This window comes from Solea senegalensis, linkage group LG7 (assembly GCF_019176455.1).
Source record: "Solea senegalensis isolate Sse05_10M linkage group LG7, IFAPA_SoseM_1, whole genome shotgun sequence".
Taxonomy (NCBI): Eukaryota; Metazoa; Chordata; class Actinopteri; order Pleuronectiformes; family Soleidae; genus Solea; species Solea senegalensis.
In genome coordinates, this window is record NC_058027.1 from 12,628,305 (window position 1) to 13,205,020 (window position 576,716).

General features: G+C 39.6%; 13 protein-coding genes and 1 long non-coding RNA gene across 25 annotated transcripts in view; 9 read left to right on the top strand and 5 right to left on the bottom strand.

Moving 5' to 3' along the window:
- Nucleotides 1-283: 283 nt before the first annotated feature.
- Nucleotides 284-12,149, top strand: slc7a9 (solute carrier family 7 member 9). Of its 2 annotated transcripts, none has more exons than XM_044030755.1 (13): nucleotides 284-411; nucleotides 1,658-1,783; nucleotides 2,440-2,587; nucleotides 3,850-4,092; nucleotides 4,500-4,625; nucleotides 4,720-4,819; nucleotides 5,139-5,183; nucleotides 5,343-5,466; nucleotides 8,059-8,162; nucleotides 8,347-8,443; nucleotides 8,927-9,076; nucleotides 9,613-9,787; nucleotides 10,304-12,149. In XM_044030755.1, exons 2-13 carry the CDS (start codon nucleotides 1,667-1,669, stop codon nucleotides 10,363-10,365), a joined length of 1,491 nt encoding a protein of 496 aa, XP_043886690.1. In that variant the 5' UTR covers nucleotides 284-411; nucleotides 1,658-1,666; the 3' UTR covers nucleotides 10,366-12,149. The 2 variants fall into 2 exon arrangements, with proteins under 2 accessions (XP_043886690.1, XP_043886692.1); XM_044030757.1 differs by having other exon boundaries at nucleotides 1,661-1,783.
- An 8,196-nt stretch (nucleotides 12,150-20,345) lies between these two features.
- LOC122772271 (AN1-type zinc finger protein 3-like) lies at nucleotides 20,346-38,163 on the top strand. The gene is made up of 6 exons (XM_044030157.1): nucleotides 20,346-20,708; nucleotides 28,907-28,947; nucleotides 29,415-29,603; nucleotides 31,317-31,379; nucleotides 33,001-33,210; nucleotides 36,270-38,163. The coding sequence occupies exons 1-6, from the start codon at nucleotides 20,626-20,628 to the stop codon at nucleotides 36,422-36,424; spliced, it is 741 nt and encodes a 246-aa protein (XP_043886092.1). The 5' UTR covers nucleotides 20,346-20,625; the 3' UTR covers nucleotides 36,425-38,163.
- Nucleotides 38,164-62,306: 24,143 nt separating this feature from the next.
- On the top strand, nucleotides 62,307-200,750 carry LOC122772525 (MAM domain-containing glycosylphosphatidylinositol anchor protein 1). Of its 2 annotated transcripts, none has more exons than XM_044030668.1 (18): nucleotides 62,307-62,837; nucleotides 63,980-64,069; nucleotides 103,310-103,449; nucleotides 117,867-118,041; nucleotides 146,106-146,302; nucleotides 147,780-147,912; nucleotides 158,401-158,670; nucleotides 160,336-160,665; nucleotides 163,224-163,523; nucleotides 169,995-170,261; nucleotides 170,359-170,507; nucleotides 178,203-178,383; nucleotides 178,483-178,506; nucleotides 180,396-180,548; nucleotides 180,733-180,894; nucleotides 186,002-186,132; nucleotides 194,082-194,199; nucleotides 196,076-200,750. In XM_044030668.1, exons 2-18 carry the CDS (start codon nucleotides 64,003-64,005, stop codon nucleotides 196,159-196,161), a joined length of 2,883 nt encoding a protein of 960 aa, XP_043886603.1. In that variant the 5' UTR covers nucleotides 62,307-62,837; nucleotides 63,980-64,002; the 3' UTR covers nucleotides 196,162-200,750. The 2 variants fall into 2 exon arrangements, with proteins under 2 accessions (XP_043886603.1, XP_043886604.1); XM_044030669.1 differs by having other exon boundaries at nucleotides 194,082-194,190.
- A 25,212-nt stretch (nucleotides 200,751-225,962) lies between these two features.
- LOC122772065 lies at nucleotides 225,963-381,697 on the top strand. The gene is made up of 4 exons (XR_006360734.1): nucleotides 225,963-226,409; nucleotides 254,034-254,136; nucleotides 376,383-376,582; nucleotides 380,202-381,697. It is a non-coding gene; the product is annotated as an uncharacterized LOC122772065 (long non-coding RNA).
- A 15,091-nt stretch (nucleotides 381,698-396,788) lies between these two features.
- LOC122772048 (squalene monooxygenase-like) lies at nucleotides 396,789-401,288 on the bottom strand. Its single transcript, XM_044029695.1, has 6 exons — nucleotides 401,188-401,288; nucleotides 400,769-401,050; nucleotides 399,416-399,677; nucleotides 398,259-398,436; nucleotides 397,103-397,199; nucleotides 396,789-396,984 (listed from the first exon to the last, which is right to left on the bottom strand). Exons 2-6 carry the CDS (start codon nucleotides 401,048-401,050, stop codon nucleotides 396,799-396,801), a joined length of 1,005 nt encoding a protein of 334 aa, XP_043885630.1. The 5' UTR covers nucleotides 401,188-401,288; the 3' UTR covers nucleotides 396,789-396,798.
- A 1,295-nt stretch (nucleotides 401,289-402,583) lies between these two features.
- LOC122771957 (xylose isomerase-like) lies at nucleotides 402,584-407,900 on the bottom strand. Its single transcript, XM_044029552.1, has 14 exons — nucleotides 407,809-407,900; nucleotides 407,132-407,208; nucleotides 406,710-406,782; nucleotides 405,762-405,874; nucleotides 405,629-405,654; nucleotides 405,245-405,382; nucleotides 405,060-405,169; nucleotides 404,799-404,894; nucleotides 404,636-404,719; nucleotides 404,421-404,547; nucleotides 404,216-404,321; nucleotides 403,710-403,892; nucleotides 403,547-403,621; nucleotides 402,584-402,705 (listed from the first exon to the last, which is right to left on the bottom strand). The coding sequence occupies exons 1-14, from the start codon at nucleotides 407,834-407,836 to the stop codon at nucleotides 402,622-402,624; spliced, it is 1,320 nt and encodes a 439-aa protein (XP_043885487.1). The 5' UTR covers nucleotides 407,837-407,900; the 3' UTR covers nucleotides 402,584-402,621.
- A 702-nt stretch (nucleotides 407,901-408,602) lies between these two features.
- Nucleotides 408,603-417,752, bottom strand: LOC122772884 (E3 ubiquitin-protein ligase RNF144B-like). Its single transcript, XM_044031215.1, has 6 exons — nucleotides 417,508-417,752; nucleotides 416,668-416,728; nucleotides 414,426-414,639; nucleotides 411,750-411,894; nucleotides 411,553-411,642; nucleotides 408,603-409,553 (listed from the first exon to the last, which is right to left on the bottom strand). The coding sequence occupies exons 1-6, from the start codon at nucleotides 417,715-417,717 to the stop codon at nucleotides 409,380-409,382; spliced, it is 894 nt and encodes a 297-aa protein (XP_043887150.1). The 5' UTR covers nucleotides 417,718-417,752; the 3' UTR covers nucleotides 408,603-409,379.
- Nucleotides 417,753-426,081: 8,329 nt separating this feature from the next.
- LOC122772453 (semaphorin-4B-like) lies at nucleotides 426,082-458,721 on the top strand. The gene is made up of 14 exons (XM_044030521.1): nucleotides 426,082-426,515; nucleotides 440,684-440,844; nucleotides 441,140-441,202; nucleotides 441,759-441,857; nucleotides 443,872-443,983; nucleotides 444,348-444,464; nucleotides 445,653-445,810; nucleotides 449,768-449,949; nucleotides 450,503-450,653; nucleotides 451,714-451,924; nucleotides 452,069-452,184; nucleotides 452,899-453,056; nucleotides 453,822-453,913; nucleotides 454,421-458,721. Exons 1-14 carry the CDS (start codon nucleotides 426,395-426,397, stop codon nucleotides 455,182-455,184), a joined length of 2,505 nt encoding a protein of 834 aa, XP_043886456.1. The 5' UTR covers nucleotides 426,082-426,394; the 3' UTR covers nucleotides 455,185-458,721.
- A 7,412-nt stretch (nucleotides 458,722-466,133) lies between these two features.
- Nucleotides 466,134-468,251, bottom strand: LOC122772001 (small EDRK-rich factor 2-like). Its single transcript, XM_044029614.1, has 3 exons — nucleotides 468,113-468,251; nucleotides 467,106-467,208; nucleotides 466,134-466,576 (listed from the first exon to the last, which is right to left on the bottom strand). The coding sequence occupies exons 1-3, from the start codon at nucleotides 468,117-468,119 to the stop codon at nucleotides 466,489-466,491; spliced, it is 198 nt and encodes a 65-aa protein (XP_043885549.1). The 5' UTR covers nucleotides 468,120-468,251; the 3' UTR covers nucleotides 466,134-466,488.
- Nucleotides 468,252-483,536: 15,285 nt separating this feature from the next.
- LOC122772600 (RNA polymerase II elongation factor ELL2-like) lies at nucleotides 483,537-509,083 on the top strand. Its single transcript, XM_044030781.1, has 12 exons — nucleotides 483,537-483,821; nucleotides 484,982-485,029; nucleotides 495,379-495,506; nucleotides 496,538-496,701; nucleotides 498,956-499,194; nucleotides 501,601-501,725; nucleotides 502,521-502,626; nucleotides 503,213-503,696; nucleotides 504,271-504,322; nucleotides 505,249-505,420; nucleotides 505,536-505,580; nucleotides 506,355-509,083. The coding sequence occupies exons 1-12, from the start codon at nucleotides 483,648-483,650 to the stop codon at nucleotides 506,463-506,465; spliced, it is 1,848 nt and encodes a 615-aa protein (XP_043886716.1). The 5' UTR covers nucleotides 483,537-483,647; the 3' UTR covers nucleotides 506,466-509,083.
- A 1,622-nt stretch (nucleotides 509,084-510,705) lies between these two features.
- Nucleotides 510,706-518,869, top strand: wdr93 (WD repeat domain 93). Its single transcript, XM_044031200.1, has 17 exons — nucleotides 510,706-510,765; nucleotides 511,836-511,919; nucleotides 512,002-512,203; nucleotides 513,266-513,330; nucleotides 513,422-513,500; nucleotides 513,589-513,674; nucleotides 514,640-514,721; nucleotides 514,916-515,048; nucleotides 515,143-515,204; nucleotides 515,974-516,063; nucleotides 516,181-516,312; nucleotides 517,226-517,409; nucleotides 517,495-517,555; nucleotides 517,630-517,786; nucleotides 517,951-518,110; nucleotides 518,538-518,636; nucleotides 518,841-518,869. Exons 2-16 carry the CDS (start codon nucleotides 511,854-511,856, stop codon nucleotides 518,626-518,628), a joined length of 1,650 nt encoding a protein of 549 aa, XP_043887135.1. The 5' UTR covers nucleotides 510,706-510,765; nucleotides 511,836-511,853; the 3' UTR covers nucleotides 518,629-518,636; nucleotides 518,841-518,869.
- Nucleotides 518,870-522,202: 3,333 nt separating this feature from the next.
- Nucleotides 522,203-526,997, bottom strand: LOC122772874 (putative gonadotropin-releasing hormone II receptor). The gene is made up of 4 exons (XM_044031201.1): nucleotides 526,928-526,997; nucleotides 525,486-526,065; nucleotides 524,443-524,647; nucleotides 522,203-523,291 (listed from the first exon to the last, which is right to left on the bottom strand). Exons 2-4 carry the CDS (start codon nucleotides 526,032-526,034, stop codon nucleotides 522,777-522,779), a joined length of 1,269 nt encoding a protein of 422 aa, XP_043887136.1. The 5' UTR covers nucleotides 526,035-526,065; nucleotides 526,928-526,997; the 3' UTR covers nucleotides 522,203-522,776.
- Nucleotides 526,998-540,564: 13,567 nt separating this feature from the next.
- On the top strand, nucleotides 540,565-554,418 carry zgc:123258 (uncharacterized protein LOC641502 homolog). Of its 4 annotated transcripts, XM_044030456.1 has the most exons (17): nucleotides 540,566-540,806; nucleotides 542,747-542,857; nucleotides 543,207-543,389; nucleotides 543,748-543,837; nucleotides 543,963-544,096; nucleotides 544,331-544,485; nucleotides 544,587-544,683; nucleotides 544,867-544,968; nucleotides 545,553-545,634; nucleotides 545,849-545,923; nucleotides 547,776-547,832; nucleotides 548,698-548,751; nucleotides 549,481-549,574; nucleotides 549,804-549,884; nucleotides 550,490-550,650; nucleotides 553,293-553,326; nucleotides 553,919-554,418. In XM_044030456.1, the coding sequence occupies exons 1-17, from the start codon at nucleotides 540,753-540,755 to the stop codon at nucleotides 553,957-553,959; spliced, it is 1,605 nt and encodes a 534-aa protein (XP_043886391.1). In that variant the 5' UTR covers nucleotides 540,566-540,752; the 3' UTR covers nucleotides 553,960-554,418. The 4 variants fall into 4 exon arrangements, with proteins under 4 accessions (XP_043886393.1, XP_043886391.1, XP_043886392.1 ...); XM_044030458.1 differs by lacking the exon at nucleotides 548,698-548,751 and having other exon boundaries at nucleotides 540,565-540,806; XM_044030457.1 differs by lacking the exon at nucleotides 553,293-553,326.
- Nucleotides 554,419-556,590: 2,172 nt separating this feature from the next.
- trpm7 (transient receptor potential cation channel, subfamily M, member 7) overlaps nucleotides 556,591-576,716 on the top strand; it is a 35,387-nt gene continuing 15,261 nt past the window's right edge. The window contains exons 1-19 of one of the 7 annotated variants that reach the window (XM_044029918.1): nucleotides 556,591-556,779; nucleotides 562,515-562,594; nucleotides 563,632-563,670; nucleotides 565,559-565,766; nucleotides 565,927-566,140; nucleotides 567,978-568,102; nucleotides 568,225-568,396; nucleotides 569,280-569,454; nucleotides 570,797-570,920; nucleotides 572,072-572,144; nucleotides 573,237-573,337; nucleotides 573,592-573,726; nucleotides 573,813-573,866; nucleotides 574,069-574,209; nucleotides 574,364-574,498; nucleotides 574,614-574,891; nucleotides 574,988-575,216; nucleotides 575,581-575,736; nucleotides 575,973-576,116. In XM_044029918.1, the coding sequence (XP_043885853.1) occupies nucleotides 556,777-556,779; nucleotides 562,515-562,594; nucleotides 563,632-563,670; nucleotides 565,559-565,766; nucleotides 565,927-566,140; nucleotides 567,978-568,102; nucleotides 568,225-568,396; nucleotides 569,280-569,454; nucleotides 570,797-570,920; nucleotides 572,072-572,144; nucleotides 573,237-573,337; nucleotides 573,592-573,726; nucleotides 573,813-573,866; nucleotides 574,069-574,209; nucleotides 574,364-574,498; nucleotides 574,614-574,891; nucleotides 574,988-575,216; nucleotides 575,581-575,736; nucleotides 575,973-576,116 (2,586 nt within the window). In that variant the 5' untranslated portion in view covers nucleotides 556,591-556,776. Of the gene's footprint in view, nucleotides 556,780-561,251; nucleotides 561,568-562,514; nucleotides 562,595-563,631; nucleotides 563,671-565,558; nucleotides 565,767-565,926; nucleotides 566,141-567,977; nucleotides 568,103-568,224; nucleotides 568,397-569,279; nucleotides 569,455-570,796; nucleotides 570,921-572,071; nucleotides 572,145-573,236; nucleotides 573,338-573,591; nucleotides 573,727-573,812; nucleotides 573,867-574,068; nucleotides 574,210-574,363; nucleotides 574,499-574,613; nucleotides 574,892-574,987; nucleotides 575,217-575,580; nucleotides 575,737-575,972; nucleotides 576,117-576,716 lie in introns of those variants that run through there. The other 6 variants (XM_044029921.1, XM_044029920.1, XM_044029923.1 and 3 more) reach the window with 6 other exon arrangements.

A 576,716-nucleotide genomic window follows, 5' to 3' on the forward strand; every position in this document is an offset into this window, starting at 1 on the left:
ACTGTATCAATACAGCAGACATTTCTCATACTGGGTCAATCATATTGAACTTTGTGCATCTTAGGATCATAACTGCTACAACAGAAGTTACTGTTATTTGTATTAAAACACTGTTGATTTATTTGCAAAATTGTATGCCATTGTTTTCTTTGTGTATGTAATGTTGTTTGAAAAATTTAAAAACCCTAACCCTCATGTCTTCACCCACCTCCCTTTAATCTAGGAGACCCAATCAGAGCTTGGAACCTCCTATCAGAGGGGCGTACTCAGGTTTTTCATTTGCATCAGACATTCCTCCTGTCCCTCACTTGACCGAGCTCAGTACCAATGAGGAGACTTCATATCATTGTACCTGGAGTTGGAAAACAAACAAAGATTCAACGTACGTGGAGCATCAAGTGATTTTAACATGTAAGTGAGAAATCCTCTGAAATATTTAATCTAGTCTAATCAACATGTTCTATTTCGAGTAGGTCAGATGACTGACCCTGACTCTAAAATGCAACTTTTTATTACACTCAAGACTTAACAGTTTTGAATTTTGATGATACTAAAAGGCATAATTCAGGTTTTTTGAGGTGGGGGTGTATGAGGCACTTATAGCTGATGTGATACACCACTCAGTGCACTGCTTGAAGAGAAAGAGTCGGGGGATGTAAAAGCACTTCACACATTCATGCCTATGTATGTGCAACAATGTGGTAATATATTCTTGTCACAATTTGTATAGTGAATTTGGACACAGAGGTTTGTAAACTTTAAAAAGTGGTTACGCATATGCATCATTCGGGAAACACTGAGAGGAAATAAAAACCTAAATTCAGCCATTTAAATACACATATCTTACGTTTTTGAATTTTCAAAAATGTTGTTGGTTTGAGACTCATTCATAGAAGGTTATACAACTGATAGTCTTTTAGTTTGCTACCTGAGGCCAATCTGGAAGTAAGAATATAGTGAATTAAAGTTAAATCTACCTTTCTTGTGAAAATGAATCTACTTTCTTGTGATCTACAACATGGGTAAACATTTCCATGAGAAGTTTATGATTCTTCACGAGAGTATGATGTCATTTTGGTTCCATTGATAAAGCTCATAATGTATAAGTGAGAAGGACAGCTAGTATTTGTTGACTTTTGGAAGATTACATCTATTATTACTGTCTATATGGCAGTGGTGTCCAAATTACGGGCCGCGGGCCAATCACGGCCCTTGGTGAGATGTTATGCAGCCCACAGCTTCAGTCAAAAAACACCTCTGGTCACATGTCACCCCCATGAGCTCAGCAGGTAAGGTGTTGCACTTTGAAACCAACAATCCTTCTGTGACAGACAGCTATATGCACTCATCTCATATTATGTTATTTGACTCCAGATGTGGAAAGAAATGATTTTTTTCTTTTCATTTTTTAATGAAATCATATTCTTATAAAACAGTGCATTTGTATGTAAATGGTACTGTTAAAAAAAGGGAAAACATTATCAAATATGGCCCTCATTAAAAAAAGGTTTGGACACCCCTGGTCTATGGTCTAATTATTGAGAAACTGGCACTGATGGCAGGGGGCCACAGTCTCTTCATATACCTTATCATTACACTTGATAAGCTGTTTTAACTGGTGTAACATGTGAGCATTTGTGCTTCTTTTGGCCACTAGCAGAGAGAAATGGATGAAAATGGCGCTAGGGAGAGGAAGGAGTCGCTGAATGGCTCCACTGGCCCCAGCATGGATTCTCCTGCTAAGGACAAACAGGCTGTGAAGGCCGCTGTGCTTCAAAAAGATGTGAGTGTGTGTATCTCTGTCTGTCCCATGTGTGGGTGTTCCTGAGAACGACTTTAGTGCTAGACTGGATCCCTCCAGTCGTACCTTTTCACAAAGACGGGGGTTGGACTGACGCTGCGTCAGACTTTTCAGACTTTTGTGTTATATGAGTTGTATGTAAAACAATGCATGTGACAAATAAAACTCTTGGACTTGAACCCTCCTGTAAGTCTTTTATAGTGTAGTATTGAATTGAACTGAATTGAACCCATTAACCCAAAAATCTCATGTTGCCCTGGAACGTTCCTGTTCTGCACACAGGAAGTGATTTGTTTTATGTCAAGACAGACATTGGCAACAGCAACATTGTGCTAGTGAAATGAGACGGCGACAAACAGGTTGGAGTACGACAAAAGATACACAAAGATGCATGGCATACTCCGAAATGAAGGACGCGGCATACAAATAATGGTACATCACACCAAACGGAGGCAGAATAACATCAACAAAAATCACCAAACGTTGTGCACTGCACCTTTAAGGTCTGCTATCTAGCAGCAGATGACATGAAACTCAGTGTTGGAAATACCCAGACAACAAACTTCCTGGCTGAAAATCCATAAAGATAACAATTTAAAATAATGTACTTCCTCTTTGTTCTGTGTGTGTTTGGTCAGGTTGGTCTGCTGAGTGGCATCGGTTTTATTGTGGGGAGTATGATCGGCTCAGGCATCTTCATTTCTCCCAAGGCTGTTCTGCTGTATAGTGGAGCTGTGGGACCGTGCCTCCTCACCTGGGCTGCCTGTGGCGTGATTTCCACTATGGGTGAGAACCTCATCCAAAACCAATACACCACTTTGTTCAGCATCACAGCGGTGGTCCTACAATGCATGAGGTAGAAACCAAAATCATGGCTTGTTGATGTGGGACACTAAAGCTCTGACTTGACTCTATGTCAAGCTTAAAAAAAACAAAATTGTCTCCAACCTCCTTCAACAAAACGTGACCGACCTTATGTGTGAACACTAATACGCCTCGGAGCTTTTCACATTGTTTACAGCTTCATCGTCTGTAGCAATGGAGTGAATAAAAGTAGGTAATTATGCTTGTGTATGTTGTTGTATGATGTTCCCACATCATTTCACAATTGTTCTTGATGTTTAGCGTCCAGTTGCTGTGGAAAACACAGTATCGGGAAGCATCAGAAATTACACCCAGAATTCACACAATGTATAATGGGGGACAGGAATAAGGTGGACAGAAGTAACAACTCACTGAAGAGCCACTAGAGGGAGAGATACCGCTGGTGGCAAAAAGAACTCAATTTGAATGGAAGCTGATTGGAAAATGAGCCCACTTCTGTTGTGTTTACTGATGTTGACATTTTTAGGAGTTAATGGTCTCAGTCACTATAGTTTCAGGTCTTCTTCAATGACATATAATGTCAAATATGTAAATTGTGTTCCCATTTAGATGAATGACAGCGGGTGTCTGAGTCTGCAGGTGACGTCTGAGAACTTCCACTTTTTCAAAGACTTAAATGATCCCAGTCAAATCTCAAGGCTTCACCGCGGGACTTCATTTTGCAACTTGAAGACGATGTCCGCTTATTACACATGATGTATGGGTGTTCCCCATTCAGACGCATAAAACAGATTTATGAGTCTTTTTGTGAATTTATGGGGCTTTAAAGTAAAGTCTGTAGAGTGTGACTGCTGCTGTAAATTCAGATAACTGTTAAACTTTAACGGGTGTGTTTTTGCATGACTCTTCATTATGGTCACTGTACATGTTTGATTTACCAATTTGGCAAAACATTAACACACATAAAATGTGACCTTACTCATGGTCAGTTCGTTTCACAATGGTAATCTTTATCTTTATAAGGCTACACAGATTACGGATAATGTTATGGACAAAACGTTGTAAAATGCTACATGACTGGCTTCTCTGTATAATTTACTTTGAGTAAATGTGTCAGAGAACCAAATGTTTTTTGTTGTTCTTAACCTTTCTTTTGAATCTTTCACCAGAAGAAATGATCAAACTTAATTAGTCCGTCTCTCTTCATGTGTTTGTCGACACAGGGGCACTGTGCTACGCTGAGCTTGGCACCATGATCACCAAATCCGGCGCAGATTATTCATATTTAATGGAGGCTTTTGGCCCCATTTTGGCCTACCTCTACTCCTGGACCACTGTCATTGTGTTGAGGCCTTCAGCCTTTGCCATCATCACGCTGAGCTTTGCAGAATATGCCTCCACTCCTTTCTACCCTGGCTGCACTCCTCCCCTCATTATTACCAAGTGTCTGGCTGCAGCAGCTATATGTAAGTGGAAGTTAATGTTTAAGTCAGTCAACGGCACATTGCACTCATTACGGATGTAGTTGATCACGTATTTAGTATTAAAACTGAACTGGCTACAAAAGGTGGATGTGGGTCAGTGGAAGATCATGTTGTCCGTCAACTGGGGAGGATAAAGTGGCAGAAGATGGATGGATGGATGATTAACAGAAACTCTGTGAACTTCTGTTAACCATCAACAAGTAAACAGCAAACTGGCATTTAAGACCTCAAAACTATTTTGCTAACTTTAATTTATTTTGCCTTACATTAATGCTCATAACAGCTCAACATGGAACCTTTGTAATTTTACAAGTTCCAAAGGTGTTCTTCTTTTTTTCTCTGCCATTTATTTCTAATGTCTAACTTGTAATTAATTGTTTTCTTCTCAGGTGTCGTCGTCTCAGTCAACTGTTTTAGTGCTAGACTGGCGAGATATGTGCAGAATTTCTTTACTGCAGCTAAACTTTTAATCATTTTTATCATAACGGGGGCTGGAATTGTTCTGTTAGCTCAAGGTGGGTTTTATTGTCCTTTCAGTGTATTGTATGTTATTTGATTAGATTTGTTAAAAATATTTTTAACACATTACATTTTCTTTTCCCTTTTCAGGAAATACTGAGAATTTTTCAAATGCATTCAGTGACACTCCGCCATCTTTTGGAGCAATTGGTCTTGCGTTTTATAACGGGTTATGGGCCTTTGATGGATGGTAATAGTTAATGTTCTCCTCTTTAACCTGATGTGCAGGGTTAACTCTGCTCCTCCATAAAGTGATGTATTTATGAGTTGAACTGTCACATAAAATCATCAGGTGTCAGTCTTTCAGATGCTCTCTGCCCTTTCTCCAAGCCTTCATGTTACCTTAAGAAAATGACATATTCCACACAATGCAGCTGCAGAAACGGGATAGCTAAATTCCCTTAGACCAGATAACATGTTTTGTGAGCTTACCGATGATATCAATCGCAATGCTTCTCAATTTAAAGCTTTGTGCACAACGTTTCATGTTCACGCCATTGTTTTCTCAGGAACCAACTGAATTTTATCACAGAGGAAGTGAAAGACCCATACAGGTAAGACTGAAACTCACTGTATAAGGTGATTAGTTTTTAAAGACTCCCTCAAGATAATTATTAACTTTTGTTCATACTTAAATGTAATACTTAAACTCTTAAGTGGCAAAATACACAACTTGTTTCCCTCTTAAATTGTGTTTTGTGGATTACTCTCAGGAACTTGCCACTGGCCATTATTATTGGGATCCCCTTGGTTTCTGTGTGCTATGTAATGGTCAACATTGCTTACTTCACTGTCATGACCTCCACTGAAGTGCTGGTGTCTCCAGCTGTTGCTGTGGTAAGGAGTTGAAGTCATTTAATAGTCATATAATATATTTTTTGGTATTACCAGATGACTGGGGAAGTGCAGCTTAAGTTGTGAGGCATACAGCCAAGAATAGGTTTGGTGTTCTGGACAGAAGAAAGAAGATCAGGAAATGAGTGGTGGAATGAGGAACTACAGCAAGTGTAGTGGTCGTAATTACAGAGGTAGTAAGTTGATCAGCCACACAATGAAGACTTGGGAAAGAGCTGTTGAAGCTTGGTTAAAGAAAGAAGTGAAGGTCAGTGAGTAGCAGTCCAAGTTCATGCCAAGAAAAACTAGTAAATAGAAGTATAGAAAAGACCAGAAGGAGTTGGATTGCGTCTTTGTGGATCGAGAGAAAGCTTACGACCGGGCACCAAGAGAGGAACTGTGGGGAGTGGCAGAGCAGTATGTGAGGGTGGTGCAGGACATGTATGGGGACAGTGAGACAGTGTTGAGGTGTAGGTTGGAGTACATCAGGGATCAGATCAGGGCCCTTTCTTGTTTGCAATGGTGATGGACAGGTTGACAGATGAAGTCAGGCTGGAGTCTCCGTGGACTATGTTGTTTGCAGATGATATTGTAATCTGCAGTGAGAGCATGGGACAGGTGGAAGAGAGCCTGGAGAGGTGGAGGTATGCACTGGAGAGAAGAGGAATGAAGGTTAGCAGGGGCAAGACAGAATAACTGTGTCCGAATGACAGTGAGACAGGTGGTACGGTGAAGATGCAATGAGCAGAGTTAGTAAAAGTGGATGATGAGTGTACCTGGGTTCAACCATCCAAAGCAATGGACAGTGCACAAGAGATGAAGAGGAGAGTGCAGGCAGGGTAGAGTGGTTGGAGATCTTGTGTTATCATGTGTCCTATCTGTGTGTGTGTAAATGACATTTATGAGCACATGTATTTCTGACCATCTGCCTGTGTTATTTACTATTTCAATCTCTTGCTCGAGCCTATGCTCCCTCACTCCTCCGGCCCATTATAACCCCCGAAACTGCCTCGCAGTTTGCTACCTTATTTAATGAATCTAATTTGTGTTGTACACCTGATGACAATTGTGCTCCTAGTGCCGATGCGCGTTTGTAAATTCCTTTCCTTATGTATGAATATCCTGGATTCTGTTTCCCCTTTTAAAACCAAGCATATTTCACAGCCATGGGTAAATGACTCCAGCCGTGCTCTCCGACGCGCATATCGACAAGCTGAGAGAAGATGGAAAAAAGACAAGCTCCACATCTCTCATCAAATTCTGCATGATTGCCTTTCAGTCTACCCGAGAGCTGTTAAGGTTGCTAAAATGGAGCATTTGTCTAGTCAAGTTTCCAATAACAGCCCCAAGGTTCTGTTCAACCCTTTCAACTCCCTTGTACATCCATGTGATATCTCCCCTGTGGTGCCATCTCCTACTCTCTGCGACAACTTCCAAAAAAGTTTGATTGACAAAATGTCTTCTCTTCAGCTGGCTACCTTCACCACCATCACCTCTGTTAACTCATGCCACTGACCCCTTTGACCTTTGTTTGCCAGTCTATCCTTGATCATTTTGAGCCAATATTCTTTTCCACACTCTCTGACACAGTTATGCATTCGTGGGCTACATGCTGTCCTTTTGATAGTGTCCCTTCTCGCCTGCTTAAAAATGTCTTTGACAACTGTACGTCTTTTAATACACACTATTCTTAGATCAGGGTGTGTTCCAGCTGCTTTTAAACACTCTGTACAACCTCTTATCAAAATGTGAAACCTGGACCCCCCTTCGCTGTGGCAGCTTTGGAATGCCCTGTCCTGGCACATCAGATGTGCCTGTTAATGTGACTCGTTAAATCTCCTTTAAAATTCTACTTTAACTCCGTGGCATTTAACGTGGGTTGAGCTGGACTCCCGTGTTTGTTTATTTGTTTGTTTGTTTGCTTTTATGTGCTTTAATTATGTTCTGTAACATTTTTAAACGTTTTATGTTTTTATGCTTTCTATTTTTATGGCTTTTTATTGGTGTTCTTTCTGTACAGCACTTTGATCAACCTTGAGATTGAGGTGACAGAAGGGTAGTAGGAAAAGTGCAAGAGAAGGTCTACAAGACGGTGGTGAGACCTGCTACGATGATTGGCTTGGAGACTGTGGCACTGTCTGAAAGACAGGAGGCGGAGCTGGTGGTGGTAGAGCTGAAGATGCTGAGGTTTCTTTTTGGGAGCGTATAGTCGAGGGACAACTCGGGTTGAACCGTTTGGAAATAAATGTTGAGATGGTTTGGTCATGTGCAGAGGCGGAATAGTGATTGTATTGTATTGCAGGGCAGCAAGAAAAGAGGACGACCACAGAGGTTCATGGATGTTGTTAAAAAGGATATGAAAACAGTTGGTGTAACAGAAGAGGACACAAGGGATAGAACAGGATAGAGGCAGATGATCCCCTGTGGTGACCCCTAAAGAGAGAAGCCGAAAGATTAATAAATAATAAATGCATTATATTAACATTACCTTTTATATGTATGTGTAATATGAAAGTAATTGACTAATGTAAGTAATACATTAGCAGTGTCTTGTCTTCCTAGTCCATTGTTAAGTATATGGTTTGTACATTTTAGACGTTTGGGGACAAAGTCTTTTATCCTCTGTCCTGGATCGTTCCACTTTTTGTTGTCTTCTCTACAATTGGTACTGCCAATGGATCCTGCTTCAGTGGTGCCAGGTAAAAGACAACCATCCTATTATCAGATAAGATATGATAAGGACATGTGGGGTTTATTTGTATTATTGGTAGTATAATTGTTATTAGTGGTGGGAAAACATATGAGAGGTGGGTTGAGAAAAATTGGTACAAGAACAAATTAAACATGAAAAACAAACATATGTCTGTCTTTCTCCTCCCACAGACTGACGTATGTATCTGGTAGAGAGGGTCACATGGTGAAAATTTTATCCTATATCAGTCCAAAGTACTGTACACCATTACCTGCTCTCATACTGAATGTGAGTCCTGCACATTTAATGACCATCTGTCTTTTTAATGTTAGAATTTCTACTTGGTGTCTGTGTTGATTTTGTTTGCCACTGTTGTGCACTGCATTTGTTGTGTGTCATTTTATGTCACAATTCACTTTCACAAATTACTTAAACAACAAAAGTAATGTTATGCTGTAGAGTTTTTTATGTCAAGTTCTTTGCACAAAATAGTAAAAAAAATAGAACTGAGCAAGAGAAATATAAACAGGAAACAGTCATAAACACAGAATAGCTTATTTTGTGAATTAACAACTCGACAAAGCACCATAAAACTCAAAAATGTTATCGTTTGAGTCATGCTGCTCACAGATAGATACGTAAACAAATGACAGAAATCATGAATAAAAAAACAACTTCCTTGGGGACATAAAAATCACCTCTGTTTGAATGTAAAACATTTCTTTGTTTCTTTTTCCCACTATTATGTGTACCTGTTTTTGTGTGTTTTAGGGTGTTTTGGCTATGTTCTACCTTATCCCAGCTGACATTAACACCCTTATAAACTACTTCAGCTTTGCCCAGTGGATGTTTTATGGTCTGACAACACTGGGACTCATAGTGATGCGATTCACAAGGAAGGAGCTCCACAGACCAGTGAAGGTGAGACTTTTTTAACAAGGCACAGTTTCACTTCTATTTTCTATTTACTTCTATTTTTGTAACTTCAGTCACCAAAACACAGCTACTGTTGCTACCACCCCAGACTTTCTCACGTGAGTCTGCAGAGCTTTCTGAAAAGACCACTTTGGGTCAATATTCCAATGATTCTGTGCGGGGTATGTTCCTAGAAGTAAAGTATCTGGTATAATTCATGACCCTAAAGTTTACTAACGTCGTGAAGTGAAACACCACAGACATACAGACTTAAAAGGAACTTTTTATATGTACTTTAGGCAAGGGCTTTTTGTCATGAAGACTTCAATTAAGAAATTATAGTAGAAAAGAGGAGAGATAAAGGGAGAGAGTTATCTTACACACTCACCCTTTAAATGTAATAAAAAAAATTTAAATACAGAAGTAGAGTATACTTCACTGTATAAAACCTTGTAATAATCAATACAAATTCTTTAAAAAAAAATGGTATTCTGTTTCCTTGTGTGAAAAGTAAAATCTTAACTCTTTGTGATAATTTCAAGGTGCCAGTTGTCATAGCGGGCCTGATGGTGCTGGTGTCTGGCTACTTAGTCCTGGCCCCCATCATTGATAAGCCAGAAGTGGAATATATCTACTGTGCAGTGTTCATGTTCAGTGGATTTCTACTCTATTACCCTTTTGTTCACCGTAAGGTTGAATGGGCACGCAAACTCATGAGTAAGTTTATTTCTCATTTTTACTGAAATTCAGGAGGCAAGTTGCAGAATTCAAGTCACTGATATACGTTGTTTGCCTCTTGACCACTGGTAGAAAGTGAAAGGAGAAATATGTTCAAAAGGTTCAACCGATTACGAAACCGATAGACCTTTTTACACCAGCGCAGCACTGGCCTGGTTCTACTGTCCACACCAACTTTTTAACAGTTTTGGTTCAGAACCTATAAATAACTGCAAGTTTTTAACAGAATGAAAGTGTGTAAAAAAAATGTTTACTTCTACTCAAATTAGCAACACCCACCATTGATAGCACAAGTTTGTGGAACTTTGGTTCCACTTAACTGCTGTGAATATGGATTGGTTCAGTGAGAGTACAAAGGTTCTGATTGGGACTAGAGCCTGGACAGGACAGGTGTGCCAGTGCTTGCTCGTGTGACAGTGGTAACAGTGTGAGGTTGTGCTGATGCCACGATGGACCATGGTGAAAAAGTGACATTTGACGTGCTTTCTCCTGCAGGGCCCATTACTATTTATCTCCAGCTGCTGATGGAGGTAGTTCCTCCAGAGAAAACGGAATGAAAATGGACAGAAGAGAAAACCACGATGACTTCTGCTGCTTGTCATGATTCACATTGTGCCTGGTTCTGGAGACAGGCCAATCCAACGCCTGGGGTCAGAGGTGGATCAGGGTCAAAAACAAAGTAGCTGGTGTGTTGTATTGTGTTTGTGGACTGGTGTGACCAGTCATTTCTGCTGATATGTTGTTGTTTTTTTTAACATGACAGCCTGAATGACCATGTTCTGGTGAAATCTTTATGAAATCACTACAACTTCCACTGCTCTGACATCAATACTTGAACACTCACGAGAAAGTGGAGTCTATGACAACAATGCCAATCGTGACATTTATCTGCACTCGGAATGGGAACGGTTTTAAATACGATAAAGATGCGAGAATTTGAAAAAAAACCAAAAAACACAAACGTTCATGTTTCGGAAACATGTTTATTTTCTTAAATAATATTTGCATATAGAACGCGTGTGCTTCCTTGTTTTCCATTTGTTTTACGAAAGTTTTATATTGTCATTTTCAGCCTTTTTGACTTTGTACTCTCCTTCACCTTTTGCATTGTACGGAACCTTGTACTGTTTTGAAATGCACTCCATACACCACAAGAAAAATAAATAAATAAATAACATAAAACAGGAAATAAACAATATGTGATTCCAGCAAATAGCTCTGCCTATAAGTTGCATGTGCTTGGCACTTTAGGAGACGGATAATGAATGTATTATTCAAATAAATACTCTTAGAAAGCAGAGAACATCACATTGATTGCAATCATTGCAGGATTCAGAACAGTGCGATTGAATAAAATCACAAAAAAATGGCAGAGCCTCTGGATATTACTCTTGTCCAGCACTCTGTGGGAGTTGGGTCTTTGTTGCCCTATAGAGGCACTTCACACATTAGGTTTTCCCGATGTACAATCCTTAGAGTGCAAGTGAAGATTTTCTCCAGTAGGTGCCAGTAAATGTTGCTTTAATTGGCTTCACTGAATGCGAGGATTCTCAGAAGAGCTGCTCACTCACTTCTGCCAAATTACACTGGAACTGTCTGTAGAAGCAGCATGTGGGTTGTGTAGCCAGACGTGCTTGGCTCAGTTTTAATGTGCGTGGTGTTTTCAGTAAAGAAAGCTGTTGTCTCTCAACAGGTCCCACGTGAAGACTGAATCCTTTTTTTTCCACAAATTCCAGGACTCTGCTGGCACTAATCCGATCAAAGATGAGATTTTTTACACATTGCCGTAAAGATGAGCACTTACATCCTGTTTCATCACTCTTTTATAGGCACTGGGTCCCAGGAAGAACATTCATCATTTGGTTAGTGGGCAGAGGAAAGTGATATTGTTCAGAATGTATTAAAATTGTTTTTATGTTTTATCGGAGCCGCAGATGACGCAAAACAATGCTGCATTCAGTGTCAGCAGAGTTTTAAGATTTGATTTTGTGGCAGTTACAAAATGGGAAAAGTCTGACTCTGTTGTTTAATGTACTATTACATTAAACGACAGAGTAGCTTGTTAATACTCGATGTATTGTTAAATCAAGTCAAGGTGGAGCCACTTTCACAACTTAAATGATGTCTTCATAAAGTTATAAGTACCTTATATCTGTGGTTCTAAACCAGGTATTAAAAAGATCATTCTGGAATAAAACATTGGATAATTGGACCATCTAAAAATGTTGAGGGGAAATGCAAATAACTGAATTGTGCCAAATTGTGCCAAAACGTCTCAATCTGACACTGGGTTTGGGCTGTTGTAGGCCAAATGTAACCATAACACATTTTAACTTATATACACATAACTTATATAATACAACATTTTAATCTGAAAAGCAACTAGGAATATACTAGGGTGAAATAAACATGTAGTGAGGGAAAAATAAACATTTTACTTAAAAAAGTTAATGTGTGCTGTTAAGAAAATGTTTTCAAAAGTCTTCTTTAAAAGTACTGTGGAAGTTACAAAAGGAAACTAGATTTTATAGTATTGGTCATATTCGTGTGGTAATCAAATTTGGTTGTGGTAGATTGATTGAACTCAATGATAGGAATGTGCACATTCTGTGCATATTCTCAGTGTGTGTGTGAGAGAGTGTGTGTGAGAGAGGGAGAGGGAGAGAGAGAGAGAGAAATCTCATCATCTCATTAATAGAGAGACAGCTCTGATGAGAACCCATCTGCATATCATTTTAATCACATTACTGTGCTTTTCCAATCAGTTACTGCATTAGCATATGGTTTAGATCCTCTCAATCACTCAGTGACCTTCCCAAAATACTGTATGTATAATGTGTCACTAATGAACATATGCTGCAAATAAAGTCTGTGATTGTTCTGATTGTTTTGGGAGGATCAGATAGTGTCCCAGACTTCAGGGAGTAAAATGCATTAATATCAGTTGGATTGTTTTCCCTTACTGGCAGCTCAAGGTTTTTACTGTATCTGCACTGTTTGCACCAGAAACAAGTTTCAGATTTAACTGTAGAACTACTCAGATGGCTGATGTTGGCTCCTGTGAGTAAAATAATGGTTTTTTTTAAGTCCAAACAGTCACAACAAATCACTTTATCAACCAGCAGAGGAGTCTTTTGTCAGCATGACCTGTTTCCTCCATTGGAGGGCACACTTGAATAAGCAGTGACTGCAGAGTGAGCCACAGCCATTTCACATTCACTGCGATCCTTTTTGCAGAAGAGGATCCTCTTACAGGCGTGTTTCGCACATTTGAGGCTCCCTTTTGAATGATTTTCCAAACTATGTCACACTCTATCCCTGATCCAAACCACCTGGCACCTTGAATGGCCTTTCTCCCTCTTCCTGCAGTCCACCAAAGTTGCTCACTGATGCATTTCTCTGTTAAAGCAGCTCCAGGAGTCGATGAGCTGAGCCCAAGGTGCTGAGACTGCTGCTGATAAATTCTTAATAACATGAGATGACCTCTGTTTTATCTGTCAGCTTAAAGAGGTTTTACAATTAAAATGACTTCTGCAATGACTAGTTCATCACTCAGTGCAGAGAAAAATAATTAACCTGGATATTGGAGGGTTTTGTTTTTACTATCATCCCTCTTTTCTCTTTTTGTAATAATTCACATCGTCACATCACACGTTATCTCCTCATCAAACTCTCTCCTGCCTTTGTTTCAATTATTCTCTCTCTGTCTCTCACTGCACTCTTAAACACATACTCTTTGGCTCTTATGATAGATTTTCTCTGTATTTACTTTGATCTCTCCTCCAACAACCTCGAATTGTTAACTTTTGAGGGATAATTCAGGTCTTTCCAAGTGTGGTTGCATGAGCTAATAATTCGTTGCCATTTCCAGACACTTCACTTGGACACTGCTCAAGTGTGCGATTCCTTACGTTTGCAGTGTCCTCGTCATGATCAAGTCTTTACTGGCTTTCCCAAGTCTATAGAGAAAATCCGCGATTACATCACAACACACAGGAGTTGTTGATCCACTGCCGCCTCCATAAGTGCGTTCAAATGTGAACTATTTTAAAAAAATATTTAACAAAAAAAACTTTTCAGATAAAATCAATCTGAGTCCAGACAAGTGTTGGAGCTCCGTCTGCTTAATATGCCAAAAAAAAAAGTATGGTATATCATGTGACCATTCAGGTACACTGGACAGGTGCACATCAGTCTCACCAGGAAGTTGATGCTACTACCGATGGAAAATAACATTGGTGAAAAGTACAAACAAGGATTTCTTTTATCAGAACGACCAGATCAAACTGAAACCAAAAGTGTTAACACTTGACCAATCAAGTGAATGTGTGTAACTTCATTATCGTTATCATTATTTCCACGAGTCTCTGTTTTTGCTTGCAGCATTTTTAAATTTCTCCATTTTCATGGCTCTGAAATGCCGGGATCATATCTGAAATAGAATTTATGCATTTTTAAGTGCAGTGACCAAATGACAAGTTTTTGAATTTTATTAATTCGCATGAGGGGCTGCTGGAGGCAATATCAGCTGACCCAGGGCGAAAGGCAGGGTACATCATGGAGCGGTCACCAGTCCACCGCAGGGTAAACAGACAAACCACCATTCACTGTCACATTCACACCTACAGTCAATTTAGAGTTTCCTGTTAACCCCTGCATGTTTTTTGTGGGACTGTGGGAGGAAACCAGAGAATCTGGAGAAAACCCACCCACACACACGGGCAGAACATGCAAATAGAAGGGTCCAAAACTGGATGCAAATTGGTGAGCTTTTTCCAGCTGGAAAAGACTAATAAAATGGCTAACATATTCTTATGATATCTTGACTTAATCACGCATACATTTTATTAGGCAAGCCTTTTGTAAATTGGCTAAATTTGTTTTTCTTCTGTCCCTGCTGGCAGCCATGTTATTAATGAGTCACTGAAATGGTGGTACGCTAACAGGCACGACTGGCAAAGTGTGTCAATATCTCATACAACCACACGTCTAAAAACTAGTATATGAACTATCTCTTTATTTGATCAACTTATCAATCAATAGCTGGTGCCATCTCACCGAGACTCGGGCGAAACTACAGTTCACACAGTTTATACATTTTTGTCCGAGTGTCATATCGAATAGTAAATACAAGTTAAGGTATTTATGTGTTTCTGTCACCATATTTGCATGCACACGTGTGCGTACAACTCTGTGGGTGAAAATGTGGGAGATCAAGAGTGGAATTCAACATGTAAAAAAGCGCTGCTTGCTAATTATGTTGCTGTGCATGCTGCGCTCTTGCACTCGCTGTAGTTTCTGGCTGTTTAGCAGTGCTTTGATCAGCGGGCTGCTTCCTGGCTTCCGCAGCCTGATGCACGGGTGGCTTCACTACAGAGACTGCACACAGTCGGTGGCTGAACTGTTGTGTGTGTCTTTATGAATATATGTGGGAAAAGAGCAAGAAAGGTGACAGAGAAAGAAGTGCACAGGCAGGCATTGGTAAAAAAAAACACATTTGAGGGTGAATATTTTGTTTTGGAGGAGGCGTTTTGCCTTAACTGCTTTTAGTGGCTGCCTGGCAGGAACCTGTCTGATGTTTATCCTCCCTGTGTACTTCTAAACCTTGCCTACAGCCACTGCTGCTTCACAGCTCAGTTATGATCTCTTAGGTTCTTGTCATAAATGGTTTTCCTCGCCTGCCATTGAGGATTTGTGCAGCAGAAAATGCCACAATGAATAATAATAAAAAAGCATTTGTACAATAACGTCATGCCATTTTGTTCAATCAACACAAAACCGGTGAAATACAGTATATGCAGCAAAGATTGTTTTGTTAAAGTGCAGTCAGGAGAATGGGATGAGAGACTGACCTTGAAATAATTTAAGAGGGGTCACATCAGCTGTCTTCCAGGCCCGCTCAGATTTTATTATTGGAGTTTTATTTTTGTAAAACATTAGTACCCCTAAGTCATCGATACATATCACATATTCTGTCAAAAAAAGACAATTTCCCTCCAATCCATAACATAGTTTTCACACTTATCTCGTTAAATTGGGTTATCCTGTTTTCTGACATACCCACCGAGAGCAAAGAAGCCGTGACATGTCGCTTGACCTCCAGTCAATAACAACCGGCATGTCTATCTGGGGATGGCATTAAAAGATAAGAAAGACTTTCATTTATGGACAAATGTGTTCACATAGATTTCCCATACAATCTATTTACAGCACGCAAGAAGAGAGCCCATCTCTCAGAGAAGACACCATGAATCAACACTCTCTATCGACACGTGGTGTAATGCAGCTGCGTATCCAGCATATACAACACACGATGGATGTGATTTGTCACTAGAAATAGATGTGTTATTTCTGCATGAGTATAGAGAGGTAACACTTTGGATATTGGCAGTGTACGGGGCTACCCTAAACATAGATACAAAACAGATTCTCACCTTTTCACCTATGAGAGGGTTATATGATGTTTGACAATTTATTAGAGCCTCTACTTCTTTGATGTGAGCCAACTGCCCCTGTGGCAGAAACTCTGTTTAAAGAACAGGGCTTCAAGGAGCAGATTTCTTTTTATTTGCATCTCTATAGCGCTGTGGTGCTGTCCCACAGTGTGAGGAGTAAAGCCTGCAAAATATCCCTCTCTTCTTATCCCTCTGTGAATAAAAGAGGGGTCAAGAGACAGCCAATGTAAGCTGTCATGCTGGATCTGATACGAAATACAGGCTGTATACATATCAAAGATACCCCTCATGACAGCACTCAGCATACGATTACATTATTCCTGGCATCTTCCGTGAGCTAAATTCACTAACCCGTGTTTGATCAAGTGTCTAATTAATTCCTTAAGTTCTCGTGTTTATTGCAGGGGAGGGGGTATCGGTATGTAAGTGGAGGGGATCTGTCTTTGAAGTGTTCTGCAAATCTCTAGAGGACAACCGAGCCTGAGGCTGGACTTTTGGAGAGAACCAACCACCACTTTTCCAATGAGGGGACAGAACGGGCTTCTTTCCACGGTCATGTTTACGTCACTGAATTACACCCATCAGAAATAAAATGTCATTAGGCGACTTTAATGTCAACAAAGAAACGATGAGCAACTATGGTGGAATTCTTGGTCCTGTACTGAAATATGGACTCTTAACAAGACTCTGCAGTCTTCTGCGATACACCCCTCCCTGTGCCTAACTAGCTAATGAACCTTCAGTTATCTATCTTCATTCCACCCAGAGCCTACTTGTCCTTCCCCGCAGAGAGAAGCCATTTCTTGGCAGGTGTTACTGAGGGGAATCCAAACCTCCTGGCTCTGAAGTAAAGCGCTGCATTTTTCTGAAAGTCGTTTTGAGGTGAAAAACAAAATTCACTGATGCTGTTTCTTGTTGGTGCAGACAGCACTGTCAATATTTGTGAGCGTGAAGCAACCCCATTCCCAAGCTGCAAACCAGGCAGCTATGGCTGTAGTCGTTTGTCAAGTCAGCAAAACACAACATTTTGGCTTCCTAAACAAAACTGCACGCTCACAACCATTTTGAACCAAACATTTACAAATCTCACAAGATAACCCATTACTTGGTTTAGCTTTACAGACAAAACCTGCTTATTGTGTCATTTTAGTGAACATGTTGGGTTGAACTGCTACAATTAAAAATTCATATGCAAATTAGGTTATTCATCTAAACCACTCTGTGCAGTTCAGCAGCCACCCAAAGACAAAAGAGTCACTGTTTCCTCCTCCAGCACACACAGATGCACACATAAGAGGAAGTGTTTGATCAATCCAGAACAAAAAGTAAAATTAAATAAATATTTGGGAGGTGGCTGTGTAATAATAGGTCTCCATTTTGCAATGATATCAAGCCGATAGATAATGCCAATGTATTATTGCAGCTCCACAAGACATAATAGTGACTAAAAGCAGCTACTCTGACTTGTCAAAACACAAAAGGCTTGTGACTATAAGACATAATGGCTCTATGTAGTTGTCCTACTAAGCTTAGGTATGTGTTGTGACACATTACTTTGTAATGTGAACTATGCAGAGGTGGGTAGAGTAGAATTACACAAGTAAAAGTACTGTTCCTTTAAGATAATAATTACTCAAGTAGAAGTATGAAAATAATTACTGAGTAGGAGTAAAAAAGTATGCAGTGAAAAGACTACTCAAGTACTCAAGAATACAAGAAATGAGTTTCTTCTGATTTATTTTTGAAATATTCAGAGCAACACAAAATACAAAAAAGGCACAACATAATATGAAACAGCAATGTTCAAATTAAGACATGTTAAATAATAATATTTTAAATAAAACAATAAATATGATCTTTATAATACAATAAATAACCCTTGAACTAAAACAATAATAAATGAACTATTTTTAATATAATTTTTTTTTAATTATTATATTAAATACATCACGCTTTACCTACAATACAATACACAATAAATTAGCTGACAGCTGAGCTGAAACAACTGATAGCTGAAACGCAGCGTCCGGAGTGTACAACAGAAACACAGAGACAGGAGACCAGAAACCAGAGACCAGAGACCAGAGACCAGAGCCTCGGTGATGGACACAGTAAACAATGAGCCGCTGGTGTGTTTTAAGTCCACTTGGAGCCCAAATCTGCGGCTAACAGCTGAGCGGCTAACAGCTGGTGCGCGACTCAACTGGCTGCATTTAATTGGCAAGATTTTGTCAGCCATAGCCAACAGGGAGAAAAATAGCATGTGTAATAAAAAAAAAGATATTATTAAAAAATAAAGTAACGACCGTCAGTGAACCAAATGGAACGTCATAAAAGTACCGTTCTTTCTTCAAATATATACTGAAGTAAAAGTAAAAGTGTGTTGAAATAAAACTACTACTATAAAATTACAATTTATCCAAAAGGTTACTCAAGTATTTGTAACCTCTGAAACTATGTTTTGGATAAGTGATTTGGATCTGGTAAATTTGGTGATAAATAAATAAATCTATAAATCTATCATAAATTGGGTGTAGTGGACAGCACTCTGACCCGGGTTTGCAGCAGGTCAGAACAAGGGCCTTTCTGCATGGAGTTTGCATGTTTTCTCCGGGTTCTCAGGTTCCCTCCCACAGCACAGGATGGACAGACGTGCAGTAGCTGTCACACGTACAGAAACAAGTTCACCAGATTACGGACAAATCCTAGGTTTCATGTACAGGCCCCTTTACTATTAAGTTAGACACTTAATTATGTTCTCAATTTTATTTTAGATTTTGCCCACCAATATACACCCTGTGGCCCACAGTTTCAAATAAAAAACTAATTTCCTTTCAACCCAAACAGTCAGACAGATGGCTGCCACACGCTGTCGCTGATTGCTCATTGTTGGAATTATTTCTTTCTATAATGCTATTAGATCTTTGTTACTCTGTGTGTAAATTCTAAGTGTCATGGGATTATTTTTCTTGTGATTTGGGCCATACATTTCCCTTTACAGCACAAAAAGTTGGTCTTTTCCATGAAAGATTCAAGTTTTTATATGCCTGAATTTCATGTTCATAAAGCTCTGCAAAATAAATAGCCTTAATATACTTAGTATATCCTGGAGATATCTGTAAGAGGAGCAAAATCACCACCATGGACGTGATGTCAATGCTCCTGGACATACTGAACAGACACAAATCACTGGGACTGTGCATACTGTATGTTAGTGAGAAAGCATTTTCAAGTCCCTTATGTGACATTTTATTGAAATTTTCTATTCACAATTGTCCAAATAATTTGCACATTTTGTACTGTCTTGTTTGTACATGTTTTTATTGTCTTGTTTTACAGTGTTTTGTGTCTCCGGTTTTCTTGCCTATATTTAATTAATACTTTTTCTTCATTCTTACGTGTTTTAGGGCAGGTGCGATTAATTTCATTCTGTATAATTTATACTCTAAATTATATGTCCTTTGTTGGCTGTTTGTTGTTCTGTCTTCTTTGACTGGTGCAGCACTTTTGCCAGTGAAAAAAAATACCTTTGAAGATGATAAAGTGTATTTAATTTGATTTGATTTGCACTAACCACAATCAATTTATTGTGAGTGCTTTTCATTACGGTTTATATGATAACATGCCTATTTTTCCAACGTTTATTTTAAACAAGTAAATGAGCCGTTCCTGAGAGCATGTTTGTTACAACTTGAATAACTTTGAAAACAACTTAAATAACTCACATGATATCATTTGACGACAACCCCAAATAAATAAATAAATAAATAAATATAGTAAGTAAATGTACCACGAATCATCTGTGGGGTATTTGCCAGGAACATTGCTGCTCTGTTTCACTATCAGACTCTGCTTTGTCTGGATCATACCATATTAATTATAGAACTCATGCACTTCAATGCTTTGAAAACAATGCTTTGGAGTGTACAACGTACCTACTTTCAACAGCATCAAGCAAATACAACGCTTAAAATTATTACATTTGTATTGTTTTTTTTTATCACAATTAATTTCACTCCTTCGCGTCCGCTTCACTTTTGGCTGTGCACGCCCCCGCTCTGTGGCAGTGGTTTGTCCCGGTGCTTCAGCTGATTGGCCCAGAGGATTCCCCTGGTGGCTCCGTCCGTCTGAGGCTCTGACGGCTCCGCTACCCTAATGTCGATTTGAACTGTGTAATTTTGACGGGGTCCGTGCCGCTCCTTTCGGCATTTATCCCTGTGTACAGTGAAAGTCGGAAGGATAATCCGGCCGGGGTATTTACTGTGTACTTGTCACAACCAGGGGATCTAAAGGCAAATACGAGGCCCTCGCTCCATCCCCGGATTCACCTGCTTCAAGGATAGCCTCACACGGAAGACCGTCATGGGGGATACGGGGAGCGAGGGCAGCAAGCCACCGAGTAACGTTAACGTCATGCCGCCGCGGTGCCCTTGTGGATTCTGGGGGTAAGACGTATCACCATGTTTTTAAATACTTTAGCTCTATAACGACTGCTAGCACAGTTGCTAGCCTCTAGTGTTAGCAGCTCAAAGAGGGATGAGCTGCTTTTCTTAGTACCCCCTCCCCTTTGTTTTGTAGCATTAGCTACGAGCTAACACCAACTGGCTTCGGTGAACTTCTCCCTGCGGAGTAGACGAGAATAATGTGACAGGTGTGACGGCGCTAATTAAGACCATAAAGTCCTGATTTTAGAAATGGAGCAGCTGGTTTAAGGTAACACTCTGAGGTGTTTGTCAAACCGTAAAGTGGACTGGGGAGGACACCATGTAGTCTAGGACAAAGTAAGCACTGATAGATGAGCCAGTTCAGATTGGCTGAAATGCAGATAATAAAGTATGTGTTATTTGACAGTATATGGGTGTAAGGTTTCCTTAGCGCATTTGTCCTCATGTGAATTGTATTTGTTCATCAAATGTAGTAGTAATCACCAGCTCTAAGATACACACATTATTATATTATGTCTTTGGAGTAACCATGCAATCGTATCTCAATATGTTACTTCTTAGCTCTAATTGATTATTTTGAATGTAGTGTAAAACTTTTGGGGATTTTTGCTATGGTTGATGTTGTTATTTTGTTACAGGTTATTTGGGGAGTAGAAATCACTATTGAAACATGTGTGAGTGCTTTATATGTTTTTATTCATGATCCAACTTGTTTGTATCTACCCCACTTCTGTAGTGCAGTGGTATTGTTGCCTCCATTTGTCTTGACATAAAACTAGTCACTTCCTGTGCGCAGAATGGGAATGTCACTGGTTGACATGAGATCTAAAGACTGGTGTATATACTGAGAAACACAGTGTGTGTGAAGCTGATTGGCTCAGTCAGCGTTGTCTGAACTTGTGTGACAATGTTTGAATGCAATAGACTTTGGTTTGTATTTCAAAGTTATGCACTACAGTTTTCAAGGTCCAGTGTGTAAAAAATGTGCTAGACTGCAGAACAAACAAATGATTCCTTCACCCAACCCTCCATTTCCAACACCCTTCAGGAAACTATGGTGGCCTTTACATACCAGCAAGGTATTTTTCTTCATTTGTGCAGGAAACATGGAAGCACAGAATATTTAATTTCTATCAATAAGCTCTACTACATGTTACACATGTTTGTTCAAATATTTTTTGATCCAAAGTAGTGGTGCATACTTTTTTAATTATAAATAAGTGTTTAATTCAAAATAAGCAGAAATGCTTATCTATTTGCCCCACCCTCTGAATGTCATGTCCCTGATCATGTACATTGCACAGGAAGTAATTAGTTTTAGGTGAAGGCAAGGTGGAAGCACAACTGCAGTTCTCTGCTAGCAAATCAAGATGCCTGCAACAGGTTGGAGTGTGGTTGAAAACAGCAAGCAGTGCCTCCGAAATGTTCCAGAAGTGAATTCTGCAGCTTAAAAAAAAATGAACCTTGGTGTTCTGCAGTCGATGACAATAGGTTGTATGGCTACATGGAATGATCTAAACCTAATATCCTTAGTAGAAATGAAATATTCTTTACCTTTTCTTACCTTTTTATTGCCTGAGTAGCCAATACCATGTCTTTGCAAACTAGTTGTCATTACCAGCTCCTTCTATATCTTCCTGAATGTTTACCAAATAGTATGCTATAAATATTTACCATGTGTGAGTCTGAGATTGGCTGTAAATAATTGTGGCTCCATAGACTCTAATTCTGATTTGAACAGCACTCTACTGTCACATGACTCTAGTATAGATTACAAAGGAGGTTAGTAGTTTTCTCAGGAGCTGTCTCGAATTGTAAGGTTTTCTACTCTGTGTATAACCTGTCATATCTATATGCTCACACTTTTTCAGCATGCGAGCTACTTAAATGTCCTATAAAATGACCAAGTCAAAATGATCTACCTACTACAAAAATGCAAAACATATATTTATTTATAAATATATTGAGAATTAATTATATGTACAATCTATGTTGATGTACCTTGCATAACCACATGAGCCCATATTGCACAACACAACACAATGAACTATGTAAATTTTTTTGATTACCTGACTTTACTCTGATGACTTGCACTGAATGGAATCAGCCAGGGATACATAGTCCGGACAGTAGCTGCTGACAGCCAGCCTCAAGCACACCAAATGATGGTCAAATGCACTTTGAAAATGTCATCGTGGAAATAAAGTCCTCCTTCCATTCTGTATGAAAGTGATAAGTCTTGTTACTTGGTTCAGCTCCACCACTCATTTTATACCCTGTCATAAGTTTAAGAGAATAAAACGAGGGCTAAAAATTGGAGGTAACTCGCTAGCTATCTTGTTAGTTTTGCTGCTGCACTTAGCGCCGTTGTTTGCGCATGCACAGTGTCCTAAGTGTCAGAAAAAGTCAGATGTCATGTGACTGGTGGCCCTGTATATCAATCAAGTGACGGGATGGATGATAGGCTGACGTCTATTTGTTTTTTTTTTTAATGTTATGCGATCTACCCACACTACCTTTGCGATCGACTGGTAGATCGCGATCGACGCACTGAGCAACCCTGATATAGCCTATGGATTGATTGGCCTATAGACTTGGTTAGTGAGTGATTACAAGTTGTTATTCATGATGCACTGTCATATTGTGTGACCTGAAATACTCAGCACTGTCCACTAGTGATTGGATTGCCTTACACTAATGCTAATGCTAAATCTCAACATTTGATCCCAGTAATCTTAGTGGTCTCTCAGCCTTGGTAATTGGCTAATTTACAGCTGGGTTTTAGTTATCACAAATGCGCGTTTATTGTTTCTCACTTTGAGTTAAGATTCCTGTTACCATCTAAGGCTACGTTTACATGATGACGGTCTGAACAGCAGACGCAAAAGTGGCGTTGCGTCTTCACTTTTTATTCCGCGCCGGGTGTTTTCGAGAGGAAATCTGCATGCATACGGTGACGCAAAAGTGTGTGGAATTCGATTGGGTATGCATACCAGGCGGCTAGGTGGCGCTGTGATTCATTATCACACAACACCGCCATGTGAGCGCATGCACAGAATCTTCCTTCCTCTCCGCAAAAAGCAAAACGGATTATTGTCATTTTTACCCGCAAGCGTCCTCGTGTGAACGGGGTCTAAGCCTATATACCTTATTTACTGTAGAAACATGAAAGTAGACGTCTGCAATTATTTGTGTGACTTGAGAGACTTATGCGGTGACGGATGATGCAAAGATACAGAATAAGACACTCACAATTAAAATGTGATCAAGCTATTTACAACAAATTAAACTGAACTTGGCTCACTTTCTGTAGCCTGCCCTGAATGAACTCAAACTTTACCCAGTTTGAGTTCTGTTTATTTTGGGTCCCTCAAAGGGACTTAAACCTGGTGCTTGCTTCAGCGTAATCAGACGCATCAAGGGAGAGAGAGACTGTTGCAGAGGCATCATTGTCCTTAGGTTCTGTGTCTTTGTCTCAGACAAATGACTTCTAATGGCCATTTTAATGCTGTTCTTAAGGCTGAAACTGCATTCTTCTGCCACACTTGAGAATCTCCAGTGCCAGTTCAGCTAAAGTTTTGAATTCGGGGAACATTTCTCCGAGGTAAGTGATCAAAAGTCGGCAAGATTTCGGGATCCTGCAAGCACTCGCTCCATCGGGTGAAAATCCCACAGCATCTGCTCCCTCTGTACCAGTGGCAAAGCTCCAAGGCCTCCAGTCAATAGCTTTTCAATGTACTGTCAGTGCCCGGATAGCAAGAGGCATTGAGTAAGGTGTCGAGGTCAGAGATAAAGCCCAAATATTCTGAGGGTAATCTTTTTTGCATCGATGTAGTTATCTCCATGATTTACTCGCTGAAAATGGAGAAGGCCTACGTGTCTGGCCTGTGTGAATGGCGGGTCTATTACAGGTCAGTAGCGCCTTGCCGGCACTATCATATTTATATACAGGATTATGGTTGATACTGTTATAGGTGATGGTGTTGTGTCTGAATTGTTTGAAGTTATGGTAGATTGCCCTTAGTGTATAATCTGTCAAAAAGATGGATAGCCTTCAGATCAGGCTAGGATTGGCACCAGCCCCGAGATCTTCATGTGCAGGATAAAGCGATAGAAGACCATCTGGTACCAGAGAAGTGGCAATGCTATGAAATCCTTGTAAAACTTTGAAGGTGGTGTAAGCAGCCGCAGGTAAAACCAAAGCCCATTATGATTCAGTGTTATTAGTGGTCACAGTAACAGTTGATATTAGGGATGTCACGATTACTTGATTTCACAATTAATTGCGTTATTAAACGCTACAGTATATTAATTGTAACATTTCCTAACGTTGTAATGTGTGTTTGTGTCCCATTTTTATAGGAGTTAATTTGTAATAACCATTATTTTGAACTTTGGGGTATCCTCCATGGCCTTGTTCTTGACAAAATAGAAATTGCACTGATCGACAATAATTCTGAAACCCATTATCTCCAAAATCTGTGCGAGCTGACAAATCATCTCATGGTACATAGGGCTGTCACGGTATTCTTTTTTTCCTCATTGTACCCATTTTTTAAATAGCCATTGATACTGCTGTGCAATTAATATGACACTGATTTAGTTCAAAGCTTCACTGAGTTTCCCTGATGCACCGTTGCATGGTCACTGCTTTCCATGATTAGAGGTGTTTGCAGTGTAAATTTCCATTATACTTGCATATAAAATAAAAAGTTCTACCATTGTGACATAAGCTGTCATCCTTTTGTGATCAGGTGCTGTTGCTGTGCACTATAGCTGCAGCTCTCACAGACCATATCATGTTACTTAAGACTCGTCAAACTGTTGAGAATCTCATAAAGCAGTCAATTCTGAGCACAATTAAATCAGAAAGTTAGGAGTCACATTGAGGATGGTGCAGAGAAACATCTGTCATCTCAGCTTGATTTGACAGGAGATGCAGTGCTGTCAGGTACCACCAGCAAACTAACCCATCCGCTTAGCTGATAACGGTGCTTGACAGCAAAAAAAAAAAGGCTCTATGAATGATAGATTATCATAGACGGGTATCACTAAAAAAAGCAGGAAAAGGTGTGAAGCTATTTGCTGTGGGGGACCATTGTGCTGGGGAACTGCCATCATCTCCCTTGAGAGTACATCTGTCATAGTTTTCCTTTTTCCTTTTTTTTGGTGCGATAGCGAATCTGACTCTGTTGGGTGGGACAGGACGGCGTAACTGAGGTATAGAAATAACCACCTTAATTGTAAAGTGAACTTTTTCCTGTTAATTATTAAACGCCCTGCATGTCATATTCAAACAGAAGATATACTTTTTGATAAAAGCAAATATGTTATAATGTACATTGTGAAGCCAGATGCTACATGTGAAATGAACTGGTTTTTAAAGATTTAAACTTGCTTTTCTAATGATTTAATATTAACACAAAACAAATCTGCAGTATATCAGGGAATGAAGATTGTTGTTGCAAAGGCTATAGATAATTGCTGTGTCCTGTCAGTAATAATGTAGTCAACTGTTTCATTAAAAAGTTATTTTGCTGTGTAGTGTAGAGAGTGTAGAGATTGCACTGCAGAAATAATAAGCTACTCCTCATTCCCAGTATTCCAGTTTTTTCTATTTAATGACATTTTAAAGATCAGCTACAACATGAGGGACAACATGACCCTTTATTTCCTGGGATTATTTTGTATTTATGTCACTGCATATATAGCTCTTTGTTGAGGATGTCATTTTCGTTGATTGTGTGAATATTTGTTCAATTTAAACTGGTTTGTATTGGTTTTCAAGACATAACTTGCTATTCTTGTTGTCTGTTGCCCTCCTTGCAGTTTTTTTAAAAGTACCCTTTTTATTCCTAATTTAAAAAAAAAAAACAACTTAAAGGCGACATAGACTGGAAGCTCCAATTAACACTGCACTAGTCCGGGCACATCCGGTTGCGTACATTCAACCGCAGAAGAAGAACTACTCTCGTTGTAGCTGCTGAGATGCAGAGGGGGAGCTGTGTATCTAAGAGCTGGCCTATCTATTACGTCACTTCCAGGTACCTGGCCAATCACAGGACAGTGGGAAAGCTCTCGTTGGCTGGCCAATCACAACACAGTCCACGTTCTGGGGGTGTGATTGTGGTCTGAAACAGCGCGGCTGACGAGAGTGTCAGTGAGGAGATATTTTGATCGGCTCGTTTGCAGCGACTAGTAGGTTTTTAACCATGAAAACAAGTTAATATATGTAAGTAGACCTCCATAACTAACATATATGTGTGATACAAGCATTCGATGTCGCCTTTAATTGAACAAAGTCTGTTAATGTATTTCATTAATTAATTTTGCTTGATTGTATTTGATCTTGTATCTATATTTTCCGATCTTAATTTCGGTGATCATGGTGTTAGTAGTTCGTAGAACTTTATTCCTTTAAAATATTTATCTCCCCTCCAAACCTTTGCTCCTTTGTATCACTCAAACAGAATTTCTAAGGCAACTGAGCTCATCCCCCTGTTTGTTCCAGTCCGACACTCATTAGTAATAGCAGTGGGCCAAGCATGAAACACTCACAAGCATGTAGTTTTCTCTGCTCTGCATGTATTTTCTCACTCTATTTAGTTTCATGATTAATGTGTGATTAGATTACCTCTACTTTGTAAGGTTGACAACTGGATATGTTTATCCAGTGAAGAATTTCCTCCCTGCTTGTGTCTCATGATGAGATTTCTCCTCTACCCTCACAGAACCTCCTGCTCTGATTTTGTTTTTCCCCACTACCACACACGGTAGTCTGACAGACAGCCCCCAGGTTGACTGCAGCTGACCCAACATTTAGAAATGAGGACAAAGGTGTGCAACGAAGCGCCCAAAATAAATAGAATGTGACTGATAGCAGTGACCGTCATGGTCAGTTTGTAGCCATTTCGTATCTGGGCTTAGGAGGAAATGAGAGGAGCCCATTTAGAGGGCAGCCAGAGGCATGTGTGGTGAAGGAGTTGTGTCAATGAAACTGCAAGTTTATAATGTATTTAGTTAATGACAACAGCTAATGTTTTTGTCTGGGATAGGTATGAATATTCGATTATTGAATTGTGTGTTTATTATAAAAAGTCAATCAAGTTAGGCAAACCTAATGTTATCAATCACTGCAATCATCGCCAATAACTATCTAATTTGTGGTGAATTAATTATCAGAAGATGGCAGCAGCAAGCAGTTGGTTAGTAGACTGCCTGTGTGCAGGAATGATGACAATTGTGAGGTTTCTGAAAGGGTAACTAAACCTCCTCTTCTGAGGCTAATTCTGCCCAATGCCAAATTTTGAAAAATGCCAAGAAGTGGGCCGGGAGGTTCTTGTTGTTTTTCTTAAACGGTGCTTTTTGAAAGCATTTTATTATAAGCAGGGGTGAGAGAAAGGTGACATAGTGAGCGCTCTGGCGTTTCTTATAGGGGGGAGGGGTCTGAGACAAGGAGGGACAAAATAGTGGACTATAGGTATAGATATATGTATATAGATATATGTGTGTGTGTGTGTGTGTGTGTGTAAATTAGGGCTGAAGCAACTACTCGATTAATTGGTTATTAATTGTCAACTATGTTGACAGTCTGTTAATCGGTTTGAGTGTTTTTAAGGACTTTAATTTTTCTGATTTTTCAGCTTCTTAAATGTGAATATTTTCGGGTTTCTTTGCGCCAAGAAAGAAATCATTAAAACAGAATAGTTTTTGTTTTTTGGACAAAACAAGACATTTCAGAACCATCATCCTTTCTAGGTTTTCATATTCTGACATTCTCTGACCAAATGATTACTCGATTAATCGAGAAAATAATCATTTGTTGCAGCCTTAGTGTAAATGGGCAGGGAGTTAAGAGCACAAAACATTCTTTAGGTTTCTACTAGGATTTTTTCAGATAAATCAGTTGACTTAAATCATTGTAGATCTTGACATTCCTCTAGCATGAATTCAGTATTTACAGTGAGTGAGGATTGCACTCATACTTGTTGTCTTTACCTGGATCCTGAAAATGAAAGTAAGTCTCTGACTCAGACTGATGGAAGCGTGTTACTCTTCTTGCATGGATACCCATCAGCAAAATACACGTACTTCTCATTCTCCATTTATTTGGAACTCTGAATAGCTATTTGGATATTTGGAAGTGTATGACTTTTGTTTTTCATTGAGTGCATTTCTCTGTCTTCTCTTTTCAACAGGTCGAGCAAAACTATGAATCTTTGCTCAAAATGTTTTGCAGGTAAGTTCTTAATCTGCTGTGTTTATTTGCTCGACTGATCTTGTGTCTAACTTTGGCCAGTGTGAGTCCTGGTGGTGCTCGTGACTGGAGATGGGTCTGTCCACTGCAGAGACCTTGCAATTTTGTTGGCATTAGTTTGACTACCATAATGAAGTTAGCTACTTCTACTCCTTCTATCCATATATAAGGAGAGAGATGTTTCTTCTTTTATAAATGCTCTTTCAAAACCTTCCTGTGTGGGTCTTTTGCACATCTTTCAGAATTCAGAATATTTTGTCCTTTTTCACCTTTTTAGTTCATTTTCTGACGAAATCGGTGCCATAGGTGAGCGTTTCAAACTACATATAATACAAACAGTTCTGTCAGTGTACGTGCCCAATTTAACAGACAAAATAACCATACTCCAGGAGATAGTTGCTTATAAATACAGTACACACAAATGTCACAGCATTCTTTTTTTTTTATAGACATTCAGAAGAACCAGCCAGACACTGACTGTGCCCCAAAGGCCTCATCAAGTTCCAGCAGCAGCCAAGCAGACATCTTCTGTAATGAAACAAACGGCAGCATTAGTCAGTCACTGATGTCGTTGCCTAAGACGTCAGAGGAGCCTTCACCAGGAGGCGTGGGAGTGACATCTCTACCTTCTCAGGATGGTAAGACAGCAGTAAATTAGTGAGTCTCTTCATCTCAGATAGTGGTGGGCCAAGACCTTTATTATTTCATGAGTGACATGTGCCATTGTTCATGATAATCTTCCATTTCTGTTAGCCTGGATAGTTGAGCACTTCCACTTTAAAATGCCTGCATATATGGATATTGAAAATTGTGCAATATGGACAGAAGCAGAGTATTGTAGCCTCTAGTGGGCTGTATGTTTCTGCAGTGCCCCTGTTTTGGCTATATTTGTCCTCATGGCACAGATAGTGAAAATGATAGGGAAGGGTATCCATTCAGAAGTAAAGGTTTTAAGAGGACACCTACAAGTGCCAGGGCATCAGTCAACACTATGCAGTGACAAGGTTATTTGCAGACACCGATGCAGGACAGGACAATAAAGTGGCCAACAAAAGGATGTGTGGAGCTTGTGAAAAATCTGTCGACATGAACTTAGTTCTATGTTAGAGGGAATTTTTTTTAGTAATATACAGAAGTTCTTGACAGAGCAATGCATGGAACTGACTTGTATTTTACATGTTAAGGGTCAGACTACGTTCATATTTGTTTATCAATGTGCGATTAATGTATTGGCCTAAGCTGCAGTTTTAGACTAATGCTGTTATGTTGGTACCTGGAAAAGTCTGTGACTAATATGTATAATTGTGAACATGATGTTTTGCATTCTCATGTCGCAGCAGATGTAGATATAAATGTACTTTATGAGCATAAAAATTGTTGTTGAGTGCGTCAGTGTAAGAGTCAAGGCCTGCTGTTGTAGTCAGTCATATTGGCAGATCGGCAGATACCGATATCGTGCCGATAATATTGTGCATCCCTGATTGTAATATTATCATTATTATGAGCAATGCATTTGGTCATCATGTATCATTGCAAACAGTAACAAATAAGTAAAGGAAGACTCCTCCTTACCTTCATCAGACAGTAGTTGTCATGCCAACTGTGTACTTGGTGCCTGCACACTACATACATACTGTAGGGATCAGGTATGCAGTCAACTGTCTACTTGCTGGTTTCAGTCTTCACATATGCGTATCGCAGTCTCCTTGTCACACATATCCATCACAGTCATTGTGGGGAAAAACCCAGGATTTCATACTCTCTAAAACATGGTCTTTTGATCCTCTTACCACGTGAAAAGAGTATCCATCCAAGTATCCAAGCAACCAGCAGAGACCTGTTTCACAGCTCGTGTCCTCAGGCTGTTACATATATACCCTGTGTGACTTTCAAAATAACCTGTTTTTAACCTATTCAGTTGGGATTTACTAGGTCATGATTCCATGCTCTTTTCAATTACATGCTTTGGATTGGATATGATTTATTTTGGTCAGTTTTACACCAATCAGATACTGCATTGAAACATGTAACTGTCTTTAATGTTGTTGCAGAGCAGTAAATTATACTTAACCATCTCTAGTGACACTTAAAACTTACATTGAGCTTTCAATTATTCATAGTAAAGTCCAAAACACAGTAATCAGTCACAACTTTATAATCGGTTACCTTTTTTAATGACGTGGTTTATCGGTGTGAATCAATAAAGCAAGATGCTTTTAATTTTTACATTTGTATGAGAGATGTTGCAATAAAGATTTAATATCCTTATGCCTGCTCTTTTTCCCCATTTCCTTCTTTTCTTTTGCTCTACGTTTGCCCCTCTTTCTCTCACTATATCTTTCTATCATAAGTATCCAGCACAGACCCGTTCTTCGGAGCACTCTCTTCTCCCACAAAGCGCTCCTGTGAGTCAGGTATGCCTCAGCTCTACAGTGTCCATCATTATGTTTTACACTATGTGGGACTCATTTACATCAGCAGCATTGAACTGAGACAAAATGGGAGGTTTCATTTTTCTTTCAGGGGAGATGGTGGACAGGAGCATGTCAGGGAAACATGGTTATGAGGAGTATCTGCACAGAACTATACCCGAGACGTATAATAAAGAAAAAACAATTGTAAAGCTCATACTGAATGGAGTAATGTAACTCAGTGGTTACATTCACATCAGGTAGAAGTTTATGTGTGATGCAAAACCATTGCTAGACTGGAATATGCCTTTATTTGCATTTAGCATCATTAGCTTTTATTACTATAAATATGGTCAGAATATGCTGACCATGTTAAATAGTAGTCTGTTTATTTCCTTTCACTGTGCTTTCACCTTGTTAGGTGACACAGTGTGCTGATCACATGCACATGAATTTAGGGTTAACTGCAGAGTAGGCGAGATGATGCTACGGTGCTATGAACATGTTGATCCCTTGCCTGATGCAGAGGGATCATGGTAGCACCATACCTTAACACATGTGCACACAGCATCATTTTTAACATTTTGCTGTGGCCGAGTTGGTGTTTTCCTCCTTTTACGGTCTCTGTAAATCTTTTTCAGTCTTTTACTTTACCAGTTAACAGCCTCTTACACTCTAAAATAAAACCGTGTTAAGTTTATAGTAGACTATAGTAGACTATTCTAATTTCAGACCAGTAAATTTTATAAATATATAAATAAATGCCAGTTGTTGACTCGGTTAAATTTGATGTGTTGACCTGTGCAAATTGGCCACAGAGATTTACCTCGGTAACAAAAGCCTGGGGAAGAAGAAACCTTTTTTTTCACAACATGCATTTACACATGTATAGACACACACACGCACACACACTAAGATCGATGGAGCAGGCTACGGGGATCTGGCTGCCTCAGCTTGGCCTAGTTCTCAGAGATTTATTGAGCGCTGATCTGCATTTGGCCGGGCCAGGGAAAAAGTCTGCAGGATTGATGAGAAAAGCGAAGTTGAAATTCCAGCCGACCACTAGAAATGTTCTGTGCTCTTCCTATTCAGTTGCCAGATTGAATTTAATCTAATGCAAGAGAATCATTAACTTCTAAAGCTTCTAAAGGTGTTTTTATCCCAGTCTGTATATATTCTACAGTTACAAACATCACTAAATTACAGGTAATGTCTTCATACATGAAATGTAAGTTATTATTTGAGACCTTACCTGATGTTTTTTAGGCAAAGCTACACTATAGGACACACAGGAGATGAATACCTTTTGAAGTAATTTGCAAATCAGGGAGTAATAAATGCTGTAATTGGTGTTTGATGCAAATATATGGACAGACAACTTTTTAAAACAATAAGTAGGAGATTGATTAACATTTGTATTTTTTGACAACAGAATACTTGATTTCTTAATTTTCCTAGTCTGTGTAAAGGGCTTTAATTTTTGTTAATGCCCTGTCTTGACATTTGGGATCAATATGAATGTGAATGTTTTTGGAAGAAATCCTGAAAGTTAAGTGCACATGTTGAAAACAGTGACGTGGATACAGCAGCTGAAGGGTTTTTGTGTGCTTATATTTGTCTCCAGGTTCAGAGTCAGAAAGTGATGCCCCACCTGAGAAGCGAGCAAGAGTGGGTGTGGTGCCAGAGAGACAGGGGTCTTCATCGTCATCGTCTTCTTCATCATCATCCTCTTCCTCGTCTCGTGTTGGCTCCAAACAGCGGAACCGCAAACGTTGCCATCGCTGCCAAACCAAACTGGAACTGGTACAACAAGAGTTGGGTTCCTGTCGCTGTGGTACGATCACACACTTATGTGCACTGACATACATTAGAACACACTGTGAGACCAACGAATAGCCATAGCGTACATGTTAAATAGTGGCAGCCATTATAAAGGACCATGTCTACCTTGTGTTGTATTGGATTAATTTGGCAGTGGTCAGTTCTGGCCTCATAAATAAATGCAGGGTAGCATAGTCATAGCCTTTTGAGATGGATTCAAATACGCTCATCTGCTACGTATGCTCGTGTTTGTGGTGTCGACAGTAATGTCAATGACCTTGTGCCTTTGCTAGCCTTGGGGGACCATTACAGAAAGCCTGAATGGTTCACATCACACATAAAACATAATCCAATTACCACAAACACTAATGCAGTTTAAACCAATACTTGGTTTGCTAATCAACTTGTTTGCATACAAATTGAAGTACTTAAAAAGTCACAGCTCTTCGCTGCTTAAAGACCATCTGCTTAAAACCACACACTAATTTCTAAATTGGAAATTGACTTGCCGTTTTTTCCCCACCAGGCAATGCTTTAGTGCATGGGCCATCCATCCTTAATAGCCCAGTGGTTACTATGAAAACATGCTTTTTGCAGAATGAAGGGGAATTGCTGGCAATTACAGTGATTTCTGACTGTTGCAGTAATTGCAGATTACTATGCTAATGGCTGTACAGAATGTAACCCAAGAAGGTCGGATAATGAGTTGATGGCACAAACACTTTTCAAATTGTACATGGGGAAGAAAAGATAGCTCTTGCAAAGTATCTGATCCAGTGTTGTCGCACTCGGTAGACTTCTGGTATTGCACTGTGAATATAATATTGATCTCACAAGATGTGTAACAGCAGCTTTGTTTACATGTGCAATATTTCTTCATTCTGAAAAGATTTGGTCCTGTTGGAATTTACGATTCCATCATTTTACTATTTGGACATGAGCAGAAGAGTCTGTGACTTTTGTGTCTGTTCATTACTATTAGAGTGGAATTTTCAATCTTTTCCCAGAAGTTACGGAAGTATGTCACATTTACGTGGATCAGACTCATGATAGCTTCAAACCAGGAAGTCATAGTCGGACCGACTGTTTATATGAACACTGTTCTGAATGATGATTGGCATATACCAGCCCTCTCGTTCGAAAAAGAATATCGAATCAGAGATTTCAGATTGGCATGTTAACATGACATTTTTATTCTAATTGGGCTTTTATTCTGGCTACAGACTAAAATACCACATTCTTGATCATACATGAATGTACTCTGTCCTCAGCACTATGTGGAGCCTGCCAGTTTAGCTGACATTGCAGTTTTACAGTGTTTTTACACTTTGTAGCCACTGCCGCAATAGTCACACTGGTTAACATATAATACCCTTTTTCTACTTCTGGTTAAACTGTTATTTCATTTATAGCAGCGTTAGTCGAGCTTTGATTAACTTGCCGCATAAAAACACTGACAGTGGACACATCTGTTCTAGGGCCGGGCAATAATATAATAATAATACATATTGCAATATAATTTTTGAATGTTTTTACCAGGTCTGAATGGGGCTGATGATGATAAAACTGATTGCACAGTGGTATATTAATAATATTGATCCCCTATAAACCTTGCTGTCACTACCATTAAGGACAATTGCATTCACCAAGTAAGTCCATCGATCTATGACATATCTATTTCCTCCTGAACTTGTAGGATGTAATTTTCTTTGTGGAAAATAGGTGGCGGTATACTGAATTTTCTGTAGGTAAATGGTACATTGTAATCACATAATGGCTGTGCTGTTTGATCTAGCCAGCATATGGAATGTTGTGCTATGGTGAAAACACCCAAATAGTCTGCTTAATTAACTTCTCACTGCATTGACTAGTTTTAATTTAATTTAAGATTTAATTTAATTTCTGCACAACATTTATATTCTTTAGTGACAGTTTGTGGTGGTTTTATGAAATGTTATATAGATTTTTTTATCGAAATTTGTTTGACTTGGCCAAATTGAAAATATGATATAAAGTCAGTCAGACTGAGACATTTTTACCTTTATGTAGAATAAATACAGACAACTTTAGTAGGACTTGGTAACAAAATAGATGAACACTCATGGGTTTCTTTATTATTATCCAAAAGCATTTCCATTTACTACATTTCCTTCCAGCCTGTTGTTTTTGCCTAACGCTTAAGTGACACAGCATTGGCAGGAGTTTGTGGAGGCATGGTAAGGCTCGATGGTAAAGTCTCTGGCTTATTAGTAGAAGACATTTAGGCCAAGTGGTGGAATTGAAATCTTTTATTGCCAAATTATTTCTCAAATTATGAATAAATGAATCTCAGATCAAGTAAGATTTTCTGTTTTTAGTAAACTCAAATTTTATTCAACTTTCTCCCTTACACTCCCTTTGTGTGCAATGTAATCGCATAGGTTTTAATTACATAGCAACCAGCTGTCATACTGGGCTTTTCATAGCTGCTCATTGAACGCCTGCAGTGTTATTATGTGTATTAATGAATTAATTTAAGCCAATGAGTGCTAACAAGCCTCTCTGAGCTTAACGAGCCTCCAACAGTGGCAGGCTCTTCTGTTACGAGCGCAGTCGGAGAGAGAAATGAGTGTTGTCTGTCTTTGTGTAATGGAGTCAAAAGAGGAAGCAATCACAGATACTAAGTTTTCTGGTAATAACAGGTTTACAAAGACACTGCCCTTTGTCATTTCTAAAGACTGAAGATGTTTTTTTTATTAAAAAAGTTTTTTTTAAGAATAAATGCCTGCAAGAATATACATTTGACCTATGATATGAAAAGAAGAAAGAAAAATCTACTCCATCTGACTCACGGGACTAAGATCCTTGGTTTTATTCAGTTCATACGGTTCAGTAGTGTTCAAGTACTGTATCCAGAATGCTTCCCTTTTTAACAGCTGTTTAACCAGGGTCCCACCCCTTGGATTTGGCAGCAGTTTAATCGAAGGGAGGTTGCTATTGCTGGTTTCTTTAGCTGCAGTAACATTTGAACATTCAATGAACATGTCGTATTAACTGCTCTGTCTCATTCAAACCCCCTCACCCATCCTCCAGGTTATGTCTTCTGTATGCTCCATCGGCTCCCAGAGCAACACGAGTGTCTGTTTGACCATCTGGGCCGAGGTCGTCAGGAGGCCGTTCTAAAGATGGTCAAGCTCGACCGCAAAGTGGGCCGCTCATGCCAGCGCATCGGGGAGGAATGCTCCTAAAAAATCTCAGTGATCAGACGGTGTCTAAGCGCTGTTGGGGATTTTTTTTTTTTTCTATTTTGTTTTTCAGCATTTCCACAGGTTTTTTGGATACAAACCTCCACTGTTTTCTCTTCTTTCTTTTTTTAAACCCCACTGTTTCCCATGTCCTGGTTGTTTTTGGCTTCTGTTGGCTTGATTTTTGTCCCTACTGCTAAGATGCCTTTTGAAAAATACTCATACCCAGGAATGAAAGAACATTTAAGAGCTAAGTAAATACTTTCTTCACATTTTTGCGAGCTCCTGACTCCACATATGTATGAGAATGAATGCAAAGGTTTGCCCTGGAAACCAGTTTGAGACAGAACTCTTTACCTCAAAAAAAGATTTTAAAAAAAAAACAACCACAAAGAATGATGAAGAGGAGGAGTAAGGGATGAATACCTTTTGTGTACACTTGCTTTGGCGCTGTTTAGAGACCGTTCTTTACCTCAAAGTCTGACAGAGCTGCTTTCTACTCTGTGCCAAGCATGGACCTTGCGAAGCAAACCAAGCTCGCCAGCCTCACTTTAAGTCAGTGTCTTACCCCCTGGCTGTCCTTCACCACTTACTCATAAACCTTTAGAATTACAAACCCCTGTTAAATCATCCACCTCAGGATATCAAAGCCCACTGTTGCCCCTTCTCCCACCACTTTCTCTTTTTCACTGATCTAAGATTGCTGTGAAGTTGTTTCTGCCATTGTGGGCAATGAAACTGCACTGATGCTGTAAATCCAAATTCAGAAGTCTCAGTGTGAACTCCGCACACACTGATTGTGGGATTTGTGCTAGTTGTCCTTGGATTGCACACTGATCTCTTTAACGTTGAGATGTTATTGATCGAGACAATTTGTTGAGCATTTTTCTCTGTCTTCTTCTTTGTCTCTTCCGTATCACCCCACCACATGAAGGCATTTTCTCATTCACAGCCATACTCCTTTCCAGCAACCAGTGGATCATGTGTGCTGGATTGTGTACATGTTGTCGTGGAATGACTGCATTGTACACATTCTCACACCAGTATAATAATGCACACACTTTAACGTTCTGCTATGTGCTCACTGTAGTTCAGTTTGAGCACAAGCGGGCAGAATCAAAGGTTGCTCTACACTTCAGTTTTAGCAGAATTTCTCTGAGTTGCAGACTGTGTTGTCTGTTGAGGTCTCTCTTAAAGTGTCAGCCCTTTATTTCAATTATCCTCATTGTTTAAGGTAATTTTTCCATAGTTTGGAAACAGGACTTCATATTATTCGAGTTTCATTTTTCTTGCTTATGCTTCAAATGCTCCTTTTTCTTTCCTGTACCCAATGCTTTAATTTTCTGCTAGCATGATGAGCTAACCTGCACCCTGCATTTGACTATCCTTTTCTCATCTTTTCCCTTATTGATAGCTTTGTCTGTCTTTTTTTGTGTTGCTGAAAATGGAGTAACATATGAGCAGAGTTAGTCATACAATAATTACTGTCAAAATGTTTTCCTGGTGGACTGTGGAGGGAATGAACATAAAATGCTATTAAAGGAAACGTTTATTTAACCCTTTTTGCATTTCATATTTAGTTACACTGTAGTGTAGAGCCGCATTTGTTGTTTGTAATGTCACAAAATGGGAAGATGAATGTGGAAAAAGATGTGCTTTTGTTTTCCATTGCATTACCCTTTGCTTCCCCTTTCCAAGTTTTTTCTTTTACAGAGAAAGAATAAATTGGATTAGACAAAGTATGCTCTGGTGTACTTATTGACAGGACAGATGGGAAGATTAAGGGTTGTTTGGGAGAATTTAGCAGATTTCTTCTTATTTTTTTCTCCACTCTGTTTGATTTTGTCATTTTACTAGGTTAGATGCCAGTTTAAATCAGCTAAATTTATTTAATATCTGTTAATTGCTCACCAAGGGTGGCTGTAAAGCTGCTCTCATGTACTTGCATGTGTGCAAACGTGTGCTGGCTGATGGAATTTTTACTAAAGAGGTTTCTGATGGCAGGAATGATTCTCGTTGCACAGTTAAACATACTATATTTATATTTACTGTATATATGCACACGCACACAACAGTGTAACAGGTGACTGGTCTTAAAGTTGCGGTTTTGACTTTGTCATTCCACAAAGCCACTGAAAGTTTAAAAAACATTTGAAAACATTACAGATGGTACAGAGACGTAAATCTTTGTACTATAGTACAAAGATGTACTAAGAAGTTCCATAGTACATTGTAAAGATGTACAGTGATCAGCCATTATAATATAACAGGTAACTTGTTTGTGTCCTGAATTTAAATAACTTTATTGGTAACCATCTGTAATGTATTTAAATCTTATTTAAAACGTTCAGTGGCTTTGTGGAGTGACATACATTGGAAGGCAACATCCTGACACATGAATTGTAATTACTATTTTCAGATACCAAATTGTCTTTTTTCTTTTTTACGTGCAGTACACATTTCCCTGCTTTTGATTTACCGCCACACTGAGGGTTCCTCTAATCTTTTAAGTCCCTCTTTGAGTCCTCTCTTTGTTTTGGATGTTAGTGTCTGTACTCTTTTGTGTTCTATGTTGTCTTGATTGTATCCTGACACACAGAATGAAGCTCAGTGCCAGAATCGGGTGGCAACAGCAAGGAACATGGGATCTGTATTTGCTGGAGGATGCTTAGTGTTAGGGAGGGATTTGGGGGATAAGATGCTGTGGCCAGTGGTAAGTAATCTCCTTACAGCTCAACAAACAAGAAAGCCTGCCAGTCTTACTGCCTTCGATGGCAACCGTCTCCATCCTCGTATCGAATAAGCTTTTGTTAAATGTATTGTCTCTCTTTCTACGTACTATATGTGCCTTCATGATTCAACTGTTATTACTTTCACGAGCTCTCCGTCTCTCTTCGGACACACACTCATGCTTCTGCTCGAGCGTGACGGTGAACAGGTGTCGATGTGTTAATGCGTATCTCCAAAAGCAGGCACTAGTCTGAATCTGATGTTACAGGGAGAAGAATCTCGGGGTATACAGTGAATGCTCCGGTATTGGAAAAGTCACTTATTAGCCTTATTAAACCAGATGCGGGCTTGTCATTATGGAGGCATGTCTCTAATTACACTGAATGCAATTATATTCATCTAAGTGCAGATGAGACTGCTCCCTCTGATTATGAAAGTAATTGACACCTACATGATGACATGACTGGTGTCAGATATTATTAACAGGATTTGTACTCAAATCTAATATTTGTAATTATGAGAAGGGTTATCCTTCACACTGTTAAAGAATAAAATCTTTTGTAAGGTTTGATTGTTTTTGAGAAGGTTTAACACGTATTAAAGCTCACTGTTTTTGTTGCCTGCAAAAAAACAAAAGCAAAACAAGTGAAGGAAATAAAGCGTTGCTGTTTTAGTTCACTCTTGCAGTAAGTAAGCCCATTAATGTTAGTGACCAGCTGGTGGATATACTTTTTTTTTTAGAAAATAAATTAATGTCAATTAATGTGTAATCTTAACTTAAAAAGGTATGTTAATATCTTGTTTCTGGTGCCCCCGAGTGGCATAACAAAATCTGTATTCCCTAACATTTAATCACTAAAACGCAAAATAACTTTGTACTAGAGGAGCACATTTAGAGCTCTGATCACTTTGTTTTTAGAGGTTGTGTAAAAAGCAGGGAGCTGGAAAACGTGTCCATGTTCACTGGTCCTTGTGGACTACACAAAATAAGAATTGAAGTTAATTCTGTATCATGAAATCACTTACACGTGTGCTATTATGTAACCTATCTGATTCTGGCAAAGACAGGGTTTATAACGTGTCAGCCAAAGATGCAGAGATGTTCTACTGTCGGTGTCTGCATAAATTATGAAGAGTAAACATTATAAAGAGTAATTGGTAGCTACTAAGACAACAACTAAAAGACAATGTAAACATTTGCAATTGATATTGGAGGTTTTATTCATTAACATTACATACACAAACAACATAAGACAACAGTAGAATGCATACTAAAGATAAAGAACATGGCACAGGGCAGCAATGTTTAGGCATACGTTTATTGGTTAGTTGATTCAACTGGAGCTTGTGTTGACTAGTTCCTTTAGTCTATGTTTCAAAGAGATGAGAATTACACTGGGGATTGTTCCAGGATCTGGGAAATAACTTTCAGTGTTATTAGCACACATATATTAATATTCCTTGAGGGTGACTATATCCCCACACGTAAAACGGATAATCCCATCTCATATCACAGCTAATGACGGCAGTGCCATTCATTATCATCCTAACCATCTTGAACCGCCATGTGTTGTCACTATGCTGCAGCAGCCTCAGACAGGCTTGCTGCTGACATTTGATCAGGTTTAAGAGGAAATTAGCAGCCACAGTGGAAGATGTAATCCCAGTGTAGCCATTACTGCCAGTCGGACATTTTTTTCCCCTACGTGGCCTTTAAGGAAAAGGCTGACTGCACACTTCACTTAGTGGCATAATTCAACAGTGTGAGATAAACATGTGGAAGGGATGATATTTTAATTGAATTTAACTTTAAGTATTCCAGACAGTGGGTGTAAATTTGACCTGTAATTCTGGAGCAGAGAAAGTTTCATGTTTCTAATTTCCAGTTCATGTTCACACTGATATCACATTGTTTTTTTAAAAAAAACACTTTGTCATAAAAATATAGGGAACCTATATTTTCTTGATATAGTGTTTGTGTTACTGGTTCATCTAAATGACGGATAAATATCATTTCGCAATTGTGCTTTTCAGTCTCGAGCTGTAATTTATTATTTCTTTAAAGTGTGTTAAATTCACACATGCACATTTTCTTTGTATTGTATTTCAACCCATTTAGCATAAAAAACATAATCAAAGAGCCTGACTTTTACTTCCTATAAGTCTAGGTCCTAAACTACAAGACCTTGCAGTTCTATAGCATCTTTCATTATACTTCCACAGCCCGGTAAATGCTGACGTCTTTCTAACTCTGCAGTTTGTAATTCAGGATTTCCCAAAATCCCTGATGAAGTTGTCAGCATTATCACCTTCGACCATAGCAAGTGTCCCTGAGCAGGGTAATGGTGTTTCCTTTTTTTCTTTTTTTTTTTTAAACTTCATATTTAAGTTGTCAGGTAAACTGCCTGAAGGCTTTTATCATTACAAAACATTATGGATGAATGATGATGTGTGGTGATTCTGCAGTGGTCTGTGGCAGCACTGCATGTGTCCCCTCAGGGTGGTCACTTAAAGCTCTCTGGAGCCATACCTCGACCGTCCGCTTGCATCCCAGCAGTTAACAAAGGAAGTAAAGGAAGGCACCCATCACAAGACACGTGATGCCTTCTCTGTACACACTCAGCCCACAAATCTTAAAGGTACAGTGAGTAAAACTGAAGTGAGTCGGAGAACCTATGTAGCCTTCACTTAGCATCAAGACTCAGATGATAGTTCATTGATGGCTATTATGAAAACATCCTCCAATGTGCAGCGAAGTTACAGGCGAATGGCCGACATTTGATGGCTGCCATGGCCACGCCCTTTCACCCATGGAAAAGAAAAGCCTTCACCCTTTGTCTACCACCAATGATGGAAACAGATGAACTGACATTAAAAGAGAAGAGTCCTGTTGAAGTAGTAGTAGTACATGAATGAGTTTTGAGCCAGAAGAGTTCAATGTCTGTTCATCCCAGCACAAACATTTTTTTGGGTCTATGCTTCGTTTTTCATCTTCTCTGCATTATTTCCTGAGAAATACAAAGAATTCCTTCATTCATCGCTAAATGTATCTGCTTCAAAAAAATCACGGGTTCTTGTTTTGCTCATACTTCCTCCTGATGAGAATTAATTTTGTAGTCTTTGTTCACAATGTTTGCAGCATCCATTCAATGTTGATTTTTCACTGCACAACCAGGCACGACAGCACATGACGGCAACTTATCTTTACCTCAACAACACTTAACTTATGATCGTGCAGCCATTGTTTACTCAGTAAAGCCTTCATTATTTGGCTGCCTGGGTGGCCACTATTATTGACTTCCTGTTGCTCAGTTCTCTTGACAGAAGCCTAACTGGACAGCGCTCTCTTTCCTTCTCATATACCATGTCTACTGTCTCAGATTTTCTTTCTCAGACTCACTTTACTACTAAGTTGTGGGATGCTCTGCTCTACCTCTGCCAATAGTGTTGTTTCTGTCTTATACTTAGAGGTTGAATCAAGTTGAGTCATGTTCGAGCCGAAGAAGCAGCTTTGACAGCTACATCATTGTTTAGAAGCAAATTCTGTCAACGTCTGGTTTCTGTTTGCCCAAGGCTAATACTCTCTCATGTAGAGAGTACAGAATTCACTATGTGGTGAATGATCTTGCTGTGGGGATCTGACCGAAGCAGGACACATCCACAAAACATGATCCACAAATGAGATCTGGGATTTTCTGGGATTTTCTTACCAAACAAAACTAGACAGTACTGGATCATACTGTACCATATACATTCATATATTATATATGTATATACGTATATAGTATATATATATATATATATACCCTATATATTATATATAGTATCTTTAGGCATTTTCTTTAACTGTATAATAGTTCAGCTTCCATTCATTTCATTATCCAAACTGTTCCACAAAGTCCCTCCACAAAATAAAATGCACATGCTCTTCAAATTAATATGGACATAAATGATACTATCCTCTTAGGTTATGCCCATCTTCTCTGTCAATGAATACATGTTGAATGTTACCTGGAAGTAAGTGATTCTTTGCTTCTTTGAGCAGTTTCTAAATTTAATTCAAATCCATAACCTGAAGACAATGGGTCTTCAGAAAGAGTATACGCTTGTGTGTCACATCTTTACTATAAGTGAGGTAATTACCACAGACAGCAGCACACACTCACTAGTGAATCATTTTGTTTAATCTAATGCAAAGTAACCAACACTGTTTTTAGCACCTTAGTCTCAGGCTTCAACCTTCAGGCATGCATATAGTTTTCTGGTCAGTTTTCTTTTTTCCATGTTAAACCAGCAGCCAATTCACACCTGGCTGCTGCAGCTGAGTCTCAGTCCTGTTAGTGTGTGAGCAGAGCGCCTGGGGACACCACTCCTCAAGAACAGCTGCTGAAAGAACAGATAATGTTTCTCTGTCACTTTCTCTGCCGAGCACAGACGACAGCACCATGGCCTTTGATGAAAGGCCAGTTTTCTTTTTAACTATTAATGTGCCGAAAAACACTCATTCAAGTATGGATACTGACAGACATAGACAAGAGAGATGCACTCTCTCTGAATCCAGAACAAGACAATCAAAGCTTCTCTCTAATGCTGATAGTGTTCACATTTCTTTGTCATGTTGGATGGTTTGGTTTTATCTCTCTTTGTAAGAGAGACATTTTATTGAAATAATTTCACTATAACTCCTTCCTTCCTTCCTTCCTTCCTTCCTTCCTTCAACTTCTTCGCAGTAGAGCTCCAAGCTTCAATTAAAGTTAACTATTGATGTGGCATTGTGATTTATATCATTACATATATCAAATTTGACTCATGACAAATGTGATGGGGTTTTTTTTACAGTCAAAAATAAATGAAATACTTATGGTAAATAATATGTACATGAAAACAGCATGACATAGCCTCTGACCAAAACATATGTCCGTCGGAGAGAAAACCATTCGATCAACACATGACAATCATTTGTTTTCCTTCTTCATAAGTTCTCCTGCTGCTGTAATTTATATTATTATTCTCCTGTTCTGTTGCACACACACACATCATTACCTAAATGATATGTCAATGGCATGTAATTGCCTCAGCAATATTGTTTGTGAACTTTCAACCAATATAGCTCATTAAACTGAAAGTGAATAAAAGGGCAGGAGTAATGGGGATGGAATGAGGACGTGAAGGGTTTGCAAAGAAAAGCTCCACTCGTCTGTCACAGAGCCCTGACAACACAATCTCTCAGACCCCTCCCACCTCACTCCGTGATTCCATTACCCAGGCAGCGATAAAATTTCCCAATGACACCCAGCACCATCGCATCTGCAAGAGGCGCAGACAGAAACATAAATTTAATGTACCAGTGGCGTATAGTGCCTAATTGTTAATTGTTGTAATATCACATTACAGCCAGCGGGTGATAACAGTGTGCAGTGGTGTGTATGTGTGAAGACAGGATTGAGTGCGGAGGAAGAGGGGAAATCAAATTTATTTATCCAGAGAGATTCATGATGGTGGACAAATCAGTCCAGATTGGGTTTCACAAAGGCAGCCGCCACTGTATATTTGGGAATACTGTAAGTAGAATGTGATTGTGTGTCTTAATTAGGCCGTGACGACCAATCTCGGTTCAAACCCGTAGTTTTGAGAACATGTTTTTGGTTTAAGGGCTAGAATTAGGGGCTAGTGAATGCATGAATGCATCTATGAATGTCCTTACAAATACACACACAGACACACATATTTGTGTGTGTGTGTGTAAAGATTCACTTTACAGAGAAAGCCATAAACTGCTGTCCAAAATATTGCCTTACTTTAAGTAGATCGTTATTGAAAACATTATAAAGTACCTGCAAAGAAAATCATCATGAAACTGAGCAGTGTTCATAGAATATATGTGATCAAATTAAAGTATACACTTTCAGATTCTCATAAACCTTTATCGATCCTAGGGAATATCGTGAGCGTGCACGCTTGCTACACCACCATACAGTAACACATTTAGTTCTTCACTCTCATCATAGCCTATACTGCTGTTTTCCCCTGCAATACATTTCTGCTCTTTGTTCAAGAGACAGAACCACAACCAGAACCAGATGTAAATCAGGAGCTTGTATTCAAATGAGCAACTGTGCAAACCTGTAAATTAAACAGTTTTAAAGTTATAGGGACTATACTTTGTGTCAATCAGAAATTGTTAATCCAAGCAAACACAAAGCAGATGTGGAGTTCCTTCACATGCTTCATAAGTTCAAACACAGCAATTACTTGCAGTACACTGCCCATTGTGCATGCTAACGCAATGCTACATTATACTGTAAGTGACACTTGAGTACAAGAGTGTGTCCATTTATGTCTCTCCAGGCTCGATGCAGAATATGACGGGGGAGAGTTTCTCAGAAAGTTGATGTCAGGATATCAGGTCTTAAATAATCGCTCTGGCTGTTTCCCTACCTGCAAAAAGCCCCCTGCGGTCATTATGAGGGTCAGATATATTCAGTCCGTCAAGTTCTGCGATTTATCGCTTGATCTCCATGGATTCAAAGTGCACAGTGAACTCCGATGGCTTGAATTTGGCACTGGCACCATTCATTTTTTGCAGAAGCTTTCCCTGCCAATATGTCAGCGTAAACAAAATAAGTCACATGATCCCTGGAGCTCTGTAGAAGCTTAATGGCTCACTCGAAGTCTCCATCACCTGTTGTCATCTTTGCTGCTCCTCTGCTGGACCTGGTGATGATGACAGCGTCATGAGCAGGGATGAGCAGTGTTTCTGATACATGTATTTAAAATGCTTATTTCCAATACCAAATATGTAGTTTGTATTTTATTGAGATGACAAAAATGCCTTCATGTTTAGTAACAAAATACTTCAATCTCCTATTTTTGTATTTTCAAAATACTGTAAAAAGAACTCAAAAGGCAAGGTGCTGCTGCAGATTGGACGACATGGGGCTTAGTGTCTATTTTAATGTTAGGTGTTCTTTGTGGAAGTGAGGTTAGTTAACCTGGGAATGTTAACTGCTAAGTCTCGCTGTTGAAGTGCAATTATGCATTATTTGTACCCTAATTTAACAGCTTTGGAGTCATTTTGATGGTTAAGTATCTTGTTACAGAGTCTCCACTCCCCTTACCATCTGTTAGCGGGAAGCCAACCTTGAAAGATCAGTCCTGGAGTCCTCAGAATCCGGAGGTCTCACGAGAAACACAAATTGCTTCACGGCACTACACACACACACACACACCCTCGCCGCGTACCAGCTATAAGATCAAGACAGTGATAGCGTTATTTTAGGCTATGGGAGAAGGCAAGAAGGGAGAAGTTCTGGCTCATATTCTGGGCTATTTAAGCTACTTTTAGTTGGAAATATCCTCGAATAAGATTGTGCTATATTGACTGTACTGACACAATATTTACTGATTCAGGGAGTATTTTAAGAATACAAAAATACAGCATTTTACTTAGATACATGATGTGGCTGTTGTATTTTTGTTCATACATTTATTAGTTGGGTATTTGGTTGTGGTATTTTATTTTAAAACACATTTTTATAAAATACTTACTCTATATTAGAGTGTCATTTTATTTAATTTTTTTGTAATTCTTCTTACTTTATTGTATTTTATTGTATTTCATTTTATTTTATTTTATCTTTATTTTTATTCTATTCTCATTTCTTAACTGAGCTGTTGTGAATGTTTCCCCCCTGGGGGAGAAATAAAGTCATTCAATTCAATTCAACTCAGTTCAATGTATTTTTGCCCATGCATGATCGTGAGAAGCTCGAGGCTGAGTGGGTAGCACCAGGGTCAGGCATCGTCTTTCCGTCTTGCTATCCTCCTGATTCATGTAATTTTCCAAATAAACCCATTCGTTTTTCCACATTTCTTTTTTTTTTTTGTGTGTGCCAGCAGCGCATTAATTCCACAAGACGGAACAAATAAAAATCAGACTTTTATAAACCCTAAAACACAATGATGAAATAACTGAGGAAGGTTAAAATGCAGACAAACAGGACTTGACTATTGTTGTAACGTGTTTATAAGCCTTAACATTTTCAACCCGACAGCTGCGGTTCATGCCGAATGCTGCAGCCATGTCCTCATGAAAATAGAACATATTGAACCACGCTAAAAAAAAACCTTTAAATACATCTTTAATTCACTTGTACAGTACGAAACATCCAGAACCTTCCGGTAATTTGGGACTGGTTTACTTTGTGTTCCCAGAATCAAACCCAAGCAAGGTGAAATAGCTTTTAATTTCCATGCCTCCCAACAGTGGAACAAGGTTTCTGAATAATTCAAGTCCGCTCAAACCAACAGTTAATTTGAATCATGGCTTAAATCCCTGTTGTTTTTAAATGCTTTTAATATGGCTTTGTAATGCTCTCAGCTTTCTTTTTATTGCCTTTCAAATTTGATTTGATGTAATTTTAATGTCTTCCCAGTGCCTTATTTTAATGTTGATAGATGCCTTAGTAGAGCACTTTGAATCGCCTGGTGTTTGACTGGTGTTGTATAAATAGACTTGCCCTACCTTAACCAAGCTCATTGTCTTTTTTAAGTCTTTTTGCCTTTAGCCCCACTTTGCCTTTTGTACTTTTAGTGCAGGTGAACATTTTGCTCCCATGTTGGTTGTTCGAAATCTAAAACCAAATTGACTGTCTCCATATTCCTAATCCTGAATTTATGGCTAAAAGAGGGAAGTCTGCCTCCTATTATTTTTTTGTACCATAAAACCATTACACACAAATAGTTTAAACAAACATTAATGATGTAGAAAATAAAGATTTATTAAAATTCCAGCCATTTACTTTTCTAGCTCGTGTTTGATTGTGATTATATAATGTGAAAGCACAGTATGAATTTAGAATCTCTTTATCTGGCTCAGGTTTATAAAAAGACAAGTATTTGATTATATTTATAATTTGGAAACCACAATAATTTCAAATGGTAAGATTCTATGGACCAATAATGTCTACAGAAAATATGTATGGCAATCCACCTTATTTTACATTTCAACTATGATTAATTAAATGTTACATCATGTTAAAATTGGTATCTTTTTGAATGTACCGTTTCCCATGACACTCAAAAAAAAAACCTTGTGTACATGTGGGTGGACGACTGTTGAAACGTATTTGCCCTTCAAGGATTTCAAAAAAGATTTCTGTGTCTTCATTTTCTATCACCATATTCCGTATCTCCGTTTTCATTTTCTGCATTTTCTTCTGCATGCACTGTATTTCATTAAATTTAATTAAATCTAATTAAATTAGACATACGATCCAATGGGGCATATGTTTGAAGATACAGTCACATGTGCCTCTTCCTGTGATTCTTCATACAATAGATGGTAAAGCTAATTTAAACCCTTGCTGCTCAACTGCTCCTAATGGTTACATACAAGATTAAAAGCATAATGTATGTGAATAATGAATATGTTTGTATAAAAACAATCCATAAACGAGGTTAAAAATGGCAGAATATGGACACATAAGAGTTCTGTAGTTGCATACATCTACCTATCAGTGGAATACTGATGTTGCACCTTATCCATATAGTTATCATGTGTCATGTACGTTCAATTCATTTTCAAAATAGTCTGCAAAATAGGAGGCAGACGTGCGTCCTGCTTTCATCAGAAAAAAGAAATCCTACAGAGGACTTAATAGCTCCACGAAGCCAAATTGTAATCCAAAACAAAGGATTGTGTCCAAGTAACATGCAACAAGAACAGTAATATGTGGCCTATAATTGGCAGAACACATTTCTGGGCTCGCTGGTGCCCACATAATTTAAGGAGAGAAAGAGAGAGCACACAACAACTTATTCAAAAGCAACACCGGCTCCCACTGGGCTCATCTCGCCTTCTCTCCAGACCTAATTGGAGAAAGAGATGCCACACTGTGATTGCTATCGGACATCAACGCTCTGAGTCAATTCTCATCATTCTACCACAGCTGATCAACGCCTGAATGGAAAGGTCTCATCTGATGCGTGTTTATTTATTGTAGCGCTCAATTAAAACATAGTACAGCTACTGTCTCTTGGGTTGTTTTAGATGAGATGTATTCGTTCGCTCCTTCCACCCCGCTGTTTTTATCCACGTAGCTATGCGCTTTGTTAAAGGCATGTCTGTTTTGTTTACTTCAAATAAGTGCATTAAGAACATTTAATTGCAGGCGGGACATTTTCTTTTCAAGTGTTATTGTCTCTTAGGGAAAGTCTAAACCATTCTTATCCTTATGTTGTCCTCACACACCTACACACACACACGGAAACAAGTAGCAAAGCGCAAGGGAAAAAAAGCACTCGATTCAATACAGGTACAATAAACAGCTATATCAATATTGATAGAGGTCAATTATAGATTCTATAAAAGTTAAATGAACATGAATTCATGCAGGGGAAGCTGCAGCCTTTTTAGCCATGTTTGCAACATCATTTCAGGAATGACAAGATTGTTTGGATCCACTTTAATGATCACTATGACTATTATGAGTGCTTTGGCGTTTTCAAAGAATGAATACTGGACTCCCTGCAATTTAATTCATGCTTTCCTTTTAATTGAAAAGCTTTAGAAACGAATGGAGTTGGTGCCTTGCCATCTGGCAGCAAACAGGCATTCTTGTGGGTGAACTGGGAATATTTTGGTGATCAGTAACGTCATTGTTTCTCTGCGATAACTGTGTAAACAGGCAGAGCAGCTTACTCACGAACACCAGTTTCACTTTTAATTTGGTATCTGTCACCTGTTAGAAAGTAAACATGTGTCCTGGTCATAGCTCAGTTCCCATCTCACAGCAGATCGTCTCTCCTGCTGGGCTGCTCACGGCGCTGTCACTCAGCCAGAGGAAAGTTTTAGCAGCATTGTTACCTAAATTGAAAGTCAGCACCACATAGGCCTCTCTGGGTTTTGTAACATAATGTGTTGACTGACTTTCCGGGGGCACATCTTGTAGAATTATACCTACTTATAGTGCCACCCTATTAACGCTGTCATGTTCAGCATGTTAGCACGCTGACGTTGTTGGAGGCTCTTTGGCACCTACACACTGTGAGGAGTCAAAGTCTTCTAAAGATCCACAATGTAAGCTTTAGTGAAGTTGGAGGCGGAGTCTGTGGAATTATAATAATTATATTATATAATAATTACTGTGTCTCTTGTGCTATATCATATCTGCCCAATGAACACATGAAGATGATCACTTTGTGAGATAATTAACGCTAATCATATAATGACCTTTTCTTCCGTGCCTGATGTGGTTTTTCTTCCTGCCTTTGCAATTTTCTTGTTCCCACTCTTGGATGTTGGTGTGGGTTACTGTGTGTTTTTTTTTTTTCTTGTGTTTTCCGTGATCCCTTCTATGGTGTTACATTTCTTGTCCCTGCAAGTTTTGGCCTGTTTTGGAACTGCCTTGCTGCTTTTTTGCCTTCTTTAATAAATCCCTGAACCACAGTGTCGCATGTTTCTGGCACCAGTCGTGACAAATATGGGTTTGCAAATTTTACAGAAACTGTTGTCCTCCCTTGACCACAGTTTTTTTTTTTTTACACCCGTGCCAACAGCAAGACAACCCCAATATCTCAATTTGTGTTATTTCCTAAAAAGGTGCAGTTTCAGGAAAAACTTTCATGTCAAACAGACACTCTGGGCAATCCACCAGCTTTAGCTCTGACTGTCTGGGAGATAACCTGCCTTTCTCTGAGGTAATTGACTGTGGAGATGACAATTGCACGGGATGTCATTGACTTGACTACCATCAATAGAGGCATTTTGCACAAGTACGTCTCCACTAGTAACCACACACAGAGAAGGGGTGCTGGTGACTGCACATCTAAGATATAGAAATGCAGAGACGGGCACTTTGTGCAAGGTCATTATTTATCAATGCGATAGTGTGATACATATACAGCACTTGATGTAGGAGTAGCTATGCTGCTTTGGGGGCACTGTAGCTTTCCAGGCCGTGACTGAGTTAACACTGCTAGTAGTTTATCTGTGAGGTCAGAGGATGGAGCCTGATGTGTCTCCCTGCTGATGATTGTCTGTGTGAATTCTGCTTTGTGGACACAGCCTGTGGGCGATTGTCTTTCTCAGGATACTCTGCACATGAGTGCATTTCTGTGTGGATGGCAGTGTCACTGGACTAGATGGCTGCATGAATACATACCTAATCAAAGTACCTGTCCAGGGTGTACACTGCTTTTGCCCTGGGATTGGCACCAACGCACAGCGCCCCCGGTGGAGGATAAAGCGGCAAAAGATGTAGAAATCAATCAGTTTCTCTTCTCTCTTTTCTGTGCTGCACTTTTTATTTTGCACGACGCAAAGTGCTCGTCCTCAACATGCCACAGAACATGGAGTCGCCGTCTTCTGTTTGTTGCCTTCTACTCCTCTGAGAGCTGACTGGCCTGCATGGGGATACCGAGCATCAGAATGAATCAGTAATTGAAAGGGAGTGGAGTGTGTGCCGCTTGTTTGTTGTCAGGGAACAAAGGCAGAGTAAGATGGCATCAGAGAAAAGGCAGACGTGAGGGCAGAGGTAGGAAAAGAGGTGAGAGTTTTGGTAGCACTTACTCATGGTAAGTACTTGAGGTTTCTCCAACACTAGGTATGAGGATCTGCACTTTTTTGTGTCTGTGCATAAGCCAATTAACTCTGGATTCTTAACAGCAGTAACGACAACCAGCTGCTGAGCAAACACAGCTATCACAGAGCAAGCGGTCAAGTCCAAAATGAGGGACTTCCACAGTAACTGCGAGTTGGCATTTTGTCTCTGGTGAGTTAGGAATATGTAATGGAAGAGCTTGAAGAACATTCCTGATGCTGGTACAAATGCTGCAGGATTAATGAATGTATTGTACCCTAATGAATGCTACTGTCATCAGCTACCTTGTATAACTTGTGGTCAAAAAAAATCCTCCATAAAATCAGATATATAGACACATATTTAATTGTGGGAATTAAGGAATAAATGATCCTCATTCCTGAAGATTATTGTTTAAATCCCTGTTCTCACTAAACAACACAGCAGCAGGAAGCTTTTCATGTCCCCAAGGGTTCAGGTAAGAATACTTGGAACTGTATTATTTTTGTTGTTAATAGCTATGTGTTGTTGCTTGTTAGTGACTACAGTAGAAAAGAGACCCACGGGTACATGGGGGGGGAAACATTAATGAAAATTTGTCAAACCACTGTCTGAGGGAAGACACAATTTGTCCCATCAACAAATAAGAAGATCTAAGTTCAAGCCCCGGTTGGAAGTATGTGTGGGTTTTCTCCAGGTTTTCCTCCCACAGTCCAAAAACATGCAATATGGGGATTAGATAAATTGGTCACTCTAAATTGATCATAGGTGTGAATGGTTGTTTGTCTCTGTGTGTGGCCCTGTGTTGGACTGGTGAACTGTCCAGGTTGTACCCCGCCTAAATGCTTATGTGTTACTGTGTCTTTAATCCTGTGGAACCTGAGAAAACTCTTGTCGTATCACCATAATGGCCAACATTAAAACACAGTGGTATAAATAGGCCAACAATTCAGGTACAGACAGAATTCAGGTACAAGCCTCTAAGGTGCAGCTTTTCTCTCACAACAAAAAAAAAAATCTCATATCCAAATCCTGATAAATCTTGCGTGTGTCTCCTGTGACCATATAAGAATGGATCTGGCTTCAATGGCACGTTATCCACCAGATAAATGAACATATGAGAACGCTGAGACGTGTGTAATTATTATGGACCTGCAGTGCGTCAGAGGACAGTAGTGGTTTCTAATGATCCTGAGGACGGTGCCTTCCCTTGGAGCACAGCTGCTGCTGCTGCTGCTGCTGCTGCTGCTGCTGCTGCCTCATCCTCCTCGTCCTCTCATGTGCTTCAGATGTTATACCTTATGTCTCTTACAAGTGCCTTGAAAATGTGCAATTTTGATTTAGAATATTATAATATTACACTATTTTATAAATGTACAAAAACAAGTAACAATAACAACTGTTCTGTGAAGATCCTAAGTGCTGTTATTAATCAGTGTGTTGGTATTCCCTGGTTTCCTCCCGCAGTCTAAAAACACTTTAGGGATTAGGCAAATTGGACACTCTAAATTAGCTGGGTGTGAGAGTGAATGGCTGTTTGTCTCTATGTGACCCTGATGGACTGGTAACCCGCCTTTTGCCCTATGTCTGCTGGGATTGGCATCCTCCCCCGCGACCCTCATGTGGAGGATAAAGTGGTAGAAAATGAATGAATGAATGAATGAATGAATGAATCTCAGACTGAAATGTTAGCAAGCAAGCACTTAATGTCTCTACTTAGCCAGTTTAAACAGCTTCCTAGAAAAACTTAATATCTATGTTAATTATTGGCCCTGGTGACTTTTTTGTGAAAAGGAAATAACCTGAGGTCTTAAAGTGTGATGAACTTAAACTTGGGAGATATTCTTTTTAATCACACTATGCAAAGCAGTGTGTGTGTGTGTGTGTGTGTGTGTGTGTGTGCATGATACAGAACCTCATCCCATCAAAGACGGAGACATGTGCACACTCATAAAAACTCAAATTCCAGCATATGGCATCTTGCTGCTGCATTTATGGATGAACTGGACAATCACTGAAGTGAGCGAGTGAGAGAGAGGGAGAGAGATTACCCAAAAGAAGGCAAACAACAAAATTAATAATTTATTACCAGCAAACAGGATTGGAAAGGAATGAAGTATTTGATCCCCCAGTTGGGGTTTCGTAGCAAATTGAGCTGGCAAATTACCTCCTTCTAATACTTAAATTTGGAGTCAAGGAGAGCGTAAGGAGGGGGAGGCATTACAGCTGAGCTTATTCCACTGTTGCATTAATGATAGTGTTTGCCGGTGGCCAAACACACAGAGGGAGCTGTGCATTAGGAGCAAAGAGAGGATAATAGTGTAGAGAATTATTAGACAGATCCTAGTAGTCTGTGTTTGAGTCAGTTCTTTAGTCTTATTACACACTGCAGGGCGGTGGGGGTGGGGATTCTAACAAGTGAGACTGCATAACACAATGACTGTAATTACTTATACCACTCAAACGGAGGCATTAGTCATTAAAACACACGCTGTGCACCCCACTTTCTTCATTTTCCTCTCCCGCTTGATTGTTTCCTCCTGTTCATTTTCTGTCTGTCTGTCCTCCTTTCCGCTGCTCCCCCTCCTCTCTCTCTCCTCACACTCGTCACCTCATCTCTCCATCTCTTTCCTCTCTTCCTTATTAGAGTGGTAGTGGCTGGGTAATGAGGATCAGTGTTGTTTTAAACATGAAATTGTGAGAAGGCCCAGCGGGCCGGAATCAATAAGAGCCATTACCTCTCTCCTCTCTAATGATGCAGCAGCCCCCCCACCAACACCCCCCCCCAATTTTTCCTTTGCACACCTCCCCTTGTCTCTGCCCATTTCTACCCACTATCCAATATCGGATGGGAGGAGGTTATGAATTATCGAATCCCAAGGGCAATGTGCCTCGCCGCCAATTACCCAGTGAAAAATGACCCTTTCTTGGACACAAGTGTGTGTGTTTGCATGTGTATGTGTATGGGGTAGGTGGAGGGTTTGACATTGACCAGCTGAGGCCTGCACAGTAAAGGAAGTTCAACATATCCGGGATGTCTCGGCACGGTTGCTGTTAATTTCACTTAGCTTATAACAAATGCAATCTCACTGTTGGTCACATGTTGGTCACAGTTAAACACATGATCCAGATAGTTGTTGTAGGTCATATAGGCTTGTGATATCACTGTCCCATCACTAGCCTGGTATACAAAAAAAATATTGTTTTATTCTCAGTGTGAGAACAATAGTTATATGGTTTGATGTCCTCCATATGTTGACCTCTGCAGTAATGAGGTTCACCCATATAAGAACCTGTCTGTGGAAGCTAAAAGGAGTTTGTCATGTACTGAACATTCTTGCATTGCAGGGATTCAGACACATGATGCCACTTACTAAGAGAAATGACTGGTCAGTCGGTGTAGGTCGTTCCCTGTGCTACTCTGGTCTCTTCTCTGACGTAGGTGCAGGTGTTGCCATGGCATAGCACTGTTTACCATAGCAATTTACTCTAACAAATGAATTACTGTCATAAGCTGAATCACCCAGGGTTAAAAGTCATGCACCATTCATGTAGTCACAAACCAGGATTTGGTATCATTATTCCCTGTTTCCAAATTGGTCACTCTAAATTGTCCATAGGTGTGAATGTGTGAGTGAATGGTTGTTTGTGGCCCTGTGATGGACTGGCCAACTGTCCAGGGTGTACCCCGCCTATCGCCCTATGTCATCGACCCTCCGGTGGAGGATAAAGCAGTAGATAATGGATGAATGGATGGATTCCCTGTTCCCTGTTTTTTTTTTTATTATTATTATTATATTGTCACCAGTTGCTCACAAGGAATACTGTTCGACTGTGAATTATATTCACAGGAATTATGTCACGAAGCGCCAGCTCTGTTTTTGTCTTGTTTAGTTCAGTTATTGTGTTAGTTTAGGTTTTTCCCCTTTTATTTTGGTAAATGTCATGTCTTCCTGTCTCGTAGTTTCCTCAGTCCCCTAATTCCCTCATGCATTTCACCTGGTGATCCTTTAGTAATCACTGGCACCTGCCCTTGATTCCCTCTCCCCTATATCTCCCCAGTGTAGTTTCTCCTTTGGTGGAGAAGTGTTTTGGTTTTTGCCTGCTATTTTCAAGAGGAAAATAAAGACTCTTGAAATCATTCATCGGGCCTCCTGTCTCGTGCATTTGGATCTGAGCAGTTTATTCACCGTTCCTAACAAGTTAGGCCAGAGTAATTCATGTCAAACCCCCACATTAATTGCCAATGACAGTACGAGTGTGCTGTTTCACTCATTTCAGCCCAGGGCATGTTATAAGTGGATGTAATCTCATCTTTTCAGGTAAATCCAGATTTGATTCTCCACCGAATAACTGGTTCGCTTGTAACATTAGACACAGAAAATGCACTAAAAGAAGAATATCTCTAGTGACTTATTTAGGGGCGTACTCACTCCACCTGGCGTAAAGTTGTCCTTTTAACTATTTAGCAGTTCCACTCAGTGAATGACATTCTGTATAGTGTTGCTGCCTTGTTATGGTTTTTTGTTATCACAGTAAAACCAAACACAAATAAATCTTAAATAAAAGAAAATTAAATAGAAGCCAAAAAACCTCAAATAACCTGGAATGTGCTTGTTCTCATCAACTGAACAAGCCACAAAATAAATTAGAATTTCACCTATTGTCAATCTGTGTGTCTCTCTGCTGCCTCTCATGCCCCAGTTTGCTAGATGTTTTAGGTTTACAGGAACAAGCAGACGTGCTGCATTTCTTGGTGCCCTGTATTCTTTGTCTGGCCGGACAGATATGGATGATACCCTTTTGTGTCATTGTGAGCGGTTCCTTTCAGTGTTTAATTGCTCATTCATGTCGCTCAGCTCTGATTTTGGATATCGGGTCTCTGGGGCATGTGTACATTTTCATTATCTTGCCCTTTTAAAATGGCATTTTCGTCGTGGACCATGACATTTTGGAGCGTAAACCATCTACACCAGTGTTTATCAAACCTGCCCTGCATGTTTTAGGAATGTTTCCCTGCACCAACACACTTGATGCAAATGAATGGCTCGTCATCAAGCTTTTGTAGAGCTTGATGACAAGCTGGCCATCAGGTGTGTGTAAAACTCCAGGACGTCTTACAAGGATCGTCATGCAGGTATGGTAGCACTTTCCCATTGTATATTATTCTATCATATTATATTCTTTGTAGGTCAACATCCCTTGTGCAGTGAAGTCAATTTGTAATATGAGCTCTTTGACTTTGTTACCTCTCTGGGCTGATACCAGTACGTGAAATCGCAACAAGAAATTGATCCATTTAGAGAAATGTGGAAGGGAAAATAACACTTGAATATCCTGGTGTTAGTCAGCATTGTTAGGTTTAGGGGGTCTTTCCTGGTGACTGCGCATTAAACAATGTGATTCTCAGCTTTCACTTACAATATGAATAAGAATGACACCAGATATCCTGCATACAGGTGCTGCCAGCCTTGTGCTGGTGATGTCATTTGGAGCCACAGCCTGTGTTGTGGTGATCAGAGAGTGGAGCTGCAGTACTAAAGTTCTGCCCCTGCACCTTCCAAACCAGAAAACACTTGAGCTTAGCCTTCTTTGTATCTGTTAACGTGGTGGTAGTGGGGTTTATGACCCCATTCTGCTGTCAGTCACCAGGGGCAATGTTTTGAAATGTTTTGGCTTATGACTTTTCAAATAGTGGGGCAACTCATCCAGAGGTTTATACAGATAAATAAATAAATACATACATAAATATTAGCAGGTTCTTCATAGTATTTCAATTCAGGCGGGGCGTGAAAAATGTCTGTCCTCCAGGGGGGGGCATGAAGAAAATAATTGAGAACCACTGGCTTATGTGGAGCTGTTATTGCTGCATGTCTACCAAGCAGTACATTGCAATTTTGTAAACCCTGATCTGGCTTGTGCTGAGCGGATGTACAGTTTGTATAAAGCACGACATCATAGCAATGCAACACTGAATACATTAATTGAAAAAAAAGAAAAGAATGCAGCACTGAAACTATTCGTTAAAAAAGTAACACATATGGCTGTGAAACCTGTCTGTTGTAATGCAAGATATAATAAAAATGACACATTTTGTTTTTCATTCTGTTGCCTTGTAGTGACAATACTCTGTGGACCATGTGACAGACTGTACTATGTCTACTTCCATCCTTAAGGTGCCTGACCTCTGTGCTAGGTAAGCCCAACAAATGTGGGGGCGGGGTGGTACAGATTGATTATATATATATATTTATTTTATTTTTCTTCTGTGGGTGTATTTAGAAAAAAGAGCAAACTCATCTCAGCAGTTTTCATCATTCTGACACCCGATATCAGCATTGAATCTCTGTCAGGGTTTCACAGTCCTGTGTTCATTGGCCGTCCTTATCTGTGTAAGAATGCACTGAGTTGTCAGGTGAAAGTGTTCTTTATCACCGTTAAACAGAGTTACATTACGTCTATTTCTCTCATTGTCTCTGCTGCACGCACACACACACAATGAAATCATCACCAGTCTCAAGTGTATCTTTTCTGTCCATTTAGCTGTTTTTATGTGGGGAAGTGCTTGGTGCTGATATGCAGCACTTTGAGCTCTGATTGAATTACACCAATGAGAACATCAATTGCAGAACATGGTACCAGAAAAACATTTAAACTAAGCAGCAGAGATTATATTACAGTCTGCAGTGCTATGATGAATTGCCAAAATAAGAAACAAACCAGGGTGTATTGAACATTTCTATAGACCAATAATATATATTCCATCATGTTAATTTGTCAAGCTGTTTGTCAGTGATGTCGTCTTATAGCTAACTAGCGTTTCTCTCTTTAATCGTACTCCAGTTTTATCTACTATTTAATGACATCGTCACCATTAAAATCACAGTTTTATTTTACCTGTTTAAAAATGTTATGCTGTAGTATCTATTGTATTTATTCCTATTTAATGCTGCAGTAATTCCCATGAAGCACTGCTACTATTCTACTGTACTTTGTGTTTGTTGAGTGTTTCACCTAATCTATACAAGTATATTTTAATAGTGAAATGTGTTATAACCTGCCTTAGTTTAATTCTTTGGCAGTGCAGGTAAACGCACTCACCTAAGACACCACAGTGTCTGCCACACAATTACACTGTTGAGAAGTGAACTGTCTGAGTTCAATCACACAATAAATGAGATTTCTGTCAATTTTTGAGTTTTCTGGGAAGTCCGATGTTGAGATGAAATCTTCAAGTGTTTTTCAGTGATTACTCTTCTTGTTGTGTAGAAGCCACACAGAGACACACACACAGACTGATGGTGTAAAAACAACACCTCTTGTTCTCCCTCCCAGGAAAAAAAAAAAGGATGATTTCTTGGATTTGAGTATAGTTGCTCATTTGTAGTGTGCCTAATGAAGGAAAAACATAGATACTGGAATATGAAAAAAAAAATAGAACTAATAGAAAAGTACAGTAAAACAGTTTATACAATACTAAATGGATTTGATCAGGAAAAACAAACACAAAATAGTGACAACGCAATTTCCGTGGTTCAGATAGGAAATGCTGTGTTTGATTTCTAACTTTCTGCAAAGGCTTGCATTTAAAGTGCATGAGGAAGAAATCCCCCCTACGAGCATGAGTGATCATGACATATAAACTTGTAACTTGTGAAGAAATAATGTACATTTGGCATTTTCTTGTTGACTTTGTTGGCACATTTCACCCACCACAATCATTTCCTTCTCAAGGATGCAATTCGTGTGTGTGTGTGTGTGTGTGTGTGTCTGTGGCTTTCACCCAAGCTTGTTCCTACAACATTTTTTCTTTTGAGATTCATTGCCTTAAGTAGCAATGATAGCTCTCAGCAAGACATGCCAAGACTGTGGGCTGCAACCCAAGATGAAGGGCAGAAAGGAAAAGGAAGAAAGGAGACATAGTGTGTGCTGAAGCCAGATTTACAAAAAAACTCATATGAATTTAGACTGCTTGGCAATCACTGATAGTTGGAGCATCAGGTATAAACACCTGAATGACTACTGCTCAATGTTGTCCAGAAATGACTTGAAGTGCAAAAATGTTCCAACGTGAAACTGGTGTATATTACAACCTTTCTCTTTCAACATTTGATTTGGTATCTCATTAGTCACGTTTCAGAGAACTGGGGTCCATTTCTTAACCTAAAGTGTGCTGCCGTCTAACTTCTGCAGCATAGCTCCAATGCTTCTGCCTTCCATCTGTCAGCCGTGATGTACTACGCATCAGTCTTTGTCACCACACACACGGATACAAATCACTGCCGTGTTAAGGAGCACTGACAAGAGTCGTGTGGAGGCTTCATCAGCATGGTGTTAATGTAACGGATATTCATTTATATTGAAAAAAAAACACACACTCCAGATTCAAGGGCACATAACAAATTGCTCTTATCCCCTTTCACAATCATTAATTCATAATTTATCAAAATGCTGTCTAAATTAGTAAATAAAAAATACTTTCTAGACTTTCTAAAGAGTTCTAAAGCCCCAGTGTGGAACTTCTGTCACTGCCCCCCCTGAGGAATTCTGAGTAATTACCAAAACACTGCTGGTGCCAGTGAATTGACAGTACCCCCACTTCTCCGCTACCCAGTTACAATAAGCATTTATCCTGCCAAGTTACTGAATGCCCTGAGGGTTTTATAGCAACAGAATCCAATTCTGAAACTTCATGGGTGCCTCTTGGCATTTTCAGCCATGCCTTGCCACCATGAGTAAACAAAAACGTGAGGATCTTTTAATTCTAAAAGCAGTGCACTACAGTCTTGAATCAAGATTTTCAGGTTTCTTGCCACTGTACATGCATGAAACGTCTGAGTAGCCATGTTTCAACCTGTCGTGTGAGATGAAGTAATTATCCTAGCTGCTCTCTGTTAAGGGTACAGTAGCACATACCATCAGAAACCTGCAGATTAGACTGCAGAGTTCTAATCACATGTAGATTAGAAGTCTAATCTAGACATTGGCAATTTAACAAAATGAGAATGCCCTGCACCAACTTCTGTGGTGCCCTTTAGCAATGCACATATCAACTGTTCCACTGTAAAATACTGACAGCCAAACCTCATGCTTGGTGCGTCCCAGTTTTAGTGATGAGTCAGAATTTCTCAGTTGGAGGGGCAACAACAACAACAACAACAACAACAACACAAATCAATATAAACTTGAGGGTGAGGAAAAACCCACGTGCATATGTTCTCTTCCACAATACTTTATCGTGTTGCATTGTGTGCTGAGCCTGCTGTAAACAACTACATGAATGAACTTTCCAAAACACTAATCATCATGGAGCTGCAAAATCCACCCAGTCAGTGCTTCCAGCAGACTAAAGCAAACACTAACCAGATAACTTATCTGTAATTAAACCTCAAGCTTAAAATATGGATTTAATTCTTTGTCACACATACATATTATTCAGGAGAGCTAGTCATGCAATAAATGAGTCACAAAAAAAATTAATTGAACACTTTTCTTCAGTATCTTCCTGTTTGCAAGGCCTCTATCACACAACACAATTACAATTTCCATTTCTTAGCCTTATGGCCATACCAAACATATATTTACAACACTTTATTTTATTCTTGTTTGTTCTTTCTGCAGCCACCAAAAGGAACATGTGTGTGTATATATTAGTTTGTACCATGTTAGAAATTGGATAAAATACACTTAACTGCAGCATTGTATGAAAGCGCTGAAACCGAGTATTCCCTCTGTTTTTCCAGAGTGATTACACTCTGTGAAAAACTTGATATTTTAAGTGTCAGTATCACTCTATCACACACACAAGCTTGTTTTTATAACTCAGTGAGGACACTCACAGACCTAATGTATTCTAACTAACTAACTAACCCCTTACACTAACCTTAACCAACACAACTAAGTCTGAAAAAACACCAAGACGAAATGTCCTCACAAAGATAGGTACTTTATTTGGACCCCACAAAAATATAAGTACAAGTACACACACACACTGTTGTGATGAGATGGAACACGCCCCCATGTGGCCACAGTATGAAGTGAAAATCCGCCGTCTACATGGTGGAGATATGCAGAGAGTAGAAGTAAATGTGTGTATATGTGTGAGTGAGTGTGTGTGTGTCATGTGTTGTTTATGACAACACATGTATATGTGTTGTCATAAATAATTGGTGCAGACAGGTGTGGTGCTGTTTACAGACTCCGCACGAGTCCGAATAAACTTGCGGAGCGCTTTTTTTTTTACATTTAATTGACACAGAGGACCGGCGGCACCGCAGCTTCCAAACTCCGACAACAGAAGACCAACGAACCCAAAAAGGGCAGAACACCTATTTTTGTTTTGAAAAGGAGACCGGGAGGTCTTAAAAAAGAAAAGGGGAGGGGGGCCACAGACACTGCTGTTCGTTTGACAACCTGTTCAGTGTGGAGCTGAGGCTGGAGCGCATCTATGTGTAGAATCCTCTGTCCTCCATCCTCTCCACCCCCCCCGCCCGCCTCTCTTCACAGACAGGGGCGGTCGTTCTCAGTCTGCGCACATATTCCACTTGGCCAGCATCACTGGAGTCCACAGACACAGCGCTGATTGACCGAGCGGAGGGGAGCTCATTCTCAGAGCGCGTGATTGTGTGAGAGGAGCTTCACGAGACTGTCAGAGTAAAAACCACTCCAACCACGACCGTGATAGTAAATAATCCACACAGGAGGAGAATGGCTTTGTAGAATTGAGCAAAAACTAACCCTGCTTGAGTTTTTCTAAGGGGAAAGTGTTCTTTTTTCTTCCTTGGCTTTTGTAAAGTGGGACTCTGGAATCCTGCAGCGGTGAAATCTGACTCTCTGTGCGTAAAATAAAAGTTTAACACACTGAGGAGATGATTTCAGGCAACTGGGAGCTCGACTGACTCCACATTACACTGCTCGGGACATGTAAAGCTCGTGTCGAACGCCCGCCGGAGGAGGATATTCAACTTTTAAAGACATTTTTTGGAAGACCGAGACTTGCAGATTGTTAAACGGGGAGCGGAGGAAACCTCGTCGCTGAGCGGGGAGGAGTGGACACATTGCGCGGTATAGAAGAGTGACCCAGAGGACGACATCTCGGAGACAAGGTACTCGAGACGTTGCATCTCTTCTCCGATGTTTTTGTTTTTTGTTTGTATAATGTGCAGTTGAGGATATCAAACACTTAGAATAAACAAAAGGACACCTACCTATAGAATGCAGTAATATTTCACATTAAACTTAGTGTATCTTAAACTCAGAGAATTTTTGATCAAAGTTGATTTCTTTCTTTGGAAATTACCTGTCGATTTTTAATTTACACCATAATTGACAATCTTTTTTTTATTAATATTATTATTATTGTTATTATTTATAATGATCAGACACAGATGCCATGAAACTTTGATCATGCTCCTGTCAGTGCAGCCACTCAGAGCCAGTATAAAAATATCAAGGACAGATGTCGGAGGGGAATCCTCGTGACCGGTCAGAGGTGTCACGGAAGACGCTCCATTAGCCTCTCGAGTCCAGCTGCGTTTTATCCTTCACCAGGTTTTCCACAGGCTATGCCCTGCGCACAGATGTGCTCCCTAACAACAGTCGCTCTGTATTGTAAAGAGGATCAAAAGATATATATATATATATATATATATATATATATATATACAAAAAAGAGTATTTCTTTCTTCTTTTTTCTGTAAACTAACTTGACCCATCACCCTCCAAACACCACTGGGACACTGTGGGAAAAGTTATTGATCTGCAGGAAAGGCAGTGTGCGTATATGTGGGTGTTGCAGGTCCAAGGTGCCTGACCCCATGTTGTGCTAAATCCTCTGTGACTCCTCCAGTTTTCTTTCCTCCTGTCCTCACCTGCCCACCCGTGACTCACTGGGGTGAGGGAGTTAAACAGCAGACAAATCCTGTCAATCTCCAATTCTCTAACGCACACTATCCTGCGTGTAAGCTTCTTATAATCCACGATTTGTGATTGAATTACCCGCCCTTTAAGTGGAATGGAACTATGTAGGCAGTGCAGCGGGGGATAAGTTGCTCTGTAATATTATTTTCATGGCTCAAAGGGTGAGAGGAGACAAGGATGAACATGAAAACCTAACTGAATGTATCTCGTCTTGTGTTTGATAACAGTCACTCAGCTGTCTCCTCTTGTTTGTCACGTACATCTGCAGGCTGTTCCCTTGTGTGACTGTGTTTTCACCTCTTCCTTTCTACCCCCCTTTTTTTCGTAGGTTATGACGGATGTGAGCTAAACATGGAGCTTTTTTGGATTTTGTTATTTTCTAGTGTCTACCCTCTTGCCTGGAGCCAAGGAGTTTACGGTAGGAATGTGATCTTTATAAATGCATTCCCTTTTATACATCACTTCATGCATCATTAGTACAGGCAGACTGGACCCCATTGTAGTATGGATGTTGATTAGTTTGAGGACTAGTTCACAAAGGCGTCGCTTGCACCACTGCAACACTAGCTTCAGGGAGATCAACAGCAAATGAACTTGAAAAGGAGATATTACTCCTTAGATGTCACACGAAACATCCGTCGGTGAAGTGGAGGGGAAACCCTGCCGCGGTAAATCCAGACTAAATCCAATTTTAGGCTGATAAGAATCTTTGTGGAAAAAAATTTGCATTAGGGCCTCGACAGATTAGGGGTTTCATTACACAAAGTTTATTGTTTAAGATTTATGGTTATTACTGCATGGTGGAGGAAAAGACTTGGCAGAGTTGTGTGAAAACACGGCTCATTTTGTGAGCGGTTGAACACGACAGTCACACTGTGCTTTTGAGGATAAGGCACAGATTTGTCCTTTTTTTTAAAGGCTGTCTAGTGTACTACAAAGACTCGGTTACTTCAGCCACAGGCGCCCGGCCAAATATGCATCCTCCTGTCCCTTCTGGCAAAGCAAACACACAAACTGAACTGTCAGCTTTGATACATTGATTCGGATGTTTGAAGGCATGTGACAGCCATTGAAAACAAGGTCTCTTTAGTCATAGTTGCAGCGAGTGCTGTTGTCATAAACAATCCCACAGCCTGACATCACACCAGGAAAAGCTGACAGTCACATAAGTCCTGACCAACGATTCAGGCTTATACCAATCTAGATCTCTCAGTATTAGTGTGAATTATAATCTCACAAGTCTTTACTTGTTTTTGCATCACCGGTTTACACAACTTAAATGACTAAAGTGTTTATTTTTGAACAACGCTCTCCAGCTATCTTAAGGAATAATCTGTTGTTTTGCCACTTAATTGGCAAGTTACTTTCAGAGGCGGTAGTCATTTTCTTTAAATGTGTTTTTTTTTTTTTTCCATCCTTTGTCTCCTCAGTCAGTTACGCGGTCCTGCAGAAGCTCTTGCCTCTAGTTTGCCCTTCTTGTTTCCATTTATTTCTTCACGTCAACTTAATGAGATCATTTTGAAGTTTAAAGGGTGATACAGAAAGAAGGGTTTCCCTGTTTCGAATCCTGTTGGTGACACCAATTATGTTGTGGAGAAAATAAGTGCTAATACAGACTGAAGTGAAGTATTTGCAGCCTAAGCAAGGCAAAGCTCTATTTACAATGTACATGGTACACAGCAGTGGAACAACACTCGCGAATATGTGAACAGTCTTTTATACTCCAACCCGCACGTCACTCGCTGAGAGTGCACCCATGTGTGTATATGGCATTATTTTGTACATGTACGTGTGTGTTATTGGAAATTCCTCCTTATTCCTGCTTCCTGGCTACCAAACCTTCTGATAAACACACCGTTTTGGGAGAATGACCTTGGCTTCCCCAGTCAAAACATTGGTGCGGTTGAAACAAAAGCCTGGATGAGATCATCTCCACTAATTTGTCAGCCAATATTGTGAGTTATAGTTCAGAACACTATATTACAACAGTATTTTCCTGGCATCAGTGAGATCGGCTCCATGTCGGCTCTCTGATCTTTGACCTTTCCTATATAATTCGACTTCCACACTGTCAGAAATAACCTTCGGTTCAAAGCGGACACGTAGTCTGCGGCAGTCATTACAGCCATGTGTTGTTGTGTGTTTGTGTTTGTTGAATGTGCAACAGCACTCTTTCAACTCTCTGCCGAGACAGGAAAAGTCCAAAAGCATTGTGGGAATAGTCCTTGGCAGCATTCACAAGCCCCGTGTTCCCAGGTGGACGTTGCGATGGCGGTGCTCAGCTGTGTGTGCCCGTGTAATAACTGTTTCATGCACGCCAAAAAAAAAAAAAAGAAGAAAGAATCAAGAATAAATAGTTTCACAGGTTGTCTAGATATAGACAGACAAATATATACTTTATTGTCCTCATTAAGTAAATAAGATCGTTGAGAGGAAAGGGAGAGAGCCATTGGGTTTAAGACCTTTTGCTTGACGTGTATATGCAAATATGCATCACATGGTTTCCCTCACTTTGCAATTGTTTAACACTTGCTGCAGCAAACAGATGCGACTCACTGTCCACCGGGAGCCGAACGGTGAAAGTATGCCTGATTGATGTCAGCGCTTTGGATGGCTGTGAGGTTCATTTACTGTAGCCTCCTCTGGGGGGGGGGGTTTGGATGCGTGCGTTTCTCAGTTCATGCCTGTGAGTCTGTCCGTGCAGGTGTTTTTGCTTGAGTGTGTAGGTGCGAGTTCACACGCTAAATGCATGCGTGCATATGAGCCAATTTTCTCTGTGTGTGTGTGTGAGTGTGTGTGTGTGTGTGCAGCACAGCACACGTGCTGTTCTCCCCACTGCAACAGTTTGCTGGATCAGCAGGGACTTGTAAATCAGTCACTGCCTGTCTTACAGCAGTGTAGTATTGATTGCGCTTCCGTGAATTTTGATAGGCTGTCAGAAAGCTTGTAACACCTGTCCTTCAAAACCATTAAAAGATTGTGCAGAGAGGTGCACCAGGGGAAGACGGAGCTTTGGTTAACAGGCAGGAAAAAAGAAAAAATCTGTGCAACACATGTTTTCTACAGCAAGCTTTGTTGTTTATTAGCGTTCTCTTTCCCAATCCGTGTTGTTTTTCCGTTGTAAGCCTTTTAAATTCTTCTCCACACACTGATCACAAACATCCTCGTCCACACATATAGTGCTTTTCAAGAATCATTTAATCTGCGTGCTGTCACCCTAGAGATTACAAAGCGACTGTGGCGTTCGCACGCACAGACTCCCAACTTTCTTCAGGATAAAGGGAGGTTTGGACAGTTTTCAGACTGGCTCACAGGATGTGACTCACCAGTGTCTCTCCGACTTCACGTTGCATGCCTCATATCGCACTGTGCGAACCCACAGAGTTCACAGGGACACCAAATTATTGATTGCTTGACAAAGTCACACTAAACCTTTGAGCTTCTGCTGGAGATGGAATCAAGGCAGCGTTTAGCCCCCAATATGATGCTTCATTATGTGCTCGTCAACAGGACATTTAATTAACTTAAATCAATGATTTAGCTTCACTTAAATTCCTCCCCCTCTTCTTTTTTTTTTTTGGAGGATTTTGTGGAGCACTTGCCACAGACCACATAATCAAGCATTATGATAGTAAATGTAATATGCCAACATTGCGCACAAGTTTAACAACACTCTGAAGTCTGAAGCTGTTGCCCAAGCTAAAAATTAAATGATTGAGAATCATTGATTGGATTGCAGTTTTGGTATGTGTAGGCGAATAATCAACATCTGTCACGGCACATGTAGTGTGAGGCAGGAAAAGATCATTCCATGACTTTGACGCTCCTCCTCTCCCCACATGATCAGCACTTTTTGTTTGTTTGTGTCTCTTTCATGTCTTTTTTTTTTTTTGCTGGGTTTATTTTGCATGCTGAATATTGCTCTTTTCTAATAAGCATCCATAATTTATCGCCGGCTGTGAGGCAGAAGAAGGCTGGCTGAGGAAGAGGCCAGACTGTGATAGGAGGAGACTAAAGCATTAAACTGGAGATAATGATAACCTCTTACCTCCCTACATTCTGACACCTGCTCCCCTCCTCCGACTCTGCCTCATTACGCTTGTGTTTTGCTGACCTCATAGTGACCAGTCCCCACAATGGAACTGTGTAAACAGATAAAGGGTCCCCACAACTTGAGTAATATTAATGCCTAGATGCATGCACACACGCGCACACACACACATGCACCCTCTCCAAACTAATGTGATCAGTAGTCAGTGATTGTAGCCTGACCTTTCTCTTTATTATGTTTAATTAAAGTCCTTGGAAGTTAATTAATGGCGCTCAAACAGTTTTTTTTTTAGCACTGTCCAAATGACAATGATGGATAGATGGATAGATTTTTGCCTGCTCAACACTGTAAAGAGACACAAGGCACCAAGCGTCAGTACTTGACCAGAGGGATCCAGTGTTGGAAGCCGGATTATTTGATTATGTTGTAGACTGTAAGGCAATTTAAGGAATCTATTCTTTGCAGAGAACAGACGGGCGATATTGGTTTGGCTGAATTGGAGGGCTGATGCACGTTGGCAGGCGTCTTAATTGTTTGTAATGCATATTGGATTCCTCTTCACTCACCACAATTAACAATTTAAAGTTGAGATGTAAAATGCTTTACCTATTAGGAGCAATGTGTCTTCTCACCTTCTACATTTACTCACCTCCCCCTTTCTCTCCTCGTCCCTCCCCCTCCTTGTATCTGTCTCCACTCATCTTTGTCAGTCTCTTATCCCATCCCACCTGCTAAAAATTTTAGTGCACACGCTGCTTTAATTATCTCTCCTTTCCCCTCATGTTAACTAGGTCCTTTGTGTAGTAGTTGTGTCCCCGCTGCCTTCACGTTGAAAGGGTTTCCAAATTACAGTACACAACACTCCTTTTTTTCATGCTTATTTTGCACATCCTTTCCTCTTTTTTGCCTCCTCTCCTCCCCTCTCCTCTCCTCTCCTCTCCTCTCCGATCCAGTTTCCTATTCTTTCTCTGCTGTATGGCTGACTGGATATTAAAGCCTGACAACGTTTCTATTAACCCACAGGTCAGCAACAGAGCCATAGGTGTGTGGCCAAAGTGATATGTTGACTGTGGTTTACACTAGACTCGCTACCTAGGGGTAAAGGATAAGAGCATTAAGACAATGTCTTGGGAGGTCTGATTTATCACTCTGCCTCCCACCAGTTACTCTCTGAGCCTGAGGTGGGCAAAAGGCAGGAGGTAAAGGTGGGCAGTCTGGCACACTGGGGCCTTGAGTAAGGTGAAATAGTAATACATCTCCCCAGAAAGGACACGTTTCACACCTAAGCTGTTAGACAGTGTTTCATTGGTTAATATGTTGGTCAGGGTGGCTTCTTTTACCAGGCATGCATTTAATTATTCATTTATTTCATCTATCCATGCTGAGAGTTAGCAATAGAAGGCAGAAGGCTTTACTTGATTTAATAACAATTTGTGCTGTGTAACTTTTTTAATTTAAAGGAATAGATTTGGGAAATACACCAGTACATTAATGCTGCAGTTGATTTGCATATCTTGGCATAAGCAGTGGAAACAGAGGGAATATTTTTCTGTTGTGTGTTGGACATGTTCTTGTCCAGACCTAGTAACTTTCTGGAGTATCTTCTGGTTGCTTGGCAACTGCTCCCAGTCAAGGCAGTGTCCAGCACGTATCCTTAAAAAGGGGATTGTTATTTCACTATGGATTTAACATGTTCCGCGGCATTTCTGTATAGACTAAGTTTTTGCAGAGCCAAGTTAGCCGTTTCCCACTCCTTCCACTCTTCAAGCTGCTGAATCTAAATGTATTACATCAGCAGACATGAGTGGTAATTTGCTCATCAAACTCAGGATACTGCTCATATATCTCTGTCAACATTTACTTAGCCACACTTTAAAGACTCTTAGTGAAACTGAATAAGGAAATCTTACAATTTCAATTTCAGTTTTCAAATCAAAGACTGACATTTCTTGAAGAGAAGTGAAATGTTGAGAATCCCTGCAGGTTCCGCCGGCGTGTGTCTTCACCAAAGAGCCCAGAGAATTTTTTCTTTTTTTCTTTTCCAACGGGCATCATCTAACCTTTCCTCCACCTCTTTGTTTGTGTTTTTCCCCCGTCACTCAGTCTCCCTGTCTCATATGATGATGTTCTCGTTCATGCAGATCACATCCACACACAGTAACACGAAAGCCCACGCTCACATTTCCACATGCTTGTGCACATGCATCCCTGACTGTACTTACCTTTACCCTTAGCTGAAATCACAGATCGTTACCCTCACTTTTACCCAGCTCTCATCCCTCTGCCAGTCTTTAATAACACACACACACACACACACACCTCTCTTTGGATGAAAGTGTCCAGAGTGTAGGATGACATGTGTGCCCTATGGGCAGGAAAAACTGTCAGTAAAACTTCACTTTCCTCCTCTGTACCGCACTCACTCTGTCAGACATTATCAAGCAACTCTCACCGGCTCCAATTCAGGAGTGCACATATAAAAATGGAAAATGTCGTCTTCTGGTTGCAAAACAGACTCCCATTGTGAAGTCTTGAGATCTGCAATTTGAACAGGTCCATGTCAGTTTTTGAAACTTGGACCATACTAGTACTTTATCATCTATTCTCCTCTAACATAATTTACAAAACTCACATCTATTCTATTGAAGAGCTTCCCATAGAATTTCATTTTTTACTTTCTAGGCTCCACCTCCATTTTTTATAGGAATTTTCACGCCCGTGTTGTGTGCAGTTTTCAAATTTGCGGTGAGACTCGTATTTTAGCAGATGTATTGTTAAGAATCACAACAGACAGGAGAGGGAGTGTAAGTTTTTTGTTATGCGTGTGCGCTTGCGTGCGCGAAAGCACAAGGGAGGGAACATTTGGCATCTTACTTATTCATGAAGGCAACAGGATGCTTGTGAACAGTGGCGAGAACATGGTTGACATCAGAGACTGTCTGCCTCCTCCTGCTTTTCTCTCACACTGTCACTCTTCTTCATTTCATTCTTACACTTTCATTTGTCTACAGCACCCAGCTCTCCCACTGGCTCTGCTGTTTGCAAAAATAAGCCACTTTGAATAGAAGTCTATAGGGAAAATTAGCCCACTTACCACTTGATTTACAACATCAGTAAAATGTTACTGAGGAGTTAATGGTCTCCATTGCTAATTCTGGGTCCTCTTAAATAGAACATGATTCAGTTTTGTAAAGTATGTGCCCATTTAAATAAAAATAGACCATAAAGCATGACACAGTGGATACCAGTGTGATTGACAGCTGGTTATAGGAGACATCTGTGAATTTCCAGTTGCAAAACGTCATCAACATGGCGCTGGCCAACCCACAAAGGCTTTTAAGGCTTAAAAATGGGAGCTCAGATTCCTTTGTGTGACGTCATGACTGGTTGACACTTGCTCTCTTGTCCAACTCACTCCCTCTCACCACTTTCTATTGTCCTCTTCTTCAGTTCAATGTCCAAAGAGGAAATTTAATTTTGTTGCGTTAATTAAACAATGTCATTTCTTTCCACTAAATAGCTGTAATGTAATGTGCTGGAACTGTGTCCAAATCAAATGTTATTCATTCATCTCTTACAGTGTTACTGTAAGAGATGTTTAAAAACTAATCTTTGGCGGAGGCTTTGGAACACAACGCAAAGGGCAAAGAGTGTCACGGAGTGTCCATCATTGTTGTGCGTACAGGCAGCGGTTCCTACCGCCTTTTAATACCTTTGGCATAAAAATAAAAAGAATATAGATATGTCATTTAATTCAAAACCAGCACATAGTAACTGACGGCCAACTGACAGAAAACCTTGGCATCTCATAGAGAGATTCCATTATTAAAGGAAGCGCACACACACACACACACACACACAGGTCGCTCCACCCACATTTGTTCTGCCTCTCCCTGGGTTTTTAGCACTGAAAACACAGAACACAAAATCAACCGCGAATACAGGGGTTGGTCATGTCCAACAAAACTTTCTGACAGTGGGAAGGGATCAACACTAGAAATCTATCTTCTGCTCCAACACGTCTGGCCTCAATAATTCAGCGATGCGCGCCACTCGCTCTCTCTCTCTACCTATTGTTCACTCGCTCCCCTTCTCCTCCCACTGCTCACGATGGTTTTAAGAAAAAATATTCTGCCGCTTATGATGTTTGAAATTTTGGTTTGCTGCTTTATTTTGGTTTCATACTGTCCTGTCCCTTCCCTGTGCATTTCCACCTGGCTCGGAGGAGATAGAGGATAATCTGTCTGATATGTTGAAAAGCCCCCATGTTGTCAGTGTAGCAATTTATCTGCCACTGGCTCCACATCCTGATCCCTGTCCTCCTCTTCCTTCTCCTTCATTCCGTCTTTACCCTTCTACAAAACTTTTACCTGTCACAATAGATGTCCCTGTCATCTCCCTCTCTTCTCTCATCTTTCTGATCCCCTTTTCTCTCTCAGCAGGTTCCCTTAACGTGTCAAATAAAATGTACCCATTCTCTATTTTACATCATCTTTCCACCCAGTTCTCTCCATTAATCCAAACTGTTTCAACAGATCTATGCCTTTAACTCACTTCATCGCTTTTCGTCATTGTTTACCTGCTTCCCCCTTTCCCCACTATCTCCAAACCCCCGCCCTTTTTTTTTTTTTCCTCTTCCAAAGCCCTGTCATCTTTTTGCTATCATCCGCCAATTCAATGGCAAGCATCCACCCACCTCTTCACTTACTGCATATATAGGACATAGCACACACGGTCATTAAAATGTGCAGGCAGGTTTGGGAAGCAGGGAACGAGGGCTCACACTGTGGAGCACGGAGTTAGTCCAGGCTCGCAGCAACCGCATGAAAGGAGGCCAGCGGAAAAGGTGCATCGTGAGGAGAGTTTTGTTTCGATTGGATCGGAAGTTGCTAATAAAGTTGTGAATTCGATGCATTATTTTCAGTATATTCCATGTACTAACCCACATGGAATTTCAAAATGAACTCACTCTACTTGTGTCTGTGTGAAGCCACAACTGCGCGAGATAGAGCAGAGTAAGGATGGGAGTCGGAATGAGAGGATGCGCTCATAAAGGGCAGCAGAAACACCCACGCTGCGCTGAAATAAAACAACCCCCCCCCCTAAAAACAAAAATGATTGGTAAGGGAAACACAGCCCACTGATATTAATGACGGTGTGAAATTCTAGCAGTGGTGCTCATGAGGTATAAATCTATGCATTTGGACTCCTCTGCATTCTCCCTAACTCGCTTTCATGCACTCCCAATCTCAGCCTGTATAGTATTACAGGTGAGTCATGGTGGTGAGTAGTCATTCTCACATACACTATGTGCAGTTTTCCTGTTACAGCTGGCAGTTGAAAATCATATTTGTGGACTTATCTTCCTCCTCAACACTTATATCTGGAGATATTTTTAGCCATATAGTGGCATGACAATGTTGGTCTACAACTTTGATCCATCCTGATACCTCAACAATTTGACGTATTTTCATTAAACATGATACTTCCATGCTAAATACTTCAGTAGTCTCCAGATTTCTCCTTTAGTGTCCCCATAGTTTTGCATTTTTTAAGCCATCAAAACACTTTCAACGACATCTTCCGAACTGAGATGTCATGAATTTTAGATCTCAGGAATTAGTACTTGGATTTTGGGGTAAAGGACAGAGGTCAAGGTCACCGTGACATCACGTCCATTATGGCTGAACTATTTGGGGAAAATGAGTAATTGTGATTTGACTTGCGATCATTTTTAAAAGTACATTCATTTTCAGATCCATCCATCTATCCGTCTGTCCGTCCATCTTAGAATTGATTTAATATGTGTTATCAGCTGCAGTAGTTCTCTGTTTATCAAACAAATTCAACAACTCTATTATATTTTAATGCAAGAATGCGATGTAAAGTATAAATGCCCCTTCTTCAGCCCCACCACCATCCCAACATCCACATGTAGGCTCCGACAGGGGGATTAAGACCAGATATCACTCTTTTTATCCATGCAGTGGTTTGATCAGCGACTCCACACCAAACTCTTATATTTTCCTGCTGCAACAAACGTTGTAAATGTGAGGTGTCACAGGGATTAATTGCTTAACTATTTCGTGGTCAAACGGTCGCTGTGACAAACCCAAGAACTCGAAATGATGTACAACACATACAGATATATTGTAGTGTCACAGCATTTAATATCCAAAAGGTCAAAGTACAACTCATAATGTTCTGTGAAAATACTCATCAATGACTTTTTCGCCTATGATGTAGCGGAGGAACGTGTCAGTCTTTCTGCCTCGTGACTGTAAATGAACATCATTGTGTACTAACTCATATTTAGGATATGTATATATGTATGAATGTCAGGACAGGACATTTTGGACATGTACAAATGAGATCTGCAACTTATGCACGTGTGGGAATCGTATTTCCAACTCAATCAGCATGATGCCTTTAGCCGAGTTAGAAAAAAAATAAAAAATCACTTCTTCAGACATTTTTCATTTGAAGAGGAAGTGCTGTTAAGCAAAATACTGGTCCAGGTATCAGGCAAATTTCACAGTCTTTGTGCATCATCCTGACCTCAGGGCCATTACTGAGTTAGCAGCAAAGGTTTCAGAGCAGCTGTGATATAATGTGCGTACCAGGATTTTTGCAGAGATGTAAGTCAAATTTGAAGATATGTAAAACTTGACATGTTTGTATCTCTTTAAAATTCACCTCATTTCTTTATCAACACCTTGAAGAAACGGCGCTGAACCAAGAAATGCTCCCGAAACTAGACAAAACGAAATGAGAGTGAAATGCAAACGTTGTTTCCGTTCAAATCCTCATGAGTATGTTTACTTTTTGTGGATCACTGTTGTTTATTAAGATTTTTTGCCATCTTGTAAATTCTGGCTTTAGTGGAGTTTCTTATAATGAATAAACAAACATCTACGGAACACTTTACATACAACCTATGATCCAAGACCCCAAAGCAAAAATGATATTATGGAAATGTTCACACTGGAGAAGCTACATCAGTGATTTATAAATTAAAATGACAGAAACAGTTTATCATTAAAATGAACTTCCAGCCGTTTGAGTAATTGATTCATGGACCAATCTCTTCAGTTCAAATTTTGACAAAGGAACCAATTAATCATTTGTCAATTTAACATTTGGCTGTAGGATTCTTCTCATTTATGAGCAGGTATACTGTTCAGGCCAGAGTTGATTTATTAGATGTCAACATCCCCAACGCTATGGATCAATGGGTAAATACAGTCGTATAAGTTTGTACTTGGTAGTAGTAGTTTTTCATAGATCATTGGTCTCATGCTTTCTGTCACAAGGCTTCAGTGGCATTTTAAGACTTCAGACCATCCTCATCCTCTCCTGTCCTGCATGAGCAGCCTCTTTGACTATTATTTTCTCATATGAAAACGTTATTTTGCTCCCACGCACAAGAGACAACAAGTGAACACCTTCAGAACCTTCTTTGTTTTTCTATGTCATGATTACTCACAACATGCTTTCTCCTCTGTTGTAGTTTTTTCCCCTTTTACTTTCATTTAATCTGTCTTCAAAGTCTTCATCCATTTTGAGCTCATTCTTCATGCTTCCTTGTTTTTAATCTTTCCCTCCTCGCCCTCTCTATTCTCGCCTGCAGCACCCTGCAATGCAAACACAACCTGTTCTGAGGGGAAGTGAATTATTGAAGCCACTGCTGCCATTCCCTGTGTGCAGAAGTGGTTCTGCAGAGGAAGGAAAGAGGGGAATGGAGGGAATAATGATGGTGGATGAAAGAAATGCACAGGGTCGATTTATAAGGACAAATGCAAGTAGGGGTTCGGGGTGCAAATATGCAAAGAATGTCATTTAGTTTACACTGTTTGTACACTGAGTGGGTAATGTTTATGTTGGGGTGAACTTTATGGAACATTAGCAAATTGCTTCAGGTCATGCTGCTCATCATATGGGCCAAAACATGTAGTAATTGTGGAGACTTTCAGGAAACATCATGGGCTAGACATCATTACACATTCAACAGTTTCTGTCTGTCTTTCATTCTGACACTCTTTCTGCCTGTGCCCTCTCTTCCTCTACACAGCTGTCTTTTCTGCACAACTCTCTTTATCCGTCGCTCATTCCTGTTTTAAATTCATGCCAATATAGCACTTCTTTTTTCCCTTTGGTGTTTCAGACAGAATGTTCTTGTTGAAGCAAACCTGAAAGATCATTAGTAAAAAGAGTAAATACATAAAAATAACCCAACATCATTTTAGTGAGAGGTTTAGACAGAGATGATATACATTGTTGTAATTGTTAAATTATATTTTATATGAAACACATACAAAGGTGGACGGTGGCACTTTTTGTCTTAAAGATACAGTGTGTAAGATTAAGTCAAAGTTGTGTTGGAGAGTGTGTGAAGCCTTTAGTTAGCATCAAAGCTCAAGAGACGTTTAGTTTGTCCATTGTGGATATAAATATAAAAGGCTCATTCTGTCCATACAACAGTTCATACAATTAGGTGATTGTACTCATGTTTGATTGTGTCAATCCATCATCAACAGTCAACGGAAGATGACTAAGACGTGTCAGCATTTTATCAAATACTGTGCGTCAGCGGTAATATGAGGTCATACAGACCTAGAGCTCATTCCTACATGATGTGGACGTTGTGTGTTTGACAGCTACTAACACTGACAAATGAACAAAGTCAAACTGTAGTATGTGCATGCATTGGACTTTATTTTGTGAAGCAGGAAGTACAAGCACTGCGAATGCTGAGTCATACTTGTCGCGTGTCAGTGAGTCTGCAGAGGTCTGCTATGGTTAGAATGATGTAAATGTCATCGACCGCGCTGCACGGAGCACGCGGCCTCCGTATTTTTGACTATGCGGACTGCACGCATTGATATAGGAAAGCATATGAAATGGTATGAAGTAAGCTCAGGTGAAACGCCAGATTCTACTCATTTAGTTTGAATAGAGCCGTGGGTGTGTATGCCTGCGCAGCGCGCATGTACAACTCTCTGCGGACACAGAACACAGACATTACGCCTTAAGGTATGAATGTTTTTTTGTAAAACTGGAGAGATGACATTGTCTTTCTGAAATCACAGTTTAATGCACACCATAACATGACGTAGAAATAGAGCGTTATTACGGGGCATTTAATTAAATCTACAGCTATATATTTGATCCAGTAATTAAATCTAGTTAATGTAGCATAAATGTTATATTTCCACTTCATTTGTTGTTTTTATGATTTTGTGTATCTTTCTCCCCCAAAGCATGGTGTCAAATTTTGCTTTTGACTTACAAATATTCCAGAGCTAAAAGACATGTTTTATGTTAACATTTTATTAAACATCTGACCACAGTGAAAATTCTTCACCCATATCAGATCTATGTGTGTTGTAATTGGTAGCCCGGGGATTTCAAACGCTTCCATCTTCCTTTAACATACCAAATGCTCTAATTGCTGCTTTTTGTTTGGTGGGCAAAGACTTTGAATCCATGCCCAAGAAAAAAAAAAAAGTTTCTTACTGGTGCCAAATTGAATAAAATCTTTTTGATGCAATATAAATGTGCCCCGTGATAGTGTTGGCTCCCTGACAGAATGTTTTGCTTTGGTTTAGAGCTGATATTACCATTTTAGATGTTTGTGAGCATTCGTGGATTAAAGGGAGAAAAAATAGTCTTCTAATGGAAGTGAAGGGGCTGAGTACGTTTTCTAAGAGCGCTCGACTGCATTTGTTTACATGCATTAACTAACTTGCCCGTGAAGAGAACATACATGCAGCGTGCTTTTACGCAGACAGCCACCGGCCGTGTCACTATGACCCCAGCTTCATCCTCACGCTGCAAGCATTTCTCAGCAATATACATCAGCACGTCTAAAGACAATGGACTGAGTATAGAAAAAAAAGGTTCCAAACAACTTTAAAGCAAAGCCCTACATTGGGTCAATGTAAAACATCACTGCAACTAACCATTTACCCTTAAAGTGGCAACAAACAAACTGTGCATCCCTAGTTTCTGTCTAGTGATGGTCAGAGGCCCACTGGAATGTGTTTTCTTGATCAGATAGTGATAGCACTTCACCACATGCATTCACACGTGGTATTCATTTGTGTCTCTGGTGTCCACATCAAGATCTGATCACTATCTGATCATGGCATTCCCCCTGTTTTGTCCCCTCCCCCTCATCTTCTGCATCCTACGGTGTCACGTCCTGTACGCTGCCATGTCAACAACAACATTAGCCGCACACACAAGTCGCGCTATTGTACGGACTCAAAGACGCCGTCTTGGAAAAGAGGAAAAAGTGGCGCTTTCACATTAGCTGTGCTCTGAGCCACGCGGCGTCTTTCCGCTCTCATAGCTCCTGTGGGTGGAGCGGAGATGCACTGGTGACACATTGCCTTTACTCTTCACTCATGTGTTCCCAAAGTAGTTTGGCAGATCGGATAACAATCCGTCCTCGGGTTTATTTACACCTGAGCTTACAAGTGGTCAGGTGCTATCCGATCACAGAAAACACATTTTAATGCCAGGTGTAAAGGAAGCCATAACGACACGGCAGCAAAGGTCTCAGCACCTGTTTTTACAAGTCACTGTCAGGTCATGATAAAATGTCCCGAGACATTTTGTCCTGAAAATGTCCTGAAAATGGTAGATTTTGGGTAAACACTATTCTATGCAGTGTCTTGGACGGAAAACTCGGAACCAATATGAAAGTAAATGGTGTAATTTTTCCTACTGCTATTATACTGTGCTAAAGAAAAGAGCTGTACATACAGAATGTCTTTCAAAGAAAACTTACATGTTGAGCCAACACTCTTACAATATGACCACCATTAAACATTCAACTGATTTACCAATACATTTCTTTTTAATACAGCTTAATAGCTGACTTGACTTTAGTTTGTTGAAACACTGAACCAAATCGAGTTATTAGTTAGTTATTAGAAGCAGCGACTTTCCTACATTCTCACCGGTTGTGTGGTCCCTCGTGAATTCACAGCTAATTACTGACACCTACTGACATATAAGCACATGACATGATGATGAAGAGACAAAAAAAAAACTAAACAAAGAGTGACAGAAAGATGGATTATGCTCTTTGAAGCCAGTTATGGATTTTTGTCCCTCTAAAATTCAATTATACATATTTTTAATCTAGACTGATCCTTTACTAAACATGACATCTCTGGAGTAGAATTGACAGCAATCTTTTGACAGTTTAATCAATTTTATTTTCAGTTGTTGTCCTGAAACACAGTTTCTCCTTTGTCTCTTGTCACTCATTTATTTATTTAGTCTAACCTTGGGATATACAGGTTGTGTCCTGTCCAACAGACGGACACCCGGGGATGCTGACATGAGCTAATTTCAACAAAAACAACTGTGTAAAAAAAAAAAGAAGAAGAAAATCAGCATTGCACAATAATATCAGGTTCTTTGTACCTTGTCAGTCATTGGTTTGTTGCTGCATTGGAAATGTGTTTTCTGCCACTGTTCATCACACTGATGTATGTGTGTGTGTGTGGGTGGACATCTGTAAATGAAGTCAATTGAGGAAGAGAAACAAAGCAAGCACATTGTTGGGTACAGTGTTTGTGTGATTGTGCGTTCAGATTTTTATTTGACACCTCGTTCTCTCCGTGTTTGTGTTTGTAACGACATTTCAGCTACTACCAATGTGCAGCAGCCTCGTGTCATTGGTTGGACACTGTGTTAATGAACCCTATTATACTCAGTCTTTAACCAGATTAGGTTTATTTACAGCTGTTGTACGTGCGCACACGCACACAAATATGAATAGAGGTCATGGATTCTTTCTCTCAGTGTGTGTGAAATATTTCTGCTGATCTGTAAGATGTCCTTGTAACCGTGGAGTGATCAATATGATTTTTTTTATCTTGTCGTGAACAAGAATAAAGTTTATGAGAATGGGGAAACAGTTTTCACTTAAAGTGCCTTTGCACCATAGAAAATAATGTGACAATAGAGCGCCAGACGTCACGTGACTCGGTACCTATGAACCGCCATGTTGGCAGCCTAAAATGAACAGAATCGGTGCTGGATCCAACCGCTTACCCCGTCTCTGAGGCACAATAGCTTGTTTGACATAATGAGCAGTCATAAAACCTCTGCAGCTGAGGACAGAAGACAGACAAATGTCCAGTAGTGGTGCTGACCTATATGAAACAATCACAGTCAAATACCGTTGAGGTTGGATTTTTATCTTTGATTGTCTTGTCACAGCTGAACTGGCACAGATGGACCAAACATTGGGGAGATGCAAAAGTGTCTTTACACAGGGGAACTGATCACAGAGCAGCCATTATCACACACTGCTTGAAATTACAAGGTCAGTAAGAATTATGCTGGGTTTTTTGTTTTTCTAAATTCAACATAGCACACTTGCAGTAAGGTTTAAGGTGTTTTTTTTTCTAGGACACATGACGACTCAAAGCCAACTATATGTAGATTTTGTTAGAATTAGAATTCTGTGATCTCATTTTTCCCATGAAATTAATTTTTTCTTAATAAAATACATCAAATATTACATCCTCGTGTAAATATATACACATGTCTTGACAATATTTTCCAGATTATTATAAATCTTATTTACACATTCAATTCACTCAAAAAGCAATTTACCAAAAGATGTCCACACTTTTTGTGACTGCCACGCTTACAAAAAACACACAAATACACTGATGATCTGTTCCTTTCTCCATTGACATATGTGACATTTAGCTTTAATGTTAGCGCATGGATGATGTGTCAATGTCACTTGGATCCTGCTTCTTTCTCGGTGATCCTGACGAAGGACTTTGGAGGGCAACACAGCAAAGTCTCTTCCACTCTGAAGCACAGTGGTGTACGGCAAGTGCCACTAACCCTTACTTTGATTGGTATTAATCTGGACATCCTCACAGATGTGACTGTTGTGGCTGGCTCTCCAGAGAGGAAAAGATTTTTAAGATAATGAGATGGTTAGGCCCAGTGGGGAGTGGTCTATAATGTATGTGAGGTCATTTTAAATATAGAGCTTTGTGAATGAAGGAAGGGACAATAAAGTATTCTAATAAGTATTTACTTTTTAAATGTCAGACATAGTGTGCACACACACACACACACACACACAGACTTAACCATTTCTTTACTAAATCCATAAACTGAAAACAAAATGACCTGTGATGCTGTGGTAAGAGTTTAATAAAAAATATAAATATAAAATTCAGAGCAAAGGCCCATGATGCATATTGACTAAGAGGATCGCACTGTTGCAACGCACACGGAAGGCACACACATTATTGAGAGCAGGCTCTGTGGCCTGCTGGGGTAGTAATAGCCTCATTATTCACTGGTGTGCTCCGCTTATACACTCAGCAAAGCAAAAATGAGTAAAACTACAACCTATTATTACACACATGCACCAGCACCTGCACACAGCTGTGTTTCAAAAGACATTACATCGACTTGTATTCATTTCCTGAGTGAGATTAATCCTAACCACAACCACTGCTTTCCTAAACCTTAACCACAAATATTCCACCCTCAAATGTAATAATGTTATTGGTACTTGAAGAAACTTAAATGTGGTAAAACACATACACACACTTTGCATTCTTAGTAAAGGACATAGACATAATGCATTCCTTAGCCCCTACCTAACCTTAATCACCACAACTAAATGCCTAACATGAACCCTTAACCTATCCTTGACCTAAATCTAGATCTCTCCCTCTAAGCCTGAAACCAAGTCTTAACCCACAAACAGATATTTTAATGTGTGGTAGTACATGACCAGTCAAAATGTCATGTTTTTAAGTTTGTACAAGTACACACACTTCACATGAGTGTCACGGGGGGTAACTGTACACCAGTCCATCACAGGAGGACCACATAGATACAAAAAACCATCCACTCTCACACCTACGGTCAATTTAGAGTTTCCAATTTGCCTAATCCCCATGTTCATGTTTTTGGGCTGGGAGAGGAAACCGGAGAACCCGCAGAAAACCTGTGTTGAAATCACATAACAGAAATGACCAAACGCATACAGACCAAAAGTACCAATTCTGAATTACTAGAGGACATTTTTATCTTTTTTCCCCCAATGCTGTTGCATGTTATTTTATTTTTTTTAAGTTATGACCAAGAGAGAAACTGATAACTTATTATTTCTGCAGCATGTGTTTAGCATACAGAGCAGCCATTGTTCCACAACATGAAACAACAAGGCATTTGTTTTATTTTTTTTGCATCTTACAAAAAATAACTCTGTGGAAAACATCTAACTCTAGGAAAGGTCATTAGCGTTGATGTAATGTTTTTAAAATTTGTGATTTAATTTTCATTGATGCGGAAAGTAGACAGCTGCTCCACCAAATTTAGAGACAGATGTTTTTCTCTGGATACTGAAACTGTGAATGTTGCGAGATCAGATACAATGCATTGTAACAATGAAAATCAAACTATGTGAAACTTTATGTAAATCGTGTACAAGCGATCTGCTGTGGCGACCCGTAAAAGGAGAAGCCAAAAGAACCAAAACAAAGAAAGCACTGCTGAGACACCTCTTCAGTTAGCCAATCACAACAGAGTGGGCCAGCTGGTCAGTCAAAGGAGACTGGGCCTTTATTGGGAGGGAGAACCTTAAAGAGACAGAATATGAATGTGAGTCAATTTACAACGTTCCATTAAAGGAAACATGTGTATTTAAATCAGTACTCAACTGAGTGTTGACAGGAAAGTCACATAGATTCCTTCGACCTCCCTATGACCCTTTGCGTTCTTTCAACCACCGAGGTCCAAATCATGTGAACACCTTTTTTTTTTCCGAGACTTGTTTCTTCTGCAATTTGTGTTGGAACCAAAGGTAGTTGCCTTGTTCCATGAAATGTGGCTCATATTCGCGGTCTCTCATCTGCACTTACAGAAGCCTCATGGTTTTGTCATTGTTGTCTTGACCTTATTCAGTCTAAAGGCAGTTGGAGCAGAGCAGCATAGCTAATTAACACTCCAAATGGGACTTAATAAGATGCCAAGTGTTCTAATAAAAGTGAAAGTCACTGGGAAAAGGGCGATAGGGAGGGATGAGAGAAAGAGAGAGAGAGAGCGAGCTTGTATGTGTGACCTCTTTAGGTCCTTTTCTGGTATAAAAAATGACCTTGTCAGGATCAGTAGTCCTTATGGGGAGCAAAACCTGGTCCTTATAGAGCTGGAACTTACAATTTCTAAGGAACAGTTTAAGTTTAGGGCTTAGATTTAGATTAACGTTTGGGTCAGGCATGTTAACAGGTTATGGTTTAGATGGTTTACACTTTGTCCAAATGAATGGAAATGAATGCAGTTTCCTTCGATGAATAGCTTCATGAACCTCTCTGTGAGAGTGTGTGAAAAAAGAATCTAATTTACCCAGACAGTAAAGTGTATTAAAGGGCTCTCATGGTCACAAAACAACTGGTGTAGCGGTAGTTAAGGGCAGATTATCGCTGCCTCTCGCACCATTGACTCTCCTGGTACTCATCTGTGCAAGTGAGTAGCACACGTCCAATGAAACTGTGAATTTCAGTTAATTTTCCTCGTAAGAGGACCTGGCTCATGTAATGAACCCACTGAGACTGAGACTAATTGCTGAAACGTGAGCGGAAAGTGGGTCCTTGTGAATCTGACAGAGCCTCTGTCAGACAAGACAATGACAAAATCGGGAACAATAATTAATTATTTCCACTCCATTTTATTTATTATGTGTCGTGTATTTCTCCTACTGAATAGTGTGTGGGACACAGCTGCATTTTCCCCTTGTTGTGTCTAATCTGTTTACAGCAGATTGATGCAAGAAGTCTAAATGGTTAGCAAAACGAGAGGATCGTAGCGCGGTGTCAATATAGATTTTGAGACATTATGCGTCATCACATTATATTTGACTACTACTTTGAGCAGTTTAAATGGCTTAAAAATAAAGAGGCTAATGGACAAGGTTGTTGTTGTTGCTCCAGGCAGTGCTCTGAAGTGTGGTTTATTGCAAAAGTAATGACCATTAATCGAGAGACAATGACCGCAGTGATGGCTATGTTTTCCAGATGAGTTAGGGAAAGAGACAGCTACATGCTGAGCTGATAACGGGAGAGAGAGAGACAGAAAGTGAGACAATGTGTAGCTGTAATAACGCTGCATGTTATGGCTCAGTAAGGATTCATGGCATACTGGAAAATAAAGGGTTGAGTAAGTAGATTGTTTGCACTCATGATAATCTCTCCCCCTCTTCTTTGCGTGTGAATATTTAATCAGTTCATTGCGTGTTAAGCATGTGTCGTACGGGAGAGTGTTTAAAAGTAAAGCAGTGACAGTGGTGCCTGTGCTTGTGTGTGTGTGTGTTGAACCAAGAAAACCTGATTCTTGTATATCAATTATCAATGCAGGGTGAATCTTAATTAATCTTTTTCTGGTTCTTGGTTCTGGTTCTGCCCTGTCTTCTGGCTCTACGTTTATTTTGAAAAAAAAGAAAAAAATTCTAGCTTAAACGCTTAGTCGTTTAAGTTTGACATTACTTTTGCTAGCATGTACTCTTTGTATTGATTTTTAGAGTTGATATTTTATTAACAGTTGGGCGAATCTTCAGTCTTATATACAAGAAGCTGAAAGCAAAAGAGTAGCTTTATGCAGCTGCATGAGGTGTCTGCTACAATAAAATGTGCCCCTATACTCTCATCTCCTTCCTCCTTTTCCTCATCCTCCTTGTTATTTATTTACTAGTACAATTTACTATTCCATTCTCCATCATATCTTTTACTCCTTCCCATACTGTTGTGCTCTGCCTCCTCTATTCTGTCCTGTTTGTTTGTTTTTTTTGCCTTTTTGTACCTGTTGTGTTCACTCCCAGCCACCAGTGATGCATATTTATTATCTTCAGCTGTCTTGCCTCATCCAGCATGTGCAGCGTGTAAGAGTAAATCTTCTCCCTCAGCCTTGTCTACTGTCACGGGCAACACAAACACCTATTACTTACCCTGTGATTTATTTATGAATTAAGTCTTTTAACTTTTTGCTTACATCCATTTCCTGGGAGGAGAGGATGGCAGGGCTGATTAATTGTGAAGAGAGTTCCTGTGCCCGGCCAACACACTGTCCCAAGCACACACACACACACAGGCTCCTTCACATCATTTGCATAGACACTCGCTCACAGGTGTATGCAGCACCGGGGGCTTTATTACCAAAGGGACACACTGCACACATAAAGGAGACTTTTGTCACTGGGTCTGGTCTCTTTGAATATTTAATCCCAACCCCAACTGCTTACCTCAACCCTCTACTGAGATCATTGGCACTGTATTCTGAACGTGTGTTAAAATACAAGTATTGATGCGTTCTGCATCTATTGTGTATGCTATGTTGAAGGATAATTGCAGTATTCCTAAACTAGTGCCCCATTCCTCATTTTTTTTTTTTTTGGTTTAAATGATTAATTACGAACAAAATGTTGTAAAATTGGGCCAATATTGAGCGAGAACGCTGTAATTGCCAAATGGCTACAGTTCATTCCTAAGGGGCATTTGTCTACGTCGAGGCAACACGTTTACACAATTGTTAACCTGATGATATAAGATTATCGATGTCCCGTAATTCCTCATTGTAAATATTATCTACTAAAAAGGGGAAACGTAATTATTTTGTGATGAGTGAAGACTGTGTTGGTCTTCTGCACACACCACTAGCTTCTTTCTTTGTTTTTGCTTCTCCATAATGTAAGAACACATTCAGCAGGTCTCTGCCCTTGGAGCAACATTTTCCATCTGGAAAAAGTGCTTTTGTCTAAGATTCCTTCTCCTGGTTTAACGGCAGTAGGCTTCATTGTCACGATTATCACTGCTGACACGATGGTGTTTAAAGTGCAGTGTGCCAACAGGAGTGTTTTCATCCATTTGTTGCACACCCGTGTCTCCCCAAAACTATAGTCAAGTCTCGTCTCTGCAAAGTTTGTTTTTTTTAATCTTAAGATAACAGTGCGCTTCACCTTCTCTACCTCTGTGATGTGACTCTACTCGTTTCTCGATGGCGCTAAGTCTGCCTGTCTTTCTACAACTTGCCTCATGTGAGAGTTCAGAGAGATTTTTTTTTTTTCCAGCATCACTTCTGTTGTGCTTTAAAGGTGATATATAAAACATGTACAACAGGGACCGTTAAACGTTTAAAACACGAGTGTGGTTGCCTATTTCTCAGTAAATATAGAAGCTAGATGCTGCACGTACTGTATACCCGCCATCACACAACACATTTATAAACATGGAACACATTTGCTTAATGTCAACGTGTCAGCAACAAGTGGAGATTGACAGTGATATCGAGTGAATTATCACATGATGAGAGGAGACAACAAGGTGATAAAAACGACCATGACAACATTATACATGTTAAATATCCACCAACAAAGCGTATGAGAGAGAAGTAGAGAGACCTGAAGAAAAGTATCCACACCAGAATTTCTGTGGCAGTTCATCAACTTTCTCTCCACTTTCAGTGTCTTTTTTAATCTTCGCTGGTCGAGACGTTTTGGAAGGGTGTACTGAGGCTTTTTATGTCCGGTATGTTTCAGTGTTTCCAACACTTAGCTGATTTATTGGATGGTTGACAGTGGGTGGTGCAAGAGACCACCATTTATGGACCCTCAAATGTATATATACGATGCACCATTGTTATCAGTGAAGCCAGTATTTGAATTTCCTCAATCTGTGTGACACACCACAGTCATTTTATGTCCTAACATAATATATATTGTACATTTAACCCGTCTCTGTGCTCCCATCATGATGTTGTCACATAAGTTAGCAAATTCTGTTTGAAACCGTGGCTCCCGATTTCTCCTTTGCATATTCAATAAACAACTCACCCACATGTTAAGTGACTGCTCTGCAAGACTGGACCTACTGCAGTACACTGAGGCCGAGCAAGATGATGATGGTGCACTGGCTTTGATTTTAGGTGGACTCTTTATTTTCATTTGACTGTGAAAGAATTTGATGTGCCATTTTAGAAGTGATTAGGTCTAGTTTGACGGTCGGTGGGTATCTGAAAATCTGGAGGTTGTCCTTAACCCCTAACTGCGCTTCAGTGGAGAACTTCAGTGACCAATTACACTGAGGTTGTGCTGGTTAAGTTCCATGATTGCATAGTGCATGTGTGTGTGCTTATGAGTTTGTGGTATTTATTTAGAACTTCACATACAGTTTATAAGCATAAAATGCCTTCAATGGGTGTGACATCACATATAATCCCAGGTTTGGTAATGACACATATATTAATGAATGCTCTCTTCCATGATTTAATTTAATTCATTAAATTAAATAAAAATGAAACACATCAAATACATCCATGTCCAAGCTAAGGCATAAAGACTTCTCAAGAGACTCTACTGTAAGCACATTGTAAAGCAACAGTAAACAAGCACTAAAGGATAAACATGCACACACATATACAGGCTTTAACTCTGAGTGCCGGTGAATTCAACTTTCCTTCTTGAGGTTCCTTTTGGAATTTCATTACCTGTACTCGGTGCTTATCGATCCTGTTATATACACTAGGCCAAGCAGCTACTAAATTATTCAGTCTGGTTAAATAGGACTGTTCCATTATTCAGAAGCGTGGCACAGTGTAATTAATATTGTAGATATATGTGACAGGCTGGGTGGCATTTCACTTTGTGACAGTACATTGCTCGCTCTCGACTTTCACTTTCTTCGCTCTTCCCCCCATTTTTGTCATCATTGTTTTTCTCTTGTAATGTCTTTCTTACGTTCTCATCAGTTTCTTTTTTGAAGGTTTTCATCTTATTTCACTCTATTACTCCGTTTTATTTTCTTACCCGCTTCTCTCTTCTTTTATCACTCTCGATTTTCTAATTTACTTTTCCTGCTTCGCCCTGCTCTCTTACCACCACTCTTTCCCCCCTCTGTCTCTTTATTTCAGCTTCCTCTGCTCCTCCACTCTTCCCTGTCTGAAAAAAAAGTTGGTTGTGAGACTCGAGAGTGTGAAAGTGCACATTATGTGGTGTCTTATCTTTTTATTGTGACATTCTGTATTTCTCTTTTCTTCCCACAATGGCACATATTGTACCGCTGTTCAGATGTGACAGAATATACAAAATAATTAATCACTCTATGCTTCCTGCACATACAGTATGGCTCCTATAGGGAGCTACTTACCATCTTACCTCTACCCTCGCTATGTCCTTCATACAGTATACCTCCAACCTGTACATTGCTAACTGTCAGCCAGCTGTCACTTCCCTCAAATGCCGGAAATGGCAATAGCACAAACCTGCATGTCAGAGTTCATCAAATATCATAAATAAAAGTATGGATGCTTTCAAATGGATTTATTGCACTGTTAGATGTGACAATTGAAAATGCTGCTGTGCAGACCCTCAGGGATATTGTTAGCTGTTTAAAAGGGCAGATATAGTCAATGTGTGTTGAAAGCATGCACTCACACACGCACACTGCCACTCGATGCCGCTCACAACTCTGTGTTCAGTCAGGACGACTGCTTGGCCTTGTCCTCCTCTTCTTCTTGCAGCCAATTAGGAGCCATCTCCTCTCCTTCTCATCAGTGCTCCTCCTCCAATGTTGTCAAAGTTCTTTGACAAAACAGAGCAGGGGAGACTTCAAAAGACAATGTTGTCTTGTTTTCTTCCCCCACTTCTCTCCATCTGAAGCGTAGAGTGAAACTACAGAGGTGCTGGGATGACAACAGAGAGCTCAAAGGGCCTAATGCTTTGTGTGTGTGTGTGTGTGTGTGTGTGCGCACTGAAAAATAATACTGGAGGAATGGTTATGGATGTGTGTGTCTGCATGTGCACTGTCTGAATTTAAATGTGTCTTTATGTACACCCACACACACAAAATGACGAAATGCTTATCCACTCCCATTGCACACTGTGCATATTAAGTGATGTGCAAACAACACTCAAGCCGGCTTTCTGTTTATTTACTGCATATCAACACTCTGTTAATTTGAGCATTGTTCAAAAATGTCCTTTTGTCGCTAACTGGGCTGGTCCCATTGAGTGTGTTAATTAAATAGTATTTTTTTGTGTTGGACTACTCACCTGTGGCCACTTTGTGAGTCTTTCAATTTAGAGAAGCATTCTCTGTTCCTAATTTTTACATTTAGTTTAAATAATCATGTAGTTGTCTTTAGCTTTAATCATTGAATAGATAATGTAACGGGAAGGTTTAGCCAGATGTTCCAGCCAATAGCACATCAAGTGGTGGTCAATGCAGGAAAGCACTTACATACTGTATAGTTAATGTGTGAATATGCTCACTCTTTTTCTTTCTTTTTTTTTTTTTTACCATTTGTCTGTTTGCAGCTTCTCATTATCATTCCCTTTGGTGTCTCCCTTTGTCAATCTGTTATTGTCTTACTATCGTCTTTCCTCAAGGGGTTTGAGTCTGACTGTTCTCAGCTGCTTGTAAATATTTAATTTCCTGTTAAATAACACATTTCTGGTGAGTCACTGTCTTTCAAAAATGTTTAGTTGCAAAGTATATTTGTTTTTGTGGCTTATTTTGGAAATCTGAGAAATACTTTGCTTCATACAGAAGAAAAAAAAAACATCTCAGCAAAACATGTCAGCAGCCACTTGAGGCCATTTTCACCCTTCAGGCAAGTGTTTTTTTTTTTCAACCCTCTCTAGACAAGTTCTTTTGCAATACGTATTTTGTAATGTTGATTGTGAGTGTATGTTTTCTGCATTTAAAAAAATAATAATTAAAAGAGAAACAAAAGGAAACATCCAAAGACGTATAGTAACACAGTCAACACTCGTGTCTGCATGTGTGAAGTAACAGCAATAAACACACGTCACTTAAGAAGCACAAACGTCCATTTATCTTTGTGTTTTAGTTGGCAGCATTTCGTTTGTGTAATTCCGTGACTTAATGTGACGCCTTGCACTGGCACTTAATTTTGACGCTTCCTGATCATTCTTGTGAGCTCAGTCAATATCTGATGTATCGTCAGTTGGTGAATAATCTGTTGGAATTTCTTCATGTGTTCCTCTCTCGGCATGGGATTGCAGTTAAGCTGACATATATTACCCTCACATGCATATATTAGATATGTCATGGAGGACAGAGACATATAAAATGCCTTCAGCTGACAGAGAGAATGACATGAATACATTTCAACAGTGTAAAACATTTAATGAAGGTTCCTCTCAGATTCTTCATTCTGTTCAGGTCATTTTCTCTGTCGAAGAAGCATTTATGGTGTTTTTTCCCCCTCAGATTTGTTATCGGAGTATCGCTGTTTTGGTACCACTGATATCTGGGCTTTTGGTGTCAGCTGATGCCGATGCAAAACTAGCGTTAAGTTCATTATGTGTGTTGCTTTGTCATGCATTTTTAACTTTAAATATAAATCTACACTTTATAAGCCTATGTAAAAGCCTGTTAATAACACACCATTACAAATGACCTGTATCTCTAAATTACTGTTTCACTCTAGATTTGCTTAAGCTTCTTGCAAAATGCGGTGTCTTGGTACATAACTAATGCGTAACATCGTATCAGAAGCACAGAAGTGAAATGACTTGAATAGATCAGCCACATAGTCCTATATTGTCCTCGTCACCTGATCCAGTGTGTTGAGTCAGTAACGGGCAGATATCTGATATAAACCCCAACATTAATGTATTTGGGACTGTGGGAGGAAGCAGAACTACTCAGAGAAAACCCAGCCAGACAAGGGAGAACATGCAAACTTGCTGTGAGACACTTCTGCAAAGACTGTGGCCCTTTAAATTTTGACAATTCTTTTAAGTTTGTGACTTCACTACAACTTTGTTTTTCGTAAAGGGAAGAACAAAAGGGTTTGTGTGTCTAAGAAATACAGTAAATAAACCAAATATTGAATTCAAACAAATACATCATCCTTAATATTAACTTCTGCCTTTTTCACATTAGGGCTATAAGCCTTGAACAGGTTAACTTGTGCAGCTCAGAAGGCGTTAAGAAATACAAGACAGAGAAATAGCAGGAATTCTACTGTGTTACGGGAAAGAGTTGCACCAGGAGGCTTGTTAGCAAATTACAATTTAAGGGTTAAAAATCACTATAGTTGAGAATTTAACACTCAGACTCCTTAGCTGTTTCCATAATCTTTTTTTTGTCTCAGGAGAACAATTTAAATCTATAAATATAACAATTATTGGTGGCGATCTATTTGTTTTGAGAACGATCATACATCTCTGCATGCTTCTCTAATCACCGCACCCTGCTCAGGTCCTTGAACGCACCGTGCTCGTGCTGCTTGGCTCAGAGTGAGCGTCTGCTGATCGATCTCTGTGGCGTGTGCGTCCATGAAGCCGTGAGTTGCAATGTTTTGCTTGTGTGTTGCACTTTGTTGGTGTTTGGATTTGTCCATGGGTCTGTTTGACGACCTGGCAGTGGTTGTTTTTCCATCAGTGATGTGGTGTGACGTGTAATTAGTCACTAATGAGTGACGTGGAGCTAGCTGCTAAGTTCATGTTGCTGTATTGCTAATCCCTGTGTTGATGATTGATTAGTGACTGTGTATGTGCCTTTTACGTTACATCTCAACCTACAGATGAATGTTCATTTGGTTTTATTCGAGTAATGCTGACTTTAAATGCACTACTAATCTGAGGCTGTATTTCTGTTGTTTTCTGGATAGCTCAGTGTATTGCTCTGTCTAAGTTGTACTTTATTTTCTTATCAGTCAGTCTTGTGTTGTGCTTGTATTGCAGCAACCTCACACCCTTACACAAATTTCGATAAACAGCTTGTACTGTATTAAAGGACTAAAGGCCTAAAGATAAACATACATAGATTCGTGGATGATAGATGAAAATTGTATTGTATTGAATTGTATTTTAATATCAGATATTTCTATAATAATAAGTATATTCCCTCAATCTTGTCGTTGCCCATGTATCTATATACAGTACATATTGAATCATCTTTGAGACATTTATCATTGCATGCGTTATGCCTTTAGAGGACACACACACAGAGAGCTCACTACAAGAGTGAAAGCTACACAAACATAGCAACTCACTGTAGCTTATCTTCTTTCTCAGCAAACATTGAAAAGTGTCAGTCAAAAAGGTTTCCCACAGATTAACCCTTTTTTACTTTGACCTATGTTTGGGACATCAACGCTTTTTTCTTGGCAAGCTCTCCCTGTCAGGTTTTAGCACAGTTCTCTGTCCCGATTTCATATTCGGGCTCATCCAGAGCACGCCCGGCTTATAATTCATTACATCTGATGGTACTGTGTGTTAAGCACTCTCTCTCACACACGGGTTTGTGTAGCTGTTCTTTTTAGAACACTACATTGACTTCTATTCATTTGGACAACCTAAACAAAACTCAATCCTTAAATGTACCCATAACCAGTTAATGCCTGACCCTAACATTAATCTAAACACAATTCAAATCCTCTTGGGTTTGGTCTCCATGTGGACTACTGGTCAGTTTATATGCCGGGAAAGGTCGTAAAGAGGTAACAAATACAAGCACACACACATGTTTAAGAGTATTTCAGTTTTCACTAATGCAGTTTTATCATGGGAAGTATAAGTAAGAATAAAAGGGAACATAAAACTCACATTCAACACTACCATTTACAAAGTGTGTGTTCAGTAATCATTAAACTCATCTTCTGATCTTGCTCATTACTCAGAACATAAATTGCAGAGGGAAAACAATTGAAAACTCTCACTTTATGTCACTGTGTAAAAACGTCTCCTAATTGCATTCAGCCATGAAACGTTCCCCTGCTTCGTCCCTCTTTTTCCTGCCTCCTTTTCCAGATCACGGTTCCTCCATAAATGCTGGGCAGAGTTCACACGGACATGAAGATAGGTGTAATGTCTATTTTCACAAAGGTTAAATTATGTTGATTGTGTGCGACATCATGCTGAACTAATGCAGCTGTTCACACCAAGTGTCGAGTTTTAGAGAGCGTGTTGTTTAAAACAGACAGATTTACATTTTCACAAAACAGTTGTTTACCTGTAGGTCTTTTCTTTCTTTCATTTTTTTTTTTTCATCTCTACACATATTCGGTAACTGTGATTATCATAGATTGTCTTTGCCAAAAGCGCCAGATGTTAGCCCCCTGCACACCTTAACAGTCTTCTGCAGCTCTCTGACTGTGAATGATAATGAGCTGACAGCTAAGCAGAGAGAAAACAGCATTACATTGTCTCCTATCGTGTCTAAAAACGCAAATACTTTTCTTAAAGTAATGTGCGTCATAACTTTTAACTCATCAATAACTGCCTCACCACCATATGATGTATTGCTCCTGTGTTTTTTTGTGGCATATAGAGGAGCCCAAATTCTCATCAGCACTATCCATTTCTCTCTCTCGCTATGATGCTTCTTTAAGTTGCTCAATAACATTTTAGTTTTGTGTTATTTCAGTAGTGGCTCCTAGATTCCTTCTGAAATGATAATAATAAATGATATGCAAGTATGGATGGGACCTGTCTGTAAATGAGCAGCTGAAAAAGGCCTGTGTATGATATAGTGTGATTTTCTTTTCTTTTTTATAAAATGGCTGTGGTGTTTTAGTGTGAGACTAATACAGATACCTAATGCGTGGCTGCTGTTGCAGGCTCACAGGCAGATTTGTTAAAGATGTGAAGATATTTTTTGAGATTCCTCTCCTCTGTTTTCTCCTTCTCTTTATTCATGCCCTGCTCCAGAGAGCTACATTGACGATAACCATATGTTACACCTAAGGTGGTTTGCACGCACGCACACAGACACACACATTCTTGTGTGAAGAACGCTGTAACTTTACCATCACAACTATAATCCGAACATTAACACTTTACCCAACCTGATTATAAACTTAATTCTAACCTTAACCCTAAAACCAAGGATGATCCTCACGACACACACACGCAAGCGAAAACCTTTGCTGGAATTTGTGTTTCCTTGTCTTAACGGATGCTAGTGTTACCTTAAAACACCCAGGCGCTGTTGGCCCTGGTCAAATCACCTTTTTTTTTTTTCTCAAAGACGGCATGACTTGTGAATCCGCAGCAGCTCCACTAAGATTCATTTATTTCTTTATCAAATGAAGTATGAATTAATGGGGAGTGCACAGTGAGGTGTGGCTGCATGACAGTCAGTACAGCTTCATGTCACAGGGAAAACATGTGTTGTTTTTATTTTTGTCCAAACAGATTAGACTTAGACTATAATGCATGTGTTGATTGTAACCTTGTGCATTAGAGAAGCCATGATGTGTTTACCCACCCTCAGGTAGAAAGCTTATATTGTTTTTAGCAACACTAGGCTCCACTTAGACACTTAGTGTGAGTGTGTGTGTGTGTGTGGGCTCCTGAGTGCATATCTATTGACTCCTTTTAAATGCTATAAACTGTAATCAATCTGTCAGTGTATATGCTTTTGTTTGTACAGCTGCACACTGATATGCTCTGTGCCAAAATAAAGGTCATTGAGATTAACCCTTAGAACACAGAGCATTTAGGCTGCTTTTTACCATTACTATGTCAAAAGATGTATACAGAGGCAATAAGAGTTAATATAGAGTTTCTTATATCCCTTTTCAGCACAACCTATAGGCAGTCTCTCTCTTCTCTTTCATTTTCACCAACTATATGAACACACCTGAGCAAAAAGTACTCAAACTCTATTTGAATTTGTGAAATTTGGATATATGTCAGAGTTCAAAGTTATCTTAATTATCTAATTTTTACACCCCCAGGATGTCCATATAAGGATGAGTGCAGTATTGCCACAACAATTTACCAAGGGTACACATCTAGCACTAAAGGTTAAAATGCAATATCACCATCAGAAGTAAATGTATATCAATAGAATGTAATGCATTACCTCAACATAATGCCTCAGAGAGAACGTTTTGCATACATTTTGAACATGGTAGTTGCATGCCGCTGTCTTAATGAGATGATTTCTGCTATAGTTTAGGATTAGCCTTCACTTAGGTTGTACAGCTGTGATGGAATCAATAAATCATTGTGTTTAATACATAATAAATACATAGAAGGATTCAATATCTACACAGCCATGTGCTTATGAAACACAGTAAGGCTTTTAGCTTGCTTTAACATCATCACAGTCTGTTCTGTGGACATGACAGACTTTGGAATTAGAGGTCCCTCTCTGTACATTCCTCCATGTTCCCTCGCTCCATTCCCTCCCTCTCAAAGATCTTTGCAGTTTTCATCCCTTTGTGGGAATCTTTTCATCCTGGGAAAGCTCAAGTGTAACACACATACTCCCATGGAGGAGTACAAGGCATGTATGACCATGATCTAAGCACCGATTGCTTGACATCACTCCAGTCCTCCACAGATATAGCCCAGAATTTATGCACATATTAAATTGACTCGCTCATGTGGTTGTGGCTTCATACGAGGTGCAGACTTTGAGTGACAATCTGGATTAGCTCTGTATACGATCACATTTCTGGATGCCTTTTTGGAATTGTTTGTCTTCTTATGAACAAAAACTAAAAGATCATAGGATTACAAAAACAACTATGCTGTTGAGCTTATATGAGTGTCCAGGTGAGTTTGGAGGCAGTTAATATTACTTTGACCAAATGGACACGTGACACATGACACCACAATTAACAGAGAATATTTTATGAAGCCAAATTGACCAAATGTATTAAAATTAATATTTATAAAATGAGATGTGCAAAACAAGTCAGTGATGTGTTTTGTGTATGAGTTAATTATGTAGGTGATGTGAATAATATCACCATAATTATTATTATCACTAGTAGAGCCGGTTGTATTCCAGATAGTTAGATAGAGAGAAATACTGTAGACATGGACCTTTATCGTACGAGTACACTTAAATTGGGTCGTTGAGGATACATCCTTGGCTCTTCTTGTTTAGATGGACATGACAGTTAACCTCAGGTTGCTCCTGGTGGCTCTGCAGGCAGTGTGTGAATTGGTACTGATAGATGTGTGATAGAGAAAGTGCTGGACATAATGTGCTGTATGAATGTGTGTGTGTGTGAATAGGAATGGGTGAATGGCAAAACGGTAAAACACATCGAGCGGTCATTAAAACTAGAATAGAGCTAAAGAAAAATACAGACTATTTATCACCTATAATTATTAGGTGCTGTTGATGAAAAATATAATGTAAAAATTATGATGATTGTGATAATAGCAGAACTGTAATACAACATTTGTGCGTCTGTGATGGAGTGGGAGTCCAGGATATGGGTTTAGTGTGTGGAAATAAGAGAGACGGAGCAGTTAGACTTAAGCCATAACATACTGTATGTAAACTAGAATATCACCACAGGTGTTCCAGGACAAACTTATCAAGCAGACAAACATAGTTCTACCACAGGCAGGGTGAAGACGGGGGCTAATTCTCAAGTGCTGAGAAGAAAAGCTCAGTTATGCACGCATGTCCAGAAGAAACATAGGTCCTCTTTTGTCCTTTCTCGTCCTATCCTTCTCTTTCCGGCAATAATCCATACAAACAGTATTTCAAAGCTTCTCTTTCCTTGGATTTGAATTCTGAAATCATGCCAGGAAACTGTGGCCTCTCCCTTTCTCTTCTCCATTACATTTTTGTTTTTTTTATTTTCTAATTTACCCTCTGCTCTTCAACAAGCCTCTTTTATTATTAGCTTCTGCTGTTACCTGACACTTTTTTGATTACACAATCTCTTTGTCCTCCTGCAGTGACTGTGATGGAAAACAGACACTCGAAGACAAACACGAGCGCGCACACACACACACACACACACACGCTACAGCATGTACCACATAATGTCAAACACACTGTGTCATGTCGATTTCATGATCCTAGAAAAGCCTATGATTAGTGCGGTTGCTATAAATGAAAGTCATATCAAGGCTACTGTCGATGTTGGCTTTGGTTTTATGTAGCACTGCTGTCGTCAGATTTACTCTTAAAAGTCTTAGTTATTGCCGCCCATGTAGAAAATCACAATAAATTAAATTGTTTATATAAATTGACTAGAGCTGCAACTAATGATTATTTTCATAATTGATTAATCTTTCTCGATTAATCGTTTGGTCCATAAAATATCAGAAAACCATAAAAAATGTTGAGCGGTGTTCGTCAAACCTGGAAATGATGATGTTCTCAAATGTCTTGTTTTGTCCACAAACCAAAATGATTAACTTTTAATGATTTCTTTGTTATCCAGAGCAAAGAAATTAAGAAAATACTCACATTTAAGAAGCTTAAACAATGGGAAATCTTGTTTTAATCTTGAAAAAAGCTTCCGATTAATCGATTGTCAAAATAGTTTAGTTTCGATTAATTGAGTAATCAATTAATAATCGATTAATTGTTTCAGCTCTAAAATTGACCAATAATATATTATTGAATTGAATACAGTATGTTAATCCGTAGCAATTGTCAGCTATGAATTGTGCCCTCTCTTAAATATGACATACTTTGTTCAATCCTTTTCACAATTATGTTTTTTTTTTCTCTCGTGGGAGTGGCCTTCAACACCACATTCCCTTAACAACATCACATGCTTACAAATAAAGGGATTTATGAGCTCTCACATTCATGTATATTATGTGATTGAATGCACGTCTGATAAGGAGAGAGTGAAATGCAAAACTAAAATGTGAAAATGCTCACTTTCTCTAATACATTTCTTTCTTCTCACCTTTATTTTTTCCACTTTCTCTGAACTGAGCACTGGTGCTTGTGTATGTGTATCGAATCAATTCGCTGTCGACTTTCTTTTTCTGCAGTGATTGAATCAATACTGTTCACTATATGTGTGATCTTGAACAGGTGATACCTGTGTTTCCTTCACCTTTTTTTCAGTTTTTTGGCATTCAGTGTGTTTGCACTGAGATTAACCACATTACATTTCAAGGCTGCAGTTCATAAATAGACCTAATGGAATCTATTTCAATGAAATTGGTCATGTTTTTTATGCTGTTTGATATTTTTTCACCTTACCAAGACCATCCTTAGGTACACTTTGAACATATTTATTATATATATATTTATTTCTTTGCATATTCTGTATTTTGTACAGGCAACATTTATTATAGTGCTTTCTCTTTATAGAGCTTCAATATTCATCAGAGTACTGTGTAAAAGTCTAAGGTCACCATTGGATTTTTGAATTTGTCAATGCTATCATGACCATACAGTGTATTTATTTGAACACATCCAGAACATACAATATGCAGTTTGTCCTACTATTTTATGTTGACACACATCTACTGTGAAAAAGGTCTATTAGACCAGGTTTATTCAAGACATGGAGCATTTCATATACATGCTGTACGAGTTAAACCCATTGCAAGTTTAATTTCAATTTATTCATTCGCTTGCTAATATAAAAGACCGTCATTCAGTCACATCATTCCAATCCAAATGCCAATGATCACAGAATTTCACAGACATAAAACAACAAAGCTGGTGGTGCCCTGAGACGTTTGCACAGCACTGTAAAATCAGCTTAAGGCCTGGTACTTTGTAATCTGACTCATAACAAAATGAAAAAAGTTTGAATATCTGTCTCTGTTCATGGTGGCCTCATGTGTCTGGACTTTAGTATTGAAATGTGTATGTAAATGAAGACCAGTAAAATATCAGTTATACCCGTTAAACCTTTGTGAACAATTTGAAATTTAAATGTGGCTCCAAAGCTAGAATTAAAATGAAATAAAAGGCAGCCTGTTGGTGTTTGTCCAGACAGTGTTTGTCTACCTTAGTGATACATGAAAGCTTTTCTTGTGTATTTATAAAAAGTCTTTAAAAGAAGTGTATAAAAAAAAGACACAGCATGTCTTTTCATGCGTTGTATGTGTGATGTGTGTTTTTATGTGTGTAAGCAGGGAAACGGCAATTTACAGTTGATTGAAAGCATCACAGAGGTAACTGAAGGTTAATCCTTTCATTTAGAGCAGCCATTTAATGGTCAGGTCAGAAGTTAAATCAATGTTCCAGACACGTTTTGATATCTAGACTTCCAATCGAGCCAAAATGAAAAGGAAGGGGTCATGACATGAACCATTTGATCTTCCTCGATCCATGTCTGCAGAGAAGAATCCTGATAAAAGTGCTGAGGAAACATGAGTCACCTGGACTTTTGGTCATGAGGCTGGTGTTGTGTTTGTGTGTGTGTGTGCGCGTGTCACTGTGTGTGATTAGTGTTTCTGAAGGTGAGATGAACAGGTTTGCACTATTAATCGGTAAAATCTGTCAAAATGTACCTCACCTCCCCTTTCCTTTCCTTTCCTTTACTTTCCTTTCCTTTCCTTCCCTTGCCTTGTGTCCTGGCAGCAGGGGAAGGGCCACGGCATTTAAACAGTCTCTTGTGCATAAAGTGAATTGAGACAGAACCCAGTGACATGCATGAGTCACTGCACCCCCATAAAGCAATTATGTATATCAACCATTCTGTGTGTGACTTAATGTTTGACAGCCTTTACTGTGGGATTCCTCTGGTGAGCTACAGTGTGACTTACAGAGAAACACACACACACAGAATGACACATGCATGTTTGCTTCACCAGCACACACACACACCCACACTCACTCACTCACTCTTGAAACCACAGTCGCACACACTGCTCAGCACTCTGTCAAGCTGTCACTGCGGTTTGACACCAGCTCTCCTGTCTCATCATTAGTTTTGGTGAGAGATGTCCTGTCCCCTTTAACAAAAACAAACATGGCAGGTGGCAACGAATCAATTAATCAGACCAGGCATTTGCCGATAGTTATGTTTCACTTTCAACTAATGTGCATCGAATGTCTCAGAAAGTTCCCAATAATGCACGGGCAACACTTTCAATCAACCTCCCCTGCAACAGTTTTGATCGATGAATAATCAGTTGGATCGACGCTGTCAAAACAGCACCTCTCTATGAGTGATGGTCATGTCTCTATGAACTTAATTGATGCACATCTGAGCAGGACACAACAACTGGTCCAGTGCCACTTTGTGTTAAGTGCTTCTTCTCATTATTTAGACCACTGAGCCTTGTCCTCGTTTGTGGCCCTTAAATGTACAGAAGCTAATCTTCTTTTTTGAATGTAATGAATGCTGGTTATATATAGACGTGCATGAGATCATTGCATACAACACTTGGGTTTAACTGGAAGCATTAAGGCGCCGGAGAACATTTTCAGAAGTTACACAACGACTTTGAAGTTATTTGATGATTTCCAGGAGGGATTTTAGTTTGTTTGTTTTTTACTGCTCATGTGATGTGCTGTGTTTGAGACCAGAACACAGCATTGCTGCTGTGTAACAGGTTGAGTTGTTGTGCTTTAATCTGCTTTGCCTCACTGAGGAGCCTACATCTCCACCCAGAATCCCCTCTCTCTGGCCTGTAGCTGCCAGTCTCTCCCTTGCTGACTACATGAACTCACTTCTTTATGTTATTATTTAATTCTTTCATATCTATGTCCTTTGGCAACTTACTGGAATCGGCAACGGTCAGTATCCGTATCGGTCCGATACTGGTCGAGGTCAGTGGATGGGATATCGGACGGATAAAAATTTAAAATCCGATACAATCCAAAAATCTTCTATATCACATGCTTCACTATTTACAGACTGAAAAGTGTCCTAGTTAAGAATTTCCTGGCCGTAAATATTTCTCTCAGACAGTTCTTCAGTTCTGCTTTATAAGGACTGCAGGGAGAGAATTGAGGAAGAGCTGTGAAGTGTGTCACACTCTTACTCCCACGTCGCATTGGTCAGGTTTTTTGCGGGGTTGGTTTGTCAACAGTTGAACCTATTTTGAGCTCTACACAGTAAATTATTTTTATCTTCTCCTTTTAAACTTGAACCTATAAGTATTGAGATTTTAGTTACCATATACCTTGTTTATTTATCTAAGACTCTGCTACAGTTGTCATGTTCAGCTTAAACATGACAACAGTATTTAAAACCAAAATAACCTTTTCCTGTCTTTAAATGTCCCTTAAGAGTAAAGTTGAACCTTTAAGCCGGACAGAATTATTGATGTAATTTATATTGTGATATATATCACTTTGAATGATATCAAAAAGCATATTGTGATGAGAATTTTTTTTATATATATTGCCCAGCCCTACTACTTACCCTTTATCTCTTCTTGAACTTTTATTTTAGTTTCTATGCAATAGCTGTACTTCTTTGCTGCTCGCCCACTTTCATTGCCTCCTTCCTCATCCATTCCAGCTTTACTCCTTCTCTTTCTCTAAGCTGTCTTTCCTCCTCCCCCCTCTCTCAGCCTCCCTTTCTCTTGTCGATCAGATAGTGGAAGCAGCCAAACTGCCGGAGGCAAGAGCAGAGATGCTCTGCTCTGTCCGACCCGGCCTCCCTCGTTTGTCAGCAAAATTATGCCAACATGCCAAGAAGTTGTTGGGATACAAACATTTACCGTTGGTATCAGCTCGTCGTCTCACTGAGTTAGTGGAGCGTACCTCCATTGATCCCATGTTACCCCCCGGTGTTTTTCTGGTTTCAATCGCTTCGTTGGTTCCGTTTTCATTGATTGATTAGCTTGTTTCTGTAACATCCGCTGTCCACAGTGCGCTAACTATGAACTGTGAAAGACGGGAACATAAATAAGACATGATCTCAGATCCCACTGCAACTGTTATCAATATGCATTCCAGCAAAGCCCTTAACCCCCAATTGCTCCTCTGAATGTGCTCAGTATCCGTCAGTTAAAAACTGTAATTACACTGTGCTGCTCCCATGTGTGGATGCGAAACTGTATGAATCTGAGGCCAAGTAGAAATGTGTGCAATCCACATTTAGTTCACTTATCATTTATTCTGAGTTGTCTTCTTCGTTCCAAAAAAAAAAAAACTAATTCACTTGACATATTATATAACTTGGAAAGTAGCATTTAGACTGTATTTCAGTGTCTTTCAGATTTTAGGATAACAAGACAGAGGGAACTTCATAGGCAGCTTGTGTCACACACACACACACACACACACAGAGGAGAGTAAATACAGTGTCACTGTCACACCATAATTGTGCTTGTTTTCTCGTTTCTTCTCCAAAACAGTGACAACAAAATGTTGTAGTGTGGTTGTCGATGTGCAATGTCATTCTCTTCATAGATCCTTAAAGACTAATTATCCATCTAACAGGAAAAGAGTGCTAGTAGATTATGGCTGCTTTGCAGGTTTACCCACCAGGATTGGGATTAATAAAATAGTGGATAGAAGTTTAAAATAACTGCATTTGCAGCCAGCATCGAAATTAACGCTCTTTTCTTTACTGTTTCTTGAGAATTTAGAAATGCGAGTGTATGGACACTATTTTCACAAAGGACAACACACACACAGACAAATTCAGAGCCTTCTCTTGCTTTGGACTTGATTTTTGGCCCCAGATCTGCCTGTTATGTCTGATCGAGTTGAAGTTTAAGGTGAACAGCCTGCCCACTTCCCTCCTGTCTGCTCAATGATAACAGATGTAGAGAACAGTGAAGATTTGTTCTCCCTGTGAATCAATGATAATCACATCATTGTGTTGGCCTGTCCTCCACGCCTCTCTCTGGGGTTTCACACATCTCTCTGGCCTTTTCTTCCTCACCCGCTGCCTCCTTTGCTCTTTCTCTATCTCTCCCCTCCTTCATCGTCAGGGAGATGAAGCCATCTGAGGTTACTTGCATGCGAGCCAGCCCTCATGGGTCAACAACGCACAGACGCAGATATTGTAGTTTTCACCACTGCAGAGAGCTCCCATCCTCCATCTGTCATCCATTATTTCTCCTGCTGTCAACGCAGTAATAATAAGTTATAACAATTAGCGACAGTATGAGATGAGATGAGATGTTGCTTTGGTTTTTCTTTCAGTTTTTTAAATAGAAGTCAAAATAACAATGGTAATCTTTTACATTTGCATAGCATACCATTATCAACTGCAATTATTTATTATTTATAAGTGGTTTTTTTTAACGCTACTCTTCTAGTGTTCCAGTGTTGTCGCAATGATGATATGATATGTGATATGTGTTTGGTTGTGAGGATTGAAACGTTACAGTTGTGACAAAAGTCTACAACTGAGGAATCTGTGACATTGGTGCCAAATTTAGAGTTTTGTCTACCAAAGACAATTTAGGACCAAATTCCCATAGTGTGACTGTTGCTATGACCCACATTGACGATGAAATCTGACGATGAAATGACATAGTTAAGCAAGAATGATGTTTCTAAAAATGAACTTTGATCAAAACCGACAGTTCATGGTGCCCTCTCCTCCTCATCTGCCTTTTTGATGTTAATCAGTGCTTTGTTACTCCACTTCAATGGCCTCCGCTGATAAAGCATTACAATAGTGCAGACAGATTACAAATAAAATGTATTTTCTTGCATACATACACACTTTTGTCCTTCTAATGGCTGTCACCTATACAATTATTGTGAAACCCTTGTTCATACAACTGCAGTAGTAATGTCATTCATTTGTCTCACTCATCTGCTCTAACACTATACTATTACATGTCAATGCCCTTGACTGCTATAGAGATGCAACTGAATATGCAATGTGGTTTCTCTCCCTCTGTGTATGTTTGTGTGTCCATGGGTTTACTCACAGCTCCAGCCAGCGCCCAGATTGTGCACTCAGGTGCAGCATGTAACGTCAAGGATGATAACATCAGTGAAAGAATCTACACCATCAAAGAAGGCGACACACTTGTGCTTCATTGTATCGTCAAAGGACACCCGCGGCCACAGGTAAGGTCCCCGACACAGAGCATGTGTTCATGTGCTTTCTTTTACATATTGATGCCAATCCATTTACTCGCAGTGCATTTCCAGAGTCTTGCTCAAGGACATGAGGAGTACTGTGTTTTGAGGTACAGAATAAAACCCATCAACAGTTCAATGGTACATACTCAACATTCACTTAACCCTTCGTGCTCACGTGGCACAGATCTGTGCCACAGGTGCCCCCTTGGTAAATTGCTGTGGGAGTAGTACACAAATCCTGGTGTGTTTATTTCAGGCTTTACAAAATGCGTCTGTTCTACTTATTGGTAATATTTTATATTGCATAGAATGGCCAAGTCAAAGTCATAAAATAGACAGTTTTTTTCTTCTATTTTTGTTTTATAAAAATTAGTCAAGCGAACTTTGAACTGACGTTTTTCCAAATTTCACAAGATTATTTTACTTTTTATTCAGGTGTGTTTATTTTATTTTTTGAGATTGCCTGTAGGTTGTGCTGAAAAAAGATATACGACACTATATTGCACCTTCCTATAGCCTCTGTATATGTTTTAACATAGTAATGGGGAAAAAAGCAGCCTAAATGCTCTGTGTTCTAGGGTTAATGAACATATACAGTATGAGGAGCATTATGTTATGTTATGTTTGGATAGAAACTTTGTTTTTGCCCCCTTGTTTTTGGTCAGATATTAATATACTAATACAATTATATATTAATAAAAGTTTTGTGATGGAGAATGTGATTTTGAAACAATATACAAAGATAATAATAACACACAGTCCTAATGGTATGTAACAGTAGAACATTACCCAAAAGTGTCAGTGGATCATTATTTATATATCTTTGTAAACACAACCCACATCAGTCTTAGACTTGAATACGGTCCTATGTAATGGGTTAATGAATGTCTTTATCAACACTTATGCTTCTCTCTTTAAAGGGGACATATTATACCCTATTTCCCCAATTAAAATAGTTCCCTGGTGTCCTAATGATCATGTCAGTGAAATGCCTTGGTCAAAATACCATAAGGATAAAGCACCATAGCAGTTCAATAACCCTGCTTAACCCGCCCCTTTCAGAACGCTCAGTTTTCGTGCATGGTCCCTTTATATGCAAATGAGACACAGGCAAACACACACCCACTTCTTCCAGGGGGTTTCTGATTTGTCCTCTTTACAGCGCTTTACAGCTCTATTCGTCTCCCCCTCCCTCCACTAGTTCTCTGACAATATCAACATGTCAGCGTGCACAGAAAACAGCGAGAGTGCCGCCACAGGAAGAGACGTCCTACATAAGGATCGAGCCGAACACTGACCAACTGTAAATCAGTTAAAAACACTGAGGAACAGCACCACTGATCGCCACCGCTGATCGCCAGCGGCGTGCGGCGAGCTGAAAAAACTGCAGCTGTATGTTACTGTATCAGACCGGTGACTGTGCTCCAGAGACCTCGCCACCGCTGACCAGCTCCGGTGCTCAGGCGAGCTGGCGATCAGCGGTGGCGATCGGCGGTGCTGTCCCTATGCCCCTAACTGATTTTCACAGAGAGTGCAGCACCGCTGATCGTCAGCGGCGAGCTGCATAAACTGCCGCTGTATATGTGACTGTATCAGACTGAGTCTGTGCTCCAGTCATGGAGGACGTACTGAACAAATATTTTTAATTGGGACGTATCAGATTGGTCAGTTATGAGCTCTATGTGATCTTTTCTTAACAATGTGTGTGTTTGTACGTCGGTGAAATACGGTAGCTGACTAAATACAGCGACCGCTGGCCGCAGTCTGATGCGAAGTGGTGCGAACACACAAACACACGTTTGCTGACTTTATCCGGCACATTAGCTTCATATATAAAATCCTCTGTAAAACACTGTGATCCACTGTGCAGCCACGAACAGCACACTTGTCCCTCTGCGTTGACATAATACCGCTCTTCCTCCCTCGCCTGCACTCTTGCAGGGACAAGGTGGAGCTAAGGTGGAGCTCTCGAAGTAAACTAACTGGTGGGCAGTAACATTCGCAGTGAAATGCGCATGCTGCCGTCATAAGCGCAGGGAATTCAACATCGAGTGTTTTATCGCCTATACTTACACTAAGCGGGACCACGAAAACATGACTGAGAATTCTTCTTCCACACTTTGGCGACTGGTAGGGCATCCAGAGTCCCAAATATCAGTATTAAAATGGTTAAAAAGTTGATTTTGCATAATATGTCCCCTTTAACAAAACTATATGCCCTTTCTTGAATCAATTGCTTGATTATCACTGTAACTTTCAGTCAAGATAATAGCCATGCGTCTCATGAATCTCATTTTCCTGACACAAATATAGCAGAACTTAAGGTCTCAACAAGCTGCTGGTGTTTCTGCGATGCATGAAAACACCATTAAATCTGCCAGAATGGAACTTGTTTACATGGTGCATCCTTTTTCACACAAACATGCAGGTGCCTTATAAAACATGCCCTGAGTTGGCACGCATCCTTTTTATCACGTCTTGTGAGCTATTACTCATATAATAGTCGCAGACTGAGTCACTTTGTGCTGAAGCTCAGTGTTATCTTTTACTCATGTGACAGTGGCATTCGCCGAAACCTAAGTCATTGCTCTCAGGTGGACATAGAAGTTTTGTTACAGACATCTTCAGTATATCTTGAATAATAAGCATAATGTATAAACCCAAGTAGCAACCATCAAAAACATCACCTGCAACCAGGCTCTTATTGGACCATTCCAGCTGTCAGTCACACTGGTGTCCACTCATATTATGTGTCATTCTTTTATTGTCTATTTTCCTATAAATTGGAGTATAATTTACAAAATTAACATCATGTTCAATTGAAGAAGACGTGAAACTGTTGTAATTTGAGACATAACTGTAACTCTTGAGGGAAATGTTTACTAATGTTATAAATCAAGTGAGAAATAGGTTAATTTTCCTGTCAACGCTCATTCCAACTGTTTTTCTTTGCAACTAGCAGAGTTGTCACCTGGTGGGGGGTGATGTTACAACATAAACTGAGTTGACTGCAAAGTTGTGTGTCTTGTGTGTATTTGTGTGTGGGGGAGCATGTGAGGTGAGAAAAGCTATGTTCCCCACGGTTGCATGTCCATTGGCATCACATCAACATGAATAAAACAGTGCCTGTGTGGCTAGACCTTGTTTTCTTGTGTGTGTGTAGGTGTGTGTAGGTGTGTGTTTGTGTGTGAAGAGGCAATAGAGTTCACATGTGTTTGTTGGTTGAAACTAATTATCTCTATGTAACTACAATATCTAATTACATAGTGAATGTTGACCTAACCTGCCTATATCAACTGTGGCTGTCACTTCTCTCTCGTTTAAACATCCATCTCTCTCTCTCGCTCTCTCTCTCTCTCTCTCACACACACGCAAGGATACATGGATACACATGAATGCATACCACATTTTAATCCATGTGGCGCCACCTTCTAAAATACATTCCATCTTACATTTTTTTTTTCCAAAAAAAACCCTTTATATTATATAACTTATTTTTACTAGCGCTGGAATCATTGTACAACAAAATGTACTTGGACAAAGCTCACTGTACAAATCCACTCCCCTGGAGCAGTAAGATGTAGGAAATCATGTCAGTGATTGCTTGCTCTGTGGGTCAGGGGTGGAATCATATTTTGAATAAAGATCACAGTCAGAATGTTACATATATAATATGTGCAAAAGCAAAACTTACACGGCTTCTGCACACTGGTTGAGTGACTCTGTGTGAAAACTCTATTTGTAAAGTGTAGACACAGCAAACAGAGGCAGGTGGAGACAAAGATACAGACGGCAGTCTTTATTAAGGCTTGTAAACACATCACGATAAATGCATTGACATATCGTTTTGAAGGCAAATCAGAGTTAGGACCGTTTGTGTTTAACATGATGTAATTATGATGAGTTTTATTTCCCAATAAACCTTTCACTTGCTATTTCTGTGGAGCTTGGGATGAAATGTGAGACAAAATACTCAACTGTGGCTACATCCACACTACTGCTGTAAATCTTTGTTTGGAAATGACATTTTCCTATATCATATCATAGGCTTATCCAGATCATAATTGATGTGTTATTAACCAAATATGTAATAGTGTGGATGTCCCCCGAAGGTCCATGAATCTCACTGCATTGTCATAGGTGTCTAACATCTATTATTTAGTTTAAAAACACAATTTATACTTGTAACCATGGCAGTTATTCCGAATAATCTCCTTACAAAAGCACAACAAAATGTGAGTAAATACATATTTAACCACACAACACGATGCAGTATTTCATTGTTAATCAACCATATTCAGCGCTCTCAATGAGAAGCAAACTTGTTCCAAGGCTGTCAAAAACAAGGTGGCTACAAACAGTACATGAACACAGATTTAAATATGAGTGATGTGCTAATAACAGGATCAAACCGTGACAGGAAATAGAAACAACAAATGCAACAATGAGCGTTTGATGGCACGCACCATGTCACGCTACCATTTTTGTGGTATCGCAAGTACAAATTGTCCAAATCTGACAAAAACAAGTTTACAGGAGTCATTCACCAAACCCAGAGAAGTCAGATAAGCATCTGTCTCTTTAGCTAAGAAGAAGAGTGCTGACCTCTGTCCTAGGGCGTTCTGCTGGAGAAGCATACTGCAGCATTCTGCATTTGGTCCCAGTGGGCTTACAGTGTTTCCACTGATCCATTGGCTGTATTGATAACCTGATTCCCGTCACCCCAGCTCTCCTTCATCCATCCTCACAACTTTCCATCCTTTCCTTTACACCCACCCAGGCCTCTGCCGTCTGAGGGAATTTTTGCTACTAATTTAATTTGGCAATTTTGTGCTCAATTGAGCCCCTTTTCTGTGTGTTTTACTGATATTTTCTGCACATTAATTACGCTTACTGTAATGCATGCCTCTAAAGCATACAGTATATTCACCACTCACAAGGTGGTTAGTTTTGTTTTGGCAGATTTGTACAGAATGTCCCTTCCTTGTGCTGACCCTGTTCTCCGTATTTGGTAATTGGCTGCCTACTAAATTAGATTTACAACTGCGCAAGTGAATGAAACCGCAGTGTCGCAAATGGACTCTTGACATTTTTAAAGTTCTGACCCATTAGCAGTAATTTCTGAGAAATATGCGTCATACACATCGATTCAATATATCCAAGGCAGATTGGTCACTGATTTTAAAGCCTATAAACAGCAACATGAACAGTTGCCAAAACATGGGAAATAATACAGTGATTGCATTTTTATTTTTTACAGTGGCGATAGTTTTCAGACACATCCTGATAGTTGTGATCTGAGTTTTGAAAAGCACTCCCTATTCCTCTTTGTTTGTTTTCTGTATTCACTGAGAAGATTGTATTGACCTCTAGGTGTTGGAAGACTATTATTTATGGATGTACTCCTCATGTCCTCATGATACTACCCCTCACACTTCGAGAAACAATATGCTTACTTATTTGGAGAGCGTCCTAATATTGTTATTGATAAACAAAGCCACTGCAGAGTGAGTCTTTTAAAACAATACAACTTTGTATTTTAGGAATTCAATAAGTTGTTTCATCAGTCTTTCATCTGGTTTCTAGTTTTTGGGAGAACTTGAAGCGTTCTACATTAAGATCAGTCTATTTAAGTTCACAGTGATATGATGAAACCGTTCTGATTGACTGATTGACTTTCCCCATTATCCATCTAGATTTAGAAGTCTTTCCTGCAGTGTGTTATATTGTTTTGCTTTTAAAACTTAAATCTATTCCCTCCCAGACAAGGATGTAGACACTTCCACAGTCTTCAATTTCCCTTGTTCTCGACCTCCCTCAGAAAAAGGAGGATCCAATTTAGCCATGTGAGGCCAGACCAATAAATTGCTGCTTTACTGAGAATAAGTCTGATTGAGGATTTATCCAATCCTTTATCAAGACTGATTGTTTACTTTTGCCTGAGTTAGACTGGATTGAAAGGGGACCTCTCACTCTGAGAAAATCTAATAATTTCTCTGTCTCTCTTCTCTATGTCGATGTCTTTCTTCTTATTTTCACGACTCTTGGCAAGAGGGTGAGGCAATGGTATGCAATGATTTAATCCTATACCATCCTTCTGCCAAGTTCCAAAATGCTGCCAAGAAAGAAAGAAAGAAAGACAGAAAGAAAGAAAGAAAGAAAGAAAGCTCAGTGGTAGAGGTCACCTATAAGGTACTTTTAATGACGCTCAAGGTTACTCAGGGGAAAGCAGACCTTTTCGTTAACAAAGCACTGTAGGCACGCTCACAAAGCTTTTCTTGTCTCACACACACACACACACACATAAACACACAAACACACCCCCCTCAAGAACAAAATAGGAGAGTAAATGGTTTTTCTGAAAGTGATTCCTACCTCCTTATTATTTATTCATGGGTCTGCTGGTCATTGCAACCTTGAGACCGTCAAGTGTGTGTGCGTGTGTTTGTGTGTGTGTGTGTGTGTGTGTGTGTGTGTGTGTGTGTGAGTCCAATAAGAGGAAAAACTGGAGAGCACGATAGAAGAGAAAAATGGAGGGGCAGAAAGAAGGGATAGAGGGAGGGAGACAGCGGTTTGGAATGTGGGTTTGGATTTCCGTCCTTGAGGGGTGAGGTGAAGACGATCGATACTAAGGCTGAAAGCAAGGCTGATCAGGTGGCAGCACGAGGCTGCACAAGCACTCAGCAGGAACACAACCTGGACACAAACAAGGTCACTGTATGACCCCTAACTGGATAGAGACTAGCGATAGAAAGGGGAAGAAGAAAGAGGAAAAACGGAGCATAAGCGGTCGGGGTCAACAGACAGGTGGGAATCTTGAGGTAGAACTTGCAAATCAAGAACAGAAATGATAGCGAAGAACAGACATAGATACTTTAATGGAATAAAATGAGAAGAACATGCAGCGTCTGAGGACAATGCCAATGCTGGAGAAAGCACTTTGAAAAGGCAAATCAAAAGCTTAGAGAATACGCTTAAATGTGGTATTTCATTCGTGAAATGAGTGTTGGAGTTTGATTTTAAATATTTGTGGAGGTGGAAGACAGAAAACGTGGGTCAAAGGGTCAAACCAAATGTAGGCATCAAAATGAGGTTTTAATTTATCCTTGAAAGTGAGGTAGAGCTTAATTATATCTTATTTGTACATGTTTTTCAGTGGAAAGTCATTACGACATAGACACAGACTTGTCTTTTTTTTTATGTTGAGACTGAGAGATGGTTGTATAACTGCTGCCCTGTGCCTCTGAGAAATGTCTGAAAAGGTCCAGGGTTTTTTTAAATCAACCTTCACAGTGATTACTTGATGAAGACTGAATTTCAGCTTTCATGCTGTGTTTCTGTATGACTTTATCTCGCACTTTATTTCAGATAGTGAGTCAAAATGTGTCGGGGAAATGTGTCTCTGACCACATGAGACAGTGTGGAAACAAAGACAATATCAAATTAGATCTGGAAGCAAAAACAAAAACTGTTTATATTGCTGGTGACGAGTCTGGGGGCACAACTGTGTGCTGGACTCCACCTATGCCCTGCCTATATATTTGAGTATCTCTAGAGTGTCTGCTGCCATGGTAACGGCCTGCTCTTCATAGACAATCCTCTCTCTGAGTCTAAAAATAATAAAGACAAGGTTTAAATGTGTGTGTGTTTGCTCATTGAAATGATGGAAAATTAATTTTAAAGTGGGCATGGATGGATTGATTGATAATGATGCAAAAGAAAAATTCTAAATTCTAAGCTGTATTGCAATATTCGTCATATATCAGCATCAGTGACCGTGGACACAATAAAATAACAATAACGCCAAAGATCGTGATTTGGCCTTAAAGGTTGATGATTCCTCTGCTTCCTGTAATTTCATATACAGCCCTGGTCTCATATTACAGAGGCAGAATGAGCAATAATGGCATTCATATTGTATGACAAGGTTAGAGAGAGGGATGGTGGATTCTATATCAGTGAGTCAGGTTTATTGAACATTTGCTGTGTGTTCATGGCATGCAGAGAGGTGGTAGGTGTTTCCCACTGATATAATGTATATAAAGACATAGTAATGACGACATGTTTTACATTTCAATCAAAGCGGTTCATTAACTGAAGATTTAGGTATTAATTAGTCATGTTTGATTTCAGAATAACCTTGTTTTACTACTGGCTTAAACAGTCTGAGGCCATTGATTATTCTAATTCATCATTTATCTTGTCTATTTCTATTTTTGTTGCTAACCTTATTTCCCTTCACACACTTTCACTGCTGTCCCCTTGTGTACCAATTTCATTATTTCATTCTTCATTATTTCATTTATTTTTGGTGAGCAGAAGGCTTTGCTTTACCTTCTGCTCACCTGTTCACACACACGTTTAGTAACATCCGTCCAGGAGATGCTCACTCACTTTCCCGCGCTATGTTCTCCTTCTCCTCACAGCCTCTTCACAATAACCCTCCATCTCTCCTCCCAGTGACAGATAATTAAACCAACACTTCAATGGGCAAGTTAGTTTAGTTTTAATAGTGTACGTCATCCACACCTTGTCACTTCCAGTATCTCAGTTTATGTACTTTGCAAAGCAAAGAGATGCGAAACAGTCTCAGTTCATTCTTTAAAAGGGCTATTACCAACCTGGCAGACTAGTTTTTGGCACTGTTGTTTTGCAGGTTTCAGTCTTCTACCAGATTTTTACCTCAGATATTTGTCCGCTCTTTGTGTTTGTCTCAGTGCCTGTGTTTGTTTGGGCCCATATACGTGCCAAGTACTACTCCTCGATAACAGGATTACCATCTTAAGCTTATTTGCAGTACGTGAGCCAGTTGGATGGATAAAGCAAAAAAAGAGTTAGAAAAATTGTAGACGTCAGGCTTGGCAAGCTCTCAGCGAGTAAGTGAAAGGGAATATAAAGGTTTCAAACTCTGTAACACCCCAGAAAGCAGCCACGGCACACAGAGGACCTTGCAACCTAAGCATTGCCTGCAGTGATTATTTTGTGGTCAGGAGGATTATACTCTTTTAATGGCTTTGACACAATGTGCATGTGAATGTCTGAAGTGTTCTCACTTGAATGGTTCAATTATTTGCCTGCATTGTCATATTTCAAGAACTTCCGTTGTCTTCCACTTATCTGGGTCTGGGTCGCAGAGGCAGCAGAAGCCCAGACCACAGTTTCTCCCCAGCCACTTCTGCCAGCTCCTCCTGGGGGATCCCAAGGCGTTCTCAGGCCAACCGAGAGATATAATCCCCCCCAAAAGGTCTCCTCCCGGAAGGGGTGAACATGTCCATGAGGCATCCTAACCAGATGCTAGACCACCTCAGCTGGCTCCAGCGGTTCTCCTCTGAGCCCCTCCCGGATATCCAAGCTCCTCACCCTAGGCTGAGCCCAGTTACCCTGCAGAGGAAACTCATTTCAGTCGCCTGCATTGGCGATCTCGTTCTTTTGGTCATCACTCAAAGCTCATGAGGGTTGGAACGTAGATCGAGCATCACTGCGGACGCTGCCCCGATCTGCCTGTCGATCTCCCACTGCTTCCACCCCCCCCACTCGTTAACGAGACCCCAAGATACTTAAACTCCTCCACTAGAGGCAGGACCTCTCTCCCGATCCAGAGTGATGCAAACCTCCCCAGCAAGAGCTAAAGGTTGTAGAGTAGTAATGAGATCACCCTCCACCCCACGGCTGCGCCTAGGAATTCTGTCCATGAAAGTCATGAACATATTCCATGCACTGAGTTCATTAAATGAAAATTAATAAGAAATGCATTCAAAATAAATCTACACATGTAAATACTAATTCAAAACTGAGGTTTGTCATTTGTTGTTGTTGTGTTGGCACTTTTCAGTTTAGACAAAAGGGTAAAAGGGTCTGACAGTGTCTGCTGGATCCTGTTGTGATATGTCACTCGGAGGAGGCTCAGAGGCAGATCAGCAGTAAGAGGGAAACTCTGTGTGTGCGCGCTTGCATGTGGTGTGTAAGTGTGTGAAGACCAATGTTGCGAACAATTTTAAGCCCAGATTCAGAAGGGTTACAGGGAAACACAGATGGGAAGAACGGTGAGAGATTTAGACGAAGCTCAACCGCAAACACACACATATACAGAGAGAATACACAGATATACAGAGGACAGAGGATAGACAGCTGCAGGTGACTGACCTGTCAGTATATACTGTAGTTGCACCATCAGCCTTCTCCCTCACCATCTAGAGCAGCACACATCCTTCTTATCTTCCTCTTTATATCTGGCACCGATGTCTTGGAGCTGGAATCTGCTGGCTGTTTATTCTGTACTTGCAGCTATACAGCAATCCACCACAAGAGCTCTGTGATAAATCCTGAATTTATGAAGCTCATAATGTTCGGGTTTTTTTTTGGCAGCGTGTCATGCAGGTGTTGATTTAACCCCTTGTTGTCTTTGTTTTGTTTTCTTTGGCAGTCAAACATTGACAAATGATTGTAATATTTTGGCCATTGAACATTATAACCATCATAACGTTATGTTTTATTGCAGGACTGTTGTATTGTGTTTAGCAAGGTGTATATCCCTAATAAACGGACACCTCAGTGTATTGTTAATATCCATCTGTGTTATGGGCAATAGGCCATGTACTGTGGCTGGAGATGCTAGCGTTGACTTGCCTTTCAGGCTTCAAGTGGGATCGTCAGTACATTACGCGCTGCTGTAATCCTGATGCAGAATGTCCAGAACTTATTTCGGCTTTAAGAAGGGCTGAACAATTTGATGAAAATGTCTTGCAATTTTTTTTGACAGATATTTAATTGCACTTTCTACATACAAAGTTAGTCATGCCTCAATTCAACCTAGAACAATTACAATTTTAGCCTTTGCGGTTTGCTACTTGCACTGTTTTAAAATGTGATTTTAATAATGTTTTCACCTGAATCCCAGACCCATGCAATGGGCAATCATTTTGGCAGAAATGAAAAATCACAGGTCTAGATAATCAGATCAGTGATGGCTGAGTTTCATTTAGCTTTAGGGTGTATTCTGGGTCATAGTCACACTGTCCTGACTGACATGAACAGAATCATGTGCTGGTGAAGGACATTTTCAACTCCAAGAGCCAGGTTTTCTTTTCAAACCGTGAATGCATCTGTACCCAAGTCATTGCCAGGTGCATCTAAAGCTTTTTATTACCCTGAGGAAGCAGAAAGTAATTAAAAAATTGAACAACTAAAATGTAGATTGGTGCCACTGTTATTTTAAGAGTGCATTATCAAGATAGTAGGTGTATTGTCTTACTGTGGCCTTTAGCACTTCACTTGGTTTCTTGCACATTATTGTAAACCCATGGATAATTAAGAACCAAAATACAACCTTTTTGAAACAAACAACTGGGGCGGCAACAGTTCTTTTCTGTGTAAAGCAGAAGTGAATTTGGACGTGCCCTAAACACACACTGTGTGCTTTAGACCATTTACTTTACCCTAGTAAATATAGCCCATTTATTTCAATCATCACATAGACCCAAATATCTTTACTGGGCACTTTGGTTATTGGTGTTATAAAGGCAGCGTTTGACTGAATAAAGTGTGATGCATTACCAACAGGATCTTGTGTAAAAGGAGATTACTGCAAATAATGATCAGAAAACATTTGACCACTAATGGAAAATTTACTGGCCCACTTGGCTCTGGTCAGTGCTTTAGTGCATTCTTCAATAACCACATTTTGCATATGGGCTAATGGCACCATTCGCCCACCATCACATATAAACACAAAGTGGTCCCTAACTTCCCCCGCAAAACTCTGACAAGGCTGCTCTTTTCTCTGCACTGTTTCCGTTCTACATCTGTGTCCTAGACAGCTTGCAGCTCTCCAGCTGAATACAGAAACAGCAAACAAAACCTGCTTCATGTCGACCTAAATCCCACGGGATCTTAAGTCTTCCCTCCACATTACATTCTAAGTACAGCTCTGACACAAAAAATGCATCATACACGGTGGACAAAATATGGGAAAAATTAGGTTTTTACACATGTAAATGGACATGAATTTAACACTAGATCTATTATTCAGTGTTTAGCTAATACAGAAAGAGGAAAGGCGATAAAAAAAGAGGGATAACAATAAGACGAGGCAAAGAAAAGAAAAAGGGACTGGGAGAGATATCCAGACCCATATCCATTGAGACCTGAGTGTAAAAAAGACGGAGCAGCATCCCATGCCTATTGAAGGGAGAGAAAAGAAAGAGGTGTGAAGGGAGAGGTCGGGAAAAAGAGCGCACAGGTGATGGTTTTAAGCTGCTGGTGTCACAGGCAGATAAAGGCTCCTCTGCCTCCTGGCTGTCATCTGCATTGCACACAATATCCCCTTTATTCGCAATATCACCTCTCTCCATTTTGCTTCATCTGCCTCCCTGGTGGAACAACTCCCAGTGTGAAGCACTTCTTCTCTTGCCATCACACTGCTGCCAGCAATTCTTTATATATCATTCCCTCTCATTCTCTTTCTAGCTTGCTCTCACTTACTGAAAAAAAATGTATCTCACTTACATATACACATCCTTTTTCCTCAATCACATGCTTTTCCTTACCTTGTGTATTTCTCACCAATTTGGGCCGTTTTTTTGTGCCTTCTCGGTTTCCTTACATGCATTCCATACATTTCCTTATCCAACAATAATCTATGATGTCATGTTTCCTTTTACCCTGACATCACATAACCACAATAAAAGGACACACCAATAAAAAAAGCAGTAACTGCTTTTACTGAAATATTCAATTTGTTCTACTTTCCCATATTCCAAAGTTCCGTATCGCACAATGCTGCAATTAAAATGTGTCTACAAATGGCAAAATGGCAGTAAACAATATTTATGTCATTTGTATTATTGTTGTATCTTTTAATCCTTGAATTGATAGGATACAGGCAGAGGAACACAGATGCACACTTTCACTCACTCTCCCCCTTTCTGTCTCTCACAAAGGTCCGCACACACACACACACACACACACACAAACTGGAGCCACTAAACCATGGAGAGACAGGGTTCGGTTCATTGCTCACCTTGGCTGGTTTGATCAATGGCAGTCCGCCTTCTCAAAATCCCTCCCACAAACAGAGCTGAATAAACAGACATGGAGCGTTTACACAGGCCCTGATAATCCACTAATCCATACAACCTGCTTTCTAACCAAGACACACACACGCACACAGACACACACACACACACACTCTCATTTGCATGAACATGTTCTCTGGACACGGATACTGTGTGCAGTTCATATCAGGGACTAAAGCAGAGTGTGCAGGAAACACAGTTCTACATGCAAACATTTGCACATTGTGTGTGTCGGGACACTTTTGCCATTATCCTCTCCAAACGTTCGCAGGAAGACATGCTGATAGTCTTGTCAATGTTCATAACAGACAGAAGGGTTAAAAGGGATTAATGGACTGTACACAGTTGCTCAGACATGCATACAGAGGCGAGAAAAACAACTCAGTGCTGATGTGTTCTCAGGCTTTGATGCATCTGCGATGTTTCGGGATGTGTGTTTGATTTGATTAATTGAGTGAGAGTATCATGTAGCTGTCTGCCGCACAGTGTTCGCACAGCTAGATGGAATAATTGAAGCATGAAAAAGCCAAATAGATTTTGTCAAAGCTCGTGATGGTCTGAGTTCAGCATCATGGACACCTCAAATTCAGCGCTTGATTCTTTGGAGCAGACTGTGATTTTTTTCACCAGGATAAAAAGATAAAGGCATTTTGTCATTTTTGTGTTAGTCAGACAATTTAATGACATGCCCCAAGACAATAAGATGCTGTCTGTCCTACCCACACACTACTATTTTTACTAAACTACTAATCAAAATCACTTTAAGAAAGCTAATGTGTTTGACTGTAGTTTTGACAAAAACAGACTTTTTGTGTTGGGTATTTTGTGGATTACCTTTAAATTCACATTTCCAATTATTACATGTAAGCCCATGTTGAAATGAAATAAGAAATTATGAATAATTTAAAAAAGGTAGTGGTTGGCTATACTTTACATTTTTACGACTTCCTGCTATGATTTGAGATACTTCCAGATGAAAACCAGAACTAATAGTTCTCAAATAGAGAGGATAATCACTCACCGCTTTTTCAGCCTGCTGTTACTCTTCAATCAACATTATAAATTGCCACTTTAAGTACTTCATTTCACACATTTTTCTTTGTTACAACAAAGAGACATAATGCCACGAATACACGTTATGATTTATTTGTAGTTCTGACATTGTGAAATCCAGTCGTCGAAGTGCCTCTCTCAGCAGTTCTCTCTGTCGCCGTCTCAACGTTCTTCCATTTCAATTTGACTGATTCTGTCCCTCGGTGCATTTCACGCTCACCTACAGTGTCTTTGTGGATTCAACATTTCCCCCCTCTTGTCTCTCGCTATCTTCAGGTTCGGTGGACGAAGACAGCGGGCAGTGCATCAGAAAAGTTCCAAGAGACATCCATCTACAATGAGACCCTGCGTATCAAGGGCATCCAGAGGGTGCAGGGGGGTCGCTACTACTGCAAGGCCGACAACGGGGTGGGGGTGGCTGCCATCAAGTCCATCCGCGTAGATGTGCAATGTAAGTGGGCAGGAAGAAAGTGGGAAAAAAGTCTTTCCACTTCTAGACCACATCTGACTTTCACTATAGCCATTCCCATTTTAGAGACGACCAACACAGGGAGAGATAGAAAGATTGGAGGAGTAAAGATGAAAGACAGATTGATGATGAGATTTCAGGTGGGAATGGCTTCCAGGAGTATCTGATGACTTACCGTGGAGATGATGAAAAGCATAGTTGGGGGATTAGGGGGAAAGAGGATAGATCAAATAGAATCTCACTATTAGGGAAGGGTATAGATAAGAGGGCGCAACACATTAAAAACTAACATCTCAATTCCAGTGCACTTCATGTTTGTAGAATACAGTCTACAACAGAGGAGTGTGTTCTGCCAATTAAGGTCATTAGAGGACATACCAATCCGTCAAAACAGATACTCCTGGACAGAAGTGAAGTCTGCGGGTTATTCTCAGAGTTCTCTAACAGTTAATCCAGGCAGTACAGGCCCCCTAGCCGACTGTTTCTCAACCAACCCATGTCTCCTCATTTGACTGATTTGACACCACTTAACGTCATAGGTAAATTACTATTTGGCTGCATAACAAACCTTTGTTTTGCTGTACATTTTTAAAATGAATTTGATCTCGGGCACCAGACATTTTCCAGTGTCACGCGCAACATTAGCTGTAGTGCTGGGGAGAGATGCAGATCTACTGATGTTGTAGGAAGATGAACAAGACAAGAAGTGAAGTGTAAGGCTCTGCACCATCAGAGCTGCTTCTTCACATTAGTTGTGATGCTGTACTAATTGATTTAGCCGTTTGATTGAGTATGATAATTGAATAGTTTGGTGTCCTTATTCCTTGCACCATCATCATTTTTTTATGAAAAAGCTTTCAAAATGTGTTCTGTGCAGTCAAGGGTTAGTGTGAAACTCTGTAAATGTGTCTCTCCTCATTTAACTGTCGTTAACATTGTGAAAATATTGAATTTCAAATTGAATTTTCAGTTGACTTTCAAGGCCCATCTCTCTTTGAGTCAGGGCATCGTGTTCATAATGGAACCCTCACGGTTGAGAAGCAGTGTTGTGTTGTAGGGGCCCTGTGCTGCTGCTTGTTTCACTGTCCTACTGTCCCTGTGAGTCAGGGGCCAGGTCATGGTGACAGGTAGATAATTCCCATACATACTGTTCACCAACACATCACTTGTGTTTAATTCCCAGCACCCTAAAATCCTTATCCATTATCTCTTTAGCTCCTTCCTTCAATGAGTCAATCATTTTACATACAGACTAAAGAAAAGCAGATTTTCTAAGAGCCGCCATAATATCCCATCCCTTTGAATTTATTTCTTCACTTGCTTTTGTCTTTTGTACAGTACAACACTTCATCCTGTCACTGCTCAAACTACATGTACTACTAATGGTAGACTCAGCAAATACCAACCATGCACATAATAGGAATTTCAGCATAAGCTGGTGAAATTTGACCTCTTAAGCATGTAGACAGTTAGTCAAATGTACTATTTATCAAAGACACGGTGTGGTTTGACAATGCATACACAGACACACAGACCGTATGTGGGCTCATCCTCTCTGTCTTCTCCTCCTGTTCCCTCTCTGTTGATGGCGTTAGCTCTCCCCAGGTGCTTGCTCGGCCCCTGCTGTGGAGCTGGTAATTGTAGGGGTCCTGGGTAGTAAATAGGTTGTACTGTGAGTGCAGTTGTGACAGGATCTTTGAGAAAATAACCAGCTCTGATGGCCAGTTATTGTTCAATTTGCTATCACCCATGCTGCGTTAGACCCAGTGGCAATCAACCATGGTTTCTACACAGGGCGACTTCACTGCTAGAATGATGTAGCAATTAGCTCAGGCCAAGTGGGCTGGATTTGACTTGGACTTGGTCCTTTTTATTAGATATGCAGGCCAAGTAGGAAAATGAATTGACAAAAAGAGGAGGGATAGATAGTAGGGATGCACAATATTGAACTTTTTGCAGAAATCTAATATGCCGATATGCCTACTCATGACTCAGCAGATATAGATATACATTTTCTTCATTGAGCAAAATAAATAATGTTGTAGATAGAACTGGAGGAGTTTGCTGCCTATTTAGTCATTGGCAGATCTTGGTATGTTTGCCGATATCCGGTAATGTGTTTAACATCCAGTATCTGCCGATACCGATATCATGACGAAAATATCGTGCGTCCCTTATAGATAGTAGAAAAAAAATAGAAAAGTTGGATTTTTGTGATTTACCGAGGGAAAGGTGGTGGGAGAGAGAGAACAGAGCACCTTCAACAGAGCAGTTATTAGAGAAGAGGGCAGAACATGCAGTTACTTATAGCCCTTCATTTTTCTCAATCACACATTTTATAAGTTATAAAATAATGTGAGAGGAGGGAGACATAGATTTAGACAGACAGACATCAGCTGGCATCTTTCTCCTCACATCTGCGAGGCTCAACTGAACACATGAGGTCACATCTGCCCGACAACTGTGGCTTCATACAATCACATGAATGCAAACAAGAAACACACGCATGCAACATGCACACGTTTCTCCTTCTCACTCATTCACACGTAGCCTCCCCCACTCACGTTGTTTTTATGCGGGTGCATGACGATTCACACTGAGTAACTCAGTGTGCGTCACTCAAATCATGCATATACTGTACAAAGCACACACACACACACACACACACAGACAATTTAAAGTCACCGTGTGAGTGCACGCATGTGTGAAAGTTGGAGTAACGGGGAAAAATGAAGAGAAAAAAAGTGATTGATGGATGGAAGCCGAAGAGATGCCAGAGAAAATGGGTGGAGAGTTTCACTATTGGAGCAAAGGCACATTTAATATTCTGCTTTGAATTGCAGGCACATACAAGTCACTCATATATTTCTAATGCTGACAGTCTGTCTCTGTCTTACTCAGTCATTCACTTTCTTTTTTTCCCATTTTGGTTTTTCTACCTGCATCCAAATATTTCTTCCAGTTGTTTTTGTCTGTCCCACTACCTTTTCCTTTTCTCTCGCTGTTTATAAACTAGTTTTACTTTCAAACTGTGGACCTAGTTTGTATATAAGTTATTTATTCACCATGTTTTACTTAATATTATTATATATTATCTATCTATCTATCTATCTATCTATCTATCTATCTATCTATCTATCTATCTATCTAATATTATCAACGAATTACTGCCCAGCTCAATTTCAATTTTTCCCTTTTCCAATTAGATTTAAAAGCCATTATATCAACCTTTACATTAATGTGCGGCCACTTAGAGTAGCTGCACTAAGACTTTCCACTCATCAACACCTCATCAACACCTCATCCACCTGTTCCTGCACAACAACCATCTTCCCCTGTCAGATCTCCCTCACCACCTGACTAGTGACCTGGCACTCTAACCACCGAGGGAGTGGGGCAGTGAGCAGGCGGGGTGTAACTTTCTGTAACCTCTACCGATGGGATGGACTTGGTTCAGAAACCCAAACAATGACTTGGGATAAAAAAAAAGAAGTCATTATTGAGAAAAAAGGTTTTACACAAATTAAACTCCTGTCTGTGGATCCATCACTCTCTTCGGGGGCACATCAAGGTAAGTGCAAAAGTGTTTAATTAATGATGTTTTCAAGGTTTGGTGGCAATGTTGTGACCAAACAGTTTTTTGGTTGTTTTTTTTTTTTACGCATAGTAGTTGTTTTTGCTTTTGTCAAAATGTGAGTCAAGATCATTGTCAAAGACAGCAAATCTGACTCACATTAAAGGATGGTGCAGGTGCATCCACATATCTCTCTCTCACACACTGACACACTTCTCAGTTCATCCATTCATCCTTTTTCTACAGCTTTATTCTCCACATGAGGGGTCGCGGGGTACACCATGGACAGCTCGCCAGTCCATCACAGGGCCACATACAGAGACAACCCGGAGAAACCCACACACACACACACACACACACACACACACACACACAGTTCAGTTTTATTTATATAGCGCCAAATAACAACATCTCAAGGCACTGTACATATTATAGAGAAACAGACAAACCCAACCCAAAAAAACTCTTGACAGAACCAGACTCAAAGATGTGCAGCCATCTGCCTTGTCCGGTTGGGGTGAAAGGAAAAATGGGGGACAGAGGAGAGATGGGGGAGAGAAAGGACAAGAGGGAGGTGAGGTATAGAGACAGAAGAGAGAGACCTGGAGCAGAAATACAACAATTATATCAAGTTATAAGTTTAGACAATACAGTTCTGAGTCCGTGATGACGTGTTTATAGAACTACAATTCTTTCACACTCATACAGCCAACAGAGTGTCACAACATGAGCTCTGTGCTTCCAGACAGAAATGGTTTAATTAATTAAAAAAGAGGAGGAATGGACAGTTGTAGTAAAAATGGAAACAAAACATGCAAAAGCGAGGACACGCGAAATGAATACTTGTACAGTATTCATTTCAAGACGCACACACACACACACTGTGACCCAGAAACTGTGGTTTAAAACAGTTGAAGTGAGACGTGTAAACAGGTACCTAAAAACCTGTTCATTGTCCGCCACATGACACTGTGACTCACCAAAATCAACACCAACCGTTTTGTTCCTTTACTTATCATCTCACACCTTCTTGTCTTCTGTCCTTCCTAAATTTCTCTGTTAATCTTCCACTCCCTCACACTCAATCCTCCTCTTTCTCTGTGTAACTTATTGGCTGCTTGTCTAATATATATTTCTTTTTTTGGTCTAGTTATGTCGCTCTCTCTCTGAGGGAGTAATACTTTTTTTCCCCACGCTGCCTTGTTATTAAAGATGTGCAGTTTGATATATAGTGGTATATATGGTTGTTTTTCAAAAATTAGTATCATCATTCCTAGTTATATGATTTGATTTGGTCTGTAGCACACAATTACATAAAACATTTAACAGATCAAGTGAGTCCTGCACACTCCGTAGGAATGTGACTGTGCATTAGTGTTGTGTTTTTCAGCATTTACTTTTCTTCAGGGCCTGACAATATCAAAAAAGTATTTTTTTATTATTATTATTTTTTTTTTTAAATAATCAAATTAATGTGTGTCTGCACGTGTCTGAAATCAATTACTTTTTCAGTATGTTATGATTATATTTCCAGAAAGAATATGGTTATTTTTTATGAAGCAGAGCTGGATTTTCCATAATGTCTTTAAACGCATCATAGCTCCGTGGCCCTGCTCTTGTAGTATTGCTGGCCTTTCGTCGAAGCTGCCATTTCCTATTTGGTTATAACTTTGACTGACGTGTGTCGTCAGTCAATCAAAATGTGATATCATAGTGACAGAACGCCCCAGGCCCAGCGACGTGTCTGGCGCTAGCCCCCGCTGTTGTAGTCAACGACGTTTGAACCTTTGGCGGGTTTTGAAGTAAACTATGATCACTGCATTAACACCACTGATCCATCATGTTTCTGATCACCTTCGTGTGCGCTTTTCACGGCGATCGTTTGGAGAAAAGAAGGAAATTATAGTTGGAGTGTTAATGATATATTTATAACATTTTTTAGCAGTGGTGAGGACAAAACTGTTGATCATAAATAGTGCCGGGGACGTGTTCCGCCGCGTAGCTGACGCCTATGCTTATGTGGAAGCTTGTTTTTGTGTCATATAGTGGAAGATGTGGCCTATAGATGCACAGTGGTGTACGTGTGCTCTATGTCGTTGTTTTTTTTAATTTATTTTTAATAACTGAAGGCCCTGACTGGAACCCCACAGTATGCTACTGCTTTTCTTTGGTAATAATATATCCAATGGACAGATGTGAGTGGAACAGATCAGTATAATACAATAATTTCAGTATTTACCAAATACAATTGTGTGTAATGAAGTAAGAATACTATAAAACACACTTATCCTGTGGGCATAAACATGATATTGACCTACAGTCAAATCAGTGTGTCATTTAGAAAAAATAAATAAATAAAAGGCTGATTTTTTTCAGCCAGTTCAGTTGTCAGAGAAATCACTGAAACTATATTTATACTTTTTCTACAACGGAATTAGTTGTGGAGGTGCAGACAGCGCCATTCCTTGTGTTGTATTTTTCTAAGAACTTCATCTTCTACCACCGTATCCTCCACATGATATGTCTGAAGAAAACTAATAACTCTTTAGTGAAGTGGGTATTAATCGGATTGAAGTAAAAGATTTTTTAGTAGAAATGGTCAGACTAATTCGGACTGGGCTCGCTCGAGTGTGCAGCTTGTGTAAGTAAAGTGAATTAATATCAAGGAGAGAACAGCATTCTGTCATGTTTGTGGAACTAAGTTCATTTAAATGATTATATAGCACAGTTAAATAACAATTCTTCTAATTAGGTAACAGAGAAATACTAATAATAATCCTGACCAGAGCACTCTCATTAGTATTGACATCTGCGAAATTGCTGCTTGAATGATCTGATGGATTGATCCAGATCATCATTTAACATACATCATTCTGGTATGTAAAAGTAATATCTTTGTTTGGGAAAAAAAAAAAAAATACAAAAGTAGATTAAATAGAAATTAAAATGTCAGACCTTCTTATTGTGTTTTTATTTTTCATCCATTTACTTCTTGCTGGTAGCAACTTGTCACTTATCAAACAGGAATGAATCCACATTAGTGCAGAGAAGCCTGATACTGTTCTTTATCTCGATGAAGGGAAATTGAGTCTTGTTCAGTCAAAGATATTGACAAAGTGCAAACATTGCTTTAAGTAATAAAGTAATAAATAAATAAATCAATCTAGTTAGGCTTGTTGACATGTATTCACACTTGTGGGACTTGATGTACTCAGTCATTCACACTGTAATGTTTAACTTCTCATCAGTGCTCTATGGTGCATATACATGAAAGCACACTCACAGTATCACTGCTCCACAAGCAGGTTTAATGTGCTTTGCGTAATGCTGTACATACAACAGAATATCTGCAGTACATTTTCTTCAGCTTGCATGAGAGGCATTCATTTGTCCACACCAAGGTCCGTCTTCCTCCTTCCTTCTCGCTCTCTGACAATTGTATTGGTGCTGTAACATTAGAGAATCTTTCAGTCAACTTTGCTCACGTAATAATGGTATGCGATGCATAGGAAATACTCTATGGTTCAAGATTCAAAGGATTTTGTTTGTCCCTGAGGGGCTATTTAAGGCACGCAGAGCAGTTTACAAGAGACAAACAGAAAATGGCTTTTTGTAAGAATAATATATATATATATATTTATAATAAAAAATATAAATATAAGAACAACATATTTACATAATTCTGCCAAATAGTTGGAACCGTTACCACTCTAAGGCTGTGGATTTAAACCCAGCTGGAGTTTTCATGTGTGGGTCTCGTCTTCCATATTCAGGTCAGCTGAACTGGAGAATTTGCCTGGCTATTCATTACCTCCAGTGAATACAATTTAGACAACAAAGCAATTTGATGGGGCTGAAATGGAACAGAAAAACGATTTGGACCCGAAACCTTAAGATAAGTGCATATAGTCTTGTGTGCTAGATAAATACTTATTTATCTGTTTATCAAGGTGACCTCTTTAGACTTCAGGGGGGCACATCCTTGTATTGCAGTACATTTTCCTGTTCATTCAGGTTGTACTTTCCTACTGTCTCAATACTTGAAGGTTGGTCTTTAATGTGTTTTTTTTTTTTTTGTGAAAGTATTTTTGTATTTTATTTGAAAACACTTCACTTCATTTCGTTTTTTAATTTTTGTAATTGGCTATGAAAGTGTGAGTGTGTTTCAGCCTGCAAATGCTGAATACAATTTGTAGTTAAAGCCTGCGCCTTGATATTATACCATTCCTCTCCATTATGACGGAGACCATCATGCATTATTGTGTGAAAAGGAGAATTAAAGAGATAAGAAATACCACAGACATGGCCTTGCTGTCTGAGGGGGTTACTTGATGAATAGACATTCTGAAACACAAAATCTTCACCTTCACCTACTTTGCAGGTTTCCTTTTTTTTTTTTTTTGTATCTTCACATCAAAATAGTCCAGTAAGAAGACTGAGCATTGACATGGTGATTTGTGCATTGTGAGTTTTCAGTAGATGTCTGGGGCAGTCAGTATCAAAGGCTACACAAGTAAAACTATATCTGTTAACTGATGTATGGCAGTGCCGTGCTTGTCAGGTTTAGGGGTCCACATAAAAGCAACCGCACAGCAGAGAAGCTTTCGGTCACACCAGCTGCCACATTACATACAGGGCACTGAATGTACAGTATATAGAGCATGTTTGTGCAGCTCATAATAATTTGCCTTCAAGTTATGGTAAACAGGGAGCACATGCTCCCTTTCCTCATGTGCAGAAGACTAATTATTCAAGCCATATGTGAAAAGGGGGCCACTTTTTGTTGAACAAGATGATGCATTAGTGGAGCAATAGTAACATGATAACAAACATAAACGTCTCCTTCACATGATGGAAACCAACAACAATGAATGACTGTTAATATTACTGCAGCTCACATTGTTTGATCTGGAAAATATCTAATATCTAAGACTTTTATAGATGTGATGTGTACAGCGTGAGCTGCTGCAGCAGTGCACTTGAACCTCACAGTGAAAGACAGTAATGATTACAAGAAACAAATTCAAACCATGCTATAAATTCAGAGTAATCACATTAAAACACACACACACAAATCAAATTTCTTCTAAATGTACAAAGTGCAGTGGAAACAGTGAGGACAGTTTAAGCATCTTATTACTTAGCTTTAAATGTCTTAATGCCCTGGCACCAACTGTCCACCATCTTACCTTGTGTCATTTTTACCTTTTTTCTTTTCATTGCGAAGGCTAATGCTGTGGACGCAATGCAAATGTATCCAGCAACAACTTTACATACAAAGTCAATGCACAGACGCGGTATTCTCGCTGGCCGGGCCGAGTGCCCAATAGACGGGATTGGCATGCAGCGACCATCATGTCTGTCGCACATATTGCGCCTGGTGCTTGTGTTTAAATATTTCAGCTTTTGAGAAAAGTCACGCTGATGTGATGACCAATCAGCGTTGAGATTCTCCAAATGAGTTCACATAATTGCCAGTGGCCAGACTCCACTCTGTGGAACAAAAACATATTATTTTTGTTCCCGCGACGCAACAACACCGCGTCATATTCGGTTCCCCTCTGCCTTGTTGGCTTTACTTGAACATACTTGTATTGTTGTATTGTTTGTTTGATTGCTGATAATATTCATTTGTTGACTCCATCTCTCATCTCTTCTTGTTACTCCTCACTTTTTTCTCTTCCCCTTTCTGTCCCCCACCTCTCCTCACCCCAACCGACGGAGGCAGATGCTGCACATCTTTGAGTCTGGTTGTGTCAGAGATTTCTTCCTCGTATTCGCTCAGTGTGTGAACTGCTTCTTTCTTTCCTTGCCTTATCAGGCAAAACGCCTTGTAATAATATGATTAGGCTTGATTAGGCTGTTAATCACTGTGTAACAAGAAAAGTGCTATATAAGTATCTTCCTGCTCCTCGCTGGTTTACCTTTACATCTCGGCGTGGACATACAGGGAATCAGACCACCAATTAAAAGGGTGTGAATTCAACATGACCTTAGCAAATAAAAGATAGCCAACTGAGAGCTGTACAATCTATTACTCAATATTAATGGGTAAAGTATTAGTAGACAGGGCAGTCAGTCATGCTGTTTGCTCTCCTTGTGCATCTTAAAGAGTCTCATTACCACTATCACAGCTCCAGTCAAATATGGAAATGAAATAGTTTTGCTCACACTCTGAGTTCCCCCTTGATCCAGATGGGAAAATGTGATGGTTATCACCTCCACTGCTGCTGTAATATCACTGTATCATTGTCAGATCACATAGACTACTGAGGTGAATTTCATTTGCAAACGCAAATATTTACACATGAATGAATTGAATATTCATATTCCAATGAATGAACTTCACCGAAGAGGGTCAGACTATATTTTCAAAGAAGAAGAATATAGATCTCATTCTATCAAATTAAATATAGTCCTACATCTTCCGTGGATTGTATTATATAATTAAAGAGACATGTGTCATAGATATAGAAAGGCAGAGGAATATGATGAGATGAGGTAGCTATTGTCCTGGTCCTCATGATTTTTTTTTTTGTCAGTGTGGTCGAGTGCACAGAATATCTATAGACACTATCATAGGTACTGGGACAGGACTATAGTGTATTGAATAATTACCTTACTTTACCTTTCTACTACTTAGACTCACAGACAGATTGTCCAGTGCATACAATTTAATATAGTAGCTATATGTTTGTTTGCATAATGACTTAGCCTAATATCATAAGGAGATGCTGTTGGATGATTTGTCGGATGGTCTTGAGTCTCCCGACTCTGTTTCGGTGATGACAAACTTGTGCGGCATGATGTCAGTTTGTCATTGACAGTGTCAAAAATGGGTCCGAATATCTGCGCGTGGGCCTCTTGAATCCAGCGTCACGTAACACCACTCTCCCGTAGGCAGGAAAGCGTGTGGCCACCGGGGCGGCGCTCAGGTCCTCGCTGCTCTTGCGTAAGTCCTTCTTCTTCGCTGCCCTTTGACCCCTCAGCCTTATATTAAAAGCTTTTGATTTGTACTTTAGGCAAGGGTCGTGCTTTAACAACATCCGTCATCGTGCACAGCCAGTGTGTGTGTGTGCACACGTCACATTTTGAAGCAAACAAAGAAGACAAAAATAATACTTCACATTAGTGTGGGAACCACATCAGCTGATGGTCAGCTTGACTTGTTGAAGATCATCCTCCTTTCTTGTATGTGGAGGTCACAGTTGTTTTTGTTGTTGTTGCCCCAAAGGATAAATTACATTAAATGATAACAGTGACAATGACTATTCACAGGACCGTTGTGTCCTCTCATTATGGTATGTTAATCATAATCATTTCAACATTATTGAAATTGTTCTCAGGCATGTATTTGATTTGCATCTTATTTCTTTATCATAGCATACTTTATCAAACACCAGAATAGTATTATGTTTTAAAGTCTTTTTTATCTCAGAAAAACCCCGTCTCCAAATAACAAGATAAAATAGATCAAAATTGTGAAGATTACTAATCACATGAATGTAAATATGTGGGCATGTTGTTATTCAGTAGGATTTCATTGTGAAACCATCAACATGTAACTTCATTCAGTCCATTTTGATATTAGCAACTGTGTTTGGTCCAAACTAAAAAAGGAACCAACCATAAAAAGACTGTAAATAATTAGAAATAATATACTGTAGTTAAATTGGTATTTGCCAACATTTCTTACACTTGAACCATGAGAAGTATTAGCTCATGTGAACGGACACTGGTGGATGTTCTCTCTTCTCTAACCCAATCCAGTCTCTATAGTTAAAGACAGACTCACTCAGACCTTTAACTAATGGATCTATTGGTAAAGGGGGGTGTTAAGGTGGCAGGGTGGAGGCTGTTTTATAGGAACACACACACACACACATTGTTTCACTATCCCTTATAATTTGAATGAAATGATGGATTAAAGTTCACCAATTTGTCTAATGGCAGTGATATAATTACGGGTAATAGTTAAAACGCTCTAATTCTCCCAAATGTGCTAAACATAAAATCTCACATTAAGCAACACTTACAAATGACACTGATTTGCATTGTGGGACTGCTATAGGTCAAACCTTTTACAGTATTCTGTCAATGTTTTCATGGAGGCTATAGGCTCGTTTTTAATGTGCTGCTGTTGATTTAGTTTTAATTTCTGACTGTATTTCTATTTGTTTCCTCCTTTCACTCCATTATGCACTCCACATGTTCAGATGTGGACGTGTGCATTGCTTTATGTCCTCCTGTGTGTGGTGTCCTCATATAGAACATCAGCAGTGTTTACTTGTATCATTGCCTCTATCCCTCAGACATCCTGTCACTGTACAATTGCATTGGACCATTACTTAGGACATTATGCAAGAATGATGTCCTCTCTCCTGCTCGTGTCCTATTCTTTCTATTGTAAGAGGTCATTTGGGTCCTCGGGAGGATAATGCACTAGTGGCAATTATGTAAGCAGTAATTCACACTGGGCCTATGGGGAAAAAAGAAATAATCAAGTCTTAGAGTGGCCACCCCCACATGGCAGGTATTTTGCTGACTCATAAAATACTGTGGATTTTGACACTTTTGTGATTGTGCTAGTTGCACTGTAAGTGTAATTGATCGGTTAATCTGGGGCCACTTTCAGCTTGATTGGGAAGCAGCAGGTGGTAATACTGACAAAGAAAAAGGCACTTCAACTGCAAGGGGAAAAAGTGTTACTAATCACCTTGGCAAATTTGAATAATTAAACAAGTCAATAAGTGTTAAAAATTAGGTTTCAAATCTTGTAAAATGAAAATCATTCTACGCTGATGTTAAAAGTCTTAGAGAGTGTTCACAGTCTAAGATAAGATAAGACATTATTATCTGTTCTCACGGATATTAGTCTGGTATCAGATGCTTCAACAATTATAAAAAACCTAAAAGAAATGCAAATTTAAAACATCTATAATAGCATAACAACAGAGCACAGTTTTACATGTGGACCATGGCTGATGGATGGGTGGGGTATCAGCCCTTGTATTGTGCATCGTCCATGATGTCAGTGTGTCCGTGTTTGTATGGGGGTTAGGGTTATCACCTACTCATGCTCCTTGCATGCAGTTTTATAGAATGACAAACAGAGTATTGCCTGTAAGTTTTTTAAAAGTGCAGTACCAGAGGACAAAACCCCCAAATGTGCACCTCGCTCTTGCTTGTTCTTTGGTTACCAATGATGGACCAATGATGTTTTGTTTTTCTTGTGTCTTGAGTTGGTTATAGTAAATGACTCAAAGGCCATATTTAGATGAACTATAGCACAAGTGCATTAGGCCATGTCCAGCTGTAACAGTAAGTTACATACTTTTTATTGACTTGTAAAGCAGTTGTTTTCGGTGTACTGAATCATTATTATCAGTTAATTAAAAATATTTGTTCACAGAATAGTTCAGTATACTTCCTGCATGACCAGTTGCTAAATACACCAGACTCCTCAGTTAAATACTGAGATTTTAGACATTTCCATTACATTACATTACATGTCATTTAGCAGACGCTTTTATCCAAAGTGACTTACAAAAGTGCATTTAAACATTTGGGTACAAATAAGAGCTAGAAGTAAGTAAGAGCTTCAAGTAGATCAAACTATGAAGTGCTAGTCATAAGTGCGATGTACAAGTTTTGTTTTTTTGTCGTCTTAGTCGAGGTAGAGTCGGAAGAAATGTGTTTTTAGTCGGCGGCGGAAGATGTGGAGGCTTTCAGCTGTCCGGATGTCGATGGGGAGATCGTTCCACCATTTGGGAGCGAGGACAGTGAACAGTCTCGAGTTCTGCGAGTGCCTCTGCGATCTTCTCAGTGAGGGGGCAGCGAGCCGGTTTGTCGATGCAGAGCGGAGTGGGCGGGCTGGGGTGTAGGTTTTGATCATGTCCTGGATGTAGGCTGGACCGGATCCGTTTGTAGCAACATCCAACATTTCCCTGCTAAATGTTGGAGATTAACGCACAGTTTCACAAATTTGAAATCGTTTTAACTGATCCACAGTTTGGCATTGTCCGGTTTGATTGTTGTCGGACTTCTTGCTCATGCCTCTTCCAGTGCCGACACTCTGACCAATCGGTGGCCGGCTGACGGCATCACGCATAGTATCAGCTCGGCTCACTTACAAGCAGGTACTAACAAAAAGTACTTTCGCTAATGGAAAAGCAAAATAACCACGTCAAGTCAAGTCACGCTGGGACCAAGTAGTGAAAAAGCGCCATTAGTGTCTGAATTATTTAGAGGTGAGTTTGGATGTAACGTCAGATCCGTCTCCTACAATAAATCAATCAGTGTTGGGTTTGCCTTTTCCTTTAAGAGTCAGGTGCATAGCTATTTCAGTGGTGAATGTAGGAAACAGTTGAAGTAAATTATTCTCTTCTGAGGAGGAGACGGATCTGCTTGTGCAAGAGGAAAACACGTGAGCAGAATACATGTAGGATAAAAAAAAAAAATCACAGCTGAAAAAGCAGAGTTTCAAAACAAAGTTTTGGAACTTCAAAGAAATGTGTAACCCCAAGTCAGGATTGATGTTATGAACAAGCACCGTCATTCAATGGTGATAAGGCAGGAGCACAAATTCTCACATAATGTGAGAGTATGATACAAATAATTGTTGCTTCATACATTTAAGATGTAATGTGTGAGACACTTTGCATGATATTTAGATTCTCAGCTGAAGGACAGCAGCAAATATGAGTCGTGTGACCTCACTGTTGAGATCTGAAGGATGCACATCTGTGTCTGTGCAGGAGGGGGATGCAGCCCCAGCAGCCAGCACCCACTTTCCATGTTATGGGTACATGGTCCTTGGCAGGTGGGCCGTCTACCTCCACCTTCTATGGATCCTATGTCCCATCAACAACTCTATTAGACTGCACAGCATAAGGGATTACATATAGTTGATGAGGAAGGGGAGGAGGAGGAGGAGCGCTGAAGCAACCTGCCTTTGCTGGCACATCTAAATGGCCCGGCTCACATCGTGTGTGCATTGCTGCTGTGTTCTGGCATAATTTCAGTTTTGAAAAGCGCGTTAAACACTGCACACATGAGACATGCTCAAAACCTAATCGTAGATGCGAAAGTCTCGCCTGTTTTTCACACATGATGTTCGGCTCCCATCGAAAACAAACAGAGGGAAGATTAGTTTTAGTGTCAAGGCTGAATCTGAATACATGAAAAACTTAAATATTGTATTTTTTAAACTATTTTTCACACACATGCGAGCCGCAGCATAGCAGTGATCCACATGCCGCACATCTAGTGTGAACCAGGCATGACGTGCTGTTTGAATAAGCATGACAATACTGCATCATAAGACCAGGTTTTTGTTAGCCAGTGGCACAGTGACTTTCTGCTGCCTCAAGATAGCAATTCGCCTGACCACACCTCATTTTAAGACCAACTGACCCATGGGCATAATGAGGAACACACGTGCAGCTGCTACCTACACAACGCATGAAAATAACAACTGAGCCAGTTGAAAACTAACCTTTGCTGTTTGCCGCATTGCACCGGATGTAAGATAGTTAGAGTTCATTCAGTTTCTGGCTCAAACTTGATGTTTTACCCAAGTCTTAAGAGTTTGGCTCATAATGCTTATGCAATTGTCCGAATCTCCGTGTGCGGACGTCTTTGGGGAGGTCATTTGCTCTGGACCTTTTGTTCAGAATTCTTCATCCTCTCTGCTGCAGCAGCATCATTAATAACTTGTGATTGGTATGCGGTATGGTACTCCTATTTGTTTATTCATTTATTTCAGTAAATATTCATGCAGTAAAATTATTCTACCCTGCTCAGTTATTTTTAGGGTAAGGGACAGCTGTAACACTTTCAAAATAAAGTTCTTCAAAGAAAATTGAAGTAGGTGCAAAACTTTGGATGTTTAGAATGTTTCAAGGATTTTTACAGTAGCACTGCTAAAAAGAATAACAGTCACAGGCTAAATTCTTTACGGCTGTTGCAGGTAAAGAATTGCACTTACAAGTTACAGCATTACTTTTTTTTTAAATAACCTTAACAAATATCCTCACATATTGTGACCTAAAATCAGCTGTGTTTTCAAGACAGATGGACGAACAGATGGATGTGCTGAGCATAAACCACAATTACCCTGCCAGTACTTCCCCAACATGTGCTTAATATGACATGTTACAATTGCACTGTCATAGAAGAGACTAATTTATCCAAATTTCATACGTCATGTGTCAGGTTGCTTTGACAAAGCAGATTCTAACTGACCCGCATTTAGATCTCAGCTTAACGTGCATCTCTGTTAATACCACTTGAAGTGTAATTACAGTAATCAATAAGCCTCAACAAGCACCTGCTTAAAGTATACCTCAGAATTTAGCAGGATCTATTATCACCTTTATTTTTTTATTCTTACGAACTGGTCCTTAAAATGGCACATACACTAAACAATCACAGACAGCTAACATCTCACAAACTGTAACAGGAAGCCAGGACAGGCGTCACCTATCTCATGTGAGACTTATATACTATAGCGAGAGTCTATGGTAAAGATTTGTGCCACACTTGACTGGATAATATGTAGCTCTTTTATTTGAATTTTCCATGTTTTTATAAATTATTTTAGATGATTCCTATCTTCTTCTTCTTCATGTGAGTCTGGTGGGGTGGCGCCCTAGTGCCCTCTATGGATGGGCCACCACCGGAAAGCTCACATAATCTACATAATTAACATGGTAACTCCAGTGACAAGAGAGGATACAGTTAATATTCTAAAATAAGCCATGTCTAAATAGGATGTTGTTTTGTTTAAAGTACTATTCATCATCATTTTATTTATCATTTTATTACAGACTGTATACATATTTTTTTTTCTGACTTGGACCTTGGAAATGTTTTCTAAGGAGACAACATGGTTGATTCGTGAGTACAGCAAAGGAGTGACCTACTATGTGTGTGTATGTGTTCATGTGTTTACATCCTTCCATGAATGTGTGAAATTATTAGGACTTGATAGAATGAGTTTAAGTCACCGAAAGTATGCATGCATGCACATACAACACTGTGTGCTTCCCGTAGCAAATCCCCCTCCTGCTCCCTCATCCTAGGCTTCTAGTGGGTGAGTATGGTGAGTCACTAATCACATGTGACATGGGTTTCCATGACAGTTTGGGGTCGCCCGTCCCCACCCCTCTGCACTGAGGTACTATGCAGTTACCTCTTTTAAGAGCAGAGCCGTTTGATAGCTTTGTTAAACATTAAGAATGTTTGACGAAGACAAAGCTGCAGCATGAAGGGGAGGTGAAGTAAAGCAATGAAGTGAAGAGAGAATGTTGAAAGATAGAAGAACTCGGTAGGTGCAGAGGAAAATAGGAAGAGAAAGGGAAAGAGGGTACAGAAGCAAAAGCCAGAGGAAAAAAGCTCAGTAACACAGTGCAACATGGAGTGCAGACAGAGTGGTAAACCCATCAAAAAAGAAAAGCACAGTTTGTTTCCCTTTCCCTTTGTGTGCATGCATGGTGTTTATTTTGTTAATTGTTTCTTTATTATTTTTATTAATTTTAAATCAGTTGTACAAAACTGGATCACCCAAAAAGCATTTATTAGCAAGAACCCCCAGAGGAATGTAGTGGCCACACACACACACACACACACAAACAGACTGACATATAGTGTGGTTATAAGCTGTCCTGCAGACCATAAAGAGATAAGACTTCTTCACTTGTCCCCATCATTTGCCAGGCTTTATCTAAAATGTATTTCCCTCCTTCCCCTCTGTTTTCCATCCCTTATTTATTGACTTTATTCTCTGTAAAGGTTAAAATTATCTTGACCTCAGCACAGGCGGTCGTGGCACATCTTGATATTTTCTTTCTCTGGGAAAATAACCATTACACTGTATTGAAGAATAAATCAAGCAGTTCATGGTGGGTTTCCTATGGTAGTGACAACATATGAAAAAGGCTTTACATCATAAAAGAGAGAGGCTGAAGTGATGATGTGTGAATATAAGAAGTGTGAATTTCAAGGAGCTACTGTAGAGCATTGTTACTATTACAGTGTGTTGATGTGGAGGTGAGTCATGTAGTGTTGTATAGAAGTAGCAGGAATAATGCTGACAACTTGGAGTGTAAGAAACCAGTAATGTGACAACAACCTGACAAATTACATTCTATATAGTTTATCACTTATTTTCTAACCCACATAATATATCTAAATGGTACCACTAACCTTAATAGACATTTAGAAGTGGCATTTTCTGATCCTAATGACTTTATGGTTTGCTGATGACGCCAATAAAGCGGAAAACTTAATTCAATTGAAAGGCATTATCCCGGTGTTGAATTAATAAAGACATCCAGCTCTCTTTTCAATAACGGCCAATCAATATATCTTGCTGATCACATTTCAGTGAGTCGATATTCACCCAGCTGTCATTACTTTTGTGGGATTCCTTTCCCCTTAAGGACAATTATTAATGATGTGCTAGAATGGGAAGAGAGTAAAATAAGCTCTAATTTCAGTATACACTTTCTAGAAAAGGTTGATATGTTCAAGTTACTTTTACAAAACTTCTGTAAAACCCAAATTGAGTATAAAGCTGCAGCAGCTCAATTTGTGCTCTGGTTTGTGGGTCAATTTCAGGATGTTGACGGAAAAAATCCTCCACATAACATAACTTAGTAGCTTAATGATTGGACCATATGTCTGACACCTAAACGAGCTTTGGGATGGAAATGTGTGGCTATAAGCTAAAAACTGACAGTGAACCATTTATTTAATATCCTTTAATATTACCGCCCTCTATAGGTAGAATGGCTGTTCAAATTAGCCAGCTCCCTCCAGACCGAGACCCTATTGGGCAGCATCTGTATTCATCAGCGCCATAAGGCCAGACCAATTCTAATATTATTTTATGGTGATGGCATTTTTCATCCAGACAGACTCCAATAACTTCCAACATATATTTTATGGCTTTGCTCTTCATCTCTTTTTCCCCCCCATTTTGGTGTGTCTTCTGTGTACTGCACCCCTGCTCACTTTCATCCTCACTCACTCTCCATTTCTCTTGCTTCATCTCCACCGTTACTATCTTTTTTCACAACTGACTTATTCTGTAGGTTTTCCGCTCCTTTCCTATTATACTTCTTTCCTTAGATTTCTCCTCTGTTGCCTCCTGCCACATCTTCTGTCTTTCATTTATGGCCAGCTTCAGCAGGCTGGGTAATGAAGGCAGTGTTATAAAGTATGGGAGGTGCCTGGGGGCAGGCTCACAGCCTGGGAAGTACCAGATATGCCTTCAGATAAATAACCGATTAATGTGGAAATAAACCAATTTCATCTCAGCCTGATGAAGTAATTATTCAGCTCAAGATCGACTTTTCATCAGGTGTTGTCTCTGTCTGGCTGAGAAAGAGAAGAGAAGAAGGACTTGAAATGAGTAGACTTGGGATTCAGAGTTGTTTTTTATCTCATTGACTAAATAATAAAGAGAGATGAGATGCAGAGAATAATGTGGGCGAGATGTTGTGAAAGGGAGGGAGCCGGCTATGGAACTGGTCTTTCACTGCAGTATAAAACACATCCATATACTGATTGTTTGAGGTATTGTAACATTTTAGATGGCTCAGAGAATAATATTATTTGTGAATGACAAATATATTTTCTCCAAAAAAAAAAAAGTGTTTCCTTCTCAAGAGTCTGTCTAAAATAGGCCCTGCCCCAAGTGAAAAAGTTCTTCCCTGATGCAAAACCAGCACTAAATATGTTAGTAAAGTGTTCCAGTAAGGGGTAAACGCACACATTTTGAACATAAGTGAAAGAAAGAATCAGGAAACATCCAGTGGGTGCACTGTCAAGGTGTTTGTGGCACTCAAGGATGCTAACTCAGCACATTCTCAGTACAGGCAGAACTGGTGGTGGTGAGTTCCACACAAATCAGTTAGGAAATTGGGCAATAACCATCACAGCCACAGGCAGATGTGGTTATGTTCTTTCAAAGTGTTGACTAATAAGCTCTGGGAGGAGCTGCGGGTAGTTTCTAAGATAACACTTGTTGGTCTGAAGAGCTCTTTTCGAGATGAAAGTAAATCCTCCATGGTAAAAAAGGAACTCAGCTTCCCTCTGTTATTCTAAGACTGTCTGGCTTGAACAAACAAAACAGACACCAGTCGTTTAGACTGTGTTACAAGACAAGGACACAAATAACTGTGATCTCGATGCAGCTTGAATTAAACAAATATCAGTGTGCTGTATATATGCATATGCCTTTATGGTGTGATGGATGTTTTTGTAACTTTTCATTTCATTGTTTCATCTAATTTAACCACATAGAGCACATTTATTTGCTCTGCTAGCGTGTGCCTTTCTTGGATATGGCTCTAAATTATTTATAGTATTTCTCAAGTATTTGTCAAGTAAATTGAAATGTGCTCTGACACCGGCATCCATGCCGAATGCACCCCCATGACCCATGACCCTCTAAAGCCCTATGAAGGTCATGAAGGTCATACGTGTGATTCTAATGTAAATCAATGGCATGTAACTGCAGCATAGAATATTCACTGAGAGTGAGGAGTGTCCTTGACTGGTCCATTACGGATCAACTGGCACATGTACCATCATGTATCAGCCTTGACTGTGTGCTGTGTCATTTGACATGACGTAACAAGGTGGTTTTATTTAATAAAAGTATTGTTTGTTTTTTTTATCATCATTGTCTCAATATTCAGAAATGAGTTTCTTCGGATCGGCGAGATATTTCTTTGAGTAAGCAAGTGTGGTTTTGTTCTCTTGCTTGAGGCCATATTGTATGATTCATTATTAGCTCCCATTGAGAACCTCTGAACCTTTGACCTGTAATTTATGATATGGTAATTACAACAGGTAATCCCCTGGCTCTGGTGATTACGGGACTGAATTGTGAGTTAAAGCTTCTGCCCCCTGTAGTCACCACACTAACCATTATGTCTTACATTATTAGCTCGACTTCAATGATGTGTTCTTCAGTCTATCCAAGTGACAAAGAGTCTCTGCTTCTCACTTCTCTTGTTGTTATCCTGGGAGTCTCCTGTCTCTTATATATTGTATTCGTTCACTGTCTCTTGTTAACCACAAGACAATGAAAGTGTAGTTCTGCCATGCCAGAATATCACTTTAGTATCTGAGCAGGAATCTACAGAAGTGGTCCAGAGCTGTTTTAATAAAGGAATGCTGCAGATTGCCCCTGGGTGTAATAGTATTTGCCCCACAACACAACAAAACACAAGACTTATAATAATTTTAAGAGCAGCAACAGCCTATATCACTGGCTCTGTCTCTATATGTGATCTTTATATGCTCTGTTGCTCTGGGCCGCAGTGTCCTGGATGCCACAAAGCTAATTAATATGCAGCAAAGTCAAGGGTTATGTAATACACATCTGTCACCTGTTTCACCTGTTTCACCTGTCAGCTGTAACGTTCAGCTGCGCTCATTTTGACGTCATTCTCATGCAAGCGCACATGTATCGAGCCCAGCCGCGAACAAGGCATCAAGAAGGACATCCTTTATCCGCTCTGCTGCTCACAGATAACTTCAGAAGGCACTCGCAGGGACAGAGAAGGACCTCTGTCGCTGCAGACCCATGTGTTGTTTTGGCCCCTGACTGCATGTGCCTGTGTATTAAGTGTGTGTGTGTGTGTGTGTTTTCAGTGAGTGAACCATGAGTGAGTGAGCCTCTTTCTCCCAACACACCCCGTCACAGCTGTCACCACCGCTGTGCTGCTACACTGTTACACTAATGACTAATCATGCCAAACATAATCTTTTTCTCTTCAAATAATAGTTTTACATCACCGTTAATGTCTAATACCATTTCCCTGACTCTTAATTAGGGCTTGTATGTAGCACACGTTTTTCAGCAATTTCATATGTTTGGCAGAGAACTTGTGTTTTTCTGTTAAACCTAATAAGTCAAACATAATGTCTATGCAAAGGAAAGGAGAGGGAAGAGGAAAGGAAAGGAAAGGAAAGCATAATTGAAGCCAAAATGAAAAGGCATGTAAGTAATTTGCCAAGTAGCTTCATACCACTGTCTACATGTTAGACAATTTCATTTATTTTTAACCAATAATTAAAAAAGAAATCCATCAACTCTTTTTATCAGCCTTCTCATTATTATGCTTTCTTTAAAAATCTATCAGCTTCTTATAATTCACTCCCTTCCTCATTGTGTTTCACTATTGAATCTGCTGATATTAGTTGTCCAAAGAACCTAGAATGATATTACATGATAAACGTCTGGAAACATTTCATGATTCTTGCCCATCTGTCCGCCTGTTTACATTTATGGACTAAACCGACAAGAAAAGACTCAAAACTATGATTTGTGGGGGGTTAAAAGACGAGCTGTGATGTTTGTTACACTCACAAGAAAGAAACAAAAAAACAAAGCTGAGAAAAGCCTAAATCAAACATTTCAAACATTGCATTTTTAACCACAGGCAATGTGCACGTTATTTCCAAATGTGGGCCTTGTGCATGTTTTATGTCCCCTTTATGGTGATGTCTATGAGCAGACTGCTGAATTATTGGATACTGAAGTTGGATCAAACAGCCAGTCTGCCTCTGTTTGTGTCTCTGTATGTGCAGTCTTTTCTCTATCTGTGTGTGTGGCTGTGTTGTGTAATTGAAAGTCTTTAAGAGCGTGTTGTCAGTCTCTGTATGTGAGAGTAGCACAATGACAGAAAACAGTAAGCTATGCTATTATTGTTGTTGTGGTAATCGCTTACTACCTCCTTACTACAATTGTCCACAGAGACAGATTTTTGTGCCCAGCTATCGTCAATTATGGTTTTTAATTACCTCTAAATATTGATTACATCATAACCAATCAAAAAACCTCCTTGTTGTCCTGGATGTATGTTTATCATGGGTTAAGTGGTGAATTGGTGAAGTTAACCAAACCAAGCTGTTGGTTGTACCCAGGTTTTTCTCTTCTTTCTATGTAAACACCAGGTCATTGTTGGTAGGTGCTGACTCCACTTGTTTCCTTTGTGAAGTGAAGTGAGTTGCTATTATTTGCTCAATCACATGGTGCTCGATGGGACTGTGAGGCTGTGTCAAAATTCACGTCAGAAGTTGTTTGCAGTGCTGGCGGTCATTTATGTGCAAAGCCTTCCGTGATAGTTGTGGATGTATTCAGCGACAGTAAACAGTAATGAGCATTACCGTTCTCAGGTGCCGTTTAAACGTTTGTCTGCATTATTACACGTTTTATGTCCTACATAACAAGTAATGCATTTCTGACTGCACACGGACACTGTTTGACGTCAGATAGAGAAATGGAGTGTGCAACAATTCACATTTAAATCCCTCTATGATTTGATATGACGTTGGCGAAGAAATGGAACTTAATAAACATATAAACTTGATCGTTATGCCCAAATGTTTGTTAAAAGGAAAATGCTCTGCACTTCATTAGCATGAATATGTGTGAATACATTTCTTTTGCAAATTATGAATATCATCTCCTGTGTACTTACGCGCATCACAGTAATTGCAATTGTTTACAATCATAGACTTGTCGTTTGCAATAGATACTGAACATACAGTAAATGTTATTACTCTGACAATAACCTCCCACACAGACAGTCACCGTGCCACACACACCCACACACACACACACACATACATCACACCCCACCTTATTCTCCTCCACTACACACTCACACTCAATTGGACCTGTCATCTCCTCTTTGGTCCCCTAATGGCCGTCTACTCCACGAGAGCTATTAGAGTACAGGACATGTTATTGGAAATCAAAGAGGATTTGGAGTCTATCGTGTCCTCCTGCAGGGGAAAGCACCCAGCAGAGGTCAACTTGTTACAAAAACACACTCGCTCAACCCTGACCACCAGGATAGATTGCTTCTGAGTACCCTGCATCTCTGTTTCCATCATTGCCATTACTCAGGTTATTTGTGTGGGACTTTGCGTGATTATGTGAGTCTTTAAAATATATTCTGCCTGTCTGTGAAATTAAGTTACTGCTAAATGCCACCACACCAAGATTTAATCTATTACAAAGGGTTAATGAAAAAGGGTTAAAAAAAATAGTCTACAATTTGCATTACAATGCATTTTCTTCACTGGGTTTGTAGCACAGTCACCAGATGTTCAGAGATTGTAATTCTGACCACAACCATCCGATAATGAGCAAACACAATCTGTACTGCAGTTTTTCTTTCTCCTTGTTACCTTGTTTTGAAATGTTAATTAAAATAATATCATTTGTATCAAAGAAGCAGCTTTTCTCAGAGGAAACCTACCTGACCGGAATTGCTTTCTGCCCAAAAATCTTCAGGGAAAACTCCAAACACGTTGGTTTTGAAACACATGCTGGTGTATAGCTTTCCTACATAACTTTATTATACATATTTGATATCTGGGGATCTGAGGATGGTACACGGTTGGTGTGGTAAGCACTCTTGCCGTTGCAGCAAGAAGATTCTGGTTTGCGACCCAGTCGGAACAAGGGCCTTTCTGCGTAGAGTTTGCATGTTCTCCCCATGTGGGCATGGGTTTTCTCCAGGTTCTCCGGTTTCCCTACAATCCAAAGACATGCAGATTTGACGAAAAAGTGAAAAAAACAATATTGCTGCTAGTAGTTTGCAATGTATTTTCTCAGTACCAAGATTTTTCTCTAATTATTACAACCACTATAAACAATTAACCTAATACCTAACTTTGTGTCAGGTGAAATTAAAATCAGCACAGTACAAATGCTATCTGCAATTTTATTCATCAGAAGCATAAAACGAAAATTGAGATTTGTCTTCTTCAGTGAAAAGGCAATTCTGCCCCCTAAATGTCTCCAAATAACCTTTATTTAAACAGTATATTATTCAGCGCAAACATGCAGCTTTTCTTTGAGAAAATAATACATTTATCAGATTTATCGTACATCAGATTTATTTGTTCAGCTAAACAACATAAGGTTGTATGCTTTAGTCACAAGTTTGCCATAGATTAAGTAGTAAAATGTCTTTGTGTCAGCATGTTTAGTGTCTAAGCAGAAAACAACGGCAGACTAACAGTACTGTTCAAATCTGAAAGCTTAGATGTACATTAGAAGCTGTGGCTAAGAAAAGCAGTTTTGTGCAATTGATCTAAGCAGTGTGCAAAGGCAGGACTTATGGGAAATCAGAATCTTCATTAAAGTTTCATATTGTTTTTTCTGTGCACTTGCAGTTTCATCGTATGTCTCTATTTACTGAAGGGCCCAAACGGAGTAAAGTAAGGTTCACCTTGGGAGTTTGGATTGTAAGAGTTTGTCAGCAAAAAGAAAACAAAAAAAACACCCATGTATACTGTATTATTGTCTTCAAATGAACATGATGCGAACATTCACTTCAGATTAATGATCAGTCATCTTCACTCTATTTCTGAAATTGCACGCCTTTTAACAGCACATGGATGTGGTTATTGCAGCTGATCACAACAAAGTACTCACTCTCAGTGCCTAATTATCCATCAACATAAATAACACTTTACAAATTGAAATGAACACATTAACTTGTGCAAATACTGAAATATTAGGCCTGCATGCTGTATATATGTATATGTATATATATATGTATGTATGTGTATATATACTGTATATATATATATATATATATATATATATATATATATATATGTATGTATATATATATATATATATATATATATATATATACATATATATATATATATATATATATATATATATATAAAATCCTGATTAGAATCCTGATTTTGCTGCTGTCATATTGACATTTTGCAACTGGAGACTCACCTCCTATTGGACAATACCAGCTGTCAATCACACTGGTCTGTGTTTCTATAAATAATTTACACTGACATCATGTTCTATTGAAAAATGAAGTACCAACTGATACTATAAACTCAGGAAAATGTTGACTGACATTAAAAATCAAGTAAGAAGTAGGCTCATTTCTCATATACCTCCATTGAAACAAAGGTATTTTTGCAATCAGCAAAGTTTCCCCCGAGTAGCCAGCCAGTTTATTGTTACTTCCTGATTACATTACATGTCATTTAGCATACGCTTTTATCCAAAGCGACTTACAAAAGTGCATTTAAACATTTGGGTACAAATAAGAGCTAGAAGTAAGTAAGAGCTGCAAGTAGATCAAACTATGAAGTGCTAGTCATAAGCAAGTCAATCATTCCTGATTGACTTCATGAAGGAAAGCAGAAGGCCAGTTTGTTCATCTCGTCTATGTTCTAGCTACGTCTACTTTGCTCCTCGACCCTCTGGTCAGACTCCTGCAGTGTCGTGTGTGTCAAGGGCTGCAAAGGGAGAAAACTGGAGATCACTGGGTACATCAAGGAGCTGACTGGATCCCTGAGATAGTAACTGTGGAATATGGGGGATGATATGCCTGATACACCATATAGAATAAATTAATTGGTAGTGCAGAGGGGAGACGAGCTGCCACGTTGAGGCGACTCTGTGGAAGGAGTGCTTATCTGCAGCAGAGTGAAGGTGGCGTGAGGTATGAGGAGACTGTGGCAGAAATGTGTTTTGCCCGGGCAGCAGCTATAGAAAACAAAGCTTTCACACTGGTTATTTTTTTTCTGAGCTCTGACTTTAGGTGACAGATTCCACTGCTTAAAACATATTTCAAGTCAGTAAAGTTTACAAGTGGATTTCAGTTTATGATCGGCAAGACGGATAAAACAAGAAATGAATGTGTTTTCTGTCGTGTCTGTTAGCAGCCTATGTGTCGCAAACTGTTCCATTGTTGTTTGTATTGTTGTGGCCATAGGTCTCCTGTTGTCTCTCACAGAAGTGACTGACCAACCTCTAACAAATGTGTGTGAGGAAATAGCTTCGTTAAGTCAGTCAGGGTATAAAGCTTTTTAGTTTTCTTTCAACATTGTTCAACCTATTCATAGCAACCTCATGACGCAACAATCAAAGCCAGAAGATCATGATCCTGTATAATTCATTTTCTGCCAACCATCAAAATGGGAGGTTGAAGTGTTTGATATAATAAATTGAATATTTGGCCTGGTGGTGGTTATATAAAGTAAGGATTTTATTTATTCTTACATATTATAGGCTGGGGCAAGTTCGGCCATCAAGGTTAATTTTTGTACGGTAGAAATACAAATTTAAAACCATAATTTTTCTTTATTGTAGCACAGTGAATACTGAATGTTGAAGCAGTTGCACAGATATGATTTTTTTATGTGGCATACATGGTTTGTTCTATACAGTATATATGTATATATATATATATATCTACAATCTGAACTTATTTTTACCCTTAAAAAAAAATTAGCTGAAGTTGCCTTCGTGTGTTTATGTGTCCACATCGGAGCTCTGAATTCAAACCACAACAGTGCTCTGATGCTGTACTGAGGCTGGACAGTTTGATGTGGGTCCAGATGTGAGTGTGCGTATGCAGCTCTGTGTGTGACACAGCCCTCGTGTGACAGCAGTGCCCTTATCAACAGCACACAAAAGCAAGCGAGCACATCCCCCAAAAAAAAGGCTCTTTCTTCCTCTATCACATGACCAGCCACACTCACATCTGATGGGGTGAAGGAACAAAGTGATGGACACACATCACATTTGACCTGTTTTCTTTGGCTTGCACCATCCTTTCTTGGTAAGTGTGCATTAGGTGAGATGGGTTGAAACGAGAGAAAATAAACGAGGGACAGGAGCAGACAAGAGGCAAGGTGTGTGTGGGGCTGTTTCTGTGACGTTTGAAGTCCACAACACTCCAATTAGGAGGCAAAGAATTGGGCTCATGCATCATGCACACGGGCATACACACATGCATTCACGCATATGCACACACACACACACACACACTTCACTGGAAGCAATAGAGGCAAGGAGTGAGGAGGAGGGCATTGAGAGGCAGGGATGGTGATAAGGAGTAAAAGTGCCAGTGAGTTTTTTAGCGAGGGCAGCAGCCAGGAGAGAACAGCCTCCAAGCATGTGACAGCAGCTGGAATCCTATTCACCGGAGGAGAAAAGAGATGACACGCCCATGATGGAAATGCACAGGGAAATGGGACAAGTTGAGGGAAAATGGTTATAAGGAGAGAAGTAATGCATAAATGTGCTTCATGTGTGAGAGCGCTACAGAGGGAAATGGCAAAATGAAAAGATTGTTTGTACATTTGTGCTTGTTGGAAGAGAGAATCCATTGGCAAGTGTTTGGGTAGCTTTGGTCAGTGTGGGTGTGCCAGTCAGTGCCAACAAACAGCCCATTTGTACAAACAGCATTTATTTGTTGTGTCCCAGCTACCAAATCACATTACTGCTACACACAGTATCAGCAATGTACTGCACAGACCAGGCGGCAGCATCGCATCATATAGAGTAAAAGGTCTTTGAACTAGCCACATGTTGAAGAATGTGTGCTTCTGTAAAAACAGTACCTTGTGGTTTTTGAATATCAGTGTGTTCCTTCGTTGTGTTTGGCAGACCTCGACACGCCAGTTCTCACGGTGCATCAGACCATCAGTGATGTACGAGGCAGTTACTACCAGGAGAAGACGGTGTTCTTGCGCTGCACCGTCAACTCTAACCCTCCCGCGCGATTTATCTGGAAACGTGGGAGCGTGCTGATCGAACAGAGCAAGGACAACGGTGTGGACATCTACGAGCCTCTTTACACTCAGGTACATGCAAATACTACACAGAACAGACACTCACGCTGTGCACAATCACGCTGTGTTTATTTATTATCTCTTTGAAAAGTGCATAGCAACATTTCTCCAAAAAGTTTTAAAATACACATATATTGTGTTTTTGTTCTACTTTTGTGATTAACGTTCTAGTTGACAGGATGTTGTCATGGCAACGAAGGTCCAGGTCATAGCATAGAAAATGACAATTTACAAAATCCCTTTCCAAACAGCAATTAGCACTAGCTTTAAACTTAAAGGAGAGTGTCAGGTCTGTGAAGTTGTGAATGCACTTTTCCAAATGCCAAATTAGTTTGAATTCTAGTAAAAATGTATGTTAATAATGTAAGAATTATAAACTAAATATGCAAGCTATCAAGAGAGTGAGGGATTAAATGTTATGTCTCTCATTTAAGATGGAATAATGGGTAGGTACACATAAGTTTATACTTATGCCTACTCCTTTTAACAAAATGTACATGTAAATCTATCTGTCTGTCTGTCTGTCTGTCTGTCTGTCTATCTATCTATCTATCTATCTATCTATCTATCTATCACTCTCAGACTTAAAACTACAAATATAATAATGTAGTTGATGCTGACAGTACAATTGCACACATGTAGACATAATTACAAACAAGCACATAGATCTACGCACATAGAAAACCTCCATGTGCACTTACAGCGTAGTAGTCTTTTTGACTGTCAATAGAGACGTGCAAGCTTTCAGTCAAGTTGAAACTATTTCCCATCAGTTGGCCAGTTACTTGTCCAGTTAGCCGACCAAATAAACAGTCTCCCAGCCTGAGTGGTTGCCTTCACACAAGCCTCTCTCCCTCCCGTTTTTATCCACTTATCAAGTGTCAGTCAGCCACAGAGCAGATCCCCTGGAGTTCAATTAGCCAGTCAGTCCAGCTCTTCTCAGGGTTGCCCGAGACGCTATTTTCCCATCACCTTCTGCAGCAGACGGACAGTTATGTCATGTCAGACACAAAATCCTGATCTGAAACTTCATTAGTGAAGTTGAGGGGAATGTGCATTTTCAAGAGAAGCACCGACAAAGCTATTGAGATGGTGAGACACGCTGTAGTTTCATAATAGTAAGGGAGCGGGGGAGATGTTTTTCAGCTATTTTTTGCACCAACAATCAAATTGATTTCAGTTTGCTGATCGTCTCATGCAAAGCTTATTTGCCATTCATCATTCAAATAATCCTTATTTACTTCTTAAATACAAGTGATAATTGGTGCATGTCAGACACACAAACATAATCCGTGTGCGTGTGTGTGCTTCAATGGTTTTTTACTCTCATTAAAAGTTTAAACGACTTTTATTTTAAGATTATAAATTGATGTTGATATTGTTGTTGATAATATGTTTGATTAGATTCATATAAACAACTAGTCTCATCGGGGTTAGAATGTTAATACACTTAGAAAATGATGTATTGTTGATGTTTGTTCCTGTCTAGGGTGAGACCAAGGTGCTGAAGCTGAAAAACCTCAGACCCAAGGACCTTGCCGATTACACCTGCCAGGTGTCAGTGCGCAACGTGTGCAACATCGAGGACAAGTCAGTCACTTTTAGGCTCACGAATGCTACCAGTAAGTAAACGTGCTTTCACAAGAAATACATTTGTTTTCTTTGCTTTGGATTCCTCACTCTTTATGATCATTTGTGTTGGCACTTGTTTTATTTCCCTCCCTTGTGGCGATGTATCGCTCTGCAGTTCTCCTGACCACAACAGACATTCTGTACACTATCTTGCTGTTTGACTTCTGCACTTTTTCATCTCATTTGACTTCTCTCTGCACTCTGTCTTGGCCCCAGAATCCCTTGCTCTCTCATATATCATATATTTTGTCTTGTTCATGAAATGGCATTCTCCTGTCATCCCCTCATCTTTTGACTTCCTTCATTTTTTTTGTCTTCCTTTGTTTCCACGGGTTTTTCTTCTGCCCTCTGACTTTCCAATCAAATTTGTTCAAAGTCTTTGTAGCTGCTTGCCTGCTTCCCAGCATGCCATAGTGTTCATTGCTCTTGTTATTTTTTTTTTTCTTTTCTGTTGCTGAGAGCTCATCTCAGAGCCGTCAGCTGTAATTCAGTTGTCACACTCCCTGTTATCTCCAATTCTCTCCACACTGCTCTGTCCATCTCCACGCCACTGCTCGGTAACTCTGTTACTTACGACAACATTGTTGCCGTTGACAAGCCTGTCAGGTTTGTTCCAGTCAGGCTGACACACCATAAAGGAAAACTCCATGCTTGTAGGGATTTTACTATTCCTTTTATTTAATTTGCTTTCTCATCCTTCCTCGCCCTGTCTTTTTTTCACAGCATTTTAGAAATGCCAGCTTCAGTTAATGTTTGCTTTATAGTTTTTTAAAGTGTTTTTTTTCCAACCTTTTTCATCTTATTTAAATCCTCCTTTTACATTGTCCGTGTTTTTGGTTGAATGGTCATTTATGTTTGAAACATTTGTCTTATTGAGCTAAATGTACGAATCTTGTTCAGGGCTTGGTATCCTATTTCCCCCTTCTTCTTTTTTTCACTCAGAGAGCCTGAAACAACATACACTGAAATGTGGAAATAGCAAAGTTGTAATGACTGTGTCAAGTGAAAAGAGGCTGTAGGTGAGGAAAAAAGCCTCATGAGCAAAAAAGAATGGCTTTCAAAGCTCCACACTGGTTGTAGAAATGAAAAATGAATACTACCCTAAGCAGCAGCTCGTCATTTTGGAAAACACATTTTTTTATTCGCTTTCTTGTCGGGAATTAGATGGTAAGATCGATGTCACACTGAACTGGCCTATATACGTATAAACACCTCTAAAGCTCATATTAATTAAACCATTACATCACGTTTATTTAACCATTAAAAAAGTGCACATACAGCAGTCCAAGGAAACCTTCCAGTACATTACCACCGTGGTAGTTTCATTCTTACCTTACATACATTAAAGTAGTATTGATCTTCCCATTCAAGAAAGGGAGTCTGGAAGTTTGTCACCAAAAATGTAAAACTATTCCCTTAAAATCAATATTTTCCAATCAAGGTTCTCAAACCTGGCCTGGTTTGAAGACCCAGAATGTTCTGCACATTTCAGCTCACATGCTGGGGACGATGTGTTTCAGAAACATGCACTTACATTATATTATTATTACATATGTATATATATATATTTATATTTATAGCATCCCATGAATCCATCCCTCCATATATACCCAACAATTGCATATTGCTCTATCTGTATCTCCTTGTGTACATATCATATCTACATATATTCTTTCACTTTCTGCTTTTTGCACTTTCATTTCTGCATTCTTATTACATTCATGACATTCTTATTTCCAGGAATGCTGGGGAATCTTTTCCTTTATCTGCCAGAGCCATTTTCTGATTGATAACCTCTTCTTCAGTCTGTTAAATAAAAAAAAAATGAAAAAAATTATAATAATAAAAAAGAATCTTGGCCATCTGTGGCCATCACGAAAAACAGAAATAAAAATGTTTCGCTTCATTTTTAATTGTGTTGATAAGATCCTGTATTTGGTGATTCAAAGAAGAGGTGGAAGTGTGTAGATCACTGACATCACAATTACAATTTAAGTTTTAAAATAATGTCAAGCAGGGAAGTACTTAAGTTAGATAAGAATGTTTGCCTTAACTGTTATAATTATATTATTATAACTCATCCATGAACAACAATATGCAGCCAGGGTTGAGGTTGTTTGAGATCGTTCTAATTTGGTATCCCCACTTTTGAGAAGCTTAAAAGTTTACTATTAACGGTAATGGGTTATTGATAAAACATTTGGACTCATTTGGAATTTTATATTCCAGTAATTTACAACAAGGCTTCAGAGCTCAAAATCTTTCAGAATAGTTTGTATGTAAACCAACTAGCAAAGTAACTATAGTGAACTACATCACAGTTTAAAACTTTAATTTTCTTTCTTGAATCACCAAAAACAGGATCTTATCAACACAATCAAAACACGAAGAGAAACATCTTTTATTTCTGTTTATTGTGATGGCCACAGATTCTTTTTTATTATTATGATATTTTTTTTATTTATTTAACAGACTTTGAACTGAAGATGAGGTTATCAATCAGGAAAGTGGTTCTGGCAGATAAAGGAAGAGATTCCCCAGATACTCCAAGAATGTGGGTGAACAAACTCTAATATGAAGTTAGGAGGAGGGAGAAAAGAGTTTGTCATCTCTGTGAAAGAATGATCATGAAGACAAAAAAAATGTGGTTGCAGAGGAGGAAATGAAAGCCTGAGAACAAATCAGATAGAAAATGAGAGATGGACTCTGTTTGCAGAAACTCAGGTGAACGCACTGTAGCTCACAGACATGTTATTAAATATGACTAAACACTACATGGGACAAGGGACGAGAAATGATGGATTATGGTAAATGAGAAATGCCATTTTGAAAAAGAGAGACTAAACAGAGTTTGCGTCAAGTAGCCAGTAAATATAATTTAATTAATTTTTCATGCTGTTATTTTTGGCTCATTGGCCCTCAGTCTGTCAGCTGTAACTTGTCAGTTTTGGGAAGAGTCCACAGATTCGCAAACATTAAAAATCTGAACAAAGTAAAACAAATAGGTTCTAAATAGGGCTGTCAAACGATAAAAAATGTTTAATCGCGATTAATCGCATTTTTTCCATAGTTAACTCGCGATTAATCTCTATATCAAAAATATAGTTAGAATCAAATAAACCCAAAGAGAAAATGTCTTTTATCTTTGATTTCTTCTTTCAAATAAAAAAGAGCATTGTAGACCCACTTGACATGTCTATTTCAAAAACACAGCACATAAAATGCCACAACAATGTGGTCTTAAAACTGAAGAGGCAGTAGACAACAAACGACAAACAGAACAGGGCCTAATGACAGTGAAATGAATGAAAAACTGCAGTCATTAGACACATCAGATTCAGAACTCTGAACTCTTAGTGCTATTATTATTTAACACTTTCTGCTACCGCTGTAGTTACATTAGCTTCATCCAGTGTTCAACGACGACTCACACACTCAAGCATATTGATATTAGCCTGGACTGCACTGCCGGTATGTTTTGCTAGTAGGTGGTAGCTCAGACTGCTAGTACTTCGGTGAATTCTGTCGGACACAAGGCGCATATTACTTTTGTTTTGTCGACTGAGCCATCTTGAAGTTTTTTTTAAAGTGAAACGAACCATTCAGAAGCCTGGTGGTATTTTTTTCCATGACCACGGTTTGAATAGAAGAAGTATTGCGCTCATTCTTCTTCTTCGTCTCTGCGGCTGGCAAACAACTTGAAGGTGCCTTACCGCCACCTGGCCTGGAGGTCCCACACTACAGTCTAGTAGAGGACAAACTGGGCCGCGATTAAACGCGATCAAAAAGATTTAACGCGTTAACTATGACAGCCCTAGTTCTAATGTAAGACATTATTCAGAATTGCCATTCACTTACATGTATTTTTGTGTGAATGGTAATTCAGCCCCTCATACTAATGCACCCCTGCTGTACGAGAGATGTTCCTCAGTCTTATTCCCTCTGTCAGCCTGTCGTCCTTTTAAGCTGAGATCAGTATTGTCCCTCTATGCTCACACACACACACACACAAAGACAGACACACACAGACGCAAAACATCATCGGCCTGATTCTGGCATAAGGACTCAAAGAGTTAAACAACCCATCTGTCCAGACCTCACAGCCTCACAGAATGTCAGAAAACATACACTGCTTAGCATGTGTGTGTGTGTGTGTGTGTGTGTGTGTGTGAGCAACAGTTTAGGACTTTTAGGAGCGATGAAAAGACAATACACATGATAAATGATCCATGCACACAGCTTAGAGTTCCACAGTAAACCTGTTCAGTATGGACATAGAGTAATGTGTTGCTTTTTCAGACCCTAAAATCAAGGTTTTACTGAACTGCTTGGCTATATTCTCCTTTCTGTGAACTTTAACTGCCCAGAATTTTAAATGCCAACAAATACTGCAGTTCATTTTATTAAAAAAAACCAAACGTTTCTAGTCGTTTAACGTTTAACTGTGGTTCTATTTAAAGAGAAGGTGGTAATATAAAATGAACCTATACGTATACAGTATTTCAGCAAAAACACTCTCATTGCACAATAAATAGATACATTTGAATAAACACAAATAAGCCTTTTCAGTCAAAATATAATGGCGTCATCACGGAAAATCACATCCCTTGTCTCAGATTTCCAAAATTACTCTTAAGAGGAATTCCTGAAAATAAAGAAAAATTATTGTTAAGGGTCTCGGAATAGATGATGTGAATAAAAAGACATAGATGGTTAACAGAAGATGAGAAACAGATATGCTGCTTCTTTGGTACTGGGATGATTGTAATAGAGAAAAACAAACAGTGAGACTCTGCTTTGTTTTCCATTTCTATAATATTTAACTAATGAGTGTAATTTAATCTTCCCCACTGAGCTCCTTTTGTCAGTGAAGCCTTAGTCCCCGCTGAGATTAGATTCATCCGACCAGTCCATAACTACTGATTCTCCCACTGGAACAAGGGGATTGATTGATTTTCATATTCTAATCTCAGTGTGGGATTTGAGAAGCGGCTTGTGCCCTCCAGTATCTGCCGACCATAGCCAAATTCTCTTCCCTGCCTCTCGTGAAAAAGAACATGGAGGCAAATGCTCTGGAGATTGAGATGTTATTTAAAGCGGTAGAGTACAGGGCGGAAAGGGTAATGGAACAAGGCTGGGACATGTGTAGGGATGGAGTAAAACCTTAGATTATATTAAAGTGACTTTCATGGACTTTGAGTTCTCTCACACATTCTTTGTCCAAAAGGAAAAGTATAGAAACCCAATCATGCCGCTGAATATTTTTACATTTTGAAAGTTTATTCAGTTTTATTTTAAAATCTTGACAGATTTGCAGGGTGTACTGTACCTTCCGTATTACCTTAATGTTGGTGTCTTTATCTTGCACAGTTAAAACAACATGTTAGGAACCAAATCTGTCCGCAGACCTTCAAAGCAACTTGTTATATACACTTAAGTCCCTGTTAGAGTAGATGCCACACACTCTTACAGAACACACAAACACACACAGTGACTCACACGGTGATAACAATACCAGCCTTGTTATCACAGATGGTGGCAATACCTTCTGACCTGCCACCCTATTATATCTTTCACTGACGTAGTGGTGACTGTTTCTGGTTACAAAACACCAGCATTCACCTACTGAGTGAACGAAAAATAGAGAACGAGACGCGGGTGTGGAGACCGAGACATTGATTAGACAGGTTTGGATTCTCCTCCAGCATAATTAACCATCTTCTCAGTGGGTTTTTATTCAGTGGGTTTCAGTTTTCATTGGTCATTCAAGTGTACCGCCATTTATTCATCTGCTGCCGTTAAGCAGCACATCTGTTTCGATATTCGCACCATATTTCCATGGTGCAATTCAAATGTGCTATTATGTGCTGCGTTATCAGTGAAAATGTATTCAGTTTGAAAACCATAACTTAAATAGATATCATCTTAAGTACGTGTGTGTGTGTGTGTGTGTGCGTGCATGCACACTTGTGTCACGCATATCGAGATTACAAGCCTGTTTGCATTTGTGTGTGTGTGTGTGCACACATCTTTGCACACATCTGTGTATTAAAAGAGACATCAACAGAAACGTGCATCTGCAAACTAGTGTGCCGAGCCTCTGTGCACCTCTCTCATCACAGAAATTGCAATCTGTTAAAAAACAGATTAGATGAGAGGATGTACTGTGTCAAGTCTATTAGAGGAATGAATTGCTTCCTGCTCTCTGTGGGGTCATTCTCTCACAGAGGATTAACTGTCACTCAGGTTGATATTCTTGTTTCCTTTAAAGTACGTTTAAAATGTGCATCCTCAGTCATACGTTGACATCTAGTGACAAAGATGTTTTACCAATATTCCTTCTCATTTATTAATTCGATATCTTGCCCCTAACCTAACCCTGATTGTAAACCCTCTTACATTTACAGTAGGACTTGACCCTCAAAAAGCCTTTGAAGATACACACAAAACTCAACAACAGGCAAATTGATTATACCTACTGAAGCAGCTGCACTAGAGAAAACTGGATCTTTCCTGCTTTATGTTACTGTTTTTGTTGCAGTGCTCAAAACTCAAGACTTTTTTTGTGTTTTTTGTCCCCGACAAAACACATGTCTAAAATAAGATAAAAATAAAGATAAGATAATTCACCTTATCTTTAAGGTTTCAATGATTTTGCGTTCAGATAAATCAGTATTTTGTTATAGAACTATAGCTTACCGTGAATAACAAACAAACAAAAAAATCTGAAAATATTCTGTAGTAAAAATTAAACAAAAATCTAAAAACTAAAAGATATTCACCTCTCTGTGTCGTATGACAGCCTTGTGCAAAAGCAAACCATTGCGATGTCTCACCTGTTGATTTGTTAAAAAAAAATCTAAATTTCGATGCAACATTTGAAAGCTGCAAATTTGTGTGCACCCAAAACCTTATGGTCCCCAAGTCGGGGGACCCAGAGAAGCACTTGAATAATAGTGGAATACTGCACGAAACCTCTTTTAAATGTGACAAATGACAGCTCAAATGACAACAAAATGAATAAACTACATATCAAACTCCGTACGGCACCGCTGTGTCAACCCACTCACCACATTTCTGGATCTAACGCTATAACACTTTATCCAGAACACACAATATAGTGTAAAATGCCTCTTACCTTTGATGTTTCTCCATGAAAACGTTATATTACTGCTAAACAACGGTATATACAGTCAGACGGACCCTTAAATCATTCTGGGCGTTTCTAACGGACATTAGGACCCTGAGGGAAGCGTTACATTCTCCATATGCAGCAGCCTGTCCCTGTCCCATGATTCTGATTGGCTGACAGTGCTGTCAATCTCATTTTGGTGATGATAGCTTCAGTCTGTTGGATCTAATTCAAACGAGTTGTCATTCACTCAACTCGACCAATCCCTCGCCAAGACACAGGCTTGCGTACTGGGATAGAGCTCAGTTGTTTTTGGCATGGGAACTATATAGAAGTCTGACTGGACTTTCAAACAAAGCCATAAACTGTCACCAATAGTGATATAAAAATTAAACAAGTCGTTTTATACATGAGAAAATACAAATGGCACAGATGGTGCCAAAATGTGCCAAATGAGACCTTGTCTGTACTTTCTGTACTAAAAAGCTCTCTAATTTTCACTTGAACAAAGTCAACCTTTGCAGAGATGATGTTTTACTATGATTTTGTAGAAGTTTAGAGCTGCAGCTGCATCATTCCAAAGAGATACTCATCCTGAAAGTGCTTCTTTTTTTAGGCGAGCCTGCTTTTTTTTTCCATTTTTGTTTCATTTACTCTTCACCAGTAACACAAGTACTGATATTTACATTCTATTCAAATAGACCTTGTGCTTATGGATATATACTCATTTCATTATGAGTGTGCAATGTTTGAGCAGAGACCTACAAAATAGGCTTTGGGCTTTAAGGGTTTTAAACCCGGCTCTGAAGAAACCATGATTCACCACATGGTCAATAATTGCGGGCCTTATCTCATCAGAGAACACAGCTCTATGTTTTCCTCTCCTTCCACTTGTCCTTCACCCTGACTCTCTTCCTTCTCTACCAACCTGTCCTCTTTGATCCATTATTTTGTTTTAAAAATACATTCAGAAACCATTCCCTTTTATCTGCTTGCTAATAAGACCAGACTCGTCACCTGGGTAGATTTTCAGCCATGAACGTCACTCAGCTCTATTTGAAGTTATTATAATTATTTCATTTTATTGTCAATAGTTTTTTTTTAGACATTTGTCTATAGATTTGAATGTGGATGCGGCAGAAATGCATTTTTTTTAGCTGTTTTGAACATTATGTTAGCATTTGAAAAAATGTGCTGCGAAAGTTTTGTTTTGTTGGACTCTGAGATAAGAGTTCATGAAATTTGGTGACTGTGGTGACTGAATTCATTTTGTGTGAAAGCAATAAAAAGTGATTCAGCGCTTGCTCCACATACACTTCTTTTAGTAGATGACATTTCAGATGTTACCTTCCTGTCACCCCATTTACACCTCCTGGAACGATATGCAAAAACATTCTACGGGATGTTGCAGGTAGCGTTGCCAGATGTGTTCTTGTGCGAAACATGTACTTTGCCATCATTAGACTGCAGGGAGGTCCTGTTGAATACTTTATATGAGAAATAGTCAATTAAAATCCTGAGACTTCCAAAAAGAGAATATTTCAAGCCAAGGTCTAGAACATCATGATTTCTAATGCGAGTCTTTGGTTCCCGCTGTTGTTCACACAGGGAGTGTGTCTGCTGTGCAGCTGTTGCTAGGTTTTATGCAGGGTTTGCTTTGCCATGTAAAAATGCCATTTTTACATTTAAATACCGCTCTGTAATCAGCTAAGTGTCAGGACTCTCAGTAGTGTGAAGCGGTGCCTCCGTCGGTCCTCCAAATATTTCACAATAAAAGCCTCGTTAAAAGTGAACTGAAACAGTAGAGTGCTTTTAATTTGCACCTGAGGCAAATGTGACAAACACATTTATTTTTATTTCAAAAGAGAGTTGTTTCAGCAACTGTTACATGACCGTGCACTTTTCTTTTGTTTGTATTTACTTTGAGGCGAGGGAAAGACAGATAGGACCAAAATATTCTTTATTTCAAAGTGGAAAACTTTATTGCTACTACTTTAGATTATGTTCAGGTATAGTTCTTTTATTGTTTATTTCTCTGTGCATTTGTTGTGCCTTTGTCAGATGTGAGCCCATTTAAAGGGACATTCATGCTGGTCCATCTAAATTAGAATTGAATAGGCCTGGCCGTACATTGTGTACATCTCAAATCAGCTTACACGGTTCAACAGCCTCTGTTGACACTTGACACAGTATGAGCCTTCATTAAGCACGTGTTTCTTTTCTCCCTCTCGCCAAACGTCATCTCCGATGATTAATATCCTTCTTATTTCTGTCCTTCCCCCTCTCCCCACTTCAGTTCTGTCTTTTATTCTCTCCGCCCTCATGAGTTCTTCAACACTGTGCTATGCTCCCACTGCTCCATTGTTGTGTTTGGACATAGCCCGGGTTCAATCGATCTCTGTCCGGCAACGGGATTTGTGTTAGCTTACGCAACTGTATTTTGGGTCACGTTGTACTATTCCTGTAGGTCAGTTATCAGGATTGGACGCAGCAGGAAGGACATGGGTGACGTGAGAGCAAAGAAACAGGACATGAATTACCTTTACGGATTACCGTGTACTGAGAAGGGACAAGAAATTAAAATGCCCTTGCGTGAATGCGCTTTTGGTCGCAAGCACACGGCGCACAATGAGAAGCATACTCTCAGCACATATTTACACACATCTACACACTGCATCATATTTGCAGTGTGAACAGAATTCTAAACAGCTGCTGTGTGCTCATTTGGTAGGAGGTCAGGTCTTGCCTGTGTGTCTTGGGGTTTACGCAGTGAAGTGGTGATCCTCTATAGATATCTGTTACTTACTGTCCTTATGTCCATAAGTACAGTAGTTATGTACACTTCAGTTTGATGCATTTATTCATGTATATGTAGGCTACATACTTCAAATTCTGCTTGATTATTGGTTGAATGATTTGGTTGAATAACGTGTAAATACATTTTCAACTAACAGTAGCCGGAGACTAGGATGTCAAACTCCTAATTTATAAAACTGTGGGGAGGCTTCCTGTGGGGAAATCCACTGTATAGTGAGAAAGTCTGTATAAAATCACACTTTTATGAGCTCATTCCCACAAAATGCACATACATTAGCATAACAGTCCCAGTCCCACTTGTATGAGACTCACTGTAACCGTCCTGCAACCCCACTGAGAAGCATTTAATTGCATCTAAATTTGACAGGTGAACATTATTACTGTCAGACTCCAGCATTTGTAGTTGTCTACATCTGCAATTGCCAGTCGTGTACAGCAGTAGCAGAACACTCCATAAACTACTCTGTTCTGTTGTACAAAAGAGACGGTAATCCTCTCCTGTCTTCTCCTCTCATGTGTCCCCCTTCAGGTCCCCCAGTGATCCGGCTGTCAGTCAACGACACAGTGGTGGTGGATCCTGGGCAGGATGTGCTCCTGACCTGCGAGGTGACTGCAGGTTTCCCCCTCCCCACTGTGACGTGGTCACGCTATCCCGGCCCTCTTCCTCTCAGCGCCCAAGTTCGCGGGGCAACACTGATTTTGCGGGCAGTCACGCCGGCCGATGCAGGCTTTTACAACTGCTCAGCCGTCAACAATGTGGGCAACCCTGCAAGAAAGAACGCCAATCTCGTTGTCAGAAGTAAGTAATTCATTTGTTTGTGTTTAAACATATAGAAAAAAACAATATATGTGTATATATATATATATATATATGTATATATATATATATATATATATATATATATATATATATATATATATATATATATATATATGTATATATATATATATATATATATATATATATATATATATATATATATATATATAGATGTATATATATATATATATATATATATATAGATAGATATATGTGTCTGTGTGTACTTGTATTTGTGACCTATTTAGGACACTTTTTGGCATAAGCACTGACTTTGTCAGAACCAGTAGTCCTCATAGGGTCCAAAACCTGGTCCTCACGAGGAAGAACCTCATTTCTGATGAAGTGGTTAAGTTGAGTGCTAAGATTTGAATTGTGGTTAGGTGAAGGTTAGGGTTAGGCATGAACTGCTTATGGTTAACTTCAAGGGTCAGGATTTCTAGAATGGAATCATACCTTCAAAGACTAGTTTGTGTGAAACTTGTCCGAATAGACGGGATAAGCATTGTTTTTTTTTTGTAATTCCCCAACAATTTAAACAAAAGCCTTCTATTCTTCTCTCTCTGGCTTTTTTTTAATCCCCTTTAATCATCTTTATTCACTCCAGTTAGTTGGAGTGGAGTGGAAGCAATTAGCGACAGGCTCCTCTGTTAGTGAACACTGCAGAGAACGTATGCTGGTTGGGTTTCTCCTGTTAGCCTAATGGGCTCGAACACATCGTCACACCGGCACAGGTGGCAAGACGGAATATTCAGCACACACACACACACACACACACACAGTCACTGAATGCGTAGAGAGAGAAGTTGGCTGGTAGACAGGGGACACAGTCGCACATGCACTTGGGTGCACAAACAGCTACAGCCGCCCGCCCACATCACACACTCGCATATTAGCGCACAGACGGCATCCTCTTCACACTAAGTAGGCAAAGTTGCATGATCACATTAACCATATGGTCACTGCCTTATATCCATGGCTCCACCCAAGAATGTTGCTAACAAGCTCAAAAGAAGTTTAAATGCAGCTCCTCCGCACTGCCTGTTTCTCCCTTGGTGGGAAAACAGAGAGCAGTTTTGTATTCCACATGCAAATCTGTTGGGGAAACACAGCCTTTGAAACTGAAAATTAAATGTGACAGTGTGAGAGTTACTCTTTGTCCTTGATTTTGTCCCCACTATTGCACCCCTTGCTTTATTCTTCATCAGGCTCCTTTTGTCTTGCCCTCCCTCACAATTGGTTCCTTCCTATCTCTCTCTTTCTTTCTTCTTCAATTTCCTCCCTTTTCGTCCTGTTGCCTCACACACAAACTCATATAGCATTCTGCTTTAGCCATCGTATTCCTTCTTTATCCACCTTATTTTCATTTCATTCTGATCTTACTCTCATTCCCCTTCTCTCAGACGATTAAATCAATTTCTATTTTTTTTTTTAGAACTAGAGAGGAAAATACTAAAGAAAATTTCATTGAAGTAAAAATACTTGAATATTTGAATGTACCTAAGAGTACCTGTAGTGAGCTTTCTTTTAATGAAACAATAGTTTGTGGAAATAAAGATTTCACAGACTTCACAACCTGTTTGCCACAGTGTGAATTTAACCCTTTGTTCTGTCTTCTTCCACCCCCCCCGTCACAACACACAGCCATGAGCAACCTGACCTTTCAAATTACACCAGACTCCAACAAGGATAGTGAGACCATCCAAATGGGTCGGGACCTCAAGCTGTCATGCCACGTTGATGCCACCCCACAGGACAAGGTCAACTACACCTGGTACAAGAACGGTGCACCTGTCTTCAACTCAGACAGCCTGATCTTGCTGCGCAGTGACCCAGACATGGCACCCGGCACCAGCAGTTTGGAGATAGTGGACATGAAGTTCAGAGACTTGGCTACTTACAGTTGTGTGGCAAATTTCCCAGGCAGCAGAGTCCCAGAGCTCCGTGTGGATGTTAACATCTCTCAGAACAGTGGTAGGTTATTACTTCTTCTTTTTTTCTTCTTCTTCTCTCTCTCTGTCAGACAGACAGGCACATTTATACTCTACACAAAAGATGGGGACATTGTGGGGGCAGGATAGAGTCAATATTCCAATCAGTCAGAAAAATGACAAAGAAGATTCTATATGAGCATTCATTCGAGGGACTATCCCACTCATCATCAATCTCCCTCATCGGCAACAGCGACGGGTAATATTCTCCCTTAATGGGACGACTAACATTCAGTGGTCTTACATTCCACCGCCGTGAAATTTGCTTGCTTTTCTGTCAATTTCGGAACAAGCATTATACGATATGATACGACACGATACGATATACCTTTATTGTGTAATAATGGGGAAAATCCCAGGATTACAGCAGCAAAAGTAAGTCACACAAATGTATATTATAAAATAACTTCTTTATTGATGCAGTAATGTCCATAAATATGCAAAATATGCATGGAGGTAAGTAGAGTGGAGAGAAATGGAGTATAAACAGGACACATTTTCTGTTAACTTTAGCTCACTCTTTTTCACAAGAAAAACAAACAAAATGCTTACATTAGGTCAACATTATGTCCTATATTCAGATACAAGCATTAATAAATCCACATAGATTTAACTATACTTTTTAAAGTCCATTTAAAAAAAACAAACATGTTTTTCTGGCACATCTCATGTGATAAAGGACTATTTCCCATCATAGTAGTTTGAACAGAGACTCTTCTATCTTGTTGGTCTGTTGGTACATCACATAGAATATGACCATTTTCTGTAGTGTAAAAAAGAAAAGTACATTCTTGAGTGGAGTTAATCATAAAGTTATTCCTTTAACCGGAGTAGTAATATTTTATAATGCTCCCACGTTGCACTTAAACTGTGTGATTGTCCAATAAAATTACTCTTAAATGTCATTTTCTTTTCATATCATTATTTTATCGTTCATCTGTTATCGAGTGTCTCTGTTCACACCATCTGTCATTTCAGTCTCATGGCCACCCTCTGACTTGTTATACTGTATAAGAACATACATTGATGTGCAGAAGTTTTAGCTGGGTCTGAAAACAATATAATTTAATATAAATCACTTGCACAAAGTCAGGAATTTGTAAGATTATAGTCAGGTGTGTGATTCACCGATTATACCAAACAGGTGCTAATGATCATCATTTTCATATGTAGATTGAAACACAGTCCTTAAGTGGATCAGAAACAGTGTAGGAGGCTTATAACTGGCCAGACTCAGACTGCTTTCAAGGTGAGGCTGTGGAAGACAGTTTCTGTCCCAGGTCATACACAGACAGACACAAAGTACACACTAAAGAGTACAGCAACAAGGTAGTTATAGTACATCAGCAAGGTCTCTTCCGGGCAAAGGTTTCAAAGCAGACTGGGGTTTTAAAAATTGCTGTTCAATAAGCACAAAGAACTGCGTCACAGTGAGTCACAGTGGTCGCCCAAGGGCACTTGTGGCGCTTCTCCACTACATAGTCCTGGCTCGGAGTGAGCCGACATATCCTTGTAGGAGATTAATGCACATTTTCAGGATTTTTCCGTCTTTTTAATTGATCTACAGTTCGGCATTGTTCAGTTTGATTCTTGTGTCAGAAGTCTTGCTCATGACTCTTCCTGGGATGACACACCAATCAGTGGTCGGCAGTCTAACGACGCCACGCATAATATCGCCTCAGCTTGCTTGGAACCTCAGCAGAGCAGGTACTATGGCTAGTTGAAAATCAAAATAACCGTGCCGTGCCGTGCCGAGACGAGACGAGACGAGTCGTGCTGGGACAATATAGTGGAGAAGTGGCATTTGTGTGACAGATGAAAGACCCACATTTATTTCCAATTGAGATGTCCAACCAAAAGTGGTCTTTATAGAAGAATGCTCAGAAATACAAGCACATTCTTATCCAGATACTTATACAATATACTGCAATACCATCATTGCGGCATCTGCTGTAGGACAAACCCGAACATGCGGCCAATGTCATTAAGAACTATCTTCAACATAAAGCAGAACAAGGAGCCCTGATGTGGGACTACATGGAGACAGAAGGAATCAAACTGGCCTACATCCACAGAAGATATGTGGTTAGTTTCCAAGATGTTTTGAACAACCTTCCTAAGTTCCTTCAGACACTTTGTGCAAGTGTAAGAATTGATGCTGTTTGGAAGTCAAAGGGTGGTTTGATCTTGATTTGATTTATTTTCTTGTTCTGTTAGCGCTCTCTTTATTTTGTAAAATATTAAACATTGAACCAGTAGAATTTATATTGTGGAAAGTGTTCCTACTTTAGAGCATTTCTGTCACACCTGCCAAAAGTTGTTGCACCGTATTTAACCATTGCTTTGAAAATGTGCGAGAAGGTAAGCCCGTTGAGATGCACTCAACGGGCTCACTCAACTGTCATTTTCAAGGAGGCCTTTATTGCACTTTGCTTGTGCGCTGAAGCGTTAATTAAATCTATTATTACAAGTAAGAGAATACAATGTTATCTCATAACTCATTTAAGCTTTTGTTTGCACTTCCCCTTCCTGTCTTTTCAGTCTCTCCTCCAGTGCTGACAGTTCCTCCAGGAAGTCAGGTGGTCAATGTGCGAGAGGGAGGGGTCACTGAGCTTGTGTGCTTGGTCGTAGACGGCAAACCACGTCCACCTATACTATGGTCGCGGACCGAAAAGGACCTTCTAATGCCATCAGGAAAGTCTGTGATGGAAACACCCGATGGCCGATTGAGGCTTAGGAATGTCACCCGGGATATGATGGGGTTGTACCGGTGCCAGACCGCTCCATTCAATGGGCTTAACATCAAACGCAGAGAGGCACAGGTCCAACTAAATGTGCAGTGTAAGTGTGAGAATATTTTTACCTTTAAATGAAGCAGAAGACCAGAGTTTGTTCATGCCAATCTGTCAAATGGCACTTTTTTGTTTGTATTTGTTGTTCTTTTGGCAATATAAAAATAATAGCATATTCACTGTTTGCTCATGACATGAAAGGAATTCAAAATCTGGAAAGTTTAAGGAGACACTTGTAAACAGCCTCTGTGTTTAAAGTGTAGTTCACACTAGATTTTCAGCGCCCTCTTGGCTAATCAGCTCATTATAGGCAGTCAGCAGTCACTAAAGGCCCTGGTATACTTCGGAAAGTACAGACTGCGTGTGCAGCCCAGATTTTGGAACCGCACAAAGGCTGCACGTGAGTATTAAGCCCCGCTCACCAAGCAGAAAAATACATTTCGTCAACAGAAGAGGTAGTCGCCAAGGATCCTCGACCTGGCGACCGTCGAACTAGCTGACCCCCCGACTCCCCTGCCTGACGGGCCTTTCAGCTGTGAGCCGCTCGAACCAGACGTGTTTGAGGGAGCTGTTTCATTCTTCTCCTTCTTCTTCTTCTTCGACCCTGACCAGGGTCCGCGATATGCGACGTGCAATGCGAAGTGTGAAATATTCAAAAACATGGCCCACTGAGACCCCCTGATGCCTTCCTGACAAGTTACAGACCTCAGTAGCTGAAACCCTGACAGAGTTCATCAGAGAGAACAAGAGGGAGAAGGAGAAGTAAGAATAAAAAAGGAGACGGCGATCACAGCCAACATTGCTTTAGCTCAGTGGTCATGATGATGATATGAAAACAAGCTAAATTTCATTTCTTCATGTGTTTTTGTGACGAGATGTTCCACGTGGAAAATGAACAGAATCAAAGACTTGCAAAGAACTCAAGACAGCATTTCACCAACTCTGAAAACTATGTAGTGTGAACTTAGCTTTAAAGGCTGTTTTCTCAAAAGCATCCGCTCACCCTTTTATGAGCTAAAGTGAAGCATACATATGGATATAGAGTTTAAGCCCCACTGAATGTTGTTATTAGCGTTCCAGGTTGACAGTAAAACATATAGAAACTATCAAAAACAGCAGTCGTATGGGATCCCCTGCTGTAGTACATCACGTTATTGCCTCTGCTCTCATTGTGTTATACTTTAAAACCCATCCATCCATCTTCTACTGCTTTATCCTCCACATGATGGCCGGGGGGCCCTTGTGTCAATCTCAGCTGGACAGGTTTGCCAGTCCATCACAGGGCCACACATAGAGACACACAACCATCCACTCTCACACGCACTCCAAATTAAGCAAATTGGATCAAATGAGTGAATGAAAATAATCTTTAAAGAACAATTTAACGACACAGACACTCATCGGTTAATTAGTAATGAGCTTCATTTTTAAAATGTAACTCCTGTTCCCTTTGGTTAAGTTAAGTTGTCGGGTTACAATGAGACGGTATATGAGAGGAGATAGTCCGTTCCATTGGCTAACAAATCATGATAAGGACCCAGAAGTTGGTAACAAAGCAGGAATGAAAACATTAGAGATCTAAGCACACTGAGGTTTCAAAGACTTTATTTTCAATCTTTGTTACAAAGCAGGAATGTATAAAACATTTGTCTCTTTTAGTACCAGTTTCCCATGCTGATATGGTTAATACATACAGTCCCACATGGGCGTCCCCTCTTCTCCCTGCATGTGTGTGTGAGTGGAAGCCCAAGTGTGTACAGTTGCTGAATAAATGGGGGAGGTTTTTGACTGACACTTTCATTATGTATATCGTGCATGTTTCATGTTTCTGCTGACAGGTAAGAGTAGTTTAATTAATCATTTGTGTAACTTGGTTGTAAAACATAATGCATTTGTTTTTTTACCACGCAGCTCTCCTTGAAGCCTCCTCTGTCGGTCACACACAGGGTCTGTTTAGTGGCTGACACCAAAGTAAAAATGTCATTGTAAGAGAACAAAGTTCAGCCTTGAAATTGCCCCATGGTGTGTGCGCTCCACCCCCTTGTCTCATCTTTTGGGTTAAAGGGGCCTGGTGAAAGATGTCGCTGTCTTGCTGCTTTTTCATAGATGTACCCCGATTATTCCTAAATGAGCTCACTGGAAATCTCTTTGTAGAGTTCTCAACGGGTCGGGCCCAGAGCCGGATTAACGCAATGGAAAACTAGGCACGTGCCTAGGGCCCGATTGGCAGGGGGCCCAGACAGAGGGACAATCAAAACCTAAGAATGACTTGCTCGCGTTTCAAGACGATTTACGCTCCTCGTCCTGATGACGCGACGCTGTCAGGGCGTTCTGAGGACAGTCGCGCTGGGGGCAGGCGGGCGGGAGAAGCCGCAGCGAGTGCACATGTCCACGGCGAGGTCCAAACTTATGTGTGACACTGCACTATAGAAATGACTGAAACGTGACTAAAACTAATAAGTTTAGTTTAGACTAAAACTAAACTAATAAGTTTAGTTTAGTTTAATCAACACATTTAATCAACACATTTAATCAACACATTTAATCAACACATTTAATTAAGATTTTCTGCAAAATACAATAGCTTACAACGTTTATCTTATTTGCTCTGTTTACATAGCAATGCTGACACCTATTGGTGATTTACTGGTACCACTGCCTTAACAATGACATTCGCAATGGATAAGATAAGGATCATGTAATAGCATTTAATAGAGCCTTGTAGTAACACATAACTACGGTAATCAAAATAAAAAAATATTCTGATAGACTGTTTAATATACGACACATGACTTATTTTGGCATACAAAGAACCAACTCGTAACCAAAGACTACACGATGTAAAATGTGAATTCAAGTTTCAGATTTCAATTCATACATTTTTTCAGTTTTTCAGGGGATCAAAAACACAACACTGCAATGTGTTCAGTCCCTGTCAAGACAAACATTCATGTATTTAAATTGCCTTTGAACAGCCATAACAAAAAAGAATGTTGTCTACTTTATTTTTATGAAATAAGTTTCCATAACTATATGGAGGACAGGACAGGGTTAAATGGCTTCTCACAGCATAGCTCAGTAAATAATGAGGCAGAGTAAGAATGACTTTGACTGGTCAGGGGTTTTTTGAACCTCAGCGCATTAAACAGTATCCATTTAATAATGTCCCCATGAGGCAAATCCAAATGTTTTTTTTTCTAAATATATGTGCACACGCATTATTCTGGTGTTTGTCATGTGATGTCAAGAACTGAATAATAAACAGTAGCTTAGTAATAGTCAGCGATTATCCTCATGTCTGGTCTCAGAGACCGGGGATGTTTATAGTAACTGACCCATCAGTCAGGCAGTGTAAATAGATGAAAGCAGTTGAGGGTTATTATTAAAGTAATTTATTAAAGACTTAGCTAAATTGAACGATGTCAGGTTATTTAGGGCAAAAAAAATTGCTTTAATTAAAATGTAAAATCTATACCAATGTATAAATTATTTTCTCTCATGTATTTCTACACAGGGATATGTGAATGTGTTATGTCCTGGAACGTCAATTTTTTATGATTTCTTTTCATTTTATCTCATGTTATTTTGCTCTGCAAGTTGGGGGAAGATGTATGATACACAAGAGTGTTCTGTATTGATTTTGATGTGCAGTTTTAATGTGAGTACCAAATGACAGTGAAAGGACCGCTTAAAGATCAAAAAATCTCCTCTCCATAAGAAGGATTTACAGAGCCTGCTAATGCAGGCAGGGTACGAGGGGTAACACACTGTGAGCTCTGCTGTCCACGCTGGCCAACTCTGATTAATGGTCCAGGTGGCCACCCCACTCTGGACTGCAAGAGGAACAGCGAGAGGAGACAGATACATGAGCAAGACTGAGAGGGAGAGAGAAACGGGGTTAAGGGAGCTTGAAACTGGAAAGCAGGGTTAGGGAGGTGGAAAGGAGGGCATGGTAAGGCACAAAGAAAAAACTTACAATTTATGATTGGAGGGTTAGAAGACAAGAAAAAGAGGAACAGGCTGGTTGAAGAGTTGGATATTTACAGCTACCTAAAGTTAGCTCATCTCTTTGCCCTTCTTATGCCCCGTTTTACTTTATTTATATTAGGTTTGTTTTTCATCCATTTAGCACCACTGATCGATGTGAGGATAGGATGCTATCATTTTTATGGCAGATAATTCAGTGGATATGCAGATTCTTGCCACTTTTGCCTGTTGTGCTTTCTCTTTTCTTCCCTGTCTCTTTTCTTTACTTGCCCACTCTCCCTCCCAGATAGGTGGCTGTTCCCCCCCATTGCCATTCTCATCATCATCAATCAGCTAACTGCTGGCCATGAGAGAAGACCTTTCTCCGTCTTGTCACTCCCTTTCTGCATTCTGCATTCTCTCATTCTCTTCACGCCTTCCATACTCAATCATCAACTTCTCTCACTTTCACATCACACTTTCCCTTGTCATTCATCTTCGTCATTGTCTATTTCTTTAAGAGTGGTTTCTCTCTCATCACCCCTCTCACACGCAGTCCCTTGCTCAGTCTCATGTAAATAGTTTTTTTCTCTTTGTGTACTCTTAATGCTTCGCTCGGTCAGTGTTGCATTTCTGGATGGAATCCATTTTGGATTCAATAAGATGGATGTGCGATGGTGTGTGTTAACATGGAGTTTAGTCATCTCACTATTACTCCTTCGCTTTCCTGGGGAGCAAAAAAAAAAATGCTCCGGGGATATGAAATGTTGAGTTAGAAGCTGGTATTGCAGACAGCTTGGAAACATAAAGAACTTGTTAAAGCAATATATATCTACCTAGAGCTTAACGAGTAATAGTTTACAATGCATTGTTTTGCTCTGTGTGACCGCCATGTAGAGGATATAGCGGTAGACCAAGGGTGTTCAAACGCATTGTAAGTCAGGGGTAACATACAGAGCAGTCTGATCTCAAGTGGGCCGGACGTTTAAACAACAAGAACTCCAATGTTTTCCCCCTTTGTTTTACATTTAATGAATCTTTTCACAAAACATGTTATGAACAACCTGACAATGTTATGCTTAAGTTTACCATTCACACATTGCATTGTAAACGTACAGATCACAGTGGATCTACAAAGGTACAAAACATTCTATTATGATTAGAACATTAATCTAGATTATTTTACTACACGTCTATGTAGTATTCCTGAAACTAAAGTGGGAGCTAAAAGTACGACCCCAGGAGACAAATTAGGGATTTACTGTATGTATAACCTCATAATTGTAGTTTATCTTCAATGTAGAGTCGATTTTCCTGCTCTGCTTCTGGACAGTGGTCGGGGAAGCACTGGGGGAGATATTACCTCCAGGGCTGCTCCAGGTTAACACGCTTACTTCTACAGATAGGGGATGAACAGGCAGAGTCTGAGCGTTTATTTCTCTCTACAGGCTTGGAACACAACACATATTTACCCTACTTCACAGTGACTCATGTTAACTCGCTGGCTTCGCTCTCTTCACTCACACATTCTTACAGCAGTAGTTTACACAAATTCATCTTGCGGGCCCGATTGGACGTTCTGGTGGGCCGGTTCTAGACCGCGGGCCGTACGTTTGACACCCCTGGGGTAGATGATTGATTGATGTTTCAAAACGTCTGTTAGAAACAGTGTATTTAGCAGATCACACGGTTTGCAATTTACGATACATATTATGCAGCAGTAAATATAATTTGATGGTAAATCATGTCGTAATGCTCCATCACATTTCAGATCTCCTACAGATTGAAATTTTGAACTGAAGCTTACTAAAAAAAACTGTCACAATTCCACATATTCAGTAGATCAGCACTTTACTTCTTTCATATTGCTCTTCAGCTGTTCCCCTTTACCCTTGCCACTTGTTTACAAAGTCAGTTTCATCATCAGTATGCACATGTGTCTATAAGCGTGAGCAGGGTATGTGACCATACACTAATCAGTCCGTAGGATTACAGTATGACCTTTGACTGCTCGCCCATCCCTCAGCTGTCTCACTGGTACTGCTGTGCTTGTAGGAGGTTCATCCAGACTTGATCCAAAAGAAAAACAAACCCTCGTTTCAGTCATACAAGCAAGAAAGTATAAGAAGATTCTGATGTTACATCCATATGCTGAGATTACTTAGAAGCTGCAGGTTAATGTTTATAATAGTTTCTATTGTTTTTATATGCAGGTGCATTGTTTGTCTGAGGCACCGCATGGTAAACTGGAAGTGGTTGGTCTGTATATCTACTGTAGAAAACAAATTGGATATAAATATAGCTTCCGATGTCATAAGAAGACTGTTTTTCATTGATGTGTAATGTGCTGTCTCAAATGTTTTGTTCATAACATGTTGTGGTTAAATTATTATTATTCTAAATTGCCCAGACCTCTGAAATTAGTGTTCTCTCCATGGCTTATCTGCTTTTGTTTTGTTTTTGATGCAAAACTGATAATGGATAATCGTCGTTTTACAATTCCTTAATCACAAAGTAAATGTCCCTAATATGTTGAGTTCTCTTGGTCCTGCAGACGCTCCCATATTGGATCCAGTCTTCCAGGACGTGCGTTCTAGAAACTATCAGATGGTGAGGCTGAGATGTACAGTCTTGCGGGCCAATCCACCTCGTCTGACAGACATCCGCTGGTATCGCAATGGTGACCCGATACGCATGCCCATGCCAGACCTGAAGGAGACGCCGGAACTTAAGTTCAAGCTGGAACCGACCAACAATGGCTCTTATGAATGCCGAGTCAGCAATAATGCAGGAACGTCAACGTGTACTTTTAATGTATCGGGTGAGTGAACACCTACAGTATCCCCCCACTACCTTATCCTCTCCATAATTATTTAACCATGGGTGTTTTATTCTCTCTCTCTCCTTATATCCCACAGCAAATCCATACAATGCTGAGTTTTACTTTGACACACCCAACCCAGTGCGGATTCTTAAAGGAAACAACTACTCCTTCAATCTACAATGGACACAGAAAGATCCTGAGGCCACAGACCGGATAATAGGTTACTGGATTAATGTCCGAAAGGTAAAGTACTCACACACAAACACAGAACGGCACATGTTGACATCAATCCACATACACACACAAACGTCTTGTGTGTTTATAATTTGTTTATTTGCCACTCACAAGACTGACACCGGATGAACTGATGAGATGAACTTTTTGTGACACCGTTTGGTGTCACCTTGACCTAAGAGCCTTTCAGCCTGTTTATACATTTTTACATAAGCTTTATTCGAGGATCATGGCATACAGCTTGAAAGAGCTTAAAACTCTGATTCCTCAAATTACAAGACAATAAAAAGAAAATGATACTCAAAACCCCTACACCCACCCACTCCAAGATAGCCAACATATTCAATTAGCTAAGGTACTGATGTAAAACCTGTGTTGTACACCTAACCAAGGTGTACACACGACAATGTGATATCATTTAGACCGTCAGAGAATAGATAAAGGTCCAAGAATATTTGTACAGACATGCAACGAACAAATTGTTAAAATATAAATTAAAATGTTGTTGTTTCTTAATAAAATGATCGTTAGAGCCCCCGAGTGTATATTTAAGTCATAATCATGTCAAAACATCATGTCTTTTGACTAGGCGACTGAGGAGATAGAAGAATTGATGAATGAAAGAATTATGAGTGTCTTCTTAATGAGCAATGCTACAATGACCTTCTCTTCTCTTCTCTTCTCTTCTCTTCTCTTCTCTTCTCTTCTCTTCTCTTCTCTTCTCTTCTCTTCCCTTCTCTTCTCTCCTCTCCATATATGTAAATATGACTGTTCATCTCAGGCACGCCCCATGAGAGGCCTTTGAACTTCAAACTTCTCTCAGACGTCCCACATATTTACTGCACAGCAGGATTTTATTCACTTTTGAGTGACAAAACACAATGATTTACTAAACCAGAGTGGTTCTCCATTGCCAACATCTTGTCAATTTAGCCAGAATGTGGATCAGAGAAACAAATTACAATTTTAAAATGTTTTAAGTAGCATTTAAGCTTGTCCTCAGGTGATTGACTTCATGTTCATCTTACAACAAAGGGTCTTAAATTAGACATGTAAGCACAAACTTCAAATGACGGTGCTTTTCCACTACACCGTTCCAGCACGACTCGACTCTACTCAATTTCTTTTGCTGTTCCATTAGCGATATTACCTGATACCTGGTACCTGATACCTTTTTTAGTACCTACTCTGACAAGGTTCCAAGCGAGCTGAGCCGATGCTAAATGTGACTGCCGACCCCTGATTGATCACAGGGTGTCGGCACTGGAAGAGTCATGAGCTCAACATCCAACACAGGAATCAAACCGAACAATGCTAAACTGTAGATCAGTTAAAACGATTTAATATCTGAGAGCAGGAAGTACTGAGCGATTCTGTGAATTCATCTTTTTAATTAACTGATTCTAGTGATTCAGTACGCCGAAAATAGCGATCACTAGTTATAACTGTATAGTGGAAAAGCGCCATGAGAATAAGCAGCACCTTCAAAACCAGTAGTTCACATACATTGATTGACTTTAAAGTATGTGACATGCAGCCCCACACTACTAGAATTCCATTTGCCAATGCAATAGCAGGACTGATTTCTATGTTTTTTATATATATATATATATATATTTATACCTACAGGCTTTTCCACTGATTCCTACTAAATCAAAAAGTTTTGGATTCTACCTTGTTCTTTTGTTGTTTCAAACATCTATTCACGGATTACTAGCTTTAAGTCAGAGGACAGGCAGGATAAGAGTGAATTATTATACACAACTGACTAAGGACTGTTGTGTGTGTGTGTCAGAGAGAGAGAAAGAGAGTGTCTACCAGGTTGTTTTTGTGTAGATGAATAGCTAATTCCCCTCCTACTTTAAGGACTTGGCTGCTTACCTTGTTAAGTAAGACTCTTCAGGGAAATCCAAAATGAGCACTGGCCTTCCTAAGATGCACATTAGCCTGCATGCTTAACTACTCTCACTCCTCCATTGTTGCCTCTTTTGTATTTCATTATGCCGGTATCCTCATTTCCCTCTTCCCATCTCTCTGTCCATCATGGTTCCACTTTTTCTTGCTTCCCATTTTTCTTGGCGCTGCGCTGTAAGTGCAGACGTAATGACATTTAACGTTGACTGAACCGTGGCAAACTGAAATGGCACTGATAAATATTTGTTGCAAGTTGTTAAAATAATGACTTGCATTAGGAGGCCGTTTATAATGACTGGAAACTTTAATTTAACTTTAAGGCTGTTGCATGCATGTTCCCGAAAAGAGAAGGCGGGGGGAAAGAGACAACAGAAGTTGAGAGTAAGCAAGGAAGTGAATAAAAATGAACAAAAGAGAGAAATAAAATGCAAATTAACAAAAGAAAAACAGTGACTCTCACAGGTCCTCTCAACTATTAAATGGAATACGAGAACATTCAGATGTAATCCCATCTCAATTTCACAACCCATCTATTTCTGCAACACTTTCTCCAGCTCACCCTCTTAACACCTTGACACTCCATCTTTTTAGCACTTGCAAAATGATGTGGAGATCTCTGGGGAGAAACACGGGCTCAGAGGTGGATTCAAGAGGATTCAGTTTATGTAGAGAAATGCTCTGAGCATATGCTTAGAACATTTGCTCATAAGTGTGTGCTATCCCCTTACACTAGCGTTCTGTTTTTTTGTTATAGACATGGATGCACCTCTGCTTACCTGCATCTAGAGCATATGTCCATTCCTGTGTGTGTGTGTGTGTGTGTGTGTGTGTGTGTGTGTGTGTGGGAGACCACATAGATTGCTCGATGACTCATTGCCAGGCTGTGAAACCACTGTTTACACCTCTTAATTTAGTTTTGCTTTCCCTGCAGGGGCTTTCTCTGTGTAAGAATCAACAGCTCCTCCTTGATTTACAGTATCAAGCTGTCCTTTGCCTACTCTTTTGCCTCACACCACAACCTCCAAATGCAGCATTATTTTAATCACTATACTTGTTAGTGATAATTCATTTCTCTTTTTGCCACAGAAGCAGATTTATGAAGCCTCCAGGGGCTAATTTCAGACATTTTGCTTGATTTAAAATAAAGTGGCAAAGTAAGCTCAAGTTGTCTTTTATCGGTCACAGCTTATTATTATGAATGCAGTGCTCCTTTTTATGTTCAAGGGACGATCATGATCTGTATCTTAATTCATGTTTACTCAGTTTTAGGGATTCATTTCCTCTTCTGTAGATCAGATGTGTGTCTCTCTATTGCACCGGAAATTCAAGTAAATTGGAATTTGAATGAATATTTTAGCACCAGGTCACAAAGAGAGAGACCTATGCAGCATTGAAACAGTTTAACACATACATGTATGTGTTAAAAAAAAAAAAATCCTTTACCATCATAATTTTATGATGTAATAATAATCCCGCTCACCTGGAGTTTAATTGTGGTTTGTGTTTAAACTCCTAATTTGTCATCCTTGAGGTCCCTTTTCCATTTCTTTTTACACCTTGACACCTTCACCCTGTCACAGTCGACCATGTTGCCTTTTTCTTTTAACTATACATAATAAAATATTATTATATATAAATATTATAAAATATTCAAGATTAATTACAGTTCATTGAACACAGTGTATTCATCATTTATGTACACCAATGCCCCCACAATGCAGATACTCACTAGGCCTCAAAGAGAGAACAGTAAGCAATGAAACTGATAGGTGCAGCCACACTGCACACATGCACAGACAATGATTTATTCACATGCACACACCTAACATGAGTGGGTTGATGGCTCATTCATAAACAAGCTCCATTAATAGAAGATAATAGAAAAAATGAAGCCCAGACTCTTTATTGTTTAAAGAACCTCCTCTCATGCTGTCAACCCAGATTTCTCTCTCACACATCACTCCATTTTTTATCCCATGCCTGCCCTCTTGCTCTAACCCTCTTTCACACGTTCTTTATCTTCTTGTCTCTTTATTGACACACCTGATGGAGACTGATGAAAACACTGTGTGGTTGAAATGTCTGCTTTCCCAGATTAGGACATGGCTGTTCTTGCGAGCTGGGCAGGCTGTTCTTAATGACTGTACCTGGTCTTGAGTTAAATTTTTTTTTCCCAAACACAGTGACATTATGCATTTCTCAAAACCCATATTTTAACCAGTATGCCCAACCCACGCCTAAATGAAACCTGATCATAAATAGCGCCCTCAAGCCAAATCTTTGCAAGTGTGTTAGTAATGGAGAGCAGGCACACACACACACACACACGCATACATATTTAAATGTCCACTGACCTAGTGAGGAAGGCAGACAGAGACAGAGGCAAAGAGAGACAGATTCTTTAACACATGAGCAGCTGAGTTCCTCTGAGTCACACCTCAGCAATGTGTGTGTAAGTGGAGGTTGCTGGTGTTTGAAAGAGAGGAAGCTCAGTTCAGGCCCAGATATTTATACATGAATTCAACCCACGTTGATAAATATGAAGGAACGAATGAACAACTGGAAGCAGATAACATACAGCGACCGGCTGTTTGTCTACAGACTATCCACACAAAATCCACACAGGACTGAGGCAGAAAAGGCTGCGCTGTCATGTATGTTTCTGCAACGCTGTCAATCAAAAACTGGTTCCGCCTTTCAGACAGTTCCTCCAATCATCATGCAGAAGCCCAGTGTCCATCCCCGCCCACTGCCATTGAAGTTGAGCTTCCGTGGAAGCCGGATCACAAAATCACAAAAATCTATTCTGTGTCATCCCATAGTGAACAGCTGAAGCTGAGCTTCTAAAGGTTTTAATGTGGAGGCTGCTACGAAAATCACTTAAGATGATCGGTCATCTGTGACAAAACAGTCCAATCTGAACAAACTAGTGACTCGTTCTAATCGCGTTCAAACGTTTAGTATTGAAATGTAAAGACAACACAGAAGCTGAGCTTCCCATGCTGTCTTAGCGCAATTGACAGCAATCGCGCAATCTTTGTCTTCTGACATGTGTGTTTACGTTAGTATGTGGACGGCTACATGTGTGCAGACCTTTATACACGCAGCTCACCTACCTAAAATTCTGACTCCGGCGTTATTAGCTCATCTCTCCCCACTTTATGTAAATGACGTGAGCAGAGAGCTTTTCCTTCCTGATATATTCAACATAATTATGCTTATACTGTATTACCAATGTGTGAGTGTTCATATGCATGAGTCTGAGACTGAGTGGGTGTTACATTTTACTAAGTAACTGCTGCGATGTTTAATAATATGCACTAGTTACAATATCAAGTGCGCAAATGTCTGCGCACCCACACGGCAGATACATTTCAATGTACAACCAATGAACGCTTGAATAATGAAGCGTTTGTATAAAGTGACAACATCAGCTGTTGTAATAAAAACATACTCATGGTGATAATATTCACTCAACAATGAGATTGAAAATATCACTTTATGTGAAATGCCAAGGGAAAAAAATCCCTCCCATTGTGTTAGGTTGTAATGGTATGACGCTAAAACTTTCAGAAAATTCCAACTCATCAACAGGAAACAGTAGTTCACTGTCCAAATGCCCTGAATGACCTCTAATATTTTGTGCCTCGCAGCAGCATCATAAATAAACTTTGGGGGAAGGTGAAATAGAGGAGAGGACATGATTCAGTGGTTTATTTTTGGAAACAGATTATTTAGTTTGTACCAGGAGAAACCTGTACGAGGATGGAGAGGGATACTCCATGACTGGCAGGAGAGTGTTAAAAGTTGGTGCAGCAGAAATGAAAAACAGCCAGACTCTCCACTAAGAAAGGGAGATTTAACAGCCACGAGTGGCATTGTGCCTGCTGGGGAAGGAAGGATTGGATTCTGACTGTGTTGTTCTGGGCACTAACTTGTAGGGATTGGGCTGTGGCTGCCACGTGGGACTGGTGCAGTAATTAGAGTCAAAGCAAATTTTGTTGGCAGCCTGGGAGTCACCGTGGTCTTGAAATGATGGTCTCAGTACTACTGGGTTGAAAATTTGTTGTAGCCAGTAGATATGTCATAAAAATAGTCAGAGCAGGACAAGAGGAAGAGCTGACTTCCTGCGTGCAGATGTCGGAGCACATGGTATTGTAATAATTAGCAGAGGACATATCCACCATACCAAACTGCTGTAGATGGAGAGCTGAGGAGCAAACAGATTGTTTTGGTTTCTCTCAAAAATGTATATAGATTTCTGTAAATTACATTTATATTTACCCTGTTTTGGCTAATGTTTACTTCAAACATATTTGCATTGTCTTTATTCAATTAAGACAATGTGTAAGAACATCAGTAGTATATACAAGTTGTAAATGTGCTAATTGTGCTCATTTATATATCCACATTATTCCCTTGGCAGGTTAAATAACTGTAACCTTACATGTACACAAATAGTAATTGCTGCATATTCCACAGCTCTGTACTGTATACATATTATATCATACTGTACAGACACAACACCCACAAAATGCATGCACAGTACACTCACCTCTGCTGCATGGATAACCTGATAATGGCATGCTGTGGGTGTACTAAGGTGTTATGGTGGAGTGGCTGACCTAATGCATTAGATTGAGCTCAGTGTCAGGTCTTTAAGTAGCTGGGATTAGAGGTAGAAACACAGCTAATGGATTTGTCTCTGCGTGGGTGGAATAACACAGTAATAGCTCTTTTAAAAGTGATGCTAGAAAATAAGAGGAGAACAATTTGACTAACATGTTTCCCTTTTAATTTCAAATCGTTTGGGATTAAACGCAAATAGATGTGTCTCTTTCAGAATGTTGAGATAATGAGATTTACTTCCTTCCATTACGGAGTGCAAGATGTATTGTGCGAAAGCTGAGAAGTAAGGAAAGACAGAGAACACGTCCACTTCAACAGAAAAGAACAATTAAAGTATTTAATTTTCCTGAACAATTTGTTTTCTTGTGATACTTACTTCACGACGATAAGGAACTTGTGGATGAAATACTGCGGGGTATGTGATTGCACTGTTTGTGAATGTGGGCAATTACACAGTGACTTCTCATAAATAAATATGGAGAATTAAATGAAATATAACCCGTATACGTCTGGCGAATCGCAGTATAGCGGGGACATTATGCACTTAAACCAACATACACTGCACTGTTTTACTAAAGCATTTCAAAGAAGAAGACTTCCTCTGACAGCTGCTTTACTTTGTTTTGGATAAACGATGAGAGATTAAAAAACCTCAAGATTGTATAATCCAATCCAGGTCTGGAGGTGTATTGTTTGGCTACATGCCCAGCACTGGCTCTATGCCCACGTGTGATTCCATTTACCATAAATGGAAATCTGTGGAAAACATCACACACATGGTAGAAGGTAAAGGAAAATAGCATGATGACATGGTGATTAATAAGCTGTGTCTAGATAAATGTGTGTGACTTCTATACAGCACAGAGCAGATATCCGTGGAACACTTCCTGCATTCTATTACATTTGAGCTGACATTATTTTTGCTCAGAAAAACAAGATTTCGAACCTTGACATTGATTTTGTTTGCCTGTTGACATGAAGTTATTGAATGTGTTAAGTGTTAACACTAACAGATGAGAGTTGAGCTGATGATATGAGGTGATACTGGTGTTTCCCATCACTGTGCAGGATTCATTTCAGTTTTATTCTCTTTACATGTACTAGTTTGTACACATCCTAACATGTGTGTTTCTCTTTGTGTGTGTTCGATTACCAATCTAGAACAAGCAGAATCTGTTGTCCAAGCAGATTGACCTAAAGGGGAAGGAGCCAGAGAAAGGTGTGCTGATGTCCTACACAATATCAGACCTGAGAATCCCTCTGTCCTACGAAGTCCGACTGTCCCCCATCACCACCTACAGCACTGGGGACTACATCAGTCGAAACATCCAGTACTCAGAGCGTAAGATATTTGATTATCTTTTATGTGCATTTAAAACTGATGCATGAATGGTCTGTGCATTTCTGCATTGTAATCAATATTGTTTTAATTGTTTTACAGCCTACACCTACCCAAGGCCTTCAGGTGAGACCACATTTCCCTCTGCTCCTCCACATTTTGCAGCCTTCAGGTTGTTGTTGTTGTTGCCTGATTGATGTCAGGGTGGTAATGCTTGGAAGGCACATTAAAGTTTGATGAAAGCTAATTTAGCTTGTATGCTGCAAGCAATGTCAGCACAAGTTTGTTAAAGCAAAGTTCGGCGTGACCCAGTCTTTCCTTGTGTTTTATCGTGCTACGGAGGAGAGTGCAGTAAGAGTAGAATATGATGGTTGCAAGAAATGTCATGACAACTCGGTCACTGAAGGATACAGTATTTGCCTGCAATGTGATTGGTTTAACAGATGATTTTATAAGGGCTACTATCTTGAATCTCCATTATTAAAACTTTATTAAATCCTACTGTGCCTTCTTTGTCTCTTTCTGTCAGCCACATCTCTCTCCACTTCCCTCCATCTCGCCCTCTTGCACTAACCCCCGCGCTCTCCTTTCCTCTCTTCCTCTCTCTTGCCATCCCTCAATCTGTCTCAGTCAATTGCATCTTGTCTATTTTCTTCATTAAGAGACAGAGCAGCGTTTTCTGGCAGGAGTGGCAGTTGGCCCTGCCAGGGTTAGGCAATTAAAACAACAGCAGATTGGAACAGACTCCGAGAACAACAGTGCAAATTGAGAGGAACGCATGTAGTGGTGCAGGATGTGAATAGCAATAGATTAACTCCCTGAAACAAAAAAGCACACACACACACACACATGCTGCCCTCAAAGGGAGTGTGAGCCATATGCATCTGCAGCAGGAACGTTTCGCTAAATATGTCAGCTTGAATTGTTTTAGGTAGTTATTATTATACTGGCTTGTATCCTTTTTTTATTTGTATTGAGTCCACACCACACCACAGAGGACCCTCTGTCTTGTCTGTTTAAGACTTCATCTTAGACTTCTCACAGTCAGAAGATAAAACTAAAATCGGGTATCACAACATGCTTTGTACGTGTGTTGAGGGGGGGGCATATGTGTGTGTGACTCCAAAACACTTGAGCGAGGATATGAAAATAAACCCAGAGATCCTTGAAGGTTCTTTTTTAAGGTAAATCTAATAAAATCTAGCTTCCCCAAAAGGTGTTGTGAGTCATTTTATCATAAAAACATCCTCCTGAGGCTGTAAGATGCGAAAAGGGTAGCCTGAACCTCTTCAAAACATTTACACACCTAGCCCTGTAGTCTTTGCTCACTTTTGTGGAAAAAATAAATAAATAAATAAATACATACATTTCACATCAGTTGATACTCAGTGTTGAAATGAATTACAGCAGCAGTGGTTTTGTCCCACTGCCAGTACATTATCAAGATTGTCCTGACTTTGCTGGATACTTACAATTTGACTATTCAGCATACGTCTCATTTGGATCATAGATGAGAGTCTAAAAACAGCGTTGTTTAAAACTCGCTCCATTAGATCAACTTTTCTCCTCTGCTGTAGATGCACGTAGTGTCTTCATGCAGTAGCACCATTTGATAAAGGGTTTTTTTCCCCCTACATTTGACACACTCAGCTGTATTCAACTTTACCTGCACACTAGAGTCTTACATTAGAAATAGTGCAATGCAGAATATGGAATATGGAAAAACCCTGCTTTCAACAATATGCCTGTTACTTTCTGAATAAATGTAGACATGAGGATTGTCCAATAGCCAAAATAGAGCAGTGAGTCCCTGTTCTTGTCCTGGTCAGACCATCTTCCTATTCTCTCACCCTGCTTCTGCCATTCGGTGTCTCTTTTACATTCATATTTCAACTGTATATTGCAGAAAAAAAGAAGGAAAAAAAACAGTTTCTCACCTGCCTAATGTCACTGATCAAGTGTTTGTTTTCTTCTCTCGCTTTTTGCCTTTACACACACAAACACACGTCCGTCAGACCACGTGTGCGGTTTCGAGGACGAGCGCATTTGTGGTTTCTCTCAAGACCGTAGTGACATCTTCGACTGGACAAGACAGAATCACTTGACACAGAACCCCAAGCGATCTGCCAATACCGGCCCTGATACTGACCGCAGCGGAACCAAGGAGGGTGAGGAATGACTTTATCTACAGGTTCATTTTTCTGTATAGTGGTCATAGCTCTGAAGAGACAGGGAGACAGCACAGTTCAAGAAAAACAGACAAATATAGAAATAAGATTTAAGTCCTACTAAAATGTGTTGTGTTTTTATTTGAAATTCTAAGAAATAGCGTTGTGTTTTGTTGGTTTTTAGGGTACTACATGTACATCGAAGCTTCGCAACCACGTGTTCAGGGAGACAAAGCTCGTCTGCTGTCTCCACTTTTTAATGAGACCTCATACAGGGGCCCCAAGGGCTCCGGCAGGATGCCATACTGCGTCTCCTTCTACTACCACATGAAGGGCAAACACATTGGTAAGTACGTCAGGATAATGCTCATGCCGTATCTGTCGAGTGAAATCATAGAATAACACCAGGATGCTAAGCGGCGAATATACTGACACGCAAAACTGTTGGGGTTTTAGTATCGCTGGGCTTCTGTCAAAATGTGAACTTTATGCTTGACCCTCACTTGTACAGAGCTTGTCAACACACAACAAAGTAGGTGTGTGTGTGTGTGGAGTCAAAAAAAGTTCTCTTTGTATGTTTGAGCTTGTGCCTCAGTGTGCATGTGTGTGTGTGTGTTGTGTAGGGGGTGGTTGAAGGGGGCAGTGGGTGTGTGATTTATGGTGGTGGCAAGACACAATCAGTCATTTGGGGGAGCTGTTTGTCATAATATGCTCTGTCACACAGGTAGAATGCATACATCCTGTAACCTATAATATACTATACACACACACACACACACACACCCGTCTTTGCTGGGACCCGCTTGAGTTATAGCCCTCATGGAATTAGGACATTTTTGGAGTGTAAGGACAATGTGGCCAGTCCTCACTTCTGGACAGACAAAAAAATGAATCTGATACCGTGGTTGAGTTCATTGTATGTTTCTTCTCACTGTTCTCTACTCACTCTTACAACATATGTCAGCACACATATTACATACATGATAAAAGCACTTCATGCAGTTTGTGTCCATAGGTCTTGTTGATGTTTCACAGCAAAGCGTCGCCACACAATCTCAGACAATACAATAGTCGCACAGTCCCTGCTTACGATCAGAGCAATCTGTTCCCAGCTACGACGCCCTGCTCTGCTGAAAGCCCTCCCACAATTTACTCTGTATCCCTGACAGTCTCTTCCAATCTGTTGTTGCTTTAATTGCCTTACCTTGGCAAAGCTCACGCACCTGCCAAAGGGACACAGTTTGACTCTTGATGACTAAAAGGTGGATAAATGAGGAAAGACAGAGGGGGTCAGAGAGAGAAAAGATGGGATAAGTCGAGTGAGGGGAGTACGAGGGCTGGTCAGCCCTGGAGAAGAGGAGCCAGGATTAACGAAGAGTTGAAAGTAAAGATGATGGGAAAATGGAATGGCTGCGGAAAAAGGATGGAGTGAGTGAAATAGAATGATGGGGCATAGAAGTGAGGTTAGAAAAGGCTAGATCGGAGCGCTGCAGGGTAGTCCATCAACATGGTAATGTTCAGTGCATGCACAAGTAGTGCTTGATGCTGAAGTACTACAAAGCATTAAAGTATTCACATACATTGACACGATGCAATCCATAAAAACACTGTTACCCTTCTCCAACCCACGTACAGTATAATACTGTATATTTTGTCTGTTTTGTAATGCGTAACGTTGTGTGAATATAAAAGAGGGACAAACATCTTTTAAGGATTTGGCAAAATTGGAAGGGAAAGTACAATGCCCTCTGACGAGTTTGGATTTAAGATTTGTAATAGACCGGCAATGTAAATGAAAAACACTTTTTTTTGGTTTTCTGGCAGCAACAATAAACAACACTTAATTAGTTTTGTTTGGCACTGGGTTGCATTTTAGACTGGCTCAGTTCCACTGGCAAGCATACCAGAATCATTGGTTTATTTTCACTTCACGGTGACTGAGGACAAATGAGAGTATGAGGTAATTTAAATGTGCTTCTTACAGTGTTTTGGATAATACTGGTGAAGACTTTCATTCCATTCTCTGTGTGAATGTTCCGTAGTCTTTTGCGAAAGTAAAATGAAGGCAATGTGAAAGCTTATGATAGTCACTGGTGACTATAAGCTGCACCAAAATAAATGTTGTACATATATAGGCCGCAGGTTTTCATGTTGTAACCAGTAGCGGCGCCAGGATTCAGTCTCTTATCAAAGGACTTTGTTAATGAATGCATGAAGTTTATGAATGACGAGTGAGTGCGCGTGACTAGCCCTAAGTGAACGCTTAGTGATGCGTCCGTGATCGCTGCGTATGGTTGTAACGTGAGACATTTACACAGAAAGACGCTACACCGGAGTTTTTCGTTGTTTTTAATTAAAACAACTTCATTTAAACACGGGTTTGAACATGCCTGCATGTTTAGAAAATAAAACGGCACCGACACGGCATCAACATGCCTGGATGGTTTGAAAATAAAACACTGCACCAACACGACAGTAACACGCGTGGTTAGAAAAGAAAAAAACCTTTGGCCTATGCCAGAAAAGTCATCTTCATCTTCTTCTTGTGCACTAAAGCCACTGAAGTCTTCATCTTCAGCGCATAATCTTTCCCCACATCTGTCTCACTTTTGCGTTTACTGTTAGAGAGTGCCCCCCGGTGGCCGCAAGCCAGTAAAAATCTATAAATTAGCCGCACCGTTGTATAGGCCGCAGGGTTCAAAGCATGGGCAAAAAGTAGCGGCTTATAGGCTGAAATTGACGGTACTGTCTTTTAATCATTTTACACCAAAAGGCAAGTGCTGTCATTCCTTTTGAAGCATCTTTCTCCATCTACAGATTTACATTCTCCTTTTCATGATCAATTAGTTTAATTATAAAGGGATATAGCTGATTTGTCCCATCTTTTCTGAATTGGTCATTCACTCAGGTCTTTGGTTATCACATTTTTGCTTGTTGTTGATGTTGCAGATGCCAGGACAGGGAATGTACCATTACTATCTTCACTAAAGAGGTTCCATTTTTGACCATGTTTATCTGTTTGCCTGTCAGTGAGATACTTCAAAAAGTAAAGGATCCATTATCTCATTATCTCTCGGAGTGTAGGTCAGGGTCCAATTAAAAATTATTGAATTTTGGAGGTGATCTGGATATGGATTTTCTTTTTAAAACTATTGTTAACCTTGTAAGAAGGGGTATTGACATTTGGGAAACTAAGCAGCCTTGGCAGGGGGCTGTGCTCTTTCAGTGCTTTATTTAATATAAATTTACATTTATTAAATCATTTATGAACACAGTGGAGTAAAGTTTTGACTTTTAGGCTAACCAGCAACAGAGGCACAGAGCACATGAACCATTTATGGAGATGGTGGAATAAATGTGCCAGTATTCTTCTGAATGTAGCCTTAATATAGCTGTGCCTTCTTCTCGGTCTCTCTGACACTCTTACCAACACACTGTCTTTTACCTGAGTCCGATCAATAGATGGGTTATCAGAGTTTTCTCTCCACTTCCCTCTGTTGTATGTGATGAAGATGAAGAGACAGTCTGTGAGAATGGATACAGTAAGGTTCAGTGATGTGGAGGTAGTTGATGTATATAAGCCACTGCTGCTTATATCCTTTATATAACAGTGTTGTTTATGTGCAAATGTAATGTGGCTTTTGCCTTTTGAAGTGCAGTGACCTCCTAAGGTTTCCCTGACAGTGAAAACACAAGCAAACGATAGAAGTTGTTGTTGTTGTTGTTGTTGTTTTTTATCACATAATGACGTATTCACAATTATGTGCAGCATTTTAAGAGTGCTTGTTAAGCAAAATATGTTAGTAACCACCTTGCTAAGTGTTTTAAAAACTAGTTTCCATCTCATATAAAATTCAGCAATATGCTCTGAAATACACACACACACACACAGGATATATATATATATGAACATGAACGCTCCAGTATGGAACCACTTGTTTAAAGAGGGGGTAGAACTCAAATGTGTCGGGTGTGTTTGGGTTTGTATCTGGGCCATTTCCTCGTCTATGAATCCCTAAAGTTTCACAACATACACTTCAGCCACTTGCTGAGAATGCAGGGTTTGAGAAGCAAATTCTTCACATTTAAAGATGTGACGTACACAAAGACAGTGCTGGTTTAGCAACAGTCCTTCCACCTCTCTCCCTCTCTCAGACGTGTGCTAAGTTTGGCTCCGGTGCATCTTGGAGCCATATTTTTAGACCTGTCTGTGATGGTTCGCATTCATCCAGGTCATAGTATTCAGTCGTTAGCTGGAGGCAACTGGACTTGCTTGAGTTAGTTCTGAAGACGTTTCAACTCTCATCCAAGAGGCTTTGCATATTTATAGACACACTTCACTAACAATCCTGAAATGAAACTGTTTACACTCTTTATTTTGACACCACAGGTGCAATTGTTTTCCACTATTTTGTATAATGTGTGAAGAGAGAAACGACTCATTTGCTTTACATGTCCTTTAAGGAAAAAAGAAAACAACATAATCAAATCCAAAATTGCCATGAGTCAAACACATAAACATGGAAATAACTCACTAAACATGTTATTAAACGTGTTATTAAACGGGTATAGATTCTTGTTTATTTTCAACATTGTGATGGTAACGTTATCTCAATCAAAGATAGACTACATAGATATACCCAACAGAATGATAAACACACACACACACACACACACATGGCTTTGGACAGCTATGCTTTGGACACTTCACTGACTTCCATTCATTTGGACAACCAGTATCATCCCTTACCTTAACCATAAATGCCTAACCCTAACCTTAACTTAACCACTAATCTTAGCTCTAAACTTAACCAGGTCCTCTTAGAATTAGGTTCTGCCCTTATTGGGACCAGGTTTTGGTCTCCATGAGGGCTACTGGTCTTGACGAGGTCAGTGTTTATGCCAGAAAAGGTCCTAAGGACAAGTAGTCAAGGGGTTGCAATGAAAGGAGTAAAGATTTGTTGATTAACTGACATTTGCTAATAAACAGTTTTTTGGATGTTATACAAAGAGAACACTTACTGCCACCGTTACTTAAAAAGGTGTCTATTGTAGAGACACAACGTAAAAATCTGTTGAAAACAGGCTTGAGAAAATGACACCGTTCTCGTCATAGAGAGGTTATTCAAATCATCTGTCTCCTGCTCTCTGCGTGTGTCTCTCTCTTGGGTCTCCATGGTGTGAGAGTATCATTTATCTTCTTAATGATTCCCAGCCAGCTCCTAATTGGAACATTTACCAACCAGCAGTTTTTTTTTTAAACAAATACACAAGCACACAAGCAGGGGTCACACTATCTCATACATATACTATTTGTGTGTGTGTGTGTTCAAAGAGGCACCTCTTTAACTTTTGATAATAACACATTTTGCTTGTAGATTACGGTGATCATTTTGTCCCATCTGACAGGCTCCATTGTGTGTGTGTGTGTGTGTGTGTGTGTGTTTTCACAGGTACTCTGAATGTGATTCTGAGACTGAGAAGCATTGCCTCAGTGGACTCAGTGGTTTGGACAAAGTCAGGTCCTCAAGGCCCGGACTGGAAGACAGCTTTCTTTGACATCAGCCCCAGTGGACCTTTCCAGGTAAGAATTTAGTGATTACTTTTCTTCTCAACACAGATAATTACAAAACAACAATACGGCAATGAAGGAAACACACAAGTGTATCATTTGGGGGGGCCACTTTGTCTTTGTGGAAATGCAAATAGACAAAATGACAAAGTGATACAACCTAAGGCTGTGTTTTCATTGTAATAGATGTGTCTTAAGTGCACCATGAATAATTATCATTTGACAAGAGCACAAAACAAAGAATGATATGTTTTTTTTTAATTAATTCCATTCATTTTTCCAATAACAAGCTCTAGACATTGCTAAGTTTGCACCCACGTCGTCTCTATTGTTACTTTTAGAGATAGAACTGGGAACATTATGAATCAAGGGAATTTCACACAAAATAGATACATAGAACATTATGCAAGATTTTGTGCATTTTTCAAAGAAAGATTCTTTTAATGTTCTGAAGATGAGGAAAGCTTGTTTCCTCCTTGGTGGAGACAAAATATCAACACCTTTTTGAATAAGAATATTATGGTTTTCCGCAATAGAAATGGCCGTAAGTGTAAAGAAACAGCCCTGCCCGTGTTCCCACACAGGCGTTAGTGTCCCTGAGTCACTGCAACTGATCACAGTCTCGGAGAGTGAGCAGCGGGAGAGTCTGCCCACTGAAATCAATATGGCATCATTGTATCGAGCACACACAAAAGCTGTATTAATGAAGGCAATGAGAAATATGCTAGTTGTATTAGTTTATTCAGTCATGTGCGTTCAGTATTCTGAAGAACGTTGAGTGAACATTCAGGTCATTCTCTGCTGACTGCTCGTACCAAGTTGATCCATGCAGTAAACAGGGGATTATTTGCTTCATCAAGAAGATTCTGAGATTAGATTACAAACAACATACATGATAACAAATACATAAAAAAGAACATACTTGGTGAGTAATAATAATAATAATAGTAATAATAATTGAAAAGCAGGACAGTATGTAAACAAGTGCTAGGAGAGATTTTGTGTCATCACATGAAACAATGTCCCTGTCATTTCTGTTTCAGGCCGCTGATCATTTTAAATCTAACTTTGGATTTACGTGAATTATTCATCTAACGCTCTGACCAAACTCAAATTAGGCTCAAGGGGTGCAGCCTTTCCTAGCTTTTGCTTCCCTAATATTTTTGTTCCCCCTTCGTTTGAGGTCACCACAAGTTTAGAGTTTGTTTCACTGTGCACATTCAGTAGACAGTGGAGGAAAACAGTTTGGGAGACAGGACTGAGAAGAGGACTTTGTTTGAATAGAGTCTGTTGACACATCACTGAGGTCCCATCGGCTCTTTGGCAGCTTCACTTGCAGTTAGCTCTTTCCTGCTGGGAGGTGGTCGAGTAAACTAGATGACTCAGTCCTTCTTTCTATCTGAACTAGACACTTTCTCTCTCACTCATTGTGTGCCTGTGCTGTGTGTGTGTGTGTGTGTGTTTGTATCTGCCTCAGTATGTTTACAACCCAGCAGAGGGAGAGGGGAGAAAGATCCCTCAAAACTCCTGTGTGTTTGTTTCCCAAACTCTTCAGGGGTTTTTTTTTTCTCTATTCATCTCCACTTATGATTCTCTCTGTCCCAGTGGACAAACTGACCAGTGTGGTCGATTCAGGCCCTGGTCTGCTTCACACATGTCGTCTCCGGGGTAATGACAGTGTCTCTAAAGACAACACTCTCTTGGTGTGTCGTGTCTGTGCTGTGCAGTTATTATAATCAGATGCATAAACACTGTGTACGATACAGACACACGCGTACATGCAGACAAGCTGTTTCAAACACACACACACACACAAACACACAACCGTTTCTTATCCCCTGCAGCAATTAGCTATGACAGGTCAATTAACAGGGTTATTTATGAGCAGGGGATTCCTGCTAGTTGTGTTGTAATGATTCTAGATACTCTGTGTACGTGGATGGGGAAATTGAATCCATGGTGAATGTGAGCTGAAGGCCTTAGCTGGGAGCTGCCTTTGCTCTTTATTAACTATTCCTCAGCAACACTTCACCATAAGAGAACATTACACACACACACTGTGAAGAACATTTCTACATACTTGGTGTCATCGCTTCCCTTCGCTTTGTTGCAAACAGTTTAGTCATGTTTCGTCTTTATGAGACGCAAAGTATCCTCAAACTGACGTTAATTTACTTCGTATGACATGTATTACAGGCCATTCTATACCTTAAGTCAGCGAGTTTAGTCACTTCAAAAGCAGAATTAACGAGGAATTTGATGTGACCACCATGTTCCAGGTGAAATACACGCAGACACATCACTCACACACATTTAATGTCCTGTTGATGCACAGTGTGCTAAGAGAAGCAGTCACAGGGAAGAGCCTCTACCTTTACATGCATAGTGTGTTTTGTCTAATTGGTCCAGACACCATAACCTGCTGCTATTGAATAGAAATTAAACTGAAAGTAATCTGCTCCCAGGTGCATATAGTGTATTGATGTGTGTGAGGAAAAACAGTGGGTGCTGTTGAGACAGAGAGAGCATGTGTGGGGACAGATTGTGTCACCAATGAGGCTCTTAATGCATCTTAAATATTCATTATCCCATTTGAGTCTGGACTTGGGCATAGGTCGTTGAGACAGGATGGATGGATGAATGAGAAGGGAGGCATGTACATGAGCGATTATCTCCTTGGCAACTAAAGGTATGCCACATTTCCTCTTCACTCTCTCTTCTCTGTGGGGTCTCATGTGTGCATGCATGGACTGTCACGTTAGTTCACTCCATTATTTGGATCAGGAGGGACTTTCTTTACAGCGTCCATTCTTACACTATCTCTCACATGTCATATTTCAGAGGATATGCAAACCGACTCCTCAAAATGTGTAAAATATCTATTTGTTTTTGTCTCTCAATCAATTGCATGTTTCATTTATACATTTCTTGTGCTGCCATGCACTTAATAATTAATTAATTAATTAATCAATTAATTAATTAATAATTCACACCGTTCACCATAAGCAGAACAGACAATCAGTGCACTCGTCCACATTATCACACACACACACAAACCACTGCCATGTAACAAATAGAGATGTTCAATAATGTAAGGAGAGTGTGCAGCCTTGATTCTAGCACCAGCCAGAGGAGCAAGCTAATATACATACTTTCCTATTCTCTCCTTTCCCTTCTCTTTTCCTCCCTTTTTCTGTTATGTATTGAGCCCCTCAAGGGTCTGATGAAATGAAATAAGACCTGACTGTCTCTTCTTTTTTTTTGAGTTTTCTTTTTTAGCAACCATCCTTTCTACGGCCCCTATCGCTGCCTCTCCTCCTGCCTTGTTCCTCCAGCCACGCTTGTCTTCCACCCCGTTCTTTTTCTGCCTCTTGTTCTCCTTCGACCTCTGTCCCTATCTGCGTCTGGGGAGTTTGTGATTTCCTTACAATCACTAACAATGATTAAGCTGTCTGGTGCCGACAATTACCTGACACAATTGCTGTTGCTGTCTTCCACCTTGCTTTCATTGGAATAAAGAATAGCTCCATTACATTTATTTTGTCAGTTGCTCTGGCTCGCCGCATCTAAAATTATTGACACTCAAGTGTATGAAGGAGCCGACGACTGTTACAGATGACCGGGACAATAGCGTCTGGCTGCTGAAGGATAAAGCTTAAAGTACAGTATAATGATGCCAACAATAGCAGCTATTTGCAACTAAATGTCAAAACGGTGCCCATGTGATGCTGCTTTGTCCAAATAGTGTTTAGTGGGCATGATGATGTAGAGTCGGAGGGTTGCGTAAGGTTTAGTCACACATGTTGTCATATTACATTATCTATACCTTTTTGAGCCAGAACAGGTGCAGCACTCTTGGTCTGCTCAATTAACATACAATTAAATGGCATATTATGGGAAGCAACTGCATAGCTCTCACCACAACATGCCCTTCCACAAGCTTTATGGGAACCTATACAGTGATGTAAAAATGCCTCACTCTATGGCCTTGTTATATTGCTATATATATTCTACATAATAATAATCATAAATGAATAGGAATACATATCATTTTAGTTTCTGAAATAAGCTTCCAGTTAAAAATATGTAAATTATTTTTGCAGACCTAGATCTGTATTTAACTAATCCATTAACTTCAACATAAAACTGGTATCTTGCGGTCGGAAAATGTTCCCATTCATCTCTAAGGCCTTGTGTACAAAAGCCGGACAAGGCAAACCTGGCTTAATTAGGGTCGCTGTGTTAGTGCGGTCACTGTCTGTTGCTTTGCTGCTCAAGTATGATTATTTTTGTCTGCATCTGAAGAATAAAATGTAATCCAGGTTTGCGAGACAAAAACACAACATCCTTGTCGTGTGCAAATGATTTATTGTTTCAAATGATTTACTAATTCCATTTTTCCGGAGAAAGCATTTTTTTTTGAAGCAGATGTCGTTCACTTTTCACAGACTGCAGGAGTGACTGTGTATTGACACTTGTTCCATTCCTGCTGCATGTTAAGAGCATGTCCACAGAGAACACAAACGTTGTAATCCTCTGCACGGTTCGCCGACTGCATCCATTGAAGGTCTTTGAGGTTCTGCCACTCGCCTCAGTATTCCCTTCTATTTGTGCGCTGTCCATCCAAAGTAATGATGTCTTTGAGAACAGCTTCCCATGCTGCCTCTTTTAAACAGGAGCTGTAGCCAAACCAGTGGCTTATATTAACACAAGGGCTTTATTGTAAACTGGGGTCAAGCCAACTGATAAGGAAGTGTTAGAATGTCAGTTGTGTATGTGTATACTGACGTTGAAAATTCATAAAATGTGGAAAAAATATACATATACTTGGCCTACCCTTGTGTTCCCGAGACCGTTTTACAAATAAGAAATTACATGTACACATAAAATCAGTGTTGTAAAAAGGTAACATGTTGCAGTAGATTATCTGTGTTTCCACTCGCTCCTCTGTGGATTACCCAGAGGCCATCTGTGTTCCTCACAGTGTTTTATACCTGGGGGATTGTCGGAAACCAGGCCAACCCACATTTCTGTGTCGCACACAGCAGTGACTCTCTTCTGCACACACACACACTGTGGTACTCTCGTGGCTGTGTACCCTCTAGTATGTGAACAGCACATCAATGGAAACATTTAAGGTTGATAGAACGACATATTCACAACTCTGACACTTCTGTGCACACCTTTTGATCCTGCAGAGCCACACACACACATATGCACACACACACTTCGATGGCTAAAACAAGAACCTTCAGCTGCTCATGTCCCTGCTTTTACATCAAACCTGTGACCGCACCATGTTGTTGTTGATGTTGTTTTACTGGAATCATCTTCACCGTCTGTATGCTTGATTTATTATTGTCATGTCAGTGCTCAAAAATTATTCATTTTTAAAATTCTTTATCCTCCACAAGTGGGTTGTAGTGGGGATTGATCTGACATTGGGACAGGTCGCCAGTCCATCACGAGACCAACATACAGAGACGAACAACCACTCACTCTCACACGTAACAGTCAGTTTAAAGTGTCCAATTAATCGAATCGGCATGTTTTGGACTGTGGGAGGAAGTCACAGTCCAAAACTCGGAGAGAAAGCACACAAACACAGGGATAATATGCAGAAACCCTCGGCATCTGAACAGGTGACCTTCTTGCTGTGAGGCAACAGTGTTTGCCACTGTAACACTGCATGCTTCCAGTAAAACCCTGTGTCATCATAAAGTGTATCGGTCAGCAGTGAACATTAAGTCAAAGGGCATAAACCTGTTTCCCTGAGGATTTCCACAAAAACAAACTCATTGAATCATTATTGTTCCAGCCCGTGTTGCATTGCAGGATGTTGCGTTGCTTTGTGTCTTGACTTTCTCTTTGATATCTGTGCAGAAATGATTATACTTTGTGCGATTGTGTTGTCAGAGGAGACAGTTGTTTGTGATGTTGTTCTACGTGCTGTGTCAAGCCCAGTGTTTCTCTGGGCTTCATCTCTAATTATACAGCAAGCTGGTGTTTTCCACTTACAGGTGCACAGAGGCCTACATGCATGCATGCAGAGTAACTGTAATAAACCAAACACAAAATAAGCATATGCACAAAAGATACAGTAAATTGCAGTATTTATAAATGACATGCGCCATTTTAGCAGTTAGCCTCTTCCCTGTACTGCAGGGGTGTCAAACATACGGCCCAGGGGCCAGAATCTGGCCCACAGGATGAATTTGTTAAAATTTCACACTACAATTACAATCTAAACGTAATGTCAAATGCAATATTTTTCACTTCCAGATACCTGTGACTAAATGTTTGTGCCTTTATAGATCCAGTGTGATGTGCAAATAGTAAATTTAGACATGATATTGATGCAATTGCACTTATATTTCTCAAGAAATGTCATGTTTTGTTAAAATATCCTTCATTAAATGTAAAACAAAGGAGAAAAAAACAAAGGAGGTCTTGTTGGTCACTATTGTTACTGGTCCGGCCAACTTGAGATGAAATTGTGCTGTATGTGGCCCCTGAACAAAAATGAGTTTGACACCCCTGCCCTACTGCCTTGGAATAACCCTCACTCTTACCGTCTGCCTTAAAAATCTAATAGTGTGTTTGCATAAATGAGTCTGTCCTGCTCTTTCAGAAATTAGGAGTTTGGAAAGTGTGTGTGTGTGGCATGCATCTTGTCACACAATTAATGTTAACAATATGGTCCAACACGTCATGTGAGGCCCAGGACCAGAACCTGTTCTTTGGTTTATTTGGGGCTTATTACGTTATTTACAAACTGAAAGAAGATCCCTCATTCTGTGACTTAACTGGAGAGAAAAGGGAGATACTGCACTCTTGTATTCCTTTTCTTTACGAATGTAACTAAATTGTCTCCCGCATACACTCGTACACTGAGCAGTGCAGCGATGCAAGTGTATCCAGCCGTGACATGTTCAGTGATTCTAAAGTACGAGCATAGAAACTGAGCCAGAGGTTGAACTAAATAAAGATTTTTTTATTATTTTTTTTAATTTTACACTGATACATTTCCCACTTAAAAATAGTTTTTCATGATTACACTGCTGGGGTGAAACGGGAGAAGTAACTTCAAATGCACACAGTTATGCTGCCCCATGTCTTAGGCAATAAGTAGGCTATTGGTATCTGCCCCATGAATTTCTGGGTGATATTTCAAACTGACATATGTTTTAGGAGCTAACAGCACACCAACACCCGCTGATTAAAAAAACAGGTAATGGAATGCCACAGCGGTGAGAGATGGTCACCACTCTCTACATTTCACTCTCGTGACCATATATGGAGTTGGGGTCAATCTTTTCTCCAGGTTAATTGAATCACTTGATATATTTACACGGAACGTGGCGACAGCTCTGCTGTGCTTGTTTCTCGGGTTAAATACTCTCCGTATGCTGGAAAGACTTTACAACGGCACATTGGGATGTCATATTTAAATGTCAGCTTTTTAAACGACCTGCGTTTGCGATGATAGCAAATAACGTTCGACAGTCGTGAGAGTTGTTGTTTTGTTTTGTTTCACTTTTGTGCAGCAACACAGTCTTCACAGTTTTGTTTATTGGCTTTTCCTCTTCTCATATTCCAGACAGAGTGCACTTGTTTTTTGATTAGCTGGGTGCAATGGGCTTTTGGTGCCTTGCTACACAACAGTAATTAGGCTGTCAGTCAAAACCAGATGGCTTGTGGCTAAATGGAGAAGTTGGAAAGTTTTCAGAAGGGTCTCCTGTTTAGTTTTGTTCTTGTGGGATAATAATACAGGAATGCTTCAAAATTCCAATACAGAGCTTAGTTTAATTACAGTTTCACCTGAATGTTTTTGTACTGTAATGCCATTGAATACATTTGTTAAACCAGGTGATTATGTTGTCATTTTTCAAGTTGTTGTGACCCATCGGATACTGTATTTACTGTCAGCTATACTCACGCAGCATCCCTCTGTGTCTCAGATTGTGTTTGAAGGCATTCGTGGCTCAAGTTTTGAAGGGGATATTGCCATTGACGATGTGTCCATCACCAGAGGAAAGTGCACACAGGAGAACACTGTAGCCAGCGCAGGTAAGACAGGTAAGATAAGAGATGTACAGTAAGCACATGAACGCAAATCGTGTTTCTACCACTCTACTTATCTGAAGGCACATTTGAGTGGAATAGAACTCTCAAGCGTCGAAATAGTTTTACTGTGTTTTTAATTCAAAAAAATAAATAAGTATAATATATTTTATAATATAAAATATAATAAATAAATGAATGAAGCACTTGCTGAGAAATATAACTGAGCAAACCAACAAAACCAAATGGAATTGTGGTGCAGAGTGTGGAGGGATGAATGCTGACAATGGACAAAGTGTCATGACAACAACCCAAAAGTGAAATATTAACAACGTTACCTCCTCAAACCCCCCGTTGTGAGACACCTGTGTACCAGTGTGTGTGTGTGAGTGCGTGCTTGGATGTGTGAGCTCACAAATACGTGCATGTAAAGACACGGGCGGATGGAGTGAATAATGGATGAAGGTGTAAACAGGAAGACGAAAGCTCTTGAGCCCTCTGAGTGTGTGCGTGTGCGTTTGTGTCCTGCAGCTTTCGTGCAGGCAGAGACATACAGTACAGACAGATGGGTAATTATTAAGCAGGTGCCTAAAGAGTCACTGTAAGAGAAATAAATGTGTCTGACTTTTTTTTTTCCCACTGTGGAGTATGCGAGGTAAAGTAAGGATAGACAAAATGCATGTTTTTTAGAAATGGCTAATTCAAATTTGAACATCGCGTGAACAAAACCTTTAAGGCTAAATCACTCAGAATAAATGTCAGAACATGGTCACTGAAGAAGACTTACCTGGTGCTTAATGTGACTGTGTGTGCGTGAGAGAACAAATATGTGAGTCAGAGAGCGAGAGAGAGAGAGAAAGACAGTGTGGCTTTTGATGGGTTAGAGGAAAAATAGAGAGACAGACAATTCAATATGTTGCCTACTTACTGTAGTACACACACACACACACACAGTATAGTTGAAAGCTTTATTATAAATATTGATTTTCTGCCAAGTGGATGGGCTCTTAATATGAAACAGAATTGATCTTTTTAATAGAGTACCTTCTTTTTATTTATGAAACTTTGTCTTTGAGTTGCTTGCGTGTATAATTTGTTTCTAAAATCTCACGATCTATGCCACTGTTGGGATGCAGCACAATTATATGCACAGTATACAGTATCTTCCATCAGTACAAAGGAGAGTAACAACCTGCAGAGGAAAGAAAAACAAATCATCACATATTACTAATGATGACATCAGTTGTAACTTATTTTTCTCATTAAAATCTGTTGAGATAATGTGTGGTCTCTCCCTCTCTCTCTCTCTCACTTGTTTACTCCTCCACCCCCTCAATGTATGTTCAGTCTTTTTTCTTCCTATACTTCTGCTCACACTAAAATACGTTGTCTTCTCTGCAGCCTCTGTCTTTTCTCCTTAGGACATTTTAACTTTAAACTGTCTTACTTTACCTTCCCTTTAGCTTTTTACATTAGACACATGGTTTGATATTGTTCAAGTTTAGGTACACGGAGAAAAGCACCAGACTCGTGCAGACACGTGTATTGTAAATGTGTCTGCGCTTTGTGTTGATGGCAGTAGAAGGTGAAATAAGTGCATATACTGAAGGTGCACAGATAATTAACCAGACCTGATTCACCTGTTTGTCTTTAATTCTCTATCATCATAATAATAATAATAATGAATTATTATTAAGTAATAATAAGTAATTAGCTGAGTTTCTGAAGGACATCATTTTTGTGATGCTACTGCTAAAAGGAAATGTAGCATGTGGAATATTATGAATATTGATATTCATATTAATATAAATGTAATATTAATTCATTAATAATTGGAATTTGTTTTAATGATGCCGTCCGGAGTCAAACCACTTTCTTTTTGTTTCCTTAGTTCTGATCGGAGGATCGCACTCACTCCCACTGGCCAGCTGGCTGATCTTTGGCCTCTCCTGCTTCCTGTTGTTGCTCTACAGATGATGAGCACTTCTCACACCGACCCTGTCTGCGCCGCCAGACGCTAGCCTGACTCACACTCGTCTACTTCACTTCCTACCCTTTCACCCGTCCTTTCCGCTTCTTGCTCATCCCACCTGTCCGTCCTCCTCACTCGTCTTTCTATACATCATGCATCCGTTTTCATTGTTCCTGTTTTGGTAACAATAAGCCTTGTTGTGTTTTTTTCCCTCCTCTGCTTTCTTTGACCGTTTCCCGGCAGTCACTCAGTATAATCAACTGACACTCACTCTGTATTTAGAGTGAACATACTTGACAGTCGAACGCTGCGTTCTCGTCACCTCATCGGACTGATTAGATTCATGTTACCCATGTCAACACGTCAGTCTGTCACCTTCTCCTTTCCCGCATCAACCTTCTTCGCCTGTTCCGGCACCCTCTCATATATCTCTGCTCCCCCTATCTACAATCCTTGACGGCCCAATTCCCGAGACACACCAAAGTGTCGGACACCCTACCAAAGATGACAAAGGACCTAAGGGAATAAAGCAAGGGAACAGGACGGGACTTCTGAGGAAAAAAAGTGAAAGAGAGAGAGAGAGAGAGAACGTGTGGAATATCCGTCTTTTACGCAGAATCTGTCTCCCTCCTGTCCTGACCACTGGGACTGTGGGAGCTGCTGAATGACAAAGAGAGATGAAAAAAAAACTGACGAATGAATGTGTGAATGAATGAATAAACAAATGGATAGTGAGGAAAGGACAAACCAGAAATGGAGGGGGGGAAAAGAAGGGCACTCCTAGTAGCCTCTCTGTTTGCCCTCTGCTTGCCACAAGAGACGAACCTCAGTACGGATATACGTGTACATTTATCTATATATATATATAAATATATATAAAAATATATATCGAATATAAAGAAGTTCATTCGACAACACAACTAGGACAGTGGAGGACTTTACAAAGTGAAATTAAAGAAGCACAACATTTATACAATCTCTGCTGTTCCTTTGGGTTTTATTCTACTTGTTATGTGATATTGCAATTTGTCATACCTACTTAATGTTTTTGATATTTTGCATTTTTTGTTTTGTTGATGACATCAAGGGTCAAAGGAATTAAGTATTATATTAATATGTTTGAGAGAAAGAGAAGGAGAATTGTGACTGCGATCCTGAACTGAGCACTTTGGATTTGGGGAAAAAAGCAAGGACGACCCAAGACTCCCGGATTGAAACGTCAGTGTTTCCTTTACACAAACAGTACAATACTGAACACACACACACACATTCACCGAGACGCAAACACACACACGGTCGGTTTTCTTGCCCTCAGCTCACCCTCTGCCTCAAATACATGTCTCATCTGAGATGATAGATACAGTCGCCATAGTGCAGCTTCCTTTTATTAATTGTCTTTCCATCGCTGGACGTCACGACTCCTTCTGTTCTGGACATCTCTAATGAGGAGGAAAAGAAAAGATGTGCGATATAGCAGCAGAAAAGGTCCCGGTGTCCGATAGAATATGTGATCTTTTGCGTTAGATAGGTGAATGTCATTTACAAACTTGTCAAAGTGAAAGGGGAAGATAATATCTTCCAGTATCTTGCCGGCGTGTCGTTCAGAATTCAGAAAAACATTATCTGCCATTAGTTAACATTGTATGCCTGTTGTAAAATCAGTTTTCATATTCACATAGATATGATTGTTAAAGTTAAGCAATACTCATAATGATAAATCTATATTAAAAGTTAATGATTGCATTTAAGAGACATGTGTATTCTGCAAATCCCGTCCAAAATACTCCACACTGGGTTTTCCCATTCTGCATCAGTTGTGAGTTCTGATTAAAAGTGTTTTCACAACTCATGCACTTCAGAAGATTTCCACTGTACTCATGTAAGTCACTCATGGGATAGTGTGCCTTCATTTTGTTGCGTCATGCTTCAACTTATGTGACATTTGCCGGCCACACTGCTCCAGTAACTGATATACTTGTGTATGTCGCCTCTATCATTATCCTGCGCATCGCTCTTGTCAAAACCTCATGTACTTGATTGTGTCATGTCACGTTCATCACGTTTAGTCTTTTGTTTTTTTTCCTTTATTGTTTATGGTCATTAATAATAAACTGTCAGCCATTAATAGAACATAACATGGTGAAATGTATGTGAGAGGCGATTCCCATGTAGATTAAGCTGTTCCACTAGAGAATCTGAGTGACATGATATCCTGTACATGTGTCTTGTTCCTTCTGCAATCATATACACGACTATATAATGCGAAGCTTAGCATATGTATAGCTTTTTTTCTAATAATCTCTTTTAAAATGCCTTTATCCTTTCCTAAAATCAAACAGTGTTTGTATTTGGACATTTATTTCATTTCTCATCTTATATGGCTAAGGTAACTGGCTGTATGTGGTATTCATAAGCGCTTAAGTTGTACAGATCATAACATTACCCTGCACTATAGCAGCACAGTGTAGGTCAGTATGCTACCCATATTAAATAAATGTAGACGTTTCATTGAACACTGACGTGCATGGGATTTCATCATGTTCACTGTCACATCATCCCTCATGTTGCCTCATATTCCAACGACTGAATTAACAGAGACGCTTCGTTGCACTTGGACGTGTGACAGCTGTAAGGTCATAGACAAAAGAGCGCTGTGAATGTGAGCGAAAGTGTGTGCGCGGGGTATGTTTGTTTTATTTCCACATGCTGTGGTTGTGTTTGGGTTTTTACAATTTCTACAGTTTGTTACTCAAATATGAAGGACAGGACACTGTATTGTTGCCTCCACCAAGGAAGCAACAGGCGTTACTTGTTCCCAGTGAGGATATGTGACTTGGAAAGTAAATGGCTCCATGTGGTTTGATCAGCGTGTTGTAATCCAACATAAATCATGAATAGACTAATATGAAACTAGCACATCACAGTCAAATTTGGTTCCTCATAAAAGCAGTGTGTGATTTTGTATTTACATCTGATCAGGAAACCGAATGTAAATCCGTCCATATTCCTTTCTTTTTTAATATGAAACCATTTTAATGATGGCCAACCATTTTACCGAGTTTAGTAATGTCCGATGTAGAGCAGATCCAAAGTTTGGTTTCTTTTTTCTGTCGGCTTCACTGTCAGACACGATTATGTTAGCAGGAACATGCTGACTGTCTGATCTACACAGTAGGGATGTGTAGCACAACTGTCTGTTAGCTTATAATTCACATAATTGAGGGATTGCACTTCAGTGAGTCCAATAATAGACCTGCAAATAATCGACATTCTTATGTCAAAGAAATGGATTGTTTTAACACGAAAACTTAAATAAAGCCAAACCCTTGACAGGTTTTTTTTTGGTGTCGATATAATGAGCTAATGGCACAGTTGTAGTTTTGAAAAATCAATGTCAACTGAATAAAGTAAAAAACTCTTAAACTGTACACTGGATGGACTGAAGGCGCCTCCATAATTTGACTTTAAATCTAGTTTTGAATTATTTTGATATTAAACCAAAGACAACACAACTTGCTAAATGTTTACCACATGAAATAAGCATGAAAATGACTTTAGAATCTTGACATCTTCTTTATTGGCTGTTTCCACTTTATTTTAAGTAACACTCGGATTTATGTGATAACTGAGCCCCTGTAGAGCTGCGTACACAAACACACACACACAAACACACACAATCTTGTAGAGCATTCTTAGTGAGGACACTCATAGACATAATGCATTCCCTAGCCCCTTACCCTCACCTTATGCCCAACCCTAACCCGAACCCCAAAAAGCCCTTTACAGTTTTAAGGACAAACCGAGATGTCCTCACAAGGTCAAAATGTCCTCACAAAGAGCGCTTTGTAACACAATTTGTACTCAAAGCCTACTACACACACACACACACACACACACACACTGCCACCATGCAGGTAACTAGAATGACAAAATGACTGTTAATCTAGCATCTAATGTACTTGTTTATTGTCTGCACTGTTTGATTAGATCTGTCTGAGACAAATGTCAACATTCTGCGTCACTACATGGCAATAGATCGAGCATTCCTCCTGGCAACAGTAAATAAAATGGGACACATGTTCACAAAGTATTGTCTTTGTTGTGGAAAATAAGTGTTACGTTTACCGCTATCACGCCCAGGTGCTTTCCTGAAATGTTCCAATGTTATGAAGGTACCACCAATGACCTTTCTGTCAGATTAACGCTGCGATGCTTCCCCAAAGTAACTTTGAAATGGAGTGAATTTGTTCTTATTTCTCCAAAAAAAACACTCCATGTCCGATTTCCTTAAATTCAACCAACACACAAAACTGTGTCCGTTGTTCTGTGGCATTAAATGTTTCACCATGCAGTTGCAGAGTGACACGCCTTAGAAACCTTTTCATTTACGCTGATGGACTCACATGACTATTGTAAATCACTGTGACGGGCAATATCTTTGCTTTAAGTACGTTTTGGAAAAGCATCGGTTGCAGTGGAAAAAAACAAAAAACATGTGCTCACTGTCAGATTTTACAGCATACAGCAGTCTTGAACCACTTTGGAACTAAGGATTTGCAATGCACCTTTAATGGGAATAAAATGGAAAACAACAGTACTGGGTGTTGTGTATCTGTGTCACGTTCTCAAGTATCTTAGAGGCAAATTGCAATTTGCAAAATGATTCTGAAAGGTATCAAATAAAAAGTAATGAAATGAAAGTTGTAGTGATTATTAGACTTTGTTGCTGCTTTAAAAAGGATTTAATGGAAAACATGTACCAAATCAGTTCAAGAGGCCTTCCATGTCATGATTATTTATTGGCTTTGAAGAAACACTCATGTATTTGTATTTGTTTTAAGTAGTTTTTAGCCATGCCAAACAAAACATAGACTATTTTAAGGGATTAGCAATTAGCAGGTGTGACTCAGGTAATTGCACTGTTGACGAAGTGTTTCATGTCAGTTCTACCTGAGATGTTGCTTTTTTATTGCGCACTAGAAAATACTTCACAGCAGCAGGGGGATAATTACTTACTTGTCTATTATCAGTGGTTATGCATGACTAATAGATTCTCACAATTCGACAAAAACATACGCAAATTAAATTGTGTGCTTCCTTAATCCTCTGCCGCTTGTAAGTTGTTATGGAGATGACTCACACTCGTCTGCTGCCGTTAACTTTATCTCTGTTCGACACTTCAAACTTGTTCTGACAATATCATTTTATCATTCCATTTTTTGGATAAATCACACATTTCTCTTTCTTAATTTTATTTTTGTGTTTCTTTTGACCTTCATTTGGACTTAACAGATTGCACGAGATTGGTGAACGAGAAGAATTCTTTTATATATTAATAAATATTAACACATCCCATAGGATTTGTACTTGCTTGCGAATGGTTATCTTGTAAAAGTCGCCAGCTTGTAAGCTGTGTGTAGAAGTGTATTATAAAACACTAAGTTCAAACCGGTCACAAGCAAGTCATTTTTATGCAAGGGAAGATTTGATATCGATGTGATATTAACAATGATATGGACATTCTACCAGGAATATTACATAAAACTGATACTTTTCACAGTAGTTTTAAAATTCTATTCAAATTATAGGAAAATTAAGGAACAGGGTGTTTCCATGTAAACCTCCCAGTGTGCTGTGACATCAGGGAGGGAACACCTAAAATATAGCCTTAAAGGCGACATAGAATGCTTGTATCACACTTATATGTTAGTTATGGAGGTCTACTTACATATATTAACTTGTTTTCATGATTAAAAACCTCCTAATCGCTGCAAACGAGCCGATCAAAATATCTCCTCACTGACGCTCTCGTCAGCCGCGCTGTTTCAGACCAAAACCACACCCCTAGAATGTGGACTGTGTTGTGATTGGCCAGCCAACGAGAGCTTTCCTACTGTCCTGTGATTGGCCAGGTACCTGGAAGTGACGTAATAGATAGGCCAGCTCTCAGATACACAGCTCCCCCTCTGGCACGGTGGATGCTCTGCATCTCAGCAGCTACAACGAGAGTAGTTCTTCTTCTTCTGCGGTTGAATGTACACAACCGGATGTGCCCGGACTAGTGCCCGCACCGGGAGGCGCTGCAGTGGTGAGGATTTTTGATGACGACATCAAATTAACGAAGTGCCGATCCGCTTCGCAGAGCCCAGGAAAACAATACAACACTATTTTCTCAGCAGTGGCTGAACTGTTTGTTCTGAAACTTTAGGGTTTCATAAACGAGGTAATGACGCAGATACACACACACAAACGCAGCGTTAATTGGAGCTTCCGGTCTATGTGGGCTTTAAGAAAAAAAGGTTTCTGTCTTGGAGATCTGAAAGTTCTGAAAGAAGTTAGAGACTGAGATCTACTGAGAGCAGGAAATGATCAGTTCTATAGCAATAGTATAGAACTGTTGCATAAAAGCAACAGTTGTACTCGACGTTGAACTGAATACCAGCAGCTGTGATATCTGCAACCACATTACAGCCGTGTTGATATCCACGACAACTCTCGTGTGATATTAGTGAATTGACTCATGGCCTTATGGTATCTTTCAGCACCTCATAGTCCCATGATTATTTTCCAAAAACATGCATTCATGTGTATTGATAAGAACAGTAAGAATTTGAACGTTTCGAAAGCCTCGACATTTGCAATTCGACCAGCGTCATGTTGAGGTTTTGCAAATGTCTTGTAAATATAACTTGCAACCAGGCACCTACTGGATGATACCAGCTGTCAATCACTCTGCTGTCCACTCATTTTCCTCTAAATGAGAACATCATTTACAAGATGTACAGAAAAATGGATTCTGACCTTGACACTGATGGGTCTTTTCTTACTTCCTGGTTAGTGTCAACCAGAAAAGTACATCCATTTTTTTTTTTTTACATCCCATTTATTGTCTAATGTGTTTTCAGCAATTCTGCTTTTCAATTTGTCTATTAATTTTTCTATATTTTTATAGTTTTTTTATTTAGAGTATTCTCCTGTCAGAATGAACGTTGAGTGTAACGGCAACACTTATGACGGCTAGATTTTTCTGATCATGTTTATGCCTCATCACTAACTCTCCTGTGCAATCAGCTCATCCCCCTTACCTGTTGGTCCACGCCCCTTCTTCTCACCTGCAGCTCATGAGTTCCCCTGTATTTAAGCCTGCTCACGATCACCATACCTCTGCCAGATCTGTTTGTATTTTGACCTCTGGATGCCTTGTTTGCCTCGTTGGATTGACTTTTGACCTCCGCCTGTTTTTTTTGACCAGGTAAACTGAACGCTCCTTTGAATTGACTTCTGCCTCTGTGGTGCTTTTGGCCTCGTCTCTGCCCGTACACCTCGCGGTGCGATAGATAGAGAGAGAGAGAGAGAGAGAGAGAGAGCAGCACAGCTCTCATCTGTCACTTGTGTTGACTTTCATCTTAGATTTCTCGTCTTGTCTCATTAAACGCAGTAGCAGTTTGCAGAGAATGAAACGCCTATTACATACACAGACAGACGTACACACCTGCAGCTCTTTTCCCTCTTCCACTTTGGTCACCACCTCTCCCTTTACTCTCTCTCTCTCTCTCTCCTCCCCACTTCTCTGTAATTTGAGCAAAGCCGAGATGTACAGATAGAAGTCTAATTAATGTGTGCTTTCTTCTCTGAGCTGCCTCTTAGTGGAGTGCTGTGTGGAGGGGTGTGAGCTGAAAGGTTCAGAGCCATGCTGTTCCCCCTCATTTGTTGTCGGAGACGCTGGGGAGCGGGGATTTCTAACTGAGCCTGTTGTCTCACACTTGAATGGGGGAGGGAGGGGGGGGGACATTATCGATAAGTTGGAGCTCTGCTTCTGAGCAATCCCTATGTGACGTCAGCATCCTTACCTAAAAATCAATGTACATTTGTGGACACTGTTAAGCGATATTCCAGTTAAAGTTTCATTCCACAAAGTTCTTGGCTTCCTGTCTCGGCAAACAAACTAATTATAAACAAAGTGTTCCCACAAGAAGAATGACCTATCAGCCGTTTCAGCAAGTGCCCCAAATTGGCATACTGTACATTTGCATTGAAGAGAAAAAGAAAAACCCTCTAAAGGGCACTGCAATTATGAGCGTGTCAGGTGATGTTATAGAGCCTTAATAAAGTGTTTGGCTTTTACGGCGGACGACAGCGTGTTTGCAGGTCTTTGCAGTGTGACCAAAACCTTTACTGAGAGTTTATTTTTAAAAGAACTTCTTTGATTCTAGTTGTTACATCAGATATGAAGAGCTACTGTACGTGGCTTGTGCACCATCTTTTATACTTGGCAAGGCTTTTTGGGGGAGATGGGACTGTATCTAAAAAGGCTTGGTTTATAGAAACACATGCAGTGGGATTTAGAACAGAAGAAAGTCAAAAATAATATTAGTTGCTTGCCTATTTTTTACCATTTCTCTTCTCATGTACTCTAAGTATCTTGCTATGAGGAACCAGCTAATCATTTAATCTCCTCTATCCAAATACAAAGCAACACACCTTCATGCCATTTTTTTATATATTGCATTCACTTACTGCCTCAGTTCATCACGTTCACCTTCCAACAGCTTTATCATTATTCATCTGTCATCACGTTATTCAACTGTTATTCAACCACCATCACTGCCAGTGTTTGGCTTTACCTGCTCAGGATACATAGATTTATTGGGCTACATAGCTCTAAGGGAAATTGCATAAAAAACAACTTGTATAAATTCATTGTTTAACAAACAACAATAATAGGCATTATTACATAATGCACCATGTTATTACATTTCCTAGAGAATAAAAAAGTTGCAAGTGCATTTTGTAATAATCTTCTCAAAATGCAATAACTTATTACATAATGCGGCAAAATTTTTTACAAAATGCATTGGGGCAGTTTATTACAAAATGCGGCTTCATTACAAAATGAAATGAAAAAGTTATTACATTTTGGACGTTTATTACAAAATGCGGCTCAACAGGCCAGAAGCCATTGCTTATAATACCTCCCCTTTGAGTCCAAGCATTAAAGACTATCATCACATAATATCATCTTTAATGATTTTCACAGTTCTAACTGAAATATAATAATAATAATAGCAAGTGCTCAAATGTCAAGGTGTCTACAAGCAAAGTGAGCTTTATTCCAGACACTTTATATACTTTTTTTTATATATGTGTGTATATATATATGTGTGTATGTATATGTGTATATGTACATATATATATATATACATACATATATACATACTGTACATATATATCTCAAACCTCAACATCCTTACCACGGTCCTTTTTTCATTATTCATCGAATGCTGCTCTTCTGTGGCTTCTTGAATGCTTCCTCTCTGGCAGAAAGCTGAAGGTAAGATGTTGAATTGTTCAGATAAATGTTTCAGGGCCTCAAGAGAAAGGTTTAGAGGACTCCAAATGACCAGAGTATGTGACAGAGGGTAAATCTCCCACATCCTCTTTCCACGCGGACAATATTCCATCATGTTCGCTGCCGTTTCATTCGACAGACATGTAAATCTCCAAAGTAGAAATTTACAATCTAAAGAAAAACCATCACTTCCTAAAGTCGTATTACAACATAAATTATTAATCACCTCTTAGTCTCTTTCAGTAATATTTGACTTCATAATGTCATTCTGTTTTTACCCTATTGCCAGTACATCTAATGAATTTTAAATCTTTTTACTGTTTCTGTGCAGATGCTGCCTGAGTATATGGCCTTAATAATGTTTCAATACATTTTACATTTCCTGTGGTTTAATTTTCTTCACACCAGAACTTACTTGTACAGTTGGTTTTAGGACGTAAGCTCTCTTTTCCACCTTTTCCGTAGTATCTAATTCATTTTTGATGTGTGTCTTTCATTTAATGAAGTGTCTTTGCGTCATTATTTTTTAATGTTGCAAGCTTTCCAGTATTTTCCTCAATCTCGCCTTTTAGATATTAATGTTGCCCATATATTGGCATTGGCTATATCAGCAGTTACTATGTAGTTTGTTATTCTGAACATAACCTGTGTGTTTATGAAGGAAAAAAAAAATCTATTCTTATGTTCTCAAGTCTATTCTGAGGGAGTAAGGCAGCATTCTCAGTGCTGTCAATAGAATATTTATATAGCAAGCCAGTTTTCTTGGTTACCTTTGTTGCATCTTATATCTCCCATGACTTAATATTATAATATTATCCTCCACATTTTAACATCCATTTTGATGCCAGAGTGAAAAATCCAAGCAATTCAGTTCCATTCAATTGTATTTATTTGCTATAAGAGGACAATTTTATTTTCCATTTTCAGTCTCCCATTATCTCAATTATACCTGTAACGTCTCCAATATTTGAGATATTCTTGATTTAGCTGAGACAAGATTGTCTCTTACAGATAAGTGGCACGTTTTTTCTTTTTTCCCTCTTCTCTTCGTTCCCTCTGCTCACAATTGATGCTATTTTAAGGTAGTTAAGGCTGTATCTTATAAATTACCCTCTACTCTACTGACAATCAAGAACACACTTCTGATAACACAGAGCTCCATCCATCAACCAAGTCCAAGGTTGAAATCAAAGAAGGGACTCCTGGAAGTGCATAAATCATTTATTAGGGATCTTCCCGCTCATTAGCTGTTAAGGTACAGTGTCTTTGTGTTGAGAGATAATCTAAATGGATCTGTATCTAGTCTATGAGTTAAAAACATCATATACTGGCGTCAACATCAGACTCCCTGTTTAAAACATAAGTGCACTGTGGTGTTTAACTTTACTTTTTCCCATTTCTGGAGCTCCTGCAGCTTATCCCTTGCAGGTTGACTCATCTTGTTTGCTCTGGATTCCCGTAAGCGTTACCATAGCAACACTCTGTTTCTGTTCCTCTATGACTCCTCGTTGGTTTCCGTCACCTGATGCACAGGTGCCTTTTGCTCATCTCTCTTGTTGCTTTTGTTGCATTATAACAGCGTGTAATCCTTCGGTCCAGGGACTAATCTTTGTTGAAGATCCCTATAACTGGATCCCTGTCATGGCACCACACTTGTGTGATAATTCTGTTGCCTAGTGTTAGCACCTGGTTCAAGGCTGGTAACAAAGGGGGGAAGCTATCACACATTAAATCATTATCAATATTTGATTTTACCCAAATGAATATGCATGTTAAAGAATAATGCATGTAAATGGGGAGCATTACCAGCCATGTTCAAAGCGTATGGATGAATGCATATGTAATGTGCATCATGGTGGATGCTGCAACAAACCACATAAAGAAAGAATGAGGAGGATGTGGGAGACCAGGCAATGAGTGACACTGCTGAAAAGACAGTCCAAATCACTCTCAATGGGCAGGTAAAAGGAAGTACCACTGCTACTTCTTAGTCTGAAAGATAATCAGAGAAAGAAACGGTGAGGGGAGGGCTCTCACAATAGTCATATTCAAAGACCCTGGCTTGCCATGATATTATCTGTTTCTGGTTAGTATACAATGTTGTGCTCTGATTTGGTCTGGCTCTCCATTGATCTGTTCACGCCATGTCTGGATGTTCAATATTTAACACCAGTTGTTTGTTACCATATGATGTGACATTTACAGTCTGCAGTGGCTTTGTTTCAGTTTTAACACCAGATGCCTGTTATTGAAAGCATGGAGCTACACTGATTAGCCAGAACAACAAAACTGACAACTGGTTTTAATGTTATAGCAGTGCAGTGTATGTGTGCGGTTGGTAAATTCAAAAAACACAGGAAGGGGCAGGAGCTGCATGTGTCCTGCAGATGCACAGTGGGCCAATGTTGACTTGTTCTTTGCAAAAAGTACAATTCTCTACAGACAAAATGAAGGATAATGTCCTACCTTTTCTTTGTGATTGTTAATGCCACCAACTTTCTCTTATTCATTTTTCCACTATAGCACCTGCATCATTTTAAGTTTGAATATAACATCAAACTACTGAGGATATTGTGTTGACTAGCAGCACATTTGGTGTCGATTAATTCCTCAATCCCACCTCAGCAAATTAACGTGTCCCTATCAAGTCATGGTTGAAAGACATAGACATCACAATTAGTTAAGGAGCAAGATAATCAGTAGAAACGTATTTTTAGATTAGAAAAAAAAACTTAGGCATATGACCTGTCCTTAACAATACTGATGTCCCCTGGCATCTGGCTGGAATTAAAGTGATTCACATTGCTGTAATAATCAGAGCTATCGATTGGTCTGTGCCGCATAGGCAAGGTCAAGGCACAACAGAGACGCAAACAGCTGCTGTACAGGAAGCAGATTTAATCACATTTGAATTTACAAGACAATATGAATCGATTCTAGATGTAGTTCAGGTTAATCTGAAAAGACCACAATATAATCACGATGATTCATGGGTGATGCAATCTGTGTTTAGCAAACATCTCAGACTCGGTGCACTTGCAAATCGTTCAACTGGTTTATATTTTGTAATCTGTTGTAGTTTGAGGTATTGCCCTTTATAATCCATAATAATTGCATGCAGTCACTATGGCCATTAACACAAAGACTAAGCAGAAAACAGTGAACACATCGAACAAGACAGAAATCTGGAGACCCTCCCCCTGCATTAATATTCCATGAGCGAGCTATTTATTTACATTGGAACGATTTTTGATATAAAGGCTGTAAAATTAATAATTTGGGAATTGCAGATTTTGTTGTCGTGTACATTGTTAAATAAAACAGAAATATGAAGATTTGGCATAAATATCCCATCCCATAAGTAACCCATCCTACTTCTTGAAAATATATGAATACAAAAGAACATTTTTATGTTCTACATTCAAAAAAACATCTTCCTCAAAAAGTAAAAACATAACACCAACTGAGTAAACACCAAGCGACCAGGATAGATAGCATAGAAATGATGATGGAAGAGATCTTCCCGCAGAGTTACAGTACATCTCTGACCTTGTGTGGGTTTTTAATTTGATCCGCTTTAGATAAGCTAAAATGCTAAAACTCAGTGGGAGAAATTAAGCCTGTGGTTTCACTGTCGGCCAATTAGTCTCATCCCCACTCTCATGAATTGTCCGCTTATCTGTTCCTCTGTTTGCACACTCTTTGACTTACTCTTGACTCTCTGACACACACACACACACACATCACATCACATCAGCATGGACCAAATAGAGAAGCTTGCACTAAGTATGTTTGTTCTCTGACAGTGCTAACAGCCAGATAATACAGCGCCTGTTCTTATCTCTCAGTTGTGTTATTGAAAAGTTGCTTCATGGGAAAGTTGAACAGCACAATAGGGATTACCAGAAAGTCAGCCACAGGATAAACAAAATAAATCCGGTAAAAACAGATCTAAATGAGCGATGGAAAATACAGGGCAGCTTGACTTGAATACAATTAAATTCTTCATTCAGTTTGTCTCCTTCTTTCCCTGTGGGAACTTTCTGTCACTGCTGAACTTCCTTGCATGTTCTGCTGCGTTGGCCTGTGTTACCAACATGCTGACTCTTCTCCGGACACATGCACTGCATTTGACTTGTATTTAGGCACTTGGGTAGGCACCCGCATCCTTTCTTCCCTACATCCTATTTACTTAAACTGCAAAAATGCCGTTTAATGTTTGAACTGCATGAAGAAAATCCAGCAAGATATCCCATCAGTGAAAGGGACTCCTGCAGTGAAGATGCTGTTTGGCCCCAAGCTGACGAGGAATGAGCTGTCTAACAAGACCCCAGAGTTGGTAAATGCAAAGATTAAAATACTCTGTGTTTCATACTCGGTGCTCAACTAGAGTTTGACAAAGTCACAGAAAGGCAAAGATAGTTTTGTAGACGGCACGAAAAGCAAACAAACAAACAGAATGTCTTCAATATATTGCCTACCCTCTCAGTGTGGTCTTTGAACTAGATTGTCTGCATTTTTGAATTGGGTGGTTTGTTCAAATTTATTGAGGGAAATGGCAGAGGGGCAGAAAGAGAGCTGGATGTGATATTACAAAGATTATTCTCCCCAGAAGCAAAGCTGTGAAAGATGAAAATGTGTGCAAGAGCAATACATCTGTGGCTCGTGCTCTGTCTGCAAAAACAAGTTTATTTTTTTTAGATTTGTCTTATAGTCACGTTGGATTAATGCAGTATTGTTTTTACTTATGACCATAATACCTGCAAATATGTATTACCTGTAGGGTTTCTTCATACCTAAAGGAATTAAACATGTTACTTTTTTGTAATAAAACAAAATTGCATGGCTGTAGTGTCACCCATATTCAAATATGATTAGCATGAGAAAACTGACAGAAGACAAATACAGAATTTGTGCTAAAGGATGAAAAAGAGAGTCTGTGAAAAATAAAGTTTAACGAAAACCAGAAAGGTGCCAAACAAGTCTCACTGAATTGAGAGGAGCAGAGTACTTATACATTGTGTTATTGTCACACAGTAAATATGTACTGCCTCTGTTCAGTTGAGCAGGGTACTTTGGTAGAGAGCTAATGAATTGAAAGAACTCAGTTTGGCTGAGGGGACGCGTGCACACGCACACACACACAGACACACACAGTCACACAGTAGAAAGCACAGAGGACTCAGGCTGTATATTAGAGGTTCAGAGAGAAAGTCATGCTCGCTGAAACACTCCTGTGAAAGAGCAGAGCACAATATTCAGAGATGGAGGGTGGAGAAAGGGTGAGGAAAAAGCATCCAGCACTCTAATTTGCAGGACCTCTCCAACAAAGTGTGGCTTAATGAATTGGAAATGGTGTCATCCACAGAGGAACACAGACACAGACAGCAGTGAGCGCCGCATGGGAAGTAAAGCCATCCCTGCACAGCATAGCCTGGACCTAAATTCAGTTCAGGAATCATAACAAGAGGTAACGTGTGTGTGTATATATATATATATATATATATATATATATATATATATATATATATATACATATATACATATATATATATATATACATATAGATATAGATATATATACTCAGTGCTTAACAGATGCATTACACTACCATCCAAAACCACAGCTGTCCTAAATTAACAGCATTGGTAATTATTATTATTAATTATTATTTTTATGTTTCTTCAAAGGTCAATACACCAGTAAGCTCTTTAACCGAAATTATATTTTTAATGCTTTCCAAATGTACTGTTTTACAAAAACAATAGTGGAGCCCATTATTATTTCTTAATTAAGATGTAAAATTCTAATTATTTACTTGCATTCCTGAACAGTAAAATTAATTTTAGTGGCTGAATGTAATGCTTGGTTAATTTCTGACTTCTCAGATAACAATACATTTTTTTTTAAGTTTTAAAAAAACTTTTATATTTCAATGTTTTCTAGTTTTTATGACAGGTGGTATAATAAATTGGTTACGCCATGTATATTTTAATCATTTATTCATAATCCATCAAATCATAATTACGTACAGCTGAGGCGGAAATGATAAAAAAAACAACTGTGTCTTGCAGCAGCCTAAACTGTGTGCTTTCAAGCTCTCAGTCGACACATACAAACACAGCACACACTGTAATATCCAAAGCAAACTGGAAGTTTAGGGGATAGTAATTGAACCCCTCTAAGTGGATCAATCAAGCTGGAGAGGAAGAAAATAATAAACTGTAACTAAACCCACTCTTCTGCAAATTTGCCCAATCCCTGATTTTGAAAAATGCCAAGAAGTGGGCGGAGAGAGTGGAGCAGTGAGCGGGACGATGGTCTGATAGATTCAGATTCAGAAAACTTATTTCTCCCTGTGGGGCAATTCAAGGGCAAAGAGCAGCATTGAGGGATACAGAGTATAGGACATCGAAGGAAGTGCAGTAATTTACACGTGTAGCATAATATACAGCATATCTACATATATGCATTATTGCATTGAGGTTTATGTATTAAAGTACAGCTTTGAGACGGTTCAGGGAGTTCAAAAGGAAAACAGCCAGGGGAACAAAGGTTGTTCTCCTCCTCTTTGTCCTGCAGGCGTTGTCTCAAATGCAGGAAAAAGAGCTGAATCTGCTGCTTATAAGTGCGTCATGTGTCGGAGAGAGAAAGGCAGAGCAACAGCTCCGGTGTTTAAAAAAAAACGGGGGCGGAGTCTCGTACAACAAGCCTCATGCTGATTAGACACGAGAGTGATGAGAGAGTGTACCAGTGATGCAAGCATGGACTAAAATAACCAGTGGCAAAATTTGTTTGCAATAGCTGGTGTTTGACCAGAGAGAGGCAATGTTCAATTCAATTCAATACTTAACACTAAACTGTGAAGATTTGCAGATACAGATTGATTTCACCTGGGATTAGGGATTAAGTTACATTTAGATAAAATAAAGAAAAATACATTAGCAGAGCAGGGTGCACAACGACCACACAACACAATAATAATTGCAGAACTTATCAATTTTTTTTCCTCAGAAACTCATCCAAGTTTTAAAAGCACAGCAGGGTGTGTTACGTATTACGGCAAAGAAAAAGATAAAAATGTTCCCATCTCGTTAAAAAAGAAGTAGGAAGGAGTACAAAGTTTTAGATGTCTTGTTTTAATCGTCCTCATTCCGTTTTGCAAAAAAAAAAAAGTGTACACGTTTGACTCGTCTGTGAACAAAAATGAGCTATCAGCGTGTGTTCCTGTTCAAAAGTTCGGTTTGTCATGACGACAGCTTTTCAGATTACTGAAACACTCGGTCCACACAGTGCAGTAGCATGTAGGTCACTTGTATTGTGGCAGCATCCAGACTAAAACACACTGCACTGCAGTTTTACCACATGAAAGCTCTTTTTTGTCAGAAGGGATGTACAAGCCTTAACCTGGACCATGCTGTTAAGTAGCATCTATGCATTTAACATTAACCACAACATTTAAACACACAGTATTTACTGGATGTGTGCAATATATCTGTTTTTGGAATTGAGTTTGTGTGCCTGCTAGCTATTATTATATAGTGTACTTCCATCTTCTAATGTCCCAAACTCACAGGTCCTAACTGCTAAGCTATAAAATAATTTATTAAAGGACCCATAAAGCAAGAAGAAGACTGGAGCCAATTAATGCTGAGTAACAAAGCTGGCCTGTGGGAGAGTCAGGAGAAGGGAGCTGATATAAAGACATGCATGTCTGTGCGTGCCACAGAGAGAGAGAGAGAGAGAGAGAGGAAGTGCAGTGAAGTGACTGAAAGGTATTGGACTGTAAAAAGGAGAGGGGGACTGAGAGGAAGAGAAGGGGAAAGTAAAGTACAAAACCAGTAGAGGGGACACGGCGTAGGGGGTAATGGAAAGTGTGGCAAGGAAGAAGAATGAAAGACCGGGGAGAGGAAGAGATGAATGCAAACTGACAGGAAAGGAGAACAAGGGGAATGGTAAAAGAATGAAGGAGGCGGGGCCTCTCTTCACTTTCCTGCGAAGAAGCATTTCAATACAAAATGGCATTGTCTGCACAGCACGTATTACAGGTGACACAATTAATTGCCAAGTATTATTTACTGAACGTACAGTATTTTCTGTTTGGACTGGTGTACTGTATGTCTGCATGAGTGCTTTGAGAAGAAATCCCTTTAGTTTGACTGCATTCCCTGGTATAAGTAAAATAAAGAGCATTGCACAATACCCTATACATACATATGTATGTATATATACGTATATATATATATACACATATATATATATATATATATATATATATATGTGTATATATATATATATATATATATATATATATATATATATATATACATATATATATATATATATATATACATATATATATATATATGTATGTATATATATGTATATATATATACATATATATATATATATACATGTATATATGTTATATCAAAGAAAACCATTACAAGAGGGAAAAAAAACACAGTCTTTCAATTCTTCACTTTAGCCATAGAGCTAGTTTGTAAAATTAGATTCATTTGTTAAAAGACTTGCATTCTTCAAGCAAGTCTCTCTCCAGCTCTTGAGAACTTATTTGTAATTCTTTCCTTCCTCTCTCTGAGTCCTTTATTAAGGGACCAAATAGCATTAGGTGGGTGAACACTGATTTGTATTCCTCAGCTCTAATTAAATTTGTTCTGGTAATACAAAAGAGAACCCCATCGACAAATAACAAACAAACAAGTGGGTTGCATGCATAAAACCAGAGGAACAAACCTGCTTTGAGGCTGATTGTTTTCAGATGTGCCTGATAAAAACACAACGCTGCGTGCTGAAAATAAATGAGAAGATTTGATTCAGCTTTTGTTTCATGATACCTTTTACGATTCCTTGTCATGTTCATTCAACGCAAGGATGGACATAAACACATTTATGTAAACAACTATGCAACTGTTACAGGCAGATTTAAGGCTAATGTTTAGGTTCCATATCCCCAATATCCTAGGATAACTTTGATTTTGAATCTTTTGTTAATAAAATACTTATTGTTTTCATGCTTTTCTTTAACTGTTCAGAGTTTGTCCAAATCCATGATTTTTTTATTGGAGCAGAAAATAAATGACACACAAATAGTTCCCTTTAAAAGTCAGGTACACTTAAATGCACATTTGCAGGTACTTCTGTGTAAAGATCATCTGTTTATGGAACACATGATACACCCATGATGCTATGTTGATAATGTAGATTTTTAAACAAATCTTTGACTCCAGGCTACACTTTTGTTGTCTCAATGTGCCTGACTGCACCTCATGGGCACACGGGTATGTTCTGTTTGAACAATGTGAGGAGAGGATAAGAAAACGCCAACTGTGTTGATCTGAAACCAGACAAAGATGCTTGTGTTGCATTTCACACCACTTTGTGTTCTTCCCAGGTGGGAGTGGAGACCAAAATCCAATTGCACCACCTGCATCGACACACAAAATTACCAAACAGGTACAGGCACATAACAAAACACCCAATCTCCCAGGATAAAATTACAGCCCTTTATCTCTTTGATTTCTTCTATATTGTCAATTACCTTAAGTACCTCACTAATGGCCTTAACAACTCATCCACACTGAAAACTTCATCAGGACTCATGCTGACAAACCCTGAACTCATGTCAACTTGAGGGAGAGGGAGCGCTAAACTAGTGCACAGTGGGATTCATTTGAGCTCATTCTGTATCTCAGAGTGAGCTCAGATGAACATGAGCGGGACAAGACGATCTCTATTAGGATGATGCAGCAAATGGAGAAAACTCAGACTTTCACCATGCTCTGTTAGTCACAGATAGAACGCCATTTTATATTCACAAAGAAACAAGATGATGAATGTGTAACTGACTGCCTTTGCGTGGAATAAACCAAATATGAGAATGTTGGAGGATAAGCAGTTGTGTCTCTTGACTGCCAGGATGAAGAATGCCCAAATCTTCAGGATGCATTCAGTATATAATGCATTGCCATTAACAGCTTATGTGCCATTCATACGGACAGAGAATACATGCCCACGAGTGTCAGTTTTCATTTCACATTAATAGACTCATTATCCTTATCGTGTCCACTTACTCACAGCAGGCGTTTGTTCTCATGTGAAAAATGTGACACAATCCAACCAAAATGCTATTTGCACACGTCCAGTCCCCCTCTACTGTCATCAAGACCATTTCCTCTCCTCTCCGCCGTCTTTCTCAGTGAAACGTATATTGCTTCATCTTCTTCCAGCTCTCCTTTGCTCCTGCTCTCCCCTTCATCTGGTTATCGCTACATTATACCAGCTAATTAGTGTCTAATCTCACATTTAATTCCCTACCTATTAACCTCTTGCTATCGTTTGTTTTACCATTACCCCTTCAAACACGCACACGCCTAAATTGCCTTCTGAGCTAAATTGCAGTTTATTTCTACATCACGATCATGACAAAGATTCGCTGAGTTAATTACAGGGTGCAAATGAACACCACAGCAAATGGGCGAGGCAATGGGAGTGTACGAATGTATGGAAGACACCAGCACTGGAGACGCCTTCTTTTAATAATTGTTCTACATTTGACGTTGCTTCTTGTATAAAATGTAAATCCTTTTTTATTTTTTAGATAACAGTTGTGACTGCATTCTGTATTGTTGTTGTTCTTTTTGCCAAATAGGATTTCTAATATCTACTTGTTGAAGTAGTGTTGGAAATCAAGGGACACGTGCAGTGTCGCTCGCCCGGGTCAACCCGACAGATTAAAAGCCAAGTCCTTGAACTGTGATGAAGAAGAGAAGCGGGAACTGTGATTATGGACTTCAAAACGTGACTGGGAACTTCACAGTCTATAGGGCAGCATTGCACACTCTTAGTGTACAGCCTTCTGGAACTGACTAAAGGAAGAAAAAGAAGAGGATGAGAATGAAGGAGAACTCCAAACTCTGATGAAGAGACTGACGAGACGAGGAGGAAGTTGTATAGAAAACTTTGAGCTGCGCTGAAGATCTTTCAACCCCGATAAAAAAACTCTGAACTGCGTTTAAGAGCTTTGAACTGCAATGAAGAAGGGTGAGGAGAGGATTAGGCTGAGGAGATGAGAGGATGAGAAAAACTGTGATAAAGAACTTCAAACTGTGGAGGGCAGCGTGTACAGCCTACTGGAGGTTATTAGACGACAACAGAGGAACGTCCCGCATTTTACAAAACACATGCTTTGTAACTTAAACATGTGCAATAGATTCTTAATCCTTTATTATTAATCCTTTAAACCTGATTGCGTCTTTGTTAGTTCCACACAAACCTTGTTTTTTTTTTAAAGACAGTGCTTGAGTTGCTCTTCACAGAGTGTGTGGTCACACTAATTGTGCAATGCTGAGTGTCCAATGTTGCCTTATCCCCCAAGACTGTGGGAGGAAATTCGAGGACCCGGAGAAAACGCACACACCCTCGGGGAGAACATGCAATTCTCCATGCAGCAAGGTCGCAAACCCTGGCCTTCTTGACTGACCATCGGGTTCAGGTGAGATTTATATGAGAGAGGGACACTTTGTCCTTTGCACAATACTAGTAACATTAAAGGCAGTTGTGTGTGAGACAAAGAGAGTCTACTGTATTTCTCCCTTGCTTCTGCTTAGCTGAGTCAACACTTCTGTAGAGGCGCAATGGGGGATGCATATCTTATTTGATCATATGCATTTTTTTGTGTCTTCAGGTAGCAATGGTCAATTCTGAAGAGATGAAATTCCAATTTGCTCTCAAAGGAGACCATTAAAAAAGTGGTGCCTAATATTCTTGCTGCACCACATCTCTCCCTCAGCACTTGACTGCAATTTACTAGTAAAGGTTTTAGTATTCAGGAGGTTAACACCGGTATCCTGTAGTGTTCCCATCTCCCTGCAAGACCTAGGATTATACGTAATTAGACCTCTGATAGCGACAGGCCATGCCGTGACAGTCCTATAGTACAAACGATATTTATCAACCTCAAATGATTAAAAAAACTGTCAGTTTTCCATGGGGTTGCATTACTTTTACCATTTAAACTCCAGATTAGCCACAAATCAGCAGCTTCATATGTCCAACAGCAGACACGGACCTCTGCCGTCTGGGGAAACCTTCTGTGTTATTTTCATTTCCAATGACTCGTGTTAGAGGAAGAAGGTAAGGCTTCAGGGGAACAAGAGGCTTAATTGGCTGAGCTGATGGCAACACACTTAAAGTTAGAAGTGCATGAGGCATAGATCGTAGACCTGGGCCAGTTCCCAGGTGGGAGCTCTGCTGGAGGAGCTTTTTAAGTCTCAAAGCAATTTGCTGTGAATGAAGAAAGGAATAGGGAGAGAGAGAGAGGGAGAGAGAGAGAGATAGACAGAGTATAGATTACATGGGGCCCCATCTATTTACTTGCAAATTCCCTACTTGTCTTTTAAATCCCTCCTTTTATTCTGTATCACCCTATAGCCAAACTACAGATTGGAGGACATGCCACATTGTGTGGGACAATTCCCAGAACAACAGCTCTATTGGGCATTCCAATTCCTATTCTTCCTTTCCTTTATTTCTGTTTTCCTTTTCCTTTTATTAGGTTTCGAGTGCATGGCTCATTAGTATGTAATTTCATCATTATTCAGGTGGTTTTATAAAAAAGTTGACACAAATGCTCTATGACACTTAATGGAATACTGTTTCTAGTTTATTTTTGTTTCTGTTTTTTAAAATAATTTGCTTTCAAATTATAATCATAATTTACTTTAATCAAAAACACCTACCAATATCTATCCAAAAAACACTGATTAGCTTCACGAAATTAAACCCCTCTGCTGCTTCGTTCTGCTTAATGTTCTATATTTTTAGATTCATACTGTCAAGATTTATGAACAATGTTTTTCAGACATACATCAAACTGTAACGCAGGGTGGGAGTGTAGGTGTTTCAGAACACTGCTGTTTGTTTAAAAGATATATTAGTATGAGGAATTGCCATGGGCAGGAAAGACTGATGTGGAATGGTTTAACATGGTACACCGTGTGACCACAAGAAACTAGTGGGGGTAGAGAAGTCTGATGAGGGAACCTGAATGAAGAATGAAGCCCCACCACCTAAGCCCTTTGGTGTTACTCCATGAGTTATGTTGCACTGAAAATAATGTTTCTTACCGCAGTCATGAATAATAAAAAAGAATCAAACGTGAGATGTCTTTTCAGCGTGTGCAGTTCATCCCTCTGTGATGTGAAAAATTAGAAAAGATGAGCAACTTTGGCAGCTTCGTAAAAACAACGCTGAACCTTTTCTGTTGGCCACCAAGGATCTGAGGCTGCCATCACTCGGGTGTAAGTAACCCTGACACATGCACATATCGCGCTAATGAGAAATAGATATTACTTACAGAGCTGATTTGACATTCCTTCAACAACAGCCGAATTCCCATTGGTTCAAGTTCGAGTTAGAAATAGAGAAAATGGGATCTAGTGGGACCGATGTGTGGCACATAGTCGTCATTCAAATGTGAGAAATATTCATTCTACTTTTTTTTATTTTGCCTTTTATCTGATAATAAAATATTGTGAAGAATTAGTTGCTAATGCTCAACTGTATTTCCTTAACACAACCTTTGAAGAAATTTTACTTGCAGCCTTATTGTTTTCTATTATACAATGAATGAATCTCTGTTGTTTATTTGTTCATTAATTCATCTGTAATTTATTTGCATGTCTGTTTATTGTCAAAATATTCAAATTAGCAGATCAACTTTGCACGTGGTCTATCCTTGATGGAAGTTCAGGAAAACAGTTATTTTCTAAACTACCTTTATTGTGATGGTGAACTGATGTTAATTTGTTTGTGTTCACTTTTTTCGCATTTATTATCAAGCAGCAGAAAACTAACCACGTGTTGCATTGTTTGTCCTCAACTGAAATAAATGTGTGATATTGTGTTTGTTGTTTTGCACAGACAAGCCAGGGGTATGTATGTCTGTAAAACTATTTGACTCTTTCAAAGAAAACACACCTTTCAGCACCACATTCTAATGTTTTCATCCTTACCTATCTCACAGTTCCTTCTCTCTTTTCAAATGAAAACACAAGCTTTTTGGGATACTGTCATCTTATATTTCAGGAGCTATAGTTGGTTAGCTGGTTAATGAAAGAGTCTGTGAGTTTGCTTATACTTGTGTACGTACCACAATTGAAAAATACAAAGCATAATTATATATCCACATTTCTCGCTTGGCTTTGAAACCCTAATTGTTTATCAGACACACATTTTTTGTATTTTTTGTATTATTTTTTTTTAAATCATTTACTGGTACACCTTGGCTGTATTTACAAAATGCCATTCAGTTGGATTTCACTGAAGGAGTTTACAAGTGAGTTAACTCTTCTTAAAAAGACACAGTAGCACTGAAGTGATAAATAATAGATAATGCAGACGACTTTATTTGGTTCATGTCTCAATGAAACCAGAGAAACAGGAAGCAGTGTGCAATTTCTTAAGATAGTAATCAATTCCTCTCATTCAGCATCTGCCTGTGTCGTCCCTCTTTATGAAACAGTTAAATGGAGAGCTGTAGTGTAGGAAATAAAACAGCAGTGGAACTAATATTTAAATCATTTTTTTGTTGATTTATTTATTCAGTTTTATTAACATAAAATTGCTGTTCACAAACGTTTTGGTTTTTTTTGTTTCCTTGTATTGGTCTTGGTCTGTCTGAGTGCTGAACCTAACACATGAGGACACCAGTCACCCATGGAGTGTATGTCTCTTTCTCCCCCAAGCCCATTTTCCTAGATCCACATAAGTCAGTCCTGATCTTGTTTCGTGCTGTACAGATCAAACATCCATCACTGAAAACCTCATTTGTTGGCAAATAAACTGCAGTGAGCGTTGCAGTGAAAGAGCGTTTCTGTTCTGTGGTGGAGCAAAACGGTGAAAAGTTAGCATCAGGAGAAGTGTTTTACTGGTGTGTTTGTTAAGCATGTCCTGGAGCTGTAGGGAGTAGTGCACTGGGAAAACGGCACATTATGGAAGCAGGGAGGGAGGGATGTGGCAGGAGGGAGGGAGGGAGATCTTTGATGAGGCCCCGGGAGTGTCTCTAATGAGAAACGAAGTGAGAGAACTGCTACTTTCTTCCATAGAAAACTGAGCTGTGCCACTGTTATAATAAAGCCAAAGTCATATCCAACGGCCTTAATTAAAAATCACAAAATCAACATTCTGCTTCATGCCTTTCTGTAACACAAACTCCAGCAGGAAATCTTGGTGAGAGCATACATAGGGGAGAAAGCACTATCCACGGCTTGTTTTGACAGGGTGATTTACACTGTAGCCAGAAAGTGAGGTGATTTCTTTTATTTATTTTTATTTTATAAAAAAAAAATCAAAGGCGCCAGTAAAGTGTATGAATGCTGAATCTTACTGTAACATGTTTCATTTACAACATGAGTTTCCAAATGTTCTGCTTTTTCCTTACATATTATAAGAGACTGGATGCAAGGAGAGTATTATTTTTTTTTAAATGTCAATAAACATGACATTTTCACCAGCCACAATTCACTGCTATTTCGTAAATAAACATATATGTTAGTGTGTCTGCTAGCGTTCTGACATCTTAAATGCTTCAGGGATTGAGAGTGAAATGACCACATTATCATTACTATAATGAATCATAATCTTCATCACTTCAAAATGCATTTCCGAGTTTAAACTTAAATTTTCTACAACAAATACAGTATTTGTCCTTAAAGACAAGAAAAACACTTAATCGCTGCAATATCTCTACTTCTGTTGGATTAAGGTGATCTATTTTTCTTAAACTGACAAGATCATCAAGATTTTGGATACATGCGCACCACGGTGTGCTGTTTTATTTTTGGTCGTCTTGGAAATCATGAACATCACTGTACTCTGCTCGCACTCTTTGCAAGAGATTTCCTTACTGGATGACTTTTGTCTACAAATCTCCACATTTTGATTTGATTTGATTCATATGCAGCTGTAGGTACATGTGTACAAGAAACCAAAATAGTTACAGCCCACACTTACAGCAAGTGTTTCAAATTTAATTTCACAATTGATCACTTTGTGAGAATTGAAATCAATATTATTTTTTTTACTATTTGATTGTATCTTTGGTCATAACCAAAGTACCCGAGTTGTGACTTATATTTGGTACATTTAGGTGAATGAGTCCCTACCAAACTGTGTTGCTGTTAAACCTGTTAAAGCTGTTAAACCTCTGCGATCTCAAGTCAGCGGAATCCACGAAACACTTTTTAACCGTGTTAGTGCTTGTTAGCATTTTAGCAGGCTGGCCCTGCGTTGTCTCACTTTGGTTCTCACCATTGCTTCTCTCCAAACACACTTGGCACATCACCACCAAATCATATTCCAACTGAATGAATTATGTGCATATGCTTATGTGTTTATGTGTGTCTGTGTGTGTTAGTATGAAGAGATCAGAGACAGACCTTTGTTGTGCAATGCTTCACAGATTACCATGCCTGATTCAAGTACTGCATCATATTTACTCAATGAACATCGTTCAACCAATGCTGTAGTATAATTTATATAATTTTACATTTTGGACTTTGCAATTTGTCAACTGAGACCTTGTGAATTTCTCTGTGAGATGAATAAAGTATCTATCTATCTATCTATCTATCTATCTATCTATCTATCTATCTATCTATCTATCTATCTATCTATCTATCTATCTATCTATCATTTTCAAAGCACATTGATAATGGCCACATCTCTTTGCCGTCAACACATAAATCTATTTAGATTCATTCACACTATCCAATGCATTTCTGTGAGTTACAGTTTACCTTCCCTGAGCCACACACGTAAATTATGGCCATCTAACATCTTTAAAAACACAAGCCAGCAGAGACAGAAGGGTCAGAATATAAATAAAAACAATAGCCTCCCCACAGAATCACATGTTAAAAAAGTCCTTCTTGAAGTTCTGAAAATTCAATAATACTGTACACTACCTTTGTCACCAAATGAAAAAAGTATATGAATAATGCATAATGTGTATGACAGAGACACACAGCGTTTGTTCTATTGTATTGTAGAAACTTGTACAGCAAGTTCACAGTCATATTAAGGTAATAAGTATAAAATTAGTAGAAAGAATAACATACTGAGTGAGCATGTCATTATAAAGTAAATTGTGAGATTATGAGCTGTTGAAATGTAAAGTAAAACCTTTAAATGTTAAATAATATTACCTGTTTTTATTCATCCAAGTAATAACAAATATACCCATAAAAGAAGATATCATATCCAACATAACTGAGTTGTTGAAATCAGAACCCATATTAAATTAGATTCATGTTTCAGCTAATGATACACCTGGGAATTGCTAATTAACAATCAATGTCTTAATGCAGCTTCATCGGCACATTCAATTTGACATTTACCTCTGTGCAGGTAGTTTGCTTTGATTTTTAATTACACACTGCATGTTAATATGGAAATTCAAACCAAACCAATGGGGGCAAAGTTTCATTTCACACCAGGGTGCTCTCTAGTGCTCATGAGACAAGTGAATGTGTCTGTCAGTGGATTACACACAAATAATATTTGACTTTGTGTCATCAGAGCATAATTAGCTTTTTACAGAACCTGCAAAACAGTTGCCATTTACAAGGAACTCAGAACCAAATCAAACAAGAGTGAATGGAGACTGTGTTTTGGGGACAACCCCTACAAAAATGTAAATATTTCTTTTTTTTTCATACACTCTTCTTCTGCATTTTACTTATTTATCCTGTGTATGGTATACTAATCAATGTAGCTATGAATGCATGAGTCTAATAACTTTGTTGACAACCATTATGCAATTCCCCGCTTTAATGATTATATTATAAAAAGCTTATTTTTATTTAAAATAAGCTTTTTTATTTATTTATTTTATTTTATTTAAGGAAAATCTCATGTTTGCTCAAAAACAATGCAGCTGTTGATTTAGCTATCAAAATATTTTCACACAGGTTTTCCAGATGAGTCAGATATTATGCATTACCGCATCATTTTAAAACACAGTATATTTCAATGTTTTCATGTTTTCAGGGTCATCAGATATTTTAAACCATGATCATGACATGAAGCTGACGTTTGTTCAGAACGATTAGTGTTTTGTTATTTTTAAGTGTTTAGAAATATAATGATAGTGTCCTGTTTTTGCTTGTTATATGTGCTAGAGTGTTCATTTCTTAAATTGTTTAAATTGTTAAATAAAGGACTTTCTTTTAACCTTCTCCTTTAGTGCCCAGAAATATCAAATTATTTATCATGATTAAGAAACCAAAATAATAGGGACCACATAAAAACTGGAAAAACACAAAAAAACTCATAAACAAGACACTGAGATTGCAACCATGATGCACTTTCCACTTGATTTAAGTGCTCGATTTTCAGTATGAATGGTGTTTGTATAAAACAGCATCTTGAGCTGTGAGGATTAACTGAAGCTGTTAAATTGATTAAGATTGCTAAGAGCACTCTACGAAATGCCATAGCAATTACTGCAAATTGAGTTAGATTAAAAGGCAGCATTATATTGCTCTAAGAATTATCTTTGTATATAACCGTTTACAGGTTTGTGGTATTGTGCTATAAAAATATACTGTTTAGCAAATTAATTGAGTTCAGTCAAAACAGTCAAAATTATTTTCTCTGACCTTTGAAATGATAATATTCAGAATATAAAACTCCCATAATTACTTGTTGTACTGATACTTTGATACTCAAACAGGGAAGATGTAAATCTCACATAGCTCAAAATGTGGCAAACCAAGACCTCTTAAAAAAGAACAAGGTTTCCTAATCAATAAACCTCTGGCAAACAGTGAAGCCACATTCATTAAGACATTGATAAAACATATATTTCTTCATGGGCAACTTCAAGATCCTCCATTAAACTTGATTAATTAATTAACCTTATGCTAGTTTTAAATAACCTGTCTGCGATGAACGTACTGATAATGATAACCCATTCACTTAAGGTAAAGAAACAAATTGTGCCTTAAGAGGGCTGCTGGCAACACCTTAAGAAACAGCTTGATATATATAAACTATAAAAAAAAGGAAAGTACTTGCATTTATACATACACACATTAAAGGGCACACTGGTCACTTTATTTAAAAACAACAAAAAAAACACACAAAACAACTCATTTAAAAATGCTTTTAACATTAGTTTTTCATATGACACTAAGTAAACATGCAAAATGCTTTGTGTGTATGTCTAGGCATGCTAACTATTACTTGCACTACCTAAACACAATCAGTCTGTTGTTTTTTTTCGATGAATATTCTCTTGTTGAACCCAGTTTTAACTTTGCTCTGTCTCGGGTTCACATCTGCCCATCTTCCCAGTTACTTCACCCAACTCTGCAGTCAAAACTTCTCCCTCTTCCCTGCTTCACCATCCACCATCGTGAGTCTTGGCTCAGTGTTGTCAGCATGGCACAGCTGTCTGTCCTGCTCTCCAGTACCCCCAGCACATCTCAACTTACTGCTGAGAAATCCCCATGACTGAGTTTGGATCCTGAAAAGCGTTCTACACCTGAACAAAAACAGATGCACAATTTCACAGAGATTAAAATAATTATAATAATAAAAAAAATAACAACCTCTTTCTGATTTTCATTCATTTTATTTTATTCTTTCTTCTTATTTCAATAAAGACCTAATAACTGGCATACATTGCTATTGTATAAAGATGGCTCTGAGTTGTTCCAAAGTAATTCTACTAGTTAAAAGCTCTTCAATTGTTTAGGGTTTGAAACAATGATACATGACAATAAATAAAAACATTATACACAACCCCCAGCCTGAGAACACTTCCTGACTTTCATCCAGTTTGTTGTCTCAAAATTATTAATAATGGAACCAAAAACAAGTTAGTCTATGGTGATAATACAATACTGGGTGATGTGCATTAACATACTGCAATTTGCTTCAAGTTTATATTTTTGGATGAGTTGTACCTTTTGCAATAATTGTCTTTTGATGGCTATGTTCAGCACCTCTGAAAGTGAAATAAATGATGCCAAATATCCACTGACACACACACACACACACATACTCATACATGGGAATTATGCACCTGCTATGAGATGATTTATTTTTATTTGTAGAAGATAGGCAGTCCATAATCCGTTTGACTCAAGCAAGTGTGAAGGACAGGTAGACCTGCTCAAACAAATACAGAAGTCATCTTCTGCTAAATAGGACACTGGAGAGTGTCTGTGTGTCATCCTGGATCCACTATTCTGTCAACTCACATCAATAACATCACTCAGTCTGTGTGCTGTACTCCCAACTGTTTAATAACAACTGTCTCTGCTGGGGTTTAATCTCTAATCCAATCAGGATTATTCCCTCATTCCCTATAAATTTAATCACGGGAAACGTCTAGCAACTAAGAATGAAGTTTGTGGGTGAGATCTCCTGGAGCTCCGTGAACGCGTCTTGGCTGTCAGCGATACTATTTAGGCCTGTCAATCATCTGCGGGCGCAGTGATTGGCAGGAAATGAAACACCTGTGTTTTCTGACGCTTTTGTGTATAACTGGCAGTTGACGGATGTTGGACGAATACCGCGTGGAAGTCTGGATTGAAAACGCGCTCGTTTAGCTGCAGGTGGTGCAAAGATTAGTTTGTTGTTGTCGTCGTTGTTGTTGTTGATGGAGAACTGTGCTACGTCTCTGCTGGAGCTAACAAGGGCTAACGTCGGCAGGTCCACGCGAAAAGTGATGGAAAATGGACATTTAGCAACACGTTGACGCACTGAACGTTGCGCTCAGTGCACACGTCAATGGAAAACACTGCGGCCCTGGACTCAACTTCAGCTGCGAGAGAAAACACGTGCTAAAAGACTCTACTCTGCTGTATTTACGTGAGTACACCTGTTTTACTTTACCTGTCACCTGCCATGGTGTAAATGAGGCACACTGCTGAGTGGGTTGATTTCATACTCTGCTCTCTAAGTGTTGTTTTATTAAAGGACTTTGATTGAAGCAATTCATTTTCTGCCGTAATTGTGGCTCATTTGGCCCCCCTGCTAGAAAAACCAGCCTAGCTCACCAGCATAGAGCAGCATTTCATTGTGCTTTGGTGCTGGTGAGTGCAGGCCAGCGTCATGCCAGAGCAACACTCAACACTTTTGTTTTGGCTGTCCAAATGAATGGAAATCAATGCAGTGTACAGTCCTACGAATAATAGCTATGCAAGTGCACATGTGTGTGTGTACTCATGCTTGTGTTCTTGTTCATTGCATTAGGCAGAGGGCAGCAGGAGTCTGCTCTTCTTTCTGTTATTCTCTGTTTCATGTCTTTTATCTATATGCGTTTTGTTTTTGCATCTGGGGTAGACATATTTGTTATACAAGACAGCTTTATTTGTGTAGCACATTTCATTCACAAGGCAGCTCAATGTACTTTACATACAATCGAGAAGAACAAAGAACAAAACCCATTCGTAACATAAATAAAACAGAGTACAGAATAATAGATAGAGAGAAATGAAACAAAGTTGGACCAAAACGGAGCATAAAATATGGTAGTGCAGCATGAAACAATACTTTATTCGAGATAAAATCTGCCATCAGGAAATTAAAATTTGAATTTGAAAAATGACAATTGAAAGTGAATGTACTGGTTTGAAAGTGTAATGCAATATATTCAAAACTGTATTTCATGTGTTTGAAAAGTTCAGCTTTGTGGGAACCCTATGCAAGACGCTGTTTGGGGGCTCCTAGTTTGCCGACCTACGATTGAGAGATTCCTAACCCTTTTTAGATGCCGCAATCTATTACACTAAACAAACAAAACAGTTTATAGTTGATGTGGATGACCTCTCGTATTTAAATTAAACAATCATTCCCATCATAACTTTCTGTCGGACTTGGCAGACATCACTTTGTCTGTCTTTGGCTGTCAATTTTCCTCTATAATCCCATTTGAATTCCATTCCTTATTATTTTTAATATTCAAATTATATTCAAAATTTTAATTAAAATATTAAGTTTTAACTGTCACATACTGTATGCCTCTCTGTCGGTGATGGTCGGATGGTAGGAACCGTGTACCATGGCGCAAGCTCTTGGAGTACATCTTTGAAACCGGAGCCCTGCAAGATGTTAATCGGTCTCATGTCTTTGTAAATATGCAGTGTTGGCAGGTATCCCCTAATGTTGATTATTGTCGAGTCATATTTCATTTCACGTTGCAGATCAAGATATCTTTATTTGTAATTTTTCAGTTTGTTGATAGTAAGTCAAAAACGGTGATGGTCAGGAGTGGTGACATCCGTGGGTGTTTAATCGCCACCTGCAATTTCTGACTGAACGTGAGATTGTTACGAGTCAGAAAACTTGATCTGTGAGGGTCGTACGTGACCAAAGCATTTTATTTTTCACACATGCATAGGCAGAGGACTGGTTTTAACCGGTGTATTAAAAAACAAATTCAAACAGAAATTACAACATTCGATTATTATTAGGGCTGTAACGATACACCGAACCCACGATTCAAGTCGTATCACGATTTTTGACCCACGATTCGGTTTGTATCATGATTTATTTTATTATTTTTTTGGGGGTGGAGAACGATTTTTATTAAAACAATATTTTTTATTAAATAACGTTTGAAAAACCTTTATAAACTGAACACCAAAGAACAAGATTAACTAAAATGTTGCCATACTGCTGACTTAAATGAAGAGGGAGGATCCGCTATTTCTGGGTTGGTTGCCATGTTTCCTCACGTTCTTCTTCAACTAGCTCAACTTTTGCAATCATTGCGTCACATGATTCATTGGATCTGAACGGGAGGGATAACTCTGGGAGTTGGAAGGGGTGTGTCGCGATTCTGCCTTCTCACACCGCGACACAGGATCGTGGATCTGAGTGTTGCGATTTCGGTTTCATCTTGCATATTGTTACAGCCCTAATTATTGATTTTTTTAATTATTTTTTTTTAATATTCAAATACATTCGACACCCAAAATGTGTTCCAACACCCCTAGTACTTACTGCGTGACTTAATCATGCCACAAAAATTCTCTTCAGATGAGATTGAACATGCAGCTTTAAGGCCCTATGCATTTAGTCCAGCAAGAAGTTTATAGTTTATATAGCAAGAAGAAGCTAGGCTCTAAATTCAGTTTAAGTTCAGGTGCGTGTTTGCAGGTAATGTCTCAGTCCATGGACATTTGGTTTCAAAAACTGACATGAAGCTGGTCAAATGACAATTATTAAGGCTTCAGAATGGGGTCCATTTATACAGTCAATGGTTCCACTCTCCTGACAACAAAGAGCTATCAATAATTATAATAGAAATAATAATTTCACCCATGTGTCTATTTCGTTTTTTGTGTACAAATAAAGTACTTTCTTGAACATTTTTTTAGTTAGTGGTAAAACAACCAAGCCTATAACCCCAAATCTTTCTTTATTTCCCTTCAGGTCAGTTTCGTATGATGTATGGTCACCGCTAGTTTTACCAAGGGACTTTCATTGTGTGTTTGCTTACGTGCTGCACAGTGCAACCTGTGTAACTGCAACTCTGATAGCGGGTAGCAGCTACTGTTCAGGGATTTAGGACAAAGCCTGTGCTGGCACATGTTCTATATGTGAACAGTTAATGTGTAACTGCATGCACATAAACTCACATCACCTTTTCAGGACCAGTAGTCCTCATACAGACCAAATCCTGGTCCAAATGAGTCAGAACCTCATTTCAGAAGAACTGGTTAAATAAGGATAACACTTTGTTTTAGCTATCCAAATGACTGGAAGTTGGTGAGGTGTCCTAGAATAGCTGTAACAAAACCTGTGTGTGCGTGTATGTGTTGTATGTGCTTCTTGGGGCAGTGATAGATGCCTCAGAGGAGACAATCTTTCAGTGAGGGTATACGTACCCTGGCTCTTGGGTTGACTGCAACATGCATGTAAATAATACTGTGGCCAGGAGCTGAATTCTTCACACACATACAGAAACTGTATATGAATATGGATATAACCATTTGTTTAAAATATTTGTTGAAATTATCTTTACTTGCTGATTGCTATCAATAAATTTCAATGTCTGGAAAACATACAAAAAGTCTTTGTAGCCCTTGCAACACTGTAACAAACACAACCAAACAATTAATGCACTGCAATACGTTTCACTAACTAACCTGCACACCTGTGTGGTTCATTACCATACCAGATAATTCAGACATAATTGTAGTCCAGGGGAGCCCAAACTTTTTTAAACCAAGGTCTACTTTAAAGGTTTCTAGTTTGTCGAAATCTACTGGGTTACGTAGTTGTTGCTTGTCGCTTGCCGACTGCCTTTCAATGACATAGTTACAATGTACACAAGAAACCAACGCATCCAGAAATAATAGAAAAGTACTTTTGTGAGTTGGTGATGCATGGTAATTTATGCGTTATTCTACCTTGGTGCTCTGGCAGGAAGCTAGTTTCTTGTAGTCAGGGCAGTTGGAGCTGGTTGCAAGTCTCAGGCAGGCCACAAGGTGGTCATCTGCCATTGTGGATCTGTCATAATGACCGACCGACCTGGCTTGGGCAGAGATTCTAATCTCCACAATGGAGAGGGGGGTGTGGTGTTGGTGCAGCACAGCCAAAAGAAAAATATAGTCTATTAATTATTAAATAGTTTAATTTACCGTTGTCAATGCTACATCTTAAATGAGAATTAGATTAGTTGGGCACCCAGGATGTAGTCAATGTAAGCAAAGCTGTTTACCCGGCATCCTTTCCCTGGCTCATTTTTTAAGCATTTGTAAGTCTGTGCTTGTCTATGTGTTTGATGAGAGGACAGGAGGGGGTGTGATGTATCAGTTGGGCGCAAAGTGGGGTATCTCCTTGACAGTCCATTACAGAACCTTCTGCACAGAGACAAACAATTGTTCTCTCTCACATTTACACATGGGAGTACCCAGAGAATTCCATGCACACAGGGAGAACATGCAAACTCCATACAGAAAAGCCCTCGCAAACCGCATTGTGAACTCGGGTCTTTTTGATTTAAGTCAACAGTGCTAGCTCCTAAAGCCACTGTGTGGCCCTATTGCAAAATGTTCTAAAATCCAGGCAACATTATTTATTAATTATCTAGAAGTAAAGAGGAGTTCTACAAATTATAACGTGTTTAAAAAAGATTTTTTCAGATTTTAACAAAAAAATAATAATTTCAACAATACACAATGTTTATTCTATTGCTGTAGTTTGGTGATAATGAAAAGCTCTGAACAGATATTTTGCCACCAAATCCAGATTGCTAATACTTACTCTACAGCTGTCGTATGCTGTCGTCGAAAAGCCATTTTAAATTAAAGTGTTTGTTGCTGGTGCATTTCATTGTATCATGACACCCTGGGGGTTTTCACTTTTACTTAGAAACCAGTTGTGCAGAATATATACACATTTTTGAGTGAACATTTGCATATGCATGCACCAATAATGCATCAATGAAAAAATAAACTGTGGGGCACATCTTGCACAATCTCCCCCTTTAATCACATTGTTGGCTGGAGCACTGATTTTTAAGGTTGATTTGGTGGGCTCTTGTATATGCAATTGCTGAACCTTATTTGCAGTCAAAAAAGGAAAAAGAAAGAAATGCAGAATACATTTGAAAAGCAACAGTAGCCAGAAATGTTTGTGTGTGCCATGTGGGCGGGTTCTTCAGCTGTTCATTATGACGGGGTGTGATTTTCAGGTCATAGCCCCTTTTTAAAGCTCAAGGAGAGCAGGTCAAATATTTAATTACTCACTCATCTACTTGGAAATAACTTTGTCCCTGTTTCAGTGGTCAAATATGAACTTGTATGCAATAATTGTCACAAGTGACTCAAGCCCACACATACGGAGAGAATGTGAACGGTTAAATACAAAAGTGTCTGAGTCTTCCACCAACGCACTGACACTTCCATGTTTGTACACTTTGTGCAAAATATGCACACAAGCTGAGTCCCTTCTCTGAAATATTTCACAGCCACCCATCATGACTGAGAGAACCCAAAACAACCAGCATCTTGTTATCACCTGATGATCATCCTACCGTCACATCTCCGCCATTGCTTTTTGCCTCCATCCAAGGATTTGTTTCTTTTCTGCACAGATGCACTACACATTTGCACTTTGGTATACTTTCCAACAGCAGTCACACACCCCAACAAATGTGACATTTAATGGTCAATCTTTATCATGCAAACACATGCATGCATACAACGCTCTCCTACACGGGAAACCATGCTGAGTGTTAAGCGGCAGGACCCAGATGGCAGCCACCTGGTGTGTGCTGATGGGCTCCTGCAATGGCTTTGGACAGGATGTGGACACACACACACACAGATGGTGACCCACTGAGAGCTGATGGGAGATGGATGCGCTGGCTATTGATTTGCTCAGATCAATGATTTGCAACCTGGTCATCCGACTCTGAGGGAGTTTCACCCACTGAGCTGACACATCGGACCATCACAGTTGGCACACAGTTAAAAATGCAAAACTGATGTCAGTAGATATTTGTAAATCCCAGAGCAAATACATTTCCATTGCTTTTATATTAATCACATGTGACTTTCATGGAACAAATAATCACTATAACAATTTAGATAAAACATTAGACATGAGTAACAAATACTTAAATAATTTCACAAGCCAAGACAGAAAGTGACAATAGAAATATGTATAGTAGTATAAAGTGCTATATTACTAGCCACTGGTAAGTGGAGGGTGGGTTCAATCATTTGAGTGCTTTACATGCCGTTAAAAGGTTGACCTTGCATGATCTGAAACATGTAGTAGGCAACTGCCAGCATATAAAGGCTATTATCATTTGCATACATTTTTTTTTCTCCCATTGTTAGCTAAGTGCATATAAATCAATGCCAGATCAGCTTCATTTACCACATCACTCATTTTTTGCTCCAGGGATGTAAATAGGAACAGAGAACTGCCTCAAATAACATTTTGATGGATAAGCAAAGACATAAAATATTATAATAATATACTAAATTTGTTGGGCCACACGGTGGTGTAGTGGTTAGCACTCTCGCCGTGCAGCGAGAAGACCCGGGTTCGAGCCCCGGTCGGAACAAGGGCCTTTCTGCATGGAGTTTGCATATTCTCCCCGTGTGTGCGTGGGTTCTCTCCGGGTTCTCCGGCTTCCTCCCACAGTCCAAAAACATGCAATGTGGGGATTAGGTAAATTGGACACTCTAAATTGACCATAGGAGTGAGTGTGAGTTGTCTCTAGTGTGTGTGTGTGTGTGTGTGTGTGTGTGTGTGTGTGTGTGTGTGTGTGTGTGGCCCTGCGATGGACTGGCTAACTGTCCAGGGTGTACCCCGCCTATCGCCCGATGTAGCTGAGATTGGCGCAGCACCCCCCGCGACCCTCTGGTGAAGGATAAAGCGGTTAGATGATGACTGACTGACTGACTAAATTTGTTCTAACCTCTGCAGGTTTGTGACCTCTAGGCACCCTAGGAAGCATCTCTCTCTCACTAAGGATAGTAAAGTGTTACATAGGGAGAATACCATGGGGCGGATATGTTAATTTTCTCAGGCAATTAATGCTGAACACCATTTAAGTTTCTTGGCTTATTAATTATGCACTTTGTACATACTAAAATATCTTCCTATGCTGGAAAAAAAAGCCAATTAGCACCCCCAAAATTTAGAAATGTTTCTTCTTAAGACCTTTATATAGGACAAGTGCTGCAAATAAAGTGCGTGAAACCAAGCCAAGTTATCTTTTAACCCTGCTGTCATTTCTCCAGTCATCCTTCATTCCTACATCTAGCCTTCCTTTCATGGCCATATAACCTTCTCTAAAAGCGAGTTTATTTTTAATGTGCTGGCACAATGTGCTCTTTAGACTGTCGGTGTTAATCAGCAGACTTTTCCCTCCCTCTGTTCAGAGGATGAGGCAAATGTGCAGCACTTCCTTGTCAGGTGTTGAATTACTTTATCTCAGTGCTTATTTGCCACCTCCAAGGTAGACTCGTTGTCACGGTTACCTTTGGAGCTCCTCATTATCCATAAAGGTCATTCTGGGATAAAAGCATAGCTGGAGGAAGGGGGATGAAAAATGGCAGATTACTTTGTTAGACAAAAGTGCTTGTTAGGTTCAGATTTTAATGTTTCAGTGTATTCATTGTCTAATTTATATGCAACTATATAAGACCAAAACAGTCCATGTGTAAACAATGTAAATGAACACCAAGTATAAATATCTGGCAATATTTCTCAGCAACAGTGTAAGGCTGTACTTTGGCACAGTGATGGTTTGTGATGGACGTTCTACTACTCGCTAAGCTAACTTGCTTAGAATGACTTTGTTGACATCTGTTCAACAATAAACAACCACTCTGAGCAGTTTTGCGTTAGTGGTGCCTTCACGTACACAGGGAATACCCAATATAATGACTTGCACTAAAGTAAGACTAATGTGACTGAAGTACTAGACTTGTGAGTTTAGGCTGCTTTCATTTTATTTGTTTGTTATATAAAGGTACAGGAAGTCCACATCCAGTGGACTCTGTCCACACAATGATAAATCCCCAGGATCTGGCTCTTCCTCATGGATGACTATGACAAATACCTGCAGCTAGTTTCTTTTCTTCCCTCATGATTTTAATCTGGGGCCTTCTGATCTACACTCACCTCAGAAACTGGCATTTCTTCAGGAACTAGGTTAGTAGTTTGTGGATTTTGTCAAGGTTCATTTCAAAGCCACATATGAGTTAGAGATGTTTGTCATCACAATCTTTTTAAATGTAAAAAAAAATTCAAAGGTAAAATAAATCTAAATGTTTAATACTATTGAATCTGAAATACATAATCAACGTTAATGTTTTGATGGCTGTCATCCTCACATCAGCTGGCTATAGTATGCTGCCGTATGATTGACGTTTTTCAAACTCAGTTTCTTTTTTTCAATATATGATAGTGGAAAGACTTCTAGATATTGTTATACTTATCTGGAAAATACATATTTGTATTCTCTCTCTCTCCTCCTGGTGTGCATATAATATCCTGGTGTAATAAAAATAAATAGTACATAAATAAATAAATAAATAAGCTGTTGCCCTCCCCATTGGTCCAAAAGGTCACTGGGTCCTGTTTACCTACGTGAGGATCCATAATGCATGGCCTGTATCGTTTACTTAAGGTAGTCCCGGTGCCACTCATCACTCCCTGCTGTATGTGATGGAGAAGCCAAAGGAGAGTGAAGATAACTGAGAATCGGGTCAGTCTTTAGGGTAACCATAAGCATATATGGTATAAGTGCCCACACCTTCACAGACACACACGTACCTGAACCCACTAGAGGGAAGAGGAGTCACTTCAGGGGCACATAGTTACTAATGTTAAGTTTCATATTGCCATAGTCTTTTTAATAATTAACTGTGATCAGTGGCGTGCACAGGTAGACAATAGGTGGTGCTATAGCACCTGCCGTTGCCCTCTGGACCAAGCAAGTGCCCTTTTGAAAGTTCGTTGTTATTTTAAACAGTGTGGCCCCCCACGATTAAAAGCGTGTGATAATATTGCCCCAATTAATATGCCACCCCCTCCGCCGCACACACCTCTCTTCCTTTGTCAACGTGAATGTGCAGAGCGGGCACAAACGGAGGTGCGTTGCAGCAGGAGGGCACATCTGTAGCCCGCACACACCTGCTCCCGGCCCTGTCCCACCAGCCATGTAACACATAAATGAATCGAGTCCAGTATACTGTTTGCTCTCTAAGCCTCAGTTGCCAAGCTATAACTTAAATGTTTTTGTCTCTGTTGTGAAGTCTCATACAGCGCCACCAGAGTTGAGCATAAATTAGCCAACTGCGAACCTGCTTAACAAGCTAGACGCTAGCCCAAATCACTGATGTGACGTGATGACCACCACATAACTAATGTCGGTAGAGTTTGTCATTCGTACAACATGTGAGTCTATCAGTACACTTAAGCTGAATATTTAGTATTGTGTAGGTTTACATTAGCCTACATAATTAACACGTATGCTTAACGTATGCACACTCTTGCTCACTTTAGAGCGTGAGCATTGCCACTCTCTAAACTTTAGAGTGGCTCACTCTTCACTCACTCATGATACTTTGTACGACAGTTCTGACACCTTTAGTTCTTAACATATTGACATAAATAAATAAGTAATTACATAGAACATGTGCCACAGTGCCTGTAATGTTTTTTTTTAATAATCTCTCCCTGCTATAATAAGGCAGCCGATAGTTCCACAAGCCACACAAAGTACCCTTATTTTTCACTGAGCACCTGCCCCCAAAGTGTCTGTGCATGCCACTGACTGTGACTGTATATGTAAATATGAGCTTGTGAATTATCAGATAAAAACATTACAAGATTTTATATCTATATAATGTTCACACAGCAACACCAGCAAGTGCTTAGGATACTTTAAAAGGTCATTACTATAGCAGCTTATTTAGAGTAAAATTTATGCTGTTACATAACCATTACCATTTTGAACAATTCACTGTATTTAAACATCAGATGTTTTTTTTGTTTTACACATGAAGAAGGGGTAATATTAATCACTAACGTGGTCAGATGTAAGGATAATTTGGTCAGTTCAGTGGTTGTCTTAGTGTGGAACCTGGACAGAAGGGCACGGTACCTCATTTGGGTTACATTTATTTTCCATGCATATGTGTCATTGAGTGTACATGCTGGCTCCATGTGTCTGGGGACCCTGACACCTGCTGATGAAGAAATCAAGTCCGAGAGTCCCCCTGTGGTCACAAGCTGCCCTTCTACCCTGGGAGTCTTTGCCATAAGTCTGTCGTATTGGCTGTGAGTCACCACTCAGTGCCCAGACTCTGACTGAAATATGCTTGTCTGTCTGTGTTTGTTTGTTTGTCTGTTTATCTCCGCGAGGTCACTCACACCAACCCAGTCTCCGCTTAAGCTCTTTTAACTTGATTCCATTTCTCCTCTGTTCTATCCATCTGTCTTCTCCCATTGAGTGAAGGTGTATTTGCAGTCTTACCTAAATTCAAACAAAGGTGTCCCCAAACTTTGGTTCTGGTCTGCTAAATTCATTAAATTACATTGTACTAAAACAATTAACTACTTATTTTACTAACACTTCTGGCTTGGAATGGCAAATTCCTTCTGATTTGTGACGGTGTCTTTTTTTTTTTTTTTTGTTAACACACTATTCAGTGGTCATTGCAGCCACAATGTTAACATTGATCATCCTTCATTATTTTTTCAAATGGTTAAAATCTGCGTTTTTACATCAGTTCTCTCAGGCTTGGTTAAGTTTGGACCGAAAATTGTGGCTCGTGCCGTACTCTGACTTTGACGCAGATTTGATGTCGGCTTGTTTTTGAATACAGGGCCAGATCTTATGTGGTCAGAGGATACTATCAGTATCAGTTGTACCTAATAGTGCTATCCACATGTGATTAGATCACTGAACATGGATGTTAATAGCAGGTCTGAATGAGGCCTTTGTAAACCTGGAAAGATTTCCAATCAACAAAGAAGATGGCAGAGCAAAAGATCTGTATCGTACTTTCGTGTTCCATGTCTGTGGAGAGACACTCCACTTTTCTGCATGCAAATACACGGCCACAGTTGTATTAATACTAAAATAAGAGTCCTAGTCAGTTTAGCATTCTGTGCATGCATACCCAATCTCACATGTCATTCCAGGAGTGGCAATTTTTTACCAAGGATCCAAGGAACCACCAACTGGACAGGAGAGTGTTGTGCTACAGGGAGCATGCTTGGCAAGCAGAAAATATGACTAACTATACTAAGACATCAACTATCAAATACTTACAAAGCTGCCCTGAGTTCTTCCTGGAAGGTTCAGCAGTCATTTACAGAACAACAGGGGTAAACTCCAAGACTCCACTCATTAGCAGGATTTATCTCCTAGGTGACCCTAATGATGCTCATTCACGCCTCAACTTAGGTGAATCCAACAACCTGAAACTAGGTCAAGAACAACCTGCACAAATAAACTTGACACATTTCTACATGGGCATCAGCACATAGAAGCTAAATACCTCCATGCTGTTAATTGCTCTTACCAGCAGATGCAAAATTCAGTTAGAGGGCAGTGATGTGCACTGATTACTTGACAAGCTTGATTCATCCAACATAAAATTAAGGCACAGAATGTGGTACCTGCAACCTGTCACAGTCACTGTTTAAACTGCAGCTGTAAATGTCTGCACATCTGCCCCTGGGTGCCCTTTATTGCACAGTGTATAAACTTCTGTTTAGGTGGAGTTTTACCAGGAGTGATGTTAATAATGAAATTGTAATTAGTAATTATTACAATGATGATTACTAATTATTAATACTAGCATGTGCAACACTTAAAATCTGCAAAAAAGGAGAAGTAAAGTTGTCAATTAGTGACAGTAAATGCTATCAAAGTAGTAGAACTTTGCTCTTCCAGTTAGGCCTAAAAGAAGTTGTTTACCCTGAATGCAACATTAAATTTACAACTGCAACCCTAACAAACAAGGTTTCTTCTTTTAGTATGAGTAGTATGATATACAGTTCAATAGTAGGATGTGGGATACATTGATTGACATGTGGTCATATTTGCTTTAACAACTGGGCAGTCTCACCATGTATACACTGGCGAAAGTTTCCTGTCTAGGTTAAAGCATTAGGAAAAACACATTTCAGAGGTATTGAATTTGACCAGTATTTTGTAAATAGGTTCCCACTCAGCAAAAGATAACCATTTGACTTGTGTTGACCAATGTGTTTAGTAAATACTGCAGGTTCAATAAAACCTCCCCATAGAACAGGACTATATGTTTAATAACACCAAATGTGCATTAGAGATGGGAATCTTATGCACAGACAGTCATAGTACTTCAAAAAAGTAGAACACTACAGCCTATAATGAGGCAGATATAAAGAAGATAGAAGAGGAGGGAGCTAGCTGTAGCTCAGAAATCATTCCCTTCACACCCTGTTTAATTGCGTTGTGCAGCCCAAAGTAAAAAGGTGTCAGAAGAGCAGGGAGGCGAATCCTGTTCTAATGAATGGAAACAGATGGGTGAAACAGTGAGCAGGGTATCAGCCAAGAACTGTGTTGGCACAGAAGAAACAGTGCCAGTAAAGAGAGGAGTGCCAGATAATGGCATGGACAAGGAAAACAAAACAAGTAATGACAAAATGGAGGCTAAAGAAAGAATCAATGATGAAAATGAAGTTTTAATCCCTGTTATTTTTTTTTACCGTGTTCTGGGAGAATGGAGTTTTTCCCCATTCATCCTCCATTAAAGGGCAGAGCAAGACTCACTTTCAGCTTTGCAGTTAAATAATGATGCTTCCCTTACAAAAAAATATTTTAGGAGTTTTGCAAAGTGTGAGATAATTGGGTGCATTTCCAAACCAAATCAACATACAGTGCAAGAGCCAGTTATCATGCAGTGTAATTGCCAGTTTTTGGCTAATTGTTGTTTCTTTCTCTGTCTGTCAATTCAAACAAGAAAGTTGCATCAGTCAGTTCAGCCAAATGCCATATGAAATATGTATTACATACCCCACTATGTCCAATGAACAAAATAGTAATTTTACCCCAAACAACAATGAATGTTTCCCTTGTGTGTGTTAACCAACCTCTTCCTTTTTCAATTGCCCATTGCCAAAAGGGTAATCAGATCTCGGCTTCAGGCCAAACAGTTTAAATGTTACATCCAAAAACTTTCATCACGTAATTATTCACATGTAATTAAACTTTTAGACACGTTTTCTGTTAAGTTTGCTTTCAATATGGAAGGGTTAAGAGTTTGTAACCGTTTGCCACTCCTAAACGAATTAAATTAGAATGATGCCATAAAAGGTGAGTGCAAGTGAGAGAATGGGTGGTAGCGGATAAGAGAAACCTCCCCTGAGCATCATAAATTAGCTTTAGTTGAGTGAGTTCAAGGATTACACTGAAGGCTGAAATGAAGTAGCTATTTAAATAAGGATGTAGTATTTAAAAAGGGGCGATTTCTTTGCCAAAACTTCATGTCTTAGACACACTGTCGTTTTTGCATTAACACAGGTGCGCACACACGGGAACAGTATGGAGAAAATACCACAGGCAGCTTATGGTATGCAAAAAGTTTCCTGTCATCTCAGTTGTCAAAACTTTAAATTAATTTAGTTCTACTATACCTACTACTATATTGTTTTGTTTTTTTCATTATGGCAAAGGCTTTTCTTCATGTTTTTTTTTTATTTTTTTTATTTTTTTTTTATCATTTCATGGGGAGACTTAATTGTGCTTAAAGTGGAATTATGCAGGATGTAATGGCTTTGGAGTCACTGTAATGGTTAAATGGCTTTTTGCAGGGAGAGTCTAGGGTCTGTCTCCACCCCCCCACTGTCTTTTTGTGGAGAACCAGCCTTGCAAGATCAGGGCTGTCGACCCGAAATTGGAGGTCTTGTTAAGTCTTAGGTCTCGCAAGAAACACATAATACACACACACACACTTCACAGCCAGGCACAGATTAAGATCAAGGCAGTCAAGAGCGTTATTTTAAACGTTCATCATGGCAAAGCCTGTGAAAACAAAGCAAAGGTAGTCATTGTTGGAGGAAGAGGAAACAACTCTCACACATGAGTAAACATCAGACCAGCTTTTTACGAATGGCAAGAACCGAAAAACATAGAAATGGATGCCGACCTGGCATTTGCACAGTGCTCCACGGTTTGTGTTCACCGACTCTGTTGAAAACAAATGCACTTGGCCAAGAGAGGGGAATGGAGGTGGGAGCATCAAGGGTTTTTAGTTTTTATGACGGTGAGGATAAAGTAGTTGACACAAGGAGAAAATAACGAAAAACTGACCAGACTTGTTAAAGTTCTCCTTTAATATTAGATTTAAACAAAAAGTATATCCAAGTAATGTAATTGAGCAGTAATTTGATTAATGTCCCTTCAGTTTAGACAGGTATTCATGTTATTTTTGTTAAATAAACCAATTTTGAGATGAGAATTTTAACAATGAATGAATTTTGTTATGGGGAGTGGGTTGTAGACGGGGTTCATTGGATAAAAAGTTTTGGCCATTTGTCTAATAAACCTTGAAACGCAAAACAATTTTCTCTCGCTGTGTATAGCACCATTAAATGTTTCCTTAACTAGGTTTTTAACAAGCTAATTAAGTTGCACTCTGAGTCAGAGGCCTGTCAAGCCTCAGTCTACATTTTAATTAACAGTCAAGAAACACACAGAGCTCACACAAGGATCACTGATCAGCGTTGCTATTATTTGATTGAGTGAAGGAGCATCATTATGTCTTTAAATATCTCACAACTGATAAACAGTGCAACAGTAGTTATTCAGTCTATGTATTGAGTTAATGCGGATAGAGATTTGATGATAGGATGTTGCTAAAAACATGGTGATCAGAAAAGCTGATTTGGTGTGTGTGTGTGTGTGTGTGTGTGTAAGCTCCCTTAATTTGTGTCTGCACAATATACTTCTCAGAAGTTCAGAATATTAGAAGTGTTGGCTCAGCTGTAATAAGCTTTCTGTGTGGTGTTTTTCTCTGTGTGTATCAGCAAAGTGGGGAGGAAAAGCTCAATAGATTGCTGTGTATGGCTAATTTGCTCATCTCATTAAATATTGAGGTGAAGGCAGATTTGTGTGATTGCCAATACACCAGCTCCAGTGGTCTTTGTTATGCCTCAGAGCCTGTGAAATGAACGGGAATGCACTCCGATGGAAAAAGCTGTGTCGCTCGTGTCATGGAAGCAATTTGTGTTCTTACAAATGCATGTATGAGTATGTGCACTAAAAGGAACACTCTCAACTCTCACAGCCACAACTACCAGTCAAGCATAAACACACCCACAAATGGGATCAACCTTTATTTATATTTTTAGTTCATTATTTAATGAGTGATCCTTTATATTTGAGTGGTGCTAGCTGTATGGCTTTAGGACAGGGAATGCTAATGATGTACTAAAACATCAACCAACAACTTAAGTTTAATAAAATAAAATACAACAAATCAGATACACAGCTAGCAAGGGTTTTCTTTATTGCTTTGTTGTCTTTTCCTGGTAAAACCTAATAAATAACAGAATACAATACAGGTTCTTGTGGGAATAACTGGTGTGCAGTACCAGCATACTGATGTTTGCATCTTAAAGCACTGCACACTAAATGCTTGGTTCATTTGACATTTTGGGGATGGTAAGTGGGGAGTTTTTAAATGGATTATGTTATTGCAGTGCAGTTCCATTCAATTATAATTGTGTCGGGCCGAATCACAACATATCGGTTACATTATCTCAAATCACTCCACAGTTTGGGGTAAAGCGCTCACAATTTTATAGTGGCAATCCAACAGTTCTTACGATGAGCAAGCACATGGTGCTAGAGGAGTAAAAACTCTTAGATGGCCATCTGCATAAAATGGTTTAGATGCCAGGAGTGAAACAGAGGAGAAAAGAGAAAACACGTAGTATAAGAAAAAGACCATGTCAAGTGAAGTCAAGAAACATCATCTTTATCAAAAACAAGTCAGTCAAACTGCTTTACAAAAGCAGTTTGAAAAATATGACAGATAATATTATGTAGGATATAAGATTATTCCAGAGCTTTGGGGTACTTTTAGTTTCTAAGCGACAGGCAAGGACTGACTAGAGAGGCTGTGGAGATTATCTATCTAAGTGACCTAGGAGCTGAATACAAGGATCTTGAATATATTGAGGCGCAAGAATATTGAGTGCTTTAAAGATAAATAGCAGCGTGTTGAAGTGGATTCTCAACATGCTGGAAGTGGTTTGGTTACCAGTGCAAATGTTTAAGACAGAGGTGATGCTGTTGTCTTCTTTTGAACTGCTGAGAAGTCTAGCGACAGCATTCTGAGCCGTTTGACACATTCAGTATTCAGTTGTGATACGCTAATTTGGACGAGATGAAGGTGTGAATGATGGTTTCAAGGTCTTTGCTCAATTATTTTAAGTTGCCCTTCACAACATTACAAACGTGTTGTCAGAAGTGAGAGAGGCATTAAGGAGAACACCAACATTTCTTAATGTGAAGTGAGATAGGGTCAGGATGCCCAAATCAAATATCTTCAATTTTGTTGTTGTGAAGCTGTAGGAAATGACTTGCCATTCAGTGTTTGATGTTATCTAGGCAATTAGTGCTTGTAGAAATTGTGACCAGTGCATAATTGACATAGAGTGTCTTCTGAATTATTAAAGATAGAATCTGAATATAATTTAACAAATCAAACTGTTTGTTCACGACATGTAGTACCCATAGGTGTAAAGGTGTAGTTATAATAATAATAATAATAATAATAATAATAATAATAAGTAGAGAAGGAAATTCCTGAAGGCATTTTCAGTAGGATTTCTGCCTTTTGCTCGAGCTGAACTCAATCTGGCATACTGCATTGAATTGGTATGAATGAGAAGTTGAAATGATGAGTTCACATTTCTAAAAAGTGAAACACCAATGGTATGAATGAGATTATCACAGAGGGAGACGAGATAGCACAATAGCACATGATATCACTTTATATTAACACTGGTTCAGGCAGAAACTACTGGTGGCTAAACATTTTAAGGCACTGGTGTTGTCTACTACTGTGCTCTACCACGACCTGACTGACTTTTGCTTTTAACTGTGACGATCAATCTGCTGGACATACTCTCGTATTGTTTAATTATTCCATGCCATACACACTAAAGTTCTTGTTTAGCATTAAAATCCCTCTGAATAACTGGTGTTAAACCAGGTATTTAGCCTCTGAGACTGAAACCTGTCTAGAGTTGTTAAGTTGAACATTGCAGATTGTTTACCCCTCTAACTCAGTTTCAGCTTGTTGGTTTGACCTGAGTCAAGGTGTAAAAGAGGGTCACATGACGGAGTCTGCTATCTTGTTGGACTTCACTATTTGTTATCCTGTGTGTGTGACTGTTGATCCCTTTAGGAAGAGAGCTCAGAACAGCATTGTAGGTGGCTGTCAGTATCTTAGCCCACCTCCTGTTGAGTGATGGTTTCCTCCAGGTTAACATGGATGGCTTCCTTCAATCCGAACATTCTCATCCTCAAAATAGTGTCCCTTGTCCTTCGGATACAGGTGGACAGCTGAGTCTTGTCCAGATGCATTTATGCATTGGTTGTCTGATTTCCCCAATGTAGAGGTGATTACATTGTGCTGCAGGTTCATCAAAACCTCCAAAAGGAGAACATCTGACAAGGAAGAAAACAGCAATAGATGGAACAACATTGTTATTCTGGAAATGGCTGGAGTCTCTGAGAAACAAACACCACGTTCCGGTACACATCAAATCCTGCAACACCCTAAGACACAAACTTGTTCATACTCAGGAAAAAATCCCTAGAAAACAAACAGAGCAATGTAATGAGGAGATTAATGTGTGTCCCAATTTTTGTGGGTTCAATATTTTGTATGAAATATTACACAATTCTGAATTGACTGAATAATGTCGTAATTGAGCTCAACATTTTGAAGTTTGAATGAAGTTTCTACGGCTACAACTATGGGATGTTCAAGGCTCACCTGAGCCAGTATGAACTTTATCAAGCTTTATCAAAGAAAAGGGTTCTCAGCCCAACTTTAAATGGATGTCTGTCTCCCAGACAGCTGATTTCACAGGAGACAGGCCTGAAAGCTCTGACTCCCATTGTACTCTTGGAGACTGTGACCTTTAATAACTCCCCCTGGAAATAAATATGATCTGAGAGGTTGGCAATGCTTGGGTTACAGGATATGAATTGGTATAACAATTATTATAAAAGAAATAAAGGGATAGAGGAAAGAGGTACATTAGATTAGATAAAGTTGACTGAGGCTGTCAATTTTCTTACGTTTTGAAATATCCTAAATAGGCTATCTGGTATTTTTCAGGCTAGACAAAAGAAAAGTACGCAATAATGAAACTATACAAACGCTAACTGCTGTAAAACACCATTGAAAAAGAAGAAGGCAACGTATTCTCATGCGCTTGATTAAGTCAGAGTCTGGGATCAGGTCTCAACTTTGACCAAAGCATTCATTCATTCATTCATTCATTCATTCATTAATTTATTCATCTTCTACCACTTTATCCTCCATATGAGGGTCGCGGGGGTCACTGGTGCCAGTCCCAGCTTACATAGGATGAAAGGTTGGGTACAACCTGGGCAGGTTGCCAGTCCATCACATGACCACATCAAGACAAACAACCATTCACTCTCACTTTCACACTTCTGGTCAATTAAAAGTGTCTGTTTTTGGACTGTGGGAGGAAACCAGAAAACCCACAAACACAGGGTGAACATGCAAACTCCATGCAGGAAGGCCCTTGTTCCAATTGGGCCAAGAACCCGGGTCCTCTTGCTGCAAATGCAAGAGTGGCCAAAGCACTTGCACAAAAATAGAATTATCAGGTACAAGACAGATTCATCTTTCAGTTTACTGTGCATGTGTTGCACTAATGGATCTGTCACACTTCGGTCTAAACTGAGCAACTCTGTAAGTAAAGTATGTGAATGTGTAAGGGTGTTTCTATGTGAGTCCACTGTTGTGCAAGTTCAAATGTCAAGGAGCTCAAATTTCACTTGATTCAGGTGAAAATAAAATAATTCACATTTAGAATTGCAAAGAAATAATTATAGTTCATGTATTTTCTTTATTTTTTAAAACTACAACTGTTAAAAAAAACCCAGTTTTTACTGAACCTCCATCTCTATCTCCAATCACTGCTCACTGCCTAAACTAAATTAATTACTACATACAAGCTGTAGTCACGCTCAAAGTGACTGTCAGCAAGTGATTGCTGTTTGTGGTAACAGCAGTGCCTTTAATCACATAGTTAAAATGTCATGCATGATCATGCTGCTTATATGTAAACAGACTGGGTTTTAAGAGTCTGAACGCATTTTAATTTTTTGGGGGCAGATTAGCATTTTTTGGCATGAAATTTAAAAATCCTCGCATGAAACTTCAGCACAAGTCCACTGGTTTGAACCCTTGTCCTCCATTCCACTGTGTTGTGTTGACAGACACAGAAGCACTTTTAATATTAATGTAAGGCGGCACTTCAATGCCTCCACCAGGCATGTCGCTGTTTTTTTGTACATAGGGCAGGAAGGAAAGTAGATGGAAGCCGAAAGAGTAGAAGAAGTTTGTAGTAGGTAAATGCTTTTGTGTTATATTTAGCGGTTGCTAAATGAAAGTGCTCAACTGTCTGCCGTGACCTGTGCTCATTAAACAACATAACACACTGGTTGAAGAAGAGTTTTGGAATCATACATAGTTTACACATGTATTCACTTCATTTGCCACTTCTTCTTTTAAAGGACACACAATGATAGTGGAATATCTGATCTGTCTGCTTAGATTGAGATTGTAGACACAAATGTACAGAAATGATTTGGATCCAATTTATTTCCACATACAAAGGAGGCCTGGGGTGTAGGGGGTAGACTTTGGAAATCCAGGATATCTGAGAAAGCGGGCTTTCCATCCTGGAATGTCAGTCTAGGATGAGAAGGTATGGTTTAGGCAGGTGTAACTTAGTCTGCTAAGTGTGCATTCACTGCTCTTTGAAGTAGACCCCATGGTCAATCACAGATTTACCAATGAGCAGCAGTAATAACAAATCCTTGTTCTGCACAAAATAAATCATGGTAACTTATGTGCCCCTGCTTTCGTGCAACCGACTCAAGGCTAAATTCAGCTAGGATAACTGATGTATCTCAGCTTACGCTCCTATCCTAGTTTTGTGCAACAAGCCCCAGAATCTGATCTGACGATATCTGAATCCATGTGCTTTTTCCTGCTTACACTGTCATTTGTGCCACATAGGAGGAAAAGATCAGAATTGGGTCACTTGCACCATGGAGTGTAAATGCAGCCTTAATGGTGCACCCATTGCCATGTGTCCTGTGTTCTTTCCTCAAGTTGTTCATATTGGATAGTGCTACCTCCTCCTTCTGGGAAGAGAAATGTTTTCTTCAGATACTTCAGGGCAGCTACAACGGTAATAAGTGCTGTCAAAAGTGGCTTGGTTGTCAGAAAGAAGGGAAGGTAAATCAAAAGGTGAAGGCCGATTTTTCACAGTGTGACATAACAACTGTGATGGGCAGCAATGCCAATGGATTACTCACAGCTTTTAGATTTAAATCATATAGAAACATCTCGTTAGAAAGAAACAAACATCGATTTTAAACCTCTTCCCAAAATGGGGTTCTTCAATGTATAGTAAATACTACAGCATCTAAGCCGTTTTAACATTTAATCGATCCACACTCCTATCTGTAATTACATTTTAGATAGCCATAATAGCATTTATGAAATGGTAGTTAGAGATATATGCACATTCTGAAAAGTAGAAATTGTATTTCAAGATATTTAAATCTTTATTTCTCCTAGTCAAAATTCAATTCAAGATATCTTTAAATCCTTAAAAAGTATAAGTGGCCATTTGAACATTTAATTTAATAGCTATAGGCTGGGTATGTATTATTATAGTCATAATATGAATTGTGGATATCCATAATTACATATTTACTAATCACAATGTATTTTGGATATTCAAAATTACATTCTGGATATCTGGAATAGTTTTTAATTTTGGATATCTGAAATGAAAATTATGACTAGTAACAACTGGATTGAAGATATCTGAAATGGGAGTTTTTCCTAGTAAGAATTCAATTGCTGATATCTACAATGTTCATTCTAGATATCCAGACTGTAATTGTGGATATCTGAAAGTGAAAGCCCAATACACATGAATGGCAAAAGTGACATCATTTGTCGTAGGAAGAATGTCATTGTGGATGTGAATCTTGTGTTGTTTTTGACGAGGAAGTATTAAATTGCATATATCTATAATACATATCCAGTTTAACTATTAAATGTTAAAATGGCTTGCCATAAGCATCTCTCAGAAATGACCTGTTTTATCTTGAATGAGGCGATGGACTGTTTGATAAAGATACAAGGTCGTAGTCCAATCTTTGTGTCACAGAAATGTTCCAATAAAAATATTAAGCAGCAGTCTATGAATGACTGCAACTTCATCAAAACAAAATTAAAAACTAAATTTATTTAAAAAGAGGGTCAGAAGGTCATTTTAAGTAAAAATTGTTGTGTTGTATTTACATGGTAATACAGCACAAATATTATATTTACAGTACAATACAATAAAATAATCTATGACCCATTCCTCTGACATTATCTGCATACTGGCATCTATCTCTATATTATCAATTTAAGATGTTTGTGTAGTATATTACTGTATGTACATTTTAATTTATCCCTATGAGAGCCACTGAGTTATCAATTGCCTTTAAAGTCAACCTCTTTATAGTACCAAAGGAAAGGAGACTGTCGATAGGATTGTAGATTTTTATAATGACCACCCACACTGTTAACACAGCCACACCTGGAGCTTCTATCCAACTCCCTCCACAGCAGTGATCTAATTTGTTTCCATGGATCAACCCTGGATAACAAGCTCAAATCTGTCAACAGGCCCATCTGGCAGTGACCTCTGTGTGACCCTCCGATGACAGTTGTGTGTCTGGACCACTCATCTTACTGAGTGACAGATAAAGGAGAGGAGTGACAGGCTGAGAGAGATTGTGAATGTACATTTAAAATGAAAATAAATGTGGAGACGGTATGATAGAATTTGTCTCTGATGAAGAAAGAGTCTGCTTTTCCAGTCAGGGTGAATGACCCGAGCAGGGAAAAAGAATGTATGGACACAGATCTCGTGGGCCAGTGCTGGGTAACATGAAAAAAAGATCTCACAACACAGCATGGGTCAGTGCATCTGGCAGTGCATCGATGTGTAAAGGCTTGAAAAAGATTTACCACCTTACCACTGTGAGAAAGGCTGAAAGAATACCAAGATTTAAATAAAATATCTACTGCCTCATCAAGCTATTATGCTTATCAGTAAAGTCCATGAACTAGATATGTCTTAACAACTTTTAGAGGTAAGCAGACCTCATAAAAAAAAAAAAGTTACGAACATTGGTAGAATTAACCAGAGATTGTTTTTATTTTGAATTGTTATTCAGACATTATCAGAACTGTATCTACTAATTGCACTTCACTTAATCTGCACAGGAACAAGCAGTTTCTCTTTCCAAAGCAATGTGTGTTTAGTAAGAAAAAGTCATGATGTCAGAGATGACATGCACTTAATTTCCCTTACATAAAAGCTACACAGCTTAAGGAAAAGATAAAAAGATTAAAAATAAATCAAAAGAGAAAAATTATTATGGAATCAATCTTCTTGATTTATTGGCATTATCAAGAAGCAAAGCAGGAATGCACATTTTTCTGTACAGCAAGTGTGATTATTATTATTCAAACAAATTGCAGTGTGTACTACATGTGTATAATTTAGTAACGATTATTAAAGAGCATGCAACACAAATTACTTTTGTGATGGTGAGGTGGTTGAATCATTCTTTCGTTAAATAGCCAAGTAGAGAATCATTCACAATACTAAAAGGAAACAAAAATAGGACATTGATCTATAGATGCTGTGCAGATTAGGCCACTGGTGAATTAGAGGTTGGGGAATTTGTTTAGAAAGGAATTATTGGCTTATTTGATGGATTTCAACAAAGAAACCATAGGACAATCTATGTTGCCTTTTAAATTTTTAACTGAGAATTAGTTCCATAGTCTTGATTGCTTGTATTAAGATCTTTATGCTGTGATGCTGAATACACTGTTTATCATCATGAATATGGACTAGACACACACACACACACACACACACACACACATTATATTTTATTTTCTCATACTTAACATCAGCTTACAGTATTTAAGGTATTTTTCAGGAGAGTTATGGTATCTCACTGACAAGCTCTGCTGTGACACCAGCGTTGAAGTGTCTCTTCAACATACTTGGAATGACTACACAGCCTGATTTCATCTAAATGCAGATTACAATTATTATCTGCCCACATGCTTTCACTGAACTCTGTCCTCTTTTTCCTGTCTTTCTCTTTTCCTATGAAATCTCTCGTCCAACCTTTTATTTTACTGCCCACTTTACCCAAAGCCCTCCTTAATAATCACTTCAACAATGATTGATGATCTAAAACAGGGAACATGAATAATTTGCAGCTGTGTCTTTGGTCTCTCAGACGTGTCATCTCTTTTATTCGTTCTTTGTAGCCTTTGTGATTTTTGTTTACTGTCTGGCTTGTGGGAGGGAAAGGTTGTTTCCCCCCCCTCCAGATCAGAGGCAGATGTAATCTAACAGCAGTTCTGCTCCAGTCGACAAATGCTTGTATGTGTGTATGTACTCTTTGTGTGTCTGAGTAATATCCCATAGCTTTGCGGCACCACCACCGGTCAGCATGCAAGGTTTCATTGAAAGTCATGTCTTATCAGTCACAGAGGCAGATGAATCTCTGCTGCTGCTCGTCCACAGTCGCCCACACACACCTTAAAGAGGAGGTTTTGAAAAATGTCACTTACTTCCCCTTCAAGATACTTATCAGTCTCGTAAACATCATAGGACTGGTCTCCCCCCCATAACATGGTTTAACCATAACACATACATCCTGGTGACAATGGCACATCGAAATTATGTTGCTCCAGGCCAAATCAGAAATAAGCAGCCATGCTGGCGTGCTTTGGCAGAGATGTAGTGCCGTGGTGTTAGAAGAGAAGGGGGAAACAAATTGTGGGAAAGAAAAACAAAATTATGGAAGACTGAAATAAGCGAAACATGAAGTTCAAACTTCTCCAGCTACTTATCTTTCTTTAAATGTAATCACAATCAAATTTATAGTAATTTCATTAGAATCAGGGGTTACCTGAGTAGTGAGCTGTTCTTCATCATCATCATCATCATTCAATCATAAAGGGCTCTGTGATGTCACCAATGATACTGGGCTTCCTCTGCCTGAAGATGTTCGCCCTCTACTTTGTGTACCTGCTCTGGTGAGGTTCCAAGCGAGCTGAGGCGATATTATGGTCAGAGCTGGGACCATAGTGGAAAAGGGCCATTACATCCCCAGAGTGCATAACAATGCATCATACATACAATCCCCACAGTCAAGAACATTCACACCTGTCTCTGCACCCATGCAATAACCATCCTACACAACTAGTGTCTGGCTTTAGATATTTGAGCAAACAAACAAAGCCCAGAGAAACAGTTCTATTTATTTTCTTTACTGATAAAATACAGCCACAGTTTCAAATACTGCTACTAAAATGGCTTATGTTATTGCAACAAGAAATTGTTTATTCATTCAGACATAACAAGTTGAAATATAATTTGACAAAATGCATACATAATAATTTAGTATTTAGCTTTTCTCGATATTCAAATATCACAAAAAAAATATTTCATTAATTTTTCTTACTTCAGTGTTGATTTATTCATTCCAATGAAACAAGGAAAATTTGCAAGTTGTATGAGTTCATGGTCTGATGGCCAGACCTACCTATTTAAACATTTGCCTTCCAATGGCATTGCAAAGCTAAACAATATGACCTACTGACTGACTAAAATGTGGTCTTTAATAAAATAAAATAAACATTTGCAGCTTTGTTTTTGGGACAGCTAAATGTGATGTTGTAATTTAAAACAGCAACAGACAATAGTAGTATACTTTAAGTATAAAAACAAACAGAGGTTAGGTTTAGGGCAGTGGTGTCTGATCTATGGCCCGCGGACCAGTCACGGCCCTCGTGAGATGGTGTCCAGCTTTGGTTTTATAATGTATTATTTATGACCAGGGGCCGAGTTGGACAAAAAAATCGCCCTTTCTCACATGTCACCTCCATTAGTTCAGCTGGTAAGGAGTTGTTTTGAAACTGGAGCCCTGGGTTTGAAATCCACCAGTATATGCTCTCATTGTTATTCTTATTTGACCCTAGATGTGGAAAGAAAGGCATTTTTTTTTTTCACTCTTACATTTCCATTAAATGTTACTGGTTAAAAAAAAAGGACCATTGGCCCCCGGATATCTAGACATTATCAAATATGGCCCTCATCAAAAAAAGTTTGGACGCCCCTGGGTTAGGGTTGTAGTTAGTTGACTCCCCATACCCCGCTTTCTATGACAAACACTAGACAACCATGTGCGTTGACAAACAACTATGATGAAATGGGTAATGATTGGCTTTGCCCTCAGTAAATCCAAGTGACAGTGGCCAGCCTCAGTTATTGAGCTTTTCTCATATTGTTGATCTTACCTGAACCTTATTGAGAGCACTGGGGTCTGTGCAGCAAATAAAAGACATCCCCCACCTCATTTATGTCGTTTTCATTCCCTTTTCCTATAACCTTGATTATTATTGCTCACCATAGCCAGTCACTGGAGGGTCACCACAAAATGAGCCACACAGAGGATTATCTGGATATGGATGGGTCATGACAGGCCAGTTGACAATTGAAGTGGACCAGTTCTTGTGGCCATAGTGGAAGGACAAGCCTTTTCCTACCAAGGTGTGACAAAATAGTTTTTTTACTTGTTTAAGTGACAGACTGGTGCCATATTAAAAGGACATTTTACTATCAAATATGATGGCTGTCAAATCTATGTTCTGCTGTCATTCATACTTGTGGATACACGTGGATACTCTCATGTGCTAACAATGATTAGTTTGAAATGTATTCTCTACATAGATGTAGAGCTAGTATCAATATCCCTTGAGTTCTTCTGTTTCTATGCAGCAGAGTGTAGCAGACATTCTAGCACTTCTTGCCCAATGCTGTCCCCTAAAATGTGTTTGCTAAAATTAAACACGGCAAAGTAAGAGACATAGAGAAAATGAAAAATAGCAGAAGTTTTTATCAGGCTTAGCGTTCTCTATAAATCAGAAGGAAATTAAAGAAAAATCGAGTCGAGTTGTGAATACAAATTATGCCCGAAGCAAACAATTTATATTATAGTGAAGTGGTATTTACAAGGCAACCTTTATAAAAATTAAGTTCACCTGTTTTCTGTCACTTGGGTGTACATATCAAGATAACTGTGTGATTTTTGGTAAGAAATTTAAGGTTTAGGTTTAAAAAAATAAAATGTGTTGCTGCTTTACAAATCCTTGTGAACTTGAAATAAACACATGTACATGTGCCATATACATATTTGGTTCTTTAGTAAAATAAATAAATACAATAAATAAATAAGAAAAACAAGAAAGAAAAAGCTGATGGGCTGTACAGTCCTTTGTGGATTGGCACAATTTCAGCACAGCAGTAAAACATGTCTGGCCATGAGAGCTGAACCTTGAGAAGAAATGGTGAGATCAAATGGAGGATATTGTGCAAACATGCTGAAGGAACACAAAAGATAAGCACTACAATACAAAACAAGGTTTTGCTCACATGGACGCACACACAACTCCCACGCTGCAAGGGTCAAAGTGAAGGGGGCTGGCACTTTGCCCAGCTAATTAATTTGACACAACAAAAGATCTGTATCTCAATGTCACAGCCCCTTTTACACCAGAGCATACGTCTGCCTGAAAATACTGCTTTTAAAAGGTTTAGGTTAAGAAAAAAAAAAATAAGAAGAAAAGTAATGAGGCAACTGGTTTAGGGCTAAGATTTTAATTGAGGTTCGGGTTAGGCATTAACTGGTTATATGGTTAAGGTTAGGGACAACACTCAGGCTGTCCAAAGGAAGAGAGGTCAATTCAGTGTCCGGAGAGAAATGGCTGGGCAAAAACTGTGTGCCTGTGTGTTTTAAAAAAATGAGGTCAAAAGATAATTATTCTTCAATTATATTTCACTACTACACTACCATTGCGGTGTATTATTTAATGGCTTTAAATACATTATAAATTGTTGATCCAACTCTCCTGTGAAAAGGTCTTTGGACTTTTGTGTAACCCATGTCACTAATTCAACGACCAAAAACCATGCAAGACCTCAAACTGCTTGTACGCAACAAGTCCAACTCACCTATCTGTCCCATTTGATACTGTTTTCGCGTGATCTGAATCAGACCAACAAGAAGGCGTGATTGCTAGTCTTGTTATCAGCGATGTTTTCTTTTATTGTTATCATTTCACAAAGTAATAACCTTTGTGTAGTGTGTTCTTTGGGAATACGCAGCTTTTTTCTCCTCCTGCATGTGTTTTGGGTCGTTGCAGTGCGTTTGCCCCATGTGCCACCGTATTGATGCCTATATTTCAGCTTCAAATGTGCCACTTGCTTTGCTTCTAATGATGGATTTCCACTGCTTTGTGTAAATGTTTTACATTGCAGTCACAATGATGTGCAAATCTGACTGTAGGGAAACTAATAATGACAGAGACTGCCGTAGTAAAAACTGGTATCGTACAAGCCAGGGACATGCGGTCAAGGGAGGCCTCATCTGTCATCATGAAAAGTACAAAACTAATGATTACATGAAATCAATTAGTCCACTTGTGTGTACAATAAATTAGTTTCCTGTGTGATTTCAAAAATGTTGATAATTTTTATACACAAAATCACTGAATTTGCGCATTTCCTGTTTAAATTCAGGAGGTGTGGCAGCGCCGAGCCGAGCCAAGCAAAGCCTGTGCTATCCCTCACACGCTGGATTGACGCATGTGTGCCCGTTGCTGTCTCTCTGTATGCCCAACAGGTGCGTGTTGCTGCTGTCCTTTCTTTCTTTCTCTCCACAGCCATCATAAAGATTCTTACTTACTTATTAATGTACCTTACCTATGTGTGTAAAGAATGCTGAAGAGGTAGGGAACATAATCAGTAGTCAATGTGCATGCTGCCAATGGAATAGTGAATAAGTTACTTCTTTGGGTTCATATATTTTGTAAATCTGACTAGTCGGTGCCTCACCAGCCATGAACCTCAACCGCACGTCACTGGTATAAGCTGGGAGCCCTCCTCTGACAGTCAGCTCTCATTATCTCAGTGTGACTCTAAGCCCACTCTGCTACCTACTCCCTCCACTGACATAAAGGAGATCACATATTACAGGAGGATAGAGCAAAGACAGAAGTGGCGGGAGGGGAGTTTAAAATTAATGAGGGCAAAGAATTTAAAGAAGGGCTTGAACTGACCGAGAAAGTATAAATATTCTCAATGGGGGAGCAATGGTAAGTGTTGAATGTAAAGTGAACCAAAACAGAACCACTTGGCTGTAGATCTGCAGCAGAGGATATCTGACAATCCTCAGTGATAACACCAGGAGCGTTGTCATGCCAATGTCACCTGCCCTCTGAAAGTTGTATATGCAAATAATCATGTCTCTGTCACTGACAGACATTTTAGCCTCCAGAAGTAGCTGTGGATTGAGCACCTTGTGCTTATACGCTGCTCTTGGGAGTTTGGATGGTGATAATAATGTCTGCCTTGTTGTTGCTGCAACAACAAGGCAGACATTATTATAATTTCTGATCAGTTGCTAGCATGGCTAACAAGCATAAGCTGGGACTTGCTTGATAACTTGCTTTGTTTGTCCTGTTTGACACAGTTCAGGCAATTGAATAACAAAGAAGGTGCAATAGTTCTTGGTAACACGCACATTTCACCAAGCCAAGCCAATCAGAGACTTCAGTGCAGTTCAGTGCTACTCAGTCTTCTCCATCTACAGTAATAGTTCAAAAACTAATAATGGAAATTTGATAAAAATCAATCATGTATGGAGCAGGGAAACACATGCAGGACAGGGGTTCCTGAGGACCAGGATTGGGAAATACTCCAAAAAATGTTCTGTAATGTTCTAAAATAATGTTCTTTTTTATTTGTGTTTTTCTTGTATATTCTTATATAAACTCTTTTTGTTTTTTACCACAAGAACCATGTATGGTACCTTTGTGGACTTTGATTTTCCACACGAACATAAAAAAAAAAAAACAATTGGAAAAACAAAGTGATACACATCTTGTTATATCCTCCTGTAAAGGGTTAAAAATAAATCAGCATATCCACATTCCCATATGTTCTGTGCTCGCTAAATAGCTGCATTAAGGTTAAATGTTCTCCGTGTGTATGTCCACGTTTTTACTTGAGTGTAGGTCCCTGTGTGAAATATATCTGTATGGTGCTGTGTGTTCATTGTGCTCTAAATGGTAATGCAGCAGAGTCTATCTACATTGAGTAAATGCACAGGGAGTTTCCTCCACAAGCCTGCCAACTCTTCTTAGTGAGCCCCGATGGGTTATCAAAGCAGACACTTGGCAACCTACTTTCTGAAGCAAAGCATCTGCCCATTCAGAAGCAATGGGGCTAATGTCAGACTCTATCATTCTTATGTTCAAAATGACCTTGGCATCAGCATGTACAGCAATAACTGATGCATGTTTTTTTTAAGAGCAAGAGGGAGAAAATGTTACTGCAAATCAATTCAAGTTTCAACACTGGTCCTAGTGACAGCCATTAGTGAAACAAAGTCACCTTCAGAGTGACCAGAGGTGGCCATTACCTCTTCAAGAGGTGGGTTATTTATATTCTGCTCACTTTGGACGTGCTTGCTTGCATTGCAAGTTTTGGAATTGCTTTTCTAATTGAAAGATGCTCACGCACAAAGGCACAATAAAACATATGGCATGCTAACTTTCTGTATGGCACACTGTCTTTCAAAAGACATCTGAAAGTGAGACTTGAAATCATGAGCTGCACATAATAAATCAGGCTTGCATTGATTATGGCTTCGCCACAACAGTTAAGGATAGATATATTCTTAAGATATAATCCTGCCTTTAGACAAAATATTTAAATGACTGTATAGTAGTCTGCCACCGAGAAACAGAAGGTTATGTGTCCTTTGGTTTTGCAGATTGTTCGACACAGCTAGAATGAAGCCACAGCTTGAAGATGATTAGCTTCACCTGCTGGCAAATGCAGACCTCATAAATTAACACATTATCACTCAAATTATTGTACAAAAATACAGTGTGCTGTCACTGGATTGTGTTTCCTTAGCCCCGGCAGAGGCTGTTTACTGTCTTTGTACTTGGCAAAGTTAATTGCTAATTTGTCAAAATAATACCATTTGGATTGAAGACAAGCATTAGAGGAATGTTCTGTCATGTTGACGTGTTTGTCACGTGCCCAATGGTGTGTGTAGCCTCAGTTGGTCCTCTTCTTTTTTTAATACATCCATTGGCGTGCCTGTTACTAAGACGGTATCCACAAGCAGCTGTATCCATAGATGTTATTAGGATATTCTAACATAAGGTGTTTGCAATTAGTGTTTGATGCTGCCCTTTTAGAATAGTATATCTGTCATATCTTGGGCAGCAGAGTATGAAAAGGCATCTTTTGTCATACTGACAGTATAACTAACTCACTTTTTCCAACTTTGAAATATAGAACAGAATAAAACATCAACTGTCTAGTGAACCTATACATGTCTGTAGGGTACCTTTGTAACACATTTCAGCCTTAAGTGGAGTTGTTTAGGAAAGGCTTGTCCAACTGGAGGTGGTTAGATGCTTTAGGGGAAATTAGTGTGTGTGTGTGTGTGTGTCTGTGCGTGTGTGTATGTTAGAAGAGGAAGAGACTTGATAAGCAGGATTTTCAGTCTGCAAAAGGCTTAGCTAAGTGCCTTTGTTTTGGCTGAACCCCTGTCTCTGCCTGCTCTCTGAGAGTTGTGTCTAGTGTTTTAAGTGCCTGACAGTGAGAAGTACGTAACCTGTAGATTATTTCCTCTCCACTTGATTTGCAGAGGGATTTAACAGCTTTGCTTTTGGCAGTTTTCCCACGTAGAAGAAAGAAATATTAAGGAATTGACATTAAAGGTTAAAAGACAAATGAGCAAGTTTAGGAATCAATTATACAAATACTGTAGGAGGATGCTCTTTGAATATTAGGTGTATACTTGTTAAGTGACAACACTGTCATCACATCATGATGATTTTTCTTCTTATTTATTTACAGTCACTGCACCAAAGCTAGATCACTTGAGTATGCCATGTGACAAAGTTTAGCTTTTTTTTCATTGATTTTGTGTCTTTAGGATTTCTCTTTTCTCTCTCTTTTACGGTATATCAGCACTCATTCACAGTGTAACCTATACTTTTCAATTACTGTAAGTAACACTGTACATATATGTATGTATGTATGTATATATATGTGTATAAATATATATATATATATATATATATATATATATATATATATATATATATATATATATACATATACACACATACATGAATGTGTGTGTGTGTGTGTATGTATGTATACATACATATATATATGTATATATATATATATACATATACACACATACATGAATGTGTGTGTGTATGTATGTATGTTTATATATATATGTCTATATATATATATATATATATATATATATATATATATATATATATATATATATATATATATATATATATATATATATATATATATATATATATATATATATATATATATATAGTTATATATAGTTATATATATATATATATATATATAAGTTATATATTGTGTTATATATTCACAGAGGCTTTTCTGTCAAAATAATTGATCAAGCTGTGGTACCTTTGATAATGCCACAATATATGTTTTGCCCTGTACTCTAGGAAATTAATTCTAGGACTGTTCAGTAAGAAGTTATTTTCCTGTCACACTGCTATAACCATTTGTCCTGACCTGTAATGAAACAAGATGTTCAGCAATACAGATACTCTGCTCACACAATGATGATTTGTGTTCATAATTCACTGGTATGATTTGTGTCATTACAAGTCAATGTAAGGAGGAGATGGCAGCAATGGAAGCTCTGCTTTTAGTACACATAAAATGTGTACTTTCATTCTGTAGAACATTTATGAGGTCAGGCCTTGATGTTGTACGAGAAGGCCTGGCTTACAGTCTCTGTTCCAGTTCATCCCAAAGGCGCTTGATGGGTTCAAGGTCAGGACTCTGTCAAGTTCTTCCACACCAAAATCGTCAAATCATGTCTTTGTAGTCCTTGCCTTGTGCACTGGGGCACAATCATGTTGGAATAGAAAAGGGCCTTCCTCAAACTGTTGCCACAAAGTTAGAAGCATAGCATTGTCCAAAATGTCTTGGCATGCTGTAGCGTTAAGATTGCCCTTCATTAGAGATAAGCGGCCTAGCCCAAAGCCTTATTGAAACACCTGAATTAAATCCTTAACAGGTGTGGCTCCATACTTTTGTCCATATAGCGTATATGACTAGTTCGGTCAGAATGAGCTATTTATCACAGATTGTCTGATGTAATTTTCCTCTCGTACATTCATACATCAGCACAGCACAGCACATTAAAACCAGTAGAAGCTCGGCTTCAAGACTGTTGTGAGATGGTGATAGGATAAATGTGTCAAAAACATCACTTCCAGGGAAGCTCAGCTTCTCTCAATGGAGAGGTCAATGGAGCAGTGGGTGGGCGTGGACGCTGGGCTGATGCATGGTGATCGTCTTCGTCGAGGTAGAGTCGGAAGAAATGTGTTTTTAGTCTGCGGCGGAAGATGTGGAGGCTTTCACCTGTCCGGATGTCGATGGGGAGATCGTTCCACCATTTGAAGCGAGGACAGTGAACAGTCTCGAGTTCTGCGAGTGCCTCTGCGATCCTCTCAGTGAGGGGGCAGCGAGCCGGTTTGCCAATGCAGAGCGGGCTGGAGTGTAGGTTTTGATCATGTCCTGGATGTAGGCTGGACCGGATCCGTTTGTAGCATTGAACGCAAGCACTAGAGTCTTGAAGCGGATGCGAGCAGCTACAGGAAGCCAGTGAAGGGAGCGGAGGAGCGGTGTAGTGTGGGAGAATTTTGGTAAGTTGAAGACCAATCGAGCTGCCGCATTCTGGATGAGTTGCAGAGGTCGTATGGCACACGCAGGGAGACCAGGCAGGAGGGAGTTGCAGTAATCCAAGCGTGAGATGACAAGAGCCTGGACCAGAACTTCTGCCGCCTTCTGGGTTAGAAGAGGCCGTATCCTTCGGATGTTGTGCAACATGTATCTGCAAGATTGAGCTGTTGCAGCAATTTTGGCAGTGAGGGAGAGATGGTCATCAAGTGTCACACCCAGGTTCCTTGCGGTATGAGAAGGAGTTACCATAGAGTTGTCGAGGGTGATGATTAGGTCTGTGGTGGGAGAGCCCTTTCCTGGGCTCCAGTGACATAAAGACTGTAAAAAACGAAGCCGGTTAAGTCACCACAGTTTAACCCACCTTTTTTTTTGCAAACACTGGGTGTTGCTGTCATTTAAATTTAAACTAATTTGACTTGTCCTTGTTGTGAAAGCTGATTGCACAATGTGACAATGGTGACACAAAAACGACACTGTTCACGCTTATAGACTTGATTTACAGCAAAAGAACATTGGGTATTAACCCAACAAAAAGAGAACAATAGCTCAACTTTGCAAGATAAGTTGAATTGCATTAATGCAGGCATGTACGCAGGTGAAGAGTGAGACAAATGGAGAATAAACCTCTCATGGACAAACAATCTTTTCATGGGGAAAGCTCTGGTACTTAAGTAGCTTCAAAGCAACATTCAGTTTGCCTTCTCTACTAGATCGGTTAGTGTTATATACAATTTAACAACCCCATGTAATATATAATGATATAATACTAATGGGCTTTACTGTTATTTGTTATATTTGTGATTTTTTTTTTTATGGTTGTTTTCTGTTTTGGTTAGTAGCAAGGTTGCTGGCACTGAGTTAGCCATGATGCTAATGCTGTTAGTTAGTTAGTTAGTCAAATTTAGTTCATGACTTCATTATTGCTGGGTCACAGTCATAAAGACACAGTAGCAAGGTCTCCAAAAATAAACAGAAATTGTCAATGTTCATCACTACCCTGCTCCTACTTCATTTTATGCACTGTTGCATCTAAATAGTGTGATTCCACCTGACCTTGTTCATGAAATATACCAGCAGGCTGTACAACACTACTTCATCTTATGACAACTTTCTCTGAGCCGCTCAGTGTTAATTAAAGCAAGAAAATAACTTTTTGTGGAAAATAAAAAGGTTGTGAAGACAACTTAGCTTGAAACTGGAGGGTTAGTGGATTGCCTTTCAACATGTCAAGGTCTGGTATACCCAAAGTACCCAATCCCCAATGTTCCACACTGAGTGGGTTAATTGGACACTCAAACTTGGCATCCAATGTAAAAATCTCTGCCAAATCAAATAGGTGCATCACTGAAAAAGAACCAAGGGGTCCAACTGTGGGGACCTTTAGCAGAGAAGCTGAAAAAAAGTCCCTAAAATGTGCTTTTTGTTTTGGAGGTCTATTATATTTATTAGAAAGGAACATTTTTACAATTCGTCCACTAAATTCGTACAACTCATCAACTTCTAAGATATTGTTTCAGTATACTAAATTATGTATTATCCATGTCTAAATTTCACTTGAAATCCAGTTTTTATATATATAAATCCTCTTTCACAACTACACTCGTGTTCCAGGCTTTGGCTTAAGGAAAGTTTCTGTATCTGGACCTCTTGGGGAGCTAATTAACTACCCCTGCCATGAAGTATCACTGTGACTTAAACAAAGCTCTGTGGGAGGCGGTGGAAGTTTTCTTTTCCGTCAACTTTAAAAAAAAAAAAGTGTGAAGCTAAATTATGTTCCACAAACACATGTTTTGCAGCAGTCGGTAATATGCCGCAGGTGAAATAAGGGACAGAGAAATTATTATTATATAAACACAAATTATTTTACAAGTGCTTTAATTAGTTACTTATTTTGTAAATTCAAACTGTAAGAAAGACAGCTCAACTCCAAAAAACCTTCTTCACCCTAACATTATAATTTATAATACACTGCATGATAATATTATATGCATCTCATATAATATAATTTATATGAGTTTAGTTCTATTTTGAATTGTTTAAATAAAGTGTATGTGCATGGCATTAAATGTATTGTATACATGTGGTTTGTATTGTATACAGCCAGCTTTTCAGCACAATAAAAACAAATTAATAACACAAAATATAAAGCCATCATATTTGGAGTCTTGAGTATTGCTGTGAATGAAGTAGCACCGTATGGTTAAAAAGTGTGGATTAATGCATTAGGAAATGTTGATAATGGTAAACAATAGAGAAGCTGAAATATTGCAAAAACATTTTCTCTATAGCTCCCTTTTCAGCCTCCTAAAAATTAGCTATTTTTAATTAGCAAATATTAATTTCATTTTAATTGCTATAAAAATCACAAGGCACTTTCCAAGAACAGCCAGCTAAACTTATACAGGTGGGTATTATTTTATCTGGAGGTGTTCAAATTACCCAGGAAATTTGATACATGAGCTAAGTGTTTTCCATTTTTCTTCCACGCAAATAGCCAGAGAAGTGACACCTTAGCAAAAGCTCCCTTGTGTTTGGGCCCCAGTCATGCGCTAGGCCAGCAATCTGTTTTAAATGAACTGTTTGTGTTCCTCTGACACATGTGGTGTTATTTTAATGGCCTGGAAACCACAGAGCAATATCGTAAAGGATTATTATACCTTTAAATCACCTGTGAGAAACGATCCAGTGCATAGGAATTCCATTAATCATCTTTGTCAGAGTGCAGCTCAAATTAAATCCTGAGCCTCTGTGCAGAAAAGACCCACAAGGAAAAACACTCCTCACCTTCAAGCACATGGTTTCTTATTTTTAAAGTTTCACTATAGTTTCCAACTATAGGGCTTGGCTATATTTTTTAGCTGAATGGTAATATACAACATATGTGTATATGTATATATATATATGTATATGTATATGTGTATGTGTGTAAATATATTTATATATATATATATATTTTATATATATATAAATATATTGTTTTTCAACATATCAATTACAGTTGCAGAGTATCAGCAATGTCCAAAATAAGTATTTAATTGTCCTGTATAACAAAATATACACTGCTGTACATTAATAATGTAATGTTCAAGTGCTCCTCAGACACAGCAGAACTCTCATCACAACTGGGGATTTTACTGTTAGGCTCTGCCTCCAACTCAGCAAAAATTCAGCTCATGTCTTCTCAGGAAACAATATATTCTAACAAGCACTAAACTCAGTCACTTTGACGTTTGTAACTGAAACTGCAACTTTACACCACTGCTCAACGAGATAGAGGGATCCTTGTACTGAATGCAGAGAGCATGCATTGAATCAAACACAAAACACATTTTTCTGATCGTTCCACAGCGGTTATGGTGTAAAAAAGTTCAATGTGAATACAGACATGAAAGTTTGACAAGTGCGTCCATCTCCTGTCGAGTGAGAATCACAAGGAGAGGATGATTTCAGCGCGCCATAAACAATATTGATATAAAAATATTGTCTCATTCTGTATCCCGTATGAAAATATATCGATGTTTCTTATAACCTCGAAACCTGCCCGAAGTTCCAACTATGCGGTGTAATGATATAATATGTGTTAGTCTTTGTGTTTAACAGCTCATAATGTTTCACAACCACATAACCTGAATACATGCTTCAAAAATGACAGTGTGGAGAGACATCAAATGTAATCACCCCTGCAGAAACGAGGACAAATTTGAGACGGACAAATATCCAACCACAGCTGGCCAATCAATAAATCAGCCAACAGGAACTTTATGCCAAAGTCCCTTTAATTGCCTGGTCTTCCCTAAATGATTCAGATTTTGCCAAAGGCTTTAATGAGGTGTTAGATTTCACTGCAGGGATTGAAGCAAAGGCAATTAAAACGCAGATGTGGTCAGACCCACAAGGAGTGAGAACAAGAGACAAATGTCTTCCATATATAACGTCCTAAACACAGGACTGCTGAAGCTTAAATACACAAGCCTACCGATGCAAAAAGCAATGGAAGTCGTTTAATCCATTTGAGCCAATATCTGTTGCTACAGCCGTAAAAACCTTTAAAATCCATCCTCTCCTTTGTTGCAGAAGATTTTATTTCCCAGAGAGAGACCTTCATATCCAATACTGAGTGTTTACAATATGAACTGTACAATGTTTCACTCATATACTGGGTTTATTGTGAGCTGCTGTGTACAGACTTGCTAAGACTACACACAGTGCTATATCTATTCTCAGGCTATTCCATTTTCTTGTTTTTCAGGAGTGCTATTCTGACGTGGTTTGCATGCAGGACATGAGGGGAGAGGGAATAGGAGCTGAACATTGTTAAAATGAGCTGTTTTAAGCTTTCCCCAAGTTTTTCCCAGAGGGCAAAGTGAGGCTCAGCTAAGCAGATGTGGAGGAAGGCAGAAATGAAACATGAGATAGATAGTTGTAAATTACTTCACAGGTTTGAAATTAAATCTTTTTCTTTTCTTTAGATAGTCCACCACCCCCTTTGTCCATGCATGGTTTTCTGGTATTTTGCTTTATAGTTTAAAAACAGGGGAAATGATAAACAAGCACTGGATGCATCATTATTTCATTATTATGTTATAGAACATGTCTTGATTGTTTCCTTGGCATGGTGGCTCACTAAAAGGTTCTAGAAACAATTAATTTCAATATGTAGCTTTTAAATCCAGTATGTAATAATGGCACAGTTGCTAAGTCTCAGTGTTAGGAACACAAGCAGTGTTTTGGCAACAGAAGTTATACACTGGAACTTTAAAAAAAAAACAAAAAACTACTTTCATCCTGATGAAATTAACCATAGACTGTATGAAATTAACATGGAAAAAAATCCAATATTCTTATGTTGAAGGTTAAAATTGATGTAACCCAAGTCATTAAAGTATGTATGATTTGTGCTGATATTGGTATCAGCTGTTGTATTGGGACATCTCTAAAGTGAACCCTGGTGTGGTTCGCTAACAGTGGGAAGTGCAGTGTGAACGTGGACAAACCAAATGAATGTGTGAAATTTTGCCTCATTCCCCGCCCAATCGAAGCAAGTCCCCCAGACTGAATGTCTGAATGTGCCCTTAGATGTAAATTTTCTCAGCAATCAGTGGTAATCTAAGAAATCAGAGGTTATACACTGTTGCAAGAAGAAAGTATTGATTCATTCAGCTAACAGAAAAGCTTGACTGTATCTTTAAAAATATTCTCTAATACCACAATTTTAGAAGGTAGTAAAGGTGTCAATGGCAGTGGTGTTTTGTAGTTTTACATGGTGCAGACCACATAGGGTATCATATATTATTCTGTCCACAGAACCATAGTATGTTCACAAACAACAAGAAAAACAAGCTTAATACTCCTATTCTTTTGAGTAACTAATCATTTAGTCTTTTTTTTTTTTTTTACTTTTTAACTTTTTATATTAATTTCACTGCTTAAGTCATAGTGGTAAGTGCGCACAAAACATGTTCTCCATTACATTAAAAAGCTCAGTAAAAACATTGCAATTTATGGTCAGCCAAATTCCTGTTTATGCTAATGGAGCATAGTTAATGGAGCAGGCCTAACAACATCTCTTATCAAGTAATCACAATTTGTACCCATTACACTTAACTGGTTTGGGAGGTCTGGATTTCTCCAACAAACAGACGGTGCATTGTAATTAAGGCTGTGAAGTGCTACATGGAAGAATGAACAACAGGATTATGGCTGTTATGGAAGCAACCCATTTACAGAGGAGGAAGCCTAAACCTGATCATCTCTTGCTGTTGTTGGAGAGTTTAGAGAAAATGACATCATTTTTATTCAAATGAGTCTACGCATTGTCTGCATTTAAAGGAAAAAAGAAAAGTGAGTGAAGAGGCGAGCCACCCTGCCAACATCACAATACATTTGAGCTAATCGTCATCTAACAGCAATCTATTACTTTAAGTGTTGAATGAGCCGGGGATAATTATTTCAGAAACACATATTACGACAGTAACAGAGCATGAGGTATTATTTTTTCCATTCATCAGTGACTAACGATACACAAGAGAGTGACAAAATAAAGTACATTCTTAGCGAGAGACTTCTTGACTATGGTGACACCTGCCTTTGATTTGGTATAACTTCCTTCCCAGTACTGCAGTTAGCTTTTCCGCTCTCCCCTCCCTACATCAACGTATTAATATTTACTGAGCAGGACATTTATTCACAAACAGCCTCATCTAAGAGGAGAGTCCTGCATCTTTGTGGAGTTTTGGCTCTGCATTGGATAAAGCGTTATGGGATGTCCAAAAAGTTTCTCCTGGTTTCACTTACAGATTCCATGCTGTTCATCAAGACAGTTTGAGGCTACAGCAACATTGTATGAGTAAAGTGAGACGGCTGCAAACAGGACGTAGCATGACTGAAAACACAATGAAACAAACACAAAAAGTTTCAAAAGTAAATTCTATTACGAACAAAAACAAACATTTGGACGCTCGACAATTTTACTCCTACACATGCCCCCTCAGTCAGGTCTGATAGTATTGAGAGCCAGTTTTCACACGAAGGACACAGCATTCAAATATTGTTGGATCATTTATGTTTACAAAGATGAAAAAATAGGCAGAATATTAATGGACAACAACAAATATGCACTGGAGCTATAAGAATTTTAATGACACCTATTTTAATCCTTACATTTTTAAAACATACAGTTTGTTTGGTTCATTCTGGGTTGCACTCTGACATTGGCTTTTGAATGTTTTAATTAATGTTTGACTTTCTTTTCTGTTATTTTATAATGACCATTAACACCTCTATGCAATATCATTACTTTGGTCCCTGTTACTTTGAGGAAAAAAGCAAGTCACGGGTGAATAACAGAGGTGGAGAAGATATTGTACTGTCGTGTAGTCGTTTAATACATTTAAATCTAACAATTTACATCCAAGGCTGTGTATTTTGTTTTCTGCTACCATAGGAGGAAAGTTACTTTGAAGAAAGGCAGACGTGGCAGTGGAAGGTGCCGCAGCAGTTTTGAGAGAGAAAACAACGTTTTCAAAAAATTGACACGTCGACTATTAAATTAGTTGTCGACAATTTTAATAGTGGACATAATCGTGACTAGTCGACTAATCGTGTCAGCCCTACTCTGCACAACACATTATTATAGGACATTGCATTCTGAATGTACTTCAGCCAAATATACCAAAAATAAACATCGGTTTTCGAGTCCTTGAACATTCTTATCTCTTTTCTTTCTCTTCTCTAATTTGGTCTTGTATCATCCTCTATTCTGTTGAGGTTTTCAGGTGAAACAAGCTTCTCAACAACTGTTCTTCATCTGTAATCACTAGGGTGTTGCTTCACTTGTACCACATTTTAACCTCATCTCAACCTGCTTTAAGTATTCCCACTATATTACACAAAGCCCACATCAGTCTGCACTCTTTTCCTTTTATTTTAACTTATCTTCACCTTTCCTTACGTTTTAATTTTCTTCTGTCTTTTTCTAACTCTTGTCTTTGTGATTTGGAGGCCCACCCCGCCACCATCCAATAACCCAGTAATGGTAGAGCTGGTCTGCAGAGCCCCAAGCCATCAGCTTTTATGGCTCTAATTGTTTCTCCTGTGCCGCTACTTGTACGACTGTGAGACTGCTGTTGAATGTTCGATCCAGGACTAATCTCAGACATTCTCCGCAGATGCAGAGTCAAAAAGGGGAAGCTAAAAAAGTAATACTTTAGTTATAGAATAAGAGACTGGACAAGGGAGAACATTTGTCAGGCTTTTACTTGCGTTTCCTTTCATTACTTGAACGAGGGTGACCTGGTCCTGAAGTGCTGTGTATCAGATCTTGCTTTTGAAGTCTTTTGTCGTCAGTTTTCGTTTCTAATATCTTGATAAATAAAACAAAGTGTCATATTTGTGTAAAATGTTATAACATGGGCTACTGCACCTGTTCTGAGGACATGGTTGTTTGTACTTTACAAGTGTTGCTTCAGAGTGGTATTGTTGGTGTTGTGGTGAGCACTCTTCGGTTCAGAACAAGGGCCTTTCTGCATGGAGTTTGCACGTTCTCCCCATGTTTGCATTGGTTTTCTGCGGTTTTTCTGGTTTCCTCAGACTCTGGGGGGAACCTGGCAGCAAATCCTACATTGTGTTACCTAAATGTCACCATTTGTAATGATGAGGGATTACCATTTAATATACTTTTCTCGCAAGGATTACTGACGAGATGACTCATTTTCATTTTGAGCTCACTCCATCAAACAGGATGTATCCAACACCTCATGAAGTAATATTTGATCTCGGATTACTGTAAAAAGAAAAAACACAATGATGATACAAACAATTATGTTTGATATAAGCTGCTTTTCATTTATTTTTGTGCCAGGACTGGTATCAAGTGATAAACCATTTTCATGTGAGCAAGTTTCCAAATGTAGCCTCACCCTTTCTTGAAAATATAGCGTTTTATACTCATCTCAAAACATGTAAGAAAATACAGTTTGTTGATGTAATTCTTAGATTTCCAGAAACTAACAGTGTCTAACTGAATGACAATGCCTATTATCGTCCTGTTTGCTCTGCGTTTGTGCTCATAACTCTTCAGTGGTGTCAAGCCGTAAAAGAAGCAAACAGCTCCTTGACACCATAAGTGGGGGTTTCACTGCCAGCTATTGTAGATAACTACATCACAACAAAACCAGCCAAAGCATCACTTTTTGTAGGCCAAAGGCTAATTGGCTGGCCTTCACCCTCTGTCAGTGAATAGTAGGGCCTGTGGATAATCATAGGCTATCAAAGACCTTCGAGCAACAAAAAAATTGAGCCAGTGCAATAAATCTGGATTAGGAAGGCTTTCATTTTTCTTGTTAGATTTTCTTCTAATTTATGTTCATATTTCCCCTTTTCCTGTAAACATGCATCACTGGCAATGACATGATGACTTTTCTCTGAATGTAGTTTTGTACTGTTTATTCAGAAGAAATGCTGAAGCAATTATCCGACTCATTTTCACTTACTTCCTAGCCTTCCTTCGCTACCAAAACTTTTTGGTATCCACTATGAGGGTCAGCAAAATGCACGCATTAGATGCAGTAAGACATCAAGATGTTTGGTATGGTATATTGCATCTCCTAAAGAGGTCAGCTCGGTTGCCACATCATCATCATCTGGAAATCATTTTATCAGTGGATAAAAAGTTTTTAACTGGCCTTGGCATAGGGATGTAACGATTACCGGTATGGCGATAAACCGCGGTAAAATTCCCGACGGTTAGTACTACCGTTTCAAATTTTAATTATCGTTAAAACCGTGATTGATTACTGCAACTGATGACCGAAAAACTCAGTGATACTGCTCATTTCCTGAAGAAGCAGCGGCACCTGAACGGCACTCGCTCAGAAGCGGGCGCACATGCGCAGTTTCCACTGTCCTGTGACAACACGGCTGAAGCCACCTGCGCTCCAGAGATTTCCCCCCCAGTAAAAAAACAAGATCAAAAGTCTGGGCATATTTCGCATTTTTAAATGATGTTGACGGTAAAATAAAAAAAAAAAACTCTGCGAAGGGGGGTAACACTTCCGTGACCACCACCCACAACTTTTCAGCGAGTGTAAAGTAAGTCAACAAAAACGGGATTTCGGAATAGTGGGAAATGTCATGGTTTGTCTGTAAAACGTTCCTATTTTCTCAATAAAGGAAACCTAAGTTAAGTGTTACCTAACGTTACTCCTGTAAAAATACATGTTATTGGGCGCTATCAGCGAAAGCGAGTAGTGTGTGCAGACGACACGTACCGTAGCAGAGCAAAATATGTTTGTTTCTTTGTTTTTTATTTTATTTTCATGCTGTGTATGACCGCTGCTACTTAATTATTATCCGACAGAGTGAGGACCTGTGTGTGTGTGTGTGTTTGCGCGCGTGTCAGTCAGTCAGATGATAATTAATAATAATAATCATCATATAATATAAAATATATTTTTTTAAATAAAACTTTGTTAAAAGATTTCAGTGTGTGTGTTCAGTACTTTTTGAACACATCTAACAATACCATGATAATATTGATAACCGTGATAATTTTGGTCACAATAACCGTGATATGAAATTTTCATATCGTTACATCTCTACCTTGGCAGCTGTAATCAACAATGATAGAGAGCATATTTTGAAAGCCTCTTCCTTTTTTCCACACAGCTTCCAAATAGTCCTTTCCAGATGGTTCTGTGTAACATCTAAGCTGGCATGTCATTATGCTGAGCTCAAAGCAATAAGCTATGGGGCAGCAGCCATTGTTTTGGCAAGTGCCTCTCTGGCTACTTAAAAGATGTCCTGCTCCATTGGTCAACATTGATGGTGTTATAAGAAGCCTGAAAAGAAAACCTACACGCACTAATCAGGGGTGATTTCAGTTTTTGCAAGCTATAGTATATCAGGCTAATTAGTAAATTGGAACAGATTAACTTTTGATCCTTTGACTGTGAATCAAGCACAATTGAGGTAGACTGGACTTAGTTGTAGATCCATCCATCCATTTTCTACCGCTTTACAGGGCAGCCTTTACAGGGCAGCCTGTGGCCAAGGGGAAAGGGAACTTGACTTGTAACCGGAGGGTCGCCGGTTCAAATCCCCACCCGGCCAAAAAGGGCTGGGGTACCCCTGAGCAAGGTACCCAACCCCCAATGCTCCCCGGGCGCCACTCAGTGTGGCAGCCCACTGCTCCTAATTCTAGGATGGGTCAAAATGCAGAGGAATACTTTCCCTAAGGGGATTAATAAAAACTAACTAACTTTTATCCTCCACATGAGGGTCGCGGAGGTACACCCTGGACAGCTGCCAGTCCATCACAGGGCCAAACAACCATTCACTCTCACACTCACACCTACGGTCAATTTAGAATGTCCAATTTCCCTAATCACCATATTTGCAAGTTTTTGGACTGTGGGAGGAAACCGGAGAACTCGGAGAAACCCCATGCAAACACAGGGGGAGAACATGCATTTTGGATAACTATTACCTGGATGACAGGGAATATTCGCATATTCTGAAGGTTTTCTAGGACGCACTCCCTTAAAAATTGGACAGGAGTATTACATGGCAGCTAGAAAATGTGCAGGCAGCAGCATCCGCACTTATCGCTTAGATGTTGACAGTGCAGACCTCTAACTGTCTTTATCTTGGTTCCTTGGTCTAATAATAATATAAGAGACGATGCCGAACCAGCTGACAGAGTGAGACGTATCCATTATACTTGAAGGTTTGAATGAAAAGGCCAACTGTTTATTCAAAACCTTTGCATCCCATCTGCCCAGTGCAGTCTTGAAGAAGGTCACTGATTTCAATCAGAACTATTTCGACACAAAATCCAAACTTTGCAGTCATGAGTCAGCAACATCAGGAAAACTATGATTTCTCACTGGATGAAACACAGATCAACCTTTTTCTGTATTTTCTGAATGAAAGATTTAATCATTAAAAATTAAAGGGGGAAAAAAGACCAATAGATACAGATACACAAAAATAATCAACTCCAAAAGTTCACAGAATCTTTTTACACAGGAGTCAATGACATAAACAAATGTCTTTTCTGTATTATAAATCAATGTAGCACTAGGACCCAAGATGTTTTGGTCCTTGAAACTAAATTTTGAAACTTACTGAAATACTGTTTTCCACACAAGAAGCACTATCTGCAGAAACTGGAAAAACACAGAACAATAATCTGTGTATCATTCATTCTTTTCATATTTATTTGAGATTCCGAAATCGAAATGAAAATTGTTATTTCCTTATTCGTTTATGAATCTGATACTAAAAAAACTGAACAAGATGAAACTCTCCATGATTGATCCTCAGTATGGTTTTGAAGGCTAACGTTAAACTTCCAGTTCACACAAATCGGACAAATTAAATATTAAATTCAAAATCTTTCCGTGGCCCGTTATTTCATTTCCTATTTTTGATCTGAGCAATAAATCAAAAGTTCAAGAAATGACCCGTTATTTGTTTTTTTGGTATCAGACTCATAAACGAATAAGGAAATAACAAACCGCTTTTCCATTTTTCGATTTTAGAATCTCAATTGAATATGAGAAGAACGAATGATACACGGATTAACAATAACTTTGTTTATTTTCTTTAAATTAATGTTGTCCCTTATTGTCTTGTTCTGTTTAATGACTAGTTGCATGAATATAGTACATAAAATAATAATAAAAATAATATTAAGAAATATACAAGGAACACCTAATGGGCTTAAGCTTTTTATTCTCCCAGAACATAATAACTTACCAGAGGGAAAACAAAAACAAACCAAGATGGTCTTTTCCTCTTTATGTTTTCCATCCGGCAGGCAGCAAGTCTCACAAAATGTAGGGTATTTCATAAAGCCTTCCTCGTATGTCTTTTGACTAGATCTGATTGTGAGAGGCGAATATGAAATGGGATAAAGCAGAAATACTGAGCCAGAACATCTCTAAAAGATAAGGGGCTAATGTGTCCTTCTAAGAGAGGAGAGTGTTCGAACAAAAACCTACAAAAGCTGTATCTCTCTTGTCAAAGAGACCCTATTTTCAATGAAAAAGCAATATAGAAGATGAGGTGTTGCAGCAGCTGAAATGTATTTCCATTAGGAGGCAACCTCCTTGGCCTCAGAATGTGTGTTCGACTGTGCTTTTAGGGTTTCAAGTACAAAATGTGCGTATGTGAGAGACATAAAAGAGAGAGGGAAGTGAACAGCAAATAATTACTTTTTTACTCGTGCAAGTGGACATGCACAGATTTACAGTGCTCGTGTGTCACCTCTCACATCCACTCCTGGTGTGTTTAATCCTTAAAATCCACATTTGGGATTATTTCATGAACTCATCCACCACAAAGGTTTCCGCACTCTCCACCGCTGATAACCGGATTTGCCTCCATCAGAGCTGTTTTATCATGACTCAAGCTGTATTACTGAGAGATTAGAGAGAGACTTGTGGATGGAGTCATGAACTTACCTGCTTGACGGAGGTGGCTGGCATTTGGGTTCGGCTTTGACTCAGCCTTTCCAAACACAAGAGAACATGCGTGTGTAGATTTCTCTCTGTGTGAGATTTTAAAAGAGAAAACAATTAACCGCGTGCATGCGTGCATCACTTTTGATAGAATCTAATTGGACACCGACCTATTACCAGGTCAGTAAACTGTAAAATGAACCGGTTTTAATTTGAAAATGTCTCTTGTTACTATTGTCATTAATGATAATGAGCTTGTGGGTACATTTCCATATATAGGCAAATCCCAACATTTAGCGTCTGGCATAAAGATTCATGGCTATTTATCAAGATGTCTGTTTCCATAGGGTTATCATTTCTACCTCACTGACTTCTGTGTGATGAAAATGAAGCATCTTTTGCCTTGTGATATTGTTATCTAAGTGAATAATGGGCCGTCTGTTGTGTCTAGGCTTGTATTAGTTCCCTGTAATGTAATTAATAAGATTTTTTTTTTCTTCCTTTAAACTACTAAGCTTGCCTTTGCACTTCAAATTGTGTAAAATGTAAACATTTTTTAATTTCCCACATTTGATTCTTTTGATTACTTTTTGTCTTGTTACTTTTCTGAAAAGATTTGTCATAAAAAGATAATTTCTCAAAAGGAGTGGCGGCTTTATTTCAGTGTTTTGCTCATTGAGAAATGAAATGAAGAGTTTGAGATTATATCTAATATATGATGTGAATGGACTGGTAACCCCCCTCATTTAAATTCAGGATGTCAGTAAATTGATGTAGAGGATAGAATAGCTAATGACCCTGTTCCATGAGGCAGAATAATCGTAACAGCCCAGTGTCCAGATTTAAAGGACGTTTTGTTCTGATGCACTGAAACCAGCTCCTTCAAACAGCCTCACATTTTGTGTTGTTTTTATGGCACCATTCTTTATTTGGGTGGAGAATTCACACTGTGTCCAAAGGAATATTGGTTTCTTCTTAGTTGTATGTGCACCACAAAATTCTCCAGGATGACCTTGTGTCATGGCATTGACACAGTGGATGAAAAATGTGATCACAAGTGATAAAAGACACCACAAACTTAACGTAACTCCCCTATATTCCTACCTCATGGAAGTCAAACCTGAATTTAACAAGATTAGTAAAGCTACTAGAAACAACTGTTAAACAATTGAAGAGGACATTGCCATCAATCCCAAAGTAATAAGCAGTCAGTTCAAAGGAACTAAATTAGGAGAGAGGTAATTTTTTGTTTTGGTTTGAACAAGGTCCAAGTGAAGACACATCAGAATAAATAATAACTTTTCTTTGGTGGGTCACTAGAAATCTCTGACAACAGCTCAACAGTCAAATTGACACTATAAATCAGCTTAATCCCTCATGTCCTGCTTTGTCTTTCTCTGAATCCTTCAGCTGCAGACACAATAAACAAGCCATACTCTTCAATGTGACTTGGTGTAATGACCAATGTTATTATTTGTTGAAGGTGATTTTTATTGTGGAATACGCCACAGATTTTATCTGTCAGAAAAAAAACAAAGGTTTCTCCGCATTCTCCATCTTCCTCCTACAATCCAAAGACATGCAGATTTGAGGATTAGGCAAATTGGACACTCTAAATTGACCATAGGTGTGAGATTTGATGGTTGTTTGTCTCTATGTGGCCGTGTGATGGACTGTCCGGGGTGAACCCCACCTTTCGCCCTTTATGCCACGACCCTCATGTGGAGGATAAAGCGGTAGAAGATGGATGGATGTAAAACTGTAGAGCTTTGTATGAAATGTTGATAAACTGGGTAGTATTTTTTTATATTGCTTTCACTAAACCGTGTGGAGCTAAACAGTTTCATCTACACCAACAGTGGTGAACCACAGTAGCAGTGGCACTGTACATTTTCAGCTACAGCAAGAGGCTGGAAGTATGTCTTGCTGGCTGTTTGCATCATCCACATTCTGCACAGCGACACTCCCATATGAATGAAATGTCACTCAAGGTAAATCATGGGCTTTGATAAGGAGAGCATGCTGTGAATCAATGCTTTTGTGTCTCATTTTACTCCTGCAAAGGTCAGAATGATGAAGATGGTGGTGGTGCTGCTGGTGGCTTCCTTTTTTTAAGTGTGTGGCGTGTCATGCACTCACAGTTGTCATCATCATTATCGTGACCATCCTTGCACAACTAGAGGATGTCAAAACACGAGTTCCATCTAAAGCACAGAGTCTTCAGAGTAAGTGCTTTGTGAGAGACCCCCTAGTGGTGGTATTGTTAAAGTAAATTGTAATCGTAATCGTTTGTAAAGGACACAGTAGGTAAGGTACAAAGCAAGAGAATATTTAAAGTTTTTCAGCCTGCTGGGATTTCTCAAGAGGAACATCTGCTATGAAAAGAGACTTCACATCTATTCCGTCTTCAATATAAAGGCCTGTGCACATCAACAGCAAAGCAAATAAACTGCATGAAAGTGTGAATTATTTGATTAATTTCAATGCACAAGTAATAAGAAAAAATATGCATCATGAGAAGGAACAGATGCAGTCAGTGTCTGGTGATGATGAGCTGGCACTCAGACATTGTACTAAATAAAAGAGCAATCATTTCCTTTAGAGGAGAGCTTGCTTGGTTCAGGATTTTAAACATTACCAATCAATCTGATGTCTTTTTATCAGTTTGAAGATTTGAGACAGATTGTTAACATTCACTGCTTCCGACTTTGTATTTTGGAACATTTTAAATCTCACAACATAAACATGCGTTCTGGTTAGATGTGAGCCTGATGGAAACGAAACATGGAAGAAAAATGTACCTTTGTTTGGAACAATAAAGGCCCCCATGTTATACAGTGACGCTGATTTGAAAGTTGCATTGGCTGGATACAGGTTCATAAATATATTATACAGTGCAAATAAAAAGCACTCAAATGAAAAGCTTTTATTTTGAGGTCCGGATTAGCGTTGGTTCTTCATTTTGGATGGAGCGCAACTTTTGCATGTTGCTATGCTGTTTAATACATTAAATACACCTTAAATACATGAACTCCCCTGTGAGAGTATAGACATGGAAACATTTACGATCTTCTTGTTGAACATTCTGCAACCAAGCAAATAAACATATTTCCCAAAATGTCCAACAAAGGTCTAGCGCTACTAAACATTGAGGATATTAAGAAAATGAACCAAGCTTACGAGACCCAAAAGGACAGTATGTCCATCGCACACTTTTTAAGTGCAATTGCCATTTGTTATTTCTAGTTCCAATTTTGTGAATATTTTAGAACTACACATCAATTTGAACACTGTTCTCTACGAGTTGAAAGTGTTGCATTCCTTTATGTCGAACTATATTACTAGAACAAATCTTTAGCGATGCATAAAATAGGTGCTCTTTTCACTATCACTGTTTAATGCACCTTGTAGACCAGGCCAAGTCATTTTAATAGTCCATCCACTGCATTTCATTGATTTTTGAGGCTCTGGCAATATTATATGAGAGTGTTACCAGACTTTATCAATAACAGTGTTGCTTGGAGGATTTAGATAGAGTACATTTCTCATTGCGTACTCCATAGAGATAACTCCTAAAGCACAAAACACAATACATCCAAAGGCAGAACTACTGCATGTCACAGCAGTTTGAGAGACTCTTCTTTACAGTGATATGTATGTATGTATATATATATATATATGTGTGTATATATATGTGTATGTATATATGTATATATGTATGTATGTATGTATGTATGTGTATATATATTTATTTATATATACATTTATATATATATATGTGTGTGTATATATATATATATATATATATATATATATATATATATATATATATATATATACTGTATATAGTTGACCAAAGCACACAAACTCACACTTGAATGCCAAATAAAAAAGATGTGTTTTTAGACATAAAAACAGGAAGTAATGACGCCTAACTAATGTGTAATGTGTTTGTAAAATGTAACTAATCGGTTGTTATCATAAACTGTCCTTATTGTTGCTTTAAAACCTTCAAACCAATTTATCTTCCTCTATTTGTGAGGGTGATATTTTTAAAATGATCTGACCTACTTGGTTATGAAACTGCAGAGCTTTTGCATCATGGTTTATATATCCCAACCTAAAATTATACATATAGGATTCCTAAAAATGACATTATAAATATGGATCTCACACAAATTGTCAGGTTTTTATTGAGCAAACCGTATTGACAGTATTCAGTGATAGCGTTCTGTGCAAACTGTCATTTTTCTAGAATAGTCATATTCACATATGCTTGACTGCCTGGTTTTGAGATATTGTTTGGCGGCCTGGCCCTTGTTTGATTTGTTTGCCTGCCTATAAGATTAATTACCTGTGTATGAACAGTTGGCTCTTTTCTTTTTTGACCTCACCTGGTCCCCTAGAGCTCTACAGCCCCAAAATCTTTTGGAGTGGGACATTATTTTTTCTTTGGTGCACCTAACATTCATCATGCATTGATCAATGCGTGGCGACAGAATCCGCACTGACCATCACAAATTGATTCTTTCTTTTTCCTCCCCAATGCAATTTAAAAACACAAAGTATTGTATCTTACACACAAATGCATATGCAGTTATGCACACACACAGACTTACCCCCAAAATACACTGGTTGCAGAACCGTTGCACTGCGCTCTGAGCCGCACAGCTCCGCCAATTTGCACTGCTTGCGTCTCACGTCCGCCCACTTGCGCATGGTTGGACAGCTGGAGTCGCGAGACTAGGATTTCTTGCGGTACTTCCCAAACAGAAATACACTGTATATGTTGTAAATGCAGAATTTCTACTGTGGTAAAACATAAACACGGTCAACATGGGATCTTTTATCCCGAAAAGTAAACTCCTCCTTCCTACTTGCTGAATTCCGCTGAATTTATGCGGCATCCGCCAGAAATGGAAGTGCGATGTATCCACTCTGAGACCTATATTCACCACAACAGTAACCAGCGAAGCCATGTTGAAAATGTGGCTGCATCTAAATGTTGTGCTGGTGCACCTAAATGAAAAGTTAAGCGCATCAGTGCAACCAATACAACAAGTTATTGTAGTCTGGAGCCCTGCTATGTATTCTCTGCATTTGAGCCAGCAGTGTTAAATGTTTGATTAAGGCAGATCACAGTTTTATCCTTATATTATTATAATTACTTGGAAATATATTCAATAATTCACATGGAAATTGACCAGCTGGTCAAAGTTCAGACCACAAAAGCAATTAGAGATTTTGACAAGATCATTAAGAAAAGATTATGACTGAAAGAAAAGAACAAAGAATTATATTTTTTTCTCTCCTTCCCTCTGCACACTTCAGTTCTGCAGCTGATCAAAATTCTCTCTGGGCCTCCAGACTGATGTGTTAATTGATCTTTTACTGACTATTACAGGGCAAGATATTCATAGTTTCTAACTATAGACAGAATATTTATGAGGTAATGAAAATATAAAATGACTATTACCTCTTTCTATGACTAGTCAGGGAGGCTCCACACTGCACAGTCTGGGTATTTGCTATAATTCATGTGATCATACATTAAATGTACTGAGTTGATGTTTTATTAAGACAAAAAATAAATAAATGAAAAGGCCTGAATAACAGGAATACTTTTTCCATGGTTTGTAAAGGATAAACTGACTGAACCCAAAAATGAGCGGAAATCCAGATTTGTTATTCTTGTAAATAAATGTGTTTCTTTTTATCCAAAAACAAACAAAACCTAGCCAAATGAAAAAAAAAACAACAACTAAGGGGGCAGAGGCTGGCCAGTTTCCAGGCAGAGCTCTAAGTCCAAGGCACTGACTCCATGACAAATAAATACTTAACAAATTCTTGTGATGAATGGATAAATAAAATGAGAAACGCCGTTGACAACATCACAAAGTAGACAATATTGCAACTCTACAAGACTTTTTTAATAATAAACTTCTTACTCAGTGTGTGAATTGATTATCACAGCTGTCATCAGAAAAGTCTCTAAGGCCGTATACATTTAATGTTTGTTCCATGCAATTATCTGTTTCTGAATAAAGCTTTATTTGAATGAATACACATTAAAATGTATACAATCGCAATAAATAATATTAAATAATACGTCAATAAAGACAATAAAATAAAAGTTACCACAAACGAATAGACCAAACAATCTCCAAACAAAAGAAGATAATGATAGTGAATGTCAGTGCAAGAGAGAGGTGGGACTATGACATCATTGTTTTCCCAAAGCAGTGTATTGGTTGTCTACATGAAAACACCAGACCCTGGACAGTCCATCATGGAGCCGACACACAGAGACAAACATGTTGTTTCATGTTGGAGCTGGAGCTGTGCAGTTGATGCTTAAAATGATGGACATGCCTCTCCTCCCTGTAACAAGTATCAAGACTGACTGTCCAAACAGTAGCTGGGCTGAGTCAGCACAGGCTGAGCTCATTCATTTCTGTGTATTTCAAGAAAAGGAACATTACTGGGGAGCAGCTGTCTCCTGTCTGTTTGTTGAGTAACCCAGAGTGGCAGAGAGAGATCTGCTAAAGACACATTCCAACTTTGAAGCTTTATTATCACGTCAGTCTGTATGACTAGTAACTGCCAGCAATTGTCTTCCGATCACCAGCAAACCTGCAGTACCTGCCACATTCAATCTGTTCTGCCTTGCTGTGTTGAACCCCCCTTTGGTTTGGATGCATAGACTGTTTATAAAAAGTGCATGTCATCTTCCGTCTGCAAAAAGTTCTGAAACCTTGGGATTTGCAGTTTCACTGGTGCAATATCAGTTTTTGAAAGCTGAATTTCACGTGGGTCACCTGCAACAAGGCAGCTATTGGATCATTCCAGCTGTCAATACTCACACCGCTGTATGAGAGATGAGATGAGATGAGATTCAACTTTATTGTCATTACTTAAATACAAGTTTCGGGTAACGAAATGAGGTTTGCATCTCACCAGAAGTGCAACAAGCACAAGTGCAAGAATATGAATATATATATGTACAGAAGTAGGTTTGTTCTTTGAATAAGTATAAATATAAAAAAAACCCTAATATGAATATAAATGTATGTGCTGTGCTTTAGAGTCTATTTTCTTCTAAATGGAGAATATCATTTACAACAAATGACATTATGTGCCAGCCTGAAGAGGTGAAATTACCAATTGAGTCCCTCGACTCCTCAGGAAACAGTTTACTGATATTATGAATGATAAATAAATGTCAGACGTTGACTTCCATTTATAATGACATCCTTTTGCAACTGCAATACATGTGTTACTTCCTGGTTAGACGCACCCTGCAAGCAAGGTCTACTTCCACTTCATTACTGTATGTACTTGCTCTGTTTGGATTCTATATATGTATATGTATATGTATATATATATATATATATATATATATATATATATATATATATATATATATATATATATATTCTATATATCTCGACCTGTCAGTGGCTTTGATGGTCTTGGAAACTGGAACCTGCGGGTTTCATTATTCTCAATCATAAATCATAAAATACGTATATAAAACAGTGTAAGATCAAGGCATGTGGAAACGTAAAATAAAACTTAAACCATGTTCACGAATAACTTTTGGGGCTTGTTTTTCTAACAGCATATGTTACAATAGTGGGCTGATTGCTATAATTGGCATACCATTTGTTTAACACACTCCTGATTATATTGTTTTTCCTCTAACACAACCCTGCTCACTGAGCTTTGCAACCAAACTCCATTACTAACTGATAACTGTGTAGTACTCTGAAGTTTGCAGCCAATTTTTAATAAACTGAATAATAAATACACGAAACAAGGTTACATGCTTCCATGTAGTTTTCAACTTTTAATGAATTCTTGAAACACAATTTCTGTTCCACCATAGACAAACCATGTATTTAATCAGTATCCAAATAACTTAAATGCCAGAGGAATTTTAATTTAGATACCACAAGTTAACACAAACCAAGGAGTGTTTTTTGTGACTCTTAATAACAATAGCTAAGGTTTTAACCAAGGGAAGAACCACCCCCTCCACCGCTACCTTCCTTTACCTCTCTCCTTGTAAACCCCTCAACCTCCATCACTTTCATTCCCTTATCCTTTCATCTCCTCTCCTTTCTGTTCAACCCTTTTACTCTTTGCTTCTCCCCTTGCTCTCTGAATTATCAAAGACAGCCAGCGGTGCGTGTATTTTCTTAAATATTGATCCATCCATTTAAATAGCCCACCGTTTCCTGCAACAGGAACCATGTTATCCAGGTTCTGCTGGGCCAGTGATGTCATCAAAGGTTGTTGACATTCAGTGCTCTTACAGCGAGAGCAGGTTTGGAAGTGAAAAGTTTTCAGGGGACATGGAGTTCCAGTCTCACATGAAAGAGAGAAAGTCTTAGGGGAGAAATCTGCTCAAAAAATGAAGATGAGTTATCTGTAGTGAAGTGGCGCTTGCTGCTCTGTGACACAGCGGAAGCTAATTTCAGGCCCAGTTATTTATACATAAGTTTTTATATTAAAAAAAAAAATCCAATCCACAGTGAAAACAAGCTATTCTGTGCTCTCCCATTGAGATCCATTGCAGCTATGCTTCCACTGCTAGTGAAGAAAATCACGTCAGACGACGTGTGATGAACAGATTTTGATTGATTCTGAAGGAACTACTCATATCGTTGAACGAGCTCTTGCAAACTTTTGGTAATGAAATGCAAATACAGCCGTACGTATTTGACCATTTGTGTTATGACATGTTAGAGGGAGCAATCGCCTCTGCTGTTGCGATTGCAGCAAGAGATCCACACAAATGGCAAGTCATTTTATTTGAAGCTGTTCAGTGCTTTCACTGACTCGGTCATAACTTTTTATCTGCACTGACAAATGTTGATCAAACTGCTTGTAACCATGTGGCATTCTTTCTTTGTATTTTTCATGAATTGTTTTTTTTTGTTGTTGGTGGGCGGGGCGTATCATATTTAAAAAGCAAAATTTAGAGACAAATCAATATTCAACACTCGTCTACTTTAACTTAGAGAAGCCATTAAGAAGGGAACCATGCAATGCACCTTAGACCCTGTGTGTCACTGGGGCATTCGAAATGGTCTCACTCTATGATTCATCCATCACTGGACTTTTTCATTCCAGATCCATTACCATCTGTAAAGTCTAGACCTCATCCTCTGAGCTACTTTTTTTTATTTCTTCTGTCCTCTCTGCACATCAGCTAATTTCCTCAGTGTAATAAAAGGCCTGTCACTAATGAAGGCCTCAGACGCTTAATGACCAATCAAAACACAGTCTGCTGAGATTGTTGCACAGTTTGGATCGAGAATATGAGCAAGGGATTGGCCAGGTTATGATGGAAATAAGAGACCGGGAGTTCCTATACCATGTTGTAATAAATGGTTATGCTGTTGGACACAGAATACACAATGGATGACAACATGTTTATTATAAGTATTTTAATGTTTATGGCATTAAGCTAGTGGTGACGTGAAAGGGTCTCTTACTGATTAGACAAGGACATGCATCGGACTGCTTCACAATGATTGCAATAATGCTATGGTGAAATAAGTGGAGATAAAGATACACATTTAGCTGAGATGTTTACACAAACACATGTGGACACATGCGATGTATGAAACACAGAGGCTGCTCAAACCTGTGTACTCGTGCAGCGATGCATGTGCCGTAAGCACGTATACTCTACTCACTCCTCTCATGTAATATCTACACACACACACACATAACATGACACAGACACAGTACGTCACACACATGCCACATATGTTGAAATGACATCATTCTTAACCCACTGCAGGCAGCAGCCCTTTGAGCTTTCTCCCTTTTGTGAGAGAGTAGCAGGCGTGCCCATTCTCCAGCTGCTGGCTCACACTGTGAGTGAGAAACATGCCTAATGAGATCACTGTCTTCCATTTCAGTAAGGGTCAGTGCTCATTTCGAGCAATTCATTTTTAATTGGTCTCAAATCTAATCCATTTCATAATGTCAGCTCCTGTGCTCATCTTGTCCCGAGGCAGCTGAGTGACACCGAGTGATTCCCTTGATGTTGTTTGTGCTGCATGTTATTACATTGCCTGAAGTGATTGAGGAGGTTTCTTTAATTGTTGCTTGGTCAGTTGCTGTGGTTCATGCAGGAATGTTGCTTTTGTCCTACATAGCTGACAATAAAGGTTTGTAAATACTGCTCACGTCCAATTCCCGGGATTAAATCGAGGGTTTGCAGACCATTCAGCTGTGAATATCCGTGCGGATCAGGAAAAATGGATGATTTACTCTTTCTAAATGGCAACCCAGAGCAAAATACTCAACCCTCAGCTGCTTAAGGAGATAATGATAATGTACTGGAAAGTCAAGATTCAGGATGTATTTTCATTCAAAGAGCAAATATCAAAATGGTTGTACAAAGCATCAATAATTTAAAGAGTTTTGTATGCTCTGGGTTCTCTGGTTTGGATTTCTTTCCCCTTCCCTTTTATCTTTTCTCTACATTTTCTACCCTTAACATTTTTCTTAACCTCATTTCTTCCTTCTTTGTGAGCCTCCCTTTTCCTCCATCTCACTTGTGTGACCAGCTGTGCCTCCCGCTTTTGCCTCCATCAAGATGTCACTTCTAATTTGCTGTTTGTGCTGACTCCATCCCTGTTAGCAATCAGTGAAGAAGACATTCATTACTCCTAGTTGTGACAGGTCCCCTCAGACTCTCGCAGGACCTTAATGACACCTGACAGAACACAGGTTTACTACTTAGCAAACTGACCCCCCAGAGACTGCCGATGGGGCCCATTTGGCTAACACATCCTTTCATGGTTTACAAGGTCCAGACAGGGTAAGGTAACACAACAAGTCTTGTCTCGTTATTTCGTGCAGAGTTCTCACCCTGGTTCTGCAGTATATGTCCGTTATAATACAGTAAAACAAAAGAGTAATACCACAACTAATTGCCAGGCCTGTATGAAATAAAGGACCTCTTGTTTTGCCTCTCGTGGGGTTTTTACTGTGAGATAGAAATCACCTTTAGGCTATCATGACAGCCAGGCTGGAGTTGATGCTTCTCTCTAAGAGAGCTTTGTTGTTGTTTACATGTATCCTTGCCGTCAGAAGGTGGTTTGGTTGTTGTTAATTATAGTTTAGTTAAGGCTGTTGGCAGTTTTATTGATCAACGGGAATAAAATGAGTCGTATAAAATAGTTTGACTGTTGCATGCAATATGAAATATAAGGGGTAGAGACTACACATTATGAGAACCATGTTTGTCCTTTTGATTCTGAGTTAAATTGTGATCAAATGTCATTTTGCTCATGATCTCGGTCCCTCACATTACAATACCGTCCATCAATCAATGTAAGTAAAATGCTATCAACCACATTTCTAATGCGCTCAAAGCTTCATTAGAATCGTGAAGTATTTTCCTCCTCCTCATGCTTGTTATTGAGCTGTGTTTATTACATGTGCTTATGCGGTGTGCAAGGCAAACTCACTTTGGGACCATAATCATTTCAGCTAACTTTGAGCGTAAAGTGGAGTCATAAATCTTGTATTGCTGTCTGCCTGCTGTCCACAGATGATTGAGAGTGTATAGGAACACCTTCCACATCATTTGGCAAGCACAGCCTCCTCACAGAGTGACAATGTTGGACTTGATGCGAATGATTTAAATTATTGTACTTATAAGCCAATAAACTAATAGGATGAGTGTCCTTACTCCTTGCTGGAGTATAACATTTTAGCTCTGTGATTTACTGTGCGCACTTCATCAAATGTTAATTTCCTTTTAAAAGTGTTCCCCTTAATTAAGTGTGCAGTGCTTAAAGACAACTTTATGTAATGTACACATTCTTTCTACTGTAAATCAAATGCATGATTTGAATTAGAGAATGCCAACACTCAGTCACTGAAGATTTACTTACATTATTAGTACACCCCCACTCTAAATAGAATGGTACACGCAGTGTCAACAGTAATTGCTAGTGCAATTTATAATAGAAATTTATGTTTAAGTTTCTAAGATAAAAACCCTTTTCCATAACCCTAACCATAGTGAAATTAATAATACTCAGAAAATGGTTGTTTTACACTTCAACAAATGACATAGGATATGAAATATTATATAATTATATTAATGTCTCTATATTGATATAAATAAAATGTAGTTGTCAGTACAGGAATAAAAAACACCAGACAAGTATATTTATTTGGATAACAATCCAGGAAAGCTGTTTCCCAGTCAAGTTTGTTTTTTTCCCCAAATCAAATCTGTGGAACAATTTGGCACATGGGATTTGTTGAGCCACGGATACATCTTGGTGTTAAAATGTGTTATTTTGTGTTATTTGGTGCTTAAAATCCATGTTTCGATTTCCTTAGTGACACACTGGAATGATAAAGTATTGAGCATATTCTTAAAATATCACACACTTTAAGACCCCAGCACGTGGTTCTCAAAGCGCTCGTAGCTTCTGCATATTACGTATGATGATGATGATGATGATGATGAGGATGATGAGGATGATGACTCATCTCATACTCCGGGGGAGTACACCTATTTCCATCCAATGCCACCCTAACCTGACTTACCATTCTGATGCATCAGCTCCATGGCAAAGATGACCCTACATTTCTCCAGTCTCTCCCTCCTCAGCAACACTGCCAGCATTGCGTATCGGTTCAAACATACTGTATATGAGCATTGCTGCACAAATGTCCTCTTCCTCAGAAACATCACTCTCAGCTTCCACTTCGGTTAACATCTCAGATCAGCCGGTTTGGTATAGCAAGGGTCCCTATTTGTTGCGTTTCCATCAGAAATAGTACCAAAATACCCAGCCCTGACTGGCACCCTTCCCTTGGGGTACCAGAGTAAAATGGTACAGTGCAGTCAGGGTGGAGCTAGACCTAACGTCAGTCAGCTGATCGGTGTAAATTGCCCATGGAGGTTGAGGCTGGATGTCCTTCATTGTTGTCTGTTGTGTTGCATAAAGTGTTGTTGCCTGTTGTTGTTGTTGCATTGGTACGATGTCACGCTACGTATCCCACTAACACAGCCATCGGTCACAGCCCACACCCTGCCTGTTCTCAGTTGAAATACAAGCCTGACCCAGGACTTAATCATTCCAAACTGTACCGGACTGTACCAGACCGAGCCATACCATGATGGAAAAACAGCAATACAGTGGCAGTGATACATCCTTCTCAAAAGAGAGTAGGCTGTCGTCCTTGTTCACCTATGTTGTCGTAGCTACAATTGCGTTATTACTCTAAATATCAAAGACTATCCTCCCTCGCAGTTAAGGGTTGAGCCATGTGGTCCAAAAGTTTTATCTTGATCTTTTTAGGTGAATGGTGATATACGATATATATATCTCAATATTTTGTTTCAGTAAAGTAATAAATACAGTTCTAAGTCAAAGCCACATGTGGCAAATGTCACACAGGCTCTTTCATTACAGACAGTTTCCCAGTATCATCATATCCAAGAAAAGAAATGTGTAGCAAGATACGCTCTTTTAAATAAAAGTGTTCTTTGAATAAAATCAAATAAAGGCAAGACAAGGCAGCTTTATTTATATAGCGCATTTCCTTCCACTCAGTGTGCTTTACATGAAACAAACATTTGACAGTAAGAATTGGAAACAATTTGAGAAAGAAAAACAAAAACAATTGAATGAAAACAATTTAGAAATAAAAATAAAAACAAAAGTACAGAAAAATAAAAAAAGAGAGAAATGAAATATAAGGTAAATAAAGTACATCATCATCACCTGTTGTGTAATTAATTATGTAATGTTGAAATGCTCCTCTGACACGTTCTTTTGTGTGAGATGGCCCATGGGTCACTACCTTAAATAACCCCACAAAAAAACTGCACTATCACTTAATTAATTTCATAATATCATATTGTTATTACACAATGTTGTAATAACCACAAGGGCTCCAATGACCCAAGACATCTTATCTGCTTTATGTCTCGTAGGGCCTTGAAAGCACGATGAGTCAAAAAGTATTACTGATGTAAAAGTTCAACAACTTGTGTGTTTCTGTGAGACTGGCTGCCTGCAGCCTGATGCTGTACCTCTATCTTTAGCTGTGGCAGGTGCTGGTCTTTGAAACAGGGGAAGCTCACTTCAGGCCCAGTTATTTATACATAAATTCTGCAAACGAACAACTAGAACAAGGAAACACAATAATACAAAAAAACTGAAATGCAATACTAGTGTTTTTATTTACAATGTACATATACAAAAATTGGCTATCTGGCCGAGCAACTAACACACAACGACCAGCTATTTGTCTACAGACTTGCCTCGTAAAATCCACTCAGGACTGAGTCAGAAAAGGCTGCGGTCGTGTATGTTTCTGTTGTTGTTTTAACGTGGAGGCTGCTACGGGAATACGAAAAATCACCTAAGACAATCCGTCATCTGGAACAAATGGCTGATTCTGGACAAGCAGGTTTAGCATTGAAATGTAAATACAACATACATATTTGATGATATTTTAGAGGAAGCTGCACTTCTAAGCACCGTTCGTACAACCTGTTCCAGGTGGCATGTACTCTTTGCACATTGTTTTAATAAAGATGCTAATAAAGGAGACATAGCCCTGGAAATTTACACTTGTTACACTTGTTAGCTGTGAAGTCAACACGACAACTGTTCAGCTTAGCAGTGACAAGGTCACCTATAGGAACTATAAAGGCACACGTCCTCTGGTTTGTGCTCGTGCTGAAAAATAATGTCAATTAAATAACAAAACAGGAAAAGGGTGATCATACAGCAGTGGGGATAGGGAAAAACAATATATGGACACACCTCTGATTGAGTGCCAAACATTTATGCATTTACAGCTTTGTGTTTGTATGTTTGTTTGTTTGTTTGTTTGTTTGTTTGTTTGTTTGTTTTGTCAACCAAATGAAGGTTTTTCTTCAGGGCAGTATGGGGGGACTGCTTTAATTCTGCATGTATCAGACAGCCTCTTTAGCATCCTTTCATGTTTGTGTGCACACTGAGGGCGACTTACCACTGTCCTTGATGAGAACTCGAAGGTTTGCCAGAATGATGAGGGATATAAGAGGAGGAGCAGAGGGAGGAGAACAGTGGCAGTAAAAACATGGCTGAGCACCTGCACAAAGAGACGGCTGCCAGCTCGTAAAGCAAATCTACAGCTCGCTGCTGCCTCATAAATTCTGTGGCTGTTGCAGGCTTTATGTTGACATGTCAAAACTGCCTCTATTGAATTTGCTTTACGGAAGATTAGGGATGTAAATTTATTAGTTTCTTGAAAAGCAGAAATGCAGGTTGTTCGCCCCGGCTTATAAGTTGCGCCAAGGCAATGTCTCTCATTCAAAATTCGACAAAGCAAGAGCAAATCACTATGGTGTGTTAATACTATGCTGCTCGAAGTGGTCAAATGTCTAACACTGTCCTTCTACCCTGCTTAGCCAACCCACCCAGCCACTCAAAAACTAAAGTGCCTTAAAATGTCATTGGTAAAGAAAATGAATAGCAGCTCAAGACAATAAAGCCACATAACCATTCACATTGCCCTCAGGGCCCAGGTCTTTCTGTAAATGTATGTTTAGGTCTGTTTCTGCAGCTGTTGTCATGGTAAGAAGTAGAGCTGCACAATTCTGGAAAAAAAATGTGAATCATGTTTTTTTTTGCTTAGAAATGAGATCACGATTCTCTAGCACAATTTTTTTCACAAATCGAAATGTTTATTGCCCTAATGACCAAAGGTTTAGACACATTCAATTGGGCACTCAAGTAAAGTGCCAAACAGTGTGATTTTGTGGGCTTATTGTGTTATTATTATTGTAGTGGCTTCAGTGGCGTGTATCCACTGGCTCGACTTGTGACGTTGTCAGACTGCTGTGCATCGATTGGTCAGAGTGCTGTCACAGGAAGAGGCACAAGGATCAAACCAAACAATGCCAAACTGTATATCAGTTAAAAAGACTTAACAATCCTGAAAACAGAGGAAAGAAAAGGGAAATGTCTCAAATCGCATCATTTAACAGAGGAGTCTCGTGTATTTAGCAAAAGCACTGATGAAAGCCTGCGATCGCGAGTGGCGAGCCAAATGCAAACCTTTTTTCGGCACAAGCTCGGATCGGATCTACCACCTAGTTTTTCATCACCATCCATTTTGTATTTATTTCTCCTTAGCACACACTTTCTCTTATGTTCTGTGCTGCACTCACTCAGCGCCGCTGCTTCTAAACAGACAGGCAGACAGGCTTCCGCCTCCACTGAGTCACGTGACGTAAAGGAGCGGCATGAGAGGGTGAGAAAAGAACAGGTTTAGCTGATAATCTAGACACAGATTCGGAATCTATCTAATGAAAACTATTGTCAACCTTGTGAGAGACACCATGGGAAAAGAAAGCACACCTGTTGCATTCAGTTTTGTTTTTGAAACTTGCATCACAATCACATATTACACTGAGTTACTTTAAGTGCTACTGTCAAATTTAACAATTCAAACTGAAAAAAAATCCATGTTTTTCACAGCAGGTCATACAGGTGTGACCGACCACATCTATCTGAGATTAGCACTGCCTTAGGAATGATAAATGCAGCCTACTTCTTTTACAGTTGCCTGTAAAACCACTGTTTGCAGATTTCTTCACCATCAGGTGGTACAGGCAGCTGTGAGTGTATGGGCTGAACAGAAGCCAGGCTAATAACATTGGCACATTAATAGTTCCTATGGGAGAAATGGCTGGTGACAGCAGTAGAGGGGAGAGCACAGATCCAGAATACAGAACAGAACTGCGGAGTTATTGACTACGAGTGGTTTCACTAAAGGAATGTGTCCGATGTGGATATGCACAACTTCTTGTCATGGTTTTGAGGATGAACTAGAGGGAGGTGGACGCATCCTAAACTTTACCAACATACCCAAATTGTTTGTGTCAAATTGGATATAAAACCTAAAAATCCATCTCCATTTATGATTTTCTTGCCTGAATAATGAATATTGTTATATGTAAACTTAAAAACTTACTGATTCCAAACATAGATCATGACAACATATGAAAGATGCATTTGAAACTAAGGCATATAATTGCATGTGGATGTATAAATGGTCTGGGTAATTATCTAGCTCAAGCACTACACATGATTACCTATCTACAGAGCAGTAATTAGTTAACCCAGAGTCCATGCTGATCACTATTTAAACCAGAAACACATCAAGTGAAAAGCTGTAAACATTGGACAAGAGGCAAAAGTTGTAAAATTGGGTGTTGAGGGAAAATAAGTGATGCCCCACAACAACAACAAAACAGCTGGGGTGAGTAGATGGTGAAGAGATGTCTCCAAACAGTCACAAAGTAGTCATTGAGGTCTCTTCAAGTAAAAATCAAAAGATTGCAGAGGGGTAGAAGAAAGCTAGGAGTGGATGTCTCGCCTTTGTTGTTTTTTGACCTTTTTGCTGCCTTCAGTGAAATAGAGTTGATGTTTATGTGAGCTGAGACTAGCTGTGCCTCATCTGATGACCGGGCTTTTCACTTGTGGCTCTCTTCTTCAGCAGTGTAACAGATACTGCTTCAGTGTATCAAATATCAAGGCTGAATTACACAGATGTAAAAATGTGTTATGTAATGCTCAAATTCTCAAATTCTATTAATCTTGAATCACTTGAGTCAATTTGATGAGGAAATATATCTTGTTTCATGTGATAATAAAGTGAATGTAGTCCAACAACTGGAAATAAATAATTAATCTTGTGCGTAACAAAATTGTTATGCTTTCGTTTGTCCCAGTGGAAGTTCCATCTTAAACAACCTTTAAAAATCAAGGCTTTCCCATACTTTCTGCATTTCTTGTATGAACTAGGGATGAGATTATAAATAGTCCAATATTGGTAACAAATCACTTCTACTGCTTTATCCTCCACATGATGGTCGCTGGTGCCAATTCCAGCTGACATAGGGCTGAATTTGGGGATACGCCCTGGACGGGTCACCAGTCCATCACAAGGCCACATAGAGGCAACCAGCCATTCACTCTCACACTCACAACTACAGTCAATTTACAGTGTCCAATTTGCCTAATCCCAAAATCTGTATGTTTTTGGATTGTGGGAGGAAACCAGAGAACCAGGATAACTCACAGGGAGAACATGTTCCAGTTAGTTTATTACACTCAATATTATGATAGCACTATCTGTATCGGACAAGGAAAAAAATGTTTTGATTCGTATGCAACTTTACTCTCAAACATGTACATGATTCCATTCATTCTAAAATGAGGATCTGTGTTGGCCTGGGAATCCATCTATGACTACCTGACCCCACTTTCTTCCATTTCAATATTGGCAATGGTGTCCTGCAGGTTCATGTGGTCACAGATTTTGGGTGGCGCATGGATGCATAGGGGTTATGGACATGCAGAACTAATCAAACCACTGGATGTGAAAACAATGAAACATCCTTAAGAAGGGCAAGGACATTTTACCTGTATCCAAAAAAAGGTTAAACAAAACAAGCAGACAAAACAATAGGTCATAGACTGAAATACATCTTAGGAATGACCACAAGAGAGCACGGGCACAGCAATATCAATAACAATCTGGCAGCAAGCAATAGACTGAATGCACAATATAAAGTGTCTGCTGGGGATATGTAGGGACAGGAAATGGGCCGGCTCTGGTGAGGAGTGATCAATACAAAGAACTGATATGACAAGATTTTAAAACAAAAAGTGTCTGACCATTTACGTAAATGACTGAGTTCAATTACTTGCAGGCCTGTAACGACACACCGAAGTCACGATTCGGTTTGTGTCGTTATTTTTCGACCTGCGGTTCGATACGTGGTCCGATTAATTTTTTTCTTTAGGGGGAAAATGAACAATTGTTCTTCAGAAACACCATCATGTCCACATTGTCTGTCTGTGCTGTGACACTGTCCCCTGTCTCCAGTGTCTGTCACTGGGAACCGATGTGGGGGAGGGGCTGGAGCACACTCAGCAAATACTTGAAACCCTCACTCTCGACCACTGCAAACAGGTGCATGTGTCGTGCCATAAAAAACCCAGTAACTTCATGTGAAATAATAATATACATAAATAATAACAGACAGCGGCTGTAGGCATTTCTTCCCCACTTAATCTCAGGATGGTGTCGTTGAACGTGCATTGACATGTTTGACATGTTGCCCTTCACTCCAGGGAGGTTTTTCAAAGCGGTGTGTGTCTTGTTAAAGAAATTACAACTCTATTTTCTAGCACATAGCTGAAATGCTCCCATACTACTGATTTAATTGAATTAAGAGGCTCTTTCAGTGTTATTTCTTCACCCCATGGATTGGGAGTGTGCTTCCGCACTTGCAGAGACATTTTCTTAGAATTTTGACCGTGGTGAGGTAGCGAAGGCTGACCTTTATGCTCCACATGACAGTTCTGAACACGCAACCTTCTGATGTGGAGTCCGGCACTCAACCATTGTGCTACAGAGTCTGTTACGCACATAGGCCAACAGAGGCTTGTTGCATGAATGGGGTGAAGTCTGCCATCACTGATTGCCTTGTCAGCCATGTTTCCTCCACTCCTGATGTTGTAGAACTAGCGAAATAACTTTTGCTCACTTGTCATATGATTGGAAATGTAGACTTGATGAGAAACTTGATCTTCACCTTATTTAAGCTTACAATTTTTTAAAGAAATATTAACTAAATAGTCATTTAAAAAAGTTTGATAGCTGGTAGGGCTGTTTCTGGATTGGAAGAACAAACTCTTGGAGTTGGAAGGACCGTGTTGTGAATCTGCCTTTTCCAACCATGACACAGGTTCATGGCTTAGAGTGTGGTTTTGATATGCATATCGTTACAGGCTTAAAATTGTTATGTTTCAGAACCCCAATGTTTCAAGGACTCCTCTCAACTGGCTCATATCATAATGGATTACTGTGCTCCATACTTCTGTGAAGCAATTTCTATCTAAAGGAAAGTGTGAATTAAGTGCTGTAATGATGATATATATGTACATATCTCACAGGTGCCAATTTATAGTTTCTACCACAAAAGCTTAGTCAAATGGCCACTTAAAGCAGAACAGAGGAAAAGATTTCAGTCATCGCTCAATGTTGACTGATGAATTATAAAGCACATCATCTTTGTTCTAGTTTACACTGTAATTGCTCACCTGACTAATGTGTAGTTGCTGTGAGATATGAATCATTATAAATGACATGACACCAAGAATGACAAAAACCTTTTAAAGTTAATTCATAGTACTTAAGAGTTGCCACAGTTCACCTAATCTAGTTTGATTATGGCTTTTCGTTCTAAACTAAAATTCCATGTGCTGAGAGTTTTTTTTGACAAAAGTTCAAGGTGTGTGTTACCTTGACATAAAACTGAGTCCATTCTATTAACATGCATGATGACTTTAACTTGTTCATTGCTCTGAATGGCTGAATGAATGTCAACTGTCACTCAGAACCAAACAAATTTCCCTTCATTTAATGAACACCAACAAGACAAATCCCTCGTGCAATCTCCAATCCTCACACATCTCTTGTTAGTGCGACACTCATACTAAATGTTTTTACAGATATTCATCACTTAGAATTATTCAATATAAGTTATGCTAAAATATGAAATATTTTTGAGTGTGTGCGCCGCCAATATGACTTCCTTTTCCATGGCCTCTAATGGTCTCTGACCATTTACATATTTCAGATAGTGGTTTCTGAGCCAATATGTATACAGGTTAAAATAGCACCTGTCTACTGTAGTCCATTAATAAAACAATATGATCTGGGTGGTTGTGTTATTATTGATTCTACTGTAATATCACTATTTCTGACAAATGACTTTAACGATGAAAAAGAGCATGGCTTCTATATGTAGGGAGTAGCTTATTGTGTGTATTTTACTACTCCTTACAAAAAAAAAGCTACAGTGATTGTGTTGCTACCTACCCACACAGCCTGCTGATAGAATATGAGGTTATATTTATCCAGCCACGAAAATCAAATTCATTCTGTCACATTGCCTGAATCTGGCCAATAGTTTTTTTTAGGTGCTATACTGTACATATTAAAATAAAACCCACCCTTGCGCTCAGTAAACCATCTCTATGCTCATGCTAATAATTAAAAAAAAAAAAGCCTGATTCAGTCTTTGCAGTTAGGTTTTGTTTATGCTTGTTTTTTTTATTACTGACATGTATTGTTGCACAGCCATTAAAACTGGGATCTATGTGATTTAATAGGTGGATTTTCTTTCAATTATATTAACACAAAATGCATTCAATGACACCGGTTTTATAAAATAAAATAAATATGTATACGTTTTTCCATTCCTACTCGACCACCTGCAAATTTAGAGCACATTTGTTCCCATTCAAAATAAGAGCACAAGCTGCTCGGTAACTACCTCCAAATTATGCTGACTGTGTGTTAAACTAAAAAGTCACATTTTTGACTTGATTGATTTGGAGGATTTATTTCCCAGGATATACAGTAGCTATAACAAATGACTGTATACTTGTTTGCTAGTAATTACTTTTTTCATATGTTGTAATTAAATAAATAAATAGTCCCACAGGGGGACATTCTCTGCATTTAACCCATCCTAGAATTAGGAGCAGTGGGCAGCCACTGAGCAACGCCCAGGAGGCAATGGGGGTTGGGAACCTTGCTCAGGGGTACCCTAGCCCTTTTTTGACCTGGTGGCGACTCAAACCAGCAACCCTCACAAGACAAGTTCCCTTTCCAATTGGCCACAAGCTGCCCATAGAATTGAACCTATGACATCAGAACTTCATAGCGGCGTCCTTATCAACTGAGCTACCTGCTCCTACAAATTATTCTTAATAATTCATAATATAATAATAATTGAACACACTCACAAATAAAATGTGAGTCCATGCCATAAAGGAAATAACAGAGAATGGTGGTGATGCTAATACGTCCTTCACTTTATGTATTCCTTCACAATTGAGACCCTCGAATGCTACCTCCCAATGAATGAAAAGACATTTTTATTTCTTGTAAAAAAAGAAAAAAAAAGGAGAGCTCAAAACTCTTGTCACCTTAAAGTCTTTGCTTCCCTGCCATTTGATTAGTGTTAAGATGACTTTGCACGAGAGTCGGTGATGAATAAAACATTTGTTTGTAGGTGTAGGTCCCAAACTGCAGTGATGTGAATATTGATCAGTTTAACTATGTCACAGTTTGAGAGAAAAAAAAATCATTACCATTTCTGAAGGCATTTAAATGCATATAAAGGCATATAGTGTGCTGCGTGTAACAACGCCCTGTCTTAGACAATGATGCTCACAGTTCTGCTCACAGTTCTGCTTAAGGCAACCACTGTCATTACCGTCAGAGTAAATGAAATTCAAGACCATCACTTTCAGTTGTTAATTATATTACATAATAGTGAATTCTGTCTGGTCATGAATAAGTTAGTTTTGTCAACAAAAGTATGGCAAAAAATCATGCAACTTAAAAGTAGATTGGGTAATATAATTTCCTTTCCAACCCCAAATTCCCCATCTCCACCCACACAAGCCATCACATGCACACACACAAATGCACAGATATCCCTTCTTTTCCTTCTTTCTCCCCCCTCTAGAGTGTCTCTGTTCCTCTCTCCCCAGTCGGGATTATTTACCACCACATTCAGCAGCTAAAGCTGCTCTGCCCCAGGAATGCCTGCAGCCATGCAGCAATCAAAGCAAAGCGCCATCCTCTATCACCTGCACCCATGGGAGCAGAGGGGAAGGGAGGAGGGGAGGAAGGATGCCCAGGGAAGGATAGAGACACAAGAATGGAGACGACGGGACAGAGACGGAAAGAGGGAGACAAAAACCTAAAACCTCTGGGAGAATGTGAAGGATAGAGTGGAGGGATAAGCAAAAGAAAGACACCAGTAGCAACTACTTCTTCCTCACATGGGCACTTTGGGACCTATGGAGACTGAAGCAAGGAAGGAAGGAAGGAAGGAAACAAGTAGAAAGAACAGGAGGAAAAAAGGGAGACATTAAAGAATAGAGACAGGAGATGGATAACATGATTTAGAGAGCTAAACAGAAGATGTGATGAAGCGATTGACATTATGAAAATGTAAAAAATTACACTAAACAGAAAGACAGTGGATCAAAGGTGAGGAAAGGGAACAAAAAAGCAGAGAAATGAAGAAGTGACAGAAGGGTTTTAACCTGGGAGGGAAAAAGGAACATGAAAAGACGGGGGGAAGAGGTTGAAACAATTAAATGGTTATGGTGCGAATGTGCTGGCTTGCGAGAAGAGATTAATAGTGGTGCAATTCAAGAAAAGTTCTTTGAAGCTGAAGCAAGAGATTTAAAAGATCAAGGAACTGGTTTGGTGTGTGTGGCCAGATGTGTCTAAGGTGGGAAGTAGAAAGGAAATTCAGTAAGTTCTGAACAATGACATGCAATTTAACATGGAACTGCTGATTTTATAATGTGCAAGCTGATAGGCAACGCACCATACCTGCCGACTTTCACCATTTAGCTCAAACACAGTTGGTGGGTCAGACAAAGGTTAGATTAGGTTGTCTGGGAATGATCCAGGACCACTTTCTCAAAGTATGCAGTTATAATGTTACACATCCAAGTGTGATTAATCTGTTATCACCTGCCCAAACAAATGACACCAAGAGAGGTGTTGATTTTATATCTGTCTCATCTTAGGCCCCATTGATCCTTGTGTTTTGTTCCTCACCACATTAATATGTGATCGGTATTCTGTATCTCCATAGGTTCTGCTGTCTAGATAATTACATTTGATGCACAGCTTGATTCATAATCATTATCTCATTTTCTGGAATACACTTCGTGAAAAACTCATGACATCGATGGGCATCATTAGTGTTTCGGTGATGGTAGACCTTTCTCAATGGTTAGATTTATGCCACACACAAGAATTTCTGTGTGGGAATAGGGAAAAACATTGGTATAGTTAAATGCTTTGTCACTGTGTCACAAGTGCTTTCCTCATCATGAGGATTATTAATGCTGAAGTCAGAACAGAAAGGATATATGAAAAAAAAAAAAATCAATGTGAAAATAAATTGTCCAGAATCATATACATGTTATAATAATAGGAAAATCATTTTAACCAAATGAAGTTGATTATGCTGCTTAATTGAACAAAACTATAATTTGGAGACAAGCATATACACTGGGTTGAGTTAATACAATGTACATTGTTTGATATATTAATAATAAGTAACTGTCCCATTCTTCTAATTAAAAAAACTTAAGGAGAGCTCCATTTTAACTAAATGTCAGATTCTTGTCTGCATTACAGTGGCCACTACTATTTACGCTACAAGAATTTGCATGCATTTGATGCAGAGAAAGTTTGTCCCTTATCTAATTAGTAAAAGTTCCACAAAACAACTTCTGTGCATCTGTTTTATTCTCATATGTATGTGTGGATATATCAGTAATTTAAAAGAACCCTTTGAAGCAGGGATTCAAATCAAGTGGAGCCACATTGTATCGCCTCGAGCGCAAGCTTTTCCCCTAATAGCTGCCAATGCAGAAAGCGTCGTCGATCCCCAATTAAACCCTGATAAAGTTGGTCTCTCTTAATTGTCCATTAACATAATTATCACACACAGTAATTGCCTTTCAAAATAATGGGCACCAAAGTTGCCCAGTAGCTGAATTTTGATAAGCACATCACCTAAATTAGGCCCATGATGTTTTACCTGAGTGATAAAAATGCACGAGGGAGTGACTTAACCACAGGAAAAACAGTTACTGAGATCATTAAACGCTTAAGCAGCACAGCCTCGCCTTTGAAGCAGCATGACTAAGCCCAGAAAATAGACAGATCTGTAAACACAAATTTGAGAAAATAATGGAGAAGTGAGAGGTCTGTTGTTGCCACAGTGACCAGTCAGGATGATGATGAAGGAAAGGAGAAAGAATAGAAGGTCCTGAGGAGATGAGGAATCAGCACGACAATGAGACAAACAGATGAACACAGATGCAGAAAGTGATAGAAACAACAAAGGAGTGCAACAGATAGAGAGCAGGGGAACAAGAAAAGAGACGCTTGCTGGGCCTCCTGCGAAGTGACAGGCGATAAACACCTGAGACTCAGGCGATGATGATGGGTGTCAAGGAGCGAAATGCAGCCTGGCTCTTGCTCGCTTCTTCTCATCTGGTGATAAAGGTAATAAAAAGCAGCATAAATGAGCCTGCCGCCTGTGTTTGTGTGTGTGTGTGCAGACGAGTGTATGGGGGCGTATGTTTGCAGCATAAATGAGCTAGCCTCTTTGGCTCGACAGGTCTTTATGGATGGTGTGTGCATTGCTGAGATAAAAGGTAGATCCATTTGTGTCTCATATTAGAGGAGCACATGTGTGGCCACCATTTCAGCTACTATTACCATCCTTTTTGCTTCTTTCACTTTCTTATGTCTCCTCCCTCTTTTATTATTTTGCCTCTTAAAACCACTTAGTCTCTCGCCCTACTCCAAAATAGGCTTTTCTGTATACGATTTCCTCTTTCTTTGAGGAGTGATATTTATTATCAGCTGCAGTCTCCCATTGTTGCTGTGACACTACTTGTTCTAAAGGCATCGCATACAAAGAAATGAAATCAATCTAAATCAAAATTGTGAAGAACCTATTATGCTGTCTCAATATCACATAATTTATCAATCTATAATTGGAAGTTAGTGTGTGTCATTATAAATGTCAGAGGATAAAAAGGGTCACAAAAGCTTATCAGTATTTGAGTTATTCTGATTCTCATAAAGTCTTGACTATCAGCTCTTATTCTGTCTTTGGCCCATACATGTGCTTCTTTTTAGAGCCATGTCTGTGTTCAATGTGGTTGTTTCAGCTGTGTTTTTCTGCAGTTGTGTTCACATTGTGACATAGACGAATACACAGAGAATAATGGAGCAACACCAAAGCCTGGACTTGATCAGCTGTTGGATAAATCAAGGCGACAGCAGTAGTTAAGAGCCGCAAATACTGCATACATTTGAAGCTTATTTCCCACAGTGTACAGCTATTTTAATTAGCCCGCATTAAAGTCAGACGCATTTGGACAGCTCCACATTTTTCAGGCTATAAGTGTCACAATCAATTCAACAGTGGAAGATAAAGTCCTCTAAACACATCATGCACAACTTCAAAAGTAATTGGACAGGTACACATGAAGTGAAATAACACTGTATTTAATATTTAGTCAGCATTTCTCAGCTGTAAATGACTACGTGACACCCTCACGCACTCCTCAGATGAACCAAGGTCGAGTGACTGACTTGACCAGTCAAGGATATTACACCTGGTCACCCTTGAAAGCTCTTTGGCTTTGTGTGCGTGTGTGTGTGCGTGTGTGTGTCAAATCACTGTCCTGTTAAATGATGAAATGTCACTGAACACATGTTGATGCATAAGACTGAATTTGAACTCACCGTCCTGTATACATTTACATTCATCACAATGTTTCAGTGAAAAACCAAAATATACCAGCACCTCCACTGTGAGCCGTGACCGTGCCGAAAACAGATCCACTGCCATGCGTAATCAATGAAACTGAATCGTTGTATTCGCTGCTCCGTTTTTATCCTCGATGACTTTGTCACACAGGTGGAGTTTGTGTTTTTTGTTTTATTTCTCCAGCTGTCTATTGGTTTCTGTTTGTTTGTTTTTGGGATCTACAGCCGAACGAAGAGTTTGCATCCTCCACTTATCTTCTACCGGGTTATCCTCCACATGAGGGTCGCAGGGTTTGCTGTGCCAGTCTCACAACTGACAGGGAATCTCCTTCGCCCTGTCATCCACACGCTTGACCTTGTTTTGCCATCCTGGTTTTCCTGTGGACACCTGCTTAGTGAATCAGCAGTAAAACAACACAAAGTGGACCAAAGTTAAGATTGTAAATCAGACAATACTGATGCAAGTTGTTGATGTCCAGTGAGTCTCGACTCACTAGGTTGCATCTCCACTACAAAAAAGTACCTACTTAACGTGGGCGGAGTCATCACTTCGTTTTATACGCGACACACACACGAATGACTAGTGACTTTACACCAGACTTCTGTAGTTATTGGAGATTAAGCCACTTTTTTAGCATTGTTTTGCTAAAGCACTTTTTGGCTTGATTTCTGTCCTCCTCCTCCACAGACTACAGCGTCAGCAGTCGGCCCTAAATACACCACTCCACTTGTTGGAGATTAAGACACGTTTTTAGGATTGTTAAGTAGTTTTAAGTGATCTACAGTTCAGTGCTGTTCGGCTTGATTTCTGTGTGGGACGTCTCTGACGGCCGGAAGTCTGACCAATCATCGCATATTAACTACTACTAGCACGCTTATTTTCGGAAAATCACGCGCTATGATATTGCGCAGATCCACGAGATGCAAAGCGCTTTTCAGAGCCGTCAGTCCCCCCTCCCCCCCTCCCCCCCGATTTTAAAAATGATTGCATTTTAAGGTACATGTTGTATGATTAAGATGAGGTCAGGGTTAGGATAAGGTTAGGGTTAGAGTAAATCTCCAAGAAATGAATGTAAGTAAATGTAAAGTCATGGAAACCAGACTGTGTGTGCACGTGCCTGCGTGCATATGTGCAGACTACACATCAGATGTCTTGCTGGCTCAACATCTCTGAACCAGTTAGAAGAGATCGATGGGATCAAACAGCTAGCACTCTTTTGACTGAACCGCACTGTCACTGGGAACCCCAGGTCCAGCATTTATTGATTCGTCCCAGTTGCAGTCCAACTAAAAACATCAATTGTAATAGAACAAATAAGGATTAATAGGGACCTCACAACTGCAAGCACACACAGACACGTCCATTTAAACCCACACTGCCCACTCCCATCAAACCTCATGTCAAGCAACTGTCCAAGTTGGACAGAATCAGTGAAACAACTGTTGTGAGTGAGAAAAGGTGCACTTAAGCAGTAAATGCATGTATGTGGCAAGTTGAATAACTTCAGTTATTTAATGTTACAGTTCTTTTCTTTGTTCAAAATGACAGTTTTGTAAGTGTAAACACGTAGGCACAGTGTATTTTCTTTGGGTTGATAAACATTATCTTGTATCAATTTGTTGGAACCTAAGTAATGCAGCGTTTAAGAACATGCCCAATTAAAAAACAACAACACATTTATTTATTTATTTAAATGAATAGGTAAACAAATGTGGGTTGTTTTTTTTAATCTTACAAATAATCCTGCTCTTCTCAGAGTTAAGAGGAGAAGGAGCCAGTTAGGACACGAGAGTATAGTTATGTAATGAGAAACACCTTCTTGATTTACACATTTAAACGACCTGTCATAATAAATGTTTTATATATGTTTTATACTCTGAAGAGCAAAGCTATGTTATTCAGTGCACCTGGCATAGTGAACAGTTTTATTATAATAAACTGCAAACACGAAGCAGTGCTCTCCCCTGGACATTTCTGTAGTGCTGGGAGCTTTACTGTGGGAATATAAAAACAAAAAACTAAAAACGGTCATCCAGTTGACCAGCGAGTTAATCTTTCAGGTGGCGAGTCAGTCGCCCAACGACTACACAACAACTTGAGTGTTTCTTTCTGCCCGTTATCGATTCAAATCTCTCTCTTTCGCTTACTCTCTCACTGAAGCTGAAAAGACAGTCACTGATGTGATTCCTTTTGTCATTTAGATAACCATTTGTAAATTGAGTTACATTCACAGCATACTGTATGCACCGGTAGCATTTAGCTAATTGAAGCATCAACCAATGAAAGGATCATTTGAAAGCGTCTCTGTCTCTCTCTCTCTCTGTCTCTCTCTGTCTCTCTATCCTGTGATTTCCCAGAATCATCTTATTTCATGCATGTGCTGAATTTTTGGACCACAAACTACTCTGTTGTCATTTGAAAGCAACGTTTTAAAAGAGAGATCTCCACAATGAAAGGCCTCAGTTTCTACCTGTCCAGACCACCTTGGCCCTATTGACACTGAGATTACTTAAAATTATTCTTGTTTTCATTTAAAAATGCATATTTTACTCTACTTTGGCATTTTTGAGTTAAATCAGAGCCAAGACTACCCAGATTATCCAAAGTAAAATATGCATTTTTAAATGAAAAGTATGACTTTAAGTAATCTCAGTGTTGGTGAGGACAACTCAGACATGTTAATCAGATTCATTGTGTTTTCTCGGATCACAGAAACTGAGTAATCACTGACATTATAATGTTTGTTTCTTTGTTTTTACTTTGAGATCCAAATGAAAGTAAAGCGTGCAATCACCTGATAAATTGTTGTTTTCCTGAACATCGTTTGCGTTTTGATGCTACACGGGTTCTCCAGCAGTTATACGCCAATAAATGTTGCTAAATGTTACACAATGTACCTTCAATTAACATGCAAATTACTAACATACTATTCATAGTATATTATTGTTAAATTACTTACCGAGGTGTCTACATTCAGTTTAAGGAAGGTGTCAGGAAGAAATGAGTATATGTGTTGAAATTCTGAATATTGTCTCAACCACCTCTTTTCATTTCTACATAATTGACAGCCATAATGAGTTTAATAATTAATACACAAATATTGACAAATGTGTAGCTCCTGTCTCACAGCTCACATTAAAATCATTGGATCTGCGTTTTAATATGTCGCTCCTTCCCACAGTATTTCATAAAAGTGATCTTAATGTATCTTCTTGTGTGTAAGTGGACTTATATATTTTTTACTTTATCTGTTATAATCGGTTGAAAAAAAGGGGTGAATCTTTTTTGAGATTCAGACCCCGCTGTTCTACCCGCTCCACATCCCCACCGGAGACTCAATCTGCTGCTCACAGCTCATTCAGAGTAAACACAAGATCTCTCTGAGGTCTCACGTCTTGCTCCTTCCTCCTGTTTACTGGACAGAATTGAAGAATGGTGGCAGATTCACTAACCGTACGTCCACTATAGCAGCCACATATCATAGACCCATGTTCCTGTTGTGGCTTAAGATGAAAGATGATATCACCCCGTCGGTTGTCATCTGGTGTCATCGTTTGTATTGATTCCGTGACAGATGAGACCCAAGGGGAGCAACAACGGCACATTGTGTCTGTTTCTAGTTTTTGCTTCCTGCTTTCTTGGCATGATGCAATTGACATAGGATGTATTGATTGGGCAATTATTGCAGCACTTGAGACAGCTCGGGTCACAGGGGTTGGAGGAGGAAGATGTGGATGTACGGTGTTATTTAGGCCGGAAAATCATTCCCTATCAGTGACGAACAGCTACACCTTTCAAACAGTGTCTTGATCAGATGCGGGGGACTCGCGCCCCCCCTGGATAACAGTGGAATATTAGCAAACTAAATAGTTTACTGGGAACATGATCAAATTGATCCGTGTTTCTCCTCAGCCTGACCACTGGTTCATTAGTGTGGGCAGCAGCGGTCGGCAATCTATTGGTGCATCTGAGTATTGATTTGGACTGGAGTATGTAGAGCCTTTCTTAGGACAATGTAAACCAACAAAGTAAAGCTTTGCTCTTTGTTAAGAGGGGAATCTACTAAGGGCTTAATTGCTTTGTGTTCTGAGAAAATAGAAAGGTCTCACCGAGCCCAATAGTCTGCCAAGCTGTTCCGCATTAATGCAGGTTTGCAGCCATCAGAGCTCAATCATAGGATGCAAGGCAACTTGATCACCAGCTCGAGGCAAAGATTGCAGTAAATGGCCTTTTAATTAAGCCGGTGTTGTGAGTTTGTCAGAGTGAGGGGAATTGTGTGGGAGTGGCACACAGACACACACAAACACTCAGACAACAATCACACAACTCCCCTACTCACTATTAACTCTCCAGAGGCCTTTGGTGAGGAGACTGTGCTGGGATACAAAAGCAGCCTTTATTTGATGCTCTAATTGCCTGTTGCGCTCTGGCAACATTTGATCAAGGCGAGTGGCGTCTGAAGACATGTTTATGGTTTTTGGAAAACCTCATCGATGAGAGATGAGGAAGGATTAGGGTTCATTTACAGAGAAACCTGAGAATATTGATGCAAGACTTGCACTGCACAGGGGTCTCAAATGTTTGTGTCTTTTAAATTGGTCTTTGGTTGTAGCTTAACAAGGTCGTCTTAAACTGAACCAGTATTTGTATAAGGATGTTTGGTGTTCTAGCAGCATAATCACTTGTTGTTGGCAACAGGGAGTCAAATACATGATCCGGAACGAATCATTATTTTTTGTAGTAGAGGAAGACATGTGACACATATAATGAGTAAATAATGAGCAGCAGGAATAATGAGTGATCCACTACCACACCATCTGTACCACAGTAGTACTGGCTGAGGCTGAGTACTGTTTTACTCACAACTACAACACAAACCTGACTGAATCACGTACATTTATGGAGCCGGGCAAAAATAGGTGGTCTAAAGATGCTTGATGTGAATGGCTATCATTAATATATACAATACCTTGGTAAGATCCCTAATGGCTTTAATTAATATTGTATAAACCACTGGCTTGGTGAGAGGATGTATGATGAGAAACAGAGAAAAAAATGATCCAGAATAATGAAACAAAACACACACACACACCACACACACACACTTGAGGGGCCATGCTCCAGACATCCTCCAGAGTACGATGGGGGCAGGGGAGACAGTGTGATGGATTACAGGCACATCTGGGCTGTAATAAGTAGGTCCCACATCCCACCTGCATTCAGCAGGAGGCAGAAATCCTGCATAATGGTTTCCCATAGAAGGCCAGGTTACCTGGGCTGTATAATGCCTTGTCAGCGTGCATCTGCAATGTGTCTTGTCATTACGGGATTTACTGCTCAGAGCAGAGAAAAAAAAAAAACAGTCCTCAGAGTTGCTTCGACTACTGCGCTCATAAACATTTAATGTGTTATAGACAATATGATCTATTCCATATGAATTTGTCTACATGCTTGAATAACCAGCACTTCTGGAACACAGTGTAAATCATTTTAGGAGCCTGAAATACAACTTAAAGAATTAAGCCATCGTAGCAATTCACACTAACTCTAGATTACTAAACGGCCTAATAGAGCTCTCCCAGGTGCACGAATGAGAAAACAATCGATAAGGCCACAAAAAGCACGACACAGAAAAGTATCACCTGCAATAATCCCTGAGCTTGTTTTCAGTGGGGTAGTCTATCCTCATCATGCTGCATCCATGCAGCTACAGCCTCAATAGTCCTTTTAACCAAATGCACCTGCTGAGAATATTTCATTTTAATTTATTTGTACGTTCTTGAGTGTTTTTTTTTTATTCGATACAAATTAGGTAGAAGTAGTAGTAGTTGCAAAGAATGTTACTTTTTTTTATTTAAATAATAATTGTATCGGCTGTTTCTATTCTGTTGTGGCTGTTACTATTTCAACCTTTCACAATCAAATTTTGAGCTCATATTCTGTTTGAATTTCAGCTTTACATATTTAATCACGTGTGGAAGCTTCATTTTTTTTTTTTTACTTCATACAAGACCGAATCAATTAATCATAAGTGTTTAATTGATTGCCCTCCAGCACACTGCGTTTGAGTCAAGACACAGCGTGTGATCTAGATGGATGACCTGTGACTGATCATTGAGAGCTGTAAAAATGAGAACACTAATCTGTTCGATTGCTTTAACATTGACCCTGAGCAGCACGTTGTTTCCCATCGAGTGACAAAATGAGTGAAGACATTAGAAATTGTACTAGCGCATCGACACGGACACAATTCCCTGTTTGTGTTTGAAAATATGGAACACATGTGAATGTAGAATTACCAGTAGCGTACCGTGTGGTTCCAGTCATTAACACTCCAACTACCGTAAATGATGTACCTCTTCGGTGTAGGTCTTCCTCTTGAAATAATTTCCTTCTTTTCTCCAAGCGATCGCCGTGAAAATGCACACGAAGGAGATCAGAAACATGATGGATCGGTGGTGTTAATGCAGTGATCATAACTTACTTTAAAACCCGCCAAAGGTTCAAACGTCGTTGACGACAACAGCGGGGGCTAGCGCCAGACACGTCACTGGGCCTGGGGCGTTCTGTCACTATGATATCACATTTTGATTGACTGACGACACACGTCAGTCAAAGTTATAACCAAATAGGAAATGGCAGCTTCAACGAAAGGCCAGCAATACTACAAGAGCAGGTCCACGGAGCTATGATGCGTTTAAAGACATTATGGAAAATCCAGCTCTGCTTCACAAAAAATAACCATATTCTTTCTGGAAATATAATCATAACATACTGAAAAAGTAATTGATTTCAGACAAGTTCAGACACACATTCATTTGATTATTTAAAAAATAATAATAATAATAATAAAAAAAATACTTTTTTGACAGACCACCACTGAGAATAACTATATAAAACCTCCATGATGAAACCACCCCATAAGTACTATCTGCTTTAGAAATGTAAAACCCCCTCATGACAGAGGCTTCTGTCTTTGCTTACAATTGCTTTCACTGCAGTCTGTTCACGCTCTGGCAGCCTGGTCGTTTGAGAAGCACTGACCCTTTACCACAGCCACTGACCGGTACTGATGAAGTGCTCTATGAGTAGTTGTAAGGCAGGTTGGATTAATTAGCTTGTGGGCTAGTTGGTGTTGCGACACGCTCCAGGAAGTATTTCTACGGGCGGGTGGCGTATAAAACAGCGTGTCAGGCCTTGACCTTTTAAGTCCGGGGTAAAGGAAAACATTAGTTATCATGGAGCGATCCCCGAAGAATCACAGCTTGCTGCTGGTCCCCATCAGGAGGATTAACTGTTAATGTCTGACTTTTAACAATATGTACTCTATTTTCCCCCAGTGGAACAAAGAGTGAGTTGTGTTATGTTAAATAACACTGCATACTGTGTCAAGCAATAACATGTGATGTATATTCATGTGATTATTCTGTGAATAATTATGGAGCAAAATTAGTGTCTCTCTGTCCGACATTATCGTGTATATTCACTCTGTCCTGAATGAGTTGGTAAATGCTTCATTTTACTAAACAGCTATCTTCCAAGGGTCACTGCAATTTGTTGTCCAGGTGATTTTTGACTTCTATAGTTAGGATTAAAGCAAAAGAACCATGAGTAACACTCAAAAAAAAATATTGTGTTATTCTAAAACCACACTTAAAAATACATGTAAGCATGTTAGAAGGTTCTCAAATATTGACGCAACACAACCAAATAATGTGATTGGGTGTCAAACTGTCAGACCCAAGCTGGTCTTGGTTTATCTTCGCACATGCTCACAGTTACCATCCTGAAACTATTGTTATGCTCTGTCATCTCAAAGAATTTAATATTTTAAACTTCATAGATGGTAAGAAGACTCAGAGTTGAGGTTGACATGCTAAACTGGAAACCACCTAATAATAACTGGCTGTAAATGGGCATATCGCCACCTAGCGTAGAGAAGGCTGATACATTTAGTGTCTTTTAGTGTTACCTCCATACTAACCTGTGCATGGAAACATACTGACTGTGGACAAGAAAGCCAAGAGCCAGAGGTGTTTCAGGTGATAATTGGTTCACTGGCTGGTTCACCACCCCGTAGCATCTTTTTTTTTTTCACATTGTCATTTAATTGTCATTTAATTTAATTGAGTTGTCTGTTGTCAGACACTTGAAATTATAGATGCCACTCTTGCTGAGTGGTGAATGAACAAGGACCATCAAATGAAGATATGGCTATTTATTCACAGTAGATGTTTTGAAGTGACTTGTCATTGTACGGTAAACAACATGTGAAATTAATAACATAAATACTGATGACTTTGTCGTAGAGAACTGCCTCAGTGAATTATGCCAGCGATCAGTTTAAGGGAATTAGAAGAGGTGAATCTATTAAAATGTCATTGTTTTCAGTCTTGACTGTGCTCTGCTTTGACCTGTTATGATTGGTATATGGTTTCAAAAGTTAATTAGATATAAATATGTTTAATTCCACTTACCCACTTCAGAATCCAGGGTGATGTCATTCGATGTCAACCAATGTTGAATATGAACCAAAGAGTGAGAAATGATAGTGTATAACTGATATTTTGAAGTCTCCTACCGTCATGGAATTTGTTTAGATCCCCCTCCTCAAAACCAAAACATTTTGTTTTTACCTTTTAACTATGTTCACTGTTAAATTCACTTCCTTCTCAGAACCAGGCTTGCAGTTTTCACAGTCTGCCAGAATGGCATGACCCACCTTATCAAAGCACTTCAACTCAAAAGTAGCTGTTTTGCAGGGTTGCATCCTCCCCAGTAATGCTAAGACTTTGATAGTAATCTTTGTTGGCTATAGAGGAGGATTAAGATTGACAGAGCATGTTTCTGATTTTAATATTTTTTGGCAGTCTGGTCATGCATTCCTTATGTGTTAACTGACTGCCTATAGTTGTTTATTGGTGTGTTGCATCTTGATTGGAGATTAAATTGTTTTTCAATATTCCCCTCTTGAGTGAGGCAAAGCAAATTTTCAAATCCCATCAAATCAAATTTTATTTGTATAGCACCACATCACAAGAAACATTATATCAAGGGGTGTAAAACGTCCAGCAGAGACCATACAATATTATTTAGAGAGAATAGAGACCTCACAGTTATATTGTTGTAATAATAATAATAATCATGACTGGATCTGGATCCTACAGCCCTGGAGTCACAGGTGCCCGCACAATGAGGACAACTCATTGTCAGGGTGAGAAAGCACAAACACTAAATGAAGTTAGTTACATAAGTAATACTTAGACTTAGCCTCAAAGTCCTCATGCCGCAATGTCTTCCTCCTCTTGCTTATAATAAATATTGTGATGTTTCTGTATTTTAATACATTCAAGGTGTATGTTATGCTGTGTAAAAAATTATGAAATAAGCAGTTACAGACTTGACTTGCTCTATGTTGTCATTTATGTAGCGGGGAGAGTCATGTTGATACCAGTTACTCTTAATTGGAAGTATTTACTGGGCTTGTTAATGTCTTAAGTGCACGGGGTGCCATCATATACTCATACATGGTCATGTGACTGTGCACTTTGCGCAAACAATATGTTAGTGATAGGATCTCAGTGAAAATACAGCTGCCACTGGTGAAATGAAATTAAAGTTGTTTGTCGCTAAAAATAAGGCTCAATATAATAGAATATGTCAGTTTACTACTATCTTATGAATATTTTCAAGCTTTACTTTATTAGACAACCTTTTCCAATCAAAAGATTGTGTCACTTTGGAAACCACTCACCAGCTTTGATATGTAATTCACAGTTTTTAGACTTAAATATAGAAGTGCAATATAGAAAGAGCACCAACCTGTGACAAGGCCACTTACAGTGTTTCCCGTAATGTCTGTAAATTGAATCTAAATCACCCCCAAAATCTAAACATTTCTTCAGTTGGCCACACCATGCCATCCCAATCATCCAACCTTTAATTTTTCACACATGCTGCTCACAGTGCAACACAAAACATCAGCTCCTTGGCAGAGGTTACAGTTTCTGAAGTAGACCAAAGTCCAAAGTAAGTGAGACAAACTGACTGAGAGGATTGGGAGCACAGGGACTAAATACTCCGTGGAGGCAAGGATAACCAGATATGAGTGAAATACATCAGAAACAGTCTAGGAGAGAGTCGAACAATAAACACAATAAAACACACGGCAACATAGGTAAAGATTTTCAGAGATAGAGAGATTCCCTCAGGTCATCTGCCATGTAAGAAATGAGTGCGTTTCTCAGTGTGCGCAAAGAATTTTAATATGGCCTAGAGTTGGACGAATCCCTGGCCTAACCTGGCAACATTTCAGCATGAAAAAGGAAACACAAACAAGTAATTCACAAAACATGTTATGTCTGTCCTTAACTCTTGGTGGTTTTCTTCTTCTTATGACCCAACCCATATTCATACCACTCTCCATCTGGCCTCACTGGCTCCAGATGTAACTGCCAGACTTTTTTCTGATTGGGCCATCTGGGCAGCTCTGTGCTGGAACTCGGCTGAAAGCAAATATAGTGCTATTTTTTGTTTGGATTGCTTTATTTAATGTGCACACTCCCAAAATTTTGAACACACATTCAAACGAATGGCACCTATTAGTGGAAAATGGGCTTCTGGGCAGAGCGCTAGCTCTTCGTTGTCCTAAAAAGAAGAGTAAAGTGTTACAGTAAAAGAGGTTGAGTTTGCGTTGCTAAAACCTACATTTGAAACAAGGTTGTTTGTTGATGTCACTATGTGGATAATGCTTTTCAAATAGCCATTATGTAGCACAGGTCCCTGTGAGTGTTCCATAATGTCATTACATCATTATTAAAAGATTCTTAAATTTCCTGCACAGTTAATAAAATAGTTATCTACTTATAATTGTAACAGTCAAATCAGATTTGGTAGTTCAATATGATCATTCAATTAATGGTTCCCTTTTTATGTCGACTTCAGTCAACTCTTCAGCTGGACATTCAGAAAAACACCTGACATACAGGAAATATTGTGAGCATGCCAAGTTTCCCTGGTGAAAGCGAGCTATGCAGCATCCTCAGAAGTTCACAGCATATAACCGCAGCTACAGAAATGTGTTGCAAACTTAAATTACATGTTCAAGGTTCAGGTTACATGAGAGCTAGTTGAAGCTGAGCTCTGAGAATCATGTTAAGTTTCTTACTCAATTAGTATTATACCTAAAAGTGATTTTTTTATTATTTAAGTTAAACGCATTTACTTTCTGAATCATATCTGTCCTCAATGTCCTAATTAATTACTAAGAAACCGTTTGCACTGTCATTGTGCACCTGAAAAGTGTGGTGGAAGTATTTCAGATTACACACCAAAGATAGGAAAGTAGGAAACAAATCTGCACACTCACTCAGCTTGTGAGGTGGCAGAGTGAGGTGGCAGAGGAGGCATCATAGAATGTAATGGAGTGACCACAGGTGACTTATAAAAAGAGTGATAAAAAGTTGTGTCATATTTGCGTGTGGGTGTGTGCACATGCAAACTAAATTAAAATTAAGTAATTTTATTGTAAACTATTTTTATTGCCAAATGCAAAAGGTTTTCACAGGACGTTATTGTAGCGGAAACCAGTGGCTCTTATTTTGAAGGCCAGGGTGAAAGGAAGTGTTGATGGGTAATTGACCGTGTGAAGAATAATAAAAGTCTGGTCAGCTGATGATGGTCAGTGCACGTGTCTCTTTTTATTTAATTTTATTTTTAGCTGCACAGTATAGGCGCTCATAACCACTCGGTGACATTATTAGTACTTTAATGACATGTTTAATAAAGGACTACCATACGGGTTCATAGAGGACGAGTGACAGTTGGTTCACATGCAGTCTGGTTTAACCTTTAGTGATTGCTGTGGGAATAATACACAACTCCTTATATGGACATCCTGGGGGGGTGTGTTTAGGTCACATCTTCAGACTTAAAAAAAATGCAGTTTTTCATCTTATGTGTTGTTGAGTCAGAGTTCTGACAGTAGTTCTACAGAAGTCCCAAAATAAAAATCGTATTTAATTTTTTTTCATTTCAATGAGCCAAGCTAATTTTGAGCTTTGACATATTTCCAAATTTCAAAAATTCAATTTAAAAAAAATGTGAGTTCTTTTTGCTCAGGTTTGTTTATATAGTTGGTGAGAATGAAGAAATATTAAATATTGCACATTCTTATAACTTCTGTATATGCGTTTTAACAAAGTAATGGAAAAACAATTAGCCTATATGCTCTGTGTTCTAAGGGTTAAACTCATTGTTTACCAGAGTTAACTTTCTCTTCACTCCGTGTGTGTGTGTGTGTGTGTCTGTGCTCACACAAAATATACAGCACTGGGAAGGAAAATAAGAGAGGAAAGAAATGACGTAGAAACACACTAAAGATGGTGGAGGACAAACGGAGCCTGTTCATATTAATGATCGTGTGAAAATTAAGAAGCGGGGTGCTACACACTGTTCACTGCGGGGGTGCACGGCCCGGCACTCGCAGCAGGAGCGCGCCGCTGTTGACGAAATGTGGGGAAAACAAGTTGTAAACAAGAGGCTCCAGCCAGTCTCCCAGTTGTTCACTGTTTGAAGCAAATTGTAGATCCTTTTTTCTCCTCACGGAAGGTGTGTGTTCATGCCAAAAGTAATGTTACTTTTAAAGTAACTTTTGTTCAATCTTTAATATTTTATATTAATAATTTACCCTGGTGGTAACTGTTAATTTTTCTATTTTAATTTATAGTGTCTCACACATTTGTTGTATAATTTCATACAAGCACAATCAGACTCTCACGTACTGTACTGTCTTACATAAACAATCACACTTGCTTTCAGACAATCATAACTATCTTGCATCTTACTGTACTCTTATAAAGCTTGAGCTGAGCTTTGTGAAGTTTGAACGACATTTCTATGTTAAAGTATGTGGAACTAGTTGATGGCCGGAAAAGACAAAGAATAACATAGAGACAGCAATCCCACTAATTTAAGCAATTAATGCAGCTTTGTTTTGTTTGCTTCTTGTGGTGGCTGAGCATTGACCAACAATGCCACCACACCACCCAAAGAAGAGGAAAAAGCTGCTGTGCACAACAACAAGCACTCAAGTTTTTCCATTTACAAGTTTACGATCTATATTCCAACTCTCACTACCCTTTAGGGAGTGAGCAAAATAATGAAATTCAAGTGGCCAACATTAGCATTCTCTATGGGGTATCCAGGCTCTGTCTTAAAGATATGGTGAGGAGTTGGATATTAGGATGGAGCTTGGAGTAGAACTGCTGCTCCTGCCTGACAAAAGGAGTCATTTGGTCCAACTGAGAGGAGACCCAAGTGGATGCACAAGTTGCCGTAGGGATCCCATCCCAGCCTGACAACACCTAAAAATTCTCCAGAAGAAGTTGGACATCAACGATTCTTACCCTGCCCTCGGTGTGAAAGAAAATGGATAACATAGGTTGTTGGGTTTGGTAATGAAGTTGCGTTTTTTACTTGGACTTTTTGTAAAAGAAGAGACACTTTCTACAAATAAAAACAAATCTGTTCATCCCACAGCTTGTGACATACACCAAATATGATGCAACCTGAACACATCCTCTCTGATGTTACCTGGAGTCCTTGAGTGTTTCAGGTCTTTCAAACATCATACACTCTCGTCCAGGCGACCCAACTGGGGGTGATCAAGCCCCGGCTTGTGTCCAGGTAGCGCTACCCCACCCATGTGACATGCCCTTCGTCTTCTGACTCCAGTGATGCCTAGCATGTTATAGGCCCTGCAGAGGGACTGGCCTGCGAACCCTCTGCATCCCACCTCAATGGGATGGCATCTGGCTCTCCACCCGTTTCGCTGGCACTCCTCCACCAGCACAGCATATTTGGCCCTCTTCCTCTCGTTGGCCTCCTCAATGCAGTCCTCCCAGGGGACAGTGAGCTCCAGGAGAACAATCTGCTTAGATGTTGCTGAGGTGAGGACCAAATCCGGCCTGAGTGTTGCTGTGGCAGCATTTTCTGGGAACTTCAGTTGCTTTCCCAGGTCAACTCTGAGCTCCCAATCTTGTGCCGTTGCCAGGAGGCCAGAGGAGGTGGTTCTGGCTGTAACTGGAGGCAGCCCTCACAAAAGCAATGCTCTTTTGTGTAGAACATCATAGACAGCCTGGATTAAGAAAGGAATACGATAGGGCTCGGCCTTCCACAGCTCAACCCATGAGATTTTCCGCTCTTCGGCTTGCTCCCATCTCATCCAGGCTCCCTGCTGCCGCATCCCAACCATTCTGCTGGATCGCTCCTCCTCCACTGATGCTCGCACCTCTTCCTGAACCAGTGCTCTCCTGTCCTTCCCCTTCACTTTGTCGTAGCGAGGTGTCATGCTGCTACCTAGGCCCTTCCTGCCCAGAGTCACTGCCCCCAGCAGTGCTCTGTGCCGCAGCCGGGATTGAGCCGCGTCCACTGCTCTCCACTTCCAGCCTGAGAGACCTTGTGGTCAGAGGACTCTCGGTATTGCAGCACCTCCCTTGTGCGGCTCACCATGAACTCCTCATTCAGGCTACTGATAGGGATAGGGGGCGCTACTGATTGCTCTGCCCATACAGGGCGATGCTGCTCAGGCTCCGAGGTAAACCCAGCCACCTCTGCAGGTACCAACTGACTCTCCTCTCAAAGCCCTCAACTGTGGAGATTGGGACTTTGTGGACCAAGAGGGGCCAGAGAATCCTTGGGAGGATGCCATGTTGGTAAATCCAGGCCTTGAACTTGCCTGGAAGGCCTGATTTGTCCACTGAGGACTAAAACAGATAAAGGAACAAAGAAAAGATGAGCAAATTAGGACAGTTTGACTGAAAAGATCATATAAGTAATGCTGTATTTGATGGTTTCACAATTAGCAGCTTATCTAGTAACAGGTGAGATTTTCAAGATTTGAGTATAAAAGGACCATCTACCAAAGGCTATTTTGGAAAAAAAAAGGACAAACTGACTATTTGTGTGCTATGAGAGTTATGAGAGAATTGTCAGTCAGTTCAAAGGCAACATTTCTCACTTCAAGATTTCAAAGAATTTTGGTCTTTCATCATCTAAAGTACATACTTAAGTGAAAAGATTCAGGGTGTCAGGGTGAATTTCAGTTTCTAAAGGCCAAGGGTGGTAAACACTGCTTATATAGAAACCGTCATGCTACCATGATGGACATTACCACATGGGCCTAGGAGTACTTTAGAAAATCATTCTCACTTCACACTCACGTCTGCCAGTGCATCAGAAATGCAGCCTCAAACTGAATTATGCAAAGAAGAAGCCTAATATAAGTGTTGCTGCGTTCTCTGGGCCCAACCTGATCTGAGATGAGTCTAAGTTTTAGCCTGTTTTTTGGAAAATCTGACATCAGACTCTACTTGCCAAAGATGATTGAAGGTGCCTTTGGTCTTTATTGCAATTTTGGAGAGACATATGTTCCTGTCAAGATGACATCCTTTTCCAGGAACTTCATGGCTGCTGCAGCAGGACAATATCAGGCCCCATTCTGCTTGAGTTCGAACTGCGTCACTTCGTAGACAGAAGTGGCGTTTCCATTATGGTACAGTACGGTACAGTTTGGAACAGTAAAGCCCTGGGTCAGGCATGCGTTTCGACTAAGAACAGTAACTTTACTTGGTAGGCGGGGTGTGCGCTGTGCCCGATGGCCGTGTCAGCGTTGATGTTGTACTGGTGTGCCAAAAACAACATTGAACACGACACAACAGACAACAACACAAGGGACAACAATGCAGGCCATCCAGGAGCTCCTTTTTTTCTGTTCAGTTTGTGGCTCTTTGTCTCAATATGATGTCAAGCTTTATATGAGAATTAACTGCAGGTGTTGAAGAAGCACTGGTCACAAGGGAGTGACGCTTTTCTGTCACCCAATCACTGTCATGGATCTAGCTCCACCCCTATCGTACCGTACTGTATCGTACAACAGGGAAAGTGTTACTGGAACAGTTGGACCGTTCCACTGGGTGGAAACATGCCAATCGAGTGCATGTGCTTGACTGGCCTGTCTGCCGTCCAGATCTCTCTACTATTTAAAATGTATGGCATTTTATAAAGAGGAGAATCAGACTACGACATTCACAAACCGAGCAGGTCAATGAACAAACATGCCACATGTAAAGTTGCAACAATTAATACCTACAATTTCCAAACCATTAAAAAGTATCATTAAAAGGAAAGATGATGTGACCCAGTACTAAACCTGGTTATGTCGTTTTTAGAGTGTGCTGCAGGCATCAATTTCCAATTCTGTTTGTGTTTAACAATTTTAGAGGCTATTTACTGTAGGTTCTCCAACACACTTGAAATGGAAGGGTGAGGTGAGGGATATTCAGCTGCACCATGCAATTTCACTAGGATTTGTTGCTAAATTGTACACACTGTACCTTTTGGAAAACAAGATGATTTGGTGAAGCAACAGCAGGTGGCAGCTCTACACCAGCTGCATAACAGCAAGAATCAGGTAAAAAAACAAAAAAAAAAACAAAGTTAGATCAAAAGAGAGTCCCCAAGCCAGTCCACTGTTAAACTGGAGAAGTCATTATCCAGATCTGTTTCTTTGTAAATGATTTCACTGTGTTTGGCTTTATCAGAAATGGGACTGAACAGGGATGATGTATGATACAGTTATGTGACCAATTCAAATGTAGGAATCAATGTAGAAAGAAAGTCATCAAGGTAATTTCCCATCACACCGTCAACAGCGTTTTTTGCATTAATCAACTAGACCTGACGCACATTTACGCCTTCGGTGCTGAAACTAGCACAGAACCACGCAATTCATAGACAGATTCTGTTGGATCAGCAATCCAACAGTTCTCTTTAATGTAGAGTCTACATTATAGACTATGAGGTACAAGTTTACCATGGAGACGGAGAGGAAGAGTAAGGTGATAACAAAGAGCGCATCACCCAATGTCTTGTGGTGTCAGCACAGTGAGGAACACACACAAACTGCACTAAGGAAACAGCATTATTTCATAATTCATCATTTCATTGGTAGTCACTGACACAGTGTGTGAGGGTGCTGAGGGAAAAATTGTATTTTGACAAATACTTTAGCCATTATTGATTTAAATGTGATCCATATTGGTGGAATAATACAAATGATTTACTTCTATCATATTGATTCATCACATTGTCAAATAAACCACATCCCCCCAATTTTCCGTTTGATAATGAAAGTTTCAAATAGCAGAAGAACGGTATGATTCATTTTGAACAAAAATGACTTCAAAAATGTTAAGTTTTATGTTGACGGATTATTGTGGACAACGCTTCAGTCGATTAGGGCTTGATACATGATTTTAATTTACTGAGGGCGACAGATGATTTTCAGCCATACACCATTGGCAAGTGAGCTTCATCCAAGTAATAAACACCAGTACAGTCTAATCACACATTTCAGTAGAGCAGAATCCAAGACATGTTTTTTTCGTTTGATGTGAGCTTTGATTCCAATAACATGTACAAGTCTCCTCCAAAGCTTAAAACCTGGTGTTTAACCATAAGAACTCTCAATGTAATATGTGTGTAGGAGCACTGGGCACTTGAATTGAACTAATCAATTCAATTACTGCAGTTGTAATGTAAATCTGAAACAAATCACAGTACAATCACTCCCATTCATTGTTCTTACTACAATAACATCAACATTTCATCCTGCAGGGTTTCTTGCTCTTCAGTTATAAATGCGTCCCTAGAATAAAAACACTTCACTGACAGGTTCCAGGGCCATCTGTGTTCACATAGCATTTGCATGTGTGCACATGTCCCCTATTTGCTCATGAACTGTACATTCAAATACTTGTCAGTATGCATGCAAACACATATATATGCACAATTATCCTGTGTAGTCGGTGTACACACATCTGTGTGTACTTTAGTAAGTACATGCACCGCTTATTAAACAGGAAGAAAAACTGTTGTTTGCTTGATTTACATCACTACAAATTCCCCCTCTCATCTAACTAACTAAAGCTATGGCCACACAGAGTTTTCTTGTCTTCCTCTATTTGAATCTCAATCCTCACTTCTTTCCACTTGGCGGCATCTTTAATAAAGGCTGCTGCTTGTCGACGAGCATGTCCTGTCTCTAGTGAGATAGTTAATAAAGCAGAGATGTTCTGCCCACATCCTGGGGCTTTGAAGGAAGGGGGGGAGACTATTATTCAGTCAAGAAAAACAAGGAGCTTTACATACAGGCACCACTGTGTGGAAGCAGCGGTGAACTTCTTTCCATTCTTTTTTAATGTGTTTTTCTCTTCCAGACTCTAATAGCTTCCCTGGACCCAGACAGCTTCACATTAATTGGCCAAGAAGGCGATACCAAGGCTATTCTGCTCAGGTCCTCTGGCACTGCCACTGTCAACTCAATACAAACCTTGAAATTTGCTCTTATTTTGCCTGTTTCACTCTCTCATTCATAGTATCTGACGTGTCTTTCATTATATTCTTTGTCTCAGTGTACCTCAGTCTTTGCATGTGTTATTTTTTTTCCTTTCACAAACACACACAATACTTACAGACCCGCTTGATTATTTGTTGATCCCTCCATTAGCTTTCTTTCTTCTGTGTCTTCTCTAGATGTTTCCTCTCCATTTTCAGTTCCCCCTCTCTCCTGTTTTCTCTGTGTCTTCATTCTTTCTCTCTTAGTGTGTCAGGACCATATTCAGCTGTGTCCTCACAGAATGCCACAGCTAATTTAGACTGGTGCTCGGCATGATACTGACCAAGGCCAACTCAGCAGGGCATGAGCATGAGAGGCACCCTGAAGACTTCTGCACCCCCGTCCAATAACCACTGTCAAAAGGAGAGAACATTTTGGCCTTACTTGGCAGAGGTTTTCAGAAACCCCACGTTAGATAACTTTTCCTCTGTTGAACCCTACCCCTCAGTACTTTTTTAGATTAATGGTGAGGACTTTTAAAATGAGAATAGTACTGCTTTTTCTCTTTTCCTCAAGTGACTGAACCGATGAGTCATACCATAGTAAGTAATGATGGGAGATTTCTCTCTTCCATTGTGTCTCATATAATAATATATAATGATTCTGTCCGACTTATTTTTTCATATGCATGATTATTTTTTGTATTATTATTATTCTACCATAACTCTGCACATGTTTTATGTGCAGGCTGAAATAGTCTGAAATGGTTCTCCTCTCCTAAAAAACTAAAAAAAAAAGTAATGATAATATTTGTGGAACTGTGGCTCTTTTTGTATGTATTCATTCAGTTTTAGGTCAGTGTAACTGGACAACGGCTCTAAATACATTGGCAAGGAAGTCAATCCCAAAGCTGTAAGAGAAAAAGATATATGAAATATCAATTGTTTCAGTTGTTTCTCATTGTCTAGCATCCATGTGGAGCACACTGTCATTTAGCTCATCTTTTCTTAAACAGTTCAGTGCTTAGCTCAGTCACAGGCTCCAACAAAAACAGACATAGCACAGATAGATGGCTATCGATCAGAGGGAGGTGGTTAGATATTTGTGGGAGAGGTTCCCTGGAAAGCACGGCTAATGAGCACTGCTTTCCTCCACAGATTTTGATTCACTGGCAGTGGGAAGGAGGGGAATACGCAAGAAATGCACTATAGTAAATGTGTGGTTTGTGTCCGAATCAATGAAAACACCGGCAGCACTCCTCTCTTAACCCAACACACACATACATACGCGCTCTTTCTTCAAGCTTCATTTTCAGAATCGAAGCAATAGAGTATGGCTGTATTGAGACCTAATCAATATTGTAACACGCAGCCTGTGTGTTGACAAGGATTTCAAGGCAAAATTAATCATTGTTTTTTTGGCTCCTGCCTTGCTGGTTCAATGAGGAAAACAGATGTTTCAGATGAAGAAGGGGGGAGTAATAAGGGAAGTGGAATGGAGGAAAAATAATAGAAAGTAAAGCTGTTTTCGATCATCAACTTTGAAATGAAAGCAAAACATTCAACAGTTAAATAGATATTGAAAATATGCAGCTTTTCTTCCAGGTTAACATAAAACCAAAATACATTTTTTCAAATCCATTTGGAAGCTGGTGGTGGTTTCCATGTGTCTTATTTGCTTATTTACACTAGTAAGAGTATGCTATTAAAGTTCACATAGATTGTTTTCCCTCTTACTTTCCATTCATCATGGGGCATGACATAATATGAGAAAAAGACATGTATTAAGAAATGTATTTTTGTCATCACAACCTTGGCCACATCATTATGATTGTAACTGTATACATTTCTATAATTCTATCCTTTACCAAGTTAGGGATGTCATTAAGTGTGTGTTTATGCTACATTATGCCTGTTCTCTTTTTTGATCTTTTCAATACAGCTGGAGGAACTAATACACTAATACCTAACAAATTGATTAATATTTTTTCTGCAGAATGTTTGCCAGAGCCACACAGTTGGTGTAGTGGTTAGCACTCTTGCCTTTGCAGCAAAAAGACCTGGGTTTGAGCCCCGGTTGGAGTTTGCATATTCTCCCTGTGTGGGTTTTTTTCTGGGTTCTCTGGGTTCCTCCCACAGCCAAGAAATATGCAGTATGAGGATTAGGTAAATTGGACACTTGAAATTGACCATAGGTGTGAGAGTGAATGGTTGTTTGTCTCTATATGTGGCCCTGCGATGGACTTGCGTGTACCCCGCCTGTTGCCCTATGTCAGCTGAGTTTGGCACAGCACCCCAAGACCCTGCTGTGCAAGATAAAGTGGTAGAAAATAAATGGATGGATGTTTGCCAGATTTAATCATATTACCCAAACTCTTTGCCAAGATATAGTCATTTGATGAAAAATAATTCAAAACTCATTGAAAAACAAAAAGTCTCCAAACAGAGTGCACTACCTACGACATGCACTGATATTTTAGCTAAACTGCTTTCATGTCAAATTGATGATGCTGTTGTTTGGTTTTTTTGCACTGTTTGAAAAAAAGCTAGAAGAATACTGAACAGCATCAGCCTTTTTAAGTCATTTCCCCAACAAGTGTAGAATGTAGGTCTCTTTTATTCTCCACCAAATCCTGACAGAATGATGTTGCTGAAAACACTGAGCAGAGAAACAGTTTGGCAAAGGTTCTCAGTTGCTCCTCAAACATGACATAATCATTTTCATTTTTAACATCGCAACAATTAGTGCAGCATTAAGTGAATTAACTTCAGTATTTTACTCGTGCCAAGGTTATAATTACATTAAAGAGTATGATTAAAAATAGACTATGATTATTATGTAATACAACACAAAGCATTTGTTTGTTTTTGGGTTTTTTTTTTTGCCACCTCCTTCTATCCACTTAAAAATTCTGCCACGTTGCAAGAGTTAAGACTAGTGAGTGGATCGCAGTGTTGCTCCAGAGGGGATGTGGATGTGACAAGGAAGAGGACAGACCTCTAATTAGTTGCTGTCTCTCTCTTGGGAAGGGAGGGGTTGTAAGATGCTGTCCCTCCTTCCTAATGAGCGCACTGGAGACCACCAAGGAAAACGCTCGCCAGCTAGACCTGTGTTACATGTTTCTGCCTGCAGTACACTTCATGCACCTCAAACTGTTTGTCCCTAAAGGTCTCACTTCTTTTTTCCCCTCCTGTGTCATTCCTTCTCTCCTGCCCTTAAAGCTGTTGTGTTCTCCCCTCTCTTGTCCCTTCCCCTCCAACAACAACAAAGTCTCACTTCCTGAGTTGGAGGGCTCTTTTCACTCTTGAGAGTTTAACCACACACACACACACACACACACACAGACAGACAGAGAGAGAGTCCCATTATATAATGCTGTATAATAGCCATAAAGGAAAGCATAAATACACAGCCTCCAAAGTTCCTATATAGGAGGTTTGAGTCTGCAGCAATGTAACCACAGAAGAAAATCAATGACTTTAATTTCTGAATGTACTTGTTAGACATGGAGACTCGAGCCTGAGGCTCACAAACAGCAACTTCAGATTTTGCTTGCGACTCAACCTCAAAAGACGCTTGCCTTGGACGCGAGGACAGTATTTAATTACACCAGTAGGTGACAGTAGCAGTTTGGTTACTCAGGAGCTGTACTCTGCATCAAAGTCAGCTCAGATATAACATGAGACATTCTCACCAGCAGCAGAGAATAGCAGGACTCCACTAAGACTGTTGTTTTTGCATATTCCAGGCTTTCATCAAAGTCCACAAGCGCCACATAATTTAGTTCTCCTAAATGAATTCACCCTGTGAAAGTCCGATTTGTTGTGTTTCAGCTTGTTAAATGTCAGAACATAAGGAGGCTAACTGATGCAATCCTCCAAGGCTGGTCATATTATCTGTGTGGTGGCTGTCTGCAGGCTATTTTCTAATTCTTCATTATTGTTAAATAACAAAACGAAAAACAACATGTTTTATTTGTTTGCGTCATGTGTTCACTTTCAATACAGATGTTTTCCTCAAACTTTAAACAAGGTTGAGGTTGAGCTAAACATTCAGGTTGTAACACAGACAAAGCTTCATGTATCCAGTGGTACAGAACTCAGTTGGGAAATTGAAAATGCCAAATTGGGGTTTTCTTACAGAATGTTTCCTTCCAGTTACCAATCAAACACTGTTGCCCTGCTGTTTGTCAACTTGCCGCTCCCTCCTTTTGTTGTCAATAATCTTAGTTTTCTCTTTCAGTCTAAATCACCTGGTGTGTTCTCTTATTCTCTTCACCCTGCCTTCTTCTACCTCCCTCTGTTCATCTCTTCAGAATTGCCGCTGGCATTGGTCTGTTTGTTGCAAGAAAATTAACTGACGGAGGGGAATCCCAGTGGAGCCACGCTGAGCTCAACTTATGTAACAAAATTCACTCAGCTGCACTGCCATCTTCAGGGATAGAGGTCACCTGCATGGAGTAATGGTTTTCTTACATGTGGGCTTGGTCAGCTTGGTTTCCTCTGCTCTCGCGCTCTTGTTCACGACACAAAGCTCATCAGCATGGTTCAGAGTCACTTTGATGATTCACTGGATAATCAACTTGGCTGCATTCTTTAATTTAGAAGAAGTTGCAATTCTCTGATTTCATTTCAAAACAGTTAGTAATGTTGTTGCTACATTTTGTATATGATATATACAATTGTCTATATGACCTGAGATGGAATAATCACATTATATCAGTGCATGAAAACCTGAAAATTTTTATCACTGCTCACTCAAACCGCAACACTCGATGCTGCCCCTTTTATGCTTCAATCTGCTTGTCACTGGCTGACCTTTCGTGTGAATCCAACAAAGCATTTTTAAAGGTTTCTACCAAAAATCCATGCGCTCTCTTTGTCTGATTATGCCCTTTACAAATCACAGACCACAGGGCAAAGTAGCTCCCATCAGAGTCTCCCTCATCTCTCTTCTGTCTGTTACACGGTATATAGTGTTTTGTTCAGTCCCTGTCTCGGTGACACAGGCGATGTCGGGGTATTAAGAAAAATACTTCACTCCTGTTGACTGATCAGTGCGGTGCCTTTGTGTTGACACTGTTTTCATGCTCTGTGCAAAGAGCTACAAAGGTTTCTGCTTCACACACTGTTGGCTAATTGCATCAAAGCATTTGGAGACTGTTGTCTGTGCCCGTGTGTGTTTGTGCAACCATCAAAAGCGAGAGCTCCGGCACTTGGAACATGTGCCAGACATCGTCTATACAACATAGTAGGGGGGATGCAAGAATGCAGAGACCAGGGGACCGTGACTGTATTTGTTTGCCACTGTTCCCCAACATGCACAACCTGACAGAAAATGTATGAACTCAACGTCACTCATGCGTCTCCCAATAATGAGATAAATCTTGTGGAGTAGTTTGCTAAAGATAGAGCGAGATGGATGTTATATAGATCGAGGGTAGAAAGAGAAAACAATATGGGGAGAGTTAGAGAAAGGTGGAAAAAAAGGAGCGAGATGGAGAATGCATATTCAATGTTGGTGAGAAAGCTGCAACGAAATTTCAAAGAGAGCAACGCCACACTTGTGACTTGGGGTGTGTGTCAATACGTGCATTCTCATGTACCTGTGTTCAAATCCAACAGCGACCTTATGCATAGTGTCTGCATGACTGTGAGTATAGAGTATACTGCGTGTGTGCGTGTGTGTGTGTGTGACAAAAGCCTGGTCCTATTGAAGCAGAACCACATTTCTGAGTAACTGGTTAAGTTTCGGGATACAAATTTGTTTAGGCTGGTTATGTTAAGGAAGAAAAGCTGTGCAAACATTTGTGTGTGTGTGTTACAGAGAGAGGGAGAGAGAGAGGGAGCAGGGTGGCCTATACGGATGAGCAGGGATGAGTTTCTTGGAGCTAAAATGCTGGCAGTGTCTGTTCGTTCAGCCATGTGACATGATTTATGTGGAGACACAGAGTGTAAATGTCCTGCCTGTGACCAGCAGACCAAACAACACACCAACCCAAAAGACCAAGAAAACTGATTAGCCACCGTTTTCCGACCACACTCTTGTAGTTCCTTCCATTCCCACTCCCTCTCCTGTCTATTTATCCCTGTCTTTCTCTGTTTCTCTGATTTGTTTTTTCTCTCACACTCACTTATTACCTGTTTTTCCCCCTCCTTTTCCCCCCTGATTGTGTCCACCCCTACACGAGGATCTTTGTAGTCCGTGTTCACACAGCCCGAGCAACATCTCAGCACTTTACATGACCACCTTCATTGATCTCACAATTATGTTTGAGAAGAAAGAAATTAAGATGTCTTTGTTGTACATCGTATTTCCGCTTGGGCTGTAAAAAACATTATGAAATAAGTTGGGGATGTGCTGCTTGCAATTTGTTAAGAGAATAAAGAACAATTTTCAATTTTCAATTATAGGCACTGGACAGAGAAGGAAATATCACAGAGCCAGGAAATAAGGAATGTACATTTGAAGCTCAGTTTGATGACTGATCTTCTTTTGTTTTAACCCTGGCAGAAATATTTGCAAAAACCCAATTTTACCTCTGATGACAATCCACAACCCTGACCTCACGCCACACCATATCCCTACATGAAGTGCACACCACCTCCAGCCCTAGACAAACATTTTGGACAAAGTTTCGATTGTGATGTTTATTTTTATTAAAATATAAGTACATTCACATGCGTATGAGTGGCGTATGCACAACCAAGCTGCCATACAAGACTGGACTAATCATCCTAAGCAAATTATTTAATAAGAACTCGCCACGTGATGATCTTCTCAGACAAGCTGGGCCACATAGCAAATAAATACACTGTACAGCAATGGTTTAACAATATTTCACTGTGATAGAGACTAAATAGGTCCGTTTACTGAGGTGGGCCATGAAATGTATTTTGTCCAACTGTTGTTTCCAAGGTCAAGTCTGAACCTTCAAGTTGAACAATTTTGTTGTTTGAGTTCCAGACACTTTGCCCTTTAGCAAATAATGCTCGGGTTGTTTTAGGGACACTGTGAGATGAGATGCAGATTGTGTGAGGAGAAGTGACAGCAGATGCAAGAACAGAAGACGAGAGCAGTGGAAGAAGAGAGAACTCAAGGACACAAAGGCAGATTAGGACAGAGAGGAATGTCAACACCCATGAGTTCAGGTGTAGAAATGATGAGTGGCACAATGTGTGCGTGAATTACTGGGTGGCATGCTGAATATTTATAGAGCAGACTGAGGCAAAGGGAGAATTCAAAGTTTCGGTGATGCAAAAAGAAAGACTGGACACAGGGAGGAGATTGGAAGTAACAGTGTGTCTCTTCTGATTAATAGTGACAGCCCCAACTCACAGATACAAGGCTGGACAACTACTTCAATAATGTTAAAAACCACTGTGGGGCTTTGGTCAGATAAAGCAACAGGGACAGAGGGCAGGAAACTGACTGCAGAACAGGTAAAAACATGGAATAAATGGCAATACAGAGTATTATGCACTAATGTACATGCAACTGCTATATTCAGCTCCTAGATAGCAGATAATGTGTAGTAGTAGTAGTAGTAGTAGTAGTAGTAAGTCAAGGTGCAATTGTACTGTTGCTGAAACAAATGATCTGCTTCATACTGTAAAAGGGAGTTCAATTAACCATATTAAAAACACCACAGCATGCATTATTTATTAAATGATAAGATCCAAAATCACAAATCCATTAAAACTGGGGCATTTATTACAATAAATGAGTAGGTAATGAAACCTTTTGTTGAAGGGTGTTGATTATCTAGTTCTGCTAATTAGCACATAACAATGTGTAGTTCTGTTACTTACATTTTTACATTTTTTATTTAAAAACAAAAATGTACATTATTGTATCAGCACTTGTAAAAACTAAGGCAACACACAGCCTTAGTTACTAGATTACTAAATGCTCGTTTTTGTTTGCTGCTCTGTTGAGTGCTCACACTCATGGTGATATATAAGGCTATTTCAAAATTAGAGCAGTCAATTGCTTCATGCAGGGAAACCTCCTGGTTTTGGAGAGAAGCATCTGGACAATACTGTCCCCGAGGCCTGAATACTGGCAACTAACTGAGGAGTCATCAGCATGTCTGAAGACAGAGCGCAGCAGAGCTCCCCATCCACATTAACACATCAGTCAGACAACTGGGCCAAGTCACATGTCTGACTGAGTGACATAGATAGAACAGGGCAGGGACTGGAAAAACTTTTTTTTCTTTTTTTTCTTTTTTTTTAACAAATGAAAGCCTTTTTTGTGAAGAACTTTCAAAGGTCTACAGAAAATGTAATGTCCTCATTGTTTCTTCAGTCTGAATATGATGAATGTTTTCTATAAACTAAAAAAAAAAAAAAACAGGGTCACCTGTATCTACATGTGTGTGAGACTGGAATGACAGGGTCATCAATTATTTTTTCTTAAGTACCCTAAATAATCTGCATGTAAAAAAAAAAAAAGGACACTGATATCATAGTAAAGAATTAAGCTTTTAAAACTGCCCCCTGTGTATGCTTGCATGTCTGCAGGGATGTAAGGACGATACATGGACAGAGAAAGACATCTAGTACACAGAAGGAAAATCACATAAAGACAGATAGATAGATAGAATGGGGACAGCTTGGTCTTGACCAAAAAAGGAGAGCAGCGACAACAGCTGTCCCTGTTTCCTGTTCTCTCTGAGCCTAGATAACAACACAGCATGGCAGCACACCCTGGGGAAGCACCAGAAAAAGGCTCTTAAAAACAAACCCCAATCACCATGTTGTGTCATTAACAGGCTTTCCTCAGGTGCGCACTCAATCAGGTCTCCCATCTGTACTCACATCTACAGCACTGCACATGTTCACACACTGGAGTGTACTCAACAAACCATTTTCACTGCTCGTTTATGTTTGGTCACATCATGTGAAGTTTCATTTTCTTATGTAGTTCTTTGTGATATTGAAAATTCTGATTTTCCATCATGAAATCTATGTTTAAGTTTTTTTTATTTATTTAAAAAAGACAAGGTTTTATGTGGTATGGTTTTAAGGCAGGGGTTTCCAACCTGTTGTCCTCCACTTGATATCAAGTTTTAGTGAAGCCTGTGGGTCAGCTGTCTCGGAAGAAGCAATCATGAGACAAGAAAAGACAAGAATGACTGTAAATAGTTTATGTTGTGACAGGGCCACTCAATAATTCAAAAACACTGTGGATCATGATATAATTGTCTGTATATCAATATAACAAAGGTTGCATAATGTACATAATTGTGTTTGTTGCTTTCTGTTTACAAAACCACAACTTACTGATTTATTTTGTGTTCACTTGGAGCATACAGTAAATCAATCTTTCATTATCTGACATTTTAAACATGACAATTGTAGACAGAGTGATTGAAAACTTTTGGCCATATTGCTCAGCTCTATGGTGTTTTTCTCTAGTTTGAGACCCCTTTTCAAGAGATGTTTTCATGCTTAGGCAGCTTTTCCCTGTGGGAGTCAGAACATTGACAGAAAGTCGAGCCAAACATAATCCATGCCATAATATGAAAACTCTCATCTCGAGCACAATGAAACAACAAACCTGAAACCCTGGTGTGTTTCCTTAAGCACAAGATTAAACTGTTTTTTCTCCTGCTGACAAAAAAAACCCCAGCTATTACCTGTGTGATGGTAACAGCAAATGTTGCCTACATTAGTAACCTCTAGTCTCTCTGTAGAAATAAGAGCAGACTTTCTCATTTACAGACGATTCTGTTTGACTGTATTTATACCCGGCATGTGGGTCTAAAGAATCACAAGTGGACAAGTGTCAGAGATTAACCAAGACACATGGTGGCCTGAGCAATCAAACCACTTATTTCCCTTATTTCCACTCAAACAAATGCAGATGCTTCCCAAATAAAGTAGCTAAATATAGACAGGGTACATAGACAAAATCTGAGATTGGTCAGTTTGGAGCTGAGAATAAAAGCTGTGATTGACTAATCATCTGATAGAGCAACTAAATTGGCAAATAGTGGCCTTTTGACACATACCATGAGCAACGTCAACATCCTTGCTTGTCTTTTCCTTGTCTTTTTGTATTGTATAATTAACTTTTATGACACCTGGTTGCTCATCACATGGCAAAGTAGGAGGACGTTAGAGACGTCTTCCAGGTTTCAGTTACTACTGTCAAAGTTCTATTTTCACATACTGTCCTGTGCAATGTAGGTTTTTGTATGTTTCTTCATTAACGTATGACATAGTCTCGGTACATCATCTCATCGTTAGGTTCTGTCAGTAATTTACAGAGCGTGTGCATATGTTTTGCAGCATTACTTAGGACCGGGCCAAATGAAAATATTAAATATAGATGGCCGTTGCTGACAGAAGAATGGAAAAGAAATACACTTTCCAGTCATGAAACATCCTGTCGACAGCTCATGCCCCCACCCTTATTATTAAGAGGGCTCATGTCAGTGCTGTCAGAGAGCTTCAAGTGTTGTGCTATCTATGGAAAAGTGTTCAATAGAAATGTATATGATGTTCTCTCTGCCGCTCTTCCTGCAGACCTGATTAGCCAGTTTCATGGGCTATAAGGAGATACTGCTCATTATTAGGATAAACTTATTATAGTCACTTACCAAATGCTTTTTAATGTTGGCTGTGGTGGAGGTGGATGGCTGCCTCACAGGGGATTGTTTTTCAGATCGTGTTATTCTTGTTCTAACACTGCCTAAGCAGCTAAAAGTTTGTTTTCGACTAGGGACATTTGGTGTCCATCAGCCTCTGAGACAGACTGAATTTCATGCTTTGGGCTTTATTTAACTAACTGCAAAATGCTGCCTTGAGGCAAACAGCCTTAACATGGGTGAATTATGAGAAATCGCCTCTCACTCTGTCTATATGGGACCCCAGAGACTGTAAGAGACACTAGTTGTATTTTTGCAGTTATTTTACAGCTGTTTTGCATCTCGTTGTGCACAATGCAAGTCTCCTCTAAGTTGTTTTGGTTGTTATTTTTGGTCATTTTGCCTCTTTGACATATCTCTGCATCTCCTTGTGCACACTTTTGTCTCCTTTACCTTTGCTGTGTAACTTTGAAACAAGAAATACTTAACAGTCATGCTACACAAAGGCTGACACAAGAGGCCAACTGCATTCATTCAGTAATCTAACCAAACGTGGGCTGAACTTGTGTTACTTTTGCTCACGTGAAAGGACAATTTCACCTTCTGTGCAACCCTTGTTCCCAAGAATTATGTGATATTCTGCTAAACTGACTGTTTAGGTTCATTTGTCATGTGACACTCAGTATGTCACCTACAACAGCTTTTGGAAAGACCTTTCATTTTAGTGTCTGTGACTGTTAAGAGATCAGAATCACAACATGAATCACAAGAATAAGGCACTTACCCCATTCTTAAAAGATAAAGCCATTACCATTCCAGTGGTTACCCATGCAGGCGTACTACAGTTCTATCCTTTCATATCACACAGCATGCTGGAATGATTTTCCCAAGAAAACCCCATTTTTTATTACAACTGTATAAAATATAAATGATAAGAAGCTGTGAGAGGCAGTGAGGCAGGCAGAGATTCAACCTTAAAATGTGTCATTTTTCAGAGATCATTACGAAGAGAAAGTACCAGACCATCTAAAATCAAATTAAACATCTCACCAGTGTAAATGCCATTTCTGCCACAGGAGAACCAGTGTATAACAACTGAGGGGCTACAGTATAATTGTCTGACAAGTCATTCAAACCAAAGTACTTTGGTCAACAAAAGTTGTCAAATATTTAAAATAACTGAAATAACTTTTCACCATTTAGGAATAATACAAATGAAATCCTCAGTATCTATCAACATTTATATGGGTGATGTATGCGGTCTCCATTTATGTGGGGTGTTTTTTCAAGATCACTGAGGATAAGCAAATCATATGCATTAGGTTTGTTTTCTCTTTTTCATATATTATATACTGTATGTTAATAATTTTTGCCTGGCACATGTCAAGTAGAAGTTGAAATATTTATTTGGCCACATGAGAGTTGCATTTATAGTTCTATTCATATATGGGTCAGTGTATGTACTGAATTCTACAAGTCACCAGAGTTTGATTCCTGCATTGACCCCAAGTATAACAGCAGCTATCAGGTAATGCTGTCATCTTTTTGCCTTTTATCGAGAGCTGGCGTTTGCTGCTGAGCGTCGTGTTATTGTGGATGATTAATTAGCGCGTAGTTCTCCCCTAGGTAATGTTGATAGGAGTGTAATGCCAGTGTCTGTTGAATATATTGTCTGTGCATTTCCACACTCAGCTGTTGGCATTCTGTTAGTTTCCTTTATACCCAGCATGGAAGCTAAAACCCCACAAAAAATATTCTCTGAACATTACTGGAGCAGTGATTATAGGAGGAAGTTCCAGAGTGGAGGCCGAAGAAAGCAACATGCTTGTTCTTTCTAGTGGCAAAACACGGTGGCAACGGTGGCAACGATTTTAGCTGCGTGGCATCAGGATTGCGTTGTTCCTGTAACACACAAGCGTCCTGCAGTTTGTAAATCACCCGATGTCTGTGTCTCCCTTGAAATAAATAAGATCATGTCCCATCTCCTTTAACAAAACACAACTGACTTTGTTGCGGTCTGATACGCCTCCGAGCTGAGTACAATGCGGCTTCTTGTGATTCTTGTCAGCACTCATCATGAATTGCAAAAGATAAAGGTTGAAAAGTTGTATTGAAATATCTTCAGACTTGTTTCCTTCTATTCTTTGAGGACTTTCTGTTTTTCCTAGAACAGCACATCCCCCCCCCCCGGGCCCAGAGTTGGTGACTGATTATGGATTCTGTGTGTCGACAAGCTTAGCAACCGTTTGAACTGTGTGCATGGTTGCATAAATACCCATTTCATTATACTCTATCACAGTGACTCTGACACAATATTTGTCTGAATCAAGAGATAACCCGTTCAGCCTTCCTGCACGGCAGCTTTTTTTTTCATAAAGCAGTAATTGTAAAGTCCTTTGCAAGGTTTGTGTATCAACAAACTGCATAACCAGCGGATAATGGTTGTTTTGTTGACAGAAAAACAGCCTAAACTTATGTAATTGTGTTCCTTATTTCGATTTTTTTGGACAAAAACATACTAAGACAGCAAAGGGTTTTAAAACAATAATATAATAATAATATAACCTTGCAATTTGGTGCATAATTACAGAAAGCTGCTTCACTATTTGTCAGGGGGTGAACTGTTAATCACAAACTCAAACTCTCTGCTCAGCAGAAGCGTAAGAGTAAACAGTGGCCTGCTCTAAGTCATAACCCTTATTTGGACGTGACTGCACAGTAAGTCACACACAGTAAGTGCCCATATGTGCTGTGAGACAGATGGATCCGTCATCCTCATCCATTCCTCTTTTGCTGTTATTTATTTTATTCTGCTGCAATATTTTAAGTATACACAGACTGAAACATGTCATTCCGTGGTCTCACGGTAGCCACCTAACCCCACCACTCTTGAAAAACCTGAACTCTGACCTTGGGAAGGACTTTCTTAAGGACTCACACACAAGATGACCTGTCTCCATTGAGATGTATTGTGCAAACGTGAAACACAAATAAATCATTTGCAATCAGGTCTTCTTTGAAAGTAAGTGTCCCAGCCAGGGGAAAAGTCAAAATTCCTTACTTAAATGCAGTCCATTATTTTTAGAATGATTCCAAAATGTTTGATGTTGATTGAAAACAGCTTCCCATGCAAATGCTCATTAACACCATGACCATGAATTCCTTGAATGTGGCAATTTTTCGGGGAACTTTTGAGGGAAATCTCCCTTAAAGGGGACATCTATCGCCCCCCTGAGGAATTCTGAGTACTTACCATGACATTGCCACCTTTTCACAAGACATTGACTAGGGATGGGAATCTTTATTTGACCAGTATCGGGCAGATAAATATGTAGAATCCGTTCCAATTGAAAAATCCTATATATCGCATACTTCACTATGCACAGACTGTAAAAAAAATATTGTTGGAGAACAATATTTGTTACACAGTTGTATAATTGTGTCTTTGAAATGAGTTGTTAACAGCTTCATAGTTAATAAATGACTGTATCAGACTAAAATCGGTATCAGTATTGGACACAAATGGTCCTGCACTCAATTTACTTTGCATTCTATTGTTGGAGCATGAATTCCCAATATGGGATGATCATGTTTGTGTGAGGCCAAAACAGTGATAATGATTATAATGCAATTGTAAAGTCCTACTGAACAGCCAGGTTTATTTTTAGCAGTAGAATCTACTTCGTAGCTGTTGCTGTGCTTCTGTCATGATGCTCAGTGCATTACTGTGTGTGCACTGAGGAAATGTTGTCAGCAACAGGAAAGCAACATATTGCATTACTGAGAGACTTAAGCCGCAAGACTCTCATTCTATGAACTCATTTGACAATGATTTGAATGTAATGGACATTTCTTTGTATTTAAAAGATACACACTACCACTGAGACATTCAGTTTAAATAAGCAACAGTTTGTTGTCAGGGTAAATGTGGTGCTGGAGTCCCTGAGTTTAAATTCTGATTAAATCCAAGTTTTATGAAAGAGCATACAGGGTATTGATGTTAACACACATGGCATATACAATATTTGATGTCTACACAGTAACATTAGTACAGGGCCCTGGCTTTCACCATTCCCTTTGTACATCAATGCTCCCACAGTCTTCTCTCAATATTAATTTCTGCAACCAGCTGTGTGAATCTAACCTGTTTTAGCTGGAAATCAATAGCCTGGGTGAATACATTGCTTTCCTCTTGCATCACATCCTGTGCTATGAAAGGAAGTTGTGAGCCTGAGAAAATGTTGCCCATTTCCATGTCATACTCACTCTGTTCTCTGTGCAAAAATGTATTATGATTCAGTTTCATCAATCTAGATATGGATTGATTCATAATTTCCATTCATATTTTCATTTATTTTCATACATACTTGTTAGACTTATTATACTTTAAATCACATTTGAGAAATATAGGCATAATTGTTTTGCCAGATAGTTAAAGTTAGTAGCAATACCTTTACTTACTTACTTAGTGACTGCTGGTCACAAGCCAAAAGAATTGTGTAGTGTGACCTTGGCTTTAGGTGGGGAACTAGGATTTAGTAAGCCAGGCACTACGTTGATTTGTCAACACAGACTCATTACTTACTGACTGACAGTTTTCCTGTTCAGCCTACAGCCTACTCTCAAACAAAGTCTTCTGATTGTGATAAATAGCCACATACCAAGAACAAACAACACAGAATGCTGGATGTCCTCTATTGTTGCTCTTTGTTCACTGTGACCCCTTCTTCTTCTTTGTCAAATTTATTGGTGAGATATACCGTGTCGCACTGGTATGAAATGATTTACATGCTGCTTATTACGTATCCAGCCCCCATACTCTGCAGTATTAACGCACGTCAGATCAGAGTGTACCATTCCAAACCACACCATGTTGAGCTCAAATGCCCTGAACTGCTTGGTGGAAATGTGGCTCAGATGTTATGCAAGTGGCTGTGGCATATTCTTTCATTATCCTTATTATTCATTTTGGTTATTAGAAAAAAAAGTATGTGCATTGTGGGGGATTAGACCCTCAGGTTTGTGTGTGTACCAGATGTAGAGATGTATGCCTTGAATTAGTATGAAGCTCTTCTTATTTTATCCCCTGATATTGCGGTTTAGCCTTGTGGATTTTATTAGATCCCTGGAATCTTATGATGTCCCTTCCTGATTATTATGAAGTGGCCTAAATGATTTAAACCCTTCCCTTCTCTAATCAAATAATTGGTTGGTGCAGATAACCAAGTTATGTGATTGAGTCTAGCGTGTGAGAAGACCAGAGGGGCAAGGGATAGAAAAGTTTGTCCCTCTCAAAGTCCTCTATGTTCCAGATATTTTTCCCAATGATGTCTTTGGCCTGGAGTGAAATGAAACGACATCTATTGCTAATACTTTTTGTTCTTTGTTTTTTTGTTTTGCATTAGCTGTGAAAAACATGTATTGTTAGATTTACAAACGAGCCAAGCTGTTATGATGGAACCAATCCTTGCTGACACTGCACTTTGTTATCACAGGGCGATTACAATCACATTCACACAGGTAGAACTCTGGATGTCATATGACTGATGTGGTTAGTCCCACAGGCATTAAAGTAAACAGCACATAAATCAGGCAATATGTCCGAAATCTTGTCACTTCACTGGCTGGTTTTCATCATCAGATGAAGATTGTAGGTAGAGTCTGACTGGTAGTCAGAGACAGGCTAACAACAGGCTAACAGGAGAACATGTACATGCACTGACACTAAGCAGAAGAAGCAGGATCAAACACAAGCAATGGATTTCCTGGTTAAAGGCCTGTACATGCTCCACAATAAAAAGTGAGTGAAAAGAAGACTTCATTTGTTTATGAAGTGGGCATGGTTAATGCAGAAATGCTGTCATTCTCGTTAGGGGTGGGCGATACTGCACATTTTGGTATTGATCTGATACCAAGTAATTACAGTATTGCCGATACCGATACTTTTTACTTGAAAATGCCTGATCGTTGAATGATTTTGGTTGTTTTGCCTGTAATTAATTGATTATGATTATGATCATAATAAAACACAGGACAACGACTTAAGCCAAATAAGAAAATAATTAATATTATATATAATAATATAAGAAATTGCTACCTTTCTTGAAAGGCCTCTGTCAGTGACGTCTGTCTCTGTGCCAGGGGTCTGGTTTGGGGAGGTGGAGAGGAGCGCTGTGCATGAGGACTGAGAGAGATGCTGCACTCACACAAACTCTGTGAAGAAATCTGAGTGATTTGCTGAACTTATATCACGCTAGTATCGATCCGATACCAATACTCACCTTGGTATCAATACTATCGATATTTGGATCGATCCGCACACCCCTAATTCTTGTGAAGTATGAAATGTCCTGGCCTTCTCTGCTCTTGTGGAGTATGTTCAGGCCTTTGCGCTTGGTAAATAATGGACTGCAATTATTTACATTACACTGCCCATTGCTAATGTTGACACTTCATGTTGGCATCCTCAAATTGAATGGGCCAGAGATTGGATTTAACCTGTCAGAGTTCACTGCACACTTTAAATCTTTGGCAATCAACCATAAAATCGCCAAACTTGACAAACTGAATTTATCTCATCCTTACAAATGTCCTCTTGCTTGCTACACGTTGAGAGGACCTTATTTTACATCTGCAGTATCCTGACATCTTCAGCTTCCTGATTAACTTCCCTTAATTTTACTCCAGAGAATCACTGAACGTTAACACGAACCAGGAGGGAAACAAAAGGACGATATTGGGCTTTGTAATGAACATTCAACTGCAGAGTCGACCGACTAAAAATAGAGTTGTCACTGGACGGGTAAGTGTGGCACGAGCATACTGTTAGCATAAACGACGGGCAGTATAGTGTAAATAATTTCTGTGTTAATGTTGCTGTGCAGACTTGTATGTCGGTTAGATTGAGTCCATTATTTACAGAGAGTTATTTGGTTTGTTGTCTTTTTTCCACTCTTATTCTCCAAAATTGTCATGGCAAATGAGTAGCTGCTGTTACAGTAAGCGCCACAGTCACGGTACAGTCTTAACAAGCCTACAGACATTGTTACTTTTGTCGTAATTCTTTAATTTGAAAAGCAAATTAAAGAATTACAATTCAGCAACATCATTTCATGTCTGAATTGAAGGAAGTACAATTATATTATTTCCACTCAGTCCTTCCCTCTCCCTCCTTCATACCTACTAGTCATTTCGGCCGCGAACAAACCGGGTGTGCCAGTGTCAAAAACTGTCATGCTTATTGGCGATATAGCTAACGGTGAAACGGTGTGTAATGAGGGACTGTCGCTGAAGCACTGAGGGGAGACAGCACTGACACACCAGCGTGGGAAACTCATCTAAATCACATTACCAAACCTTGCCCTGAAGACTCGCGTGGCTGGCAGATTAGCCTGCATGGGCTGTCACTGTTTCTGCTGCTGCTTTCTCTGAATTCTTTGCCTTGTGTAGGTTGACAAGTAATAAATATTGTAATCAGGCGCGTGATGCTGAATGGTTTAACTATGAATATGACACAGAGGGGAAAAAGCTTCCTATGAAAGAATTCAGCAGAATGAATGTAGAATTTCCTCGGTTTAATGGAAAAACTGATTAACCACACTGTACTTTGTGTTACTGAAATTAACCCATTACCATATTGATTACAGTGAGTAACCACTGTAACCATTGTTCAAGCACCCAAGGAAAATAGGTTTTAGCTCCAGTTTAACGTGGCATTATTGCGTAATTTACTTGACAGTGGTATTTGACATGATATGCTGAGAGTCAGAGCGGCAATTACGGCACTGGAGGGAGTCTGGAGTGGCATTTATGTGACATTACTGGGGCACATTTAGCTTTTACTGTCAAACTGAAGAGACCCAGACCCAGTCTGGTACCAATGCCAACGAGCAATTATTCAAAAGATTTGCACAATATGAAATGCTATTGCTTTGCATCCAGGTTTTTTTTTTTGCACACAAAAACATGAATTTCAGAGTCCATAACTGAATTAAGTCTATGGTAGTTTAGTATGCAACATCAACAACATCAACATCTCTCTTACTATATATCTACTGCATAGAGATTTGACATCTGATTTGAATTTCACCTGATTGAAACCTGAGATACTGATTGAAACCTGGTTGAAACCACACAATGTTGACTTCACCCAACCAGGAATACGCCAGAACAGAAAATGGATGAATCAGGTGTTTTGAAACTCACAACACAAAAAAAAAAAAACTCTTGAGACCAACTACGGTAACAAGATCATGGACCGCAGTGTCATTCATGTGGTTTAGTTTATCTATTCAGGGAAGGCTGGGCCATATTCACCCTTTTTCTGCATCTACCTGCTTCTTATTCATTGGATCAGTTACTCACATTCACACCTGGGAGAACCACTGCAACCACATAATATCTGCTATTTTTCTTGCACTTGATTGTGCCACTTGAGCAGCTTGAGGTTAACCACATTGCTCAACAGCATCTTAACAGAAATGACTCTGGGAGGGTACATGGTCTTATAGTTTACCCACCCAGAGTCCCTGCAGAGATTCTGCTCTGGTCTATTGAATGTAAAGCACTTCCGAATGAAGTAATGAATTACAGGTCCTAAGAGTTGGGTTTAACTCAACCACCTTTCAACATTAATTCATATCTCTCACAAATTTTCAATATGAAAATGGGTCATGTAGGTTAGCTGTGATTTCCTAGTAGGTTAGGAAACCAAAGAAAAGTGTGAGATGCTGCTAATCACCAGAACACTTGAATGAAAGAAACTTACAACGTCTTAGGTTGGTCGTGATGTTGGCCTCTTTCTAAACCTCTATTGACTTAATTCCAGAGAAGGTCACTGAGGCCACACAGGCTGATTTAAATGTGAGTTCAATTTCATATTGAGAACCACACTTGGGAGCGTCCTACCCCCTGACATTTAGGCCTGGCTTATAAAAGCCTAGACTTATACACCCAGTGACTGGTGTTAACTGGCATGAAGCCCACAGGAGCTCGGCAGGTTTTGGCCCTTTGAAGCTGACAGGCCTGGTCCCTTCTGGCACACCATGACTCCACTCTCTGCTTTATAGGTAATTTATTCGTCTGAATAATTAAGGGCCAGTCGACAGCAGAAAGCATGAATATCAATAAGAAAGAGTTAGATTCCTTCAGCTTGTACAGGCAATCTGCACCTGAAATATTATTTGCATATTTGAAGAGGGTTATTCTACTGTTTTAGGATTGAATATTGTAACAGAGCAAGCATTTTGCTGCAAAATGTGAAAGGAGTAAAAATGTAAAAGCAGTTTGACGGATAGGACATGTAAGGAAAAATTACCTTGCTTCTGTGTTTCCATTCACCTCTCATGTCACTCTCGTCACTGCTCAAGATGCAGGATCTGTATTTTGAAGTGGACTTGCTGCTGTAAATGGTGAAGTTCAGTTGCGAAACCTGTTTCTGAGAACTGAGATCCACAGGTGAAAGTTTTCATTATTCTTACGTTGAAAGACCTTTTCATTTTAATTAGCAATTACACACGAAAAGGGCCACACAGTGGAATAGTGGTAAACACTGTTGTCTGGCGGCAAAAAGATCTGAGGTCACGATCCTCCCACTGTCCAAAAGAGCAACACTCAGGCGTGTTCAAAGTGCGGCCGTGGGCCACTGTGAGATTTTGTATGGCCCACAGCTTGAGTTGCGCTTTGAAACCAGAGTCCCAAGTTTGAAACCCACTTGCGACAGACAGCTATGTGCACTCTCATATTTTTATTATTTGGCTTTTTTTGTTTGTTCTTTCCATTCCTGCGTGGATTAGATTTGGTAACATTTCTATTTAAAAATGATAATTGTGACAATGAAAATTACTTTTTTATAAAACACTGCATTGTACGGTATGTAAATGTTCCCGTAAAAAAATAAAAAAAGGGTCTAAAGTGACCATTGGCCCCTGTAAATCTTCACATTATCAAATCTGGCCCTTGTAAAAACCGTAGGTGTGAGAGTGAATGGTTGTTTGTCCTGAGATGGACTGGCGATCTGCCCAGGGTGTACCCCGCCTTTCGCCTTGTGTCAGCTGGGATTGGCGCCAGCGGCTCTTCGACCCTCATGTGATGGATAAAGTGGTAGACAATGAATTACACACATATACGTATATATTACTCATATGCTTGTAGTCGAGGCCTCTGAGATAAGCCAGGGGTTCAGAGTCCATTAAAACTAAGAATAATTAGGAGGTAGACAAACACTGCGGATGACCTCTGACCCCAGTTCATTATTGTGCAAATGGACTGATTATAGTCTCTCACTCATCTCAAACACAAAGCCACTTCTTGTGTCTTCTGCACACAATACGGATCGTGCGCAACAGTTAACCCGCTGACATTAACCGCCAAACTAATATAATGATTTTAATTGTTCTTTTACATAAATAAATAGTAAAAACATCCACAGACACTGATAGAAACTGACATACAGTACCATGTAACTGCAGGTACAAAATGGTAAAAAAAAGGCAGAGTGATGTTGTGACACAGACATTCAGCAGAATTATTTCTCACCGTCTCTTTTTATGTATGTCACTTCCTGACTAAGCAATTGATTTGCATTCTTTTTCTAAGTTGCATAGTATTCCAGGCTTTTGTTGTTGTTGTTGCATACACAGCACATCATCATATATATATATATATAAAATTGTGATTTAATACTGACATTGGTTCAACTGGCAAGAGCCTTCTAATGTCCCCATGATCAGGTGCTTTTTCTTAAGATAGTCGGCCTGCATGTGCATTTGTTTTTGCCTGTATTTTAGTCCATGGGGTCAATGCTGTGGTCAATACAAATCATCAGGACAGGCAACAGTAGACATACAGATCAAGAAAACATCTGTGTATCCATGTGTTTGGAGATTCACTCACTTAAAGTGAAAGTAAATTTAAAACCAGTTTATACTGTGAGGCCACAAAGTTGTACTTTTCAACTTGTGCCACAGAGTGAAAAGGGAGGGAAAAAAGCAAATGTTTTAGGAAAAGCAGTGGTTTCCAAAGAGTGCATGAACTTCTCAATGACTCATGGACAGACATAAAAAACAGCCTAGTTCATTTTATTAGTTGTATTAGTTGCAGGCACTTACTCACCTGGGGGGCAGTGTTGTTAAATTCACATTATTGTTGAACTAAAATAACCTAAATGATGGCGTGCTGACTTGGCTCCACCCCTTTGTGTTTTGACATTAAGGGAATTCATCACCATATTGGAACAGAAAGACAGCTAAAATTAACTACAACCCAGTCATGTATACAGTACTGAGTGTACAGGAGCTGCAGGACAAAGAAGTGGGAGTTAATGCAAACATTAGTTTCTTAGTAACAGCACAAGGAGCCTCAAATGCTGAGTGTTGCAAAGGGGCAGACAGCTTTACAGATTAAAAGAAAACATGTCAAACCAATAGCCAATTTAGCATTACTGTATATAAAATAATGTAAAACTAAATTGACTCTATACTTTGATGGACAAAGATGAGGTCTACCCTTGTCTTATTGTCACCAGACAAAAAAAAAAAAACATACAGTAGCCTCAATGACATTCATCATAACATTCATGTTGGTCATGCAGATTGTCCCACAGTGACGTCCATCTCGACAAACCAGCGTGCAGATCGTCTCCACCCAGTGACAAGATTCAAAGTCAATCCTGACAGTAATATTATTTGGGTCTCAGGTCTCATACAGGTTGACATTTTGAGACTAATGAGTTTTGGTGTCATTTATTGAGTCTCAGAGTCATATTGAATTTAGACAGGATGGTAATATTCCTCTGACAGAATTTGGCATAACTTCTCCTTCTCCTGTGTTTTTCCTCAGTTTGTAATAACATTGTCTCAGTGGGAATGACATGTTATATCCTGTTTGTCTGGACGTATAACTACTTTGCAAACAGTCACTCAACTTTATTTTATTTCTGTACAGCTGTTCAGCTGTGCTCTGTTTGACACAATCGCTCCTCTTTTATTGTAGTTGTATACCTGGATTTGTATTTGAACTGTATGTACAGTAACTATGGCCCCGATAGTGAGTTTCTCCTTGAATATTTTACTGTTGCAACTGTACTCTTTAGGAGACCGTATCTTAAGTTATCATAATATGATGAGGTCTATTAATATCTTGACATGCTATAATAAGGTAGATCATCTGTGGAATTTAATTTCACAATCTAATGAATTAAACACTCTTTGTCACTGATATACTCCATATATTTAGTATACTTACAGTGGACACATATCAAAGCCCGTCTTTATTGCTGTGATTATTATAACGTATATTATAAATAATAAAATAAAATAATTATAAAATGTATTGTTATTCATGTCCACACATCTTTTTCTTACATGTCTTACTATGGACCATGACTCATATTTCAAAATGATTCATTCTGTAAGGACACGTGTATATAGGAACATCATTTGAGACATATACAGTACATCTCTGCTTGCTGTGTTTGACAGACAAGAAGAAAGCAATATAAATATTCAAGGGCTTCCTGTTGTGCTTTGATCCAAATCCATACAGTTTGTGGAGGTGATGCATTATTCTGGCCAAATACCACGGAGACTTGCCGTGTTCCTCCAATCTTTATCTTGCACAATTTGCTATATAATTTACTGGATTGATTTGATATGGGAAAGCAACAGATCCGATAAAAGGGTTAGAGCTTTATCAGTGTCAAAACAATAGTCCCATTGGTGCAAACAATTAGGCGGTGTAGCGATAACAAAGTCCTGTTTTATAGTAACTGTGAAGTGTTTTGCCAGGTCGGAAATCATTCATGTAATATGTCTGACTTCTGCAGCACCACTCTTATAGGCTTCACACCGCTGTGGATGATAAGCATTATAGGTTTACATAAATAAACAAGCAAGGAACAGTATAAACAGTATAACCCCCTCATGGGTGCAGTGAACCTGAACAGAATTGATGTCACTGATGGGCTGTGGTGGTGTGTTTGAACTGCTGCACTACAATATGCTACAAACACTGACAGTGACCACGGCATTTCGATGGACTGGTCATGACACAAAGGTTAAACAGAGCTAAAGGTCAGACAAGCTAATGGGATGATGGATATCGGAGCAAAGTAGAAAATAATTCAGGTAAGAAAAACAATTATTTAACAAATTCAGCAGGGCAAACATGCTCTGTCCTTGTGTAGATGAAGTACATCACTGGAAAATGAAACAGTACTTGCTTGGAAATCTGTCTCAGAGTAAATAAGATATCAGAAACATATATACGTTGTCTTTAAGTCCAAGAAATGCCTGTTTAATATACATTTTTTCACATTTTCCTCCCATCCAAAGTGTGCATCTGCAGTATTACTTTGACTCTTCCCTGTGCTTGTCTTTTACATTCTATCCCTCTGTAGCACCAACCAACCAAAGGCCCTTAACAATCACAGAAGCAATATGAGGAAAACCAAAAGCTAATATATATGATTTGTGACTCTTAAATCAATGGTAAAATGTGCACTTGCAGACAAATAAGTTTAGAATAAGGTAGGCTGAGCACCATTCTGGCTCAATACGAGTCTAAATAGGTGGGTTATATAATGTTTGCAAAGTGGCTCTTTCTGTAATCCAGCAAATATATCTGGTTTAGAAGAACAATGTGACTGTCTATCCTTGTTGTTTACAACTTACCAAGCCAAACTCAGCTCACTAGATAAAACATTAAGAACAACACTTGAGACCAATGTACTGTGTATAGTTAATCTTGCTTTTTCGCAGTGTGACACACCGAACTAGAACCCTGTGTAGGTTTTTACTGTGCCTTACTCTTACATTTATATATGTACATATATATATATATATACATACAGTGGCAAAAAAGTATTGGTACACCCACCGATTGTAGCGATAACAAAGTCCTGTTTTATAGTAACTGTGAAGTGTTTTGCCAGGTCGGAAATCAATCATGTAATATGTCTGACTTCTGCAGCACCACTCTGCAGTACAATATGCTACAAACACTGACAGTGACCACGGCACCGATTGTGCAAGTAGTCCCACTCAAAAAGATGAAAGAGGTCTGTAATTTTCATCATAGGTACACTTCAACTGTGAGAGACAGAATGTGGAAAAAAATCCAGGAAATCACATTGGATGATTTTTAACAATTTATTCGTATACTTGATAGGAAAATAAATAACTGGACATGAACAAAACTTCAGCTCAATACTTTGTAATGTAACCTCTGTTGGAAATGACACTGGTCAAACGTTTCCTGTAGTTCTTTACCAGGTTTGCACACACTGTAGCTGGAATTCTGTCCTATTCTCCCATGCAGATCATCTCCAGATCTGTGATACTTTGGTGCAGTCGCTGGACAACACGGACTTTCAACTCCCTCCACAGATTTTATTCTATTGGGTTGAGGTCTGGAGACTGACTTGGCAACTCCAGGACCTTGAAATGCTTCTTACAGAGCCACTCCTTTGTTGCCCGGGCGGTGTGTTTGGGATCATTGTCATGCTGTATGACCCAGCCATGTTTCATCTTCAATGCTCTTACTGTGGGAAGAAGGTTTTTGCTTAAAATCTCACGATACATGGCCCCATTCATCCTCTCTGTAATACGGATCAGTCGTCCTGTCCCCTTTGCAGAAAAGCAGCCCCAAAGCATGATGTTTCCACCCCCATGCTTCACAGTGGGTATGGTGTTCTTGGGATGCAACTCAGCATTCTTCTTCCTCCAAACACAGCTAGTGGAGTTGTTACCAAATAGTTGTATTTTGGTTTCATCTGACCACATGACATTCTCCCAGTCCTCCTCTGGATCATCCAGATGGCCTCTGGCATACTTTAGACGGGCCTGGACGGGTTTTGGTTTAAGCAGGGGAACCTGTCTGGCACTGCAGGATTTCAATCCATGACAACGTAGTGTGTTGTTCCCGTAACCTTTGTGACTGTGGTCCCAGCTCTCTTCAGGTCATTGACCAATAATTGACCAATAATTATTGACCAATAATTGTGAAAACAGTTGATTTTTTTCTCACCAAGCTGCTTGCCTATTGTTCTATAGCTCATCCCAGCCTTGTGCAGGTCTACAATTTTGTCTCTGGTGTCTTTAGGGAGCTCTCTGGTCTTGGCCATCGTGGATGTTGGAGTCTGACTGTTTGAAGGTGTGGACAGGTGTCTTTTATTCAGATAACCAGTTCAAGCAGGTGCCACTAATACAGGCAACGAGTTGAGGATAGAAGAACGGGATAGAAGTGTGGGAGAGCCTGAATTCCTACTTGTTTGTAGGTGTCCAAATATTTATTTTTCGCAAGAATATACAAATAAATTGTTTAAAAAAAATCCAATGTGATTTCCTGGATTTTTTTTCCACATTCTTTCTCTCACAGTTGAAGTGTACCTATGATGAAAATTACAGACCTCTTTCATCTTTTTGAGTGGGACTACTTGCACAATACCCTTTTTTCACCGTTTTCCTTATTCTATTTCTTTTCATTAGTTGTCATACACATATTGTTGCCTTACATATTGATTGCAATGTATGCAGGACCACTAAGCCCAAAATTAATTTTTATTATAGGACAATTAAAGTAACTATGACCGTCAGTACGTGTACATGCACAGTTTCATCGAGTTAAGGCTGTAGTCCGACAAAGACAGGCAATTGGGCAACTTGGGCAGAGTCCGAGTAAACATGCAGGGGAGAAAATGTATTTATTGGTCGTGTACATCAGACTATGCCTCTGCAGGTGGCGCTGTATCTCTCTATAAGCTGATGCATATTGAATCAGTTTCCTGTTGACCTTTACATCACAAAAAATCAAACAGAGCGACCGGGTGGAAATTTTAGAGAAAGTCAATTCCGACTGTAGTCCGACTGAGCATATATATGAATCACATTATCAAGGAATGTTAGTCCGACTAAGACTAGGTTGATTTTAGTGGGACTAATTAAAGAAAATTGAGTGATCTCTCAAAGAACTATCACACAGCTCTGCAGTTCCCCCACCTCTGATCAGTATCTTTAGTTTCACTGTTTTGATTTTACAGCCTGAGGTTTTACTGTCTAATTTTAGTATCATCATCATTCTCACCATTATCACACACTTACAGTCTCAGTAAGCAGCTGCTGGCCTTGAAAGTAGGCCCACACTGTACCCACACAGCAGAGAAAATTAACGGTGAGCTAACATAATGCAGCATTCTACAGGTGGAGCCCGAATTAAAACTCCATTACGCATGTGCTGTGTTGCGGTATATCATCAAGAAATTGGGGGGGGGGGGCAAATATTTGCTTTCATCACCATGCAGATGATATGTCAGTGGTGTCAGTGATGTTATTACAGTTATTCTCTTGATAATCGATGATTATCACATCTGCACAATCACAACATTGTTAAAATACACTTTTGTGTGATTTTAAAAAAAAAAAAGCTTGTATGATGTAAGTGGTAGCATACTGATCTCTCCTCCCTTTGATCATGTCAAATGTGTGACTGTGGGAGAAGCCTCAGGTAGTAGTGACCTGTGGAAAATTATGAACTACATATGTATGTGGGTTTTTTTATTGTTTATTTTTGTTTACGTCCAGCAGCTATTAAGTCACAGCTGCTGCTGCTAACACACACATCAGTGACTAACAAGGCTTTTTGTCCATGACTTAAAACTGATATTGAATCTGTGCATGCCGGTGTGTACTGAATGATATCTTTTTTTTTTAGACACATCCAAAACTGCATTGATTTTTAAATGCGTCCTTGCAGGCACTTTGATGTGGGGCTGGTTGTGCATACAATTCAACACAATATCAGGCTGCTAGGCCGGTGGGAAAATAAGTGAAACAGACACAGAGAATATAAAAACCCAGTTTCCTTGTGCCACACTGTTACACAGGCTGTAATTTTACCTTCACAGAAGAAACCATGACCTTCTTTAAATCCTTGACTCTTTTGCATAACACCAAAACTACAATGCATTCATATGATTCATTTATTTATACTGTGTTCATCGAGGTAGCGAGTTAGTTTTAGCTGGTTAGTTGCAATGTAACTTAAAATGTACAGAACCACTAACTGCACTATACTTTTTATTAAGTGATTAAAAATCACTTAATATGGGTTAGCACATGTTTTTATTCCGTTAACGAAACAAAAACACTGACGTTCAAATACACAAGAAGAAAAGAATAAAGAGAGAACACATTTCACAATTGTACTGATATTACTTAAGATGATATTGTCTTTCCTGTACTTCCAAGTATCGTTATGAAGATTTTGCTTTGCACATTCAAATACAATAAATGCATTTTATACTTTACCAAAATGTAAAAAGACATGTTCATTCAGTATTACACAAAACAAAACAAAGTGCATTGCATTGCACAAATAAACCAGCTGCACATTGTCTCATCAACATACCAACATGATTAATCTCTTTAATAATTGCTTTTCTTTTTTTTCATTTGTTTGTCCATAAAATCAGAAAATGTTTTTTCCAGAACTTCAGATCTAAAATATCCTCACTTTTTTTTGTTGTACCCGCAAACCACAGATATTCACTTAAGCATCACAGAGGAGAAATTAAAGCAGAAAAGATTTACTGTTAAGAAGCTGAAATCAGAGAACTTGTTTTTAATAGTTGTTTTTAATAGTTGTTTTTAATAGTTGTGATTAACTGAGTATATTGTAGCCCTAAAATACACAAGACAAGAAAAACATAATGTTGTGTCGGTCTCTCTCCCTGTGCCTCTTCAGGCACAGACTCCCTTAAATCCAGGGTGTGCTGCTGTTTCAAACAGTCCAATAGATTGATTGATTGATTAGTCATGCCTTTTCAGGTGTAGTAATGCCTTGGACACCGTAGGCATCAGCAAGCAGGCTATAGCGCTTTCTTGAGCATGTAGAGAACCTCCTGTCATGGTCAATAACTTTGTCACAGAGTGATAAAAACTCCTTGTCCCTGACACAGATGAGGCGCACATGCATCCGCACGCTCGCATTCAACACGCATGCACCATTTTTTCTGTTATGTGTTTTCCCTTGTCCTTTACAAGTCTACCCCCTCTTGGTAGTTGTTGTTATCTGCCTTCACCAGTGGAAATAATGACATAGCAATTTAAAAACAGTAACATTACTTAATAAATCACTTCTGTCAGTTTTTTGCAGGTCATCAGTGTGTGGAGCTCAGGGGGAGAAGTTGCTATGTTGGCCTGCTCAGCTGATTGGTCTTAATTAGGTCAAAAACTGCACTCTCTCTCTCTCTCTCTCTCTCTGGTCCCCTTTACATCTGGCTTTAAAATGCATTTCCTGTGATCGTATTGAGACGCATTGAGGACAGATTGGTATACAATACGCTAAACCACTTTGGGAGGTGGTCTGAGATGCATTGTGACCACATTGAACAGAAGTGTAAATGCAATGAGTCTCCAAAGCGTCTCCACTCCACCCACAACAACTATGTGAGCGTAAGATTACTATTGCAACAACACATCATCAGTAGGGTAAAACTAACCTGTCTCACGACGGTCTAATCCCAGCTCACGTTCCCTATTAGTGGGTGAACAATCCAACGCTTGTAAATACTGTACGTTGGTGGCTCCGAGCAAAGCTAACGTGAAACCGCGCAGTCTCTTGTTGATGTTGTTGATCTTCTGCTTGTCAAAGACTTTGTCTTCTTTCCCCGCTTTGAAAAGCAAAAACAAAACAAAAATAAAAGCAAAGAGGAGTCCATACAATAGCGCAACTTCAGCTAACGTTGTCATTGTTGATACGGTGACACATGGTGTGACACAAAAAAGGAAGGGATGACCGTGATTGGATATTGATGTGGACACTAGAGGCGCATGTTAATACTTGGTGTAAATGCATGTGGTGAATCATTTTTTTAAAGCTCCAAGCTCTAACCTCTGTCGCCAACACCCCGAATTTACCCCACGCCTCAGGTGAGCCTGCAGCACTTTCAGAAAGGACGACTCGAGTCATGTTTCAGAGACCTGGGGTTAATATCTTAACCAAAAGGTCTTAACATTCATTTCACCTCACTGGTGTCAGAGAATGGGAATAATTCCCAAACCTAAATTTTGCATCCATCTCACTTTAGTGGTGTAGCTGCTATGCTTTTTGCTGCTATGCCTGTGTCTTGTTGCTGCCCTTTGTCTGCGTAAGGCAGCACCAGTATGAGCTTATTATTCCTTCTGTATTAGCCCAAATGTAGCCATTGCCTGTGGCTACCTCTGTATTAGGAAGATAAAAAGTAGCGATCCAGGTATAGCCCACATATTGAAAATCTCAGTCAGTCATCCATCAACATGGGAATATTAGAAATACATTACCATTTACTCCTTTACATTTGACTCTTACCCATAAAATACTTTCAGGATCGGACTCACTCTGCCGTCTCCTCATGAAAAACATCCCTCCTCCTCTCATACTTCAGAATGCTGTGGCCAACCCCAACCCAGTCTATATCCTCAGGCCTACATCTACAGTTTTTTTATCTTCCTCCTATTCTTTCACCTCATTTTCTGTCCTGATATTCCTCTAGCCCCTGCCCATTTCCCCAGTCCTGTCCTCATTTCTCTGCCGAGCTCTAGCGAACCATTGTCCTTGCCCAGCTCATTGATGGTGCCACTAAATCATATCAGATTCTTCCTCGTACAGAGCATTAGCTTCCCTTGCTCTGTTATTGCTAGCTTTGGCCCACTGGCATCTGGGCTCTGCACCGTTCTGTTTACAACTGTCCTCCCGCCTTCACACACACACACACACACATGCCTGAGATTATTTTCAGCAGACTGCAGTGGAGATAAATGGCTCCTGTGTTGTCCAGCCACAGGTTGGAAGAGCCTGGAGGGAAAAAGATCCATCTGAGAGTCCTGTTATGCAGGGAAGGGTTTGGGGGGGATAACAGCAAAAAGGTAGGGGCGACCTAAAAATTGAATCATAAAGATTACAGCACACATGCTTCAGGGTGATTAGGAGCCAATGACGGCACCGAAGCAAAAATGGGGGGGGGGAAGTGTCAAGTCTTTTCTTGACAGTTCTGTCCATAGAGAGTGTGTTTAAGATAGCATATTGTTTTCATGTATTAATAGTATGAATGTAAATGAGTAGGTTTATTAATGTTCATAAATAGCTGATCAGTGAGCTGACAAGAGGGGGGAGACAGCAAGAGGTATGAGCCATCTGCTTCACAACAGGAGGAGGATATATCTGTCTGGGAATTACCTACTGATGGGCAACACCTGGGAGAAAAAACATGACTCACTTTGTAAAAGTTTCACAGGATCTGTCATAAATTACAAAAGATGACTTTTAACCAGATAATATAAATTCATTTAACACAATTGTCATGTTACTCTTTGTATTATAGTCTGAAAAGACCCATTTCTTTCGATGTTAAACTATAGTTTAACATGATTGGGTATCATAAAAAGTCCGTACTTAATTGTTTTTAAATCCCATTATTGTGCCTTTGTGTACTAGTAATTGAGTGTGCAGTGTTGCTGAGAGAGGGTAATATCCTCCCTTTTATTTATCAGCGGAACATCTGTTAGCCTCAGGATTACTGACAGCTGATGCCACAACAGTAACAAATATGAGTCAGAGGCTTGTGCGTTCCCATCAGCCTGTTGTAATACATTCTTCTTTTCTTTTATTTGCATTAAAACACCTGAATGAAAACACACACACAAAAAAAGAAGTGCAACTAAACCACAGTTGAAAAGCAGTGCATAAGGGATATCAAAATAAGCAAACCTTCACAGTTTAGTGTAAAGCAGTGATTCACTTTTGTCTGCCAGAGTCAAGCTGGAGACGTGTGTGTGTGTGTGTGTGTGTGTGTGTCAGTGCTGGGGTGGCAACTGAGATGCCATTGGTATGTTTTATTTGAACAACATTTGTAATACAAAATATTCTGGGATCTAGTTTTTGCTTGAGTTGGAGTGGTTGTTATAACTATTAATAATTAATAATTATTCTAGATTAATTTTGTTTGTAAATGTGGAAATAAAAGCGAGGGAGGTAAATTAATTGAATGCACCAGATATACTAAAGATTAAAAGGGTGATTAAATGTAATTTCATTCTTTAAAAAAGAAATCAGTTTAAAAATAGATCCTCGAGAGACTTGTTTACATCATTGAATATATAGACAATGTGCTGTATTATTATATGGTGTAGATTTATGTTCACTCTTTAGATCTGTGACTTAAGTAACAATGGTGTGATTATGCATTTATTTGATTGAAATTACATATGTTTGAATTATCTGCTGCCTCTCTCTGGTCAAACACCAGCTACTACATTCAGTATTTGCCATTGGCTTTCTTCGTCCACACGTGTGTCACTGGTACACTCATTCATCAACCTCTATGAGAGGTACGAGGTTCTTTGTCCAAGACTCCTCACACTTTAATAAAGGCCAGCGCTGTCGCTTGAACGCCTTTACTGAGCAACTCACACAGCTGCGACTCGGTGCCTCAGTTAGCCTCAGAAGAGGGGGTTTAGTTTTCATGCTTGGGGGAGGTGGATTTGGGTTGGAGTATTGATAAAATGTTAATGTAAATAATTGCAATGGAAACAGATTCAGTAAATAAAGAAGACGTGTGGAAATCAAGTGAATGAAATGTCCCCCCTGCGTCCACATTATGCTGTTCTGTAAAAGTAGGAGAAATGGTGGAAACAGTGGAAACGGCAAACCATAGCAGACATGACCATTTATCAACTGCTACTGGCAATCTTTAATTACATCATCAATTTGTGCCACTTTATCCTTCTGTGGTGACCCAGACTTTTGTGCCAACTACTGCTGAACTCTCCCAATATTTGCTTTACAGCCCTGGATGGAATCACACATAAATGTGCATTTTCAAATCTTTATTGTACAATTCACACAAGGAAATTTGCAGTACACCTTAATGGAAGTGCAGCTTGTAGACACCACGACTGTGCTTCTAAATGAGATGAAAATGTATTCTTTTGTTACACCATTCAGAGGTGTAACAAAAACCACACCACCATCTGTTAATTTAACTATACAGAGATTTTCAAAGGGGAGAATAAAAGAAAGAATGTGTGTTATGAAGAGCCAGAGGTCTCATATGAAAAGGCCACCCTCTTCATGAATGACCACCAAAAAAGTCAAAGTCTTTGAACGCAAGTCTGTCCAAAAGTGATGTCCATTTGCATACACTTTGGTAGTATTTGAGGTCATTAAGTCAGGTGGTAGCCGCTGTGTTTCTTAAACCTGCAGCAGGCTTTTAATACAGTTAATCACTGTATAAATCTCTGCCAATATACTAACTCGTTTCCCGTCTCAACATCTACTTTACATCCGTCCTCGTCTTTGCAGTCATTTTAAAGTCCAGATGTTCCTTTATTTTCCATGTAATCATACACAAACAGCATGCTTCTGCCTTATTATAATTGTAATGACTTGGGAGCCTTCAAACAAATCTTTAGTGCAATTGAATTGCACAGTCTGTGCACAAAATGTCATATGCTATAGTGTCCTTAAAAGATCCAACAACAAACTGTGTGAGTGAGAGAGAGAGAGAGAGAGAGAGAGAGAGAACAGTAGCTATCATTGGCTGAAAGTCCCCATGTTTTTTCCGAGAGAATGCCATGGTTAAGTAGGGTTCTCCTCCCTGTCGTCTCGGTGTTAAAAAGTTCTTCTCGTTGCGTTGGTGGGCATGGCTGACCTACATTCTGAGGTCCCTAACATCTCACCTGCAGTTCATCATCTCATCACGACTCCTGCTCAGATACCTGGCTTTCAGCTCCAGTGTTCACCAGATCGTTCAGCTACCCAGTGTGGTCTTGTCTTTTTGGTGCAGCTCCCCTTTCTTCCTGTTTGGACACCACGGCTGATTTAATCTCCCTGCCTGCCTTTCAACCTGGACGCCCAGCTCTCTGCTTCAACTCATCCTGCCCACTTTCCTTAATCTCTGGTGACACATCATGGTCACTTTTATTTGTTAATATAATACATTTATAATATAACCTTTAAATTATACAGTGTATTTCCAGCACAACTCGCATGTGCTGTTCATAAAATCTCAGTGATCAGAGGAGTTATCTAAACTATCTAAATGACTCTGCATATTTGTTATATTTAGGCATCTTTTTTTTCTTGTTTTCTTGCAGTCCTTTGTTTTTGCCTTAAGGCTGAGGCCTTGAAAAGCACCACTATACCAGAATGTATACCAGTCTAATATTGCTGGCTGACTGGGTTCATATGAAATGATAATTAATCTACAATAAATGATTATGTTTTAAAGAGTTTAGCCTTTATCTTTTAATAAAGACTGAATACATTTACAACAACCTTAATAGATTTTGTTTCCCATCAGCCAATAGTCAACCTGAAAGATAACTGAAAAAAATGAATATAAATTTTAAAAAATATCATTTTTATGGTTTCCTTATCTCCAGATTTTTATGAAATCCAAATTACTTCTTTGTTTGCATCGCACTTTTTAAAGTTGCTAAGATAGTCTTTATTGGGAAATGGGGTCGAAACAAACTCCCCAGTCATGACTATTTGTAATTCTAACACTGAAGGCTTCACAAATTATACATAAAGCACATAAATATAGCACATAAACTTTCCACACAGTGTGGAAACTTTATTTTCTGTATCAGTTTTTGTTCCAAGAGTACAATATTCACAACTATGAGAGTATATTTTCAATTCATGTGCACTGAGTCAAGATTTTGTTTTATTTATTTATTACTTCTACATGACATCTCCAGTACAGACTTGTGACAAACAAAACTGCAATTGGAAATTAGCAGGTGGCCAAAATGTTCATCGGCGTTGATATTCTGCTGGAGAGTTTCTGCTTCTGCAAACGTAGCTGGTCTCTCCCTCTCAAGCTCATCAAACGTCTGCCGTCTTAATGGGAGCTGGGAGTCCATTCAGTCACTTCTCTGCACACACACACACACCATTGGGAGGAAAGTAGGTGTGCATGTGTGTGTGTATGTGTTAAGGCTTTAAACACAACAAGGTGGATCCAAATTCTCAACTCCACAGCAGGGAGGAGAAAAAAAAGAGGATGGCAAAAGTACAACAAAAAAAAACACTCATAAGGATGATCAAAATCTATACTCAAAAACTTAACTTTTACTTGAGTCGTACTTTTAGTGAAATGGTTCTTCGACTGTGAGGCAAGACATACAAAAACGAACTGCCACAAGATGTGGGAAACAAGGAATATTTATACATGAGGTGGAACCAATGAGGGGCGGGGTTGGCAACTTCAATCTGGAGGGAAAAATCACACAAAGGGAGGAAGTCAAGATCTGAAGTACAAAATAAAGCAGGAAGTGCGTGACAAGACTGGACATGAGTGACTTTAACTAAACATAAACAGACACAAAAGACCAACATGGACTAATCAAGACATGATAAAACATGAAACACTAAACACATGACAAGACATAACATGTCTGTATAGTAGATGGGCGTGAGGACACATTTTAATTCATTTCTGTGTATGAATTCAATTGATGGCACATTATGTTTTCTGCACTGTAACTGGATAAGTAATCTCTGCACATGAGTCGGAGTACATCAGGGTCACATAGAGCAGCAGAAGAAAAGAGTCAGAACTGAAGCAATGGTGCAAAGCAGTACTTTGTTGATGTCTAATGATGTCTATAGTATTTTATTTAGCTTTTTATTTTTGTGGCTTTGTTTATTTGTTTTTATTTTTTGTATCTCAATTTCATTTCCACATGTGTAGTGTAACTTGTGAGCTCTCTAAAATAAGGTTATGCATTTACTGATGTATTAAAGTACAGGGAAAAAAACATGTAATTGCTACACTTTTCAAGTTCAGACTGGATATGCACAAACACAAACTGGATTCAATCATCAAAAGCACACAAATGCAGAAATCCATTGTCTACCGCTTTATCCTCCACATGAGGGTTAACGGGTCACTGGAGCAAATCCCAGCTGACAGAGGGTGAAAGGCAGGGCTACACCCTGGAGGGGTCGCCAGCATCGCAGGACAAACACAGAGACAAAGAACCATCCATGCTCACATTGACAGGTGTGGGCAAGTAACAATGTTCATATAACCACTGCCTGTTTGTGGACTGTGGGACACATGCCAACTCCATGGAGAAAGGCCCTGATTCTGACCGGGTCATGAACCCGGATCTTTTTGTAGCAAGGCAACAACGTTGACCAGTACACCACCATGTGACCCCTCTTCACACATCATGTTAGATTATTATCATACATTATTTGTGTGCATGTGTGTGCATTCAGGTGTCTATGTGTGCAACTGAACAAGCAAATAGGAGGATGTCAGGTTCCAGAACTAAGTACAGCACACAGTTGCACCGTATAACACTAAAAGCTAGGTATTGGAGTCATGGTGTGCATTATCACACTTGTTTTGACAGTGTGTCTGTTGGGCATTGGATCTTACTTTTGTTAAGTTTTTTCAGCATGAGTTTTCTCTGGCTTTACTCACTGTCTTGTGATTGTTTGCCCGGACCTATTTTGTTTGCTGTTCTTTGTTCCTTGGCTTCCTGTGTCCCTGCTCTTCTCTTTTTGTTTTTTGATAAAATATATTGGATTTTTTGTTTTTTACAATTTGTTTTGCTCCTCTTTGCTTCCTCTGTTTTGCTGCCCAGCACTGTATTGTAGTTCATGCTACATCACTGATGAGTTTTGCAAGTCAAGTCAATGATCAGCAGTCGCTAAAGCTGATTTTGACCTCTAAAATAAGCACCCAAATGACCATCCCACATTCAAATGTACTTTTACTTTGGATATGTTAGAAATATTGGTCAACTGATACCGAGTTGTTGCACAACTGTGGTAGAGCCATGAGTTGATTCCCCAGTATCAGTGACTTTTGTGTACATGTTTTTATGTGAAAGAGGGAGAGACATAGCGATACAAACAATTCTGCCTTGTTAACTTTGTTGCATCTTGCCTGGGAACATCACAATCTGTAATTTAAAAGAAATACACACATCACATAAATTATGTTAATAAAACACTCTACACATCAAATCACAGCCCAGCATCATGGCAGCGTAGGTTTACATTATATCCCACAAACACTTGACACCTGAAAAAGCCCTGTAAAGTTTTCCACAAGTTTTCAAACTCTTCCTCAGGTATAAACCAGCATTTCCAATATAATACAAGAAGTAATCTCCTTCATCCACATATGCACTGAAGGTACTCCGGGTTTCCTCCAGGACTGTGCTATCACCCTCCTGGCCTGCAGGAGTCTTTCAAGGCCACCTGCTTTGTTAACAACAAAGTCCTTTGGAACTATACCCAGTACGCATAGTTTTACTTGGTGGGGCACATTCACTCCAACAATATGAACACTTCCAATAGTGGTTTATTTGGGGACAATCCCACACACAGTGAAACACAGTATCCTTTCCTTCTAAATATTTAAGTGTCTGGAATCTCAGGAGACCAATGATTAAATTTACTAGGGGTGATGTATGTTCTCATTAGCCATTTTGTAATAGCTTCATTGAATGGTTTTGAGCATTTAAATGTTGTTTGGTCTGCACGGCATACAATATAGATTTAGTGAAAGTTCTGTATTGATGATTGCTCAATACACACCCAAGCTAGGGAGGCCTCTGTTGAAAAATCAAAACATGGCTGAGGGTAATTGAGCAGACTGATAAGTTTAGGAAGTGTTAGGCCTTCTGTTTCTTAAGGCAGACATAGTAGTGTTTATCTTTTTTTTTACAATTCTAAATTAATTTACTGATAATGGTTTTAAAAATAATAAATCTGGTAGTGGAAATGGACAAACTTAAAGTTTTTATAGTATACTTGTATCACTGAAATATGCATTGTCATCCATTGGGCCAGAGTTTCTTATACCTCACTCAGTAGTGGGTCACAATTGTGTAATACCAAGGTAGACAAATACATCCTGTCCATTAATAAATTGGGTTGTTATTAAGGGCTTGCTTAATTTCATCTCTGTTTAAAAATAAGATTTAGAATTGTTAATCTAAAATTTACCAAATCCACAATCATTCACTCACACACTCACACACTCACACCTATGGTCAATTTAGAGTGTCCAATTTGCCTAATCCCCAGATCTGCATGTTTTTGGGAGGAAACCGGAGAACCCGCAAACTCCCTGCAGAAAGGCCCTTGTTCCAACCACCTCGCAAACCCCAGGTCTTCTTGCTGTAAAGGCAAGAGTGCTAACCACTGCACCAACCATGTGTTTCACATTTACCAAATATTTCTATTAAATATAACAGGTTTGGGATGCTAATAGATTAGTCAAAAAAAAGGATCATCGCATCATCATAAAGATGTTCTTCCTATCTGAATACCCAGCAGGTCCTCACGCATCCTAATACCCGAAGGCTCTATTGGCTCTATCCGGGTAGAACGTTCCAAAGTCACTGGTATTTGTCATAACACTAGCTGGTTGGGTTTGTGAAAAAAAATAATCACCAAATCCTATCTAGGAAAAACATTAAATAAATATTGCCATTCTATAGGGTACAAGCAATATAGTAGCCTTGTATTGTGGATCTACACATCACCCATCCAACACAAAGCAAAGAATTGGGACTCTGTGTCCAGCAGTACCTGTCGACAACGCACTATATTATACTTCCCAATGGTATGTACACTGCTCACCCAACATAAATATGGAACTGATGGCTGAATTCACATTGCCCATTATCCATGTCCATTTAAGTCTGTGATGTCCTGAGTTAAAGTATAAATAAAATACAAATGTTGTCAAAATTGCAGTATTAGTGAGTCCAATAAGTATAGAAAGAAATGTAAGTCAAAGGATGCTGGAGCTGTCTTCAGCAAAGACATTCTGGTCAGCACCTTGGACAGCTCCTATGACAACGCATCGCACTGTTTCTTCAGTGTTCAGTCTGTTGTTAGGTTGAAAGTATTGATATATTATCTGGTTCTTCTCAGCCTCTAAGCCCATTTTTTTTTTTTGCTTTGCATTCACACACACACACACACACACACACACACACACACACACACACACACACACACACACACACACACACACACACACACACACACACATTGTTGTTAATACAACAGAAGGTTGCTGGCCTCTTCACATCCATCTTTCCTGCTCACCTGAAAAGACATGGGACAGGGTGGCTAGAAGCGTCCCAATGGCACAAAAGACAAATAAGTCAGGGAAGGGCAGTTGAAGGAAATGTTCACTCAACAAAGTTGTGGAAGTTTCATTTTATATCACTGAGGTCATTTATTTTTTGACAATAACTGAGATAAAGGTGTTCTGCACTGTTCCCCAGAGCCCGTCTCACCTGTAGACAGACAACATGAGTTAATGCTCTATGCTTGGACTAGATATCACTTCTTAAATATAGTATGGTTTGTAGTGTTGCTTTCGTTGTTTCTACAGTGTTTTCATTGATTTTGATATATTCCTTTTTTTTTTTGTTTGACTGTTTTCTACATAGTCACACTGGAATATGATACTGACCTCAGAGCTCTGGCCAAATTGCTATTGCAGATTTAACAAGCCGTATTCAAGCAGACACACATTTTCTCTCTCCTTGTCTCATCTGAAATGTGTCCTATCTTAGTCCGGCAGGATGCAGCTCAGTCTCTGCTATAATCAACTCACACCTGACAATGTTCAGTTCAGATGTATATGAAAGACAACTCCAGTCAGTCAGTATCAAGCCGCCCCTGCATTAATCTCTCGCTCACTTCCCCCCCCAGTCACCACTGACTCTCTTGCTCCTTGTCTCTTTCACTTTCCATTTTGTCTCAGTGTGTCTCTGTCAGTTGTCTGCCTTTCACTAAGAATTAATTTCATGGAGATAAGACAAATGCTGTTGCCTCTACACTCTGCCATGTAAAAGTAAAAATAAAATCTAGTTGAGCATGTTTCATTGGATTGGGGTTAAGGGAAATGGGGGTGAGTTGACTGCTACAGCATGTCAACCAAAAGAAATGTCACACCCAAGATCATGTCACAGTGTAGTCGGGGAATGAAAAAAAAACATTATATTACAATAAGTTATTCATATACCAGCAGGACTTAGCCCTTTAACACCTAAGCCTCAATATGTCTGTCTTGACATTTTTGCTTATTTTAACCATAAAAGGGAAACAAGTGCTTTTGCCCATTTTTTGAGTAACGTTCAATATCTTTTATTTGTTATTTATTTTATTTTAATTTTTTTTCAACTCTCTCCTCTCTGGTGACAAAGAGGCTGATTCACTGGCTTCCTGCAACAGTGCGAGTGAAATTACCGTAATGACCACATGTTGCCTTTGATGTGGATTACTCTTAATGAAGACACAGTGAGCAGTCCTTTCCTTGTTGCTAATATTGGTTTATTTATTTATAAGTTGTATAATGCTACATCTTTGTATGTGTTACACTCTTAAATAGACTTAAATAGACAGGACTCCGTAAGTAACTAATAAAATGCATGAGCACACTGTATAATAAGAGAAAAGGTGTGTTTACAAAAGAGAATGAGGCAGAAGTAGGAGGATGTTACAAGATTCATTAGTTTTTCATTAATTCTATTAGTATAAGGTGGCAGATTGGTTTGTACTTTTTGTCTTCTGCCTGCATAAACCAAAGATTCAGGACTGTTCTCTCACTTTAGTGAACCAAATGTGAGTGCAACTGTTGAGCAAGGAATCAGTTTAATAACAAAAGTGTATTAATGATGAAAGATAATGTCAATTTTTTTATGCTGAGTAATGTTTGTAGGCTTTTTCATCTTGGTTAGTATCCTGCAATATGTAGAAGTTGTTCTGCAAAAATGTTTAAAAAAATAAACAACTTGATCCTCAAAGAACATGATCATGTGTTCAAGCAGTCCAAAAACATGCAGAGGTTAATTGGACACTCTAAACTCACCATTGGTTTGACTGTGACAGTGAATGGTAGTTTGTCTCTTTATGTTGGCGGAGAGGATAAAGCGGTAGACAAAGAATGAATGAACTTGATCCTGATCCTTTACAGCAGTACGGGTCATACACATTTCCAAGACACGTCAGAATTGTCCTCATCTCACACACCTGTTTTGCCAGCAGCTTAGTGTGAAAGACCATAATAAAGACCTCAGACTGCTCACTTAAACAGAGACACCTGCACTGCTGTTCCACCTGTTCACATTCCTCCTCTCCTTTCAGTCCCATGGTGTGTTTCCTTCTGCCCTTTAATCTCATATTCACGCTGTCCTCTCTCAGGCCCTTACTATCACACTGCAATGTATCTGGTCTGTGTGGTTCTGAGTTTCTGTGGTGGACTGCAGCTCCTAGAAGAGCAAAATAATGGTATAGCCTCTATGGTTCACTCATTTTGTTTATGCTGGCCAGTCTTCTTTCCTCTGTCATCACATCATGCTGTGACATTTTACCCTGGAGGTATGTGACCTTTATCATAGAGCAGAACCCAGTGTTGCCTCGGCTAACTACTGACCCTCTCACAGGGAGCTCATTAGCCAGCCACACTCTCAACGGTCACTTTCTAGACACTTGGGCAATTAGGATCTTTACAAATACCACCAATAGAAAAGGGCCAGCTGTGTGTGTGTGTGTGTGCGTGAGAGTGTGGAAGTGCATGTGTTACAAGTGCATGCTTTACCTGTAGTGCAGATACCCAGATATGCAAAGGAAACATGGACAGCTTAGAAACAACCCAGCTCAAATTTGACTGGAGACTGAAACAATGAACAGATGCTCAAGAAACTAATAATATTAACAATAACAATAATAATAATAATAACAATAGGTTCTTGCACCACTGTGTGGTGCTCGGGGCTAATAATATAGATAATAATAACAGAAGAAGAAAAAGATAAATACTGAATCAAAGTATGTACAAAATTATTAGATCAATTAAGCCACAAAAATGTCCAGTGGACAAACATTATCTACAACCATGTAGTATATATACATATATATATATAGAGAGAGAGGGAGAGAGATAGTTTTTGTAGTTGGCCCGTTGCACAATAGACATTTTGACATGCAACTGAATTATTTACATCTGTGATTTTCCCTCTGTGAGGTGTCACAATGGCTCCTGTGTTTGTGCCCATATGTTTGTGTCAGTATGTCCCTTTGGTTTATGGTCTGCGTGTCATGTAAAGTGCAAACAAGCCGTTGACCCTCTCGTTACCCTGCTATTGACCTTGTTATTGCTACAGGTTATCCAAGGTATCCACAGCAACAGCCACAACGTGTGTTTGAGCAATATTAGTACCTGTGATTTCAAGACTTGATGAGAAACCACATCCAATATGGATCCAGTTGTCAATGACACAGAGACTTTCAGGTAGCAGCTGGAAGATCAACATGAGGCCATTAAACATTAGAGAGGACATGGTCTGAGGTTCTGAGCAGTGGTTATGTAATAGCACACTCCAAATGGCTGCGCTTTGAAGATCACATTATATGTATTTGCAATATCTTTGAAGTGACTGATGGTCTATGTGGGATATCACTCACATGTCACACAAACTGGACCCTGTAGACTGACAAATGAAATAAAATTAGACAGTTAAAAGAAATCATCACTGTTATTTTGCACAAATTCAAAAACTGAACTACCAAGACTTTTAACCCTTAAAACAGAAAGCATTTTGGCTGCTTTTTTTCCTTTACTATGTTTAAATGTACAGTATATACAGAGGCCATGAGAATGTGCAATATAGAGTGTCTGATATCCTTTTTTTCAGCACAACCTCGACAATGTGATCGAATATATATATATATATGTATATATATACCAGGCATCAAATATATATATATATGTATATATATACCAGGCATCAAACCCAGTACCTTCTTACTGTGAGTGCCGTGCCGCACCAAGAGTATCCAGAGAGCCACCAAATTACAAGAAACAGTGAATCGTTACACAACAGAAGTCCATTAACCCACATTGTATCTCCTGTCCTGCCTGTTATGGACATAAAGGTGGTGCGCTGATAAAGTTATGTGGAGGCAAAGATGGATAAAGAGGAGGATGAATAATGAGAGAGAATTAGAGGGGAGCTCCTCAAAGCAAACTCGCGCTCCGAGGTGAAGCGAACACCCGATCCATGACTGTGGTATCCTTCATTAGACGATCCATCTCATTAAGCAAGTCTAGCCGTAGGCCACACTGATGCGCCCAGAGAAATAAGCCTTTATTTAGGAAGTAAGGCCAATTAGCATTTTCTTTGTGAAATCTTTCTAATGAGGTAGCAGACTTTGACATACAGCCACTAGAAGTTCAGCTAAATGATTTGCTGTGTCTTTTGTCAGCACTCCCCTGGGCAATATGCAATAGGCTGTAAATATTTACAGTTCAGAGACTCGTGGTGGTTGCATTAACAGCTGTTTGTTGGAAAAGGTTAAAGTGCTGTTTGTATCAGCATTACATGTGTTTGTATACTGGAGTGGTTGTATGAAGATGTGCAAGTGTGTATGTTTTCTGCTGTCACTCTCTCTCTCTCTCTCTTAATCACCATAGGTCTTGGTATGGTGACACACATTTTCTTCTGGAAACATCACTTAATCCCTTCACTTCATCTGCAGCCTGCTAATCCTGGACAGAGGGAGAGGTTAGACAAGAAGAGGGAACATGTTGAAAAATATACCCACCTGTGAAAACACCAAGTGCACCTTTATTCAGAGTGCTTGGATTGTCTATGCTATGTGAGTTTTTGTTTGGGGAAATGAAATGTTAGAATAGAATCAGTTATTTTTGCACACAAACCAATTAGTGATAGTGAATTTGACCTCTGCATTGAACCCATCCATACAACACACCAGTAGTGAACACATACAGGAGCAGTGGGCATATGGTATTAGATTTGTGTCAATACACAACAACACTTTTTAAGAAGCACACAACACTTAATGAATTGAGCAAACAAAAATTAACCACAAAATCAAAATAAACAAATTGCAAATAGCGATTAAATCATTCCAAAATATTGTTAATATTTTATTTATTTGTTTCATGATCAGAATTTTGTTTGTCACTTGGAAGCTGCCTGCTGATTGGCTACTGAGTTTTGGAGGGACAGCTCACTGGACCAGAAGTAGTCATGTGCTTGACTAGATGATGACTGGAACGTTTATAATCTGACAAACGTTAGATACTTACAATTATAAGTTCCAGACGGACAGCATGTCTGCTCCCTCAGTCTCTCCAAAACTGAGGGAGCGCAAACAAAATTCCGATCATTGCAAACAAATGTGTATTTTAAAACAAATAAAATATAATATTTCTGAATGATTCAATCGATATTTTATTTTAAATGTTTGTATTTTGATTTTGTCGTTAATTTTTGTTTGCTCAATTCACAATGTGTTGTTTGAAAATATTGACATAAATCTAATTCCATATGGGCAGTACTTATGCACTGCCATATTAGCCAAAATCTTGGATCGAAGTGCCACAGAGATGGAGGAGCTGACAATAATCCAAAGACAAATCGAGTTGGACATTGCAGCTATGTTCATGGTCAAGATGTCAGACATTATCTGTCTGAACAGCAAAAGAATTCACTCATTTCAGAATTTCCGACTAATCAAAATAGCCGTCTTTTAATCATGAGGGCTCAGTTTCTGTCTTGTTACAGAGCCACAAAAAATGAGAAGTGGAAAAGATGGAGAAAGATGGAAATGAGGAGGTGCTGCTAAATCCCAAACTCCTCTGACCAGACCATTGGTTGCTGCTAGCTAATCATGGCTATCTAATCTCTCCTGCCCCCTGCTGATTCTTCTGGGTAACAGGTGGTTTTAACCTCAGTAACAAGAGTGAGGATGAGTCCTGCAGACAAAAGAAATAGCAGAAGAAAATGTTATAATCCTTGTGGGATGAATGAGTGAACAAGAAGTGGAGAAAGAGGGAGAAAGTGTGTATCACAGGACAGTGAGCTTGATCTGAAAACCGACTATGAGTAAGAAAGAGTGGATTTGCTCTTAAACACTTAAAACCATTCATCCCAAATCAGCATTGTTTATTAATAAAGCAATTTAAGCTGAAGAGTCTCTCAATATTTCTCTCTCTCTCTCTTTCTCTCTCTCTCTCTCCCTCTCCGTCTGTTGTCTCTCTTAAACTCTCTCTCCTCTCCTGCCTCTTGCTTTGTCTTTGTAGCCATGGGCGATGACTGAATAATTCTGTTTGAGATTTGTGAAACTAAGGGAGAGGGCGACATCTTGACGCGCTGAATGTGAAAACAGTGATCGCTGAAAGGTGAGCGATGCGCCTCAGATTCACAGCTGAGAGAGGACACATTGTTTTGGTTGTATTTGAATGACACAGAAGACAGCGATGTGAAATAGAATAGAATAGAATAGAATAATCGGATGAATTTGAAGTGTATTCATGTTTTAAAATAAAATTTGCTTGGTTTTCATAGCCTTGGAATAATCCTTGTATATGTCTTCTAGGCAGCGGCCTCGCTTCGTGAGTGCTAACAGTGTGTTCCACATTTTGAAGCAGAAGCTTACTATGCAAACAAAGAAGAGCAGAATCCTTTCTGTATGTGAAGGCCACCGTGAATTCCTGATGCCCTTGGAAAAGGAATGGTCAAGCAGAGGACTACTCAGTTTGTGGCAATCTGCAGTCTCACCATTAGATGTCACTAATACTTATACACTGGACCTTTAATCAATAATAAAGACACAATAAAAGACTCAAATGACACACTAGGAAAGTGATAATAGTGACAATGGTTCATTATCAACAGTCTCTCACAGTCGATGATGAAGGAGAGGAGATCACAACTCGAGTCTATTAGTTGTGCATTTGTTGGCTCTGTATCTCTCCCCCTGAGGGGAGGGAGAGAGAGAAAGATCCTTTATTGTGCAGTTGCTTTGCATTCAGCCAGAGTAAATGTGTACTAGAGCAGAAGTGGTTCCAGTCGCACGCTGAGCCGATTTCACCACCCACTTGAGAGCTTCCTGTCCTGTTCAGTGCAGCAAAATGTCAGCAGCCTCTCAATGGTCACACATTAAGGATACCAACAGTTTTTGGTGTAGGTGGGAATATTAAAACTTACTGAAGAAGTCTCTGCTCGGTCTTATTCACCTGGTGGTTACTGTAATATAAGTGTAGTCCACATGAGATAAGGTGAGGGACGTGGACTGACAGAAAGTTTAAGTGCAACAAAGGCCTTATGTTACTAGATAGATAGACAGAGAGAGAGAGATCTAAGCCATTCCTATTACACACAACTTAATTATAGACTATGTATCCCATCACGAAATATTTACATGTTTATAGTATTTTATACAATGTTCTTACTTGACTTTAAACACGACCATTTCCATTACCTTCCTGGATTAAACTGCAGTGCTTCATCCTTATATTTATTTAAAATGTTTCAACTGATTTATGTTTTTGCTCTGCTTTAATTCATCTGTTCCATAATTTAACCGCCGGGATTGAAGCACACTTACTTGTCCTGGCACGCTGCATTTTCAGATTTAGTCTCCCTCTTATATTATTATTAAATTCTATCCCCCTTGCTTCTCTGAAAACAATGTCTTTATTTTATTTGGAAGTAAATTATTTCTTGCTTTGAATATTATGTGCGCTCTTCTAAACTGAATCAGATCTGGAAATTTTAGAGTTTGTATTTTTAAGAGTAACTCTTGAATTGATGATGATTTAATGTTGTTATGAGCATTTATGCACGTGGAAGCCATGTGTTGTTCACGTATTCACTCATGACTAAATCCAAATGAGTCATATGAGACTGTGGTGGTCTTACATTGTTATTTTGTACATATAAAGTAGCATTTATTTGCTCGGCTGAATCACTTAATCAAGGAATCAAATCATTTTCATATGCAGTCGATACAATTAAACCTTTAAGACACATACATACATATAACACACACACATTCAGTTCATACTTTATATAAAGGCCAAAAATCATCAGTAAAAATAGAAAACACACAAAATGATGTTTGCAAAATGAGGCAGGCTTTAAATACTGGGTGCTGCAATAACATGGAAGCAATCCAAGAGATAGAATAGATTCATTAAATAAATAATCACGATATAAAGTTAGATGGGAATAAAATAAAAAAACAAATTAGAGACAAAGTAGAAAATACTTGGGGGTAAAAATGGCTAAAATGTAAATTAAGAGACATAAAGACTCTAAGTAAGCTGCTGATGCTCGTTCAAAATGACTTTTGAAGGGGATGCTCTATCTCCATTTAGCAACTATTAGAGTAAAAATAAATGAAATTAAAAAACTTTTCTCTTGGAAACTACTGTTTCCAACTGTAGTTTTTTTTTTTCTTTTGTTTGCCATGACTTATCATATTAGGATTCAGTAAATGTGCGTTCTTGTTTTTGTGCCTTTTTACTGTTACATACAACGGATAAAATGCAGAAAATACAATGCGTCGTAAAATGTTACATGACTGAGATATGAGGTCTTCTTCTGTCAACAGATGCATCATAAATACCAGAGTTGCATCTCAAAACATGAGTACTAAATGCTGCAATAATGAGCAGCATCTGTTGGCTAAACCATTTGTGGTGCGGTGGTGGTGGTTTGAACTGCTGCCAAAGTGATACAATTATTGTCAAACACCTGCTGAATGATACTCTATATGAGTAATTACAACATGTGTCTTTATCAGTCGCTCCAAACAGAGTAATGCAAATATATCTATGCATAACATGCAAGACACAATAATTACATTTAGCCCTAATTTTCCGGAACCGTAAACACAAGAGCAAAGGAGCATGCATGTGCGTGTGTGTCCTTGTGTGTCTGCAGACTCACAATTTGGGGACGTTATGTGATTACACAGTCATGTTACATTATATATGCAAAGTAAAGACATGAGTGGAAGTCAGGGGAATGTTCTGGAGACTGTGTATGTGTGGGATGATATGTCTGTATTATATCATCTAGAATGATATAATACAGACGAATGCAAGATGCTAAAAGAAACATCGCCACTATTTCAGTGTGACAACACCGGCATTACAATCGCAGATAATTGATATAAGAAAACCTTTGACATGACTTTTTCGTCATTATATCCTAATGTCAGAACATCCAGGCAAGTGCAATTGTGAGATATATTAACCTTTGTGTTTTTCGGGCCACATCTTTTCATACGTCTTAAACCTTGAGCAGAAAGCCCTTACATGCAGAGGTTCCACTACAACCGACAAGGAGGCGTAGCTGGAGCAGAAAAAGGTCATCAGAGCTGAAAATGATGCTTAAAAGTTGGCCCTAAAAGATTAAAAACAAAGTTAAGTTTGAATGCAAGGCTCACGATATTTAGTAGTTTGAGTAGACAGCAAACTTAGACCGTTAGATTTTGTGCCAGGATTTCCAACTTTGTCGCCAAACTGCAGTGGTTCATTTACATCCTTACGCCTTTCTTCAACACCAGAGAATAAAAGAAAGACACTTTCTCGTGTGTGCGTGTCAAAGGCAGAGATAGAGAGAAAAGTTAGTGTGGCAGTGTAATGTCTCCCTAAAAGGCAAATGTGTTGTGCCTGCAAGATTATGTTACTGTATAAATCATTAATGTTTCCTACTGAGATATAATCTTTATCTGAAAAGTCAAAGCTATTTAACTTCCCTTCTTTAGCATTCAATACACACAGAGAACCCTCGCTGATAACATAAACTGTGATGCCCAATTTTCGTCGCTGTCACATAATCTGACAGATTTAATCTCCACCTTTTTTCTGTCACGGCGGCTGCTTCTCACAGTTTGTGCTTACTTTACAGAATTGTATGGGTGTCGAAGCAGCAGACGCGAGGTCTTGTTTGGAATGAGATGCTTCTTCTTCTTCTTCTTCTTCTTCTTTTTTTTTTCCTTTGAGGGTTTTTTTATTTTGCTGGATGCCGATTTGTGTCACAGTCACAGTCAATACACACTGTTCTCCGTCTCCATCATCACAGCTCCTCAGGGAGATGTACAACTGTTTGTGCATGCATGTTCTTGGTATATGTGCACGTGTGTGCGTGCCTGCACGCATACATAATTACATCGCATGCTTGTGTTTGTGTAAGAACACGTACTCTTCTCTACGTGTGTGTGTACTTGTATTTATATCCCTCTGAGGATGTTTTGACCTTGTGGGGGCATTATGTCTGGGCCCTACAACTTTAAAGGGTTAAGACCTGGTTTTAGGTTTAGGCACTTAGTTGTGAAGGTTAAGGTTAAGTTGAGGGGCTCTGTGATGTTTCCTCACTAAGATATAAAAACAAGTTTGTGCGTATGTGTGTGTTACAGAGAGAGAGTGTTTGCCAACCCTCTGCGGTATTCTCCTCCTCCTCCTCCTCTCAAACCACCATCCCTATGTCTGCTGTCTGTCCAAGCTTAAAGCACCAGTTGTTTTCCAAAGGGCCTCTGGGGTAAAAGGAGAAACAACTGTGCAATTACACTTTTTTCTTTTATCCTCACAAAGATGTTGTGCTCCTCTCTGTCGTGCTTTTCTTCCAGGAGGTCTCAGCACTGGGGCTTTTCCCCTCTCTGCCTTTAGGAGATGTTATTTATCCATGTGCTGTCTCTGTTTCTCTTTCTCTAATATTCTCATTCAAAAGTTCTTTATTGGCATGAGCATTGCCAAAGCATCAAACTGCAATTCAGCCTCTCTGAAGACTGTGTTCCATTTTGTCTTATACTGTGCTTCTCTTCTGTTTTCTCTTTTTTTCTCCAACAAATGTGTCTCTCATGTCACTTTTTACACTGTGAAACCAGCTGGAGACTGAGGCATTCTTTAAGAGATCTTCAGAGCATCCTTTTGCAGAAACCTCCATTGTAACCAGTAGAAGGATATTGTATTCTTTGTGTGACTGGAGAACAGAAGAGATATACTGAAAGTGGCTATTTGTTTATTTGAATCAGCATCTTTGTGTCATGGGTGTTTTTGTATGTGTGTGTGTGTGTGTGTTGCCTCGTGTCACTTCAAAACATCACTTCATAATTTTACAAGAACTTCCAGTTGCACATGCATATGTATTTGCAATCATGTATATTAATTCCACTAAGAGTGTGAGCCAGCATAGAATATGCATGTGTTGATCTCTTTCGTGCTCCTTCCTGCTCACCCTCGCTCATCAGTCAAGTTTATATTTCAACCCTCTCACTCCTGAACACACACACACACACACTATTGTTATTCTCCTCCTGATTTACCACAGTCATTGCTATTCTTCTCAAATGTCCCTGCTGATGGCCTGCTGTGTTGTACATTTCTCATGTTCTCATTATGAATCAACAGTATGACCAATCATAGCACGTCCCCGCACGGAGTATCTGACATAAATGATACACACACACACACACACACTCCACATCATGCTTAGGCCACACATTAATCAAATATATGTGGCAAACATCCCAGCTGTCTGATTATGCTTTAAAAGTGAGGGATACTCCAGTGTACCACAGGAGCACAAATGAATTCATCCACAGCCACTTTATAAAGTACACCTGTTCAACTGCATATTAACTCAAATATCTAATCAGTCAGTTCCACAGTGTCGGAATGGGAAGGAAATGTGATTTAAGTGACTTTGAATAGGCTAGTGTGAGTATTTCTGCTGATCTACTGGGATTTTCATGCACAACCATGCAGTCACCATCCAGTTCTATGTGTGAAAATCCCTTGTTGATGCCAAGGTTATAATCATTTTTTATTTAATTTTGACTTTTTTTAAAAATGAGTTTGTTTTAATTTGTTTTTAGAGCGGGTTTGCTGGTTTTCATTAGTTTTTATTTTTTTGGAAATCCTTTGTTTTTATTAGTTTTAGTGTTTTTTTGTGCAAGATTCAAAAAGGTCATATTGATGCCATTTTAAAAATATATTAGGACAGATGAACAGCCGTCCCTGAAACAAATATAATAGTCTACAAGAAAGTAACCTGAAGTGCAAAATATGCATCATAGAGCTGAGGCTGGATGCAGTTATTGTGCCGAGTAAATAATAATAATAAATAACCCTCATGAGACACATCACATTGTTTGTGAGCCAGGAGTCTCAGGGAGCTCAATCTGAGCGAAAAACATGAGCAAAACAATAAACCCCTAGACTAAAGTTTTGATTCATTTACATGAACCAACTCAACCCAATTAACTACATAACAAATGTTATGCAGAGAAAAAAATGTATTCACTTCAGATGAACCCAAAAGTATTATGTAAGAAATGAATTTACAAAGACTCAAACTAAGCACATTCTCAATACAATTTTAATTACAATTCAGTTTCAGTCAGTTAATTCAATTTTATTTTCCCTTTTTTTTTCTGGCAGTTTTCGTTAACTATGATAGCCTTGGTTGATGCTAGAGTTCAGAGGAGAATGACTAGACTGGTTCAATATGACATAAAAGCAACAGACAACTTAAACTTAAAACCTAGACGTAGCTGGACTACAGCAGCAGAAGACCACACTGGGTGCGACTTCTGCCCCATGATTCAGGATACAGTGATTGGTAAATGTATATTATATTGTATGAAATAGTTATCGCAGCCTCTTAATCACCGACAGGAGGATTATTATCATTATTATTATTATTTTAGTGTCAGTGCATGGAGTTTCTCCCCGTGTGTGCGTGGGTTCTCTCCGGGTTCTCCAGTTTCCTCCCACAGTCCAAAAACATGCAATATGGGAATTAGGTACATTGGTCACTCTAAATTGACCGTAGGTGTGAATGTGAGTGTGAGCGGTAGTTTGTCTCTATATGTGGTCCCACCATGGACTTGCGAACTGTCCAGGGTGCACCCCGCCTGTCGCCCTATGTCAGCTGAGATTGGCACAGTACCCCCGTGGCCCTCCTGTGGAGGATAAAGCAGTAGAAAATGGATGGATGGATTTTAGTGTCAGTAGGAAGTCTCTCTGTTACATCCTTTGCTCTTTTCTGCCTTTTGAAGCCACCAACGACGTCATAAGGAAGCAGAGGTGTGGTTTTGTAGCAGACACTAAACCACTTTTTCAAATGAATAGGGTGTTTTTGAGTGAAACTTTGCCTGTCTAGCCGGTGGTAATGCTCAGACACAGTGCCTGAAGCAGCTCAGGGAAACAGCTCTGACCTTTAATGCCGACAGTATCACCAGGAACAGTAACAGCCAACCAACCAGTAAATGGTGTGTGACTTGATTTATTTGCTCATGAACTGCACAGAATATGACCAGTGCTTTGATAAAGTGCCTGATTGTACGCAGGTAAAGGAGGCCAAACCACCATGATCTCATCACACTAATTCAACCAAAAAGCTTGACAAGAAGCAAATGGTTCGTGGATCTTTCCCCAAAACAGTTGATTCTGAAGGACTTGTGTGTAGCTCTGATCTCACGCCACAAAATGCAAACAAAAAAATAAAAATAAAATTAGGATTAGTGACATGTGTTTTCACTCGCTTGCCCGAGCCAGTGAAAACACACCACAAAAAATAAACCCAGTGTGTGTCTGGGGAAATTAGTCAGGATGGAGGAGATCTTTTAAATTAAAACAATGTACAGATGCATACAAATACAGTTTCTATGAGTGAAAGGTTAGTAAGAATTAATATTCAAGTTAACTTAATCCATGAAAATAGAAATTGCAGTGCTTCCCTCCTCATTGCACGCTATAATACATTTATTGTCATGGCAATCCCTAACTGTAAAAATAAAATGTAGAACATTTAAAAAAAAACACTTTGGATAGCCATATTACACTTAATACACAATATTAGAGATATGAATATACGTATGAAGAAGTCAGAGGCTTTTTCTTTCAAAGATGTTTTTCTTCTTTTTTCCCTCCCTCTTAATGTGTCTCTATTACACCTTTTTTTCTTCCCCCCTTTTTTTAGATATACACCCAGGTGTAAATTGCCCAGCTTGTCATGGCTGGAAAAAGCAATTTGCATACCATTTCTTGGTAGAGCTCACTGTTGTCAAGCCCTGTGGGGACCTCAGACAAAGAGGGAGACCACCACTTCACCGCCAGCCAGTCAGCAAGGAGGAGATTAGAGGATAAGGGAGAGACACATGCTTTAGCAGCAGATGGAGGCATCCAGATGACCATTATTGCCACAGATTTTAAAAGCTGCTCCTGCACTGTGGTCAACAATAATGTGCATATACCCCACTGTTTAAGGGTGGTTACAAATCCCCAAAGCAAATATCATGATTCTGTGCAGTACAGACTTATCCAGCTAACACAAACAGTTTATTTGACCCTGAGTACTCACGTGGCACATATCTGTGCTGCAGGTGCACCCATGGTAAGTTGCCGTGGGAATAATACACAACTCCTTATATGGACATACTGGGGTGTGTGTGTGTTTACAGGTCACATATTCAGGCTTTAAAACATGTGCTTTTTTCATCTTCGTATGTGTTGTTGAGTCAAAGTTGTGATTCATTTTATATCACATTTTTAGTAGCGATATAAAGTAGCAATAATCGTGCAGAAGTCACAAAATAGGCAGTTTTTTTTTTTGCTTTTTGTTCATAAAAACAAGCCAAGTTAACTTGGAATTGTGACATATTTCCAAATTTCACGAATTGAATCCGATTTCCGACACTAAACGTTTCTGGTGTGCACCAGAAAGTATCTCGTGCACACTAGAAACGTTTAGGTTTTTTTTCCGATGTCCCTTTAGGGGCTCCGTAGTTTATAAAGTAGATGAAAATTAAAAAAAAATTTCTTCTTGGTTGTGCTGAAAAAAAGGATATAAGACACTCTATATTGCACATTCTTATAACCTCTGTATATATTCTGTACGTTTTACATTGTAATGGAAAAAAGCAGACGAAATGTTCTGTTGCTGCTTTAAATATTACCCATAACGAAACATTTCACAAGAATCTTTACTATAGTATTTTCAATATATGTTGTGTTGCTCTGTAAACCAGTTGCAGTTTCCTTATTTCTCTTACAGCTGGCAATGGATGGACGACTGACCCTTCATTGTAACATAAATTGAAAATGTGCGACTTTGCCATGTGACGTCTTTCAAGAGTGACAAGCGCAAATCAGGTTTTAAAGTGCAAAGTTCATACTAAGCATTAGTGATGATTGTAGGAACGTCCCTTTCAGCTTTTCTTTTTTTTCTTCAGCTTCTACCATTGAGTATCTGCCGATACCAAGACCCATTCCAATACTTCTATTTGCCTAGATAACGGAGCTGTGAGTAAGAGGGGCAGACTCCCAATGTGAGGCTGCAGGCACCACTGAGAGAGAAAGGGTTTGTGTTTGTGCACAACATGCTGTTACACTGTGACCAAAATGCTGGATATATCACTCTCTTTCTTCGTTGAACAGGTGATTTGATGCCAGAGCACTTAGGAGGAATCCAAGTGGATCAAATTAAAACCAATGACCACTCATATTAAACACAGGTAAAATTAAATCAATGCCACCACAAAGCTCTGGCCCAAATAAAGCCCTGCTCCAGTCTACAACTGAGGTGCATGAAGAACCTGGTCATAGAAAATGCCCAAACTTCAGTAGGATGGTGTTTTCATAAAAACTCAGACCTTCACTTCTTCCTTCTCCGTTTTCTGCGTGACCTATTCGCACTAAGCATGGTGTAGATGCAGCGGTGTTCCAAGAATCCAATTCAGTAACCTTGTCACAAGGTGGTAAAGGGTACGATTGTTTGCTTAATGTGCAAGCTATTTTCCTCATGTCCTATCTGTGTAGCAGGTTGTGACCTGAGTAGTCACCTATTATGCCACATAAAATGTGTAAGAGCTAGTAATCAACACAGCAATTACATTTCCTGAAAACATATCTGGCCATTTTCTATTCTATTAAGTCTTAAAACCTTTAACTTCAAAGCAATTTCATCAGCTTTCTCTGTGCTGAGGCTTTACAGTTGCCCCACAGATCTCTCAATAACCACAGCTGTCAGCACCATGGGGCTTTGTTGGTGGATAACAGGACATGGACAAAGGCCATTTACACGAGATAGCAATCCTCACAGGGCAATTTAAGGGTCCTGCTGTAACCTTCCTGGAGCCCACCTTTTCTTCTGATATAATCTTGGAGAAATACTGTTTTGACAGCAAAGAAACATTTACAGTATATCACACTGAAGGCTTTTAAATAAGGACAACGGGAGTGAAAGATAGACAATATTGTTTATTTATGGGAGGAATCTTCTGGCAGAGTTGAGGGGTGGTTCAGCTAACTAATAACTCCCCATGGAGAGTCAGTCCTGTTAGTCTCCTGCACCTATTTAAAACATCCAGGACGACAGCGTTTGGCCGTAATTCAGTAGTCAATCAGATCTATTAGAATGAATTACACCCACCGGAGACCTACGGAAGGATGGCAAGGTCAAGGAAAAGAGAAGGCCTCACCTCAAACTGCTGCCTGACATCCAAATCAGCATTTCAAAATCACTCAGCAAGATTAAAAAGGCAGGGAATGGAAAGAATTGGTGCGGTAGAGAGGAAGGTAGCGCATGCTCCTCACTGGAGAGGCAATCTATGCGCTGCTTTTGGACTGTGGACTGTGATTAGATACATCTTGTTCCATTATGCACTTTCTATTTTCTATGGCATTTTTTTTCCAAGGAGATTTGAAACATTTCTAATGGCTTTTTAAACGACATACTGTCTGGATCACTTACTGTAGGGCCACTCATAGTCAGTGAGACTGCAGTGCATGAAGAGGAAAACATTGTCTGTCACTTTCTCTTTGCCTGTATACAAGTTTGGTTTTTTTCACTCTCCATTTCTTTGTACCTCACTCTTTTAACCTTGTCACTCTCATTAATTACAATTCTCCCTATGCAGCTGCTTATTATTCATGTTATGCACTTATGCGTTTTCATGGCTAGCTCTGTTGCCTCACAGCAAGAGGTTTGATGGTTCGAATCCCAGTTCAACCAAGTTCTCCCCGTGTGTGTGTGTGTGTGTACCACATTACCACCACAGTTCCAAGTGTTACAGATAGTAACACTGACAATTATCATTATCAATACACTAGAGAGTTGAGGGTTATGATATTACCACATAAAGTAGGACAGCAGGTGGAAAATGTCTCTTTTCAGCAGAGAACCAAGGTTATGTGCATTTCTCGACCCCGAGGAGTGATTTCCAAACCAGAGGTAAAACATGAATATTTGTTTGACTGTGAGTGCTCATTGGTGAAATACTCTTCCATTATCTACCACCTTACAACCCTAAGATCCTTAACTTGTGGTTGTTGTGGAGGAAAATACTCTCGACAAAGACAGATGTGAAGTATATCAGCCTTAAGTGAGGAAAGCTTCATTCTGAGTCACAAAAGGTTACAAAAAACATGAATGGCACGTTTTTCCACTACATGGTCACAGCTCGACTCTATACAGTTTGGTTGGTTATAGTACCTCCACAGCGTGGGCGGGGTCATCATGCCGTGACACACACAAACTAGTGACTAATGACTTGTAAAGCATTTGTTTTTGCTGTATTAAATCATTAGAATCAATGAATTACAAAGATTTGTTCACAGAATCGTTGAGTTCAGTACTTCCTGGATGACCGGAGCGCAGACTCTGTCTGACACAGTCACTGAACTGAAATAGAGCAGCTGGGGTTTTGATACGGCTCGTGGTATGATGGTATCGGCTCGGTTTGCTTGATACCTCACCTGAGCAGGTAGTAAAAAAGTACCAGGGTCTATCGCTAATGGAAAAGCAAGATAACCGTTCCGAGGCGAGGCAACCAGTGCTTATACAGAAACATGCACGGAAACTTGTTTCTGTTTGTGTGTGTGCAGACAAACCCTTTATGTGTGTGTTGCGTCTTTGTGTGTGTAAGTGTGGAATGTCCTCAAATGACCTGTTAAGATACTTTCAACTTCCATTTCCTTACTGAAAAACACATCAATCTGGAAAAGGTCATCTTACCCTTGGCTCATGCTACTTGTCAAGTCTATCTCAATATTATTATTGTTGCTCAACACTTCCATTTATTGCTCTAACTACTAGTATTCCTGTTAAACATTCATATCCTTTGTTGCCTTTGACCTCCCCTACATAATTGCCCCTCTGGGGGCATAAGCCCACATGCAAAAAAGCTACAAATGCATATGTGAAATGTGATGTGTCATATATGAGATATGTGATATAATGACGAAACCCATTGTGAAATGATCTGTAGCAACTGTAAATGAACTAATGATAGCAACAATATAAAAGCTTTGTATAAATAAAAACTATTGAAATTCATAATAATAACATTCATGTCCTTCACAAGATCAACATGTAAGAGCAAAAAAATCTTTTGGCTAATGTGCTGTCATTTTATTACAGGGAATTCTCCTACAACCCCCTCGCTTGGCGAGCACCCCTCAGGGCACGTTGATAGTCTGTTTGGCACAACACACGTCATAAAACACATTTCATCACCAACATGTAGTAAATATTAAAATGTAAATAATAAAACTGTGAAAGAGCATACAATAAATCACACATGTGAACAATGTTAGATGGTCATAAGCTCATAAGTAAAACTGGTCGACCCTTAATGGAAACAAACAAAAGTCAAAACTTAAAGGCCGTCACTGTCAACACAACATCATTGATTAAAGATGACAAGTTTTCGTATGTTCAATATACAAGACATTTCTGTTACATTGTGCTGTATGAAAACACTGTATGAAGTGTAAGTGAATAGTTATTTGTCTGTATGTCTATGTATATGAGAATGATAATATTGGTGTATCTTAGCTCCTTCCTCCAGCACTTACAGTCACTCCTGGGAAAATATCCAACGCATGCTGACTCGTTTGTTTAAGAAAACTTTCCTATATTACCTCAGACTCAAAGTCCAGTCCAGAATCTCAAACCAGCTTGTCCTTGTCCTCAGGATGGGAATGATGCAACATGCTGTTAAGAAAACTACAGTTGACTTTTGCCTTCCCAAGCAGTCGACCCAATTTCCCCCAAAATTTGGTCCATTCAATCCCATGACAGGGTGTTTTACCAGCATTCTCCACAAGCTCCAGCCTTAACACACGTATAGTCTATTCATAGCAGCTGAAAATGTTCCATCAGGTGTGGTATTATGAGAAATATACTGTAAGTGCAACAACATCTGACAGACTCTGTAATGCCACGCCATTCTGCTTGTTTCATGGAGTTGTTCACCTCGTTTTCACTCATCCATCCATCGTCTACTGGTTTATCCTCTTCATGGGGGGGGCACAGGTCAATGAAGTCAATCTCAGCGAACACTGGGTGAAAGGCAGGGTAGCACCGTCAGGGGACAACAGCAGATCACTGCTACATCCCTCTGTGCACAGACGCCGCTAAATGATATAATTAGTTGCTAAACACTCACAAACACTGACTATAGACCATCTTTGCAGCTTTAGCTGACATGTTATCGGAAGTAAATGTGCTGGCTTAGTGAAAATCAGGAAGTGACCATGTGTAACCAGTGAGCATCATCTGGGGATAGTACTTTCTGATGTTTTTTTTTCTGTTTACATGTTGCCATGGTAGCTATCGGACATTCAAGCACCAGCTGCAGTGCATACAGCTGTATTCAATCGATTAGGCTGAGAAACATGAGGATAAAGACCAGGAAATAGCAGCTCGTTGGTATATGTTAATTTGCTCTGTGTTAATTCTAATACCCATGAATAGACATGAATCCCCTTTCCTTTCCTGTGTCTGACCTCAGTATGGACATGCAGCATAAACAGTAACCACAGTATTTGTAAGCCTTTATTGTTTCATTGATTTCTTTGTTGAATGCTTTAATTTTAACATTAACTTTGTTGTAGATTTCTGTCGTGTCGCAGGGCTACGGGGTTGTGTGCATGCCTGTGTATGTGCCATACTGCAGAGGTGGAAAGTAAAGAATTGAATAGGTTTTGTGTACTTAGGTATGGTGGTTTTTTTTGAAGTACTTTACTTTGCTACATTTTAAATCACATCCGTAACAAAGTAAAAAAAAAAAATGTTGGCCTGAATTTAAACAAATAAATAAATTCACACACGGGCATCTTTGGCAGTGAATGATGAGGACCGGTGTATGATGAGGACAGGTGAATGATGAAGACAGGTGAATTGGCGTTAATTAAGGTCCGTGAGTGAGTGAAGAGTGAGAAAGTTAAAGCATGTGTGACCTTTGACCCATTTTGACTGATACATTATGTGTTTACATATTTTATTTTGTCAGCTCTAGAATTTGTAATTCATGTGAGATTGTGTGTCCCCCAAACTTGTTTAAACAAGCTAGATTTTTGCTTTAACTTGAGTACAGTTTTTGACCAATACTTTTACTTGTACTTAAGTTAATTGTATCACAATAGTGGTACTTTTACTTGAGTAGAATATTTCAGTTCTCTTTCCACCTCTGCCAAACTGCAGATTGCAGTATGAGGTGTTTGCCACAGGCATGCATATAGCATGGCACAGTAAAATGCATGTTTATGTGTGGTGCTAACATTTCCAGGAGTCTGCCATTGCTGTTTTGCCATTTATTTTAATATTATTATTTTCTTTATTTAGCTGGGTGTGTGTTACTTTGCCTGATTTTGTAGTATTGTGTCCTTAAGTTGTTAACAGCAACATGCTTGATTGGGCAATGATTGGCTGTGTGTGGTTGATTTTTGCTAAGCTTGGCTCCTGGGTGCAGGCTGTTCAGTTAGATTGTGTACTAGGCCAGACTGTTGACGCTTCATGTCTCCCTCTTTTTCCTCCAACAGAAGCAGTGACCATGGTGCCGGTGTATTGGAGGCTTTGGGTTGTTCCTTTCCACATACATGAGAGGGACAAGGCATAAGGTTAACGAGCACATTCACAGTGGTTTTACTTTGCTGTGGATGTCTGTGTTTTCTTCCTGTTTTAGATATTGGAGCACTTGGAGTGGTTCCTGTGGTGAACTCATCTTCCCCCATTGTACCAGGTGACCACGCTCATTGACCTGTGCTACCTTGTTCATCTCTGCTTGATTTGCTAGGACAGTCAGTCTCCTGCTTTTACTCCTTTTCCAGCCTTTCCCATGCCAGTGGCTGATGTGTTTTAACCTTTTTATATTGTTTGTAATAAAGATGTGTTTTTGTTCATTTCTTTTTGACAAATTAGTCTATTTAATAAACATTGCCCAGGGTTAGGGTTACCTCACCTGCACATAGTCAATTGGGTGGCATTAGTTTGTCATCTTTAAATAGTTTCCCATATAAGGTTTGCTTAACAGTGGCATAGGCTACACAATTTAAGTTGAGCGTGAAATGACTAAAAGTGTTGGAAAATAAAGTTCATATATTTGTATGAATACATCAGAGCAGCAATACGATGGTGAGGAAGTGACATAACACATCCGTGTCTCACCCCACATTGATGGATGAGTCCAGGCATCCCAAAGCGAGTCAAAGCGTTCCACAACATTGACAGAGAGAGACAGAGGCGGGCGTTTTTTTGTGGGAGAGAGGAAGAGTGACTGCAAGAGAAAGAGAAGAATGAGTTTGGCGCGTGTGTGTGAATAAGAGACAGAAGGTGTGCGTGATCATGCATGTGTGTCCGTGCAGCCATGTTTGTGTGTGTGCGTGTATGGCTAATGTCCAGCGAAGTAGAGCGGAGGGTGACAGTGATGGAGAGGTTCAAGGGAGGAGGTGAGGGGGAGATGAGTGGGGAGAGAAGAGTGGTGAGGAGGACAACTTAGTGCACTCAGTGGTTGATGACTTGGGGAAAAAACGGGAGAAGAGACAGACATCATCAGACAGCAGAGAGCGAGAGAGGGGTCGCAACTGGAGGGAAAGGAAGGAAGATTCCATTACGAGAGTGAAGGAGCTGGTTGCCTTCTGCGTCCTTGAGGAACGCTTCAGAGCAGAAGTAGAGTCACAAGCTCACAGCCTGGAAAATGTGAGTCCTGCTAGAAATAAATTAGATTTCAAAGAGCTTGATCCAGTGCATCAATTGGTGTGGACAGCAGGTGGACACGTTGCAGAAAAGCTCTTCTGGTCAACAAAGGGCACTCGTGTTATTACACTTGGAAATGTTGAAATCAATTTTTTTTGCCAAAATCTGACTCAAATGTTGTTGTTTTGTATGCTGCACTCACACATATGTGTTATTTTAATGCTTGCCAGAAAACAGGCCTGGCGTTTGGTGGCTATCAGAAGTTAGCAGGGTAATGTCTGTCATGGTCGACGATGTAGCAGGAGTTGTAGCTAACATTGCTAAACAGATGAGCAATGTTCGACCTCAGAATTGAGCCGTGCAGTGTTTGAGCAAAATGCCTAAATGTGATTTTATTGACTTATTTATTCACTCAAGCTGCTGCTTAAAAAGTTGAACTTTTCTCAGCTTCTGCAAAGCAATGGACCCACAATGCAGTTCAGTTCAATTCAATTCAATTACATTTTATTTGTATAGCACCGAATCACAAAATACATTATGTTAAGGCACTAAGTTCAGCAATGTTTCACACTGCTCAATTCAAAACAAATGAGAAGTGTTTCAGTTGAACAGAGAAGAAGAGATTAAATGATGAAATAAAACTTAATCAAGAGGAAGAAGTGTTCTTTTTTTATTTAAAGGCAACAATGGGCAGATTTTTTTAATACTTTTTTTTTTAAATATAGAGATATAATAGAGATTGTAACAGTATTTCCAGCTGCCAACATTAACATGAGAGACTTCTGAAAAGCTTGGCATCTTATTTTTAAATGTTAATGACACTGTCTTTTAAATTATTAATCCCCTTAGAACTGAACTGGGCGTTTATCTTGTCACTGGAGGCTGAGAGGTTACTGCTCTCACTTGGACTTGGACCCTGTTCATTTTCTCCAAGTTCCTGCTGTTAACTTACTGTTTGTATTCCGAGAAGTCCCCAACAAACTTGTGCACAGCACAGATGGGAGCTTTGTGTTGCTTTGTTGCTTTAGGATTCTAATCCAGACATGTGTCTGTGCCCCAGTTGTGACATCACCCAGAGACACAGAACCAGTAGACATTTGTTGTATCAACAAAGTCAACACCTGGCTGTTTAGTTAAATTAATAATTAACTCCTAAGAAGAAAGGCCTTGGGATTCAAATAAATAACTTTCTTATTATAAACCACAAGTGACAAGGTCCTGTCCCTAATGTAGTCCACTTAAAGGTCCAGTTTGTACATTTTGGGTGAAAATATTTTCATTGGCAGAAATTGAAGGTAAAATAATTATTTTTCTTTACAAGTGTATTATCACCTGATCGTGTGAATTATTGTTGTATATAAGGAGACCAATCAACCCTATAGAGGCCACCATTTTGCACCACAATGTTTTCACAATAATTGTTTGGAGTTTTAATGCTAACAGTGAGGGAGCTGCGACATGCAACTGCACCAATAAATGTTAAATAAAAGTTTTACACACTGTACCTTTAAGCTTTTGTGTTATCAGCATAATGTCAGAGCATCACTGTAATACAGAATGATGAACACACAGCATTCCTCAGCCTCCCTCAGTCCCTCATAAGAAGAACAATTAACAATGTATTACATATGTTAGGCTTTTATTTATGACTAACAAGCAGTTAACAAATCATGATTTCCTCCATGACTGAGTGTAATGTCGGCTCTCAGTGGAAATTCCGATGAGTTACAGCAACTTGACAGCTGTATTTCATAACCGCCCAGCCACGCAAGGCATAATAATGCTGATTTAAGTCCCTGTCTGAACCAGCCAGCAGGCACACTGCAGCACTGTATCACTTTATCACGCCCAGTATCCATCTCCCACAACAAAACAAGCTGCAGAATAAGCACAATAAAAGTTAAGTGGTGCTAAAGTTAAAGAGATGTTGATTTGTTGCCTGGTTGGCAGTTGGTGTCAAGGGAAGTAATAATGAATGAAAACAATAGGAATGAGAGGGTTTGGGGAGATGCAGGGAGAGAAACGAGGAATAAATAAAGTTTTTTTTTTTAAAGTACAGTGGAACACAAAGACAAAATAGAAAAAGGAAAGTAAAAATGGGAAGACAGACGGCGGTGAATGAAAGAAGCAAGCAGAGAATGCAAATGAGGGGGGAGAGTATCAAGGAAATGATTGCTGCTATTACAATTATCATTAGCATGTGTTGTTGGCAATAAGTTGTCTCATTATGGTGGATCCTATCATCATGCTAATTGTGGAGGATGCCGTGTTTTAGCATGCAGGGGGCTCTCTGCTACGAGAGGGAGGGTTCACTACATGAACACTTGTGGTGAGCTTGATTAAATGAATCAGATAACACCATCATTCCTCATGTAAAAGTGAATTATTTGTTTGTTTTTTTTATTTATGCACTTCAGCATAATAATTGTGTCCACCTATATTTATTGGAACATGTAAAACTGAGCATAGATCAACTCATGTATGGCTTATGGGTTTTTCCAATTTGCCAATATGAGGTTGTTTTTGTTTATTTGCTCGCCTTAAAGAAAACTATAAATTATAAATTATGTTTGGTCCTTTTTCAAGGACTCTCTCCCCTTTGCTTTGAAGGCTGCGCTTTACTTGACTGCAATTTATTGTATTTTCTATCTTGTTTTTCAAAACAGGGAAACACCATGGCGGTTACAAATCGTGCATTCACAAGGCATCTCAAGACATCATCTGTAGGTCGCCTGCAAATGCACTGCACCTGCTGCCTAGAAATAAAAATCATGCCGCTTCTTTGGAACCCACGGCAGCTGTGCGTGCCTATGCAGGGAAAGAGTGGTTCATCAGCTTGAGGATGGATTGCCATGAAGCATTTCTGGTCCCCAGAGGAGACACTCTGCTGCCTTTAGAGACTCTCTTCACCCACAGTCACCTGAGGTTGATTTGAGTTAGTGCATCCATTGGGGTCACATATTAAAATGACTCTAATGTTTGGGTGCATCTTATCTTCAGCATTGCCTTCTCCCAGCATCTCTCAAAGGAAGAGGTGAGAATTGTATTAAGCTTTTTACAATGAAGATTATAATTCATTATTATTACATCATTTCCCCCCATACTGTTATATCCAAAGTGTGTATAATCATGATCAACCTGATTCTGAGTGTATTCTTCAGCCATTAATTACACCAGGACTCTAGACTCAAACATTGCAAACATACACTGACTGAAAAAGGCTGAATGTCTGTAAATAAATGTGAGTTAACACTGTTGACCTGTCAAGTATCAGCTGCACTGTACATGTTCTGCTGAGAAAAGGAAAAAGCACAGTGCTTTTCAGAAACACTCTGTCCCTGCACCTGATGCATTCTCTTCTATGCACACTGCAAACCCGTTGAAGGCAGCAGCTTCAGTGAGAGGAGAGTTTCTGGCCTAAAGCTGACACCTCATACATGGAGTGCACTTGCAAATTGTAGGATTTACTCACTGCCCTGTTTAGCAGTGTGCAGGAGTTGTTTGTAAACTTACTAATTTACACATTCCGGGTTCAGGGCCTGAAAGTTCATCAAGTAATTCGCCAAGAGCGGAAGCAAAATGGTTGAATTTTGCAGAAGAAGATACAGCAAGTGCTGATGCAACTCTCACAAGACGAGCCCTACATCTTACATCTTGATACGACTTGCTTCTTTAGCCCCTGGCTTTGGCTGAAAGTTGTTCATAGTCATAAATATTAATCAGACAAATGTAGACCAAAGTAATTAAACATACCATTTCTTATGCGGTGGTGTTGAACTTAAATTACTGGAGTCGTAGTATGTTTTCATACTGTACCTTTTACCCTTTGCCCAAGTTGCAAGAGCCAAACAAATGCATGCACAACCATCTCACACAGAGACATCTCACTATGAGGAAAGAATTGTCTCCGTAGAAAACCAAAACACGTGAGAGACTCATTTAACTGACTTTATTGAGATCAGAGACAGTGTGTACTTTTCCCTTGTAAGTGCAACTCTTCAGTCTGTGTGCTGAGGTTAAGGAAAGCTGCCAGTCATAGTGTTTCATATCTTGTGTTGAGACGCATGATCTTCTCCTTTAACCCTCAGCAAGACAGGAAATGTAAAACTATTCTACAAACTACCCCTTTAATATTTTAACTCTATTTGATTTGTATGTTTTTTTTCTTTCTACCATATTCACAATAATGTGACATAAAATGCAGTATAAATATAGTCCATAATATATATACATTGTAATTGTATTAATTTCCATAATGTATCTTTTATTTTTTTTTAATGTTTTATGAGGAACAATTTGTTTAATTTGTCTTTTGTGTCGTATTCTGACACACACAGGTTTGCGCAGCTATTCTTATTCTTATTATTGTACAGCCTAAAGAAAGCATTAAACCTAACCTTAACCATAACGATAACAATTCAAACCTTAGTGCTAAACTTAAGCAGTTAAGTTAAGCATCAGAAATAAGGTTCTGCCTCACAAGGACCAGGGTTTGGTGCAAATGAGGACTACTGGTCCAGACGTGGTCGGTGTGTATGACCAGAAAACGTTCTGAAGAGGTAACAAATACAAGTACACACACACAAACACCACCACCCTCTACTCACGGAACCTATCAATCTTTTCTACCCAGAGTTTTGACTCCCAGACTGCCTATCCTGATGCAAGCTATCAATCAAGATAATGACACTCTGAATTATAGTTCAAGGAGGGATGTCAGTTTCAAAGCCAGACAGGAGGAGTCCAATCTTTTTATTAAATATCCACTGAAATTTAGCAACATTCTTTGGGGTTTTGCATCATGCTTCACACACTGGATGTCGCTTTTTGTTGTCAGTCACCCACATAACAGATTTTATTTGTTATACACAACAATCACAGGTCATTCTGTAATCTCAGCAATTATCTTTGTGAGTGAAAAAAAAGCATTTTACTCTCACTTAAGTATTAACCTTTTGCTTTTTTTCTCTGTTACCTGAAGTGAGCATTTTATTTAAAACTCATAACTGTTGTCCAGGTCCAGGTGAGTATGGGCAGCTGTTATAGGTACACCTGCTCAACTGCCTGTTAAGGTAATCACCAGCATTAAAATGGTTGTCGGTAGAGCACAAATACCCAAACTGAGCCCCATCAACAGTGGAAGCTATCTTTTTCCTCCAAAACAATTCAAAATAACTCATGCCGTGTGTGGGGGTGGGGTTTTACAGCTGCTTAATCCTGGATGTAACGATAAAGTGTTTTTGTTTGCTACAGCCAAAAATAAAGGCTGCAACCACTGTGACAGTCAGACTACACTTCCACTTACTCCTTGTCAGGCTTGGACAGGAAAACGCAGCTCTCTCGTTGTCGATTCCATAATGTATGGCTACAGGTAAATGTACAAATAGTGTGTGGATGCAAGGGTTACATCCACCTTTTCCTGAAGAAAAGTGAAAAACAAAATTAAAAGAAACTGGGCAACAAGGTTCCACATAGTGTCCTGTAGTGCAATTAAAACATCTGATTACAACCAGCATGGCTATGCTGATGAGAGAACCGCAAAAGCAGTCACTCGCGAATCTCTATCACACTGTGACACATTCAATATACATAGACACAAAAAACAATGAAATGAACAATTTTGTATGAACACATCCATAGTTAGACCAAAGACCAAAAAAAACACATTAGAGGCACACACACACACACAATCTGGTTTCTGTGGCTTCATTAAACTGTAACCAGTGGCGTGCACAGACATTTTGAAGGGCAGGGGCGAAAATTAAAAGGACACCGTGCACTGGCGGAGCAAGCACCATTAACACAAGCCCAGAATATGGAACTGCACGCAAAGAATGCATTGGGTGCGCGTAGACAGCGCATACGTAAACTGAATTTCTGCCGCACCGGTATGTGGAGTATTAAGCCCCGCTCACCAAGCAGAAAAAAACATTTGGACAACAGAAGAAGTAGTCGACAAGGATAGTCATCCAAGCCTCGACCTGGCGACCCTCGAACCAACTGACACCCGAATCTGCCCGACTGACCTTTCATCTGTGAGCCGCTCGAACCAGACATGTACAAGGGACCTGTAGCACAGGTCTCTTCTTCTTTGGTAGGGATGCGTCCTATTCCCTGCGTCCAGACATGTACTACCACCCGATGGTGAGGTGGGATACTACAGGACCCTGATGTGCGACTATACTGACACGATGTGATCGCTATCCGTCATCATATTCATCCCCCTTTACCTCACCTCCCCTCTCTGCATGCTGCCATATCAACAATAACAATACTAGCTTTGCTCGGAGCCACCAAGTGCCTCCACTCCGCTCATGTAGTTGCTCATGCGGAGATAAATCGCATTTACACTTGTATTCAATTCAAGCATGGCGGATAACAATCCGTCCTCGGTTGTATTTACACCTGCACTTCCAAGTGGTCAGGTCTTATTCGATTGTAATCTGATAACAGAAAACACATTTTAATGCCAGGTGTGGCCGTATATCATTTCCCACATTCTCACACACACACCTATCTACCTGTCTACCTGTACAGGGACATCCTTTACAGGACAGCCTCACTTTCTATCACCTAGACGGGCATTTTCTATACAGCACTGAATATCATTTCCTCTAAGGACACCCTATGGGACACCGTCATGTAGGGGGAGTAGAGAACTTCATAACTGCACCCTTTTTGATTGGAAGGAAACAAAGTTCCAAGAGAATCTTATAGAGCACTAGAAAGGTACACCTTTAGAAACAGTCAATATTTAGCTTGAGAGGCCACGAATAAATGGCAACACGTAAGGCATTTCTGTTTTTACCACTTGAGAGGGTACAACCCTAACCATAACCATATCCTAACCTTAAAATGTAATAATTTATGCAATGGGACTTGCTTTGTGTCCCCATAAGGAAGACAAGTCCCTATAATGTGACTATGTAAACAGGTTTGGGTCCCCACAACATGAACAATAACTGGAACATGCACAGAGACAGACAGAGAGAGAGAGAGATCACTGGCCTGGAAGGAAGAATTATATTATCTATAACTAGCATTGTTCAGCAAGTGAGCTTCTTAGCAGTAATATTTGCTGAACACACACACTCACACACATATGCAAGCACACTCTCCTTTTAATGTCTTCATAAAAGCTATGAAGACATCTATGAATGAGTGCAGCAAATCTGCCATAAACACAATACTTGCATCAGAAAATAAGGTCTATGCACAGAGTATCGGTTCTTCACTTACTTTGACAATGATCTGCCTTTGTGTGTTCTGTCATTTCATCACATAAAGTCAGAGTTACATCTCCTCCGGGTCAGAAGTCTGTGTCCTTCCTCTCTATTGAATACGTGAGTGTGGATAATGAAAAACTTGTTGTGTGTGTGACTATAGGTTTCGAGGGCCCTGTGGTGATGCCCTCATATCACCACGCTGCCCTAATGAAAGCTAGGGAGTAATTGTGGGACTCACCCTACCTTCCATTTCCAATTTTCTTCTCCAGTCCAGCAGCAATCAAGCAAATCTCAGGTGGGCAGTGGTTGGGTGGGCGTCTGTAAATATGGCACCTCTTCTAATTAAGTTTTCAGGTCCCCCTGACTTAACTGGCTCAGGCTGCACTGTGCCACCAGTAATAATTATAGCTAAGTCCTCCTCTTCTATTGATGTGTTTTATTCCAGATTTAATTACCTATATTAATGACAGACAACATGCAGATTATAATCTTAAGGAGGAGCAGATCTGTAGGTTATCTTGCCTATTTGTTTTTAGCTCCGCTGAAATTGCATTGTGCGTTTGGAAGCATCTAACCGAACGTGATAATAATGAATTGTGAGATATTTCCACAAGACCAAGCATCTTAGCTGTGAACCTATATATCACAATAAGAGCAGGAAATAAGAAAATTGCTAAAGCTGCGGATGTTGTGCAAGTGGGATTGTGATGCTGGTGAGAGCTGGCTCAGTAACCTTTTACAATCATTTACTTTTATTACCTTAATAAACACAAACGCAACAACATCTACAAACAAGTCAACAATACAGTACCTGCAGAACAACAGATAAGCCATAGCACTGGACTATGGGGAATATGGTTTGGGTTTGAAGAGACCGTGAAGCTTATAATGTTCCGATACCTCTCTTCCTGACCACACAGCTCTCACGCAGGCAAATATCAGATTCTTTTCTTTTGTGTTGTCTTTGTGGTGCTACTAACGACCAACTAACGGCAATTGCAAGAAACAAGATGAGCAAAGAGAAAAGCAACAGGGAAACTAAGTGTGACCCTCACGCGGCACTTGTCAGGCAGATGTGAGGAGTTATTTGGAGGTAGCAGTCTGCCAAACCCTGTTAATTATTCCCTACATCTTAACTTCGCCTTTTTCTCCTGTCACGCTGGCTGAGAAAAAGGCTGCGTGATAGAAAAATACATCGTTTTCCACAACATTATTGATATGTGAGGTATTTTATAGACCATTTAGCTATGCTTATATTATATGATCTATATCTATATCAAGATAGAAAATACTGTGTCTTGGTCTCTTGCAAGATAAGAAACATGTGCATGCTTTGCCGACAAGTGCAAATTTAATAAATTGTGTTTAAAGAATTAGTGCATACTGTAAACATCATCCATGTTGCTTTATCAGGACAGATATTTATTTAAGAAAAAGCAACAGTGGTATCATGCAACTGTGTGGATGACCTGAACAATAACTGTACCTCTTTCATACATGCTTGACCTACAAATGTATAAAATCAAAACCCTTTAGGGATGGAAAAGAGAAGAGGGAGGAAGAAGACAGCCAACTGTAGTTTGCAGTCTCTTGTCATTATGTCGCCCAGAGTGACCGGAGGGATGTGTGACAGAGAATGAAAAAGAATAGTCCTTCCCCCCAGAGAGGTGAGAGACAGAATCAGCATGAAATACATCATGGAATACATTTGTGCAAACATGTAAGACACACCGCCTGTATAGGTCAGCCAGTGTTCATGTTTTTACATTTATTCGCATACAGTGCAAATTGAAATGCATATTTCAATTGTTTTATAAAAGTCCAAGACTGCGAAGATTGTCAGGCCGTAGACTATACTCTCCTACATGTGTGTACACAGTATTCAGTAGTATGTGGATTCATTCATTCATTCATTCATTGTGTACCACTTTATCCTCCACATGAGGGTCGCAGGGCTGCTGGTGCCAATCCCAGCTGACATAGAACAAGTCGCCAGTCCATCACAGGGCAAACATATAGAGATGAACAATCAATCATTCACTCACACACTCACATCTGCAGGCAATTTAGAATGTTCAACATGCAAACTGCACACAGAAAGTCCCGGACCAGGACACAAACCAGCTTTACAAGCTGAAATCACCATACTCCCATGTTAATTCTGCGGCGAGACCAGAATCAGGCCAAACCCAGGATGAGCTGATGGCTTATTAATGCACAGGGACCTGGTATATACCCGACACATTTAGATTAGAGCATTTAGCTTTTTGCCCCATTATGGGCAATATTAAGTCGAAGGGTGCGGGACCCATTTCCAAAGAACTGGCCTGTAATGAGAGATCAGAGGCAAGGTTTTATCATAGGCAATAAAACATGAGAACTGTGTGTCTGTTAATAAGACCCCAAGAGGATTGTGGAGGGGGAGCGAAAGGCGTGGGATCCTTGGATCAAAGAAATGTCTGCCTGGAGTGGAGAGGAGTGGAGAGGAGAGGAGAGGAGAGGAGAGGAGGTACAAAAAGGGAGACAATCATGCAAATCAAATTATGGATAATAAAAAAAAACCTAATTGTTTCATTACAGTTAAAACAATTTGAAAATTGTAGGTTTTACTTGCTTTATACAGGGTAGCGTTTACCCATTTCCAAGGTCAGAAATTGCTAACATGACTTTGGAGCAGCTGCACTTCATATGAAAGGAGCTCTTTCCAAATTCATTTTGATTGGCCTCACTTTATGCAAGACCTGAAAAGATTTCCCCATGGGCAACTGTATGTTTTATTAATACTGGAAACATTTTAAATGTGCAATTCTTATAAGCAGACATGTCAATCATGGTTCAGTATGTTTTCAAAATGAAAATATATATATATCAGTGATGTTTTTATCTTTAAGCTATACTGTTTTTTTAATATTAACACATACTTCAGGTTCAGTTGTGCTACACATAATACTGACGTGCACATCTCTCAGATGATTGATTTTCCCTGCTTCAATTAGCCTGGCGAATTTTAAATTGCAGATCTCTAAATTTCTTCAGCAGTAACTAATTCGTACTGTCATAGAGGTTGATAATTCAAACGTGGTAAAATCAACTCAGACTCTCTCATACATTATGAGGTCGTGCAGTTCGGTTTGATTTTCATCTGCAGCCTCAACTCTCTGCTCTCATTGTAAGGCGTAGGTTAGCACAGTATATATTAAATGCACAGCATGACCAGTGAAATGTACATATAATTTTAATTAACTAAGTGTAAATTACTAGCCGAATGCACTGCAATGGTTTATGATTTCTCTCGCTAGCATATCCGAGATAAGATTGTCCTTTACAGTGAAATTTACAGTGTTAGAGCAGCAAAAACAGTCAAAAAGTAAAAATAAATAATAAAAAAGGATTAATGATGAATGATTAAAAAGCATAGCCCATTTAGCACTGTGTGCTGCCACTTTGATGTCTTGATTTCCTTTTCCTTGATGTCCTTCCTTGCTCTGACTCTGATGCATGCTTTTGTACAATAAACAAACTAAAATAAAACAGTCTGCCACCCACCGCCGAATCATACAACAAACGATAATGTGAGCTTAAGAATTAGAAGTCTGCATGTCCACACACGTAATTAAAATTATGAGACTCAACTTTAACCACAGCTGTCAGCTTAGAAAAGTCTGTGTGATGAATCAGTAACTGTATCGCCCATCAGTCAGAATCATTAACGTGACGCTGGTGTAAAGATCGCACATATAAACTGTGTTTTCTGTATGAAACGTTCGACTATTTAAAGCTGTACAGTAGTGTGTAACTTTAATAGAAATGAATGTACATTATCAGCTCCACACTGTGACTCTCTCTCCGAGTAGAGCAGTGCTGTGTTTTCATGCTCTGCACACAGGGGCTGATGCATTCTGCATGTTTCACAACTGATGGACGGCAGAAGCACAACAGTGCAACAAAAGTAAGACCGATGCAAATGAAATCGAATATGTACTGTTGTATTTACATGTCATTACTAAATATTCGCTAGAACTCAATCGACTATATGAATAGTCCATTCAGAATCATCTGTTTATCACGTGTGACGTGATTTTCTTCTCACAGTCCCGTCGCAGCACGGCGCATTAAAGCCAGTCGAACCTCAGCTTCAGAACAGAATAGGCTTGTTTCACTACCGTGAGGTGGTAATGGTGCTGTCACTTCAAGGGAAGCTCAGCATCTGTGGGAGTCAACATAAGATACAAGAGACCGGAGCCTTTTCTGTCTCAGTCCCATGCAGAGTTTGCGAGTGAAGTGTTGGTCGTGTGTTGTTTGCTATGTGGCGATGTCGCCCATTTCTGTTACATACTGTAATATACAATATAAATAAAAACATTATTATAGCATTTCCTTAGTTCCGTTTTACATAATTATCGCATTTCATTCTTTCAGTTCTATTGTTCATTCATTTTTATCAATGTATAAATAACTGGGCCTGAAATGAGCTTCCCCTGTTTCAAAGACCAGCAGCTGCCACTGTTTTACAGTATTCTACATTCTTATGAAATGTTTACTGAAAGCTGCAGTAGGCAGGAAGGCTGGTCCACGTGTTATTAAATTCACATTCTGGGATTACAGCTCTCGGTCCTGAGCTCCTTTCATTAGATGAGCGTGGACAGACACACTCATAATATGCAAAAGATAATCCAAGGCAATCTCTCAAACTCTCTAATGATGGCAGGTTCTTTTATTGCATTCATTGTCTGACTTTCCTATTTTTAGGAGTAGGAAGCTTTTGCTCGAGAGGGACCTGTGACCCATGTTTCTGGCAGATGCTAATTTTCAAAACTTGTCCCTATAAGGGGCTTTGATGACAGGAATTGACGGAGGTAGATGGTGATAATAAAAATAAGGTATAAAACATCAAATAAGAAACTAATTCAAAACATTACATCCAAGGATGTACACAGTTTTGTTGCTGAATCAACCAGGATTTGGTAGCGCTCTAAAAAAAAGATTGTGCTCCTTTTACAGAAAAGGCTGCTGAGCATTTAGTTGTGAGGCTGTAAACGGAGCCCATAGGAAGTGCAGAAGTGTTTTCTCTCTCAGGTCACTTGATTTAAATAATGTTAATGGGTTATTTAAAAAAAGTATTAGTTAAGCCCCCCTCTAAAACTCCTGCCTACCATACCATAGGGTATTCCAGTCCGATCCAAAGTAATCAATAAGTCATACATTTTTTTTGTTATGTGTTTCCGTTTTCCAGCTAAACTGTATAGATAAACAGAGACTGCATACTTAGGAAGGCTGTTTTGCAAAAGTTGGCCGTATCTTCATGAATCATTTATTTTGTCCACACAAAAAAGCTGCAGTCATGTATTTTAATATCGCCACATATACTGCATGTTCTCATGAAGTATCTATGTGCTTTCAGAAACAAGCAAACAAAATAATAGCAATACAAATCAGCCAAGAAGTTGCACTCTGATTTTTTTTCTCATAATTGCTTTTCTGCATGCATTTCCTGTCAGAGGAAATTTAAAATTCATTAACAGGGCTGACTCCTCTGCCCACGTCAGGCTGGGAGGCAAACTCTGCGCTCTTCTCTATCCTGTGTGTCCTTAATGAAGCAGGATTGATAGCATGCCAGCGGAAACACAGCTCACCTCATCAGCCACCAGCCGAGGGAGGGATGCTCACCAATAAATAGTTCAGTAAACACACAATTAAGGGCCCACATATCACAGCTCCGTTATTACATCCTACCAATTAAGCATCAGGGGCAACCTCCACATTTGTATCGCTTTACGGCTGAAATCAGTAATGATGTGCTGAATCTCAGCTGCAGACTCAATAACCAGTGAGAGGGTGAAAGTGGGTGGTGGTCCTGGCGGAGTGTCTGTCCACTTTATGTGCAGGGAAATCATGAGGTGAGGACTCCAAGCTGTTGTTTGTCATGAGATTTTCAGTAAAAAAACAAAAAGTTACCATAGGGGAAAAACGTATGATTGATTTCTGTTCTGATTATCTCAAGAGTCATTTTTAATTCCATACAGCCATGAGCTAACAAACCTTTATAATTCATGCTTTGCTCTCTAGGCAAACAAACACAAACACAGCAGCACACTCATCTGCTCTGACATTCACTGTAATATTGATAATGTTTCCAGCTCCGGGCCTTTTTTTTATCATACCAAACTCTACAGCCTGTGAGTTGAAGGCAGTGTCAAAAAAGAACGGTGTGCTTGAGTAAGTGTTTTACTTTTTTGGCAACATGTCTTGTATGAAGAAGATGTGCATATTCACTAAAAAGAAGTGCCCAGTAACATCGTCTGTAAACGTGGACACACATTACACCAACTGCTGTCAGTGCCTCGTGGGTCCTGAATATTTATCTTTGACTGCCATCTAGTGGCAGAGGCTAGACTGATGTGTGTACATGACAAGAGTCTTAAGTCCAAAGACTGAACTTTTTCATTAGTATAAAAGTGTTCTGCAACCCAAATTGCCATTGTGATTTTTTGTATTTTCCTTTTTACAACATTCTAATTTCACTATAGAAACAAAGAGGCAGGTGTGTGCTAACCACCAGAGGGCTGGCCTCATAAAGGCAGCATGAACTGAAATATATAAATCAGTATATTCCTCTGACATTCATGGCCAATATTAAAGCTATTGCTCTTTGTCATAAAGCTAGAACAATTCAGATAAAACACATTATGACTTGGCCGTTACAAAGTCTCGAAGCATCTGCAGAAAAGTCAAAGGCAGCTTTAAGCACAAGAACAAAACACCTTCGACCAACATTAACACTATTTAGTTTGGAGCCGAAGACGATCTGTCAGGGGTGTATTTTTTTTACATGTGACATAATGTACCACAAATATGATTCAAGATAAATGATGTCACACTCATGGTTTTAATTATGCCTCACCTGCCTGTGCTGCCTCTGTTCTTCATGTGCAGTAGCTGCAGTGTCACTGTAAAAGTGAGGTCTCTTTAACTACCATAATTACTGCTTTCACGGTTAAAAAAAAAAACTTTATCAGTTTCCAAGCAGAAAACAACCCCAAACAATTAATGTTTGATTGACTTCTTGATATGGTTTTCTTCTTCTTTTGGTCTGTTTGTTTCAGTTATTGCTCCTTCTTTTATTTATCCCCTAACATATTGAAAACACAAGTTTCTCCACAGCTCTATGTTCTACATTTTAATCATTAGTGGGATATACTGTAGTGCCCATCTACTACTGGATTATGTGAGCGAAGATCTTTTTGACCTTGCTTGCTGCAGACGGCTGCTCATCGAGTGTTTTAACAAAACAAAACAGAAATTAGAGTTTGTAATTGTGTAGCTGTGTGGCAGAGAGGGCTCAGGGGAATATAATCCAACACACTGACTGTCATCAGGGTCATGGATGAGCGAGCTGACAAGAATGAGAAATCCTATATGTACATCAGAAAATGTGCTCCAGTTAACAATTAATTAGGCACAAGGAAAGTATATGAATTTATGAATAATACATCAATGCCATTGCTGCTGAATAGCATACTTAAAAGTTTGATGATTAAGAGTTTGTAACGGAAGTCTATGGATAGACAGATAGAGAGAGAGAGAGAGAGAGGGAGAGAGATGGATAGATAGATAGATAGATAGATAGATAGATAGATAGATAGATAGATAGATAGATAGATAGATAGATAGACACTAATTCAATAGAGATATATTGTTAATTGTTTGTGAATCTCATTAATTGGCACCATTATGCACTAATGTGGGCAGATGTCTGTTAATGATCTCCATGGAAATCTCTTTTGTTTAACATTCAAATAGATGAGGGGGTTTATTCCCATGGGTGAGTTATAAAAGTCTAAAGTCTCTGCATCTAAAATTATTGTAACAATGACTGATCAGTCGTTGAAATTCACAGCCAACCCCATCAACCTCAAAGATATACAGTGGTCATTCTGCTCTGTGGGGGCAGAATTGAGTGTTCTATAAAATGAGAGTTCACCTTATACTATCTGTGTTCAGAGTGGATGTAAATTAAACACTCAATCATTTTTGTTGTGGTTTGGTTGTGTTTGACTGCATTATTTTTGCCTTTAAAATTGCTTTTGTTCTTTTAATGATGTATGTTTGAGAACCAGTTGGCAAACTCTTTGTAAATGAACTTAATAAACCAATCACTCACTGAAGGCTATGTGTGATTATTAATAAAAAAGCATTAAGAGATAAGGTTGGTAATCCGTGTATCATTCATTCATTCGTTTTTCAAAATAAAACCAGAAATAATATTAATATTTGATATTTGAATATAAATATTCATTAACAAAATCAAAACGACTCGTTTTTCCAATTTCCGATTTTGTGCTGAAATGAAAAATGGAAAACAGAAGTGACCTGTGACTGGACAAGACAAGAAGAAGAAGAAGACTACCTGTGATCGGGAAGGGAAGCATAAGCTAGTGTTGGGACAATGAAAAAAAACATAAAAAAATGGATATTTATACCCTCTTCTTTTTAATGGAAGAGGGTAAGATGGTTACTCTGAAGCCAGAAACTGCGGTCAAGTGTGCCATCATTCGTCTTCGTGTGGTCGAGCCATCCACACCGACGTTTTTAAGTGTCATTCTCGACTGAGAATGTCAGCGCTAGTTTGATACAGAGCGAGATCACTTCCGGTTTTCAAAATAAGACGTTACTAATACAAGCGCAATCAATCAAGCTGATTTTAAGACATTGATTTTTACTGTACTGATGAGATGTACTGTACTGAGATGAATGAGAACTTTATCTCAAATGACTTACCTTTGGCATGACTTGTAAGTGCTGATTCCCCCATTGTATACAGCTTGATGTCCTTTTTGCAGACCATACAGTATGCCTGTCGGTCATTTGGGCCTCGTAGTAACCAAATTTTATATTTATAATATTCAAGCCAGTTGTCATTGAAACGGCGAGGAGCTTTCTGATTTGACAGCTTCTTAAATGGCAACATTTTCTGTTTTCCTTGCTCCATAAAAACAAAGAAATCAAACTCATGTGTTCACATCATTTTTAGCAGGTGAAAACTTATTAAATGTGTCATTCATTCAAATACCAAATTCATTTAATGTAAAATAAAACAAACATATAAAATGACTTAAATACTATTTAATGAATTATTTCATGATTTACTGCAACACAGGACCATGAAATAATTCATTAAATAGTGAAGAAATTATGTATGTTTTTTACATCAAATTAATTTGGTATTTTAATGAATGAATGTCACATTAAATAATGAGACATTTATGTATTTAATTCCAATGTGAATGAATGGGACACATTTGAGTCATTATTTAATGGTGTATTTATTGATTGAATGTTGCCACTTTGACTCGTCCATAGTTTTGTGCTTAAGAAGTTGCTTCATCTGAAATTTGAACCACTGACCTCAGGAACTCCAGTCTTTAACTAAACCACGCAAGCTATTTGTCCGTGCGTACAATCTGTTAAACGTTGGACGTCTTTCAATAACAGATGACACAAAAACGCCAAAAAACGTCACACTGATGAAATATTTAAGAATGTCTGTGCGGCATGCTGGGCTACACGGCGGGTGTAGTGGTTATCGCTCTTGCCTTTGCAGCGAGACCCAGTTGGAACCAGGATCTTTCTGCATGGAGTTCTTCATGTTCTCATGTGGCAAGCTCAGCTGTCATAGGGTGATAGGCGGGGTACACCCTGGACTGTTCACCAGTCCATTCAAAAACATGCCATTGTAAATTTCCACAACGTTCTACTTACTTAAACATCAATTTCATGGAAGATTCGAACCCCTGACCATAAGAAAACCCCAGTCTTTCATTTAACCACATGAGCTATATGTCCTTGTATGCTTTTTCACACTACTTCAAAAAAACATCAGACTGATGAAATATTTAATAATGTCTGTCCCATGACATGGCCAACATGGTTGGTGTAGTGGTTAGTGCTCTTGCCTTTGCAGAGGACCAGGGTTTGAGACCCAGTTGGAATCAGGATCTTTCTGCATGGAGTTTCTCATGTCGTCCCCGTGTGTGGCGCTTCTCCGGGTTCTCTGGCTTTCTCCCACAGTCCATGAACATGCAATATGGGGTTTAAGTTAATTGGTCACTCTAAATTGACCAACTGACCTTGTCAATTAGGCTGAGGTCTGTGAAGTCATGGATAATCTACTATTAAAAGACTTCCAAAGGTGTGAAAGTGAATGGTTGTTTGTCTCAATTTCCACATAATATTTTGACAAAATACTATTTATATCATACTTTTTTAGGTGATTTTGGACGAAATACTATACTATGTCTTTTTTGACTGATTTTGGACAACATACTCTACTATGACTTTTTTTGGTGATTTTGGACAACATACTTTACTATGACTTTTTTGACGACATACTATACTATGACTTTTTGATTGATTTTGGACTACATGACTTTATGACTGATTTTGGACGTCATACTATACTATGACTTTTTTGATGATTTTGGAAGACGTACTTTACTATGACTTTTTCTGGTGATTTTGGATGACATACTATACTATGACTTTTTTTAAGTGATTTTGGACAACATACCAACTATGACTTTTTAGGTGATTTTGGAGCTGACATACTATACTATGACTTTTGGTGATTTTGGACTGACATACTTTACTATGACTTTTTGCCGACATACTATACTATGACTTTTTGATTTTGGCTGACATACTTTACTTGCTTTTTGACTGACATACTTTACTATGACTTTTTTTTACAACATACTATACTATGACTTTTTTTTGGTGATTTTGGACAACATACTATAATATGACTTTTCTGACTAATTTTGGACAAGATGACTTTTTTGACTGATTTTGGACGTCATACTATACTATGACTTTTTTTGGTGATTTTGGAAGACATACTATACTATGACTTTTTGAAGTATTGGACATACTATACTATGACTTTTGATTGATTTTGGCTGACATACTATGCTATGACTTTTTTGACTGATTTTGGACGACATACTATACTATGATTTTTATGGTGATTTTGGACGACATACTATACTATGACTCCTTAAGGTGACTTTGGACGACATACTATACTATGACTATTTTTGGTGATTTTGGACGACATTCTTTACTATAACTTTTTTTGACGACATACTTTACTATGACTTTTTTTGGCGATTTTGGACAACATACTATACTATGACTTCTTTTGGTGATTTTGGAAGACATACTATACAATGACTTTTTTTTGGTGATTTTGGACGACATACTATACTATGACGTTTTTGGTGATTTTGGAAGACATACTATACAATGAGGGGCCACACGGTGGTGTAGTGGTTAGCACTCTCGCCTTGCAGTGAGAAGACCCGGGTTCGAGCCCCGGTTGGAACAAGGGCCTTTCTGCATGGAGTTTGCATGTTCTCCCCATGTGTGCGTGGGTTCTCTCCGGGTTCTCCGGCTTCCTCCCACAGTCCAAAAACATACAATGTGGGGATTAGGTGAATTGGACACTCTAAATTGACCGTAGGAGTGAGTGTGAGAGTGAATGGTTGTTTGTCTCTAGCTGTGTGTGGCCCTGCGATGGACTGGCGAACTGTCCAGGGTGTACCCCGCCTATCGCCCGATGTAGCTGAGATTGGCACAGCACCCCCCGCGACCCTCTGGTGGAGAATAAAGCGGTTAGATGATGACTGACTGACTGACTATACAATGACTTTTTTGGTGATTTTAGATGACATACTATACTATGACTTTTTTGACTGATTTTGGACAAGATACTATACAATTACTTTTTTGGTGATTTTGGAAGACATACTATACACACACACACACACACACAGTGGGCTGCTCTCAGCTGTGTTTTCACTCCAAATACAGTCTCAACTTAAATTCACTGCGTTTTGCTGCTTTTTTGTGTCATCACTCACACGCAAAAAAATAATAATTGAATTTTATTTTTTTTAATGTAATTCTATTTCTTTTCTTTATGATACTATGAATTATGCATTTGCATAATTTGCTGACTAGTGAGAAAATGGTAAAATACTCAGAAGATATTTAGTTTACTCTTGTATGAAGAAACAAATTCTTCCCATTTGGCTGATGATGTTCTCTTTACCTTCATCAGGCATCCGACAAAGTGAGAGGAGACGCGAGCTTTCCCTGAGACCAGACTCTTTCTGAATTTGGAGAAGCAGCCGTCCGCCACCACAGTCAGCGCTGCGCAGATTTCCTACCAGGACACAAGTTTACACCATCATCGTCATCATCATCATCATCATCCTTACATTTTGTGCTTTAAACACGAGGTATTAAGGTTCTGCACATGCGACACAGTTTCCTGTCCTCACCTTGATCTCTTCGGTTTCTTTGTCCTTGTACTGGACTCCCGTGATGCTGCCGTCCTCCTCCTGCAAACTGGTCACGGTGCCTTCTACGAATGTGACACTGGGGGGTGCAATAAGACAGACTGAGGATACAGCAAGACAGGAAGAACATGAAGAGTAAACAGACCGAGAACAAACAAAGAGAATGCTTTAAACTATCAAGACTGTGACTGTCAACCACTGATATTTGATTTAGAGTACAGTAGAGATGATTTGGCCAATAATGTTTCAAAATCAGTTCATATCAATAATTGTTATTGCTATAAACTGTTAGATAATTAAAGATTAGGTTGTGATCCTGGGTTTAAGTTGAAGAAGCCAGTTCACTTATATTAAATTAAATGTCTAGTCCTTGTTGTAATGTAACAAAGCACAAATACTTTGTTAGTACAAAATTCACATATCTGTACTTTACCTTGTTATTTATCGTTCTAGCAACTTTTACTTTTACTCGACTACATTTCCTCTATCTATCTTTGTTACTGCCAAATAAAATCAGAATAAGAAGAGTTGGTAATGGTCTGTATTTATATAGAGCATTTCTAGTCTTGATGAGCTGCTTTACACTACAGTTTTGCCATTCATCCATTCACACACGCCACAACATGGGGTTAAGTGTCTTGCTCAAGGACACATATAGACTAGCAGAGCCGGGAATTGAACCCACAACCTTACCTGTACAGTAAATGTCATATACTTACTTAAATGACTTTTACTTAAGCAATATTATAAAAAGCTCAACTTCAACTTCTACCAATGTCATTTTCTGGTAACATACTTGTACTTTTACTCAAGTGTCCCTTTACTTTACTGTACTTTATACAAGACTGGTAGTAGCTGTAGACAACTGGTCAGTTCTTCTGAATTGAAACACCAAAGAAAAACTTGAAGACACGTCTTGGATGAAAGATGGAATGTCTATAACTATAACATAAGCCAGTCCAGTTGCCTGCAGCTAACTAATTAGCTAACAAACTACTGAGGATGACCTGGATGATTCTGCTTAAAGTCAAACAAGTCAAACATGAACGAGGTATGTATGTATGTATGTATGGTGTGGTGATAGGTCTGGTGTCTCACAGCCAAAACACAACGCCATCCCATTAACGAGTGGACTCACTTTGGCTCGGCGAGGGCAGCTCTCCTCAGGCCCATGATGAATCGACCATGATGGAACGCCCAGCCACTCTTGATGTTCTCCTCCTGCTGTGGGTAAGAAAGCTCCACCTCGGTGCTGCTCCCTAGGTCATGGATCACGTAGCCCTTGACCTCATGAGCGTCCAAACCCTCCAATGACCCTGATCAAGGCCAAGCACACGCGACAGGTTACTGTTTCAGAGCCTTCATTCATTATTCAGTCAGCATGTGTGAAAAGGAACAAATGTCAAGAGTCTACAACACAAGCTGGAGAGAGCGTAATAAGCTACTGTAGCCTCAAAATAATCCTTTACACTTTTGTCACATTCGCTTTAAGCTTGTTACAATATTCACCAGCACATTTGGGAAAATTCTATGTTCAATATACGCCTAATATAACGCCCTTTAATATCTTTGGGACATATAGCATCTCTACTTTAATTTTAAATAAAGTTTTAAAGTGATCAATGATTGGCAAGTTCATTAAAACCTCAGGCATTTTGAAAAATAAACATAATGGGAAAGAAATATTGCTGTATCATTAATATTTAAGTATAAAATAAGGTGTTTTTGTACAATGTGATCATTCTAATCTCAAATTAAAACTCTCATACATGTTTTTGGACACATTGAGGAAGGAAAGTGTATTTTTATTTGCTCGCACTGAAATCATTTGTCATTTGGACAATTTAGAGAGCCAGTTTTTCAAAGTTCCAAGTCCGATTCAGACAAGGTTTTGAGGTTTGTATCAAAAATAATTCTATTATTATATACTCTCTATTGACTGTTTTTAGAAAGGTACAATAGTGTGGTGACAAGCGGTGATAATGAAAAAAGTTAATTTCAACTTCTGAATATTAGTGTTGAAGTTCACAAATTGATCACGTTTGTGTTTGTTTTTAAACGTACAAACTTCTTCTCAGCTGCTTTTCCTTTGTGCGTCAGATTTGACTGTCGATGGACCAAGACAGAAACAAGAGTCACCAGATTCGAATCTCAAATAATGGCTCCTCTTGATTGGTGCAAAGAGATGATGTGATGTCACCTTTCCCATCTTAGCACCGCCCCCACTTCACACCAAAACAACAACACTTTCCAGGGTCTGGAGCACCAGGACACAGTGTCACTCCCTGAACTGACCTTGCAGGCCGAGCTCTTTCAGTGCCGTGTATCCTCCGGGCTGCAGCAGCTCCCCAACGATTCTGTCAGGCTCCTTCAGATCTCTCTCTACCACGGTCACCTTCCTGCCGTCTCGCGCCAGCACAGCTGCGATTGCCGATCCCAGGACTCCGGCCCCTACTACCACCACGTCGGGATCCTGATCCACTGTGGAGCCACTGGCTGAGGCACTTCCTGTGGCAGCAGAGATCTCTGCATCTGCTCTTTTCCTTATTCTCCGGCTCTGGAAACAAGAGAAGAAGAACACCATTGTCTGTTTTTTTGTTTTGTTTTTACACTGCAGCAAAGAACAGAGGTGTTTCAAGGGAGTACGGCATCACCAGGCAAAAGGGACCCGAGAGGCCCTACGCTGAACCAGACCAAACCTTCCACTTCATTCCCAAATGAGAAACAGTAGCATATTCCTCTCCATTATGATCTCTATCTACAAGAGTAATACAACAGTTATCACAGCTAATAGATCATTCTTATCCTTCTTACATTGTATCATTTGGTCACAGTCCCTCATATTTCAAATCAAATACAGTCAGTATTGAGCTCTTGTTGACAAAGCAGACCATTTATTGCCTTGTTACTGTTTGTTTTTACCTTTTTATGCCTTTACTTTGCTACTTAAACACCCACATTTCCCCCTGATGATGATCACTTTTACTGATGAGAGATTATTGATTATGCCTATTACAATTAAAGCTGTTTCATTACATTTTTTAATCAGATATTTAACATTATAAACAATATTGATTATTTTCATCATCATTTGGTCCAGAGGTGTCTAAGCTTATTTATACAGTATATCAGCTTGGTGTTTTAATTACAGTTATACCACATTATAATTTACATAATTTTACATTTTAGCTCTGTTTTTCATATTAATAGATTTATTTTGCATTATAAATATGAAGTTTACATCATTCCATATCAAAACAAACACCTTTACTCTGAATTTCACTGAAATATCAAGTTTATCTTTATTGTGATGTCATCATGGAATATTGTGTTATCATTTTAAGATCATATTGTCCACCTGCTACTGAACAGACTAGACACCCATTGGCCGCAAGGTCATTTGAGAATATTTTCTGAATGAATCATATAATCAATGTGTTTTCAGACCTCGATTAATCGTTGCAGCCCTGAAACAATAAACACCTATCCAATCCAATCCAACTTTATTTATAAATACAGACATACATAACATAAAAACAAACCATTAATCATACAATAAATTACTGTTATACAATGAAATCAATTCATTATGATTCTTATTCAATTATTCACTGTGCAGAAGTCTCCTGTGGATTAAAAGTGTCTTACCTTCCTGCATGTCTCCTCTGGATGACTGCCGCTCCTCTGTGCTGAGGTTTGGGGGATGAAGTGGTTGATGACGGGGACAAAGGAGAGGAGACTCAGAGGGAAAGTGAGGAGCTGACGGAGCCGCAGTTTGTGCTCCTGACGGTATCTGATGTAGGAGAGCAAGAGCCCGGCTGTGAGGAACAACACTGCGGCCACAAGCAGCTCCCTGTGGGCAAAGCTCCACACTGTGTCCGACTTCTTATACAGGTAAGTGAAACTCGCTATTCCCAGGAAGGTCCACATCTTTATGAAGTAAAAAAAAATATATATAATAATAAAAATAAGTGAAGTTTAATGTAATGGCGAAAGGACACTATTATAGAGTTATAATAATAATAATAAAAATAATAATAATCTGTTCAGTCAAATCAAAGTGTTACCTTTCATAAGTCATGATAACTTGTGGCTGAGTTACTACTTTTTCTAAGAGGAGACACAGACAGTGGAGGATTCGCAGTTACACCAGCCAATCAGGAGCGACGTGACAGTGAGCAGAGCTCACGCTATCCGCTCATTAAACAGCCGCGCCGGTGCTGGTCCTGCCCCCGGCCTCTGATTGGACACACGGGCAGCGAGGATGGTAGTATGATGTGATGTCAGTGGAAAGGTAAGAAGACTCGAGGACTCCTAACAATAAAATAACACGGATTTAAATTCATTTAAATTTAACAATTTAACCTTTACTTTTGTTGTTATTGTTATTATTGTGACATATCTGTTGTCATCTCTTGTCTCACCTTTTAAATGCTGCTTGACCTTAAAAATATTATTTTCTGCTGCAACTACTCTCTCAATTTGATAACCATTATGAAAAGTGTTTCCTATAAAATCCCTGACTGACCTTTTTTTCTTTTTTAAGAGATTGTAAGATTAGAATTTATAACCTCAGAGATACAAGTCATCTTCTGATGGACTGAGCTATTATGACTATTGTGAGTTTTAAGCTTTTTAACCTCACTTTATGAATATATTTTAGCTCTAAACATTGTGAAACAAACAGAATAAAGACATTTTTCACACCGTACTATACCTTTATTATACCAAGTCATTGAAAATGTCACATACACCATATAGTACAGGATATACTATGTCACAAAAAGGAAACGGTCAGTATTTGTGACACATGTATTTATCTTTAAAATACAAAATGTTATTTTTTTTATTTGTATTTTGAGATGATGAAAATATCTTCCTATTCTGTATCAAAATACGTCAGTGTTGTGTAATTTTGTATTTTGAAAACAACTCTGGACGTTTTCGGTGCTCGGTGTCGACTTTAATTTGCCCGCACTTGTTCAGATCAGACAGGAAGTATATTTAATACAAGATGAGTGACTTAATGTAGCAATATTTGTAGCTATTATTTTAATAACACACACATAAATATATGCATGTATATATTCATATATATATATGTATATATATATATATATATATATATATATATATATATAAATATATATATACATATGTATATATATATATACATACATATATATATATATATATATATATATACATACATATATACATACATACATATATATATACATACATATATATGCAAGACTGAGCCAGGGCTTTTCCGCTCCAAACCATACCCAACTGTAACTTTGCTGTACATTGAACAATCTGCTCAAAACTTCACACATGAGACCTGGCCAGAAAACATCCGCACATGAAAAGTATGTCAATGGCATGCGCCATGCGCCATCTGCTGGCAGAATGGCGCTAATAACAATAATAATTGTAATTAAAAATATACTGTACTACCACTGTGAGTGACATCAATAGTTTATTAAGAAACTTTTTAGTTATATGTAGTGATTAAAGATGGATTCATATTTTTCTTGCTTCCCCGATGTGACGTTTGGTTCACCGTTCTGCTGGATGTAATCCTGAAATTAAAAGGAAAGACCTTTAAAATTTTGGGACCAAAGGGTTCTATTCAAATTGTTTTACATCACATTCTCTATATTTAATCATCTACATCTATAACAAAAGGGGAGGTTAAAAAAGGCAGTAAGCTGCAAGACAGTGGCAATTATTGTACAAAGACATTTATAGTTCATCAAACAAGTAGTGTAATGGTTTACAAGATTGCACTAAGTGAGACAAAGTTATGATCCAGACAAAACCGTGCCTCATTAGTGACTCATTAAAAGGAAAAGACAAAACAAATACAATTAAACTAGAACTAGCACTTAGAGTGTTTTAATAGCACTTAAACATGCATTGTTTTATTTCTCAATTCACTGATGACTCACAAACAAATGTAATATTTTCAGTCCATAACTATACATTTGAGTTGAAAAGTAACCTATTTGATATACTTTACATGTTTTATATATACAGTATTTTCTATATAATTAGATATTTAGAATATACTATATATATACTTTACTATACTAATATACTATTGTTGATATTATTATACATACTATTATTATTATTATACTATATCATTTAACTATTCAGCATCTTAAGAGTCGGAACCAAATGTCATTGCATTGTACACGTGTGTGTTTTGCAATGTTCTATTCTGTATAATTGGAGCTGTGGTAATCGATCTTCACTCTGAAGTGTATGAATGAAGTGGGCAGCTGTTATCTTTATATGACAAATACATTCTACAACTACAAATGTTAAGATATAAATCTTCCATCCAATCACACTGTCAAATAAGTTGTGCTCTTGATTTAAAATCTTTATCTGCAGTCCTCCATGTCTGACACTTACCTCCATGTCCTCTAAGGTGGCAGAGCCGTCCTCCACTTTCTGTCCAAGACCATGACTGAAGCTGGAGTATCGCTCCTGTTTAAAGTGACAGAGAACCAGTTATACACGGCAGAGTTACTGTACCTGCTGCGTTTCACTGTGGCTGCCGCATACATACACATACCTTCAGCTTATCAGTGATTATCCCGTCCTCTATGATGCGTACAGCATTCCTGAGGCCTCTTGCAAACGTGTCCATGGCTCCGATGTGAGCTATGAACAGGTCCTCCAGGTCTGTGGACTCTCTGCGCACCTTAGCATCAAAGTTCAAGCCTCCTGGCTGCAGACCGCCTTGTTCAATGACAGTCTGGAATAGATGAGACACTGGAGGATAAGTGACAAATGCCTAATTACCCATAACCCTGAGCCACTGCTACAACAAAGAGTTGCCCCCTTATGGCCAATCAAGTAATTACAGGTTAAAGCCACTTTTGCAGGTGTTTGTTTTTGTTTTATCTCTAAAAAAAAAGACACAATTCACACGAACAAAACAGTAACCCAGTCTATCGCAGGGCCACATAGAGACACACAACCATCCACACATTGGCAGAACATTGATCTTTATCCAACAATACTGCAACAACAACACCCAAAAAAGGCAAAGTACTCTTAATGAGTTATAAAGTTCACCTTCATGACCATGGTAGTGTTCCTGATGTCCATGGGGAACTGATCTGTGTCCCAGCCCAGGTCAGGAGAGCCAGTGTTTGCATCAACTGAACCCAGCATGCCAAACCTGTGCACGCGATTGAAAATAAGTGTAAAGTTGAAAGACACTGTGGGTGTGGGGAAAGAAAATGTTAGCAAGAAACATTTCTGTTTGCAGTTGTCTCACACAGACGCCATGACGACGTCATGTTCATAGGAGTGTCCTGCCAGCGTGGTGTGGTTGGGCTCAATATTCAACTTAAAGTGATTCTCCAGACCAAAATGCTTCAGGAATCCTATGACGCTCATAGCATCTATTTAAGGAAATGGTGATGCGTACAAATCAATCATTGTGACTCTGAGAAACACTTCATTAACATTCCTCGATGGTGCCGGTCTTACCATAATCATACTGATGTCGGCATGGCTCCTTGGGCTTTGGCTCAATTAGAAACTGGCACTTTAATCCGATTTTCTCTTTATACTCTGTCGACAAATACACCAACACACAGTAAATGTGACGTATACTGTCTAACTGACTGGAAAAAAAAACCAAAACACTTACTGACAGCCATTTTGAAGAAGTTGGCCATGTGCTTGAGTTCAGCAGAGACATCAGTGTTGTGCATGGACAGGAAACCTTCCCTTCCTCCCCAAAACACTGAGAAGAGCAGAAGTTATTCATCAGACGGAAAATCACACAATATGACGGGTTTGTTATTGCTGTTGACTAACTTAAATAAGTCATTCTTGTGAGGAGGCCCCTCTCATGTCAGGGCCCCAAACAATTGCAACACCGCTGCGTGGAGATAAAACACCTTCATACCAAAGTTTTCGGCACCCAGCTTCTTGGCGATATCAAGTCCCTTTTTGAGCTGGGCGCCGGCGTAGGCCAGAACGTGACAGTCGGGATTTGTGGCAGCACCGTTCATGTACCTGCCACATGAAGATAGCATTATGATGGTCCTTTTTTTTTTTGTTGTCTTCTGAAGATTAGTGAAAAATATTTACCTTGGGTGGGCAAAGAGGTTACAGGTGACCCAGAGCACTTTGACTCCAGTCTGCTTCTGCAGCTGAAGAGCCAGGTCAGTTATTTCATCCAGATTCATGTTGGATTCCTTCAGTGTGGAGCCCTCCGGAGCCATGTCCCTGTTGGAAACACAGAATTATTCAGAATCACAAAATACAGTATCTTTAATAGGTTTTGTTCATTTAAAACACAACCCCACCTGCAACACAGAAAATCAAAATCAAGTTTTTTTTACACAATAAAGATTATTTTTGCTTATTTTGTAACTAATTTGACTTAAATTTGTAAATAAACTGCATTTAATGTTGTCTACATTGTCACACAGTATTCACACATGATTAAAAAAAAGGATTTATTTTGATTACCTGTCATGAAATGTGTAATATTTAACCTGCAAAGACAAGCACATTATAGGAAATATACCATAAGTGATCTTAATAATGAAGATCTATATGTACAGAGGTTACTTTGATTATTAAATAAGGTACATTTCCTCACACCAAGCTTGGTGAAAAACTCAAAAGCGGCACAGAGTCGCCTCTTGGCTGATTCCATCGGATTTCCTTTATTCCAGGGCCTGTGGAGAGTCTGGAACCCAAAAGGGTCAGCACCTGAGAGAGAAGATCATAGTCAAGGAAAGAATCAACAACAACATGTGCGCAGATTAAGCATATGAGTAGGCTTATATTTTAAGTAGAATTATATAGAGATATCAGAAATACAGCCTTCACTTTGAGAAACTCTGAGAACATGTGAGAGAAAGTCATCAACGTCACATTAATTGCTGCATGACGACATTGTGATCAAGAAAGACGCCACTCTGTCCCTACTACGTGAAGCCATTCTCAGACAAACTTGGCTAAAATAAACAAAAGATATTGGTCATTTAACAGAAGAATTACATAGCAAACTCTACACCTGCTTATGTCTATGACATTTTAAGAATATGTTTGCTGCTTTATCTCACCATAAAACTGTGGTTCATGTGGTTTTAGCTCACAGGGACACAGCTCGTTTTACTGCTGCCTTTTCAGGCGTTTGTCTAACTGAGGTAAATAGATAATCCCCGATGTCACAAGACAACACATCTGAAGTTAGTGATGGAGGCAACAGTTGATCACATCTCTGACATGTGTATGTAAAAAATCACACGTTTGAGATGTTTCCAAACTTCAGTTTCCAGAACAGATAAGACTGAGAACGGTGAGGAAAAGCATCAGAAAACAGTGGCGACTGGTGACATTATTTTGTGATATGTGCTATAACCACATGTCACCACTGGGAGACGCCAAAGGAAATATGTCACAGATTTCATTAGGTGTTGATTGGCTAAATGTGTCTTTGCTGGCAGCCATGTTATCAGTGTTGATAATGTGTCAATACATGAATACAACCAAAACCTGAACTATTCCTTTAATGGCAGATAATTGACAGTTGTTCCAGTACCAGTTCCACAGAAGGAGTGCCAGTAGCAGACTGAGAACCTCAGCCAGTCCTCCATCGTCCTGCCCATCAGCACCTGCACACATTATGATGCTGTTGTGTTTGTTTCGAATAAAATTTGACCAGTTTTTATTTATTTTATTTTTTCTCAGATCTTTAAATCTTTGTAAAACTTGACTGAAACACAGTGAAGAGCAAGTGACTTTGATGTTGACTTTTTGTTAATTGTATTCATTTTTTTCAATCCCAACTTCCTCTGTTGTTGTGGGAATGAGACATGTATCTAACATCCACTGTCTGATGATCGATTAACACATTTCTCTCTGGAAATTAGTAAAAAACTGTATTTTTTGGGATTAGGTGGCCCTTTAAGTCCACAATGCAAGACGAGCATGTGTGTGTGTGTGTGTGTGTGCCACACCCACCTCCTCTGCATTGTAGTGCTTGAAGCACATGACATCTCCTGGTCCAGCAGTGGGTTGATATGGGATCTTGGAGATGCCTGTGCAACACGTGACACAACATCTCAATATGTTTATTGATATATACAAACAATATGATACTGTATGATTAAAAGTATACGACTATGTAGATGAAGGGATTTAAATCATGTGCACAAACTGAACTTTCAAAATACTACACTATACTATACTACATGTGCATGTGTCTGTAAATAATCTTCTTGTTTTCTCAGTGGAGTCATTCAGGAAGTACTATTAGGAGTATACTGAAAACAGGTTTGACACTTTGCAGTAGGGTTAGGGTTAGCATGAAGCATTGAGTGAAACATTTAAACCATAACTAAAAAAACTTGTTTTGTCTTTTCATGTAAACACAACAAACATCATTCAAATTTAAAAGAAATTATATTTGATTACACCTTTATACTTAATATCCTCCTACGAAACATGCTTTTTGTACATTCTTGGCCTACATGTAATACTTCCACCGACCACTAGTAGGTACACACTTGGAGAAGCTCTGCTCTGTTGTAACTCGCTTTACTGACAACACGTACAAACGCACATATATATGTATATACACGCACAAACACCAACGAGTGCATGCAACACTTTTAAATCATTAAAATAACGTGATTTACCTGCAAAGAATTCCTCCTGCTCGCTCATTTTCTGGACACAAACTGGAGCGTCTCTGTCTCGAGCCCACGTCCTTCCTCCAAAACAAAGAGTGCAGTTCCCTCCTCACCCACACGGTGTCGCTAAACCCCTTTCAAACCCAGACTCTGTCACAACAATATTTTAGATCCTTATAACAACAGGGTCTTTTAATAATCAAACATTAGCACTGTTCTCTCTGTACACAGTATTATTCTACCTTTTTCTGTATTTAAAATCTATGCAAATAATTATGAGGTAATCTTTTCTTTTTGTTGTACATTTTGATATGTAAATGATGATTTTCAGTGTCGTTATGTGTCTTATCAATGAAAACCTACATTTGATGAATATTGTGGTAGCTCATGATTCCATAAATGTTCCTGTAATTTGTTATTTATGTGTCCAAAATGTGCTGTTTTGGCCAGGATTCTCTTGTTTCATATGCAGTGATACGTTCTTGGTCTGTACAAGTACTGTCTCTTGATTAAAAAAAAAATATTGTTTACCACCTAATAATAATAAAAATCTACTTTAGTCAAGAAAACGTATATGACAGCTGTGTTGACATAAAAAAAATAAGTTTCTGATGAATGAGGGGTTGTTTCTTCATGCAAAATAGATTTGCCATTTAAAATGAAAAGGGTGGATCATGTTTGACCCTGAGGACAAGGAGCAAATCTAGGATGTGAAGACACGAGGAGGGTTAAGACTAAAGTGAAGGAAGGCAGTGAAATTATCAAATGTCCCCAGCAAACACAAAACTACCCGACGCAGGTCCAGTAGAGTGTGTTTATTTCAATTACAATGGTGCTTTTTAGAAAATATCTGCTGCAGAAACACCAACAGAAATGTAGAAATGATAACAGCTCACTATACACACATAACCCATAAATACATATGAACACATTTTACAAAAGTATACACATTTTCCTTTAGAGCCTTTGGTCTGGAACATATTCCAGGTGGAAACTTGCAGAAGAAAAGTCCTCTGTGCACCAATGGAGCCCTATTATACTTTATATATAAGTACAGAATATACAGTGCACACTTGATGCCATTTTCCTTCTCCTTTTATGAAAGAATGACTTTTTTTTGTATGAATTTATAACCCTGTGTGATCCCGGCACTCATTCATTTTCATACTGCTAAACATTTTGCATAAGATAAAGATAGAATGGAAGGCAAAGCAAATGCAACCAAGCACCAGGCACTGTAGAGTGAGGCACTTGAGCACCTAACACCTCTGGTTTGGCATCATCACGTCTGGCACATGAGGGTAGCGTTAACTGCGTATGTGTGTCTGTGTGTGTCTGTCTGTGTCTGTGTGTGTGACGGAGACACTGACAGGAAAAAGTGACACATTCTCCTTGCAACGTCTTTGCATCTGAAAACAATGTTGGCGAATGAATTACATTCAGTCTCCTCATAGTTCACTTCCACCATGGCCTACAGTCTGTTGAGCCAGGAAAACATGCTCCAATGTTCCAACTTTGTTGGTTTGTCTCAGGCTTCATACGACGACCCTGGGTCCGACCAGTGACAGACGGCACTGCTATGACGTAGACAAGTCTGGCTGGCTGAGGTCCTTCTTCCTCTTCTTCTTCTTCTTCTTCTTCTTCCCTCTGCAGGGTTTGCAGACACAGCACAAGATGCAGGGAGACGCCAGCAGGAGGAGCGGCGATGTCACCAGAACAATGATGCTGACCCCCACCAAGATGCCCACCACCTGAGGGACAACACAACAACATTAGTACAAATCAATTATTTGTACTAACAATTACCAAATACAGACTCCCCACTAAGCTTTCACTCAATAAATGAAACATGTTTTCCACTCAGTGTACACACAGTTTTTTGTTTTATTTGGAAAATGTAGTGATAGCAAGGAGCACACTTCCGGAACTTTTCATAGGGGCTTCTTCTGGTGTTTTGACTCATATCGCTGCTGTGTGAAACTGCGACGTGTGGTGACGTAAAATGAGTGACTCTGTGGGCAGCGCAGGAATGCTGCACTGAGAAACACAGGGAGCTGATAGGCTTGATCAGCCATGTGTGAACTAATTTGAACGTAAAAGACCTTTGTTTATACAGTATTTAACGGTCACACGCTTTAAGTGGAAGAACTGTGACCTGTGTAAAGCACTGACCTTGGCAGCGTCAGACCTTTGTGGGAAAAAAACTAAAATGTCAACGTCAATAATGACAATTTATTGCAGAAAAACGTTTGACAAATGTACTTTTTCCTGTTGTGGCTGAATACATTCTGTTAAAGTAGCATATACAGTAAAAGCCCTGCTGTAATTTATCTGTTAACATACTTTTGGCTATGCAGTCTTAACTTAAGTATGAAAAAAAGAATTTGTGATGACCAAACTGTACCAGACCTATAGGGCAAAGGTGTAACCTCGTCTGCTCTGACCTGTTTAAAGGGACAAAAGCACTGTTGTACTTCAACTCGGCACACGACCAACAATGAGGAAGTTCAGTGCAAACTTGATGCAAGTCGTGAGTTAATGACCTTTGAACAAGGCAAAGTAGAAAGGAAGTGAGTTTGGTATTTGTTTTGCTGAATGGCCACCCTCATTAGAGGACAGGAATTTGAGATTAGCGAGGAGATTAGTTTAGCTTAGTGTCTGATAAAGTATTATTTGGGCACAATGGTGGCAAACAGAAACAGGTGGAGGCAAGAAGCATTTATCCCGCCTCCGTCAAACTGCTTTTGCATGTGTTTTCATACTCTGCCCTGTTTGCATACATGTTACTTTACTTTTTTCTCCCTTTGTCTTGACACTAAGAATGAATCACAATATCCAAACACTGCTATCCTGAGAAACACAGAGAGAGTCATGTGGAGCTGATAGGCTTAATTAGCATTGTGTGAACTCATTTGACAGTAGTTTGAATCCATGTGTTTATATTTAAAGGTTATGCGCGACAGTTTAAATTTATGTGGCACAGGATGAGCGACAATCAGTGCAGTGGCTCAAAACAGACAACAACACATCAGTAAGGGTGAGACAGGCTATGTCGACCTGCTCTGAATGTAAATCATCCTACACAGTCTACACCGTCTTCAAATGTCTCCTACAAAGGAGGCCTCGTCCGACTTTTCATGCAGCTGTTATGATCCCATGTCTCAGCCCGTGTGCTTTGTGTCTTTGACCCATTTAATTTATGTCAAAGAAGGATGGAGCAGTCCTGACTCCTATCATGTGGCTCCGTACAGTTTGAACATGATTCCGCCTTCAAGGACGGGGCCGATTATAAGAGTCAGCTGTCCCATCATCATTCAGCGAGCCACATGCCTCTCTGCTGATCGGAGTGAAATGATCTTGTTGTTCGTTTGTGAATTAGACAGACTATTGATAGTTGCTTAGATTTAATAACTGATATCTGCCATTTTCGCACACACACGTACGTGTGTTCTTTTGTTTAGTTACACTCATATTTTGGTTTAATAGATGAGAGAAGCTAGACCTTTGTTTTTCAATTTATACAGACTGTTTCTAGAGTTCTCTTTTGGTATGCTTAGTCATTGTTATAAACATCTCCCATCTGTCCTGTTCCTGATCTTCAGTTATTGCCATGAGTGATTTATTGCCTTCCTGATAACAAACAAACAGATTACCATTTTCCATCTGGTGTCATGTTGCTTTCCTGTACCCTCGTGAGCCGGGGTCATAACTCAGCTTATATCAGCTCTGCTCTGTGCTGAGGGCCCTCACCTGTGTTCTGTTCCACATCACAGATGCCCTGGAGTGTCCCAGCTTGTTTCTGCACGGCCCCTTGTCATAATGTCTCAGGAAGATGTCACCCTGCATTTACAGAGCAACGGAGGATGAGACACAAACTTCACCGATCACCACAATAACAAACAGAGGCGGAACATGGTGGCTGAGATGTCTTGAACTAGGTCACTCACATCTAGATTCTGCAGACAGTACCAGCAGAAGGTGTGTTTGCAGCTCTTACACAGCATCTGAGCACAGCCCTGGTTCCTCTCAATGTAGATACCACACATGGGACATTGTTTGATGGGCGTGTCGGAGTGGCTGTCGGAGCGGGCCCTACGGATGAAGACAGACATATATGCAGTTTCTGAGAGTTTGAAGCCACGAAAGTCTCCAGGCGGCATGTGAAGCCTTTATTTAGCAGAAGAGCACAGTGGGGTTAATTATTTTTGGGAGGCAAAGGACATGTAAAGTAAACATTCTAATTTAGGACCAACGCGACTACTAACAACCACAAAGTTTCCATTCTACAGTCACAAGGAAATCTCATCATCAGACACGAGAACACGACTTTAATGTTATAAGCTGGTCGTCATCAACGTCATCTCTGACTGCCTGATCCAACAGTCACTGTCCATTTTTAGTGTTTCTAGTTCTAACTTTGTTTGTCTGTTGTTTGGTGCTTGACGGGTTGTATTCAAGTGGCCTCGCCCTTCTAACTGAAACCTGTTGCACCTGGAAACCGTGATGAGTACAGAGAGAAGGAACCACAGCACAACAATGCCTCCCAAATGAAAAACAATCAGCTGAAAGATGCTAAAATTTCGGGTAATAATTCACTGTAAGCTGTTACTACACAGGACATCTTTCATTCACTTGGATCACGTGCCAGTACAAAAGCACTAATTAGAGCAGCTGTTTTTCAGGGCCAATTGTGAGTGGTTTCTTTTGGCAAAACCACAAAAGTGCCATGAAGATGTAGAAAAGCACAAACAAATTATTTTGAGTCGACTCACAGAAGCAAAAATCTGTTGTAGCTTCTGTGGTGACTGAAAATAATGAGAGTGGAGCAGAAATGTGAGTTGCCTCAGGCCATTTAGTAGAAATGACCAACCCGTCCTAAACAGAAATTGATAAACACGAACATAATGTCAAACTGAAACATTCAGTGAAACCAAAATGCCAGCTGGGTGTGATTATTTGGCTATAAGGCTTGAAAGATCCTTATCGCAGTAATAACATAGCTGGTGTTATTATAAAACTTGCCGAACTAGCCTAAAACCTCCACAGCTGAGTTTCACAAAGGGACTTTAAACTCCTTACCAGAGTGAGAGTAAAATCACAGCTACAATAACATTAGGTCTCACTCATCACACACTGTATGTAGTTTTTACACAGATTCAGTCTTTTTAAGCATATATTTGCTTTAAAGTAAAATGTGGTTTCTGTATCCTTAGATGTGATTTATGTTCTAAGGCAAGAGCCTCGCTTACCCTAACCAATGTCTTGCACTGCCATGTTTTTACAGAGGCTTAAATGTTGAACATATTTTGGAATAGAATCTTACTACACAAAGAAGAAGAAGAAGATCATCTGCGGTATGCAAAGGTCAACTTAATTCCTGATGCACTTGGTAATGGGAGGCGTGAGAGTGGAGTTCTATGTTTGTTAATCTCTGGACCTTAAATAACCTTATTTTATTATTATTGTACAAATAAACTGTGTTCTACAGCTTAGTTAAAAAACTTTCTTAAAAACAAACCTGAGGGGGAAAAAACAGCCAGATGTTGATGAATGAAGCTCATTGTTTTTTTTGACTTGACTTACAAGCTCTTACATCTATATCAAGCTCTTCAGTACAAAGACAAATTCCCCTCTCTCACTCTCTCTCTTTTATTTTACCAGCACCTGGTCCATCGCAGCCCACTGCAGATACCATACCGCTGCTACACTACCCAGTGAACAATCTCCTTCTGTACAGACGAGAGGATTAACTGGCTTAGTGCCCATCCTTCACCTCCTTTTGGCACAGAGACACTGGAAATCAAGCACAGTGACATCAGTCAGTGTGCTCAGGGCAGCACCACAGTAATGGGGCTGTACAACAGGGACTACACACAGAGCACAGGCTATTATTCCTGCAATAATGTTTACATTCAGCTCACGGTCACTGCTGGGACATGAAGAAAACATCGCTTCTATGATCCACCCACTGTAAATATAACATAACATAAAGAGTCCCATTTGATTCTTTTTTTTTACTTTAAAGCTGAAGTGCCTAACTTTTAATCATAAATGAAACATTCAAACAACTGTCAAAGAGTTCACAATGTTGATTGTGTATCAGCTCCACATGACAACATTACACTAGTAAAGCGAGTCAGCTGCAAGCAGGTTGGAATATGACACAAAAACACAAAGAAGTGTCCACAAAAGGTTTCAGAAGTGAATTCTACAGCTCAAAAACCTGATTGTTAAGCAGTTTGACCAGACAAATGCTTCTTGTGCCCATCCATCCACCCCCTGGGCTGACACTGTATAGACACAAGCTCTCCCTTAGACATGTCTGGTATTATTGCTTGACATTTTCAGATGAAGGACACACCAAATAATAATAATAACGTCAACAAAAACAAACATCACCAAAAGTTGAACACTGCAGGTATAAATGGAAGTGTGAGATTTTCCCTTACTCTGTTTTCAGTTGAATTTCAGATACACAGCAGTTATTAAAACCAATTATGGCCAACATGATTCATATACCATGGTAAAAAGGTAGACACACCCAGTCTGATCTCACAGACTTACTCTCATCTGGCTCAGACTCTGTGGCTGCAGGCGGCTGACCAAACAGCGAGCTGACTGACCTGCTTTCAATAGGGGGTGAGTTAGACATCATGGGCTGGCGTTCAGGGCAGGTATGGCTGTCCTGCCAGGGCCCTCTGCACCCAGAGCAGAAAACGGTGTGACAGGTGAGGCAGGACACGGCCGTGGGCTGGCCCTCAGTGTTGGGCTCCACACTGCACACTGCCTGGCAGTCGATCACTGGGCACCAGGCTTTACTGGGGTCCAACTTCACCCCTGCAGACAGTAGAGAGCAGAGATATTACACACTGCATACAGTAAATGCATGCGTTGTAACTGTATAGTCAAATAATGTCAAATAATAAGGAATTTGACCAGTTTTATTCATGGACATGGATGTTCAGGAACTAAAAGAATAAGCTTGATTACTGGATCAATAGTAAGTAATTCTGCTTTACTGTATTATTTGCATGGTTTCGTCCAGCAAACCTTATAGCATCATGCAGCAGAAGTTAAAATGAAATCATGTAATATGAAAACATACATCTGTGGTAAATTCCAATACTAAGCATGAACTTTATCAGTGATTTGGCTACAACTTTACAGAAAAATAAGACCTGCAAGATAAAGAGTGTCTCTGTGTTGACAGAGTTGAAGATGAAGCACAGCAGTTACTTGAGCCTCATCGTGCACTCACTCACAAGGTGGAATAATCACATGAATGAGTTACTGACTGGCAACATTCACATGTAGGATACACTGAAAATGTCTGTACAGGCATTGCAGAGTCATACACACCATATCATTGTGGCAGATAAACAGCTTATGTCAGTGATGCAAAAACTATGGCCCGCAGCAAATTCCTAAATTATAATAGAATATAGCCTGCACATGAAGCTTGGCTTGACTTTAGTGTACCTTTAAGTTTTAAACACTGGGTCCTACAGTTAAATCCCAGTCCCCTTATTTTTCCTCCCTTTATACTGGGCTGTGAAGATAGATCACTATGCTGACAAAGAGGCAATCTGAGATAACTGTTTTGAGAATGAGCAGTATTTTTCACCCTTTTTCTAACAAAATAAATGGAAAGATGTGATACAGGCTGTTTATTTTAATAATTTTAATTATCAAAAAAATGAACCTACATTTGATTGATTTTGATAACTTTAATACACTAGAAGTGAAGAGATATACCTGTGCTACCTCTGCTACTGCTAGTGGTAGCTCAGTGAGTGATGTTTTAAACTGGTTATGTATACAAATACCAGAAAGAGATGGATGCAAATGTCTTGTTTTAATATGTTAACATAAAAAAAGTATCAGAATTACAACTAAGACTACAGTCCAAAAAGGATGCAGTGTTAGCATGCTAAACATTGCTAAAAGAAACATTAAGTGTCTTCAGAAACAACAAAGCATTTCTTTATTATTATTATTATTATGATAATAATAATGATAATAATATAATGATGATTATTATAACAACAATAATAATAATAAAAACCTCAATATACACTACTGAGAAGCGTATACATTTTGATAATGTTTATTGTTGTTATTATGTTATTATTTTCCCATTTCTCATGTTAGCGTGTTGTATTTCGCTAGTTAGCACTAAACACAGCACAACTAAGGCTAATCGAAAACAAAACAAAAAAAACAAAATACTGAACAAAATCCAGTATTTGGAAACAAAGTTGTTATTATTATAACCCAAAAGCAACTGCATTTAATTTTAAGTGGCAAACACATAACAAAATACTTGAAGGGTATTACTAAGGGTACTACCCTACTGGTGCAAAAACACAGCTTGTACTTTGCACGTCTTTTATATACTATATAAAATATTGATCCTTATGATTTATGGCTTGATAAACAATAACTTATTGACTCTGAAGCTTATAGTTATTGTGCAACTGGAAAAGCCAACTATAGCTGCAAGACACACTTGCCTTTGTAAAGGTCAAGAGATAACCACTTCATTTGCCTTCAAAAACACATCATTATACACAGGACAATATCAGTTACACATAGGGTGCATGAGTGACTTGCAAATAAAAGGCTCAATACTTAATTTTTTATAAGAATATATATGGGTCTCTTTGTTGTTGAATTCAAATGTATTATTATTAGAGCCTCAGTTTCAGTAACCTCCTGGATAATACTGATCCTGGTCCCACAATAACCCAGGCATGTGAAGCTCAGCATGCTGTGGGGCTAGTTTAATGCCTCCAGCTGTGGTGTGACCTGAAATAGCCCACTGTCTGTCACCAGCCATCAGCATGTTAACGCAACAAAACGTACCTCTCTCAAACTTCAGCCTCTGAAAAAGCTCCACCTGATCAGCTGCAGCAAGGCTGGATATCTGCAATCAGCCGGCAAACAAAGAGGCATCAGTCAAATGTCATTCTGGCAATCAAATGTTGTGTTTATGCACTCAAATGGATATTTAAATATATGGGTTTTCATACAACTGTATGTACTGCTATTTCACTTGTTTGTAATGCTTCATAGATGATCAAAAATAAAGTGGTCACATAGCAACTGCAAATTGCTGCATAAAGACACAGAAGAAAAAAACAAAAAGGTAGATAGTTATTTAGTTCGAATACTGAAATATTGAAACTGCAGTCTGTGCTAGCTCCCCTAAGCAACACAGAATCACATTTACACTCAAATCCATTACAATTCAGATTGAGAGCCTATGGACACTTTAAAGAAAAGTTTTTTAAGGCAATAATACAGATGTTTGGCAAGAGATGTGTAACAAAATGAGGAACTGAGGAGCAGAATTTCCATTTGTTTGTAAAACATCTGACAGACTAACTGTCAGGCATATACAGTATGATGTCCAGCCGATGGCATTTCACTTTCCGTCTGGCAGCTGACATTGCCACATTTTGCTCTGCACAGTCGAGAATTTCCTCTAAAATGTTGTTAAGCAAGGGTACACAGGATTTACACAACACTTGGAGTTAATCCAATCTTCACTATTTAAAGACCCATCATCAGTGTCATCTTAAGAAATTACCTATTACCTAAATATTTGCCTGTGACTGGTTTTCCGCTGCAATTTTTGTATTTTACAGGGTATGCAGACTCCTCCTCATGACCTACATATCATCAGTTTTCAACAGGACATACCTCAGAGTCCAACAGCACGCCAGACCTTTGGCAGGCCATGTCCGGGCAGGTGATGGGTGCCCCCCCACCCTCCATGATGGCAAGCACAACATACTGCTGCAAACACTGGGGAGAGAAACAGCACAGTGCTATTAGTCTGGATATTGAATGGAGGCAATTGCAGTGTAATAGATCGCGGACAATCCGAGGCCTTGCAAAAAAGCAATACATCTCACAGCACAGCTCACAGTTTATCTGGATGAAAAACCAATATAAACCACATGCCACGTCAAAATATGGAAATCCGCTGGTGAAAATTGAGATGTTGTGCAAATTGAGCAAAAATAAATGACCACACAAAGAAGGATTTCTAATCTGCACCACATCACATATATGAGACTAGGCTGCGATCATGAAGAAACACCGCTTGCAAGGGAGTGACGTGGTGGAAATGCTAATTCCCACTTGAGCTAATGATATAAGAAGCTGACATGCAGAAGAATAAGGGACAAAAAAAATGAGTATTTCAGCCTGGTACAATCTAGACTAACTTTATGCCCTGTCAGATGGTTGGTGAAAGGGCAGGGTAACACGGGGGTGCAGTGGCTCGCACTGCTGCTTCACAGCAAGAAGGTCACCGGTTTGGCTGAGAGTCTTTCTGTGTAGAGTTTGTGTGTTCTCCTTGCGTGTGTGTGTGTTCATTCCTCAGTGCAAAAGCATGTAGTTAAGGTTAAATGGACACTCTAAATTGACCATTGGTGTGAGTGTGAGAGTGAATGTTGTTCAACTCTAAATGTTAGCCCTGCCTTAAAGCAGAAACCGTATCACCCCCTAGTGTAGCAGTGTTGGACACACCTCATTCAGTAAATCGATTTCCCCACGTTTGCTTGTGTACTGTATATTCAGCTACAATAAGAAAAACTGCTATGTGGCAGGTAAATATATGATACAATTTTTTTGTTGTGTTGGTTTCATTACTGACATTTTTTTGGGGGGAAAGTCTTGAAATTATTCTGCAGAGAGCCAAACAAGTGGAGATTTAAATACCCTTTTTTCTTTTTGTGATGGTGTTCTGCCCCCGGGCAAAATGTTCTTCCCTGATCATCATGATCGTTCCGTGCTTAGTCTGTGCACTTCATTAGTCTGAATGATTAAAAGCGAGTTCTATTTCACGAGTTTCATGATACGCATAAAAGGGCTCAGTGTAATCTGTTTTACTCTGAGCCTGAAGACTAATAGCAGTTATTTAAAATAATCCAGTTAAGTGATTTCTTCTGCAGTGGCTTGCACATCTTTAAGTTTCTCGTAGTTTCTCTGACCAGACTGAATTTGTTCTAGTCTGGGAAAGGATGCCTCCCATCACACTGCGGTCTGATGATAGATGTGCACAAGTCATTATTAATGCTTTGCAAATTTCTCAAGAACTGCTCTCTCACTGTTCCCCGTCAGTGCTGAATAATTTAAGGCGAGGGCAAAAGTGTATCATAGGGAATAGGGTGACTCCGACTCTCCTTTTTAAAGCAATTATCTCCTGGGCAATTTGTGCCTCACTCACTCGTTTGAAATGATAAGTGCTCTGTCCTGCACGGCAAAGGCGAGCAGTATGTACGCTAATGTAAAAGCAAAGCTTGAAAATTCTTCAGATCCTGTTAGGAGCTTATGAAATTTCCCTTTTAAGTGTCACATCTCACTCTTTGCACTTCCATTCAATGAGTTGTGGATTGTCACCACTGCATTTTAATTAGCATCGTTGACTGCGACACACTGATATGGCAGAAGCAGGCAAACGCTAGCTGAGGGTCACACAAAGCTAATGAATGCATTTTCAGGGGTCAACCTCCAAATTAACATGGAAGAACAAGGTTTGATCCAAAGAGGCAGATCAACCAATGCATGCGTGATTTTTTTTTTTGTAATGGCACGCTAAACCCAGTGTAATTTGGGGATTTGTTAAGCTAAAACTTAAATTTGAACTCACTTTTATCCAAATAAACTTTGTGCTCCCTGTTTAGCAAAACCCCTAATTTAGTTTCCCATTATTTTACTATTTAAAAAAAAATTGGTTCTTGGGATAATATCAGAGAGAATGTATAATGGTCAGTCATCAATAGTTCAATAATTAATTCACACGTATGCTCAATTCAGTAGTACAAGGAAGAGCAACAGTGCATTCAAGGGTTGGTCATTTAAGATATTTTAAATATGGCATTTTTTATTTACAGTGAACCACACACGGAGTCTGAAAATGTGCCTTTTATTTCTTATCCATCTTCAGTTAATGCTTTGGAAATCGAAGTGATCAGCTGTCTTGCTTCATATGTATGTGGCTAATGATATTTGATCATATGAGGATATTAGATCAACACATTTGTACGGACACAGAGGCCTCACTTTCCGAGCCGAGAGAAAATCTTACTACCTGATGACGTAGCAATGATTGTTGAAGATACAAAGTGTATACCATCAAACTGTAATGAAGGATAAACGGCAGAAATCAGCTTTTACCCAATTTCGATAGTTGACTAGTCCCTTAATTCTCTTCCAAATGTTTGCATTTAATTAGTATTTCATCCCTCCTCTGAAACTTACTGGAGAGATGTTTTGTAGTTCTAGGACCTTGTTATGACAACATTAAAATCTACATGAAGTTTTCTGTCAAGAGGATATCCTGGAGATTTGTCCCTGATAAATGTGAATTTCCCATTAACTGCTTTCACTGTTCCCGTGCAAGCAATTAGACGTTTAAGCACCTCAAAATATTCTCTTGGACGTTTCTCTTCCTGTTTTTAAAATTCCACAATCGTATGAACTTCTTGTTCAGTGTTTTTTTTTGTTTTTTAACAATGGCTTTAAAGAAAATGTTACTGTGACCTGGGTTAAACACAGGCCGTGTAATTCCCATGTACATTATGTATGAGGAAAGGTGAGGATAGAGGAGTAGCCTGTAGTTTTCAGTCAGTGACATCATGACTCCACATTTTTGTTGAATGTCTTTTTATCACCGAGCTTTCTCCTTCAGACATGCCGATTCATGCACTGAGTCACTGTGATGATACATTTACTATAAGCTCTGCCAGCTTAGGAAACAATTGCTACTGCCTCGACAGCTATTGGGGGGGCTTATTCAGACTATTTTTAACCCAGTTGAGATTTATTTAGGAGAGTGCTGCGTCTGTGCTGGGAACAGTACATCTCAGCTGACACCTTCATCTTCACCTCTCCACCATCGCATTTACAGACGGTCTTAGTTAATTATCAGATGGATTTAACTGACATCAAGATCAGTTGTGTGTCAAATGCATCGGGCAAAATTATGTATGATATAACATGGTTTGTCTATGTTTATCCTGTTTCATTGCGTCCTTTTTTAAAGTGACATTGCACATGCACATGATGTAGTTGCTAATACTGCTGGGTTTACCAGTTTGATGGAGATAGACTGACCCTCGGATGTGATGATTAGCTTAGCACCAGTGCTATAAAAGGTGTAGGGACTGCCCCCTTTTTTTCACAGACCAGTCACTAGGGCTGTAAAGTCCCGGTCGACTGGTCGATCAATCAGTCGATACGTTCTGGTTCGACTCAAATTCTGATAAGTGTTCATTTCATACAGTCTATGGTTAATTTTATTTCATCTGGAAGAATGTACCAAGTGCTAATGGGGGTATTTTCGGAGCACCCCGTTCCACAGATCACAGCGTGTCTTCAGAGAACACACCCCTTGTTTCAGTATTTTGGATTAGCCCAACCCACAGGAGACAGAAAGACTCCAGAACGTCCGGTGGTTTTATTTAATTTTGAGCTACAGTCAGTCCCCCTCTAACATCCATGTCAAAGACATCGGCAGTGTGGCAGCATTTTACAAAAATAGATGGCGATATCGAAGTCAAATGCAAAGTTTGCCAGCAACAGTTTGCATGTCACAGCTCTACTACAAACATGGCATATCATATAAAAACGGTAAGCTAACTTGTCTTTGTTATGTTGCTCTGTCCGTTCTCAGATATCAACGTAGTATAGTATAGTATAGTATATTTTCGGAAATCATGAGCTTTAAAAATTGCGCAGATGCACAAGCCGTCAGACCCCCCCTCGACTAGTCCATTTTGAGTCGAAATGTCAGGGCTTCAGTCGACCATGAATTTCTTTGGTTGATTACAGCCCTGCCAGTCACAGCTTGTATTTTGCATTAGGAAGAATGTCTCCGTATCACAAACCAACGAAGAAGAAAACAGCAGGGAGAGTGGAGAGTTTTGACAGTTTTCTTGATGTCATGTAAAGACATTAGTCCAACTAAAATCGAGCTAGTCTTAGTCGGACTAACATACCTGGATAATGCCATTCATTGTCCAGTTATTCCTGCATGTATACACTTAGTCGGATTGGAGATAAATTGAAGATAAAGGAAACACTGTCATGTCATGTTCAACTTTTTGTTTTTGTCTGAGGGTGTAATAACTCCCCCTGTTTTACAGCAATCCTGCAGCTAAGCAGAGTGTGAGTTATATTGACAGACACAGCAAGGAGTCTTTGCCCTGTCTGTTGCCTACTGAGATCTTTTCTGCTCAACACAATGGTCCCATATATCATCCAGAACAGTCGTTTAGACCAAATGTTCCATGTGGGTTTATGTTTTTTTTTGGGTCATGTGAAAAAAACAACTTAATTATTAAAAATAAAACAGTTCTCTTACCCTATGAACATTAGTGTCTTTGTTCCTTGTGCTACAGGGAGCAGGGTCTCAGAATGTCATCCTCAAATCAGACGAGAGACATTTTCATATGTATTTGCAGCTGTGTTTTAAATGCAAATGTTTTTAATCTAATCTAATCTAGCCACGTAAAATACATTTTTACAGAGGTAAATTAAAGTGTCTGAACAAGTCTGTGATAGATAGTTGTGTTCTTACTGAAAAAAAACACCAGACCTCTCAGTGCTGATGTTACAGTGGTTATACTATTTTGCATCTATTGCAGTAATTTAATTGATTGTTTTGTTTATCCAATTATGTATAATAATAAATCACTACAACATTGACCAGAAGATGCATGCACGTCAAAGTGTCGATAGTATTTTTGACCATAGGGAATGTGGTATAAGTGTCTCGTCCAATCTATCCGTTGCACTATTTTCTCCTCCTAACAGATGCAGGTAGTAATGAGGCTCTTAGGGTGGGTGGTTGGCAGGTTTGAAAGGTTAATGAATCTCTATCACAAAGCAATATGGCACCAGACCCTCTTCTATACGAGCAGATGGGTTGTGTTGCATTGACCGCAGTGGGTCGCCTGTAGCAGTAGAGTAGAGCTCTAATCCTACTGTTGTTTCTAATAAGATCACTTTCTACGGTTGAGCACTTGCTGTCAAATGTGATCTAATACTTATTAAACATTTAGTACTTTTTCTTTCAGATCCATGCTTCACTGTTCTTTAGAACGGATTAAGACACTACAAGATTAATTTGACTAAACTGCATGTCCTGATGACATGGTTGTCAAGCCCAAGACATGAAAAAGTAAATAGGACAAGTGTAGCGTTGCTTACTTTGGTTTTCCCACTGCCCGTGCTAAGTGTGGACAGATCTGCCTTTGGGCTGTGAAACACCCGTCCTGTCAACGTCAGGTGCTGGCCTCAGTTATATGAAGATTGTATGCATCACATCCATGAGTCATTCTGTTCTATGCATTCCTCAAATACCTCACGTTTCCCACATTTCTATACGGGCCTCTTTATATTGACATTACTTGTTTATTACTGAACACACCTTCTAGGTTGTTTTTTTTTTTACTGTGTAATGTTCCTGGCAACTGAGTATTCAGGTAGCCACAAAGCAGACTTACATGCTACAGAAATTAGGATTTTGTAGACTTTGTTAGGACTCAGTTTGGAGTCATATTGAAAAAGAAAAATAACAACTAGATGCTCCTAAATTCTATAAGTGTGATCTTGTTTTAGTTGAATAGGCGAAGGACTGTTAAACGTTTTTCAGAAGAAAAAAAATCCAGCTTCCACAGGTCAAGTATATGTGACCTACCTTTACACTTGAACAATAGCATGACCCTGGCTCTTCAAACTGAAGTGGAACCTTAACAAGACACGCTTGAACATTGCATACACATATTGTTTGAGTTAAACTCATTGACAGCTTGATAATACATTACATCAACTGTCAGTCACATCATTCCAATCCAAATGCCAATGATCATAGTATTTGACAGATGTAAAACCAACAAAGCTGGTGATGCCCTGAGACTTTTTGCCCTGCAAATCCCAGCTGACCCCAAATGGAACATTTAGTCATGATACAGTCCATATTTGTTTGCATTTCCATTAGGAATAGTACCAAAATTACTGTCCCCAACCGTTGCATGTCTCAGAGTAATGTTTAAAGTACCGTATGGGTGAAGCCTAGACCCTTGTTTGTACCAGGTCATGAACTTGGGTATTATTGCTGCAAGACAACAATGCTTACCACTATTTCGCCACATGGCCCATGTTTAGATGTTATGCATTCTTGTACGACAGAATTAGCCTAATATAATTTGTCATTCCTGATTCCTCAGAGAGGGAAACCCCTCCCAAAAGGCAATCATCTGTTTTCATTAAAATTTTAAAGGCCTCTGGAGTTACATAAGGATATGCCCCGGGCTGCCATGCTTGTTGTTGCACTCCTCAGTAGACCTGAATGGGACCAGCAGAGGAGGAGGAGGTGGGAGGTTACACAGGAACATGGCTAGATTTTTAAGCCTTCTGTGACTCATCTAAGTGGACTAATTGGGAAGCTAAGAATGACGCAGGCATATTGGTTCACTGCTTGAGAACTGGGGAATGGTCAGAGGCAGAAGTATAACAGGGGGGCGGCAAGTTTTATTCAATAAAACTTGTGATTGCTGTTGTCACAGCAAAGGAAACAGAAACACTTCCACCTATCCACTAAAAAGCCTGTTCCTTAGATGTTGTGTAAGAAGCGTGGCCTGTCAGCCTGCAAGTCAACAGCTCATTCAGTCAACAACCTGACTGTTATCCAGCATTCTAGTTAGTGATGGGCTTGGGGTTTGTTTATCTTATCCTGAATATTGTTACAGATCATCCATGTTGACCGGAAGCTGTTTAAGTGGTCCTCCACAGCAGTGCAGCGTCACACCAGACGAGCAGGGGCCACTCACTGACCCCTGCCTGTTTGATTTATTATCTACCGTAAATATTTGAAAGGGGTCTTGTGGGAGTTGTTGCCGTGATGCAAGCTCTCAACCAGAGACGCCATGTGCTCGCCAGTGTTTACTTTATCAACGTCACGACGTATGTGGGAGACGTCCAGTGCTGTCAGCCAAATAAGGAGCGGTGAGTTGTGTTGTATCACAACAGTGAGCTCTAAACGAATGTAGGTGTTTCAGGGACAGGGGGTTTCAAGCTCATAACTAATATACTTGTTACTTGGCTCAATACTCACAGCCGTGACCATCTACCACTACTCGTTACAAAATTACACTCGTCTGTTTTGCTTTTTGACTAAAAAATCTCACATTCATACACTGGATGCTTAAGGAACCATTTACAGGATATTTGAGGGGTTTTGATATAGTATTGGATTTTCCTTTTCACCAGTATCATAATATAATGTCCCGTCTTGTCTCACATCGGCACTGAAAGCTAACATTTTACCAGTGGGACTATTCCCTCAGGTATTGGTGGTGAGAAAAACAATTATGAACAAAGAATAGTCAATTCGCCATAATAATCTCCGCTGTCCAAATGAAATTAATTTTGCTGTTGTGTTAAATTTGCCGCAGTCTGTGGGCTAAATCTTCCTTTTAGCCGGTTTAAGTGAGGTTTCCATTAGGCTGCACAGCTCGTGTCCTGTATTTTCCTAGGCAAAAAAAAAAAGAAAAAGAAAGAAGAAACAGATGGGAAGTGTTTTCCAAGAAAGCCGACCCCCGATCAAATTAAAAAGCAACTCGGCACAAGCACATGCACTACATCTACATAACGGGCACCATATTGGCACACTCACACCAAGCCGTTAAACGTCAGAGTCAAGATCATTGCACCTCCTTTGAAAACAAATCACAGAGTCACTGTTCTCTCATTTACTTCCCTGCACAGCCACAACATTAAGAGTCAAACCTCCATATTATCATCTCCACTATAAATGCAGGGATTGCTTTATCGCAGAGAAACTCAGTTGGCACCAAATCAGGCTTTCACTTCAATTACAAAGTTTCTAAAACCCTTCAAGCTGTCACGTGATGTGTGTGATTGTGTTAGTTAGTAGTTGGTCTGAATGACCTGAGCAGAGGTTTTTTTCTGGCGGTGTGATGACGGTAAACACCGTTGTTTCTGTCATCCAGGCTCCAGCTGAAGCCACCAGCGTGCTGCACTTAAATATTAAAGTCTCACGACTGAGATGTGACGTCACCCATAGATGACTACTCTAGTATTCTTAATTCAGAGTGACTTCCATGATGAACCCCAGTCACACGAATGAGCTCCTCTGCTTTCGTAGATGTTATTGCATTAGATTTTGGATATCAATAATAGAGTTTCAACTTGGTTTTTAACCATATTTCTGGAATCAAACATAAATAATTCTCTCTTCTCTCCACAGCTCCAAAGTGAAAAACTAAATGGCCCCTGGTAGGAGTTCAGCGCAGATCCATAGAAGAACACCACAAGTGGATGAAAACGAGCAGCCTTTAATCCAGAAAGGATTTCTCTTCTCTGTGATAAGAGTCTACTAACCACGTGTAAGGACCACTGGGAGTACAAGAAACAAGTCGAGGACTCTTTCACTCCCTCCCTACAGCCTTCAGGAAGATGAGAATGAAAAACTAAAGCTCTGAATGCATACCAGGGAATCGTAAAAACAGACTGTGTGTATTTGTGTGCGACTGTGTGAGAGGATCCAGCGACCATGTGGACATTCGCTGTGACTGTCCAGTGCCTTATGGCCACTGCACTGCTATTGGCTTGCTCCATCCCGTCAGCAGCAACCACTGAGGATGATGTCACACCGCGCATCAGTTTCTCATACAGTAAGTCTCAACAATTACCTGACACACCTTTTGTTATGATAACTGAGCCTTGCTTGAAACTTGAGACTTCCAGTGTGTGTTTTTTTATTTTTCCCTCATGTCTTTAGATATTTTTCTTTTACAGGGCCAGGTATGTTGATCACAGTTTTTATACTTTCTGTTCATTATGTCGTGGATTGCAAAGCTAAGCTTTTCATGGGTGGTGATTTAGATGAGACGGCGTTCCCTTCATGAGATGAGTGCACTGTCTGTAGTTGATTTTATTTTTTAAAAGCTATCATCAGCTACAGTGGAGTCATTTTAGCCGACTAAACCACTGGTCGCGTTTGTCTCTTTCTATCTGAAATCAAGTATATGTTGTTTTTTTGCTAAAAACGTGAAGAGGTAGATCTGCTGCAGTTTTCACTGTAGACTGTGATGTTACTTAATAGAAAGACAAGCGCACAATAAGGAGTGAAATTCCACACTAAAGGCATTATATCACTAGTAAAGAGATACAACAGACACAGCTGTGTGTAGTGTAGGGTTATTTAACTTCAGAAGCAGGTGGGCCAAAAAGGTAAATAGCGTTTTTTGGAATATTTGTCCCAAAATAAAATGAAAGGTTTATAGCAAATATATTGCCACAAGAAATAAAAATAGCCAAATGTATACCGGATTTTTCACTTTAATTTGGTATTATAATCAATCCAGACAGAAGCAAGTCCACTTTAACCACAGAGTTGCAAAAGTTAAATCCCAGCTAACAGCTTGTTTTGCCAACAGTTACTCAGTGATTGACATAATGTCACTTGACTGTGTTGAAATGATACTTAAAGTAACTGGACGTTATATAAAAAAGGATGCAAGGATGTAGGGTTGCATATGGTGAGAGAGAGAGAGAGCTGTTGTGACAACATAGTGGTGTGTTTTTGGGGCCAAACCGCCAAACCTAAAGTTTCCTCACCTGTCTTGTAACGGGAAAACTGGCACATAACGAGCCATGATTTGACTTTTTCCCCTTTAAGTTGGTGCGCTCTTGTAGCACAGAAATGCAGTCATGATAACGCATTAAAGACACCGGTTTGGCGCTTCCACCCGCTGGTAAAGTAAATAAATATTTCTCTGTCCATTCGCTCTGGAAACAACGATTTTCCAAGTCAACTTTGCGCCGCTTTTGCTTTGGCGAACGACATCACGATACACTTTGTCAGATCAATTTCCGGTAACGTGAGCGGCTCTGGTCGTGTTGCAGCCAACCACAGCCCAGCACCATGTTGCAAGCCTAACATGACGTACAGAGCTGGACTCAGTTGCTCTTCAAAAGGGCCGTATCTGGTTGTGTAGCAGCCGTCGCAGCAGAGTGGCACAAGTGCCTGCAGGCCCCAGACACACACATGCCAATTAGAAGCCTCTTGCACTACAAACACCACTTGTCTTAAACACATGCAATTATTTTAAGATTAGATGTCACTTTGCAATAACAGGCCACTCCTCAGGCCGATGGAAATGCGCAGCAGTTTGGGGCCAATACTATAGTCTGGTATTGGAAGAATAATGTCAGGCAACTGTTTGAGATGGTCAGCTGAGTGAAATAAGTGGTCTCACCACCACGAAGTTATCGTGTCTCCTGGTAAATTTACAGACGGGATAGAAAACCACCTTCCACCTGACTTAACCACAGCATGTAATTATTCCCCACACGTTGTAGCTCTCCTCTCATCATCATAGCTCTGGATTAAGCTTTGATTATTTAAAGCCCAGTGCTGTTTCTCTGTTTGTTTAGCTGACAGCTTGCTAGTAATTGATTGATGCATTATGGGAGCCTTTGACAAATGGAGGAGTGGGAAAACCAGTTTTCTGCTCGGCTGTGGCACACACAGGAAATTGACTGCTTTTCAGGGAAGTGTCACTTCACACTTGTTTTTTTTTTTTTTTTGTAGCGTCCTGTGCTGTAGCTGTTTTGAAAAACACAGTTTATCATGGTGATTATTTAAATTAGCTTTCCAGTCTCTACTGCACCCCAAATATGCTGATCCAACAGCAACCAAAGTAAAGGCTTATATGGCTGTAAACACTACCTGTCTGTGTTTGAAGTTCCTCCCCTTTGAAAAACAGCAATTTGAAGTTTTTCTCACTGCACATGCACCAGCTCGAGCTGGCGTCGTCAACAACCGTTCGCAAACTTCAGCCGTCAGACATGTTTCTCAAAGAACTAAATTGATTGAAGTGTTGAGCAAATCTTCCGTCTCTCACTTTGCTTGTACTCTGTTATTGATCATATCAGCTCAAGAGCAAAAGCTTGAGACAACATGCTTTTCAGCTGGAAACAAGGTGAAGAAAAACTTATTAAAATGTCACACAAGCACTGATGGTAACTAGTGGTGGGGAAAAACATCGGCACAGACGCGGGCGATTCTGAATCGATTCAGAAATGTTCAAATTACAATTATTAAAATGTTAAAAAACGTAAAATTACGGAAAGGTGGGACTCTGAGGTGTACCCAGATACTTAACAACGAAACACAGCCTCACTGGTGAAAGCGAATAGGATAGAAATTACATGTGATGCTTGGACACCACCAAATCGTACGTCACCATAACTGCACACTTTATCACCGATGACTGGCTCATGGCTCATGGCTCATGGCTCGTGCACTCCAAACAAGAGCTATGAATGAGAGCCGCACGGGTGCTAATGTTGCTGAGCTGTTAAACACATTGCATAATGTTTACATCTCGTCTTAAATATCGAAATTGTGATTCAAGATGTTACTTCCTTACAATGCAGTTGTAACTTTCCACTCTACACATTTCATTTAGTTTAATACATGAGCTAAACTGCTGTTTCTCATTCCAAATGCACTGTTGTTAAACATAGCAGTGGGTAAGTGATTTTTTTAATTTTTTTTTTAAATTTTAGATACTTTATTAATCCCCTTAGGGAAATTATTCTCTGCATTTTGACTCATCCTAGAATTAGGAGCAGTGGGCTGCCACACTGAGTAGCGCCCAGGGAGCAATGGGGGTAGCGTACCTTGCTCAAGTTCCCTTTCCACTTGGCCACAGGCTGCCCCCAAAGTGATCACCCAGCATCAAGATGCATCAATCCAAGAAGCATCGATTATCGGTTTTCGAATCGTGGCCCCTGAATCGTAATCGGAATGTGAGGCACCGAAAGATTCCCACCCCTAATGGTCGATTAAGAACGCAGCACTTTATGTAAAAAGGGTATGAGCAACGCTGCACACCAAGTTAATAAAGTAACTACATTTCAACCCAAACTACTGACACTTAACATTTCATCCACTCTGGTTTCTTTAGTCTGGAAGAAAACGGGGAGGCTGATCAGTTCTTTTGAGACGGGGCCTTTTTTTTTCTGGAATAGTGTTCCCTTTCTTTTTGTCTTTTGTCTTCCCTCTCCTCTCGCTCCTTCCTCCTCTCCTAATGAGCAGGCTAATCTCTTGTGTGCAGTGAGTGGAGGTTTTTGTGGTCGCTGTAGTGGGAGAGCTGGTCTGTTTCTCATTACGGCTGTTGTGCAGAGGAGGGCAGCACAAAGGATCATGGGATTCGAAGCAGCGAGTGTTGCTAAGGCATGCATCTGAAAGAAAGACACCAAACTCCAGCATGTGCAGCTCCTGATGACTAACAGTGCTACATGCACATGGAGGTTGGTGTCTTTCTTTCAGATGTGCCGAGCAGATGAGTGTTCCAGAGTTTCTCTGTCGGAACCCGACTGAGCCGGAGAGAATATTGACCGTATTCACCAGACGACTTGTATTATTGTTTTTCAACATGCATTCCGTACTTTTTTTTGTGTGCTGAAGTGTTCTCTAACTGTCAAGCAGGTGCTTGCAGCCTTTATTAATGCTGACGGGAAGAGAGGAAGAGGGCAAAAGTGCGGTGTGTGTCAGTGTGTGTCAGTGTGTGTCAGTGTGTGTCAGTGTGTGTCAGTGCGTGTCAGTGCGTTATCGGCATTATGTATGTGTGTGTCTCGTACGTCACAAAGGCAGAAAGTTCCGTGACGTTACGAACCCCATGACGAACACCCTCGCACACACAGATTCACACAAGTCCATAAAGCTTGTGAGTTATCACCAGCACTTATGAGTGTGATAAAATGTCAGACTTGCCATTAACGACCATCAGTCTTCTTAATTAACCCTTGTTGAAATGTAACCTCTATTACATAATCTGTTTGCATAATCCAACCGTCGTGGTTTATTTTGGGTTGTTGTGGAGGAAAATGATAAAGTCCACTTCAAAAGTGTGTTGTGTTTACTGTCCTGTCGTAAATGGTAAAACCCCGATTCTAAACCGAAACACCAGGTCATTCACTGAGCAGTTTCTATGTAGACGGTTTACAAGAGTAAGAGTATATTGTTGTTTTGTGCATGAACTGTATTATACATCATGTATAAATATGCTTCTTCTTCAGAAGTTCAACACATCTGTTTAAGGGATAGGCGATAAATAATAATTTAATAAATATAAATTTTATACTTAAAAATACAGGCATAATTAATATTTTGATTTGATTTGATTTTATAGGTGTGAACATTTTCACAAGAGTCTTTGTTGTTATCTGCCAACAAAAGTAGTTTGATGACGTCATGAAGCAGCAAGGAATCATGGGAATTGTTGTGGCAGAAATGTGCAGCAAACAGCAATGAGTCAAAAATAAAGTACAAAATATAAAAACAACCAAAAGGCACCACAGTGGCACAAAAGTATCATTCCTCACGTTAATCTTGGTCTTTATTTTTTTATATCTTTGAAACTACAGCTCTACAAGTTTTTCTCAGGAGCGAAACTCAATCTTTAATTATCTCACAATTATCAAGATATTTTTCTGTATTGACTCCTTTGAATAAACCGTTATAATAACAGTTTTGGCCATATCCTCCTGCCTTTATCTGTGTCCTCCTTTGACTTCTTTTAGAAAGTCTCCCGTATCTTTTCAATTAAAAGAATAAAAACAGCCCTTTTAATCTGAGCCATCAGGCGTGCTGTGTATGCTCAGAGTACAGTGCCCTTTCCTGCTTACGTTTGGTTTATGTTAAGCGAATATTGTGCGCTGTCTCTCATGCATGCTAATCCAGTGACCTTGGCAGTGTGGGGGGGGGGAGCGTCGGGCCAAATACTGAGGTTTTAGACATGCTCCAGTGCCCACCTAAAACCTGACAAGGACACGCCCACTCATCCTGAAAGAAAAACTGTCGGCGGCTTCCAGCAGAGGTGGCCCTCACGACTGCCTGCGTATAAAAGCCAGAGCAGCTGCAACAATGGAGTATAATTACTGCACATCAGCTCTGTCTGTTTCAGACGTTTTAATGGGTTCATCGCCTGCGCGCTCCGGGGAACACACGGAAAAGTTTACCCCTCGAAAAGATCGCGATCAGGAACGTTTGATGAATGTGAGGTTAAAGGGCGCTTTTTGGATTCTATAGATTGGTCCAACGCAAAAACAGTATTCACAGGATCACTATTAATTTGTGATTTTAGTCGTTTTTCAGTTTCTTTTTGATGGATTGAATTTTTCTGATTTTTTTTTTTTATGTAGAAAGGCAAAGCCTTTACTATTGATGTGGTTTCTGTGGTGATGATTGTAAATCACTGTGGACTGCTCTTCAATAGAAGTCACAGAACAAAATGGTTAACTTTTTAAAACAAAAAAATAAAACAGTTTTTTAAAGCTTTTTCCACTCATTATATTCAGGATAAAAAATGCATTGCTTTTATCACAGTGCTGTCTTCCTCTCGGAGCAGAATCAATATCTGACTTTGTTGATATTCTGTACACACTTTATTTAAACCTTACCATTTTTTTGCTGGGTTTACTTAAATGACTCCGCTTATTTTGGATCTGAAGCTGCTTATATGACTTTGAGTAGTCACAACACACAGGAGGATTTAGTGACGACGTGTAGTAGTTATGTATATATCTTCTTATCATACAAGATGCTTTACGCACTAAAAACCAGGCAGATTTTCTCCTCTAAAGCTGTAAAAAGTTGGATCATTTCATATCTATTCTGATAAGTGACTGCAGTCACGTGTTGACTCTCTTTCATTTTCATTTTAATCACACATCGTAACACACCACACCACAAAAACCAGCATGTGTGCTCGTGTATTTTTCATTCCAGGTTTCACATTCGAGTGGAGGCAGAAGTGAAACGGTTAAAAAAGCAGCCGCCATCTCATGTATCTTTCATTAAAAGTCAGAACTTTCCTGATTCAGTTCCAGTATGTTAATACACTCCACATGCCTTCTATTCCTACTTGTGGATGCGTGTGAAAAGAAAGTGAAGTGTGTGTGTCTGTGAGGCCTGGGGTTGGTTGCCTTCACTGTATAGTGAGTGGAAGGATTCCGTTTTGTCTGATTTCTGGAGCAATTTTTCACGACTTAATCAGTAACACAAGGGGACAGTTTGCTGTGCCTGCAGCTGCGATGAGAGTGAGAGAGAGAGAGTTTTATCTTTTTTTTGCGCAAGGTTAATCTTGTGGTAATCTTGAGTCGCACTGTAAAATATGGAAGCTATTGCAAGCAGGTGTGGAGATCACCTGCTTACTGATATGATATGTGAAGTGATGGGTCATCACAGTCTGGGTTATTATGGGTATAGACTGTGTAGAAGTAGGTTTATTCAAATTCTAATTGTAAAACCAGCTTTTAATTCTCGGAAAGCAGCTCCTATGTGCGAGGTCCTGCTGAATCTCTGCCCCTATGGTAGCAACAAGTTCACATGTCTTCGTCTATACTACTAGATAAACAAGCATCTGTATCCAGATGAGCATTTGACCACATTATGGACACCTGACAGCCAGTCGGTGTAAAAAGGAAGCTGATTCTTACCTTTGCAATTGTTTCCTTAGTTTCAGATATGATACTTTTCCATTATACAGACGACACAACACGACTCAACTAAAATAGGATGTCGACAGACTGTGTCGTCACCGGGAGAGTCATGAGTGCGACATGAATCAAACCAAAATATGCCGAACTGTAGATGAGCTGAAGGTACTTCCTGAAAAATCCTAAAAACTCCAACATTTAGCAGGGACATTTCTAAAGTCTCAATGTGTAACAGAGGAGTCTGGTGTATTTTGCAACAGCTCTGGTGATTGTGAGCCGAATCACAACCCGTTCAGTCGTATTTTAGTTCGGCGACTGTGTCATGCAGGACGTACTGAACTAATCTTTTTAATTAACCGATTTTAATGATTCAGTACATCAAAATAACGGCGTTGCTCGTCACTAGTTGGTGTGTTTGTGCACAGCAGTTTCTTGCAGACGTGCTATGACGACCCCTCCCAGGTTGAGGAGCTACAATAGTAATGGAAAACGATGTGACTGATACCAAACCGAGTAGATGGTGAGCCGAGTGGTGCTAGAACTGTATAATGGATATGCGCCAATGGAGTAAATAATGAGAAACAGCAATGGCAAAACATAAGATCAAGGATTTCTGTTTTGGGACAGATGATGATGTGAAACACAAACTCTAAAGTAAGGGTTAAAGAGGTTTTTGTTCACAGTTTATCAAATTGTGGTCGAGAAGGGCCAACGAGGAAGCAACTGCTTCATAGTTTTCTAACGTTTGCTTTCGGGGCACAGAAATGTCAGAATGGTGTGGATGCCAGAGCTGAGTAGAAAATGAAAACATAGCGTGGAAGAAGCCTTAGTGTGTACAGAGTTGCCAGTTGAGAGCGATGGAGAACACACTGAATCCTACAAATCAACAAGTGTGCAGACTGACAAATGGCTGCAGAGATGTATCAACATGTGCTTTGATGGGATTCTAGCTGACACAGAAACCATCTGCAACCATGTGCATGCCAGCTGGATTTGGATATTTGCGGTGCAGACACAAAATGACTTCTTTCGTTCAGCTGAGCCTTAGATACAGTGTTATCAGGCCACTTTCCCTGGCTTTGCACGTGAAACGTCGCTACGGCAGTAAAGAAAACCTTTGAATCAGTGGAAATCTGCCCAGTATCACATTGTGGATCAGAAACCCTTAACCCGCAGTGTCCCTTTCCAAAAATGCTTGATATTTTGAAGGTAATCTAATTGAAGCCCTGCAAAAATAGTAAGTGATAATGAGATTCCTTTAGGAGGATTAAAGACTCAGGGGATATGTCACTGGTAATCAGTGACATTAGTATGTCTCTGAATTGCTACTTATGCACATCTGTGTTGTAGTAAATATGGTGGAACTTGAGGTTACTAAAACTATGAGTATGCTCACTCCTGGCTTCAGTTATAGGCATCAAATTAGCTTCAGTATTGAAAAGAAGAAATCTGTGCATCAGATGCCAGCGACATGTACTGTCCCTCATGCCTCGTATGCGTGAAGAGAGCGGGGAGTGTGATGGCGAGAGACATGAAGAGCCATCGCTCACATGGCAGGCACAGGCACGTCTGTTTTAAATCCGGAGTGAAGAAAATATACCACCTATCTGTCTCTCCCGAGGTCTGTTTGAATAACCTTGTCTTATACCGCACTGTCCCTCTGTCTCTTTTAGTCGGTATCCAGGGTTTGTCAGCTTTCAGCAGTGATGGACCGCCGCGCCCCCTCACTCTGCTCTCTCTGAGTGTTGTGTAGGTGTGTGTGCCAATCTAGGATGCATCAGGATGACACCTAAGAGCCAATAATTACAGAGCAGAGCAGCCCGCCTGTGTCAGCCCCTTGTTATGTGCTTTTAGAGATGTGTTGTGTTTCATGCAGTGACCTCATCCTTGGTGTGAGTCTGTGTGTGTGTGTGTCTGTGTGTGTGTGAGAGAGAGTGAGAGAGAGATTATGTTTTTTTTGGTGCAACTCCACACATCTATTCTACATTTTTCAACAAGTATTCAGTCGGTTCATGCACTTCTGTCGCCACCATGGTGCGCGTTTCTGCGCATGTAACCGCGTTGCACCTTTTTTGCTGCAAAATCCTCACACATGGTGAAACCCCGTCAGGCTTTGGTTATTATCAGCAAGGTGCAGCTGTCGCTCGGTATGATGTGAACATAATATACACAGCAGACACAGAAGATTACAGAAAAGCCACACCATGATACACCACATGTGAGCCCGGTCTCTCGATTATTGTAGATGGACGGCATTAGAACCGATATGCAGGAAGTGATTCACAGCTGCGGCGTGCAGAATTCAGCAAAAAAGGAAAAATATGTAAAAGCGGTTTGACGTTTGCCCCGTGGCGTCTACCGTCCCCACTGTCTCCTCAGAGTTTTCTGTCCTGTTCCACCGCTGGTTGTTGCCGCACACTGGCTCATTTTAGGTCACTCATAGTCGCGCTGACAATAAAATGGCTATTTGCCCAAATATCAGCAGGAGCAGTGCTGCAGTGACCTTGATGTGACCCCTGTCAGGAGCTCCAGCGTCGCTATCAAGCTCACTGTCAAAACGTGTCAGTCAGAGCCTCGAAGCTTTGCACGGTTGTGTAGCTTGGGTTGACAGAGGGCAGAGATGGATAGTGGTTTTGTTTTTTTCCCCGTTATTTTTGTGTTGTGTATACAATAAGAAGAGTTTGGAGTGTGATTAGTATCTGCTCTGCAACTCACTCTCCTTTGGATTTTTCCCTCCCAGCTGCAAGTGAACTCCTTTGTCCCCGTTGCCCCCCCATTAGTAACTCTGGTGCATGTTTACAGAGAGGTCTTTTAAGAGTGTCTTAGGAGGCTCATGCCAACCACTGCAATACAAAATCACTTTACCCTGCTGCTTGGTTTTTTTCTGAAGGAAAGGATTGTTATAGTAAAAAATAATTAACTTTCCATAGCCTTAGAATAACCCTTTTACATGTACTTAAAGGCCTTTGCTTAACAGAGGCCACCATCTTGTGCAGCCATGTCTCATAAGCTTTGAAGCGAAAGCTGAGTGTGCGCCGTCCACTTAAATGTGATATTTAAATCCACACAGAAGGAGAAAATGTCAGAGAGAGTTGTGAAAAACGGGTCCCTGATGTAGTTCTCACTTGGGGAAAGGAAGGGGTTGATCAAAGGAGTCCTCTGTTTGTCGCAAACTGCAGTCTCACCAGATGTCAATAATGCTTGCACGCTGGACCTTTTAATTGATGTCACTGTGCAAATTTAGTGGTCTGATAATTAAGGTCGACACAGATGTGTGTGCGATACTTCGCAGCCATGCTCACGTTTATCTCACGTTTGTGTCTGGTAAAGAAACAGTAAAATTATTTAGGAACGGAAGGTTGCGGTGGCTGAGGTTGTGATGATTTTAACAATAATTTAAAACATGGCCTCAGATTAAAGACTTAACCTTGTGCATATTATGTTTTTATTTTAGTAGCTATTCATTGTGTATGCATAGAATCAGTTTCTCTATAGAGTAAAAAAAAAAAGTTCCCATGATCACAGAGCAGCTGTTATGTCAAATCCTCTGCCATTATTTTCTGCTGTCATTACCTTTTACTGATGAATCACAGGGAATGAATATAATCTAAAGACCTGCCAAGAGGTTTTTATCTGCCGTGAGAAGAGATGACCGTTGCATCATGCTGCACGATGATGCGTCCTTTCAGCTATGCCAGTTTTGGTCCAATTTCTTCAGCGTAGTTTGCGACTTGCAGACGTTGATAACCACGGAGAAACGAGGCAGTTACTCAGTTTGACTCGACTGGCTGAAAATTTAAAGAACCTGTGGCACAAAACTAATTCAGCATGTTAGCACTGACAATAACGCAGCCACACTGATGGTAGGTGGTGATCGCCCATTAGCGGAGGCTGAGGTTTGGTGACAGCCAGCTTATGAAACAGTGCGGTGATGAATGGACGTGGGGCCTGGCTGTGAGGGGACTGTTCTCTGTGGATTCCCAGCATTTTGGTGCATGGGTGTCAAAATGTGTGAGTGAAAGAGACAGAGAGGGAAAACCTGGAGTGTCTGTTTGAAATCAGCAGCAGTTTTGACACAGCACTGACATTTGTTACTCATCATTTCAATCCAGTCGCTCTGTTTGCCACAACTCCCCACTCAGCACTTGACCTAAAGCACCCGACGACCCTCCATCCTCAGTGATCCAATCATGTCCAGATCACCTGGTGTTATGGATACGTCTCCTGTGACCACATATGATTGGATCTGGCTTTTATTCAAATACGCACGACTGGTTGCAAGAACAAAATAATGGTTTTAATGTGTCCTGGGGTATGAGATGAGATGAGAGGAGCTTGAGTGAATCCAAGCTCTCATTTCCCTGAAAAAAAACCAAAACATCATATGGTGATCAGAGTTAATATTGTGGCTGTAAATACATCAACACATGACTGTGGAACTACCGCTGGTCGAATGACATCAGCTGAGGAGAAGTTCTCTAATCCGTCCAGATTGTGATCATGTCATCCTTCCTCAAACCACCTCAAAATGTGGTTTTTGTGATCGGATCCGAGCGTGCATTCGAGACAGCTAAGACCTGAACAATCTGGATTTGATTGGACTGCTGATGATGGCTTTAATTGCGGTCTAAACGCATCTCTTGCACTAAAATGAGTGGGTATGAATTTGGGCTGCCCCGTAGTGTGTGTTTTTTTTGTTTTTTTTTTTACTCTTGCATCACCCGTGTGTGAAATGTGACGTCACGTCATACACGCGCCAGGAACAACACAAGCCAGAGCCAATGAAAACATAACGGAGCTCACGGACAGTGTTACAGTCACACTTACTGTGTAGTTCAGATTTTAAGTTCTGTCCCAAGTTCTAAAAAGTAAGGTTCACCAAAAACGTTCATGTCTAATGGCTGGAAGATAAAGATAAATGCTGGAATTTGAGTTGCCGACAAAAACGATTCAGACAAAGAAGAAATTGGTGCGATCACCCACGTCTTGCGCTTCCACTAATGCCAGTCGGAGCCAAAGCTGGTTAAAACCCTACGTGGAGTCATTTTGTGCAGGCAGTGAATTTACATTGATCAAAAACTCACTTAAACCTTGGTTTAGTTTTTTTTTTCTTTTTTGACCAGTGAGAAAGGGGTAAGTAAAAGTCTCAGGACTTTGCTCTCCTCCGCTCGTTATTTCGTTGTCCATCTAACAGGATGTCCCTGTGATTTATGTCGGAGTTTTAATATGCTGAGGGAAGGCTGTTTTTGGTTCCAGTGAATAGCCAAAACCCAGGGGAGCTGTGACAGTCAAGCTATGATATGTTCCCCTGTTGAGCAGTGAGATGCACATCTTTGTCTGCTAACAGCGGGGGCCACTGGGACAAAGTATAGCTCTCTTTATGGGCATTTAGGACATTTTCAACACGTTTAATTTACCTCGCAATAAACCCACTTTTTTTTCCCACTCTGGAAAACTTGGTCTTGGTCTCTGCCCCGAATGACCCAAGGATGACAATAGGAAGTCTTTCTCCATTTCTTCTCCCCCCTGATTTTAATGACAGGCCTCCCTCTTCATTGACTCCAGATGTCACGATGTTTTCAACTGAATAAGAGCTGTTGATCTGAAGAGAGCCTCATATTTGATTTTGGACAAGATGTGACTTGTGCAGCTGGAGCTCACTCCCTTAAGGAGAAGATGATCGTCTGCCAAAAGTGCCTTCAGTGTTAGATGAGCCATTGTTTGTTTGTAAGCATATTAGAAAGTTTAAGTTGTACGCTGTAAACATTTATTGCTGGTCCACTGACATGATTTCTTTTGCTCAGCAGTGACTTGCTGGTTATACATGAAGAAATGGCTGTACGTAGTTTAACTGCAATAAATCTCATTCATTATATTACTAGATACAAGCCACTTATTTGGAGAAACAAATTGTCTCCATGACCCCCAGTATTTTGGCGCGAGCAGCACATCGAGTGTGTTTAAATGTTTGGAATGGAATGCAATGGATAAACATTTACAAAGATGGTCAAAAACAGCAGAGTTTCATGTACATAAGGAATGGGTCCACAGATATACAGTTGTAAACCTTGCATATCAAGTCGTAACATCCTGGCCAGAAATTACACTCTATATAAACCATCTCATGAACATCAAGATTTTAATTTAGCTGTTTCTGAGCAGTTTTAATGCATTAGAAGTCAACTCAAAAAAGGACGTCATTCTTTGCATAGAAACTTGCTCCAAATATGAAATCAAACCTCTTCAAAATGTCGCTTACCCTGTGGAAAATGGCGAGAAGTGGCTGCTGATCTATGATACTATAGAGTTGTTTACAATGCTGAGGGACATGCTATAAAAAGAGCAATGTCTCTTCAATGTGAAGAGGGCAGGCGGGCAACAGAGTAAAGGAGATTTAGATTGGTTTTGGTTTTGTAGAGGAGGTTTTTACACTGCTGTCAGTTGCTGGCCTGTACGTGAAACTGTGCACGTAACTCAATGGTGTGGATCAGTGGCGTTTGCTGGTCTTATAAGACAGGGGAAGCTCATTTTAGGCCCAGTTATTTAAATATCAATCCCGTAGCCCAGCGTCCGCGCCCTCCCGCTGCTCCATTGACTCCCAGAGATGTTGGACTTCCCTGGAAGTGGCGATTTTGCCACGTTTATCCTACATTGGTTTGACTGAAGCTCAGCTGTTTGTTATGATGTTTAGACGTTGGACGTACGCCAGGTTGTGTCCTGCTTGATCCGTGAGTCACTGCCGAGCCTCGACACATTTTCCCAGAATTTCTTGGAAAACTGAAAACGGGGATTCCAGTGGTCATTGGATGCTGATGTATGTTGATGTTGGTAATAAGTGGTTTTTTGGGGTAAACACAAACCAGGCGTGTGTCATAATTGTACACAGATTACCGTGACCATGAACCCTCTCCACAATGTTCACAAATATTACACATGTCCTGTGATTGCCCTAAAGGATGACCTACAAGCACATATGTTGCATTGAAATTCTATTCCTGGCCGCTTGAGGCCTTAATTTTATGCCGTGCACTCTGTTTTTTAAGTTTGTAAATGAGTGTCAGATGTAGTACAGAGCTGAACTAATAGTGAATGATTTCATCCTCCTGCAGATGCTCTGAGCAAAAAGTCAACTGATCGATTAACCACCACCAATCTCGAAAACAAGGACGTGTGTGATCTTATTCTCTCATGCAAGCAAGAATGTTCTTCATCCTTTAACAGTAGTTTGTGTTATCCTGAGCTTGTGAGCACATTTGTGTGCATGTTCTGTGTGTCCTGTCCTCTTACACATTGATAATCACCTGTTCATTTTCCTGCTGTTTTCCAAAAGATGCAAAGGAGAGGTCAGCCAAGAGATTCTCTGTGGACGGGGTCTTCAATTACACCTCCCTGCTGCTCAGCCAGGAGGACGACATGCTGTACATCGGAGCCAGGGAGGCGCTGTTTGCCCTCAGCCTCTCGGACATCAGCAAGACCAAGCTGCAGAAGAACGTGAGCGCATCAGATAAAGTCAAAATAGCAATTAGCTTTTGCTTAGAAATGTGCAGCTCCGGGCTGGATAACTTAACTCTCACCACAATCACTATTGGAACGGATTTGAGTTCATTTTGTGGCGTGTAAATGTAAATATTCATAGTTCAGAATACTTCACAATAGTTTGTTTTGCTTTTCTTTGTGCATCAGGGTGAGATGTCTGCTCCACACATGTCTGCTCGTTCCTATTGAGATGCAGTAGCATAAGCGCGGTTTTCACATCATTTATTCAGGCCTTCTTTTTCATCCTCAGCTGACATGGGGCACTCCTGCTGGAAAGAGAGAGGAATGCAGCTTCAAAGGGAAGAACCTGGAGGTGAGACACCAAATAAAGATAATAGATAAAATAAAATAAAAGATAAAAAAATAATAACTTTGAGAAAAGGTTATCTATCTATATAAAAAGCATGGTGTTCATGTCTTAGACTGACCGTGAGAGGATAAAATGGGCACAGAGTCTAATGTTGACAAACCTTTACATCAATTGCAAATAGATTTGTCAAGTGAGCAGCCTCGCCAGGGAATTTCTCTTCTCTTTTTTTTGCTGTGTCTTCCTCTCTGCATGTCTGTTACCTTGTTGTCATGCCAGCTGTTGTATCCCTGGGCGACAAGCCTCAGTAATCCGTGCGTGTTCTGCAGTGTACCACTCTGCTCTGTGTATTACAGAAAGCTCACCAGGCAACTGCTGCGTGCTGCTGTGAGGCTTTACCCAGCAGTGTCTCAGAAAAGAGAATATTTTTCTCCCCAGCAGTTTCTGAACTGTTTGCGTTACTTGTGACGAGTTCTACAGAAAAACAGATTCCGCTGTGAGATTCTTTTTTTTTTGTGTGTGTGTGTGGATCTCACTCTGTCTCCATTTGTTCCCCATCCAGACTGACTGCTTCAATTACATCAAAATTCTTCTACGCCTGAATAGCACCCATCTCTACATATGTGGCACCTTTGCTTTCAGTCCTATCTGCGCCTACATAGTAAGTAATAGCCTCTCAATTCTTGAACTGTGTTTCCCTCCACTCCTTGTGGAATTTAGATTTATCTCTTTAATATTTCGACTTTCCTCATAAATCAAGCTCTTTTATCCACCGTGTCAGCATTGGATCCATCGTTATCCAAGCGTAACCAAACCCTGCTGAGGCACTTGAGCCAGACGTGTCAACAGGGGGTACATGAGATGTGTGGTTTCCAGCATGAGGGGAAGGAGTAGATCTGTTTATCTAGCAGAGAAACACTTTTGGCAACCAGCAGCAGGATGACACTAATTTCAGTGACAGGGGGGGAATGCAGTCAAGACGTCTTATTTCTTTAAGTGGGGCAGTGAACTGTCCTCTTTGACGTCAGAGGGTAAGAAAACACGGGACGTCTCAGACTGACATTGACTTGGCAGAACTTTAGGTCCTGAACTGGGATTCCAGGAGAGTCTGAGACCAGTTAGTCTGGACAAACACTTATCATGTTGACACAATCCAGGAGAGTGTGTGCGTTACACAGTCTTTCTCTGGGATGCACAATAATAATAACATAAATAAATGTTTTATTTTCCTAGCTCCTGTTAAAAGGAGCGATGACATGCATGAGTAACAGGACACTAAACACTCAAACTGACAGAGATGAGTTAAAACAAGCACAGAGTAAACAACATCTTATAACGATGACTCATGAGAAGATTTCTCAGGCTGTATGATTTGGTAGTTAGAAATTAAACCAGGAAACTGTTTTTACTGGTTTGTTTGGTTTTTTTTTTTTACATAGTTTTTAGTCATTAGTATTTGTGTCAAGTTCTCATAGAACAGGACCTGTTTTTACCTTGCTACATTTAAAGGGAACCACTAGCTTTGTTGTTTTTATGTCTAACAAATTCTGTGATTATTGGTTTTTGGATTGAAATTATGTGACTGAAAGTTGGTCTTTTATATGAGCAAACTATCAATGTGTTTAACTAACATGGGTATGGCATAATAGACCTTTTTCACAGCAGATATTTTTCAACATGAAATATTAGGACAAACAAAGATTTTACCAAAAACATTAATTAGGGTTCAACTCTAGGTTTAAGAGAACCAGGGTCGTGTTATTGCTATTGTTGACACTTTAACCCGTCATCCTGTGTTTTCCCTGTTTTCTGGATGTTTTCCACTAAAGTGATTGAGAAATAATTATACTGTATGGTCATTATAGCACTGTCAAAACAACTAATCTAATGTTGGCCAAATCATACATTTTCTTTTTTTATAGTTTATAGTAAAGCAGACACCTTTACAATATTATAGAGGGAAGAGAAAACCCAACAATCCTCACATAATGAGCACTAGGCAAACAAAACCCCCTCCCTTTTTAACAGGAAGAAATCTCTGACAGAACCAGACTCACAAATGTTCAGGATCTGCCTCGACCGGTTGTGGTGAAAGCAAAAGGGTGGGGACAGAAGAGAGAGACCAGTAGCAGATATATAACAGTTGTATAAAGCTCTAGGTTTAGACAGGACAGTTCACAATTGGTTATGACATGTTTGTAGTACTACACTGTCATGCATGGATTGTTGATACAAATTAAATTAAATCAATGTTAATCATAGCAAAATGATAATAATCATTTCTGTTTTGAGCAAAGGAATAATGTACATTTGTAAACATGTATGACTCACAATAAACACAACCGTGTCCTAGTTTTTGTAGAATATACTTACATGTTTGTCAGTTACATACATACATACAGACATAGTTTGTCAGTTCATTCATTGTTGGTTTTTGTTTTGTCACCATAGAAATAACACCGTTGCCTTCATAGTGCTTCATACAGCACATTGGTACATTCATTTATCCGCTATATGTGAAAAGAACAGACTCTGAAATCACCAGTCCTGTCTGTGCATTGTAATGGAGAGAATGAGCTCAAAGTCCCTGAGCTCCCATTAGCTTAGTCTCCACTATTAGTAGAATTGCATTGCACTGAGCCTGAGGGACATTTGCCATTTGTGTTTGTCTCCAGAACACGTCAACATTCACACTGGAGAGAGATGAAGTGGGCGAGGTTGTGATGGAAGATGGGCGCAGTCGCTGCCCCTTTAATCCAGAGTACAAATCCACTGCCATCATCGTTGGTATGTAGTCATATAAGTTTTGCTCCTCCTTTTATGTAACCTAAAAAAACATTGTACTGCTTTTCTATAACTGGCTGCTTTCTGGGAAGGGACCGTGTGAAAACAGGCTCAGCTGTTGGCACAGATACTTTAACACTTCCTCCTTCTTTGATTCAACAATGACTCATGATCTGTCTTTGTTTTCAACTTCTTAAACAAGCAATTACAAAGGAAGTTATTTGCATAACCCTGGTTGCTGTAAACTGCTGCTGACGTTATCTCGTACACCTAACACACAGGTTGTCGTATTGTTTATCGTGATTAATTGATGCAGAATCATGTTCTCAGTTTATGAATTTTGCACTTTTTGTATTCATTTTTCCAGATGGTGAATTGTACACTGGCACCGTCAGCAACTTCCAAGGGAACGAGCCTGTCATTTACAAGAGTTTGGGTCAGGGAACTGCACTGAAGACTGAAAACTCTTTAAAATGGCTGCAAGGTAAACCCCATTTATCCCACTGGATAGCTGACTGTTTGTTTGTTTTCTTTCCCCATATACACATCTTACGCTATGAACTCAACCGAGCAGATAAGCGACGAGCTGTAGCGATCATTAGCGAGGCTCGGTCGCTAATGTATGCAGAACAAGAGCAAAGACAAGCTCTCGTAGATTGTGTGAGCACGGTCCTATCACTCACCGCACATGCACATCAAAACTGCCACTGGTTCTGCCAGAGTAAGATGCACTTTTGTGCACAATTAAGGCCTCTCTTGTCTTTTGATCTGTGGGTAATTCGAGCAGAGTGCTCCTGATGAGACATCTGAGTACAATTATACAGAGGTTGTCGTTTCCTCGTTGCTTCCAGGATCGCATGACACAGCGGTTCTCTTCTAAACACAGTTCGATGATGCACTGAGCCAAAGTGTTGAAGCTGCTGAAAAAGTACTTACTTCGCATTGAGGGCTATCAGGGCTAATGCACTAGCAAGAGACGGTCGGCGCACTTAAATGCATGTTAAAAGTCTAATTTTAGTCGGACTATGACAATAATGTCATTTAAACACTTTAGTCTGACTAAAACCGAGCTAGTCTTAGTCGGACTAACATACCTGGATAATGCGATTCATACTCGGCATTGGCTTTTTTAAGCATGCACCAAAATTTCCTCCCAGGTCTTTGACCCGGAAGTAGGAGACGACATAAACTTTGTAAAATCATATGCCGTCTTTCTTCACACAAAAAGAGCCATACTGCATCTAATTTGTGTCACGATCAACATGTACAGCAGGTACGAAACATACAGAACCACAGCACGATCCATCTCACTGTTTTTCTGTGACTTAAAGGTCCACAGGAAACTGATTCAGTATGCACTAGCTTACCGAGAGATACAGCGCCACCCACGGAGGCGGAGTCAGACATACACGGCCAATAAATCGATTTTTCTCCTCCACATGCCTACTCGGACTCTGCAAGTTGTCCGGTTGCCTGTCTTTGTCGGCCTCTACAGCCTTAGCTCGATTAAACTGTGCATGTAAAAGTTGCTTTAATTGTTAATATGGACTTTAAAACAGTTGCAAATGAACACAATTTTAAGCATTTGATGAAAATGTGATTAATGGTGATAATGTATTAAACTTCTCTACTAATCGTGCCTCCTTTTGTGTTTTTTGTTTGTTTTTGACAGATCCCATCTTCGTCGGGTCGGCTTACATCGAGGAGAGCCAGCCAGTAGGCAACTCCATGGGCGACGACGACAAGATTTACTTCTTCTTCAGTGAGGCGGGCAAAGAATTTGACTTCTTCGACAACACCATTGTGTCAAGGATTGCTCGCGTGTGTAAGGTAAGTCACCTAGGATTGGGGTGAGGTTGTTACACAAGACAGCCACGCACAAGTCAGAGGCACAGCAGGGCTCAGGCTTCTTTTCCCTAATCCCGATACAATCGCCTCAAAAGGAGGCGGGACACTCATATGTCGGAGCATGTTGGGTAACTTTTAACTGTCGTCATTGCTGTGGACAAGCAATGGAAATGTTTCACTTGTGCACGAAGGCTGTTTCTTTCGCTTGACTGTGCAAACATGTTTTCAACAGATTTAGTTTCCTCGTGGCTGAATCATCCTCCTACCCTCCCTCCATTTTCTCCGCAGTGTCATCTCCCCCTCTCCTTCCATCTCCCTCACAATGTCAGCTGCACTTGTCTGTCCCTCCAGCTCTCTGCCGCTCTCTCCCAGCACTTTGAGCTTTGCGATATTAGTATTCAAGGGCGCTCCACAGCAATATGAAATGTGTTTTAACACTCCTCAGCTTTTCGTCGCAGGTAAAGCATGTAGCAGCTGAAAGAATGCACTCGAGCCGTTTAATCTGGTGACATCGTTTCCCCCTCCCCTCCTCCAGGATTTAGTTTGGTCAGTCACCCTGAATAATCAACCGCAGACTTGATCCCTTTTCCACCTGTCATCAGATCAATTAAACTGCTATGAAGCCGCCTGATATACATGCACATCCCTCCCTGACTTATGCCTCTTGTTCATGGAAGCAGTAATGCAAGTAATTGTGGGGACAGCATGTAATCTTAAGTGACAGCTTAATGACTCAGTCCTGCTCAGCTCTGGCACTCGGTGCTGTGACACCTCTCACTGCTCACTAAGCCCCCCCCAGGTTCTATATATGGAAATCATTGACAGAAAGGCCCCCAAACTGGCTGCAGATGTGCGGTGCAACGGAGACGGTGCCTTTTATGTCAGTGGAATTCTCCAGTTTACCCGGTAAATCTTTGCAAATATTATTAAAGACAGGAAGTGCACATACTGGCCCAATTCTGACTAAAATAAAAGCTTTTGTTGATTTTTTGTTTATACAAATGTGCAAATGTCCCTCTGCTGCCTCTTACTGAATCAAGCAGCTGATGCTGTTAAGATCTTGGTCTGGTTTTATAAAGATTAGGTCTTAGTTCAGCTAATAGTCAAACTTGAGATAGACATCTTAATTAATATGGTGAAACTTGTCAATCAAACTCAATCTGCATTGACTACAACTGAAACATGGGTCTTAGTTCAGAGTTAGTCTGGGGATAGGATGGAAGTAGGAAACTGAATATTGAGAAGCAGACGTTAACATCGCAGTAACGATATACAAAGTTACTTCATAAAACTAACATCAGATATATGCTTTAATATGAATTCTCGTCTGTTTAGTTGTTTATTTGGAGTCCTTTTATGAGCATTACAAACGTTCCTCTCTGCCCCGGACGTCTTGTCGTGACGTCTGTCAATCAAATACAAGAAGTTCCGTGTTACTGAAAGTGACCAATCATAGGAGGGCCGGCGTCCTCCTTGATCTCCACCCCAGCTGCCTCTCTTGTTTGTGAGCAGAACCAATGACTGCTCCAAACCATCATGGCAATTCCCGTTGTTTCCGTAGCACCTGCACGCACCTGTCCCGTTCACCTTCACATTCTGCCTCACCTCAGCGCTTTCACTCTGCACCTTCCTCTGCCTCAGACTGATCTGAGAGCTGCGTTTTTTAGACTAACCACCGTCTCAAATATCTCAGCCCCTGATTTTATTGCAGGCTTACAAAGAAAACCATATTCATATTTTATTTCTCAGAACAGTGTATCAGATCTGAACACACACCCTGTGTTCAGTAACAGAGGTATGAAGGCCCCTCCCTGTCAGCAGGCTTACACACACACACAATTTTTGGATTTACAGAAAACATTCACTCTTGCCTAAAGGCACCAGACCAAGTTCAAGCTTGTTTAAAAGTTGTTTTACTATCAAATCTGTGTGTTTTGGTCTTGCACGCCATACATTCCTGTTTTATACAGAGGGCACATGCCTTGTATGATAAAGACAATAAAGAAAATAAGTCTCAAACTACTGTTTCACTTGCGTTTGCCAAGTAATTCTGCTTCCGAGTAGTTTTTCTCCCCCACTTTCCTGTCTGTCCTCCTCCCTTGTTCCATTCCATCTTTCTTCTGTTTATTCAGGTGTGCACACTGAGTGACTCTTGCATAATCTTCCTGCTTTGCAGAGTGGCACAGTTTACTTTAATGCTCCTCGCTCATCTACACTTCTGGTTGACAGACGTGAGGAACCTAAAATCTGACTATATATTAAAAAAAAAAAAAAAGGGAGGCTATACAGCAGAAAAAAAGAAAGAAAAAGGGAGTGAACATGTTTTTTGAGTGCAGTTGTGAGGGGGAGTTGTCCACGGGATTGAAAGTACAAGCTGTACAGTGGAGCACAGCAACAATGGTGGTGGACAGCTGAGAGGGCAGGAATGTAGTCTCCTCATTATGTGGACTGGCTACTACTACCATGGCCTAGTAATTGGCTGACAGGGCCTCACGTCAGTCCCATGAGGTCTCACCTCGGCATTCATTGAGCAAGCGGGTTGTTTGTGTGTAACGGCTCTAAAACAGAGGGGGTAACAGCGGTAGTTGTAGATTTGCATTTCATTATTTCCTCACGGGTGAATCACTTCTTTCTGCTGTAACGTAGGAGTTGCTCAGGGTGTTGAAGGCTGATGCGATCGTTTGGATCCGAGGCAGGGAAACTGTCTGGAGATTGGGCGAGGCCAGTTGTTTTGGTCCTTGTCTTCCTCCTCCTCCTCCTCCTCCTCTGGCTGTTGGAAGTGTGCATGCAGTGTTAGGACGGAGATTTATATTTCTTGGGTGAGTGTTCAGAAGCTTTTCTGCAAAGACGAGTGAAAGCGCAGTCCTCTGAAAAGCGTTTATGTGAGAATCTTGGGACAGTTCAGAAGGAAGGCAGATTCAGAGCCTCTGTGAGACAGCGGTCTTGTCCAAAAGTGCAGAATCTGTTGCATTAACATTTGTCAAGTAGGCGTTGTGTTACCTCAGGCTTATTGCTCTTGTTTTGATTTGAAATGATCAAACACATGTGTTAAATAATACAATGGGCAGTACGGTGACTAGCTAGCACTGTTGCCTTGCAGCAAGGATGAGCTGGGTTCGATTCCCAGTCTGGGACCTTTCTGTATGAAGTTTGCATGCCATAACCGTGCCTGGGTGGGTTTTCTCTGGCCTGTCCGGCTTCCTCCCACCATCAAAACCTGTGTGAAGAATGTTAAACACATTCGGTCAGGTTGGTATTGCATTACAGTTGTATAATGACAATAAAGGTCCTTTCCTTTCCTAGAGTTAGGTTACACTGGACTTTAAAACTGCAGCAAATTGTGAAGTAATACCATTTTAAACACGTGATCAACTGTTGAACTTCTGTGATTAATCCTGATCAGGGAAAAAATGAATCATTTGATGTTTCACCATGAGATTGTGTTGCTCAGGTCTTAAGTCTGTGTTTTAGCTTTAACTTGTGGTGTAAAGTGAACTGAACCACTTAGCGGAAAGGGGGCTCTTGTGTCCCAGTCGAGCTAATCTAGTGTCTTAAATCCAGAAAGTCTGGGTGTATCCTTCAGAGTCTGAGCTTGCTCCACTCCTTCTTTTTGTCTTAAAGTCTTGCTTTGTTGTCCAGAGGTGACTCAGAGTCCATGGCATCCATCCACATTTACATGAAAACAAATTTCAGCCAAAGTGGAGTTAAAAGTTGAATCCGTCAAACTTGCTCATCCTCCTCATCGCGTTGTCTCCCGCCTGAAAAACAGAGTCCGTGTGTGCTCTCGTCTGTCCTGCACACTTCCTCCTCTTCCATAAACGGATCATTATTTTACGTCTGTCCTGATGGCCTCGACAAAACAGAGACACTCAACAAGTGCTTTTCATAATAAGATGGATGAATCATTCCCCTCTAACTGTCGTGACAAATTGCTCGCAGGGTGATCAGGGAGGCGAGCGGGTGCTGCAGAAGAAATGGACCACATTCCTGAAGGCCCAGCTCCTGTGTTCCCTCCCTGATGACGGCTTCCCCTTCAACATCATCCAGGACATGTTTGTCCTGAAGCCTGTGGGAGACAGCTGGGAGAGCACTGTGTTCTACGGCGTCTTCACCTCACAGTGGTAAGACACAGACAAAAGGACTGTGACGTGCAACACTGTAAAGTGATGGCACGTTTACAGTTTATGCTTACACACCAACACATTCTGTATCCAGAGCCACAGTTCATTTATTATCTACACTCGGACTTGGCAACTTATTTTGAGCTCCTCAGAATTTAGAGTGACTGTAAAGAGCTTCAATGTTAAAACAAGTGTGTTACCCCATTGTCTAATTAATCCATCAATGTTAGTTAGATAGTTACTGAGATAGTGATACTCGGTATCGATATGGCTCTGGTAGTGGTCAAAATCACAGGATTACATATTAGAAAAATGAAAAATGTCAATTCTGAGGCCTTAAGTCACCAGTGTGGACTGAGAAGAAAAAAAAACTAACTTTTTGAACTTCCTGGTTATGGTCAATAAATGCTACAGCACTAATGCTTAGTCTGATATTGTCACTTTACATCTTTTACACTGCCTATATAATAAGTGTTGAGCTGTGCCTACTACAGTGTTGTGTTATAGAACATATTCACAGGAAAAATGACCTCATTGCTTCTTCTGATCACAGGTATAAAGGGGCGTCGGGCAGCTCAGCGGTGTGCGCCTTCACCATGGCCCAGGTGGAGAGAGCCTTCAGTGGGCGCTACCGAGAGGTGAACAGGGAGACCCAGCAGTGGTACACCTACAACCACCCAGTGCCAGAACCACGGCCTGGAGCAGTGAGTACTGAGCCATCCGACTAATTGTCTGGTTTAATCTGTTAATTCAAGTGAAAATAATCGAAATTGAACGTCTCTTTCGTTTTCACATTGTGGTAGTGTTGGGGTTTTTGGACTTGTCAGTAAGTGAGTCAGTTCAAAACATCGTAAAGCAGCCAGAAAGCATAACCAAGTGCTCTCCATGTTTCACAATAGGTACCGTAGATTTCGGCCTATAAGCCGCTGCTTTTTTCCCCATGCTTTGAACCCTGCGATCTATACAATGGTGCGGCTAATTAATAGATTTTACTGGCTAACGGCCACCGGGGGGCACTCTCTAGCAGTAAATGCAAAAGTGAGACAGACACGGGGAAAGATTATGCGCTGAAGATGAAGACTTCAGTGGCTTTAGTGCGCAAGAAGAAGATGAAGATAGCGACCAATGACTTTTCTGGTATAGGCTACAGTGTTTTCTTTTCTAACTAGGTGTGTTACTGTCGTGTTGGTGCAGTGTTTATTTTCTAACCAGGCATGTTGATGCCGTGTCGGTGCTGTTTTATTATCTAAACATGCAGGCATGTTCACCCCGTGTTTAAATGACGTTGTTTTAATAAAAACAACAACAAAAAACTTCCGTGTAGCGTCTTTCTATGTAATATCTCATGCGACAACCATACGCGGCATTACAGGTGGGCCCACTTTTGTCCGTGGCCCACTCGCGATCGCGACGCATCATTCAGTTACTAGTCACGCGCACTCACCTGCCATTCATAAAGTTGATGCGTTCATTAACAAACTCCTTTGATAAGAGATTGAATCCTGGCGCCGCTACTGGTTACAACATGAAAACCTGCAGCTTATATTCAAGTGCGGCCTATATATGTACAAAATGTATTTTCTTTTAAAATATAGCTGGTGCGGCTTGTAGTCAGGTGCGCTCAATAGGGCGAAACTTACGGTATGTTAACTTTTCAGGAAGAATGAAACACTGTTTCCATAATGCTGCACGGACACGGACACATTTGTCTTGGTATTGTATGACTTGTATTTTCAGCTCTGTTTCTACCTCGCTCCCTTACAGTGCGTGACGAACCATGCCAGGCAAATGGGTATCCAGTCTTCCTTGCACATGCCCGATAAAGTGCTCAACTTTGTCAAGGACCATTTCCTGATGGACAGTGTGATCCGCAGCTCGCCCCTGCTGCTGAAGCGCAGCGTGCGCTACACACAGATCGCCGTGCACAAGATCCAGGGCATGGAAAGAGCTTATGACGTGCTCTTCATTGGAACTGGTACGCATCATTTGCACAGCAACATCTCTATGATTAAGTATAATTAAGTATAGCTTCCAAAGCTAAGATCTTTAAGTCTATTTTTGTGATGTTGCTTCATGCCTCAGTTTAAGTCACTCACACTTGTCGTCATTGACTTCCCAGATGATGGAAAGCTTCATAAGGCCATCAATGCCAACGATAAGATGCACATCATAGAGGAGCTGGTTCTGTTTCCCGAGCCTCAGCCGGTGCAGCACATCGAACTGGATCCTCAGAGGGTAAATTAGTTTTTATTCATCACTTTATTAAGACTGTTATTCGAATATATAATACTTGACTATAATGAATATTATTGTACCGGTTTGTGTTTATAATCAAATTCATTTAAAGTGGAGGAGGCAATAGACGTTGTCTCTCCTCTTGGGCCGTTCCACTGAGTTTTCCTTGTGAGTTATAGCACCGCCTGGAACTGGGTTTATGGTCGACTCTGGCATTCTTCACTGAACTAAATTTCATTACTGTCTCACTCCGTATTACATAATGGTCTTTACCTGACCTGACCCAAAGCAGCCAAATGGCAATCGTATCGAAGGTTATGTCATTGTCTTGAAATGTTTTTTTTGTGAGCGTGCTCGTAGTTGGGATGTGAAAGACGAAGGCAGGATCTAATATACTGGAACATACTGTAAACTGGGCTTAATATAGATGACACTTGAGGGATGGTAACATCACAGTCTTTTAAAAGCACAAATGAATAAATGCATGCTCTGGACCAAGCTTTGGAGCAAATGTGTTAGAACCACAATCCCATAATGGAACTATACAGCTGTTCATCTTCAATAATTGTCTTGGCTTGTTATTTTTCTTTTTGGAATAAAAAAGAAAAAGAAAAGAAAAGATCCATAATCAGAAGCAGAGAGTCTGCTCTGCGTTTAACTTTAGAGGACAAATGAGTGTCACACGCAGTCTCACACAGTGTCTCTCACCTGCAGGGTCTGCTGTTCATTTCATCTGACTCTGGCCTGGTGGAGGTTCCTGTGGCCAACTGCTCCAACTACCTGAGCTGCGGAGAGTGCGTCTTATCCAGAGACCCTTACTGCGCCTGGACCGGGCGGCTCTGTCGTGACGTTAGGATGGCTCCACCTGACAGGTACAGGCTCACACACAAATAACGTTAATAGACAAGAAGGAGGTTTGAAATTCAATTTTTAAATGCCCACGTTCATTTGTTCGGTCTACCTCGGCTCTTTTAATGATTAGATTACATTTTTAAGTACCATAAGATGGCCGTATTTATTCACTCGCAGCACCACAACTGCAATAAATATAAGCTGCTTTGACAAAGGTTGTGAAAAACACACAAAGATATACAGTACATTGATGGTCTCTTTTTATTTTATTCTATAGGAGCCATGAATATTGGCAGCAAATTCAATGGCAGTTCATATTATTGTACTGAAAAAAAATAAAAAATAATAATAATTACCCATGTACACTGTCCATGTGAATTAAATGACACAATTTAATTTCATAACCTTTATTATTGAAGACTCAAGAATGAATCCCTCACTTTCAATAATGAAATAACTTAAAGCAACATTAAATGTTAAAAAAAAGATTAAAAAAAATAGAAAATTTGAATTCATCCAACACAACAAAGCACAATCGCACAAAACAACAACACAAACCATAAGAAAAAAAAATGACATATCATCAGTGAGGTGACAAAACAGGAAAATATGCCGAAGTGTGTTGTGAGCATGCATCCAAACGCCGCGTCCTCTGTCATACTGATGAAGCCGTACTCATAATAACAGACCGTCAGCGAGTAAAATGAAGCCGTCCACACAAGGATCCTCTGATTACAGCTGCTAACGTCACCCTTGTTGTTTTTGTTGCGTGCGCTCTGGTTCAGCCGCTGGCAGCAGGACGTGGAGGAGGCCGATACCGCAGCCATTTGCAACAAGACGTCTCCCAACGCCAGATCGGCCAGACCGGCGGCTTCCCGTGAGTGTGCTCTCTTTGTGCTGTGCTCTTTAATCAAGTGTTGTTTGTCTCCTCTTTGACGCCAACAACAAACATACAGAACTGTCAGATAGTGTCACAGAGCTGTGAAGTGACAGGTGAGACTAGGTCCTGTAAAAAAGAATGTGGAGCTACTCCGTAACTGTTGTGCATCGATGTAAATTATATCGGGGGTGGAGTGGCTCAGTGGTTAAGACCGGTACCCTATGTGCGAAAAACATCATTGTCGCAATGGTCGCAAGTTCGATTCCACCCCTCGCTGATTGTACTCAATTCCATTGTAAGTCGCTTTGGATAAAAGCGTCTGCTAAATGACATGTAATGTAATGTAATATCCTGATCATAATTGTATAACATGCGGTGATATAATTTAACAATATAGCAACTTATATACAGTATACTTTTAAAGGAATAGTTACAGTTATGACAAGGCCAGTATCTCTCAAGTGCATCTGCTCATTTATTAATTTCCTTCCTTTTTTATAATAGGTGGCTTCTCCTGTCAGCTAATCACAATCCCAGCCAACACATTCAAAGTCCTGCCCTGCAAGCTGCGCTCCAACCTGGCACAGAGGGGGTGGCGTTACAGTGACAGTGCCAGCCAGTTCGTCTACGCCACTCCAGAGGGAAACCTGGTCGTGGTGGCTCAGCCCGACAGCCTGGAGACCTACGAGTGCTGGTCCGAGGAGGAGGGTTTCCACCAGCTGTTGGCCAACTACTGTGTGAGGGCGGAGCCACGGCAGGAGAGCACCACTATGACTGTCCACTCTCGCACGCCACACGTCAAGCATGAGGAGATCATCAGCGAGTCTCGCTCTAAGCAAGTCCACACAAAGACGTACTGGAACGAACTGATCGTCGTGTGCGCCCTGTTGGCGTTCTCCCTCGTGGTGTTCTCCCTGTTTGTCATCTACAGGAACCGCGATCATATGAAGTCTATGCTGAAGCAAGGCGAGTGTCCCAACATGCAGCAGAAGAAGCCGAGGATAGTGGGGAAGCCCGCTGAGAGTTTGCCCCTCAACGGCAACACCATCCCCGTCTCCACTTCAGATCACAAGGGCTACCAGACGCTAAATGACAACTACATCTGCAGCACGCCCACACACGAGTCTTCGCCAGACAACAGCAAGAGCTTCTCCGAGGCCTCTGACCGACGGCCGCTCAACGTGAAGGAGAGCCACGTGGAATACTCCCCCACCTGCCCGCGGCCCCGAGTGAGGCTCGGCTCGGAGATCAAAGACTCTATCGTATGAGGGCGCAGCACGCGCTTAAAAGATGCCACCCTGTGTCTCTGTGAAGGATACAGGCCACTGAGCGAAGGAGAGGAGATGCCGACATCCTCCCATATCACGGCACATGTTTTATTTTAGTCATCTTTGTTCTGTGATCATGTGCGGAGGTCATTTCATTTAGTCATTTCCACTCCAAAGCCAGAGAGAATGGTCCCGCTTCGCTGCTGGAGGCTGGTATAGAGGAAGCAGTGCCACAGTCCAGTTTCATCCTGGATCACAAAACATGGCAGCTGCTAAGAAAAGTGATAATTACATAGTCTTTTGTTTTAGTCATTTTTTTTTTGTATCAGTGCCATGGCCACTAACGGCACATGTGAGCGTAGGGCTGGACGATGAAGAAGAACATTATCAATATTTACCACTATATCTTTAGATATGCAAGATCCAACAATAAAATGTCCATCACATGCTATGATCATATAAATATTGACATGTTGTCCAGCTCTATTTCAACTCTGCACATGACTGCCATACACACTTAAATTATGCACACGAGACCCATACCACAGCTACATGGAGGCCAAGAATTCAGGTTCAGGTTTGGGAGAATGTAACGCGTATATATCATGATCCCTCAATTATGAAAGCAAGTCAAAGCACATTTGTTTCCTTTCACTGAATCAATGCGATGACTTTTAGAGTTAAAGGTGATGACGGATGAGGAAAAAGATTTGTCTTAAATCTGCACTGGGAACAACTTTTTAAAAGGTTACTCAAAGAATGTGGTCGGAGATTGTGTTTCCAGGGCCTAAATACTGGTATTTACCTCCTGAATGTATGTTAATGTAATGTATGTTGAGGGGTCAGTCTCGTTTATACAAAACTGCTCCATGGACTATTTAGGGAAACTGCTTCCCGTCTACAGCTCATCTGAGACAGCGCTGTTCTTCAGTGTTTCCCTGAAGGAGGCGCGGCGATCCTGTTTTTTTTAAGGAGGAACATGGAAAATATACTTGACATGACAAACAAAAAGAGCCAAGAAGAAAAAAAAAAAATCTCGTGTCACGTTCAGGGCAGCACCACAGTCATCGTGTGCACTGTGCCAAATAACAAACACAACTTCATTGTCTTATCTAAATGCAATAGTGCCATTCTGTCATGACCACTCCCATCTCATGCATCGTGTTGAGCGTCGATCACTGTCATGTGTTTCACAAAGCTAATGTGACACTGATGGAGAATTTTCAAGACTGTTAGCTCATAGCAAGAGGTTTCTGAACTGTGGTGGGGAGGGAAAAAAAAAACAACCCCTCTCAATTGACTGTCATTAAAGATCACGACAGAATACGGTGGGACGTTCACCTGCTGCGGAGAAGAATGAGACATACGAGTGCAACTCAGACTAGATGGAGGTAGATAAGCACCAACACTAAAAGCCTTTTGGTGACGTGCCAGTCAACCCACCTGAAACCGCTGTGGAGAACAGATGATATCAGTGGAGTTTGGTTCAGTCCAGCTGTGCTGTGTAATGATGCAGATGTGTACACACTCAGTACAACCTTCAGCTCAGCAGGTTACATTTCTCACACACACATACACACACACACACACACGGCTCCATCGACTCTAGTCCAGTGTCAATACGTTGGTATAATAAAAGCACAAGTAATCAGGGTGTTGTATACTTCCAGGTTTGCACATTTCAGTACAAATCGGAGCATATCCCCGAGCAATGGAACTACTGAGAGGACAGACAGAGTGCTTTTTAGAAATCAATAATCACAGGGACCAGTGCAGCCATCGTGAACACACTTGCGCCCACATTACGACTTTTGAGACTTACCAAGCAGAACTTTCCAAAGATGTACGAAGCTGATAGTGTTGTGAAAATCCAAATGAAAAACGATCAAATGGCCGTACGGTCAATATGTGTCTTAGAATACGTCACTGTATGGATCAAGTAAACCTTCAGTATGCTGAATATCCCAGTATCACACACAAATCCCACGTTTCCAACACTGAGCGGATGTCCAAATGCTATGTCACTGCTCCAAGTGCTGCAAGTAGACGGAGTAATTGCACAGTGTACTGTGCGACCATGGTCAGTGTTTCCTCTATTTTTTAAGTTGTTTTTTTTGTTGTTGTGTGTATATAAAAGTATTTGTGCGTAATATTGTGTGTTTTTAAGGGACTTGTGCAAGATGTGTTGTAGAGATAGTCTTGAAACTAGAGAGTGAACACTGCTGATACCTTTTCTCACAATGCTTTCCTGCCTACTTGTACATTTCAACTCAAACTCTCACCTCGCTCTCTGTTCAGAACCTGGACTGGTTTTTATCAAGCGCATCAAAGCAGACGTCTGTATGTTCACACTGAATTTACTGAATAGTTTGATACAGGACAATGTCAGACAAAGCAAAGATGATAAAAGTACAGCATTTTCACACGCACTGATTGGGAGATTAGGTGAGTAGGTGTTTTAGTGTTGGTATCAAAGGCATTTTACACTGAATTAAAGTGAAGTCGTTGGCATGAAAAAATGGGCTCAATCACTATATTGTCGGGAGCTAAATGAAGATTGACACCACTACCATGCTAGCATTTAGCTTAGCTTAGCACAAAGAGTAGAAACGTTAAGAAACTATTGGCCTGACTGAAGGTTTAACAACATTTGCACTCTGCCTCCCCAGAGTCTTGAGTCTATTTACTGCTGTTTTGAATCTTCATGTAGGCTTCAACTGCATGCTTACTTTACGTCAGGGTCTCTCAATCCTGGTCCAAGGGGGGACCCGCTGCCCTCCATGTTTTAGAGGTTTCCCTGCTCCAACACACCTGATACAAATAAATGGGTCGTTAGCAGGCTTTCATTTGTGTCAGGTGTGTTGGAGCAGGGAAACCTCTGAAACGTGCAGGGCAGTGCGTCCCCCCTTGGACCAGGATTGAGGAACCCTGCTTTACATGAATGGTACTAATCTTCTCAAAATGATAAACCTGTTCCTTTTATTTCCGTCTGTGTACTTGTCAGTGAGGACTGGTCAAATTAATCAGAGTATGACAAACGGAAGAAAAGTCTAAGTGAAAAGTCTCTAGAAGCTGAATTCTCCTACTTTGATGTGCTTGATGGGGAACCTCACGACTTGGAAATGAAATGCCTTTTAGCTCCGCCTTTAGCCATGTGCTATACTGTACACTATATCCAGCAGTGACCTCACCAACGGGAATGTGCTGAATGGCGTGATTGTATTCCTCCGTGCGCTCACTCAACTCCACAACGCCAAACACGGGTCAACTTTAGATGAACAGTTTCACCCACGCCGCCATCAGATTTACCAGGGAGCTTGTACAAGTCTGTCCTTGCTTGTGTCAAAAGTGATGCTATGCACATAAGAAAACATTTAGTAACAGTTCAGTGTTTAACGATGATATTACTTTTTGATCTATAGTATTGCTCAATTTATCGATGCCATCTGACCTTAATAGTCAATAACGCCTGAAGGGTAAATACCGTGTCATGAAAGTTGTGCATATTTATTACTGAATTGCTTTTTGTGGAAAGGCGAATAATCCCGTAGTGACTGATCAGACCGTCAGTAATGCGACAAACTGTACTGGACACAAACGTAGCCGACTGTGATCATCTTCAACAGTCTATTTCCCCCCAAAAAAGCATAAGTAGGTCATCCATTGTGACGTCGTGTCAGGGTTTTGTTTAAATAGTCAAACAAAAAAAAAAGGAAACGGCACAAAAGAAGTAATTAATCCTTGTGCCGTACGGTGTAGTTCTGCAAACACGGCTCCAAATTCTGTGTACCGACTCTGACGTGTGGCAAAGCAACAGCTTAGCTTCAGTATGAACACCATGAGCTTAGTTGACTGAATAACTATTAGACAAATGTGGTCTTGCCTGCATGATTTCTTCTTTTTTTTTTTTTATCTGTTGTGTACAAATAACATTGTGAACTGTATTTTTTGTATCATTGAGATTGTGACTGTTGTTTTTTATTGTACATAAAAAGCACTTTATTTTAATTTTTTAAGATAAATGAATAAAATACATGTTTTGACACAAGTGTTTGTCCATTTTCTGTTGCAAAAGTGCCCAGAAATTATTTTTAAAAGGAAGACTTACACATACATTTAGCTCGTTTTCTAGTGTGTATTTAACTTCTATTAAGTGGTTCGTTTAAGAAAAAGGCTTCTCACACAGATGCTGCTCGCTGGTTATGGAGACACATGGTTTCAGACCTGTCATATAAGCTTCATCTCAGTAAATCAATACACGCAGTTGCATCTTTTATTCGTGGCTGTTGCCCCGGGGCTGAATGATGATGACGTGCTGCTGTGCTCTGTGATCATAATACAGCACAGGCTGTGTTGAAATGTAATGACTATTGTATTTGAGTACAAATATTCACATATCTGTGTTTACTCTTTACTCCTCTACATTTCCCTTAACTGTCTCCCTCGTTACTACCAAATAAAATCATAGAAAGAAGAAGAAGAGTTGGTAATGGTGGTATTTATATAGAGCTCTTGATGAACTACTTTACACACATCTTTCATACATATTCACACGCTGGCACTGCAACATGGAGTTAAGTGTCTTGCTCAAGGACAAATATAGACAAGCAGAGCCAGGAATTGCGCCCACAACCTTGCAATTGGAAGACAACTCGCCACTACCACTGAGCTACCATGGCTCAATCCTTTTAGGTATTTTATACAAGACTGAGCACAAGTAATGACTGGCTTCCATTTGCTTTCAGTTTGCTGCTTGTATTTTTGGATTTTAATCTCAACACGGGCTCATCAAACTCACTTTTTCTCTCTTTTTTTGATCCCTCTGTGGTTGGGTACCCTCAGCTGATGTCCCTGCTACACTTTTATGACTTTCCTCAACTCATCTTTTCTCATTCTCATCACAGCTGTTGCGAATATTAAGCAACTCCCCACATCCTCTGACAGATGTGTTCCGTCATTTACGTAAGACATCTGTAAAGATCTTGTTTGGATGGGCCGCAATTAACAATGTTTGTTATAATAAAAACACATTACAGATGCTCTCTTTAGAGGGGAAGGAAAGAGGAAAAACACACACACACAATCAGTCATTAATGTTTACTGACAGATATTTGACCAATTGATCATCTGCAGGCAATATTTTATGTGCTTAAAAGACATGAGTGTGCGTGTCATTTCTGGATGTAAATGTTGACCATCTGGCCTCATAAACAACAACCAGACTCTCTGGAGTCTGTTTCAAGGTTTCTGGGAATATCAGAACCAGGTTAATTACTTCTACACAGTTATTTACATACGCAGTCAAATACAACTCATTAGGTCCTCATGTGTTTCCAGAGGCTACAATACTGTATGTAATTATATCAACTGTGGTTCTGCAGAGTTATATCTAACGCTACAATTAAAAGGTTAACAAAGAGCTTTAGGTTTATAGGAACCATAAGGACAGGGGTGTCAAACGTACGACCCGCAGGCCAGAACTGGAACCTGTAACGAAATGTTTTTTTGCCTTTGTAGATCCACTGTGATCTGTGAGTTGTTTATGCACGTGTGTGAATGGTAAACTGTTGTTGAAATTGCACAATTTAGGTTGTTCATAATATGTTTTGTAAAAGGGGAAAAATGTGGAATTCTTGTTGTTTAGAGGTTATTATGCTATTTTTTACTGGTCCGGCCCACTTGAGATCAAATTTGTGCTTTATGTGGCCCCAGAACTAAAATGAGTTTGACGCACCTGAATAAGGGATTTATGGTTGGATTTGTTGGAAAAACACTTAAGTAGTTAACCAGTGAGGGAGAGTTGTATTTAATGGAAATGGTTGTGTATACTGAGGGTCTGGTTGAGCTTGTATTTCATTCATTTCATTGTATGCGGTGTACTACAAGGATCTATTTTAGGGTCCCTTTTATTTTCTTTCACAAATAATCTACAATCATACTAGTAATAGTGATTGGTGAATATTTTGTTTCCTATTTTCTTTGCTAATATTTCTGCTTTACTTGATCACATTAATCGCAATCTGAGAAGGTTCTGCAGTCTCAGTCTGTCTAGACCTTTTTTCCTGCCCCATGTTTACCTTATGAGGAGGAGTTGGCTTGGTAAAGGCTTGGTTTCTTGGAAACATGATATGCAAAGTTTCGTACTTACAGATTTGGTTTGTCTGATTTTCTTATTTTACTGATTAGCATGGTATTATCATGGTAAATGTGTGTCACAGAACTCTCTCTCTCTCCTCTTTCACGGACTTTATGGAGTGATTCAGTGGATCTGAATGTACGCAATGCATCCACAGTCAAGTACCAGAAAGAGCACACAAGTTAAAAATTAAAAAAGAAATTAAGATTAAATAAAAATAGCACAAAGCCCAAATTATTTGCATGTTTGATATTTATTCATTGTAATAGAATAATGACATTAACACTGACATTAAGGTTAACGCAAGCAGACAATCAAGCCTGGGATCATGCTTGCATCATGATGCGTAACTACAAATCAACATGTAGACACGTAACACTGAGACAGAGGTCAGCAGTCAGCTCTTCCCTCACAGACAGAACATGTACAGTAAGTGAAAGCTCTGACGATCACGTGGACAGCATGGAGTGAAACAAAATCATTCAGTGTCACATTATCTGCCCTTGTCTGTCTCTTTTTCCCCTTTTTGTTTGAATCCCACTGAACCTCAGTCTCTTTTGAAGCCCTGTGACAGATCCCATTTACTTTCAGCACCAGTCGCTCATCTGCTGTCACCGAACATTTGGTGAAGAGCAAAGACGGGTAATTTGCTAATTCATTATTAACAAATCACTGCGCCGTGAATGGTGCCTTTTGTTTGCCATCAGCCTTGGAAACAATTACGTTCACCTTGCGTTTGCACTGTGATTGCATTGGCATATTGCACGGCAACGGTTCGCTGATGGTGAAATTGAAAAACTGATTTACGTTTCACAGTCAAGGAAAGGAAATCAGTCTTAGGTCACACACAATCCCATCTTTCTTTAAAACTGGTTCACACATTGTTGCACAGATGATGAACTCGACTCTCCTTTTGTTTTTTTACGTTGATCCAAAAATAGAATTGGAACGTGTTGCCTTTTATCACTTTGGCTCGGTGATGATCTCATGGACTGTTGCAGTGTTTCCGTGAACACTCAACACAAGCTCGCGCTCATCTATGAAGTCTGACTTGTAAAAAGAAATACCAGTTAAAATTACAGGGGGATAATGTTGTTTGATTAGTAACTTCCTGTCACCTTTTACAAGCATATGTCCTACAATGCCTTCTCTAAAGTGCTTAAGATTCTGATAATGCAAGCTTTTTACCACCTGACTGTTGAACGTGTAAATGTATTATTGTTTTTAATCTTTAATTAATTTCCCCCAACATCTCAGAGGCCAAATTATTTATCTCCATAGATCATTTATCTACTTTTCACGAGGACAGATAGACACAAACAACACTTTCTACAAAAACACTTGCCCTTCTGGAGCCCAGGTGACTTTTTTCAGAGAAATACTAACAGTACAGTGTTGACATGATTTTCAGTATTTTTGTTTTGTAGGTCAGTATGTGGTGTGTTGCACAGTTATATTGTTAAATGTTTACAGATGTTCACTTCACGATGTTATAGTATGAAGACATAGCCACTGTGTTAACACCTTGTACACACACAGGCTGTTTTATAGCAGCCACTATTATGTGATATAGTGTCATTGGTTTAAATCAACAGACCTGCACTTTCACAGAAATAACAAAGCAGGAGTCAATCAATTCACTCAGTTCAATCCATTACTTTACTGTCATTGATAACGAGATGTTGCTAATGTGCTAATATTCAAGTCCCATCTTCTGTGTAATAAGATTCGGGGGGAATGTTTATTTCACAGTGGATGTAGTGCTGGAGTGTGGTGTGTGTGTGATGATGGATCAGTAGCTCCTCACTGCCTGAGGATGGAGGCTGTGGGCCAGTATCTGGTGGTTCTGGTGCAGGTGGAACACGTGATGTGCAGGGTGATGCTGATCATGCAGGAGACTGTTGGTCCTGATGATTTTCCCCGCTGTGGGTCAACATTCTACCAAAAGCACAATGGTAGAATTTTAGCACTTTCCTCAGACAGAGGAGACATTGTTGTGCCTACAACTGAGGTGACGTTAGTGTCCCATCCAGGAACTTTGAAAGTTTGTGACTCTCTCCATCACTTTGCTCCCAATGGAGAGTGGAGTCGGGATGGATCGCCCTGTTTTGCGGAAGTTCACGATCATTTCCTTAGTCGTTTTAATGTTATGGGCCAAGTTGTGGTTTCCACACCATGATGCCAGATGCTGTTCTTCACTTCTGTGAGCTGACTTCTGCACGTCACGTCCCTGCTCTTTTCTGTCACTTTAAGACCTAACTATTTTTATTCACTTTCTTTTGAGGGGGTGGTGTCTTTGGCCGGGTTTGTCTGTTCGTCTGTTTTTCTCTGAGCAACATGATTCGGAAAGAAAAGAACAGATTTGGATTAAAATGGGGAAGTAGGTTGTGCATGTGAGGTTGATTTTGATCACCACTGGAGTGTGTTGACAATCTGAGCAGCCTAGATGGAGAATTGCACTCTCTGACTGCTATTTCTAGTTGTGTGTACTTTTCCTTCAAATTCCAATTCTCAAGGTCGTGTGGAACAGTTTGCATCTGCTTATTCATGCAATTATCAAATCAGCAATAATGCTGCAGCAGGGCCACGCATTAAATCAGCCCTGTCAATACATTGTTGAGATGGCTGATGTGGGATTTTCACAAACAACAGCCTCTTTACTCAGAGAAGTGGGGAAACCCACAACTCCATTGGGTAATTACTGCAGATGGAAATGTCTTGTTGATGAGAGAGGTCAGAGGAGAGTGGCCACACTGCTTGGAGCTGACTGAGCGGCTGTGGCACCTCAGTGGTGAGCAGGAAAGCAGGAATTGACGCAGTGAAGAATCAGTGCTGTGCTACAGAAGTAATGGTGTTCCTAATAAAAGGAATTGAGTACATATTTTATAATTCTCTACAGAAAACGGACACGCGTTCATATGCTTTATTAAAAAAAAAACTCTAAATTTAGACCATATTTAGCATTAAATCTAAGCAGCTACTGACGATCATTATCCGCCCTGTCCCCAGTTTCTACTTTGACTCTGAACTATTCATCATTGTGAGCTGCATGGATCCAACACTGTGACAGCTCTGCTTCAACGACGCATCTTTTCTATTGTTCTCATATCTCAACAAACTCGGCAGGGTGAGCATAGCAAGAGATTAAGCCAGTGTGAAATGAATTAGATGAGCTGACTTCAGCTTTTCTCTACATTGTGAATCTCTCATTGCCACTGAGCGCAACTCTCTCTGCTTTAAGAAAAACCACCAGCCAGAATTGACAGAAGATACTGTCTGTTCAGTGTATTGTCTGCATGTAAGTGAGCTGTAGACAGAGTACCATAGATCATAACAAATAAGGTTTGAATTTTCCAACATTTAAGCAACCTGCTGATGCTGCTTTTGCTCCTCATAGCTCACAGTCTTGCATTCTGAGATGGACTAAAGTCAATCTGGTTACTGAATTATACGCTCTGTAATCAGATGACACACATGAAACTGGGTTTCAGTCAGTAGACACACAGACTTTAGCAATAAATAGGCAGAACTGTAGCCTCCCAGGTGTTTAAACATGGTCAAATGTCAGCATGATGGTAGATGACACACATGCAACTAGGTGTTTGACTGATTTCACAATTAAATGTTCTTCAAACTCAGGCCTTCTTACCATGTGTCTAAAACAAATGCAGCTCACACTACACCATGACCAATTTAGTTAAACGCAATATGCTGCATTAAGAAAAGAGAAAAATGCCTTGGTGTATAATGCCACCTAGTGGTCGGTAAGTTACAAAAGCCTTATATTGTTATTGCCTGCTGTTATTTCCAGTGTTAGACAACACAGGCGTCACAGAGATAGTTTATAGACCATAAGTTACGTGGGCCCAACATTATCTGGTGTTATTGGTGACTACTATTATTATCAACACTATTATTACTAATCAGAGTTGCCATGTGCCGTGATGAACAGCATGCTAACATTTAAATAGTATTGCTGAATGAATAAATGTCCCTGTATGACACTTGTAATACATGTCTTTGAAGCAGAGTTGTAGCACCATCATCATAAATTAAGAAAATTACATTAAATTACATTGGCATGAATCATAGTTCTAGTGCTGTCTCGCAGCTATTTGTCAAATTTCTATTTTCATTTTTACAGGAAAACACATTTTTGAAGTAATATATTCAGCCATAAGCAAGATACTGCATGTATTGCAACTGCAATAGAAAAATGATTGGGAATGGCAGCAATATTCAAATGCCATCACCTGACTGTTGTGTATTCTTGTATCACCCGTCTCTTACATGAGATATTTGTGAGCATCTTTGTGTACTTGTGTGTTCAAGGTCCTGACAATGCATTTGATTTAACAGAAGCTGGCTGCCAGGTTATAAATTGGACACTAAATTGATCATAGGCATGAGTGTAAGAGTGTATGGTTGTTTGTTTCTATGTGGCCCTGTGACGGACTGGCTATCTGTCCAGGTTGTAGCCCTGTCAGCCCCCCCGCACCCCTCATGTGGAGGATAAAGCGGTAGAAGATGGATTCCTCTAAAGTATTTGTTCTAGATTCAGAGGTGACATATCAATATGCACGTAGCCAAGAAATGCCATTTATAGGATGCAATATAACTAACATACAAATGTATCTCTTAATTGTAACAAATATTGCTTATTGACAATGTTGACCCAAGTTATCCAAATACCAGTGCTCATTTCCTGACATGACTATTCTGTGCATGAGTAAATATTTGTCTTTCTGTGCTCACAACAGTAATTATATAAGGAAACAAACAAACATTCAGAGTAATTTGAGCAGCCATGAACTAAAAAGATACACTTTATTGGAAACCAACAGGGGACATTTTTATACAAAAATGCACAAGTGGTATGTTGATGCTTTGTGTCAAGAATAGTTCATCTCGCTTCTGCTGCTTATACCACTGATGGTCCTCTGCATGCAGCACCAACATGGGACAACCACTAACTTGCTGAGACATAATTTCACCAAGTAAAATAACAAATCCAACAAGCAATGTCATTTGGCATAGGGAAGAAAGTAGGATCCTAGATTCTTGAGTCTAGACAAAAATGACAGATCCAATCTCATAATTATCAGGAAGAATGTCGAACACGGGATGTTCTTGAAACATTGAGTTGATTAAATCTTCAACGTTGTTCTTTACTTGGACTTTGTGCTTCCTCCTTGTTCCTTCCCATCTCCATCTCCATTCGCCTTTTTCTGCTTCTGTTGCATTATCTCAGCATCCCTAGAGGAATTTCAGGAACATGGGAGAGGATACACTATGTAAGTACAGATTCAACAACACCAGGAATTATTTAACCACAACAGATTCCTTTAAGTATGATTCTCCTCTTCACACGTTGTTAGAAAATAGTGGCTGGAACAGTGGTGGACAGATTTGTACACGACAAATGAAGGTTTTTCTCCTGTCATGTGTTCAGGATTTTTTTAAGTGTGTGTGTAAGAGATGGCTCAATAATGCACTGGAGCCATAATACCTCCTACCTCAATGCAAAAACACACAACATCTCTGCCACTAAAGTTCATATAGATGACAAAATGAAGTACGTAGAGAAGAACAGTTTTCCTGTGGGAAACTTTAGATGGACTAAATAAAAACAATTGGCTTAGTTTTTTGCGGAAGGCATCGCAACTGCAATTTTGAAAATGCATGGAGTAATACAGGCTAGAGCCATGCATGCAGATTATCCAGTGAAAAGTATCGTCGTAACAATGGTACATGATCACGTCTATGTGTGGAACATGCTGCCCACCTCTGCTTCCGTGCTGCAGCAGACAGCCCATCATCACCCCTCTTGCCTTTATCAGTATTCTTCTTAGCATTCTTCAGGCGTGCAAGCTCCCGCTGATTTCCTCCTGCAAGTGCAACAAAAAGTTGTTTGAATAAAGGACATCAACAAGCAATACACTAAACCACATGCTACAAACACATCAAAGGATCTTTACCGTCAAACAGGTGGCATGAAACATGTTTACAATAATTGTGATTCATATCATTGTCTTAATTGTAAACATTTACTTAAGAGAGATGTTTTTCACGTCACGTCATAAAATGAGAAAAAAAAACAACCTATTATTACTACAAAAAGGTACAAAACGTAATGCTGCACAAAATCACATCAAAATAATCACTCCACGTGACATATACTAATACTATTATCGGGTGCAGCTGTGTGATGGTATGAGAGGAGACGACGTGGCAGGGAGGCGCTGTGGAGCAGCACCGTGTCCACGACAATAACACGGGGTGGGGGGTTTGTAGCAGAACGTCCTACACCGTGGCGTGTCGCAACAGTCGGGTAAGCGTGAACAAACAACCGACGTGAGGCCAAATTTGCGAGGAAAACAGTGAGAAACGGTGATAATTTGACCAGCCCGCGCGCCACACACGACAGCGGGGAGTCTCCGCTCATCACTAGGCCGAGGCTCAGACTATCGGCTGGAACACAAACAACCCTGCTCTCCGTCGACCATGACGAATACACAAGAAGCGCGTGACACAGCACACGTACACACACGCGCGAGTCACTTCTTTTTTTTACTGTGACAGAAGCCACCAATGGCTGCTCTGCGAGTTGTTTACCAACCACAACAACGCTGGCGCAGGAGACAAATAACAATACGTCGGGCTCAGCAGATAGACATGACCCGTAACTACCAGTGTCTACGGTTCTAGGGCGGCAGAAGTGACGACCAAGGACGACATGCGATCGCACAGAGTACATGACGTCAAACAGTTGGAATATACGTCGATACCCACTGGTCATTTTTAGTTATCGCCGCTCCTTTCGCTCAACAATCCAGATATGCTCAGCCAAAGGGCCGCTGGCTCCCGACGTCGCTCTAGTCACTGCCGTTTCTGCCTTCCTTGTTTGCGCCTCACTGTGGCTGCTTCAAGTCCACGCGAGATGTCCGCACGAGATCCAGAACATTCCGTCTCCCCTGGTTCCTACTGCGCATGCACAAGAGCAGGCTCTCTTTATACAGATGAACACAATTAATCATAATAATACGAAGAAGAATACTAGCACTCAGGCTTTATGTTTGATTATTTAAAATTCTATTTTATTATTGTGTAGAGCAGGGGTGTCAAACATACGGCCCGGGGGCCAGAACCGGCCCGCCAGAGGATCCAATCTGGCCCACAGGATGAATTTGTTAACGATTACAATCTAAATCTCTTCCAGATACCTGTGACTAAATGTTTGTGCCTTTTTAGATCCAGTGTGATGTGTAAATAGCACATTTAGGCACGATATTGTTGAAATTGCACTTATATTTCTCAAGAAATTTCATGTTTTGTAAAAATACCCTTCATTAAATGTAAAACAAAGGAGAGAAAAAAAGCAAGACGTTCTTGTTGTTCATAGGTTATTATGCTATTATTTTACTATTTTTACTGGTCCGGCCCACTTGAGATCAAATTGTGCTGTATGTGGCCCCTGAACAAAAATTAGTTTGACACTCACTGTTGTAGAGTGTGTCAAGAATATCTATATTTTTAAATTAAAGAGTCCCCCATACATGTTTGATATACAAAATATTCGAAAAAAACATTTTTAAAACTTCATTTAAAAGTCACTCCAGAATATTATTTAATCTCAGGGCAATTGCATTTGTATTGTTCTGTTGACATATTATGCAAAATCAACTTTTTAATCATTTTAATACTTATATTTGGGACTCTGGAGGCCCTACCTGTTGCCAAAGTGTGGAAAAATTATACTCAGTGCTTTTTCCGTGGTCCCCCTTAGTGTAAGTATAGGCGATAAAACACACGATGTTGAATTCCCTGTGCTTATGATGGCAGCATGCGCATTTCACCGCGAATGTTATGACCCCACCAGTAAGTTTACTTTGAGAGCTCCACCTTAGCTCCACCTTGTCCCTGCGAGAGTGCAGGCGAGGGAGGAAGAGCGGTATTATGTCAACGCAGAGGGACAAGTGTGCTGTTGGTGGCTGCACAGTGGAGCACAGTGTTTTACAGAGGATTTTATATATGAAGCTAATGTGCCGGATAAAGTCAGCAAACGTGTGTTTGTGTGTTCGCACCACTTCGCATAAGACTGCGGCCTTTAAAAATGTGTGTGTTTGTACATCTGTGAAATACGGTCGCTGACTAAATACGGCGACCGCATTTCACAGATGTACAAACACACACATTTTTAAAGGCGACATAGAATGCTTGTATCACACATATATGTTAGTTATGGAGGTCTACTTACATATATTAACTTGTTTTCATGGTTAAAAACCTCCTAATCGCTGCAAACGAGCCGATCAAAATATCTCCTCACTGACGCTCTCGTCAGCCGCGCTGTTTCAGACCAAAACCACACCCCTAGAATGTGGACTGTGTTGTGATTGGCCAGCCAACGAGAGCTTTCCCACTGTCCTGTGATTGGCCAGGTACCTGGAAGTGACGTAATAGATAGGCCAGCTCTCAGATACACAGCTCCCCCTCTGGCACGGTGGATGCTCTGCATCTCAGCAGCTACAAGGAGAGTAGTTCTCCTTCTTCTGCGGTTGAATGTACGCAACCGGATGTGCCCGGACTAGTGCCCGCACCGGGAGGCGCTACGGTGGTGAGAGGAGTGGTGAGGAGTGGTGAGGATTTCTGATGACGACATCAACATACGGAAGTGCCGATCCGCTTCGCAGAGCCCAGGAAAACAATACAACACTATTTTCTCAGCAGTGGCTGAACTGTTTGTTCTGAAACTTTAGGGTTTCATAAACAAGGTAATGACGCAGATACACGCACAAAGGCAGCATTAATTGGAGCTTCCGGTCTATGTGGGCTTTAAGAAAAGGTCAAATAGAGCTCATAACTGACCATTCTGAAATATTTGTTCAGTACGCCCTCCATGACCGGAGCACAGACTCAGTCACATACATTTTAACTGATTTACAGTTCGGCAGCATTTGGCCCGATCCTTGTGTCGGACGTCTCTTCCTGTGACGGCACTCTCACTGTTTTCCGCACACACTGACATGTTGATATTGTCAGAGAACTAGTGGAGGGAGGGGGAGAGGAATGGAGCGGAGGGAACAGGAGCTGAGCGAGTGAGCGCTGTAAAGAGGACAAACCCCCTGGAAGAAGTGGGTGTGTGTTTGCCTGTGTCTCATTTGCATATAAAGGCACCATGCTCAAAACCGAGCGTTCTGAAAGAGGCAGGTTTAGCAGGGTTATTGAACTGCTATGGTGCTTCATCCTTATGGTATTTTGACCAAAGCATGTCACAGACATGTTCATTAGGACACCAGGGAACTATTTTAACTTGGAGAAATATGGTAAAATATGTCTCCTTTAAATTTGGTCATTTAGAGGCAGTAAGCCAAAAGTGCCAGCAGGTGGCAGCGATGCTAAAGTAAATTTGGAATGAATGCAAGACTACATGCCTGTGGACTGCAAGGGAATTCACTATGTACTGCCATTATTGATATAAAGTAAAGTGAATAATGTTTCTTTCATGCTAACAATTACAATGACAGGCAGTGAGTCTAGTGAACAGGTTTGAATGTGTATCATGACACAAGACAGACTTCTATGTCACACAAGATGGTCACATCATCATATCATGATCGCCCAGATAATATTGAATTATTTCTCTGCCTCAGTCTAAAAATGTAAAATGGAATATTCTTCATATAAAGTTTTATTTCTGTTCTGGAAAAGTAAACATGGAGTTTTTGATGAGTGACTTTTATTGCCCATCTGGTTAAACGGGCTCGATGATGTCTGATTCATGTCTGCCAAACACTGAACTTGTACCTCTGCACACAGACTAACAGACAGACAGAGGACAAGCATTCAGTTGGACATTCATGTGCCTGTGGACATGTCCCAGTCAAACTAGTGCACGTGAGTGTTTTTTGTTTTTTTTTTTCAAGAGAAATTGTCTGAAAACGATTTAATAAAAAGGTCAAGTTTGGTTAAAACAAGCTAGTTACTTTAATGAAGTAAACATTTAATTGTTGATTCAAAAGGGAGCTAGTAACATAAAGTTGACTCTGGCAAGAGGGATTAAAATCTTAAACTCTGGACTGGGTTGGGTTTCTTGCTGAAAGTTGAATACTGTATTTTAAGGACATAATTACTGTTTGAATACAATAAGCCACCAGACTGCTGCTGCAGTTGTCTAGCAAACAGTCTATTTGGGGCTAGAATAAGATCACTTTTTCAATTTGATTATGTGCTCTAAGTTTGTTCTGGTCTCTCAATTATTCTTTGCTGAATGTTCAGCTAAAAACTGATAAAAGTCAAATCTAATTTTTATCCTGGTCATATTTTTCATTCAAGACTTGAGGCCAAAACCTTCATAGGGTTTTTACAGTGAGCACTCTATTTACAAATACCCTTATGACCAATGGCCGTACATATATGGAGACAGAAAATAAATGTGTTCATTGAGTAATATCTCTAATGTAATGGCATTATCCAATCCATTTTATATTCAGAACACACTATTAAAGACAACATACTTCGCAAGTTAAGTTAAGTAGCACTGAAATCCCTAAAGATATAAAAAAGAACAAAAAACAAGCATCATATAAAAAGTATAAAAAGAAATAAGATACAAATCAAATACTCAACAACATTTAAGCAATCAGCAACATCTCACATTGTATGTTAATGCCAAGTGTCACCTGGTTGTGACATCACCCATAAGAGTCTGAAATACCCCTTTAAGGCACCATCACCATATTAGTGTTTTGCAACCAGCAGTTCAGACTTCAACCAGGCTCCTATTGGATGATAGCAGCTGTCAATCATACTGGTGTATAGTTTATCCTCTAAATGGGAAAATAATTTACAAAACTGACATTATGGTATTATATTGCTGAAGACCTGAAACTAAAGATTGAGATTGAGAGCTGCTCAGGAAAATGTTTACTCACATGAGAATTAGGCTTATTTTCCTATTGACTTCCCTTCAGACAGACTCTGCTTATTATGTGTAGAGTTTGGGAGACGCACAATTGCAAATGCCCAATTCTCTCTGAGTTTCAATCTTGTTGCTGGGACACATAAGAGCTGCTGCATGAGAGACCGCAAAGGAATATTAAGTTAAAATATGAGAGGTAGTGTGGACCAAGGCTATTAGGGAGTTATAGGCAAACAGAAGGATTTTTGAAATTGATTCAAAAGCACATTGGACCATAGTAGTTGATAATAAACCAGTTTACTGGAGGAGGGAGGAGGAACATTGACAAGGCCAATGAGAGAGAGAGGGCAAAGTACACTGAATTAATAGAAGATTGACAAAGCAATGGATAGCGAGCAAATCGTGACCTCACTGGCCAATGCCATGAAGTTGATTATATTACCCATAAGTATGTTTGTTCATCCATCTATCTTCTACTCCTTTCCTCCAACATGAGGGTCGCAGGGGGGTGGGCCTGGTGCCAATCCCAGCTGGCATAGACAGGGTCCACCCTGGACAGATCACCGTCCATCACAGGGCCACATAGAGACAAACAACCATTCACTCCCACACTGTGTGTCCTTGGGCCCAAATCTACATGTCTTTGAACTGTGGAAGGAAACTGGAGAACGCAGGGAAAACCCACGCACACACGGGGAGAACATGCAAATATGCAAAGGCCCTTGTTCCGATCGGGTCGTGAACCCGGTCTTCTTGCTGCAAAGGCAAGTGTGCTAACTACTACACATTATTGTGTTTGTGTTTGTGTATAATCATTAAGAATCATTTGGCTTTCAGAGAGTTATAGTCAGAGGTGGAAAGAGTACTGAAATAAACTAAGTATGTAAAAGTACTACTATTTTGCTAACATTTTACTTAAGTACAAGTAAAAGTACTGGTCTAAAAATTTACTCAAGTTAAAGTATAAAAGTAGCTTGTTTAAAATGTACTCAGAGTACATGAATTGTTTTTAATTAAAAACAAACCTTTACAAATTAAAGTGCTGACAAAGTAAAATGGGTCAAAATGGGTCAAGGTCACAAATGCTTTAACTTTCTCGTTCACTCAGGGACCTTTTTCTTTATTGAAATATGTGAATACAGACAAAACACAACAAAATAAAAGCATTCACAAAAATAGTCTAGAATAGTATACATAACAAAAAGTACGTATTATAGTATTTTACAAGGAAAACACCTATTTAAATTTAAATCTTTGTAAGGTTTTGACAACTTTTTTATACTCAAGGACGTTAATTAGCGCCAATTCACTGCCAAAGTATCCGGAGGGTGAATTTTTTTCACTCAGTAACGGATGTGAGTTAAAACATAGTACAGTGCTTCCAACATAACATACTTATGTAAAAGTAAAATTACAAATTTTAAGCACACAAAAAAACCTACTCAATTAAAGTAACGCAAGTGAATGTAATGCATTACTTTCCAATACACCTACTTAAGGTAACAGACTTGCTTTACAGAGGCTGTCATCTTCAACCAACAGCAGCAAGTCCAGTCGCCTACAGCTAGCTACTAAAAAATTATACAGTTTCACAGTTAGATGTTGCTACTTGAAACATTGGGAACATGAAAGTCAGATATCATGGCAATTTATCCAGCAGTTGTTGAGAAATCTGCTGGACCAACCTACAGACGTTGAGTTGACTCTTTCACCATATTAAAATCTTTCATAGCTCTGGACACAAAGGAAACATTCCATTTTATATCCTGGGACTGACGTGCTTTGTGTGTGACGTACAGATTAAGAAACTGAGATTTTCATGTCAGGCACTGCCATCGGGAGATTAAGTGTATAAACAGCCACGTCTTCTTTGTGCCACATGTGTGCTGGAGCACGAACACTTAAACAGTGTGTGTCGAACAGTGTGTCAAACACTGTGGTCAGTTTATTGGCCTGGTGGCGACACAGAGCAGCCTTGGATGTCTGACTCTGACTTGTTTTTGCCCCCACAGCTGCTTTCAGTCGCAGCATCCTGCGTAAAGCAAACTATTTCTGTCTCGCAGTGCAATTATCACCACCTGGCAATTCTGACAATGTTGACTGTTTTCCAAAGTCTCTAAATGTTGGTGCTGAGCTCAGTAGCTCCTTGTGTAGTCTCTTGTCAATCTACTTTAGTTTTATAGTTGGTGTTACCCTTATGTTTTCATGGACCACATGTAAGGAAGAAAACAAATATGTACTCGATGGTATTGGATAGTCATATGATATTAAAGGTACTTTTTCAAAAAGTGTATAGCCACTCCCTGTTGTCTTTGATTGTGCCTCGGCTATACCCTACTTAGAGCAGTCTTTGCTTGCACTGATCATGAAGCGGCAAACCACTGATGTGTGCAGCATAAACTTGATGTGGCAAGCTGGATAGCACATTCCTCTCTGTCTCATATTTCACCACTGTCGTCCATCATGCTGCCAGAGTCCTCCCCGCTGTCGTGAATGAGTGATGGGACTTTGCCGATACCATCTTCTGCGTCGCCCCTCGTGTCTCTCGTGCCCAGATTGTTGGAGCTAATTTTGACACAAGTCTATGAAATTATGATGTTGTTCGCGCTTTATTGCAAACTACTGTGCATGTGTGTTTTGTCTTTTCTTTCTTCTCTTCTCACATGCATTATGTACCGAGTCAGTGTGTTACCATACTTAAAGATATCGCCTTGATATCAAATGTTTTGTACTCGTACTGTCGATTTTGGGAAAATGTGTGATGAAGTATAACCTGCCGATTAAACCACAACATGATTCCAGTAAGCACAAAAATATATTTTACCTAACAACAAAGGAAATGCTGAGTCGGTGTGAGCCTCAGGGCCACCGTACCTTCCTGTACAGAATATGATGATTTCTGTAAAATACTGATTTGCTTCACAATTCAAAGTGACAATTGTTTTTGACTTTTGGGAGATATTTTAGAGTTTAGTGTACCTAATCCAGTGATGTTAGCATAGCAACATGCTCACAGTGACAATGTGAATATTTGGTCAAATGTGTTCACCATTCAGTGATGTCATGCCAAGGCAGAGAATTATCTTACAGATGTCTTATCCATTCTTATCCAAAATGAACGCTGACATATTCCAGGATTTTCATTCCTTTAATTCAAGGTCATGGACCACATGATGGTGTGCTGGTTAGCACTGTCACCTCACAACAAGAAAGACATTGGTTCGATTCTCCCCAGCTGTGCACTCTTTTCACACGAGAATCTAAATTGGCCGTAGACCCAAATGTGAGTGTGGATGGTGATTTGTCTCTGTATGTCGGCCCTGTGACAGACTGGTGACCTGTCCAGTTTGTTTCTTGCCTTTTGCCTGACGTCAGCTGCGATTGGCTCCAAAGAAACAAGTGGTCGATGAATGAATGAATGAAAGAAGATGGGGCCGTGAATGTTGAATTGTGATTTTGCACCTTCCTTGCAGACAAATGGAATCTGTCACAGTTTTTCATCTTGGCCTAAGAAAAACAGCTGTATTACATCTCACATCGAGAAAAACAGAAGTGCAGCTCTCATGAGTGTCACCATGCAGTGATTCATTTCACTTGCACCATCGTCCGCCTCTGCACTGTACATAAAGCTTTAGCAGTGTAAACACACTTTGCACTTTGTTTTCTTCTCTTTCTTGTAAAATCTTACGTGAAAACATCCTGTTACTCGTGTTAAATGATTTATTCAAATAAGATTGTTACGTTTATTGCACTGATTTAACATGCAGAAAAAAAAAACCCCCTCTGTCACTCTTCAGTCCCTCCTCACCCCCCTCCCCCCTTAATCGTTTCTATTGGACCATTGTTTCACCAGATGTCTAACCACTGAGCCTGAGAGGAACTATTCCACTGGATCAAACGTTGTTTGGGGACACATGAGGACACGTGAGCATCAAGGTAATTTCTCCTGTAGACCAGACTTTGCACTGGTATACTGTCCACCAGCAGGGGAGGAGATTATGGGTTGAATTTCCCAGAGAGGAGCATGAGTGTACAGTGTGTATTTTTTACATTGAAACAAAAATGTAAAAGATACCCATTCAGATAATACGTTTTAAACAAGAACTTGCTCCTCTGCTAATACAAATATGAATTCAAATACAATTTTCCCAGAAGACAGACTCTAAAAGTAGCATCCCAGATGTGTTAGTTTCCTCCATGGCAACTTGGCTTTACTGGGCCTCAATTAGCTGAGTGTCAGGACACATGGGAACCTCTTACCCGTCTTGAGACAAGGCTCCCAGGACCAGAGCAGAGGGGGGTTAATACGAGAGACTGCACAGTAAAGCCCATTAACACCTGGATACAAATATTATGAAGAGTGCAGGATGATCTTTGCTGCTGTTCCCAGGGCTCTTCAGCCATAAACGCCTGTGCGATGTGGATAATGATAAATACTTAACGCTGTTTCTGTTGTGAGCGTTGATTGTTTCGTGCCGTCATTTTGAAGCTGAATCCTACAAGACTAAAAGCACAACATAACGTTTAATTACTTATCTTTAATGAATCCACAGTTTAATGTATCCTGATGTAGATTTTAGTGATGCTAGATTCACAGGTCACTGTGTTAACCTGCTGCATCAAAATGTTGTTCAATGGACAAATGCCCTCAAGGTCAATTGATAAAAAAAAAGTTTTATACCAGCTCCCAATTACCTAGTCCTGTTTCACTGGCAGGTGCCACCAACTATATAGTAATAATATATTATACTTCTAATCAGAAAGTGTCCAGTTTTACTAATTATGCAGTGAAAACAAAGATACCAACCATGCCAACACTACTGAGATTTTTCTATAACAGGAATGCAGCAGAATGGTACTGGAGTGATTTGAAATAGTGATAAGGATGAGAGATTTAAAGAATGTATTTCAATACATAATGAATCTATGTCTCACTTCTGTGTCTCACGACTGAAATGTTTTTTTATGCCATGCTTGAACCCATGCAGGCATTAAGGCTCTGGTGTAATGTGGATTTAGTTTTTAGGTCAGGACAACACACAGCAGCTCCTGTGTTGTCTATTTTCTCGAGTGGAGTGGAAAGATCGGCCACACCTGCACCGTCACTGTAAAAGTGGAGACTGTAAAGAGCCTGTGATCTCAGTAAAACACCAAACACCTGGATCTGCTTAGCAACATGCGTGTGTGTGTGTGTGTGTGTGTGCGTGCGTGCGTGAGATACACACAGAGGGAATGAAAAGCTGACTTCTGTCTGATTGTTTTTCTTTGTGGGAAAGTTTTCACCCATCTTCACTTTGAAGACAGTAAAAACAAGGCTCAGATGGGAACATAATCCACAGACTCTGCAGTCACAGTTGACTATTACCAGGTCCAGATGTTTTACTGAAACAAACTTTTGGGAAGCAGGAACAGTCAGGTTGAGCTGAGCCTCTGCACTTTACAGCCCGTGGAATACTTATATTCATTGTATTCATGTGATCGTAACTGGCAGTATGCTGTGCTTTAGGGAGTTTTCATTTTGAGCCACGTTGCCAGTACCTTGAATTGGTTTCTTATGCAAAACAAAGCTGAGGGGAACGTGACGTGTATGCAGAGCAGAAGATAAGGGCTCACCAAGTCTCTCAATATAATTATTTAATTGCATTTCACTCATTCATTCATGTTTGTTGTCTGTGGCAATAACACATCACACTGTACTGTTTCTATAGGAAACGCTGCAGTGTTCAGTTAGAGATTGAGAAACTTAAAAGATACTTGGACCGTTCTATTGCCAACATGCCTTGCAAGTAACATGCAGCCTTGAAATTCCTCCCCTTCTCCCTTTCTTCCTTCCAGTTGCTACCGAATCAATGACCTTCAGAGGATTTGTTTCAGTGAGGTTTTTCATTAAGATATTTATTCATCCAGTATGTTGCAAAGTGATTACTGTAGATGGGTCATTTTGTTTTCTTTTAAAGCAACTGGTAGTTGTTTTTGCCAATTTGTGCCTGAACCAATCTGGTCTTGTCTCTGTTATTTTACACATTAGAGACTTGGCCTCCCATTGTGTAGTTATTTATCTTTCTATTTTGATGCGCCTTCTGCTAAATGTAAATATTTTTTAAACCCTGCACTAAGCGCATGCTCAACATCTTCCTCATGTATTTCTGTAAGAAAGTTACAGTGCCACATACAGGCCTGGCATATGTACTACAGCGTTTATATGTATTAGGCCTTAATTTCCAGTATAGATCTTTATTTTTTGATTCTGCTGCAAGCCCAGTGCTTTCTTACCTCTGCTGATCCTAAGTGCCTGCCTGTGCACAAACCCTTTTTTACCATGTAAACGGCTAATATTGTTTTCCCACTCTGTGTTTGTTTGCGTGTCCTGCTTTTGAGTCAACTTCCTGCTCGAGATGTTACAGGCTGGAGAGGGGTGGATGGATCACAGAAACAAAGGACTGTCACACGAGAGACCAGAGGGTTTCCTGTGTTTACCACCAAAATATCCAATATTGTGGTGCAATATCACTTTTAATGGTACACACCAACCGGATTAAGGCAAATTAAAGAAGATCCTCAGATATATCCATGACCTTTTTTGGCCTGAACTGAAACATGATATTTCTAACCATAACCTTGTGTTTACTGATATTATCATGATGACAAATGTCCTTGTAGCCTACTCCTCCTCGTGGGTCCTGTCCAATTGTTTTTGTTGGTATGTTTAACGTCCTAAAGGGAAATTACTGCGATTTTACTCATCAAAGTTTGTTTACAGGCCTTGGGAGTAAAACTGCACAAAGATGATCAGCCTCAAGTGATTTCACTTGGGTCAGTGTGTGGGAACTGAAGAACACCGGTTTGAAAAGCAAAGGCAAATCTCTGGGTGAGTTGTTAGACAGATCTGGACCTCTGCGGGCCGCTCCTCATCTCTCCCGAAGGCTAGTGGTGTCAGACTACATCAGCTGCTGTAGCAGAAGATATCCAAAAGCTTTAATCGAGGTGTTAAAGGTCGACTCCTCATGTGGCTAGTCACGACACCATGTTTTAACAAAGAGGAGGAATACATGAAATAAAAGAGACAATATCTGGTTTTGATTTTCGAAAAAATACACCAACTCTGCTGTAATGAAGATAAAGTTGACGTTATATACAGGATATGAAGTGTGTGTATTATACATCTGTCATCTAAGGACACATTTTTATTTCAGAAAAGCACAATTTATAATGTTATTTAAACTTGCAGTATCGATTCTTTCCGCAGGTTCACATCAGAGACGAACCTGTGTAGACTCATGATGTTTCACCATGTGCTCTCTTCATTAGACTGTGATGTAACTTAACCCTTGGTGGCAATGCGCTCTGCAGTAAAGACGGGGCACAATTATAAGACAGCAATACAATGCTCTGCTTCTCGCCAGTTGCAGGTGTCCTGAGTCATTGACCACAGGTGTGAAACATCACTCCCAGGGGTCGGTCTGCATTACTGGTCTCCCGTGCAGCAGATGGCAAACAGCAGACAATGAGTGGATGAGACAGATGAGCCAGATAAAGAAGAGGGAGGGGCTGAAAGTGTTCATCTCCCACTGCTTAGCTGTTAGAAGAGCAACGTCAGACCTACATGCATCAGTGGGAGAGGAGAAGAAGTGTTAAGTATTATTAGTTCAGACATGACCTGTGTGTTTTCTAAGTACATGATATATTGCATTGCAGATAACTGCAATGATCAGAAGAAGGTGGTGTTTTTGTGAGATGACACAGAGATCAGCACCACCTGTTGTGTGTTGACCCAGAGTAAACCCTCCTTTCCTGTACTTTCATTCGGGGCGAAGCTTAGCAATTTAGCTAAATAGGCTTACGTGACGGACTCATCTGCTTTGCAAACCTCTGCCATCACTTGTTGGCTTTCACACCGTTATGCAAACACTTAAGTTGCTCAGATTTGCTGTTGTTTTAGCTTGGTCATATTTTTGGCTTGTGAGACACATGGCTCAATAGAAAACAGGTCGACAGTGTCTACAGAGGGAGTGTAAGCTGCTTGTTGATTCACTGTTTTGGATCTCAACCAATAGACAAAGGAAAGCTGGACAGAGAGTCCAAGACCCTTGTTCAGACCTGGCACTGACGTCTGTCCTGAATCCACAAGTGGACAAAGCTCAGTTCAAGTATAAATGCATGCAATACACCCACTTCCAGTGCCCCATACATTCATTTATTTGTAGCCACCTCTAAAATATTAACTTCACCAATTTGCATTTAGCTTTATATTACTAGAATAGGGGTAGTATTTTTGAAAAATTGTGCTCCCCAACCTCAGTTTCCCCTGAGTTGAGAAATATCTTCATTCTTTTCTTTGTTACGTGCTCACCAGTCACACTTGGTCCTGTTAGCGTAACTGTTAGCAAAGATGGCGGACACTGTACATTCTGAGAATGAGGTTCTGTCCCTCTACGAGTGGGTCTAAAAAGTGCAGAACTAGCGTTGCAGTTTCAAGCCTCAGACCAGGTGTCACTGGTGGGCACGTAACAAAGAAAAGAATGAAGATATTTCCTGACTCGGGGGAAATTGAGACAAATCAGTGAAGTATTCCTTTGACACTGGTTGTTATTTTTCTAATGGTTAAAATCATATTTATTGTTACAGCAGCATTAATTGTTCTTTGATTCATTAGCTGTCACTCATGCTAATACACAGACCTACACACACATGCAAAACCAGGGGCGACAGTGGCTCAGTGGAAGAATGAGTCAACGTTCAACTGGAATGTTGTGGGTTTGATTCCACATGCCTGTGTGTCCTTGGGCAAGACACTTACCCCCACATTGCAGTGTGTGAATCTGTTTGAAAGATGTGCAGTAGAAGTTTTGTTTGTCATTTATATGTTTGCATAAATTGTAGATGTCAGGTTAGATCACAAGTGATTCTCGGAGATGAATCCAGGACACATTTTTATGCCAGATGTGAACAATTGTACTTCTGTACATTTGATATTGTATCACCTAAGACAGGTATTGAAATATTAATAAGTATTACTATATTATTACTTCCTCAAGATAAGAATTTATGCCATCAATTATGTGCCCACTGCTCCACATTGTGGTACTAAGTTGTTCTTGTCTGTTTTAGCCCTTTGGGATGTTCACTTGACATAATGACACCTGATAAAATTAGAACCATAAAAAAATAAATTACTGTGAGTATTCTCAGTGGTCATTTAACTTAGTTGGCTTTTTGCCATTGCCATTGTTTTTTGTCAATGTCTGACGATTTACATTAGTGAACATCATTGTAACAAATGCAATTATATCTTTAAACCTCAACCTTTTTTTATTCTAAGTCATCTCTATAGCAGAATGATCTTTTAAAACTCAGTCTTCGGGTTTTCTAACTTTCCATTGATTCAGTAAATATATATCTACTCACAGTGGAGTTGAAGTTTTAAACTAACCTGTATTTATTTAAACTGGGAGCAAAATGGAGTACCACGAGAAAATGTGGGAAATTATATACTAGCGTTGCCTGCCCCACCGGTGCGCAGTAGGTGCCCTTTTTGTAGTGAAACCCCTGCCCTTCCAAAATGTCTGTGCACATCACTGGTTACCACCATGTAAAAGTGCGACAGTTTGTGGGTTAAAATATGGAAAACCTGAATTACACAATCAGAAAGTGAGAGTGAGTTTGTTTGAGACAAACCAAAATATTAAAATATAATGCTTCAGTACCAGCATTAACTCTGGGCATGAGGGAGGAAGTGTGATGACAACATTTTTATTCATGTGCCAAATATAACATTTACAGCATCTACTTGAAGGTCCATCAGTATTCAACCTGTTCTTGGTTAAATCACTTTTGTTGTCAAAGCTTTCTTGGTTTAAGTTATGATGGCTTTTTGTGACGGTATGCGTAATCCTAATTTCAAGTATTTGAATTATCTATTTTGTGTTAATAATGGGTGTATGTACTCCCTTCTCTGGCTAAACACCTCCCATTACCCATTTGAATTTTCGTATTAGCTGGCTCATGCCGGGCTTTCGTCACTTCCCGGTGCCACACCCCCACCCGTTTGTTGTGTTTTCAACATTTACAGTGTATTTCCGTGCAAGAAGAACCCGTCAAAAAAACCTAGTCTCCCGACTCCAGTTGTCCAGCCACCTGGAAGCATGTGGACGTGAGACGTCAGCAGTGTCAATTGGCAGAGCTGTGCCAATCAGAGCAATAACTAGTTATTTTACAATAACTACTATCTTCTGACTGGCTGATAGGTTGCTAATTCAAGACAGCTGTATGAATGAACTACGCAGAACAATCTGCCTTCGCATCATCGATTCATAGATGACTAATTTATGTGCGGTGACTTTTATCACTTATCAGCGTGAGCCATGTCATGTGTGGCGTGTGAACTTATTGAAATGCGTGTGTCTTGAGACTCGAGAGCTGTGCTCACTCAAAATGGCAATGAACGACAACCAGAGGCACACGCCCTGTGATGCTGAACTGTACAGATCATCACAATAAGGGCAAGATCGAAGCTGCCACAGCTAGCTGCCACTGCCGCAGTTTGCACTTGCTGTCATTCGGTCATCACGCCCTCTGCTGTGCTCAATGACTCCTCTTTCCCCTCCCCACTCACACCCTGCTCACTTTTTGTAGATTTTCAAAACCAGGCATTGGGCGGAGTTAGCCTCAGACCAGGGGGTTTAGTTACTCTTTAATTAGCACCAATTCACCTGTCCTCATCATTCACTGCCAAAGTTTGCAGTGTGTGATTTTTATTTATTTAAACATCTCATTTTTATGCGTTACATTAACGTCATTACTGTGAACTTTGCACCTGGTGAATATTTCACTGATATTTTACTGTTACTCACTTCTGCCCAGTTGTACTGCTCTTTACTGCTCTTTATGTAGTGCTCTTTTTCATCTTTTTTTTTTAAAAAAAAAACAACAAAAAAACATTTATATACTGTGTATATATACGTATACTGTTCACTTAACCTTTTAAAATTTTAAAATTGTTATGCGCCAATGACACCAGAACAAATTCCTTGTCTGTGCAAATCGTACTTGGCAATAAAGCTCTTCTGATTCTGATTCTGATTCTGATAACATATGTGATTCAAAGATTCAAGATTCAAGAATTTTTTATTGTCATTATGAGGACACAATGAAATTTTGCACTGACTCCCGGCTTAAGGCACACAATAGAATATATGTATTGTTTTTTTAAGAGTCGCCTTGTCTCTAAAGTGCATAAACGTCAGTCACAGACTACTGTGCACTGGCGCACGCAGCAGTCTGCCCTCGGGTCACGGAGCTGTTGTCTCTGTGGCCCCGCCCCCCGCCTCGACGTCACCGCGCGGAGCGTGTGTGGAATGGAGAGGGGAAAGCAGCTTTAATTGCACGACAGAGAGAAAAAGGGCAGCGATGGCTTCGCTGAGGCAGGAGCAGCGTTATGGACTGAGCTGTGGGAAAAGCAGCAGGAACGGCCCGAGCGGCAGCAGCAGCAGCGGCGGCAGCGGCTGCAGCAGCGGGACCTTGTACCATGTGAAGCTCACAGACACAGCACTGAGGGCGCTGGAGGCTTATCAGAACCTCAAGGTACTTCACTCTGTGTGTGTGTGTGTGTCAGTCAAAGTTGAGTTATTCTTCTGCTGCTTCTTCTTAAACTTATGTCGCTCTCTTTGTTGGTTTTGTCATTTTTGCAAGACAACGTTACGTCCTCTGTGTCGCTGTGTTATTGTTTGACTGAGCAAACGAGAGAAGCTCCAAAGCAAGTTTATAATTAACTAACTTGTGTGACAGTGTTACCCCCTTCAGTGTGTTGGCGACATTTAGGTGAAAAGCGTAGTTAGTGTCAGCTGTTTGGTGCTGAAACCCACAGTCAACAGTCGAGATAAGACTAGTTTGTCTCTTAATTAGCTCCAGCTGAGTTCATCATCAACAGCAAACTGGTTAGCTTAGTTTGGTTTTCCTTAAATGCAAATAGATTACATTATAATTGTACTCATTGGAATAATATATTGTCCCTCGAATGATTTGTTTACAAAGTTATCTAGGGCGTTTTTGTATTACAAACTTCAAAATAATTTTCAGTATGTTGCCTTTTGTGAAAAATATGAATGTAGGCCTCTGAAACTCACTTTATTAGGTACACAGAACTCCTCATAAAGTGTCACCTTTTGCTGCTGTAGCTCCTCTACTTTGATATGTAGTTCATGCAGAGATGAGTCTTCTTCTTTATACCCTGGTTGTAACGAGTGGTTACCCTTCTATTATTTCACTCCTGCCACTCACTGGATATTCTCTTCTCTTTATCTGACCGTTCTCTATAAACCCTGGAGATGGTTATGTGTGATCACTATATATCACCAATTCCTGAAATACTCAGACCAGCCCATCTGGCACCAACCAACAATGCCACGTTCAAAGTCACTTAAATCACCTTTCTTCCCCCTTCTGATGCTCAGTTTGAACTTTAGCAGGTTGTCATGACCATGTCTACATGAACTTAGTCCCTGCAGTATGTCCGTCTGATTTATTAGATTTTTGCTTCAACAAGCAGTTGAACAGTGCCTAATAAATAAAGTGGCTGCTGAGTGTAAATCACCGTTTTTATTGGATTAAATCTGTAAACCTTTCCCAGATGTCCTGCAGAAGTGTGCAATTAACAATATTTGTGAACCACTATGCTTGAATATGTCAGAATAGAGAGTCACAACAAATACCTTTTTTTTTTTCTTTCTTGTCTCTCATTTTAGGGATCTTTACCAAATGAACCATCAGTTTGTTTCAAAGGCAACCAAGGGGTAAGTTTGTAATATGTTTTTTATATTATTGTGCTCACTTTGGTTTGTTTTGAATACAAGAAACAGCATTTGATATGCAACATATCAGTAAAGGTGTACGCCACTTAATTTCTGGGGTCTACAACTACAGAGAATCTCTGGGAGTCACGTGTCCCTCCACGCTGCTGCGGACAAACTGCACACATCAGAGCTTATAGCTGGTCGTCTCCAGCTGATCAGAGGCATGGAGGTTACTGGGTCAGGCTGGAGACTGTGGAGAGGCTTTGTTATGTCAGTGAGCAGTGCTGGGAAAAGGAGGAATGGAGGGAGGGAAGACATGCACACACATGTGTGCGCACACACACACACTCACTCAATGAGAGAGATGGAGTCAGCAGTGGTGAAAGGAGTTAGTCAAATGAGGAGACTTCAGTGGGACAGATCAGCTGTGTGCACCTTGCTCTCATTTGGGGAAATAAACTTCAATAATATGTTGTAGAGTGTGTTCAGTCCACTTTGCACTAAACTGAAAAGAGATTTTTCTGTGATAGTGGGCTTCCTGTCTGTCTTTATTATTTAAATAACCTGGTGGGTGGGGCTTTTTTATGAGTGCAGGATGTTTATGTGTTCATACGGTCTCCTGCACACACTCGGGGCTCCTCTACCTCAACGAGGAATATATGGCTTTAAGTTGGAAGAAAAGCTCCAAATCCAATCCAGGGCTTTGCAGCTCACTCTTTAAGCTGATGGGCTGAGTTTGTTCTGAGACGTAGTATGATGGCTGGATTTAGTCCACATGACTGGACAAACTACTGTTGCTGCAAAACAAGGTGTCAACAACATGCAATTATTACGAGCGTGATTGTGGCATTTAAATGCGTCCTGGATGCGTCTCCTGTGATGACGTGAGATCGAATCTGTTCCCACCCTGCGTTCAGCTACAAAAAGGAATGTGGGGAGCTCAAGTGAAATAAAGCTTTATTATAACCAGTAGAAAAAGAATGGAAATGCCTGTGTTGTCACAAAATGATTTGCCTGATGTAATACTTTACTTTTAACAAAGACTGTATAAGAACAGTGAGTCAGTTTCTAAAGTTTGATAAAGTGACGGTTCATCTGTCAACCTTCACATGCCAATTCATGCTTTCCGTGTCCACAGACACCAATATACTCTGCATGATGGTAAATGTTGTCATTTACCTATGTCAGTGATGGTCCCTGCAGACCCCTGTGCAGACATGCTCGTGCTGCTGAAACATTTGTGGATTTCCTTTTGTGCGGATTGTTTAAATCGATTATGCATGCTCCGGGAATGACAACGTATTGGAAATGAATGGAGTCTGAGATCAGGTACACATGAATGGATCTCCAGACAAACCCTTATTTGAGTGAATGCGTGACACGGAACTCGCAAAGTACTGAGATGCCTGACTGTCATTGTGGCTGAGGGATTGCATGGTTTCACGCCACTCCCCAAAACATGATACAAAGAACTGGAGTTATTAACCAAATTAACATTTAGAGGTAATTAAAGGAGTTATAATGGTCTTTAATACAGTGTGTCACATCATTATGACTTCAGTATGCGTTTTGTATTTCCCGTCTCTATGACTCAGACAGTTGTTTAGGTATTAGGTGTTTTATTTTTGGATGTGTTTGTGTGTGTTTGTTGTTTGCACAATTTGCTAGCTACATGGGTGAATAACTGGCAAGCTCATTTCCCATCCTATTTACACGTTTGAGTCCATTCATGTCTTATTTGGTATAGAAGTTGTTTCTCTATATGTTATTTGTGTGTTGTGTCCTGTGTGGCCAAAAGACATGATTTATTCATGTCCCACCTCCTTTTTCCTGTCCTGCCCTCTGTTTCTATTGTGTAGCAGTCTTAAGCCAGACCAGAGTGGATCCCCTGAGGATTCTCTGTGTGTGGTGTGTGTTTGTTTGCTGCATGTATAAAAGACCGAGGGAATTTTTTTTTATAAGCGTGTGTGTGTTTGAGTTCAGGTTTCTGTCTGCCTGTGTGGTGACGCTGTCTATGGCGAGATCCCCAGAGCCCCCTCCCATTGTGTTTCCTCCTCAGATTTGAATAACAATAACGGTGGGAATGTAAGCTGTGTGTTTGTCACCCTGTTTAGCCAACCTAAAATGAATGGAACTTTATTAGCCCGACACATTACAGTAAGTGCAGGTGTGCTGCGACCTGCACTTAGGGTTTGATTGTGCCTTACATGACAAAAACTTTCCAGCTGTGGAGCCAATGGAACAAAGACATCGCACATCAATAACATTTAGCTATTTAAACATGAGTGCACATTAAAATCTTGTCTTGTCTGTTGGTGCTTTAACATACTTATCAATGATATGAATCAACTGTTTTAAAAAAGAATGTTTGAAAAGATGCAGCTCATCTAATAACATAACTTGCTTTAAAATGCACATTACATTTATGTGTGAATCATCTTTGAAGTTGCATTGTAAAAACTATAGCAACCATGTTTGTCAGTCAGGGTCAGTGCTACACGTGAACAAAAAGTAAGATAATTAACTTAAACATGTGCACGCTTTCTCACTCTGTGAAAGCTTTCACTGTATTCCCATAATCTCTTCAATGTATTTATCCTGTATACGTTGTGTATGTCTCGCACACAAATGTGTGCTCTGTTCTCACAGATCATGTTAATCGGTCTATGCACACAAAGAGGAAATTGAGGTATTATGACGTTTTAAATGGCAGAATTCCTCTTTGGAACTATCTTGCTAGTTTTTCTTAAAATCCACAAATGTGCGGCAGGATTACCCGTTTATTTCACAAACGTGAGGGTGAGGTGAAGACGAGTAGCGCTGCGAGATCCAGCAGCAGTAGCAGCTGCAGCAGCTCTGGAAAAATGTGCTCTCTGTTCATTTGAGAAGCTTGGAGATCTGGAGCACATCTTGGCTCACTGATGAACGTGTCCCATCTCATTCCCTCGAGTGAAAAGCCACACAGTAAGCTAATGAGGCATAAAAAGGGTACGCACCCACTCACACACACACACATATTACCGCATGGCCCTGCATGTAAAGAAACATACTATGGGAGGGGCGAGTGAAAAGAGTGGATTCTGACAGGTACAGTGACCCATATTTGTTGAAGTTGATTGTTTGGCCCTGAGGCAACTGCTAGAGGTATCTTTGTGGGCACTGCAGAGGGAAACCTCGGGGGATTCTTGTGGCACCGCACCCCTTCCTATCATCCTGCTTCATAATCAGCCTCTTCTTCCCCAGCTCTGGCAGCAGTTTGGTTCCTCTGTGAAATTGCAAATGAAAAGGAGTGGAGGGTGATTATAGGCTCGGGCCTGATTACATACGTCTACCACTTGAGGCAGCCACATTAATCACTGACTTCCAGCATGTAGACCTCAGCTACAGAGAAAACACTGCTCGTCTCCAAGTTTTTGACTGACAGATTGTGGGACCATGTGCATCAAACACAGGAGTTTGACAGGTACTGAATATTAAGCCCAGTTTCCACCAAGCGATACAGTTCAGTATTGCATGCAGTAGTGTTTCCACTGTCATTTGATAAAGGGTACCTTCCCAGTTTTTAGCACCCCATCATTGGGGTACCTTTTTGTTGGAGCTAGACACACTGCACCCCATTGATGGGTCACCATCACTTATATGTGGCAGTTTCTTCCCTGCAGCTCACAGTCTTCTCTCAAAATAAACGTTTCTTCTTGTGATAAACAGCCACATGACGCAGAATGATGGATGTCCTTGATTGTTGCTCTTTATTTCCTGTATCATGTTCTTTTTCATGGGCGAACTACACTGTGTCGCGCTGGTATGACGCTATGCTAATTTACGTAGCTGCCGCAAGTTACGTAAATAGCTATGTAAGAGTGGAAACGCAAATCAGGGTGTACCCCTCCAAACCGTACCGTGGTGAGCGGAACTGCATTGTACCGCTTGGCGGGACTGAGGCTAACCACAGGAGTCTGACGGATACTGAATATTTGGGGCCAATTTCTGGGTTTAGTTTATAGTTTCCTGTTCAACTGCTTGTACCCAAGTTGTGTATACATCATTGTGTTCAATTCATTTTTTAAAAAATGATTTCAAACATATATGTGTCTGTTGTTTTGGGTTATCCCTTTTGAATGTTTTCTCTGTCTCTGCTGCCCCCATCCTTTTCCCTTCCACTGTGCCAGAGACACAGATGCACATTGTGTCTTGTATCAGTGTCCTCCATTGTGGAGGAGACTTGTCTTAAATGCCGTGTGTCAACTTGTGGCCCTGGGAACGATTGGACTCTTTTGTTTGTGATGAGATGATGAGAAGCAGTGTTTACCAAGTGTGGTGTGGATGACGGTGGTGGCTGGCTGTATGAACATGTGTTTTTGTAACCCTTGTCTGTGGGAGTCTTTGAGCCGTCATGGCGGAGATCTTTGGTTGAGGGCTAGACTTAGGCTGTTCTTATGTCTCAGTCCTCAGACTGTAATGCTGATTACACCATGGTGAGAGGAGCTGGAGCTGAGCCCCTTTCTGCTCACACTGGATTAACACAGACACACACACACACACATATAGTTTGCATGATCACCCAGCCCAGAGTGACTCGCCTCCTGCTGATAACAGCCATTGGTGGTGGCGACAGGTTTCACTCCCTCCTCCGCCTTCCACTGCACCTCCTCCCTCACCTTCTATCTACCAGAGAGGGGGAAGCAGTGCCATGGTATCCCACTCTGGAGCTGAGGAGGTCAGAACAAAAGACAGCCTGTTTTCAGAAGGCCATTACTCAGGCTGTAGAGGATGTGGAAACAATAGGCTGCATGAGATCTACACCCAGACCCCACATTCACCCAAAAGCTAGCAGGAAACATAAGCCCTGTGCACTGACAGCAGTCGCTCACAGCTTTTGTTCTGTCGACTTTATAGTTTGATAAAGCCAAGAAAATTTGCCTTTACGGGCCCAACGTTTCGAGATGTGGGGACATTTATGATATTTATGACAGTCGAGAGTGAACTCTGGCTCATTGAGAGAGTGTTGCCACACATAGACTTGTGTGTTTTAATGTGTTATACTTGACTTTTTGAGTTCTCAAGTGGCTGAATTTTTAAATCTGATGTAGGGTAGTGTGGCCTTTTGACAGCAGTATGTGCATCGAGCACAGTTGGGCCTTATCCACACGGAAACAGAACTGTACCTGTACGATCTTTTTCTTTGACATTTTATCCATACAAAATGACTCTAAATACATATATCAGGCCTGTATGTGGCGCTGTAATGCTGTTACAGAAACACACCAAAAACCAAAAAGGGAGACGGTTAAGTGCATAAAGCATGTGTGCTGTGTACAAACTTTTTTTTTAACTTTGTTCAAATAAGTTTACATTACAATGTATACAGTCACAGAAAAAGAGATGTAATGAACCAAGCCAGAGGAACTAAGGGAAGAAAAAACTTATGGAGAACCTATGTGACTTCAGTTTGTTTCAAAATTCAAAAGATGTTTAGTTTGTCCACTGTGGGCCTATGTAAAAACATACGTATTAAACATTATGTTATCTTCAATTTCTGCCAAATGAAAATTATTTCACCAAAATGTACACATTGGACCTTAAACAATGTGCACAGTTAAGAGGTTAGAATTATGACATTTATAATAGATAATTTCATAGTGTCATTCAGCTTAAAAGGAGCTCGGAGAACTGCAAATGATATCCCATTAAATGTCGAAGTGCTGTTGCTGCTGCCTTCCCTTAAATATGGTATGTTCACATTAACCCAAAAAGCTAATATTATAAAGGCTGGAGGACAAAAGTGGTGAATTAGGGGATTAATAGACATCCAAATGTTAAAATTAATGTATTATTGTGGGACAAATTTGGGGGCAGCAGTCTGCCTCCGTGATAGTGTGAGCTGTACTGCATTGAACACATTGCATGTTGGACAGAAGGTGCAATAAGTCACTTTATTCACTCACTGTGAAGAAAAAAGAAGCTAAAAATAAAAAATAAAAATATCCAACAGCAGCAGTGTGGTCATGGTGACGGAGGGTTCTCATCCCAGCTTGGCTGCAGACAAAATCATTTGTTTATAAGACTGTAAATATGTGGAGGAGATACTGTATTCATTCCAGCATCCCCAACCCGAGGGGATATGTTAAAAACCTGCTCCAAAAAGAGCATGGCTGAGCTCCAGCCTGACCGACACTGACACTTTATAGATATATTAAAATTTTAAATCTGGAAAAAATAAATATACCTATGAAAGTAGTTCAGTTTTAAGTTAGTTGAATAAAATAATATAGAAATATAGGTTTTTGTCAGACAAATGGAGTAAAAAGGGCAAAAAACTGAGTTGAAACAAAAAGTGCATTGACATTTGCAGACGAGGAAAGCAGGTGGAGCGACAAGCCAACTGTAACACCTCCAAGAGAGATTGATGATGGAGACGGAGGGTAGAGAGCCAGGGAACGCTTCATATTTGCTTTTTGGTGAAACAATGGAGAGATTATTGAAAAACCAGAGACCGTCTTAGCTGCATTACCTAGAAAGGAAAAGTGGAATGTTTGGTGTGAGTGAGACAGACCTGAGGCTCAGGGATGAGACTGAATCGTCTGGAAGTGAATGTGTGAAGTCACTCAGTAAAAAGGGGGCCACCGTTTGCATTGAAGGAATGAATTATATGTTGAAGCACTGGGCATTGGGTTCAGGTTGGAACTCTGGGGTCATTGAGCATTTCCCACAGCACAAGTCACTTGAAAATGTAGGGAAACCCACAGATTGCCTGAATGTTTACCTTTAAAGAAAGACGATAAATATTTCATTATTCATGGTCAGTTGAGTACTTTAAGTGCCAAGTCCTTTTGTATGAGCAACTTTCAGGGCTTGAATTGTCATGTGTGCTTCTCAGGAGGATGCACCAGGCTTTAGTGTGGGCCCCAGTGGCTGGGAACTTCAGTGCTTGTTGTAATTTGCACAGTAGGGGTCAAGAAATCTGCCCGCTGGGGTCATACAAACCAAAATCCCTGGATGAATGCCAGCGAGTGCTCCTGGGTGCTCTGCATGTCGGTGCATTCGTAACAGCTGCAACCCTGTAAAGGCACACGGCACCAACCCCTGAACACATTAGTAAATTATTTATTGTTGCTGCTCTGAAGGAAGTTCTCTGGCTGAGTTTCATAGGGTTTGTATCATGTTGCCTCAGTGAGAATAACACTGACGTTTAATTCATTGAATTTGTCCATTACGTTTGCAGCTCTTACAATCATACACATCATAAGAGAAGTGTGAACTTGAAGGCTTTTCAGCTCAAATAAGTAACATTTAAATCCACGAAAAACTTCCTCTTTTTTTTTTAAAGAGCAGTAAGTGAAATTATAAATTCTGCTTGGCTCAGTAGCGAAAAGGATGCCAAACCCCAGCTAAAGACTGGTTTTTGTTTTGTTTTGTTACGCGTGTTCAGATCTGCGAGCAATGATCATCCCTCATAGTTTTGTCTGTCTGTCTCATCGCAGCATAACTCGAAAAGTAAAAGACAGATTTTGATTTCATTTTCTGGGGTTGTAGGTAATTGGTGACTGCTTTCTCTGTTTAGATTTTTCTTAAGTCTCCCAGTTTGCAACACCATTCACATTGTATGTCGTCATTTAAGCCACAAATCAATCATGACAATTTGTTTCTAATCAATTTTCTGTTGTTCTCTTGGAGGCTTTCGGGTATTTCAAACCACAGTTTGCACATAACACATGACCTCATATGTTATTGAGCTCCGACTCAAAGCAGTTTCACTGTTTGTTTGTTTTTTTTAACCACAACTAATGAAAAGTTCCACAGTCATTGGAGTGAGATGGTTTTAAGACATTTGTAAGTGTTTACATTGACATCTACATACAGTACTGTGATCACTGGAATTTGGAATGAAGTGATGCGACTTATATATTAGCAAGAGTTGAACTCATGCAACATGTGTATGTGATGCTCAAGCATGTCTTGAATAAACCTGGCGTAATAGACGTTTTTTACAGCAGATATTTTTTTAAATGAAATAGTAGGACAAACACAGGATTTACCAGTAACATTAATTAAGGTTCCACTCCAGTATTAACGCTGTGTTATTGTTCAAATGTAAGGGTAGATCATGCTACATACTTGACACCTGTAGAGGATGTTTTTTTTTTACATATTTTCTGGCTATATTCCAGTAAAGTGAAATAGAAATAATTATCCTCTATTGTCGTTATAGCATTGCTAAAACAACAAATCTAATGGTGGCCTAAGACTTCTGCACAGTACGGTATGTTTGCATTGCTGCAGCTGTTGTTAAAATAAAAAACCTTCCAACTTTATTACTGTTTAGTTAAGGACTATGACTAAGTTCACCATCTTGTGCTTTTTAAGGTGAGTGCAACTCATACAAACATCCAGTGAAAGCTTTGTGAATGTCTCACTGAAGGGCTGTGCTCAGATAACTATTACATAATCCAGAACAGGATCCATGAAATGTAAGTCATGTTAGGAATGGAGGAGACCCACCTGTGCAGCTGCCTGCAAGCTGCCGTGACTCTTGAAGTGCTATGGAAGCTCCGTTGAATGGGGTCTAGGTTTAAATGACATACGAACCGATGTCTGGGTTGGTCAAAACATCGTAGGTGAAGTAATGAGCAGCCCTGCTGAATGTCTTTTGGTGTCATATATTTATTAAAAACCACTTAAGTACTGACAAACCTTAAAGTTAAACACAGTGCTCAGATTATCTTGCAGGTATTTGTAAATGTCCTTTTCAAAAAGCTGTTGATATTGGCACAAAACATACTTTGACTCACCTTTTTTTTTTAAGCTATGTTTGGCCTCAACTCAAGTTTGAAGCATTTCGTGATGCTCTAATAACAATAAGAAGAACGGGTCAAACATCGCACAAAGCTCCAGAGCTACAAAGGTTGTGTCTAGTTTAGTGCCGTGTGGGGAGAAAGATATTTGTCATTTGCTCATTGATTTATCAATTTACCAGTAAATGACCCAATTATTGCAGCAAGAAAAGCAGTTATTCAATGACTAGTTCTGCACTGTGACATTCACAGGATCTCCTTCTCTCTTTCCCTCTGCATCCATTCTCTCTACACTGTCTTTTATGTAGCACCAACGGCTCAGAAAAGTGTACTTCAAAGTGTGGTGTTGTAAATTTCTCATAAAACTAAATGCATGCACCAGTGAAGTATTGCAGAATGGAGGTGCAATTACATCTTTTTCAGTGGTTAAATCAGTCTAGATCCTGGCTTTTTTTTTTTATTTTTTATGATCCTGATCTGTTATTATGTCTGTCTGTGTGTGTGTGTCTGTGTGTGTGTGTGCGTGCGTGCGTGCGTGCGTGTGTGTGTTCGTGTGTGCATTTTTCTGCCCTGGAGGTTGCAGCCTTGGCTCAGCTGCGCTCCACTGAGTCTGCCATGAGATGTCATGGAGGCCTCAGTGGAGCGGACTCATAAAAACACTGTTTACCCAAGGAGATTTATTTAAAGTTACAGATTGGCACAAAGTAGCACTCTAGATACTCTGTCTCTCTGACTGTCTGTCTCTCCATGTGCTTTTACCTTTGCATTCATTCATATACATAAGACTGTATTGAGATTCTGTGAGAACAAAGCACCCAGGGACAGACAGCACTTGTCAGAATGCAAAATAAATATTTCATGAATATTTGTCAAACCCTTATTTGGCAGTTAGTCAAATTGAGTCAAATTAAAATTAAACATTTTATTATGAATTATATTTATATATTTGACGGCAAACACAAATTGTTAAGCGTCTATCTTACTTGAATGCCTGTGACATTTTTATGAGTTTCCAATGATAAATAAATGGTTGCAAATATATATATATATATAAAAGTATAATGGTCCTTTCTTAATCGTCAGCATGTTGTTTGTTCTTTTAAATACTTTACGCCTGCAGCAGCTGGTTGCTTTTGCTATTATCTGGCCTTGTGAGTTGTAAGAAAAGAAAAAACCTTCATTGATTTATGCTGATTGCAAAAACCTTGACATTGGACAACTCTGCGTTCTTGGCCACAACATATTTGGCATCAGTTTGTCTCCAAAATTCTGCTGAGTAGATAATTGTTTTCCCTCACCAAAGGTCGACATTCTGAAAGATAAAAAAAAAAAAATGCATGAGCTCAAAATTATTGGCAAGTTAAAGCAGCTTTCAGACACCATGGTAGTGAAACACAGTATCACTGTTCTTTTAACACACGTTTATGTGCACACAGGGAGTGTTGAATGCCTGCGTTTATGTCTATACACAAGCAAAAGTGTGATTAGATAAAACATACAAGGAAATCAGTTTGTTCTTTCGAATAAAATCTGACTTTCTTCCATTTCTCTTCATAGTACATTAAGATCCCGGCTCCCACTCCAGAGTCGCTGTCTGCTCTTCGGATCTTCTCCTTCTACTTATCCAGCGACAGCAAAGATCAACCTCAAGCCAGCTTCGACTGCATCCATCAGTATGTCTCAAGGTATGAAATGGTGATCAAGTGAAACCTGTTCATTTTCAAATCACTGCACACAGAAAACAACTTTTTTTTCCACATATATCAGCAAAGTATTATGGGAAAAACTGAATGAAATAAAAGTTTAAGTTTGTGGTGGTGGTCAGCACCATTTTTTTGTTTCCTTCGCTCTGTCTGTTCCCGTGTCCCCGAAGGCATCGTGGGAAACGGTTCTAAACAGGATGGGGCAATTGTAATTTCCTGTATATTTCTGGGCTGACCCTCTAATTACGGCGACTACTGTATATGATACCTTGTTTATGGGGTGCTGTGCTTGGATACGATGCTTGGAAAGTGCGGATTACGCTCCATTGCTGCGTCCTGCTGCCAGGCAGCTAACTGTGGTCTGAACTGAAACTCAGCCACTGCAGCCAACAGCAACATAATTGTGCAGTGCAGGGGCAACGTTTCTCTCTGCCCCATGTTTGTTTAGATATTTAGAGGATAAGGTGGGGAAATTATCAGTGGTCAAGTATAAAATTAAAAAAAAACATGAAAAGGAAAAATAATATATCTGAAACAAATCCCTGCTTTATTTAGATCCTTTATTGGTCCATGGGGGGATTTGATATTTACAATAGATCTGTACAAGTACATTTAATAATGACAAGAAAAGAGACACTTGCATAAAAATATGAAACCGTGACAGCCAGGAGAGAACCCACTCTCACACAGGGAGAATGTGCAAACTCCGGATACAGGATACAAACCTGTAACTTTGTTGCTGTGAGGCAAAACTGCTAGCCACTGCAACACCACACAGCTAGTAATCCGTTCATTTACAGCATTAATGTTCAAGATGATCCTTGTTTTTCTCTGCACACCAGCTAATCCCGACTTTCCCACATCTAGTGTACTACAAGTCTATATCTAGTACAGTTACCATTGACCCGTCTGTCACTTTATGCTGGATTCCATGCTGCTCAAGTTTTTATAGTGTTTACTATACAAGCAGCAGAAAGCTCAGCTTTTCAGTGATTGTCTTTTTTGTCTTGTAGCGACGGCCGTGAGAAGCTGGAAGGTCAAGGCATCATCCAGGACAAGATCACCGTCTGTGCCACGGAGGACTCGTACCAGGTGACCCGTGAGAGGATGTCTCAGGTGGAGAAGGACAGCTGGAGCCGTTCTGCCATTGAGATCAAACCTGGAGCCACACATCCAAGTAAGCATGGAGCAAAAAGCACACGATCAGAGAACGATGCGTCTGAAAAAACGCTTTAAGGTCAGCTAAGTAGATGTGGATAAACTGATGGCACATAAAAAACAAAAATAGAAATATAATAACATCAATAAAAGTAATGGGAACATTTGCCTTGTTTGAAAAATACAGCAAAAGCAGAAAACCAGATATCCTTCTGTTTTGGCTGTGAACTGTGAACCAGATGTGATGGTTATATTTTGCTTATAAAACCCAAACACGGAACAAAAATCCACTAGATTGAATTTTATGTTGTTGCTTTTTCTGCCTGTGAAAATGATGAATGTTGGTCCTGATCACAATCAGCATAATCTTTATTGGAAGGTCAGAGTGTCAGTTACATCTAATGGTGAGAACTTCTCAGGTCAACTCTCCCTTTTTCTACCTTGTTTGCGTAGTAAACTCTTTTTTTAAGTTCGGACTGCTGTAGAAACATTGCTATTTAAAAAAAATATTACTATTTTTAGTTTAAAACGATTATACACTTAAACAAAAATACGTCTGGGTAGCATTTACAATTCCTGCCAGCAAATCCTCACAAATGTTATACACTGGACCTTTAATTGTCATTATGTTGTTATAAGGGTCAGTAGCTTGGCAGATATTTAATATGATGTTCTTACAGCCAAAGAAATAACAATAAAAACAAATAAATTGCTGCGAGGTGTTCCAAGAGTTTTCACAGAAATGGCTCACTGTTGTTCCAAGCAAATCACAAACTTCTGATAATTGCAAATTGGTTTTTTTACCCCGCCAAAACAAGTAAAACTTGTTGGGTTTATGATTATCAAGGATACACTATATTATATTAATCATATGAGAATATATCTATTTATTTTCTTGAGCTGTTGCCTCAGTTAGGCAATATTGTTTCTTGACCTGATTCTGAATGTCCATGTCACTGCTGGAGCCCCAGAGAAGCTGAAACACTTGGCTGCTCAAACCAAATTTAGACTTTGTGGGTTGTGTAACATCAAGTCTTGAGGTGAAAATGTCTTTTCAACATATAGGCCCAGAGGGAAACCTTTAATAACTGCACTCTAAATTTTCCTTTCAGCCTCGGGAGGTACTTACGAACACACTGCACATTACCAGTCATGCCAAAACCTACTGCACATACATCTGACAAGACATAATCCATAATTATTACATAATTCTGAGTATTTCCCATCATGATAAATGGCTGGTTGGAGAGTTAATATCTCTTGGCAGGGCATATTTCTGTGGATGAAAGGAAAGCCGTCTTTGCTTGTTCCGCCGCCCCTCTCTGACCTTCAAACCTCAGATTAACCTGTAATGGGATGAGATTAGTGCAGGGAGATAGCTTTCACTTCTCTGACATGCCTCATCTGTCTACAGCAGTGCTGTAACCAGTGATCAGCTGGGTGGTGACAACATCGGAACACAAATAGCTGCGGGCTACCAAGCGCACGCGATTCAGAAATAAAGGTTATTGTAAAATATCATGTTTGCACTGAAGTCATTCAGCTGTTGGGATAGTTTAGTTTTTAGAGACGCATGTGCAGGAGTTCAACAGGTGAGGGCAATGGAAAGAATTTGAAATACTCTTAGTTGTATGTCACACCCCGGCTTTTGTCTGATCTGCTTTTTGAAAATATGAAACACTTAAAGTTTTAAGCACCTCAATGGCACATTTTACTTGCAGCTGTGGACCAAATGTTTCTCTAAAGCTCTGATGTATTACATTTCTCATGACTTGCTGAGAATGTAATGTTTTTGAAGAATTGTTTTTCTTTTTTTTTTTGTAGAAAATTACAGTGCAGTTTAAGTGTGTGGGACACGAGGGAGGATGGATTTCAAAATTATATAATATGGTAATTACTAAGTCTGATTCCAACATTTAATGTGAGGGTATTACACTGATGTTAGCCTACAGAACTTCTCATTGTCAAGCTAGTGCCTGGACATTACTTAAAAAAAATAAAAAATGGTATTACTGTAATATTACCTCATCACCAATATCACCAATATTATTACCTAGCTGGAAATTATATTAAAAATAAGATGGTATTACCACAATAATACACCCATATTAAAATAATAAGATAAAATAAAATAAAATTAAAATAAGATAATATAATATAAGATAAGATAAGATAAGATAAAACAATTGATATGGTGTAGAGTTTTTAGCAGTGCTATCAAATCATTAGTGATGATTTACTCACTGTAAATCCTGTTCCTTTTCTGTGTTCAGGTAAATGTGTCAAGTTCCACAAATGGTCGGCTCCTCCTCCTCCTCCTGCATCAGACAAGCAGTCAAGCAACAACAGGAGGAACGGTGGATCGGCCACACCAACCCTGAAACCCCTGAGGGAACGCATTATCCACCTGCTGGCTCTGAAACCTTACAGGAAACCAGAGCTGCTGCTATGGCTGGAAAGAGTGAGAGTGAGCCCCAAAGACAAGGCTGAGCTGGGTACAATACTGGACGAGGTGTGTATGCACATGTGTGGGTGTGAATCATCATATATATGAACCAACTTCCTAACTGATTTATAACGTTGGTAAAACGTTGGTTTATGTTCTCAATCACTTCAATACAGCACAGCATCAATTTTGTAAATTATGGTCCCATTTAGAGTCAAATAGTTGACAAAGCCCTAAAACGTGATCCTTGACAATGTCAGTTCATAAACCAATGATTATCGTGGCTTATCACTTGGTTTGTACACCCTGGACAGATGGTTAGTCCATCACAGGGACGCACATAGAGACAAACAACCATTCACTCCCTCTCACACAAAGTGTCAAATTGACCTAATCGCCATATTGCATGTTTTGCTTCTTGTTGCAAAGGCAAGAGTGCTAACCACTTCACCCACCGTGTGGCCCTCAGAATTAGTATAGATACAGCAAATTTGTAATGAAATCAATAGTGCAAATTGTTGCAGTATGCTTAAATGCCCTGTGTACATGTGCTTGCTGCCCAATGTGTATGGAAGTAGTAGAACTTGTTGTCTTCCAAACAGAGGGTTAGAGTTAGATCCCTGGCTCCACTAATCTACATGCCGATGGGTACTGATGATAAATGTGTGTTTGAAAAAAAAAGTGCTGCAAATAGAGAGAGCTGTGTGAATGGGCGAATGACAAAAACTGTAGTGCAAAGCACGTTGAGTGGTCTGTCTAATGGTTGAAACCCCAGATGAGTATATTAAGAACAGTGTTAACACCAGGTATTGACACACAGTAAACTGAATTTAGTACTGTTAAAATTGTTTTCATTAGAGGGGATATAAAGAAATCTAACATAGTGGTGCTTCACACCACATTTAATCAGTAACAATAATAATAATGATGATAATGATAATGGTAATGATAATGATAACAATAGTAATGATAATAACTGTGATTTTTAAAGCGCCTTACTCGAAACCCAAGGTCGCTGTACAAGGAAAAAAGACAAAGCAGAACAAAAACAGCAACGCTGAAAGCCTTGAGGGTCGGTGCACATGGAGGAGGTCGGGAAGATAATAGAGACTTGTAGCAGAGGATGAGAAGCTTGAAGATGATCCAGAATTTAACAGGGGTTGATGTGTTGCCAAGGTTTGGGTCCGAGTGAGAACCCTTGCAGCAGGGTACTGACTGTTGGAAACAATTTTCCTCTAAAGACTGTGTTACATTGTGTGAGAATTGGGATCTGAGAAGTGGAGACCCACAGTTCATTCATCCAGCAAACGTGTAATTATGTACTGAAAGAAACCAGAGGCCAGCTGTGCTTTAAATGTGAGCTGATGTTTACGTGACGGCACTGTATACATTTTTGAGTAATTCCCTGAAAGAGTGCATTTGTGCCATCATCATTGTCCTGTGTGTGTATTTACTTATCCTTGTGCTTGTTGATTTGTGTGTGTTTGTGTGTAATTAGGTCAAGGCTGTAATTGTCTCTGTAGAGACAATTTTGTTCACACTGGGTTAGGACGCTCACAAAGATACTTGTCCTCTGTGAAAGGCCGTCTGAGATTATAGAGGAGGTTAGAGTAGCTGTTAGAAGGATCACTCACCAGAGGGAAAATGTGCTTTTCAGTCATTTGGCTTGGGCCACTTTAACATCCCAGCTGGTAGTTAATGACAACGTTAATGTTGAACTCATTAATGTTAGGGAATGTAATGTATATAGAATTCTTATCACTGTAATGTTGTACTTATTTTTAACACATCCATGCCTGATGACAGCCAGTGACTGGAGGCATCATGTCTGCAGCTTTCTAAATGTATGATCATCTCATTCTCGTCAAGAACCTGTATCTCCTGAAAGCCTTTAGATAATATCAGCTGGATGAACTAATTAGAATTTGGTGGTCAAAGGTCAAATTCATTAGTCCATTAATGGATGAATTATTAATGCTGTTTTTCCGTCATGGTACAATTTGGTTTGGTATAGTACAGTATGGTTTGGAATGGTAAAGCCCTGGGTCAGGCTTGCTTTTTGACGGAGAACAGTACGTTTACTTGGCTGTGACCAATGGCCGCGTAGTTTCATGTCGTACCGGTGCAACGACAACAACTTCGAACACGACACAAGAAACAACAATACAATGGACAACAATGGAGGTCATCCAGCAGGTGTTTTTTCCTGCTTGATTTGTGACCATTTGTCTCAACAAGACGTCCCAAGGGAGTTTCCTGTCGGCCCAATCAGCTGTCCGTCGTGTGTGGAGGTCTAACTGTACCGTACCATTTAACTCTGGTACTCTGGTTCAAGTGCAGGAGATGAAACCTGATTTTAAAAACACAGACCTGATTTAAAAATCCTAATCCTAAATCCTAACTACTGCAGATTTAAGACAGAAATCAACGCCTTTGCTTTAATTGAGATTAACATTTTGTTTTGTGTTATAGGTGGCGAAGGTGAATCTCAAAGACAGCAGCTATGTGCTGAGGGACGACTTCTACAGGTATGTGCAGAGGGACTGGCCAGGCTACAGTGAGGAGGAGAGGCAGCTGATCAGCAGGCTGCAGGCCAGGTGGGTCAGAGGCATGCATCATGTAGGAACATCATCTCTAACAGCTTGTGTTTCCACCAAGCAGTACACTACAGTACAGTTCACCTCACCACTGTATGGGTTTGGAACAGTCAAACCTGACCTGGCCTGGGTTGGTGGTGTAAGCTGGATGGCAATAGCTGCATCACTAACATTCAAATACACCACGTCATAATACGTGGTGTATTTGAATAGGATGCCTTTTTCTGTTGTGATGAATCTCTGTCGTGCAATCAACAGACTGCAGTGTAAGAAGCTCCACCCTTAGCATGGTGGTAGCATGCCAACTTTTGACACTCAAAACACAGATAATTGTCCCGTGTACCATAATGAATCAGAGTGTACTGATTGGTGGAAACTGTTACAGCCAACAGCAGCATGTTTCAATACGTTTGTGTTTACTTTCTAATATGCCGAGCACATATTCAGGACCTGCAGTTAACCTCAAATCACTTTTCTTTTTTTAATGAGTAGTGCGATTGTTTCTCACAGCTGTGGGCAGTACAGTGGTTCCCAGTTTTTTATGTTGTCTCTTCCTCCTCCTCCTCCACGTCTTCCTCGCTCATTCCCACACTCCTCATGCATTATCAAGACTCGCAGACAAAACGTGTCTGTACCTGCTTCACACAGACTGTTTCATTTCCATGCACAGCTTTATTAGTTTCCCCTGCGAATCCACACCACTCTGCAGTGACACCAGTTGAATAGGAGTGTTTCATATTCCTCATATGTTTTTGTGTCACTGTCAGATTACCGTTTTCTTTCTCTGTTAAACAGGAAACAGATTAGCAACCAGTCAAGAAGTCTTCAAGCAAACTTATCAATACTTAAATCCACAGAAGATACAACACCACATCTCAACACGCTGAAAAATCCTGCAGTGGTAAATCCCCATATTGTTTTTATTAACCTGTTTTTTGTACATGTTTGTGGAAATAAGTATATAGACTTACTGGCCGCTTTATTAGACACCAGGACATCTAATAACCGGTGTGGTTGTCTGCTGCTGTAGCCCATCTGGTTTGACACGTTCTGTCTTCAGAGATGAAAATACTCAGACCAGCCTGTCTGGCACCAATAAATATAACCACGTTCAAAGTCTCTTAAATCACCTTTCTTCCCCATTCTCATGCTTGGGTTGAACTTCAGCAGGTTGTCTTGGCCATGTCCATATGTCTAAATGCATTATTTGCACTAAAAAGCACTTGAACAGGTGTATATAATAAAGTGGCAGGTGTGTGTATTTATAGAAAATATGTTATTATTACACATCAGACATTTGGCTTATTGTTTTTTGTGGGATGCTGGTGTTTACTGTGTGGCGGTGAGTGATGTGAGGCAGTGAATGGTGCGCATAACATCAGACTGACAGGCCACTCTGCAGTTTGCTTGTGTGGGTCAATTTGGAAATTGGAATCCACAACAAGAGTGACAAACACTGGGGTCTGTCTTTTTTCGTCCTCTCCCAGAAACGCCCTGTGCCTTTTGACTCGCTGGAGAGGCTTGCCGTTAAGAGGCAAAAACTTGTGGAGCAGAGGTTGCAACAGCAACCCGCTGTAAATGGACTCTCAAACGGTAAATCACACGACAATGTGACTCCTACCCTCCACCACAGCTTCCACACAAAGACTGAGTTCCAAAGGACAACCAACCATGCTGGTAACCAGAATGCCTCACCGCGTGACAACAGTGACTTTCCTGTAGTGCACAAACTGTCACGCACCTCTGACACACCTGTCTCAGAGAGCAGGGATCAGGAACCCAATTTAAGCAGTTATCAGCCACCGCAGGACGGCACTGCCTGCACTCACCAGCCGTTCTCCAACAGCCACCACAAAAGGAAAAAACCTAAAAAGCACAAAGACAAGGAGCGGGAGAGGTTAAAAGACAACAAGCGCAGTGACTGGTTGGAGAAAAGTCCTGATCTGAAGCAGACGCAGGACAAACTAGACGGTAAGACCTTTTTAGCATCGAGTCTTGTTCTTACTGATCTCCAAAAGTGACTACAGCTGAAAACAACACTGATAAAGGAGTTTTTTTTTTTCAACCTAATTTTGGATTATATGCTGTGTTTAAATATGCTCTCATACTGTAGTGGTCACCTCTTTGTTGTTATTATCAAGTGTGTGAAGTGCGACTCTGCACGAGGACGGTCATAAGTAAACCACACGACCAGTGGTAGATGTGTGTGAGTTTGTGTGTGAGTGAGCGCGTCTCACCGCACACGGGTGCATTTATACAGTATTATCTCATGAGCATGTCTGTGTTTTGCTCCCTTAAGCTCGCTCTCTTGAGTGCTCAGCGTGTTATGTGGCTGATTGACTCAACAACAGCTCATGCAGTGCTTTGGGTCGCTAAGCTAAGGTGTCTCCTGATACCCACAAGCTCAGACACACACTCACACTGTGACCATTTGGAAAAACAACCCCATATCGCTCACGTGTCAGACGGTGACAAAACCCTAATGTACGGTTGTTTCAAGTCAAATGAAGGTTATTTTCAGTTGTCCTGCCGTTTCTTTTTACAGATGCTGAAATCACAAATACAGTCGCCTCTGAGGAGAAGCCAGATTATGTTCTGTGAGTGTAAACAAGATTTAAAATCCTTTTATTCTGTTTACTGTTACCAAGCTTGCTTAAATGATGTGACATTCAACTGCGTAAATGCTGTCCAGTTATCACAACTTGGAGTTATTATTGCTGAAGGGAAGCCTATGTCAAAGGTGCATAATATTGTGGCCTTATGGTGCCATCTGGTGTCTAAAGGAGGTACTTCTTTTTTTTCCAACTTTACAAAATGCAATAAAAAAAGAATACAATCAGTGGTGTATATATATATATATATATATATATATATATGTATGTATGTATGTATGTATGTATGTATATGTATGTATGTATGTATATATATATATATATATGTTTATGTATGTATGTATGTATGTGTGTATATATATATGTATGTTTATGTATGTATGTATATGTATGTGTGTATATATATATCTATATGTATATGAGTATATATATATATATATATATATATATATATAAATATATATATATATATATATATATATATATATATATATATATATATGTAGATATATATGTAGATATATATGTATATATATAGATATAGATATAATATAAAAGCTCTAGAACCATCCCCATCTACCCACCCACTTCAGGTCAGGACTAGGACAAACTTCACACGCACACACATACCTACATAGGAGAAAGAAAAGAACAAAAGTAAATAATAATAATTAAAATAAAACAAAATGTGTGGAAACTAATGGAAAAGAGATATAAAAGAATGAATAAGTCAATAAATCAAAATTAGGTCAAAAGAACAGGAGTTTATCCGCATCCAAAGATAGGTCAGGGGAGTTAGGAGGTACTGTACTTCTAAATTTTAGGAAACACTTTAAGGAGTTAGTATGTTAGACTATGTATGTTAGATTTGACTAACTATAAAAGTGTTTCCCTGGTTTGACTCTGTGTAGCACCTACAGCCCCATCACGAGTGTGGAGCAACGTAAGCGATACCAGGAAGATTTCTGCGCGGAGTATGACGAGTACAAAGACCTCCACTCCCGGATCGCCACCATTACACACATGTTTGTTCAGCTGGGGTCCAAGATCAAGTGCCTGTCCCCAGGCACACAAGACCATAAGGTACAGATGCAGTTACAACTCTGCTCATCGGTGTTTTGACCACATACAAACACAGGAACAATGCACGGGTATGATTTTTTTTACATCTGATTCATTTTTTTTTTCTCCTTTGTAGATAATGGAAGAACAAATACTAGAAAAGTACAGGAAGTATCGGAAGGTGAGTCTGCGACTGTCGTTTCACTGGAGCTTACTTTAGATTTTTACAATATGGAACTTTTGTCATGATCATGTGAAAACATTCATTTTAATTCAGATGCTTCCTTGTGGATAGAGTTTATTTGTGTATGAAAAATGTTTTTGTGTGTCCATATACTGTATATTGTTTTTTATTGGGCTGGGATGATGTGACGGTTAAAGCAAACTGTGATAATGAAAAACCGTTGTGACGTTCCAGTGAGAAGATGAAAATAGATCTGTGAGCAGTGATTATGTAGAGAGGCTGTGACATCCTTGCATAATACATAAAGAAAACATAAATGGCAGATTTGCATCTTGTTGTCTAGTTATTTAATTTTTTATAAAGTGGGGACTTAATGAAGAGTGGAGATCTCAATTAAACGTCTCCTAATATTTGCACAGTGGTACTAAATTCAGTTAAATGAAGCATACATTTCAATAAATAAACCTTTTTTTTCCACCTCTCACCTTCATAAATGTGAATTATAGTTGTAGTGTTTATAAATATAATTATAGTTAGCAATAGCAATGACATGATTTAGTTTTTGTTTCAAACCTGTGGAATGAAAATAGTTGAAATGCAACAGAAATCTTCTCATAATGAACATGAGGAACAGATTTAAGGGGTTCAATGCAATTATTCTGCAGTTTGCTGTTTGGTTATTTCACACCATGTGGTCAACAAATCACACATTGCCTTGTTCGCTGTATGAGATTGTAAAACCCCCTTTTTTGCTCCCTCTCGTCTCCACAGAAGTTCCCCGGCTACCGGGAAGAGAAGAAACGTTGCGAGTATCTCCACGAGAAACTGTCCTACATAAAACAGCTCATCATAGACTATGACATTTCCCAGACGTCATCATAGCATCGGCCCTCTTTGCCGAGACCATGGACGACGAGATACTGCGGCCGCTAATTATATGGTAGATTTCACTCTGGTATTTGTTATTGACTGCTTTTCTTTAAAGGAATCATTTTTGCTTTACATGTTTTCAAGTCCAACAAAGAGACAAAGACGGTCTTGGGATTAGAAGATTTGTGCATCAGTGCATATGATGACACCGTTGTTCCCTAATAATAGTCTCAGTCATTTTAATGGAAATATGGGCAAGATAATGGATACGTTTAAATGATTTTCTGTGCTTTCGACGAAACACTTTGCTTCTACTTAAAAAAAAAAAAAAGAAGCTCATATCAAAGTTGACTTGTGTGATTGAAGCAGGGAGAATGAATTTCAACATTATTTTAACAAAACAAATTTGTCTTTAATGCAGTGTCTCTTACTGACATATTTCACAAGTAGATTTCTCATAAAAAAATGAAGCTTCACATGAAGATATTTTTGCAATATAGCCAGTGAGGGTGCGCCACTGTTTATGTGGATTCATCTGCTTGGCTTTTGTCATGAATCGAATCATTTTCCTCCATTCATCGAGTATTTGTTTGGTCTATAAAATGTAAAAAAAAAAATGTTGATTGGTTTCCCAAACCTCGGAATGATGATGCAAATCAGTTTTAATGACTTCTTTGTCAAGTGGAGCAAAGAAACTACAAAATAATCACATTTAAGAGGCTAAGAAAATCACAAATGTTTTAATTATTTAGAAACAAAACCCCCAACTTGCATATAATGTACATCCTGTATCCCCAAATGCACTTCTGTATATCTTAAGTATTTATTCACCACACACATTTCTCTTAAATGATTGGTGAAGTTACCCAAATGCTTGGCCTTCATGGCTGTTGCAATAACTTTTACGAGGAGAGACCATTTGGTTCTCCCTCAATAATAATAATAATAATAATAATAATAATAATAATAATAAATCAGGCACCAAGTCTATTTTTTCCCCCAAGTATTTAAAACCCACTGGAAAGGAACGTGATTCTCTCTTTCCTTTAGAACTACTGATGTATTTATTTTCAGCCATCTTCCTCTATCATGTGTTGTTGGTCTCCTCAGCTTGAAGTGTCAGATCTTGTTAGATCAAAGTGTTTGTATATCCAAGCGGCGTGGGGAGGGGGAGGTGGGAGAGGTGGTGTATAGTATAGGAAAGGCTCAGGTAATGTAATATGCTTTTCCTCTAACTCCATGTTCCTCTGAATATTAATGTTGAAATGGCAAAGAAAGATAGTCGCACAACAGAAAAATGTGTATTTGCTTCATTAAAGCCAGTTGTGGTACTTAGGTATTTTATATAGTAGCCCAGCACACGTTTAGGTTGTTTGTTTTTTTTTGCACTAAACTATTTTTTTTTTTTAAAGGGAAGGGGACAAGCTCATGAAATTTCTATTCAATCTATGTCGTGCGGTTGCCGTTGTTGTACTGAATGATCACCCTTTAACCCTTTAACACCTAAGCCTGAAAATGTCCGTACTGTGCACATAAAAGTGCCAGAAAATGTCCCTTTGAGTAAGTGCATTTTTTCAATGCCTGTCAGTTATTTACAATTTATTGCTTGTTAAAGAGTTTAAAGTCAAGAAAAAACAAAAAACGGAATTTGATTTTAGAGTTTTATTGAGAAAAAAATACTTTTGCATTTTAATTTTGAAATTTGAACAGTATAAAACTCTGCCGCTCAGAGTGTGTCAGTGAAATGACCGTAATAAGCACATGGCTGGCTTTGAAGTGCAAGTTCTTAGCTTTCAGAAACCACTGGAATGTTTCTGATGGCACAAACCGTCGCGTAATTACGGTAATGCAAAGAGCGCTTGCCCAAACGTGTCGCCGGCGATGCGCTCGGTGTCAAAGGGTTAAAGTAAATAACATACATAGAAGCCTTAAGATTATACTCATCTAGATGGAAAAAACAACTCAAACTGCCAATATCAACATGGAGTTTTTATCCATACGCGTCTGTTATCTGCCTTATATTAGTGTTAGCTGTCAAGTCTGTCTTTTAAAAGTCAAAAATATTTCATCATGTATTATACACTTTGATTTTGCTGTTGTGGCAATACCTTACTTAGGGGGTTTTGCATTTGTAATCCTTATGGTACTCTGTTTTTAAATCATCACACATGGTCTGGACTCCTGTTCCTCGCCCCCGAGCATATTATGGTTTGATCGGGAGACTCGCTTCATTGATTTTCTGCAAAGCACAAAATAAAAACGTATTGTGAAAGTAACAGCACTTTCAGTTTCAGGTAATTATGGTAATTATGGAAATGAGTCGGGGAGGAAAAATGGACATTAGTGTCAAATGTGTTCAAGGAAAAAAAACATGATTACACGTGGGTTATTGACTATGATGGAAGAATCACTGGGCAGAATATTTCTTTAAAAAAATATCACTAAATGAAATATATTTATCTGTGCAAATCTTTTGTCACAAGTGACGACAAAATGTTGTTGTTGTTTTGGACTGGTGCTGAGCCTTCACAATGCTGTACCCGCTGAAGGAGAGTCACCAACTGCATTTTAAAAATGTACACTTTACTCTTTTTTGTGCACAGTTCAAACGAATAAAAGCATCAAAGGGATTATTTCCTTTTTTTTGCTCTCTGAGAATTGATTTGTGTTACTCCACTTGCTCTTTGATTCATCATGTGTATACGGGAAATCTTAATCATGCTAATGTCTCTGCAGATCTTTGTTCTTCTTGTTCTTTAATGACTTAGGAGAAAGAATACGCGCAGGAAGAGATGGACAAAAGATGAAACATTGATGAGACATGAGACATAACGTAAGCAGGAAAACTCCATGATCCGCTGAGATCATATTGGATCAGATGAGTGAGGGTTGAAACTTTGTTGTGATTGGTTAGTGAGCCGAAACCTGGATGCAGCACCAGAACAGCTCACTAACAATAAATAATGAATAACTAGGGTCACAGAATTAAAACAATGTTGCCATGATGGCTTTGCATGCTTCATACTGTTATTATTATTTAATTACAAGCTGTGTGTTACAATGCAGAGGGACAAGTTGTGCAAAAAGACTTGCATGTCCTCATGAAACAGGCTTTTTACATCATCTGCACCTCACATCTCAACTATAGTGTCTTCTACAGTCTCACAGAACATAAGCCTGTTTATAATCATGTTTTTTTTTCTTTAAATAACCAGAAATGTTTAGTATTTATTTGTATTCCTCTTGTGTTCCAAGTCCACGTCTGCCAATCTGTTTATTAAACTGTTCCTCGTTCATTCTAAAACCACAGGACACTGAAGCACAGTGATGCATAATGTAAACATTTTAAAATGACATGATTTGCTTGTTTTGTTTGTTTACTAAGCTCAAGGCTCCAAAAGTACAGCAGTGAAGGTAAATATTTTTGACATCTTTCACACGTGTGTTTAAAACTAAAAACAACAACGTATTATTTATTTGGCAAACAACAAAATGAATCCACCTTTTTATACCCAAAGTTGATCAATTAATGAAGCAGAACATTCTGCCACTAAAACTAAATTTTCCTGTTCAGGAATGCAAGTAAATAACTATAATCATTTTAATACTATTTTTTTGTACATGGAAAGTACATGGAAATCCATGGATAACAATAATACTTATATTTTAGCATTAAAGAGCTTCTGCATACTGCAATAAACATTCCAGAAACGTAAAAAAAAATTCTGATTCTGATAATGACCATTTCTTTCAATTTAGGGCAGCTGTGGCATAAACCTTACATTGGGTGGAGGAAAGAACTGTAAATATTAAAGAACAGACAATGTGTGTCGCACACATTGATTTTCTTGTTTGTTTCCTTTACAACGATCCCTTTTGACAAATATCAGAAGTCGTTTATTCATGACTGCGACTGACAAAGGTCAATTAAGCTAAATGTGTACTTTAAGAGCACTGACATGGATTTCATGGGCTTCAGACAGGGATATGAAAATTCTTCCTTTTCATTGATTTCACCAAAACACTATTCTTTCTTCCATGTCTAATGCTTAAAAAAAAGAAAACGACATCTCATTTTGTTCACGTGATCATTTTTCACCACGTGTCACCTCACTGTTGAAGTAAACGGCCAATATTATTTTCACTGACGTGCGCGCATGTGCTTCTTGGGTTTCTTCGACGTCTGTTGTGTGTGTGGGGGGGTGCTCTCTTACCTGGCAACAAAGCGTCCATAGAAACACTGTTGCCATGGCGACAGTGAAAAACACAGCTCCTGCTGTGAGTGAACCTCCAAAACTTTGGCCAATCTAAGGTAAGACTGCTGCTGTACTGCGATAGACAGATAGATAGACAGATAGATAGATAGATAGATAGATAGATAGATAGATAGACAGATAGATAGATAGATAGATAGACAGATAGATAGATAGATAGATAGATAGATAGATAGACAGATTGATCTAAACAAGTTTAAGACCCACTGCTTCAATCTGGCTTTTACCTGAGATTTATTATGTACTTTATTTATTCTACCCTTTTGAATAAACCTTTTTTTTTACGTTCTTACCTCATTTATTTATTCCTTTATTTACTTATTTGAACTACTGATTCACCTATCTGTAACTACTTGTGTTTTTAATTTCTCTTTTACTTTCTTTTATCGCCTTTTCTGTCTATTGGTCCTAGTTCAACCAATAGTGTTTTTAGTCTCCAGTGTTTTCCCTCACGACTGCTTGTGAGTTACAGGATGTTGTTTCCTTACTTCCTTTCCCATTATTATGTAATCTACAGTAAAGGTGTCACATCACAGTTATAATTTTGATGTGTTTGTGCTTTATTAAATGGTTTAAATAGTTGCAAATATCCTTCTGGCAAAGAAACAGCTTTACTGAAGGTTTTCTGTCCCCAGTGTCAATAATTGCGATAAACCAATTAATAAATATTTTATCTTTTTTTTTCAAACAAATCTTCCCCTTTGATGTGACATTATCAAAGGATAAAAGGTGTATTATTATCATTTTTTGTATTCTTAAACAGAGCAGATACAGCCAGTAACAGAGCCCATACTTAACTGCACAAAAGGCCAAACAACAATCCAATAAAGAGGAGGTGCAGTGAGTGTTCTCTAACCAGAATGGCTCTGTCTACATCCACATAGACCAGACTTTCAGTCTTTTTTATCCACCCGCCACGACCACCTGCTGATTCTTTTAAAGCTAATTCTACATTTGATGATTGAGTGGAAACTAGTCTCCTCTTCAGGTGGATGGGTCAATGCTTTAAAGTGGGGAATCTGCACACAATAGAAAAAAAGCTTGACAGTAGTGTTACATCAAAAAACAAAAATGAACCTTTTTTTTTTAATGTCCTCTCACACAAAAGGTGCACCTGGTGCTGAAAATGGTCAAACCTCGCAAAGCAGCAAAACCAAAAGAGGAGGCTTTGGAGTTGTCCTCTACTAAACAGGTGCACACTTCATGACAGATTCTCCTCATAATGACGAGGAAGAAAGTGAATTAGCGCGTGAGTGTTTGTTCTGATGTGTCAGCTTCCAGAAGGCGCCCTCTGCTTCGCCTGCTCAGACGACGGCCGGTACCTGAGCATCGGTCACAGTCAGGGTGTGTGGGTGTGGTGTGCGTCGTCTCTGAACTTTGATGCTGAATGGCTGAATGACACGCTGGAGGTCACATCCATACAGATGATCCACATGGCTGAGGCAGCTTATCTGCTTGGCACTATTGATGACATGGGTGAGTGATATATGAATGTGATCCATCACCGTAATCAATCTTGTATAAAGTACCTAAGAGGCGATACTTGCGTAAAAGTATCTTACCAGAAAATGACTTTGGCAGAAGTTGAAGTCACTTTTTTTTTTAGAATATTAAGTAGAAGTATGATATTTACTGGACTTAAGTATCAAAAGTAATTTCCTGATATAAAATGTTCTTAGGTTTAAGATGTAAATTGAGCTATGGTAGCTCAGTGGTAGGGCAAGTTGTCTTTCAGCTGGAAGGCTGTGGGTTCAATTCCTGGCGCTGCTAGTACTGTGTGTGAATGGATGAATGGCAAAACTATAGTGTACTGTAACTGTAGCTCATCAAGACGAGAGAGGCGCTATATAAATACAGACCATTACCAACTCTTCTTCTCCTTCTGATTCAAGTAACAAAGATGGTTAGGGGAAATGTAGTGGAGTAAAAGTAAAAGTTACTAGAAATACAAATAAAGTAAAGTACAGATTTGTGAGTACAGAGTAAGGTATGAACCGACGAGAACCCTCAGGTCTTTTCATTTTACTCTTTTGTGTTATCATGGTCCTCGTCTTTGGAGCAGAAGAAGACCTGAGGGCTGCAGAGAATGTTCATATTTATGGTTTTTTTTAAAAACAAATTTAAGATCCAACATTTTAACCTGGCTTTTACCTGAGATTTATTATGTACTTTTATTTAATTTCAGGTTGCTGACACAAATTATTTTTCTCTACCCTTTAGAATAACCCCCCTCCCCCCTTTTTTTATTTTACATGCTTACCTCATGTATTTATTTTAACTACTGATTGACTTATCCTTTATGTGCGACTACTGTTTTTACTTTCTCTTTTACCTTCTTTTATCTCCTGTTTAGTGTTTTTAGTCTCCAGAGTTTTCCCTCGCTGCTGTTTGTGAGTTCCATGATACTTCACTTCCTTTCCTCTCTTCTTTTCCTCACTTCTTCACATCTTCATCACTGTTTTTTCTTTTACATAATACCAGACATTTGTCCTTCTTTGATTATATTTTTACACTGAGTGTTGTCATGTGTTGTTGCAGGTGTCGCTCGGATCTTCGCGTATCACTCCAAAAGCATCCACCTCCTCAGTGTTGTGAATGCCATGGTTGGTATTGTCATTGGTATTGTCATTATTCTTATATTATCGGCCATATCCTAAATATTTCTGCTCATAAATCAAATCCTGTCAATATTAGGACGACATCAACAGAAAGCAAGTGTGCTCTACATTTGAGTTATCTCAAGGAGGACACTATGGAGCCGCAACGATCACTTGTGAGTAAAGACGTTTGAGCTGCGTACGTTGTTGTGTTGTTGTGATGTTTGACATTCAAACGTGAATACTGTCCTACTTGTCTTTCAGGCAACGGCAATGTTTGGCTCGAAGTTCATCACCTGCCCTCAGAAAACTGGCTGAAAGAGTTAGAGAAGGCAGTTACATCCATGCAGGTACCATCACAACAATTGACCATTGTAATGTTTTCATTACTAATGTATAATAGTTGGTAGTTTTAGTGTTTTTATAGACTATTATTATTATTACTATATTTGTGTTTTTTTTTTGAGGGGGTTAACATGTATAAAAACTCTGGAGGTCAGGTCTGGCGAAAATGCGTTATTGGGATAGTTCCCGTGCAACAGAGGCAAAATTGAGTTCTGCCGAATTTCCCGAAACTTGGTGGGAAGATGTTGTAGCCAAAGACGACCAAAAAAGTGGACCCTAACCATGGCCTCAACGCAACTGGAAATCGGCCATTTTGAATTACCCCGCGAAAATGAGCAAACTTGTCTGCGCACGTTTGTCATACTGACATAAAACCTTGTGGTTTCATATTATGTTTTTTTTTTATACTGCTTTTGGTTTACATCGTGTCATGTCATGTCTGTTTGATGTATCTATGCGATGTACAGCACTTTGGTCAACTCTGTTGTTTTTAAACTGTGCTCTTGTGAACACTAAAAATAGTAACATGTATTGTAGGGACTCCTCACTGGATGATTGTCAGAATAAGAATTTATTTACTTAGAAAAGTAAAACTATAGCCCTGTGATCATTTTAATGGATGAATCTTTAAAGTTTTCATAGAGCCCCAGCAGAAAGAACCACATGAAAAACTGTGCTATTTCTTAGATTTTTCTCAATACTGACCTGATTAGGAAGCAGTTTTGCTGTGTTTTTTTGTGGATTGGCTTGAACTATTTTGTTTATTTTACTTGCTGCTATGGTTAAAGCTGTATGTATAGAATTACAAATCCCTCTCCTTTGCCGTCTTTAAAATCTTGCATTATTCCCTCCCTCTCCCTCTTTAGCACACCACAGCTATATCTCTAAATTATTATTACATGTCATTTAGCTTAGTAAATACTGTATGTATTATATTGTATATCACACTTGTCCTTGTTTTAATCTGCAGGAATCAAAGTCCTCAAGAGATATGGATGTAAAATGGTCTCCATTGCCAGCGGCAACTAAAATCAAACTACCAAAAATCCGAGGTAAGATTGTGAAGTCTTTTTAACTGATAGGTATCATTTGAATATATAAATAAAAAAGGTATAATTTTATTGACACTGTTGTTTTTGTATTGCATTGCATTTATCCGTCTGTGGGTTTTATCAGTGCCTCCTCGACTGTCTCTCACTCTCAAAAGCACGAGAACACACACTGCCATGTTTTTAACGTTACACAGGATCGACATCGGAAGGTCTCCACGAGGTGCATGTTACCGATTTTAAAACACACTGTTTGTCAATAGACGAAGACGCCAGGAGACACTGGCTCGGAGCCGACGCAGAATCAAAACATACAAGTGAAAGTGCAAGGTACAGTGAGGTTTACACAAGAGTTATTTTTAATATTGTCTCTGAATCTGAAAGGAAATGCAGATTTCTCACATGTATGTTTGTTTTTTTTAAGATGCACCCAGCACTTTCTCCTGCCTTGTGGTCAATTCCTTGTGGACAGTAAAGCTCTGACAGGTTTGTAATGCAGGTGGAGCAGTACATGGATCTCCAGTACTTTCATTATTTTACAACTCAGCTCATCCAAAACTCTGCTGCTGGTTTATTAACCAGGATCAGGATGAGAGAGCATATTAGTCCAGTCTTCGCTGCCCTACACTGGCTCGCTGTAACGTGTAGAGTTGAATTTAAGGTTCTCCTCCTTGTATACAAAGCACCGCAAAGAACACTGCGATCGTCTGCTGCTGGTTCACTGGAGGTTCCCCACAACAGCCGAAAGAAAATTGGGGATGCTGCCTTTGTTACTTACGGCCGTAAACATTGAAACACACTTAGATATCAGGGAAGCCAGCTTCTTCTTTAAAAGAAGACTTAAAACTCTAGCCTTCAACTTTTTATTCCACCCTGTATTGTGTTTTATTGTTGTATTTGCTTTTTAAATTAAAAAAAAAAATTCCTTTACTTTATAAAATCCTCATTTATAAACCTTGTATGAAAGGTGCTATTCAAATGTTTGTTGTTATTATTATTATTATTATTGTTGTTATTGTTGTTGTTGTTATTAGTAGTAGTAGTAATAGTAGTAGTAGTATAATAACATTGAATTTTCCATGATGGAGGAACGTGTAAAAATTGCCTAGTACTATTTTAGAACTCATTTCACTCAAACGATTTAGCTGTCCAAGAGAAACACATAACACATGTGAAGAACTTCAGGAGAATAGACACAAGAGTGAACCCCTGCTGAGTATTTCAACAGATTTCATCCCATCTGACCTTTTCTCAGCAGAATGGTCCGTCGCTATCTGTGTGTGGTGGACTGGAAGCCTCAATCTTCTTCACTATTCGCTGCAAAAAACACCAACACACAGATCAGGTCGACTTTTTCTCTTTGGACGCTCACAAGCATGCCTGTATATTGAGTGGCCTATTTTATTAGAGGTAATAATGAGGTAATAATCGATAATACCTTAATGTTTTGTTGTTCTAGCAGATCATGAACCCATGCCGGATATGGTGTGGCCAAACGCAAAGGAAATCCTCTGCTCTGCTGTTAGTAGATGCACTCGCTACGTAGCTCTTGGGCTTGAGGATGCCTTGGTGTGTGTGTGGGACAGGCAGACTGGTGAGCGGACGCTGTGGTGATGTATATCTGACTTTTTTTAACAACAGGAATAAAAGACACACACTGTTTTCCTAACCTTAACCCTAACCATCACAACTAAGTGCCTTACCCTAACCGGAACCCATTTCTAACCCTTACTCGAAAACTAAGTCTTTTCTTCTAACCCTCAAAAAGCCATTTCAAGAGGTGACAGAACATGAGGACCAGCCAAAATGTCCTTACTCCCTATAGTCTAGGGTTAATTTAAGTATTTTTGGTCCTCATAAAGATACCCATACAGTACAAGAACACACACACCATTCTGTATGTGAAGAGTTAATGTTTTTATTAATAGGAAGTATGATACATGAATAAAATAAAACTCAATGAAGTGTAGAAGAAAGGCAGGAGAACAAACTTACACTCTACCAGTGTCCAAACACCTATACGTCAAATTAGTCTGATCGCTGCTTTGATTCATCCACAATTCTGGACCATGTGTCTGATATAGATAACAATTCACTCAAAGGACAGCAACCAAGGCTGACCAAAGTGTTTTAAGAATTTAAAGGCACAGCAACATAAAAGACATAAAACATAAAATCAATAACAGTAGAAGTAAAACAGTAAAATAGTGTCATATTAAAATAGTAAAATGGTAAAAACTACATAGGTTGACTAGTTTTATCCTGAAGTGAAGGCCAAGGAGAAGAGGTGGGTCTTCAAAAGTGATTTAAAATGTTCAATGGTGGAGGCAGATTTCATTTTCATGGGTTACTCGTTCCAAAGTTCAGGGGCAGCTACAGAAAAGGCCTGATCGCCCCGGGTTTGTAGTCAGGATTTTGGCAAATCTCTAACAAAAGAATCTGAAAGCAGCTTGTATTTGTCCGAGTGACCGATGCATTGTTCGCGTCACTTGTGTCCTTTCCCTCAGGTTCCCCGTTGTCTGTTGTTTTAATGTCGGCGACAGATAGTCCCCTGTTCAGAATGCAGTTTGTGGATCTCTTCCCTGTGTCCGACGATGAAGTCCATCTTTCCGTGGTGTGCAAAAGTGGAGCGATTCACACAGTCACCACAGGACGGGGGACACCGCCCCGCACAGTGCTTCTTGCTGAAAGGTTACGTGGGGAATCGAACGCAGTCATTATTTATCACAAAAGGAAAAAGAAACACATGAATACATTATTTCCTATGTTGTTTCAGGCCAAAAACCAGTGGAGATCTGCCAACTATCGTTACATCAGTGCCATTCCTTCAGAACATGGTAGGAACGTGAGGAGAAGTACTCATAAGTCTCCTCTGACCCTGCCGTCTTACTTTTCCCTCTGCTTCATCCAGTTCCTTGTGGTTCAAAGAAATGGGAAAATATTCCTCCAAGACGTCGTCAGCAAAACCACCGTGTGCTTCTTGAAACCTCCAAAAACGAATGTGATCGCTTCTTCCTGCATCCCAGTGTATGATCTGAACACCAGACAGCAAATGCTCTTCATACGAGGTAAAGTTTGGTTCGGTTTAGAGAAAAGCATTGATGACAGCATCACTGCTAAACCCTTTCAGAGGAGAGTGACTTTCAAATGGAGGCCATGTTTGAATGTTTAAAAAGCAGGAACTTGGACAAACATGGTAGGGTTTCATGAAAGGGTTTCCTGTTTCACGCAGGTGACTCCAGCTACAAAACAGCCACCGAGATCCTCTTCTTCCGTTTTGGAGAGTGGGACATCTTCAAGCCGTACATAGATTTACCTGCAGATTCTGTAAAACAAGACACATTCAGCTTCGTCACTCTAGAAGAATCCTGCAACCTCTACCTCCAGCAGAGGTTTGTATTACTTGTGTCTTTACGCCTCTATAATTTGAACATGTGCTGTTACGAGTCCCACCTCAAGGTCTAAGCCCAGACAATAACATCAAGCTTATCGCAGACGAAGCGTTTAGCACGGTTTGTGCTGTTGGGGAAAATATGACGGTTTCTGAGAGCTGAGAAATTGCACATCAAAGCCAACATGTGGTCATTTCACTCGGGCTGTGGCAGGATTTAGCAACAGCACTGTGCTCCGGTCATGGAGGAAGCACTGAACAAATAGTTTTAATTAACTGATTCTAATGATTCAGCAATACTGAAAACAACTGCTTAACAAGTCACTAGTCACTCGTTTGTGTGTGTTGTGTAAAACGAAGTCACAGCAGTTTCATGCAGCCGTGCAGTGATGACTCCGCCCATGTGTTTCCTCTGTGTCCATATAAAGAGCACTGTCTGCGGAGGAGAGGAGCAAAGCCATCACACAGACATGGGAGCAGCTACAGGAAACTGTCACGACAGAAACCGAGCGAAGCTGAATCTAACGGTATTAAAAAAAACACTCACATTGTTTCCTTGGATTTGGATCAGGAAATGTGTTTGTGTGTAAAGCCACCTCTCTTATGTACAGTATTTAAACAGGATGTTTATGCTTATGTACAACAATTTAGTTCATCTTCTACTGGGTTATCCTCCACATGAGGGTCACAGGCCTTTATTCCTTATCTTCTTCTTCTTCTTTTCCTTTCAGCTGCTCCCTTCAGGGGTCGCCACAGCGAATCTACCTCCTCCATCTCACCCTGTTCTCTGCATCCCCCTCTCTCACACCAACTAACTTCATGTCCTCTTTCACTGCATCCGTAAACCTTCTCTTTGGTCTTCCTCTAGACCTCCTGCCTGGCAGTTCCAACCCCAGCGTCCTTCTACCAATATACTCACTATCCCTCCTCTGTACATGACCAAACCATCTCATTCTGGCCTCTCTGACCTTATCTCCAAAACATCTAACATGTGCTGTTCCTCTGATTGACTCATTCCTGATCCTATCCATCTTCATCACTCCCAAAGAGAACCTCAACATCTTCATCTCTGCTACCTCCAGCTCTGCTTCCTGTCTTTTCCTCAGTGCCACTGTCTCTAGACCATACAGCATCGCTGGTCTCACCACTGTCTTGTATATCTTTCCTTCATTCTGGCTGATACTCTTTTATCACACATTACCCCTGACACTTTTCTCCACCCATTCCAACCAGCTTGAATTTTCTTCACCTCTTTTCCACAATCTCCACTGCTCTGGACTGTTGACCCTAAATACTTAGACTCCTCCACCTTCTTTATCTCCACTCCCTGTAGCCTCATGGTTCCAGTTGGGTTCCTCTCATTCACACACATATATTCTGTCTTGCTGCGACTAACCTTCATTCCTCTCCTTTCTAGAGCATATCTCCACCTCTCGAGCTTTTCCTCCACCTGGTCCCTGCTCTCACCACAGATCACAATGTCATTCTGCAAACATCATAGTCCATGGAGATTCCTGTCTAAGCTCATCTGTCAGTCTGTCCATCACCACCGCAAACAAGAAGGGACTCAGAGCCGAACCCTGATGTAGTCCCACCTCCACCTTGAACTTCTCTGTCACACCTACAGCACACCTCACCGCTGTCTCACAGTTGGCATACATGTCCTGCACCAGTCTAACATACTTCTCTGCCACTCCAGACTTCCTCACACAGTACCATATTTCCTCTCTCGGCTCATGCCTCTTCTGGAAAAAAGTATTCACTACAGCCATTTCCATCCTTTTTGCAAAGTCTACCACCATCTGTCCCTCTGTGTTCCTGTCTTGGATACCAAACCTGCCCATCACTTCTTCATCACCTCTATTTCCTGCACCAACATGTCCATTGAAGTCTGCACCAATTACCACTCTCCCACCTATGGGGATATTCTGCATCACTTCATCTAACTCACTCCAGAATGTTTCCTTCTCCTCTAATTCACATCCCACCTGTGGGGCATAGCCACTAATAACATTTAACATCACACCTTCAATTTCAAGCTTCAGACTCATCAGTCTATGTGACACTCTTTTCATTTCCAGGACATTCCTAACAAACTCCTCTTTTAGGATAACCCCTACTCCATTTCTCTTCCTATCTATACCATAGTAGTACAACTAAGCTTCTCGCCTTGCTACATTTCCACCTGGTCTCCTGGACACACAGTATGTTCACCTTCCTTCTCTGCATCATGTCAATCAACTCTCTAGCTTTTCCCTTCATCGTCCCAACATTCAAAGTCCCTACTCTCAGTCCCAGACTCTTGCCTTTCCTCTTTTCTCTCTGTTTCTGAACCCGCCTTCCTCCTCTCCTCCTTTGACTTCGACCCCCTGTAGCCCAATTTCCACTGTTACCCTGTAGGTTATCGGCACCAATGGCAGTCGTTGTTAACCCGGGCCTCGACCGATCCGGTATGGAAGTCATAGGTTCGATTTGCATATTTGGTTTTGGCACAAGTTTTACGCTGGATGCCCTTCCTGACGCAACCCTCTGCATTTATCCGGGCTTGGGACCGGCTCAAAAAGACACAGGGTTGTGACCTCCTAAGGCTGCATTCCTTTATTCCTTATATGAAACAAAATTATAACTCATAGTATATCACTAAGTACAAGTCTTACGACCAGGCCTAGGGGAAAAACCTGATCACAACAAGACTAAGGAGACTCCCTCTTCCCAACTCTCAAGAAACCACCAGCAACAAGTAAAACAAACCATTTTAAAAGTTTATTAAAATCAAGCACAAAATGTCTGCTGGCAGTCTGGCTGTGAGTGGTTTGAGGAAGTCTGCAGCTGGGATGTTCAGGCCTCTTATTCAGCTCCTGGGATCCACCTAGACTCAAACACATGACATTCACTCTAAACATGCACACCTGCAACCCATCTCACACTCACACATGCAGACACATGGTAGAACATCCTCAGGTTTCTGAGGAATATTGTAGGATACCTGGGCAGATATATCTTTTATCTCTGACCCATTCAAATCCATAATAATCAAGTGGTTGTTATGCAGCGATCTAGATGAAAATTAGATGATGAAAATAGTGAAATTGAGCGCATATGAATCTATAATCATCAGTAATGTACGACTGCCATCTTTGAGTTTAGCTTGGTGCCAGAACTATTACAGCAATTCTTCTTTTCTAAGACTGAAGAAAAGATGTATTATTGCATCTTTTATGTTCCGTCTTCACCAGTTGTTTCAAATTATTCTGTGGCATCTCTCTGTGAAAGGGAACTGTTACCAATACTGATTTTAATAACAACCTAAAACTGAATTTGAATGGCTAAAAAGGCGTTTTGAGTTAATGCCAAAGATCCACGTGTGATTGAGAACACAATGGAAGCAGGTGCTCTATTTAAAGTGTTTGGCATGTGTTTGATTTTGTGTGTTTGTGATGTTTACCCGTATGAACATTGTCTGCGTCTGAGATAAATCCAAGCAGGAATTTTAAATGATTTTGTAACAAAATGATTCATAATTAAAACCTGATATTATTCATTTTATTGTGATTTACAAAGTTCAGTAAGCTGGTTGGCTTTTTTTTTTTCTTTTCTTTTTTTTAAATCTGTTGCTTTCAGTCTTTAAATTACACTAAGCCAGTGATCATTTAAAATAATTCATATTAAATGACTCCCTCATAAATGACAGTAAATAATTACCCAACACATTTGATCAGCTAAGCATTTTTACAGGTTTAAGCCAAAAGTATTTTTTTATTTCATACACGACATGAGTTCTCATTTTCAAGAGCGATCTGTCAATGAAGAAATGAATCGGCTACATTTCAGCAAACCTGCTGCTCACAGGATTTGAAAATGTCTCGCGTCATATTCAAAAATAATGTCTGTGGACTGGAAAATTCCATCCGTTTTAACTGACAAGACAATAAATTGTGTAAAATAAATAAATGATCACATTTGATAACTAAAAGTTATTTACACTACCTAATCAGTCTTTTTATATCCTTTATTTAAAACGAACAAATGAAAAGAAATATGTTATTATAAATGAGTAAATACAGTGTTTCAAGGTTGTATTTCATTTCAGATCTCTTCAGATATCTTAACCCTGGCTGAAAAGGGTTAAAGGTCATCAATATTATTCAAAGTTCTAACAAAAGAATATTTAACCATAATTTCAGGTTTTTTTGAGAATGATTACAAAGACCTCTCTCATTGCTACAAATCAATTTGCCTTTCCATTTGGCCGACATGACTCATTATCAGTGATTGTAGGCACTCGCCCCCCCGGGGACTCTGCTGCCGCATGTCAATACAGACACCGAAGCATGTATGCATAAGAGAATGCACACAAATGATGGCGTTGCTGTGAAACACTGTTTACAGTTAAAGCAATTTGTGTGATTTTCTCTTCCCTCGGGGGCTCGCTGTAATTTTAAGTCTGAATGTTGGACATTAGACATTCACTGAATATATTTAATTCAAGATGACGACAATTTTCAATCTACAGAGCTGATAAACCTTACATGAAATACAGTATAAAGTCATTTCATTTTGAAACGTCACATGAAATACGAGAAGAATCCACACAATTTAAACGATGAATACATATGAATAAATAGATAAACAGAAGTAAAAACTGTTTGCAGTATTTCACAATCTCCTCATATAATGCTGCTACTGCTGCAGGACTGGTTTAGATCTCTTTCTGTAAAATTGTTCGCTGTTAAAAAGCTGCGGCCTGGCGTTACACACTCTTTGCTGTACAGCGCAAACTCCTCGGGGGTGGCGGGGCTCATCTCTCGTCTCAGTGGTAAAAAATTGGCGGCACAGGTGAAAGATCCGGTCATAACTGTGTTATTATCCAGGTCGGATGCCTTGGCAGCGTTGCAGTAAAACTTCCGGAGCCCCTTCCGGAAGTGAATGGTGAACAGGCCGTAGATGACTGGGTCCAAGCAGGCGTTCACCAGACCAAAGATGAACATGATGTGGGTCAGTGAGTGAGAAACCTTCCCCTCGAGGTCATCAGGAAAGAACCAGTACCACAGACCCAGCAGATAGTACGGAGTCCAGCAGATGATAAAAGACAAGACTATTACGATGCTCATTTTTAACGTTCTCATCCGAGCTCTGGGGATGTTATTCTTTGAACATCGCAAATGCACTTCACTGGAGGGCACTGGGGGCAGAGCAGATAAAACACACAAGACAAAGCACTTATTAGACAGGGCTTATGCAGGACAGAGAGTGGTCAGATTTTGTGGAAAAAGACGGTTGCTCTTTGTTCCAAAGTTTTCCATTTTCATTTGCAACACGATGGAATGAGCAGAATCAACATATCTCTACACATCACTTCTTAAATGACCGTTAAACCATGTCTTCAGTCGGTATATTGAATCATTAGAACCAGTTAATCATTCAGTACTTCATCTGACTCCATCTGACTGATATGCAGCGGCAGGACTAAATACACAGACTCCTCTGTGAAATGAGATTCATGCATGTTTTCAGGATTTTTCAGTCTCTTTAACTGATCTACACTTCGGCATTGTTTGGTTTGATTCTTGTGTGGGACGTCTTGCTCATGACTCTTCCAGTGACGACAGTCTAACCAATCAGTGGGCGTCAGTCTGACGACGTCACTTGGAACCTCACCAGAGCAGGTACTAAGGTAAAGTTCCAGGTACTATACTAAAAAAAATGGGCCATGCGGAGGCGAGTCGAGTCATGCCGGTACCATGTAGTGGAAAAGCGGCATTAGTTAAGCGCGTAAGGTGAGGAGATCCTCAGTGTTGGTTGATTGAACTTCATCGTCTGAGATATTCACACAAAAGGTTAGGAAAACATTACTAAATCCCAAACATGTCAAGATGGTGGTAGTACTGAGGTGAAAAAAAAAAATCCAGGATCTAAATAATAGGAGGAGTCATTTTCAGTCCAAAGACTGTATACAAAAGTGGACATAGTTCTTCCTATTGCAAAACTAACTGTGACTGTGATTTGCAATTTGACCAGCACCATGTCAGTTTTTTAAACCCGTAGATCACAACCACGACTGTTCACTCAAATGACATCACGTTCTACTGAAGAAGACCAGAAGCTAACAATTGAGATCAATAATTCCTCAGGAAAACGCTTACTTACTCTATTAAAGTGAGAAGTAAGCTTATTTTCCAAATTCAAGTCTATGGATCATCCTACAGAAGCTTTAAAGCAAACACAGCCCACATTTCAGGCCACACAGCAGTAGAGACAGCTGTTATGTTACATAAGCCTTACTCAGTCACGTTAACCCGAGCCTCTTGAGCGTCCGCCCCAGTTTAAACTCACGGTTGTTCGTCTTCAGTCGTTTGGAGATCTCCCACAAGATCCTCGTGTAACAGGTGACCATGATGACCAGCGGCAGCAGGAACAGGCAGGAAAAGGTGAACATGTTGTAGGCCGTTTCATGCCAGCGAGAGGCAAAGCTTCCTCGCGTCGTACACTGAGTGAAGTCCGCGGGGTGAACGATGGTCACATTGTGAAAAAGAAATATCTAAGGAGGGAAAAGGACAACTTTATCATTCATGCATACTGTATGAATGTGTTTGGGACACATGCCATCAATCAGGATACGAATGTGTCTCCTCTGTCTACTCCACCAGTCGAGGCAGATGGCCGTACACTTGAATCTGTCAGAGATTTTCCAAGTGTTTTGCTTGTTTCATCAATAATGAGTTGTTTCTATAGGTTTTTTTTTATTCATAGATTAATTTTACGTCATAAACACATTTATATTGTGAACTATGTATCGCTCCATATCAAAACAAACACTGTCGTTGAGAAATCTTGTGAAATATCATCATAAATATTATTATTTCGAGGTCTTTTTCTCAAAAAGTTGGACTTTTTTTCGTGACTGACCAAACTAGACACTTGATTATTTGCGTTTGAGAACCCTGTCTATGACGATTGTAAGGTCTCAACGTGTGTGATGAATTGGTGCTACACAAATAAATAAAAACCGAATGTAAATCAATACATTCGAAAGATTTTACCACACATGTTTTTCCTCACAAGCTGCTGCTCCTCCTGGACCACATTTGTTTTATGATTATTTCACTTATATTTACTTATAGACATCAAAACTAATGATGCAAATGTTCTTTCTCTGTGCCTCCAGTGATGTCTGTTTAAAACATGAGCGCTTCAGGCCAATAAATGTTGGCAAGAAGCTGCTCTGAACTGAGGAGGAGGAGGGGAGGGCAGATCCACACACTTGAGATATTTTTTGCCATGTTGGTCTGTCTTTGGATTGAGTATTAAACAACTCTGTTTATAACTCAGTCAAAGGTCCTGTGTCCTGACCCACGTTGCTGCTTAAAAAACTTTACCTGAGGGACTGACAGCATGACACTCATGGCCCACGCCACAGACAACATGACTTTGTTTCTCTTCCGGGCCTTGCTGATAGCCAGAGGGTTGAGAATAGCTGACTGCCTGTCCAGGCTGATCACCACGGTGACAAACGCACAGGAGTACATGGCCTGCAGTTTAAGAAACATCAGTAGCCTGCAGGCAAAGTCCCCAGCAAGCCACTGGACTGTGATGTTCCACACGGCATCCACGGGCATCACAATGAAGGTCACGAGCAGATCAGCGACCGTCAGGTTGATGATCAGCACTCTGACATGGGATTTGCGTTTGCCTTCGCCGTGCGCTGCCCAAAGCACAGCCAGGTTGCAAAAGGCAGACGTGGCACAGAGGATGAAGGTAATGATCACCCTGACTTTGGCTGCTGTGGTAAATGTGGGCAGCTGCAGGATGTCGCCCCCTGCTGTCCAGTTGGAAGGGGGAGAGGAGCAGTTGCAATTGGCATTCAGTTGGTGGTCTGTTGTCAGGTGATGAATGGTCACAGCAGAGTCACAGGGAGTGGAGTTCATTTTCAGAAGCTCGCAGAGGAAGAAACATTCTCTGTTAGTGAGAGGAAAACAAACATAGTGAGTCAACTAGTTACTAGATGGATGAGTCAGAAGCCATGAAGGTGCGGAGCATCCCATATACTGTAAATGTTTACATAAAAGCATCATTTGCTTTACAGGTGGAAAAATCAAACTAACACTCTGTGGAATATGTTAACAATTATTACAACCTACAGACTTAAGCACATGTTTCTGAAAGTGCATGTAATAATATAATAATAATAATAATAACCACAGCACCTATTAATCTATTAAAGCATTTATTTTTCTAGAAAGGAGAGGGGTGAACAAAATGTTATTTTTCCCTTCTTTTGTAAATTAACAACAAATAATATTATTTCTCCAGTTGCCATGGTCACAATATAATGGACTTCTGGTGTGCGCGAGCCCAAGAATTCATCATATTTTAAACCTTCGATTTAACAAGCACAGGTTACTCAAGTGGCCACACTCATCATAGGCTGAGAAAAATCAAAGGACACGAAGACAGAGTTCTTCATTTGCGGAGGTTCTGCTTCTCATAAATAAATAAGGGGCGTGTTGAAAGAGTAGCCCGCACACAATATATACATGTTAATATTAACAACAACAATAGAACAGGATGTTGTCTCATTACAGGTCCTTTTAAAAAAACATGGCACAGACATACAGTCATGCACTGCGCTGCCCTCATTGATCGTGTTAATATGCCGCTACTAATTGTAGAAACTTATTGTTATATGTCTCAAATATGTGGACGTGTAAATCAAACCGAACATCCCAACAATTAAAAGAGACGGTTCAATATGAGACAGATGCGCGCACAGTAACTGTGCGTGACCCACTTAGGCCTAAGCATGAAGAAACAAACTTACGTTTTTTGTGCAATGGATGTTGCGAGACCACAAGTAACTGGTCAGAGGCTGGAGGACGAACAAACACACCAACGACAACTCTCCTCTTCTGTCATCCAGCGCGTCCTGTGCGCGCTCTGTCTCTGTGCGCTCTGCGCGCGCTCTGCGTCCTCTTCACTTTCGTCTGCATACCGATCACAGCCGCGTAACGTACAGAAGAAACCGCCGGGGTGTGGTCTGTCATCACTACCCAGTCACTGACAAGTTAGAAAAGAAAAGAATAGAATAGAATAACCAAACAAATGCTGCCAAGACAATAGAATCAATCTGATGCTTATGCTGAGTGAAGTTTAGGGGGCATTACACACCACCTGTTGGCCAGGAGCAGCCACAGTATATATACTGTATATATTTACATACATATAGTTACTGGTACCACATAATAATTTTTACACTTTGATAACAAAAAAACTTTATTCCAGGTAAAGTGAAACATTTCAGAAGGATATACATCATTATTATTTACTATCGAGAGTGAATCAGTCAATCAGTCAGGTTGTCCTGTACTTGTTTATACCACATGCAAAACTCCTTATCTTAACTTTATAAGTGAAAATGATGTCTTAGTTTGGTTCGTTGTGTCTCTACAAATACATTCACATGTGGCTGAGTTTGTCCTTAAAGAGTGCACATCTATCTACACATTGTCTAATAAAATAAAAGCTTATAGGGGTTTAAGTAAATCTAACTACTGGACTCTGTTTCCATGGAGATTTCTCTCTGAAGGTTGAACATAGGTCAAGGTGAGAAGGAGAGGTGACAGGGATTAATCAAAGCACTCTTTCAACTTCTCACAGTAAATTCCTCTGTCTTATCCATTTCAGTTTAAGAAATGTAAAATCACATGTCAGTTGGGGCCACCAACGAGCTGCAATTACATAAGTGCTAACAGTTTTAATGCTGGCAAGGTTGAACTGTCTTCTCTATAAGTTTTTCCTTTGCAATGTGCTATAAGTTTAGCCATTTACTACAACCATGCTGAGAAAAAGGAATTCTGTGTTTTGTTTTTGTTTCCTGTAAAGGGAAAAAAAGACATTTTCTGTACACACAAAGAGGACAAAACATAACTGTTTTTGATCCAGAATCACTTCTTTTAGTTCAAAAGCTAAATTAAAGCACAGAGAGGAAGAATAAAGTTATAAAGGTATCCTTTTTCTAGGTGTATGTGCTGGACTGTGATCTGAGCACTCACACAGTGGTGTGAGGGCCTATTGGAATTTAGAACTGGCCTTAAAATTTCATAAAATAAGGCTAACACGTAAAAGTGGTGCAAAATGGCTCAGTAGTGCCCCCAAAGGTGAAACCCTGTAGATCAGAGCCGAAATGAAGCTGCTCAAAATTTCACGAAACTTGGTGGAAATATTTTCCTGATTAATCGATGAATCTTTTGGTCTATAAAATATCAGAAAACCTTAAAAAAATGTCATCTCTGTTATCCAGAGCAAAAAAAAGCTTAAACAATCAGAAATCTTGTTTTAATCATGAAAAAAGCTTCAAAATAGTTGTCGATTCATTTAGTAATCGATTAATAATCGATTAATCGATTAATTGTTTCAGCTCTAGTGGAAATATTTCACAACCCAAGACTGACAATGAGACAATGTCCTCAACTCAACAGGAAGTTGGCCACTTTGAATTTGGCGTCCAATACAGAACAAAAACCCAATCTTGGTGATTTGCATAGCGCCACCTGTCGGCAGCATGGCGGCTGCGAGAGCCTGCACAATGCTGAAGAGGCAAACGCTGAGTCTTTCTTTCTTTCTTTCTTTTTTCTTTCTTTCTGTCTTTAATTTCTTTCTTTCTCTCTTTCTTTCTTTCTGTCTTTAATTTCTTTCTTTCTTTCTCTCTTTCTTTCTTTCTTTCTGTCTTTAATTTCTTTCTTTCACTCTTTCATTCTTTCTCTCTTTCTTTTCTTTCTTTGTGCTGGTTGAAAATGTTGTCAAATTGCAGTCAGTAGCATCAGACAGACAGTGCTACCTTGTTTTTTGTGTGCAGAGCAATGATTACGTTATGGGTGTTGTATGTCACCGTGTGTCATAGTATGTACAGAGTGACTGGTACTGTTTGCTCAACTCAGGCAAATATTACCTTATAGTTATTGAAGTTTTCTCATTGAGTCTTTGGTATTTGCTGTGAGATTTACAGGCTGTCGGTCGGAGGATTAGTAGTCGTTCACGATAAAAAAGTACTATTTTTATTATTTTAGGTTTAAATTTGCTGTGTGTAACTGATGAGAACATCAGTGTAGTGTTTTGTTTTTGTTTTTTTATCTTGGCACCTGTGGCATTCCACTTGTTTTTGAAGGCAAGGAGGAAAGATAAAAGCAACAGGCTATGGTCATAAACTGTCAGTCAATAAGTAAGAATATACTTAGTAGCCTGTCTAAGGGAAAATGTGTCTATTTCTCACTTGATTCACAGTGTGAAATAACATTTTCCTGGGGAGTTAAGGGTCTCAAAACATCAAAATGGCACCTGCCAAATAGTCAACCTGGATGCTTTAAAACAGGAAATCAGATTGAGTGACATCATGACTGGTTGTCACTTGGTTGGGGGGTAAAATTCTAAAACGGGATATTCAGGATTTTCCCTGAATAAATACTTCTTGCAACTGGGTCGTGAGACATCAGACATACACTACAAGCGCTGGCAGTGTTGCTGAATTATGCACTGGGGCTTAAATAATGTGATTCAGCAGAATTATAAGATGCACACAAAAGCGAGGTTTGGAGTGTTTGCCTATAATGAGATGAATTAACATGCTGAGTCAGAGGAAACGTCATCTTTGCTACTAACACAAGACTGTAATGTTTAACTGGGGTTGAGCCTGAAGTGTGCTCTTCTACAGAGTTTTCCATTTCACCCTGGAGCAGGACAGACAAATCAGCACAAATGTATTTAAAAAATAATTTAAAAAAATGCACTTGGAAAAGTGCTAATGCAAAGAGAACAATATTCAACATTTCTCAGTTTTAAGAAACTAATATCGATCTAACGTATTCAGTCTCTTTGTGATGTCCTTGTTTGCATGTTACAGGATCTGTTTTGATTCATTATGATGGATTAATTTCCCTGGTTCCACTTTACTTTTATGTGTTGTTCATGTTACGACCAGGAAAGAACGGAACACGCTGACCCAAAGCATGTTGTTATTAGTCAGCCTTGTCTTCCGGCTCCGGGGGAAGTACAACACAACTCAGAACTCTCAAAAGAGCCAGGTGTTTGAAAGGACTAATCCTGTTGATCAGCATGATTGCTGAGAGTCAGTTTTGCTTGGCTGTTAGCACATAGCCCTACGTGCACTGTGGTTTTTGCCAATGAAGTCCTGTTCAGATAACATCCTCAGTCCTCAAGTACAACTGAAATCTGTTTCAACAGTCACATTATGGGGACTTGTCTTCCTATTGGGGACAAAATGCAACTCCCCATAATGTAAATGATTACATTTAAGGTAAATACATGCTATATGGTTTGGATAAGGTAAGGTTAAAGTTAAAGTTAAAGTTAAAGGAATACTTCATCGAAATTGTGCTTCCCAGCCTCACTTTCCACTGGGTTGAGAAATATCTTCATTCTTTTCTTTGTTACGTGCCCACCAGTGACACTTGGTCCGAGCCTTGAAACTGCAACGCTAATTCCACACCTTTTAGACCCACTCGTAGTGGGATGGGACCTCATTCCCAGAATGTAAACAGTGTCCACCAACAGTTACGCTAATAGGACCAAGTGTGGGTGAAGTATTCCTTTAAGGTTAGGGTTAGGCCAGTAGTAGTTATGGTTAAGGTTAGAGTAAGTCTCTAGAGAGAGAGCGAGAAAAAGACAAGAGAAGCTCCAGTGAATCAAAGCAGGAAATACAATTCTAACCAGTGGAAAAAGAAATCATGTGAAATCATCCATCCATCATCTACTGCTTTATCCTCCACATGAGGGTTTGCGGGTCAATGGAGCCAATCCCAGCTGACACAGTCCGTTGCAGGGCAAACACACACACAGACGACCGCTGCATGTTTTTGAACTGTGGGAGGAAACTGGAGAACCTGGAGAAACCCACACACACAGGGAGAACATATCATCTGCAGAAAGACCCTTGTTCTGACCATGTAGATGCAAATAAATGGATGAATGAGCCCTGGTTAGTGGAAAAGAAAAGAAAAGTACGAGAGGAGGCGGTCTCTGATACATCATGAGTATGGGAATGTGGTCACATGCGTCTTGATTCCCATAATAGGAGAATTACATCGTCACGCTGCAAAATGGCACAATACAAAAGCGACATTGCAAGCAACCATCTGTCACTCATTAAATGATGCTGAAAAAAATAAAACATAATAGTGACGATTATCTGAAAGACAAAACTGAAACATGGGCTTCTCTCTTTATGTTCAGGTATTGTGGTTGGAAAATGATGTAAGGAAAGGTCAGAGGTCAGCAAGATAGGGAACTAGCACAAAACTGAAGAACAAAGCTCTGACTCCAATGTGTTGAATAATGATATTGGGGGGGATAAACTAAAATATAAACTAACTAACTAAACTAAATAAACTAAACTGTTGTCCAAGAGTTTGCACGGTGCCATTTTTTGACTGGAAACATAAGCCATGTGTAAGATGACCTGTTCTGAAATTGTGCTGAAGAACATCTTGACAGTTCATTTGAGGACAAGGCAGAAATCCAAACACACACACACTCTTGCACAAGCTAATGCAATACACACACAGATCATGTTCATTGCAGTATAAGAAGTGGTCGAAATCTCTGAGAGAAAGAGAGAGAGAGAGAGGCTGAATTAAACTGCAACTTATGTTGTTGTTTTTACTCTAACTCAAAATAAAGCTTTGCCTCCTTTAAGTGTTCATTTCATCGACGTTTATAACAAATTCACGGTTAAGTAAATATAAGAGAATATGCATATTGAATGTGTTTAGTTGTGCTCCTTTATTATGCTCATTCTCAAGGAACACATGCTTTTCATGCTTATTGTCGCCTTGTTTTACTCCTGTTGTACAATGTTTAATTTTGTGATAAATTAAGCAAAGCAGAGGCACAACGTGTTCAGCTCTGAAACATACAGTACATGTACAGTATGTATGAGTTTTCTTTTGTTTCAAGGCACAATAGGCAGAATTTCTTGACATTATTAACCAATAATTCCATAATAACCTTTTGGCACAATGTAAATTAAGTGATGTGTGAAAGGGAGCTACACTTCTGCACCTATCTGAATTCTGTTTACAACCTTGCAACTAAATCCGTAGTATAACAGGCAGCTTTAGACCAATCATCAAGCGCTTAGGCTTCAAGGCATGGAATCCAAAGGCATGGATCGATATGGACACATTCATGTTGTGATAACTTAAATCTGATGTATTTCTGACAGGATTTCTGAAAGTGTGGTAATCATGTTTCACGACAAGGGCAGACTTTATAGTGTCATTTATTAAAGGGTTTTACATTCGATTTCATTTTCAAAGTAAATTCATTTGTTCAATTAAAGCAAATCCCCTGAGCCACAGTGGCAGTAGCCGGGTACAGAGGTCAGGGTCAAACTGGGCAACGCAGCTGCTGTGTTGAGCTATAGGTAAAAATCCATCCCCATATGGTTAGATTCAGCTTTCTCTGCTATAAAGAACACGATGCTCCTTCCCAAATTGACACTTATTCTTTTAAAACCCTCCTGCTGCCATTCTGACCCGCTCAGGTCAGAATGACCCACACAAGGCAGCAGGAGGGATAAAATACAAGGACATGTTGTGAAGGTGAATCGTAATCTAATTATTCTGCACGTGCACAAGGGAATTAAAATGACTGCCGCTAAAGTGAGTAATCCACACAAAATGTGCACATCCCTATGTTCTCGTTAACAAGAACGGTTGTCGTGGCGATAACCCCCATGATGAAGTATTTCAGCAAAATCAGCACTGGCAGTAATTGACAAAATTATGAGTGCTTGAGCTGGTCGTGCATTCACATCTGAGTGTAAGCACTGATTTTGCGACACCTACAGTCATCGGTTGAAAAAGGCAATCGTGTCAATCTCAGTCGCGTTTATAAGCTAATACGTGCTGAAGAGAATAGTGGATGACGTCACCATTAAACTCCTGACCGAATGAGTGCCTTATCCTAAATGGTGTTGATTTGCTTCATGTGAATCAGACATCCCTAAAGCCTGATGACAAATGATGCTTTAATAAATATATAGTATGTTGTATGAACACACTCAGTCTTTAAAAACAAAGCATGAATCCCTTAAACCTCCAGGAAACAAAGTGCTTGTCAACCTATTAATCTGTGGTGGATGATGGTGACATTATTTATGTACGGTACCTTGCTAAAGCCACTTGATGCAGTTTATCACTAAGATGCAGTAACTGGTCACAGGTTTGGGACACATCACTGCACACTTAAAGTCGGATGGCATACTTTGGCAAACAGAAGAGAAAAACACTGTGTGCAATTAATCTAAAGTGCTAAAACGGCAAATGAGCAGGATATCTGTGTCATGCCTGGGTCTTGTTTGTCTCCTTTAGTGTCTCTCTCTCTCTCTCTCTGGGTTATTTTGTAGTTCTCCTTCCTGTGTGTGCTTGTGTTTCTCCCACTAACTTGCTGTCTCTGCTCACTCTGCTCCATCCTGTTCACCTGCGTCTGATTTGCCACGCCTCATTTCTGTTCTCCTCTCACCTTCCTCCCTTCTTAAACCTGCCCTGTGCCTTTGTCAGATTGTCACTTGTGTCTCGCTTTGCGTGTGTTAATCTGTCTCCCTACCCTGATTCCTGACTACATGTGTTTTTGGATTTATCTGCCCGCCTGTTTTTCCTCACTGCCGTTTTGGATCTGTGAGCTGTCTGCCTGCCAGTGTCCGGACTCGTTTTGTTTAACCATCCTGTTGAATAAACTCTGCCTTTTTGAACTCTGAAACGCTGCCTGCGCTTGGCTCCTCTGTACAGCCTGACAATCTGTCTGGTCTAATGATCTACAGATCAAGTTCTACCCGCATCAGGTTGCAAGACTAGTCCTGAAAACGTCTGTATTAACACTGAAAGTGGAACGTTTATGCACCAACAAAATGGAATCACTATTAACTATAAACATTTGCCAAGCTGATCCCTTTTTCTCAAATCAACAACTTATTATCTGCCCTAGAGCATGTGCATGGGAATCCAAGTGTGACTGTGAATGATTTTATTAACTATGTTTTGTGTTGCTGTTTTGTTAGCTCTGTATCATAATTCTGTCTTTTCTTTTTCTATTTTTACTATGTAATATCTTATTATATTTTGTTCTCCTTGTTTTAAATAAAGGATGATGATGAATAAGGCTGGACCCTCCCACTCAGTGGACAAAGAGCCGAAAATGGAATGTTCCGTGAGAGGTCATGAGAAGTGTACAGTGTAAAAAAAAAAAAGAAACAAGTCATGCAGAAATAATATTAATGTGCACTATTAAGTGAGTCATATTATAGCATCATACTGCACAGAGCTGCTATCATACAAACACAAATATACCCCTGTCTCTTACACTTCACATTTTCCCCCCGCGGCCATCAGGTCTTAACTCATTAGCCCTTCTGATGACAAATACAAACCAGAGGTGACTGAGTGATACAGGATGTTATATTGTACAGAACATTAATCTATCCATCCATATTCTACTGCTTTATCCTCCTCACGAGGGTCGTGGAAGGAGCTGTGCCAATCTCAGCTGACATAGGGCGATATGTCGCTAGATAAATTAAGTAACCATTAAGTAACCAGTACTTGTACGTGGATTCCTGCCATTTTAACAACTAAAAACACTTTTATTTTGACAGGCATATTTTAACCTCTGCATCTTTAGGGCCCGAGCACGAAAGTGCCAGGAGCCAAAACGGCTGCAAGGAATATTGTTCCTCATTTTTCAAAGTTGCTTCAATTTTGGTGAAACTTGCTAATTTTGTTGCCCTCCCTCTAAAGTTTATGTGTTAGGTTAATGTTTTTTTTTTTTTTACCAAACAGTCGGCCATGTTGGATTTGGCGTCCATCTTGGGGATTCGCATGCTTCATAAATGAACATACTCAGCATGAAACGTGAACATCAATGACGAAACGTTATGAAAAGGTTTCGCAGATTCAAAAGATCATGGCCACGGAATTTAGACCATTGACCACAAAACAGGAAGTGCCCTATTTTACAATAACACATTGATACGTCACTGGCACTTGTTGGCACAAATGTTAGTGAATAAAGGTCAAGCGAGCTGACTGTCACGTGGAGGAGATAGTGAGGTCAGGGAACTGCTGCACTCCCCGAGTGATGACTGCAAGTGCGACAGAATTAGCTGAATTTGTCATCACAGATTAAGGAAATACTAGATATACTTGCTTCATAGATAACACTGGTTGTACAGCCATTAATATCATTTGTTATTCACAGCCTGTATATGTCAACCTTACACATTTGTAGAGTGCATTTTGTGTATTTTCTGTAAACTATACTATACTGTACATTTGTATATTGTTCATTTGTTGGACTAAATGAATACACTGATACTGTATGTGCTTACTGTGTTGGTGAAGTTCATGTGTTTGGCCACTTGATGACACTCAAGCTCCGCGAATAGCAATACTATGCAAGAGCATGAAGTTAAAATACAGATTAAGGCAGACATTTGCATATGCCTACTGTTATATTATTATTATGTATTTATGTTACCTGCTTGTGTTTATTGACTGGACTCTGAGCCTGTTGTAATTGATCTTTCTTTATTTCCTTTCAGAAAACACACACACACGCACACTCATTCATATCAGTTCATGCTGTTATCTGCCAACAAACGCTGCGATCATCATCAGCGTCGTCGTTCAAGTTTTCTGAGTTACTTACTTCTAGGTCTTGTTTGTAGCCAAATGTTGAAATGCACTTATTGTAAATCGCTTTGGATAAAAGTGTCTGCTAAATGACATGTAATGTAATCTGGTCAAGAGGGGGCGAAAAAAGTGGGGGGGGGAAACTGTCCAGTAGTTGGTGAGCAATGTAAGCTTAATATTATGACACAGCAAATATCACAGCAAACACGATTTGATTTCATGATTATAGTCATACTCGATGAATCCGTTCTGTCTGTCCACAAACCAAAATTATTAACTTTTAACGATTTCTTTGTTATCCAGAGCAAAGAAATGAAGAAAATACTCACATTTAAGAAACTTAAACAATCGTATGGTACAGTATGGCACGATTTGGAACGGTAAAGCCCTGGGCCAGGTTTGCGTTTCGACTGAGAACTGCCGGTGTTTTAGCAAAACTGTCAGTCCATGGATGCAAACCTTGCATCAGTACATAACATTGAGGAGCAGAATTTCCTCAAATTCATGGTACTATCAAACACTGGGGCGCAAAAGCGTGCATGGCTTGGAGCTTCAGATTGTCAAGAGGTAATTTATTCATTCATCATGTCAGACAGCACAGATAAGAGAGTTTTATTCTACACTGATGCTCTAATGTCTAGGAAAATGCTTGGTTCTGGATTGAAGGGACACTTTTCAGATTCAAACACTGGTGTCCAAAGGAACCCAATAATGCGTACAGATTACGACTCAGGTAAATCGTAATCATGACAATTTTTAGTGTCTGGTGTGAAACCTGATGGACTTTATGTCTTACAAATCTGAAAATCAAAATACTGTTAGAATATTGATGTGTTTAACTACATTACACATTCTACAAGTAGATGATCTAAAACACCAGCTCACCATTTCAGTATGATAGTAATGTTATGATAGTCACCAACTTGTACCTCTTACAGCAGAAAAGTGTGTTGTTTGTGAAACATTAACTGAACGTAATGGGCTTTGACAGATGAGCACTGCTAGGATGATTTAGGCTGTGACAATTCTCTTCCATCTATCTGTAAAAAGAAAGGGCAGAATCCTGTTACGAAGCAACATGCAACAAAGAGGCACAACAATGATTGTGTGAATGTTGTGCACTCATCTGTGATCGTATCAACTGTCTCACAAATGCAAAAGTAAAGCATTCAACCATGAAACAAGCTGTTTGGTGAATTTGCAAGCCATCTACTGGTTTTCAACTGTCTGCTATCCTACGCATGTTTTGTCAGTAATGTGAATTTCCAGAATTAACATGACTAACAACATAGTAATGACTTATCATGATTATATCTGACAACTTTCAGAACAGATATCTGTGATTCAATATACCGCATTGGAGCTGGTATTTATAGATGGTAGTTTTAAACCTAAACAAATACAGTACATACAGTACATAAGACACATGAGAGGAATAAAAAGACAATAGTATATTGTGCAAAATTACAGTTCACAAAGACAGACAAATGGCAATATTTCAGTTTTAATTCTGTTAATCACATTATTAAAGGAGTAGTTTATGGAGTAGCTCATGATTACTACTACTACCACTACTACTAATGCAAAATGCACAATTCAGCAAGGCAAACAAGGAAATGTAAGTGCAAAAATGTGAATATTGCTAAGTACTTGCGGTGAAGGCTTAATTTTGTTGGGCATATATTTGTTAAGAGTTGAAAAATGGCAGGTTTTACAGAGAGAGGTTAAACACTGACCTCCATAGTTTGAAGCCCTGAATCACAGTTCTTCCTGATATAAAATAAATTTCATTTTTTTTAACATAGTTGTACAACTAATCTAGTCTCGACTGATTTGATGACTAACTGGATGACTAAATAAAATTTGCAGCAGTGGGAACGGGCATGAAGAAGGATGCTGTTTTAAGAAGGTGGAATGCCGTGCATGTAAGAAGAAGAAGAAAGGACTCATCGCCAAAACACTCACCTTATCAGCTTCACCTACTCAGCCTCCAGTCTCTCCCTCCCAGTACTTTTCCACTTACCTGGTTTTCCCACTCTTGGACTGCAGCTAAGTGTCTCGAAACCTCTGGCTTGAAGTAGATCAGTACCCCTTGCCAAACTGCAGCATTTGTTCAGAGAACTAGCTGGAGGTGAGCGATTCTCTTAAGTTTGAAAGTAGAACTAGTAGAACTAAACATACACACAATGAGCTATAGCAAGTAAACAGACTCCCCTATGGTGTGGACAGTGCACCTGTAGTAATCCAAATTTTCAGCAGGGCATAGAGGGTGTCATTTGCTATTTGGACAATATAACAATCACTGGACACGTGTTGAAAATACTAGAGCCACAATTTACGAATTAGGAGAAAATGTGCCTTCTTTCAGCACAGTGGGTCATATTTAGAGCATGGCATTGATGCAGAGGAGATTCACCCAATACAGGAGAAGTGTGACGCTATTGCCAAAGCAGCGGTTCCCGCTACACCCACTGAACTCGTCTTCCTGATGGTAGTGAAAAACCTGGTCACAAGTTTACACTGACAACAGACCACAAGCCCTTATTCAAGATTTAAGGCCTAAAAACATCACCCTGAACTGCAGCTAGACATGGTCCCTCATTTTGGCTGCATATGGGATTGTTGTGGAGAAATTTGTCTGAATATGTCTGATGAGGAACTAAAGCTTGAGTATCAAATGGTATCAAATGGATTGTTGAAGCGTTGTTTATTTCTTTGCAAAGAGAGACTGAAGATGGAAATCACCTCAGCACAGAGAGAGTTTACATAGTTTTATAGCCAGTTCTCATGTCATGAACTTATCTGTGTAGCACACAAAAGGTGCCTGTGAAAGGAGAAAGGAGAAATATAGCCTTGGGTCCTAGGAACAGAAAGATTAGCAAATGAGTTCTTTGTGGGCATTACTCAGTGTGGTGTGAATGTTTAGACTAGAAGTGTTTTGAACTAAACTATGCACATATTAGGTTAAAGGTGAAGAATTCTAAGGAAAAAGTGTTATTTCCCATAACAGAGATTCAGTGCAAACTATCTGCATGGAAATGTGGATGCATTATCCAGACTTTCAGTAGAGTGCTTTACTCAGACAGTCTACCCTGAAGTGAAACAACATAATTCATTTAGTCAGACTGGCCTACCTTACATGAATTGCAAGTTAGAGCTCACATGAGTTACATGAGCATACAGTGTTGACAGATAACGATTCTCAATTTATATCAGACGAATTTGGGACATTCCTCAATTCCTTGTTGTTAAACACACTTAAAATGTCAGCTTGTCACCCTGCGTCAAATGGATTGTCTGAAAGATTAGTCCCAAATGTCAGGAAGGCTTTAGCTAAGGACAAAACGCACAACAACTAAGGAAACACTTTTGAAAAGATAGGTCTATACTCCACTATCTGCAGTGAAACTTGAAATGTCTTAGACGTTTCATGTCAGGAAGTTTCCAAACCAACAGAAAGGAATAAGAAGCAGACATTCAGGTCTCTCTCTGCTGGTCAAGCTGTGCTTGTAAAGAATTAATGGGGAGAGAGAAGTGGTTGGATGGTGTAATAACTGTTCCTGTTACCATCTGGTATCTGTAAATGGAACGTGTCTAAAAAAGACATATAAATCAGATACTGGGTGCAAAGAGAAAGAATGAGGTTATATCCAAAAAGGAATGTGTGCCCCTGTAAAAAAAGAAAAGTTGAAGTTTAAAGCTACAGTGGAGGAGCTGTGGTGGCTAAAGGAAAATAAGTAAAAGGAAAAGGAAATTATTGAGAAGGACGTCTCTCATCCTCCTCTTCCTCACATATACTTCAGACAATGGTATAGCGAAATTGGATTAAGATGGAGCGAGGGATAAGGTGACTCTGTTATTATTTGATTCAATATTAAATAGTTTTAAACTAGACCCACCTGCCTTGAGAAGAAGACTCCAGGAAGTCACGATACTCTGTGAGAGCAGGAGAAACTCCTGTGCCATGCTGAAGAGGCAGCAGCGCAAATCTGCCAAACAAGGACGTGCAGCTGTACCTCAGAGCTCTACATCTTTCCTGATTTCCTGGAAAGAATTCCAGGCCCAGATTGGTCTGTACAGTCATTAGTGTAATCACCAATGTCACCAAATCCTGACAAATTGATGAACTATGATGAACGAATAAGATTCTCCTACAAGCACCACCAGAGGAAACTCACGTACCACTGGTGGTACATGTACCACAGTTTGGAACCATGGTAATAAGATATTAACCAAGGTACAATATACTAAGAAAAAAATTAAATAAAAATATAAATCATATCCAAAAAAATATTTACCTCTGTGTAAAACTGAATAAATAAGTACTCATCATATATTATGTTATTTGACTAATTGTTTCACTACTGCACGGCTTGGATTTTGTTACATTTTCATTTGAAAATGATAATTGTGACAATGAAAATTTAATTTTTATAAAATGCTGCATGTGTATGTAAATTTAGGACCATTGGCCCCCGGAAATCTTCAAATTATCAAATACCCCTGCTGTAAAGGATTGAGAATAACACAATTTCTGTCCATGTATGAGCTGAAGGAAACGAGGCGGTGGATATTTTGGCCAAACAATCACTTAAAGACAAAGACATTCTATATTCAGGGACATTCATGAACTTAATAAATCCATAAAATACACTCCATTTCGGTAGATGGCGGTAATGCATCTAAAAGCTGATTGCCAACAGCCAATCAAATCTGCGATATGCAGATATGAGAGGAAACTGCGGTGCGTTTTCCTACTGCAGAAAGAGAGACAGGCAGACAGACAGACCCAGTCTGTCACGTCGTGCGTCACGAGGAGTCAACACAGGAAGTCCCCAGCTCAATCACTGAACTTCGAGGAGAACGAAAGTAGCTCCGTGTAAATTGTTCAAATTCAATTCATGCCGATGCACCAAACCTCTCTGAAACGCGAGTGTGATCATAATGGAAACGGCTCTGAAACTCGCCACTTTGTGTGTCTCTCTCATGGTGACGCGGGTAAGTAGCGCAGCGACAGAAACAATAACAAGACGTGTGTTTGCTGTGTTTGTGTGTTTGTGTGTTTGTGTGTTTTGTTTGCCGGGCCCTACAGGCTGACTTACCGTCCACAGACATGCTAGCTAAATAACAGGTCAGCTAAATACGTTAAACCTGTGTTTGTGAGGTCACACACACACTGGGCTATTATTCTCTGTTGATATGTTTGATATCTTTGACGGCTATGATAGAGAGGGATTGGAGATAAAAACTAGCAGTTTGTGGGTGGATGTGTCCATTAGGAGCTGTACGAGTTTTGGTGTAATATGTTTTAGGTTAGGTTACGTTGTCTTACTGCTTGAATCGTCCTTCACAACCTGGAACTCCGAGGGAATATTTCCATGTGTTGTCGATCCTAAAGAAGCGTGGATATATGGGGATAGAAATGTAACTTGGATGGACGGCAAGTGGAAATAAACACAACTCTTCTTGCCTTGGTGATGGATGAATTAAAACAGTACCTACGAGTCAAGCCCAACCTGAACGTTACTGTTACTACATTGTGACGTAGAGGATGTGTACATACGTAATCAAAATCATGAACATGTGATCTGTACTACATCCCAAGAGACCCTGTGTTAACTTGAAGTATAAAAACAACATTTCAATGACACGCCCAGCGTTGTATTAGCTGGGATTTTATTACTGTATATGACAATAAAGGTCTTGTATAAAATAGTGTCGTAATCATCATCAGACTTTATTATCTACCTTGGACAAAGGGCACATCATTATAAAATGCAAGTAAATACACTCTCCGGCATATCCAAATATCTAATCAGCAGCCCAGTGCACAGAGACATGTAGAAATGGTCAAGACGACCAGCTGAGGGTCAAACCAAGCATCAGAATGTGTATTAAAGTGAAAGTAGTTTAAAAAATGCCCTAGCATGTCTCAAAATACAGTAAGGCTTCACATTTTATTCAGATGCGCTTACACAACAGTTACATGCACTTTAACGTCAGAAAAGGTGTGAGTTACATTTCCCGTACGTTTCCCTTAACTGACCAGGAAGCTGTGAATCTGACTTCAGCATCATAATTCACTGTAGTACCTGATAAGTGAGTGGGTTTACTGTCGTCTGTGTTAAGTTTGCATGTTTTATAGCAGCGATCCACCTCTGCTGTCCCCAGTGTCTAACTTGGTGATCTGGTAAAATGCTGTCCCTTCCCCGATTGTTTTGGCACCCTGGCTCAGAACAGCTGTCCACCAACTTCATTTTTTATTACTTCAGCTGGTGAAGAGTTGAGTTGCGTGATGTATTTCCTGGTATACAGTGCTTAACAAATGTATTAGACCAAAAGCCACAGCTGCCCTACTTATAATAATATATTTGCCCTAATATATTTTTTTATGTTTCTGTAATGGTTAATACCCCCGTATGTAGAGGCTATTTTTAGTGTTAAAATATAATTATTATTGTTATCCACGGATTTTACAAAAAAAAACTTTGACTAAGATTTCCCATTAATGTGCATTTCTGGACAGAAAAAAATTGTTTTGTAGTTTTAAACAAGCTTTTGAAAATATTTATGTTTTCTCCTTTATGACGGGTGTTCTAATGCACTTGTTAAGCACTTTAATTGCTGCCAGTTATTTATATCTGAGGATGTGAACAGCACTGCTTCCTCCCAATACAGCATTGTTTTGATGTTTTGACTGTTGCATGATGCGATCGTGTGACGTCACCTACCAGAGCACCATTGAGGAAGACATGAAACTAGCAATTGAGACCATGACCTTCTCAGGAAAATGTTTACTGGCAGTCAATGTGTGAAGTGGGCATATTTTTAAAAGATAGACTATTGTTTTTTTCATTCCTTGAGGGTTTGTTTGGGTTCAGATATTTTCTTCAATCACGTGTGGTTTGTGAGAGAATAACTGCTCTTTCTTTAAACAGATACACTGCCAAGAAGCAGTTCTCCACATTTCAAACGGAATTACAGATAGGGAATATTGCATCGTTCACAACCACTCCTGGACCAAGCTGTCAGAAACCCTTGATGCAGCAGTAAGTTTTTCAAACTGCTTCTGAATCTTTTCCCCTTTATTCTGTTTCTTAGGTATGTGCTTTGTTATAAATAATTTTTTTCACATTTAAAGAAAAGTAGTCAGCAATCAAATGGTGTTTATGTGCCACTGTGTTCATTGGAAAAGGAAAGGAACATAATAAACCCGTTAATATGATCTCATCTACTGTAGTTATACGGCCTATTTCACATCCTGATTATCACTCCAACTTAAGGGGTTTAGCTATTTGCATTTATTCATAATCATAACTGTGTAACATGTTTCCTAAAAAACAAATTGCGGGGAAGTATATTACATATTGAATCACCTATTGTTTTCACTTTTTGCAGCCACAGTTGTCGCTGGTGAACATGATCTCCACCATGTTGTGTAATGGCGATGGGGTCAGTCCAGATCTGGTGAAGGGCAAAGCACTGGTGGTGATGAGGGGGGACTGTGATTTCAGCAGGAAAGCACAGGTTGCTCAGAACCTCGGAGCTCTGAGTTTGCTAATAGCTAGCAACAAAACAATGGTAGGATATTTACACCCATCTGTGTTTTTTGAAAGGTTTAATCACAAATAAGTATGATTTTATATTTCCCCTTCAGTGTGTTATAATTATTATCTAATGCTTTTTTGAGGGGATTTAGATGTGTAATACATCTGTCCGATACGCAGTGATTCAAAAATAGGGAAGTGATGAAACAGTGCTGTAGATCGGGGGGGGGGCACTGTTTTAAATATAGATTTTTTTTCTGTGTAAATCGAAAGTTCTCATTTCCTGGGTCCCATGATTCATTCACTGTGACATTCTCTGTATACCAAGCACAACATGACACAGATCTCATCAATACACAAAACCATAAATCTCTGTACTCTTTGTTTTTTAGATGACTCCATCAGCTAATAACTCAGAATATGGAAAGGTCCATATTCCTCTGGCTCTCATGAGGTACAGGGATTTCCAGGATGCACAACAGGTCAGATAGTCTTAACATTTCTGATATTTTTCTTACAAGGTTTCCCTGCACACAAAGTGTGACGGTTCTATTGAACTTCTCGCATTGCAAAGGTTGATTTGATGAATGTTTGTGTATATCCTCAGGTTTTTGGAGAAGATATGCAAGTAAAGCTGTATGCTCCACCTCGTGCAACCATTGATCCAAGCATAGCAGTCATCCTGCTGATTGCCATTGTCACAGTTGTGCTGGGTGGTTACTGGAGTGGGGCATGTGAGAGGTGAGGTGCTGCAGTTGCACTCATGATATATATGGTATATGAATTAAAACTAGAGTAATGTGAGAAAAAGAGAGATTTTAATTGGTTTAAACGTTGTTGTCAGGTTTCACTAAACCACATATTGATCATTCAACCTAATAGAAACAGGTGTACGGCAAAAAAGTAAAAATAATATTTCTATCATGTAGGCAAATAATAATCGTAAGAAATCCTGTGTTTTTGTGTTGGTGCCAGAGAGCGTCTGAGCAGCGGTGAAGCACGTGGAGGAAGTGGAGAGAATAAAAAAGACAGTGGGGAGCTTTTCTTGTACTCTCCTCTCAAAATTGTTATCTTTGTGGCCATGATGTGTGGAATGTTGCTGCTCATGTACTTCTTCTACAATGTCCTCGGTGAGTTGGAAGAACATCTGTTGTGTATTCAAATAAGTAATATAATAATAAATAATGAGCCTGTGGCCTTTTTTTTATGTGTTCTGTTCTTCTTTCCCCAGTTTATGTGATCATTGTAATATTCTGCCTGGCATCTGCCTCTGCACTGTTCAGCTGTTTTGATGCAGTGTTGGAAAAACTTGGCTGTGCCACTGGGAGGTATAAGGAACATTCTTTCAATGATAACTTGCAAAATAAGATAGAAATACACAGTTCTCTTCTGTAAACAGTCTGGTCATAGTGAGTAACAGGTTGTTTTTTGCAGTCTTCTCTCAAATTATTATGTCTCAGACAATCACTGAATACTTTGATTTATTTCAATGTGTGGCTGTTTTTTTGTAGCTTTTCTATCCGAAATTGGAACTTCTCAGTGAGGTCTCTCGTACTGGCTGCCGTGTGCATTACCATTGCTGTGGTCTGGGGCGTCTACAGAAATGAAGACAGGTACCGTTGGGGCACACCAAATATGGTCACAATTCCTCTCTCTAGTCAAGTTGCACTCAGACGTGCCTTTTCATAAGCAGGCACTGTTTTGGTTTCAAAAGGAGATTATTTTTGTTTTGAATGTATCCGTCGAACATCCATGTCACATTTCAGCACCCATTTTCTGCTTTGGTGTTTAAAATATAGCATCTTTATAATTAAGTAAGAACTGACTTTGACCATAGAAGTGAATGTGCTGTTCTTTATTCTCATCTCATTATCATGTTTTCAGGCACTGGCCATTATCTTATCAAGCTGGCACAAAAACAGAAAACTGACCTGCTTTGTGAAAGAAAATATTGCTGTGTTACAACACATTTTCTTGCCAAATATGTCTTTTCTTTTCATTTGTATTCTTCATCTCGCCTTTATTCTCTCTATCCCACATAAAAGCAAAATTAGTAATAATAACCCAAGCATTAAAGTTGGTTACGCTTTAAAAACAGTCATGCATTATTTCTGCTTCTTTTTTCTGTTGTATTACTGCTTCCTGTTAAAACTATAAACTTTAAATAAGGTCAAAGATCTTTTTTGTTTCCACATAGATGGATCTGGATCTTGCAGGACCTTCTCGGCATTGCTTTCTGCCTCAACTTCATGAAGACAATTTCTTTGTCCAATTTCAAGGTTAACTCTTTTTATTTGAACATTTACTTGTTAATACTTTTGTTGTTGAGAATATAGTTGTATAGTTGAGTGATTGTTGTAGTTTTTTGATCTTAATATTATTAGTCTTTTGCCGCTATATGTTTTATTGCAAATTTGGCAGTAATGCAAATCTGATAAATGGCCATACCCACTGCAGTCAATGTCTGATCTGTTTTTTTCTGTCCTCAAATAGATCTGTGTGATCCTGCTGAGCCTTTTGCTTGTGTATGACGTCTTTTTCGTTTTCATTACTCCTTTCTTCACCAAGGTAAGAGTATGTTCTCTCAGGGCTTGCAGACATGCAGTTTTTCCACATTATATTGCCACTGATGGGAAAATAGTTTTTCCTGTTTTTCTGCCATTCTGCTGCATTTTATGTGTTTTACTTGTGGGGCAACGTGTTGTGTTTTGTCAGCGAGTTAACATGTTTCATGATTAGAAAATCTTATTTTGAATCGGGAGATCATTTGCAAAGCAGAGAGTAGTACACAAACCACCATATCTACAAAACTAATATCCATAGTTTTGTGTCCGTATACCAAAGGATGACAAGATGTGGTTGTTTAGGGGTTTAACAAAAATGTTGCTTTAACTGGTCAGGAATTACACTGAACAAACAGAATCACCATTTCTCCCAAATATTGTTCTAAATCTGTGTTAGTGAGCACTTTTTCTTTGCTGAGATAACCCATCCCACCTCACAGGTGTGGCATATCAAGATGCTGATATGACATGTTCAGTTTTGTCAAATAGCACAATGCCACTGATGTCGCAAGTTTTGAGGGAGCGTGCATTTGGTATGCTGACTGCAGGAATGTCCACCAGAGCTGTTGCCCGTGAATTGAATGTACATTTCTCTACCATAAGCCGTCTCCAAAAGCGCTTTGGACACTTTGGCGGTACATCCAACCGGCCTCACAACCACAGACCACAGTGTAACCACTCCAGCCCAGGACCGCCACATCCACCATGTTCACCTCCAAGATTGTCTGAGACGGTTTGCATAACCAAAGAATTTCTGCACAAACTGTCAGAAACCGTCTCAGGGAAGCTCATCTGCATGCTTGTCGTCCTCCTCGGCGTCTTGAACTGACTGCCGTTCATTGTCGCAACCAACTTGGGTGAGCAAATGCTTACATTTGATTCGATGGCGTCTGGCATGTTGGAGAGGTGTTCTCTTCATGGATGATTCCCGGTTTTCAGCGTGTGTGGAGTCGTGTGGGTGAGCGGTTTGCTGATGGCAACGTTGTGGGATCGAGTGGCACATCGAGTGGCACATGGTGGAGGTGGGGTTATGGTATGGGAAGGCGTAGGTTATGGGCAAGGGACACAGGTGCATTTTATTGATGGCATTTTGAAAGCACAGAGATAACGTGACGAGATCCTTAGGCCCAGTGTTGTGCCATTCATCCACGACCATCAGCTCATGTTGCAGCATGATAATGCACGGCCCCATGTTGCAAGGATCGGTACACAATTCCTGGAAGCTGCAAACATCCCAGTTCTTGCATGGCCCCAGCATACTCACTGGACATGTCACCCATTGAGCATGCTTGGGATGCTCTGGATCAGTGTATACGACACCTTGTTCCAGTTCCTGTCAATATCCAGCAACTTCGCACCACCATTGAAGAGGGGCCGTTGATCAACTCTATGAATAGGAGATGTGTTGCACTGCGTGAGGCAAATGGTGGTCACACCAGATTCTGACCCCCCAATAAAGCGCAATTGGCCTTTTATTGTGGCCAGCCTAAGGCACTCCTGTGCAATATTCATGCAGCATCTTGATATGCCACACCTATGAGGTGGGATGGATTAGCTCAGCAAAGGAGAAGTGCTCACTAACAGACAGATTTTTGAACAATGTTTGGGAGAAATGGTGATTTTGTCTATAGAAAATGTTTTAGATCTTTGAGTTCAGCTCATGAAAAATGGGAGCGAAAACAAAAGTGTTGCATTTATATTTTTTGTTCAGTGTAAATAAGTTTTATAGATGGTAATTGAACTTATTGGACTAAGAGAGGTTATTAATTTCAGCATTATTTTTATAACAGTCATTTTTATATAGTGGATCTAAAAAAGGATTATTAGCATATGAGTGCTTCTTTCTCTCTCAACAGAATGGGGTTAGCATCATGGTGCAGGTTGCCCTAGGTCCTGATGCAACTGGGGAGAAGGTAAGTTCCTCTGTAGTCCTTTGTCTTTCTAAGCTTTTGCATAAGCATCAAATTCCTAGAGCTGGGCAAGATATGTCGCCTTCGATAATAACACGGTTGTTGTTTTCAAGATATGCAAATTGACAATGTCGAGTTTTTAAATGCTGAGGAAACACACAGTGAAGTTCCACACATTCCCTAAATGTTGCTGCAAGCAGTGAGCACAGTGTCACACCCTCTCATTAGCATCATTCCTGCCACACAGGTTAGCCTGTGTTGTTATCCTTATAGGGAGTAAACATGGAGACGCCAATAATTGTTTTCATAATTTGCTCTTGTTTGTTTGTTTATGTTTCTACTCTGTAGTTCAAATTCTTTGATTATTTTACTTGAATGCTAAAGTTGATAGAAAATAAGAGCGGTTTTCCTGAAACATTGTGTGCGTTCATATAATCAATGAGCAACATTTAATGACTTAAACAATTAAAATTAAAATCTGAAGCATATTGACTAATTATCGTTATCATGAAAATCCCCAAATATAATTGTTTGCCCATTTGAATCTCTGGCTGACTGCAAATGCTCTGATCAAGGCTTTGCACTAAAACATGTCACATCATGCTCATATCACAAGCATATCTGCTTGTGATATGAGTCAATAAACAGCCTAAACGAAAGCATTCATTTCGTCGTGACTGCTGGATGCTACCTTTTGATATATTATTTTGAATCACTGAGTACTTTTTGGGGTTAGCACTCTGCTGAAGAATCCCATTGCTGTAATATAATTCTGCACTTGAAGTGCTCTTCTTGTTGTTGATGACCTGAGTGGACTGATAGATTGATTAACTAACTGTGCCCTGATGTTGGGTGGGTTCTGTCATAGACACAAGGTAACCTGGTGGAAGTCCCTGCTGAGCCCCAGACTCCCTCTGAGAAAGTAAGGCTTGACTGATAACCCACCCTCTTCCTTAAGTCCTTGCAATATGATTGGGCTCCAAAGGTTTACGTGTGTTCAGGGAAATGTATTCAAATTCATATTCTATGTAAAACACCATTTAAAAATACATATTTTCATGTGCTGACATTACCGAAAGGAATGTCTTTTCATTTTAGGCTAAATTAAGCATCAGTTTGAGTGACTCGGTTTTTGGTTTCTCTTTCTCTGTATAAGTGCACAAATAACTTTTTAACCCTGAACACTGCTTACAACAAAGAGTGGTGAGAGTTTAAGTTATTTGTTTGACATTTTGCTCAATATGTTAGGAAATAGGAGTTGTAAGATGTAAGTTTTGCACATGGTTGAATTGGCAAAGTAATAATAGTTGCATTAAAAAGTTGAAATGCTAGTTTCACTGGAACTGATCGAAGAAGGGTTCATTTTCGTATCGGTTTTGTACACCTGCTTAGTTTACTGTCCACATAAGACCAAGCATATTTTGTAACTGAGATGGGATTAGATGAGAGTTCCAAAATAGACCAAGACATTCTAACATATACAAAAACTAGCTGTATCCCGGACAAATCAATACCTTGTGCAACTTTAAGACATTGATATGAAGTAGAAAGATTGTGACCAGGTTGAGTCTCCTCTGTTTTACACTAATTGTGGCTCACTCTGTGTTCTCACACTTGGGGTCTGATTTCAATTTTTCTTTCATTTTCTCAGCTGCCTGTGGTGATGCGTGTTCCACGGTTCTCAGCAGAGAACTTGTGTGGGATGCAGTTCTCCATCCTGGGTTATGGCGATATCATTGTTCCAGGTGATGTTAAAGTGTCACTTAAACTCTTGGTTGTAAACAATTTTGAATGCAGACAACAGTGGCTGCTGGTTTCCAGTTCATGTAACCACAGTTGACACATCAGATGTCACTAAGTAGATTTGAAACCTTTTGTGGAAAAAGGAAAACCTAAATGCATGGTAGATCAGCTTGAACAGTCCATTGCTTGTTCTTTCTATTGTACTATCTACGTTTTTGTCTTGTTAAACAGGTCTTCTCGTGGCCTACTGCAGCCGCTTTGATGTTTGGATCAACAGCAGCAAGAAGGTCTACTTTGTCAGCTGCTGCATAGGTACCTCACAAATATTTAATTTATTCAGTTTAATAATTGTCACCTTACTAAACAATTATGTCAACATGAGAACATTGTGTTAACAAAACTAATTGGACATCTTACTCAGGTAATTGTTCAGAGTCCTAAGAACAAGCTTAGTGTATTGTTGACACAAAGTGTAAATGTACTGTATGTCATCATTTCTTTCAAGTTTTTTTATATGTTCACATTGCACATATCCACAAGTAATAGCTTGTTGTTGCATGTCTTCAGACTAAACTTTTTTGAATTAATTGATTGACACACGCAAATGTATTCTGTCTACATGCAGTATCTGTAGAAAATACAATTTTGACATCATTTTTGCTGACTTAATTTAATTTGTTAAAGATTAAATTATGTATAATTGCACCCTTCATTCAGGCGGGTGCTGTTCAAAATGAAAGTAAGAAAACTAAGAAAAATATTGATAATAATAATGTCAAATATATATCACTATTCAGCCATTTGCCGATGAACATTCACAGGCTTCTAGTTATAATTGTATATGGTGGTGGAGACATTAAGGTTACTTCAATTACTTCTGTTTGTGCTCATCTCTCTTTCTCTCTTAATCCTTGTAGCATATCTGCTGGGAATGATCCTGACATTCACTGTGATGCTGCTGTCAGGAATGGGTCAGCCCGCTCTTCTTTACCTGGTGCCTTTCACCCTCATAACCTCCGCTGTGGTGGCTGCGTGTCGGAGAGAGATGAAGCAGTTCTGGGCAGGAACCACTTATGAGGTGAGAGAAACTCAGTTCCAGAGCAACAAGTGTTGTTTTATGGGGCTGGCACATAGTAGTGGTGTTTAAAGGCTGTGATGGCTGAAGACCTTCAGCGCTCTTGTTACTATGACAAACATGTTTCTCCCAGTTCAAGAACATCGAGACAACATGGCGTGATTCCAAGGACTGACGTTCACAGCAAGGCTTTATTATCAAGATCTTTGCCTACTACTGGTCATTTGGTGATGTTGTAAATACTTACTTATGCTAACAAGGTTTACATACTTTATTGCAATCCTATTAGCTCATATGTACATAACATTCAAACTGGAGTTATTTCCTGTTGAACAGACTACTGTCTTGATTTGACAAAATTTGCATCATCTCAGTAGATTTCCTCATGAGGAACTCCAGTAGAAGGACGATTTACTCATATTTATCTCTTCGTCATATCTCCATTCAATAAGCTCCAATCTCTCAAAACGACACAATATTCACCCGCTCACTTTTTTATGATGTAATGAACTTTGTCTCTGGTCGTAATTTCCCCCACGCTTTGAGACGTCGCATCAGGAACACTGTTAGATCTCAGTCAGATAGCATGCTGCATTCTTAATGGCTTATTGACACTGATGAGATTAACTTTTGAAATGATTAAGTATTAAATATTTCGTCATGTTCTTTGCAGACCTCCAGATGGCATAACTATGCAGTAGTACGCAGTATTAGCTCAGTATGTGAGGAAATAGCTATTTCAAGTAAAAGCTCAAAGTCAACAAGGTGCACAATATTAGCAACAACATTAGTTTTTCTTTGAAATCAGATAAATATAGGACATAATATGACCTAGGCACATCTTAGAGTGCACATAACGAAACAACAAAGAACTATCAGTGCTATCAGGCTATGTGCAGTGCCACATTCGTGGTCAGTACTACTGTAAGACTTTATGTAGGAATCTTTGCAGTTCTCTTTTTTCCGCTCTGTTTCTGGTGGGGCCATGGGCTAGGCCACTCAAAGGGTGCTTTTTTAAATTAATTTATTTATCCTTTATTTAGCCAGGATGGTCCCATGTGCAGAAGCTGCACGTGGCCCATGGGCTGCCATTTGAATAGGCTGGCTATATGCCATTATTGAATCAAAACCCTTTTTTTTTTTTACTTCCTTTCTAAAAGCACAAGTTCCTGACAATATAGAAAGGGACGCACAAAACACATATTTCACATGTGCTCCATTTATCAAGCATTTTACAAGTAAGCAAGTATCTATTAATGTATGTAGTTATATATATATATAAAAAAAACGGAAAAGCTACCTACCATTGTGCATCCATGTTTTATCAGAATAATGTGCTTGGGGATTTATGATTACAAATTCTAGATAACACAGAAACACGTAACAAATCTACTTGCGTGGTGTGTTAATGTATTAGTAACCACAATAGAAAAGAAAAGAACTAAAGTAGATTGTTTTTAAATCCTTAAAAATTCATGTACATTGCAGATTTTTTCGATTCGATTTTCAATTGCAGATATGTACATTACAATGTGAACTGTGGAACAATGCTCACATGTATCATCCCTAACCAATAAAATAATAGAATAGGGATGCACGACATTTTCTCAAGGGCCACACGGTGGTTTAGTGGTTAGCACTCTCGCCTTGCAGCGAGAAGACCCGGGTTCGAGCCCCAGTTGGAACAAGGGCCTTTCTGCATGGAGTTTGCATGTTCTCCCCGTGTGTGCGTGGGTTCTCTCCGGGTTCTCCGGCTTCCTCCCACAGTCCAAAAACATGCAATGTGGGGATTAGGTGAATTGGACGCTCTAAATTGACCATAGGAGTGAGTGTGAGAGTGAATGGTTGTTTGTCTCTATCTGTGTGTGGCCCTGCGATGGACTGGCGAACTGTACCCCGCCTATCGCCCAATGTAGCTGAGATTGGCACAGCACCCCCCGCGACCCTCTGGTGGAGGATAAAGCGGTAGATGATGACTGACTGTGTGTACTGATATGAGGCTAAATTCCAATATCTGTGCCCTCAGCCCTTTTTAACCATGTGAGACATCTCCTTTTCCTATTGCCTTTGAACTTCCCATCTTGCATTAGCATTGTAGTCTGTTTTCTCTTCAGTTGTACTTGGATTATGACGCATGTGTGAATCCATGTTGTCTGTTGGCTCACAAAGGTGCAAAGAAATGAAGGAAAGGATTCTCCTCTTTAGCCAATACAACTTCAAAGTGCATTGACTCATCGCTTGTTGAAGCGATTTTCTTATGTCATTTGGTATAGAGCATGAAAGTTTCTTTTTCATGATTGCTGTTTTTCCTCCTTACTGACTTCACTGCTCTTCAGTGCTGCTTCAATGCTGGACACTGTCAATGCCGTCTTGTTACCTAACTTGTCCTCAACTCCTTTTTATATATTTCTTTTCAAAATGTTATGCCCATTTAAAATTTATTTTAAGCCTTGATTAAATAGTCCATTTCTTCCAGAGCACCCATCAGTAGCACATACTTAAATAAAAGCAGGTATAATGTATGCAACAGCTAGAACATGCAGTGCAGATACATCTAAGCATTAAGTCAGCAACAGCAGGTTGAGTGTGAATACAGGCAGTCAGCAGAAAAAGGTACAATTCTGACCTCACTTCATCTTCACCAGGTTTTGGACTCATCCAGGGAACCGTTGTTGCCAGGTGTGATTCCCTCCAACCTGCATCCTCCAGCCATTTAACAGTGTTGCTTACTGCAGTGCCTTCTCTTCCTTTACCAGCCAGCCTCCTATTTTTGTCTTTTCATTTCACATTTTAACTCATATTTTCCAGGGTCAGTGGTGTGATTAAAATACAGAGAACATTTCAGTATATGTGACATTTTACTGTGTTTGCATCAACTGTCCACTGGGTGTCTCTAGTTTGCTGAAGATAACTTGTCAGCAACATCATAACATGACCCTGGAATACCATTAACCTAATTACTTTAATTGTTTAGTTAGCTATTTGTTTCATGATTTCCTTTCACTGCTCAACCCTCTTTTCCAATTACTTGGAGTTAGAAGTTAATGTTTGTCGCCTGCATGCTGTTGCTTGCAGCTAACCTGGGAAAATTGTGGCATGGTATATGTTATGTCTGTGGTTTGGTGTTTGTAGACTGTATCTCTCATCCACTGTTGTATATGCAGTATGCATTACTTTAAAACCCCTCCCTCTACATTTTTTCATTGGTATTCTGTTCATTAAAACATTCATTTGAAGAGAATTTAACTTTGTCTTTCCCTTTCTCTTTTAGAGGGAAGAACTGATGGCTCCATAGGAGGAGAAAGGTGCTGACTTACAATGTATAGCGTGGATCAAATTGCTGGATGCTTTTTTCTTACATATATATTTTTAATATTACATTTACAAAGCACACAAACCAGTGTTCTTGATCAACACATTCTTAATATGTTGTAATTAATACTGGCTGCTGTGAATGGTTTTGAAATTAACTAATTTGTAATTGGGCATTGGTGTTTTTGGGGGGCTTGATAAGTGTCTGAAATGTCTCTTAGCTTAATGTTCAGACAACTTTAATGATTTAGCCTTGACGATTGCAAACGACAAAATGAAAAAGCACTTTATAATATTTAGCTTGGCAGTTTGTTTATTATTGACATGGCTAGGATAGGGGTCCAATTTCATTGTAGCTACAAAACAAAACATTTTGTGATAACTGTTTTGGGATTTCCCTGAAACCTGTTTGTATAATGTGATTTCTTTCATTGCCTTATATTAAATGAACATGTTCTATTTGGTGATCTTGTGTTTGTTATTCAGTCGTGGTGAAACATACTTAATTAAGGAAACAAAATCTTGCAGAAGATAAGATAGCACAGCTTTAGACAAAAAGAAAGATGTTGTTTGGGAATAAATTGATAAAGATAATTTTGAATATAAAACTACTATCTTACTGAAGAAGAGCAGCTCCTAAACTAGACCTGTTACCACTTTGGGGTTATTGGGTTATTGTCCCCCATCACCAGGTTAATAAAGATTATATGAGACACTGTATGAAGTTTGACGTTATGATATCTGAATATGTTCCCGTTTTAAGTCAAAGAAGAGAGGAAGTTTATTTAGCCACACTTATGAATAACTTCATGCATCATGTGAAATCATATATAAAAGTAGGAACATAACTTCTGAAAGCTTTGTTTAGCACTCTTGCCTTTACAGCAAGAAGGCCCGGGTTCGAGCCCCGGTTGGAACAAGTGCCTTTCTTCATGGAGTTTGCATGTGGGTTTTCTCCGGGTTCTCCAGCTTCGATAAATTGGTCACTCTAAATTAAGCATAGGTGTGAATGGTGGCCCTGTGATGGACTGGGGAACTGTCCAGGGTGCACCTAACACCCTATGTCAGCTGAGATTGACACACGGTGGAGGATAAAGTGGGAGCTGATGGATGGATGTTTACAGGTTAAAAGAAAAAATGCAGTTGTCCCAAGTAAATTATCGATTTTCACATGTATGGCAAACAGTTGTTTTTTTTAGTGGTGCCAGACTAACCTGTGAAGCATTAGTAAAATTATTCATTAACTATTTTAAAAGACTATGGTTACCATTTAACCACATTTCTTGTCTTACTATATGTTTAATACTAAAAAGCAAATTTATAAAATAATATCAAGTTACCTCTTAGCCAGGCTGCTAAGGGACAGAGAATAAAGAGCATTGGAAACATGTAGTGTTTTACTACTCTTTTCACCTCTTTATTCAGCTTTTATTAAAATTACAATTTAGGAGAGCAGATAACACTGGAACAACAAATTAATAGATTTTGTCAATCTTTTTAGTGTTTCTAAATAAAGTCTTTTCATTTTTGATCTGGTGGATGTTGGGTTTTCTTTTGGACCATTTACATTTATGCATGTGCAAATTAGGGTTGTATTTAATCACTTCAAAATTAAAATTGTTTAATTTTCATAGTCGTAGTATAAGCCTTTTAAATGTATTTCAGGCAAGGGCCTAGCATTACATAGGCTGCCATCTTTCGTTGCCATGTTTCTACAACAGCCTGAATGAATGTCCATTTCTTGTTATGAAACAAGTGCAACAGCTTATTATACAAACAACAGTTTACCCACCTAAACAGGATGTATAAACCAATGACATAAACCAATGACAAATATGGAGGGCACAGAGAGAATATGGAGTTGTGAAAGTGTTTGTATCATATTCTGGGATGTTAAGACCAACGTAGTTCCATGAGTCTCTTGACACTTTGCAGTCTCACCATTTGATGTCACCAATTCTTTCAGTTCAACTTGGAAATTAAGTTGGAAGGAATTGAAGTTTAAAAAAATATATTTATATATTTATTTTAGGGATGCATAGGGCAGATATTAGCTTTAAAATGTATTATCAGATATCGGCAGATGATTAATGACTACAACAGTACAACAGTAACTAAATAGGCTGCTACCTCCTTAACTTCTATGCTGGTGCCCTCTAAATAAGAACTATTATTCTGTGTACGTTTATTTATTTTGCCCAATGAAGTACATTTGTATCTACATCTGCTGTGACACGAGTAGGCACAATATTATGTTACTTTCACTACAGAAATGTCAAATAGTCAAATGTCGTGCATCCCTATTCTATTATTTTATTGGTTAGGGATGATACATGTGAGCATTGTTCCACGGTTCACATTGTAATGTACATATCTGCAATTGAAAATCGAATCGAAAAAATCTGCAATGTACATGAATGAAAAAAATAAAATAATGAAGCCTCGAATATATGAAGTAGGAATTTCATTAAGTATGGATGGAAATAAATAACCAAGCCCCGAATATTGTTTTTGCCTCATTGAAACGCACTTGCAGCTCTGTGTATTTATGAAGAGGTCAAACAAAGCGCACATGTGGTCGCTGGCTCCTCCTCAGCCACGTGACAGTGCGCTGCTGGCTGAGTCAGCCGGCTCGTCACGCAGCGTCAGTCTGGAGTCGCACAATTATGAAAAAGCAACCCTCCGTTGGACCTGCAGCCAAAGCGGATCTCTCCAACGTCCACCGGGCTTTCCTTCCACCAAGGCTAACCGAGAGCACCGCCGATAGATGGATAAAGGCCACGACGCAGCTCTTCCTGAGTCTCAACGGTGAAGAGAATGGTACGTGTCCTCTCCTCCCTCTACATTCTTTTTATACAGTCAGGTCAAATTGGCGCTGAGTACCGTCGTGACTGATCGGGGGGTGTTTTGAGTGGCAGGTCCCCGTCAATGCACGCTGCCTCCTTCCTGTCAGACAAACACGCAGCCCCAGCTCCCGGTGGTGTTCACGGCGTTAGCTGACACCTCAACAGCACGACTCACCCGTTACAAGTGAAACGTTCACGGTGACACGCTGACGTCCAGGAAGGAATCCCCCAAATCACACACGGGCGTAACGTTAGCAGGCTAACCAGCTAGCTAGCTAGCGCTAACTGCTAGTTATGTTACCTCAAGCTAACTAGCAACTGCAGCGGCGATAGCTGGCTGCCGTTTGCCAACCACTTTCCGGACACAAAACCCTAACACATGTCAGAGCTGCTGGAACTTGTCAAACACACGTTTCTGTCAGCTGTCTCAAGTGTCCATCAAAGACACACTGTCACTGCCAGCAACAGGTTAATGCCACCTTGAGTAAAACTTAGGAAATGAGCACTTAAAATTAAACATACATGCGCAGCAGTGTTTCAGGCCTGCTGCAGTCTTTACTGGCGACATGTCTCAACCTAGTGTTATTTAATTAGTAAGGTGTAACCTCCCCAAAATAAGAGCTCGTGTGTGGAGAGAGGAGATGTCATGTAGCCGAAACTGAGTCATATTAGACCAAAACATTGTTGTCAGGTCTCTCTCTCTCTCTATCTCTCACACTAACACATAAGGTAGCAGACACATCTGTACTGTCCTGTTAAAAGCATAATTTTGTCCCAACAAGCAAGCAGGCATCACGTGTGTAATTGCATGTCCTGTATGCACTGCATACAGGAGAGGCCGATATTTGCCTTGGAAATGTTGCCAAGCCACTAGAACTTTGTATTAATTTGTATTGTGCAAAAGTGTATTTTTAAAGGTTTTCCAATGGCCTGTTTCATGTATTTACTGAAGTTTCTTTTGGTATTATCATAAAACAGTTATGTTAAATCGGCATCAGACATAGAAAAACCTGTATCTGTTGACTTCTGGCCTGGTGTGTACTTAATGCTGACCACTTGTGATCCAATAAACACCTTTACCTTTCCTGCTGAAACACTTTTTTAAGAGAAAGAATGGAGAGATGCCACAAAAGCATCTGAACACAAATTGATATAGGAAAAACTATGGTATCTCTGTGCTGTGGCCTTCAATCACAAGGTGAATGCTAATTTCCAGGTTATAGGAAGTTATTTAATCTAGTTATTGAATGTCTCATTCTCCTCCATTGTTTTTGTCTTTTTCAATGGGAATCCAGAGCAGCTGGAGCCTTTCTTTTGTGAAACTCTTATTTCCCACATGGCAGCATGAGCTGATCACATGCCCCAGCTTACCTCTGGAGAAGAAGGGATACTGTTACTGCCAGACTGCTCTGTGTGATTTTAGGTGAAGCTGGTTCATCAGTAGTAGCGGCATTATTTGATCTCCATCTCTTATGTAATTGTGGATTCTTGAACTGGTCATCAGCTGGGGCTTTTGTGCTCTCTGAGCTGTGAGAAAATAGGTTTACGTCACTTTGTTGTTGTCCAAGAGACAGTATTTGGAGAGAGAGAGGGAGATGGGTGGTGTAACTGGTTGCGTGTTTTTAGCTTCACTATGTCTCTGAGGTTTTTAAGTGCTATGCAAAGACAATTGGACTTGGTTGAGGTTCTTGTTGATTTTTTGTCTCTCATGCAAAAAACAATCCATGACCTGAATGACTAAGAATCCTCAGACACAGAGCTCTGTTGTCACTTGCTCTAATTGCACAACATGCACTAGTCAATTTGAAGATGACTAGGCCTTGAAATAGATTTTGAGGTAAAGTTTTTTTTTTTTTTTGAAAAATAAATGGAGTTGCTCCCCTGTAGCTTTTATCTTGCTCATCTCCCCCAACAAACCGCTTCCAGGAGCTTTAGCTTTTGGTCAGGCACGCAGCTGAATTGCATGCACTTTGAACCACCCACGGAGCACTGGGGGGGTGTATATCAACTTGATATTTATTCATTGTGTGTCTGATGTTACATGCAGGTATAAATGTGCAAGTTTCTGCTTAACTTGTGTTAAGAAGTTGTTTAAAAAAAAAAAAAAAAGTTGAACAACTGTGATCGTTTCGCTTTGGAAAAAGATATTGAAACATTCAAGTGAATTTCTTTATAAATTAATTGTTTAATATTATCTCTTTAGCTGTAGTTTACTGTGGTTCCAAAATGTAAAAGAAAATTAAATGTGTTTTTCTGTTTCTTGATCATGATGACCAATTTGCATTGAAACATAATATTCACTTGATAGAAATATGTGACGTGATATAATATCACTGGCAATACAGTTAGAGAAAAAATAATGTAGTAGGTCACAATTATATGTTGCATTTATATAAGAATGCATTTAAATTTAATATTTTAACTTATCATTGAGGGGTTGATGGTGATAACTGGTCGCATGTTTCAGCTTAATTCTGAGGTCTTTCTGAGTGCTATGCAAAGGCAGCTAGACTTGCTTGAGGTTCTTGAAGATGTTTCACCTTTTATGTGAAAGACAATAAAATACATTTGTAATAATAATTTCAATAGATTTTGACATACATTTGGTCAGTTTTATTGTAGTCCTTTTAAGCTAATATATGCTGCTATCGCCTAACCTAAACCTCTCAAATCTGGGTTATCCTAGGTTCATATAATCAAGAGTGCCAAATGTTGATAAGACAAAGTCATCACATGCTTTACATTACTAGGTTATTAAGCTGCTTGGGGGCAGGACATGGGGTGGCATGCCAGCATAGTATCAGCCCCTGCTGTGCAGCCTCTCAGAGCTTTTGTGTGCTCTGGAGGCACAAGTGTAAAAGCTTGTGAGTGAGCCATCACACTTTGGTCTCATGACTCTATGAACTACCTTAACTTATGTTTGTGGCCTTCCAAACATTTCCAGTTTTATTTAACCAGTGTATTGTGTGTATATGTGTGTATATATCAATAACAACTGCTAATATAGCTAGAATAAAATGAGTATAATAGGCAACCAATAAATATTGCAATTTAAATTCAACTATAGCCACCTACTGTACTTATGGTCAGGTCAATTTGCAACTGTTGTAAAATGTATTATAGCAATAATTACATATCAAAGGTCGGTCAGTAGCACTAGATTGCTTTTATTTATTGATAACACAATCAATATTTGTTGTCTACCTTTACAAATAATTAAATGTTCAAGTGGTCTTTGGTGTGAATCATATATAAAAGCATTACATTTAGAACCATTCTTCTTTTATTCTGCTGCTTACACTGGTGTGCTGACCCCATAGCTTTGACTTTTTCTAACAGGTAATATACTTGCTAAGCCAGATGTTATCTCACCCTATATTACATCAGGCAGGGCCAGGGGAATGATGGGTTTACCAGTCTTGATTTGTGACATTGTTGGGGAGAAAGAAGGAAGAAAAAAAGGAAAGGAAGAACTCAGTTGGTAAGGTTTCTGAGTTTGGTGTGTTTTTGTCCTCTGGGAGATTCCAGTAGGAAGAAGAAGTAACCTGATGTGATTAGATTTACTCTTAGAGACACATGTTAAGGCAGATAAACGTGACCATGTTAACCAGCAAACAATCACAGAATGGAAATATGTTGTATTTCCTATTGGAACAAAGTAATACTAAAAGCTCAGAAAGAGGTCAGATAGGAAGAGGGAGGGAGTGAGGAAGTGTGTGTGCTTTTGGCAGGAGTTCTCAAATCCTTTGTTGCCTGACATTCTCAGGTGCCATGGTTACAGGTTAGCACAGTCCTGTTTTATCTGCCTCATTAACACTTTGTTGAAGCAAAATAAAGAATGGGTGTGTCTCAATAGTGCAGAGACAGGTAGTGTGATTTAGAATTGCTAGAAATTAGAGACCTATTGTGTCACTGATATACTAAACAAGATGACACTGAAGGGTCAATAATTGGTTGTATATCCTCAAGGCAGCACACACAATGATAACTTTATAATCATAACTTACAATTGCAAACACAATTCCAACTTCCAAGAAGCTCTGGTTCTATACAGGTTGTGAGCAGAGCACAAAGAATGATGGGCGCGTGGTATAATTATCTGACAGCAACAAAACTACAGATTTTGCCCTAATTTTCCAGTCTATTAAAGCTCAGTCACTGGACTGGTTTTGATCGAGAGGAATTTTTAAATCTCTCTTTTCTTGGAATTTAGTTCCAGAATAAATGTGGCCCCCTGAAGCTTAAGTGCGGAGCCAAAACGTTGTTGAGAGAGGTTTTGTATGTGCGGGAAATGAATCACAGTTGGTGGTGTGTCTTTAGTAGACAACTAGGTATAAATCACTGAAGCCTCTGCCCATCCACTAATCCACTTCCACACCTCCACCCCCCTTGTCTCTTTCTCACCAGCCAAAGCATAATATCTAGTTTGTCTCAGACACATTCATCTGCACTCTGAGTGGCTTTTTACAGATTAACAGTGGATGGAGTTTGGAGGATGCAGCCTCTCACTGATCACTCAACTTTTAACTCGGGCCGGATCTGGATGTTAACTGCATCACTGTAGACTTTGAGACTTGTGGGCTTATTTTGTGGACATCTTCAGAGGCACAGGGACTGAGAGGAGCATAGTGACTTGTTTCTTATTATCCAGTGCTCACACAAGGTTGCGGTGACTGTGGTTTGTCCAGGAAATGCACGAAGGAGCCTTGGTATGTTCCTGTACAAAGCCCTTAAACACAGAGATGAAGAGGAGGACATCCAGGTACATGCAGAGTCTCACTGGTCAAGCAGTGGGATGACCTGTTTAAATATTGCTGGAAAAATGCCATTTGTTGTAGATGTGTTGGAACCTTGGCCACTGTGGATGGGACTATGGACAGAAGTGATTTAACTTTGTTTTAGAGACAGATAAACTGATTGAATTCTACACATGTGACTTTTGGGGATTGTGAAGTAGTTTTGGTTTATGACTATCACTGTCTGTATAGTGTCTGTATTTAAACTCAATATAGACAAGTGACTACCGAGAATCATCTTCAGCTAGCTCCAGCATAAAAAAAGCCTATCGGCTTCCTACCTCATTTACTTATTATAACAAGATTACAATTTCAAGAAAAGTAGAAAGCAAAGTCTTTGGTATTAAGCAGGTGGCAGTGTTAACAGGTTTCCCGTCTTTGTGCTGGCTGGGATTAATGTGGCTAATCACTTGTGAGTCCCTGAGAGGTTTAGTTTAAGGGGGACAATGAAGAATTAATTGAACATTCCTTTGCCATAAATATTTGTTTTTATAAATTGTCAACATAGACCTTTTGACTTTTTTAAAATTGTATTATGGCTCATAACATAGACAGATGTCTGTAGCCTGTGTGCCTTTTAGAACTGTAGTTCATGTTACATCTTTAGAATTGCTGAACTAAATCCTGTATGGGTGGTTTACAAGCTCCTCTTGTGCTTTTCAGATTTAAAAAAAAATGATTTAATTACAGAGAAAATCATCCTGAGCTAAGCATAACAAACCTGTATGTTTAAGTTTGTCTTCATGATTTTTCATTTACTAAACCCGTCCTACTTTCTAGATGAGTATTTTATTAATTTTTTTTTTAAATATTCTCCAGGGACAGGGACTAAATTTGAACACATGAAAGCTGTAAACCTGAAGATGAGAGACATTACCTGCTGTCAACAACTGTTTTTTCTCTTTATTCGCAGTCTCAGAAACCCTGGATAGAAAGCACTTTCACAAAGAGGGAATGTGTGTACATACTTACCGTGTCAAAGGACCCCCACAGGTATGTGCATGTGAATTAGCTATGTGATGCCATGGAAACGGTGTAATTGTATGGTGTGTGTCAAAGTAGGCCCAAACCCTAACCACTACTCTGCAAAGAGTAAATGAGCCTGTTTCTGTACAATTTTAATGTTTATGTCTGTCAATATAATTACAGTGTTAAATGACAGAGAAGACGACCAGTAAACCAGTCTATCTTAGTATTTTGTGCGATGAACTGGATTTCCCATTAATTTATCATCAGATCTGAATGTATTTCTATGTGAAGAACTGATATGACCGCTCTTTCTTTTGTCAATTGAAGCAGGATTTTTTTTTTTGCAGACTTGCAGGAATCTAACAATGCAGTGTCAGAATTGTACAGAAGCTTTGTACTGGCTTTGTACACAGGCAGTCCTACCATGTCTGAATGAGGCATGCACAAACACAAAATAGCTCAAGAAGAGGTGCAACAGTAAACAGTCAAACACTTATCAAGAAATTGACAGAATATTTTGGTAAACGTCTTGGTTATTTGGGAATAAGCACTTTCCCCTGTGTGTTACTTTTTTGTCACCTGTTTTGGGACAATCCAACTCATTCCTGTTTTTAGTTACATTGTTAAGAAGTTGCATTCCATTCTTTCTCCTTGTAAACTCATAATGCTATGAGGTGACTGTTTCCTGTTTTCTTTTACATCAATTATTGGCCACTGGCCCTTTGCCACTAACTACAGTCGGTGATTTCGCACATAGATGATTCTGAGATGTTGGTGAACATAAGCTTAGTTAGGCCTGTATTTGACTCAAAGTGACAGTCCACTCAGCAGGTTTCATAACAGTCTCTTGGTTTAAGGCCAGTTTTATTGGGCTGCCTGTCCCAGCTGACGGATAACCTCCTTCAATGTCCTCAAACAGCTTTGTCTACAAACAACATCCCTCTCACTAGGACAGATCACACCATTTGAACTCTTTTTATATTCGTAAACACATTTGTATGGTCAAGCATATTTTAGTTTCAGATTAGTGATTGAATATGTTTCTGTGTAATTGCTTCTAGATGCCTTCCAGGATGCCAGATTTGCCAGCAGCTGGTCCGGTAAGTTATTTTCCAGGTCTCTGTTGGACTAATTTCTTTGTAATTTGATAGGATTAGCTTCAGAGAAATCACATTGACTCACTTGTTACTTCACAACAGAAAAAAAGTCTGAAGACTTTTTCAGTGTAATCCCAGTGAACATCAACTCTCCTTAGAAAACGATTAACTTCCAGGCTTTGTGTGTGAGGATGCAAATTCTCCCCTGAGCTGATTTAAGAAACTATGAAAACAAAACATTTTTAGTTTGGTCTGTAATTGTTCCATGATTCATTAAATCAAGTTCCCCTAACAAGGGAGTAGGTTTGATTTTGAGATTGGTGGGGACACAAAAGTGCTCCAAGGCAGCACTCCTGAAAGTTGACTTTTTTTTACATTAGCAATCATAATTTCACGTCATGCAGATGTTATAGGTTAAAGCAACTAATGAAAGACAAGGAGGTAACTTCGAAGACTTCTCATCTTTGCTCTTTAGTGCAGGGCTGTAGTGCAACTGTGCATCATACTGTCAATCAACATAGCCTACTGTCAATCAACAACATCGGAAATACATAAATACCACCACAAAGTTTCTTCATTTGTGTTTTTAAACCGTTGCTCACTTCTACACAAATACATGAAAATAATTTTTAAAAAGTGTATCTCTTTGGCATTAAATATTCTCTTTTATTCAATATCTGTATTGTTGAGCCTCTACCTATACATCCTTGAAGTAACTTACGCTTTGACTCCTAAAGAAGTCTCTTATATCCAGTTTTCTTTTCTTTGACATCCTTCAAATCTATTGACAACTTACACTCACAGTTGCAGATAACATGCACTGCCTCGTCTGGTCCAACTAGCAGGTTGCATGTAGCTTTTACAAGCAGAAGGAGTGACAGGGGGACAGCCAATCACATGTAAGTTAGCGAGAAACCAGCAGCCGATCAGGGAGCGATATTTAGGTTAGAGGCGGGACTTCTAGCAGAGACCGTCATTTAACCCTTTATGTGCCATAATCATTGGCTAAACACTACAAGCAGCGGTTGTATTGATAGTGACTACACAGTAGTGGCTGAATATTGGTAGGGACGTGTCTCCAGCGTCCCTACCCAATTCTACGCCATTGTCCCCTAAGTCTTCAACGGCTCTCAACGTGGTTGGGTTCTAGAGCATTTTTATGTTATATTCCTTTGTTGGTATGATTTAATAATAAAGGTCTTTGGATGTTTTACATATTAATGTTGAATTACTGACTTTTGGTCCTATAGTTGACCATTGTTTTAACTGCACAAACTTTCTGTTGTCTTATGGCTTTTTTTTTTAATGAAAATGATGAACTAGAAAATGGATGAATAAAAAGCACTAGGGCTTTCTGCATCACTTTCTATATTTGCAAATCATTTTATCAAACATTATCACAGTTTTTTTTAAACCAAATATTTTGAATGTTATTGTGCAACCCTACTTGTTAAGGGGTCAACACAGGTATGCAATAAGAAGTCTTTTTTAGACTGACAAAAACACTCTGTAGTTTGTCTTGTGGAGGGTTGCTAGTCCAATTCCCATTGCTCCCCATGTGCTGCTCAGTGGCTGTTCGCTGCTCCTAATTCTAGAAAGGTTCCTAGTAGAGGATGGGTTAAATGCAGAGAAGGAATTTCCCCTGCGGGACCAATAAATGACTAAATTATTTCTAATTTATTTAGCTGTCTCCATGAGAGACAAAACTGCCACAAAAAGTCATTAGCATTGCTTGTTTCTAAACATTTTAAATCTGAGATGTGAAAAATGTTATTCTTATTTTAAAACCATTTGTCAGTAATGGTTGTACATTGTTTTGTTATTTATTTTCTCTTCTGTTATGTGCTCTGTTAAATTTCTACCAACTGAAATGTTTCTGTACATCTTCAAGGTGCTGCTGTGGACGCCTGGTGCGCCAGCATGTTGGCTTCACAGCCAGCTTGGCCACCAAGTATTCGGATGTGAAGCTGGGTGAAAACCCCAGCCCATCCATGTCTGAGATGGAGGAGTGGTCGGTGGAAAAACACACAGAAGCGAGCCCCACTGACGCCTATGGTGTCATCAACTTCCAGGGAGGGTCTCACTCATACAGAGCCAAGGTAGGAGGGCATATTTTTCTCAGTTGGAGGGCATGTTTTTCATGTAACTTAGCAGCTGTGACATGGATTGTAAAAAAAAATAAGTTACTATGGGATTCAAAGTATTTTGCTCATTGGGTGACATGAATAATCTTTGCTTTTTGTCTGTCCAAATGTGTAGTATGCGCGTTTGTCCCACGACTCGCGGCCTGAGAGCATCCTGCGGCTGATGCTGAAGGAGTGGAATATGGAGCTACCCAAGATTCTCATTTCTGTCCATGGAGGCGTGCAGAACTTTGATCTGCACCCACGCATCAAACAGGTGGTGGGCAAGGGCCTCATCAAAGCTGCCGTCACCACCGGGGCCTGGATTTTCACAGGAGGGGTCAACACAGGTATGCAATAAGAAGTCTTTTTTAGACTGACACTCTGTAGTTTGTCTTGTACATATGATGAAGGCAAAGTGGGAAATTGTCAGATATTGACACATTTCCAACAACAGGGAAAAGTCTGAAGCTTCCAGGTTCAGTTTTGCTGAATTATCCAGAGATTTTCCTGCTGGTTCACCAGAGAATGTGGTCAGCGCCAACAGACAATTGGATGTGGCCGGAGTTGAGTGCATGTCTGAGAACAGTTGTATGATGTGCAGACTTTCTCTGCTGAAAGCGTGGTTTCTAAAATGCGATTCCATTTAGGGAAAAGGGATTATCAATGTATTGTTTGCTTCTGTTTCTGACTGTGTGAATAGAATCCAGACCAGATTAAGATTGGCTTTTTGTTTTTACTAGCACAGACCTTTTTAGGTGTGGAGCTGTTATTGTGAAACAAGCTCAATACATGTTAGGCTGGACAACCTGTAGCAAAGGATAGTGATGGCTGCAACAGACACTTGCCAGCATGACGTGTATGCAGCTGCTATTTGTTGTTGTGAATTTTGAGGTGCATCACGCTAGCCTCTTATTTTGAAGATGCAGTTAATCACTGAAGTTGTTTCTTCATTTCTGAATTGACTTTATTTGCCTGTAGGTGGCACATATTGACATGGATCTGCTGTTCACACATCATTGATACTGCAGCTCTGCTGTGAATAATAATACATAGCATTGCACTTTGTCAATAACAATTGGTGTTATTGTTTGAAATAAAAATCTTTATCAGCTCCTATTTTTCTATAAAACACACACTGTACACAAACCTGTGCAAACAAACAGCCGGCATCAGTGTGATGAGCTGATGTAGCAGAAGTTGTAATACCGGGCTCTAAGCATGTCATTTGACTGTGTGTGGTGGCCGAGGTGTGTCTGCAGCCACAGCGCCGCGTTAAGATGGTGTGGTCTGATCATAGTGTTTAAATCATTACTCATAGGGTCAATTACCCAGACCAGTGATTACTTTTAATGCCTCTGCTGCACCCTGGCCAGTTGGGATGGTCTCCAAGTTCACAAATTACTGCTGAAACCAAGAGATCCATTAGCTGAGGATTGTGGTTCACAAACATCTGCAGGACTAATGCACTTGTTGTGGACTTGCCCCATAGGTGGGGTTTTGGTTACACATGCTCTGGTGTACATCGGTTCATGGGATTTACAGTATCTCTTGTAGTTTTACAGGTCATAGATTTGTGCAAGATGTATTACTGATTTTTATGGTTAATTAGTAATAAAAAAAAATGTTTTAATTGATATAGATAGTTATTGGTGATAAAAATCTATGTGGGGTGGTGATATCCCTGATGTTTCTTCACACTTTACAAATGACAGTTTGCCAACCATCAGCAGGTGTCGGAGTCATTGATAGTTGTATCTTAAGTCATATATTTAAACACAAAACACCTTGTGCCTTAGCTTTAGTATTGTAGTTAATGTATATTTTCTGATGTTGATGTTCTTTTTGATATTTTATACACATAATACCACGTGTGTTGTGGCTAAGGGAATCAGACTTTCAATCCTCTTTATGTACCGCAGAATTGACTATAAAGACTTTTGAATCTTGAACTTAGAATCTTCACTTGTGTAGCTCAACACCATAAGGCATTTTGGCTCTTTTATCATGAGAAACTATTGCTTAGGTAGATTCAAGTCAGTCTTTCCTGAAGTGTATGTGTTTATGACAAAAAATTACAATTTAGTAAAAATATCAAAGGAAATAGGTCAGTGAAATGCAAAATTAGGGTACTGATGCATTTAAATATTTAAAGTAAGTTATTATTTTTTTTAATCTGTCTCTAAGGTGTGGCAAAGCATGTAGGTGATGCGCTCAAAGAGCACTGTTCCACATCATCAAAGAAAATTTGCACTATCGGGATCGCACCCTGGGGAGTAATTGAAAACCGGAACGATCTGATTGGCAGAGATGTAAGACTTTTTTCAGTACCAGTTTGTCTCATTTGTAAATGTACTTTCTTTGGGTACAAAAGTCAGAATGTTGTTTTTGTTTTTTACCATACAGTTAACATTTTCTGATTTGCACACCACAGATTATTGCTCCGTATCAGACACTGCTGAACCCTCTCAGCAAGCTAAATGTTCTCAACAATCTGCATTCCCATTTCCTCCTGGTGGACGATGGGACGGTGGGCAAGTACGGAGCTGAGGTCAAACTGCGGAGGGACCTGGAGAAGCACATCAACCTTCAAAGAATACATGCACGTAAGCAAAACGGCAAAAAGTACTTCTTATTTCTCATGCAATGTTGTGTGTTGGTTTGATATCTGAGAAACGACAGCTAATAATGCAATGTTGTGCAAATGTAGGTAGGGATCTTTGATACCTAAGGATCTGAAAAAAATTTGTAACACTTTAAATTATGGACTATGAAATACCATTTCAATATATTTAAATATAACAATATATTAAAAGTAAATATTTAGTTCCACACTGTGCTGTTTATTGAAGTCCCAAATCTGTGTACTACAGTGTATCCTATCCACGCTTGAAGACTACCCCCTTTTGACGAGAGAAACCAAATTTTAACACTTTGAATGTTATAATTTACGTACATCATTTAAAAGTAACTGAGATAATTGTAACCTAGTTGTAGTGAACAACTGTTATTTACAAGTGAACACAGTATCACCCACAGACTGAAATGTAACTTTTTTTGTTCTTTCAGTTTCTTGTCAGACATCAATTAGAGAATGAATCATTTATTTTTGAATTAATATGGGTGAATATCGGAATACCTTTTTGTAAATAAAACCCTATATGTGCAGCAAATTAACACACATTTCCAACACACGACATAATCAAATCCAAATTAGAAATCTGTTAAGTAATTTAGTCTATTCAATAGGTTTTTTTAAATTGTCAAACAGCAGCAGTATGCATGAATACACCATATGTACATGTACTGTGGCACTCCCTTCATTTGTCTTTGCCTGGTGGAAACTAAATGATAATGGTGAGCTAGGCATTATCATCACAGCCTTTAACAAACTGTCACTTGGGTGGAGCTGCACTAAGTAAATGCTTTTAAAGCTGAAGGGGAGTTATGTCACTTTGCTTACTCAAGCATTGTTTTTTTTTCTTGTAGGTATCGGTCAGGGTGTTCCTGTTGTGGCCCTGATCTTTGAGGGGGGTCCCAATGTGATCCTGACTGTGCTTGAGTACCTTCAGGAGAGCCCCCCTGTCCCTGTGGTGGTGTGCGAGGGCACCGGGCGTGCTGCTGACATACTGGCCTATGTCCACAAGCAGACTGAGGAGGGGGGGTAAGACAAAAACACACAAATGCAGAGAACAGGGGTCGGCTGGGGAAACAATTTTTTTTTTTGATATTTGTGCCAAAGCCAACTCCTCTGTAGTAGAACTAATTAAGTAATAGGCAGGTGAGACAAAAGGAAGAGTATTTTCAAGGTTTCAGTGTGTTATTATATATTTGGATAATGTGTTTAGAAAAATCAACTAAAGTGGCTGCATGATGCCAAACACTGACTCTCTTAAGCTTTGTTTATACCTGCATGAAGTGCCAAGGCACATTAAAGCAGTAAGAAAAGATGTTTGATAAATAAGGGACAGATGGTTTTTGATACTGTTCAGATGAAACCTTTGTGATGCTATGTCAATTACCCCATAAACGTGTAATCTTCTCTCTTGTTTATACAACTGCTGATAAAGACAAATTTGGTTGGCCAGTTGTGTGTGTGCACTTCTCTCCTGAAGGACATTACAGAATATTAAGAAAATGATATAAGCATACATTTACAATCTTTTTAATCCTATGGGTAACTTTCGTTATATCTCAACATCTATAATGCTGTAATGAGAGATGATGATTATGACATTGCACTGTACAGCTGAATCTGGTAGTCTGATAATAATCATGTGTCTTAACTGTTCAAGTAGGTCTCAACTCGATTGCAATCGCTCCATGGAGCAGTTTGTTTACAGTGTGTACACAATTTATGAGTAGTATCCAGCTGCATTTACCCACAAACCGGTATGACCAACAGTGCCACTGCCAGAAACAACTTTGGTAAACAGAGTTTCGGGCTACACTTTGAAAAGAGTCTAGGCTTTTAAATGGGCTATATAACCAAGCAGCTTACCTGAGGTTTCTTTGGAATACAAACTGTCCAGTAAATAGGTCATTATATGCCTCCAGAAAAACGTCTTCTCTAGTTGCTCGTTCATATGCTGAACACTTGTATTTCACCATCCAGAGGTATATTTCCTACAAAATTCCGACCAATCATAAAACTGTTTGTAGTGTTGAGAGCATGTCAAGTCTCGACTGCAGTGTGAAAACAAATCAAACTAAGGTAAAGTGTAATATTGTAACATATTACTCCCTGAATTAGAACGAACACGGGTATGATTATTTGCAACTATCTTAAATATTATTTACCCGTTTTCTAGCAACTGAAATAAATGAATCTTTTGAGCTCCATGTTTCTTTACCTAATATTTTGATTTCCACCTTACTTTCCATGTGCAAAACTAATTTAGGGCTGTAATAATCTCACTCTCAATCAACCAACCTAATGTAATCTGTAGTGAGACTCATTTTATTGCAACGTAACTGAAATTATGCCCTGCTATATTTTTTTGTAGTGGTCTTCCTGATGGAGTGGAGACTGACATCATCGCAACCATCAAGAAAACCTTCAACTTCAGCCACAGTGATGCCATCCACCTGTTTCAAACTCTGATGGAGTGCATGAAGAGCAAAGAACTGGTAAATCCTCATTCACGCTGTTTTAGGTTGCAGTCACCAGCCGTGTTTGTCAAGTTGAACCCATTCTTGGAGCGTTTGTTTTGCCACTTATGTTCAAAGTACATTACATTACATGTCCATCTTCCATGTTTGGAAGGTCTCAATCTCTTGAGGATCCTCTGCAGGTAAGCTTAGCACATCCCTAGAGCTGCTGTTCTTTGCCAGTGGGCGGGACACAAGTGCAACAGGACCCTCCTGTCCATGGCTTAGAAACAACTGTGAGGCTACTGCTTAGCAACTCTCCATAGTTGCAATGCTTCCTGGGCTAAATGTGCTAGTTTAACTGCAGAGAAGGAAGAGGGGACCTCTTAGACTCAAATGATGGAGGCCATTCATCTGCATAAGTTCTATGACTGGCTGGGGCAGATGAACATTAAACTGAAAATGTGGTTCTCGCAAGTGAATGGACGGACTATCCACCGAACCAAATAGAGGAAGTGAGGATACCTCGCCTGCTCATACTGGGCAGCTTCCTGTGAAAAATCAATTAGGTTTGAACACCAAAGTAAAAACAGAAACCTCAGGACTGCATGTATTTGGTGTTTGGCTCCATTGTTTGTTTGGCGAACAAGCCGGCTGAAGCGAATGGATTTCCTTTTTCAGTCCTGGCCAATCAATGAGTCAGGTTTTCTTCTTCCTCATGCTTTTTTTCTTCCTGGTTGGTGCTTGTTTTTGGGCAATACCACCCCCCAAACGAGAAGCTGTTTTAACAACGTGACGTCCAGGTGGTTTGGCCCACTTACAAAAGTGCAGTGTGAAAGTGAACCAAACAGAATGAAGGTGTGAAATTCTTCCCTCGGACTATCCTGGTGTGAATGCACACTTAATCTCTGTCGTTTTTCAATTATTTTAATTGTGCTTCAATGCCAGTGAATGCAACATCATCAACTTGCAATTTATGTCATTTCAAAAATAAACTTCCTGAAAGTTAGACGTAGATGCTTCAGGATAAATGGGCAAAAAAGGCAGCCAAACTAATCAATTGGTCTGCCTGCCACTAATTACATTTCTGTCACATCTCTCTCATCAGTTGATGGTTCACTGTTAGTTTTCTTTAATAAATAAATCACAAATTGTCAACAATTTGTGTTATCTTTTTTCTTGGCAAACAGATCACCGTGTTTCACATCAGCTCCGAGGAGCACCAGGACATTGATGTAGCCATTCTGAGGGCTTTACTCCAAGGTTAGTGAATGATTTTTCCCTTCCCCTTCTTGCTCTTGTGTACAGTTGATTCAGGCTTTTCACAAGCTGAGATTGTTGATCTGGGGATAAATGTTTCAAGGCTGTAGTGTTTTCATTCTGATATAGATATGCTTTGAAAACAGAGTTACCCTTCTGTGCTCCCCTTTCTTTCTTTTCCTGGGGAGCTCATGTTGCTCATCTTCACAGGGCCTCCTTATTCCAAGATTGTCAGTTACTGAGCTGGATGCCTCTCGGTCTTATTCCCTCTTATTTTAGTTAGTCACTGACCTGGGCAATTTTAATGCTTCCACTTTGCTGTATGGGGTCTGTTTTAGCTTGAATGCATTTTGAAAAGAAAAGTGTATTAAACTGACATTTCAAGTATGGAACACATTTTTCACCTGAAACTTGGTGTGACAAATTGTCCGTAGAGCTGGTTTGTCATCCACATTCCAATCAATTTAAACAAAGCCTGGGAATTTGTGAGTGACAGCAGCTGATAAATAATCTGGAGAAACGGGTTTAGACGTTCAAAAGACAAACTGCTGGACTATGACTGAAATGCTCACCCATTCAAATGGTTGTTGGCCAAGAGCACATTCATCTTAGTGAAACAGTAACTCAACATTAAAAGGACCCTGGGGTACAAAGGCTCTCAGACCTTTGAAATAAGGTGTGGACTGCTTAGAGACTTTTCCATTTTCTCCAATGGTAGAATTAATTGAGTATATGGGATATTAAATGGGAGGTTTGGAGGATCATTGAAAATGATATCATAAAAGCATCTTTTTCAATTGTGGATTTTTAAACGGACCAAAAAAACATTTATTAAAATTACTCCTTCAAACTGAAATACTCATTTGGCATCCATACAATTGATGATGATTTTTGAGAAAGATAATAAGGATAATAAAGCTGTATTTTGCAGAGATTTACTTTGGGATGCTTTGTAGACTAATATTGTTGTTCTTGTAACTCCCTCACATTCTGCTAGCTGACTAACAAGATGTATGGCTTAATAAATTTTGGTAAGGCTTTTATTATACTCAAATTAAGATTTGTTTTTTGTGTGTTTACATCTGTGTATTTTAGGCACAGACGCATCTGCCTTTGATCAGCTAGTGCTCTGTCTGGCCTGGGACCGTGTAGACATCGCCAAGAATCATGTGTTTGTGTACGGACAGCAGCTCCTGGTACGTCTGCGTGTTTGTGTGTATACACCGTGATGGCGCGCATGTGTTGGCATGAATGTGTCATCTGGACTCTGTCAGACTGCTGTGAAGTGCTTGTCTTGACTCTAATATGAACCCAATGGCTGTTGCCTTCATGAGCTGCCGTCATTGCTTGTGTTCATTTTTAAACTTTGTTTTAGGTCTTCACCCTTATTGTTTGATTAATAAGTTACAATAAAAATATGCTTTATAGAGTCATGTTTATTTCTGAATAGGTGAGCTCACTGGAGCAAGCCATGCTGGATGCGCTCATCATGGACAGGGTGGATTTTGTCAAGTTGCTCATTGAGAACGGTGTAAGCATGCACCGTTTCTTGACAATCAATCGACTGGAGGAACTTTACAACACGGTAATATTATAAAACATTGGACCATTAAAATATGAATATACATTACATCACATGCCATAAAGTGTTTTTTGTTTCTCTCTTTTCAGAAACAACCCCCCTACAACCCAACCCTTCTCCACCTGGTTAGAGATGTTAAACAGGTATTCGGCTCTATTCTTGTATAGTTTTTGTATTTATATTACTGTGTGTGTGTGTGTGTGTATGTGTGTATGTATGTATGTATGTATGTATGTATGTATGTATGTATGTAGGTATATCTATATATGTCTATATACATATAGGACTTTTATATATGTCTTTTATATTTCATCCTTTTTTTTCTCTCTCTGTTCCCCGTTACAGAGTCATCTTCCTCCAAATTACAAAATCACTTTAATTGATGTGGGCCTGGTTATTGAGTTCCTGATGGGCGGGACTTACAGGTGCAACTACACAAGGAAACGCTTCCGGATCATTTACAACAATCTCCATGGAAACAGTAGAGTGAGTTTTAAGTGCTTCAGAATCTTGATAATGATATTTTATATTGCTGTGTTATTAACTTCATTCAATGGGGTGATTTATACAGTGTACTAAAATAAAAGCAGCTGTCAGTCAATAAATCTGATGATATGTTCATGTTCATGTCCTAAAACAGAGATCAGGACGCCACCCAGCAGGTCCTGGTTCTCATTTGCGGAAAAATCATGAGTCTTTCAGCATGCAGGCTGACAAGAAGGAGAAGACGAGGCACAACCACTTCATCAAAACTGCACAGCCATACAAACCTAAAGTAAAGCCCTGCCTATCTGCTTGTCTGTACCAGCTGTCTTACTGGTTGCTATTAAAAGAGGAAAATAATATCTGTTTATATCTATCCTTTCACTGTTTCTTTCTTCTCCTCACAGCTTGAGTCTTCCATAGAGCAGAACAAAAAGAGGAGCAAAGAAGAGATAGTGGACATAGATGACCCAGAGACACGGCGGTTTCCTTACCCTTTCAATGAACTCTTGGTATGGGCTGTGCTGTTGAAGAGGCAGAAAATGTCGCTGTTCTTCTGGCAGCATGGTGAGGAGAGCATGGCAAAGGCCCTGGTGGCCTGCAAACTCTGTCGATCTATGGGCTACGAGGCCAAGAAGAGCGATGTAGTGGACGACACATCAGAGGAGCTCAAGGAGTATTCAAAGTAAGTATCTTTGATACATGTTAGATGGCTATAAAACTTTATTTTCTTTCAGAAAATGAATGTAGAAGCATTGTTGCATGTGCTGTCATTATTCAGTGAGTTTGGAACGTTGGCTGTGGACCTGCTGGAGCAATCATTCAGACAGGATGAGACCATGGCCATGAAGTTGTTGACCTATGAGCTGAAGAACTGGAGCAATTCCACATGTTTGAAGTTGGCTGTCTCCTCCCACTTGCGGCCATTTGTGGCTCATACGTGTACTCAGATGCTGCTTTCAGACATGTGGATGGGACGGCTGAACATGCGCAAGAACTCCTGGTACAAGGTTCATGTTCCATTCAGATTTTATTTTTGATCTTTTTTGATTGGTCACCTGCTTAGAGTCTGGTGTCTGATCTCGCTCTACAAACTTGATCAAAACAAACCTATAATTACACACATTGCCTGGTGATGTCAATGCTTAACAGAAAATGGAATGCAAACAAGCAATTTTAGTCCAAAGAATTTTATAAAAGCCAAAAGAAAGTGGCTAAATTAGGACAGTGTGCTTTTATTGTGGTAGTTGTAATTTTAGTTTTCATATTTACATTTGGGTTTGTGCCATTAAAGTTGCATTTTTAGCAATTCAGAGGATGATCTTGACAAATATAGCAGCATCCACCCACATACGTCTGTGTGTTTGGCTGTAGGTGATTCTGAGTATCTTGGTGCCTCCTGCCGTCCTACTGTTGGAGTACAAATCCAAGGCTGAAATGGCTCACATCCCGCAGAGTCAGGATGACCACCAAATGACCATGGAAGACAGCGAACACAACTTTCAGAACATACCTGAAGATATACAAATGGTCAGATTTTCTCTTTCTACTGTTTTCGCTTTCTTTATCTCCCCTTTTGAAATCTCAACAATATGCTGTCACCCTATCTGTGGCCTAATAAGTCTTTAAAATGTGTAAATGCATCAAATAAGCGTCTTTGTTTATATATGGCTGTAAATGTGCTGCATATCCTTTGTGAAAATAAAAAATAAATCCATATTGAAATCTGCTATTGTCTAATATGAGCCTTTTGATCCTTTCTGCAGGATGTGTTTAAGGAGTCCAGATCCCATGACAACGAGGAGGTAAAAAATGAAATAGAGACGCACGTTCGCTCCAGGAAGTTGCCTTTAACCAGGAAGATCTATGCCTTCTACCATGCTCCTATTGTCAAGTTCTGGTCCAGCACGGTATGAATATTACAGAAGTGAAAACTCATCTATACACTCGACTACCTATCTATTCTTGTGTTGAATCTGCAGAAATACCTAAAAAGGGAAGATGTTGTTACTCGAGTACAGAAAGCAGAGACATGTCCTTAAACATTTATTTGAAGGTGAAAGATGTCTGCCTTGGAGCTTACTGTTTCACACAGGCATGGCCCACAAAACTGGATCTTCTGAAACCATTGCAAGTGGTCAATCTAGCCCTTTTATATTAATTACCTTGTAAATTTCCATGAAATGTTTTGATATGAACCTAATCTCGCTGAATATGACCCTATCCAGACTGTGGCTCTCAATGAGTACCAATAGCTGGAGAGAGATCAAGGTGTGACTTAATCAGATGGCTGTATACAATATACAAACATCCGAAACACACTCTCTTAGTATATTAGCGGTGTATGTATGCATGTCATTATGATGCCACAGTTGATTGTAAGATAACGTTGTTCTGGTTTGTGGGTGAAACCAGGATTTTCCCAACTGAATTGAGTGGCTTGGCCTATGTTTATTTATATATACAGGCCTGAGGCTGGTTCTCAGGGGCCTGGGAGCCATCACTGAGGG

What these genes read in the sequence shown, in the direction of transcription:
- slc7a9 (XM_044030755.1), top strand. Translation starts at nt 1,667, where the DNA reads ATGGATGAAAATGGCGCTAGGGAGAGGAAGGAGTCGCTGAATGGCTCC. An exon ending in CCGCTGTGCTTCAAAAAGAT is followed by an intron (nt 1,784 to 2,439) that starts GTGAGTGTGTGT and finishes GTGTTTGGTCAG; the next exon opens with GTTGGTCTGCTGAGTGGCAT. An exon ending in TGTCTCCAGCTGTTGCTGTG is followed by an intron (nt 5,467 to 8,058) that starts GTAAGGAGTTGA and finishes TGTACATTTTAG; the next exon opens with ACGTTTGGGGACAAAGTCTT.
- LOC122772271 (XM_044030157.1), top strand. Translation starts at nt 20,626, where the DNA reads ATGGGGGATACGGGGAGCGAGGGCAGCAAGCCACCGAGTAACGTTAAC. An exon ending in TTGCTCAAAATGTTTTGCAG is followed by an intron (nt 28,948 to 29,414) that starts GTAAGTTCTTAA and finishes TTTTTTTTATAG; the next exon opens with ACATTCAGAAGAACCAGCCA. An exon ending in GTTGGGTTCCTGTCGCTGTG is followed by an intron (nt 33,211 to 36,269) that starts GTACGATCACAC and finishes CCCATCCTCCAG; the next exon opens with GTTATGTCTTCTGTATGCTC.
- LOC122772525 (XM_044030668.1), top strand. Translation starts at nt 64,003, where the DNA reads ATGGAGCTTTTTTGGATTTTGTTATTTTCTAGTGTCTACCCTCTTGCC. An exon ending in GTGTACTTTTAATGTATCGG is followed by an intron (nt 170,262 to 170,358) that starts GTGAGTGAACAC and finishes TATATCCCACAG; the next exon opens with CAAATCCATACAATGCTGAG. An exon ending in AAACATCCAGTACTCAGAGC is followed by an intron (nt 178,384 to 178,482) that starts GTAAGATATTTG and finishes ATTGTTTTACAG; the next exon opens with CCTACACCTACCCAAGGCCT.
- LOC122772048 (XM_044029695.1), bottom strand. Translation starts at nt 401,050, where the DNA reads ATGTGGACCTTCCTGGGAATAGCGAGTTTCACTTACCTGTATAAGAAG. An exon ending in GAAAGAGCTCGGCCTGCAAG is followed by an intron (nt 398,437 to 399,415) that starts GTCAGTTCAGGG and finishes GGCCTTGATCAG; the next exon opens with GGTCATTGGAGGGTTTGGAC. An exon ending in AAGAAACCGAAGAGATCAAG is followed by an intron (nt 396,985 to 397,102) that starts GTGAGGACAGGA and finishes GTGTCCTGGTAG; the next exon opens with GAAATCTGCGCAGCGCTGAC.
- LOC122771957 (XM_044029552.1), bottom strand. Translation starts at nt 407,836, where the DNA reads ATGAGCGAGCAGGAGGAATTCTTTGCAG. An exon ending in CCGACATCAGTATGATTATG is followed by an intron (nt 404,548 to 404,635) that starts GTAAGACCGGCA and finishes TTCCTTAAATAG; the next exon opens with ATGCTATGAGCGTCATAGGA. An exon ending in ACACTACCATGGTCATGAAG is followed by an intron (nt 403,893 to 404,215) that starts GTGAACTTTATA and finishes CATCTATTCCAG; the next exon opens with ACTGTCATTGAACAAGGCGG.
- LOC122772884 (XM_044031215.1), bottom strand. Translation starts at nt 417,717, where the DNA reads ATGTATTGCTTTTTTGCAAGGCCTCGGATTGTCCGCGATCTATTACAC. An exon ending in GCGTGCTGTTGGACTCTGAG is followed by an intron (nt 416,729 to 417,507) that starts GTATGTCCTGTT and finishes GGCTGATTGCAG; the next exon opens with ATATCCAGCCTTGCTGCAGC. An exon ending in ACTGTCTGCAGAATCTAGAT is followed by an intron (nt 411,643 to 411,749) that starts GTGAGTGACCTA and finishes CTGTAAATGCAG; the next exon opens with GGTGACATCTTCCTGAGACA.
- LOC122772453 (XM_044030521.1), top strand. Translation starts at nt 426,395, where the DNA reads ATGTGGACATTCGCTGTGACTGTCCAGTGCCTTATGGCCACTGCACTG. An exon ending in CTCTTTAAAATGGCTGCAAG is followed by an intron (nt 444,465 to 445,652) that starts GTAAACCCCATT and finishes TGTTTTTGACAG; the next exon opens with ATCCCATCTTCGTCGGGTCG. An exon ending in GGCCAGACCGGCGGCTTCCC is followed by an intron (nt 453,914 to 454,420) that starts GTGAGTGTGCTC and finishes TTTTTATAATAG; the next exon opens with GTGGCTTCTCCTGTCAGCTA.
- LOC122772001 (XM_044029614.1), bottom strand. An exon ending in GCTGCAGCACGGAAGCAGAG is followed by an intron (nt 466,577 to 467,105) that starts GTGGGCAGCATG and finishes AAATTCCTCTAG; the next exon opens with GGATGCTGAGATAATGCAAC.
- LOC122772600 (XM_044030781.1), top strand. Translation starts at nt 483,648, where the DNA reads ATGGCTTCGCTGAGGCAGGAGCAGCGTTATGGACTGAGCTGTGGGAAA. An exon ending in ATCCATCAGTATGTCTCAAG is followed by an intron (nt 495,507 to 496,537) that starts GTATGAAATGGT and finishes TTTGTCTTGTAG; the next exon opens with CGACGGCCGTGAGAAGCTGG. An exon ending in ATCAGCAGGCTGCAGGCCAG is followed by an intron (nt 501,726 to 502,520) that starts GTGGGTCAGAGG and finishes TCTGTTAAACAG; the next exon opens with GAAACAGATTAGCAACCAGT.
- wdr93 (XM_044031200.1), top strand. Translation starts at nt 511,854, where the DNA reads ATGGTCAAACCTCGCAAAGCAGCAAAACCAAAAGAGGAGGCTTTGGAG. An exon ending in TGGAGCCGCAACGATCACTT is followed by an intron (nt 513,501 to 513,588) that starts GTGAGTAAAGAC and finishes CTTGTCTTTCAG; the next exon opens with GCAACGGCAATGTTTGGCTC. An exon ending in AACCTCTACCTCCAGCAGAG is followed by an intron (nt 518,111 to 518,537) that starts GTTTGTATTACT and finishes GTCCATATAAAG; the next exon opens with AGCACTGTCTGCGGAGGAGA.
- LOC122772874 (XM_044031201.1), bottom strand. Translation starts at nt 526,034, where the DNA reads ATGAACTCCACTCCCTGTGACTCTGCTGTGACCATTCATCACCTGACA. An exon ending in TCATGCTGTCAGTCCCTCAG is followed by an intron (nt 524,648 to 525,485) that starts GTAAAGTTTTTT and finishes TTCCCTCCTTAG; the next exon opens with ATATTTCTTTTTCACAATGT. An exon ending in ACGACTGAAGACGAACAACC is followed by an intron (nt 523,292 to 524,442) that starts GTGAGTTTAAAC and finishes CTCTGCCCCCAG; the next exon opens with TGCCCTCCAGTGAAGTGCAT.
- zgc:123258 (XM_044030456.1), top strand. Translation starts at nt 540,753, where the DNA reads ATGGAAACGGCTCTGAAACTCGCCACTTTGTGTGTCTCTCTCATGGTG. An exon ending in CAGAAACCCTTGATGCAGCA is followed by an intron (nt 542,858 to 543,206) that starts GTAAGTTTTTCA and finishes CACTTTTTGCAG; the next exon opens with CCACAGTTGTCGCTGGTGAA. An exon ending in CAGGGAACCGTTGTTGCCAG is followed by an intron (nt 553,327 to 553,918) that starts GTGTGATTCCCT and finishes TTTCTCTTTTAG; the next exon opens with AGGGAAGAACTGATGGCTCC.